This window comes from Bombina bombina, chromosome 9, assembly GCF_027579735.1.
Source record: "Bombina bombina isolate aBomBom1 chromosome 9, aBomBom1.pri, whole genome shotgun sequence".
Classification (NCBI taxonomy): domain Eukaryota; kingdom Metazoa; phylum Chordata; class Amphibia; order Anura; family Bombinatoridae; genus Bombina; species Bombina bombina.
In genome coordinates, this window is record NC_069507.1 from 114663438 (window position 1) to 115240153 (window position 576716).

The 576716-nt window shown below is 40.3% G+C and overlaps 1 protein-coding gene across 3 annotated transcripts; it reads left to right on the forward strand.

Moving 5' to 3' along the window:
- Positions 1 to 61590: 61590 nt before the first annotated feature.
- Positions 61591 to 317911, forward strand: PCGF5 (polycomb group ring finger 5). 3 transcript variants are annotated; one of them, XM_053692323.1, is made up of 10 exons: positions 61597 to 61759; positions 67075 to 67180; positions 97912 to 98151; positions 166178 to 166274; positions 173374 to 173429; positions 174147 to 174206; positions 210252 to 210394; positions 224905 to 225003; positions 279431 to 279520; positions 316509 to 317911. In XM_053692323.1, the coding sequence occupies exons 3-10, from the start codon at positions 98010 to 98012 to the stop codon at positions 316554 to 316556; spliced, it is 735 nt and encodes a 244-aa protein (XP_053548298.1). In that variant the 5' UTR covers positions 61597 to 61759; positions 67075 to 67180; positions 97912 to 98009; the 3' UTR covers positions 316557 to 317911. The 3 variants fall into 3 exon arrangements, with proteins under 3 accessions (XP_053548299.1, XP_053548298.1, XP_053548297.1); XM_053692324.1 differs by lacking the exon at positions 67075 to 67180 and having other exon boundaries at positions 61591 to 61759; positions 174150 to 174206; XM_053692322.1 differs by lacking the exon at positions 67075 to 67180.
- Positions 317912 to 576716: the final 258805 nt, after the last annotated feature.

Below are 576716 nucleotides of genomic sequence, written 5' to 3' on the forward strand. Positions count from 1 at the left end.
AGGATCTGGAGAACCGTAGTAGAAGGAAAAACTTAAGAATCAGAGGTGTGCCCGAAGATGTCTTGCCGTGTGATTTCCCAGTCTATCTGCCGGCCCTGTTCCAAAACGTAAAAGAAACATCACATACCACAGATATACAGTGGGTGAGGGCACACAGAGCTCTCCGCCCGAAGCCTCCAGAAAATGCCCCACCTAGGGATATCATTATTAGGTTCAAAAACTTTTTAGAAAAAGAAATGATCCTCAACCAATCCCGAAAGAACCAACCAATAAGATTCAGAGGGACTGTTATTCAATTCTACCAGGACTTATCCTACGAAACCCTCCAAAAGCGAAAAGAATTTTCACCACTGACGACCACTTTGAGGAAAAAAAAAATCCCCTATAGATGGGGCTTCCCTGCACAAATCTGGATCATCAGGAACAACACCAGACTGATATGCAGAACCCCAGAGGACATACCTGATTTCTGTTCAACTTTAGGACTTGATCCTGTGGAACCAACACTAGCGACTAGCTCCAAGCCATCTTCCACAAAAAGGCCGGGCGGAGGAGCACCACCTTGGCATACTGTTACCTCAAAAAAAGGGAAAGCTGTTGCCACCTCGCCTGAGAGGTCAAATGCACCCAACCAAGCCATCTCTGTGGAACGATCCTAGGTTATGTGACTCTATCCCTAACTTGAACTTATGATTGTACAGCAGGTTGACTGCTGACAAATGTTATTAGTAGCTAGAGATTTAATTTTTACTATAATAGCTAGATTAAAACCCTTAGAATATTTTACGTTATAGGAAATTACATCTGCAGGTTTGAATTTGTACCCTACTGGCAGGCTTTGTAACTATATATATATATATAAGTCTGAGATTCATGTGCCAAACCCTTTACCTTGAATTTACCAATGATAAATGGTGCTGATAATACCAATAGTATACTCTACCTAGCACCTTAGCTTACCGGAAACGATGATTTTCTAAAAGAAATACTTCTAGGGCTAGCAACTAACATCCCCAATTGTTTACTCTCAATATTCCCTATATTAGGACGAGAGGCTTGTATTATACTTTAAGAACAAAAATGTATCCTATTTTATCAGTTATAATATGTTAATGTTTACTGTTTATACTGTTTACGTTGTTGAAATTTTCTATTACAGGACAAGGTTTCAGCAGCATGATACCCTTAAGAAAATGTACCAGGTGCCCAGCCGCATTCCCAACTGTCTTAGAACACAAGTAGGTAGAAATGACGCAACACAAACATAACCGTATGCATCACTTGACCCTAGTGACACAAAATGCCAAAGGCCTAAATTCCCCAGCCAAACGCTCTAAAGCGATGCTTGACCTAGTGAAGCGACAGGCAGATATTGTACTCCTACAGGAGACGCACTTTCAACATAAAAAAGAACCTAAATATTATGGGAAAACATATACTCAACACTACCATAGCTCAGGTCCTAACAAGAAAGCAGGAGTTGGTATACTAATTAAAAAAGACCTTCCCTTTACGTTAACACGCGCAGACCGGGATAGAGACGGTAGATTTCTGGGATTAACAGGGCTATTATATGGCCGACCAATAACCCTTGTGAACATATATGCTCCAAATAGCGATCAGATCCCCTTTTTCCGCAATGCATTTAAGAGAATACTAGACTTAGCAGTAGGACCTATTTATTTAGCTGGAGACTTCAATTTCCCACTACAACCCGCGAAGGACAGCTCAAACCCCAAAATTACAGTGTCAAAAAAGACTGCCACATACTTATGGAAAAATTTAAGAGATCTCAACTTATACGACATTTGGCGCTTGCTACACCATGACAAGAGAGACTATACTTTTTTCTCCCACCCTAACAAGACATACAGTAGACTTGATTACATATTCACTAACCAGAAAGGTCTCCCAAACATCCACAAGTGTGAAATCTCACCCACCTCATGGACTGATCATTCAGCAGTCAAATTAAAATTCTCATGGCCTGAGGTGCCGAATGGACAATATATTTGGAAATTAGGTGAAACTCTCCTGAACGATCCAAAACGTGTAGATACCCTCTCTACACTTATAACAGAATATTTCACATTCAACACTAACTCCATAACAGATAATTATAAACTATGGGAAGCACATAAATGTGTTATCCGAGGAGAATTAATAAAAATGAAAGCGCGAGCGCAACAATTCACCAGATTACAATATAAAGAATTGTCTGAGACCTTCTCAAGATTAGATCATGCACTTAAACTAAATCCGACTGATCCCACAATAACGCAAGCGTATAATTCAGCACGCACGGCTCTAGATAAGTTTTTAGATACAGAATATGACACGCTTCGCAAAAAAACAAATAGTTTATTTCATTATGAAAGCAATAGAACAGGTAAACTTCTGGCCCGTGCATTAAAAAAGAAACGATTTCAATCATACATTTATGAGATCCAACGCCCTCATCACCAAAAAAACAGCAGTCACGACCAAAGACATTCTCCAAACTTTTCAGGACTACTACTCTAATCTATATAACATTACTAACACTCAACCATCTGAGGACCACCTCACGAATCTCGCCACATATACTGCGACTTGCCAAATCCCCAAAATCACACAAGACCAATTAAAAGATCTCAAATTACCAATCTCCACACAAGAATTAAAGACTACAATTACCTCAATGCCCAACGGCAAAAGTCCAGGCCCAGATGGCTTTTCAGCCAAATATTATAAAACTTTCTCCCCAATCCTAACCCCAATTCTTACTTCTCTCTTTAATGAAGTCTCTGGAAATAATCCATTCCCCCCCTCAATGTTAGAAGCGCAGATTTCCATAATTCCCAAGCCAGGCAAGCCACCAAATACACCGGCAAACTTTAGGCCAATCTCTCTGCTCAATACAGATATCAAATTGTACGCCAAAGTTATAGCGACCCGAATCAACACACTTCTCCCCTCTATAGTACATGTAAACCAAGCTGGTTTTATACCCACACGTGAAACCAGGGATAACACCACTAAAATGCTAACCTTAATGGAATATGCATATAGACAACAGGTACCCTCCGCATTCATATCGATGGATGCGGAGAAGGCCTTTGACAGGTTGGATTGGCCTTTCCTAAAACAGACCTTATTCAGGTTTGGCTTCGATAATGACCTAATAGGGAAGATCTTTGCACTATATAATAAGCCACAAGCTAGAATTAAATTAAATGACACTGTTTCAGAAACATTTCAAATCTCAAATGGGACTAGGAAAGGCTGCCCACTCTCGCCACTGCTTTTTGTACTTTCAATGGAGATCCTGGCCTCCTATGTAAGAAATTATGTCAATATTACAGGACACAACATAGGGCAAACTGAATATAAAATAGCACTCTATGCAGATGATATATTCGTAACCCTTACAAACCCTGATTCATCCATCCCTGCTTTTATGCAACTACTACACACATACGGGCATTACTCAAATCTCTGAATTAACATTACAAAATCTGAATTGCTGGGTGTACATTTAGAACCCACAACTATAAAAACTATACAACAGAGATTTAATTTCAGAATACAGGAAAAAGCGATCAAATATCTAGGGGTCTACCTATCCCCAAGCACACAAGATACACAAACTTTGAACTATAAAGCCCTTACAACACATATTACCTCGCTACTCAGAAACTGGGGAGATAAATTTTTATCCTGGCTTGGCAGACTTAATGCAATCAAAATGATAATCTTGCCTAAAATATTATATCTTCTACAGACCTTGCCAATACCCCTTCCAGATAGAATAATATTTAATCTACAAAAAATGTTAAATTCCTTTATATGGTTGCATAAACGCCCTCGTATTGCCACGGCCACACTGTATCGCCCTAAAGAGCTAGGAGGACTTGGTGCCCCAAACATACTACACTATAGATCTGCAACTTTTCTAACTAGGATAGTGGATTGGTGCAAACATGCCACCAGTAAAGAATGGGTCCCATTGGAACACCATTTATCTAATGACACCACCTTAGGTGGACAGTGTTGGCTCCCACCTACTCATAGAACACTGTTTCCCACGACACCGACCATTACAAGAGAAACCTACAAGACTTGGGACAAGCTCATAAAGAAACATAAACATATTTCAACAGTGTATTCACCCCTAACACCAATGATAGGGAATCCTGCATGCCCAATACATCTAAGGTTACACGGCCAAAAGAGGGAAGAGATTAATGAAACCCTTCCAGCCCACAATTTCTTTGTAGAAAAGAAAATTAAGACACAATCTGAAATTATTTCGAGTTGTGGAGATATCTTTCAAAATTGGCTAGCATACTCACAAATCCATCATTTTCTGTCAACACACCCTTTTAAATCACAACTACAACGAGCTCTCACTCCCTTTGAAAATCTATGCATAGCGCCACTACCTAACAAGGGTTTTCTTTCCCTAGCACATAAGCAAATAGTTGCCTCATACTCTCACACCATGCCTACCTATGTGACCAAATGGGAAAAAGAGGCAGAAGATACCTTACCTGCGCAAACCTGGTTAGCCATCTTTTCTCACATGAGTAAGTCTTCCTCCTCCATAGCCACACTAGAAATGAATATGAAACTAATGTGTAGATGGTATTATACCCCAGTACGATTACACCAACTATTTCCCAGCACCACAGCATTGTGCTGGAGAGGCTGCCAGGAAGATGGAACTCAGTTCCATCTATGGTGGCAGTGCCCAATAGCGAAGAAATACTGGGAATCCATAAGTAAGGAAGTAGAGCGAGCATTGCAAATCCCCCTACCCTATAACATATGGATTTTTCTCTTTAATCATTTCCCCAAAATTAAATGTAAGCTTAGGCTTACATTATTGACATTAATGATCAACTCAGCTAAAAAACTGATCCCTCTAAACTGGAAAAAGAGGACGCTTCCAACAATTGCAGAATGGAAAGACACAATAACACACAACTTACAGTTAGAAAAATACCACTATGGACACACTAACCGACTGGATGAATATTCCTCCATCTGTTTTTTATGGGAGGAATATTTGAATTCCAGATGAACTGACCTCTAGGGCAAGTGGAAAAGGCGACCACTAGAGGACGTTATGGGGAACTTTGATCTAGGTCGCAGGGCCAACCAGACTAGACTTGACTCTCCTACAACACAGATATATTAGATATAAATGAGGAATGCTAGAAATCAAGGTAACCATTCACAAATCTTGGCTGGCACACTGGTATGTTGCTTAGGAACATATGTACTCATGTACCTATTTATTTATCTATCTAATCATCTCATAATTTAGTTATATCATAGCTGAACCCTGTAAATGTATAATTGAATTGCTATTCTGTTGATTGGAGCATTATGATCTGATATGGACATTTTACAAGATTGACTATATGAGAGGGACTTTGAAAAGAGTCCTAGGCTTTAAGAGATTAGTATATTCTGATTCCATATAACTGTGCTTTCTATGTAAGATGATGTTATGTCACTACACTTGTTTGTGCAAGGAATGTGATAATCTACAATCACACCTGTGCTCTGTATCTGTTTATTACTTTCAATAAAGTTTGTTTTTGAAAAAAAAAAAAAAAAAAAAAAAAAAAAAAAAAAGAAATGGATATATAGAGGCAACTAGTGCACACAAAAAATCGTGGATTAATAACGTACCCTATAGTCAATTTTTACGAATCAGGAGGAACTGCACTCATTTACAAAATTATGAGGAGGAAGCAGACATTCTTAAGAACAAGTTTAGAGCTAAAGGATATGATATGAATCTAATTAAGGGAGCTAGAGACAAAGCGACTATAATAGACAGAAAATAACTTATTTCTCCAAAGAAGATGGGGACAAAAAGTCAAAATAAAAATAGAAACAATAACAATGAGTGCATTAGGTTTATGACTACATTTAATGGAGGAGCAGGAGCAATAAAAAGTATAATAAATAAACATTGGTCTATCTTAAAGGTAGATCCAATACTAGGACCACAATTAGAAGAAAAAGCAAATGTAACACTCAGGAAAGGTATGAGCTTAAAGAATATTCTAGCTCCGAGTAAGTTAAGAGATATGGAAAAATGGAATCAAAAGGTACTTGGCTCAGCGACTGGAAGGGAACAATGCGATGTTCAAAATCCAGATGCACTATGTGTCCCCATATCAATAGATCTAAATTTTTTAATAACTCAAGTGGAATAGATACCTTTGAAATAGACTTTAGGAGTAACTGTGAGTCCACGTATGTGGTCTATCTTTTGCTCTGTGGGTGTGCCCTAATGTATGTGGGCCGCACTAAGCGCCATATTAGACGTAGGGTGTATGAACATATATACAACATAAAAGAAAAAATATTTAAACATAATTTAGCAAAACACTTTTTTGACTATCATAACAGTGATCCTGTTTCTTTAAAAGTACAGGTAATTGGGTGGATTTCGCCACTTAAACACAATAGACTGTTGGAATTACGGAAATTAGAAACATTGGATCTATAAATTAAAGACTTTACATCCTGCTGGTCTTAATATTGATATAGATGGGGCTGCTTATATGTAAATAGAAGTGGAAAAGTGTATCTAGTAAAAGTCAAATTTTAGGAATTTTTTAGAATTTTTTAGATATTTTAACTTTTTTAGTTATAATTAAGTTTCTTATGAATTGTCATATATACATGAATGTTTGTAGAGAACATTTTATGGCATTTTTAGATATATAAATGTTTATTATTTTAGAGGACTTTTAGTGATTGATTTTTGTAGATGTATATTTTATAGGTTTAAAGTTGTAGATGTATGAATTTTACAATGCAATACCTTGAGAATTTTTAGCATATGTACATAAGATATCATGTAAGTTAAAACAAACAAACATTGTGCAATACCACCTTAAGTGTCATAATAATATTCAGACTGCACCGAGAAAATTTTCCATTTAAAACTGAAAAGAGCGCTCTGAATATTTTATGGTCTTTATCACTGCTGTATATCTATTGAATGTTGATCTGTTTGTAATTATGATGATCAACTTGCACAAAAAAGTTTTACCAGATGTAATGTTATTTGATATCGATAATATGTGCTGCTCTTTTGTTACTGGTAAAATCAACCAATGAAATAAGGACATGAGAACCCGGCCCCTGGAATGGGCGTATCTACCAAACACATACGGGTATAAAGCTGTGAGTTTCACAGAAGCCCGACATCCGTTTTTTCCTGTTCAGATCCCCTTGAAAAAGCCCGGCGAGTACCGGGGGAAACGCGTTGGGGTAATCAACCACTGGTCCTGAGCTCCGGGAACCAAGAGTAACAGCTGAGGGCGGGCAAGCCGGCTATCCCCGCCGCAGGTTGTATCCTGTGATTAGAACTTCCAGCTGTTAACTGTTTTGGGAAACCGTTTGCTGCATATGGGACACAGAGTCTTTTTAACCTTGTATTTACAATAAAGGCATATATATATATTAACTCTGGTGAGTAGAATTTCATTTGCGCAAGAATTTTGGTGTCTAATTAACTTCGCTTGAATCCCCTCTTTTTGCGCTTTTGTCTTTTTGGTTGCATATTTTGGATCCTGTATCCCACAAAACTCTGGAGGAGGAAGAGTTTTTAAAACAAGCAGCAAAGAGGGGAAAAGAAGTGGAAAACTGTCCAGACTTTTGTATTTTATCTGAATGAACATTTGTACCATTTTGGAGATTCAAAGGTACATTGGACTAAAATCTGTTTATTACTTTCAAAGTGGTTGATTTTTTGTTTTTTGTTATTGTTTTTAACATTATTTATCACTCCAAATTTGTGGTGGATATTATTCCCTTGTTTTTTGGGCATTAATAACATATCTTCAAATTTTAGGTGTGGAACTATTAACCTAGCGCTGTTTAGTGTATTTTTGTTCTTATCCTAGATAAAGGCTATTTAACATCTTAAGATGAATGCATTTCTTCTTTTTTGTTTATTTATTCCTTGTTGCATATCAGTAGTCATATTTCCTCGTTTATGGTTGTTAATTATTATGTGCTATGTGGGAGGAAATCATTTACTTTATTTGTGCTTACTATTATGTTTTGTATGAAGTGCTTTATGTAATCAAGAAGGATAACTGGCAGAATTGCCCTTTGAAGGATTTCTTTTATTTTTCTTCTTCCCTGAATCTATGATGTATTCATGCATTTATCTGTGTGTATTTATGCCTATAATTATGCTTGTTATTGGCAAAAAAACAAAAACCTCCCAACTTCTGCTATTTTTAAGTTGCTATGTTGCTGTGAGTTTTTTCAGTAACATACATTCATAGATGAGCTTAACTGAATCTTGGCCATTGACTAGATATGTCTCCTATTTCTATCCCAGCCTTACCAAATTTCCCTGTTAATTGTGTTACCACTGTGGAATGTGCAACAAATAGGCATATAAATTGTATTGCTTGGGGTGGAATGGATTAAGAACTGTATAAAGACCTCTATGTTCATTCCAAGTCCTGAAGTTCCCTAATTTCAAGGCTACCTATGCCCGTGTTCATAAGTGTATTCATTATGAATTACTCACATTTCCTTTGCCAAAAATACACTGTGTAAAATATGTGCTCACAGCTACTTGAAGATTGGATTTGAGAAACAAACGGATCATTTGCTGTCCGAGGTAGATACATTTGTTAAATGTATACACTGGGGTAAATACCGACTTATGTTTATCATATTAATTAAAGGGACATGAAACCCAATTTTTTTCTTTCATTATTTAGAAAGTGAATACAATGTTAAAGGGACAGTCTACACCAGAATTTTTATTTTTTTAAAAGATAGATAATCCCTTTATTACCCATTCCACAGTTTTGCATAACCAACACAGTTATATTTATATACTTTTTACCTCTGTGATTATCTTGTATATAAGCCTCTGCAAACTTCCCCTTTATCTCAGTTCTTTTGACAGACTTGCAGTCTAGCCAATCAGTGCCTGCTCCCAGATAACTTCACGTGCACGAGCACAGTGTTATCTATATGAAATACGTGAACTAACACCCTCTAGTGGTGAAAAACTGTTAAAACACATTCTGAAAAGAGGTGGCCTTCAAGGTCTAAGAAAATTGCATATGAACCTCCTAGGTTAAGCTTTCAACTAAGAATACCAAGAGAACAAAGCATAATTGGTGATAAAAGTAAATTGGAAAATTGTTTAAAATTACATGCTCTATCTGAATCATGAAAGTTTATTTTGGCCTAGACTGTCCCTTTAAGACAGCTTTCCAATTCACTTTATTATCTAATTTGGCTCACCCAATGCATTCAGCTACCTCCCAGTAGTGCATTGCTGTTTCTTCAACAAAGGATAGAAAAAAATGAAACAAATTAGATAATAAAAGTAAATTGGACGTTGTTTAAATTGGTATAGTGGGGTTTCATTTCCCTCTAATAATAGAAATATAGGCCTAGATTTGGAGTTTGGCGTTAGCCGTGAAAACCAGCGTTAGAGGCTCCTAACGCTGGTTTTAGGCTAACTCCGGTATTTGGAGTCACTTAAAATAGGGTCTAACGCTCACTTTTCAGCCGCGACTTTTCCATACCGCAGATCCCCTTACGTCAATTGCGTATCCTATCTTTTCAATGGGATCTTTCTAACTCCGGTATTTAGAGTCGTGTCTGAAGTGAGCGTTAGAAATCTAACGACAAAACTCCAGCCGCAGAAAAAAGTCAGTAGTTAAGAGCTTTCTGGGCTAACGCCGGTTCATAAAGCTCTTAACTACTGTACTCTAAAGTACACTAACACCCATAAACTACCTATGTACCCCTAAACTGAGGCCCCCCCACATCGCCGCCACTCGATTAAATTTTTTTAACCCCTAATCTGCCGACCGCCACCTACGTTATACTTATGTACCCCTAATCTGCTGCCCCTAACACCGCCGACCCCTGTATTATATTTATTAACCCCTAATCTGCCCCCCACAACGTCGCCGCCAGCTACCTACAATAATTAACCCCTAATCTGCCGACCGCAAAGCGCCGCCACCTACATTATAGCTATGTACCCCTAATCTGCTGCCCCTAACACCGCCGACCCCTATATTATATTTATTAACCCCTAATCTGCCCCCCACAACGTCGCCTCCACCTGCCTACACTTATTAACCCCTAATCTGCCGAGCGGACCGCACCGCTACTATAATAAAGTTATTAACCCCTAATCCGCCTCACTAACCCTATAATAAATACTATTAACCCCTAATCTGCCCTCCCTAACATCGACAACACCTAACTTCAATTATTAACCCCTAATCTGCCGACCGGAGCTCACCGCTATTCTAATAAATGTATTAACCCCTAAAGCTAAATCTAACCCTAACACTAACACCCCCCTAAATTAAATATAATTTTAATCTAACGAAATTAATTAACTCTTATTAAATAAATTATTCCTATTTAAAGCTAAATACTTACCTGTAAAATAAATCCTAATATAGCTACAATATAAATTATAATTACATTGTAGCTATTTTACGATTAATATTTATTTTACAGGCAACTTTGTAATTATTTTAACCAGGTACAATAGTTATTAAATAGTTAAGAACTATTTAATAGCTAAAATAGTTAAAATAATTACAAATTTACCTGTAAAATAAATCCTAACCTAATTTACAATTAAACCTAACACTACACTATCAATAAATTAATTAAATAAAATACCTATAATTATCTACAATTAAACCTACCACTACACTATCAATAAATAAATTAAATACAATACCTACAAATAACTACAATGAAATAAACTATCTGAAGTACAAAAAATAAAAAAGAACTAAGTTACAAAAAATAAAAAAATATTTACAAACATAAGAAAAATATTACAACAATTTTAAACTAATTACACCTACTCTAAGCCCCCTAATAAAATAACAAAGACCCCCAAAATAACAAAATGCCCTACCCTATTCTAAATTACTACATTTCAAAGCTCTTTTACCTTACCAGCCCTGAAGAGGGCCCTTTGCGGGGCATGCCCCAAGAAGTTCAGCTCTTTTGCCTGTAAAAAAAAACATACAATACCCCCCCCCAACATTACAACCCACCACCCACATACCCCTAATCTAACCCAAACCCCCCTTAAATAAACCTAACACTAAGCCCCTGAAGATCTTCCTACCTTGTCTTCACCATACCAGGTTCACCGATCCGTCCTGAAGAGCTCCTCCGATGTCCTGATCCAAGCCCAAGCGGGGGGCTGAAGAGGTCCATGATCCGGCTGAAGTCTTCATCCAAGCGGGAGCTGAAGAGGTCCATGATCCGGATGAAGTCTTCATCCAAGCGGGAGCTGAAGAGGTCCATGATCCGGATGAAGTCTTCTATCAACGGCATCTTCAATCTTCTTTCTTCCGGATCCATCTTTCAGACCTCCGACGCGGAACATCCTCTTCTCCCGACGCCTACTAGCCGAATGACGGTTCCTTTAAGGGACGTCATCCAAGATGGCGTCCCTCGAATTCCGATTGGCTGATAGGATTCTATCAGCCAATCGGAATTAAGGTAGGAATATTCTATCAGCCAATCAGAATCATGATCAATCTGATTGGCTGATTCAATCAGCCAATCAGATTGAGCTCGCATTCTATTGGCTGAACGGAACAGCCAATAGAATGCAAGCTCAATCTGATTGGCTGATCGAATCAGCCAATCGGATTGAACTTGATTCTGATTGGCTGATTCCATCAGCCAATCAGAATATTCCTACCTTAATTCCGATTGGCTGATAGAATCCTATCAGCCAATCGGAATTCGAGGGACGCCATCTTGGATGACGTCCCTTAAAGGAACCGTCATTCGGAAGAGGATGTTTCGCGTCGGAGGTCTGCAAGATGGATCCGGAAGAAAGGAGATTGAAGATGCCGTTGATAGAAGACTTCATCCGGATCATGGACCTCTTCAGCTCCCGCTTGGATGAAGACTTCAGCCGGATCATGGACCTCTTCAGCCCCCCGCTTGGGCTTGGATCAGGACATCGGAGGAGCTCTTCAGGACGGATTGGTGAACCTGGTAGGGTGAAGACAAGGTAGGAAGATCTTCAGGGGCTTAGTGTTAGGTTTATTTAAGGGGGGTTTGGGTTAGATTAGGGGTATGTGGGTGGTGGGTTGTAATGTTGGGGGGGGTATTGTATGTTTTTTTTTACAGGCAAAAGAGCTGAACTTCTTGGGGCATGCCCCGCAAAGGGCCCTGTTCAGGGCTGGTAAGGTAAAAGAGCTTTGAAATGTAGTAATCTAGAATAGGGTAGGGCATTTTGTTATTTTGGGGGTCTTTGTTATTTTATTAGGGGGCTTAGAGTAGGTGTAATTAGTTTAAAATTGTTGTAATATTTTTCTTATGTTTGTAAATATTTTTTTATTTTTTGTAACTTAGTTCTTTTTTATTTTTTGTACTTTAGATAGTTTATTTCATTGTAGTTATTTGTAGGTATTGTATTTAATTAATGTATTGATAGTGTAGTGTTAGGTTTAATTGTAGGTAATTGTAGGTAGTTTATTTAATTAATTTAATGATAGTATAGTGTTAGGTTTAATTGTAACTTAGGTTAGGATTTATTTTACAGGTAATTTTGTTATTATTTTAACTAGGTAACTATTAAATAGTTCTTAACTATTCAATAGCTATTGTACCTGGTTAAAATAATTACAAAGTTGCCTGTAAAATAAATATTAATCCTAAAATAGCTACAATGTAATTATAATTTATATTGTAGCTATATTAGGATTTATTTTACAGGTAAGTATTTAGCTTTAAATAGGAATAATTTATTTAATAAGAGTTAATTAATTTCGTTAGATTAAAATTATATTTAACTTAGGGGGGTGTTAGTGTTAGGGTTAGACTTAGCTTTAGGGGTTAATACATTTTTTAGAATAGCGGTGAGCTCCGGTCGGCAGATTAGGGGTTAATAATCAAAGTTAGGTGTTGGCGATGTTAGGGAGGGCAGATTAGGGGTTAATACTATTTATTATAGGGTTAGTGAGGCGGATTAGGGGTTAATAAGTGTAGGTAGGTGGAGGCGACGTTGTGGGGAGCAGATTATAAATATAATATAGGGGTCGGCGGTGTTAGGGGCAGCAGATTAGGGGTACATAAGGATAATGTAAGTAGCGGCGGTTTACGGAGCGGCAGATTAGGGGTTAAAAATAATATGCAGGGGTCAGCGATAGCGGGGGTGGCAGATTAGGGGTTAATAAGTGTAAGGCTAGGGGTGTTTAGACTCGGCGTACATGTTAGGGTGTTAGGTGCAGACGTAGGAAGTGTTTCCCCATAGCAAACAATGGGGCTGCGTTAGGAGCTGAACTCGGCTTTTTTGCAGGTGTTAGGTTTTTTTTCAGCTCAAACAGCCCCATTGTTTCCTATGGGGGAATCGTGCACAAGCATGTTTTTGAGGCTGGCCGCTTGCGTAAGCAACTCTGGTATCGAGAGTTGAAGCTGCGTTAAAAATGCTCTACGCTCCTTTTTTGTAGCCTAACGCAGCCTTTATGTGGACTCTCAATACCAGAGTTATTTTTATGGTGCGGCCAGAAAAAAGCCGGCGTTAGCTACGCGGGTCGTAACCGACAAAACTCTAAATCTAGGCCATAGTGTTTCAAAGGGAAAGTGTAGCTTTTTCAAATGAACAAACTGAAACAGTATTCCAGGAAAGAATAAAGTAACCTAACAGTTTATAAACAATTTGAGAGAAACAAAATTAAGTGGAAATGCAAAATTATGCATTTAGGACAAACAAAACCCCAAGAAATTTGAGTATTCAACAGCAGCACAAAAAAAATGTCTTGTGTTACTATAATAAATAACATATCAGCCCATTCTTAAAGGGACAGTCTACACCAGAATTTTTATTGTTTAAAAAGATAGGTAATCCCTTTATTACCCATTCCCCAGTTTTGCATAACCAACACAGTTATATTCATATACTTTTTACCTCTGTGATGACTTTGTATCTAAGCCTCTGCAGACTGCCCCCTTATCTCAGTGCTTTTGACAAACATGCAGTTTAGCCAATCAGTGCAGACTCCTAAATATCTCCTCGGGAGTGAGCACAGTGTTATCTATATGACACACATGAACTAGTACTGTCTAACTGTGGAAAAACTTTCAAAATGCTCTGAGATTAGAGACGATTTTCAATGGTTTAGAAATCGGTTTGAGCTTAGCTAGGTTTAGCCTTTGAATAATACCACCAAGGGAACAAAGCAAATGTAATGATAAAAGTCAATTGAAAAGTTGTTTAAAATTGTACGCCCTATCTGAATCATGAAAGTTTAATTTTGAGTAGACTGTCTCTTTAATATTTTTAAAACAAATTAACATCCTTTTTACTGCAATTAGTTTTCAATAGCTAAACATCAATCACCATTTGTCTTATTTGGAGGAGTCAATCTGGGCTTTAGTCCGCAGATAGTAAGGCTATCCAATGTCATAAAGTTAGTATAAAGGACATTGTAAGCCGATTAGGGACGTGTATGTAGCAGGGTGCATTTCAAGTTCTGAGAATTGGAAATTGCTCAATTTTCAGAACCAGGTAACATGATAAAGGGGCTAAATAAATTTAACAATTATGCATACCTAAACATATTATATAAAAATCTCAAGGAGGCCTATTTATCAAGCCGTCAACCGCAAATACGCTGGAATTCTGCAGTATAATTGTGAAGAGCCTGATTCCCCTTATTTATCAAAGCCTACAGACTGGCAAAAGTTGAAATCTACAACGTAACATACGATCCGCCGGTCTCACTCCGACACAGATCGATGCTTACGTCATTACAGATGTTCCGAATGCAAATTCGGCACAATCTGACTACTTTTGCTAGTTATCAAATTTCTACCAGGTACCCTCACCACTATTACGGCCCAGCATACCTGCTTTTCAATCCGCCGCCCTGGAGGCGGCAGATGCCATAGGAATCAATGGGAGTCTGAAAGCAGCGAAAGCTCATGTTCGCTGCTGCCCGATATCCCATTGATTTCTATGGTAGAATAAAAGTTACGTTTACACCTAACACCCTAACATAAGCCCTGAGTCTAAACATTCCTAATCTGCCTCCTCCTACACCGCCGCCACCTACATTATACTTATTAACCCCTAATCTGCCGCCCCTACATCGCTGCCACCTACATTATACTTATTAACCCGTAATCTGCCGCCCCTACAACGCCACCACCTACATTATACTTATTAACCCCTAATCTGCCTCCCCCTACACCGCCGCCACCTACATAAAAGTATTAACCCCTATCCCGCTGCTCCCGGAGCCCACTGCAACTAAATTAAGTTATTAACCCCTAAACCTAACAAACCGTTAACTTTATATTAAATATTAACTCATCCCTATGTTATAATAAATTTAAACTTACCTTTAGATTTAAATTAAACTATATTAAACTATTAATTAACCTACCCTAACTATTATACTAAAATTACATTACACTATATTAAACTAATAATTTATCTACCCTAACTATTAGACTAAAATTACATTAAACTATATTAAACTAATAATTAATCTACCCTAACGGTTATACTAAAATTACATTAAACCACGAATTAAATTAAATATATTATATATTTAAAAACCTAACCTTACTCAAATTATTTAAATCTACTATTACAAATTACAAAGTTACAAAAAACTAACAACTAAGTTACAAAAAATAACAAACACTAAGTTAAAAAAAAAAAACTAAGTTACACAAAATAAAAAATAAATGATCAAATATTTAAACTATTTACACCTAATCTAAGAGCCCTATGAAAATAAAAAAGCCCCCCCCCAAATAAAAAAAAACCCTAGCCTACAATAAACTACCAATAGCACTTAAAAGGGCCTTTTGCAGGGCATTGCCCCAAAGAAATCAGCTCTTTTACCTGTAAATAAAAAATACAAATAACCCCAACAGTAAAACCCACCACCCACACAACCAACCCCCCAAATAAAAACCTATCTAAAAAACCTAAGCTCCCCATTGCCCTGAAAAGGGCATTTGTATGGGCATTGCCCTTAAATGGGCATTTAGCTCTTTTTCAAAAGCCCAAACCCTAATCTAAAAATAAAACCCACCCAATAAACCCTTAAAAAAGCCTAACACAGACCCCAGAAGATCCACTTACAGTTTCTGAAGAGCCGACATCCATCCTCAACGAAGCGGCAGAAGTCCTCATCCAAGCCGGCAGAAGTCTTCATTCAGACGGCATCTTCTATCTTCATTCATCCAGCGCGGAGCAGCTCCATCTTCAAGACATCCGGCGTGGAGCATCCTCTTCTGACGACGTCTTCTTCCGAATGAAGGTTCCTTTAAATGACGTCATCCAAGATGGCGTCCCTTAGATTCCGATTGGCTGATAGATTTCTATCAGCCAATCAGAATTAAGGTTAAAAAAATCCTATTGGCTGTTGCAATCAGCCAATAGGATTGAGCTCGCATTCTATTGGCTGATTGGAATAGCCAATAGAATGTGAGCTCAATCCTATTGGCTGAGTGCAACAGCCAATAGGATTTTTTCAACCTTATCAGCCAATCGGAATCTAAGGGACGCCATCTTGGATGACGTCATTTAAAGGAACCTTCATTCGGAAGAAGACGTCGTCAAAAGAGGATGCTCCACGCCGGATGTCTTGAAGATGGAGCCGCTCCACGCCGGATGGATGAAGATAGAAGATGCCGTCTGGATAAAGACTTCTGCCGGCTTCATTGAGGACTTCTGCCTCTTCGTTGAGGATGGATGTCGGCTCTTCAGAAACTGTAAGTGGATCTTCGGGGGTTAGTGTTAGGCTTTTTTAAGGGTTTATTGGGTGGGTTTGATTTTTAGTTTAGGGTCTAGGCTTTTGAAAAAGAGCTAAATGCTCATTTAAGGGCAATGCCCATACAAATGCCATTTTCAGGGCAATGGGGAGCTTAGGTTTTTTAGACAGGTTTTAATTTGGGGGGTTGGTTGTGTGGATGGTGGGTTTTACTGTTGAAGGGGGAATTTGTATTTTTTATTTACAGGCAATGCCCTGCAAAAGGCCCTTTTAAGGGCTATTGGTAGTTTATTGCAGGCTAGGGTTTTTTTTATTTTGGGGGGTGCTTTTTTTATTTTCATAGGGCTCTTAGATTAGGTGTAATTAGTTTAAATAATTGATAATTTATTGTTTATTTTGTGTAGTGTAACAGTGTTTATTTTTTTTTGTAACTTAGTGTTTGTAATTTTTTGAAACTTAGTTGTTATTTTTTTTGTAATTTTGTAATTTGTAATAGTAGATTTAAATAATTTGAGTAGGGTTAGGTTTTTAAATATATAATATATTTAATTTTATTTGTAGTTTAATGTAATTTATGTATAACAGTTAGGGTAGATTAATTATTAGTTGAATATAGTTTAATGTATTTTTAGTCTAATAGGGTAGATTAATTATTAGTTTAATATAGTTTAATGTAATTTTAGTATTTTCAGGGTACCTGAGTATGATTCATATATATGTGGTTTTTAAGACCACAGGATTAATTATATATTAAACTAGTTGCATCAGTTTATTTACTGTAGATTGCAGTCCTCTATGCCAAAATGATGTTTGGCTGTATAAACCAAAACCCCCCTCTCTCATTTCATCAAAAGAAACGTTTTTAAAGTTACTTTAAGGAAGAACAAAAGGTTTAAAGCTTTATATAAGATAAGACCAGTGAACCATTTCAAGGTAAATATTAGCATTTTGGAACCTTCAGATGTGTAATCAAATTTACTGCTTCTTACAAAGGAGGCATGGATAAAGAGTTCCCCTATCTAGAGGAGTGGACGGTCTGTCTGGAAGGATAAATGAATGAAAAAACATTTTCAAAGGAAATAGTCTTATGCACGTAGGTGCTAAACTGACACCTGCTGTGTATTGAATCCACAAATTCTAGACAATGGAAGCTGGCCAGGCAGAGACACATATGACATTAAAGCCATACAATTCATATTTAAAATACAGCCTACATAATTTCAAACACATAGGTATCTGGGGAAATGCAATTCAGATTGTAATAAATTGAATAATAACTACGATGGTATATACAAATACTGACCCATCTAATTCAAGATGAACACACTTTCTTTGTTTTCCAGAAATCTAGTGAAAATTACAGGAGGAACTGATGTGGAGATGGGGTCTCTAAATAGGTATTTATATAATAAATGTTTAAATGTTAAACTAATTCCAAAATAATATCTGTCCTTTGTTTTTCAAACAAGATGTCCCATGAATAGCCATCATAAACAGACATATGTGGATATTTTCTATTTTAACATCGAAATTAATAAAATAATGAAGTTTGGTATCAAATTATACATTTTCTGTTATGCTAAATGAAATATAGATGCTGAAAAGAGAATTTTATTGATGCAAAAAGTTATGGTATGATAAATAATCACTTTATAACCTTGATCTATGCAATAACTTTTCTTCAAATGAGGTGATCTGAAAATATTTGGAAAAGATTGAACTACAAACTGGCTCAAACTGGTGATGTATGATTGTTCAAATTTTTTATATTTAAATCAAAAGTATTTGTTAACCATAACAAATTGCAGTTCAGCAATTTTAAAAAGGTACTTTATATTTTAGACTCAGTATTTTAAACTTGTGTTTCATAGTCCTGTATAGTATTAAGCTTGTCTTTTGCATGCTAAGTAATTTATCTTTGCAAATATATAAATACATTTTAGAATTTGTCTTAACCGTAGGTAAATAAGTACTTATTTCAACATAGATAAATTGGCATTTAAACTGACTGTTTACATTAAGAATATATATATAACTCCTGGTGTTTTAATTAGAATGTATATTGTTCTATTGTTTAATTAAGCACTGTTAAAATATAGTTGTCTGGAAGTTATTGACCCATACTGTAATATTTCATTGTGAATAAGGCTAGTTCTAAAGGTACATTCTATGATCTTTGCATAACATATTATAATAGTTAAACATGTATAGTTTGATTCAGGTCTGGCTTTCTACAAATATATTTCATTTTTTTTTTTTTTTTTTAAACTTTATTTCTGACAGAGACAGAGAAATCTAAAACATTTACAGTTATCAAATAGAAACAGGTAATGGGAAACACAGTGATTATAAGCAAATCCATACATAATTGAGTACAAACAGAGTAAACCAAAGCAGTGGGGCAGAAATGCCCGTGGCTAATTAAATACAATTCTTATAGACTTAATAAAAGTGAACATTCAAATTAACTAAAAATATGTAGTGTAACCAAATAACCCTGTGTTAGCTAGCTAAACTTTCTTCATCTCGGTTGTTTTCTCCCTTTCCACCCCCTGCATTATATATACGGTACCACGTAAACAACATAACCGGACCTCCCACACCAACAAATAGAGCAAAACCAAAAGTAAAAACAGAAACAGAGAACAAAACAAAATATAACCCCAAAAAAACAAAAAAAAAAAAACAAAACCAGGAACACCCCTCTCCTCTCGTCTCGTCCCCCCACCCCCGCCTCCCCCCCAAGCACTCACTCAATGTCTGTTGCCCATTCCCCAGGGAAATGGCCTGCCAAAATGTTCATCTGCAAATATTCTGAATTTCTAATTGGTTTAATTAATTTTTTTTGATGCATTAGGGGCAAAGATCTTAAAAATATCTCCCATTTCTTAAAGAATATTACTAAGTGTTTGTCTTGTGGGTAAGGTATATTAATCTGTTCTATTATAAATTGATCAGTCAAAGCCCTTTTAAATTGTGGCATTGTGGGTATAGCAGATGCTTTCCATGCTTTAAAAATAAGATTACGTTCGGTTAATATAATGGTGTTTATCAGGTTATAATTCTTAATTGTGTGCTGGTATTTTACCAAAAAAAAGATCTCAATAGGGGATATTTTATGATCCACCTTCAAAACAACCGTCATCCAAAATATGATTTTCCCCCAGTATTGATATACCTTAGGGCAGCTCCATAAACAGTGAAAAAGATCAGCACCTGTAGTTGAGCATCTAGGACATAGAGCCTTTGTTTTATACCATTTGGATAAGACAGCAGGCGTAAGATATCTTTGTAACCCGACTTTTATCTGTGACTCCCTCCATGATGTCGGAACCCAGGACTCTCTATGATAGTCTGCTCATCTATATCCGGAAATAGATTAGCCCATTTAACAACCATCTCGTCTACTTGTGCTTTTGACGCTTTCTGATTTAATAGTAAGTATAAAGGGGAAATTGCATATATTCCTGCTGCATACAAGGAAATCCTAGTCTGCAACTCACCCAAGGACCAGTCATTTCCGTATTTCGTGAGCATCTCTTGGAGAAAGTGTCTAACTTGCAGGTAAGCGTAAAACTCACGTGTCCCTATATCAAACCGAGTTACAATTTCTTGGAATAATAATGAATATCCTCCCGCGTCCCGCAACTGACATAAAGTTTGGAGACCTTTAGTCTCCCAGTCTGTGAATATCCGATTAGAGAGGCCAGGGCTAAATTCTGGATTACCCACTATAGGTAGATACTGTGAGACATAGGGAGAGTTCCCCATTTCTATACATAGCCTTTGCCATGCAATAATGACATTCTTAAAAGTATCTAGATAAAATATGTTGGATGGAATTGATGTGAGTGGACAATGCAAAAGAGCTTTCAATTTAAATGGAGCCACAAGCTGTGATTCCCAGGTGAAGGAAGTAATTTGCTCCTTCCCAGTTAGCCAATCTAGTGCAAATCTAGCTATAATAACCAGATTATATATCTGGATGTTAGGGAGTGCCAAACCTGCTGATATCTTAGAATTCATAAGCCTATATGAGGCAATCCGCGGTCTTTTGCCATTCCATAAAAATTTGGAACAGGCCTTATTATATATGGTGATATCTTTCTTATGTAGAAACCATGGAATATTTTGCATAATATAGAGGAGCTTGGGGAAGATAACTGATTTAATCAAAGTCACCCGGGCAGTTAACGCAATAGGTAACCTGGTCCATTCATCCAGCTTTCTCTTGCAAGAGTCCATCACTGTCCTATAGTTTAATCCATACCATTCCTCCGGATTTCTAGATAATTGTAAGCCCAGATATGTAATCTGAGGGACCTCCCTGAAAGGGTGATTCACCTGCAGTAAGGGATTTTTATCTATCCACATTAGTTCAGATTTAGATGTGTTAATCTTAAACCCTGAGATTTCCCCAAACTCTTGAGTAATACTCTGTAGGGTAGGTAGTGATACTTTAAGATTAGATAAAAATAGGAGAAGATCATCCGCATAGAGAAGGAGAATCAACCTCTCACCCGCTAATGAAATCCCCTCAAGTTCTTGTCGTAATTGAAGGGCCAGAGGTTCTATACTAAGATTGAACAAGAAGGGAGATAGTGGACAACCCTGTCTAGTCCCTCTGAACAGATTGAATCTCTGAGTAGAGGTGTTGTTGATAATTTCCGCAGAAGAGGGAGTGCTATAAATTAAACGTATATAGTTATTGAAAGGACCTGAGAACCCGAATTTATCTAGCGTGGAAAACAGATGATCCCAACTGACCCTATCGAAAGCCTTTTCCGCGTCAACTGTCAGAATAGCCTTATCTATGCTTCCATGAGATTCCTTAGTTTTATATATGTTCCAAAAAGATTCAATCAGAATTAGTAATTTCCTTGTGTTCCTTGTCGGCTTACGCCCATGCATGAATCCAGATTGATTCTCATGGATTAAGTCGCCCATATGAGGTTTTAGTCGTAGGGCTATGATAGACGCGAGCAGCTTGTAGTCAGTATTTAAAACCGAGATAGGCCTAAAGGAGCTTGGTAATTCAGGATCTTTCCCCTTTTTTAGGATCAGTGAGATATTTGCAGATGTGAAGGATGCAGAGCACCTCGTATTCTCGGAAAAGTAAAAATTAAATAGCTTAACTAATATAGGTAGCACCTGGGGTTGGAGGATTCTGTAATATTCTATGGGGAGAGCATTTGGACCAGCTGCTTTATTGGGCTTTCGCGTTTTTGATTGCCCAAATTATTTCCTCTTCCGTAATGGGAGCATTGATGGCATCTCTGGCTTCTATGGATAAACGTGGGACTTTAATCTTTCCCCAAAATGTCTCTTTTTTATGTAGTTTAATAGGCTCTTGGCTATATAAATCCTGAAAGAAGTCAAAAAATACTTTTTCTATGTCAGCATGGCTTGTGTATCTCAAGGTTCCTTGTTTAATAGAGGTAATTGTGTATCTAGGTGAAGACTTAACTAGCCTTGCTAGGAACTTTGCTGATCTACCTGTAAACCCTCCATACCTTGCTTTCATTCTAAGTTCTTCCTGGGCACTGATCTGTTTCAAGTATGAGTCCCGGAGTGTCTTCGCTGTGACATATGCTTCCCAGCATTCTCTCGTACGCCTAATAATATACGCTCTATATGTATTCTTGACACGGTTGGCTAATTGTCTGGCCCCTGCACTACTGCTTTTTGACAAGTAGAGTGTATAAGACTTAATCTCTCCACGTAAAACGGCTTTAGAGGCCTCCCAAAAAGTCTCAATCTTGTCTATATAGTTATGATTGTTATTAAGGTATTCAGCCCATTTCAATCGAAGATGGTTCTGAAATTTAATATTATTACTCAGATATCTAGGGAAGGAGATATAGTTCTTACCAAGCCGCCCACCTACGGCATTAAGACCCAATGCAATAACAGCGTGGTCAGAAATAGCTATGTCTTCAATTCTGGTGGTCCAGTTCCGGACTAGCATGGTTTCTGAAACCAGAAAATAGTCAAGTCGAGAGAAAGATCGTTGAGCATGCGATATACACGTATAAGAGCGAACATCCGGGTTTTGTACTCGCCATAAATCAACCACACCCAGGTGGGAACATAATCTCTGAAATATCCTCATTTTTCTACCTCTACTATTTAGCATCCTATTGTTAGAGTTATCCAAGAAGGGATCTGCAAATAGGTTAAGATCACCTGCAATAATTAAATTTGATCCTATGAAACTATGTAATTTTACAAGTAGAGCGGATCAAAAATTATGATCAACTTGATTGGGGCCATATATATTACAAAGTGTATATCTAATACCTTTAATTTCCAACTCCAATATTAGAAATCTCCCTTCAGAATCAAGTTCAAAATTACTTATCCTATATTCTAGCTTCCGGTTCAATAATATTGCCACCCCCCTCTTCCTTGAGGTAAATGGAGCCGCCACAACTTCCCCCACCCACTTAGATTTAAGTTTGGGTATTTCAATAGCGTTAAGATGTAACTCTTGTAAGAGGACTAAATCAGGGTTGAATTTCCCCAGATGTTTTATTACAGCTTTTCTTTTAATTGGTGAGTTAATGCCCCCTATGTTCCAGGATAGGAAATTAAGATTATAAGTCATCAATACTATTCATCTTGCTGAACTAGTATATGGCAAAGAGTAGAGGGTCTCGCTACGTTTATCCTAGGGAAAAAACAAGAGACCCGTTTCCACAGCGGGCCATAACAGGGGACAGAGAGGGAGAGGGGAGGTGTAAGAGGGAGGAGAGGGAGAGAGGAGGGAAAAAAAAAAGAGAAAAAAAGAAAAACCAAAATGGACACAGCCCAACCCCACAAAAAAAACCCCAACAGACATAAAAAACACCATTTCTAAAACTATCATATTCTTAAATTCGAAGACCATATTACTCACTTCTGTGTCTGTAAGTGAAAAAATATTCTGATTCTGTAATCAAAGAACCTCTTCCTGTTATATTGGAGACATGTTCATGGAACCCCTGCCTCCCTGCAAAAAGACTCAGCCTCCATAACATTGTTAAGTGTGTGTGTACTACCATCTTTCTGCACTATTAGCTTTGCTGGATAGATTATCCTGATATTGTAGTTCTCTTTCTGTAACCTCCCATAGAAAAAGGACATATCTCTTCTCTTGGTTAATGTTTCCGAGGAGAAATCCTGAAACAATAGTAATTTATGTGAGCCTAAAGAGAGAGAACCACATTTCCTGTAATGTTTGAGGTATGTTAATTTATCCTGAAAGTTGACAAATTTAAAGATTACTGGCCTAGGCATCAAGGCCTCACTCTGTTCACGTCTTTGGCCTATCCTATGTACCCTTTCAATCAGAAAGGGAGCAGCAGGAACTGGGATCTGCAGAGCCTGTGGTAATGTAATTAGTGACAAAATTCATTAGATCTTGGAACTCAGGAGACTCAGGCAAGCCAATCACTTTAAGATTATTACGCCTCGATCGATCCTCAAGGTCTTCAACCTTGGCTTGCAACGCAGTGATAGTTTTGCTATGATTGTCCATTATCGGATCAACGATATTAAATCTATCTTCTAAATCTGAGATCCGGTTCTCAATTTCATCTAGTCTGGCTGAAAACTGTCTAACCTCCAAAGTGAGGTTTGATATCTCATTTCTAATCTCCTGTTTGATCATATCAAATTGAGGTGTCAACATTTTGGCTACTTCAGCTGCAAATTCTATCAAATTATTGGGAGAGGGATTGGAGACACTTTTTTCCAGAGGGGAGACAGTGCTAGAATCCATGTTCCTGCTGCTCCCCTTTTTTTCTCGGGATTTGGGGGGCATATTGGAGGGTGAGCTCCTTTGCTGCATATATTTATCCATGAACAAGACCCAACTAGTATTTGTCTGTGGAGTACTAGGTATTATCTAGGAGACTTAGCACAGTAGTGAGAACATCAAAAAAATCTCCAAAAACTTATAATACGTTAATAAACTATCTCTGAGTAATTCTCTTTATTTAGCCCTTCCTTGAGTGCTGACTTTTCCTATGTATTAAGACAATTTATTCTCAAAAATGTGATACAATATTTTTGTTCGGGTGTCCCTTCTAATCCTCAGATTCCCTAGGTTTTAATTTTATCTAAAGTGTGAGGGAATTATTCCTTACTTCTAAATCCTTTTAGTGTATGTTAAGAAAACAATAATAACGCAATATTTTTGCCCAAATTAGTGTAAATGAATAGATATCAATGTAGATACTCAGTTTTATAGCATAAAGCAACACAATAAGAAATACCCAATGCAGCTTGTATATATACGTCTACCCTAGTATGTAGTTCTAGACTTAATTTAATAAGATACAGTCCAATGTCTTATTATTTAGCACTATTAGTACATCAAAGACACACCTAGAGGGGACTTGGTATTTTATGTTTACCACAGTGAGTTCAACCAAAAACCTAATCTATATTGTGTGCCTCAGGTATATGTCTCTCAGCCTGAACAAACTCCTTCAGATATTAACTATTAAGTGAGAGTTTCTAACTGTCACAGCCACTATATTTTAATGTCTAGTGACCTTCTGTAGCCACCTTTTCGTGCCTATATTATCTCCCAGCAACTTACATTCACAAATACAGTAACTTGGAACAAGAAGAAGTTTTCCAGTAATGCGGGGTATACATAGGTAAACTATCAGCACAGCGAGGAATAATGACTCCCTCTTATTAAGGCTCCGCATAAAACTTGTTTAGCTCAACATCTTACTTCCAGAAATGCAGCAACATATAGCTTAGAAAGAAATTTTGTGCTAAAGCAGGATATACATAAGTAAACAATCAGCGCAAGAGAGAATAATAGCTTTCTCACAATACAGCTCAGCATCAAACTTATTCAGTTCAAATGGTATTTTATAACAGTGTCTATACTGCTTTCGCAGCCAGTTTATCCGGTCAATCTTGAGCTACCAATTCGCTCTGTGGCTCCAACAACGAGGCCCAAATGTGCTGAGTACAAAAAGAAAGTTTTAGAGCGCTTGAGCTGTGTAGTTATGATAGGTGAGCTCAAAAGGAGATTAACCCAGCCAGGCGTGAATACATAAATTAGAGTACGCTACCTTGCAGCCGATACCCATAGTCTCAACAGGAGTACCTTGCCTGTCTGCTCAGTCTTCACCAGCTGCGGTGCACTGTGTTCGAGGCGCCCCAACTGCAGCCAGGACAGAGGGTCCACTGCGAGGGGGGAGCAGCACGTCCGCGCCAGGGGGAGCTGCCGTCCAATCCAACACCCTCGACACTCCTCCTTCTCAGCTGGGATGCCGGTCATCGGCAAAGGGGGCCTGAGCACACAGCAACCAGGACTGATGTTCAGCATCGCCCCCGATGTCTCACGCTGAAGAGGGTGGGACCACCTCCGCTGTCTGCCCAATCAGGGGACCCAGGATTCCTCACGGCAGACTCCGCGCCGCCACCACTCCGCTCTCAACCCGGGAGAGGGACTCCTTCTTCACCCGCGCCAGGATCTCTAGTTGCAGCAGCACTGACTGAGCATTTTGATGCCCCAATCAAGACCGCCAAAGGAGGAAAAGGCTGCCACTAGGTATACTGGACACTCAACCAGGTAAGTGTCTGCGTCACCATTCTGTGTTCTATGTACCAGCGTGTAGATGGGTTTATTCAGGGAGCAACTCTTGTGCAGGTGAGCCCAGAGCCTCTCTTTAGACGCAGTTCAGCTGCCAGGTGCAGAAGATAGAGACGCTGACAGTCATTAATATAAAGCCTTAGGTGTAGCAGAGGGCTTATCTTACAGTAATGGGGGTTCAGTACTTAGGGGCTATTGTAGAAATGGTGTGCACCAGCCACCGTGCACCTTTAGGCTACAACTTGGACTTCCCATGCTGGATCGTAATCCATGTTCCCAAGCCTGGATGTGGCCAAGGGAAACAAATGCATATGTTGGTGTTTGATTTAGGCCTCTCTCAGAGGCACGGAGCGTCCTCAGCACCTGCAGCTACCTGCAGCCACCTGCATGCCCCGCCTCCAACAGGAAGTCCCCCTCTACAAATATATTTCAATGTGTCTATAAATTTTAACTAATAAAAAGAATTTAGGAATTTACATTAATTTTATTGTCTTGGTATATGCATTTTTTATTGGGGGTTTATTTTAAAGAATAATTATTAAATATATTGTGTTATAACCCAGCCATATACTGACTGACATATTATTTGGAGGCACTTGCATGAGATATTATTAATATTTATCACATTGATATAATATATTTGTAGTAAATAGAAATTATTATTGAAAAAAAAAAGAAATGTAAAAAAAATAAAAATTATTATTATTATTTTTTAATGGTGATTAAATATTTCAAAGTTAATATTAATATCTTGAAATATTATTAAAAATTAATTTTGAAAAATTGATGAAATATAAATTTTTCATATTTCAAAATTAATATTAATATTTTTGAAAATATAATTTTTTTTCCCCTCTCTTTTATTGGTCAAAATTGTATTAGCATTTTTATCTTATTAAGTACAACACTAAAATAGCTATGTCTTCAGCAAAAAGTAACGCTAGCGTTTCTGTATATGATGAAAATGTGCCCTCCCCAAGAGCCTCTGTTCATAAAATGGCTCAGGCAGAAACTCTTAGATTCGAAGCCATGAGCCACCTTGTGAGCAAGCTTGATATTGGGGACAATGTCTCCATGTATATTAAGGGGTGTAAAGCTAAGGCCAAAGATTTAGTTAAAGATATGTGGGTTGAAGATGGTGAATTATACCAAATTTTACTGCAACTTAGTAAATGTACGGAATTTAGAGGGCGTGATGAATTCATTTTCAAAACTTGGCCGATCCTAATGTATTTGAGCTGTGAGATGTATAGCCAAATGGCAGGATAAGACAGACAATTAGGACAGCTAAGGGATTAAAATTATTCATTACGCGAATTTGAAGAAGCCTTTATTAATGGAAAGGTAGAGGTTCTAGAAGCTAATAAAAAGGTTTCTGCCTTAAATAAATATAATCAGGAATTAGTGGCTGAATTTAAAGCTTTAGAAGAAGACTATGAAAAATGCCAAAATGAAAATAAAACTTTAAAAGCTAGATATCGTGGGGCTGGAAAAGGATATGAACAAGAAATAAATTAATTAAAAAGACAAATCAGCAGCAATAAGGAACCTTTGAGTAATAACACTAATGCTGAAATGATTAAATCAATTAAGGACTGGGTCAGAAATGAGTTTCAAAATACCAGGCGGGAGGATAGACAACAGTACCCAAATTATAGCCCTAATTCAGGCCCAGAGATAACTTTTCCCCTTAGGCAACTACCTAACTCTGGAGGACAAGATGATTATTACACCTCAGAGGAAGAGGTCAGTTACTATAGCGGGTCAGAAGGGGGGGCTAGCTTCTCAGACAGCCCATATAAAAATGCACGGGTGAAATTTCAGCATAGTAAAGATAGGACAGATAAAAGGCGCTCTATCTCAAACAATAAGTTCCCAATGAAATCCAGTAATGTACTTAATAAAGTGTATAACACCCCTACAATAATTAAATTCCTAAAGAACGCAGTTCGCCCATTTTCCAAAAGGGGGACCACTTCCATAATTGACCACTTAGAGGCCTTTGAAAATGCTTTATCTATAATGAATGTTACAAGTGAGCAGTTAAAAATTGAATTTCTGCCCTGGGTATTTGAAGGTATATATCACAAATTCTTTACTTCACTAAAGGATATGAATATTCATTCCTGGAATGAGACAAAACGACAGTGCAGAAAAGAATTCGGGCAACATTGCACTAAAACTACAGCGAAAATAGCTGTATATGGTTTAAAATGTAGTGCAAATCAAAGCCCTATAGAATTCCTTTCTGTACTGAAAAGTGTGTACAGTATGGCTGAAGATAATCCCATATTTGAATGCTCAGAATTTGTGAATTTATTTTTTGAAGCACTGCCCGCGCCCATCAAACTTAATTTAGCTAGAGATTTTGATGAGAACTGCTCATTGGAATGGCTGATCAAAGAGAGTACAAAGTTATACTCTATTCAGCAGTCCGGTGAACAGGGGGTTAAAAGGGAATCAAAACCCAGTCCCAAAATTGTGGCAGAAACTAGGGTGTCACCTAGCCCCCTCAATTTGGAGTCTAAAAAGAAAACCTATGCAGAGGTTACCCGAGAAAACAGGCCATCCCCACAAAGTTTTAACTCTGCCCCTCCCCCAACATGGGCTGAGGTGCAAAGAGACTATACCCAAAATGGGGGGCATACCCAGGTAAATAATTACTCCGAAAGAGAATACCCACAAGATAATAGGTATCCCCGCAAAGGTAGATACAATAAGTGGCGAAAATACTCTCAGAGTAACCAGACACCACAAGTAAATAGTGCTCCCCAAAATACTAACACTGAGTAAGTTGAACCCCAGGGACAACCACTCCAGGATATAAACAGCGGCCCTGATTCTGAGGGGACTCAATGGTCCAGGAATCACTACTATGGGGCATCAAGAGATAGGCCCTGGGGTAGAGGTAACTTATACGATCAAGTAGATCAGCTTAGTACCCAGTTAATTCGGTTGAGCTAACAATTCGCTAATATGAGTCAAGGATTTACGGCTCAGCAACCGGACAATACTTTTTTAGGGGTACAGCCAGTGGCCAGCAGTGGACCACAGGCACAGTCATAAATACTGCAGTATCACCTGAAAGAGAGGGGAGAGAAATACCAAATGAAATGCTAAATGTCAATAATGGTACTAATCATGTTCTCTTCCTACAGACCGGAAACAGACAATTTAGCTGTGATGACAAGCAACCTCAGCCGGGAAAATTTAACAAATCTCTTCCTTTGCAGCATTCTCTTAACCTTATTTCCACACATGCAGTACACAAGAACCCAATCAGCCCCATTATAGAGGACATGAATGGTAAGAATGAAGATTCTTCTGCATCAGATAACACGGCGGATTCAGGTAACACGTGGCGAAGCCCACAAATGTGCAATCATGCCAATTTTATGTGTGAAATGGTAGAAACTGCAGGGAGATATTTTGTATTAGCTGGGCTGCAAGACTCAGTCTCCAACCCTATCATGGGATTAATTGATTCTGGGTCTCAGGCAACTATTTTATCCCACAAGTACTACACACAGCTAAATGAGCTAACACCCCACAAACCTAAAATAAAAGAATTTGATGGTTCACTAATAGGTGTTGGGGTGACTCTTTAAAAGTCTACGGTACTGCCTGGTTAAAATTTAAACGGGGGAACAGGGTCATAAGACACTCTGTCATTATAGTGGATCTGCCAACTGATCGTTTAATTATTGGTAGTGATCTCCTGAAGCGATTAAGCACCATAATTTATTGCATAAATAATGTAATTTGGTCACAAGTAAAAACACCTATCAATTATGAGAAATCCGATATATCTTGCACCCGACATAACTGTCATGTGGTGGAAGAGAAGCCAGATGATGTGGAGATTCATTTCAGGAATGACTCAATACCTGAAATCACTATTTTACAAATAGATGATCAGACTCATTTAAATGGCTCTGATGGTAATACTTTTAAAATTTCACCTGGAAAGATAGCGAATATTTCCTTAGACGGTGATGCATTAACCATATCTCTCCACAAGGGGGATCATAAAATCCCTAAGGGGGGAGGCAACGCTCAATACCTTGCAGGAATTGAGAGAGTTAAAGAGGATCTATTTATCCCTATACAAGTGCATGACCTTGGGAAAACCAAATATGCCAAATTGAGTTAAAACAGTAAGCTAGCTATATAAGCGAAGGCTTATTAGCACAGATAGCTAAACTTAAGGTGATTAACTATCTTTCTCCCCAAGGTCACTGGGTCCACAGCCTGGATGACAGGTTTGAAAGCTATAACATCACAGCAAAGTGCCTATTATCTATATCTATAGGTGATAAATCAGTGAAACACCTGTTTTTAGTTTTAAATATTCCCCATAAACACATATACGTTGGCAATGATCTCTTACATGCCATACAAATAGATTTGTTTAACCTTTGCCTCTGAAGCAGGTTAAAGGGGGACCCTGAAGTATTTCAGGATGAAAATGCTGCGCTGAAATCAAACCAGCAATTGCCATATGCTGTGAATATGCAGGTGTCTAACGATGTTATAATTCCTGCTGGGACTGATAAATTCCTTTTACCCTTACAGGTAAAGAGAGGGCAGAAATAAAAAAACTTCTGAAACACTAATTTGCCTCTCCCATAGAATACAAAATCTGGGTATCACAATGACCTATACTCCTTTGGTAAATATTGGAATTATTCCAATACATTTTATTGTGCATAACATGACCCCACAGGATATAACCTTATCCAAGGGAACTACCATAGGATATGCGCTGGAATCAAGTTATTACACTTTTGGATTCCAGAATAATGTAATTGGGCTAATACCTGAAGGATACTAAACTGAAGAACAATCCTTTGCGTCTATGCCAGAGGGACTATTTACAATTCAGTCTATTTCTCCCTTCAGCTCAGAGGAAGGCATCTGTAAAATTGAAGAAGCCTCCCTGGTGTTTGATCAGCCAATCAAACAGCAAGAATACCCCAATACCCAGAGTAGTGGCGGCAATGTAAGTTATAATCAAGGGGACCTCACCTTTAGATTGGAAGAAGCCTATGAAATAGGACAGCCTGAAATCTTTCCAGGATTTCAGCAAATAGTCGAAGAGCAAATATCATTAGCTAATGGCTGTTCAAGTGATGATGAACGCCAACAGCTACGGGAACTCCTGATGGAGTACAAGGATATTTTTACTAGGGATTCTTATGACTGTGGGACTACAGACTTGCACATTGCAAGAATACAAACAGATCCCAATGCACCTCCTGTCTTTGTTAAGCAATACACAATACAGACTTCCTTTAGCCTCATATGATTCTCTCGCAGAAATCATAAGGAACTTGGAAGAAAGAGGTATTATCTGACAGGTGCACAGCTCTTATAATAATCCTATTCTATGTGTTCTTAAGCCCAATGGAGAATGGCGTTTGTGTGCTGACTTAAGGCAGCTAAACAAACAAGTGTACATGTCTGGCTGGCCTGTGCCATATATTGACCAGTGCCTAGCGCAGATGCAGGGATCTAAAATATTCACTGCCATTGATTGTGCACAGGGATATTGGATCATAAAGGTACATGAGGAGGACTAGTATAAGCTGGCCTTCTCATTCCAAAAGTTCCAGTATGCATTTCAGAGACTTCCTTTTGGATACATAAATTCTGGACATGAATTTGCTGTATTCATGCATAAGGCTAATGAGGATCTTATCTTATGTTGATGATGTTTTAATCAAAAGCACAGACTTTGAAAAACACATAGCAGAGCTAAAACATGTCCTCAGCCAACTTAAAAGGGCAGGTGTCAAATTATCCCTACAAAAAGCTCAATGGTGCAGCACTAGTGTAAACTTCTTGGGACATGAAGTTACTTCTGGAGGGCTAAATCCTCAGAAGAAAAAGGTGGAAGCTATAGTAAACTCTAAAAACCCAACAAACTTAAAGGAATTGAGATCATTCCTGGGTATGACGAATTATTCTCGCAAATTCATTGATAATTATGCAGAATTTGCTAAACCACTACTACTTCTTCTAAAGAAGGATGTGAAATGGCACTGGAGTGAAACTCAAGAGACAGCTATCAGAGAGTTGAAGAGGAAACTTACTCAAGCACCTTGCCTAGCATACCCTGAAGGTGGTAAACCTTTCTTCTTAGAAACAGGTTACACAGATATAAGCATGAGTGCTGTTTTATACCAAAAGCATGATCATTTAAGCAAAGTCATTGCTTATGCGAGCAAAACTCTATCCCCAGTAGAAATAAAATTTAGCGATTGCGAAAAAGCCCTCTTCTCTACTGTATGGGTTCTACAAAATTTCCGCAGCTTTATACAGGGCGAGAAAATTATTATAGAAACGGCCCACCAGCCTTTGCTATATCTGCAAAGTGAGAGAATAAGAGATGGGAATTTGTCTAATAGACTCTTTCCTTACAAGGCTGGCCTTTAGAAATTCGCTACAAGCAGAATAAACAGAATCCAGTCGCACAAGGACTTGCTGAGCTCCACGACTGTACTGCTTAGGATCCTGGGGAAGAATTATTAGAAGATGATTTCCTGGAGGAACAATTGCTTTCCCCATATAAAATGTATAATGAGGACCATTGTCAAGCATTACCTTGGGTATATGTTGATGGTTATTCTTACCATACCACCATTGATAATGAGCACAGACTAGTCGCTGGCATTGATATAACTTGGGCAAATGGATTCCCAAATATATCTATAGGTTTCAACGATGGACCAAGATCCAGTCAAGTTGTAGAACTCACTGCTGTTCTAAAAACCATTGATATGGCTATTGAACAAAATATTCATGAATTTGTGATCATTACTGACTCAAATTACGTGTGTGACAGTTTTGTTGAATACCTGCCAACTTGGAAAAGGAATGGCATGCAGAAAAGTAACAACAAACCAGTCAAACATGGCAAGTTGTTCTGCGAGATTGATAATCTGGTGGTATCCAATGATTTAACCATACACTGGAAAAAGACCAAGGGTCATTCCAGGGTTCTGGGTCCTGATAAGGAAGGCAATGATCTTGCGGATTCATTAGCCAAACAAGGAGCCATAACTGGAGAACTCCATAATATCGACCACTTAATGAGTGCAATTCAGGTAGAAGCCATTACCAGAAACCAGGCAACACAACAAAGTGAGCCTAACCTGGTAAAATGGAGTCAGGATTCTCCTAGTGAGGAACTGATCACAACTCAAAAAGAAGACCCCATTGTAGGCATCTTCTATAAACACATAGAAGATCCTGAAAACAACCCCATCTCAAAAGATGATTGTATTGGCAAGGAAGATCTTAGAATCTTAATGAAATCCAGGTCACAATTCAAGTTACAGGATGGGTTGTTAATTAGAACCTCCAAAACTGGCATCCAGCAATGGGTGGTACCCACCAAGTTCAGAGGTCTCATACTTCAACATCCTCATGATGCTCCCACATCTGGCTATCGTGGCGCCAAATTAACGTATGAAATATTGCGTGATTATGCCTTTTGGCCGCACATGTTGAAAGATGTTCAAAACTACTGTCAAGGTTGTTTAACCTTCCCACAGTTCCAACCCACTGCACCAATGCATAGGGTGCCATTGCAGAAAAGGGGGATGGTAATGCCATGGTCAGATATACAAATTGATTTTATTGGTCCAGTAACAGGTTCATCAAGAGATAACAAATAGGTAGAGTGCATCAGTACACCTAACAATAGTGCTGAAACATGCGCAGCTTTGCTCATCAACCACGTATTTTCCAGATTTGATTTGCCCCAAAGAATCGAATCAGATCGGGGAACCCACTTCACTAGTGAAGTGATGACCAAAATGTGGAAAATACTAGGGGTTAAAAGAAAGCTCCATATTACATATAGAGCTGCCTCAAGTGGTAGTGTAGAGCGTTACAACCAATCCATTGTGAAAATCCTCAAAAAGTTTGTGAGTGAAATAGGCAAAGACTGGGATGTAAAACTACCTCTAGTCCTAATGGCATTAAGAGCAACTCCAAGTAGTGCTACCAAGATGTCACCTTTTGAACTGATGACTGGTAGAAGAATGGTTCTACCTCCGCATCTACTGTACCGTACATCAGACCAGAACTTGATAAACACTGCCAATACGCATCAATATGTGTAGAACCTAAGAAAGCACCTGCAATATGCCTTTGCATTTGCTCAAAGGAACTTAGAAAAGGCTGCAACTGCCAGCAAAACCTATTATGATCTCAAAACGTCCAAAAAGGAATATGAAATAAATGATAAAGTTTATCTTTATAATTTTGGAAGAGATCAGGTTAAGGAGAAGAAGTTTCTTCCATCATGGAAGGGTCCTTTTGTCATTACTGACAAAATATCTCCAGTTGCCTATAAAATTAGGATACCTAAAAATTATACTTTTATGGACAAATGGGTCCATATTAATCAATTACGAGCGTGCCATCCTAGATCCCAACTACAAGTCATAGAGGAAGAATGAAATACCATATCCCCAAATGCACTAAAGAAATGCTGTCGTTTAAAAGAGACCTAACTAATGAGAAAAGGGGTTAAAAAAATCACAATCTCTCCTCATAGAAGACTGTCTATGATGCATACTGTTGACACCCACCAAATACCACTGACTGTAAGCCAATTCAAACACATGTGTCCTACATCCATTTAAAATTGGAAGGGGGATTTATGTCAGGGTACCTGAGTATGATTCATATATATATGGTTGTTAAGACCACAGGATTAATTACATATGAAACTAGTTGTATCAGTTTATTTACTGTAGATTGCAGTCCTCTATGCCAAAATGATGTTTGGCTGTATAAAACAAAAACCCCCTCTCTCATTTCATCAAAAAAAAAACGTTTTCAAAGTTACCTTAAGGAAGAACAAAAGGTTTAAAGCTTTATATAAGATAAGACCAGTGAACCATTTCAAGGTAAATATTAGCATTTTGGAACCTTCATATGTGTAATCAAATTTACTGCTTCTTACAAAGGAGGCCTGGATAAAGAGTTCCCCTATCTAGAGGAGTGGACGGTCCGTCTGGAAGGATAATTAAATGAACAAACGTAGGTGCTAAACTGACACCTGCTGTGTATTGAATCCACAAATTCTAGACAATGAAAGCTGGCCAGGCAGAGACACATATGACATTACAGCCATAAAATTCAAATTTAAAATACAGCCAACATAATTTCAAACACTGTATTAAATGTCTACATAGGTATCTGGGGAAATGCAATTCAGATTGTAATAAATTGAATAATAACTAAGTTGGTATATACAAATACTGACCCATCTAATTCAAGATGAACTTACTTTCTTTGTTTTCCAGAAATCTAGTGAAAATTACAGGAGGAACTGATGTGGAGATGGGGTCTCTAAATAAGTATCTATATAATAAATGTATAAATGTTAGACTAATTCCAAAATAATATCTGTCCTTTGTTTTTCAAACAAGATGTCCCATGAATAGCCGTCATAAACAGACATATGTGAATATTTTCTATTTTAAAGGGACAGTTTACTCAAAAATGTTCTCCCCTTTAATTTGTTCCCAATGATCCACTTTACCTGCTGGAGTGTATTAAATTGTTTACAAGTAGCTCCTTTACCCTTATATTGGCATTTGAAATTGTTAATTTAGCATGTGGTATCCCCACCTATTCTGAAAGTTTGTGGCCGCGCGTACCAGCTATAGATAAGCTTTGTAAACACAGCCAGCATAAGAAATTACACTCCCAGTGTGATAAAGCAGAGATAAGGTAGTAAAATGTTGATTTTCCATTGTTCTCTCAAAGTATTGGTGATTGTTTTAAGGACAGATATAAGATAAAGAAGCAGGTATATGTGCACAATGTGATACAGTAATGAGATCTGATTATACCTACAAGCTCAACCTATTTTATTAGGCTGTGGCTTCAAAACACAAAATCAGAGCTTTAATATACAGAAATAAACCTTAAAAAGCTAATTTTCATACATTTTTTTACTCTGCAGTTGGTAAAAAAAGCAATGGTAAACACATTAAGGGAAAAACTATTTTACAGTATACTGTCCCTTTAACATAGAAATTAATAAAATAATGATGTTTGATATCAAATTATACATTTTCTGTTATGCTAAATAAAATATAGATGCTGAAAAGAGAATTGTATTGATGCAAAAAGTTATGGTATGATAAATAATCACTTTATAAGGATGTATTAAAATGTGGCAGTGATTGATGGTGGGACTGTGCTTGCTGCTTGTCTGCTGCCCCCTAGGGGATTGGAATGGTATGACAGCCAAATGAATTTTCGATTAGGACACATCCAGAGCCAGTGAGGGGGGCGTCCCCCAAAATGAACCAATGAGAAGGGACAAGCATCCGTGGGCGTAACCGAAAAAGATCATCAATGATTAAATATAATGAAGGCAGAATGCAAGAAAAGGGGCAGTCTTACAGTTTTCTGTGATCTGCTTACACTGGTGATTGATTACTGGCGGCCATACTTGGGAACACAATCACTTAAGCAAGGAGCTGAGATTAACCTTGATCTATGCAATAACTTTTCTTCAAATGAGGTGATCTGAAAATATTTGGAAAACATTGAACTACAAACTGGCTCAAATTGGTGATGTATGATTGTTCTAATTTTTGATATTTAAATCAAAAGTATTTGTTAACCATAACAAATTGCAGTTCAGCAATTTTAAAAAGGTACTTTATATTTTAGACTCAGTATTTTAAACTTGTGTTTCATAGTCCTGTACAGTATTAAGATTGTCTTTTGTATGCTAAGTAATTTATCTTTGCAAATATATAAATATATTTTAGAATTTGTCTTAACCGTAGGTAAATAAGTACTTATTTCAACATAGATAAATTGGCATTTAAACTGACTGTTTACATTTAGAATATATATATATATATATATATATATATATATATATATATATATATAAAACTCCTGGTGTTTTAATTAGAATGTATATTGTTCTATTGTTTAATTAAGCACTGTTAAAATATAGTTGTCTGGAAGTTATTGATCCATACTGTAATATTTCATTGTGAATAAGGCTAGTTCTAAAGGTACATTCTATGATCTTTGCATAACATATTATAATAGTTAAACATGTATAGTTTGATTCAGGTCTGGCTTTCTACAAATATATTTCAATATGTCTATAAATTTTAACTAATAAAAAGAATTTAGGAATTTACATTAATTTTATTGTCTTGGTATATGCATGTTTTTATTGGGGGTTTATTTTAAAGAATAATTTTTAAATATATGGTGTTATAACCCAGCCATATACTGACAGTATAATAGTTAGGGTAGGTTAATTAATAGTTTAATATAGTTTAATTTAAATCTAAAGGTAAGTTTAAATTTATTATTAGATAGGGATGAGTTAATATTTAATATAAAGTTAGCGGGTTGTTAGGTTTAGGGGTTAATAACTTTATTTAGTTGCGGTGTGCTCCGGGAACAGCGGGATAGATAGGGAGAAAGATAAGGGAGGGAGTCTTAGTGAGAAGACTGTAGTCCGGGAACTTTTCCGTCCAAGGGGACCAGATCTAAAAAAAAAAATCCACTTTATCTAAAGCCCTATGTGAGCGCAGTTCCATCTGTTTAATGTATTATATAATTGAGAAAATTTGGTCAATGGAAGGTGGATCTTTATTTTTCCAAGATCTAGCTATTGCTAGCTTAGTAGCCATATAAAGGTAGATCGTCAGTGCTTCCATAGCTGGCTTTAGGTTTGTTATTTGGATATGGAGCAGGCAAGCTTCCAGGGTATATGGAGGAGTAATTCTTAATTGGCTGAGAATTGTGTACAATTTTCGCCATAAAGGTTGAATTTTGGGACAAGACCACCATACATGCAGAGCTGGACCCAAGTGATCACATTGACGTCAACACATGGGAGAGTGTGTACCATATATCTTGTGAATTGTATAGGGGACTAAATGCCAACGTACTAAAATTTTGTAATGTAATTCCCATAGATTGGCGCAATGTAAGAGTTTTTTGGCCAATAAAGTTTGTCCATGCCAAGTGTCTGTGTCAGCAGTGAAGCCTATCTCCCGCTCCCATGCAGAGTGCTGAGATATTTTGTAGTGCAAATAGGGTTCAAGAAGCAACCCATAATGAAAGTATAGGGCGTGTTTAAGATTATGAGCTTGGGCCCATGTGCTTTCCCATTTGGTTGGTGCCCGGAGACTGTGTTTGTGGTATCCCCATGATCTCAACCACGACCTTAAGCCGAATGCCTCAAATTGTATGCGGGGAGGTATTTGGAATTTCATGCATAACTGGGGTGAGACATCCAGGAGTCTCGGTCGTAAAGATCTGTGACTAACTGGATCTGAAGATTCTGCCACTCATCTATGTGAGAATCTGGTAAGGAGAAGAGAGCGATGGCCAGTGTAAGGACTGGAGAGGGTGGGGGGCAATTTCCGGGTTGTCTTGTATATGGTCCCAAAACTGGAACGCATCCTTAAATATTGGGTGTATCTTGCCTAATCTTTTCTGTGATGTGAAGGTATCCAGATAAGATTAGGGAGCCCCAAACCTGGAGGTAAAAGCGAGGTCTCAATGTCGTGCCAGCAAGGCGGATGTTCTGGATTATTCCAGCTTAATATATGTGATAAGCGTGCAGCAGTGTAATATAGGATTACGTTAAGGAGAGCTAATCCTCCATGTGTAAGAGGTCTCTGTAAAGTGTAACTAGAAGTTCTAGGTCTTTTATCTTTCTATATATAATTGGTTATAAGACTCTGCAGCTTGTTAAGTATGGGCCTGGGGATATTATATGGGATACATCGGAATAGATAGGTTATTTTAGGAAGAAGAGACATCTTGACGATGGCTATTCTCCCTGTTCATGATATCTCTTTAAATTCCCATGAATTTAACAATTTTCAAAATTCCGTCAGTCTTTCAGAGTAGTTTTTCGAGATGATGACAGAGGTATCTGCGCGTAAAAAAAATCCTAGAATTTTAATGGCATGGGTATTCCACTGAAAGCCATGGGATCGTTGTAGGCTGATCAGAACCTGGGGGGGAATATTGAGAGGTAAGGCATCTGTTTTAGTAATATTGAGTTTATAGTAACTAATCAGTCCAAAGATGTTTAAGAGTCTATAGACTGCGGGTATAGAGACATCTAGGTTTGTTAAGAAAAGAGTGATGCCATCAGCGGAGAGGGAGACCTTATGTTGGGAATTTCCAAGTGTAATACCAGAAATATGAGGGTCTAGTCTAATGGCTTGGACTAGGGGTTCTATGGCTAAGGCAAATAGAAGGGGAGAGAGGGGACAGCCCTGCATAGTGCCGTTAGTTATGCTAAAATTATCTGATTGAAAACCTATACCCCTGATACTAGCGGACGGAGAGGATTACAAAGCCTGAACAGCATGAATAAAAGTGTTTGGAATGTGTAAGGCTCTCATGGTCTCCCAGAGGTACTCCCATCTCACCCTGTCGAACCCCTTTTCCGCATCGAGAGACAGGGCGAGAAAAGGGGCCCCTTCATTGGGCGCAGCAGAAAGGATGGCTAGAATACGCCTAGTGGCATCTGATCCTTCTCTTTGTGGGATAAAACCTACCCGGTCCATTTGAACCAGGGATATTATAAGTAGGCCTTATTGCCATGGTGATAGAAAATGCGTTTAAACTTTTCTAGCATATTGTGGGCCCTCTGAAATTCTAGGGTTTAGATTTGTTTAGAGATCAATGTAATTTCTTTGTTTATAGTGCTTGAGTAAGATAAGTTAAGTTTGTTTCTTAAGGTCCTTAACTGCATGAAGAGCGCTGCATGGAGAGGGACTTCCTGCTTTTTTTTTTTTTTTTTAAACATTTTTATTGAGGAGTTGCATATTACAGTGGTTTGAGGCACCAAGATATGGAGAAAATACATATATAAGAAAATAACGGCTAGATTTGGAGTTTTGTCGGTAACGACCCAAAAAACTAACGCCGGCTTTTTTCTGGCCGCACCATAAAAATAACTCTGGTATTGAGAGTCCACATAAAGGCTGCGTTAGGCTCCAAAAAAGGAGCGTAGAGCATTTTTAACGCAGCTTCAACTCTCAATACCAGAGTTGCTTACGCAAGCGGCCAGCCTCAAAAACGTGCTCGTGCACGATTCTCCCATAGGAAACAATGGGGCTGTTTGAGCTGAAAAAAAACCTAACACCTGCAAAAAAGCCGCGTTCAGCTCCTAACGCAGCCCAATTGTTTGCTATGCGGAAACACTTCCTACGTCTGCACCTAACACCCTAACATGTACCCCGAGTCTAAACACCCCTAGCCTTACACTTATTAACCCCTATTCTGCCGCCCCCGCTATCGCTGACCCCTGTATTTTATTTTTAACCCCTAATCTGCCGCTCTGTAAACCGCCGCTACTTACATTATCCCTATGTACCCCTAATCTGCTGCCCTAACATCGCCGACCCCTATATTATATTTATTAACCCCTAATCTGCCGAGCGGACCGCACCGCTATTATAATAAAGTTATTAACCCCTAATCCGCCTCACTAACCCTATAATAAATAGTATTAACCCCTAATCTGCCCTCCCTAACATCGCCAACACCTAACTTCAATTATTAACCCCTAATCTGCCGACCGGAGCTCAACGCTATTCTAATAAATGGATTAACCCCCTAAAGCTAAGTCTAACCCTAACACTTACACCCCCCTAAATTAAATATAATTTTAATCTAACGAAATTAATTAACTCTTATTAAATAAATTATTCCTATTTAAAGCTAAATACTTACCTGTAAAATAAATCCTAATATAGCTACAATATAAATTATAATTACATTGTAGCTATTTTAGGATTAATATTTATTTTACAGGCAACTTTGTAATTATTTTAACCAGGTACAATAGCTATTAAATAGTTAAGAACTATTTAATAGTTACCTAGTTAACCCCTTAACGACCGAAGACGTGCAGGGTACGTCCTCAAAAAAAAGGCAGTTAATGCCTGAGAACGTACCCTGCACGTCCTCGGTGTGGAAAGCAGCTGGAAGCGATCCTGCTCGCTTCCAGCTGCTTTCCGGTTATTGCAGTGATGCCTCGATATGGAGGCATCCTGCAATAACCCCCCTTGGCCATCCGATGCAGAGAGAGCCACTCTGTGGCCCTCTCTGCACCGGACATCGGTGGCCGGTATCGTTGGTGGGTGGGAGCAAGTCTGGGAGGCGGGTGGGCGGCCATCGATGTGCCCAGTGGAGTGGAGGGGGGCGGGATCGGGGGTGGGAGGGGCGGGAGCGCGCACGGGAGCGCGCGCGTGCACGGGGGGCGGCGGGCGGGTGCGTGCACGGGGCGGGAGCGGGAGGGAACCGCTACACTACAGAAAAATCAAGTTTAAAAAGTACTTGAATTAACTTTTTGAAAGTGTAAATAACAGCTAATTGATGTGGAAGGGGTGGGGGGTTGATCTTGGGGGGGGGGGGGGAAGCTACACTGCAGAAAAGGGTTTTTATTTTAAAAAAAAGGCACATTATTTACTAAACTGGGTACTGGCAGACAGCTGCCAGTACCCAAGATGGCGCCCATTAAGGCAGAGGGGGAGGGTTAGAGAGCTCTTTGGTGGGGGATCAGTAAGGCTGGGGGCTAAGGGGGGATCCTACACAGCAGCATATGTAAATATGCTAAAAAAAAAAAAAAAAAAACCCAAATATAGCTTTTATTTTAGTACTGGCAGAGTTTCTGCCAGTACTTAAGATGGCGGGGACAATTGGGGGGTGGGGGAGGGAAGAGAGCTGTTTGGGAGAGATCAGGGGGTCTCATGTTTCAGGTGGGAGGCTGAGCTCTACACTAAAGCTAAAATTAACCCTGCAAGCTCCCTACAAGCTACATAATTAACCCCTTCACTGCTAGCCATAATACACGTGTGAAATGCAGCGGCATTTGGCGGCCTTCTAATTACCAAAAAGCAACGCCAAAGCCATATATGTCTGCTATTTCTGAACAAAGGGGATCCCAGAGAAGCATTTACAACCATTTGTGCCATAATTGCACAAGCTGTTTGTAAATGATTTCAGTGAGAAACCTAAAATTGTGAAAAATGTAATGTTTTTTTTAATTTGATCGCATTTGGCGGTGAAATGGTGGCATGAAATATACCAAAATGGGCCTAGATCAATACTTGGGGTTGTCTACTACACTACACTAAATCTAAAATTAACCCTAGAAGCTCCCTACATGCTCCATAATTAACCCCTTCACTGCTGGGCATAATATACGTGTAGTGCGCAGTGGCATTTAGCAGCCTTCTAATTACTAAAAAGCAACGCCAAAGCCATATATGTCTGCTATTTCTGAACAAAGGGGATCCCAGAGAAGAATTTACAACCATTTAAGCCATAATTGCACAAGCTGTTTGTAAATAATTTCAGTGAGAAACCAAAAGTTTGTGAAAAAATTTGTAAAAAAGTGAACGATTTTTTGTATTTAATCGCATTTGGCGGTGAAATGGTGGCATGAAATATACCAAAATGGGCCTAGATCAATACTTTGGGATGTCTACTAAAAAAAATTATATACATGTCAATGGATATTCAGAGATTCCTGAAAGATATTAGTGTTCTAATGTAACTAGCGCTAATTTTGAAAAATAATGGTTTGGAAATAGCAAAGTGCAACTTGTATTTATGGCCCTATAACTTACAAAAAAAGCAAAGAAGATGTAAACATTGGGTATTTCTAAACTCAGGACAAAATTTAGAAACTATTTAGCACGGGTGTTTTTTGGTGGTTGTAGATGTGTAACAGATTTTGGGGGTCAAAGTTAGAAAAAGTGTGTTTTTTTCAATTTTTTCCTCATATTTTATAATTTTTTTTATAGTAAATTATAAGATATGATGAAAATAATGGTATCTTTAGAAAGTCCATTTAATGGCGAGAAAAACGGTATATAATATGTGTGGGTACAGTAAATGAGTAAGATGAAAATTACAGCTAAACACAAACACCGCAAAAATGTAAAAATAGCCTTGGTCCCAAACGGACAGAAAATGGAAAAGTGCTGTGGTCATTAAGGGGTTAAAATAATTACAAAATTACCTGTAAAATAAATCCTAACCTAAGTTACAATTAAACCTAACACTATACTATCATTAAATTAATTAAATAAAATACCTACAATTACCTACAATTAAACCTAACACTACACTATCAATACATTAATTAAATACAATGTCTACAAATAACTACAATGAAATAAACTAACTAAAGTACAAAAAATAAAAAAGAACTAAGTTACAAAAAATTAAAAAATATCTACAAACGAAAGTAATGAACAGCTTTATATGGAGGGGGAAACAGCCAAGAATATCCAAATTCTCACTGTATGCTAATAAAGACTCGGGAGGTCTGGGAGTACCTAATATATTATTATATAAACAAGCTATTTCCCTACAAAGAATTTTAGAATGGAGTAGAAATAATGGTTGGGACTTTAAACATTGGATACAATTAGAACATGACATCTCAGGGGTACCTCAACTAGGAGGCTTGTGCTGGTTGCCTACAGCTTTAGCTAAATCTCAGAACACTTTCACAGCCACTATAGTGTCGACTATATCAGATTGGATATACACACGAGATAGATATAAGGGAATCTCTAGTGCCCATTCACCTTTGACACCAATTTTAGCTAACCCAGAGTTTCCAGAAGGCCAGAAGTATAATACGGAGGGAGACAATAGTCTAAAGGGTCACATTCCAGTTACATTATTACTTAGAAAGGAAAAATTGTTGCCTATTGAGGACCTACAAGAAGTAGGTGGGCGGTTTTTTAATCAGTGGATGAGGTACCATCAGGCACGCCACTATATCATGACACACAGGAACAGAACAATGTTGACAAGGCCCCTAACGATATTTGAACAGATGTGCATATCTAGCTTTACACCAAAAGGAATTATCTCCTCTATGTATAAACTGTTGCTTTCAGCCACAAAACCCAACCCCCATAATTTTGTGAAAAGTTGGGAAAGAGACCTACTGGGACCTCAAGATCCTAAGATATGGGAAAATATATTCAGGACCATAGCTCACTCAGCACACACTACAGCAGCTTTAGAAACAAATTACAAAGTAATGTTTCGTTGGTATTTAACACCAAATAGAATGAAACATCTCTTTCCCTTAGCCAATGAAAAATGCTGGAGATGCAGAGACGAAGTAGGCACTATGGGCCACATCTGGTGGTCGTGTCCTACAATAAACACATATTGGGGAAAGATAATAGATGAAATAAATTTGGCCTTAGCTTGCGAAGTTGCCCCCTCACCCCAAATTTGCCTATTCAATATATTAAGTAATATCAAATGCAAAATAAGAAGGAATCTTGGCCATATTATGCTTAATTCAGCTAAACAGCTCATAGCTGCAGCGTGGCGATCAGATAAGATCCCTACAATAGATGAGTGGAGAGAGAGGGTGAAAGGAGCCCTATTGCTAGAAAGATATTATTATTTTAAAACAAACCAATTGGCAATATACAACGACATGTGGTTTTACTGGGAGTCTTATTTCGGAGCTAGCAAACAACTTTAAACACATATAGATAACAAGTTCGTTAGTTACCTGACTAGCTAATCCTGAATATTAAATAGATGAGAACAAGACAAAGCGCTCTCTGCAGGAAGTAGTTGTTTCGTGTTTTTTGTTATATTTATGCTATTGTACACACATAGTAATACTAATGCCAACGCTGTGATCATGACTAAATCAAACTCCAAAATCTTATCAAAGTAGTAATTCTAATTGTGTGAATGGACTCAGATTACAACAACTGTAATACTAGAATGAAATAATGGCTTTGAGTTTGTTTCTTCTTTCATTGACATGTCAAGAAATATGTAATCACAGCGATGATGTTGCACTTTATGATTTTGTATTGGTTTTATTTAAAAAATTTTCAATAAAAGATTAATAAAGAAAAAAAAAAAATATCTACAAACATAAGAAAAATATTACAACAATTTTAAACTAATTACACCTACTCTAAGCCCCCTAATAAAACAACAAAGCCCCCCAAAATAAAAAATGCCCTACCCTATTCTAAATTACTAAAGTTAAAAGCTCTTTTACCTTACCAGCCCTGAACAGGGCCCTTTGCGGGGCATGCCCCAAGAAGTTCAGCTCTTTTGCCTGTAAAACAAAACATACAATACCCCCCCCCAACATTACAACCCACCACCCACATACCCCTAATCTAACCCAAACCCCCTTTAAATAAACCTAACACTAAGCCCCTGAAGATCATCCTACCTTGTCTTCACCTCACCAGGTATCACCGATCCGTCCTGGCTCCGATATCTTCATCCAACCCAAGCGGGGGTTGGCGATCCATCATCCGGTGGCTGAAGAGGTCCAGAAGAGGCTCCAAAGTCTTCATCCTATCCGGGAAGAAGAGGCGATCCGGACCGGCAACCATCTTGATCCAAGCGGCATCTTCTATCTTCTGTTCCGATCAGCCAATAGAATGCGAGCTCAATATGATTGGCTGATTGGATCAGCCAATCGGATTGAACTTGATTCTGATTGGCTGATTCCTTCAGCCAATCAGAATATTCCTACCTTAATTCCGATTGGCTGATAGAATCCTATCAGCCAATCGGAATTCGAGGGACGCCATCTTGGATGACGTCCCTTAAAGGAACCGTCATTCTTCAGTTGGACGTCGCCGGAAGAAGATGGGTCCGCGGTGGAGGTCTTCAGGATGGAGCCGGTCGTCATCGGATGAAGATAGAAGATGCCGCTTGGATCAAGATGGTTGCCGGTCCGGATCGCCTCTTCTTCCCGGATAGGATGAAGACTTTGGAGCCTCTTCTGGACCTCTTCAGCCACCGGATGATGGATCGCCAACCCCCGCTTGGGTTGGATGAAGATTTTGGAGCCAGGAAGGATCGGTGATACCTGGTGAGGTGAAGACAAGGTAGGATGATCTTCAGGGGCTTAGTGTTAGGTTTATTTAAGGGGGGTTTGGGTTAGATTAGGGGTATGTGGGTGGTGGGTTGTAATGTTGGGGGGGGGTATTGTATGTTTTTTTTTTTACAGGCAAAAGAGCTGAATTCTTTGGGGCATGCCCCGCAAAGGGCCCTGTTCAGGGCTGGTAAGGTAAAAGAGCTTTTAACTTTATTTATTTAGAATAGGGTAGGGCATTTTTTATTTTGGGGGGCTTTGTTGTTTTATTAGGGAGCTTAGAGTAGGTGTAATTAGTTTAAAATTGTTGTAATATTTATCTTATGTTTGTAAATATTTTTTTATTTTTGTAACTTAGTTCTTTTTTATTTTTTGTACTTTAGCTAGTTTATTTAATTGTATTTATTTGTAGGAATTGTATTTAATTAATTTATTGATAGTGTAGTGTTAGGTTAATTGTAGGTAATTGTAGGTAGTTTATTTAATTAATTTATTGATAGTGTAGTGTTAGGTTTAATTGTAACTTAGGTTAGTATTTATTTTACAGGTAATTTTGTAATTATTTTAACTATTTTAGCTATTAAATAGTTCTTAACTATTTAATAGCTATTGTACATGGTTAAAATAAATACAAAGTTACCTGTAAAATAAATATAAATCCTAAAATAGCTATAATATAATTATAATTTATATTGTAGCTATATTAGGATTTATTTTACAGGTAAGTATTTTTCTTTAAATAGGAATAATTTATTTAATAAGAGTTAATTAATTTCGTTAGATGTAAATTATATTTAACTTAGGGGGTGTTAGTGTTAGGGTTAGACTTAGCTTTAGGGGTTAATACATTTATTAGAGTAGCGGTGAGCTCCAGTCGGCAGATTAGGGGTTAATAATTGAAGTTAGGTGTCGGCGATGTAAGGGAGGGCAGATTAGGGGTTAATACTATTTATTATAGGGTTAGTAAGGCGGATTAGGGGTTAATAACTTTATTATAGTAGCGGTGCGGTCCGCTCGGCAGATTAGGGGTTAATAAGTGTAGGCAGATGGAGGCGACGTTGAGGGGGGCAGATTAGGGGTTAATAAATATAATATAGGGGTCGGCGGTGTTAGGGGCAGCAGATTAGGGGTACATAAGGATAATGTAGGTGGCGGCGCTTTGCGGTCGGCAGATTAGGGGTTAATAAGTGTAGGCAGATGGAGGCGACGTTGAGGGGGGCAGATTAGGGGTTAATAAATATAATACAGGGGTCGGCGGTGTTAGGGGGAGCAGATTAGGGGTACATAAGGATAACGTAGGTGGCGGTCGGCAGATTAGGGGTTAAAAAAAAATATTCGAGTGTCGGCGATGTGGGGGGACCTCGGTTTAGGGGTACATAGGTAGTTTATGGGTGTTAGTGTACTTTAGAGTACAGTAGTTAAGAGCTTTAGAAACCGGTGTTAGCCCAGAAAGCTCTTAACTACTGACTTTTTTCCTGCGGCTGGAGTTTTGTCGTTAGATGTCTAACGCTCACTTCAGAAACGACTCTAAATACCGGAGTTAGAAAAATCCCATTGAAAAGATAGGATACGCAATTGACGTAAGGGGATCTGCGGTATGGAAAAGTCGCGGCTGAAAAGTGAGCGTTAGACCCTATTATGAGTGACTCCAAATACCGGCGGTAGCCTAAAACCAGCGTTAGGAGCCTCTAACGCTGGTTTTCACGGCTAACGCCAAACTCCAAATCTAGGTCTAAGTAAATAAAAACAAAAATTATACATTCAGCGGTATGGAAAACATTCCGGTGGTTCTTGTTTGATTTTCCTCTTTTTAGTCCCTTTTAGACATATTATGGACCACTCTTGGATCCTTGCGTACAATATATAGGAGACATGTAGGGATGAATAAGTACAAACAAAACATATACAAAACTGGATAAATATTAAAACTGCAATTGCCCATTTATCAGAAAACAAACAAATAGCTGTACAAAATGGGGTGAGGGCGTCAGTAAAGAAAAAGGTCCTAACTGGGGTGTTAAATGAAAAATATATGTCGTGTAAACCAGGTTCTATGAGGATGATATAATACGCTGCACACCTCCAATAAGGAGATATAGATATAAACAATATTTTTCACATTTTTTCTTGGTTTCTTTTTTAATAATAAGACCCTATGTAAAACAAACTTTTTAAGTCAAAATTGTGATTATCAATAACAGGATGCAAGGTGTTCATGATATGTAAGTGTCTATATCGCGACAGAGATCCCTGCCATCAAAACACCTTTCAAAGTGGGTCTCTTATAATCAACTCAATATAGTTCCATTAATAAGATAAGCAAAGTTATAACTGAACAAGAAAACTGAACGACTGCTCAACTCTGTATATCCAGCGTTTCTGTATTCTAGCCCTTTTCTGCGATGAAGACATTTGTATTATTGCGGGAGCAAGTACTGAATACTTTTAATGTCTGATGCTTCTTATAAAGTGGTTGTGGTAGAAAACGGGGTGACTTCTCATCTTGACTCCAATGTGGAACTGCAGTTAACAGCGGCGGTTTTATAGCCCGTTGAGGAGATATCCCTGCCGTGTCTTGCTCTTTTAGCCTCCGGGATGCAGGCTGAGCTATAGCCCAGCTTGATTTTTGAGATCGTTGAAGAGATATCCCTGCCGTGTCTTGCTCCTTTAGCCTCCGGGATGCAGTCTGAACTGTAGCCCAGCTTGATTTTTGAGATTGGCCACTCAGTCGAGGAGGGTGGATTGAAAAAGTGTCTTGTGCTTCTTCATCCTGAGGCTCTTGCATATAGACGGCATATTGATTTTCTAGTATTGAGAACCCTCTCGGCAGCGGCTTAATAGTTTGCACCACACAGGCTGTTGTAGAAGTTTTCTGCGGTTGTGGCCAGTCAGTTTGCTTTGCCTGTTGTAAAGATTCTGTGTCGGTGTTGCATCCTACAGTCAATGGCTCGATTAGGCGTGTGGCATGTTTTTCTCTGTCTTGCAGGATTTGTATCAAGCAGTCATACGGGGCTTTGTCCATTAATTTGTGGAACAGCACTTCAATTCTCTCCAGCTTCTCATCTAGTTGATGCAGGTAGGATTCTCCCGCCACAGGCGCCATTTTAAGCATCACCCTATAAAATATTTTTTTGGAAAAGGTGTGATAATTCCCTGTGCTGCAGACCTGGTAACACACCACACCAAATTAGCAAAGCTTGAATTCCCAGTTAGGAACGAGTACCTCGGATCTACCGAGGGGGAAGCGCCGCCGTTATTGAGCCGCTGCTCCAGGCCCTTAATGTCCTTCCCTGAGTCCTGATGTCAGAAATACAGCCCAAGTGTTAGCGATAAGCCCACTGAAGAGCTAACATAAATTTTTATGCTTTGGCTGTACGGTGATGCCTGTAGTCGGCGGATTATAAGCTTATCTATCAGAGCTCTTGGAAGTTGTGACCGATCAGGATCGCTGTTAGGACACGCCCCCCGGGACTTCCTGCTTTTTATGTCTGTCTGCGTCTGATTTGAGGAGATATCCTCTAAGAAATGCCTTAAGTGTGGCCCATAGAATCTCTTCTGAGGTTTGGAGGTTTTCATTAATTTGAAGGAATTCAGAGATCTGTTCTTGGAGCTCAATTTTAAGGGTGAGATCTGAACTAGCCAATCTCTAAGGCGGCAAGGAGGAGGTGTGGTGTTTGTTATGTGTGGGCCTAACGATAGGATCAAGGCGTCGTGGTCTGACCAGGAGAAATTCTAGTGTATGAGACATTATCGAGAGGTCTAGGGCTAGTAAAGAAATAATCAATACGGGTGTGAGATTTATGGGGGGGGGGGGGTAGAAGGTAAAATCTTTATCACGTGGGTGACATGATTTCCAGGAGTCATATAAATCATATTGGCAGATAAGTTTCTGAAAGGCTTTTGATAAGGAGTGGGTCGATCTATTCAAGGAAGAGATCCTTGGGCCTAGTCTATCCATGGAATGGTCCCATATAAGTTTAAAATCACTGCCTAGTATCAGCTCTCCCTGTTTCATAGCCAACACCGACCTAAGGAGTTTCCCTAGAAATCTAATTTGTTTAGAATTGGCAGCATAGATGTTCACCAGGGTAACCAGATTGTGATTCAGTTTGTACTGCCTGAGGAAACGACCAGATCTTTGGGTCGAGAAACGCATTGCAGAGATACGATAAATAACGTTTCTTTTTATATTTGAAACTTCGGAAGTTGTCTTTATACCTTTCACAATGTAAACACCCTTACACCTGATTCACCAATTGGTAATCCCTGGAATACAGCTTGGACCCACTCAGAGGATTTGCAGTCAAGACCAGACCAAGGTTCCTTGGAGTTTCTGCTGACCGGCGAACCCGACCAGTGTACTAGCTACTGTAGAGTGCTAGCCTGTCTTTTGGCACCGGTCACAAGTACGGTGCAACTTACTCTGGTAAGCCTCTTTATTTCATTGGACTAGCGGTGTTACCCCAACCGATTCAGACTATGAGGCGCCCTCTTTCTCTTTTCTGATCACTTAGATTATCCCACACACCGGGAACCAGAGGAGCGGCCTCCTGACAGAAGAAATCTATGTGACACGACGGCTTTGGTCTTCTGTAATTCAGTAAGAAACTACGTTTTGTGGGGGAATTAAGTCCTTGGGCATTTAATGTGAGAAGTATGCCCTCCATTCTAGAAGAAGAAAAAAAGGAGGGGAGGGCGGGGAGAGGAGGAAAGAAGAAAAACGGATGACAAAGGTTTCTTGTTAAGTGGGGATCCGAAGGTTAGGAAATGAGTATACCAATATATATTGTAAACAACAACTGCGAATGAATATAACTACATTGCTAAATATATAACACCATAAGGTGTCAGTGGTCAAGAGCTGCTTTAAATTAGGGGACGGTTAGCAGAGAAGAGGAGTTGTAATAGTATCACCTCCAAAGAGGTTGGGTATGTAAGAGAAAAAAATGGTGCGGAGCAGATCGAGCGGGACGACTAGGAGTTGTGGTAGAATTCGACGTGTAGAAAAGGGTAATATAGAGGGGATGCCGTAAGAGGGTCATCCCCCCCAGCTGTGTGGTGGAACTGTGAGAAGATGAGGAAGTTGAGAGCAAGTGGTCTTCTATCAGGTAAGGAGAGTTAAGTCAGTGACTCCGACCCAGTGTAATTGCCAAAGTGGTGTTAGATATTAGATAGGGGGGCTGCGTCACATTAAGTGTGGAACCAAAAAACGCATACGTGAGCTTACATCTAGGTTATGGTTCTCCCAAACATCAGTGATTCACTCTATGCAGCAGGAAGACCTACATGTAGATCAAAGTTATAAGTATTTGTAGATGCAGAGTTAGGTGATGTTAAGTTTTAAGCATTTCTGAGGCAGAAAAGCCCTCCAGGTGGTATAACATTATGAAATATAGTTATATGTTTAGGGGATCTTTTCACTGAAGAATACACAGTATTAACGTCTAAAGTATAAAGGGGGGTAAGGCCTTAGCTATAACTGGGAGTCGCTTTCGTGAGGTGAGTAGTGTCTTGTGACTTCATCAGCGGTTGCCGCAATTGAAAGCAGAAGGATCGGTAAGAGAAAAAGACACACTAATCCCAAAGAAGAAAAACTAGCAGCTCCTGATTGCAGTATGGTGCTTCATATTGGCAGTGGGAACTAGTCCACCAATATAGAAACAGAGAAAAACAGTTATCTGAGCACTCGGAGGGGGTAATTAAAAAATGAATCTTTATTAAAAAAAAGTTAAAAATGCATAAATATGCAAGGGATACAAAGAAGGCTGTACTGACGCGTTTCGCGCCCCCTAGTGGCGCATAGTCATAGTAGTGTCTTGTGTCTGATGGATAGGGGGGTGGTGTACATAACTTGAGATTTAAAACTTCTCAGGACTAAGGGATGGTATGACAGGCATGGAGTTATAACTACACAAGAAACAACAATCAACAACAAACAAATAAAAAAGAGGAGAAGCAATCAACAATATTAGGCCTTACAAACATGTTGTCACAAATTGCAATAACCCTAGTGATTGGTAGGTAATCAGAGGGTAAGATATATACAAATGAGTTGACCACTAGTTTCTGCATTAGTTATCTTGGTAGGCTGTGGAGACAACGGAACAAAAAAAAAAAATGACTCCAAAACAAGGTTTTAGTTAGTAATAGTGTTAGGACCATGGGGGGTGATATATAAGGTCCAGGTTAAACCTGTAAAGTGGTAGCCAGGGAAGTCTATGAGCAATCAGAAGGATTGAGGGTAAGATAAGTAACTGTGCGTGTGCTCAAGTTTAACCCCAGTTGGAAACAGGTTCCGTTGAAGCCATAGATGTAACAGAGATTAAGATGAATTACCTAGGAGCTATTTTGAGGGTTAAGGGTAAGATATGTACCCATGTGTTAGCTCATGTTAGGCTTAATCAAACTTCAGGACCTGTAAGGAAGGCAGACACATCCTGACTTAGGGTAGTTCCTTCGAGTGAGTAATTTCTTTTCTTTTAGCCTGTTGGACTGGTCTTCTCAGAAGTTGTTGCCACTCAGGAACTGATGTGTTAAGTTACTTGGGTTTTTCAGACATCTTGAGGATGGGGTCAGAGAGTTGGGGTAAGCCCAATGTTTGGAGGAGTTTCATGCCCTGTTCTGGTGAGGATATCATGTAAGAACGGTCTCCAAATTGGAAAAAGATCTTTACTAGGAATCCCCATCTATACTTAACATTGTGGAGCCGTAGGGATTGAGTGAATTGTTGGAATGTTCTTCTTTTGGCAAGCGTATATGGCGAAAGATCTGGGAATATTTGATGTTGTGAAATGGATCTTTCAGAGATTTGTTGGTAAAAGATACTCAGAGTATTTTTTCCTTGAGAGTATAATAGTGCAATCTGATAATAACATCTCTTGGTGAGTCTACAGATGAATTTCGGGGGCGTAGGGCCCTATGAGTTCTGTCGATAATAAGTTATTGATCTTGGGGGGTTCCAAGGAGTTCCTTGAATAGGCCAGTGAGATATTCAGGTAGATTACTCAGACTTCAGAGCAGCTTGGCTGACTCACACTCCCCGCCAAGGAAACAGGAACGCTTAGAGATTTGTCACAGCTGACGTCATCGGCTTTCAATCAGGTATTGGAGAGACGTCAGGCAGAGTTAATACACTGCAATGCTTCTATGCACATTGATCGCCAGATACTCCCAAATGACGAATGGTAATGAGCTAGGATCACATTTAAATGTTTATTAAAATGTTAAAAACATAGTAATCACAGCAACGCGTTTCTCGGCACAAGCTGCCATTTCATCAGGCTGTATAATAGACTAATATCCTTGCTCTATTTAAAACCTCCCACATCTAATCAAAACCACAACATGTGACACACCTTCATAAAGCCCATTGAATATTGGTCCAATAGTACAAATGTGACGGCGGAAACACAGTGTATGTTACAGATTGGATGGAATCTATGTGTATAAACACAATGGTGAAAGAATGGTAATAAAAATATAAACAGAGTATCGTAATAGTGTCATATGAAAGTTATATAAGACAATAATCCATAATTGAATAAACAACCTACTATATAACAAACTAAAATACGCCATACTAAAAAATAATAATAATACAAGAACATCATTATATTAGGGGAAAAAACCTTTAAAACATACTGGCCCAGAAGGTTTCACAATCTACAGTTCTACAGTTGACCTATAGTTGAATGTCTGGTGGTGGGCTGTGAGATATGGCACTAGTCAACAATAATAAAGTGAAGAAAACTATAAGTAATATAGACTTGCTACATGTGCTAATCCGATGGTGATTGATATACTAAAAAGTGTGTATGTGATGGAACTAATAAATATATGATATGGTAAAGGAAAAAATGTGTGCTGGGAGGGCATATTAAGTGAGGGCAAGGTGATCTGATTGATGGTCCTACTGCTACTAATCCTATCTAGTGGTATACAACAATAGGGAATGAAGATGTACTAATATATACATGTGAAGGGAACTATAACAAAGTAGTGAATATATATCAAATATGTGTGGAGTCAAAAATGGCTCTTGAAGATTTAAATAATTTCATTAGCTCCAACGATTGGGGAAGTGGTAACAAAAGATGGGAAAAATATATTATTTATTATTTTCTCATTTGATAAAATAAAAACAATAAATAATAATATAAAATAAAAAATAATAAAATAGTTTATATAAAATATATATATACAGTATATATACTAATAATTCTAATTGTGCTCTCTCTAAAAAGCTGCCAGATCCACATTCATATTAAGTCCTAAAGTATGAAGTGTCTTGAGTTTGTGGATCCAGTATGTCTCCCTCTGTCTTAATCTTGAAAATCTATTACAGAGATGTGATATGGGTATACCCTCAATAGGTATAATTGTATAACATTCTGGATCACCATTATGTTTAAGAGGGCAGTGTCTAACTACACTATGTCATTTTTAATTTTTAATAATACTGCAGTGATGTTCTAACCATCTGTGGCTAAGGCGCCTTATAGTGTGACCTACATATTGGGTCCCACATTTACAGGACAACAAATAAATCACATATTTAGACACACAAGTTAGCCTACTTTGAATCTGGAAAATCTTCTCATTTGTAAATGAGTGGAAGGTTTTACTGTGTTCAATATGAGCACACATTTTACAGTTATTCACCTTACATTTATAGGCTCATCTTATACTAGTAGAATAAAAATTGTTATTTTCCTTTTCCATTTTGATAGGCTGCTAAAAAACATTTCCTATGTTTAACTATTTTACTAGGAGCTAACATATTCTTAAAATGTGGCGCTCTTTTAAAAACTATAGTGGGCTTGTCTCCAATCATTTCACTCAATACCAGATCTCTCTTGAAGATCCTCCAGTGTTTGTTTATGGCTTGATGAATTAGCTTATGGTTTGAATTATATTGGGTTATAAACCTTAGTTTGTTGGATGTCTGATTTAATACCATCTTATCCTTTTTTTTGGTATTGAATAATTTTTCTCGAAAAACCTCTCTTTTAAGGCTAAGCTTTGTTTTTTATAATCGGGAAAAGTACTACAATTTCTTCTAATCCTTTTGAATTGCCCATATGGAACATTTCTTTTCCAAGGATAGTAGTAATTACTAGAGAAGTCAAGGTAACTATTTTTGAAGTGTGTGGAACTATTTCCCCTAAATTGTTGAAATGTAGAAAAAGATCTAAAAATACCAGATTCTTCATGTATACAACTGGTGAAGATGAGCCCTCTATCGTTACAATTCAGGTTGGACACAAAATCCCCTGCTAACTCCCTAGGGCCTTTGCATATAAATATAAGATTGTCTATATATCTGCCATAGAATACCAGGTTTGCGCCAAATCTAGATTGATATATTGTTCAAAACAACCCATAAAAAGGTTGGCAAAACTTGGGGCAAACCTGGTACCCGTGGCAGTTCCTTTAACTTGTAGATAAAAGTCATCTTGGAATAAGAAATAATTATGTTTAAGAAAAAATTATATATATATATATATATATATATATATATATATATATATATATATATATATATTAAAATAAACTTTTTCTGTAATGGGGGGATATACCAATCTTCCTCTAGGAAACTAGAAATGGCAATAATATCCATATCATGTGGGATATTGGAATACAAAGCCTGTACATCACAGGTGATCCAGAGTAGATCCTCAGTCACCTGTATACGCTCTAATTTATCCAGTAAAGCTGTGAAATCCTTAATATAGGACTCCAAGTCCAAGACATATTTCTGAAGAAAGGAATCTATGTAAGCAGACACATTCTCAGTCAAACTACCTATGCCTGCTATAATCTGTCTGCCAGAGGGATTTGTGGTATCCTTGTGGATCTTTGGCAGATGATAGTAGAAGGCATAGTTAGGTTCTTTTGGAATCCAAAATTATTTTACTTTTTTTGATACTATACCCTCTTTATGGCCAAAATTCACTAGACCAGTCAAGGTTTCAAAATATTTAGTAGTGGGATCATGATACAAGCGAGTATAGTATGATTTATCCTGCAGAATTCTCTCTGCTTCTTTGATATAGTCTTGAGAATTCTGCATGACAAAATTTGTGAGAACAGACACTGATGTTGAATGAGAAGGTCTGGCTCGCAATCAGCATTCCAACTCATTCCAAAGGTATCCAATGGGGTTGTGCAGGCCACTCAAGTTTCTCAACACCAAACCCATCAAACCATGTCTCATGGGTCTTGCTTTGCTCATAGGGGTAAAGTAATAATGGAAAATGAAAGGGCCTTCAACAAACTTTCCCACAAAGTTGGAAGCACCTAATAGTCTAAAATGTGTTTGTATCCTGTAGCATTAAGATGACCTTTCATTAGAACTAAGAGGCCTAGCCCAAATCCTGAAAAACTACCATTCTGGTAGTTAGCATTCTCCAGACATCCGCCAGACCCTGTGTCTTAAAGGGACATTAAACCCCCAAAAAATCTTTCATGATTCAGATAGAGAATACAATTTAAAAAAAGTTTCTAAGTCACTTCTATTATCAAATATATTTTATTCTCATTTTATTCTTTGTTGAAGAAATACCTAGGTAGGTAGCGTGCACATGCCTGAAGCACTACATGACAGGAAATAGTGCTGCCATCTAGTGCTCCTGCTAATGTATAACAATGTTGCAAAACTGCTGCTATATAGTGCTGCAGACACGTGCACACTCTTGAGCTTACATTTCTGCTTTTCAACAAAGGATAACAAGAAAACGAAGACAATTTGATAATAGTATTCAATAAGAAAGTTGTTTAAAATTGTATGTTCTATATAAATCATGAAATAAAAAATTGGGGTTTTATGTCCCTTTAAATCAAACTGCTAGGTAGTAAATTGTGATTCATCACTCCACTGCTTCAGAGTCCAGTGACAAAGTGCTACCATCACTCCAGTTGACACTTAGCATTGCACATATGAATGTGGGGCTTGTGTATAGCTGCTAGGCAATGGATACCCATTTAATGAAGCTACTGATGAACAGTTCTAGTGCTAATGCACTCTGTAGTGAGGGATGCAAAAGATGATAGGCAATGTTTATGTGCTTCAGCCATCCCAGCCTACACTGACTACTAACCTAAGATTCCCTCCCCCATCACCCCAAGACCCCTTCAAATACTCTAAATCATTCAAGCTTGTATTACTGATAATTGTAATTTTAGATCAGACTATAGGGACAGTTTTGGAGACGGCATAATATGAAAATATTTATAATACAAATAACAAAAAGGGGTTACTAATGATCCACAAAAAAAATACCTTTTTTTTTTTAATCGACAACTTCACAATCATCATATGCAGTGTTGTGTAGCCTAAGGTAAGGATGTCACAATGCAGCCTTCGCTTCATTATCCCACACCTCAATGAAGTACAATTTTCCTTTTTTAAGAAATGGAATTACCTTTTTTATTACTGTTCTCAGGATAAAATATATGTGCTTCTAGGTATGGATTTTAAGTTTGTGTATTATGAGATTTAGATCTCTGGGATTTATCTTTATAAAGAATTGCTCAAATATGGTCATATCTACTTTTGTTTAAAATTAACATTCAGGTAGATTACAAGTTTTGCGCTATAGAGGGTGTTTAACGAACGCAACAAAATTTGCGTTATTTCACCCTCTATAGCGCTGCCATTACAAGTTTTGAAAAAGCGGGCTTGTGCATGCGATATGGTTGCGTTGAGCTCCATACTGCACAAAATACAAGCGCTACTTTGACGTGTTCGTTCACGCTTTCCCCATAGACATCAATGGGAAGAGTGTGTCATAAAAAAACTAACACCTGCAATCGTGGAATGAAAAGCTCTGTAATGCAGCCCTATTGATGTCTATGGGGAAATTTTTTTACATTTAAACACCCTAACATAAAACCCAAGTCTAAACACCCCTAGTCGCCAACACCTACATAATGTTATTAACCCCTAATCTGCCACCAAAATAAATCTATTAACCCCTAATCTGCCGCTCTCGATATCACCGCCACTATGATTCGAATCAGCCAATAGGAATGAGAGCTGCTTAAATCCTATTAGCTGATTTGAACAGCCAATAGGATTTTAGCAGCCCTAATTCCTATTGGCTGATTTCAATTTTTCAGCCAATAGGAATGCAATGGTACCCCCAGTATAAAAGGGGTACCTTGCATTTGAATCCTCAATGTGCGGCGGACGATCGCATGAAGAGGACCTCCACGCCGGATCGATGGCCCTCCACCTGGATCTCCGCCTTGGACCTCCGCCTCTGTGCATTGACCGCTCCGCCTCTGCAGGGATGAAGAAGATGCCGGTCCCGCGATGGACGAAGATGGAGCCGCCTGGATGAAGATGGAGCCGCCGGGATGAAGATCGTTCAAGCGGGACTTCAGCAACTGTGAGTACCTAAAGAGGGATTAGTGTTAGGTTTTTTTTAAAGGTTTTTGGGTGGGGGGGTTTTTTTTTATTAGGGGTTGGGCATTTCTTAAAGGAGCTGAATGCCCTTTTAAGGGCACGAAAAAGATAGAAATGCCCTTTTTTGTAATTTTTTATTTTTTGTAATTGTTGATTTAATTTTTTTAGTAGGGCTTGGTTTTTTTAATTTGTAAATTAGTTTATTTAAAGTGATTGTAAAGTCAGCCTCCTGTCTAAACAGCTGTGTAACAGTTATCCCAAAATAACCTTACTTTCATTCATCAAATTTTACGTTTTCTAATGGATACCTGTATTTTCTTAATCTTCTATTAATTTTCGGCAAAATCCTCCTCCTCCCGGCATTCGCATTCCGTTGCTGCCTTTTTTTGATTGACGTCTTAATAGCTACTAAGGCCTCTAACCACGGGGGGGACCCACCCCCTTACCATGACGTAATACCTCCTTATTGCGCATGCGTTCGTTTGCGGTGCAGAGCTAATCTATTGTAAGCTCGTGCACATTTCGCGCATGTGCAATAGAAGTAAACACGGCGTCGCAATAGGATTATATACGGAGTCCTGATATTTAGACAAGCAGGACCAGCACTCACTGAGCTTGATAAAGGGGCAGGAGCCCCGAAACGTTGCTCTGTAATAAAGGCACTGTTGCCATTTTTTGAGTGCCACCAGTGTGTTGTTTTATTATATACGGAGTCCTGTCATTTCCTCTGTATTGTAACGCTTGGATTAGTGGATCTGAAATGGCTCCGTATATACGTTAGATTGTTTTATTTATTTTAGCGATGTCACCAACTATGTTTATGAAGAGAATGCAATATAGGAGTAACGCATGCGCAATGCAAAATATACCTGGGAGCGCGCAGTGCCGATACGTAAACAGCGGGTGGGACCGCTGTTTACGTAATATGGAGGAAAATTAGCAAACAGTGAGTGGGAGGAGCGGGTAAGTGAATGATCGATATTGAATATATAACATAACAACGAAATCATAGATTATATTAAAAATGTATTGTGGCGGTATGCTTAATCGGATGATTCTCTACCAAACTATATTATACAAACCTGAAAAATTTACATTCACTTTAATTTGTAGTTATTTTAATTTTAGTCTAATAGTTATGAAAAATGTATAGTTTAAATTTAGTTTTTTTAATTTCACAGGTAGGTTTTTATTTATTTTAAGATAGGGATGTTGTAATTTTAATATAAAGTTACGGGGGTGTTAGGTTTAGGGGTTAATAGTTTAATTTAGTTTTTGGCGATGTGGGGGGCTGGCGAGTTAAGGGGTTAATAGGTTTATTTAGTGGTAGTGATGTGGGAGGCCAGAGGTTTAGGGGATAAAAACTTAATTTAGTGGCGGCGATGTCGGGAAGCGGCGGAATAGGGGTTAATATATTTATTATAGTGTGGGCGATGTTGAGAAACGGCGGAATAGAGGTTAATAAATGTTATTAGTGGCGGCAATGTCGGGAGCGGCAGATTATAAATTTATTATAGTGTTTGTGATGCGGGAGGGCCTCGGTTTAGGGGTTAATAGGTAGTTTAAGGGTGTTGGTGCACTTTGTAACACTTTAGTTATGAGTTTTATGTAACAGTTTTGTTGCGTAAAACTCATAACTACTGCTCTCTGAACTTGTCGTTATAAGGTGTAACACAAGCTTTTTAGCCTCACCGCAAAACTCGTAATGGCATGAAAAAACATATTTTTTAAATGCGGGACTGACGTTGCGTTAGGCTAAAATGCTTGCGATACAGCTATACCGACAAGACTCGTAATGGCTACTTTGCTGTTTTAATGCTGAAATTACCATTTTTTCAGCGTTAAAGCACAAACGCACAACTTGTAATCTACCTGACTTTCTAAACTTTTTACTTGGGTTTCTAGTGAGAGAAAAAAAATCATTTAATCACTTAATTTGAAATTTTGGAAATGATGTGTTCTAAAACTTTAAATCAAGGATAAAAGGAAAACTATTTTTCAAGACAACAATTACAGCAAGATGAAGGGGGTGGTAAATTTAGCCATAAATTGAAGATGTTCAGCTTTACAAAATAGTAGCAGTAATGTCAAATATATTTCCTGAATAAGTAAACAAATTAAGGAATGACTGAGATATCACACGGTTAACCAGAGAATTGTGTGATCTATTTGTATATAGGCTAAACTTATCTGTCAGTATTATTCGTGGACTTGTTTACTTTGAAGTTTGCTTGGATTGACAACATGACAGCTTGAAAACGATAAACATTTGTTTGAGGGCATCATCATGTAGGTTAATCTAGTCTTTTTTTCTTAAAAATACAAAAAGTTAAATGCTTTTGCATTACTTTCCTAAATGTGTATATACTTCTGTAGAACTGAGTTCTATATCAGCCACTACCATAGAGGTAAATCAGTGCACCGGAGCCGTCACATTTTCAAGGCTGTATTAAAAAAAGGGCCTGACTAGATCCTGTCCGTTTTAGTTTCATTATTCCATTTACTAAAATTCACACTCCTATGTCTCGGTCAGCCTTGCGATTCCATATTTGCACAATTGTTTAGCTTCCTGAGACCCGAGTAAAAAGCGCAGCTCTATCCAATCAATTGGGACCTCACTGACAGCTCGGCTTATAGAGGGGTGCTACGGTATTTTCAGAACACTCATAACCCTCATACGTAGATTCCCATGAGTACTAAACATTTCATTCAGACTGTGCTTAACCCGCACTGTCCCCCCCAGAGCCACTGCCTTGCCTACACTATTTGACAGGACACGCGCACGGTATATTTACACGCTTGCGTATGACTGCTGGGAAGTGGCAGTACCCGCCCACTCCTTTCTCGGAAGCTCTGAGTAGCTAGATACGTTTTAGTATGTGGGGCTGACAGTGACAGGTGACGTGAGCGAACCAACGATCCCCTGCCACAGTTACCGCGGGCTGCTAAGGGGGCGTGTGCCCGGGATCGCGCCGCTAGTCTGCTCGTGCACGTGGAGGGCACTTGCTGGAGCTGGGGGTTGAGATCCGCGCGCTAGAGTGAGTAGAAGGGCCAGCTGGAGGGAGGTGGGATAATTAGCCCCTGACTGGGGTAAATGTTCCAATCAACTGCGCAGAGCCGAAATGGGCTAGTGAAGGGGAGGAGTTTCTTTGAACTGATGGACAGCTAATGACCTGCAAGCTATTATCTAATAATGACAGTTCTATGTTTTTTAGTTTAAATTCTCACTTAAAAGACATTTTACCTTTCAAAAAGTCTAGTCACAAGTCTTTCTAAAAGCTGACTGATATAATTAGAGGGTCTGACTGAACTTTTACAGATGTTCGTTTTTGACATTTCTGTGGTACCTTTTACTTTCTGGGTATACAACCTTTTAATTACATAGTATCCCTAATTTGTATTGCAATGCTGCATTTAATTGTCCCTTATACACGAAGAAAATGAGAACTGTATTAAAATGAGTGGGGAATAACCAATAGGATTTTCATTTTGGAGCCTTACATAAAATCTTTATCTCAGGCTTTTATACGTTCACCACTTCTCACCTATAAATGCAGTACTTAGGAAATATTCACTGATGGGAAGTTACTGTGAGGTAAAATGACATAAAAAGGTTCTTTACATAAAAAATGTACAATAAGTTTCATTATATTTGTAAAGCAGTAAAGAGTCCCTGTGTTAGGTTTTGCTACATAAGTTTAAATATTTTGTTATTTGGATTCAGCAAATATGAGACATTTAAAACCTTACAGGCCTCATTTATATACTGTACATATACTGATAGAGATTAGTGGTCCAAAACCATTTTTTGAAACTCCAACATACATTGGAAAACCTTACTTATTTGTCTTGCCTGCTTGCAACCCACAGTGTTCCCTTCTATAATAATAGCTGGTAAAATGAAAAGAAGAGTGGCCCAAAATGTTTTTTTTTTTCTAATATCATAATAGTGGGATACTGAACTTCCATTTTTTTCCTTTCATGATTCAGATAGAGCATGCAATTTTAAGCAGCTTTCTAATTTACTCCAGTTATCAATTTTTCATTGTTCTCTTGGTATCTTTATTTGAAAAAGCAGGAATGTAAGCTTACTAGCCTGCCCATTTTTGGTTCAGTACCCTGGATAGCACTTGCTGATTGGTGGCTACATTTAGCCACCAATCAGCAAGCGCTACCCAGGTGCTGAACCAAAGATGGGCCGGCTCGTAAGCTTATACATTCCTGCTTTTTTAAATAAAGATACAGAGAAATCAAAGAAAAAAAACGATAACAAGTAAATTAGAAAGTTGCTTAAAATTACATTCTGTACCTGAATCATGAAATAAAAAATGTGGGTTTAGTATCCCTTTAAAGTTTCCTTATCATATGTAAAAGAGCATTTTAGGGCCCTAAATTCATTTAAAAGAGTATTTAATGATAGGCAATTATTTGTAAATAGGAACAACTATTTAAAACATGTCATGCCAAAGTATTGAGTTGTGATAGAAAACAATGTGAAATTTAGAATACATATTAAAATCATGAGTGCAAATATATATTTCCTATTAATAATAAAACCATTATAACAATATTATTACCCTATTGATTTTGCCCAGTAAGTCTCATTAGAACATTATTCTATGTGCTGGAAGCTGTTTTCAGCAAAACTTTTTAATATATTTGGGAGGTATAGGAGCTCTCTTACATGGTAAAAGAAACATTTTATTATACATAAATGGGAGCATCTATTAAATACCATAAAAGATATGTGAAAATGTTTGCATAATGATCTTACTGTAGCAAAAAATGAGTATTTTAGCAACCATTATCTTTTTGAAACTTTTTTCCATACTAAAAAAGTTTACTGTGTTTATCCACAACTTCACAACTTGACAGCTGTTGAAATACATGCTCGTATATCGTGAATCTTACCATACTAATTTGACTTAAAGGGACAGTAAAGTAAACTGTATATATATAGGTAGGCTAATAAGCAGCAATTTAATACTGGGAGCTAGCTTCTGATTGGTTGTTGCACATATATGCCTCTTGTCACTGGCTCACTTGATGTGTTCAGATAGTTCCCAATAGTACTTTGTTGCTGCTATAGGTAATGTCATAAGTAAATTGTAAAGTTGTTTAAAATAGGATGCTGTATCTGAATCATGAAAGAAAAACGATTGGTATCAAGTCCCATTAAAAAGGCCAATTTTTTTTATATAGACTGGCACTTATTGTGAAATGAAGCTACAAATTCCCCTGCTATGTTAAGTTTTAGGCAAAACTTGCTAAACTGATTCTCCCTCTTCATAAAGAAACATGAGGCTGGTTCTGTCAACCTTGCCAGAAGGTTTTAGGGTAGGGGTTGACAAATCTGTTTAAAATTTAGGAGCCAGGCACACTTTTAGGAGCCACACAGTGGTATTTGTATATCAATATATGGAGAATAACCCAAAAAGTTAGGAGCCAGTGGCTCCCAGGCTCCTGAATTTATCGAACCCTGTTTTAGGGGTAATGAGAAACTTGTGATTTCTTTATCCTCTCTTGTCTCATGTAAAGTAGCAGCTCTAATATTAAGGATTTTTTATTGTTTATGGGATTCCCCATTTTTGTTAATATGCAGAATAGTATATGATACTAGCTTTATATAGTGGGTGGATAAAAGAGAATTGCAGCCCATACTTTCAAATTCACTCAAGTGAAAGCATTGCTGTTTTGTGGTATGTGTGCTGTAGAATTCCTGGAAGAGAGAAAAAATTAGTAATATCAGAAAACTATATATATATTTATTAACCTCCTTCAGTTTTTAAAAAAGTGTGGTTTAAATTCAAAACGTGTAATTAATTTGTCTCTAAGGGATTTCCCTGATAATTACAAAGGTTTTTTAGTGTTGAGATAAATACTGCTTTTAAAGGGACATGAAGTTCAAATTAAACTTCAATGATTCATAGAGTGTGTGTAAGTGTGTATTAAAAATAACTTCCCAATTTACTTATTTTATGAAATGTACCTGCATCTTAAACATTAATGTATATCATTGTTACAAACATTGTTGCAAACACTGCTGCCATATAGTGCTCTAGACACAAGCACTCTTCTGAGCCTTTGTATACTCTCATGGAAATGAGCTATGGTTCAACAAATGATACTAAGACAAGGGGGTAAATTTGACTTTTACTGGATTTGAAGTTGCACATTCTATCTGAAGCATGAAAATTTAGTTTTGACTTTCTTGTCCCTTTTAAGCTTGAGGTGAAGAATTACCCTGATATTCTGCTGTAAAATTTCTTAATCACGTTTTTAATTCTTTGGTCCCACTTATTAGTGCTTGACAAATATATTCAAAATCTAGGAGCCAGCCTGAAAATCTAGGAGCCAGGTATTTTTTTAGCCCCTTGTATAATTACAACCTCCTCATTTTATTGCGCTTTGCTTTATTGCGCTTCACAAGATATTGCTCTTTTTAAAAATTAAAGGTTTGTGGCAACCCTGTGTCGAGCAAGTCTATCAGCACCATTTTTCCAACTTATAAACACATCAATACACATACAGTTGCTATCAAAATTATTCAACCCCCGCTGATGCTCTGGGACTGGTTTGCTTCCTCTGGCACTGGAAGCCTGCAGCGTGTAGAAGACAAGATGGATTCATTGAAGTATCAGGAAATCTTAGGAGAAAATGTCATGCTGTCTGTGAGGAAGCTGAAGCTTGGGCATCATTGGACCTTCCAATGGGATATGATCCCAAGCATACCTCAAATTCCACCAAGGCTTGATTGCAGGAGAAGTCCTAGAAGATTCTACAGTGGCCATCACAATCGTCTGACTTGAACCCCATAGAAAATCTCTGGTGGGATTTGAAAAAGGCGGTTAGCAAACCCAAGAATATTACTGAACCGGAGGCCATTGCTCATGAGGAATGGGCTAAGATTCCTCAGGAACTCTGCCAGAAGCTGATGTCTGGCTATGCATCTAGTTTGCAACAGGTCATAACAGCAAAAGGGTGCTCTACTAAGTACTAAAGATGCTTGCAATGAATGGGTTGAATAATTTTGAGACTGCAGAATTAATTAAAAGTTAAATTTTCAGTTGAATTTGGGGAAACCACTTGAAGCATTAATTGTGTTGAGCTATTTCAATTGCTTTTGTTTGATTTATTCATTGCAAACAGCTGAAAGTCTGTACATTTTGACAATAAACCTGATTTGCAATGGGTGTTGAATCATTTTGATTACAACTGTATATACAGACCTATATATACACACCGCCAGCAAAAAGATTACGACTTGCTCAAGGCTCAGATGGTGGTTAGCATTTTTTTGGAATAAAGTATGTTTTAATTAAAGTATGTATATTGTTTTTTTTAGACATACTGCTATTGCACACTTAATAGACTACAGTTTAGTGTAAATATTACTTTTATATGCACTGGAAAACAAAAATTGAGTGCACTGTGACTCACTTTATTGCTATATTTACTGTGTTGTGGTAGTATACTTTTGATTTGAAATTCAGAACAAGTGCTTTTGCATTGTCTTTTTATTATGTGTATATTGATTTTGCAGTTCTACTGTATTTCATTGTCCTTTAAGATGTAATGGGTGAATTCTGTGTACATAGATTTGCAGAGGAACCATGGAATTAAGGTATTTGTTTCCTCAACTCTGTATGTTTATTTTATAACACTTGTGGTGTGAATAAGAGGCATGCTGTCTCTGCAGATACAAATTCACAGCTTTGAGAAATGCAAAGTAAAGAATTTGTGATATTTTCTAGATAGAAACATTGTCCCAAATAGTCTTACAGAAGAAACCTCTGAGAGCATGACATTGTGAATGAATTAAGGAAATTCATTCACCAAAAATGTAAACATTGCTGCCATGAATATACAGTCTCATGCTACATATAAAAAAAGTAATTCTAATTTTAGGATAAATAACCTTTGGACTGAAATGTATCATAGACAGAAAATAGATTTTATTTATTAAAATATTAAAAAAAAATACTGATTTAAATTAAAAAAACTTCTTTTTATTTTTTTTTACGCAATTTTTGACTTTTATAACCCTGATTGCAATATGTGCTTTCTCCTGTAATAAGTCTGGATTGCCTCCTGTAAATGTGGGTGATGTTTGGCCATTGGAAAACAATTTCAACAGGGTGTTAACATATTTAGAATACTTTCATAATTGACCTATGAGTTAATTCATTGCAACACAGCACAATAGTCTTGTCATTTAAAGTATTTTATGCCTCTTTAAAGGGTCGTGAAAAGTCAAAATGTTTCTTTCATGATTCACAGTATAGAATTTTAAGCAACTTTCCAAATTACTTCCATTATCTAATTTGCTTTATTCTCTTGATATTCTTTGTAGAAGAAACAGCAATGCACTTCTGGGAACTAGCTGAATGCATTGGGTGAGCCAATTACATGAGGCATATATGTGCAGCCACCAATCAGCAGCTCCCGAACCTACCTAAGTATGCTTTTAATCAATTTTATTATAACATTCTTAACTAAAGCTTTACTTACGTAACTAATCTAAACCTGCATACTTACAAAACCTAAAGATCATTTTCATACTCAATAAAATTATTAAAATTCTAGGAGCTAGGAATATAATGTAATTTAACCTTCAGGCTACCAGTAACAAAAATGTAACCATTGATTTGGTAGTAAAATATCTACACACATACGCGCATACACCCTGATTTATCTTCTTGGTTGCCAGAAATAAGAGCAAAACATGAACTTCTACATTGATTGTAGTAGAAAGACTGAAAAATATGTATCCTTTTAAAAATGTGTTAGTAATGCTACCCCCTTGACTGCCAGAAAATAACATTCAATTAACTCCTTTATTGCCTCAGCACACTAGCAGCAGTGAATTAACACCTTAAATATATGGAAAATCTATAGTTATATACCGTAAGTGATTTAACCCATTGCCATAACAGAATGATAATTTAACCTTTTGATTACACCTATTACCTGCCTTTCTGTGCTGGATTAATGGTCAGAGTAAATATTTATTATATCTTTTCATGTGACAACACTGAAGAAATGACTCTTTGCTACAATGTAAGGTAGTGAGTGTACAGCCTGTATAACAGTGTAAATTTGCTGTCCCCTCAAAATAACTAAACACACAGCCATTAATGTCTAAACCATTTGCAATAAAAGTAAGTACACCCCTAAGTGGAAATGTCCAAATTGGGCCCAAAATGTCAATATTTTGTGTGGCCACCATTATTTTCCAGCACTGCCTTAACCCTCTTGGGCATGGAGTTCACCAGAGCTTCACAGGTTGCCACTGGAGTCCTCTTCCACTCCTCCATGACTACATCACAGAGCTGGTGGATGTTAGAAATCTTGCGCTCCCCCACCTTCCGTTTTGAGGATGCCCCACAGATGCTCAATAGGGTTTAGTTCTGGAGACATGCTTGGCCAGTCCATCACCTTTACCCTCAGCTTCTTTAGCAAGGCAGTGGTCGTCTTGGAGGTGTGTTTTGGGTCATTATCATGCTGGAATACTGCCCTGCGGCCCAGTGTCCGAAGAGAGGGGATCATGCTCTGCTTCAGTATGTCACAGTACATGTCGGCATTCATGGTTCCCTCGATGAACTGTAGCTCCCCAGTGCCAGAAGCACTAATGCAGGCCCAGACCATGACACTACCACCACCATGCTTTACTTTAGGCACAACACACTTGTCTTTGTACTCCTCACCTGGTTGCCGCCAAACACGCTTGACACCATCTGAACCAAATAAGTTTATCTTGGTCTCATCGGACCACAGGACATGGTTCCAGTAATCCATGTCCTTAGTCTGCTTGTCTTCAGCAAACTGCAGGCTTTCTTGTGCATCATCTTTAGAAAAGGCTTCCTTCTGAGACGACAGCCATGCAGAACAATTTGATGCAGTGTGCGGCGTATTGGTCTGAGCACTGACAGGCTGACCCCCCACCCTTTCAACCTTTGCAGCAATGCTGGCAGCACTCATACATCTATTTCCCAAAGACAACCTCTGGATATGACGCTGAGCACGTGCACTCAACTTCTTTGGTCGACCCTGGTGAGGCCTGTTCTGAGTGGAACCTGTCCTGTGAAACCGCTGTATGGTCTGCAGCTCAGTTTCAGGGTCTTGGCAATCTTCTTATAGCCTTTATGTAGAGCAACAATTCTTTTTTTTTAGATCCTCAGAGAGTTCTTTACCATGCAATGCCATGTTGAACTTCCAGTGACCAGTATGAGAGAGTGTGAGAACAATAACAATAAATTTAACACACCTGTTCTTCATTCACATGAGACCTTGTAACACTAACGAGTCACATGACACCGGGGAGGGAAAATGGCTAATTGGGCCCAATTTGGACATTTCCACTTAAGGGTGTACTCACTTTTGTTGCCATGGTTTAGACATTAACGGCCGTGTGTTGAGTTATTTTGAGGGGAAAGCAAATTTACAATGTTATACAGGTTGAACACTCACTACTTTACATTGTAGCAAAGTGTAATTTCTTCAGTGTTGTCACATGAAAAGATATAATAAAATATTTACAAAAATATTTACAAAAATGTTAGGGGTGTACTCACTTTTGTGAGATACTGTGTATGTATGTGTATATATACACACGCTCCTTAACTTAGCTTCCCGATTTTTAACAAAGGATACAAAGAAAATTTGATAATAGAATTAAATTAGACAGTTGCCTAAAATCATATGCTCTATCTGAATCATAAAAGAACATTTTGAGGTTTTATGTCCATTTAAATTCTCCATTCCCCTTATTAGTTTTGTGGTCCTTCTTTGAACTTTGTCTAAGTCTGCAATGTATTTTTTTTGAGATTGGTTCCCAGAACTGCACTCCATACTCATGGTGAGGTCTTAACAGGGATTTATATAGTGACAGAATTATGCGTTCCTCTCTTGCATTGATGCCATTTTTAATACATTAGCCTTAGAAGCCGCTGCCTGCATTATGCACCTATCTTTAGCTTGTTATCTATAAGTACTCCCAAATCCATTTTCTCTTCTGTTTTGCTATGTCTAGTCCCATTTAAATAATAGGTTGCTTGCTTACTTCCAAAATGTAGAGCTGCATTTTCCAGTATTAAATCTCATTTTCCATTTACCTGCCCATTCTTCTAATTTTTGTAGATCTCCTTGTAAAGCAATTTCATCCTACACTGACCTAATGACCTTACACAACTTGGTATCATCTGCAAAAATAGAGATGGTGCTATTTAATATTTGCTCTAAGTCATTAATAAAAATATTAAAAAGAACAGGGCCCACTATTGATCCCTGGGGGACTTCACTGATTACCTTTGTCCAATCTGAGTATGATACATTTACTACTACTCGTTGCTCCCTGTCTTTTTATCCAGTATCTATGAACATTTTCAGCTATTCCCAGTCACTTAATTTTGTACATTAAATCACTCATGTGGCACTGTATCAAACACCTTTGCAAAATCCAAGTATATCACATCAACTAATTCCCCTTTATCTTTATTTTTACTTACTTCCTTGTAGAATCTAATTAGATTAGTTTGACATGATCTATTTCTCATAAAACCATGCTGATTTGAACTCATAATCTTGTTTATACGAATATACTCATCAATATAGTACCTTATAATCCCTTCAAGTATCTTCCCCACTATTGATGTCAGACTAACTGGGATATAGCTTCCTGGATAAGCCCTGCTTCCCTTTTTAAAAAGTGGCACCACATCAGCTTTATGCCAATCCTGGAGTACTATGCCTGAACATAATGAGTCTTGAAGAATTAAGAGTAGAGTTGGCTATAACAGTGCTAAATTCCTGTAAAACCCTTGGGTGTATTCCACCTAGGACTGGAGTTTTATTTACCTTCATATTATCCAGTTTTTTTTATTTTTTTTATATCCTCTAGAGATAACCCAGTTAATGGTATGGGCTTGTATGTTCTAGTTTGTTTCAAACTATCTCCCATTGGTTCCTCTTTTGTGTATACTGAAGAAGATAACTGGTTTAGTACATCCACCTTCTCCCTGTCACTGTTAATCATGCTACCCTTCACACATTTTAAAGTACCTATATTTTCCTTCTTAGATTTTTTCCTTTTATGTACTTAAAAACCTTTTAGAGTTTGACTTAGAATCCTTTGCAATTAATCTTTCATTTTCAATTTTGGCTAATTTGATTGCTTTTTTGCATGCTTTGTTACATTCCTTTCCTTATATATTTTGAGTCTGTGCTTTTTGCTTTGAATAATTTGAATGCCCTACCTTTCCCCCCCCCCCTAATTTCTCTTAACACATTTTTATTTAGCCACATTGGCTTGGATTTATTTCTTTTTTATAACCAAGTGATATGTGTGAATATGTATATTTATTTAAAGGGACAGTCAACACCAAAATTGTTATTGTTTAAAAGAAGATAACGCCTTTTACTATCCATTCCCCATCTTTGCACAACCAACATTGTTATATTAATATACTTTATAACATTTAAACCTCTAAATTTCTGCCTGTTTGTAAGCCACTACAGACACCCTCTTATCACATGCTTTTTTATTAGCTTTTCACAACAGGAGACTGCTAGTTCATGTGTATCCTATAGATTACATTGTGCTCATGCCCATGGGTTGTGGATGACACTGCACTAATTGGCTAAAATGCAAGCCAATAGATAATAAATTAATAGCCATACGATCAGGGGGCTGTCAAAAGAGGCTTAGATACAAGGTAATCACAAAGTTTAAAAGTATATTAATATAACCATTTGGCTGTGAAAAACTGGGTAATGGGTAATAAAGGGGTTATCAATCTTTTTAAACAATACAAATTTTAAAGTTGACTGTCCCTTTTAACAAAGTTTTATATGTTTTTTTTTTAATTAGAGAATACTTTATCCCAATTTATGTTATTTAACAATTTCCTGAAATCATTGAATTTTGCTTTCTTAAAATTTAAGTCTATGTGTGGAACATTTTTAAAGCTGTTTTATATATTAAAGCTCAAAAAGAGCTATCAGTATTCTGAAAATTGATGGCATTAGGTCATCTTTTATACTTTTATTATTTTGTTTTATTTTAAAAACATAATACAAATATTAAACTAGAAATAAACATTGTACAGAGAGAAGAAAAACACATTTATGTTTTGTATTTTTTTTTACCTTGATCTCAACCTGCAACACAAAATATTTATTATTGATTAAACAATATAATTTAGTATTTTTTTTTCATATTCATCATCTATCTTATCTTTCAATTCAAATATCAACTCTATATTTAATAAAAACATACAACATAAAGAAGAATACATGAAGAATCCCAGAGAAATAATAATGGGAATAAAAATGGGATTAAGGCACCTCTTTAGTGCTTATTCCCCTTGTACATTCATAATTTCCTAAAAAGTGATTAAGGGATATCTAGTGTTTGTTTCTCTTATACATTCATAATATTGTGAGAAAAATATAAATGATTAACCCACTCGTCTTAAAGTATATTCCTTTTTTACATTCATAATTTCATAAGGTGAAAGGAAATACAAACTCTTCCATGTCTCTGCTCTCTGCCCCATTATGTTGATTAAAAGAAAAAAAAGTATGATATATCCTCCATTCGTCGTCATAAAATTAATATCTAATTTTATATTAAGCTTTAATGTCTAATAATTTATATCTATTTTGTTATCCCCTGTTGTTTGCTTCAATAAAAAGAAAGGTTGTATCTTCAAATGGTTTAATAGTATGTTCTTGAATTCCCTTGATAGAAATTTGATAAAAATGTTTGTTTTTTATTTAATAATGGTTTAGATTTTGACTTCCATAAAGAAAGAATTAGTATTTTACTAAAGAATATGATTGCATTAACTAACTTTAACAGCATATTTGTTTGCAAACCCTTTACTAAACCATTTATTTGGTACTCCTGCATACTAATTGCAGTACTACATATCTTTTTTTTTACCCAGATAGAAAAGCTTATACCAAAATTGTTTAACTTTACAGGACTAACTATATTATACTTTACATAAACATAAGGGAAATCTGTCTAATTTGATAATAGTTATATATGCATGCTGTAAACATTTTAAAGTGGAGGTAAACTTTTATGAATGAAAGCCCGGTTTTTAAAAATACTATTAAAAACAGGGGCACTTTCATTCATCCAAGTTTAGAAAGCAGCTATTTTGTTTAAAAACATACCTTTTCTTCTTTTCACAGCTGGAGCAGCTTCCCCCACACGGAGATCCTCTCTTTACACGTCAACAATGACTAATCCGGCTTCCTCCAATCACGGCTTTTTCCCCAGGGGAGTCATTGCCTTAGGCCATGCCATGATTGGAGGAAGCCGGAATAGTCATTGCTGACGTGTGAAGAGAGGATCTCCGGGTGGGGGAAGCTGCTCCGGCTGTGAAAAGAAGAAAGGTAAGTTTTTAAACAAAACGGCTGCTTTCTAAACTTGGATGAATGAAAGTGCCCCTGTTTTTAATAGTATTTTTAAAAACCGGGCTTTCATTCATCAAAGTTTACCTTCACTTTAAAAACACCAGCAAGCAGCACATTTCTATATATAAATAAAATCTTATAATTTCTTTCCATATAATGATTAACAATCTTATCTAAAGTTGTTTCTTTAGACTGCTGCTTCATAACTTGTGTTTCCGGCGAGCCTGAAGCATGGGGCTTCAAGCTCCATATGGAGCTTGATAAATATGCCTCAATTAAAATCTCACAAAGTTGTGATTATAATAATGGATACTTGTATAGCGCACAACCTCAAACTTAATCAACTAACGGAACTGATAGCAGGCATTATTATTACCCAACTTAATGGTACTCATTTTACCGACCTCGGAAGGATGAAAGGCTGAGTGGCTGGGCTGTGAGGAGTCCCACACTCATCAAACCTGCAACCCTTGGGTTGCCACAGATCTCTGTAACAGTGCATTAGCATGATGAGCTATCTGCCTGGCTATAAAGTGTGTAGAAGTTTTGTCTTAAAGTGATAGTAAACTTTTGCTAATCGAATACCTTATATGTAATCTTTGCCTTTTAAAAAGTATACGTGCACCTTTTTTATTTTTTCTAATCTATCTGTAAAAATAGCTAAATCCGTGCCTATAGTAACGTTTCTATTACAGTGTTATGCCGGCCCACTGGGATGAACTTTTTATTTATTTTTTTATGACAATTCCAATGAACATCCAATCTGTGTGTGTGTCATTTGACATTCTTAAAGTCCAGCCGTTTAAAAGCCCTTAGGAAGACTATGTAGAAAGTGTGTGGGACTCCTCACAGTCCAGCCAAAAGAAGAAATGAAGGGGGGAGAACAGATATTACCCAGTAGGATTATACAAAAATATATACACTTTAAAAAAAATAAAAAATAATGATAATAATAATTTTGCAGTTTTGCTTGAACATGAATATATTTTTCATTGCAACAATCTTAGGCCTAGATTTAGAGTTCGGCGGTAGCCGTCAAAACCAGCGTTAGAGGCTCCTAACGCTGGTTTTGGCCGCCCGCTGGTATTTGGAGTCAGTGATTAAAGGGTCTAACGCTCACTTTACAGCCGCGACTTTTCCATACCGCAGATCCCCCTACGCCATTTGCGTAGCCTATCTTTTCAATGGGATCTTTCTAACGCTGGTATTTAGAGTCGTTTCTGCAGTGAGCGTTAGAGCTCTAACGACAAGATTCCAGCCGCCTGAAAATAGCAGGAGTTAAGAGCTTTCTGGCTAACGCCAGTTTATAAAGCTCTTAACTACTGTACCCTAAAGTACACTAACACCCATAAACTACCTATGTACCCCTAAACCGAGGTCCCCCCACATCGCCGCCACTCGATTAAAAATTTTAACCCCTAATCTTCCGACCGCCACCTACGTTATACTTATGTACCCCTAATCTGCTGCCCCTAACCCCGCCGACCCCTATATTACATTTATTAACCCCTAATCTGCCCCCCACAACATCGCCGCCAGCTACTTAAAATAATTAACCCCTAATCTTCCGACCGCAAAGCGCCGCCACCTACGTTATCCCTATGTACCCCTAATCTGCTACCCCTAACACCGCCGACCCCTATATTATATTTATTATCCCCTAATCTGCCCCCTCAACGTCGCCGACACCTGCCTACACTTATTAACCCCTAATCTGCCGAGCGGACCGCACCGCTACTATAATAAAGTTATTAACCCCTAACCCGCCTCACTAACCCTATCATAAATAGTATTAACCCCTAATCTGCCCTCCCTAACATCGCCGACACCTACCTTCAATTATTAACCCCTAATCTTCCGATCGGAGCTCACCGCTATTCTAATAAATGTATTAACCCCTAAAGCTAAGTCTAACCCTAACACTAACACCCCCCTAACTTAAATATAATTTTTATCTAACGAAATAAATTAACTCTTATTAAATAAATTATTCCTATTTAAAGCTAAATACTTACCTGTAAAATAAATCCTAATATAGCTACAATATAAATTATAATTATATTATAGCTATTTTAGGATTAATATTTATTTTACAGGCAACTTGGTATTTATTTTAACCAGGTACAATAGCTATTAAATAGTTAAGAACTATTTAATAGTTACCTAGTTAAAATAATAACAAATTTACCTGTAAAATAAATCCTAACCTAAGATATAATTAAACCTAACACTAGCCTATCAATAAAATAATTAAATAAACTACCTACAATTACCTACAATTAACCTAACACTACACTATCAATAAATTAAATAAACACAATTGCTACAAATAAATACAATTAAATAAACTAGCTAAAGTACAAAAAATAAAAAAGAACTAAGTTACAGAAAATAAAAAAATATTTACAAACATAAGACAAATATTACAACAATTTTAAACTAATTACACCTACTCTAAGCCCCCTAATAAAATAACAAAGACCCCCAAAATAATAAATTCCCTACCCTATTCTAAATTAAAAAAGTTACAAGCTCTTTTACCTTACCAGCCCTGAACAGGGCCCTTTGCGGGGCATGCCCCAAGAAGTTCAGCTCTTTTGCCTGTAAAAGAAAACATACAATACCCCCCCCCCCAACATTACAACCCACCACCCACATACCCCTAATCTAACCCAAACCACCCTTAAATAAACCTAACACTAAGCCCCTGAAGATCTTCCTACCTTGTCTTCACCATACCAGGTTCACCGATCCGTCCTGGCTCCGATATCTTCATCCAACCCAAGCGGGGGCTAGACATCCACTGAAGAAGTCCAGAAGAGGGTCCAAAGTCTTCCTCCTATCCGGCAAGAAGAGGACATCCGGACCGGCAAACATCTTCTCCAAGCGGCATCTTCTATCTTCTTCCATCCGGTGCGGAGCGGGTCCATCTTGAAGCAGGCGACGCGGATCCATCCTCTTCTTCCGATGTCTCCCGACGAATGACGGTTCCTTTAAGGGACGTCATCCAAGATGGCGTCCCTCGAATTCCGATTGGCTGATAGGATTCTATCAGCCAATCGGAATTAAGGTAGGAATTTTCTGATTGGCTGATGGAATCAGCCAATCAGAATCTAGTTCAATCCGATTGGCCGATCCAATCAGCCAATCAGATTGAGCTCGCATTCTATTGGCTGATCGGAACAGCCAATAGAATGCGAGCTCAATCTGATTGGCTGATTGGATCGGCCAATCGGATTGAACTAGATTCTGATTGGCTGATTCCATCAGCCAATCAGAAAATTCCTACCTTAATTCCGATTGGCTGATAGAATCCTATCAGCCAATCGGAATTCGAGGGACGCCATCTTGGATGACGTCCCTTAAAGGAACCGTCATTCGTCAGGAGACATCGGAAGAAGAGGATGGATCCGCGTCGCCTGCTTCAAGATGGACCCGCTCCGCACCGGATGGAAGAAGATAGAAGATGCCGCTTGGAGAAGATGTTTGCCGGTCCGGATGTCCTCTTCTTGCCGGATAGGAGGAAGACTTTGGACCCTCTTCTGGACTTCTTCAGTGGATGTCTAGCCCCCGCTTGGGTTGGATGAAGATATCGGAGCCAGGACGGATCGGTGAACCTGGTATGGTGAAGACAAGGTAGGAAGATCTTCAGGGGCTTAGTGTTAGGTTTATTTAAGGGTGGTTTGGGTTAGATTAGGGGTATGTGGGTGGTGGGTTGTAATGTTGGGGGGGGGGGGTATTGTATGTTTTCTTTTACAGGCAAAAGAGCTGAACTTCTTGGGGCATGCCCCGCAAAGGGCCCTGTTCAGGGCTGGTAAGGTAAAAGAGCTTGTAACTTTTTAAATTTAGAATAGGGTAGGGAATTATTTATTTTGGGGGTCTTTGTTATTTTATTAGGGGGCTTAGAGTAGGTGTAATTAGTTTAAAATTGTTGTAATATTTTTCTTATGTTTGTAAATATTTTTTTATTTTCTGTAACTTAGTTCTTTTTTATTTTTTGTACTTTAGCTAGTTTATTTAATTGTATTTATTTGTAGCAATTGTGTTTAATTTATTTATTGATAGTGTAGTGTTAGGTTAATTGTAGGTAATTGTAGGTAGTTTATTTAATTATTTTATTGATAGGGTAGTGTTAGGTTTAATTATATCTTAGGTTAGGATTTATTTTACAGGTAATTTTGTATTTATTTTAACTAGGTAACTATTAAATAGGTATTAACTATTTAATAGCTATTGTACCTGGTTAAAATAAATACCAAGTTGCCTGTAAAATAAATATTAATCCTAAAATAGCTAAAATATAATTATAATTTATATTGTAGCTATATTAGGGTTTATTTTACAGGTAAGTATTTAGCTTTAAATAGGATTAATTTATTTAATAAGAGTTAATTTATTTCGTTATATGTAAATTATATTTAAGTTAGGGGGGTGTTAGTGTTAGGGTTAGACTTAGCTTTAGGGGTTAATACATTTATTAGAATAGCGGTGAGCTCCGATCGGAAGATTAGGGGTTAATAATTGAAGGTAGGTGTCGGCGATGTTAGGGAGGGCAGATTAGGGGTTAATACTATTTATGATAGGGTTAGTGAGACGGATTAGGGGTTAATAACTTTATTATAGTAGCGGTGCGGTCCGCTCGGCAGATTAGGGGTTAATAAGTGTAGGCAGGTGTCGGCGACGTTGTGGGGGGCAGATTAGGGGTTAATAAATATAACATAGGGGTCGGCGATGTTAGGGCAGCAGATTAGGGGTACATAGGGATAACGTAGGTTGCGGCGGTTTACGGAGCGGAAGATTAGGGGTTAAAACTGTAATGCAGGGGTCAGCGATAGCGGGGGCGGCAGATTAGGGGTTAATAAGTGTAAGGTTAGGGGTGTTTAGACTCGGGGTACATGTTAGAGTGTTAGGTGCAGACGTAGGAAGTGTTTCCCCATAGGAAACAATGGGGCTGCGTTAGGAGCTGAACGCTGCTTTTTTGCAGGTGTTAGGTTTTTTTTCAGCTCAAACAGCCCCATTGTTTCCTATGGGAGAATCGTGCACGAGCACGTTTTTGAGGCCGGCCGCGTCCGTAAGCAACTCTGGTATCGAGAGTTGCATTTGCGGTAAAAATGCCCTACGCTCCTTTTTTGGAGCCTAACGCAGCATTTGTTTTAACTCTCGATACCAGAGTTAAATTTATGGTGCGGCCAGAAAAAAGCCCGCGGAGCGTTAACAGCCCTTTTACCGCCGAACTCTAAATCTAGGCCTTAAAGTCTTAAATTTACCATCACTTTAAACTTTCAAAAGACTTGATAGATCTAGTCTGCCTTTATAATAGTTGTCCTATAGAATTTATCCCACATTCTTGCCATCTCTTAAAGGGACAGTAAAGTCAAAAGTAAACTTTAATCATGCGGATAAAGCATGCAATTTTAAATATCTTTCCATTGTACTTCTATTATCTAATTTGTGTTGTTCTCTTGGTATTCTTTGTTAAAAAGCATGTATAGGTAGGCTCAGGAGCAGCAATGCACTAATGTTAGCTAGCTGGTAATTGGTGATTGCAAATATATGTCGCTTGTTATTGGCTCACTTGGTGTGTTCATTTAGTTTCCAGTAAAACATTGATCCTTTTTCAACAAAGGATGGCAAGAGAATGGAGTGAATTAGATAATTGTTTCAATTGTGTCTGGGATTGAACCTGGGACCCCTGATTCACAGCCTGTAGGTTTGTCTCTGTGCCACCAGAGGGCTTTAGCTTGTTTCGGGAGACCAGTTGCCTGCACTTGTTGCGCTCTGTAGCTCCATCTGACTTCCAGCTGTAGATAGTTACCTCATCAGCCCTGCTACTGTATGACAGCCTCACAGACCACTCCCTGTCCTGAAATTGTGGTTCTAGCAGTCTGTTAGAGCCTCTGACTTTGCCCGAGTTCCTGTTTGGTTTTTCCCTCTGGTTCCTTAATTTGGCTTGCCTCCTGACTACTCTCTTGGATATCCCTTTTTTTTTGATGAAAGATCGGACTGCTATTCTGGTATACCGAACTTGGCCTTGTCTCCTGATGGATTATCTCAGTATTTGGTGACTTATCGGACTGCTCTCAAGTATCTGACTCTTGGTTTGTCTCCTGGCTTGTCACTGCTACCTGTTATCCAGTGTCACCATCCTGCCTTCTCTGGTGATCTACTCCTGTATTTAAGTCCTGCAGATGGTGCCTGCTAAGCACTGGTATACTGTTTAAGTGCCTAGCCTTGCAGAGGGCACTTGCCAAATTCCAGTATCCAACTACTGCATCCAGGCTCTGCAGGAAGTTTCTGCCAAGTGCCAGTCTCCAGCTACTGCACTCAAGTTCTGCAGAGGGTAGATACCCTCTGCAGAACTTGAGTGCCAGTTTCCAGCTACTTCACCCAAGCTCTGCAGAGTGTGTCTGTCAAGTTCCTGTATTTAGTTCCTGTACCCTAATTCTGCAGAGGGTGTCTGTCAAGTTCCTATATTTAGTTCCTGTACCCTAGGTATATAGAGGATGTCTGTCAAGATCCTGTATACAGTTCCTGTACCCTAGCTCTGCAGAGGGTATCTGCCGAGTGCCAGTCTCCAGTTCCTGCTTCCTAGCCCTGCAGAGGGTATCTACCACATACCAGTATCCAGCTATTGTACTCAAACTCTGCAGTGGGTGTCCACCCAACTTCTGTGTCCTGTTCCAGTCTTTGGCCTCAAGTGGGCGTTCCAGTCTTCGGCCTTAAAGGGACAGTCTACCATAGAATTGTTATTGTTTTAAAAGATAGATAATCCCTTTATTACCCATTCCTCAGTTTTGCATAACCAACACAGTTATATTAATATACTTTTTACCTCTGTGATTACCTTGTATCTAGGAACCTTCTTCCAGCCCCCTGATCACATGACTGTGACTGTTTATTATCTATTGTCTTAAATTTAGCATTGTTTTGTGCTAAATCTTAAATAACCTCCTGTGTCTGAACACAGTGTTATCTATATTAGCGGTCGCCAACCAGTGGTCCGTGGACCACTGGTGGCCACGAAAAGATGTTGGTGGTCCTTGACAACATCAAGAAGGAATTGATCTCCTCTGATGGTGTCATCCCCGTCGTGCCGCTACTCCCTACAGTGCCTAGCTGGACATCAGTGAAAACCGACGGAGGAGTTAAATTACAATCTCCCTACGCACGTTGCGTAGTACTGCGCAACTTGCATAGCTAGATTGTATTTTTAACTCCTCTGGCCGGCGCGCTGCTCAGAGGAAGATGCTTCCACTCTTAAGCCAGCAGAGGAAGGTATAGTTTTGGCTTGAAATAGTGGAATTAAAATATATAGAAAAAGAAAATCTTAAAAAAAAATTCTCAGATTTTTATTTTTTTATTTTTTTTATTTAATATTAATTATTTTTCATTCTAATAATTTATTCCACCTAAATTCAAGTAATTGCCATCCAGCAGATCAGCCATATCCCACCAGTATTATAGTAATTGCCAGTAACATCAGTCGTTGTTAGCTCACATCCATATTGAGAGCTTTCTGATATAAACTTAATTTATGACTCCGATGTCTGTCTATGATCATAAGTAGTTTTGAATAATTCCTAACTGGGGAGGTAACTTGGAAGTCTTGTGGTCCTTTTAAACATTATTCATTTTTTCTCAATTTCCTCCTCTCTGTTTCCAGCTCAAAAGTTGGTACTCTCCATTCATCTGTCATTTAGAAGTTTTCTCTCAGTTCTGTCATTCAATTAGTTAATTCAAAAAATAATTTCTAAAAATTTGTAAATATATACATAATGTGAACTTATCTATGTTTATGCTAGTTATGTACAGTATGTGTGTGTATGTATAATATATATATATATATATATATATATATATATATATATATATATATATATACAGGGAGTGCAGAATTATTAGGCAAATGAGTATTTTGACCACATCATCCTCTTTATGCATGTTGTCTTACTCCAAGCTGTATAGGCTCGAAAGCCTACTACCAATTAAGCATATTAGGTGATGTGCATCTCTGTAATGAGAAGGGGTGTGGTCTAATGACATCAACACCCTATATCAGGTGTGCATAATTATTAGGCAACTTCCTTTCCTTTGGCAAAATGGGTCAAAAGAAGGACTTGACAGGCTCAGAAAAGTCAAAAATAGTGAGATATCTTGCAGAGGGATGCAGCAAAAATTGCAAAGCTTCTGAAGCGTGATCATCGAACAATCAAGCGTTTCATTCAAAATAGTCAACAGGGTCGCAAGAAGCGTGTGGAAAAACCAAGGCGCAAAATAACTGCCCATGAACTGAGAAAAGTCAAGCGTGCAGCTGCCAAGATGCCACTTGCCACCAGTTTGGCCATATTTCAGAGCTGCAACATCACTGGAGTGCCCAAAAGCACAAGGTGTGCAATACTCAGAGACATGGCCAAGGTAAGAAAGGCTGAAAGACGACCACCACTGAACAACACACACAAGCTGAAACGTCAAGACTGGGCCAAGAAATATCTCAAGACTGATTTTTCTAAGGTTTTATGGACTGATGAAATGAGAGTGAGTCTTGATGGGCCAGATGGATGGGCCCGTGGCTGGATTGGTAAAGGGCAGAGAGCTCCAGTCCGACTCAGACGCCAGCAAGGTGGAGGTGGAGTACTGGTTTGGGCTGGTATCATCAAAGATGAGCTTGTGGGGCCTTTTCGGGTTGAGGATGGAGTCAAGCTCAACTCCCAGTCCTACTGCCAGTTTCTGGAAGACACCTTCTTCAAGCAGTGGTACAGGAAGAAGTCTGCATCCTTCAAGAAAAACATGATTTTCATGCAGGACAATGCTCCATCACACGCGTCCAAGTACTCCACAGCGTGGCTGGCAAGAAAGGGTATAAAAGAAGAAAATCTAATGACATGGCCTCCTTGTTCACCTGATCTGAACCCCATTGAGAACCTGTGGTCCATCATCAAATGTGAGATTTACAAGGAGGGAAAACAGTACACCTCTCTGAACAGTGTCTGGGAGGCTGTGGTTGCTGCTGCACGCAATGTTGATGGTGAACAGATCAAAACACTGACAGAATCCATGGATGGCAGGCTTTTCAGTGTCCTTGCAAAGAAAGGTGGCTATATTGGTCACTGATTTGTTTTTGTTTTGTTTTTGAATGTCAGAAATGTATATTTGTGAATGTTGAGATGTTATTGGTTTCACTGGTAAAAATAAATAATTGAAATGGGTATATATTTGTTTTTTGTTAAGTTGCCTAATAATTATGCACAGTAATAGTCACCTGCACACACAGATATCCCCCTAAAATAGCTAAAACTAAAAACAAACTAAAAACTACTTCCAAAACTATTCAGCTTTGATATTAATGAGTTTTTTGGGTTCATTGAGAACATGGTTGTTGTTCAATAATAACATTAATCCTCAAAAATACAACTTGCCTAATAATTCTGCACTCCCTGTATATATATATATATATATATATATATATATATGACCGTACGGCCTGTATTGTTATGGTAATTTGGTACAATCTATGAATACCCTATGGGATATGCGCTGCTAGTGCGTCAGTTGTTGATTGCTGTGGGAGTGCACTTGGTCTCTAGCTCAGACGGTAACACTCGACCTGTGCGATCTTGAGGGGAGTGCTCGCGGACGTTTGTCCCTAGCTGCGATCTGATAACACAGGGCACATTGGTATTGTGCAAGTAAGAAACGGCTTGGGATTGGAGATTGGAGCTTGGAGCTTGGGATTGGAGCGCTCCTTGTGATGCGGCCATTTGAACAAATAAGGATTTGTCAGCTTTAGTCTGTCTATTTCCCATCACATAAAGAGATTGAGAGGGAGTGTGTATGCTTGACCTATGAGAGTAGGAGGTGTGTCAAGCATTGTTATGATGACAGCAGCATTAGATTACGATGTGATCGCAAGCTTGTATAAATTGCTTTTAAGGAAATTGTTTTGTGTTTTTTGCTTAGTGATACCTCACATTTAGGTGCTATGAAGGTACAGCAATAAGAAATAGCTTGGTTTTCTATTTTGATGATCCAAATAAACTTAGTATATATTTGAATGGTGACTGTAGATTTACACCTATCAATGAAGAGGGGTGGTTCCACTGAATAGTGGTTGAATCCATTTTTGAGCACTTTGAAGGGGTGAATCTTTAATATGTAGTATGTAAATTTGCATTAATATGACTTTGTAATTTAACTATTATGATCAATGGTTACTAGTACACATGAGGATTATATTAATAATGATCTTTTAGTTGTTTTTATGTTATACACATTCATAATTACACAGGATACACTATCACTTGTCCACACCTTATTTTTGGTGTGGTCTTCACTTTTGCACACGCTTACCTGTGATTGGTAGCAATACAGGGGAGGGTCTGTATGGCCTATTTAAGTTTGAGTTTTGCAGTGTTTGACTGTCAGAAGAAGGGACAGGTTTGGTCCCGAAACGTCACTATCACAATAAATTTTGTCTTTGTTGTCAGAAGTCCAGAGAGTGCTTTGAATCATTTATCTACTACATACTCCTGAGAGCACCCTGGCAGTTGTGGAGAGTTGGTGAGAGTGCAAATACTGAACTTTGCTATATTTAATACCCCATGGTATAATGCACCCACATCAAGGCTGAGCTTTGCCTATTCAGCAACTTCCCTTATTCTTTTTTGTGTCTACTGAACTGTTTATAATATGGAGGCGAATGAGGCATTAACACAGACTGAGGACAATACAGTTACACTAGGTGCCTGTGGAGGGGAGAAAGATGAAGATATACTGATGTTTACTGATGAGGACGCTGATCTCATCAGATTTGGCTCAATTGAAGAACAACAAGTGGAGGAGTCCAATCAGTCACTATACAACACCTGGGCCAAACTCAAACAGAGAGAAATAGACCTTAACTTACATGGGACGTATCTATCCGAGTATCATAAAAAACAAATGATTCCCAGAGGCTTCAGAATCAGGAATGTGCCTACAATCGGTAGATCAAATACGGAGTTTTGTATTAACTGGAGCAAAATACTTAATAAATGCTCATTTGACCTCATGCTACTGGTGATCCGGGAGGCTGGAAAACTATTAGCTGAAGTAAGAGTTGAAATAAGGGCATTTGAGAATGATCAAGCAGTTAGATTAAGAACTGATAATACCTGCGATTGGCTTAACAAGCTTACAACACAAGTGAAATTATATAAACAAGAACTCATTGCCTTTAAAAATCGCAAATTACAAACTGTAAATCTTGATTATACACACAAAAGTGTCTATCGTTGGATGCTGGCACCCGAGGAGAGAAAGCTGTTTAGACCCAGACGGGAAAGACGCCATACTAAAAGAAACCTTAATACGGTTGATACAAGCTCGGGTGACAGTGCTGAATTAGAAAGTGAAAGTGACACTGGAACACCTATCTCTACCGGTATTACTACCAGATCCCGTGGGCAACAACAGTGGGAACACCCACGTGAAGAAGTATCGACCAGGCCCCCACTAGCCTCATATTCCCAGACATCGTCTCGTTTTTTAGGAAGAGGCCCCGGCCGCACACGAGAAGGGGGGGGGCATATCCCGCCGGTCGTCCACCCGGAGGAGATAATTAACAATGTCTTTAATATTAGCTCCAGGGAGTTAACTGCAGGTGAAGTGTCACTATTGAATAAGGGACTCTCCTTTGTGCCATACACCAAGATGAACACGTTTAACACACTGGTGGACATTCAAAAATTTGGCAGACAATTACGCCTAAAGGAACATTTCGGCACCACAAGTGAGAGCAACCATCACTTTAGAACCGCGGGTTCCTTTGATCCAAACTCCAGCAATGCATCAATTACCACCTATACCAAATATCTTATGAATTTGACAGAAGAAACGAGGAGCACATCCAGACATTTTGATAATCTCTCCAAGGAGGAGAGGTTGGCTTTGAAGACCCTGGGAGATGATTCTACCATTATGATTCGCCCGGCCGACAAAGGTGGGGCTGTCGTAATAATGAATACAACTGACTATAAGGATGAGGTTATTCGCCAACTTTCGGATGAAACAACATATAAGAAGCTTGATAGAGATCCGACATTAGCTCTAAAACGTGAGATTGACAACAAGATTATGATATGGACGCAAGAAGGGTCTATTACAGAACAGGAAGCAAGATTCTTACGAAAGGATTTTCCTATTATACCCATCATATATATACTCCCCAAGATCCATAAAGATCCTGTACACCCCCCTGGGAGACCTATCGTGTCCGCAAGGGGGTCCCTTCTACAGTCTCTGGCTATATTTGTGGATCATTTTCTACAACCTTTAGTGAAAAGAATGAGATCCTTCATTCAGGATTCTACAACATTCATACAAAATATCATCTCTTTGAAAGATATTAGTGAAACTGATCTACTTGTTACCATGGATGTCTCAAGTCTATACACGGTCATTCCCCACTCCGCAGGAATAACAGCAGTAGCAAAAGCATTAAGGCGAATGCCCTTTGTTGGCCCACCAGAGCATATCCTGATTGACCTCCTTTCTATGTGCCTTGAAAAGAACTACTTTAGATTCAACAACACCTTCTACCTACAAATTGCAGGAACAGCGATGGGATCGAATGTGGCCCCATCGCTGGCGAATCTATTTATGGAGGAGTATGAAACAACTTTGATGAACGTCTATGAAAATCCATCAATCTATTTTTATTGTAGGTATATAGACGATCTGTTCCTTGTCTGGAGAGGGGACGAAGAATCTTTGAGTCAATGGATACAAACACTTAATACCATGGAAAGTACCATCAGGTTCCAGTATGTGGCCAATAAAGATACTGTTGATTATTTGGACGTAAGAGTATTCAAGAAGAATGGCGCACTTGGAACTACACTGTACAGAAAGAGTACGGATCGGAATACTGTACTACATGCCAGAAGCTGTCACCAACCTTCACTCATCAAGAATATACCTAAAGCCCAATATCAGAGGGTCAGGAGAAATAATACTGATGGTGATTTATGTCGTCTCCAGTTGACAGAGATGACGGAGAGATTCACACAAAGAGGATATAAGAAGAAAGAACTACTAGCCATCTGTGATGGTACCAACCAGGTGGAGGTTAAGGCCACTAGGAGTGAGGCTGAAAAACAGATGACCTTCGTCACAACTTATTCACCAGATCAGTATCTGATCCTGAGAGCCATTAAAGATGAGTGGAAGATTATTGAAACAGATAGTAACTTACCATTCAAGCAGTGGAGGGCACCAAGATTATCTTACAGAAGAGGGCGAAGTTTACGAGACCGCCTTATGAAAACGGATATTTCCCCAATTATGGAAAAGCAATCATGGCTTAAGAAGAAAAATGGGTGCTTTAAGTGTTTAAGTTGCATCACATGTAACAGTATGCACACTGGAAATATGTTTCAACACCCTGAAAAAAAGAAAAAGTATAAGATCAACTGGTTCCTAACATGTACTACTACACATATTATATACCTCCTCAATTGCCCATGTGGGAAATTTTATATTGGGAAATCTACTGATGATGCCAGAACTCGAATGGTGAACCACCGTTCAAGTATTAGAGCTGCACTTGACAGTGGAAAATCCGGACAACCAGTGGCACGACATTTTCTTGACAGTAACCACTCAGTCACTGATCTCAGGTTTCGCCTGATCGATCACGTGCCACCACTGAGACGGGGAGGTAATAGAGCGAAGATTCTGCTCCAAAAGGAGGCTCGCTGGATTCATGAATTGGGTACATTGGTGCCCAGAGGCCTCAATATACAATCTGGTTGGCAAGCATTCTTGGGCTAGTACATGGATCCAACTACCAAATGAGAGTCCTGATTTATTTTATATATGTTTAGGAGTGAAAATAATGTCCTAGTCGTTTGTTGCCTCTTATTTAATAATATTTAACTTTTAGCTTTATCCATTTAGTTTATTATCAGCCATTGGGGCCATGTATGCATGGTTTATCCCATTGTTTTGGCAGTTTACAGTAGACACTTGCGCTTTTATTTTAATTTTAATTTTGTATGTGTAATGTTAGCTTTTCCTATTTTTCATTTCACCATATAACACGGGATATTTTACACCACACCACCTTTGTTCACACTTTCATATTGAGTAGAGCCTGATCAGCTCGATATATTAGATTCACTCTCTTGTAGTGCTCAATTGTGGATCTGGGACTTGGTTTGACCAATGTATTGATGGTTTGCCCCCTCATACAAATGGCTTCTCTTAGATTGGATTGTCACATATATTTTTGAATTGTCTCTAGGCCTGGAACATCCATTTGGGAATGGATCTACATAGGCTGAATAGTATTTGTAATGAAGCTGTATTTACCTATAGTCTTACATTCTGCATCTTTATTAATTTTTAGGTGTTTGTAATTTTCGGGTGCTTATATCTATTATTATATATATTTTTTTGGCGCTTATATATTTGTTTGATATTACCCATCACTGTTCTAATGACGAGGTCCGTCTTAGACTATAAAGATTTGGGTATGATAGAGTATACATACATATGTATGCTGGTCTGGTTGTAGTTAATATGTAACATATGGGAACTACACAATCTAATATGAGGCATGTAGTTGAGTAGAGGATGTGGCTGAGTATAATCACTGCGACGAAGCTGGGACGTCACTTTGTACCTCTGATCTTTGTAGTAGTAGCTAATATGCAAAATATGGGAACTACACATCCTAACAGAAAGTTTTTTATTTGAGCATAAGACATATGATGCTGAGACATCATTTGTGTACTTCTGTCTATTATGGGGGTGTGGTGCCCGTGACCACTAAGATAGGAGTTTATGCTGAAGGATACCAGTGTTACTATATATCATTTGCCTTTGGGACTATCAGTGTGACTGAGACTACTTGCTATTCAGATTTGACATGGGGGTGTGAGGCGCTTAAATTATTAGGATAGGTGATGACGGTTTATTCAAGCTCACATTATGGTTACATATACGTTGTACAAGCACTTAATATTTGGGTCTTGATGAATAACCTAGGGATTTGATCTATTGAGGGTTTGGTTGTCTTTATTCGGCGACACTACAGCTTGCGATTGTGGTGATAAGCGATGATGGCTATTGACCTATGAGAACGTGAGGGGTGTGGCTTCAGGTGTCAGGATGACAGTTGCCTTTAGCTGCGATCTGACCGTACGGCCTGTATTGTTATGGTAATTTGGTACAATCTATGAATACCCTATGGGATATGCGCTGCTAGTGCGTCAGTTGTTGATTGCTGTGGGAGTGCACTTGGTCTCTAGCTCAGACGGTAACACTCGACCTGTGCGATCTTGAGGGGAGTGCTCGCGGACGTTTGTCCCTAGCTGCGATCTGATAACACAGGGCACATTGGTATTGTGCAAGTAAGAAACGGCTTGGGATTGGAGCGCTCCTTGTGATGCGGCCATTTGAACAAATAAGGATTTGTCAGCTTTAGTCTGTCTATTTCCCATCACATAAAGAGATTGAGAGGGAGTGTGTATGCTTGACCTATGAGAGTAGGAGGTGTGTCAAGCATTGTTATGATGACAGCAGCATTAGATTACGATGTGATCGCAAGCTTGTATAAATTGCTTTTAAGGAAATTGTTTTGTGTTTTTTGCTTAGTGATACCTCACATTTAGGTGCTATGAAGGTACAGCAATAAGAAATAGCTTGGTTTTCTATTTTGATGATCCAAATAAACTTAGTATATATTTGAATGGTGACTGTAGATTTACACCTATCAATGAAGAGGGGTGGTTCCACTGAATAGTGGTTGAATCCATTTTTGAGCACTTTGAAGGGGTGAATCTTTAATATGTAGTATGTAAATTTGCATTAATATGACTTTGTAATTTAACTATTATGATCAATGGTTACTAGTACACATGAGGATTATATTAATAATGATCTTTTAGTTGTTTTTATGTTATACACATTCATAATTACACAAGATACACTATCACTTGTCCACACCTTATTTTTGGTGTGGTCTTCACTTTTGCACACGCTTACCTGTGATTGGTAGCAATACAGGGGAGGGTCTGTATGGCCTATTTAAGTTTGAGTTTTGCAGTGTTTGACTGTCAGAAGAAGGGACAGGTTTGGTCCCGAAACGTCACTATCACAATAAATTTTGTCTTTGTTGTCAGAAGTCCAGAGAGTGCTTTGAATCATTTATCTACTACATACTCCTGAGAGCACCCTGGCAGTTGTGGAGAGTTGGTGAGAGTGCAAATACTGAACTTTGCTATATATATATATATATATATATATATATATATATATATATATATATATATATATATATATATATATATATATATATATATATATATATATATATATATATATATATATATATATATATATATATATATATATATATATATATATACATATATATATATATATATATATATATATATATATATTGATTGGAGTAGCCGTGTTAGTCCAGAGATTTAGATATCAAAATAACAAGAGTATTGCATTGAGCAATGATACTTTTTTTGTTGGACTAACTATACATTTATAAGTTGACAAGCTTTCGGAAGAGTTCCTTCCTTTATCAAGTCTAAAGCAATACAGTATTGAGTATTGCTTTAGACCTGATAAAGGAAGGAACTCTTCCGAAAGCTTGTCAACTTATAAATGTATAGTTAGTCCAACAAAAAAAGTATCATTGCTCAATGCAATACTCTTGTTATTTTGAGATATATATATATATATATATATTTATATATTTTATATACATACACATTATAGAGGTTTGTTCCTTTTTTAAAAAATTCATGTTACTGGTCCATGGGATTCAAAATTATGAGTTTAGTGGTCCCTGAGGTCCGAAAGGTTGGCGACCCCTGATCTAAATCACAATGATAGTATATCACAGTTGAACACAAAGATACTTACAAATGCTGCAGTACTGATATGTTCTGAATCAAGCAGACTGAGCTCTCTCATTGGCTCAGCTCACTAGGTCACCCTTTATAAGTTACCTTCAAATACTCCCATAATTGTCCTGTTGTTTACTTCTTACTTACACCAAACACCAGTCAGTCTTCATCACTTACCATTCTCTCCTGCAAGACTTCTCTAATACTGCAGCTTTCCTAGGAGCATTATCTTTAAGATTCTACAGTTTTTAAAATTTGTAATTCTTCATATTTCACAGATTTCGGGACTAACCATTTAATCAATTATCTCCTTCTGCCTCCACATATCACCACTATCCATACATTTTAGTCTCAGTAGCAAACATGTCTGCATTGACTTTTATACACTTTGTTTTTAGGTACTGTGCAGTGATGCAGAATATGGTGATATATTAAAATCTTATGATAATAATTTTACCAGAAATCCACAAACAGTTTTGTGATATTAAAATATGAGATTGACCATGTAGACTATTGTTTCTCAAGCACAGTCCTCTAGTACCCTTAACAGGCCAGATTTTCATGATATCTGAACTAGAGCACAGGTGAAATAATATGGTGTCTGGCAATTTATATCAATTGTTCAAACCCTGAATTAGAATTTTCATATATCTTTAGTAATTACATTTCTTTCACTGCCACATCATGAACTATGTTTTACATTCTGCTCAATGTTTGTATTTATAACTAAATAACCATGAAAAGGCCATTTTTTTTTAAAAAAAATTTGGGGGGGGGGGGTAGGCTGTTTTTTATCTCATAGGGCAGCATTATTTTGTTAACATTCCGGCAATGGAATATATTCTGTTACACTTTCAAAAAGCATGTTACATGTTTTTCTTTATTGTGCTCATTATTTCTCCAACATAGGTGTGTCCGGTCCACGGCGTCATCCTTACTTGTGGGATATTCTCTTCCCCAACAGGAAATGGCAAAGAGCCCAGCAAAGCTGGTCACATGATCCCTCCTAGGCTCCGCCTACCCCAGTCATTCTCTTTGCCGTTGCACAGGCAACATCTCCACGGAGATGGCTAAGAGTTTTTTGGGTTTAAATGTAGTTTTTATTCTTCAATCAAGAGTTTGTTATTTTAAAATAGTGCTGGTATGTACTATTTACTCTGAAACAGAAAAGAGATGAAGATTTCTGTTTGTAAGAGGAAAATGATTTTAGCAACCGTTACTAAAATCGATGGCTGTTTCCACACAGGACTGTTGAGATGAATTAACTTCAGTTGGGGGAAACAGTGGGCAGACTTTTGCTGCTTGAGGTATGACACATTTCTAACAAGACTTGGTAATGCTGGAAGCTGTCATTTTCCCTATGGGAACCGGTAAGCCATTTTCTTAGTTTAGTATAAGAATAAAGGGCTTCACAAGGGCTTTAAAGACTGGTAGACATTTTTCTGGGCTAAAACGATTACTTTATAAGTATATTTAGTGGATTATAACTATAAATAGTTCTTTTAATCTTGGGGATGTATTAAAAAAAACGGCAGGCACTGTATTGGACACCTTTTTCACTGGGGGCCTTTTCTAGTAATAGGCAGAGCCTCATTTTCGCGCCACTAATGCGCAGTTGTTTTTGGAAAGCAAGGCATGCAGATGCATGTGTGAGGAGCTAAGAACCACTGAAAAAGCTTATTGAAGGCGTCATTTGGTATCGTATTCCCCTCTGGGCTTGGTTGGGTCTCAGCAAAGCAGATACCAGGGACTGTATAGGGGTTAAATGTAAAAACGGCTCCGGTTCCGTTATTTTAAGAGTTAAAGCTTTCAAATTTGGTGTGCAATACTTTTAAGGCTTTAAGACACTGTGGTGAAATTTTGGTGAATTTTGAACAATTCCTTCATACTTTTTCACATATTCAGTAATAAAGTGTGTTCAGTTTAAAATTTAAAGTGACAGTAACGGTTTTATTTTAAAACGTTTTTTGTGCTTTGTTATCAAGTTTATGCCTGTTAACATGTCTGAACCATCAGATAGACGATGTTCTGTATGTTTGGAAGCCAAGGTTCCTCCCCATTTAAATATATGTGATGAATGTGACATAAAACAAAGTAGGGACAATGATGCCACTGATAATGATGTTGCCCAAGATAATTCCTCAAGCGAGGGGAGTAAGCATGGTACTGCATCATCCCCTTCTGTGTCTACACCAGTCTTGCCCACACAAGAGGCCCCTAGTACATCTAGTGCGCCAATCCTTCTTACTATGCAACAATTAACGGCTGTAATGGATAATTCTATTAAAAACATTTTGTCCAAAATGCCCACTTATCAGAGAAAGCGCGATTGCTCTGTTTTAGATACTGAAGAGCATGAGGACGCTGATGATAATGGTTCTGACATACCCTCACACCAATCTGAAGGGGCCAGGAGGGAGGTTTTGTCTGAGGGAGAAATTTCAGATTCAGGAAAAATTTCTCAACAAGCTGAACCTGATGTTATTACTTTTAAATTTAAATTAGAACATCTCCGCGCTCTGCTTAAGGAGGTGTTATCTACTCTGGATGATTGTGACAATTTGGTCATTCCAGAGAAACTATGTAAGATGGACAAGTTCCTAGAGGTCCCGGTGCCCCCCGATGCTTTTCCTATACCCAAGCGGGTGGCGGACATTATAAATAAGGAGTGGGAAAGGCCCGGCATACCTTTTGTTCCTCCCCCTATATTTAAGAAATTATTTCCTATGGTCGACCCCAGAAAGGACTTATGGCAGACAGTCCCCAAGGTCGAGGGGGCGGTTTCTACTCTAAACAAACGCACTACTATCCCTATAGAAGATAGTTGTGCCTTCAAAGATCCTATGGATAAAAAATTAGAGGGTTTGCTTAAAAAGATGTTTGTTCAGCAAGGTTACCTTCTACAACCAATTTCATGCATTGTTCCTGTCACTACAGCAGCGTGTTTCTGGTTCGAAGAACTAGAAAAGTCGCTCAATAAAGAATCTTCGTATGAGGAGGTTATGGACAGAGTTCAAGCACTTAAATTGGCTAACTCTTTTATCTTAGACGCCACTTTGCAATTAGCTAGATTAGCGGCGAAAAATTCAGGTTTTGCTATTGTGGCGCGCAGAGCGCTTTGGCTAAAGTCTTGGTCAGCGGATGTGTCCTCCAAGAACAAATTGCTTAACATCCCTTTCAAGGGTAAAACGCTGTTTGGCCCTGACTTGAAAGAGATTATTTCAGACATCACTGGGGGAAAGGGCCACGCCCTTCCTCAGGATAGGTCTTTTAAGGCTAAAAATAAGCCAAATTTTCGTCCCTTTCGCAGAAACGGACCAGCCTCAAATTCTACACCCTCTAAACAAGAGGGTAATAGTTCTCAAACCAAACCAGCCTGGAGACCGATGCAAGGCTGGAACAAGGGTAAGCAGGCCAAGAAACCTGCCACTGCTACTAAAACAGCATGAAGTGTTGGCCCCCGATCCGGGACCGGATCTGGTGGGGGGCAGACTCTCTCTCTTTGCTCAGGCTTGGGCAAGAGATGTTCAGGATCCTTGGGCGCTAGAAATAGTTTCTCAAGGTTATCTCCTGGAATTCAAGGAACTACCCCCAAGGGGGAGGTTCCACAGGTCTCAATTGTCTTCAAACCAAATAAAAAGACAGGCATTCTTACATTGTGTAGAAGACCTGTTAAGAATGGGAGTGATTCATCCTGTTCCATTAGGAGAACAAGGGATGGGGTTTTACTCCAATCTGTTCATAGTTCCCAAAAAGAAGGAATATTCAGACCGATTTTAGATCTCAAGATTCTAAACAAATTTCTCAGGGTTCCATCGTTCAAAATGGAAACCATTCGAACAATTCTTCCTACCATCCAGGAAGGTCAATTCATGACCACGGTGGATTTAAAGGATGCGTATCTACATATTCCTATCCACAAGGAACATCATCGGTTCCTAAGGTTCGCCTTTCTGGACAAGCATTACCAGTTTGTGGCACTTCCATTCGGATTAGCCACTGCTCCAAGGATTTTCACAAAGGTACTAGGGTCCCTTCTAGCGGTGCTAAGACCAAGGGGCATTGCAGTAGTACCTTACTTGGACGACATACTGATTCAAGCGTCGTCTCTGTCAAAAGCAAAGGCTCATACGGACATTGTCCTAGCCTTTCTCAGATCTCACGGGCGGAAAGTGAACATAGAAAAAAGTTCTCTGTCCCCGTCAACAAGAGTTCCCTTCTTGGGAACAATAATAGACTCCTTAGAAATGAAGATTTTTCTGACAGAGGCCAGAAAATCAAAACTTCTAAGCTCTTGTCAAGTACTTCATTCTGTTCTTCTTCCTTCCATAGCGCAGTGCATGGAAGTAATAGGTTTGATGGTTGCGGCAATGGACATAGTTCCTTTTGCACGAATTCATCTAAGACCATTACAACTGTGCATGCTCAGACAGTGGAATGGGGATTATACAGACTTGTCTCCGACGATCCAAGTAGATCAAAGAACCAGAGATTCACTCCGTTGGTGGCTGAACCTGGACAACCTGTCACAGGGAATGAGCTTCCGCAGACCAGAGTGGGTCATTGTCACGACCGATGCCAGTCTGGTGGGCTGGGGCGCGGTCTGGGAACCCCTGAAAGCTCAGGGTCTATGGTCTCGGGAAGAATCTCTTCTCCCGATAAACATTCTGGAACTGAGAGCGATATTCAATGCTCTCAAAGCTTGGCCTCAACTAGCAAAGGCCAAATTCATAAGATTTCAATCAGACAACATGACGACTGTTGCATATATCAACCATCAGGGGGGAACAAGGAGTTCCCTGGCGATGGAGGAAGTGACCAAAATAATTCAATGGGCGGAGAATCACTCCTGCCACTTGTCTGCAATCCACATCCCAGGAGTGGAAAATTGGGAAGCGGCTTTTCTGAGTCGTCAGACTTTCCATCCGGGGGAGTGGGAACTCCATCCGGAAATCTTTGCCCAAATAACTCAGTTATGGGGCATTCCAGACATGGACCTGATGGCGTCTCGTCAGAACTTCAAGGTTCCTTGCTACGGGTCCAGATCCAGGGATCCCAAGGCGACTCTAGTAGATGCACTGATAGCGCCTTGGACCTTCAACCTAGCTTATGTATTCCCACCGTTTCCTCTCATTCCCAGGCTGGTAGCCAGGATCAATCAGGAGAGGGCTTCGGTGATCTTGATAGACCTGGTGAATATGTCATCGGCTCCACCATGGAAGCTACCTTTGAGACAGGACCTTCTTGTTCAAGGTCCATTCGAACATCCGAATCTGGCTTCACTCCAACTGACGGCTTGGAGATTGAACGCTTGATTTTATCAAAGCGTGGGTTTTCAGATTCTGTCATTGATACTCTTGTCCAGGCTAGAAAGCCTGTAACTAGGAAAATTTACCATAAAATATGGAAAAAATATATCTGTTGGTGTGAATCTAAAGGATTCCCATGGAACAAGATAAAAATTCCTAGGATTCTATCCTTTCTACAAGAGGGTTTGGAGAAAGGATTATCTGCAAGTTCTTTGAAGGGACAGATTTCTGCTTTATCTGTTTTACTTAACAAAAAGCTGGCGGCTGTGCCAGATGTTCAAGCTTTTGTTCAGGCTCTGGTTAGAATCAAGCCTGTTTACAAACCTTTGACTCCTCCTTGGAGTCTCAATTTAGTTCTTTCAGTTCTTCAAGGGGTTCCGTTTGAACCCTTACATTCCGTAGATATTAAGTTCCTCCTTATCTGGTGTTCCATGCAGATAAGGTGGTTTTGCGTACTAAACCTAGTTTTCTTCCGAAAGTTGTTTCTAACAAAAACATTAACCAGGAGATAGTTGTGCCTTCTTTGTGTCCGAATCCAGTTTCAAAGAAGGAACGTTTGTTACACAATTTGGATGTAGTTCGGGCTCTAAAATTCTATTTAGAGGCTACAAAGGACTTCAGACAAACATCTTCTTTGTTTGTTGTTTATTCTGGTAAAAGGAGAGGTCAAAAAGCAACTTCTACCTCTCTCTCTTTTTGGCTTAAAAGCATCATCCGATTGGCTTATGAGACTGCCGGACGGCAGCCTCCTGAAAGAATCACAGCTCACTCCACTAGGGCTGTGGCTTCCACATGGGCCTTCAAGAACGAGGCTTCTGTTGATCAGATATGTAAGGCAGCGACTTGGTCTTCACTGCACACTTTTACCAAATTTGACAAATTTGATACTTTTGCTTCTTCTGAGGCTATTTTTGGGAGAAAGGTTTTGCAAGCCGTGGTGCCTTCCATCTAGGTGACCTGATTTGCTCCCTCCCATCATCCGTGTCCTAAAGCTTTGGTATTGGTTCCCACAAGTAAGGATGACGCCGTGGACCGGACACACCTATGTTGGAGAAAACAGAATTTATGTTTACCTGATAAATTACTTTCTCCAACGGTGTGTCCGGTCCACGGCCCGCCCTGGTTTTTTTAATCAGGTCTGATGAATTATTTTCTCTAACTACAGTCACCACGGTATCATATGATTTCTCCTATGCATATTCCTCCTTTACGTCGGTCGAATGACTGGGGTAGGCGGAGCCTAGGAGGGATCATGTGACCAGCTTTGCTGGGCTCTTTGCCATTTCCTGTTGGGGAAGAGAATATCCCACAAGTAAGGATGACGCCGTGGACCGGACACACCGTTGGAGAAAGTAATTTATCAGGTAAGCATAAATTCTGTTTTTTGTATTTTAGTAAACAAGCACCTTGTCATATATTTCTTTTTTCATTTGGGTTTTATTAAAGTGTAAATTAGCTGTGTTTGCATATTTGAATAATACCTTACCCAAGAAAATTAACCGCTAACATATTTCTTAAATTTATTAAGTAGAAATATATTAGATTAATGATTTAATCCATATAGTTTCCTTCTCCTTCCTCCATCCCCTTACATTTCTGCCCCCTTAACATTTAGTTTGTTACATAGAGAGCTGCCCCACATGCTCTCTATGTAGGGAGAAATGTGCGCCTAAAAGAAAGTAAAAGGCTTTTCGATTCACTCAAATTAGAAGTCCTGCTAAGAGAGCATGAATACCCCTTTGTAACAAGCACTTAAAATTTGAGTTGTATACAAAAGACTAACTCCGACTATCACTGATGTAAGCAGGGATTTCCCTTCAGAGACGATTATGTGCAACATGAACGTGAGGCAGATAGATATTATAGCACCTGCACAGGGTTGTTGTTTTTTCCCTTGTAGTGCCGTACGGCACACATTGCAATTAGACATTTATAAATATGTCACATAAAAAAAAAAAAGAGTGGATTTGTAAAGGGCGGATAGAGCTGCACAAATTTAGGGGTAAATTTATCAAATACGCTGTCGGCATTTATCGTTGCACAAGCATTTCTAGTGAACTGCTTGTGCAATGCCGCCCCCGCTAGCAGAGGGTGTCAATCATCCCGATCGGATCAGGATGATCGCAGTCCGCCTCCTCAGAGGTGGCGGGTGAGTTAAGGAGCAGCTGTCTTACGACCGCTGCTTCTTACGTTTCCGGAGAGCCAGAAACTTCAGGGGTAGATTGCAGCATCCACTGCTTGATAAATCTACCACATAGAGTCAAGATAAGTAATATTTTTAGTATTGGGCAAAAAATAAATAAAAAAAAATCATAAATGAAACTCATATTTAAATGTAGCGATAGTTTAAATGCTGGTTAGCAGCTTCTGCAAATATACCATCACTTTAAAGGCAGATATATAGATTTTATGTATGCATGGAAAAAGCTTTTTATGATTATTTTGTTGTTGTTATGTGCAACTACCATATTTTTGTTACCTCTGCTCTTTTACATTATGATTTTATGACTGAAACATTTTCTTTTTTTCTTTCTTTGCACCCAGGTATAACAGAAATTGAGAAGGGTTGTGCAGAAAACCAGCAAAATGTGAGAAATAAAAGAAAAATTACGTCCTACATTCTTCCATTGCTGCCAGTATTCATGGCATATCTGTTTTCGGGCAACCAGTCAATGGCAACCCAGAGAAGGCATATTGTAAAAGAATTCAATCCTCATATCACCTGCTACATCTGCAAAGGTTACCTTATCAAACCGACTACAGTCACAGAGTGCCTCCATACCTGTAAGTTGAGTCTACAAATATAAAGGTTTTTTAAGCAACAAGTTTGTTTCTAAGAATATTTTCACAACAAGCAGTATTTCAGTAGATTGTAATGTTAGATTCTATATTGGTAAAAGTTTAGTGATTATGGGGCCGATTTACCAAATGGTCAATCGGCCCCAATGCTTCTAATTCCGCACGCGCCATCAGGCTCGCCGGAATCAGGAATTAAGAAGCAGCGATCTTAAGATCGTTGCTCCTTTACTCGTCCACCTGCTCTGAGGCTGTGGACATCAATCCGCCCGATCGTGTACGATCGGGTTGATTGACACCCGGGTTGATTGGCTGCGAATCTGCAGGGGGCTGCATTGCACAAGCAGTTCACCAGAACTGCTTGTGCAATGTTAAATGCCGATAGAGTATGCTGTCGGCATTCAGCGATGTCTGGCGGACATGATCCGCTACAGCGGATCATGTCCGCCAGACATTGATAAATCGGCCCCTTAGACTTTACTGCTTACAAGAAAATAATTTAGATTTTTTTTAACCTTTTTTGTGTTCCTAATGTAATGACATCAAAACATTTAGCTAAAATCAAAATGTTATGCATAGAAAATAAAAAGCTCTTTCTACTCTTTTGAAAATAAATGTTGTTTCTCTTGTAAGATGTATCGAGTCCACGGATTCATCCTTTACTTGTGGGATATTCTCCTTCCCAACAGGTAGTGGCAAAGAGAGCACACAGCAGAGCTGTCCATATAGCTCCCCCTCTAGCTCCACCCCCCAGTCATTCTATTTACCGGCTCCAAGCAATCGGAAGGGTAAAGTGAATGTGGTGTTAGAAATGTAGTTTTTATTTTCTACAAGCAAAAGATTGTTATTTTAAATGGTGCCGGTGTGTACTATTTACTCTCTAGCAGAAAGGAGATGAAAATTTCTGCAGGGAGGAAGATGATTTTAGCATGTTGTAACTAAAATCCACTGCTGTTCCCACAAAGGACTGAGGAGTACAAGAAAACTTCAGTTGGGGGGAACGGTTTGCAGGTTAGGCTGCAAAAAGGTATGTTCAGTCATTTATTTCTAGACAAGACTGCGATAATGCTAGAAAGGACTGATAATATCCCCATGAGGGAAGGGTAAGCTGTATTCAGAAACTAAGTATGGAATTTTAAGCTTACATAACAGGGCTAGTTTATGCTGGTTGACACTACTTTCATGGCAAACGGTTTTTATTGAAAATTTCATTTGTTTGAGACACTTTGAGGGTTACTTTGGGTTTCTTTCAGGGGTTGTTACCCACATGGCTATTATTCAAACACTTGGGAGTGTTTCTTTAGGCCTCACAAGCACCGTAGTGAGGTGGGAGGGGCCTAATTTTGCGCCTCAGATGCGCAGTTATATTTGACTAGAAGTTCAGGCTGCTTCAAATGGAAGGTCCGGCTGCAGTTTGAGGGCCTATAAGAAGTTTTTTTCCCCACAAAGGCCACAGCAGAGCTGTGGCAGGGTGATGAACGGTTTTTTTGGCTTACTGTCGATCCGGTTTTGGCATTAAGGGGTTAATCGTTTTTATTGCTAGTGTTGCAATCTTACTAATGCTTTAGGTACATACTGTAAAAATTTTCTCTTGAAGGCACAGTAACGTTTTTTTCAAAGTGTGTTTTTACTTGATTAAAGTGATTTCCAAGCCTGTTTGTTTTAATACTAGTCTGTTAAACATGTCTGACACCAAGGAAAATCCTTGTTCAATGTGTTTAGAAGCCATGGTGGAACCCCCCCTCAGAATGTGTCCCACTTGTACTGATATGTCTATACACTTTAAAGAACATATTGTTGCACTTAAAAATGTGGCCCAAGATGATTCTCAGACAGAAGGTAACGAGGTTAGCCCGTCAACCTCTCCCCAAGTGTCACAACCAGTTATGCCCGCTCAAGCGACGCCTAGCACCTCTAGTGCGTCTAACTCTTTTACCTTGCAAGACTTGGCGGCAGTTATGAATAATACTCTCTCAGTGTTTTTATCTAAACTGCCCGTGTTACCTGCAAAGCGTGATAGCTCTGTTTTAAGAACAGATTCTGAGCATTCTGATGCTTTAGTAGCCGTATCAGATATACCCTCACAACGCTCTGAAATGGGGGCGAGGGATGTGCTGTCTGAGGGAGAAATTTCCGATTCAGGAAAGGTTTCTCCTCAGACAGATTCAGATACGTTGGCTTTTAAATTTAAACTAGAACACCTCCGCTTATTGCTCAGGGAGGTATTAGTTACTCTGGATGACTGCGACCCTATGGTGGTTCCAGAGAAATTGTGTAAAATGGACAAGTATCTAGAAGTTCCTGTTTACACTGATGTGTTCCCGGTCCCTAAGAGGATTGCGGATATCGTTACTAGGGAGTGGGATAGACCAGGTATTCCCTTTGTTCCCCCTCCTGTTTTTAAGAAAATTTTCCCCATATCTGACCCCATGCGGGACTCGTGGCAGACGGTCTCTAAGGTGGAGGGGGCTATTTCTTCACTTGCTAAACGCACAACCATACCAATTGAAGACAGTTGTGTTTTTAAAGACCCTATGGATAAAAAATTAGAGGGTTTACTTAAGAAAATTTGTTGTTCAACAAGGTTTTCTTCTCCAACCTATTGCATGCATTGTTCCTGTAACTACTGCAGCTGCTTTCTGGTTCGAGGCGCTGGAAGATGCGCTCCAGACGGAGACCTCATATGAGGACATTATGGACAGAATTAAGGCTCTTAAGCTGGCTAATTCTTTTATCACAGATGCCGCTTTCCAACTAGCTAAGTTAGCAGCAAAGAATTCAGGTTTCGCCATTTTAGCTTGCAGGGCGCTATGGCTAAAGTCCTGGTCGGCCGATGTGTCGTCAAAATCCAAACTCTTGAACATCCCTTTCAAAGGAAAGACCCTCTTCGGGCCTGAATTGAAAGAGATTATTTCAGAAATCACTGAGGGAAAAGGCCATGCTCTCCCTCAGGACAAGTCCTTTAAGATAAAGAACAAACAAAATCATTTTTGTTCCTTTCGGAATTTCAGGAGCGGTCTCGCTTCATCCTCCCCTGCTACAAAGCAAGAGGGTAACGCTTCACAACCCAGGTCAGCCTGGAAACCTTACCAGGGCTGGAACAAGGGTAAACAGGCCAAGAAGCCTGCAGCTGCCTCCAAGACAGCATGATGGGGTAGCCCCAGATCCGGGACCGGATCTAGTAGGGGGCAGACTCTCTCTTTTTGCTCAGGCCTGGGCAAGAGACGTACATGATCCCTGGGCCTTAGAGATTGTATCCCAGGGATATCTTCTAGAATTCAAGGACTCCCCTCCAAGGGGAAGGTTCCACATTTCTCATCTCTACAGACCAGACAAAGAAAGAGGCGTTCTTACGCTGTGTAGAAGACCTACACACAATGGGTGTGATCCACCCAGTTCCAATTGCGGAACAAGGGCTGGGTTTTTACTCAAACCTGTTTGTGGTTCCCAAGAAAGAAGGAACTGTCAGACCAATCCTGGATCTCAAAATTCTAAACAAATTCCTCAGAGTCCCATCATTCAAGATGGAGACTATTCGGACAATCTTGCCAATGATCCAGGAGGGTCAATATATGACTACCGTGGATCTAAAGGATGCGTATCTGCACATTCCTATCCACAAAGATCATCACCAGTTTCTCAGGTTCGCCTTTCTGGACAAGCATTACCAATTTGTGGCTCTTCCTTTCGGGTTGGCCACTGCTCCCAGAATTTTCACAAAGGGGCTAGGGTCCCTCCTGGCGGTTCTAAGACCGCGGGGCATAGCAGTGGCGCCTTATCTAGACGACATCTTAATTCAAGCGTTGACTTTCCAAAGAGCCAAGTCTCACACGGAAATTGTATTGGCCTTTCTGAGGTCTCATGGGTGGAAGGTGAACATCAAAAAGAGTTCTCTCTCCCCCCTCACAAGAGTTTCCTTCCTAGGAACTCTAATAGACTCGGTAGAAATGAAAATATTTCTGACGGAGGTCAGAAAGTTAAAACTCTTAACCACTTGCCGAGCCCTTCATTCCATTCCTTGGCCGTCTGTAGCTCAGTGCATGGAGACAATCGGGCTAATGGTAGCGGCAATGGACATAGTCCCTTTTGCACGGATACACCTCAGACCACTGCAACTATGCATGCTCAAACAGTGGAATGGGGATTATGCAGATTTGTCTCCTCAAATACAGCTGGACCAGGGGACCAGAGATTCTCTTCTCTGGTGGTGGTCTCAGGATCACCTGTCTCAGGGAATGTGTTTCCGCAGACCAGAGTGGATCATCGTAATGACCGACGCCAGTCTGTTGGGCTGGGGTGCAGTCTGGGACTCCCTGAAAGCTCAGGGCTTATGGTCTTGGGAAGAAGCTCTTCTCCCGATAAACATTCTGGAACTGAGGGCGATATTCAACGCGCTCCAGGCATGGCCTCAGCTAGCTGCGGCCAAATTCATCAGATTTCAGTCGGATAACATCACGACTGTAGCTTACGTCAATCATCAAGGGGGAACAAGGAGTTCCCTAGCAATGATGGAAGTAACAAAAATAATCAGGTGGGCGGAAGATCACTCTTGCCATATCTCAGCTATTCACATCCCAGGAGTAGACAACTGGGAGGTGGATTTTCTAAGTCGTCAGACTTTTCACCCGGGGGAGGGGGAACTCCACCCGGAGGTATTTGCCCAGCTGACTCAGCTATGGGGCACTCCAGAATTGGATCTGATGGCGTCGACAGAACACCAAGCTTCCTCTTTACGGGTCCAGATCCCGGGATCCCCACGCGGTGCTGATAGATGCTCTAGCAGCGCCTTGGTCCTTCAATCTGGTCTATGTTTTTCCACTGTTTCCTGTCCTCCCTCGTCTGGTTGCCAGAATCAAGCAGGAGAGGGCTTCTGTGATTCTAATAGCGCCTGCGTGGCCACGCAGGACCTGGTATGCAGACCTAGTTGACATGTCATCTGTTCCACCATGGACACTACCAATGAGGCAGGACCTTCTAATACAAGGTCCTTTCAAACATCCAAATCTAATTTCTCTGCGTCTGACTGCTTGGAGATTGAACGCCTAATTCTATCAAAGCGTGGTTTCTCTGAGTCGGTTATTGATACCCTGATTTAGGCTAGAAAGCCTGTCACCAGGAAAATCTACCATAAGATTTGGCGAAAATATCTTTTTTGGTGCGAATCCAAGGGTTACTCATGGAGTAAGATTAGGATTCCCAGGATATTGTCCTTTCTCCAAGAAGGATTGGAGAAAGGATTATCAGCTAGTTCCTTAAAAGGACAGATATCTGCTTTGTCTTTTCTTTTACACAAACGTCTGGCAGAGGTACCAGACGTTCAAGCATTTAGTCAGGCTTTAGTCAAAATCAAGCCTGTTTATAGACCTGTGGCTCCGCCATGGAGTCTGAATTTAGTTCTTTCAGTTCTGCAAGAGGTTCTGTTTGAAACTTTACATTCCATAGATATTAAACTTTTATCTTGGAAGAGTTTCAGAGTTATCTGCTTTACAGTGTGATTCACCTTACCTGGTTTTCCATGTAGATAAGGTAGTTTTGCATACCAAACCCGGTTTTCTTCCTAAGGTTGTGTCTAATAAGAATATTAACCAGGAAATTGTTGTTCCTTCTCTGTGTCCTAATCCTTCTTCGAAGAAGGAACGTCTGTTACACAATCTTGATGTGGTTCGTGCTTTAAAGTTCTATTTACAAGCAACTAAGGATTTCAGACAAACAACTTCATTGTTTGTTATCTATTCTGGTAAAAGGAGAGATCAGAAGGCGACTGCTACCTCTCTTTCCTTTTGGCTGAAAAGCATCATCCGTTTGGCCTATGAGACTGCTGGCCAGCAGCCTCCCGAAACAATTACTGTTCATTCTACCAGAGCAGTGGCTTCCACATGGGCTTTTAAAAATGAGGCTTCTGTTGAACAGATTTGTAAGGCAGCGACTTGGTCTTCGCTGCATACTTTTTCCAAATTTTACAAATTCAATACTTTTGCTTCTTCGGAGGCTATTTTTGGTAGAAAGGTTTTACAAGCAGTGGTGCCTTCCGTTTAAGGTACCTGTCTTGTTCCCTCCCTTCATCCGTGTCCTAATGCTTTGGTATTGGTATCCCACAAGTAAAGGATGAATCCGTGGACTCGATACATCTTACAAGAAAAAACAGAATTTATGCTTACCTGATAAATTACTTTCTCTTGTGATGTATCGAGTCCACAGCCTGCCCTGGCTATTAAGTCAGTTAGTTTTTTTGTTTAAACTACAGTCACCACTGCTCCCTATGGTTTCTCCTTATTCTTCCTAACCTTCGGTCGAATGACTGGGGGGTGGAGCTAGAGGGGGAGCTATATGGACAGCTCTGCTGTGTGCTCTCTTTGCCACTTCCTGTTGGGAAGGAGAATATCCCACAAGTAAAGGATGAATCCGTGGACTCGATACATCACAAGAGAAAGTAATTTATTAGGTAAGCATAAATTCTGTTTTTTCTATACAGCTGATCATAACTAAAGAGAATGTCTAAAACTTAGTTAATCCAACGCATTACACTAAAAGAACCTATCTTACAGCAAATTTGTCTAAGGTGTTTTTTGTTTTTTTAAAGCTACAAATAAAACGTAATATTATGAGTTGGCAAGTGTTCCTTACGAAACCTCGTATCTTTTAATAATTTAATTACTTATTTATTTGCATTATATTTGAGACCTGCAGAAATGCCATGATATAATTTATTTAAAATGGTCCACAATACATTTTAGTGGTCCACAATATATTTAAATATAATCTCCACAATAGGGCACAGATAATTATGATACATCACATTTTCTCTTTTCTTTCTTTTCATTATAAACATTATGTGCTAGATTATGAGTGGCATGCAAGCGCATCTTCACTGGTCTCAGGATTTGATTACGATTATCCTGTCAACGATTCAATTCCGCGATGCATCACGATTATTGCCCATGGTTTTCATCAACAAATTCAAGCATTCAGAAAAACTCCCTTTTTTATTTTATCTGCTCCAAAAAAAAAGACACTTCCTGTAAGTCTGAACACAGCAGACAACAACAGTATTTATTTAGAAAAGTAAATACTAAATGGCATCAAACTGTTAAGTAGTAGTGCAGTGTTCGTCCTCATATTTAAATGTAAACATTAACATAAATCTCTAAACATTAAATTAAAACCAAAATAGATAGAGGCCAAGCTTACCACCTATACTTCTAGCTCTCTAACTAGTGAGTAGGACGATCGTCTCCATATGCAGTGAAAGCACAGCAAGTTTCTTCCACATTTTTAACTGCTTAGAAGCAAAATAACTAATGCATGTAAATTGCAAACTTTGTGTACATCAAAAGTTTTATTAAATTAGCAAATATTTTTTGTTGTGTGTGTACAGTCCCTTTTTTTATATTCTCATGTGAGTTAACCCAACATGGAAATATGAATATTTCACATGCCAGTGTTCTTCACATAGCAGAATATGTTCTATTTATTCATAAATACATATTTCTACATATATCTGATGCTATGTTGGTACTATATATATATATTTTTATATATATATCTATATATATATAGGGGGGTGTATGGAAGACCAATATTCTCTCAGGGGAGAGAGAGGGTAAAGAGCAGACCACACAAAGATAGCGCTGTATGTTAGATTAGCGTTAGTGTGAGTGGGGTATCCTATGAAAGCAGCTAAAGTCTCAGAGTATGGAGGGGTATCCCACCATAAAAAATGGTGGGGGTACCCCTACACCAAAAGTGGAGAAGAGGGAGTAGAGAAAAGCGCTGTTCAAGGATCTGATCCCAGGTTAACACTTGATATTGGTTATTAGTATATGCATATATATATATGTATAATCTTATGTATATATATATATATATATATATATATATATATGTATAATCTTATGTGTGTATATATATATATATATATATATATATATATATATATATATATATATATATAAACAAGCCCCTTGATTCTAATCTGTAGATAGTTTGCGAGTTTTGGTTTCACCAAGCCACATATAGAATTATAAGGGTACAATTTTAGACAGATTCTATTTGTATATGTTCACAAAAGTGCATCTCATAAATCGGTGGTAACTTTAAAATAAAAAGATAGTTGATAAGTTCATCAAGGAAATGTATTAATACAAAAATAGAGAAAATTATCACACTAAAGATATCCGGTAGGTATTGCACTTACTAGAACAAACCTCAATCATATGAGGTAAGTTGCCGCCTCTGCAAGTGGGAAACTTCCGAAGGTATAAAGTGGCAGTGGTTGATGGCCGAGTATGTGTATCCTTCTCCTCTTAGAGTATGGACTGTGGATCCTGGTAGAGACTGGTTATAGTTTCTCTCCATGTTGCGGAAGATTATGCAAAGTGAGAAGCAGAGAAAGAATGCATAGTGTAATACTGTTTATTGGTAAGTAAAATAAAATAAAAACAGACAAATGGCCACTCACATTAAAAGTCCTCAAACATATGAGGCATGCATAAAACACTCAGGAATAGTCTGTGAATCACAAACTCTGTAGATGGAAAGCTGCAGGTGCTGTATCTCAAAGAGAAGAAAGCGTTCTCCCAAACAGCAGTTCAGTATTAGTGATTGCACAAACCAGTCAGTTAAAATGAAAATATTGTTTGTACAAAAATTGCAAATACGATAATATTCTGCAAAGTTCACACTGTCTTGATAATTATAAAGAGTCCTCCAAAAGGAGTATCATAAAGTCCCTTACACGTTTCAAAGGATGTCTTTCTCTTGTTAAGTGTATTCAGTCCACGGGTCATCCATTTCTTATGGGATATATTCCCTTCCCAACAGGAAGTTGCAAGAGGATCACCCAAAGCAGAGCTGCTATATAGCTCCTCCCCTCACATGTCATATCCAGTCATTCTCTTGCAACCCTCAACATAGAAGGAGGTCGTGAGAGGAGTGTGGTGTTTCTCTTGTTAAGTGTATCCAGTCCACGGATCATCCATTACTTATGGAATATATTCTCCTTCCCAACAGGAAGTTGCAAGAGTCCACCCACAGCAAAGCTGCTATATAGCTCCTCCCCTAACTGCCATATTCAGTCATTCTCTTGCAAGCCTCAACATAGATAGGAGGTTGTGAGAGTCTGTGGTGATTTATACTTAGTTTATTCTTCAATCAAAAGTTTGTTATTTTTAAATGGCACCGGAGTGTGCTGTTTTTCTCAGGCAGTATTTGGAAAAAGAATCTGCCTGCGTTTTTCTATGATCTTAGCAGACGTAACTAAGATCCATTTGCTGTTCTCACACATTCTGAGGAGTGAGGTACTTCAGAGGGGGAATGGCGTGCAGGTTTTCCTGCAGAAAAGGTATGTGCAGTAAAATATTTTTCTAGGAATGGAATTGACTAAGAAAATACTGCTGATACCGAAGTAATGTAAGTAAAGCCTTAAATGCAGCGATAGCGACTGGTATCAGGCTTATTAATAGAGATACATACTCTTATAAAAATGTGTTTTAAAACGTTTGCTGGCATGTTTAATCGTTTTTTAACGTACATTGGTGATAACACTGTAATGTTGGTATAGCCTTAAATGCAGTAAAAGCGACTGGTATCAGGCTTATTAATAGAGATACATACTCTTGTAAAAATGTGTTTTAAAACGTTTGCTGGCATGTTTAATCGTTTTTTAACATATGTTTGGTGATAAAACTTATTGGGGCCTAAGTTTTTTCCACATGGCTGGCTTAAATTTTGCATAGAAACAGTTAACTGAAGCTTCCCACTGTTGTAATATGAGTGGGAGGGGCCTAATTTAGCGCTTTTTTGCGCAGTTAAAATTACAAAATGAATCATCCAGATTCCCTCAGCAGTCCCATGAATACTACAGGACATTTCTAAAGGGCTAAAAAGACTTCCAAAATCGTTTATAGGGAAGGTAATCCACAGCTCTGCTGTGGCAGTTTTGTTGTGTCTGTTTTTAAAAACGTCTATGTCGTTTTTTTTATCTGTTTTTTGCATTAAGGGGTTAATCATCCATTGGCAAGTGGGTGCAATGCTCTGTTACCTTATTACATGTACTGTAAAAATTTCGTTTGTTTTACTGCCTTTTTTCAATGTTTTTCAAATTTTGACAAAATTTGTTTCTCTTAAAGGCACAGTAACATTTTATATATTTGCTTGTTAACTTGATTTAAAGTGTTTTCCAAGCTTACTAGTCTCATTATTAGTCTGTTTTAACATGTCTGAGGAAGCTCTGTGTTCATTATGTTTTAAAGCCATGGTGGAACCCCATCTTAGAATGTGTACCAGATGTACTGATTTCATGTTAAACAATAAAGATCATTTTTTGTTTTTTAAAAACATTATCACCAGTGGATTCTGTCGTGGGGGTAGTTATGCCGACTAACTCTCCCCACGTGTCAGACCTTTTGACTCCCGCTTTAGGGACTCACGCTCAAATGGCGCCAAGTACATCAAGGGCACCCATAGCGTTTATTTTACCAGGGGATTCTGTCGAGGGGAAAGTTATGCCGACTAACTCTCCCCACGTGTCAGACCCTTCGACTCCCGCTTCAGGGACTCACGCTCAAATGGCGCCAAGTACATCAAGGGCGCCCATAGCGTTTATTTTACCAGACATGGCAAAGGTGGTGAATAATACTCTGGCAGCAGTATTAGTCAGACTACCTGAAATTAAAGGAAAGCAGATAGCTCTGGGGGTAGATACAGAGCATACAGACGCTTTAAGAACCATGTATGATACTACCTCACAATATGCTTAGTCTGTGGGTGATTATTTTTTTTTTTGACTCAGGGAAGATGATTTAACCTGATTCTGATATTTCTACATTTAAAATTTATGCTTGAGAACCTCCACTTGTCACTCAGGGATGCTTTGGCTGCTCTGAATGAATGTGTACAATCGCAGGGCCAGAGAAATTGTGTAGACTGGATAAATAATATGCAGTGCCGGTGTGTACTGATGTTTTTCCAATACCTAAAGAGGTTTACTAAATTTTTTTTAATAAGGAATGGGATAGACCAGGTGTGCCGTTCTCTTCCCCTCCTATTTTTTAGAAGAATGTTTTCTAATAGTTACCGCCACACGGGACTTCTGGCAGACAGTTCCTAAGGTGGAGAGAAGAGTTTCTACTCTAGCTAAGCGTACCACTACCTCTGGCGAGGACAGTTGTGCTTTTTAGATCCAATGGATAAAAAATGTTTATTCAACAGGGTTTTTATCCTGCAGCCCCTTGCATACATTGCTTCTGTCACTGCTGCTGCGGCGTTCTGGGTTGAGTCTCTTGATGAGGCTTTACAGTTAGCGACTCCATTGGATGAATATATTTGACAAGCTTATGCTAGCCAATTCCTTTGTTTTCTGATGCCTTTGTTCATTTGACTAGACTAACGGCTAAGAATTCTGTTTTTTACTATACTGGCGCGCAGAGCGCTATGGCTTATTATCATGGTCAGCTGTCGTGACTTTAATAAATAAGCTATTTAACTTCCCTTCAAGGGGCAGACCCTATCGGGCCTGGTTTGAAGGAGATTATTGCTTATATCACTGGAGGAAAATGCCATGCCCTTCCTCAGGATAGGTCCAAATCAAGGGCCAAAAAACCTGACCTGGAACAAAGATAAGCAGGCCAAGGAGCCTGCTGCTACCTCTAAGGCAGCATGAAGGAACGGACCCCTATCCGGTAACGGATCCTATAGGGGGCAGACTTTCATTCTTCGCCCAGGCGTGGGCAAGAGATGCCCAGGATCCCTAGGCATTGGAATTTATATCCCAGAGATATCTTCTGGATTTCAAAGATTCCCCCCCAAAAAAAGGGGAGATTTCGCCTTTCACAATTATCTGCAAACCAGATAAAGAAGGAGGCATTCTTACATTGTGTACGAGATCCATCCAGTTCCAAGAGAGGAACACGGACAGAGTTTTTACTCAAATCTGTTTGTGGTTCCCAAGGTGAGGGAACCTTCAGACCTATTTTGGATCTAAAGATCTTAAACAAATTCCTCAGAATTCCGTCATTTCAGATGGAAACTATTCGTACCATCTTAACTATGATCCAGGAGAGTCAATAGAGGACTACAATGGATTTGAAGGATGCTTATCCTCACATTGGGATGCATAAAGATTACCTTCGTTTTTTCAGGTTTGCCTTTCTAGACAGGCATTACCAGTTTGTAGCTCTTTCCTTTGGGATATCTACAGCCCCAAGAATCTTTATGGAGGTTCTGGGGTCGCTTTGGTGGTCCTTAGGCCGCGGGGCATAGAAGTGGCCCCTTATTTAGACGACATCCTGATACAGGCGTCAAACATCCAAATTGCCAAGTCTCATACGGACGTATATTTCTGAGATCACATGGGTGGAAAGTGAACAAGGATAGAGTTCTCTATCCCCAATCTCAAGGGTTTCCCTCCTAGGGACTCTGATAGATTCTGTAGAAATGAAAATTTACCTGACGGAGTCCAGGTTGTCAAAGTTTCTAAATTTCTGCCGTGTTTTTCATCCCATCCGCGCCCTTCGGTGGCTCAGTACATGAATGAAATCGGCTTAATGGTAGCGGCAAGGGACATAGTACCGTTTGCACGTCTACATTTCAGACCACTGCAACTATGCATGCTCAGTCAGAGGAACGGGGATTACACAGATTTGTCCCCCTGTTTAACCTGGACCAAGAGACCAGAGATTCTCTTCTCTGGTGACTATATCGGGTCCATCTGTCCAAGGGTATGACCTTCCGCAGGTCAGATGGGACAATTGTTACAATAGATGCCAGCCTTTTAGGTTGGGATGCAGTCTGGAACTCCCTGAAGGCTCAGGGATAGTGGACTTAGGAGGAGACCCTCCTTCTAATAAATATTCTGGAACTGGGAGTGATATTCCATGCTCTTCAGACTTGGCCTCAGTTAGCAACTCTGAGGTACATCATACTCAGTCGGACAATATACACGACTGTGGCTTACATCAGCCATCAATGGGGAACAGAAGTTCCCTAGCGATGTTAGAAGTCTTACAATAATTCACTGGACAGAGACTCACTCTTGTCTATCAGCTATCCATATCCCAGGTGTTGAGAACTGGGAGGTGGATTTTCTAAGTCGTCAGACTTTTCTTCCGGGGGAGTGGGATTTCCTCCGGAGGTCAAGACCAAGCAGGAGAGGGCTTTGGTGTTTTTGACAGCGCCTGCATAGCCACGCAGGACCTGGTATGCAGATCTGGTGGACATGTCATCCTTTCCATCACGGTCTCTGCTTCTGAGACAGGTCCCTCTACCTCAGGGTCCTTTCAACCTTCTAAATAGAATCAATCTGAGATGGACTGCCTGGAGACTGAACGCTTGATGTTATCAAAGCATGGCTTCTCCAAGTCAGCCATTGATACCTTAATACAGACATGAAAGCCTGTCTCTAGGAAAATTGAACATAGATATGGTGTAAATATCTGATTGTTATGAATCCAAGGGTTACTCATGGAGTAAAGTCTGGATTCCCAGGATATTATCTTTTCTCCAAGATGTTTTGGAGAAAAGGGTTGTCACCTAATTCCTTAAAGGGACAGATTTTTACTTTGTCTATTTTTTTGCACAAGCGCCTGGCAGGTATTCTAGACGTTCAGGCATTTGGTCAGGCTTCGGTTAGATCCAAACCTGTGTTTAAAACTGTTGCTCCACCATGGAGCTTAAACCTGGTTCTTAAGGTTCTTCAAGAAGTTCCGTTTGAACCTTTTTTGTTCCATAGATATCAATCTTTATCTTGGAAAGTTCCTTTTGGGTAGCTATTTCCTCGACTCGTAGAGTCTCCAAGTTATCTGTGTTACAATGTGATTCTCCTTATCTGGTCCTTCGTACAGATAAGGTAGTCCTGCGTACCAACCTGGGTTTTTTCCTAAGGTGGTATCTAACAAGAACATCACTCAAGAGATAGTTGTTCCATGCTTGTATCCTAATCCTTCCTCAAAGAAGGAACGTCTATTACACAATATTGGACGTGGTTTGTGCTTTAAAGTTTTACTTACAAGCTACTACAGTTTTCATCAAACGTTCACCTTGTTTGTTGTCTATTCTGGACAGAGGAGAGGTCAAAAGACTTCGGCAGCCTCTCTATCTTTTTGGTTAAAAAGCATAATTCATTTAGCTTATGAGACTGCTGGACAGCAGCCTCCTGAAGGGATTACAGCTCATTCTACTAGAGCTGTGGTTTTCACTTGGGCCTTTTTTAAATGGGGCTTCTGTTGAACAGATTTACAAGACGGAGTCTTGGTCTGCGCTTCATACTTTTTCAAATTTAACAAATTTGATACCTTGCTTCTTCGGAGGCTATTTTTGGGAGAAAGGGTTTCTTACAGGCAGTGGTAACTTCCGTTTAAGTACCTGCCTTGTCCCTCCCATCATCCGTGTACTTTAGCTTTGGTATTGGTATTCCATAAGTAATGAATGATCCGTGGACTGGATACACTTAACAAGAGAAAACATAATTTATGCTTACCTGATAAATTTATTTCTCTTGTAGTGTATCCAGTCCACGGCCCGCCCTGTCACTTTAAGGCAGGTAATTTTTTCATTTGAACTACAGTCACCACTGCACCCTATGGTTTTTTCCTTTCTCTACATGTTTTCGGTCGAATGACTGAATATGGCAGTTAGGGGAGGAGCTATATAGCAGCTTTGCTGTGGGTGGACTCTTGCAACTTCCTGTTGGGAAGGAGAATATATTCCATAAGTAATGGATGATCCGTGGACTGGATACACTACAAGAGAAATAAATTTATCAGGTAAGCATAAATTATGTTTTTTATACTTAATTATCTCTTCAATCAAAAGTTTGTTATTTTTAAATGGCACCGGAGTGTGCTGTTTTTTTCTCAGGCAGTATTTGGAAGAAGAATCTGCCTGCGTTTTCTATGATCTTAGCAGAAGTAACTAAGATCCACTGGCTGTTCTCGCACATTCTGAGGAGTAGGGTAACTTCAGAAAGGGAATAGCGTGCAGGGTCTCCTGCAAATGAGGTATGTGCAGTAAAATATTTTTCTAAGGAATGGAATTGACTAAGAAAATACTGCTGATACCGAAGTAATGTAAGTACAGCCTTAAATGCAGTGGTAGCGACTGGTATCAGGCTGATTATGTATATACAGTAAAGTAATTTTCTAAGGAATGGAATTTGTCTAAGAAAATGCTGTTAATACTGAAGTAATGTAATGAGCCTTTAATGCAGTAGTAGTGACTGGTATCAGGCTTATCAATAGAAATACATATTTTAAAGAAAAATGAAGTGTTAAAAAACGTTTGCTGGCATGTTTAATCGTTTTTGTGAGGTACTTTGGTGATAAAACTTATTGGGGCATGAATTTTCCACATGGCTGACTTATATTTCTGCATAGAAACAGTTAACTGAGGTTTCCCACTGTGTAATAATGAGTGGGAGGGGCCTATTTTAGCGCTTTTTTTGCGCAGTAAAAATTCAGTCACAGTCTTCCTGCTTCTTCCTGCATGACCCAGGACGTCTCTAGAGAGCTCAGGAGATTTCAAAAGTCATTTTGAGGGAGGTAATCAGTCACAGCAGACCTGTGACAGTGTGTTTGACTGTGTTAAAAAACGTTTTTTTGCTTATTAATTATCCGTTTTGGCTATTAAGGGGTTAATCATCCATTTGCAAGTGGGTGCAATGCTCTGCTAACTTAATACATTTGCTGTGAAAATTTGGTTGCTATAACTGATTTGGTTCATTGTTATTTCAACTGTGACAGTTTTTTGTGCTTCTTAAAGGCGCAGTAGCGTTTTCTATATTGCTTGAAAATTTATTTTAAAGTGTTTTCCAAGCTTGCTAGTCTCATTGCTAGTCTGTTTAAACATGTCTGACACAGATGAATCTGTTTGTTCACTATGTTTGAAAGCCAGTGTGGAGCCCCATAGAAATATGTGTACTAAATGTATTGATTTCACTTTAAATAATAAAGGTCAGTCTTTATCTGTAAAAGAATTATCACCAGACAACGAGGGGGAAGTTATGCCGACTAACTCTCCTCACGTGTCAGTACCTTCGCCTCCCGCTCAGGAGGCGCGTGATATTGTGGCGCCAAGTACATCAGAGACGCCTATACAAATCACTTTACAAGACATGGCTACTATTATGAATAATACTCTGACAGAAGTATTATCTAAATTGCCAGAATTAAGAGGCAAGCGCGATAGCTCTGGGATAAGGACAGAGCGCGCTGGTGTTGTGAGAGCCATGTCCGATACTGCGTCACAGTTTGCAGAACATGAGGACGGAGAGCTTCATTCTGTGGGTGACGGATCTGATCCAGGGAAACCGGATTCAGAGATGTCTAATTTTAAATTTAAGCTTGAGAACCTCCGTGTATTGCTAGGGGAGGTTTTAGCGGCTCTGAATGACTGTAACACAATTGCAATTCCAGAGAAATTATGTAGGCTGGATAGATACTATGCGGTGCCGGTGTGTACTGATGTTTTTCCTATACCTAAAAGGCTTACAGAAATTATTAGCAAGGAGTGGGATAGACCCGGTGTGCCCTTTTCCCCACCTCCTATATTTAGGAAAATGTTTCCAATAGACTCCACTACACGGGACTTATGGCAGACGGTCCCTAAGGTGGAGGGAGCAGTTTCTACTTTAGCTAAGCGTACCACTATCCCGGTGGATGATAGTTGTGCTTTTTCGGATGCAATGGATAAAAAATTAGAAGGTTACCTTAAGAAAATGTTTGTTCAACAAGGTTTTATCTTGCAGCCCCTTGCATGCATTGCGCCTGTCACTGCTGCTGCAGCATTCTGGTTTGAGTCTCTAGAAGAGGCCATTCACACAGCTCCATTGGATGAAATTATGGACAAGATTAAAGCACTTAAGCTAGCTAATGCATTTGTTTCTGATGCCATTGTACATTTAACTAAACTAACGGCTAAGAACTCCGGATTCGCCATCCAGGTGCGCAGAGCGCTATGGCTTAAATCCTGGTCAGCTGACGTGACTTCTAAATCTAAATTACTTAATATTCCTTTCAAAGGGCAGACCTTATTCGGGCCCGGTTTGAAAGAAATTATCGCTGACATTACTGGAGGTAAGGGTCATACTCTTCCTCAGGACAGGGCCAAATCAAAGGCCAAACAGTCTAATTTTCGTGCCTTTCGAAATTTCAAGGCAGGAGCAGCATCAACTTCCTCAGCTCCAAAACAGGAAGGAACTGTTGCTCGTTACAGACAGGCCTGGAAAACTAACCAGTCCTGGAACAAGGGCAAGCAGGCCAGAAAGCCTACTACTGCCCCTAAGACAGCATGAAGGGTTGGCCCCCTATCCGGAAACGGATCTGGTGAGGGGCAGACTTTCTCTCTTCGCCCAGGCGTGGGCAAGAGATGTCCAGGATCCCTGGGCGTTGGAGATTATATCTCAGGGATATCTTCTGGACTTCAAAGCTTCTCCTCCACAAGGGAGATTTCATCTTTCAAGGTTATCAGCAAACCAAATAAAGAAGGAGGCATTTCTACGCTGTGTACAAGACCTCCTAGTAATGGGGGTGATCCACCCAGTTCCGCTGACGGAACAAGGGCAAGGTTTTTACTCAAATCTGTTTGTGGTTCCCAAGAAAGAGGGAACCTTCAGACCAATCTTGGACTTAAAGATCTTAAACAAATTCCTAAAAGTTCCATCATTCAAAATGGAAACTATTCGAACCATCCTACCCATGATCCAAGAGGGTCAGTACATGGCCACAGTGGACTTAAAGGATGCCTACCTTCACATACCGATTCACAAAGATCATTATCGGTACCTAAGATTTGCCTTTCTAGACAGGCATTACCAGTTTGTAGCTCTTCCCTTCGGGTTAGCTACGGCCCAGAGAATTTTTACAAAGGTTCTGGGCTCACTTCTGGCGGTTCTAAGACAGCGAGGCATAGCGGTGGCTCCGTATCTAGACGACATTCTGATACAAGCATCAAGTTTTCAAATTGCCAAGTCTCATACAGAGATAGTTCTGGCATTTCTGAGGTCGCATGGGTGGAAAGTGAACGTGGAAAAGAGTTCTCTATTACCACTCACAAGAGTCTCCTTCCTAGGGACTCTTATAGATTCTGTAGAGATGAAAATTTACCTGACGGAGTCCAGGTTATCAAAACTTCTAAAGGCTTGCCGTGTTCTTCATTCCATTCCACGCCCGTCAGTGGCTCAGTGCATGGAAGTAATCGGCTTAATGGTAGCGGCAATGGACATAGTGCCATTTGCGCGCCTGCATCTCAGACCGCTGCAGTTATGCATGCTAAGTCAGTGGAATGGGGATTACTCAGATTTGTCCCCTCTACTAAATCTGGATCAAGAGACCAGAGATTCTCTTCTCTGGTGGCTTTCGCAGGTCCATCTGTCCAAGGGTATGACCTTTCGCAGGCCAGATTGGACGATTGTAACAACAGATGCCAGCCTTCTAGGTTGGGGCGCAGTCTGGAACTCCCTGAAGGCTCAGGGATTGTGGACTCTGGAGGAGAAACTCCTCCCAATAAATATTCTGGAGTTAAGAGCAATATTCCCTAGCGATGTTGGAAGTCTCAAAGATAATTCGCTGGGCAGAGTCTCACTCTTGCCACCTGTCAGCGATTTACATTCCAGGCGTGGAGAACTGTGAGGCGGATTTTCTAAGTCGCCAGACTTTTCATCCGGGGGAATGGGAACTTCATCCGGAGGTGTTCGTTCAGCTGGTTCATCGTTGGGGCAAACCAGAACTGGATCTCATGGCGTCTCGCCAGAACGCAAAGCTTCCTCGTTACGGATCCAGGTCCAGGGACCCGGGAGCGGCACTGATAGATGCTCTAGCAGCCCCTTGGGCTTTCAAAATGGCTTATGTGTTCCCACCGTTTCCGCTGCTGCCTCGACTGATTGCCAAGATCAAACAGGAGAGAGCATCAGTGATTCTGATAGCGCATGCGTGGCCACGCAGGACCTGGTATGCAGACCTAGTGGACATGTCGTCCTGTCCACCATGGTCTCTGCCTCTGAGGCAGGACCTTCTAATACAAGGTCCTTTCAACCATCCAAATCTAATTTCTCTGAGGCTGACTGCATGGAGATTGAACGCTTGATCCTATCAAAGCGTGGCTTCTCGGAGTCATTTATTGATACCTTAATACAGGCACGGAAGCCTGTTACCAGAAGAATTTACCAAAAGATATGGCGTAAATATTTATATTGGTGCGAATCCAAGAGTTACTCATGGAGTAAGGTTAGGATTCCTAGGATATTGTCTTTTCTACAAGAGGGTTTAGAAAAGGGCCTATCTGCTAGTTCATTAAAGGGACAGATTTCTGCTCTGTCTATTCTTTTTCACAAACGTCTGGCAGAAAATCCAGACGTCCAGGCTTTTTGTCAGGCTTTGGCTAGAATTAAACCTGTGTATAAGACTATTGCTCCTCCGTGGAGCTTAAACTTGGTTCTTAAAGTTCTTCAAGGTGTTCCGTTTGAACCCCTTCATTCCATTGATATTAAGCTTTTATCTTGGAAAGTTCTATTTTTGATGGCTATCTCCTCGGCTCAAAGAGTCTCTGAGTTATCTGCCTTACATTGTGATTCTCCTTATCTGATTTTCCATTCAGACAAGGTAGTTCTGCGTACTAAACCTGGGTTTTTACCTAAGGTAGTTTCTAACAGGAATATCAATCAGGAGATTGTTGTTCCATCTTTATGTCCTAATCCTTCTTCAAAGAAGGAACGACTTTTGCACAATTTGGACGTAGTCCGTGCCCTGAAGTTCTATTTACAGGCAACTAAAGAATTTCGTCAAAAGGCTTCGGCAACCTCTCTCTCTTTTTGGCTTCGTAGCATAATACGTTTAGCCTATGAGACTGCTGGACAGCAGCCCCCTGAAAGAATTACAGCTCATTCCACTAGAGCTGTGGCTTCCACCTGGGCCTTTAAGAATGAGGCCTCTGTTGAACAGATTTGCAAGGCTGCGACTTGGTCTTCGCTTCACACCTTTTCAAAATTCTACAAATTTGACACTTTTACTTCTTCGGAAGCTGTTTTTGGGAGAAAGGTTCTACAGGCAGTGGTTCCTTTCGTTTAAGTGCCTGCCTTTTCCCTCCCATCATCCGTGTACTTTAGCTTTGGTATTGTTATCCCATAAGTAATGGATGACCCGTGGACTGAATACACTTAACAAGAGAAAACATAATTCATGCTTACCTGATAAATTTATTTCTCTTGTAGTGTATTCAGTCCACGGCCCGCCCTGTCTTTTTTAAGGCAGATCTAAATTTTAATTAAAACTTCAGTCACCACTGCACCCTATTGTTTCTCCTTTCTTGTCTTGTTTCGGTCGAATGACTGGATATGACATGTGAGGGGAGGAGCTATATAGCAGCTCTGCTTTGGGTGATCCTCTTGCAACTTCCTGTTGGGAAGGGAATATATCCCATAAGTAATGGATGACCCGTGGACTGAATACACTACAAGAGAAATAAATTTATCAGGTAAGCATAAATTATGTTTTTTCCTTCTTCTTCAGAGGGTTTTTGTTAAATCATAAGGGACTTTATGATACTCCTTTTGGAGGACTCTATAATTATCAAGACAGTGTGAACTTTGCAGAATATTATTTTATTTGCAATTTTTGTATAAACAATATTTTCATTTTAACTGACTGGTTTGTGCAATCACTAATACTGAACTGCTGTTTGGGAGAACATTTTCTTCTCATTGAGATACAGCACCTGCAGATTTCCATCTACAGAGTTCGTGATTCACAGACTATTCCTGAGTGTTTTATGCATGCCTTATATGTTTGAGGACTTTTAATGTGAGTGGCCATTTGTCTGTTTTTATTTTATTTTACTTACCAATAAACAGTATTACACTATGTATTCTTTCTCTGCTTCTCACTTTGCATAATCTGCCGGAACACGGAGAGAAACTATAACCAGTCTCTACCAGGATCCAGAGTCCATACTCTAAGAGGAGAAGGATACACATACTCGGCCATCAACCACTGCCACTTTATACCTTCGGAGGTTTCCCACTTGCAGAGGCGGCAACTTACCTCATATGATTGAGGTTTTTTCTAGTAAGTGCAATACCTACCGGATATCTTTAGTGTGATAATTTTCTCTATTTTTTTATTAATACATTTCCTTGATGAACTTATCAACTATCTTTTTATTTTAAAGTTACCACTGATTTATGAGATGCACTTTTGTGAGCATATACAAAAAGAATCTGTCTAAAATTGTACCCTTATAATTCTATATGTGGCTTGGTGAAACCAAAACTCACAAACTATCTACAGATTAGAATTAAGGGGCTTGTTTTTATATATATACAGGTAGCCCTCAGTTTACGCCGGGGTTAGGTTCCAGAAGGAATGGTTGTAAATCGAAACCGTTGTAAATTGAAACCCAGTTTATAATGTAAGTCAATGGGAAGTGAGGGAGATAGGATACAGGCCCCTCTCAAAATTGTCATAAGTAACACCTAATACATTATTTTTAAAGCTTTGAAATGATGACTTTAAATGCTAAACAGCATTATAAACCTAATAAAATAATCACACAACACAGAATATATAATTAAACTAAGTTAAATGAACAAAAACATTTGCTAAACAGCATTATAAACTTAATAAAATAATCACACAACACAGACTTCACTTGCATTTTTCTGCAAACAGTTCTTTCTATGCATTCCAATCTGGACTGATTTATAGACAGGAAGATCTTGTTCCTTTGAAATCTGCTCAATAGCCCTGTTGGCTTTGCTGCAACACAAGCGAACCACTCCACCTACTGGCTATTTTAATAAATGCACTGCTTCTCAATGCTTTTCAATAGCAGTCACATGACTGGAAAAAAAGGTTGTTATTCTGAAACGGTGTAAATTGAACCGTTGTAAAACGAGGGCCACCTGTATATATATATATATATATATATATATATATATATATATATATATATATATATACAGAGAGAAGTGCACTCACAGGAACGAACAACTGGCTCAATACCATTGTTAGCCTGTTCTATGGTGATTTACCACCTGGGTGCAGCTTTTTAGCCCAGTAATGCTTTTCACAGAGTAGAACTTTCCTGTAGTATATCAGTCTGATCCCGCCTATTACGGTCAGTCCAGCGCCGAAATACCAGGCAATTCCTCTCTGAACAAGGAACACAGCAACCCCAGATGATCGTTTCGGCCTTCATTGGGCCTCGTCAGTGAGGTGTAGCAGTATTCCTCTAAGCACACTGAGCAAGGAGTCCACGTCTGGTTGCCCCTTTTTCCCATAGGGAGACTAAATACATACAGAGAGAAGTGCACTCACAGGAACGAACAACTGGCTCAATACCATTGTTAGCCTGTTCTATGGTGATTTGCCACCTGGGTGCAGCTTTTTAGCCCAGTAATGCTTTTCACAGAGTAGAACTTTCCTGTAGTATATCAGTCTGATCCCGCCTATTACGGTCAGTCCAGCGCCGAAATACCAGGCAATTCCTCTCTGAACAAGGAACACAGCAACCCCAGACGATCGTTTCGGCCTTTATTGGGCCTCGTCAGTGAGGTGTAGCAGTATTCCTCTAAGCACACTGAGCAAGGAGTCCACGTCTGGTTGCCCCTTTTTCCCATAGGGAGACTAAATACATACAGAGAGAAGTGCACTCACAGGAACGAACAACTGGCTCAATACCATTGTTAGCCTGTTCTATGGTGATTTACCACCTGGGTGATTTACCACCTGGGTGAAGGCCGAAACGATCGTCTGGGGTTGCTGTGTTCCTTGTTCAGAGAGGAATTGCCTGGTATTTCGGCGCTGGACTGACCGTAATAGGCGGGATCAGACTGATATACTACAGGAAAGTTCCACTCTGTGAAAAGCATTACTGGGCTAAAAAGTTGCACCCAGGTGGTAAATTGCCATAGAACAGGCTAACAATGGTATTGAGCCAGTTGTTCGTTCCTGTGAGTGCACTTCTCTCTGTATGTATTTAGTCTCCCTATGGGAAAAAGGGGCAACCAGACGTGGAATCCTTGCTCAGTGTGCTTAGAGGAATATGGCTACACCTCACTGACGAGGCCCATTGAAGGCCGAAACGATCGTCTGGGGTTGCTGTGTTCCTTGTTCAGAGAGGAATTGCCTGGTATTTCGGCGCTGGACTGACCGTAATAGGCGGGATCAGACTGATATAATACAGGAAAGTTCCACTCTGTGAAAAGAATTACTGGGCTAAAAAGTTGCACCCAGGTGGTAAATCGCCATAGAACAGGCTAACAATGGTATTGAGCCAGTTGTTCGTTCCTGTGAGTGCACTTCTCTCTGTATGTATTTAGTCTCCCTATGGGAAAAAGGGGCAACCAGACGTGGACTCCTTGCTCAGTGTGCTTAGAGGAATATGGCTACACCTCACTGACGAGGCCCATTGAAGGCCGAAACGATCGTCTGGGGTTGCTGTGTTCCTTGTTCAGAGAGGAATTGCCTGGTATTTCGGCACTGGACTGACCGTAATAGGCGGGATCAGACTGATATACTACAGGAAAGTTCCACTCTGTGAAAAGCATTACTGGGCTAAAAAGTTGCACCCAGGTGGTAAATCGCCATAGAACAGGCTAACAATGGTATTGAGCCAGTTGTTCGTTCCTGTGAGTGCACTTCTCTCTGTATATGTATATATATATATATATATATATATATATATATATATATATATATATATATACTAGGGTTGCACCGATACCATTTTTTTATGACCGAGTACAAGTACCGATACTTGTTTTCAAATACTCGCCGATACCAATTACCGAAACTTTTATTTCTTCTGTTAAGTGTGATCAGTCCACGGGTCATCATTACTTGTGGGATATTAACTGCTCCCCTACAGGAAGTGCAAGAGGATTCACCCAGCAGAGTTGCTATATAGCTCCTCCCCTCTACGTCACCCCCAGTCATTCTCTTGCACCCAACGACTAGATAGGATGTGTGAGAGGACTATGGTGATATATTTAGTTTTTATATCTTCAATCAAAAGTTTGTTATTTTATAATAGCACCGGAGTGTGTTATTCCTTCTCTGGTAGAATTTGAAGAAGAATCTACCTGAGTTTTTCTATGATTTTAGCCGGAGTAGTTAAGATCATATTGCTGTTTCTCGGCCATCTGAGGAGTGAGGTAAACTTCAGATCAGGGGACAGCAGGCAGATTAATCTGCAAAGAGGTATGTAGCAGTTTATTATTTTCTGACATGGAATTGATGAGAAAATCCTGCCATACCGTTATAATGTAAACTCAGCCTTGAATGCAGTAGATGTAGCTGATATCAGGCTGTCATGTATGTATATTTTACACTTCAGTTTTCTGGGAAATGGTACTTCTCTGGCTTTTAAACTGTATACATAGACTTAACCTATTTTGCAGGGACTTGCAATAGGTTTTAAATGACAATTAATTATTGAGGTAAAATGTTTTTTTGCTGGCATGTAAAAACGTTTTTTTCTCTGAGGTACTGGGTGAAAAAATGTTTTGGGCACTTTTTTTCCACTTGGCAATAGTTTTGATTTAAATTAGAGCAGTTCACTGATCCCTCTCACTGTTATGTGTGTGGGGGAGGGGCCATTTTGGTGCTTTCACTATGCATCAGAAAAACTCAGTCAGAGGTTCATTTTCTTCCTGCATGATCCGGTTCATCTCTACAGAGTTCAGGGATCTCAAGAGTCTTTTTTGAGGGAAGTAATCATACAGCAGAGCTGTGCTGATTGTATTGACTGTGATATAAAAAACGTTTATTTGTGTATTTTTTTTCTGCTGCCTGGGTTAGTTATCATTTGCTGAGGGGAACAATCCTTTGCTAAAACTGTATATTCTGACAAAGATTGATGCTATAACTTAATTATTTTATCTGTTATAATATTTTTCTGTGCTTCTTAAAGGCACAGTTCGTTTTCATATTATTTGTAAATTACTTTGAAAAGTATTTCCAAGTTGCTGTTTATTTGCTAGTGTGTTAAACATGTCTGATTCAGAGGAAGATATCTGTGCTATATGTGTTAATGCCAAAGTGGAGCCCAATAGAAATTTATGTACTAAATGTATTTATGCTACTTTAAAAAATAGTCAATCTGTACAAATTGAACATATTTCACCAAACAACGAGGGGAGAGTTATGCCGACTAACTCGCCTCACGTGTCAGTACCTGCATCTCCCGCTCAGGAGGTGCGTGATATTGTAGCGCCGAGTGCATCTGGGCGGCCATTACAAATCACATTACAAGATATGGCTACTGTTATGACTGAAGTTTTGGCTAAACTACCAGAACTAAGAGGTAAACGTGATCACTCTGGGATGAGAACAGAGTGCGCTGATAATGCAAGGGCCATGTCTGATACTGCGTCACAGTTTGCAGAACGTGAAGACGGAGAGCTTCATTCTGTGGGTGACGGTTCTGATCCAAATAAACTGGACTCAGACATTTCAAATTTTAAATTTAAGCTTGAGAACCTCCGTGTGTTACTAGGGGAGGTATTAGCGGCTCTGAATGATTGTAACACAGTTGCAATCCCAGAAAAAATGTGTAGGTTGGATAAATATTTTGCGGTACCGACGAGTACTGACGTTTTTCCTATACCTAAGAGACTTACTGACATTGTTACTAAGGAGTGGGATAGACCCGGTGTGCCTTTCTCACCCCCTCCTATATTCAGAAAAATGTTTCCAATAGACGCCGCCACACGGGACTTATGGCAAATGGTCCCTAAGGTGGAGGGAGCAGTTTCTACTTTAGCTAAGCGTACCACTATCCCAGTGGAGGATAGCTGTGCTTTTTCAGATCCAATGGATAAAAAATTAGAGGGTTACCTTAAGAAAATGTTTGTTCAACAAGGGTTTATATTGCAACCTCTTGCATGTATTGCGCCTGTCACGGCTGCAGCAGCATTTTGGTTTGAGTCTCTGGAAGAGACACTTCAATCATCCACACTAGATGACATCACACACAAACTTAAATTCCTTAAGTTAGCTAATTCATTTATTTCAGATGCCGTAGTACATTTAACTAAACTTGCGGCTAAAAATTCAGGATTCGCCATTCAGGCACGCAGAGCTCTGTGGCTAAAATCCTGGTCAGCTGATGTTACGTCTAAATCTAAATTGCTTAATATTCCTTTCAAAGGGCAGACCTTATTCGGGCCCGGCTTGAAAGAGATTATTGATGACATTACAGGAGGTAAAGGTCATGCCCTGCCTCAGGACAAGGCCAAAGCCAAGGCTAGACAGTCCAATTTTCGTTCCTTTCGTAATTTCAAAGCAGGAGCAGCATCAACTTCCTCTGCACCAAAACAGGAAGGAGCTGTTGCTCGCTACAGACAAGGCTGGAAACCTAACCAGTCCTGGAACAGGGGCAAACAGGCCAGAAAACCTGCTGCTGCCCCTAAGACAGCATGAATTGAGGGCCCCCGATCCGGGACCGGATCTAGTGGGGGGCAGACTTTCCCTCTTCGCCCAGGCTTGGGCAAGAGATGTTCAGGATCCCTGGGCGTTAGAGATCATATCTCAGGGATACCTTCTGGACTTCAAATCCTCTCCCCCAAGAGGGAGATTTCATCTGTCAAGGTTGTCAACAAACCTAACAAAGAAGGAAGCGTTTCTACGCTGCGTACAAGATCTTTTATTAATGGGAGTGATCCATCCAGTTCCGCAATTGGAACAAGGACAAGGGTTTTACTCAAATCTGTTTGTAGTTCCCAAAAAAGAGGGAACCTTCAGGCCAATCTTGGATTTAAAGATCCTAAACAAATTCCTAAGAGTTCCATCGTTCAAGATGGAAACTATTCGAACAATTTTGCCCATGATCCAAGAGGGTCAGTACTTGACCACAGTGGATTTAAAGGATGCTTACCTTCACATACCGATTCACAGAAGTCATTACCGGTATCTAAGGTTTGCCTTTTTAGACAGGCATTACCAGTTTGTAGCTCTTCCATTCGGACTGGCTACGGCTCCAAGAATCTTCACAAAGGTTCTGGGCACTCTTCTGGCGGTACTAAGACCGCGAGGAATTTCAGTAGCTCCGTACTTAGACGACATACTGATACAAGCTTCAAGCTTTCAAACTGCCAAATCTCATACAGAGATAGTACTGGCATTTCTAAGGTCGCATGGATGGAAAGTGAACGAAGAGAAAAGTTCTCTCTTTCCACTCACAAGAGTTCCCTTCCTGGGGACTCTGATAGATTCTGTAGAAATGAAGATTTACCTGACAGAGGACAGGTTAACAAAACTTCAAAGTGCATGCCGTGTCCTTCATTCCATTCAAGAGACCAGAAATTCTCTTCTATGGTGGCTTTATCGGCCACATCTGTCCAGGGGAATGCCATTCAGCAGGCCAGACTGGTCAATTGTAACAACAGACGCCAGCCTACTAGGTTGGGGCGCTGTCTGGAATTCTCTGAAGGCTCAGGGACTATGGAATCAGGAGGAGAGTCTTCTTCCAATAAACATTCTGGAATTGAGAGCAGTCCTCAATGCTCTTCTGGCTTGGCCCCAGTTAGCAACTCGGGGGTTCATCAGGTTCCAGTCGGACAACATCACGACTGTAGCTTATATCAACCATCAGGGAGGGACAAGAAGCTCCCTAGCAATGATGGAAGTATCGAAGATAATTCGCTGGGCAGAGTCTCACTCTTGCCACCTGTCTGCAATCCACATCCCGGGAGTGGAGAACTGGGAGGCGGATTTCTTAAGTCGTCAGACTTTTCATCCGGGGGAGTGGGAACTTCATCCAGAGGTCTTTGCCCAAATACTTCGACGTTGGGGCAAACCAGAGATAGATCTCATGGCGTCTCGACAGAACGCCAAGCTTCCGCGCTACGGGTCCAGATCCAGGGATCCGGGAGCGGTCCTGATAGATGCCTTGACAGCACCATGGACCTTCAGGATGGCTCATGTGTTTCCACCTTTCCCGATGCTTCCTCGATTGATTGCCAGAATCAAACAGGAGAAAGCATCAGTGATTCTAATAGCGCCTGCATGGCCACGCAGGACTTGGTATACAGATCTGGTGGACATGTCATTCTGTCCACCTTGGTCGTTACCTCTGAAACAGGACCTTCTGATTCAGGGTCCTTTCAAACATCAAAATCTAACTTCTCTGAAGCTGACTGCTTGGAAATTGAACGCTTGATCTTATCAAAGCGTGGTTTTTCTGAGTCAGTTATTGATACCTTAATACAGGCTAGGAAGCCTGTTACCAGAAAGATTTACCATAAAATATGGCGTAAATACCTATATTGGTGCGAATCCAAAGGTTACTCTTGGAGTAAGGTTAGGATTCCTAGGATATTGTCTTTTCTACAAGAAGGTTTAGAAAAGGGGTTATCCGCTAGTTCCTTAAAGGGACAGATCTCAGCTCTGTCCATTCTGTTACACAAGCGTCTGTCAGAAGTTCCAGACGTTCAGGCTTTTTGTCAGGCTTTGGCCAGGATTAAACCTGTGTTTAAAGCTGTGGCTCCACCATGGAGTTTAAACCTTGTTCTTAACGTTTTACAGGGTGTTCCGTTTGAACCCCTTCATTCCATTGATATAAAGTTGTTATGTTGGAAAGTTCTATTTTTAATGGCTATTTCCTCGGCTCGAAGAGTCTCTGAGTTATCAGCCTTACATTGTGATTCTCCTTATTTGATTTTTCACTCGGATAAGGTAGTTCTGCGTACTAAGCCTGGGTTCTTACCTAAGGTAGTCACTAACAGGAATATCAATCAGGAGATTGTTGTTCCATCCTTGTGCCCAAATCCTTCTTCGAGGAAGGAACGTCTTTTGCACAATCTGGATGTAGTTCGTGCCCTTAAATTTTATTTACAGGCAACTAAAGATTTTCGACAAACGTCTTCCCTGTTTATCGTTTACTCTGGTCAGAGGAGAGGTCAAAAAGCTTCTGCTACCTCTCTCTCTTTTTGGCTTCGTAGCATAATTCGTTTAGCTTATGAGACTGCTGGAGAGCAGCCTCCTGAAAGAATTACAGCTCATTCCACTAGAGCTGTGGCTTCCACTTGGGCCTTTAAGAATGAGGCCTCTGTTGAACAGATTTGCAAGGCTGCAACTTGGTCTTCGCTTCATACTTTTTCCAAATTTTACAAATTTGACACTTTTGCTTCCTCGGAGGCTATTTTTGGGAGAAAGGTTCTTCAGGCAGTGGTTCCTTCTGTATAAAGAGCCTGCCTATCCCTCCCGTCATCCGTGTACTTTTGCTTTGGTATTGGTATCCCACAAGTAATGATGACCCGTGGACTGATCACACTTAACAGAAGAAAACATAATTTATGCTTACCTGATAAATTCCTTTCTTCTGTAGTGTGATCAGTCCACGGCCCGCCCTGTTTTTTAAGGCAGGTAAATATTTTTTAAATTATACTCCAGTCACCACTACACCCTTGGCTTCTCCTTTCTCGTTGGTCCTTGGTCGAATGACTGGAGGTGACGTAGAGGGGAGGAGCTATATAGCAACTCTGCTGGGTGAATCCTCTTGCACTTCCTGTAGGGGAGCAGTTAATATCCCACAAGTAATGATGACCCGTGGACTGATCACACTACAGAAGAAAGGAATTTATCAGGTAAGCATAAATTATGTTTTTTTTAATGTCATGTGACAGTATATCAAGCACAATACAGACTAATTATTTAAGATTCCTTCTTTATAATTATAAAGGACTGTAATTCAAAAGACATTATGAAATAATAAAACAGTTTTATTTGTTACAAAGTTCACTGAACATGTTTATAAATAAAAAATATTACAATAAAATATTAAATTTAAAGGGGTGATGCAATTGGGTTGTAGGGCTGTTATATAACATCAATCTGACATTTGTATGGAGGTTCGACTCTAAGTTGAACAGTCTTTCACTTTCCACACTACTGCATGGGGCAGAAAGATATTTTTGGCCCATTTTAGCCAGAGCTGGAAATCTGTTTATTAACTGCCCAGTACTTCAGGGGTTTGTCTGAATGAGGAACAGTGATCTCTCCTACAATAATACAAATAACAGCAATTTGTATTGGCAGAACAGTAGTAAACAATTTTTAGTTGAGTCTCCACTCCAGTTTAAAATGAAATGGGAACATGCAGTTTGAAAAAAACGCCACAAGATAGCATATGGGTAGGAAGTGGAGGTATCGGTTTAAGTATCGGTGCATTTGCACGAGTACAAGTACTCATGCAAATACTTGGTATCGGTACCGATACAGATACTAGTATCGGTATCGGTGCAACCCTAATATATACATAAGATTATACATATATATATATATGCATATACTAATAACTAATATCAAGTGTTAACCTGGGATCAGATCCTTGAACAGCGCTTTTCTCTACTCCCTCTTCCCTATATATATATATATTTATATATATATATATATATATATATATATATATATATATATATATACAGTAGAATCTCAATTAACCGGCACCCATAGGGATCAGTATATTCCGGATAAGTGTATTTCCGGTTGCTTGAGAGTCACTATTAAAAATATGTCTAACTAGTTCTATAATGATCACATGGGCAGGAGCCGGTTAGAGGCGCACACTAGACAGGATATATGTATCGTATGAGGCTTTAACAGGATGCTTAAACACTAACAAATTCCCAGAATGGCTCAATCTCTTGCTGAAAGCAATGTGTTTATTCTTGAAGTACAATTGTATTTTAGCCTGAATAAACACATTCGGCTAGATTAGAGTTTTTGTCGGTAAGGCTTGCGGTGCTAACGCACAGTTTATGCTCACCGCTCATCTACAGACAACGCTGGTATTACAGGTTTTTTTAAACCCGGTGTTAGCTGCAGAAAAGTGAGCGTAGAGCAAAATTTAGCTCCACATCTCACCTCAATACGAGCGTTGCTTACGGTAGCGGTGAGCTGGCTAAACGTGCTCGTGCACGATTTCCCCAAAGGAATCAATGGGGCAGATTCGGCTGAAAAGAAACCTAACACCTGCAAAAAAGCAGCGTTCAGCTCCTAATGCAGCCCCATTGATTCCTATGGTAAAATACATTTTATGTCTACACCGAACACCGTAACATGAACCCCGAGTCTAAACAACCCCTAATCTTACACTTATTAACCCCTAATCCCCGACATCGACGACACCTGCATTATATTATTAACCCCTAATCTGCCGCTCCGGACACCGCCGCAACCTACATTATACTTCTGAACCCCTAATCTGTCGCCCCCAACATGGCCGACACCTACATTATAGTTATTAACCCCTATTCTGCCGCCCCCAATGTTGTCGCAACCTACCTACAATTATTAACCCCTAATCTGCCGTCCCCAACGTCACCGCCACTATAATAAAGTTATTAACCCCTAAATCTAAGTCTAACCCTAACACCCCCTAACTTAAATATAATTTAAATACATCTAAATAAATATTCCTATCATAAAATAAATAATTCCTATTTAAAACTAAATACCTATAAAATAAACCCTAAGCTAGCTACAATATAACTAATAGTTACATTGTAGCTAGCTTAGGGTTTATTTTTATTTTACAGGCAACGTTGTATTTATTTTAACTAGGTACAATAGTTATTAAATAGTTATTAACTATTTAATAACTTCCTAGTTAAAATAAATACAAATATACCTGTAAAATAAAACCTAACCTAAGTTACAATTACAGCTAACACTACACTATAATTAAATAAATTACCTAAATTAACTACAATTAATTACAATTAAATTAAATAAACTAAATTACGAAAACAAACAAACACTAAATTACAGAAAAATAATAAAATAATTACAATTTTTTTAAACTTATTACACCTAATCTAATCCCCCTAATAAAATATAAAAAAAACCCAAAATAAAAAAATCCCTACCCTATACTAAATTACAAATAGCCCTTCAAAGGGCTTTTTGCGGGGCATTGCCCAAAGTAATCAGCTCTTTTACCTGTAAAAAAAGTACAATCCCCCCCCCCCCCAACATTAAAACCCACCACCCACACACCCAACCCTACTCTAAAACCCACCCAATACCCCCTTAATAAAACCTAACACTACCCCCCTTGAAGATCACCCTACCTTGAGATGTCTTCACCCAACCGGGCAGAAGTGGTGCTCCAGATGGTCCGAAGTCTTCATCCTATCCGGGCAGGAGAGGTCCTCCAGACGGCATCTTCTATCTTCATCCATTCGGAGCGGAGCTGGGTCCATCTTCAAGACATCCGACACGGAGCATCCTTTTCGTTCGATGGCGACTGGAACAATGACGGGTCCTTTAAATGACGTCATCCAAGATGGCGTCCCTTCAGTTCCGATTGGCTGCTAGCATTCTGTTAGCCAATCGGAATTAAGGTAGAAAAAATCCTATTGGCTGATCCAATCAGCCAATAGGATTGAAGTTCAATCCTATAGGCTGATTAGAACAGCCAATAGGATTGAGCTTGCATACTATTGCTGTTTGGAACAGCCAATAGAATGGGAGCTCAATCAGCCAATAGGATTTTTTCTACCTTAATTCCGATTGGCTGATAGAATTCTATCAGCCAATCGGAATTGAAGGGTCGCCATCTTGGATGACGTCATTTAAAGGACCGTCATTGTTCCAGTCTCCATCGAACAAAGAGGATGCTTGAAGATGGACCTGCTCCACTCCGGATGGATGAAGATAGAAGATGCCGCCTGGATGAAGACTTCTGACCGTCTGGAGGACCTCTTCTGCCCGGATAGGATGAAGACTTCGGACCGTCTGGAGGACCACTTCTGCCCGGTTGGGTGAAGACGTCTCAAGGTAGGGTGATCTTCAAGGGGGTAGGGTTAGGTTTTATTAAAGGGGTATTGGGTGGGTTTTAGAGTAGGGCTGGGTGTGTGGGTGGTGGGTTGTAATGTTGGTGGGGGTATTGTATTTTTTTTTTTTTTTCAGGTAAAAGAGCTTATTACTTTGGGGCAATGCCCTGCAAAACGCCCTTTTAAGGGCTATTTGTAATTTAGTGTAGGGTAGGGATTTTTATTATTTTGGGGGGCTTTTTTATTTTATTATGGGGATTAGATTAGGTGTAATTAGTTTAAAAAATTGTAATTCTTTTTTTTTTTTTTCCCAATATTTTTATTGAGATTCAAAATAGGTGTACATCGCATAACCATATAAACAGAATATATATTGACAATATTTCTCTTTATACAACTTAAGAAAAAACAAATCTGGGTAACATCAAACAAGTATAGGGTATATTGTAGTGGCATATAGTGAATCTCAAGTTTTCCATTTTTAATTATATTAACAAGGTAGATTACCCTCCTTAAAGTAGAGAGGCCACTCTTGGGTCTCATCAAACTGGACAGTGACCACATATAGGAGGGAAACATATTGAATAGTAAGATAATAGTAAATATGCTCTCAATCTCTTTCTTTTTTCTCTTTTCCCTCTCCTTCTAAGCCATAAATCATACACTTATTTTCTTAACTGTGGTATATTGAGTTATCACAAATTGAAAAGCTTTTGAGGATTAATATATCATATTGAAAAACTTTTGAAGCTTAAGGTAAGCTACAGAATGCAGGGGGCGCATTTTAGCATTAGACAGTCTGATCTCTATGCTATGCAATAGGTGGCAAATAAGTCCTTATATAAAAAAAAGGCAGCTGAGCAACCAATATAAGCGATATGTATCCTTTTCCTGTTAATATTAAAGTACATAATAGTTATCATGAGCTCAGGTGTGATAGAAGACTGATCTGTCCAGTTCATAGGAAAATATACAGGTGACACATCAGGCAGGTAACTAAAAATAAAGCAGTAATCAGAGGCCATGGTAGATGATGTATTGTTGAGACATCCTAGGACTTTGAACCTTCCATAAAACTGAATATAGTTGATGCTGATAAGTATCACAGGGATACAATCTCATTGGTTAGAGAACATTATAGGTACCTTCAACACTTATGAACTTAAATGTATAAACATGCTAACATATCCAACCATAGTAAAACAACGGTATGCTTTGCTTTCATTCTAGTGACTGCTAATAAGCTAATTTCTAGCATATTGCATAATGTTTACTGACTTGGTGTAAAGTAACAAGCAAATATTCTGCTAAGGCAGAGTAGCAAGCCCATATGGAGAGTAGTTTAGAAACAAAATCATACAGAGATCATAAATCTTCACAAGTGTAACTAAAATTACCCTTTTCTTAGCTTAGAGGTCGAAGAATCCCTGCAACCCCCTTATATCTGGGTCGAAGGCATGAGCTTGAGATCGAACCTATGCGTAAGCAAAATAGCATGTATGCAAAAGGGACAGAACCGAGTGTATAATACAGTAGGAAAACAATCGGAACAGAAATCAAATATAATAAATCAGACTCAGCATTCCATGGACAACAGGGGATTTAACGGAATCAACTGCATTAAACTAAGGGGTAGTTTCTCTAACTTGTTGCAAAGTTCGTTATAAAAAAATCTGGAACAGACTCCGTAGCCTCATATTAATTAATTTTAACATTGAAGCTCCGCATTAACTGTCTCTTAGTTGTTACTTCAGCAGATTCCAACAGTGTTAAAAGTACTGAGGCCACAGTATACCTCTGAGCTAGGACGAAGGAAAAATGCAGCATGGTGTAGCCCTCCATAAGCAATCTCGCTTGGCAAGTTACTGCACCAAAGCATAGTCAATACAGCCTCCCCAGTTCCCTCTGACCTCCCGCTCTGTTCCTTCTGCTTCACTACATTCTGTAAACGCAGTATCATGTCCGGGCTAGAACTCCGCTGTAAATAATCTGCTTTCCCTGCCATGAGCGGCCGTACTGCCGTGGGTTCCTGTGTCTCTTCTTTTGTCAGGGGGATCAGGGACCAGGAACTTTCCACAGTATGATGCTCCGCTAACCAACCCGCTTTACAGGCGATGATTAACTCTTGGCCACTATATTCAACTAGAGAGGCATCCTGCTGCAATAAACATACCTTGTTCCGCGCTACACACCAAATTGTCTTTTGGCCAACAGGGCCCTGTTGTGGTAGCGGTTTGTGTCGGGATATAGTATCCGACTCTTGACTATTGGATATTTCCTCAGACTCCATGGTAGAAGCTTCCTTAGTAATGGATAGTGTCTGGTATAGCGAGGACTTTTTACGCCCCAAATGATAGGCTTTCTTTGGATCAGTCTCTATTGCTGTAGTGATCTCTGTCTCAGAATTGCGTAATATTTCCTCCTCAAAGTAAGAGAAATGAGCGCTTAATAGCTCAATAATACTGTAGCTTAACTGGATATCCATAGTGAAATCTAGCCGGTATTCTTACTTCAGCACAACTGGCTGGATAAACTGATAAATCAGAAAAGTGGGGAGTAGAGGAAGGTTTAGGCCGCTCCACAACCTCTGCTGCGCACCTTCTCTATTTCAGGCTGCTTATTCTAAATAATGCACAAATAGCACATGTATCTGTTCCTGGAGTAATGCTTGTCCCAAATTTAGTGAAAAGGATAAGATCTGTGAACTTTTGGAGAGACAAACAGCAGTTTTATCAGCTCGCACAGTCAGACAAGGCTTAACAAGCAGCCATCTTGGTCGGTGGTTAGACCCGCCCCCCTAAAAAATTGTAATTCTTTTATTATTTTCTGTAATTTACTGTGTTTTTGTCCCTGTAATTTAGTTTATTTAATTATAGTGTAGTGTTAGGTGTAATTGTAACTTAGGTTAGGTTTTATTTTCCAGGTATGTTTGTATTTATTTTAACTAGGAAGTTATTAAATAGTTAATAACTATTTAATAACTATTGTACCTAGTTAAAATAAATACAAAGTTGCCTGTAAAATAAAAATAAACCCTGAGATAGTTACAATGTAATTATTAGTTATATTGTAGCTATCTTAGGGTTTATTTTACAGGTAAGTATTTAGTTTTAAATAGGAATAATTTAGTTAATGATAGGAATATTTATTTAGATGTATTTAAATTATATTTAAAGGGCCATGATACCCACATTTTTTCTTTCATGATGTAGAAAGAGAATGCATTTTTAAACATCTTTCTAATTTACTTCTATTATCTAATTTGTTTTATTCTCTTGATATTCTTTGCTGAAAAGCATATCTAGATATGCTCAGTAGCTGCTGATTGGTTGCTGCACATAGAAGTCTCATGTGATTGGCTCGCCCATGTGCATTGCTTTTTCTTTAAATAAGGATATCTCAAAAATGAAGCAAAATAAATAATGGAAGTAATTTGTAATGTTGTTTAAATTTGTATGTTCTATCTGAATCATGAAAGAAAGATTTTGGGTTTAGTGGTCCTTTTAAGTTAGGGGGGTGTTAGGGTTAAACTAAGATTTAGGGGTTAATAACTTTATTATAGTGGCGGCGACGTTGGGGGCGGCAGATTAGGGGTTAATAATATTTAACTAGTGTTTGCGAGGAGGGAGTGTGGCGGTTTAGGGGTTTATATATTTATTAAAGTGGCGGTGAAGTCCGGTCGGCAGATTAGGGGTTAAAATTTTTATTTAAGTGTTTGCGATGTGGGCGGGGGGGCTCGGTTTAGGGGTTAATAGGTAGTTTATGGGTGTTAGTGTACTTTTTAGCACTTTAGTTAACAGTTTTATGTTACGGCGTTAGCCCATAAAACTCTTAATTACTGACTTCTAAATGCGGTAGGAGTCTTGACAGGAGAGGCTGTACCGCTCACTTTTTCCAAGACTCGTAATACCGGCGTTAGGAAATTCCCATTGAAAAGATAGGATACGCAATTGACGTAAGGGGATTTGCGGTATGCTCGAATCGCGGAAAAAAAGTGAGCGGTACACCTGTACCTGCCAGACTCGTAATACCAGCAGGCGTTAAAAAGCAGCGTTGGGACCTCTCAACGCTGCTTTCTTCTGTTAAGTGTGATCAGTCCACGGGTCATCATTACTTCTGGGATATTACTCCTCCCCAACAGGAAGTGCAAGAGGATTCACCCAGCAGAGCTGCATATAGCTCCTCCCCTCTACGTCACTCCCAGTCATTCTCTTGCACCCAACGACTAGATAGGATGTGTGAGAGGACTATGGTGATTATACTTAGTTTTATATCTTCAATCAAAAGTTTGTTATTTTAAAATAGCACCGGAGTGTGTTATTACCTCTCTGGCAGAGTTTGAAGAAGAATCTACCAGAGTTTTGCTATGATTTTAGCCGGAGTAGTTAAGATCATATTGCTGTTCTCGGCCATCTGAGGAGTGAGGTAAACTTCAGATCAGGGGACAGCGGGCAGATGAATCTGCATAGAGGTATGTAGCAGTTTTTATTTTCTGACAATGGAATTGATGAGAAAATCCTGCCATACCGATATAATGTCATGTATGTATACTTTACACTTCAGTATTCTGGGGAATGGTACTTCACTAGAATTACACTGTAAGAAATACATAAAGCTGTTTAATAACTAGAGATTATGTTTAACGTTTTTGCTGGAATGTAAAATCGTTTTCATTTGCTGAGGTACTGTGTGAATAAATGTTTGGGCACTATTTTTCCACTTGGCAGTTGCTTAATCTGTTTTTCTGACAGTTTCTGTTCTCCCTCACTGCTGTGTGTGAGGGGGAGGGGCCGTTTTTTGGCGCTTTTTCTATGCATCAAATATTTCAGTCAGCAACTCATTGTATTCCCTGCATGATCCGGTTCATCTCTACAGAGCTCAGGGGTCTTCAAAACTTATTTTGAGGGAGGTAATTTCTCTCAGCAGAGCTGTGAGAATTATAGTTTGACTGAGATAAAAAACGTTTATTCTGTAATTTGTTTCCTGCTTTCAGAATTTGTTATCTTTGCTAATGGGATTAAACCTTTGCTAAAGTTGTGTTGTTTACAAGGATTGAGGCTATAACTGTTTCAATTTATTAATTTTCAATTGTCATAGATCTTCTGTGCTTCTTAAAGGCACAGTACATTTTAATATTATTCTAATTGAATTGTATTTCCAAGTTGCAAGTTTATTTGCTAGTGTGTTAAACATGTCTGATTCAGAGGATGATACCTGTGTCATTTGTTGCAATGCCAAAGTGGAGCCCAATAGAAATTTATGTACTAACTGTATTGATGCTACTTTAAATAAAAGTCAATCTGTACAAATTGAACAAATTTCACCAAACAACGAGGGGAGAGTTATGCCGACTAACTCGCCTCACGTGTCAGTAGCTACATCTCCCGCTCAGAGGGAGGTGCGTGATATTGTAGCGCCGAGTACATCTGGGCGGCCATTACAAATCACATTACAGGATATGGCTACTGTTATGACTGAGGTTTTGGCTAAATTACCAGAACTAAGAGGTAAGCGTGATCACTCTGGGGTGAGAACAGAGTGCGCTGATAATATTAGGGCCATGTCAGACACTGCGTCACAGGTGGCAGAACATGAGGACGGAGAACTTCATTCTGTGGGTGACGGTTCTGATCCAAACAGACTGGATTCAGATATTTCAAATTTTAAATTTAAACTGGAAAACCTCCGTGTATTACTAGGGGAGGTGTTAGCGGCTCTGAATGATTGTAACACAGTTGCAATACCAGAGAAAATGTGTAGGTTGGATAAATATTTTGCGGTACCGACGAGTACTGAGGTTTTTCCTATACCTAAGAGACTTACTGAAATTGTTACTAAGGAGTGGGATAGACCCGGTGTGCCGTTCTCACCCCCTCCGATATTTAGAAAAATGTTTCCAATAGACGCCACCACAAGGGACTTATGGCAAACGGTCCCTAAGGTGGAGGGAGCAGTTTCTACCTTAGCTAAGCGTACCACTATCCCGGTGGAGGATAGCTGTGCTTTTTCAGATCCAATGGATAAAAAGTTAGAGGGTTACCTTAAGAAAATGTTTGTTCAACAAGGTTTTATATTGCAACCCCTTGCATGCATTGCGCCGATCACGGCTGCAGCGGCATTCTGGATTGAGTCTCTGGAAGAGAACATTGGTTCAGCTACTCTGGACGACATTACGGATAGGCTTAGAGTCCTTAAACTAGCTAATTCATTCATTTCGGAGGCCGTAGTACATCTTACTAAACTTACGGCGAAGAATTCAGGATTCGCCATTCAGGCACGCAGGGCGCTGTGGCTAAAATCCTGGTCAGCTGATGTTACTTCTAAGTCTAAATTGCTTAATATACCTTTCAAAGGGCAGACCTTATTCGGGCCCGGGTTGAAAGAGATTATCGCTGACATTACAGGAGGTAAAGGCCATGCCCTGCCTCAGGACAAAGCCAAAGCCAAGACTAGACAGTCTAATTTTCGTTCCTTTCGTAATTTCAAAGCAGGAGCAGCATCAACTTCCTCTGCACCAAAACAGGAAGGAGCTTTTGCTCGCTACAGACAAGGCTGGAAACCTAACCAGTCCTGGAACAAGGGCAAGCAGACTAGGAAACCTGCTGCTGCCCCTAAAACAGCATGAATTGAGGGCCCCCGATCCGGGATCGGATCTAGTGGGGGGCAGACTTTCTCTCTTCGCCCAGGCTTGGGCAAGAGATGTTCAGGATCCCTGGGCGCTAGAGATAATATCTCAGGGATACCTTCTGGACTTCAAATACTCTCCTCCAAGAGAGAGATTTCATCTGTCAAGATTGTCAACAATCCAGACAAAGAAAGAGGCGTTTCTACGCTGCGTACAAGAGCTCTTGTTAATGGGAGTAATCCATCCAGTTCCACGATCGGAACAGGGACAGGGGTTTTACTCAAATCTGTTTGTGGTTCCAAAAAAGAGGGAACTTTCAGACCAATCCTGGACTTAAAGATCCTAAACAAATTCCTAAGAGTTCCATCGTTCAAGATGGAGACTATTCGGACAATTTTACCTATGATCCAAGAGGGTCAATACATGACCACTGTAGATTTAAAAGATGCTTACCTTCACATACCGATTCACAAAGATCATTATCGGTACCTAAGGTTTGCCTTCCTAGACAGGCATTACCAGTTTGTGGCTCTTCCATTCGGATTGGCTACAGCTCCAAGAATCTTCACAAAGGTTCTGGGTGCTCTTCTGGCGGTACTAAGACCGCGGGGAATCTCGGTAGCTCCATACCTAGACGACATTCTGATACAAGCTTCAAGCTTTCAAACTGCCAAGTCTCATACAGAGTTAGTGCTGGCATTTCTAAGGTCACATGGATGGAAGGTGAACGAAAAGAAAAGTTCACTCGTTCCACTCACAAGAGTTCCCTTCCTGGGGACTCTTATAGATTCTGTAGAAATGAAGATTTACCTGACAGAGGACAGGCTAACAAGACTTCAAAGTGCTTGCCGCACCCTTCATTCCATTCAACACCCGTCAGTGGCTCAATGCATGGAGGTAATCGGCTTAATGGTAGCGGCAATGGACATAGTACCCTTTGCACGCTTACACCTCAGACCACTGCAACTGTGCATGCTAAGTCAGTGGAATGGGGATTACTCAGACTTATCCCCTTCTCTGAATCTGGATCAAGAGACCAGAAATTCTCTTCTATGGTGGCTTTCTCGGCCACATCTGTCCAGGGGGATGCCATTCAGCAGACCAGACTGGACAATTGTAACAACAGACGCCAGCCTTCTAGGTTGGGGTGCCGTCTGGAATTCTCTGAAGGCTCAGGGACAATGGAGTCAGGAGGAGAGTCTCCTGCCAATAAACATTCTGGAATTGAGAGCAGTTCTCAATGCCCTCCTGGCTTGGCCCCAGTTGACAACTCGGGGGTTCATCAGGTTTCAGTCGGACAACATCACGACTGTAGCTTACATCAACCATCAGGGAGGGACAAGAAGCTCCCTAGCTATGATGGAAGTATCAAAGATAATTTGCTGGGCAGAGTCTCACTCTTGCCACCTGTCAGCAATCCACATCCCGGGAGTGGAGAACTGGGAGGCGGATTTCTTAAGTCGTCAGACTTTTCATCCGGGGGAGTGGGAACTTCATCCGGAGGTCTTTGCCCAAATACTTCGACGTTGGGGCAAACCAGAGATAGATCTCATGGCGTCTCGACAGAACGCCAAGCTTCCTCGTTACGGGTCCAGATCCAGGGATCCAGGAGCAGTCCTGATAGATGCTCTGACAGCACCTTGGGACTTCAGGATGGCTTACGTGTTTCCACCCTTCCCGTTGCTTCCTCGATTGATTGCCAGAATCAAACAAGAGAGAGCATCAGTGATTCTAATAGCACCTGCGTGGCCACGCAGGACTTGGTATGCAGACCTGGTGGACATGTCATCCTGTCCACCTTGGTCTCTACCTCTGAAACAGGACCTTCTGATACAGGGTCCCTTCAAACATCAAAATCTAACTTCTCTGAAGCTGACTGCTTGGAAATTGAACGCTTGATTTTATCAAGACGTGGATTTTCTGAGTCAGTTATTGATACCTTAATACAGGCTAGGAAACCTGTTACCAGAAAGATTTACCATAAGATATGACGTAAATACCTATATTGGTGTGAATCCAAAGGTTACTCTTGGAGTAAGGTTAGGATTCCTAGGATATTGTCTTTTCTACAAGAAGGTTTAGAAAAGGGTTTATCTGCTAGTTCATTAAAGGGACAGATCTCAGCTCTGTCCATTCTGTTACACAAACGTCTGTGAGAAGTTCCTGACGTCCAGGCTTTTTGTCAGGCTTTGGCCAGAATTAAGCCTGTGTTTAAAACTGTTGCTCCACCATGGAGTTTAAACCTTGTTCTTAATGTTTTACAGGGCGTTCCGTTTGAACCCCTTCATTCCATTGATATAAAGTTGTTATCTTGGAAAGTTCTATTTTTAATGGCTATTTCCTCGGCTCGAAGAGTCTCTGAATTATCAGCCTTACATTGTGATTCTCCTTATTTGATTTTTCATTCGGATAAGGTAGTCCTGCGTACTAAACCTGGGTTCTTACCTAAGGTAGTTACTAACAGGAATATCAATCAAGAGATTGTTGTTCCTTCTTTATGCCCAAATCCTTCTTCAAAGAAGGAACGTCTACTGCACAACCTGGATGTAGTCCGTGCTCTAAAATTTTACTTACAGGCAACTAAGGAATTTCGACAAACGTCTTCTCTGTTTGTCATTTACTCTGGGCAGAGGAGAGGTCAAAAAGCTTCCGCTACCTCTCTTTCTTTTTGGCTTCGTAGCATAATTCGTTTAGCTTATGAGACTGCTGGACAGCAGCCTCCTGAAAGAATTACAGCTCATTCTACTAGAGCTGTGGCTTCCACTTGGGCCTTCAAGAATGAGGCCTCTGTTGAACAGATTTGCAAGGCTGCAACTTGGTCTTCGCTTCATACTTTTTCCAAATTTTACAAATTTGACACTTTTGCTTCATCGGAGGCTATTTTTGGGAGAAAGGTTCTTCAGGCAGTGGTTCCTTCTGTATAAAGAGCCTGCCTATCCCTCCCGTCATCCGTGTACTTTTGCTTTGGTATTGGTATCCCAGAAGTAATGATGACCCGTGGACTGATCACACTTAACAGAAGAAAACATAATTTATGCTTACCTGATAAATTCCTTTCTTCTGTAGTGTGATCAGTCCACGGCCCGCCCTGTTTTTAAGGCAGGTAAATATTTTTTAATTTATACTCCAGTCACCACTTCACCCTTGGCTTTTCCTTTCTCGTTGGTCCTTGGTCGAATGACTGGGAGTGACGTAGAGGGGAGGAGCTATATGCAGCTCTGCTGGGTGAATCCTCTTGCACTTCCTGTTGGGGAGGAGTAATATCCCAGAAGTAATGATGACCCGTGGACTGATCACACTACAGAAGAAAGGAATTTATCAGGTAAGCATAAATTATGTTTTTTAAGGCTAACGCAAGAGTCGCAATCTAGGCGATAGTTTTCAGCAAGAGATGGTCCGGAAGAGGGATACATCAAAGAGGGATGCTGTACCGCCGCAAGATAGCCTGCCCTGATTGCCAAGCTGATACAATCGTAAGTGCTGCGGTATACCTGTATCCTGTCCCTATTACTTAGCAGATAAGTGTGTCTATCGCTCTATTTAATGCAGCTACCGCAGCTCCTGAAAAGATCGGGACTGTTTCTTTAGCTCATTTATGCTCACATTTATGCTCTAACATTTTATGCTCTCACATTTTTTTTTCCGGTTGCTTGAGAGTGCCGGTTGCTTGAGTTCCGGATAATTGAGATTCTACTGTATATATATATTCCTATTTATTAAAAAAATACATAGAACATACTCTGCAATATGCAATCAGCCAATAGGATTGAAGTTTGAAGTTCAATCCTATTGGCTGATCCAATCAGCCAATAGGATTGAGCTCACATTCTTTTGGCTGTTCCAATCAGCCAATAGAATGCAAGCTCAATTCTATTGGCTGATTACATCAGCCAATAGGATTTTTCCTACCTTAATTCCGATTGGCTGATAGGATTCTATCAGCCAATCGGAATTGAAGGGACGCCATCTTGGATGACGTCACTTAAAGGAACCTTCATTATTCAGTCGCCGTCGGATGGAAGAGGATGCTCCGCATCGGATGTCTTCAAGATGGAACTGCTCCACTCCGTATGGAAGAAGATAGAAGATGCTGCCTGGATGAAGACTTCTGCCGGTCTGGATATCCTCTTCTTGCCGGATCGGATGAAGACTTCTGCCCCTCTGGAGGTCCACTTCTGTGCCCGGCTGGGTGAAGACGTCTCAAGGTAGGGTGATCTTCAAGGGGTTAGTGTTAGGTTTTATTATGGGAGGATTGGGTGGGTTTTAGAGTAGGGTTGGGTGTGTGGGTGGTGGGCTGTGGGTTTTAATGTTGGGGGGGGTATTGTATTTTTTTTACAGGTTAAAGAGCTGATTACTTTGGGGCAATGTGCCGCAAAAGGCCCTTTCAAGGGCTATTTGTAATTTAGTGTAGGGTAGGGAATTTTATTATTTTGGGGGGCTTTTTTATTTTATTAGGGGGATTAGATTAGGTGTAATTAGTTTAATTCTTTTATTATTTTCGGTAATTTAGTGTTTGTTGTTTTTCGTACTTTAGTTTATTTAATTTAATTGTAATTAATTATAGTTAGTTTAGGTAATTAATTTAATTATAGTGTAGTGTTAGGTGTAATTGTAACTTAGGTTAGGATTTATTTTACAGGTAAATGTGTCTTTATTTTAACTAGGTAATTATTAAATAGTTAATAACTATTTAATAACTATTGTACCTAGTTAAAATAAATACAAAGTTGCCTGTAAAATAAAAATAAACCCTAAGCTAGCTACAATGTAACTATTAGTTATATTGTAGCTAGCTTAGGGTTTATTTTATAGGTAAGTATTTAGTTTTAAATAGGAATTATTTAGGTAATTGTAGTTATTTTATTTTGATTATTTAAAATTATATTTAAATTAGGGGGGGTTAGGGTTAGACTTAGGTTTAGGGGTTAATAACTCTATTATTGTGGCGGCGACGTTGGTGGCGGCAGATTAGGGGTTAATAAATTTAATATAGTTGCGGCGACGTTGAGGGGGGCAGATTAGGGGTTAATAAATATAATGCATGGTTCGGCGATGTTTGGGGCAGTAGATTAGGGGTTCATTAGTATACTGTAGGTGGCGGTGGTGTCCGGAGCGACACAATAGGGGTTAATAATTTAATGCAGGTGGCGACGATGTCGGGGGTAGCAGATTAGGGGTTTATAAGTGTAATATTAGGGGTGTGTAGACTCGGGGTTCATGTTAGGGTGTTAGGTGTAGACATAACTTGTATTTCCCCATAGGAAACAATGGGGCTGCGTTAGGAGCTGAACGCTGCTTTTTTGCAGGTGTTAGGTTTTTTTACAGCCAGCTCAGCCCCATTGTTTCCTATGGGGAAATCGTGCACGAGCACGTTCAGCCAGCTTACCGCTGACTTAAGCAACGCTGGTATTACAGTGAGATGTGGAGCTAAGTTTTGCTCAACGCTAACTTTTCTGAGGCTGACGTCGGCTTGCAGAAAACTCGTAATACCAGCGTTGTCTTAAGTGAGCGGTGAGAAAAAAAGGCTCGTTAGCACCGCACACCATTACCGACAAAAACTCGTAATCTAGCCGTTTGTCTTTTCAGAAAAGTATTTATTGAATGGACGCAACATTTCATATGAACAGTAAGTTCTCTCCACTCCCCTTAAACATCTTTTTTTTCTATGAATTAGGGTTTCTTAAAGGGACAGTAAAAAAAAAAAAGTTTCATGATTTAAATAGGACATGTAATTTTTAACAACTTTCCAATTTACTTGTATTACCAATTTTGCTTTGTTCTCTTGGTATTCTTAGTTGAAAGCTAAATCTTAGACCTTGAAGACTGCCTCTAATATGAAAGCATTTTGACAGTTTTTCACCACTAGAGGGCGTTAGTTCATGGGTTTCATATAGATAACGTTGAGCTCAGGCACATGAAGCTCCTAGGAGTCAGCAATGATTGGCTAAAAATGCAAGTCTGTCAAAAGAAGTGAAATAAGGGGGCAGTTTGCAGAGGCATAGATACAAGGTAATCACAGAGGTAAAAAGTATATTATTATAACTGTGTTGGTTATGCAAAATTGAGGAATGGGTAATAAAGGGATTATCTACCTTTTTAAACAGAAATTATGGTGTTTACTGTCCATTTAAAATCAATGAAATATAGAAATGGAGAAGGCTATTAGAAGAGTTGCCATGCAATTCACCTGTAAGGTTTAATTTAAAAGGTGCAGTAAGTAGTTGTATAAGAGAACAGGTGGCATAGTGCCCTGCAGATCATCCAAACCAGTTTTTCAATAATATATTCTGTGCTTATCCTTCCCATTTTTTTGTGGTTTTCTGACTGACACCATGTTTTAATTGGTTTCACCTTTCCCTGGTTGTTCTGAAGCTTTCATTTCACCTGTGTTAAAATACAGAAAGTCAAGTGTCAAAAATGCACATATGTTTAGTGCCTAAGTCTAGACAGAAGCAGATTAGTATGGATAGTAAAATATTGTTCAGTAAACTGTATTGGTTGCCCATGGATTTTTTTATTTAACTCGTGTTTGTTTTTTTCATTTGGTCTTGTTCCAGTCTGCTTCAGTTATACTGATCGCTCCAGCTTGATCCTGCGGGACCTGGTATACTAATTTTCTTCAGATGTCCAGTTCCCAACCTTGATTCTTCAAGGCTATCTTGTGTTTAGAGGGCGACACACTGCAATTCTAGTCAGCAGTACTGGGTTCAATAGCCGATTGAGCTGTGTGAAATTATTTTAGATCAAATCTCTACTCTTAACAGTGTGATACTGAACATCTAATTCTGAGATTTAAAGTTTTTTCGGATTAGGTCGGTGATTGTTTCTCTTACAAACTGAGAATCCAGTTCTTCAGAGCATTTTCCACAATTTGGAAAGTTCTCTTTGATGAGTGTTCTATTGAGCGTTTTTCCTAGCATTTATTTAGGATGCGTAGGATTCTTCCATTTCTGCTAAGTGGCCTTGACAAGGGATAGTCAATTAGTTCCTCAAGGGCCAAATTTCAGCTTATTTTTCAATTCATTTGCATAACAATTTAGCCAGACTTCCTAATATTCATTTCTTTGTTCAAGATTTGGAGATAATTAGGCCATTTGTTAGACCTATTCCTTCTCCATGGAATTTATTTAGATCTTCTGTTCCTCAAGGTCCTCCCCCGAACCTATGTTCAGCATAGATTTTAATATTTTGTCCTGGAGGTTCTTTCTATTATCTTTAGGAGCAGAGAAAAGAGAGGCGCCTTATGGGACAGTATCGTTGTGCAGCGACAAAGAGACAGGAGACAGCACACACTAAGAGTCAGGGTACTCACAAGGATTGTGGCATAAACGTATGCCTCACTGAGCAGGACGGAACCTTAGTCGCCCGCCAGACAGACCAATGGGGAAGAGTATCCGGAACTCCAGGGTCCAATCCGCAGCTACAGATGGTAGAAGCGTCGGGGGAACAAGTTGTCCGTGATACAACCAATCGCTGTAAGCTCTCGTCAAGGTTTCTTCCAATAAACCTGGGTCCCTAAACAGCCACACAATGCAGGCTCACAATCAAACAACTGGCATAAATCACCTAACATTCCTAAATTGTTTGGAATAACATGCTTTAAAACATCAGGTATGATGTTGTATCGATCGGGTACTGTAAGGGTTACGCCCGTTACGTTAGGGTTACACAGTGACAGACCAAACTCCCCATTTAACGCACCGCAAACAACCACAAACGGTCCATTTGCACAACCGCAAACTCCCCATTGCCACGAGATAGATAGATTTGATAGATAGATACATAGATTAGATAGATAGATAGATCAATAGATGCAATAGATACATTTGATAGATACAATAGATAGATAGATTTGATAGATCAATAGATAGATTTGATAGATAGATAATTTCCCAGACAGAGAATTACAAGACGTGCGGTCTGGGACCCATGGTAAGGTTCCCAGAGGCAGTTGCAGCGCCCGAGGCTCTGATTAGAACAGAGCACTCTGGAACGTATCTGCCCTCGGCCGAAATCGGAACATTCTTTAGCTTTCTATCTGTCGGCTAAATGTCCGTCTGCCAAATGTCTGTCTGCCAAATGTCTGTCTGCCAAATGTCTGTCTGCCAAATGTCCTTCTGCATTTTGTCAGAGCACCGCGTGCAATCTACTGTGCCAACAGATATGAGTGGTCTGTCAAGCAGTAATTTTCTTATCAGTTTAATACCTGTTACGTCCCCTATCAGGGTACGTGTATATGGCATGGATTTTAGGAACCCGGAGATGGAAAAAGATGCTTGGTCGGTCCGGCCACGAGATAGATTTGAATGATAGATAGATACATAGATTAGATAGATAGATCAATAGATGCAATAGATACATTTGATAGATACGATAGATAGATTTGATAGATAAATAGATAGATTTGATAGATAATTTCCCAGACAGAGAATTACAAGACGTGCGGTCTAGGACCCATGGTAAGGTTACTTCCTTTTGCACAATCGAGTACAGGTTGGGGATTGCCTTTTGTGCAAAGAAATTTCGGCCGGGTACCTTCCACTGCGGTGTCCCCTATCAGGGGACGTGTTAATGGCATGGATTTTAGGAACCGGGAGATGGAAAAAGATGCTTGGTCAGTCCTCCTACTTCAAATTTGGGGCACTGAACGTGCAATCTACTGTACCACCAGATATGAGTGGTGTGTTAAGTAGTACTATTCTTATCAGTTTAATCCCTGTTACGTCCCCTAGCAGGGGACGTGTATATGGCATGGATTTTAGGAACCGGGAGATGGAAAAAGATGCTTGGTCGGTCCGGCCACGAGATAGATAGATTTGATAGATAGATACATAGATTAGATAGATCAATAGATGCAATAGATAGATTTGATAGATACGATAGATAGATAGATTTGATAGATAGATAAATAGACTTTTTCAGTTTTATCCCTGTTACGTCCCCTATCAGGGGACGTGTATATGGCATGGATTTTAGGAACCGGGAGATGGAAAAAGATGCTTGGTCGGTCCTCCCTCCTACTTCAAATATTGGGGCACTGCGCGTGCAATCTAATGTGCCACCAGATAGGAGTGGTGTGTTAAGTAGTACTATTCCTATCACTTTAATACCTGTTACGTGCCTTTTTTTTTGTTTTGTTTTTTGAAGCCACAGTGCAGCACCAGAGGCCAGAAAAATTTGGCATGTACACATGCCTGAAAAATTAGGTATTGTTGCAGCCGCTGCTGTAGCAGCGGCCAGAAAAATTGATGTTTGTTTCCCAGGCAGAAAGTGCCCTAAAACATTGCGTCTTGAACCCTAGTTGGTGGCGGATAAGTCACGCAAGTCATCCGGCATTCGAAGATAACATACAGCAGCTTGTGGACCATTTATAGCCCAAGGCAGATCATCTCATTAGGCCTTTTTTACTCGAATGTATCGCCCAATGTCAGTCCCTTCGGGATCCATCCCTCATTCATCTTAATAAAGGTGAGGTAATCTAGACTTTTTTTTACCTAAGCAACTTCTCTTCTCAGTGACAATACCTCCTGCTGCACTGAAGGTCCTTTCTGACAGGACACTTGAAGCGGGGCAGGCCAGAAGTTCTATCGCAAATTGGGATAGCTCAGGCCACAGGTCAAGCCTGCACACCCGGTAGTCAAGGGGTTCATCGCTCCTCAGAGTGTCAAGATCCGCATTTACGGCGAGATAGTCTGCTACCTGTCGGTCGAGTCGTTCTCTGAGGGTGGACCCCGAAGGGCTGTGGCGATGCATAGGAGTTAAAAAGCTCCGCATATCCTCCATCAACAACACGTCTGTAAAGCGTCCTGACCTTGCCGGCGTGGTCGTGGGAGTCGGAGGATTACTTTAACCTCTTCCCCTGTTAGATTCCCGTTGTGCTGTGACATCACCCTTATACGCTGTGTAAAGCATACTTTTTAATTTATTTTGGAACTGCTGCATCCTTTCCGACTTTCGGGAATTTGGTAACATTTCAGGCACTTTATGCTTATACCGGGGGTCTAGTAGCGTGGACACCCAGTACAGGTCCTTCTCCTTCAGCTTTTTTATACGAGGGTCACTCAACAGGCACGACAGCATGAAAGACCCCATTTGCACAAGGTTGGATGCCGAGCTACTCATGTCCCGTTCCTTGTCCTCAGTGATCTCACTGAAGGTATCTTCTTCCCCCCAGCCACGTACAACACCACGGGTACCAGATAGGTGACAACGAGCACCCTGGGATGCCTGTTGTGGTTGGTCTTCCTCCTCCTCAAAGCCACATTCCTCCTCTGACTCCTCTTCCTCACAATCCTCTTCCAGCGTTGATGCTGGTCCAGCAAGCGATGCTGATAAGGCTGTTTCTGGTGGTGATGGTGACCACAACTCTTCCTCTTCACGCTCATATACGGCCTGATCCAGCACTCTTCGCAGGGCACGCTCCAGGAAGAAAACAAATGGTATGATGTCGCTGATGGTGCCTTCGGTGCGACTGACAAGGTTTGTCACCTCCTCAAAAGGACGCATGAGCCTACAGGCATCGCGCATGAGCGTCCAGTAACATGGCAAAAAAATCCCCAGCTCCGCAGAGGCTGTCCTAGCACTCTGGTCATACAAATACTCGTTAACGGCTTTTTCTTGTGAGAGCAGGCGGACGAACATTAGGAGTGTTGAATTCCAATGTGTCAGGCTGTCGCAAATCAAGCGCTTCACTGGCATGTTTCGCCGCTTGATATCTGCAAAATTCGCCATGGCCGTGTAGGAACGCCTGAAATGGCCACACACCTTCCTGGCCTGCTACAGGATGTCCTGTAAGCCTGGGTACTTATGCACAAAGCGTTGTACGATCAGATTACATACATGTGCCATGCACGGCACATGTGTCAACTTGCCCAATTTCAATGCCGCCAACAAATTTCTTCCGTTGTCAGAAACCACTTTGCCAATCTCCAGTTGGTGCGGAGTCAGCCACTGATTCACCTGTGCGTTCAGGGCGGACAGGAGTTATGTTCCGTTGTGACTCTCTGCTTTCAGGCAAGTCAACCCCAAGACGGCGTGACACTGCCGTATCCAGGATGTGGAATAGTACCTGGGGAGCTGGGGGAGTGCCGTTGATGTGGAGCAAGACGCAGCAGCAGAAGAGGACTCAGCCAAGGAAGAGGTTATGGAAGAGGATGGAGTAGGAGGAGTAGAGGAGGTGGCAGCAGGCCTGCCTGCAAGTCGTGGCGGTGTCACCAACTCCTCTGCAGAGCCAAGCATTCCATGCTTGGCAGCCGTCAGCAGGTTTACCCAATGCGCAGTGTAGGTGATATACCTGCCCTGACCATGCTTTGCAGACCAGCTATCAGTGGTCAGATGGACCCTTGCCCCGACACTGTGTGCCAGACATGCCATTACTTCCTTTCGCATAATCGAGTACAGGTTGGGGATTGCCTTTTGTGCAAAGAAATTTTGTCCGGGTACCTTCCACTGCGGTGTCCCAATAGCTACAAATTTTTTGAATGCCTCAGACTCCACCAGCTTGTATGGTAAAAGCTGGCGGGCTAAGAGTTCAGACAAGCCAGCTGTCAGACGCCGGGCATGGGGGTGACTTTGGGACATTGGCTTCTTATGCTCAAACATGTCCTTGACAGACACCTGACTGTGAGCAGATGAGCAGGAACTGCTACGGAAGAGAGATGGAGTGGCGGATGGTTGAGAGGGGGCAAGGAGGACAGCAGTGGTTGATGTGGCTGAAGATGCTGGACCAGGAGGAGGATGGCGGCTTTGAGTTTGTGTGCTGCTTGTATTCATGTGTTCATCCCATCGGCGTTTGTGATGTGAGATCATGTGCCTTCGCAAAGCAGTTGTACCTAGGTGGGTGTTGGACTTACCACGACTCAGTTTCTTTTGGCACAGGTTGCAAATGGCTTCGCTGTTGTCAGAGGCAGACACACAAAAAAAATGCCTTACTGCTGAGCTCTGCGATGACGGCATTCTGGTGGTGGCAACAGCATGCGTTGATTGGCGTGCTGTCTGGCTGACCCCGGGTGCCGATGCATGCTGTCTGATTGTGCCACTAGCTCCTTGCGACGACCTCCCCCTGCTTCCAACTCGTCTCCTCCTCCTCCTCCTCTCTGTCTCCCCATCTGAACTTTCCTGCTCTTCTTCTCTTCTAGCGGGCACCCACGTGACATCCACGGACGCATCATCATCAACCGCTTCACTTGTATCTGACAAATCAACAAAGGAAGCAGCAGCGGGTACAACATCATCATCATCACACCGTACGTCCATGTCTGTAATGCTGCCTGACTGAGACATATCACTGTTATCTACATCCTCTGTCAATGATGGTTGCGCATCACTCATTTCTTCAGACTGATGTGTCAATAACTCCTCTGACAGATCAAGTGAAGCGGCTGTGGTGCTAGTGTTGGTGGTGGCGGCAGGCAGGCGAGTGGTAACTTGAGAGGTGCCCGAAGCTAAGCTGGAGGGGGATGGTGCGTCAAGGTTCCGAGCGGAAGCTGTAGAAGATTGGGTGTCCTGTGTTAGCCAGTCAACTAGGTCCTCCTCAGAACTTTTCGCGTTCATGGTACGTGGCCTCTGAACACTGGGCATTATTGTAGGGTCAAAGGGAATCACAGCACCACGACCACGACGGCACCTGCGCGTTTTTTTAAATGTACACTTACACTACTATTAAACAAGATATGAGTGGTGGCACTGGGTAAGTGGGCACAGTATACGCTGTGAGCCTGACACAAAAAAGCAGACTGATGTTTCACAATCCAAAAAGTTTTTTTTTCTTTTAAATGTACACTTACACTACTATTAAACAAGATATGACTGGTGGCACTGGGCAAGTTGGCACAGTATACACTGTGAGCCTGACACAAAAAAGCAGACTGATGTTTCACAGTCCAAAAAGTTTTTTTTTTTTTAAATGTACACTTACACTACTATTAAACAAGATATGAGTGGTGCCACTGGGCAAGAGGGCACAGTATACGCTGTGAGCCTGGCACACACACTGGCAAGCAGGCAACTGCAATTAGATTACACAAGCAGACTGATGTTTCACAGTCAAAAAAGTTTTTTTTTACAAAATTTACACTACTGTTACAACAGATATGAGTGGTGGCACTAGTTGGCAAGTGGGCCTGGCACACACGCTGGCAGGCAGGCAGGCAACTGCAATTAGATTAAACTAGCAGACTGATGTTTCACAGTCAAAAAAGTTTTTTTTTAAATTTACTCTACTGTTACAACAGATATGAGTGGTGGCACTAGTTGGCACTTGGCAAGTGGGCCTGGCACACACGCTGGCAGGCAGGCAGGCAGGCAGGCAACTGCAATTAGATTACACTAGCAGACTGATGTTTCACAGTCAAAAAAGTTTTTTTTTAAATTTACTCTACTGTTACAACAGATATGAGTGGTGGCACTAGTTGGCAAGTGGGCCTGGCACACACGCTGGCAGGCAGTCAACTACAATTAGATTACACTAGCAGACTGATGTTTCACAGTCAATAAAGTTTTTTTTTTTAAAATTTACACTACTGTTACAACAGATATGAGTGGTGGCACTAGTTGGCAAGTGGGCCTGGCACACACGCTGGCAGGCAGTCAACTACAATTAGATTACACTAGCAGACTGATGTTTCACAGTCAATAAAGTTTTTTTAAAAAAAATTTACACTACTGTTACAACAGATATGAGTGGTGGCACTAGTTGGCAAGTGGGCCTGGCACACACGCTTGCAGGCAGGCAACTACAATTAGATTACACTAGCAGACTGATGTTTCACAGTCAAAAAAGTTTTTTTTTTTAAATTTACACTACTGTTACAACAGATATGAGTGGTGGCACTAGTTGGCAAGTGGGCCTGGCACACAGGCTGGCAGGCAGGCAACTGCAATTAGATTACACTAGCAGACTGATGTTTCACAGTCAAAAAAGTTTTTTTTTTTTTTAAATTTACACTACTGTTACAACAGATATGAGTGGTGGCACTTAGCAAGTGGGCCTGGCACACACGCTGGCCGGCAGGCAACTGCTATTAGATTACAGTAGCAGACTGATGTTTCACAGTCAAAATTTTTTTTTTTTTTTTTTAATTTACACTACTGTTACAACAGATATGAGTGGTGGCACTGCAGGCAGGCAACTGCAATTAGATTACACTAGCAGACTGATGTTTCACAGTCAAAATTACACAGGCAAAAAAAAAAGAAAAAAAAAGGCTGATGTTCCAGCCCTAAAAATGGCTTTTTGGGGTGCTGTCCTTACAGCAGAGATCAGATGAGTCCTAGCTATCAATTTCCCTATAAAATCAGCAGCAGCTACACTATCCCTCCTCTCACTAAGAATGCAGGATCAGAATGAATCTAAAATGGCTGCTGTCCAGGAGCTGGGAGGGTCTGGGAGGGAGTGTCTGCTGCTGATTGGCTGAAATGTGTCCGCAGACTGTGAGATACAGGGTCAAAGTTTACTCAATGATGATGAATAGGGGGCGGATCGAACATCGCATATGTTCGCCCGCCGCTGCGAAAGCGAACAAGCTATGTTCGCCGGGAACTATTCGCCGGCGAACAATTCGCGACATCACTATTGGCTGGTAGATCAAAATAGTCTAGAGATAGTCAAATCAACTAAGATACATGAACCTGATACATCACCTGATATGACCACTCTTCTATTTCCTTAACTTTATCTTTATGCTCAACCCCTTTACACTGATTTTTATGTTGATTAGATAAATCCCTCTTACATAACCTTTTAGTAGTTTCCCACATCTCCCATGTCATGAGATGCAGGACATATGCAGGACACAGCAATGATGGTACAACTCTATTTTATTACAGAGCATAGCAATACACATCCAGACAGGTTGATTGTACTAAACTAACTGCGACACAGACACCGGACCTAAGCCCCGCCCACCAGCTAGTGACATCACATCCTGCTATCATCACATCTTCCCCTTTTTCAAAGGCAAAGCATACATTCGCATATATTAAATAACAAGGTACACCAACAGGGTATACAACAACATTTTGTTTTAGAACATTATAAAAACAGATAGATTAGAAAACATGAACAAATAAATTACATCCTGACTTGGACATCGGGGTAGACTACCCTAGTCCACAGTGACCATGGGATTATTCTGCCCATACTTCCGGTCACTGTTCTAGCTAAAGTCAGTCCCTGTATCGGGCCGGAAGCCTCACCACTCTTCCGCTTGATGTAACTTTGCATGAATTGTCCTCTGATACAGAAGATGGTGAACAAGAGTCTGCTGGAGGCAAAGATATATCCCCGCTATGATCTTGCTGAGGGGAAGGCACCTCTCTTAGAACAGGAGATCCCACCGGCGGTGGTACTGAGGTATCCGGTTCCAGACTCTCAGGTACAGGCTGAAGATGTCTTCGGTTACGGCGTGTAACCGTCCCTCCCTCTGTAAGGACTGTGTAAGACCTTGGTTCTGGAGAGCGGCCCACTACCGTAGCAGGCGTCTTCCATTTCTTCTCATCATCCAGTTTAATTCTGACACTTTGGCCCGCTTTCAGTTCCTGTAAAGGCCTGACAGAATGTCTCCTGTCGTAGAAGAAACGATAACCCTTTTTGGCCTCTTCATCCCTCCTAAGGACTTCGTCCCGAGGAACAGGGCCAGGCGGCTTGAAGACACCCACTGAGGGTAAAGTGGTGCGAATCTGGCGTCCTAGCATCAGCTGTGCCGGGCTAAACCCGGTGGCTTGAATGGGCGTCGCCCTGTATGACAAGAGGGCTAGGTACGGTTCAGATTGCTTTAGGATGAATTTTGTTGTTTGAACTGCCCTTTCAGCCATTCCGTTGGCCTGCGGATAATGTGGACTTGACGTGGAATGTACAAAATCATATTCCCTGCTGAAGGCACTGAACTCTGTAGAAGCGAACTGCATGCCATTATCACTCACCAGCTCCATTGGAATGCCCCAGCGGGCGAACAAGCTCTTCAGGCGAATGATAACGGCCTGACTTGTGATATCATTCAGGGGTGCTATTTCCAAATACCTGGAATAGTAGTCGATAACAACAAGAAACTTTTTCCCGTGCAGTTCGCACAAATCAGCAGCTATTTTCTGCCACGGCCCCGCAGGCAGCGGAGTAGACATTAAGGGCTCCCTTCTCTGAGTAGGCCGGCGTTCCCGGCAAAAGGCACATTTAGACACATGATTTGCAATGTCAGAGCTGATCCCGGGCCACCACACAGCTGTAGCTGCTCTTTCTCTGCACTTTGTGATGCCTAAGTGCCCATCGTGTATCCTGTTCAACATCTCCTTCCTCATGCTGACAGGAATTACAATACGGTCTTGGAACAGCACCAACCCCTCCAGCTCCGTGAGCTGCGACCTCTCTGGCTGGTAAGCATTTAAAGACATCCAGGCTGCCCGGCTCTCGGGCCAGCCATCTCTTATGTACCTTATAACTTCTTGCAGATCTGTGTCCAAATATGTCTCTTTCTTTATCTCTTCCAGTTTCCTTGAAGAAATGGACTTAGAGGCCAGAACTGAATCAACATACACTTTTACATCCGACTCTGTGGAGGATTCTTCAGCAGCAGCCAGCGGGAGCCTGGACAGTGTATCTGCCACAACCAGCTGCTTCCCCGGCACATGCACTGCCTGAACATTGAACCTGAGTAGTCTCATTAAAAGTCTCTGGCATCTCAAGGGTGTTTTGTCGATGTCATAAGAATTGATAAGAGGGACTAGCGGTTTGTGGTCAGTTTCCAGACTAAATTTCTCCAAACCCACTAGATAACGCTGAAAGCGCTCACAGGCCCAAACTGCAGCCAGGCACTCTTTCTCAATTTGAGCGTATTTTGACTCCGCAGCCGTCAGTGTGCGGGAACAGTAGGCGATGGGCTGTAGTTTGTTGTCATTCAGTTGCAGGAGTGCAGCCCCCAACCCATAACTGCTTGCATCAGCACTAACCACAGTCTTTTTTGAAGGGTCGTAGAACCCCAGCACTGGGGCAGACCCCAGCAGGGACTTAGCATGCAGGAACGCTTTTTCTTGTGAGGGTCCCCAGACCCAGGCAACATCTTTCTTAAGCAACTCTGTGATAGGGTGCAAAACTGTAGATAAATCTGGAAGAAACTTGCCCACGTAATTTACAAGGCCCAATATCTGTCTCAGCTCATGTACATCAGAAGGGCTTTTCACCTGTTCGATAGCCCGAATTTTCTCGGGGTCCGGCTTGATGCCATCCCCGTTGATGATATGCCCAAAGTAGCATAATTCAGTTTTCCTAAAATGACATTTTTCTTTATTCAGCTTCAGCCCAGACTCTTTGATAGCCTGCAGCACACAACTCAAACGCTGATCATGCTCCTCCACTGTAGACCCATACACTAGAATGTCGTCCATGTCGACTGCTGTGCCCACGTGGCCACTCAGGAGAGAACTCATTTCCCTCTGAAAGATCTCAGGAGCGGAGGATATCCCAAAGGGAAGTCTGCAGAAACAGAACCGACCTACCGGAGTGATAAAGGTAGTCAGTTTGCGGCACTTTGGATCCAGGGGGATCTGCCAAAAGCCGCTAGAAGCGTCTAATGTGGAAAAGAACTTCGCCCCAGCCAACTTCGGGGCTATATCTTCCAGTGTCGGCAGCACAAATCTCTCCCTCTTCACTGCCTCATTCAACCTTTTCAGGTCCACACAGATGCGCACCTTTCCGTTTTTCTTCGCAACTGGAACAATGGGGGCACACCAATCAGTTGCCTCAACAACCTCTTCAATAACCCCCATAGACTTCATGCGCATGAGCTCTTTCTCCACTTGAGGCATGAGCGGGAACGGAATTCTACGAGGAGTAGAAATACTGTACGGGACTGCGTCACTTTTAAGTGCTATACGGACAGGTTTGCAGCTCAGTAGGCCCAACTCGCCAAACATATCTTCAGAGATCTCATTCACTCTGGCCACGAGGCCCAAGTCACAGGCTGCTTTTCTGCTCAATAAACTGTTAACACACTGACCTCGGATCACATGTACCCACATGGTGAACTTCCTTTGTTTGTACTCGCAGCTGGCAAGAAATTTCCCCACACAATCAATGCGGCCACCAGGACTATGAACATTTGTAGTAACCTTCGCCAGCTGGGGCTGTCGAGGCAGTTTCATAAATTCAGCAAAAGACATTACAGTGATATCAGCTCCTGTGTCAATCTTAAAATCAACCTTGGCTCCCATTACAGTAAAGGTAACTTTCCAATCTTCCTCTGAGCTTGTCCGTTCCACAACAGACCCCACAAAAGACACTTCCTGACTCTCCTGGTCACTGTCCACTTGCATCTCCTTAATGTATTCAGTTTTACACACCACTTCAAAATGGCCTATTCTGTTACATTTTCTGCATCTTTTATCTCTGGCCGGGCATATAGCACTCTGATCATGAGCCCGGTAGCACCGTGTGCATCGGCCATGTTGCGCCCATCCACTTCTAGGCCTTTCCAGTACTTTAGATCTACCGCTCACACTGTGCCTTTCACTAGTAATTTTCCTAGACTGTTGCACTTCATCCACAATACTCTCAGACCTCAGATCAGCACTTTGCTTTTTCACCAGTTCACTCTGGCGGGCCATCCTAATAGCCCCGTCTAACGTTAAATCAGGCTCTAACTGCAGCTTCAGGGAGACTTCAGCATCTGCAATTCCAATAACTATTCTGTCTCTGATTTGCTCTTCTTTAGCAACACCAAACTCACAGAATTCAGCTAATTCATACAGGCTGCGCACAAATGACTCCACAGATTCTCCCACACGCTGATTACGTTTGTGAAAACAAGCTCTCTCATGAATCACATTTCTTTTGGGCACAAAGTGGGCACTGAGTTTATCCATAACTATATCAAAGTTAACTTCGTCCCCTTCTTGGAAAGTAAAAGCATTGAACACTGGCTCTACATCTTTCCCCATAGAATATAAAAGAGAATTAACTTGTACTTCACCACTCTCCTTGTTCAGTTTGGATGCAATCCTGAAGCGCTGAAACCGCTGACGCCATGTGGGCCAAGCTGCAGGCTGAGAAAAGTCAAAAGGCTCAGGTGGGGTAAACTTTGACATCGTCATCATCAGAAACAGAAGCGTAGTCCAGAACTTCTGACACCATGTCATGAGATGCAGGACATATGCAGGACACAGCAATGATGGTACAACTCTATTTTATTACAGAGCATAGCAATACACATCCAGACAGGTTGATTGTACTAAACTAACTGCGACACAGACACCGGACCTAAGCCCCGCCCACCAGCTAGTGACATCACATCCTGCTATCATCACATCCCATATTATCCAAGAATATTTTTAATTTATCTCTCCCTCTTCAGATAATCCAAGCACCCTCTGGATTGCCCATAAAGCCGTCGTCAGAGGAGAATTGATCCAACAACGCACTCACATTAAAAAATCCTATAACACTAAGCATTTAGAATTACTTAACAACCTAAGATCTGCTGAAATTTTTCATAAGCAAAACCCACAATATAAAGTACTGTTACATAAATTAACAAAATCTCAGGAAGCTCTGAATTCGCACGTACAACATGAGGCCCACAAATAGGCTCTATTTCTTAAAAATATATATTTTCACAGTGGAAAAAGAGCTGGACCACTGCTTGCTAGAGCAATGTGACATAAAAACTTGTAAAACCATATTCATCAAGTAGACAAAATTGATGGAGAACCTAAATTTGATTCCACCTCTATAGCTAATGCCTTTACAGCTTTCTATTAACAATTGTATAATCTTCCTTCCCCAGAGGGAAGCCAATTTTACAACTAAATGGATTCTTATTCATCTACGGGGGACATCCCCTGCCTCAATAATTAAACTATTGAGACCTTAGAGGACCCGCTTCACTTCAAGAAGTTTTGAGTGCCATCAACAACTTACCTGCTGGAAAGAGCCCCAGTCCCTACAGTTTTTCTAATAAATATTATAAACTTTTTAAAGACATCCTGGTCCCGCACATACTATCACTTTTTTGCTCCATTGACAACTATATAAATGTCCCCAATCCTGCTTAGAAGCCCATGAGTCAGTTATACAAAAACCCAGTAAATCAAAACATCTCTTAAGCTATTATAGGCCTATTTCATTAGTTAATACTAATTTAAAACTCTATGCCAAAATTATATCAAATAGGCTTTACAGCTAATAGATTATGCCAAATATTCCAACTTGAAACTAGTGTTCATTTCCACGAACACCGAAAAGGCATTTGATCGGCTAAATTGAAAATTTCTGTATGCTACGCTAAATAAATAGGATTGGACGATACAATGATCAATCACATCCAAAATCTATATCAACAACCCACTGTGCAAGTTAAAACCAATGAAGTATGGAGATTTTAGCCTCTTTAATTAGACATAATCAAAATATCTCAGGTGTAAAACTTGGCCCCAACGAATTTAAAATCTCCATATATGCAGAATTTAAAATCTCCATGTATGCAGACAATATCCTTTTGCATCCAAAGTCTATATCAACAATCCATTGCGCAAGTTAAAACCAATATAGTATGGAGATCTTAGCTTCTCAAATTAGACATAATCAAAATATCTCAGGTGTAAAACTCGTCCCAAATGACTTTAAGGTCTCCATGTATGCAAACAATGTCCTTTTCACCCTAACCAACCCATTGACTTCAACCCCCGAAATAGTTAACTCCTTAACGACCAGCGACGTATCCTGAACGGCGCTGGTCGTTATGCCCTTAAGAACCAGCAACGTTCCCTGTATGTCGCTGCAGTCCTGGGCTTCTCTCTGCCGTGATCTCGCTCACAATAGCGAGATTGCGCAGTCCTGGGCTTCTCTCTGCCGCGATCTTGCTCAAAATAGCGAGATCGCACTATTTCTGCATGCCCCACGAGTGGGGCACTGCGGACATAGATTTGCAGAGTTATTGATGCAGAGAGGGCCACTCTGTGGCCCTGTTTGCATCGCACAGCGGTAGTGCCTATCGATGGTGGGTGGGAGTGTATTAAGGGAGGCGGGTGGACGGGCCATTCCTAGAGGAGGCAGAAGGAGGGCGGGAGTGGGTGGGACCGCTACACCACTCAACACGTTAGGGAAAAAAAAAGTTCCGGGTAGTGAGGGGGAAGGAGGGAGGAAGGTCAATGAGGGGGATCCTATGTGGGTTCCATTGAGGGAAAGGGATCTGGGATGGGGAGAGGGGTATGGTAATGAGGGGGGCAACTACACTACAGGAAAAAAGTGTATATATATTTTTTTTTTTTCTACAGAAAAAAGGGTGTATATATATATATATATATATATATATATATATATATACAGTGTATATATATATATATATATATATATTTTTTTTTTAAATTGCCTAATTTGCTGCAAACTGGGTACTGTCTGCCAGTATCTAAGATGGCGGCAAATAGGTAGAGGGGGGGTTAGAGAGCTGTTGGGGGGGGATCATGGAGGTTGGGGGTTAAGGGGCGATAATACACTGCAGAGAACCTAAAAAAAAAAAGCAGCTTTTTACTTTAGTACTGGCAGACTTTCTGCCAGTACTTAAGATGGCGGTGACCTTTGGGGGGTGGGGGAGGGAAAGATAGCTGTTTAAGAGGTGTCAGGGAGGGACCAGGGGGTGGGATGTGTCAGGTGGGAATCTGATCTCTACACTGAAGCTAAAAGTAACCCTACAAGCTACCTAATTAACCCCTTGACTGCTGAGCATAATACAAGTGTGGTGCGCAGCGGCATTTAGCGGCCGTCTAATTACCAAAAAGCAATGCCAAAGCCATATATGTCTGCAATTTCTGAACAAAGGGGATCCCAGAGAAGCATTTACAACCATTTGTGCCATAATTGCACAAGCTGTTCATTTCAGTGAGAAAACTAAAATTGTGAAAAAGTAAAAAAATTTTTTTATTTGATTGCATTTGGCGGTGAAATGGTGGCATGAAATATACCAAAATGGGCCTAGATCAATACTTTGTGTTGTCTACTTAAAAAAATGTATAGTTTTGATAGGTAAATATAGGTAAATAAAAGGCTCTATTTCTGTTTAAATGTAGTGATGGCAAAAATGCTAAAAATGCTCTGGTCTTTTGGGGAAGTTTTTGTCTGAAATGCCCAGTCCTTAAGGGATTAAAGAATTTGGTAATTTCTTCTCCATAAATAATCAGAAATCTGAAATCCTCATCATAAATATGACAAAACAAAAACTTGATAAAGTACTATCCATTTGCCCTTATAAACATCAAACAACAGCCTTAAAATATTTAGGAATATTTCTCACACCTAATAAAAATTGTCTATTGAAACTTAATTTTACCAACATAACCTCCAGAATCAACAAGAACTTTACACATGCCAAGGGAAAGCTATTTCTTGGTGGGGTAGGATTCAAACATTAAACATAAGTACTCTTCCTAGACTTATATGTCTTACAAGCTGTCCCAGTTGCCCTTCCAAAATAATTCTTCCACCAAATTCAAAACATGTTAAATATTTTTGTCTGGTGTAAAAAATATATATGAGCATATACATATATATTTACAGGGAACGCACAGTTCCCATAGACCACAATTTATTTTTTCTAACACCCCACACCCGCCAACTTTAGCCCCCCAAAAACTGCCTAGTGCAGTAATAAAAAAAAAAAAAAAAAGATGCAACATTTTTTTATTTTTAAAATAGTCCTTAAATTATTTTGGGGGGAGCGGGTGGGCAGTTGGGGCACGTTTGAAAAAAAAAACAACCAGAGGTCTGACCTCTGGTTAATTTTCGGGCGCATTTGTAATGGCTGGTTATGTGCGTATATACATGTTTATGTGTGTTTGTATGTATATATATATATATATATATATATATATATATACACACACATAAATACATATATATAGCACTCACTGGACTCTGTTCAACTTAAATAGTATTATTATTTATTTGTGATAGCACAGTGCCCCTTCCTCAGACCGATCTGTAAAATAAAACAGACCAGACTCATAAAGCAAATACTAGTAAACTCCACCCACAAACGAACCAATCACTTCTCTAAGACAGTGATTGCAACTATCACAAACACCTGAGTGTTTCTCCCATCACCATAGACACACACACACAGTGAACACAAAACAAATACGATCTTACATGCCACAAACTTTCACCCTCCCTCGCTGATCTCCAATATCCCTAAAGCTCAATTCCAGCGGGTGATAAACAATAATACATATGAGGATAAAAGAGCCACCCAGATCAATTAGATGAAGAATCAGTTTCTCGAGCAAGGTTCTAAAAAGAAGAAACTGGGAGAGGCACTCCAAGATACCATGTGTAAGTGCACAAGACAAGGTGCCCTCTTCGCATACAGATAAAAAGTGCCTGCCGGGGGCGTGTCCGGCCAGCGTCTAAGATGGCAGCGTTTTTGAGAGCTCTCCTCTTAAGACTCACAATCCATAAGGAAATCTGAATCATCTCAACCCATCCAGTTCAGATTTTAACAGCCCAAAAGAGAGGGTACTCTACCGTACTGAATGACACCTGTAGTGCATCTTCAAAAGCTTTTAAACTGGACTTTTGCACCTTTCTTTGGATCTCTAGAAAACTACATTGCAGCAACCCCTCGCCCGGCAACCGGGCGTACAGAGATTGTTATACCATCTTTAGACAAGTTGCACGGTAGTTTCTACGATGGAGGACTTTAATATCGAAATACAACTGCTCCTAGCTACATTTGAAAAACGGATGACAAGTCAATTTGAAGATTTGATGATTCTGGTAAAGTCTATCTCCAAGCATGAGGATTTCCCTACTACAAATATGGCGGCAATGGAAGTGTCAGCAGACGTCCCGCTCCTATTACTTACCGACGATAGTACCCCCACTCACGATCTGCGACATCTGCAGGAAGCTTTCCTAACTTCTGAAGGGTACTCTGATAAGCTGACCTCAGACTATATCGATCACAAGGTTGATTACCGATATACCTCAATTCCTTGCGACCTCCAATCAAACGGACTGGACGATCTAAATAGCGGACTGTTGAACTGGGGACAATATAAGCTCTCCCCCGGCAATACTTCAAAGTCCGCAGAACCTCCACCCAAAACCACTCAAGAGCCCATACAACTTACTCAATGCATGAGCTTAGCTCAGATATCAGTGTCCGGAGCATGCCCTCCGCCAGCAGTCCACGCAATCTATCTACGGACCTCCGGATCTAATGCTCCCCGGTCTACCACCATGCACCAAGGGGCCGATCAATATTGGCATGAGACTCCTGTTTCTCTCAGAAGGGGAGTGGGCTAGAGGCCTCAGATGTTCTCGGTGAGTTGCTGCAGCCACGAGCATCGGTCAGCAAGTAAGCCAGCCGCATTTTCTAAGATCGTCTATTTGGATCTACCCATATTTGGCCCCTCTCCTTACTACTTAGAGACAATGGCTACTAAGAGCTGGCCTCATTATGTTGAGAACACTGAGAGACACTCTTTACCTTGGTCTTGCTCGCGGTATAAGTTAGATGACAGGTAGGATCTAAGAACGACAAAATGCGAGCAAGCCCAAATACTGGGGACATTTTTGTGCACTTAGTTTTTTTATTTTTTTATTTACCTATTGTGTTTCATCCCCTCATCGCAGGTCTTTTTCATTTAACATTAAGTTTGATTTTTTACCCTGTTGTTTTCCTTTTTATTTTATTTGTATACTCATGTGCTGTAATGCCCTTCATTTAGTACTATAAGTAATGATTGTTGTGTTCCTAAAGGTCCATATGAACGTTTCCTTTACATGCCTAACAGACCTTGCTAACAAGACTAGCTCACAACGATTTATGTACACGGGCCCTCTGTGCAACGTCAGGGGATCTCTAAACTATATCATAATTCAAAGTGGAGGTCAGATCGTATGCTATCTGTAACAACCAATTACACTGTTAGCCCATATACTCCGAAGTTATAGTGACATATCAATCCTGAGGTTCCCCCATGTTACTAATTTATTCTATCTTGTCCTTAGTGGCTCATACTACTCCCACCATTTGCACATTATTATCGCTCAGACATTGGTATGCTATAGAGTGGCTATCATTGGATACTAGATGTTAGATGAATATGGTATTCACTCTCTCTGAGCCTCTTAATTACCCAGAATACTATATAGTGCTGGTATGTATATTCCATGACAAAAGTAAATGAAGCACAACATAGCTCCCCTTTACTATATATTCTTCCCAGAGGAGCGTTGTGTTCTTGCTTGGCGCTCACAGCTGTCCAACTTCTCCGTGGGATTAATACCTGTGTAACCTGTAAACATCTATACTGTTCTGTAATGTAGCTAACTCTCACGGTATTAGATAGCAAGTAGTCCAGATAGCATCTAGTTCACAACAACAGAACTTTATCTCCCTTTTGGAAACTCTCACAGCTATGTTATAAGGAACTAATGTTACTAGGGTCATGTATTTTGTTGCTTATGGCTCTGAAGTCTATATATAGTATATCACTCCCAAAATATTGTGAATAATGTACTGTTTAATATTTATTCTAACTGGATATATGTGTAACCTACTGTTAACTAGGCTTTCCTGGATCTAACTGGAAACTATCTTAAAGCCATATATTACTTACTCCCACAGTTTTTCTTTTTGTTTAATCCTTTCTTTTAACCTTTTGCACAATATCACTCACTATAACTCCCTGCTTACATAGGTTCTGTTACTCCTATTTAACAATGATTTATCTAAGCCACATATCACACCCTACATAATTATAATAATGCATATATACACTCATTGGGGTCCAGAGACTCTTCACCCACCTTTATATAGCCCTACAACACCACAATAGCTCTCTGCTATACGCCTTGGTACTTGCAATACAACCAGAAAATTATTTCACCGAGAGATATGGGTATATTTATAAAGCATGTCAAAATAGAGGCCTATCTTCCATACTATTTTAAGTCTAAAAGATAATTCCATATACTCTGTTCCTATGAGTTAGAGAGGCTCAAATAGCAACCCTCTGAGGGGAGTCCTTGGAGAATTTATGCATAGCATATCCTTGGTTATTATGGCCTGGTTACGAGCCTTCTGTATCATTGCTAATATATATATTAACTGAAGGTCTATCATTATCTAGCTCTTAAACGCTATATACTACCTACTATATATTCTGCTCTATTACATCAGTAGCTAATCTCCAACCAATCTCTTCCTAGTCCATATAATGTCCGCTCCATATGCGAATCCCCCTTTATTCAGTTCACAAGTTTGATAAAGCCTAAGAATGACTTTAGATATTCTAGAAGGAATTTATGTTTCAGCCACTGCTTTGCCCATCCCATTAAGTTTATAAAGAGCTCAATAGAGATCCTACTAAAACATAGCGCAACAACAATACTGTGCCCCTCAAACTCCCGGACACGCCCCCTCTTTCCCCCCCTTTTTTTCTTAACCAGAGCGGCTCTTGCCCGCTGAATCCCCCTTTCCCCAAAACAAAACCATCATACTTACCCCCATCTTACCGCAATTTACTCTGAATAGATAACTTACTTTTTAATCTCCACAGTAATTTGGGGACCATTCTTATATGTATTAAGCCAAAGGTTATAAAATGAGGGGTTTTTTTTTCTTATGATATGTCCCAGTTAGTCATCTCTGCCATACGCAAGTCTTTTATTTTTACTTCCCACGCTCTATATTATACATTTCATGATTCACATCTTAGATTTACTCTTAGAATCTTTGCCAGAACTTAATATAGTTGTGGGTCTGACATAGCATGTGTAACCATATTACTAATACCTCGGTGTTCTAGACTTAGCCTATTTCATACTTTAAAATTGTAAAGATGTTTTTTTACAAGTCTGATTTGTATCTGGTCATATGTATTGTTTATCTGTTACTGTTCATTACCTCAATAAAAAATTTATTAAAAAAAAAAAAAAAAGTGCCTGCCATTTATTACTGAATTTGATTGATTAGTGAAAATGAGGAATGAATGGACACTTCTACCTACTGATTCACAATTGCCACTTTAGGAATTGGACTATCCTAGAGTGGCCTACAAATGAGGTAGAAATCTTAGAGACCTACTGGTTGACACTGACCCCTTGGTCAGCTATGACCCGGCAGCACAGACACATAAGAAATTTGGATGCTTCACCACTTGTAACAGTATGGTACCAGGTCCTAAGTTTCAGCAACCTACAAATATGAATAAATATAAGATCAAACATTTTGTGACATGTACTACACAATACATTGTCTACCTGCTGAACTGTTCATGTGGTCTTTTTTATGTTGGAAAGACTGTTATAGATGCTAGAACTCACCTGGCAAATCATCGCTCTGCAATCTGTACAACAATCAGAAAGGGTAAATCAGAACAACCGGTTCCACGTCACTTTGCCAATGCCAGTCACACTGTCATGGAACTTACATTCATTATTATTGATTATGTACCTCTATTGACAAGAGGGGGTAACAGGGATATGATCCTTTTACAAAAAGAATTGAAATGGATCTATAAACTGGGGACTGTGGCCCTTAAGTGCCTGAACGTATCTATATAGCACACATTAAATAGCAGTCTCTTGTTGTGAAAAGCTAATAAAAAAGCATGTGATAAGAGGCTGTCTGTAATGGCTTAGAAACAGGCAGACATTTAGAGGTTAAAATGTTAAAAATTATATTAATATCACAATGTTGGTTATGGAAAGCTGGGGAATGAGTAGTAAAGGCGTTATCTATCTTTTTAAACAATAACAATTTTGGTGTAGACTGTCCCTTTAAGAATAAATAGAACATATTCTGCTATGTGAAGAGGCCTGGAATGTGAAATATTCATATTTCATGTTGGGTTGAGCGCACTAGAATAAAAACAGTCGGATTAATGATGGAATGCGGGTGTTAGTCTTTTTTTTCTTCTTCAGTTTTTGTTATCCATTAAAGTCTATGAGGGAATAAATTAGCGTGGTTGGATATTTTGCGCGCACCGTGTTTTCGCTAAAGTTTTACTTTGAACTCATAATACGAGCACACCCCTACGCGCACAAAAAGCATCTATCTAGCAATGTTATCACTCGAACAGTAGCGATATTTTGCGCTCCTCTCGTAATCTAGCCCAATATTCCCGGTTAGAAACCGGGAGTGGTGAAGAGGCACAGCATTTGTTGTTTGTATGAGGAAGTGATAGCGCTCACAGCAAGTGCCCTCCACAAAGATGTCTGGGCAAGCTGCTTAATGATTGGGAACGACCATATTAAAAAGTGTATGTGTCCCTGGTACAAAGTTTTGTTTTGTGACTATGTCCAATTGCTATTGCAATGGCCCTATTATTACACAGTTCGTGGTAGTACTTGTTTTGCACTTTATTTGCCCCGCTATATCTTGCTTGCTCTTCTGTCTCCTCCATCTATTTGGCCATATGTTTGACTAAGGGATAATGGGGGAGTGGAAGTGTTTAAAGCTCTGGTATGTGGGGGTGTTTTTGCCTCTTGTTTAATTATATTTTTATTTTTACTATGATCATTTTAAGATTAAATTTAAGTCCCAAATAGTCTGATTTTAATGTATTTGCTGAAAAAATATTTGCAAACTTCAGCGTTACAATATATTTATCAATTTATTGTTTTTGTGTTTTAGTTTGTAAAACTTGCATTGTACAGCATTTTGAGGAAAGCAACGATTGCCCTAAATGTGGAAACCAAGTCCATGAAACAAATCCATTAGAAATGTTAAGGTAAGATTGAGCTGAGCAACTATAAAAGTAAATTTCATGTTGATGTTTTGTGTGGTGTAATAAAAAATATTCGCTAAATTTATTTAAACTTCACAACTGTATATTGCCTAAATTGTTTTCTCAAAAAGCACAAATGTGAAAGATTTTACTTTTAATTTTAGTTTTTGGGGGGTAGTTATCAAGCCGTCAACCTCAAATACGCTGGAATTCCGCAGCGTATTTGTGGCGAGGCTGATTCGCCTAAGTTATCAAGCCCTAGATACCGGCAAAAGTAGAATTTAGTGACGTAAGCTTCGATCCGCCGGACTCAGTCCGACACAGATCGATTCTTACGTCACTCCAGATGTTCCGCACACAAGTGCGGCACTATCTGACTACTTTTACTAGTTATCAAAAAACTGGTAGGTATGCTCCGCACTTTTTCGGCCCAGCGTACCCTGGAGGCGGCGGATCCCATAGAAATCAATGGGAGTCTGACCATAGCAAAAGTTCATGTTCGCTGCTGCCCGACATCCCATTGATTTCTATGGGAGCTGTCTACACCTAACACCCTAACATGTACCCCGAGTCTAGACACCCCTAATCTGTCCCCCCCTACACCGCCGCAACTAAATAAAGTGTTTACCCCCTAAACCGCCGCTCCCGGAGCCCACTGCCACTCTAATAAACTGATTAACCCCTAAACCGCCGCTCCCAGAGCCCATCGCCACTCTAATAAACTGATTAACCCCTAAACCGCCGCTCCCGGTCCCCACCGCAACTATAATATATGTATTAACCCCTAAACCGCCGCTCCCAGACCCCGCCGCCACCTACATTATACCTATTAACCCCTATCCTGCCCCCCCATACCGTTGCCACCTATAATAAAGTTATTAACCCCTATCCTGCCGATCCCAGACCTCGCCGCAACTAAATAAATAGTTTAACCCCTAAACCGCCGCTCCCGGACCCTGCGGCAACCTATATTAAACGTATTAACCCCTAATCTGCCCCCCTACACCGTCGCCACCTATAATACATTTATTAACCCCTATCCTGCCCCCCCTACACCGTCGCCACCTATAATACATTTATTAACCCCTATCCTGCCCCCCCTACACCGCCGCCACTGTAATAAAATTATTAACCCCTAAACCTAAGTCTAACACTAACCCTAACACCCCCCTAACTTAAATATTAATTAAATAAATCTAAATAATATTTCTCTTATTAACTAAATTAATCCTATTTAAAACTAAATACTTACCTATAAAATAAACCCTAATATAGCTACAATATAAATAATAATTATATTGTAGCTATCTTAGGATTTATATTTATTTTACAGGTAAATTTCAATTTATTTTAACTAGGTACAATAGCTATTAAATAGTTCTTAACTATTTAATAGCTACCTAGCTAAAATAAAGAGAAATTTACCTGTAAAATAAATCCTAACCTAAGTTACAATTACACTTAACACTACACTATACTTTAATAAATTATTTCTATTTAAAACTAAATACTTACCTGTAAAATAAACCCTAAGATAGCTACAATATAATTAATAATTACATTGTAGCTATTTTAGGATTTATATTTATTTTACAGGTAACTTTGTATTTATTTTAGCTAGTTAGAATAGTTATTAAATAGTTATTAACTATTTAATAACTATCTAGCTAAAAGAAATACAAAATTACCTGTAAAATAAATCCTAACCTAAGTTACAATTAAACCTAACACTACACTATCATTAAATTAATTAAATAAATTAACTACAAATAACTACAATTAAATACAATTACATAAACTAACTAAAGTACAAAAAATAAAAAAAGCTAAGTTACAAAAAATAAAAAAAATAAGTTACAAACATTTAAAAAATATTACAACAATTTTAAGCTACTTACACCTAATCTAAGCCCCCTAATAAAATAACAAAGCCCCCCAAAATAAAACAATTCCCTACTCTATTCTAAATTTAAAAGTTCAAAGCTCTTTTACCTTACCAGCTCTTAAAAGGGCCTTTTGCGGGGCATGCCCCAAAGAATTCTGCTCTTTTGCCTGTAAAAGAAAAATAAATCCCCCCCCAACATTAAAACCCACCACCCACATACCCCTAATCTAACCCAAACCCCCCTTAAAAAATCTAACACTACCCCCCTGAAGATCATCGTACCTTGAGTCGTCTTCAGCCAGCCGACCATCGATGGAACCGAAGAGGAGATCCGGAGCGGCAGAAGTCATCATCCAAGGGGCGCTGAAGAAATCTTCCATCCGATGAAGTCATCATCCAGGCGGCGCTGAAGAAGTCTTCCATCCGGGCGATGTCATCTTCCAAGTGGCGTCCTCAATCTTCATCCATCCGGAGCGGAGTGGAGCCATCTTCAGACGAGCCAACGCGGATCCATCCTCTTCTTCCCGACGACTACCGACGAATGGATATTCCTTTAAGGGACGTCATCCAAGATGGCGTCCCTTCAATTCCGATTGGCTGATAGGATTCTATCAGCCAATCGGAATTAAGGTAGGAAAAATCTGATTGGCTGATTGAATCAGCCAATCAGATTGAAGTTCAATCCGATTGGCTGATCCAATCAGCAAATCAGATTGAGCTCGCATTCTATTGGCTGGTCGGGAAGAAGAGGTTGGATCCGCGTCGGCTCGTATGAAGATGGCTCCGCTCCGCTCCGGATGGATGAAGATTGAAGACGCCGCTTGGAAGATGACATCGCCCGGATGGAAGACTTCTTCAGCGCCGCCTGGATGATGACTTCATCGGATGGAAGATTTCTTCAGCGCGCCTTGGATGATGACTTCTGCCGCTCCGGATCTCCTCTTCGGTTCCATCGATGGTCGGCTGGCTGAAGACGACTCAAGGTAGGATGATCTTCAGGGGGGTAGTGTTAGGTTTTTTAAGGGGGGTTTGGGTTAGATTAGGGGTATGTGGGTGGTGGGTTTTAATGTTGGGAGGGGGTTGTATTTTTCTTTTACAGGCAAAAGAGCAGAATTCTTTGGGGCATGCCCCTCAAAAGGCCCTTTTAAGGGCTGGTAAGGTAAAAGAGATTTGAACTTTTTAATTTAGAATAGAGTAGGGAATTTTTTTATTTTGGGGGCTTTGTTGTTTTATTAGGGGGCTTAGATTAGGTGTAAGTAGCTTAAAATTGTTGTAATATTTTTTAAATGTTTGTAACTTATTTTTTTTATTTTTTGTAACTTAGCTTTTTTAGTTTTTGTACTTTAGTTAGTTTATGTAATTGTATTTAATTGTAGTTATTTGTAGTTAATTTATTGAATTAATTTAATGATAGTGTAGTGTTAGGTTTAATTGTAACTTGGACAAACGACTGGGATCTAAATTGGACAAACGACTGGGATCTAAAGTTTAACACAGCAAAGTGTAAAATAATGCATTTAGGGAAGAAAAATCCAAATGTTAATTACAGACTCAATGACACTTTACTGACTGTTACAGACGAGGAACAGGACTTGGGAATTATTATTTCAGATGATTTAAAACTTAGTAAACAATGTAGTAATGCAGCGAGTAAGGCTAGCAGAATGCTTGGATGTATTGGTAGAGGTATTTGCAGCAGAAATAGTAAGGTTCTTATGCCACTTTATAGATCATTAGTTAGGCCTCATCTTGAGTATTGTGTGCAGTTCTGGAGGCCATATCTTCAGAAGGATATTAACAAACTTGAATCTGTGCAAAGGAGGGCTACCAAAATGGTACATGGTCTAAAAAATAAAACTTACCAGGATAGGCTCAATGACCTAAATATGTATAGCTTAGAGGAGAGAAGGGAAATAGGTGATATGATAGCAACTTTCAAGTACATTAAAGGGTTTAGTAAAACTGAGGCTGTGGGTATTTTACATAAAATGAAAAATTCCAGAACAAGGGGTCATGAGCTCAAGCTAAAGGGTAGTAGATTCAGGAGTAATTTGAGGAAGCACTTCTTTACAGAAAGAGTGATTGATTTATGGAATAAACTTCCTCAAGAGGTAGTAGCAACAAACACTGTGGGGGACTTTAAAAATGCATGGGACAAGCATAGGGTTATCCTACGAACTAGATAAGTTTATACTGTTAGGTAAGGTCGGGCAGACTTGCTGGGCCTATGGCACTTATCTGCCGTCAATATCTATGTTTCTATGTTTCTATGTTTAACTTAGGTTAGGATTTATTTTACAGGTAATTTTGTATTTCATTTAGCTAGTTAGTTATTAAATAGTTAATAACTATTTAATAACTATTCTAACTAGCTAAAATAAATACAAAGTTACCTGTGAAATAAATATAAATCCTAAAATAGCTACAATGTAATTATTAATTATATTGTAGCTATCTTAGGGTTTATTTTACAGGTATTTAGTTTTAAATAGGAATAATTTATTAAAGTATAGTGTAGTGTTAGGTGTAATTGTAACTTAGGTTAGTTTTTATTTTACAGGTAAAGTTCTCTTTATTTTAGCTAGGTAGCTATTAAATAGTTAATAACTATTTAATAGCTATTGTACCTAGTTAAAATAAATTGAAAGTTGCCTGTAAAATAAAAATAAATCCTAAAATAGCTACAATATAATTATTATTTATATTGTAGCTATATTAGGGTTTATTTTAAAGGTAAGTATTTAGTTTTAAATAGGATTAACTTAGTTAATAAGAGAAATATTATTTAGATTTATTTAATTAATATTTAAGTTAGGGGGGTGTTAGGGTTAGTGTTAGACTTTAGGGGTTAAACTATTTATTTAGTTGCGGCGAGGTCCGGGATCAGCAGGATAGGGGTTAATAACTTTATTATAGAGGGCGGCGGTATGGGGGGGCAGCATAGGGGTTACTAGGTATAATGTAGGTGGTGGTGGGCTCCGGGAGCGGCGGTTTAGGGTTTAATACATTTATAATAGTTGCGGCGGGGTCTAGGAGCGGCAGTTTAGGGGTTAATAACTTTATTGAGTTGCAGGGGGCTCCGGGGGCGCCGGTATAGGGGGTAGAACAGTATAGTTAGTGTGGGTGCTTAGTGACAGGCTAGCAATAAAGCTGTAAAAAAGCCGAAGAGCAGCGAGATCGGATGAGTGATAACTCTCACAGTCCGCTGGTCATTGCCCCGTACTTGGTGCGCGGCTTTTTGACAGCTTTATTGATAACTTAGGCAAAAATGTTCAGGTCCGCGGCGGCGATGGTAGGCGAGCTTAGGCGGGCGTATTGAACCGGCGAAGGCAGGTAAAGTAGACACGTTGATAACTACCCCCCTTTGTGTTTTATTGTTCTTGTGAATCTGGTATTTGGTATTAAAAGACTTAAAGGGCCACTAAGCCCAAAATCTTTCTTTCATGATTCAGATAGAGAATACAAATTTAAACAACATTACAATTTACTTCTATTATTTTGCTTGATTTTTTAGATATCCTTAGTTGAAGAAAAAGCAATGCACATGGTGAGCCAATCACACAAGGCTTCTATGTGCAGCAACCAATGAGCAGCTACTGAGCATATCTAGATATGCTTTTCAGCAAAGAATATCAAGAGAATAAAACAAATTAGATAATATAAGTAAATTAGAAAGATGTTTAAAATTGCATTCTCTTTCTGAATCATGAAAGAAAAAATGTGGGTTTCATGGCCCTTTAAGGACTATTAAATACAGTAGATTTACATAATCAACAAATGCATGACAAAAAGACAACGCAATAGCACTCAGGCCCCGATATTCCAAGCATAAACAGACCAACTAGAAACTGCCTTTCTGACATTGTTGGTCTTGCAGTCCGTCGGTCTGTCAATATTATCTAAAAAAGGGGGCAGACCCGCAAAGTGCTGGCGAGTGGTGATGTGTTTTACTTAGGGAATAATAGAAAGCGCTGTGTCAGCAAAACATTGCTTACATCGCCACTTGTCGGCACTTCCTGGTGGGGGGGCATATTTGAATTGTTACTACATAGTACAGACAAAGATAGCAAAGAAAACAAGTTCATATTAATTTTTAAACAACACAATACTAATGTTATAACTTCACAAGTGTTTAGAAATCAATATTTGTTGGAATGACCCTGATTTTCAATCATTCTAACTCTTATAAAAATGTTTTTTAATATATATATATATATATATATGAATAATTTTGATCAAATAGTGTGTGTATATATGTGTAACACTTTATTTCAACGTATTTATATTGTATTTAGTGCAACTTTTATTTTAGCCCTAACCCTTTAGTCGCGTTAACCCGAAAAAAATGCAAATTTAGATTGCGCTCAGCAGTGACACTTGTAATCTAGCCCTGTGGGATTAAACAACCAATAGAGGTGCCACTGGGTAATTGTTTTACTATTATGTTCCTATAAATCATTGAATTTTATGTTTTTAATTATTTCAAATGCTACCTAAATGTTTTTTTTACTTCTATTTTTGATTGCATTTATTTATTACTTGACACCGCTAAATCGGTTGTGACTCTTAATTTTTTTTTACTGGACTCACTGTAACTCCCTCAATTTTTCTTTTCTTATCTAAAAGATCACTCCATCCTTATTATCCTCCCTTTCAGAAGCATCATCCCTCCATCATGTATATTCCAGTAAGGCACATTTTGTAGTTCTCCTTTCCCCTTGTCTACCAGATATATCTTAATTGTCACATGCTATTGTACACCAATGTTTAGATCTACAATGATAACAGTTTCCTTTTGAGTATACAGTTTAGATCTTATCTGTAGATTTGCCTTAATAAAAATGTTTCAATTCATAAGAATAAATGATTAGCTATAATCTCCTGAATAAATTTAAATGAATTTGTTGCTGCTGTTTTCCCATAAATCTCTACTGCCCATGTCAATAACTGTTAGGGGCCGATTTAACAAGGGCCGAATGGCCCTGAATGTAAAAGTGAAGACTCGCCGGAAACAGGAAATAAGAAATAAGAAGCAGCGTATGCTGTCGGCATTTATCGATGTGCGGCGGACATGATCGCTACAGCGGATCGTGTCCGTTCGCACTTTCATAAATCAGCCCCTTAATATTGTTCTAATATTTAGATTTTTTTTTCTAGTACATGTACAGTCATAATTAAAAGTGGAAGTGAATTAATTTTGTTATTTCTTTTCAAAAGGTTAGACAATACATTGGAAGAAATCATATTTAAACTGGTTCCAGGACTACGAGAAGGTAATTCCTAATAAATTTGGTAGTTTATAGTTTTGATTTTGGAATATTTGCATCTTTAAAATGGGACATTTTGGAGAGGGGATGGAACCAAGTCTAAACAACATCTTATCTAGGCAATATTTACCGGTCTTAATACAGCTTATACATTTTTTATACTTTTGTATAAATAATACACTCAAAAAGATGGTACCGTACTGTAATCAGAAAGATACTATTTGTTGTTTTAAATAAATACAGACAATTAAATAAATATAGATAATTATTGGCAATTATATATAGACAAACTAAACACATGGGGGGGGGATATTTATCAAAGGTCTGGCAGACCTGATCCGACAGACCTCGCTGAATGCGGAGAGCAATACGCTCTCCGTATTCAGCATTGCACCAGCAGCTCTTGTGAGCTGCTGGTGCAACCCTGCCCACTTCAGATTTGCGGCCAATCGGACGCCAGCAGGGGGTGTCAATCAACCTGATCGTACTCGATCAAGTTGATTTTCGTCTCAGAGCAGGCGGATAGGGTTATAGAGCAGCGGTCTTTAGAGGCACTGGAAAATAGGTGTTTTTTTGGATAATTTTATTTAAAAAAATGTATTCATTAAAAAGTTTGAATTTTGGAATTCCGGATTTTTAAGAATTATACCTGTATTTGTTACTTGCTTTTGCTTATGTCACTTTGTCTTAATATTGACAGAAAGTTTGTTTTTGGCTTATTAGCAGAACAGAGTCGAGAATCAGAATTTTGGAAGAGGAATCAACCTCAAGAAAATGGGGAAGGTATTTGTATAATGTTATTATTATTGCATGATTATTTAGCAGAAAAATACACAATTTAGGAACATTTTAAAAAACAAGATTTTGTATTTAGGACAAAAATACACAATTTAGGAATATTTTAAAAAAACAAGTTTATGTATGCTTTTTAATAAAATTATTTAAAGGGACAGTCAACACCAGAATTTTTTTGTTTTAAAAGATAGATAATCCCTTAATTACCAATTCGCTAGTTTTGCATAACCAACACAGTTATAATACACGTTTCCTCTGTAATTACCTTGTATCTAAGCCTCTGCAGACTGCCCCCTTATTTCAGTTCTTTTGACAGACTTGCATTTTAGCCAATCAGTGCTCACTCCTCTGTAAATTCACGTGCATGAGCTCAATGTTATCTATATGAAACACATGAACTAATGCCCTCTAGTGGTGAAAAACTGTCAAAACGCATTTACATTAGAGGCAGCCTTCAAGGTCTAAGAAATTAGCATATGAACCTCCTAGGTTTAGCTTTCAACTAAGAATACCAAGGGAACAAAGCAAAATTGGTGATAAAAGTAAATTGGAAAGTTGTTTAAAATGTCCTATTTGAATCATGAAAGTTGTTTTCTTTCCTAAGATATGGAGAGTCCACAACGTCATTCTAATTACTAGTGGGAATATCACTCCTGGCCAGCAGGAGGAGGCAAAGAGCACCATAGCAAAGCTGTTAAGTGTCACTCCTCTACCCATAATCCCCAGTCATTCTCTTTGCCTCTGTCAGTGGAGGAGGTGAAGTTTGGTGTCTGAAGATTTTTTTTTTTTTTTTTTCTACAAGCAAGATTTTGAGTCTAGCTGTGTCCACGTCAATCTCTTCAATAGAGTAGTGGTGGCTTTTAAGCAGTTAGAAAGTTGTGAGGTAGTCCTTGCTTGGTTTTCTAATATGTTTGCTGCCTATGGTATAGAAAGCAACAGTTGGTTACTCTGTTCTTTCTTTTTCTACAGGTCTCTGTAAGGAGTATGTGTCCTTTCACGCCTTGTCTACCTGCCGGACAGCTGGAATTGCAGGTAAGTGCTTTTGTCTTCTAGGTATAGAGACTTGCACTTTAAAGAATTTCTTTGCATTACCTTATTTGGGACATAGCAAATCCTTAGTAAAGGATTTTATTAGGCAGTGGGCAGGCACATGTATGTGAGACTTAAGTTTTATCTCCTTTGTGGGTATAAAGGAGTTAATTCTTAATCCTATGGCTCTTCATTTATTCAATTTTGTTTTAAGTTTGGGGCAAAAGTGTTGGGAGCTAATGTGATTGCATCTTGTGTTTTTACTTTATTAGCAAAAGTGACTGGAAGATAGGCTCATTCAGGACTATATCACATTTCACTGTTATGTTTGACTCGGCTCTGAAATTCGCGCTTTCACTCTGTTGCGCAGTTTCTATTTTAGCCGGTCACCTGACTCTTTCTCTTCTGCTCTTAGATCAGAGCAGTGTCGGCTGGGCTAGTAGTGTCTGTTAGGAGCCGGCTAATTTAACTCTTTGAGTGCTAAGCTGAATTTAATATTTTTCTGTTTTTTTACTATTTTCAAAAAACATTTTTTTTTACTTTTTTTATTTTTCCCTCCAGATCCCCAAGACTTATACCATTGAGGAGGTTAGGCGATTACCTTTCCAATGGTGGGTATTGGGGGTCTGTAGCTGCTTAGATCCCTGAGATACAGGTTTCTAAGCAGCATGTCCCCTTTCCCTATACTTTGTATTGACAATTTTAAATAAAGTTGCGCGGCGACGTCACCGCACGTAACGGGAAGCCCCGGTGATGCCTGTCACTATGCAGGCCCGAACGGGTGGGGGCCCCAGATTGCAAAAATGGTAGTTGAGTGCTAATGACTGCTCTGAGCCGTCATTGGCACTCAAGGGGTTAATTTCCTCAAAGTTGTTTTGTTTACCGGAAGGCAGGTAGAAGCACCTCAGTCTGCTGAGGTGTAGAGGTTGCTATTTTGGGGAATGTTTTTTTTTAGCACTATATCGCTCTGTATACATTTAAAGGGACTGTACAATTTTAAAAGTTTTATTTTTTGTGTAATTTCTGTGGAAATTCTGGTAGTTTGATCATGGAGCAGGAGTCTGTTCCTATGGACAAATGTCTATTGTGTCTTGAGGCCCAAATTGTGTTACATATGCAATTTTGTTCCTCATGCTTAAAAAAGACTTTAAAATGTAAAGACATTTTTTTTTGTTTCTGAGCCTTATGTCTCTCAGGATGATGCTGTTCAGGCAATGCCACAGCTTTCTCCTCAAACGTCCCAAGCCTCTATGGCGTCACATACAGTGCCCTGCAGTTCCTCTCAGCCTCTTGGAGGAGTTTATTTGCCTGCAGATTTTGCTGCACAGGTATCTTCTGCGGTATCTGCAGCATTATTTGCTTTTCCTATACTGGGAAAACGCAAGAGGAAATTTAGACATTCAGATAGTAAGGTTTCTATTCCACCTACTGCTACGCAGGTTGCCCTCCCTCATAAGTCTGATGAGGAGGATATGTTGGTAGCCTCTGAGGGTGAAATCTCAGATTTACACAGTATAATTCCTTCATCTGATACTGAAGAAGTAAACTTCAGATTTAAGCTTGAACACCTTTGTGTACTGTTAAAGGAGATATTGGCTACTTTGGACGACTCTGACTCTTCTGTCGTTGTCAACCCTAAAAAATCTAGCTTCTGGCGCTTCCTTACAATTGTAAAACCTTGTTTAGACCTGGTCTGGCAGAAATAATTTCTGATATTACAGGTGGAAAAGGGTCTTTTTTACCACAAGATAAGAAGACCTAAAGGGTGTCAAAGTAATTTTTATTCCTTTTGTAACATCAAAGGTCAAAAGTCTTCCCCCCCTCTTCCAAGCAGGAGCAGCCCAAGTCCTCTTGGAAGCCCAATCAGTCTTGGAACAAGGGGAAGCAATCAAAGAAACCCTCAACTGAGTCTAAGTCAGCATGAAGGGTCGGCCCCCCGTCCAGGATCAGATCAAGTGGGGGGCAAACTTTCCCTGTTTCGTCAAGCATGGATACGAGATGTCCCAGATCCTTGGGCTGTGGACATAGTATCTCAGGGTTACAAAATAGAATTCAAAACTTTTCCTCCCAGGGGCAGATTCCATCTCTCAAGATTATCTGCAGACCAAGTAAAAAGAGATGCATTCTTGAACTGCATTCAGGAACTTTCCTCCTTGGGAGTGATTGTTCCAGTTCTAGTAAGAGAACAGGGTCTAGTATTCTATTCAAATCTGTTCATGGTTCCCAAAAAAGAGGGAAGTTTTTGACCCATTTTAGACCTAAAGTTTCTCAACAAGTTTCTCAGGGTACCATCCTTCAAAATGGAAACCATTCGTTCCATTCTTCCATTGGTTCAGAAGGGTCAGTTCATGATGACCATAGACCTGAAGGATGCGTATCTTCATGTTCCCATCCACAGGGATCATCACATGTTCCTGAGATTCGCCTTTCTAGACAAACACTTTCAGCTTGTGGCTCTTCCATTTGGCCTTGCCACATCTCCCAGATTTTTCTCAAAGGTTCTGGGGGCTCTCATGGAAGTGATCAAGTCTCGGGAATTGCAGTGGCGCCCTACCTGGACGACATATTGGTTCAGGCACTATTTTTTCAGCAAGCAAACTCTCATACAGAGATCTTGTTGTCTTTTCTACGTTCCCATGAATGGAAAATGAATCTGGAAAAGAGTTCCCTTGTTCCAGCTACAAGGTTGGTTTTCTTAGGGACCATAATAGATTCCCTATCTATGATTTTTTTTCAGACGGAGGTAAAAAAATTCAAAATTCTCTCCTCTTGCCTCTCTCTACAGTCTACTATTTGACCATCAGTGGCTCAATGCATGGAGGTAATTGGTCTGATGGTTGCTTTTATGGACATCATTCCCTTTGCTTGATTCCATTTGAGAGCTCTGCAATTATGCATGCTCAGACAATGGAACAGAGACAATTCAGATCTGTCTCCCAGTCGACAAGAGACTCTCTCCCGTGGTGGCTTTCTCAGGACCATCTGTCTCAGGGCACATGCTTCTGGAGACCTTCCTGGGTGATTGTGACCATGGATGCCAGCCTGCTAGGCTGGGGAGCAGTCTGGGACTTCTTAAAGGCGCAGGGACTATAGACTCGGGAGGAGTCTGCTCTCCCTATAAACATCTTGTAATTGAGAGCGATTAACAATGCTCTGATGGCTTGGCCTCAATTGTCTTTAGCCCTATTTATCAGGTTCCAATCGGACAATGTCACCTCAGTGGCTTACATCAACTACCAGGGAGGAACATGGAGGTGGCACGGATTATTCAGAGGGCGGAAGCTCACAATTGTTGTCTATCTGCCATCCACATTCCAGGAGTGGACAACTGGGAAGCGGATTTCCTGAGCAGACAGGCATTTCCTCCCAGGGAGTGGGCTGTCCATCCGGAGGTGTTCTCCAGGTTATCCCTCAAGTGGGGGGTGCCGGAGTTGGATTTGATGGCGTCTCGGCATAACGCCAAGCTTGCAAGGTACGGTTCAAGGTCAAGAGATCGACAGGCTGCTCTGATAGATGCTCTGGCGGTTCCTTGGGATTTTGGTCTAGCATATCTGTTTCCTCCATTTGCGCTCCTTCCACAAGTCATTGCTCGTATCAAACAATATAGAGCGTCGGTAATTCTTATAGCTCCTGCATGGCCTGCAGGATCTGGTATACAGACCTAGTGAAGATGTCATCTCTGCTATCTTGGAGGTTGCCTCTGAGGAAGGACTTTCTAACTCAGGGTCCATCCCTCCATACAAATCTCGTTTCTCTGAAGCTGACTGCTTGGAGATTAAACGCTTACTTCTGGCTAAGCGTGAGTTTTCTGATTCGGTCATTGAGATCATGCTACAGGCTCGCAAGCCTGTTACTCGTAATATTTTCCATAAGGTATGGCGTAAATACCTTTTTTTTTTTTTTTTTTTTTTTAAATGAATTTTTATTCGGTTTTAGTATGAAGGGTAGCACTTGGGGGCACGCAGGACCCCTGTTCAAACATACACAAACAAAAGGGTCGGAATTGCACACATTGTACCTAGCACACATTGTACCTAGCACACATTGTACCTAGCACACATTGTACCTAGCACACATTGTACCTAGCACACATTGTACCTAGCACACATGGCACCTAGCACACACGGCACCTAGCACACACGGCACCTAGCACACCCTGTACCTAGCACACCCTGTTCCTAGCACACATTGTACCTAGCACACATTGTACCTAGCACACAGTGTAACTAGCACACATTGTACCTAGCACACATTGTACCTAGCACACACTGTACCTAGCACACACTGTACCTAGCACACACTGTAACTAGCACACATTGTACCTAGCACACATTGTACCTAGCACACATTGTACATAGCACACATTGTACCTAGCACACACGGCACCTAGCACACATGGCACCTAGCACACACGGCACATAGCACACACGGCACCTAGCACACCCTGTACCTAGCACACCCTGTTCCTAGCACACCCTGTACCTAGCACACATTGTACCTAGCACACATTGTACCTAGCACACATTGTACCTAGCACATAGTGTACCTAGCACACATTGTACCTAGCACACATTGTACCTAGCACACACTGTACCTAGCACACACTGTACCTAGCACACACTGTACCTAGCACACACTGTACCTAGCACACACGGCACCTAGCACACACGGCACCTAGCACACACGGCACCTAGCACACACGGCACCTAGCACACCCTGTTCCTAGCACACCCTGTACCTAGCACACACGGTACCTAGCACACATAATACCTAGCACACACCGTACCCAGCACCCGCCTTGCCGAGCACACGCGGTACCTAGCACACGTTGAACCTAGCACACATTGTACCTAGCACACATTGTACCTAGCACACATGGTAGTTTCTAGAATCGTTATAAATTTCCATATAGCATACAGTGTAGGAGTAAGTAAATGTAGAACTGGTCATATCTCCCATCTCAACATAGGGGGAGGGCAGAGGGTGAGGCGTATAGAATAAATTTACATTTAGTACTCCAAAAAACAAAGTTAGTACAAGTTGCTTTAAAATATATAGATAAATTTGATCACATAAATTGAGGAGCAGGTCACTTAGCACACCCTGCCCCTAACATTTATAATACCTAAATAAGTGTACATAGTATAGAAACAGCCACATAAATAACTAACGTGGGGTTCAACTTTTAAGTATAGTGGTCCTAAACAAGAAGAGGTAAAAAAAAAATATTGATTAGGTGCCCCAAGTCAATAGTCAAACTGGAGCTGCAGGATTCAACATTAGGTTTTATCATAAAAGAACCACACACTGTTCAAAGATATGTATAAGGAAATTCTATATCTTACTTTAGCTCTGGCCCTCGTATGGAAAAGCAATTTAGGATTATCCGGGCAGGCAATATTTACAATAGATCGAATAGTGTAGAAAAACAACATTAAGGAACCATATGTTATAGTACACTTAGAACATAGGGAAGTATAAATTACTAAAATGAACGTAATGCACTATGGTTATTACAGTTAATGTAATGTGAAATAGCTGGGCACCTCACCCTGTGTCAGCATCTTTGAGATGCAGGCAGCAACAGTAAAAGGAGGTTAGCCTCTACACATTAGAAATGGTAATAAAGCGTCTACAACAACTTCTATGCCACTATTTCTTTTGTTCACATAAAACCCACTAGTGATATATGAATACATAAGGGACACTAACAAATAAAGCAAGGTACCTTATACCTAACCCTCTATATCACTAAAATGGCATGGTTTAAACATTATGGCCAATGATCAGTATGGATATCTGTATTTCTCCTGTTAAGTGTGGTCAGTCCACGGGTCATCATTACTTCTGGGAATATTATCTCCTCCCCTACAGGAAGTGCAAGAGGATTCACCCAGCAGAGCTGCTATATAGCTCCTCCCCTCTACGTCACCTCCAGTCATTCTCTTGCACCCAACGAATAGATAGGATGTGTGAGAGGACTGTGGTGATTTAATTAGTTTATTACCTTCAATCAAAAGTTTGTTATTTTATAATAGCACCGGAGTGTGTTATTCATTCTCTGGTAGAATTTGAAGAAGAATCTACCTGAGTTTTTTCTATGATTTTAGCCGGAGTAGTTAAGATCATATTGCTGTTTCTCGGCCATCTGAGGAGAGGTAAACTTCAGATCAGGGGACAGCGGGCAGATTAATCTGCAAAGAGGTATGTAGCAGTTTGTTATTTTCTGACATGGAATTGATGAGAAAATCCTGCCATACCGTTATAATGTAAACTCAGCCTTAAATGCAGTAGATGTAGCTGGTATCAGGCTGTCATGTATGTATATTTTACACTTCAGTATTCTGGGGAATGGTACTTCACTGGTTTTATACTGTATGCATAGATTTTACCTAATTTGCAGGGACTTGCAATAGGTTTTAAATAACAATTGATTTATTGAGGTTAAACGTTTTTTTGCTGGCATGTAAAAACGTTTATTTCTCTGAGGTACGTTGTGGGCACTATTTTTTCCACTTGGCAATAGTTTTGTTTAATTTAAAGCAGTTCACTGATCTCTCTCACTGTTATGTGTGAGGGGGAGGGGCCGTTTTTGGCGCTTTTACTACGCATCAAAAAATTCAGTCAGAGGTTCATTTTCTTCCTGCATGATCCGGTTCATCTCTTCAGAACTCAGGGATCTTCAAATCCTTTTTTGAGGGAGGTAATCATCACAGCAGAGCTGTGAAGAGTGTAGCTGACTGTGATAAAAAACGTTTATTTGTGTATTTTTTCTGCTGACAGGGTTAGTTATCCTTTGCTAATGGGAACAATCCTTTGCTAAAATTGTATATTTCTTACAAAGATTTGATGCTATAACTTAATTATTTTCAACTGTCATAATTTTTTCTGTGCTTCTTATAGGCACAGTTCGTTTTCATATAATTGTAAATTACTTGAAAAAAGCATTTCCAAGTTGCTAGTTAATTGCTAGTGTGTTAAACATGTCTGATTCAGAGGAAGATACATGTGTTATATGTACTAATGCCAAAGTGGAGCCCAATAGAAATTTATGTACTAACTGTATTGATGCTACTTTAAATAAAAGTCAATCTGTACAAATTGAACATATTTCACCAGACAACGAGGGGAGAGTTATGCCGACTAACTCGCCTCACGTGTCAGTACCTGCATCTCCCGCTCGGGAGGTGCGTGATATTGTAGCGCCGAGTACATCTGGGCGGCCATTTCAAATCACATTACAGGATATGGCTACTGTCATGACTGAAGTTTTGGCTAAATTACCAGAACTTAGAGGCAAGCGTGATCACTCTGGGGTGAGAACAGAGTGCGCTGATAATATTAGGGCCATGTCAGACACTGCGTCACAGGCGGCAGAACATGAGGACGGAGAACTTCATTCTGTGGGTGACGGTTCTGATCCAAACAGATTGGATTCAGATATTTCAAATTTTAAATTTAAGCTGGAAAACCTCAGTGTATTACTAGGGGAGGTGTTAGCGGCTCTGAATGATTGTAACACAGTTGCAATACCAGAGAAAATGTGTAGGTTGGATAAATATTTTGCGGTACCGGCGAGTACTGATGTTTTTCCTATACCTAAGAGACTTACTGAAATTGTTACTAAGGAGTGGGATAGGCCCGGTGTGCCGTTCTCACCTCCTCCGATATTTAGAAAAATGTTTCCAATAGACGCCACCACACGGGACTTATGGCAAACGGTCCCTAAGGTGGAGGGAGCAGTTTCTACTTTGGCTAAGCGTACCACTATCCCGGTGGAGGATAGCTGTGCCTTTTCAGATCCAATGGATAAAAAATTAGAGGGTTACCTTAAGAAAATGTTTGTTCAACAAGGTTTTATATTGCAACCTCTTGCATGTATTGCGCCTGTCACGGCTGCAGCAGCATTTTGGTTTGAGTCTCTGGAAGAGACACTTGAATCATCTACACTAGATGAGATTACACTCAAACTTAGAACCCTTAAGTTAGCTAACTCATTTATTTCAGATGCCGTAGTACATTTAACTAAACTTACGGCTAAGAATTCCGGATTTGCCATTCAGGCACGCAGAGCGCTGTGGCTAAAATCCTGGTCAGCTGATGTTACTTCTAAATCTAAATTGCTTAATATACCTTTCAAAGGGCAGACCTTATTCGGGCCCGGGTTGAAGGAGATTATCGCTGACATTACAGGAGGTAAAGGCCATGCCCTGCCTCAGGACAAAGCCAAACCTAGGGCTAGACAGTCTAATTTTCGTTCCTTTCGTAATTTTAAAACAGGAACAGCATCAACTTCCTCTGCACCAAAACAGGAAGGAGCTGTTGCTCGATACAGACAAGGCTGGAAACCTAACCAGTCCTGGAACAAGGGCAAGCAGGCCAGGAAACCTGCTGCTGCCCCTAAGACAGCATGAATCGAGGGCCCCCGATCCGGGACCGGATCTAGTAGGGGGCAGACTTTCTCTCTTCGCCCAGGCTTGGGCAAGAGATGTTCAGGATCCCTGGGCGTTAGAGATCATATCTCAGGGATACCTTCTGGACTTCAAATCCTCTCCCCCAAGAGGGAGATTTCATCTGTCAAGGTTGTCAACAAACCAAATAAAGAAAGAAGCGTTCCTACGCTGCGTACAAGATCTTTTATTAATGGGAGTGATCCATCCAGTTCCGCGGTCGGAACAAGGACAGGGGTTTTACTCAAATCTGTTTGTAGTTCCCAAAAAAGAGGGAACTTTCAGGCCAATCTTGGATTTAAAGATCCTAAACAAATTCCTAAGAGTTCCATCGTTCAAGATGGAAACGATTCGAACAATTTTGCCCATGATCCAAGAGGGTCAGTACATGACCACAGTGGATTTAAAGGATGCTTACCTTCACATACCGATTCACAGAAATCATTACCGGTATCTAAGGTTTACCTTTCTAGACAGGCATTACCAGTTTGTAGCTCTTCCATTCGGATTGGCTACAGCTCCAAGAATCTTCACAAAGGTTCTGGGTACTCTTCTGGCGGTACTAAGACCGCGAGGAATTTCGGTAGCCCCGTACCTAGACGACATTCTGATACAAGCTTCAAGCTTTCAAACTGCCAAGTCTCATACAGAGTTAGTACTGGCATTTCTAAGGTCGCATGGATGGAAGGTGAACGAAAAGAAGAGTTCTCTCTTTCCACTCACAAGAGTTCCCTTCTTGGGGACTCTGATAGATTCTGTAGAAATGAAGATTTACCTGACAGAAGACAGGTTAACAAAGCTTCAAAATGCATGCCGGGTCCTTCATTCCATTCAACACCCGTCAGTAGCTCAATGCATGGAGGTGATCGGCTTAATGGTAGCGGCAATGGACATAGTACCTTTTGCACGCCTACATCTCAGACCGCTGCAATTGTGCATGCTAAGTCAGTGGAATGGGGATTACTCAGATTTGTCCCCCACTCTGAATCTGAATCAAGAGACCAGAAATTCTCTTCTATGGTGGCTTTATCGGCCACACCTGTCCAGGGGAATGCCATTCAGCAGGCCAGACTGGACAATTGTAACAACAGACGCCAGCCTTCTAGGTTGGGGTGCTGTCTGGAATTCTCTGAAGGCTCAGGGACTATGGAATCAGGAGGAGAGTCTCCTTCCAATAAACATTCTGGAATTGAGAGCAGTTCTCAATGCCCTTCTGGCTTGGCCCCAGTTAACAACTCGGGGGTTCATCAGGTTTCAGTCGGACAACATCACGACTGTAGCTTACATCAACCATCAGGGAGGGACAAGAAGCTCCCTAGCAATGATGGAAGTATCAAAGATAATTCGCTGGGCAGAGTCTCACTCTTGCCACCTGTCTGCAATCCACATCCCGGGAGTGGAGAACTGGGAGGCGGATTTCTTAAGTCGTCAGACTTTTCATCCGGGGGAGTGGGAACTTCATCCGGAGGTCTTTGCCCAGATACTTCGACGTTGGGGCAAACCAGAGATAGATCTCATGGCGTCTCGTCAGAACGCCAAGCTTCCTCGCTCCGGGTCCAGATCAAGGGATCCGGGAGCGGTTCTGATAGATGCTTTGACAGCACCTTGGACCTTCGGGATGGCTTATGTGTTTCCACCCTTCCCGATGCTTCCTCGATTGATTGCCAGAATCAAACAGGAGAGAGCATCAGTGATTCTAATAGCACCTGCATGGCCACGCAGGACTTGGTATGCAGATCTAGTGGACATGTCATCCTGTCCGCCTTGGTCTCTACCTCTGAAACAGGACCTTCTGATCCAGGGTCCTTTCAAACATCAAAATCTAACTTCTCTGAAGCTGACTGCTTGGAAATTGAACGCTTGATTTTATCAAAACGTGGTTTTTCTGAGCCAGTTATTGATACCTTAATACAGGCTAGGAAGCCTGTTACCAGAAGGATTTACCATAAAATATGGCGTAAATACTTATATTGGTGCGAATCCAAGAGTTACTCATGGAGTAAGGTTAGAATTCCAAGGATATTGTCTTTTCTACAAGAAGGTTTAGAAAAGGGGTTATCTGCTAGTTCTTTAAAGGGACAGATTTCAGCTCTGTCCATTCTTTTACACAAACGTCTGTCAGAAGTTCCGGACGTTCAAGCTTTTTGTCAGGCTTTAGCTAGGATCAAGCCTGTGTTTAAAACTGTTGCTCCGCCATGGAGTTTGAACTTAGTTCTTAATGTTTTACAGGGTGTTCCGTTTGAACCCCTTCATTCCATTGATATCAAGTTGTTATCTTGGAAAGTTCTGTTTTTAATGGCTATTTCCTCGGCTCGAAGAGTTTCTGAGTTATCTGCCTTACATTGTGATTCTCCTTATCTGATTTTTCATTCAGACAAGGTAGTTCTGCGTACTAAACCTGGGTTCCTACCTAAGGTGGTCACTAACAGGAATATCAATCAGGAGATTGTTGTTCCATCTTTGTGTCCTAATCCTTCCTCGAAGAAGGAACGTCTGCTACACAATCTAGATGTAGTCCGTGCCCTGAAATTTTATCTACAGGCAACTAAGGATTTTCGTCAAACGTCTTCCCTGTTTGTCGTTTATTCTGGTCAGAAGAGAGGTCAAAAAGCTTCGGCTACCTCTCTCTCCTTTTGGCTTCGTAGCATAATACGATTAGCCTATGAGACTGCTGGACAGCAGCCTCCTGAAAGAATTGCAGCTCATTCTACTAGAGCTGTGGCTTCCACTTGGGCCTTTAAGAATGAGGCTTCTGTTGAACAGATTTGCAAGGCTGCAACTTGGTCTTCTCTTCATACTTTTTCCAAATTTTACAAATTTGATACTTTTGCTTCTTCGGAGGCTGTTTTTGGGAGAAAGGTTCTTCAGGCAGTGGTTCCCTCCGTATAAAGAGCCTGCCTGTCCCTCCCGTCATCCGTGTACTTTTGCTTTGGTATTGGTATCCCAGAAGTAATGATGACCCGTGGACTGACCACACTTAACAGGAGAAAACAAAATTTATGCTTACCTGATAAATTAATTTCTCCTGTAGTGTGGTCAGTCCACGGCCCGCCCTGTTTTTTATGGCAGGCTTAAAAATTTTTTGGATTATACTCCAGTCACCACTACACCCTTGGGCTTCTCCTTTCTCGTTGGTCCTTTGGTCGAATGACTGGAGGTGACGTAGAGGGGAGGAGCTATATAGCAGCTCTGCTGGGTGAATCCTCTTGCACTTCCTGTAGGGGAGGAGATAATATTCCCAGAAGTAATGATGACCCGTGGACTGACCACACTACAGGAGAAATGAATTTATCAGGTAAGCATAAATTTTGTTTTTGTTATTGTTTACAAAAATGCAGTTTGCTGTAATCAATCTCTAGTACATGTAGCACAAAACTAAGTAGAATGTCAATGCTGTGCACATAACCCCCCCATGATACCCAAAAACAGAAGCGACACTGTTATATCAAGCATGGTATCTGATACCTAACCCTCAGAAATACTATATGGCTAAAGTGGCATGGTTTACACATTATGCCCAATATAGATATCTGCATTGTGGCCAAGATGCAGCTTGCTGGAATTCAACATAATTTGAATATATAGAAGAAAACTAAGCAAAATGCCAACTCTGTGCATATTATGCTATATGGTGCAAAACAACCCCTCAAAGAACAACTGATTGTCATTCGGCCTGTAAACATGTTAAGGAGACTGAAACCAGGGTACTGTTATAAAAGGAAATGTCCAGAAGGGTTCCTGCGACAATGCCGACATCCGACACTGCATTGCTCCGGTGATCATACAACAGCTGATGCCCTGGAGGACCCGGCAGCGCAAATGACTGTAGTCGCAGGGAGGCAAGAAGGGTAGCACCAGGGGCTGAAGTGGTGGAGATCCACATCTCCCATTCTCTTCAAGAGCAAGTGGGTGAAATGTAATTTCTCTCTCCTTTCTCTTTCTTTGGGTCTCTTCCCCAAATCTTCTCTCGGTCCCCGCCTGGGATCTAATGTATAAAGGGTTTGTAATACATGCCCTGACGTTTGCAGCGTAGACAGACAAATGTTATTTAGCAAATACCAGCATCTGATGCCGTTTTAGCGTCTTTTGTGAATTAGATCGCCTAGTTCTTCTCAGGAGCTTTGGTGTAATGCGGCCATCTTAATCGGCCATTCGCTCCGCTCCCCCGCCACTGTATATTTCAAGTGTGGGTGAGAAAACGCCAAATTTTACAAACAGCTTTAGTTCAGTTAGTGTAGGAGTGAAATGAAGTGCCAACAAGCAGTGGTGTAGATGAGGGCAAAGTCTAGCAATCTGAAGGCTGCGCAACCCTGGTAGTTGTGCACGTGTGGTAGTACTTACAGCCTCAGACCTCAGGCCTCTCCATCTATGCTCTGTCCTCTGGTTCTTTGCTGTGGGTTCTGTGATATAGCCAGTATGAAGTACAGGCACTTCGATGCAGCCGATCTGGATTTTGCTGCCTTTGGGGATCCAGCCACTGCCACTCATGACTTTCGATATAGGCCGCAGCCGCTGTGTTTCCTATGCTTAGCTCCGGTTCTCTAAAGCGGCCCAGCGGAGCTCTGGCTTATTTTGTAAAATCGGGTGCTTCATGTGCTCTGGCGACACCCAGCAACTATCCCCACTGATTTGCAGGTAGTTTCCCACTAAATTTATATACTTTTTAGCCGAAAGACACCTAGTTAAAAGCAGAGCTCTCACTCTGCACATCTACTCTGCTCGGCTCCAAACTCCGCCCCCCCGTAAATACCTTTTATTGGTGTGAATCCAAAGGCTACTCTTAGAGTAGGATCAGGATTCCTAGGATTCTGTCCTTTCTCCACGAAGGTCTGGAGAAAGGGTTGTCAGTCAGTTCTTTGAAAGGTCAGCTTTCTGCTTTATCTATTCTTTCACATAAGCGTCTGACAGATGTGCCAGATGTTCATTCTTTTTGTCAGGCCCTGGTCAGAATCAAACCTGTTGCTCCTCCTTGGAGCCTTAACCTTGTTCTTAAAGTTTTGCAGCAGGCTCCGTTTGAGCATGGTTACCATTTGTTCCAGAAATTGTTTTAACTTTATGCTCTTGATAAAGGCTTATTTTACCCGAACGCTTTGAGTTGTATTTTAAATAAAACCTGAAGCTGCACCTGAAGACACCTTTGTGATGATTTTAATAAAAGGCTTATTTTAACTGCAATCTTGTGAGTATAACCAGTTTGTGCGCCTACCAAATTATCTGAAATCTGCTAAACTATTGTGACCTCTTTTATTTTGGAGGTGAAAGCAACAAGGTTGACTCAGAGGAAGTGGTCAGCTTGGTTCCCTGGAGGTGACACAGCGCCGCCATTTCCAACACTTTCTGCTTCTATACACGGTTTGGGAGAACCGGGGCTGGCAGCGAGCACCTGAAGGGAAGTGCTAACATTGCTTCATACTTTATCCTTTCTAATATATTCTATATATATTAAGTTGTTCTTCGTACTAAATTGGGTTTTCTTCCGAAGGTGGTTTCAGATAGAAATATTAATCAGGAAATTGTTGTTCCTTCTCTCTGTCCTAATCCTTCTTCTCATAAGGAACGTCTGTTGCACAACTTAGATGTGGTGTGTGCTTTAAAATTCTATCTTCAGGCGACTAAGGATTTTCTCCAGTCTTCTGCCCTCTTTGTTTGTTTGTTTCTCTGGAAAGCATAAGGGTCAGAAGGCTACTGCTACTTCTCTTTCCCTCTGGTTGAGAAGTATAATTCGTTTTGCTTATGAGACTGCTGGTCAGCAACCTCCTGAGAAAATTACAGCTCATTCCACTAGGTCTGTCTCCTCTTATTGGGCTTTCAAAAATGAAGCTTCTGTGGAACCGATTTGCAAGGCTGCAACTTGGTCCTCTCTGCATACTTTTTCCAAATTTTCCAAATTTGATACTTTTGCCTTGGCTGAGGCCTCTTTTGGGAGAAAGGTTCTTCAAGCGGTGGGGCCTTCTGTTTAGGTCTGCCTGTTTTGTTCTCCCTCCCTATTCATTCTGTGTCTTCTAGCTTGGGTATTGGTTCTCACTAGTAATTGGAATGACGTTGTGGACTCTCCATATCTTAGGAAAGAAAAAAAATGTATGCTTACCTGATAAATTTCTTTCTTTCCGGATATGGAGTCCATAACCCCACCCTTAATTAAGACAGTTATTTTTGACTGAACCTCAGGCACCTCTACACTTTTGTGTTATTTCTTTTTCCATTTCCCTTCGGTCGAATGACTGGGGATTATGGGTAGGGGAGTGACACTTAACAGCTTTGCTGTGGCGCTCTTTGCCTCCTCCTGCTGGCCAGGAGTGATATTCCCACTAGTAATTGGATTGACCTTGTGGACTCTACATATCCGGAAAGAAAGACATTTTATCAGGTAAGCATACATTTTGTTTTTTGAACTTGACTGTCCCTTTAAGTAAAATATTTATTTTACAGTTTTTAAAAAGTTTGTGTTAAATATGTGATCAGATAAATGACTAAGATACAATACATTTTGCTAGGGTTATTTAAAACCATTATGCACATACTAATTTTAATGTCCTCTTTCAAATAAGTAAATATCAAACTATCATGATAATGTGCATTTAATGAACAATGAAGCTGTTTTGAGACCCAGTGGAATCAACAGGATTAAGAGATTGATCTCAATGTTATGCTTGCTCTTAGTAAATATTGATTTCTCTTCATCAGGTTCTATTGACAGTGTGTTTTTCCAGTGATCACAATCAAAATGGCAGTTTTAGGGGCCTTTACAATTACATCAGTGGTTAAAGGACCTCAATGCTGTTGGTTCCTTTTAATAGAGTATAGTGCTGCTATTAGGTGACATGTTCTCAATTAACGTGTTTCAAAACCATAGAGATACGTGTGTATGTCTCTTTAAGGGATTTGAACAGTGGTATTACTGTTATAGTGGGCATGTGTTTGGGTTATGGATTTGGCTAATTTATATTGTTTGGGTTATGGATTTGGCTAATTTATATCATTCTAAGAGTGGTTATTATTATGTTTTAATTATTTGATTGAGCAGGGATAGTATTTGTATACGTTTAAAGGGATATTCTAGGCCAAAATAAACTTTCATGATTCAGATAGAGCATGTAATTTTAAACAATTTTCCCATTTACTTTTATCACCAATTTTGCTTTGTTCTCTTGGTATTCTTAGTTGAAAGCTTAACCTAGGATATGAACCATATGCTAATTTCATAGACCTTGAAGACCACCTCTTTTCAGAATGCATTTTAACAGTTTTCACCACTAGAGGGTGTTAGTTCATGTGTTTCATATAGATAACACTGTGCTCGTGCACGTGAAGTTATCTGGGAGCAGGCACTGATTGGCTAAACTGCAAGTCTCTCAAAAGAACTGAAATAAGGGGGCAGTTTGCAGAGGCTTAGATACAAGATAATCACAGAGGTAAAAAGTATATTAATATAACTCTGTTGGTTATGCAAAACTGGGGAATGGGTAATAAAGGGATTATCTATCTTTTAAAACAATACAAATTATGGTGTAGACTGTCCCTTTAAAGGGATATGAAATTCAAATTATTATTTTTTTGTGATTCAAACAGCTCATACCATTTCTATGATCAAATTCGCTTCATTCCCATGGTATTCTTTGTCTAGAGCACTACATGGCAATAAAGAGTGCTTCCATCTAGTGCTTTTGCAAATGGATAACATTCTTGCAAAACTGCTGCCATATAGTGCTCCAGACACGCTCCTGGGTTCACCTTCTTGCTTTTCAACAAAAGTAACAAAGAGAACAAAGAAAATTTGATAGTAGAACTAAATTAGAAAGTTGTTTAAAATGACATTCTCTATCTGAAAAATGTAGGTTTCACGCCCCCTTTATTGACATTGCTTCCTAATCTAATCCAATATGGCTAAGGTAATTTTCTCCAACATAGGTGTGTCCGGTCCACGGCGTCATCCTTACTTGTGGGATATTCTCTTCCCCAACAGGAAATGGCAAAGAGCCCAGCAAAGCTGGTCACATGATCCCTCCCAGGCTCCGCCTTCCCCAGTCATTCTCTTTGCCGTTGTACAGGCAACATCTCCACGGAGATGGCTTGGAGATTGAACGCTTGATTTTATCAAAGCGAGGGTTCTCAGATTCTGTCATTGATACTCTTGTTCAGGCCAGAAAGCCTGTAACTAGAAAAATCTACCATAAAATATGGAAAAAATATATCTGTTGGTGTGAATCTAAAGGATTCCCATGGAACAAGATAAAAATTCCTAAGATTCTATCCTTTCTTCAAGAAGGTTTGGAGAAAGGATTATCTGCAAGTTCTTTGAAGGGACAGATTTCTGCTTTATCTGTTTTACTTCACAAAAAGCTGGCGGCTGTGCCAGATGTTCAAGCTTTTGTTCAGGCTCTGGTTAGAATCAAGCCTGTTTACAAACCTTTGACTCCTCCTTGGAGTCTTAATTTAGTTCTTTCAGTTCTTCAGGGGGTTCCGTTTGAACTCCTACATTCCGTTGATATCAAGTTATTATCTTGGAAAGTTTTGTTTTTGGTTGCAATTTCTTCTGCTAGAAGAGTTTCAGAGTTATCTGCTCTGCAGTGTTCTCCTCCTTATCTGGTGTTCCATGCAGATAAGGTGGTTTTGCGTACTAAACCTGGTTTTCTTCCGAAAGTTGTTTCTAACAAAAATATTAACCAGGAGATAGTCGTGCCTTCTTTGTGTCCGAATCCAGTTTCAAAGAAGGAACGTTTGTTGCACAATTTGGATGTAGTTCGTGCTCTAAAATTCTATTTAGAGGCTACAAAGGATTTCAGACAAACATCTTCCTTGTTTGTTGTTTATTCTGGTAAAAGGAGAGGTCAAAAAGCAACTTCTACCTCTCTCTCTTTTTGGCTTAAAAGCATCATCAGATTGGCTTATGAGACTGCCGGACGGCAGCCTCCTGAAAGAATCACAGCTCATTCCACTAGGGCCGTGGCTTCCACATGGGCCTTCAAGAACGAGGCTTCTGTTGATCAGATATGTAAGGCAGCGACTTGGTCTTCACTGCACACTTTTACTAAATTTTACAAATTTGATACTTTTGCTTCTTCTGAGGCTATTTTTGGGAGAAAGGTTTTGCAAGCCGTGGTGCCTTCCATCTAGGTGACCTGATTTGCTCCCTCCCATCATCCGTGTCCTAAAGCTTTGGTATTGGTTCCCACAAGTAAGGATGACGCCGTGGACCGGACACACCTATGTTGGAGAAAACAGAATTTATGTTTACCTGATAAATTACTTTCTCCAACGGTGTGTCCGGTCCACGGCCCGCCCTGGTTTTTTAATCAGGTCTGATGATTTATTTTCTCTAACTACAGTCACCATGGTATCATATGGTTTCTCCTATGCAAATATTCCTCCTTTACGTCGGTCGAATGACTGGGGAAGGCGGAGCCTGGGAGGGATCATGTGACCAGCTTTGCTGGGCTCTTTGCCATTTCCTGTTGGGGAAGAGAATATCCCACAAGTAAGGATGACGCCGTGGACCGGACACACTGTTGGAGAAAGTAATTTATCAGGTAAACATAAATTCTGTTATTTGCATACGCAAAAACTAATGTTCCATTCAAAGCACTTTTTTAGGGGACACGTTAATGATCTGAAAAGTATTGTATGAACATTTTTGAGGTCCTTTTAGCTGTGGAATTCTATAAGTGAAAAATGGTGTTGTAAATTTCTTAAGTATCGATAATTTGGATTAGCGCTTGTTGAGTTAGCACGACCAAAGACCTTGCATAAAGGATTAGGGCTAAAAATAAATATGCACCAAACACAACATAAATACATTAAAATAAAGTGTTACACTCATATACACACTAAATAATAAATAATTACACTGAATATTTTTTATATACACACTAAATAATACAAAATATTCAGTGTAATATTTTCTAATTTTATATAATTTTCTGGTATCCAATGCACAAATGAATTGCTTGATTTAACATAAATGTATTTCATTATAATTTGTGCAATAAAAAAAATTAACATTTTTAATATTAGCTCATTTAAGCTTAAAGGGACATTAAACCAATTTTTTTTTTTCATGACTCAGATGTAGAATACCATTTTAAACAACTTTCTAATTTACTTCTATTATCTTGCTTCATTCTGTTGATATGCCTGAAAAGCATATCTAGATAGGCTCAGTAGCTTCTGATTGGTGGCTGCACTTAGATGCTTCGTGTGATTGGCTCACCTATGTGTATTGCAATTTCTTTAAACAAAAGATATCTAAAGAATGAAGCAAATTAGATAATAGAAGTAAATAGGAATGTTGTTTAAAATTGTATTTTCTATCTGAATCATGAAAGAAAATGTTGTGGTTTAATGTCCCTTTAATATTAGCTAAGATTTTTCCCGGTGGTCAATAAAACACGCTAAAAAGGGCCTGGGGAGAACACTGATAGATATATATATATATACTTTGAATCCCTTTCTACTCAAATACCTTAAAACATAAAAATCATTTTTATTGAATTTTAATATGTAATATGTGTTTTACTGTGTATTTACTGTGTATTTACTGTAAATATTTTACATTGCAATGTTTTTCACATTGGAGAAAATTTTATTTTTACTTTTAAATATATATTCCTATATATATCTGTAATTACCTATACCTGTGTATATTCATATAAATATTTAAGTATAGATATATATATATAAAAAATATATATTAAAAATTAATAAAAAAAACAAACATTTTCTTCTATGTGAATAACATTGGCATGTAAAATATGAATAACTCATGTCAGGTTGAGCAGAGTTGGTTTAACAGGGTGTTGGGTTTTCACACAAGCGATAAGTGTTGGGGTTTTTATCCAGAAGTGTACTCTATTAAACCATTTACTTTCAACTTGTAATATGAGTTCTAGTTAGTGCAGTTGCGATATTGTTGCTAACAATAACGTGCCACTAGTAATCTAGCCCAAAGTCAGCTAACTTTAAAAACTCAATTTTCGGAGCAAATATTGGAAAGACTGTGATCAACTCCATTGTTGTTTTGAAAAGTAAATTGATACTTAAGCTGTGGAACCATTGTCTGATTGTAAAATAACAAAAGAGTGATTCACTAAATATATATATTTCTTTCATACAGGTGGTGAGAGTCCACTATCTATTACTCCTGGGAATTATTCTTCCTTACCACTAGGAGGCGGTAAAGATTCCCTCACCCCAAGAGCTCTATAAAACCCCTCTCACCACACACATACCTCAATCTTTACTTTGCCTCTGCTGGAAGTGGTTGAAGAATGAAGAAGTGCATGTGATTCTTCAGAGAAAGGGGTTTTCAGTCTATGTTGAGGCCCGGTTTCCCCTCAGAGTACAGTGCTTGCCAGAGGGATGTATACGGTATGGTTTTTTATTCTTTTTTCACCTCATGGGAAATTTTTCATAAACTCTCCATAATTGGTTGCAGCGACTTGTCTTTTGCCTTCCTCTTTCGATCTACAATATACTCCTATTCCATAACCTTTGCTGATATGTCGCTGTCTACTGATTGTTTGCTGGTAGATGAGTGTCTACTGATAAGTGTCAATTTTAACAAATTAGACACTCTAGCTTTGTTATGGGCACATATATATGTTTATATATATTTGCTAATATATATACCCCTGGGAAAGTTTTTTTTTTTTGCACCACTTAGTTTGTATTAAGTGTGTCAGCCTTCCGGTCTATTAGTTCTATTAGTTAGCTTTTTTCATGCTGCGGCTGGATTACGCACATCGGGTTAGCGTGCGTATGTCCTAGGGTATTTCTATAAAAAGCTTCTGGGGGGGCTAAGAAGTTATTTCTAGTCCTAGATCTGAAAGCTATGAACAAGTTTGTAAGGGTTCCCTCTTTCTAATTGTAGACATGTTATGTTCCTGTCTCCCTCCTCCTCAGCATAGGTACATGATCAATCAGAACAAAACGCATGTCCAAAACAATGTGTCCAGCATTGACAAAATGTCTAGCAACTGGTTGTTTACTTGATTTGTCCTTGATTGCCGACCATATATAGCTGCTCTAAAGACTCACATTTTTTCCAGTCTGTTTCATATCTGGAAACTATATGAGTGATTGTACCAATTCCTTCACAGGAGCTGGGGATGGGATTTTATTCAAATCTCTTCATTGTTCCAAAGAAGGAAGGTACTTTCAGACCAGTCCTAGATCTGAAAGCTATGAACAAGTTTGTAAGGGTTGCCTCTTTCAAAATGAAAACTATTCAGACTATTCTGCCTTTTGTTCACCAAGGTCAGTTTATGTCCACATTAGATTTAAAGAATGCTCAGTTTACCAAGGGCGAGATTACATATACTGCTCAGGCTTAAACGCAACTGCTGAAACCCGCGTTGCCTGTAAATTCACCTCGCACATCGGGAATCCAATAAACCCCGTCCTAAACTGCCATAAGTCGGATAAACTAGCAGGAGTCGCCAGTGACTTACGGCAGTTTAGAAACTACCGGCACCTAAGGAAAAAAAAATAAAAATAAATCACCTGTAAAAGTCTAACCCACCTCCCAAAAATAAACCTGACACGTCAAAACCCCTATATCACCCCACATTGCAACTAATAATAAAAGTATTAACCCATAAACCGCATACCCCCCACAACGCAATATACCTAATAAATGTATTAACCCCTAACCCGCCATTTACCCACATTGTGATATATCTAATCCGCCATTCACCCAAACCGCAATCTACCGAATATATGTATTAACCCTAATCCGCCATTCACCCACATTGCAATCTACCTAATATATGTATTAACTCCTAATCTGCCATTTACCCACAACGCCAACTACCTTTCAACACTATTAACCCCTAATCCGCCAACCCCCCACAACGCATTAAACCTAATTAACCTATTAACCCCTAAACCCTTAACCCCCCACAACGCAAATAACTAATTTAATTAATAAAACCTCTACCCTAACACCCCCTAAATTAACCTAAATTACATAACATAAAAAAATACTAAGTTGCAATTAAAATAAAAAAATTACATTACTTAAAAAATAAATAAAACTAAGATTAAATTAATCTAAAATTAAAAAAATAAAAAAGTCTATTACAGAAAATAATAAACAAAATTATCAAAAATAAAAAAATTAAACCTAATCCCTATGAAAATAAAAAGCCCCCCAAAATAAAAACACCCCATAATCTAAACTACCAATAGCCATTAAAAGGCCCTTTTGTAAGGCAATGCACTAAGTTAAACAGCTCTTTCTCCTGTTAAGTGTAGTCAGTCCACGGGTCATCCATTACTTATGGGATATTATCTCCTCCCTAACAGGAAGTGCAAGAGGATCACCCAAGCAGAGCTGCTATATAGCTCCTCCCCTCTACGTCACACCCAGTCATTCTCTTGCACCTAACTAATAGATAGGACGTGTGAGAGGACTGTGGTTATTAAAATTAGTTTTTTATTCCTTCAATCAAAAGTTTGTTATTTTAAACAGCACCGGAGTGTGTTGTTTTTTCTCAGGCAGCATTAGAAGAAGAATCTACCTGAGTTGTGTATGATCTTAGCGGACGTAACTAAGATCCACTTGCTGTTCTCGGCCATTCTGAGGAGAGAGGTACTTCAGAACAGGGGACAGCGGGCAGGGTTCACCTGCAAAGAGGTATGTTGCAGTATATTATTTTCTAAGGAATGGAATTGACTGAGAAAATACTGCTAATACCGATGTAATGTAAGTACAGCCTTAAATGCAGTAGTAGTAACTGGTATCAGGCTGATATGTGTGTATGTTTGCACTTAAGTATTTCTGGGGAATGGCACTTCACTAAGAAAATACTGTATATATATATATAACTTATAGCCTCTCTGCAGTGAAAGCAACTAGCAACAGGCTTTTTATTAACATCTCATATATTTATATTTAAAACGTTTACTGGCTGTTAATCGTTTGTTCTCTGAGGTACTTGGTGAAAAATTTTCATGGGCATTAATTTTCCACATGGCTGTCGTTTGTTTTGAATAAAATCAGTTTACTGAGCTTCCCCACTCAGTTTTGGCGCTTTTACTACGCAGTAAAAATTCACTCACAAGTCTTCCTGTTCTCCCTGCATGATCCAGGACGTCTCTACAGAGCTCAAGGGTCTCCAAAACTAGTTTTGAGGGAGGTAATCACTCACAGCAGACCTGTGAGACTGTGCTTTGTTTGTGATAAAAACGTATATATTTTATTGTTATCCGTTTTTTTGGTATTAAGGGGTTAATCATCCATTGCTAGTGGGTGCAATCCTTTGCTAAATTAATAAATTTAATGTGAAAATTTGGTCTCTTTGACTAATCCGGTTCATGTTATTTCACTGTGACAGTTTTTTGTGTGCTTCTTAAAGGCACAGTAACGTTTTTTATATTGCTTGTAAATTTATTTTAAAAGTATTTTCCAAGCTTGCTAGTTTACTTGCTAGTTTGTTTAAACATGTCTGACATAGAGGAATCTCTTTGTGCAATATGTTCAAAGGCCAATGTGGAGCCCAATAGAAATTTGTGTACTAATTGCATTGATGCTACTTTAAGTAAAAGCCAATCTGTACATGTAAAGAAAATTTCACCAGACAGCGAGGGGGAAGTTATGCCGACTAACTCTCCTCACGTGTCAGTACCTGCATCTCCCGCTCAGGAGGTGCGTGATATTGTGACGCCAAGTACATCAGGGCGGCCATTACAAATCACCTTGCAAGACATGGCTAATGTTATGACTGAAGTTTTATCTAAATTGCCAGAACTTAGGGGTAAACGCGATCACTCTGGAATGAGAACAGAGTGCGCTGAAAATACTGGGGCCATGTCTGATACTGCGTCACAATTTGCAGAACATGAGGACGGAGAGCTTCATTCTGTGGGTGACGGATCTGATCCAAATAAACTGGATTCAGACATTTCAAATTTTAAATTTAAGCTTGAGAACCTCCGTGTGTTACTAGGGGAGGTATTAGCGGCTCTTAATGATTGTAACACGGTTGCAATCCCAGAGAAAATATGTAGGCTGGATAAATATTTTGCGGTACCGACGTGTACTGACGTTTTTCCTATACCTAAAAGGCTTACAGAAATTGTTAACAAGGAGTGGGATAGACCCGGTGTGCCTTTCTCACCCCCTCCTATATTTAGAAAGATGTTTCCAATAGACGCCACCACACGGGACTTATGGCAGACGGTCCCTAAGGTGGAGGGAGCAGTTTCTACTTTAGCTAAGCGTACCACTATCCCGGTGGAGGATAGCTGTGCTTTTTCAGATCCAATGGATAAAAAGTTAGAGGGTTACCTTAAGAAAATGTTTGTTCAACAAGGTTTTATATTGCAACCCCTTGCATGCATCGCGTCTGTCACGGCTGCAGCGGCATTCTGGTTTGAGTCTCTGGAAGAGACCATTAGCTCAGTTACATTGGATGAGATTACAGACAAGCTTAGAGTCCTTAAGCTAGCTAATTCATTTATTTCTGATGCCGTAGTACATTTAACTAAGCTTACGGCTAAGAACTCCGGATTCGCCATTCAGGCGCGCAGAGCGCTGTGGCTTAAATCCTGGTCAGCTGATGTGACTTCTAAATCTAAATTGCTTAACATACCTTTCAAGGGGCAGACCTTATTCGGGCCCGGTTTGAAAGAAATTATCGCTGACATTACTGGAGGTAAGGGCCATGCCCTGCCTCAAGATAGAGCCAAACCTAGGGCTAGACAGTCTAATTTTCGTGCCTTTCGCAACTTCAAGGCAGGAGCAGCATCAACTTCCTCCGCTCCAAAACAGGAAGGAACTGTTGCTCGCTACAGACAGGGCTGGAAACCTAACCAGACCTGGAACAAGGGCAAGCAGGCCAGAAAACCTGCTGCTGCCCCTAAGACAGCATGAAGTGAGGGCCCCCGTTCCGGAAACGGATCTAGTGGGGGGCAGACTTTCTCTCTTCGCCCAGGCTTGGGCAAGAGATGTCCAGGATCCCTGGGCGTTAGAGATCATATCTCAGGGATATCTTCTGGACTTCAAAGCTTCTCCTCCAAAAGGGAGATTTCATCTTTCAAGGTTGTCAACAAACCAGATAAAGAAAGAGGCGTTTCTACGCTGTGTACAAGATCTTTTACTTATGGGAGTGATCCACCCGGTTCCGCGATCGGAACACGGACAAGGGTTTTACTCAAATCTGTTTGTGGTTCCCAAGAAAGAAGGAACCTTCAGACCAATCTTGGATTTAAAGATCCTAAACAAATTCCTAAGAGTTCCATCGTTCAAAATGGAAACTATTCGGACAATCTTACCCATGATCCAAAAGGGTCAGTTCATGACCACAGTGGATTTAAAGGATGCGTACCTTCACATACCGATTCACAAGGATCATTACCGGTACCTAAGGTTTGCCTTCCTAGACAGGCATTACCAGTTTGTAGCTCTTCCCTTCGGGTTAGCTACTGCTCCAAGAATCTTCACAAAGGTTCTGGGTTCTCTTCTGGCGGTACTAAGACCGCGAGGAATATCGGTAGCTCCGTACCTAGACGACATTCTGATACAAGCGTCAAGTTTCCAAGCTGCCAAGTCTCATACAGAGTTAGTACTGGCATTTCTAAGGTCGCATGGGTGGAAGGTGAACGAAGAAAAGAGTTCTCTATTGCCACTCACAAGAGTTCCCTTCTTAGGGACTCTTATAGATTTGATAGAAATGAAAATTTACCTGACAGAGGACAGGTTAACAAAACTCCTAAATGCTTGCCGTGTCCTTCATTCCATTCCACACCCGTCAGTGGCTCAATGCATGGAGGTAATCGGTTTAATGGTAGCGGCAATGGACATAGTTCCCTTTGCACGCCTGCATCTCAGACCACTGCAATTGTGCATGCTAAATCAGTGGAATGGGGATTACTCAGATTTGTCCCCTATGCTGAATCTGGATCAAGAGACCAGAAATTCTCTTCTATGGTGGCTCTCTCTGCCACATCTGTCCAAGGGGATTCCCTTCAGCAGACCAGATTGGACGATTGTAACAACAGACGCCAGCCTGCTAGGTTGGGGCGCTGTCTGGAATTCCCTAAAGACTCAGGGATCATGGACTCAGGAGGAAAGTCTCCTTCCCATAAACATTCTGGAATTAAGAGCAGTTTTCAATGCCCTTCTAGCTTGGCCTCAGCTAGCATCTCTGAGGTTCATCAGGTTTCAGTCGGACAACATCACGACTGTGGCTTACATCAACCATCAAGGAGGGACAAGGAGTTCCCTAGCGATGATAGAAGTCTCAAAGATAATTCTCTGGGCAGAGTCTCACTCTTGCCACCTATCAGCGATCCACATCCCAGGCGTGGAGAACTGGGAGGCGGATTTCCTAAGTCGCCAGACTTTTCATCCGGGGGAGTGGGAACTTCATCCGGAGGTCTTTGCCCAAATACTTCGGCGTTGGGGCAGACCAGATATGGATCTCATGGCGTCTCGCCAGAACGCCAAGCTTCCTTGTTACGGGTCCAGGTCCAGGGACCCGGGAGCGGTTCTGATAGATGCTCTGACAGCACCTTGGACCTTCAAAATGGCTTATGTGTTTCCACCTTTCCCGATGCTTCCTCGATTGATTGCCAGGATCAGACAGGAGAGAGCATCGGTGATTCTAATAGCGCCTGCGTGGCCACGCAGGACCTGGTATGCAGATCTAGTGGACATGTCATCCTGTCCACCTTGGTCTCTGCCTCTGAGACAGGACCTTCTAATTCAGGGTCCTTTCAAACATCAAAATCTAATTTCTCTGAAGCTGACTGCATGGAGATTGAACGCTTGATTTTATCAAAGCGTGGATTTTCGGAGTCAGTAATTGATACCTTAAAACAGGCTAGGAAACCTGTTACCAGGAAAATTTACCATAAAATATGGCGTAAATACTTACATTGGTGCGAATCCAAGAGTTACTCATGGAGTAAGGTTAGGATTCCTAGGATATTGTCTTTTCTACAAGAAGGTTTAGAAAAGGGTTTATCTGCAAGTTCTTTAAAGGGACAGATCTCAGCTCTGTCAATCCTTTTACACAAACGTCTGTCAGAAGTTCCAGACGTTCAGGCTTTTTGTCAGGCTTTGGCCAGGATCAAGCCTGTGTTTAAGACTGTTGCTCCACCGTGGAGCTTAAACTTAGTTCTTAACGTTTTACAGGGTGTTCCGTTTGAACCCCTTCATTCCATTGATATCAAGCTGTTATCTTGGAAAGTTCTGTTTTTAATGGCTATTTCCTCGGCTCGAAGAGTCTCTGAGTTATCGGCCTTACATTGCGATTCTCCTTATCTGATTTTTCATTCAGACAAGGTAGTTCTGCGTACTAAACCTGGGTTTCTTCTGTTAAGTGTGATCAGTCCACGGGTCATCATTACTTCTGGGATATTACTCCTCCCCAACAGGAAGTGCAAGAGGATTCACCCAGCAGAGCTGCATATAGCTCCTCCCCTCTACGTCACTCCCAGTCATTCTCTTGCACCCAACGACTAGATAGGATGTGTGAGAGGACTATGGTGATTATACTTAGTTTTATATCTTCAATCAAAAGTTTGTTATTTTAAAATAGCACCGGAGTGTGTTATTATCTCTCTGGCAGAGTTTGAAGAAGAATCTACCAGAGTTTTTGTTATGATTTTAGCCGGAGTAGTTAAGATCATATTGCTGTTTCTCGGCCATCTGAGGAGAGGTAAACTTCAGATCAGGGGACAGCGGGCAGATGAATCTGCATAGAGGTATGTAGCAGTTTTTATTTTCTGACAATGGAATTGATGAGAAAATCCTGCCATACCGATATAATGTCATGTATGTATACTTTACACTTCAGTATTCTGGGGAATGGTACTTCACTAGAATTACACTGTAAGAAATACATAAAGCTGTTTAATAACTAGAGATTATGTTTAACGTTTTTGCTGGAATGTAAAATCGTTTTCATTTGCTGAGGTACTGAGTGAATAAATGTTTGGGCACTATTTTTCCACTTGGCAGTTGCTTAATCCTGTTTTCTGACAGTTTCTGTTCTCCCTCACTGCTGTGTGTGAGGGGGAGGGGCCGTTTTTTGGCGCTTTTACTACGCATCAAATATTTCAGTCAGCAACTCATTGTATTCCCTGCATGATCCGGTTCATCTCTACAGAGCTCAGGGGTCTTCAAAACTTATTTTGAGGGAGGTAATTTCTCTCAGCAGAGCTGTGAGAATTATAGTTTGACTGAGATAAAAAACGTTTATTCTGTAATTTGTTTCCTGCTTTCAGAATTTGTTATCTTTGCTAATGGGATTAAACCTTTGCTAAAGTTGTGTTGTTTACAAGGATTGAGGCTATAACTGTTTCAATTTATTAATTTTCAACTGTCATAGATCTTCTGTGCTTCTTAAAGGCACAGTACGTTTTAATTTTATTCTAATTGAATTGTATTTCCAAGTTGCAAGTTTATTTGCTAGTGTGTTAAACATGTCTGATTCAGAGGATGATACCTGTGTCATTTGTTGCAATGCCAAAGTGGAGCCCAATAGAAATTTATGTACTAACTGTATTGATGCTACTTTAAATAAAAGTCAATCTGTACAAATTGAACAAATTTCACCAAACAACGAGGGGAGAGTTATGCCGACTAACTCGCCTCACGTGTCAGTACCTACATCTCCCGCTCAGAGGGAGGTGCGTGATATTGTAGCGCCGAGTACATCTGGGCGGCCATTACAAATCACATTACAGGATATGGCTACTGTTATGACTGAGGTTTTGGCTAAATTACCAGAACTAAGAGGTAAGCGTGATCACTCTGGGGTGAGAACAGAGTGCGCTGATAATATTAGGGCCATGTCAGACACTGCGTCACAGGTGGCAGAACATGAGGACGGAGAACTTCATTCTGTGGGTGACGGTTCTGATCCAAACAGACTGGATTCAGATATTTCAAATTTTAAATTTAAACTGGAAAACCTCCGTGTATTACTAGGGGAGGTGTTAGCGGCTCTGAATGATTGTAACACAGTTGCAATACCAGAGAAAATGTGTAGGTTGGATAAATATTTTGCGGTACCGACGAGTACTGAGGTTTTTCCTATACCTAAGAGACTTACTGAAATTGTTACTAAGGAGTGGGATAGACCCGGTGTGCCGTTCTCACCCCCTCCGATATTTAGAAAAATGTTTCCAATAGACGCCACCACAAGGGACTTATGGCAAACGGTCCCTAAGGTGGAGGGAGCAGTTTCTACCTTAGCTAAGCGTACCACTATCCCGGTGGAGGATAGCTGTGCTTTTTCAGATCCAATGGATAAAAAGTTAGAGGGTTACCTTAAGAAAATGTTTGTTCAACAAGGTTTTATATTGCAACCCCTTGCATGCATTGCGCCGATCACGGCTGCAGCGGCATTCTGGATTGAGTCTCTGGAAGAGAACATTGGTTCAGCTACTCTGGACGACATTACGGATAGGCTTAGAGTCCTTAAACTAGCTAATTCATTCATTTCGGAGGCCGTAGTACATCTTACTAAACTTACGGCAAAGAATTCAGGATTCGCCATTCAGGCACGCAGGGCGCTGTGGCTAAAATCCTGGTCAGCTGATGTTACTTCTAAGTCTAAATTGCTTAATATACCTTTCAAAGGGCAGACCTTATTCGGGCCCGGGTTGAAAGAGATTATCGCTGACATTACAGGAGGTAAAGGCCATGCCCTGCCTCAGGACAAAAGCCAAAGCCAAGACTAGACAGTCTAATTTTCGTTCCTTTCGTAATTTCAAAGCAGGAGCAGCATCAACTTCCTCTGCACCAAAACAGGAAGGAGCTGTTGCTCGCTACAGACAAGGCTGGAAACCTAACCAGTCCTGGAACAAGGGCAAGCAGACTAGGAAACCTGCTGCTGCCCCTAAAACAGCATGAATTGAGGGCCCCCGATCCGGGATCGGATCTAGTGGGGGGCAGACTTTCTCTCTTCGCCCAGGCTTGGGCAAGAGATATTCAGGATCCCTGGGCGCTAGAGATAATATCTCAGGGATACCTTCTGGACTTCAAATACTCTCCTCCAAGAGAGAGATTTCATCTGTCAAGATTGTCAACAATCCAGACAAAGAAAGAGGCGTTTCTACGCTGCGTACAAGAGCTCTTGTTAATGGGAGTAATCCATCCAGTTCCACGATCGGAACAGGGACAGGGGTTTTACTCAAATCTGTTTGTGGTTCCCAAAAAAGAGGGAACTTTCAGACCAATCCTGGACTTAAAGATCCTAAACAAATTCCTAAGAGTTCCATCGTTCAAGATGGAGACTATTCGGACAATTTTACCTATGATCCAAGAGGGTCAGTACATGACCACTGTAGATTTAAAAGATGCTTACCTTCACATACCGATTCACAAAGATCATTATCGGTACCTAAGGTTTGCCTTCCTAGACAGGCATTACCAGTTTGTGGCTCTTCCATTCGGATTGGCTACAGCTCCAAGAATCTTCACAAAGGTTCTGGGTGCTCTTCTGGCGGTACTAAGACCGCGGGGAATCTCGGTAGCTCCATACCTAGACGACATTCTGATACAAGCTTCAAGCTTTCAAACTGCCAAGTCTCATACAGAGTTAGTGCTGGCATTTCTAAGGTCACATGGATGGAAGGTGAACGAAAAGAAAAGTTCACTCGTTCCACTCACAAGAGTTCCCTTCCTGGGGACTCTTATAGATTCTGTAGAAATGAAGATTTACCTGACAGAGGACAGGCTAACAAGACTTCAAAGTGCTTGCCGCACCCTTCATTCCATTCAACACCCGTCAGTGGCTCAATGCATGGAGGTAATCGGCTTAATGGTAGCGGCAATGGACATAGTACCCTTTGCACGCTTACACCTCAGACCACTGCAGCTGTGCATGCTAAGTCAGTGGAATGGGGATTACTCAGACTTATCCCCTTCTCTGAATCTGGATCAAGAGACCAGAAATTCTCTTCTATGGTGGCTTTCTCGGCCACACCTGTCCAGGGGATGCCATTCAGCAGACCAGACTGGACAATTGTAACAACAGACGCCAGCCTTCTAGGTTGGGGTGCCGTCTGGAATTCTCTGAAGGCTCAGGGACAATGGAGTCAGGAGGAGAGTCTCCTGCCAATAAACATTCTGGAATTGAGAGCAGTTCTCAATGCCCTCCTGGCTTGGCCCCAGTTGACAACTCGGGGGTTCATCAGGTTTCAGTCGGACAACATCACGACTGTAGCTTACATCAACCATCAGGGAGGGACAAGAAGCTCCCTAGCTATGATGGAAGTATCAAAGATAATTCGCTGGGCAGAGTCTCACTCTTGCCACCTGTCAGCAATCCACATCCCGGGAGTGGAGAACTGGGAGGCGGATTTCTTAAGTCGTCAGACTTTTCATCCGGGGGAGTGGGAACTTCATCCGGAGGTCTTTGCCCAAATACTTCAACGTTGGGGCAAACCAGAGATAGATCTCATGGCGTCTCGACAGAACGCCAAGCTTCCTCGTTACGGGTCCAGATCCAGGGATCCAGGAGCAGTCCTGATAGATGCTCTGACAGCACCTTGGGACTTCAGGATGGCTTACGTGTTTCCACCCTTCCCGTTGCTTCCTCGATTGATTGCCAGAATCAAACAAGAGAGAGCATCAGTGATTCTAATAGCACCTGCGTGGCCACGCAGGACTTGGTATGCAGACCTGGTGGACATGTCATCCTGTCCACCTTGGTCTCTACCTCTGAAACAGGACCTTCTGATACAAGGTCCCTTCAAACATCAAAATCTAACTTCTCTGAAGCTGACTGCTTGGAAATTGAACGCTTGATTTTATCAAGACGTGGGTTTTCTGAGTCAGTTATTGATACCTTAATACAGGCTAGGAAACCTGTTACCAGAAAGATTTACCATAAGATATGGCGTAAATACCTATATTGGTGTGAATCCAAAGGTTACTCTTGGAGTAAGGTTAGGATTCCTAGGATATTGTCTTTTCTACAAGAAGGTTTAGAAAAGGGTTTATCTGCTAGTTCATTAAAGGGACAGATCTCAGCTCTGTCCATTCTGTTACACAAACGTCTGTCAGAAGTTCCTGACGTCCAGGCTTTTTGCCAGGCTTTGGCCAGGATTAAGCCTGTGTTTAAAACTGTTGCTCCACCATGGAGTTTAAACCTTGTTCTTAATGTTTTACAGGGCGTTCCGTTTGAACCCCTTCATTCCATTGATATAAAGTTGTTATCTTGGAAAGTTCTATTTTTAATGGCTATTTCCTCGGCTCGGAGAGTCTCTGAATTATCAGCCTTACATTGTGATTCTCCTTATTTGATTTTTCATTCGGATAAGGTAGTCCTGCGTACTAAACCTGGGTTCTTACCTAAGGTAGTTACTAACAGGAATATCAATCAAGAGATTGTTGTTCCTTCTTTATGCCCAAATCCTTCTTCAAAGAAGGAACGTCTACTGCACAACCTGGATGTAGTCCGTGCTCTAAAATTTTACTTACAGGCAACTAAGGAATTTCGACAAACGTCTTCTCTGTTTGTCATTTACTCTGGGCAGAGGAGAGGTCAAAAAGCTTCCGCTACCTCTCTTTCTTTTTGGCTTCGTAGCATAATTCGTTTAGCTTATGAGACTGCTGGACAGCAGCCTCCTGAAAGAATTACAGCTCATTCTACTAGAGCTGTGGCTTCCACTTGGGCCTTCAAGAATGAGGCCTCTGTTGAACAGATTTGCAAGGCTGCAACTTGGTCTTCGCTTCATACTTTTTCCAAATTTTACAAATTTGACACTTTTGCTTCCTCGGAGGCTATTTTTGGGAGAAAGGTTCTTCAGGCAGTGGTTCCTTCTGTATAAAGAGCCTGCCTATCCCTCCCGTCATCCGTGTACTTTTGCTTTGGTATTGGTATCCCAGAAGTAATGATGACCCGTGGACTGATCACACTTAACAGAAGAAAACATAATTTATGCTTACCTGATAAATTCCTTTCTTCTGTAGTGTGATCAGTCCACGGCCCGCCCTGTTTTTAAGGCAGGTAAATATTTTTTAATTTATACTCCAGTCACCACTTCACCCTTGGCTTTTCCTTTCTCGTTGGTCCTTGGTCGAATGACTGGGAGTGACGTAGAGGGGAGGAGCTATATGCAGCTCTGCTGGGTGAATCCTCTTGCACTTCCTGTTGGGGAGGAGTAATATCCCAGAAGTAATGATGACCCGTGGACTGATCACACTACAGAAGAAAGGAATTTATCAGGTAAGCATAAATTATGTTTTTTACCTAAGGTAGTCACTAACAGGAATATCAATCAAGAGATTGTTGTTCCTTCATTGTGTCCTAACCCTTCTTCAAAGAAGGAACAACTTCTACACAATCTAGACGTTGTCCGTGCCCTGAAATTTTATTTACAGGCAACTAAATATTTTCGCCAAACTTCTTCCCTGTTTGTCGTTTATTCTGGACAGAGGAGAGGTCAAAAAGCTTCTGCTATCTCTCTCTCTTTCTGGCTTCGTAGCATAATACGCTTAGCCTATGAGACTGCTGGACAGCAGCCTCCTGAAAGAATTACAGCTCATTCTACGAGAGCTGTGGCTTCCACGTGGGCCTTTAAGAATGAGGCCTCTGTTGAACAGATTTGCAAGGCTGCAACTTGGTCTTCTCTTCATACTTTTTCCAAATTTTCCAAATTTGACACTTTTGCTTCTTCTGAGGCTGTTTTTGGGAGAAAGGGTCTTCAGGCAGTGGTTCCTTCCGTGTAAAGATCCTGCCTGTCCCTCCCGTCATCCGTGTACTTTTAGCTTTGGTATTGGTATCCCATAAGTAATGGATGACCCGTGGACTGACTACACTTAACAGGAGAAAACATAATTTATGCTTACCTGATACACTGTAGTGTAGTCAGTCCACGGCCCGCTCTGTTTTTTATGGCAGGTCTAAATTTTAAATTATACTCCAGTCACCACTGCACCCTATAGTTTCTCCTTTCTCGTTTGGTTTTCGGTCGAATGACTGGGTGTGACGTAGAGGGGAGGAGCTATATAGCAGCTCTGCTTGGGTGATCCTCTTGCACTTCCTGTTAGGGAGGAGATAATATCCCATAAGTAATGGATGACCCGTGGACTGACTACACTACAGGAGAAAGGAATTTATCAGGTAAGCATAAATTATGTTTTTACATTAAATAAATACTAAGCCCCCCTCCAACAGTAATACCCCCCACCCACAAATCCCCCAAAATAAAAAAACCTAACACTAAAAAAAACTTAAGCTACCCAATGCCCCTAAAGGGACATTCGATGGCTCTGTAGTCGCCGGTCTTCTGTTCCGCGGTCACCTCCGCTTCGCACCGACTTGGTCCTGGATGAAGATAGAAGAGGTCACCATGCTGGAAGAAGATATCACCGCCTCCAAGAAGACTTTGCCGCCTGGAAGAAGACCTTCTCCACCGGACTTCAGGAACAGTGAGTACCTATTTGGGGGTTAGATTTAGGAAAAATTGTTTTATTTTTTTTTGGGGGGGGTTTAGCTTAGGTTTTTAATGGGCTTGTTAAATGCTGAATGCCATTTTAAGGGCAGTGAAAGAGCTGAATGCCCTTTTAAGGGCAATGCCCATACAAATGCCCCTTTAGGGGCAATGGGTAGCTTAAGTTTTTTTGTGTTAGGTTTTTTTATTTTGGGGGTTTGGTTGGTGGGGGTTTTTACAAAAATCTACCGTTTTTGTTTTGCTTCTTCTAAGGCAGTCTTTGGTAGAAAGGTCCTTCTGGCAGTTATTTCAGCTTGATTTGTTATTGGATGATTGATTTTTATTGGGGTTGTGGATTTAATTTCTAAGTGAAACTAGATGTTTTTAAATCCCTCCCTTAATGTTATTACTCGTGGACTCCACGGCTTGGGTATTAGTTCCCAAGAGTAATGGATCTAGACTCTCACCACCTGTATGAAAGGAAACTTAATTTATGTTTACCTGATAAATTAATTTCTTTCATGGTGGTAAGAGTCCACAAGACGCCACCCTATGTTTTTTAGGGTTAGTTTATTTTTTGAGCACATCTTTTTTTCCTTGCTTCTTTTAGGTCTCTTTTATACTTTTTTCTTACCTCACTATGCATGGCTATGCGTTAGACTGCGGTATGTGTGAGGGGCTTGGGAGCTCTTGGGTTTGGGAATTTTTGCCTCCTCCTAGTGGTAAGGAAGAGTAATCCCCAGGAGTAGTGGATAGTGGACTCTCATCACCATGAAATAAATGAATTTATCATATAAGCATAAATTATGTTTTGTAGCGATTATAGTAAATAAACATGCTTAACTTCCTTACAAGTTAGGCTGAGAGTTTCAAAGAGTTAAATATTTTTAATGGTAAGACTGTTATTATCTAGCAATAACCACTCACTCTTCTACATTATCTGTTGCAAAGTGCTCAAACTGTTTTTTTTTTTCTCTTCAATGTTTACAATAATTTATACTACCCTATATACTGCCATTCTATTTTGCAACCTTTGCAATTTATCTTTGGCCAGTATATATTGTTATTACTTTCTGGATTATAGTAGTAAATATATCATTTGATCCAAAGCTACTCATCTCAGAAGTAATTTAAGAAAATAATAACATTTTAATTTATTCAGATGGCCTTCCAAAAGTCAAAAGGCTTAGAGGCGAGGAAGAGGACAATGAAGAAGACCAAGACTATCACAGGAGTGATCCACAAATTGCCATTTGTCTTGATTGTTTACGTAATAACGGCCAATCGGGTGAAAATGTAGTAAAGGTATGTCCCTCATTTAGCAGTAAGTGAAATCATAAAACAAAAACATTAACAAAATTGTTAAAAAGACAATTTAACGTCACCATTCATGGCTTTGTGATAACGGTTGTAATTTATATTTCTCCTACATTGGTGTGTCCGGTCCATGGCTTCATCCTTACTTGTGGGAATATTCTCTTCCCCAACAGGAAATGGCAAAGAGAGCACAGCAAAAGCTGCCCATATAGCTCCCCCTCTGGCTCCGCCCCCCAGTCATTCTCTTTGCCGCTCTGAACAAGTAGCATCTCCACGGGGATGGTAAAGAGTATGTGGTGTTAGTTGTAGTTTTTATTTCTTCTATCAAGAGTTTGTTATTTTAAAATAGTGCCGGTTTGTACTATTTACTCTACAACAGAAAGTGATGAAGAGTTCTGTTTAAAGAGGAGTATGATTTTAGCAGCAGTAACTAAAATCCATAGCTGTTCCCACGCAGGACTGTTGAAACCAGAGAACTTCAGTTGGGGGGAACAGTTTGCAGACTTTTCTGCTCAAGGTATGACTAGTCCATTTTCTAACAAGACATAGTAATGCTAGAAGACTGTCATTTTCCCTTATGGGATCGGTAAGCCATTTTTCTTAGACTAATAACAGAATGAAGGCTTATTAATGGGCTATATACTGGTTGACACTATTGTGGGCTAAATCGATTGATTTATACAATATTTATTTGACTTTTGGAGTGTTTTGGAACTTGAAAACACTTTGGGAACGTTTTTTATTCGCCTGGCAGTCATTTAGACACCTAATCTAGTCAGGAAGGGCCCTTCACTCTGGTATGCAGAGGGAGGAAGCCTCATTTTCGCGCCTTAATTGTTCAGTTACTTCTGGAAGCAGTGCATGCAGCTTCATGTGAGAGGGTCCTGTGGCCATAAAAAACGATTCTAGAAGGCTTATTTCTGTGGTGAATAACCCCCAAGGAAAGGTAAAGCCGTAGCAAAGGCTGTGGCAGGGACTGTAGTGGGTTTAAACTGGTAAATTAAACAAATGGCTCCGGTTTGCTCATTTAAGGGGTTACAAACTTGAAATTTGGTGTGCAATACTTTCATTAAGCATTAAGACACTAGGGTGCAAATTTGGTAAGGATCGGATATTTCCTTCATAGTTTTTCACACATGCAGAAATAAAGTGTGCTCTGTTTAACATTTAAAGAGACAGTAACGGTTTTGTTTAAAAACGGTTTTATTGCATTAATAGCCTGTATAAGTCTGTCTAACATGTCTGTACCTTCAGATAGAACATGTTCTGTGTGTATGGAGGCCAAGGTGGTTCCCCCTTTAAATGTATGTGAAAATTGTGCCATGGCGTCCAAACAAAGTAAGGACAGTACTGTCACATTTAATAAGGTTGCCCAAGATGATTCTTCAAATGAAGGTAGTGGGGATAGTTCATCATCCTCTCCTTCTGTGTCAACACCAGTTATGCCCGCGCAGGCGACACCTAGTACATCTAGCGCGCCAATGCTTGTTACTATGCAACAATTAACGGCAGTAATGGATAATTCTATAGCTAATCTTTTATCCAAACTGCCAGCATTTCCAAGAAAGCGTGATTGCTCAGTTTTAAATACAGAGGATGAGCAAGTGTGCGCTGACGATAATTTATCTGTTATACCCTCACACCAGTCAGAATTGGCAGTGAGGGAGGGTCTGTCGGAGGGAGAAATTTCCGATTCAGGAAAAGTTTCTCAACAGGCAGAACCTGATATTGTGACGTTTAAATTTAAGTTAGAACATCTCCGCGCCCTGCTTAAGGAGGTGCTAACTACTCTGGACGATTGTGACTCTTTGGTGATTCCAGAGAAATTGTGCAAAATGGACAAATTCTTTGAGGTCCCTGTGCACGCTGATGCCTTTCCGATACCCAAAAGGGTGGCGGACATAGTGACTAAGGAGTGGGAGAAGCCAGGTATACCTTTTGTCCCACCTCCTATATTTAAGAAAATGTTCCCCATTGTCGACCCCAGAAGGGACGCATGGCAAACAGTTCCTAAGGTTGAGGGGGCAGTTTCTACGTTGGCCAAACGCACGACTATTCCCATTGAGGACAGTTGTGCTTTCAAAGATCCTATGGATACAAAATTGGAAGGATTGCTTAAAAAGATATTTGTTCAGCAAGGTTTCCTTCTCCAACCAATTTCGTGCATTATTCCTGTCACAACGGCGGCGTCTTTTTGGTTCGAGGAACTAGAAAATTCGCTCAATAAGGAGACTCCATATGAGGAAGTCATGGACAGAATTCACGCACTAAAGTTGGCTAATTCCTTTATTTTAGATGCCGCTTTGCAATTAGCGAAATTAGCGGCGAAAAATTCAGGTTTTGCAATTGTGGCGCGCAGAGTGCTTTGGCTAAAATCTTGGTTGGCGGATGTGTCATCCAAGACAAAATTGCTTAATATTCCTTTCAAAGGTAAGACCCTTTTTGGGCCAGAATTGAAGGAGATTATTTCAGACATCACTGGGGGAAAGGGCCATGCCCTCCCACAAGATAGGCCTTTCAAGGCTAAGAACAAATCTAATTTTTGTTCCTTTCGCAACTTCAGGAACGGACCGTCTCCTAACTCTGCAGCTTCTAGACAAGAGGGTAACGCTTCCCAGGCTAAGCCAGCATGGAAACCAATGTAAGGCTGGAACAAGAAACAGGCCAAGAAGCCTGCTTCTGCTACCAAGACAGCATGAAGGGGTAGCCCCCGATCCGGGACCGGATCTAGTAGGGGGCAGACTTTCTCTCTTTGCTCAGGCTTGGGCAAGAGATATTCAGGATCCCTGGGCACTAGAAATAGTCTCTCAGGGTTATCTTCTAGAGTTCAAGGAAATTCCTCCAAGGAGAAGGTTCCACATGTCTCGCTTATCTTCAGACCAGATAAAGAGACAGGCATTCTTACATTGCGTAGGAGATCTATTAAAGATGGGAGTGATACACCCAGTTCCAACAGTGGAACAAGGTCGGGGGTTTTACTCAAACCTGTTTGTAGTTCCCAAAAAAGAGGGAACTTTCAGACCAATTCTGGATTTAAAAATTCCATCGTTCAAAATGGAAACCATTCAAACGATTTTACCAACAATCCAGGAGGGTCAATACATGACTACCGTGGACTTAAAGGATGCGTACCTACATATTCCTATCCACAAAGACCATCATCAGTTCCTAAGGTTCGCCTTTCTGGACAAACATTACCAGTTCGTGGCTCTCCCGTTCGGTTTAGCCACTGCTCCCAGAATTTTCACAAAGGTGCTAGGGTCCCTTCTAGCTATTCTAAGACCGAGGGGCATTGCAGTGGCACCTTACCTAGACGACATCCTAATCCAAGCGTCGTCCCTTTCAAGATCAAGGGCTCATACAGACATTGTATTAGCTTTTCTCAGGTCTCACGGGTGGAAGGTGAACGTGGAAAAGAGTTCCCTGTCCCCGTCTACAAGGGTTCCCTTTCTGGGAACAATAATAGATTCTGTAGAAATGAAGATTTTTCTGACAAAGGTCAGAAAATTAAAGCTTCTAAATGCTTGTCAAGTTCTTCAATCTATTCCTCAGCCTTCCATAGCTCAGTGCATGGAAGTAATAGGTCTAATGGTTGCAGCAATGGACGTGGTTCCTTTTGCTCAAATTCATCTAAGACCATTGCAACTGTGCATGCTCAAACAGTGGAATGGGGATTATGCAGACTTGTCTCCCCAGATTCAAGTAGACCAGTTAACCAGAGACTCTCTCCGTTGGTGGTTGACTCAGGATCACCTGTCTCAGGGAATGAGTTTCCGCAGACCAGAGTGGGTCATTGTCACGACCGACGCCAGTCTATTAGGCTGGGGCGCGGTCTGGGACTCCCTGAAAGCTCAGGGTCTATGGTCTCGGGAAGAGTCTCTTCTCCCGATAAACATTTTGGAACTGAGAGCGATATTCAATGCGCTCCGGGCTTGGCCTCAACTAGCGAAGGCCGGATTCATAAGATTTCAGTCGGACAACATGACATCAATCATCAGGGGGGAACAAAGAGTTCCTTGGCGATGAGAGAGGTATCCAAGATCATCAAATGGGCGGAGGATCACTCCTGCCATCTATCTGCAATTCACATCCCAAGAGTAGACAACTGGGAGGCGGATTATTTGAGTCATCAGACTTTCCATCCGGGGGAGTGGGAACTCCACCCGGAGGTCTTTGCCCAGTTAACTCAATTATGGGGCATTCCAGACATGGATCTGATGGCGTCTCATCAGAACTTCAAGGTTCCTCGCTACGGGTCCAGATCCAGGGATCCCAAGGCGACACTAGTGGATGCATTAGTGGCGCCTTGGTCGTTCAACCTAGCTTATGTGTTTCCACCATTTCCTCTCCTTCCCAGGCTCGTAGCCAGGATCAAACAGGAGAAGGCCTCTGTGATTCTGATAGCTCCTACATGGCCACGCAGGACTTGGTATGCAGACCTGGTGAATATGTCATTGGCTCCACCATGGAAGCTACCTTTGAGACAGGATCTTCTAGTACAAGGTCCATTCGAACATCCAAATCTAGTCTCTCTGCAGCTGACTGCTTGGAAATTGAACGCTTGATTTTATCTAAGCGTGGGTTTTCAGATTCAGTTATAGATACTCTGGTCCAAGCCAGAAAACCTGTGACTAGGAAATTTACCATAAAATATGGAAAAAATATATCTGTTGGTGTGAATCCAAGGGATTCTCTTGGAGTAAAATTAAAATTCCTAGGATTCTTTCCTTTCTCCAAGAGGGTTTGGATAAAGGGTTGTCAGCGAGTTCTCTAAAAGGACAGATATCTGCTCTGTCTGTTTTGTTACACAAACGCCTGGCAGCAGTGCCAGATGTACAAGCTTTTGTACAGGCCTTAGTCAGAATCAAGCCTGTTTACAGACCCATGACTCCTCCATGGAGTCTAAATTTAGTTCTTTCAGTTCTTCAAGGGGTTCCGTTTGAACCTTTGCATTCCATAGATATTAAGTTACTATCTTTGAAAGTTCTGTTTTTGGTTGCTATTTCTTCTGCTAGAAGAGTTTCTGAATTGTCTGCTTTGCAGTGTGATCCACCCTATCTGGTATTCCATGCAGATAAGGTTGTTTTGCGTACCAAACCTAGTTTTCTTCGAAAAGTGGTTTCCAACAGGAATATTAACCAGGAAATGTTCCTTCTCTGTGTCCGAATCCAGCTTCGAAGAAGGAACGTTTGTTACACAAGTTAGATGTGGTCCGTGCTTTAAAATTCTATTTAGAAGCAACAAAGGATTTCAGACAAACATAATCTTTGTTTGTGGTTTATTCTGGTAAGAGGAAAGCTACTGCTACCTCTCTTTCTATTTGGCTGAAAAGCATCATCCGATTGGCTTATGAGACTGCCGGACGGCAGCCTCCTGAATGAATTCCAGCTCACTCTACTAGAGCTGTGGCTTCCACATGGTCCTTCAAGAACGAGGCTTCTGTTGATCAGATATGTAAGGCAGCGACTTGGTCTTCTCTGCACACTTTTGCCAAATTTTACAAATTCGATACTTATGCTTCTTCGGGGGCTATTTTTGGGAGAAAGGTTTTGCAAGCCGTGGTGCCTTCCGTTTAGGTAACCTGACTTGTTCCCTCCCTTCATCCATGTCCTAAAGCTTTGGTATTGGTTCTTTTTCTTTCTATACACTACAGTCACCACGGCACACTATGGTTTCTCCTTTTTCTCCTAACCGTCGGTCGAATGACTGGGGGGCGGAGCCAGAGGGGGAGCTATATGGGCAGCTTTTGCTGTGCTCTCTTTGCCATTTCCTGTTGGGGAAGAGAATATTCCCACAAGTAAGGATGAAGCCGTGGACCGGACACACCGTAAGGAGAAAGAAATTTATCAGGTAAGCATAAATTCTGTTTTAATACTACTGACAATTCTTAGCAAAATAGTTTAATCTGCAAGCAACCTATGAATATCTTGTATTTCCATCTTTAAAAAGTAGAGGAATTTCAAGCAAAAAAGAACTTAATCGTTACTGATGTTTCTGTAATGTATTGTTTAGTATGTAAGGAGCTTGATTGCATTTTACAATAATACCATAAAATAAATTAGCACCTAATCTCTAACACGTTTGCTAATTTGTGTTTTAGGGGTTTTTGTACTATACCTTTTAGGTTTTAGTAACCTTAAGGCTACTTAAAAGACACTCAGCTAGATTACGAGTTTTGAGCGCTATAGGGAAATTAACGAACGCAACAAAAGTTGCGTTATTTAATCCCCTATAGCGCTGCCATTACAAGTTTTTCAAAACCCGGCTTGTGTGTGCGATATGGTGCTTTTAAGCTCGATACCGCACAAAAATCAAGCCCTGTTTTGACGTACTCGTGCACGCTTTCCCCATAGACAAAACTGCTGCCATATAGTGCTGTAGACACATGCACACTCTTGAGCTTACATCCCAGCTTTTCAACAAAGGATAACAAGAAAATTAAGAATATTTGATAATAGAAGTAAATTGGAAAGTTGTGTAAAATTGTATGTTCTATCAGAATCATGAAAGAAAAATTTTGGGTTTTATGTCCCTTTATCTAAATAATACCTATTTAAAACTAAACCTTACCTGTGAAATAAAACCTAAGCTAGCTACAATATAACTAATATTTACATTGTAGCTAGCTTAGGTTTTATTTTTATTTCACAGGTAGGTTTGTATTTATTTTAACTAGGTAGACTAGTTAGTAAATAGTTATTAACTATTTACTAACTACCTAGTTAAAATAAATAAAAACTTACCTGTGAAATAAAACCTAAGCTACCTTATACTAAAACCTACCATTACAAAAAATAAAAAACACTAAAATCACAAGAAATAAAAAACCTACCATTACAAAAAATAAGAAACCTACCATTCAAAAAACAAACAAACGAAATTATCCAAAAAAATTAAAATGATTCGTATTCTAATGCCCTTTAAAAAAAACAAAAAACACCCCAAAATAAAAAAGCCTAATCTAGAATAAACTACCAAGGGCCCTTAAAAAGGCCTTTTGGGGCGCTTAAAAGGGCCTTTTGTAGGGCCTTTCCTTAAGTTAAACTGCTCTTTTGCTAAAAACAAAAACAAACACCCCCTAAAAAAATACATTATACAAAATAACAAACAAATTATACAAAATAATAAAAATTATTCCTATTCTAATACCCATTAAAAAAAAACACCCCAAAATAAAAAAAAAACCTACTCTAGAATAAACTACCAATGGCCCTTAAAATGGCCTTTTGTAGGGCATTGCCCTAAAGATATCAGCTCTTTTCGTGAAATAAAAATACAAATACCCACATAAAAAACTATCTAAAAAACCTAAGCTACCCATTGCCCTGAAAAGGGTATTTGGATGGGCATTGCCCTTAAAAGGACATTTAGCTCTTTTACATGCCCAAACCCTAAACTAAAAAAAAAAACAGCCAAAAAACCCTTAAAAAAACCTATCACTAACCCCCGAAGATCAACTTACAGTTTTTGAAGTCCCACTTGAACGATCTTCATCCAAGCGGCGAGAAGTCTTCATCCAGACGGCCTCTTCAATCTTCATCCAGACAGCCTCTTCAATCTTCATCCAGGCGGCATCATCTATCTTGATCCCGGCGGCGCGGAGCGGGTCCATGCTGAAGACATCCGGTGCGGAGCATCCTCTTCATACGGTCGCCGCTGTACACTGAATCTTCAATGCAAGGTACGTGATCCAAGATGGCGTCCCTTGCATTCCTATTGGCTGAAAAATTTGAATCAGTCAATAGGAATTAGAGCTGCTAAAATCCTATTGGCTGTTCACATCAGCCAATAGGATTTAAGCAGCTCTTATTCTATTGGATGACTTCAAAAACTGTAAGTGGATCTTCGGTGGTTAGTTTTTTTAAGGGTTTTTTTGGGTGAGGTTTTTTTTTTAGTTTAGGGTTTGGGCATATTAAAGAGCTAAATGCCCATCCAAATGCCCTTTTCAGGGCAATGGGTAGCTTAGGTTTTTGTTAGAGTTAGGTTTTTTATTTTGGGGGGCTGGTTGGGTGGTGGGTTTTACTGTTGGGGGGTCTTTGAATTTCTTTTTACAGGTAAAACAGCTGTTTAACTTAATGCAATGCCCTACAAAAGGCCCTTTTAAGGGCTATTGGTAGTTTATTGTACGCTAGTTTTTACTTTATTTTGGGTGGGCTTCTTTATTTTGATAGGGCTATTAGATTAGGTGTAATTCTTTTTTATTTTTGATAATTGTGTTTGTTATTTCCATCTAAAGGGGAGGAGAGTCCTTCTTCATTCATTACTAGTGGGAATTAAGAACCTGGCCACCAGGAGGCGGCAAAGACACCCAAGCCAAAGGCTTAAATACCTCCCCCACTCCCCTTATCCCCAGTCATTCTTTGCCTTTCGTCACAGGAGGTGGCAGAGAGATGCCAGAATATCGGAGGTCTGTTATGAGGGGTTCTACCCTTTGCTATGGGACAGGAGTTTAAGTAGCCCTTTAAGCTTCTCAACTTGAGGGCCTGGGTGAAGGTTAAAGTCCGGAGATGCAGGAGGAGCTTCCCTTTGCGACACCATCCCGACTCATATTAACAGCTCCTTTAGCAATCGGCATTGACAAGATTCGCAGATTGCTTTCTTCTCTCAAGTCCATGTCAATAGCGCAGCTACTACTTGTCACACTTGAAGGGCCGTGTTCCTGTTCCACGGCGTAGATTCTGGTAAGATATTTTAATTTTTACATAATGATAACACAGAAGCAGGGCCACAGTGTGGCGCCTTTATCTTTATAGAATAAAGGGGTAATATTCCTATGAGGGGATTATTGAGCGGGGGTATGTAAATGATAAGTTTATTATGTGATTGCTGCGTTATGTGCAAGGACGCAGCTCTGGCATTTTGTGGAACTGACAGGTTCTCTTTCGGGAGTTTTGTGCGATTTTGGTGTGCTTTCTCATCGGCAGGGGCGGTTCTGCGTAGTCATCCTTGTGACCGGGTGGGGCTTCTTCACTTCCGGTCTGATCTGTGATGGAGGAGAAAAAGCGGTTTCTGAGTCCGGTTCATAGAAGGTGGTGAGTGCCCCGGCCATTGGTGGTTATAAAGGTGCCTATTCTAGTCTTTTTTATAAAAGCTATGGAGGATTCTGACGTATTACAAGATGCTCCCTCTTTATCTAAGTCTTATACCTGTGTTTATTGTGAGGTTTTGGTAAACCAGCCTGCGCAACTGTGTTCCACATGCCTTGAGAAGGCTACGACTTTCAAACATAAGAGAATGTATAGCACTACTGAGCCGTCCACCTCTGAGGGGTCTCCGTCCCGTGAGGTGCATTCCCCATTGGCGTCCCCTATACCACATGCAGCGTCCCAGGGTCCGACTGTTACCCCTTCGGGGGATATTGCTTGGCCGCCGGACTTTGCGGACCAGCTTGAAATCGCAGTCGCTAAGGTGATCCATGCTTTGTCGCTTTCTGCTAAGCGTAGAGCTTTTCATAGCGGCCCTACCCAGGAGTTGTGCATGTCGGACTCCCCAGAGGGGTGGTACGATGAGGAGGCCCAATCCGACACATTGGAAGAGGCCCTTTCGGGGTCGGACTCCGTGTCATCTAAACCTCCGGCAGCGGAGGAACCCGGTTTTCAATTTAAAATGGAGAACTTGTGTTTTTTGTTAAAGCAAGTGCTTGCTACCTTAGAGGTTCCGTAACCCAAGCTACCAGAGGAGCCCTCCATTCCTAAGTTGGATAAGGTTTACGAGGACAGGGTGGTTCTCCAGACCTTCCCGGTTCCTGTCAAGATGGCAAACATTCTTAAGAATGAGTGGGAGTGATTAGGTTCTACTTTTTCCCCTTCTCAATTTAAAAAGCTTTTCCCCGTCCCGGAGGCCCAGCTAGAGTTGTGGGGGACCATTCCCAAGGTGGATGGTGCCATCTCCACGCTCGCTAAGCGCACAACGATTCCTTTAGAGGATAGTTCTTTGTTCAAGGAGCCTTTGGATAAGAAGTTGGAAAACATGTTGCGAAAGATGTTTCAACACACGGGTTTGTTATTCAACCAGCAGCGGCGGTAGCCACGGTTGCTGGAGCTGCATCATATTGGTGCGATGCATTATTTGATATGATTGAGGGTGAACCCTCTTTCGAAAAGTTGCAGGAAAAGATTAAGGCCCTAAAGGTGGCCAATTCTTTCATTTGTGACGCTAATATGCAGATTATCCCCTGAATGCCAAGGTTTCAGGTTTTTCGGTTTTAGCACGCTGAGCTCTGTGGCTAAAATCTTGGTCGCGGACATGACCTCTAAGATGAGGCTGTTGTCTTTGCCTTTCAAGGGCAAGATCCAGTTCAGTCCAGGTCTGGACTCTATCATATCCACGTTTACAGGAGGCAAGGGTGTCTTCTTTCCCCAGGATAAGAAGGTGAAGCCTAAGAGTGCTAAGTTTTGTTCCTTTTGCGGGGATAAGGTGCAACGCGCTCAGCCCACCGCGAATGCGGACCAACCCAAGGGTGCCTGGAAACCTGCTCAAGCTTGGAACAAGTCTAAACAGCACAAGAAGCCCACTGAGAAGTCCACATGAAGGGGCGGCCCCCGACTGGTCTGCGGACCGAGTGGGGGGCAGATTGTCTCTGTTCTTAGACACCTGGTTGCAGGAGGTTCAGGACCCGTGGGTTCTGGAGGTGGTCGACCAGGGCTACAGGATAGGTTTCAAGTCCTCTCTGCCCAGGGGCAGATTCCTTCTGTCAAACTTGTCTTCAAGGCTGGAAAAAAGAGTGGCCTTTCTGGGTTGTGTGCGGGATCTCTCCACTCTAGGGGTTATCGTACCAGTACCCCAGACAGAACGGGGTCTAGGATATTACCCCAATTTGTTTGTGGTCCCAAAGAAGGAGGGCACCTGGACCTCAAATGTTTAAACAAGTTTCTGTCCGTTCCATTGTTCAAAATGGAAACAATCAGATCCATCCTTTCCCTAGTCCTAGAGGGACAGCTAATGACCTCTATAGACTTGAAGGATGCCTACCTTCATGTTCCTATTCACAGGGACCATTTCAGGTTACTCAGATTTGCCTTTCTGGATCAGCATTTCCAGTTTGTGGCTCTTCCCTTTGGTCTGGCAATGGCCTCAGGAGTCTTTACCAAGGTGCATCGTGGTGGCGCCCTATCTGGACGATATTCTGGTTCAGGGGCCGTCATACCATCTGACAGAGGTCCACACCAGGGTCCTGCTGCAGTTACTTCAATCTTATGGTTGGAGGATCAATTTCGAAAAGAGTTCTCTGGTTCCGAGTACCAGAGTGGAGTTCTTGGGCACAATCATAGACTCATGTCCATGAAGATCTTTCTCATAGACAAGCGACGTGCAAAGATGGCGTCCACCTGTCTTGCCCTTCAGTCTACAGTGAGACCGTCCGTAGCTCAGTGCATGGAAATGGTTGGGCTCATGGTTTTCAGCATGGACTTTCGCCAGGTTTCATCTCAGACCTCTTCAATAGTGCATGTTGAGACAATGGAACGGCGATCATTCCGATCTGTTGCAGCCGGATTTCCCTCTCCTGGTGGATCCGCCCAGATAACCTGTCCATGGGGACATCCTTCCTGAGACTGTCCTGGGAGATTGTTACCACGGATGCAAGTCTGGTGGGATGGGGAGCTTTTTGGGGTGCCAGGGTGGTGGCACAGGGGAAGTGGTCTCGTTTAGAGTCCCTTCTTCCAATAAATATTCTGGAGCTTCGAACGATCTACAACGCTCTGGAGGCATGGCCTCGTCTGAGAGACTTCAGCTTTATCAGGTTCCAGATGGACAATATCACCTCAGTGGCTTACATCAACCACCAGGGAGGCACGAGGAGCTCCCTGGCAATGAGGGAGGTGTCTCGGATACTGGAGTGGGTGGAGACCCACAACTGTTCGCTATCTGCGATCCACATCCCGGGTGTGGACAACTGGGAAGCGGATTTTCTCAGCAGGCAGACTTTTCACCCGGGGGAATGGTCTCTTCACCCCGAGGTGTTTGCGGAGATCTGTCTCAGATGGGGAACGCCTGAGATCGATCTCATGGCATCCAGATTGAACTGCAAGCTTCCCCGATACGGATTGAGGGATCCCCAGGCGGAGCTAATAGACGAATTGGCGATACCTTGGGGGTTCAGTCTAGTATACATATTACCTCCGTTACCGCTTCTTCCTCGAGTGGTGGCGCGTATAAAGCAGAAGAGAGTGTTCTCCATTCTGATTGCTCCTTCGTGGCCAAGGAGGACGTGGTTCGCGGATCTGGTGGGGATGTCATCCTCTCCGCCATGGAGGTTACCCTGTTGCAGGGATCTGCTGGAACAGGGTCCTTTTCAACATCAAAATCTTGATTCTCTGAGGCTGACAGCATGGAGATTGAACACTTAGTCTTGGCAAAAAGGGGTTTTGTGGAAAATGTTATTGACACTCTGGTTCAGACAAGAAAACCGGTCACTCGTTGCATCTATCATAAGGTGTGGAGGACTTACTTGTTCTGGTGTGAGACTCATGGCTACCCTTGGCACAGGGGAGGGTATCCAGGATTTTGTCCTTTCTTCAAGAAGGATTGGAGAAGGGTCCCGCCGCTAGTTCCCTAAAGGGGCAAATTTCGGCTTTATCTGTTCTGTTGCACAGGAGACTCGCTGATCTCCATGACATACAATCCTTTGTTCAGGCTCTATCTCAAATCAGGCCTGTCTTTAAGCAGTCTGCTCCCCCTTGAAGCTTAAACTTGGTACTTAAGGTCTTGCAGAAGGTTCCGTTTGAACCTATGCATTCTCTTGACGTAAAAATTCTATCATGGAAGGTTCTCTTTCTGTTGGCCATTGCATCGGCACGCAGAGTTTCTGAGCTGGGGCCTTGCAATATGAGCCCCGTTATCTGGTATTTCATGCGGATAAGGCTGTTCTTCGCACTGGTGTGGGGTTTCTCCCCAAGGTGGTGTCTAACCGCAACATTAATCAGGATAGTCGTTCCTTCTTTATGTCCTAATCCTTCTTCTCCTAAGGAGAGGTTACTTCATAATCTGGACGGGGTTCGTGCCTTGAAATTTTATCTTCAGGCCACAAAGGATTTCAGACAATCTAACTCTCTTTTTGTCGTGTATTCAGGGAAGCGCAGGAGTCAGAGGGCATCTGCTACTTCTTGGTCTTCTTGGCTGAGGGAGTCTGATCCGCTTGGCCTATGAGACGGCCGGGTCATGAGCCTCCTCAGAGGATTACCGATCATTCCACTAGAGCGGTAGCTTCATCTTGGGCATTCAAGAATGAGGCTTATATGGAGCAGATTTGCAAGGCGGCTACTTGGTCCTCTTTGCATACCTTCACTACCTTGCATACTTCATAATCTGGACGGGGTTTGTGCCTTGAAATTTTATCTTCAGGCCACAAAGGATTTCAGACAATCTAACTCTTTTTGTTGTGTATTCAGGGAAGCGCAGGGGTCAGAGGGCTTCTGCTACTTCTTTGTATTTAGGCTGAGGGAGCCTGATCCGCTTGGCCTATGAGACGGCGGGTCATGAGCCTCCTCAGAGGATTACGGATCATTCCACTAGATAGCTTCATCTTGGGCAATCAAGAATGAGGCTTATATGGAGCAGATATGCAAGGCGGCTACTTGGTCCTCCTTGCATACCTTCACTAAGTTTTACAAATTTAACGTTTTTGCTTCTGTGGAAGCGGTTTTTGGGAGAAAGGTTCTACAGGCTGTGGTGCCCTCAGATTAAGGGTCCGCCTTTTACCCTCCCGGTTTCATTCAGTGTCCTCTAGAGCTTGGGCATATGTTCCCACTAGTAATGAATGAAGCCATGGACTCTGCTCCCCTTTAGATGGAAAACATAAATTATACTTACTTGATAATTTTATTTCCATCGAGGGGAGGAGAGTCCACGGCTCCCGTCCGTATCTCAGATGGGCGGACCTCCATTTTTTTATTCTCTTCTGGCACCATTTATACCCTAATATTTTTCCTACTGTTCCTTGTTCCCTAGGCAGAATGACTGGGGGATGAAGGGAGTGGGGGAGGTATTTAAGCCTTTGACTGGGTGCTCCATAACTTGTCCACCTGCTCTGAGGCGGCGGACAGAAATCAACCCGATCGGCATTTATCGATGGGCGGCGGTCATGCGCTCGTACTATAATAAATAGGCCCAATAGTCTTGTTTACATGAATATATCTGTATTACAAAATGTTTCTAGTTGATTTAAAACACAGGAGTGTATTGAAAAATTTACTTTCATTCTCCTTTACAATCGCTGACAAATATTTAATCTATTTTAATTGATTCACATAGTATTAATGGCCTTTAAACATTTACTTAAATGTACTCTCCCCAGTGCATTTAAAGAAGGTACACTTCAAAATCTCTGACTGTGCCATCTCCAATGAGGTGTATTTGTAAAATTAAATCTTTTGTTTGATAATTTAAGGTAATCTGATTAGTTTCTTCACACATGTATATATTTAGTCATTTCATATATATGATTGATTTTTTAAAATTTTATAAAATTGTTTTAACTTTTTTTTTTTTTTCTTTTTTAGGGTTTGATGAAGAAATTCATCCGCTGTTCAACACGTGTAACTGTTGGGACAATTAAAAAGTTTTTAAGTTTAAAATTAAAGCTTCCAAGTACATATGAGGTAAGATCTTAGGTTTAGCAGTCATTTCTGCTAATACATCTTGTTCAATTGACTTTCAACACAATTCCCAAGACCATTACAATTTTAAATGTCACGTACCTGAAAAACAAGTCATAGATATAGGTATGACTGATAAAAATCTGTGGTACGGATAGAAAATCTTTTTTAATATGCTGTAAAATGACAACAAGAAAATCTAGTAAAAGGCATGATGTCCTTTCTTATAAAATGTTTCTTATTATTATTTTCTTTTCAACTGCTTATTGGTTTAGATTTATTAAATTGTTTTTGTCTGCAAGGTGTTTTCTTTCTGTGGTGGTAAGAGTCCACAAAAACCCTTACTCTTGGGAAATAGAAGCCCTGATCACCAGGAGGAGGCAAAGACACCCTATACCAGATATTTTAAATATTCCTCCCACTCCCCCTTCCTTCCCAGCTGTTCATTGCCTCATCAAGAGAGGGCAAGGATTGAGGAATCTTGAAGATGCTTATTATACTTTTATACCCTCAATGGACAGTTCCTAGAAGAAAGGGCACAGAAGAGTACTGCTGTGTAATATAATTTCGCTCTATTGCATTTTCGTCACAAGCAGAGGTGTCTCTGGGAAGTTCCTTAGCCTCATTCTGTCTGGCCAGGTGTTTGTACTCCCCCTACCAAGTCCTAAACTGTGTTACAGCACAGGACATATTCTCATTGCATTTTGGCTGCCTTTATTATAGCAGAGCAGTGAAGTGGGACTTGACGGAGGTTAAGAACCCAGGTTTTTATTTCCCACAGGGGTGTGTAAGAGTACTTAAAGGGACACTAAACCCACATTTTTTTCTTTTGTGATTCAGATAGAGCATGCAATTTTAAGCAACTTTGTAAGTTACTCCTATTATCAATTTTTCTTCTTTCTCTTGCTATCTTTATTTAAAAAGAAAGCATCTAAGATTTTTTTTCAGGACTCGGGACAGCACTTTTTTATTGGTGGATGAGTTTATCCACCAATCAGTAAGAACAACCCAGGTTGTTCACCAAAAATGGGCTGGCATCTAAACTTACATTCTTGCATTTCAAATAAAGATACCAAAAGAATGAAGAAAATTTGATAATAGGAGTAAATTAGAAAGTTGCTTAAAATTGCATGCTCTATCTGAATCACAAAAGAAAAAATTTGTGTTCAGTGTCCCTTTAACCCCTTGAGTGCTAATGACGGCTCTGAGCCGTCACAAATTGTCTCAGTCAGGTGCTAATGACGGCTCAGAGCCGTAGCACTCTCCCACTTTGAGGGAGAACTGGGGGCTCCCAACCGCTCCTACCCCGGCGATCGGGCCTGTTTAGTGACAGGCATCGCCAGGGCTTCACGTTAAGCGGTGACGTCACGCGCAATGACGTGATGACGTCACAGCGCAACTTTATTTAACATTAACAATGTTAAATATAGGAGCAGGGGGCATACTACTTAGAAGCCTGTATCACAGGCATCTAATCGGCTACAGACCCCCAAAACCCACTGTAGGAAAGGTAATCGCCTAACCTTTCCAACAGTGTAAGTCTTGGGGATCTGAAATAAATAAAATGAAATAGTTTAAAAGAAATATTTTTAAAAATGTAAAATAAAAAAATATCTTTAAAAAACCTTAGCACCCAGGTGGGAAAGTGCTTAGCACTCAAAGGGTTAATAAGTACCATAAGTACCCTTCACCACTTAATATGTCAGACACAGTTTAGGAGTTTTCACACTAATTGACAGTTTGTGTTTATTAATGAATTCAGGAGCGTCCATTTGTTCAACTATGGGGTCTAGTTTGGTGCTTTGTGCGTACTTTACTTGAGATTTTTTTCTCAGTGACGTATCCTCTATGCTCTCAGGAGCTCCTGTACCTCAATGCTCTGGTCACACACAAGACATTCCGGAAGTGGAGGAAGAAGCGGTGGTTTAGGCTGGAGTGGGGCCATAGTGCACTTGCTTATCTTGTGGAAAGAAGGCATGTACATTTTTCTTGCCACAGGAGAGCGCTTTGGCGCGCTCTCTGTCCCTCTTTTTCACTCAGTGCAGCCGGTTACGGAAGGCTTCCTACACTGCTTGCTTATCGGATCATCAGTGGACCTAAGGAGGGGTGAGACTCTACACTAGAGCAAGGGGATTACATTGTGCATAATTGTAATTTACAACTTGTCCCTCTAATTTTTGGGCAGCTTGGATCTAGGGTCTATTGCTCACTATACCTAAGGGGACTCTTTATTGAGAGGTTTATTGGGGCTTATAAGAATTCATTTAAGCCTCTTTCACTTCCTCTAATTTTTGGACACGTTGTTAAGGGGCATCTAATATTTAGTAATGATATGTGAGGCCCTGTAGTTGCATCTTTGAGGTTCTTGAGGGTCTAGTTTGATCTGTCCCTCTGTAATAACATTTTCCCTGGGCGGTGAAACAAAATTTTACAGTCTGGCATCTATTATGGAGCAGACTGGGTACATTGTGGTTATTTACCCTTGCAACTGATAACGCTGTATATAGTTAAGTGTTTAGAATCAGTGCATGGATTAGCTGCAATTTTTCTCCTAATCTTTTTACTCAAATCATAGTGATTTCTGTGTTTGCAATAATGCAAGTTAATGTTTAGCACCTTTAAGATCAACAGTCTGTGCAATTAAGGATACACCATTAGATTTAACCCCCTTTTTTATTTTCCTTTTTCTCTTTCTCTTCTTCCTTTTCTTTCATTGTTCCCCCTTTTTACGCTTTTTTAAACCAGTTTGCTTAACTGCCATTCTTGTGACTGCTCATTTCCCTGTAATTACTGTGAATTACTGCCTGTGGGTTAATTCTAATTATTTTTAATATAATCACTATTATGTTTTTGTATGGTACTCCTGTTATATGGCAGACTCCTAATATATGTTTGCAAAATGGTTACTGTCTGAATACAGTATTAGCATAAATCCTGTATTGCAGTTCTGGTATATATCGCAGTACAGGTGGCCCTCAGTTTACGACGGTTCAATTTGCGCCGTTTCAGAATAACACCCTTTTTTTTGCTATTGAAAAGCATTGACGGCTATTGAAAGCATTAGCACATGCATACATTAAAATAGCCAGTAGGTGGAGCTGTCCGCTTGTGTTGCAGCAAACACATGCAAAGAAAAGCAAGCCAGACATGATCAATGGATCAGCTTTCAAAGGAACAAGATCTAGCAGCCACTTCTCTTAGCTGCAGACTCAATGCAGAGAACTGTTTGCAAAAAAAGGCAAGTAAAAAACATTTTTGTTCATTAAACTTAGTTTGATGATGATACAGTCTGTTGTGTGATTAAACACAGGCAGGCTAATCAGTGTATAACCAGACCTGAGCAATGGAGTCGTTTTTAAAGGAACAAGATCTAGCAGCCACTTCCCTTAGCTGTAGAAAAAGGCAAGTAAAAAAACGTTTTTGTTCATTAAACTTAGTTTCTCCAACATTGGTGTGTCCGGTCCACGGCGTCATCCTTACTTGTGGGATATCTCTTCCCCAACAGGAAATGGCAAAGAGTCCCAGCAAAGCTGGCCATATAGTCCCTCCTAGGCTCCGCCCACCCCAGTCATTCTCTTTGCCGTTGCACAGGCAACATCTCCACGGAGATGGTTAAGAGTTTTTTGGTGTTTAAATGTAGTTTTTATTCTTCTATCAAGTGTTTGTTATTTTAAAATAGTGCTGGTATGTACTATTTACTCTGAAACAGAAAAGGATGAAGATTTCTGTTTGTGAGAGGAAGATGATTTTAGCAGACAGTAACTAAAATCGATTGCTGTTTCCACATAGGACTGTTGAGATGAAGTAACTTCAGTTGGGGGAAACAGTTAGCAGACTTTTCTGCTTAAGGTATGACTAGCCATATTTCTAACAAGACCATGTAATGCTGGAAGGCTGTCATTTCCCCTCATGGGGACCGGTAAGCCATTTTCTTAGTCAAACAAACAGAATAAAGGGCTTAATATGGGCTAAAAAACTGGTAGACATTTTTATGGGCTAAATCGATTGCTTTATTTGGGCATTTTATTCATATTTATGCTGACAATTCGCATTTATAAACTTGGGGAACGTTTATTAAACGGCAGGCACTCTGTTAGACACCTTTTCCAGTCAGGGGGCCTTCCTAGTTGTAGACTGAGCCTCATTTTCGCGCCATTACTGCGCAGTTGTTTTTTGAGAGCAGGGCATGCAGATGCATGTGTGAGGATCTGAAATTTGCTGGAAAAGCTTCTAGAAGGCGTCAATTGGTATCGTATTCCCCTCTGGGCTTGGTTGGGTCTCAGCAAAGGCTATAGCTGGGACTGTATAGGGGTTAAATTTGTAAACGGCTCCGGTTCCGTTATTTTAAGGGTTAAAGCTCTGAAATTTGGTGTGCAATACTCTTAATGCTTTAAGACACTGTGGTGAAATTTTGGTAATTTTTGAACAATTCCTTCATACTTTTTCACATATTCAGTAATAAAGTGTTTTCTGTTTAAAATTTAAAGAGACATTAACGGTTTTGTTTTAAAACGTTTTTTGTGCTTTGTTGACAAGTTTAAGCCTGTTTAACATGTCTGTGCCTTCAGATAAGCTATGTTCTATATGTATGAAAGCCAATGTGTCTCCCCATTTAAATTTATGTGATAATTGTGCCATAGCGTCCAAACAAAGTAAGGACAGTACAGCCACAGATAATGAAATTGCCCAAGATGATTTCTCAGATGAGGGGAGTAAACATGATACTACATCATCTCCTACTGTGTCTACACCAGTTTTGCCCACACAGGAGGCCCCTAGTACATCTAGTGCGCCAATGCTTATTACCATGCAACAATTAACGGCTGTAATGGATAACTCCATAGCAAATATTTTATCCAAAATGCCTACTTATCAGAGAAAGCGCGATTGCTCTGTTTTAAACACTGAAGAGCAGGAGGGCGCTGATGATAATTGTTCTGTCATACTCTCAAACCAATCTGAAGGGGCCATGAGGGAGGTTTTGTCAGATGGAGAAATTTCAGATTCAGGAAAAATTTCTCAACAAGCTGAACCTGATGTTGTGACATTTAAATTTAAATTAGAACATCTCCGCGCACTGCTTAAGGAGGTGTTATCTACTCTGGATGATTGTGACAACTTGGTCATTCCAGAGAAATTATGCAAGATGGACAAGTTCCTAGAGGTTCCGGTGCACCCCGACGCTTTTCCTATACCCAAGCGGGTGGCGGACATAGTAAATAAGGAGTGGGAAAAGCCTGGCATACCTTTTGTTCCCCCCCCTATATTTAAGAAATTATTTCCTATGGTCGACCCCAGAAAGGACTTATGGCAGACAGTCCCTAAGGTCGAGGGGGCAGTTTCTACTCTAAACAAACGCACTACTATTCCTATCGAAGATAGTTGTGCTTTCAAAGATCCTATGGATAAAAAATTGGAAGGTTTGCTTAAAAAGATTTTTGTACAGCAAGGTTACCTTCTACAACCCTTTTCGTGCATTGTTCCTGTCACTACAGCAGCGTGGTTCTGGTTCGAGGAACTAGAAAAGTCGCTCAGTAGAGAGACTCCATATGAGGAGGTTATGGACAGAGTTCACGCACTTAAATTGGCTAACTCTTTTATTTTAGATGCCGCTTTGCAATTAGCTAGATTAGCGGCGAAAAATTCAGGGTTTGCTATCGTGGCGCGCAGAGCGCTTTGGCTAAAGTCTTGGTCAGCGGATGTGTCATCCAAGACAAAATTGCTTAACATCCCTTTCAAAGGTAAAACTCTATTTGGACCAGAATTGAAAGAGATTATTTCAGACATCACTGGGGGAAAGGGCCACGCCCTTCCACAAGATAGGCCTTTCAAGGCCAAAAATAAGTCTAATTTTCGTTCCTTTCGCAATTTCAGGAACGGACCGGCCTCTAATTCTGCATCCTCTAAGCAAGAGGGTAATGCCTCACAACCCAAACCAGCCTGGAAACTGATGCAAGGCTGGAACAAGGGTAAGCAGGCCAAGAAGCCTGCCGCTGCTAACAAAACAGCATGAAGGAGTAGCCCCCGATCCGGGACCGGATCTAGTGGGGGGCAGACTCTCTCTCTTTGCTCAGGCTTGGGCAAGAGATGTTCAGGATCCCTGGGCGCTAGAAATAGTTTCTCAAGGTTATCTCCTGGAATTCAGGGAACTACCCCCAAGGGGAAGGTTCCACATGTCTCACTTATCCTCAAACCAAATAAAGAGACAGGCGTTCTTACATTGTGTAGAAGACCTGTTAAAGATGGGAGTGATACACCCAGTTCCAATAAAGGAACAAGGAATGGGATTTTATTCCAATCTGTTCGTAGTTCCCAAAAAAGAGGGAACTTTCAGACCTATTTTGGATTTGAAGATCCTAAACAAATTTCTCAGGGTACCATCGTTCAAGATGGAAACCATTCGAACGATTCTACCCACTATCCAGGAAAGTCAATTTATGACTACCGTGGATCTAAAGGATGCGTACCTACATATTCCTATCCACAAAGAACATCATCAGTTCCTAAGGTTCGCTTTTCTGGACAAGCATTACCAGTTTGTGGCCCTCCCATTCGGGTTAGCCACTGCTCCAAGGATTTTCACAAAGGTACTAGGGTCCCTTCTAGCGGTTCTAAGACCGAGGGGCATTGCAGTAGTACCTTACTTGGACGACATTCTAATACAAGCGTCGTCCCTGTCAAAAGCAAAGGCTCATACAGACATCGTTCTGGCCTTTCTCAGATCACACGGATGGAAGGAGAAAAAAGTTCTCTGTCTCCGTCAACAAGAGTTCCCTTCTTGGGAACAATAATAGATTCCTTAGAAATGAGGATTTTTCTGACAGAGGTCAGAAAATCAAAACTTCTAAGCTCTTGTCAAGTTCTTCATTCTGTTCTTCGTCCTTCCATAGCGCAGTGCATGGAAGTAGTAGGGTTGATGGTTGCAGCAATGGACATAGTTCCTTTTGCACAAATTCATCTAAGACCATTACAACTGTGCATGCTCAAACAGTGGAATGGGGACTATACAGACTTGTCTCCAATGATTCAAGTAGATCAGAAGACCAGAGATTCACTCCGTTGGTGGCTGACCCTGGACCATCTGTCCCAGGGAATGAGCTTCCGCAGACCAGAGTGGGTCATTGTCACGACCGACGCCAGTCTAGTGGGCTGGGGCGCGGTCTGGGAATCCCTGAAAGCTCAGGGTCTATGGTCTCGGGAAGAGTCTCTTCTCCCGATAAACATTCTGGAACTGAGAGCGATATTCAATGCTCTCAGGGCTTGGCCTCAACTAGCAAAGGCCAGATTCATAAGGTTCCAATCAGACAACATGACGACCGTTGCGTATATCAATCATCAGGGGGGAACAAGGAGTTCCCTGGCGATGAAAGAAGTGACCAAAATAATTCAATGGGCGGAGGATCACTCCTGCCACCTGTCTGCGATCCACATCCCAGGTGTGGAAAACTGGGAGGCGGATTTTCTGAGTCGTCAGACATTCCATCCGGGGGAGTGGGAACTCCATCCGGAGATCTTTGCCCAAATAACTCAATTATGGGGCATTCCAGACATGGATCTGATGGCGTCTCGTCAGAACTTCAAGGTTCCTTGCTACGGGTCCAGATCCAGGGATCCCAAGGCGACTCTAGTAGATGCACTAGTAGCACCTTGGACCTTCAACCTATCTTATGTATTTCCACCGTTTCCTCTCATTCCCAGGCTGGTAGCCAGGATCAATCAGGAGAGGGCCTCGGTGATTTTGATAGCTCCTGCGTGGCCACGCAGGACTTGGTATGCAGACCTGGTGAATATGTCATCGGTTCCACCATGGAAGCTACCTGTGAGACAGGACCTTCTTGTTCAGGGTCCATTCGAACATCCAAATCTGGTCTCCCTCCAGCTGACGGCTTGGAGATTGAACGCTTGATTCTATCGAAGCGTGGGTTTTCAGATTCTGTGATAGATACTCTGGTTCAGGCCAGAAAACCGGTAACTAGAAAGATTTACCATAAAATATGGAAAAGATATATCTGTTGGTGTGAATCCAAAGGATTCCCATGGAATAAGATAAAAATTCCTAAGATTCTCTCCTTTCTACAAGAAGGTTTGGAGAAAGGATTATCTGCAAGTTCTCTAAACGGACAGATCTCTGCTTTATCTGTCTTACTACACAAAAGACTGGCAGCTGTGCCAGATGTTCAAGCATTTGTTCAGGCTCTGGTTAGGATCAAGCCTGTTTACAGACCTTTGACTCCTCCCTGGAGTCTAAATCTAGTTCTTTCAGTTCTTCAAGGGGTTCCGTTTGAACCTTTACATTCCATAGATATTAAGTTACTATCTTGGAAAGTTTTGTTTTTGGTTGCAATTTCTTCTGCTAGAAGAGTTTCAGAGTTATCTGCTCTGCAGTGTTCTCCGCCCTATCTGGTGTTCCATGCAGATAAGGTGGTTTTGCGTACTAAGCCTGGTTTTCTTCCTAAGGTTGTTTCTAACAAAAATATTAACCAGGAGATAGTTGTACCTTCTTTATGTCCGAATCCAGTTTCAAAGAAGGAACGTTTGTTACACAATTTGGACGTAGTCCGTGCTCTAAAATTCTATTTAGAGGCTACAAATGATTTCAGACAAACATCTTCCTTGTTTGTTGTTTATTCTGGTAAAAGGAGAGGTCAAAAAGCGACTTCTACCTCTCTTTCCTTTTGGCTTAAAAGCATCATCCGATTGGCTTATGAGACTGCCGGACGGCAGCCTCCTGAAAGAATCACAGCTCACTCCACTAGGGCTGTGGCTTCCACATGGGCCTTCAAGAACGAGGCTTCTGTTGACCAGATATGTAAGGCAGCGACTTGGTCTTCACTGCACACTTTTGCCAAATTTTACAAATTTGATACTTTTGCTTCTTCGGAGGCTATTTTTGGGAGAAAGGTTTTGCAAGCTGTGGTGCCTTCCGTTTAGGTAACCTGATTTGCTCCCTCCCTTCATCCGTGTCCTAAAGCTTTGGTATTGGTTCCCACAAGTAAGGATGACGCCGTGGACCGGACACACCAATGTTGGAGAAAACAGAATTTATGCTTACCTGATAAATTACTTTCTCCAACGGTGTGTCCGGTCCACGGCCCGCCCTGGTTTTTTAATCAGGTCTGATGAATTATTTTCTCTAACTACAGTCACCACGGTACCATATGGTTTCTCCTATATATATTTCCTCCTGTCCGTCGGTCGAATGACTGGGGTGGGCGGAGCCTAGGAGGGACTATATGGCCAGCTTTGCTGGGACTCTTTGCCATTTCCTGTTGGGGAAGAGATATCCCACAAGTAAGGATGACGCCGTGGACCGGACACACCGTTGGAGAAAGTAATTTATCAGGTAAGCATAAATTCTGTTTTGATGATGATACAGTCTTTTGTGTGATTATTTTGTTTTTGTTCATTAAACTTAGATTGATGATGATACAGTCTGTGTTTGTGTGATAATTTTATTAGGTGCAGTTTAGCAAATGTTTTTGTTTATTACACTTAGTTCACATTTAAAGTCTTCATTTCAAAGCTTTAAAAATAATGTATTAGGTGTTAATTATGTCAATTTTGAGAGGGGCCTGGAACCTAACTCCCTCACTTCCCATTGACTTACATTATAAACTGGGTTTCAATTTACAACGGTTTCGATTTACAACCATTCCTTCTGGAACCTAACCCCGGCGTAAACTGAGGGCTACCTGTATTCACTTTATATTGCAGTTGTGGTGTACACAATATCTGCTTTAACTTTGTATTGCAGTGTATACCACAGTATCTACTGAAATATTGATTTGCAGGTCTAGTGTATAGTATATCGCAATATCTTCAAATTCTGTATTGCAGTTCTAGGTATGCCGCAGTATCTGCTTATATATTGCATGGCAGGTAGTGTATTCCCAATATATGCTTGAAATTTGTTTTGCAGTTTGAGGATATACTACAGTATCTACTTAAATATTACATTGTAGGTCTAGTATATATCGATCGCAATGTCTGCTTAACTTCTGTACTGCAGGTCTAGTATGCCACAATATCTGCTTTAAATCTGTATTGCAGTTCTTGTGTATTCCGCAGTAGCTGCTTATATTGTATTGCAGGTCTAATATGTACTGCAATATCTTTTTAAACTCTGTTTCGCAGTTCTTGGGTAGACCACAGTTTGTGTCTTCTATATAGGATTGTTTCCCACCGTAGCTTCTTCAATCCTGTATTGCAGTTCTGGGGTTTACCGCTGTATCTGATTACATTACAGTTTCAGTGTATGCCACAGTTACTGTTTCATTGCAGTTTTAGGGGTATACTGCAGTAACTGTTTTAAGCCGGTTTTGAAGGTCTAGGTAGACTGTGCTATCTGATTTAATTCTGTATTGTAGGTCTAGCCCATGTCCCAGTATCTGCTTTAATACTGTACTGCTGCCTCTAACGTAATCCACAGTATATGCTATATTGCAGTTCTAATGTATATCATTATGTCTGCTTAAATCTTGTATTGCACTTCTATCAAATACCACAGTAACTGTCTCTACCCTGTGTTGCAGTTCTCAGGTACACCACAGTAACTATTTAAATTCTGTAGTGCAGGTCTGAAGTACACTGTAGTACCTGTTTAAAGGGCTAGTAAACCTACAAAATAATGTTATATAATTCTGCACATAGTGCAGAATTATATAACATTAGCTTAAAACAAACTTTATAACTGACAGGATTTCAGAGATATTTTTTTCAAAACATGCTTTTTCATGATCCCCGCTCCTGGCTCTACTGAGCGGGTCTTAATTAGCATAAGCGCATCGCGGGCACGCTGTCTAGTCACAGCTGGCCCGATCACACAATTAAACTGAACGTAGCTCGCTCACGCTCTGGTCTGGTAGCAAGCTACATTCAGTTTTATGGTGCTATCGGGTCGGCTGTGACTATACAGCGTGCCCGCGATGCGCTTATGCTAACTAAGACCCGCTCGTACAGCCAGGAGCGGGGATCATCAAAAAGAAGTTTTGAAAAAAATATCTCTGAAATCCCGTCAGTTATAAAGTTTGCGCTAAGCTAATATTTAATTTCTGTATTGCAGTTATCATGTATGCTGCAGTAACTACTTAAGATCAATGGGCAGTTCTGAGGTATCCCGCAGTATCTACTGTTTCTTAAATGACAGTTTTTTGATACCTTCATTTTGCTTTTTTCGCCACCTTTAATCAGGGTATTCTGATAAAGGGATGTTTTTAATTTCATGAGAATAAATAATTATTTTTTATGTATGCCTTGAGGCTGAGGGTTCAGTCTTCTTTCTTCAGGGTATTTTAGACTTGGTTCATTTCCTCTGAACTCTGAGGTTTCTACCTTAGGTTCGGAAGGTAGGTTGCCCTCAGTCGGTTTATCTTTAACTCAAATCTGAAATCTAAAGTGGTATCCTTGTTGGGCTGTTCCTTTTATGTTTTAGGCGCCAGTTTAAAGATTAGCATCTTCCCAGTGCTCTGGGTATTATAGTCTCCAAATGGAAGCGTGGGTTTAGATCCCACTTCTTCCTCCTTTAGGGAGAGGTATTACAGGGGGGTCTAGGACTCTGTTTTCAAGATGTAACTAGTACATTGGATTTTGTTTAAAATATATATTTTTATGTTAAAATATTTCTTGTTTAAAAGAACATTCCTTAGAAATTGGATATACATTTCTGCAGCAAGTCTGAACATCTAAACTCAGGGTTCAGTAACTTTTATCGAAGAAGAGGAGGCGGCAGGCACTACAACTCAGACCCACAAGCAAAATGGTAAAAAACAAAAAGTCTTTATTGGAGGCACTTAGCCATGTTAAAAGGCAGACTGACAGGCAGGGGAAACAGCACGAACAAGGTCTTACGCGTTTCGCGCCCCCTAGTGGCGCTTACTCATAGACTGTTGTCTATGTTACAACCTAGACTATTTATAGGCTAATCAGAAACAAGGTTAACCCTTCAGCAGCCAAATAAAAACAGGTTAAAAACATAGATAGTGCTGAATAGATACAGGACAATTGAAATTAACAATTGATATACAAAATTACAGTGTACACAGTCACAGAGTATAGGAGCTAATAATAAAGCTATTACATGCATCAAGATAAAAAATAGAAAATTAAGCTAAATCAAAACATATATATACTATAATTTTCTAAGATAAAGGAATGTATACCTTATATTAAGAAAAAGCTTAAATAATGCGGTTTTCTATATTTTGGCTAGAGGAGAACCTAATGTTAGACATGATACAATTTGCTGAAGCACAATAATGTTAAGCTAAGAAAAGGCAGAAAGGCAAATGAGTGGCAAGTTTCAAGTCATAGCTGCGATTACCTTCTTACCTTCAGTAACTTTTAATCTGAGGCAGTTTATTTTCTTCACTGGACAGAGTATTACAACTCTTTCAGAATCAGTTTTACCTGAACAACAGGTATCACCAATTATACATTTCTAACATAATTTCATAACCTAGAATATCTCATGATATTAATGATTTATGATTATTAATGATTTATGTTACTGGGTAACTAAATATTCAAAAGGGTATTTTTCATACTTTTGGTTGCTGAATGTACATAAATAAAATTATAAAGTATTCTATAATTTCAAACAAGTCTTGGAAGCTAGTTTATGGCCATCCATAAAACTACATAACCAGTTTTGATAATACAGCCCAACACACATTTTGCTGCATTAAAATTATATATTTGGGACCCTGATTCTAAAAATGGCATCAGTTTTGTCTTATCAGCTCTAGTTTTTAAGATACAGCATCACCACCTTATATGCTGATTCAGCTAGTCGTCGGTCAAAATTCAGGATCCTTAATTGCGCGATCTGCTATTTTTTATAGGATCTTGACAAATATTGATCAATATACAAAATCATCAGCACCGTAGTAAATTGTACTGTATATATAGAAGCATTTTTTTAAGGTAAAAAAGAATAAAAACAAGCGACGTTTCGAGATGTCCTCCCTTAATATTGCATACTATTAAAGAAAAAACATTAAAACATTGAGCACTTGATGAAGTTCCTCCAAAATCACAGTCACTTTCCCCATTGCTGTTATCTTGTATGTCATTAGACATGCATGATACCTCATCTTCTGGCAGCTCTGGTAGGTGGCTGAAAGATGGAATGGGTAACTCATTTGAGTGTGGATTAGGTTGTCTTGTTGAACCTAGGTCAGGATTTGTCCACTTGCTTCGATTGTTTCGGTTGATGCCCTTGATGTTGACAAGACAAAAATAACAGTCATCATGGTGTTTTTTTTGGTTCCCTCCAAACAATTGGTACACCAAATTTCAGGCAGATGCTCTTTCAATTTTTTCCCACTGCAGCAAACCTTCCGTGCAAGTTTTACATACATTGGGCCAGATTACGAGTGGTGCACTAACAGTTAAGTGCAAGCGATATTGGGTTTATCAAGGCTGTTTGCGTGCGTCGGAAGGAGCGTACAATAAGTGTGAGCGCAATCACGATTTACTCTAAAATGATTACCGCAACCTCAGAGCTCTGGTTAACTGTTACGCAACACAAAAAAGTGTCACAAAAAACATAAAAAATACATTGAAAATTACAGTTACACTAATAATAACACTATCTAATAAAAAATATTTTTTTAAAAATTATTCAACAAAAAAGTTAGGCTCAAAGATAGGAGGTCATATATATATATATATATATATATATATATATATATATATATATATATATATATATATAAAAAAAAAAAACAAGAAAGTGTAGGTGCACATTCTACCACTAGAGTCCACATAGTTATAGCATATTTAAATATATACTTCAATTTGCTAAATATACTTGCACTGTTCAAATAAGATTGGGGATAGACATCTCACACAATAATATCGACATATATTTAAATTGCAAAGAATATTATCAGAAAAATATGCTTTTAAATAAAAATGGGATCTTAGTTATACAATATGATCATATTCTGCTAAGTCAGTCTACCACTTACAAGGTGTCCCAAATCAGACTGGTCCTATGCTAATCAGTATCCACACTGCAGCAAATTATGTCTATGCAGAGTTCCTTAGCTATATATATATGACACAGTAGTTAAACTGGAACACACCTGAACTGGGTGGTGTGCATTAACCAAAAGGAGGGTTTGGTCAGCTCCCTAATTTAAAAGATACAACAAAGTTTTTTTTTTTGGTTAAGCACACCACAAAAAGACTATTTGCAACCTAGCACACATATTGTGGAAGTGCTACCAAGGTGACCAGCAATGATTAATTGAAAAAAACAAGAAAGTGTAGGTGCACATTCTACCACTAGAGTCCACATAGTTATAGCATATTTAAATATATACTTCAATTTGCTAAATATATTTGCACTGTTCAAATAAGATTGGGGATAGACATCTCACACAATAATATCGACATATATTTAAATTGCAAAGAATATTATCAGAAAAATATGCTTTTATTTAAAAGCATATTTTTCTGATAATATTCTTTGCAATTTAAATATATGTCGATATTATTGTGTGAGATGTCTATCCCCAATCTTATTTGAACAGTGCAAGTATATTTAGCAAATTGAAGTATATATTTAAATATGCTATAACTATGTGCACTCTAGTGGTAGAATGTGCACCTACACTTTCTTGTTTTTTTCAATTAATCATTGCTGGTCACCTTGGTAGCACTTCCACAATGTGTGTGCTAGGTTGCAAATAGTCTTTTTGTGGTGTGCTTAACCAAAAAAAAACCTTTGTTGTATCTTTTATATATATATATATATATATATGTAGACAAAAGGATGCACTCACAGGACTTTCACAAAGAAACAATTTAATGTTGGAACGTTTTCGGGGTTCACAACCCCTTCATCAGCATACAAACAAGACATAAATCAAACCTTTTATAGTGTAAATAATCATAAACAAACACAAACCTAGTGCCCTCCTGAAGTGCGCCAAAATTTCGAGTGTGGAACGCATATTGCGTTCCACTGTGAGAGCCGAAAGCGGAAGTTGTGATACGTCACTTCCGGTTTTCGGCGATACTCTTCAATATACAAAATTGTTACAAAATAGAATAACATACTTATTGCATAAGTGAATCCACAATCTATTTCGTGATGCAAATAAGCATAATGTAAGTGTGTATGAACTCATCATGCAGTGTAACGAACAGGCCAATCATGTGTGAGTGTGTACATATATATTCATAGTGTCAGTTGTCATAGTAGCAGTAAACACCACTGTCAGGTGCTAACGTGTAGCCAACAACCTAAAAATAGACAGGGAACATATTGATATAATATGTATATAGTAAAGTGAGAACCTTTAGTTGTATAGGCTTGTCACTAATAAAATAAAAATTAAAAAGTAACTTATGGGAATTGTTGCGGAGCTTTAACTAGTAGCGCTGTGACATTAAAAGCAGCTACATGAGAAAATCATAAGTAGTATGCTAAAAAGCATCAGATTATGAGTTAGCCACCTTTTAGACCGCATCTGATCCAGGGATATGAAATTTTTGGATTCCAATAGTGGCATATGTTTAGATATATAATAAAAGGGTATCCATCAATCTCAGGTCAGCATGGCAGAATTCATTTATATAACAGACCTAGAGATACATGAAAGTATGCATATATTCACGATCAATCTGCGACATAGTATGAAATGGGGAACATTTAAGTGCCCTTTAAGGGCCAATTCATTCTTTATATGTCCACATATGTCAAGCCTAACTAGGCTACAAAATTAGAGTAGACTGTCCAACCAGCACCCCGCTGTGCCAGAGAGGTATGTGTAATGATCCATAATGCCCACAAGATGGATGATTAGTGCAAGAACGGGTAATAGCAACAGAAGAGCCAGGCTTCCACTAAAGGAGATGGGAGCAGAATGCTACCACTCCATAGTGCCGTAAGTAACAGGCCCTCCCTCCCCACCAAGGGAAAGTAAAGCCTGAAACTAAACGGAGCCACAGTGCCCCCAAGTCATACCCCTAGTAAGTGGCACTACCCATCAGGGTCATATAAGGCTCTTAAAGTCCGGCATGGTGTTCAACCCTCCAGGCTGTATCGTGCCCAATCTGAACATCCACTGGGCTTTACACTTGAGGAGTAATTTGTTTCGGTCTCCACCCCGATCCAGTGGTGGTATATGATCAATCAAAATGTAGCGTATCGAAGAAACAGCATGGCCTTTGTTAGCACAGTGGCGTGCCACGGGCTGTTCAGAATCCCCATGTTTCAATGCAGCTCTTATAGCGTGCCGGTGGTTTGCCATGCGCTCGCGTAATGTGCCAGAGGTTTTACCCACATAAAAACATGAGCATGGACAAAAAAGCAGGTACACTACGTGTGTAGTAGTACACGTAATAGAATGTTTGATAGTGTACCTCCGGTTAGTGTGGGGATGATGGAATGTTCTAGTACCTACTAGACCGTTGCAGGTCGTACAACCCAAACATCGATAGGAACCCTTAATATTTCGTATGGTGCTCGATGTATAGCATTGTTTCGGGTCGGTTTTCATTAAAAGGTTTTTGAGGTTGGTGCCCCTCTTGAAGCCTACCATGGGTTGTAAATGCTGCGTCAATGGTAGTTTCAGATCAGAGGACATTATGGGCCAATGTTGGTGCAGAATTTGGCCCGTATTTTTGGTTGCTGGAGTAAACGTGGTGGACATGATTAATTTGTTGCTTGTGTCCCTCTTAGGTGTAGGCGTAATTAATTCGTTTTGTGTTAATGTAGACACTGCTGTCATGGTGTCCTGGATTACTGACACTTTGTACCCCCTTTGTGCCCCCTTTGTACAGTGTGTATATATATATATATATATATATATATATAAGTGCATTGGAGCCCTTTGCAGTTAATTAGCTGAAAGCATGTAAAAACATATTTATGCAATATTCATATTTAATAAAGTGTTTAACAGTTTGCACTGTAAATGTTTCACATTCTAATGTTCTTCACATAGAGGAATATGTTCTATGTATTTTTTAACTATATATATATATATATATATAAAAGTAAATGCTAAATGATGTAAAACGACGCAGAACAGGCTACTAAGAGAATATTAGCCTAAAAGCTCAATAAATAAATAAGTAGAAAGAGTATTAATTAATCAATTATCTATATCCAACAACTCAATGAATATGGTCACAAAATGTATCTACAGTGAGTGCAGAATTATTAGGCAAGTTGTATTTTTGAGGATTAATTTTATTATTGAACAACAACCATGTTCTCAATGAACCCAAAAAACTCATTAATATCAAAGCTGAATATTTTTGGAAGTAGTTTTTAGTTTGTTTTTAGTTATAGCTATTTTAGGGAGATATCTGTGTGTGCAGGTGACTATTACTGTGCATAATTATTAGGCAACTTAACAAAAAACAAATATATACCCATTTCAATTATTTATTTTTACCAGTGAAACCAATATAACATCTCAACATTCACAAATATACATTTCTGACATTCAAAAACAAAACAAAAACAAATCAGTGACCAATATAGCCACCTTTCTTTGCAAGGACACTCAAAAGCCAGCCATCCACGGATTCTGTCAGTGTTTTGATCTGTTCACCATCAACATTGCGTGCAGCAGCAACCACAGCCTCCCAGACACTGTTCAGAGAGGTGTACGGTTTTCCCTCCTTGTAAATCTCACATTTGATGATGGACCACAGGTTCTCAATGGGGTTCAGATCAGGTGAACAAGGAGGCCATGTCATTAGATTTTCTTCTTTTATACCCTTTCTTGCCAGCCACACTGTGGAGTACTTGGACGCGTGTGATGGAGCATTGTCCTGCATGAAAATCATGTTTTTCTTGAAGGATGCAGACTTCTTCCTGTACCACTGCTTGAAGAAGGTGTCTTCCAGAAACTGGCAGTAGGACTGGGAGTTGAGCTTGACTCCATCCTCAACCAGAAAAGGCCCCACAAGCTCATCTTTGATGATACCAGCCCAAACCAGTACTCCACCTCCACCTTGCTGGCGTCTGAGTCGGACTGGAGCTTTCTGCCCTTTACCAATCCAGCCACGGGCCCATCCATCTCGCCCATCAAGACTCACTCTCATTTCATCAGTCCATAAAACCTTAGAATAATCAGTCTTGAGATATTTCTTGGCCCAGTCTTGACGTTTCAGCTTGTGTGTCTTGTTCAGTGGTGGTCGTCTTTCAGCCTTTCTTACCTTGGCCATGTCTCTGAGTATTGCGCACCTTGTGCTTTTGGGCACTCCAGTGATGTTGCAGCTCTGAAATATGGCCAAACTGGTGGCAAGTGGCATCTTGGCAGCTGCACGCTTGACTTTTCTCAGTTCATGGGCAGTTATTTTGTGCCTTGGTTTTTCCACACGCTTCTTGCAACCCTGTTGACTATTTTGAATGAAACGCTTGATTGTTCGATGATCACGCTTCAGAAGCTTTGCAATTTTAAGAGTGCTGCATCCCTCTGCAAGATATCTCACTATTTTTGACTTTTCTGAGCCTGTCAAGTCCTTCTTTTGACCCATTTTGCCAAAGGAAAGGAAGTTGCTTAATATTATGCACACCTGATATAGGGTGTTGATGTCATTAGACCACACCCCTTCTCATTACAGAGATGCACATCACCTAATATGCTTAATTGGTAGTAGGCTTTCAAGCCTATACAGCTTGGAGTAAGACAACATGCATAAAGAGGATGATGTGGTCAAAATACTCATTTGCCTAATAATTCTGCACACAGTGTATATAGAATGTGCCTATTAAAAGTTAATAAAGTGACAACTAATTATAATCTATTGAAAGCAATTTGAAAAGATATAAGTAAATAAATAAAAATGTATAAAATGTCCAGCAGAGCATAAAAACCACAGGTAATATATATAGAAAACAAAAGTGGAATGTCTACAATTAAAATAGAAATGAATATAAATAAAACAAAGAACTTGGATATATGCAGGGAAACAATCCCAACTGTATAAAACTATATAGAACGAAATAATATACTAATATGATAATATATAAATTGGTGTAATAAAAACTCTAAAATCAGTCCCGCATAAGTCTGTGAAAAAAGTGAGCCTTAAAACAATAGATGAATTCAATAGCGTATCCAAAACGATATTTGCATACAGATGTCCTACTTACAAGATTTCACCTCAATCTTATGAGGTAAATGCAGCACATGGATTCAACAAGTGTTTCTGCAAATCTGTCAGTGATCCTGCTTCAATGCTGCCTGGGTATGGTACACTTCCTTCTCTCTCTCTCCCTCTCCACGTTTTAGGAAACCGTATGTATAGAAAAGGAGACAAAACACACATCAAATATTTCAATATTGTACTGATAAAACAAGTCAATTTTGTTTTAAACACTCCATAGGTAAAACCTGCTTACATCATTTCACCTCAATCACATATGAGGTATCAATAAAGCGCTACAAATAAAACATTAGTGGAGTTCCACTGGTATCCAAAAGTGCACTCCGTATTGGCATGTAAAATAGCCCAGGTATGTGTCCTTAGACTATTACTTCCTTACACTTTTCAAAGGTATATGTAAGTTTGCCAAACCTTCTTCGTCAAAGGAAAAATTTCCTCTGACGAAGAAGGTTTGGCAAACTTACATTTGACCGATTTGAACAGCCAATAGGATTTCAGTAGCTCTCATCCTATTGGCAGAATTGATTTTGAAGAATCAAATCAGCCAATAAGAATGCCATATTTAGATGCGTACCTTGAATTCACTATTCAGTGTATGGCAGCGATTGTACAAAGAGAATTCTCCACGCTCCATGGCTTTGCGGTCACTGGTCCTGCTCTGTGCACATCTGCGTTCTGCGCGGCTTGGTTCTGGATGAAGAAGGAAGTGGTCTCCGCTTGGAAGAAGATGTCGGCCGCTTGGAAGATGTCGGCCGCTTGGAAGAAGACTTCATCGCCTGGAACAGGACCTTCTCCACCGGACTTCAGGAACGGTGAGTACCTGTTTGGGGATTAGATTTGGGCTTTTTTTTTTTTTTTTTTTTTTGATTAGGGATTTATTGGTCACTCTTAAAAGAGTTGAATGCCATTTTAAGGGCAGTAAAAGAGCTGAATGAAATGGGTAGTTTAGGATTTTTTAGTGTTAGGTTTTTTTATTTTGGGGGGTTTGGTGGGTGGTGGGTTTTACTGTTAGGAGGGGGACTTAGAATTTTTTTAAAATGCAAAAAACCTGTTTAACTTAGGGCAATGCCCTACAAAAAGCCCTATTAAGGGCTATTGATAGTTTAGCATTAGATTAGGTGGTGTTTTTATTTTCGGGGCTTTTTTATTTTTATATGGATTAGGTTTAATTTTTTTATTTTGGATAATTTTGTTTATTATTTCTTTTGCAAGATGTACCGAGTCCACGGTTTCATCCTTACTTGTGGGATATTATCCTTCCTAACAGGAAGTAGCAAAGAGAGCACCACAGCAGAGCTGTCTATATAGCTCCCCCCTTAACTCCACCCCCAGTCATTCTCTTTGCTGGCTCTAAGCAAAGGAGTGGGATAGACCAGGTATTCCGTTCGCTCCCCCTCCTGTTTTTAAGAAAATGTTTCCCATATCTGACACCATGAGGGACTCATGGCAGACAGTCCCTAAGGTGGAGGGAGCTATTTCTACTCTGGCTAAGCGTACAACTATACCTATTGAAGACAGTTGGGCTTTCATTGATCCTATGGATAAAACATTAGAGGGTCTCCTAAAGAAAATTTTTGTTCATCAAGGTTTTCTTCAACCTATGGCGTGCATTGTTCCTGTAACCACTGCAGCTGCCTTTTGGTTTGAAGCTCTGGAAGAGGCTCTTCAGGTGGAGACTCCACTAGATGATATTCTGGACAGAATTAAGGCTCTTAAGCTAGCTAATTCTTTTATTACAGATGCAGCTTTTCATCTCGCTAAGTTAGCGACAAAGAATTCAGGTTTTGCCATTTTAGCGCATAGAGCGTTATGGCTTAAGTCCTGGTCGGCTGATGTGTCATCAAAATCTAAGCTTTTGACCATCCCTTTCAAGGGTAAGACCCTATTCGGGCCTGCACTGAAAGAGATCATTGCAGACATCACTGGGGGGAAAGGTCATGCCCTCCCCCAAGATAAGTCAAATAAGACGAGGACCAAACAAAATAATTTTCGTTCCTTTCGAAACTTCAAGGGTGGTCCCGCTTCCTCTTCCCCTGCTGCAAAGCAAGAGGGGAACTTTGCTCAATCCAAGCCAACCTGGAGACCTAACCAGGCTTGGAACAAGGGTAAACAGGCTAAAAAGCCTGCTGCTGTCACTAAGACAGCATGAAGGGGTAGCCCCTGATCCGGGACCGGATCTAGTAGGGGGCAGACTCTCTCTCTTTGCTCAGGCCTGGGCAAGAGACGTTCAGGACTCTTGGGCCATAGAAATTGTAACCCAGGGGTATCTTCTAGATTTCAAAGATTCTCCTCCAAGGGGTAGATTCCATCTTTCTCAATTGTCTGTAAACCAGACAAAAAGAGAGGCGTTCTTACGCTGTGTAGAAGACCTTTTTGCCATGGGAGTGATCTGCCCAGTTCCGAAAGCAGAACAGGGACAAGGTTTCTACTCCAATCTGTTTGTGTTTCCCAAAAAAGAGGGAACCTTCAGACCAATTCTAGATCTCAAGATCCTAAACCAATTCCTAAGAGTTCCATCCTTCAAGATGGAGACCATTTGGACTATTTTACCAATGATCCAGGAGGGTCAATAAATGACCACCGTGGATTTGCGTATCTACACATTCTTATCCACAAAGATCATCACCAGTTCCTCAGGTTTGCCTTTCTGGACAGGCATTACCAGTTTGTGGCTCTTCCCTTCGGGTTGGCCACGGTGCCAAGAATCTTCACAAAGGTGCTAAGGTCCCTTCTGGCGGTCCTAAGGCCACGGGGCATAGCAGTGGCGCCTTATCTAGACAACATCCTAATTCAAGCGTCGACTTTCCAACTAGCCAAGTCTCAGGCGGACTTAGTGTTGGCCTTTCTAAGATCTCATGGGTGGAAGGTGAACGTGAAAAAGAGTTCTCTTATTCCTCTCACAAGAGTTCCATTCCTGGGAACTCTGATAGACTCGGTGGACATGAAAATTTTTCTGACGGAGGTCAGGAAATCAAAGATTTTAACCACCTGCCAAGCTCTTTATTCCATTCCTCGGCCGTCAGTGACTCAGTGTATGGAGGTAATCGGGCTTATGGTAGCGGCAATGGACATAGTTCCGTTTGCTCGCTTGCATCTCAGACCACTGCAACTATGCATGCTCAAACAGTGGAATGGGGATTATGTAGATTTATCTCCTCAGATAAATCTGGATCAAGAGACCAGAGACTCTCTTCTTTGGCGGTTGTCACAGGATCACCTGTCCAGGGGAATGTGTTTCCGCAGGCCAGCGTGGGTTATAGTGACGACAGACACCAGCCTATTGGGCTGGGGTGCAGTCTGGAATTCCCTGAAAGCACAGAGTTCGTGGACAGGGTTCGGAGGCCCTCCTACCGATAAATATTCTGGAGTTAAGAGCGATATTCAATGCTCTTCAGGCGTGGCCTCAGCTGGCTTCGGCCGGATTCATCAGATTTCAGTCGGACAACATCACGACTGTAGCTTATATCAATCATCAGGGGGTAACAAGGATGATAGAAGTTTCCAGGATAATCCGATGGGCAGAAACTCACTCTTGCCATCTACCAGCGATCTATATCCCAGGGGTAGAGAACTGGGAGGCAGATTTTCGAAGTCGTCAGACTTTTCATCCGGGGGAGTGGGAGCTGGTTCAGCTATGGGGCACACCGTAATTGGATCTGATGACGTCTCGTCAGAACGCCAAACTTCCTTGCTACGGATCCAGGTCCAGGGACCCTCAGGCTGTACTGATAGATGCTCTAGCAGTACCCTGGTCATTCAACCTGGCTTATGTGTTTCCACCTTTCCCTCTCCGTCCGCGTCTGATTGCCAGAATCAAGCAGGAGAGAGCTTTGGTGATTTTGATAGCACCTGCGTGGCCATGCAGGAGTTGGTATGCAGACCTTGTGGACATGTCATCTCTACCACCATGGACTCTGCCACTGCGTCAGGACCTTCTGATTCAAGGTCCGTTCAAGCATCCAAATCTAATTTCTCTGCAACTGACTGCTTGGAGATTGAACGCTTGATTTTATCAAAGCGGGGTTTCTCTGAGTCGGTCATAGATACCTTGATTCAGGCTCGAAAGCCTGTCACCAGGAAAATCTATCATAAGATATGGCGTAAATATCTTTTTTGGTGCGAATCCAAAGGCTACCCATGGAGTAAGATCAGGATTCCTAGAATTTTGTCCTTTCTTCAAGAAGGATTGGAAAAAGGATTGTCAGCTAGTTCCTTAAAAGGACAGATATCTGCTTTGTCTATTCTATTGCACAAGCGTCTGGCTGATGTCCCAGACGTTCGGGCTTTTTGTGAGGCTTTAGTTAGAATCAAGCCTGTGTTTAAACCTGTAGCTCCGCCATGGAGTTTAAATTTATTTCTTAATGTTCTTCAGGGGGTTCCATGTGAACCCATGCATTCCATAGATATTAAGCTTATCTTATTTTCCATTCTGATAAGGTGGTTTTGCGTACCAAACCTGGGTTCCTCCCTAAGGTTGTTTCTAACAGGAATATCAATCAGAAAATTCTTGTTCCTTCTCTGTGTCCTAATCCTTCTTCTAAGACGGAACGTCTGTTGCACAACTTGGACGTGGTTTGTGCTTTGAAGTTTTATTTGCAGGCAACCAAAGATTTTTGTCAATCATCTTCTTTGTTTGTTGTCTATGCTGGAAAGCGTAGAGGTCAAAAGGCTACGGGTACCTCTCTTTCCTTTTGGCTGAAAAGCATCATCCGTTTGGCTTATGAGACTGCTGGACAGCAGCCTCCTGAAAGAATTACAGCTCACTCCACTAGAGCGGTGGCTTCCACATGGGCTTTTAAAAACGATGCTTCTATTGAACAGATTTGTAAGGCTGCGACTTGGTCTTCGCTTCATACCTTTTCCAAATTTTACAAATTTGATACTTTTGCTTCTTTGGAGGCTATTTTTGGGAGAGAGGTTTTGCAAGCAGTGGTGCCTTCTGTTTAGGTTCCTGTCTTGTCCCTCCCTTCATCCGTGTCCTAAAGCTTTGGTATTGGTATCCCACAAGTATGGATGAAACCGTGGACTCGGTACATCTTGCAAAAGAAAACAAAATTTATGCTTATCTGATAAATTTCTTTCTTTTACGATGTACCGAGTCCACGGCCCGCCCTGTCTATTCAAGACAGATAGTATTTTTTATTGAAAACTTCAGTCACCTCTGCACCCTATAGTTTCTCCTTTTCTTCCTTGGCCTTCGGTCGAATGACTGGGGGATGGAGTTAAGGGGGGAGCTATATAGACAGCTCTGATGTGGTGCTCTCTTTGCTACTTCCTGTTAGGAAGGATAATATCCCACAAGTAAGGATGAAACCATGGACTCGGTACATCGCAAAAGAAAGAAATTTTTCAGGTAAGCATATATTTAGTTTTTCTGTAATGTTAAGACTTTTTATTTTTGGTAATTTTAGATTAATGTATTTTAATTTAAGTACTGTTAGGATTTTAAATTTTAATTATAATTTAGTATTTTATTATTTTATGTAATTTGGGGTTAATTTAGTGGGTGTTAGGTTAGGAGGCTTAGTAATTAAATTACAGCAAGATTACGAGTTATGCGCAGTATAGGGAAATTAACGAATGGAATAAAAGTTGCGTAGCACAAAAAACAAGCGCTATTGTTCGTTCCCAGGTTGAGCGCTTCTCTCTTTTTATTTATGCAAATTATGACACTTAGGGAAGTCTCCCTAAGTGTGATGCGGGAATCCAGACGTGGACACGTTGCTCAGTGTGCTTAGAGGGATATGGCTGCACCTCACTGACGAGGCCCACAATAGGCCGAAACGTACGTCTGGGGTTTTACCGTTTCTCTCGTTCAGAGAGGGATTGCCTGGTATTTCGGTGCTGGACTGTACTGTGAAGTCAGGATCAGACTGATATACTACATTAAAGTTCTTCTCTGTGAAAGGCACATATTGAGCAAAAAGAGGCTGCTTCTAGGGTGGTAACTAGCCATAGAACAAGCTATTATGCTATTGTTCGTTCCCAGGTTGAGCGCTTTATTTATGCAAGTTATGACACTTAGCGAAGTCTCCCTAAGTGTGATGTGGGAATCCAGACGTGGACCCGTTGCTCAGTGTGCCTAGAGGGATATGGCTGCACCTCACTGACGAGGCCCACAATAGGCCGAAATGTACGTCTGGATTTTTACCGTTTCTCTCGTTCAGAGAGGGATTGCCTGGTATTTCGGTGCTGGACTGTACTATGAAGTCAGGATCAGACTGATATATTACAGGAAAGTTCTTCTCTGTGAAAGGCACATATTGAGCAAAAAGAGGCTGCTTCAAGGGTGTTAACTAGCCATAGAACAAGCTATTATGCTATTGTTTGTTCCCAGGTTAAGCTCTTCTCTCTTTTTATTCATGCACATTTATTAGGTAGTTTGCGATGTTGGGGATTGCGGATATAGGGGTTTTACATGTGTGGTTTATTTTTGGGAGGCGTGTTAGACTTTTTACGCAAGATTTGATATTTTTTTTATTTTCTTAGGTGCCAGCAGTTTCTAAAGTGCCGTAAGTCACTGGTGACTCCAGAAATTTGTATTTACGCACATTTCTGGACACCGCTAGTTTATCCGACTTACGACACTTTAGGAACTGCCGGGTGCCATATATGTGATACCCCGTTGTGCAAAGTGAAATTACAGGCGGCGTGGGTTTCAGCAGTTACGCTGAAGCTTGCGCCGGATATGTAATATCGCTCCTAGTGTTTGGACTTTAGGCAGCATAAAGGAGCTTAGAGTATCAGTCTTTTGGTTTTTAGGTTTATTCTATACTTGCGCTGATTTCTTGTCCTCTTTTTTATACACACACACACACACACACACACATATATATATATATATATATATATATATATATATATATATATATATATATATATATATAGTACTGTGCAAAAGTCTTAGGCCCCTATTAAATTTGTTGTTTTAGCAATGGTATAATGGCCGTATATAATTATTTCTCGGTCTCTTTATTAGAATACCAACAGAAAATACAAGATATTTTTATGCAGTATTAAAAAACAGAAATAAAATCAGAAAAAAACTGCTTCTATAGGCTAAAGTGGCAAGTATTTAGTGTGACCTCCCCTTACACTTGAGCAATAGCAGGAACCTGGCTCTCGTAAACCTTAATTGAATGGTACTCATTGCTAACATTGCTATTTGTACTACTATTTCATGTCAAAATAACTGCTGTAAAAAAGGTCTATTACACCAGGTTTGTGCAAGATATGCTTAAGCATTACATGCACATGTGGTATAAGTTTATTTCATTGGAAGCTTGCTAATAAGACCAACTTTCAATCACATCATTACATTCAAAATGCCAAAGATCACAGAATTTGACAGACAAAAAAAATCATACTTTTGCATCAGCAAGGCCACTTTCAAAGTTAAATCAGCAAGTAAACTGGTACTCAAGATGTGGTATTTAAGCTGTTATAAAGACATTTAAAGAATCTAGAGAGGTCAAGGACAAAAATAGGACTCGAAGGCCAAGAAAACTGTCAAAATCTGATGAGAAGTTTCCCAGAGGTTCTTCTTTGAGAGACTGGAAGAAGTCTAGCAAGGACCTGGCTCAGCAACTGGAAGCTTCTTCGGGATGACAAGTTGACCCTTCTGCAGTCTGAAGAAGCTTGATCAGGAATGGTCTTTGTGGAAGGGTAGCAACCAAGAAACCACTTTCTCTTGTTAAGTGTAGTCAGTCCACGGGTCATCCATTACTTATGGAATATATCTCTTCCTAACAGGAAGCTGCAAGAGGATCACCCAAGCAGAGCTGCTATATAGCTCCTCCCCTCACATGTCATATTCAGTCATTCTCTTGCAGCCTAACTAAAGATAGGTCGCTGTGAGAGGTCTGTGGTGTTTTTTAACTTAGTTTATTTCTTCAATCAAAAGTTTGTTATTTTAAATGGCACCGGAGTGTGCTGTTTGTTCTCAGGCAGCATTAGAAGAAGAATCTGCCTGCGTTTTCTATGATCTTAGCAGACGTAACTAAGATCCACTGGCTGTTCTCATCTGAGGAGTGAGGTAACTTCAGAAAAGGGGAATAGCATGCAGGCCCCCCCTGCAAACGAGGTATGTGCAGTAAATTATTTTTCTGAGGAATGGAATTGACTGAGAAAATACTGCTGATACCAATGTAAAGTAAGTTCAGCCTTAAATGCAGTGATAGCGACTGGTATTAGGCTGATGAGTGTGTGTACACTGAATGTATTTTTCTAAGGAATGGAATTGACTCTGAAAATACTGTTAATACTGAAATAATGTATGAGCCTTAACTGCAGTAAAAGCGACTAGTAGCAGGCTTATTAATAACACTTCATAACTTTTAAAATGTATGTTCAAAACGTTTAATGGCATGTTAATCGTTTTTTGTGAGGTACTTGGTGATAAAACTTATTGGGGCATGATTTTTACCACATGGCCATCTTTGTTTTCTGCATAGAAACAGTTATCTGAGCTTCCCCACTGTTGTAATATGAGTGGGAGGGGCCTATTTTAGCGCTTTTTTGCGCAGTAAAAATTCAGTCACAATCTGTCTACTTCATCCTCCATGATCCAGATCGTCTCTGGAGAGCTCAGGGGTCTTCAAAATTCATTTTGAGGGAGGTAATCAGTCACAGCAGACCTGTGACAGTGTGTTTTGACTGTGTTATAAACGTTAATTATTAAATTGTTATCCGTTTTTGGGTATTAAGGGGTTAATCATCCATTTGCTGGTGGGTGCAATCCTTTGCTAACTTAATACATTTACTGTGAAAAATTGGTTGCTATAACTATTTTGGTTCATTGTTATTTCAACTGTGACAGCTTTTTGTGCTTCTTAAAGGCACAGTAGCGTTTTTTATATTGCTTGTAAATTTATTTAGAAAAGTATTTCCAAGCTTGCTAGTCTCATTGCTAGTCTGTTTAAACATGTCTGACTCAGATGAATCTCTTTGTTCACTATGTTTAAAGGCCAATGTGGAGCCCAATAGAAATTTGTGTACTAATTGCATTGATGTTACTTTAAATAAAAGTCAATCTTTACATGTAAAGAAATTATCACCAGACAACGAGGGGGAAGTTATGCCGACTAACTCTCCTCACGTGTCAGTACCTTCGCCTCCCGCTCAGGAGGTGCGTGATTTTGTGGCGCCAAGTACATCAGGGAGGCCCTTACAAATCACTTTGCAAGACATGGCTACTGTTAGGACAGAAGTATTATCTAAATTGCCAGAATTAAGAGGCAAGCGCGATAGCTCTGGGTTAAGGACAGAGCGCGCGGATGAGGTGAGAGCCATGTCAGATACTGCGTCACAGTTTGCAGAACATGAAGACGGAGAGCTTAATTCTGTGGGTGACGGATCTGATCCAGGGAGACTGGATTCAGAGATTTCTAATTTTAAATTTAAGCTTGAGAACCTCCGCATATTGCTAGGGGAGGTATTAGCGGCTCTGAATGATTGTAACACGGTTGCAATTCCAGAAAAATTATGTAGGTTGGATAGATACTATGCGGTACCGGTGTGTACTGACGTGTTTCCTATACCTAAAAGGCTTACAGAGATTATTAGCAAGGAGTGGGATAGACCTGGTGTGCCTTTTTCCCCTCCTCCCATATTTAGGAAAATGTTTCCTATAGACGCCACCACACGAGACTTATGGCAGACGGTCCCTAAGGTGGAGGGAGCAGTTTCTACTTTAGCTAAGCGTACCACTATCCCGGTGGAGGATAGTTGTGCCTTTTCAGATCCAATGGATAAGAAATTAGAGGGTTACCTTAAGAAAATGTTTGTTCAACAAGGTTTTATCTTACAGCCCCTTGCATGCATTGCGCCTGTCACTGCTGCGGCGGCATTCTGGTTTGAGTCTCTGGAAGAGGCCATTCGCACAGCTCCATTGGATGAAATTATGAACAAGCTTAAAGCACTTAAGCTAGCAAACGCATTTGTTTCTGATGCCGTCGTACATTTAACCAAACTTACGGCTAAGAACTCCGGATTCGCCATCCAAGCGCGCAGAGCGCTATGGCTTAAATCCTGGTCAGCTGACGTGACTTCTAAATCTAAATTGCTTAATATTCCTTTCAAAGGGCAGACCTTATTCGGGCCCGGCTTGAAAGAAATTATAGCTGACATTACGGGAGGTAAGGGCCATGCTCTACCTCAGGACAGGGCCAAATCAAAGGCCAAACAGTCTAATTTTCGTGCCTTTCGTAACTTCAAGGCAGGAGCAGCATCAACTTCCTCCGCTCCAAAACAGGAAGGAGCTGTTGCTCGTTACAGACAGGGCTGGAAAGTTAACCAGTCCTGGAACAAGGGCAAGCAGGCCAAGAAACCTGCTGCTGCCCCTAAGACAGCATGAAGAGAGGGCCCCCTATCCGGAAACGGATCTAGTGGGGGGCAGACTTTCTCTCTTCGCCCAGGCTTGGGCAAGAGATGTCCAGGATCCCTGGGCGTTGGAGATCATATCTCAGGAATATCTCCTGGACTTCAAAACTTCTCCTCCACGAGGGAGATTTCATCTTTCAAGGTTATCAGCAAACCAAATAAAGAGGCGTTTCTACGCTGTGTACAAGACCTCTTACTAATGGGGGTGATCCACCCAGTTCCGCGGACGGAACACGGGCAAGGATTCTATTCAAATCTATTTGTGGTTCCCAAGAAAGAGGGAACCGTCAGACCAATCTTGGACTTAAAAATCCTAAACAAATTCCTAAGAGTTCCATCATTCAAAATGGAAACTATTCGAACCATCCTTCCCATGATCCAAGAGGGTCAGTACATGACCACAGTGGACTTAAAGGATGCCTACCTTCACATACCGATTCACAAGGATCATTATCGGTACCTAAGATTTGCTTTCCTAGACAGGCATTACCAGTTTGTAGCTCTTCCCTTCGGATTAGCTACGGCTCCAAGAATCTTTACAAAAGTTCTGGGCTCACTTCTGGCGGTACTAAGACCGTGAGGCATAGCGGTGACTCCGTACCTAGACGACATTCTGATACAAGCGTCAAGTTTTCAAACTGCCAAGTCTCATACAGAGATAGTTCTGGCATTTCTGAGGTCGCATGGGTGGAAGGTGAACGTGGAAAAGAGTTCTCTATTACCACTTACAAGGGTTCCCTTTCTAGGGACTCTTATAGTTTCTGTAGAGATGAAAATTTACCTGACGGAGGCCAGGTTATCAAAACTTCTAAATGCTTGCCGTGTCCTTCATTCCATTCCACACCCGTCAGTAGCTCAGTGCATGGAAGTAATCGGCTTAATGGTAGCGGCAATGGACATAGTAACATTTGCGCGCCTGCATCTCAGACCGCTGCAATTGTGCATGCTAAGTCAGTGGAATGGGGATTACTCAGATTTGTCCCCCCTGCTAAATCTGGATCAAGAGACCAGAGATTCTCTTCTCTGGTGGCTTTCTCGGCCACATCTGTCCAAGGGGATGACCTTTCGCAGGCCAGATTAGACGATTGTAACAACAGACGCCAGCCTTCTAGGCTGGGGCGCAGTCTGGAACTCCATGAAGGCTCAGGGACTATGGACTCAGGAGGAGAAACTCCTCCCAATAAATATTCTGGAATATTCAATGCTCTCCTAGCTTGGCCTCAGTTAGCAACTCTGAGGTTCATCAGATTTCAGTCGGACAACATCACGACTGTGGCTTACATCAACCATCAAGGGGGAACCAGAAGTTCCCTAGCAATGTTGGAAGTCTCAAAGATAATTCGCTGGGCAGAGTCTCACTCTTGCCACCTGTCAGCGATTTACATCCCAGGCGTGGAGAACTGGGAGGCGGATTTTCTAAGTCGCCAGACTTTTCATCCGGGGGAGTGGGAACTTCATCCGGAGGTCTTTGCTCAACTGATTCATCGTTGGGGCAAACCAGATCTGGATCTCATGGCGTCTCGCCAGAACGCCAAGCTTCCCTGTTACGGATCCAGGTCCAGGGACCCGGGAGCGGTGCTGATAGATTCTCTGACAGCCCCTTGGGTCTTCAACTTGGCTTATGTGTTTCCACCATTTCAGATGCTTCCTCGTTTGATTGCCAAGATCAAACAGGAGAGAGCTTCGGTGATTCTGATAGCGCCTGCGTGGCCACGCAGGACCTGGTATGCAGACCTAGTGGACATGTCGTCCTGCCCACCGTGGTCTCTGCCTCTGAGACAGGACCTTCTATTTCAGGGTCCTTTCAACCATCCAAATCTAATTTCTCTGAGGCTGACTGCATGGAGATTGAACGCTTGATTCTATCAAAGCGTGGCTTCTCGGAGTCGGTTATTGATACCTTAATACAGGCTAATAAGCCTGTTACCAGAAGAATTTACCATAAGATATGGCGTAAATATTTATATTGGTGCGAATCCAAGAGTTACTCATGGAGTAAGGTTAGGATTCCTAGGATATTGTCTTTTCTACAAGAGGGTTTAGAAAAGGGCTTATCTGCTAGTTCGTTAAAGGGACAGATTTCTGCTCTGTCTATTCTTCTACACAAACGTCTGGCAGAAGTTCCAGACATTCAGGCTTTTTGTCAGGCTTTAGCTGGACTGACCTTACTGGGCAGGATCAGACTGATATACTTCAGGAAAGTTTTCTTCTGTGAAAAGCACACTGGTCTAAAAGAGGCTGCTTCCGGGTGGTAAATCGCCATAGAACAAGCCACTGAGCTGTTGTTCGTTCCTGGTAGAGCGCTTCTCTCTTTGTATGCAAATTATTATGACCCTGGGGAAGTCTCCCTATGGGTGATGGGGGAAACCAGACGTGGACTCCTTGCCCAGTGTGCTTAGAGGAATGTGGCTGCACCTCACTGACGAGGCCCATAGGAGGCCGAAACGATCGTCTGGGGTTGTCATGTTCCTTGTTCAGAGGAGAATTGCCTGGTATTTCGGGGCTGGACTGACCTTACTGGGCAGGATCAGACTGATATACTTCAGGAAAGTTTTCTTCTGTGAAAAGCACACTGGTCTAAAAGAGGCTGCTTCCGGGTGGTAAATCGCCATAGAACAAGCCACTGAGCTGTTGTTCGTTCCTGGTAGAGCGCTTCTCTCTTTGTATGCAAATTATTATGACCCTGGGGAAGTCTCCCTATGGGTGATGGAGGAAACCAGACGTGGACTCCTTGCCCAGTGTGCTTAGAGGAATGTGGCTGCACCTCACTGACGAGGCCCATAGGAGGCCGAAACGATCGTCTGGGGTTGTCATGTTCCTTGTTCAGAGGAGAATTGCCTGGTATTTCGGGGCTGGACTGACCTTACTGGGCAGGATCAGACTGATATACTTCAGGAAAGTTTTCTTCTGTGAAAAGCACTCTGGTCTAAAAGAGGCTGCTTCCGGGTGGTAAATCGCCATAGAACAAGCCACTGAGCTGTTGTTCGTTCCTGGTAGAGCGCTTCTCTCTTTGTATGCATATTTAGCTAGGATTAAGCCTGTGTTTAAGACTGTTGCTCCGCCGTGGAGCTTAAACTTAGTTCTTAACGTTCTTCAAGGCGTTCCATTTGAACCCCTTCATTCCATTGATATCAAGCTGTTATCCTGGAAGGTTCTGTTTTTGATGGCTATTTCCTCGGCTCGAAGAGTCTCTGAGTTATCTGCCTTACATTGTGATTCTCCTTATCTGATTTTTCATTCAGACAAGGTAGTTCTGCGTACTAAACCTGGGTTCTTACCTAAGGTAGTTACTAACAGGAATATCAATCAAGAGATTGTTGTTCCATCACTGTGTCCTAACCCTTCTTCAAAGAAGGAACGACTTTTGCATAATCTGGACGTAGTCCGTGCCCTGAAGTTCTATTTGCAGGCAACTAAAGATTTTCGTCAAACTTCTTCCCTGTTTGTCGTTTACTCTGGACAGAGAAGAGGTCAAAAGGCTTCGGCTACCTCTCTCTCTTTTTGGCTTCGTAGCATAATTCGTTTAGCCTATGAGACTGCTGGACAGCAGCCTCCTGAAAGGATTACAGCTCATTCTACTAGAGCTGTGGCTTCCACCTGGGCCTTTAAAAATGAGGCCTCTGTTGAACAGATTTGCAAGGCTGCAACTTGGTCTTCACTTCACACTTTTTCAAAATTTTACAAATTTGACACTTTTGCTTCTTCGGAGGCTATTTTTGGGAGAAAGGTGCTTCAGGCAGTGGTTCCTTCTGTTTAAGGTTCCTGCCTTGTCCCTCCCTTCATCCGTGTACTTTAGCTTTGGTATTGGTATTCCATAAGTAATGGATGACCCGTGGACTGACTACACTTAACAAGAGAAAACATAATTTATGCTTACCTGACAAATTTATTTCTCTTGTAGTGTAGTCAGTCCACGGCCCGCCCTGTCTTTAAGGCAGATCTAAATTTTAATTAAACTCCAGTCACCACTGCACCCTATGGTTTCTCCTTTCTCGTCTGGTTTTGGTCGAATGACTGAATATGACATGTGAGGGGAGGAGCTATATAGCAGCTCTGCTTGGGTGATCCTCTTGCAGCTTCCTGTTAGGAAGAGATATATTCCATAAGTAATGGATGACCCGTGGACTGACTACACTACAAGAAAAATAAATTTATCAGGTAAGCATAAATTATGTTTTTTCGGAAGGGGAACAGGGTTAAAATGCTAATTTTATGCTAAAGCTCACAAAAATTGGAATGAAGATCAGTGGAAAAGAGTATTATGGAGTGACAAATCCAAGTTTGAAATGTTGGGTCCAATTGTCAACAATATGTGAGAAGAAGAGTTGGAGAGAGATGGAAGAATGAGTGCTTGCGGCCTGCAGTGAAACATGGTGGAGGGTCTGTCCTGGTTTGGGGCTGCATTGCTGCCAGTGGTATTGGTGATATTGTCTGAATTTATGGGATCATGAATGCTGAAAACTATCCCAAGCACACTGCTAATGCAGTGAAATCCTATTTGGAGAGAAAAACAGCTGATGAAACACTGCCTTCAGAGCTGAATATTATAGAGGCAGTATGGGATCAGCTGGACAGCAAAAGAAATAAAAACCAACCTAAATCTAAATAAGAACTCTGTGAAGTGCTGAAAGTAGCCTGGCATAATATACCAGAAGATTACTTTAGAAAACTTCAGGACAGTCTTCCCAAAAGAGTTCAAGATGTGCTTAGTGCCAATAAAGGTCATACTAAATACTGACGTTTGCCTGAAGAAGCCATTTTGTTTTGAAAATTGTGTTTTTTTTTATTTTGTGTACATATTTCCTGTATTTTCTGTTTGTATCTTAATAAAGTGACTGAAAAATAGATATGGATGGTCATTAAAACTTTGCTACTAAAACAACAAATATAATAGTGGCCTAAGACTTTTGCACAGTACTGTGTATATGTATGTGTATATATATATATATATATATATATATATATAAGAGAGAGAGAGAGAGAGAGAGAAAATAACTCATTGTGTAGTTCATTAACAAATCTAGAAAGGCCAGTAGGCCTGTTTTTCCCACAGAAAACCTCTGGAATACACTGTTTCCAATGCAGCAAGGAATTCTGGGTAAGATATGCAAATTAGGTTCACAATGACACACCTTTTTACTTCATGTCTGCTTTTCAGCAGATTCCCTTTACGCCAAAGCATCGCTGTTCACACAGCTTATAAGCTTAGCTAAGCTTAAAGCAGTGATTCATAACTATCCCAGGACAGGTTATTGCCACTCATCAGCTGGGAGAAAGTTTGAATCACTGCTGGGTGAAGTTGTTTCCGGGCAAAACACAACAACATTTTAAATTAGGGGGAGGTAAAAGGTGAGTTTAAAATCCTCCACTACGCACAAAATATAGAGAAAATAACTCATTGTGTAGTTCATTAACAAATCTAGACAGGCCAGTAGGCCTAACCCTAGCTAAGCTTATAAGCTGTGTGAACAGCGATGCTTTGGCGTAAAGGGAATCTGCTGAGAAGCAGACCTGAAGTACAAAGGTGTGTCATTGTGAAATTGCTGAATTGGAAACAGTGTATTCCAGAGGTTTTCTGTGGGAAAAACAAGCCTACTGGCCTGTCTAGATTTGTTAATGAACTACACAATGAGTTATTTTCTTTATATTTTGTGCGTAGTGGAGGATTTTAAACTCACCTTTTACCTCCCCCTAATTTACAATGTTGTTTTATATATATATATATATATATATATATATATATATATATATATATATATATATATATATATATATATAATCCCAACAATCAGCTGCAAACCAGGATTTCCATCAAATCAAAGTTAAATTTTATTGACGTTTTGGGAATATAAACATTCCCTTCTTCAGAACAAAAAACAAATGTCAAATACAGTGCTTTTATAGTGAATAACTTATTACCTCATACAAACATTTCCTGTGCCAAAAAGGCACCAAACCTAATCTCCAGACTGGAACTTACATTAGCACTAAACATTGTGTAACCGGAAGTGGATCTCTGCCTTACTTCAGGTTCATTGAACTCATTCTATACCCATAAATTCTAACTGGGTCTGTAGAATGTGCATCTTATTATGTGATATAACATAAAAAAAAATCAAATTCAAACCTTAAATGTTGTACACTCTAGTGCCCCAAGGTATTAAAATCATACCTTGAATTATAATATTGAGCCCTCGCTACACCGGAATTTGTACTCCATTCCACTTCCGGGGGACGCCAGACTCCTTATTTACAATTTAATCTAATTAGACCATAATATACACAAACTAATCATGAAACTAATAAAATATTATGGGGCCGATTTATCAAGTGCCCCTTCAGGCTCGCCGGAAACAGCAGTTAGGAAGCAGCGGTCTTAAGAACGCTGCTCCTTAACTGGTCTGCCTGCTCTGAGGCTGCGGACATCAATCCGCCTGATCTCATACGATCGGGCTGATTGACACCCCCTGCTAGCAGCCAATTGGCCGCAAATCTGCAGAGGGCGGCATTGCACAAGCATTTCACAAGAACTGCTTGTGCAATGATAAATGCCGACAGCATATGCTGTCGGCATTCATCAATGTCTGTGATAATCCGCTGAGCGGATCATGTCGTACAGAACGATTATAAATCGGCCCCAAAATGTTAACATTATCCAATGTGTTTCTTCAGCAGAATCAATTAACTCCATGTGAATATATATCATGTTCATACTCGTGGATACTGAAGCCGGATGTTTATCACATGGAGTTATAATTTGATTCTGCTGAAGAAACACATTAGATAATGTTAACACTTTATATTTTATTAGTTTCATGATAAGTTTGTGTATCTTATGTAAACAAGAAGTCTGGCGTGCACTGGAAGTAGAATGGAGTACAACTTCCGGTGATGTGAGGGCGCAATATTATAATTCAAGGTATGATTTTAATACCTTGGGGCACTAGAGTGTACAAAATTTGTGGTTTGAATTTGCTTTTTTATATAAGTTATATCACATCATAGGATGCACACTCTACAGATCCAGTTAGAATTAATGGGTATATATTCTATTTTAGTACTTATTTTATATATTATTTTTATGTACTCCGTTATATATTATATTTGCGCTCCATTATATATTATTTTGGGAGAGAATACATTTATCCACAGTAGCTATGGAGCATTTTAATGCACACATTTGCAGGAGAGCTTTCAGGCCTCTATAGGAGAAAATAAATTATATATTTGTAACTAGTCGAATTAATGAGGAATACTATAGGAAATATGACTAAAAGGATCTAATTTAACCCTTCTTTTGGAGCACATGTTCTCCAAGGAGAAATTGTACCCACATTTTTGAATGATAAATAGGGGTGTCAGTATATACTAGGGTTATAATACAATCTATTTAATAATTATTCTTTAAAACAAACCCTCAATAAAATGTACATACAAAACAATTTAAAATGAATGTAAATTCCTAAATTCTTTATATTAGTTAAAATTTATAGACACATTGAATTATATTTATAGAAACCCAGATATAAGTCAAAATATACACTTATGCTGTTACAATATTCTTTACAAAGTAAACCAAATTTTTCTGAGCTATAATAAACTCTTTAGCAGCAATAAGGCAAATTCTAAAATATATGTGTGTATATATATATATATATATATATATATATATGTGTATATATATATATATATATATATATATATATATATATATATATATATATATATATATATATATATATATATATATATATATATATATATATATATATATATATATATATAGCAAATAACTTAATACACCCCTGAGAGAATTTACTCTTATTAATAAGATGACCTATAAATATGAAATGCAAAGGACCTTTGTTTAGTAAATAAATTATTCAGCAATAGTGACTAGTTTAAACTACACAGGGCTATGAAACACAAGTTTAAAATACAAGTTGGGCCCCTTTTAAATTTACTAACTGTAATTAAACTGTAGCAACAATGAATGTATTTGCTTTAAAATATTTAAATTATAGAACAGTCATGCATCACCCATGCACCAATTTAATATTCCAGTTTTTTCCAAATAGATTCAGATCACCTCATATGAAGAAAGGTTATTGCATAGATCAAGAAGGGAGTCTCAGCTTTTTTGCTTAAAGTGATTGTGTCCCAAGTATGGCAACCAGTTATTCAATCACAAGTTTCAGCTTTTTGTTCCCTCTCTCCTTGCATTGAGGTTATATCACGCGGTATAATCCCACCCCTTTTTATTCTTATTGTAATCATTGGTGATCTGAATTTGATAGGCCCTTAATGGAGCTTGTCCCTCTCATTCGTTATTTGTGAGATGCCTCCCTGATTGGCTCATCTGGCTCTGCATGTGTTCCAATAGATCATTTATTTGGCTGTCATACCAGTTTTAATCCTCTAGGGGGCAGCAAACAACCGCAAATATAGTCTTACCATTAATTATTTCCACAATCCAAATATCTCTTTATATTGTTTATATTCACCATACTATAATTCCTACTATTAATAAACCTCTCTTGTCAGCATCTATATTTCATTTAGCATAACAGAAAATGTACAATTTCACACCAAACACCATTATATATCAATTTCTATGTTAAAATAGAAAATATCCACGTATATCCATGTTTATGGCTAATATTCATAGGACATCTTTCTCTCTGTAAAATAAAGAAACAAATGTTGTTAAAAATGTCAAACATTTATACATCTATTTGCAGTATTTATCAAGCTCAGCGAATATTTATCTAATATGTTACTATTAGTCACTGCTTCTTAGGTCCACACATTTTTATACAGTATTTAAAATTTATACAGGCTGTATTTTAAAAATGAATTTAACAGCTGCAATGTCACATGTATCTCTGTTTAGCTATTTTTTTCAATTGAGACGTATGTCTGAGCTTCGTATATTCAAAGCTCAGCAGGTATAATCAACGTTTGCATCTAATTAAGCTTCAAAGGAAATCCAGTGACACATGGTGTTAAATTATCACATGTCTGTTGGCATATGCTTCTCTCAGATCAGAAAGGAATGGTGAGAATCTTCAAAGGGCTGTTTGTGATTGAATAATTGTATAATTTAGCATATTGAGTGGGGAGGGGAGGATAGGTTCCAGCTGAATCCTGATGTAATTAGCAAGGTCTCTCATATCTGAACCACAGATTTGTAATATACAGAATTCATTCAGCAAATGGTATTAAGCATGCTCAACCTTTAATATTTTATCGATTGCATACTGATACATATCTTATTATATAGATATGTATTATCCACTGATATTTACAGATACCCTGACAGGGGCATTATTTCTCATGCACATTTTTAGGAGCAAATATAGGAGAATAGCAAGGATAAATCAAGCGCTAAGGGTGTACTCACCAAAAAAGTAGCAAAACACATGGTGGTTCAGTTAGCGTCTTCATGAAGATGCCATGGCATCTACTGAATCATATTAGATAATCTGGTTATACAGTTGTTCACAAACTCACAATTAGACTAACAGACACTCATAAAATAACAATATACACTCATAAAATAACAATATACAGTTATATTTCTGTATATCAGCATCTAAGTTGGGTATGCCGTATCGCCAAAACTTGCCGATAAGATCAAACCATATTTGGAATCAGCTCCCCAAATGTCTAACTTCAGAAGCACCAGAAGAAGAAAAAAAAATGTAGGCAGTGTAATTAATAATATATAAACAATGAAAAGCTCAGACATTTGGTTCTAAACTTTAGCATCTCCTGGGCATACTGTCTGCTGCTTTGGTTTCTCCTGTGCATGATGTGCGATCTCTCAAGCACTGTGCCGGACTTGCTCAGAGGGAGTGAACAGGAAGAGAGTGCAGCCCACTAATGCCATTAACAAATCACTCTGGTGCAATCATTATCATCAAGATTGATTCAATTAACCATCATGATTTACTTTTGCTTTGACCGCATATTTCTGCTTCCATGAAGGTCTCTTAAACCCACCTTGAGAAGTACTGGAAAATATTTTTTTCTTATAGTTTATTGCTGAATATGAGGTTTTTGCAATACAAACAATTACTGATAGGAATAAAGTCTCTATTTTTAATCTCTCTAAATGGGTTAAGCAAAGATATTTGCCAGGATGTTCTCTTGTCGCTCTAGATGAGGATTAAACTGCTGGTTGTCACATCTGACTGTCTTACTGACTATATTTCTCCTGTTAAGTGTAGTCAGTCCACGGGTCATCATTACTTATGGGATATTAACTCCTCCCCAACAGGAAGTGCAAGAGGATCACCCAAGCAGAGCTGCTATATAGCTCCTCCCCTCTACGTCACACCCAGTCATTCTCTTGCACCCAACTAATAGATAGGATGTGTGAGAGGACTGTGGTGATTAAACTTAGTTTTTTATATCTTCAATCAAAAGTTTGTTATTTTAAACGACACCGGAGTGTGTTGTTTCCTTCTCAGGCAGAATTTGAAGAAGAATCTACCTGAGTTTTTTGTATATGATCTTAGCGGACGTAACTAAGATCCGTTTGCTGTTCTCGGCCATTCTGAGGAGTAAGGTAACTTCAGATCAGGGGACAGCGGGCAGGTTCACCTGCAAAGAGGTATGTTGCAGTATATTATTTTCTAAGGAATGGAATTGACTTTGAAAATACTGCTAATACCGATATAATGTAAGTACAGCCTTAAATGCAGTAGTAGCAACTGGTATCAGGCTGACATGTATATATGTTAACACTTAAGTATTTCTGGGGAATGGCACTTCACTGGGAAAATACTGTATGCATATAACTTTTAGCCTAACTTGCAGTGGGAGCGACTAGCAGCAGGCTTTTTAATGACATTTCATATATTAGATTTTAAACGTTTACTGGCATGTTAAATCGTTTAATTATCTGAGGTACTTGGTGAAAATTGTTTTGGGCTTTATTTTCCACATGGCTGTCGTTGTTTTAAATTAAAACAGTTTACTGAGCTTCCCTCACTGTTGTAGTGTGAGTGGGAGGGGCCTATTTTGGCGCTTTTTCTACGCATCAGAAATTCAGTCACAGTCTGTCTTTTTCTCCCTGCATGATCCAGGACGTCTCCACAGAGCTCAGGGGTCTTCAAAACTAGTTTTGAGGGAGGTAATCACTCACAGCAGACCTGTGAGACTGTGCTTGACTGTGATAAAAACGCTTATATTGTCAATTGTTATACGTTTTTTTTCTGATATTAAGGGTTAATCATCCATTGCTAATGTGTGCAATCCTTTGCTAAATTTGGTTTATATAACTAATCTGGTTCATTGTTATTCAACTGTGACAGTTTTTGTGTGCTTCTTAAAGGCACAGTAACGTTTTTACATATTGCTTGTAAATTTAGTTGAAAAGTATTTCCAAGCTTGCTAGTCTAATTGCTAGTTTGTTTAAACATGTCTGACACAGAGGAAACTCTTTGTGCAATATGTTCAAAAGCCAAGGTGGAGCCCAATAGAAATTTATGTACTAATTGCATTGATGCTACTTTAAATAAAAGTCAATCTGTACATGTTAAGCAACATTCACCAGACAACGAGGGGGAAGTTATGCCGACTAACTTGCCTCACGTGTCAGTACCTGCATCTCCCGCTCAGGAGGTGCGTGATATTGTAACGCCAAGTACATCAGGGCGGCCATTACAAATCACTTTACAAGACATGGCTAATGTTATGACTGAAGTTTTGTCTAAATTGCCAGAACTTAGAGGTAAACGAGATCACTCTGGGATGAGAACAGAGTATACTGATAATGCTAGGGCCATGTCTGATACTGCGTCACAATATGCAGAGCATGAGGACGGAGAGCTTCATTCTGCGGGTGACGGATCTGATCCAAATAAATTGGATTCAGACATTTCAAATTTTAAATTTAAGCTGGAAAACCTCCGTGTATTGCTAGGGGAGGTGTTAGCGGCTCTGAATGATTGTAACACAGTTGCAATCCCAGAGAAAATGTGTAGGTTGGATAAATATTTTGCGGTGCCGACGAGTACTGACGTTTTTCCTATACCTAAGAGACTTACTGAAATTATTACTAAGGAGTGGGACAGACCCGGTGTGCCCTTCTCACCCCCTCCTGTATTCAGAAAAATGTTTCCAATAGACGCCACCACACGGGACTTATGGCAAACGGTCCCTAAGGTGGAGGGAGCAGTTTCTACTTTAGCTAAGCGTACCACTATCCCGGTGGAGGATGGCTGTGCTTTTTCAGATCCAATGGATAAAAAGTTAGAGGGTTACCTTAAGAAAATGTTTGTTCAACAAGGTTTTATATTACAACCCCTTGCATGCATTGCGCCTGTCACGGCTGCGGCAGCATTTTGGTTTGAGTCTCTGGAAGACACCCTTGACTCAGCGACATTGGATGAGATTTCACTTAAGCTTAAAACCCTTAAGCTAGCTAATTCATTTATTTCTGATGCCGTAGTACATTTAACTAAACTTACGGCTAAGAATTCCGGATTCGCCATTCAGGCACGCAGAGCGCTGTGGCTAAAATCCTGGTCAGCTGATGTAACTTCTAAATCGAAACTACTTAACATACCTTTCAAGGGGCAGACTTTATTCGGGCCCGGTTTGAAAGAAATTATCGCTGATATTACGGGAGGTAAAGGCCATGCCCTGCCTCAAGACAGAGCCAAACCCAGGGCTAGACAGTCTAATTTTCGTGCCTTTCGTAATTTCAAGGCAGGAGCAGCTTCAACTTCCTCTGCTCCAAAACAGGAAGGAGCTGTTGCTCGCTACAGACAAGGCTGGAAATCTAACCAGGCCTGGAACAAGGGCAAGCAGGCCAGAAAGCCTGCTGCTGCCCCTAAGACAGCATGAAGTGAGGGCCCCCGATCCGGTAACGGATCTAGTGGGGGGCAGACTCTCTCTCTTCGCCCAGGCTTGGGCAAGAGATGTCCAGGATCCCTGGGCGTTGGAGATCATATCTCAGGGATATCTTCTGGACTTCAAAGCTTCTCCTCCACAAGGGAGATTTCACCTTTCAAGGTTGTCAACAAACCAGATAAAGAAAGAGGCGTTTCTACGCTGTGTACAAGACCTTTTACTAATGGGAGTGATCCATCCAGTTCCGCGGTCGGAACACGGACAAGGGTTTTACTCAAACCTGTTTGTGGTTCCCAAAAAAGAGGGAACCTTCAGACCAATATTGGATTTAAAGATCCTAAACAAATTCCTAAGAGTTCCATCATTCAAGATGGAAACTATTCGGACAATCTTACCCATGATCCAAAGAGGTCAGTACATGACCACAGTGGATTTAAAGGATGCTTACCTTCACATACCGATTCACAGAGAACATTACCGGTATCTAAGGTTTGCCTTCCTAGACAAACATTACCAGTTTGTAGCTCTTCCCTTCGGGTTGGCTACGGCTCCAAGAATCTTTACAAAGGTTCTGGGCTCTCTTCTGGCGGTACTAAGACCGCGAGGAATTTCGGTAGCTCCGTACCTAGACGACATTCTGATACAAGCGTCAAGCTTTCAAACTGCCAAGTCTCATACAGAGTTAGTACTGGCATTTCTGAGATCACATGGGTGGAAAGTAAACGAGGAGAAGAGTTCTCTCTTACCACTCACAAGAGTTCCCTTCTTGGGGACTCTTATAGATTCTGTAGAAATGAAAATTTACCTGACAGAGGACAGGTTAACAAAGCTTCTAAATGCTTGCCGTGCCCTTCATTCCATTCAACACCCGTCAGTGGCTCAATGCATGGAGGTAATCGGCTTAATGGTAGCGGCAATGGACATAGTTCCTTTTGCACGCCTGCACCTCAGACCGCTGCAATTGTGCATGCTAAGTCAGTGGAATGGGGATTACTCAGATTTGTCCCCTACGCTGAATCTGGATCAGGAGACCAGAGATTCTCTTCTGTGGTGGCTTTCTCGGCCACATCTGTCCAGGGGGATGCCCTTCAGCAGGCCAGACTGGACAATTGTAACTACAGACGCCAGCCTTCTAGGTTGGGGCGCTGTCTGGAATTCCCTGAAGGCTCAGGGATCATGGAATCAAGAGGAGAGTCTCCTTCCAATAAACATTCTGGAATTGAGAGCAGTTCTCAATGCCCTACTGGCTTGGCCTCAGTTAGCAACTCTGAGGTTTATCAGGTTTCAGTCGGACAACATCACGACTGTGGCTTACATCAACCATCAGGGAGGGACAAGAAGTTCCCTAGCGATGATGGAAGTATCAAAGATAATTCGCTGGGCAGAGTGTCACTCTTGCCACCTGTCAGCGATCCACATCCCAGGCGTGGAGAACTGGGAGGCGGATTTCCTAAGTCGCCAGACTTTTCATCCGGGGGAGTGGGAACTTCATCCGGAGGTCTTTGCCCAAATACTTCGACGTTGGGGCAAACCAGATATGGATCTCATGGCGTCTCGCCGGAACGCCAAGCTTCCTCGTTACGGGTCCAGGTCCAGGGATCCGGGAGCGGTCCTGATAGATGCCTTGACAGCACCTTGGACCTTCAGGATGGCTTATGTGTTTCCACCCTTCCCGATGCTTCCTCGTTTGATTGCAAGGATCAAACAGGAGAAAGCATCAGTGATTCTAATAGCGCCTGCGTGGCCACGCAGGACCTGGTATGCAGATCTAGTGGACATGTCATCCTGTCCACCTTGGTCTCTGCCTCTGAGACAGGACCTTCTAATTCAGGGTCCTTTCAAACATCAAAACCTAATTTCTCTGAAGCTGACTGCATGGAAATTGAACGCTTAATTTTATCAAAGCGTGGATTTTCAGAGCCAGTAATTGATACCTTAATACAGGCTAGGAAACCTGTTACCAGGAAAATTTACCATAAGATATGGCGTAAATACTTACACTGGTGCGAATCCAAGGGTTACTCATGGAGTAAGGTTAGGATTCCTAGGATATTGTCTTTTCTACAAGAAGGTTTAGAAAAGGGTTTATCTGCTAGTTCGTTAAAGGGACAGATCTCAGCTCTGTCCATCCTTTTACACAAGCGTCTGTCAGAAGTTCCAGACGTTCAGGCTTTTTGTCAGGCTTTGGCCAGGATTAAGCCTGTGTTTAAATCTGTTGCTCCGCCGTGGAGCTTAAACTTAGTTCTTAACGTTTTACAGGGTGTTCCGTTTGAACCCCTTCACTCCATTGATATCAAGCTGTTATCTTGGAAAGTTCTGTTTTTAATGGCTATTTCCTCGGCTCGTAGAGTCTCTGAATTATCAGCCTTACATTGTGATTCTCCGTATCTGATTTTTCATTCAGATAAGGTAGTTCTGCGTACTAAACCTGGGTTCTTACCTAAGGTAGTCACTAGCAAGAATATCAATCAAGAGATTGTTGTTCCATCATTGTGTCCTAACCCTTCTTCAAAGAAGGAACGACTTCTGCACAATATAGATGTAGTCCGTGCCCTGAAATTTTATTTACAGGCAACTAAAGATTTTCGACAAACTTCTTCCCTGTTTGTCGTTTATTCTGGACAGAGGAGAGGTCAAAAAGCATCTGCTACCTCTCTATCCTTTTGGCTTCGTAGCATAATACGTTTAGCCTATGAGACTGCTGGACAGCAACCTCCTGAAAGGATTACAGCTCATTCTACTAGAGCTGTGGCTTCCACTTGGGCCTTTAAGAACGAGGCCTCTGTTGAACAGATTTGCAAGGCTGCAACTTGGTCTTCTCTTCATACTTTTTCCAAATTTTCCAAATTTGACACTTTTGCTTCTTCGGAGGCTGTTTTTGGGAGAAAGGTTCTTCAGGCAGTGGTTCCTTCCGTATAGAGATCCTGCCTGTCCCTCCCGTCATCCGTGTACTTAGCTTTGGTATTGGTATCCCATAAGTAATGATGACCCGTGGACTGACTACACTTAACAGGAGAAAACATAATTTATGCTTACCTGATAAATTCCTTTCTCCTGTAGTGTAGTCAGTCCACGGCCCGCCCTGTTTTTTAAGGCAGGTCTAAATTTTTTAATTATACTCCAGTCACCACTGCACCCTATAGTTTCTCCTTTCTCGTTTGGTTCTCGGTCGAATGACTAGGTGTGACGTAGAGGGGAGGAGCTATATAGCAGCTCTGCTTGGGTGATCCTCTTGCACTTCCTGTTGGGGAGGAGTTAATATCCCATAAGTAATGATGACCCGTGGACTGACTACACTACCGGAGAAAGGAATTTATCAGGTAAGCATAAATTATGTTTTTCATCAGGAGCAGGAAGAATGTCACCAGATATCCGGATTTGACCACTATAAAATAACAGAAATTTGTTTAAAAATAAAATAAAGGGGTTGATACATTCACGATCAGCCATTTTTATTGTTTATTGGCAGAACTTTTTACATTTATAATTTTGGTGAAATATGGCCCTTCTGTATATCTGCATGTGCAAATGTTGTTTTTCTGCTCATATTCCAAATCCTCGGTAATGAATGACACACATACTGGGCCATTTTTCACTTATGAAACACCTATAAGGACTTGATAAATGCCAGAATGGGATAAAAGCATTGACATTATCCAACTCCATAAAGAATAACACACAGATACAAGTTTCCCTAAGTGTGATGCGGGAATCCAGACATGGACCCATTGCTCAGTGTGCCTAGAGGAATATGGCTGCACTTCACTGCCTGGTATTTCGGGGCTGGACTGTACTGTTAAGTCAGGATCAGACTGATATGTTACAGGAAAGTTCTTCTCTCTGAAAGGACACATGTTGAGCAAAAAGAGGCTGTTTCTTGGGCTGTAACTAGCCATAGAACAAGCTATTATGCTATTGTTCATTCCCAGGTTGAGTGTTTCTCTCTTTTTATTTATGCAAATTATGACTCTTTGGGAAGTGTCCCTAAGTGTGATGCGGGAATCCAGACATAGACCCATTGCTCAGTGTGCTTAGGGGGATATGGCTGCACTTCACTGACAAGACCCACACTAGGCCGAAATGTACGTCTGGGGTTTTGCCATTTCTCTCGTTCAGAGAGGAATTGCCTGGTATTTCAAGCTGAACTGTACTGTTAAGTCAGGATCAGACTGATATGTTACAGGAAAGTTCTTCTCTGTGAAAGGCACATGTTGAGCAAAAAGAGGCTGCTTCTTGGGTGGTAACTAGCCATAGAACAAGCTATTATGCTATTGTTCGTTCCCAGGTTGAGCGCTTCTCTCTTTTTATTTATGCAGATACAAACGTTACTTGCACCATCAATGAAAGTAAAAAATAAAAATAAATAAGCACTCTTTACACAAAGCAAAACTCCAACAAACACCTCACCTTACCAATAATGCCCCTGTTCAAATTTGTTAGAAATACATATATTAACATATTTATATGGTTTCATAGCAAAACAGGTTAATGGAATATATGCCACCTATTAGCATCACTACACAATATAAAAGGGATATATATATATATATATATATATATATATATATATATATATATATATATATATAAAATATATATATATATATATATATATATATATATATATATATATATATATATATATATATATATATATATATATATATATATACCCCATTAACGGCTAGATTTGGAGTTTGGCGGTAAAAGGGCTGTTAACGCTCCGCTGGTTTTTTTCTGGCCGCACCATAAATTTAACTCTGGTATTGAGAGTTCAAACAAATGCTGCGTTAGGCTCCAAAAAAGGAGCGTAGAGCATTTTTACCGCAAATACAACTCTCGATACCAGAGTTGCTTACGGACGCGGCCGGCCTCAAAAACGTGCTCGTGCACGATTCTCCCATAGGAAACAATGGGGCTGTTTGAGCTGAAAAAAAACCTAACACCTGCAAAAAAGCAGCGTTCAGCTCCTAACGCAGCCCCATTGTTTCCTATGGGGAAACACTTCCTACGTCTGCACCTAACACTCTAACATGTACCCCGAGTCTAAACACCCCTACCCTTACACTTATTAACCCCTAATCTGCCGCCCCCGCTATCGCTGACCCCTGCATTACACTTTTAACCCCTAATCTGCCGCTCCGTAAACCGCCGCCACCTACGTTATCCCTATGTACCCCTAATCTGCTGCCCTAACATCGCCGACCCCTATGTTATATTTATTAACCCCTAATCTGCCCCCCACAACGTCGCCGACACCTACCTACACTTATTAACCCCTAATCTGCCGAGCGGACCTGAGCGCTACTATAATAAAGTTATTAACCCCTAATCCGCCTCACTAACCCTATCATAAATAGTATTAACCCCTAATCTGCCCTCCCTAACATCGCCGACACCTACCTTCAATTATTAACCCCTAATCTGCAGACCGGAGCTCACCGCTATTCTAATAAATGTATTAACCCCTAAAGCTAAGTCTAACCCTAACACTAACACCCCCCTAAGTTAAATATAATTTTTATCTAACGAAATAAATTAACTCTTATTAAATAAATGATTCCTATTTAAAGCTAAATACTTACCTGTAAAATACATCCTAATATAGCTACAATATAAATTATAATTATATTATAGCTATTTTAGGATTAATATTTATTTTACAGGTAACTTTGTATTTATTTTAACCAGGTACAATAGCTATTAAATAGTTAAGAACTATTTAATAGTTACCTAGTTAAAATAATTACAAATTTACCTGTAAAATAAATCCTAACCTAAGATATAATTAAACCTAACACTACCCTATCAATAAAATAATTAAATAAACTACCTACAATTACCTACAATTAACCTAACACTACACTATCAATAAATTAATTAAACACAATTGCTACAAATAAATACAATTAAATAAACTATCTAAAGTACAAAAAATAAAAAAGAACTAAGTTACAGAAAATAAAAAAATATTTACAAACATAAGAAAAATATTACAACAATTTTAAACTAATTACACCTACTCTAAGCCCCCTAATAAAATAACAAAGACCCCCAAAATAAAAAATTCCCTACCCTATTCTAAAATACAAAAATTACAAGCTCTTTTACCTTACCAGCCCTGAACAGGGCCCTTTGCGGGGCATGCCCCAAGAATTTCAGCTCTTTTGCCTGTAAAAAAAAACATACAATACCCCCCCCCCAACATTACAACCCACCACCCACATACCCCTAATCTAACCCAAACCCCCTTAAATAAACCTAACACTAATCCCCTGAAGATCTTCCTACCTTGTCTTCACCATCCAGGTATCACCGATCCGTCCTGGCTCCAAGATCTTCATCCAACCCAAGCGGGGGTTGGCGATCCATAATCCGGTGCTCCAAAGTCTTCCTCCTATCCGGCAAGAAGAGGACATCCGGACCGGCAAACATCTTCTCCAAGCGGCATCTTCTATGTTCTTCCATCCGATGACGACCGGCTCCATCTTGAAGACCTCCAGCGCGGATCCATCCTCTTCTTCCGACGACTAGACGACGAATGACGGTTCCTTTAAGGGACGTCATCCAAGATGGCGTCCCTCGAATTCCGATTGGCTGATAGGATTCTATCAGCCAATCGGAATTAAGGTAGGAATTTTCTGATTGGCTGATGGAATCAGCCAATCAGAATCAAGTTCAATCCGATTGGCTGATCCAATCAGCCAATCAGATTGAGCTTGCATTCTATTGGCTGATCGGAACAGCCAATAGAATGCGAGCTCAATCTGATTGGCTGATTGGATCAGCCAATCGGATTGAACTTGATTCTGATTGGCTGATTCCATCAGCCAATCAGAAAATTCCTACCTTAATTCCGATTGGCTGATAGAATCCTATCAGCCAATCGGAATTCGAGGGACGCCATCTTGGATGACGTCCCTTAAAGGAACCGTCATTCGTCGTCTAGTCGTCGGAAGAAGAGGATGGATCCGCGCTGGAGGTCTTCAAGATGGAGCCGGTCGTCATCGGATGGAAGAACATAGAAGATGCCGCTTGGAGAAGATGTTTGCCGGTCCGGATGTCCTCTTCTTGCCGGATAGGAGGAAGACTTTGGAGCACCGGATTATGGATCGCCAACCCCCGCTTGGGTTGGATGAAGATCTTGGAGCCAGGACGGATCGGTGATACCTGGATGGTGAAGACAAGGTAGGAAGATCTTTAGGGGATTAGTGTTAGGTTTATTTAAGGGGGTTTGGGTTAGATTAGGGGTATGTGGGTGGTGGGTTGTAATGTTGGGGGGGGGGTATTGTATGTTTTTTTTTACAGGCAAAAGAGCTGAAATTCTTGGGGCATGCCCCGCAAAGGGCCCTGTTCAGGGCTGGTAAGGTAAAAGAGCTTGTAATTTTTGTATTTTAGAATAGGGTAGGGAATTTTTTATTTTGGGGGTCTTTGTTATTTTATTAGGGGGCTTAGAGTAGGTGTAATTAGTTTAAAATTGTTGTAATATTTTTCTTATGTTTGTAAATATTTTTTTATTTTCTGTAACTTAGTTCTTTTTTATTTTTTGTACTTTAGATAGTTTATTTAATTGTATTTATTTGTAGCAATTGTGTTTAATTAATTTATTGATAGTGTAGTGTTAGGTTAATTGTAGGTAATTGTAGGTAGTTTATTTAATTATTTTATTGATAGGGTAGTGTTAGGTTTAATTATATCTTAGGTTAGGATTTATTTTACAGGTAAATTTGTAATTATTTTAACTAGGTAACTATTAAATAGTTCTTAACTTTTTTTTTTTTTTTTTTTTTTTTTTTTTTTAATTATAATTATAAAAAATTTAATAATAAAAAAAAAAAGATCAAACATAAGAAATACATTACATAAAGAATAGGAAACTAGGCAGTTGAGACTAGGCGCAATTAAGGGAGTTGGGTATAAATTGGAGAACAGCGAATATTGAGCCATTTCCAAAAAAAGATTTTGTTACTAGGAACACTAAAACGTTCAAGTACCAGTTTGTAATACATGTAAAGGGGAATACATCATTGGCCATTTGTGTATGAGGACAGCTAGTTGTCTTAAATATAATATAGGTAGTAATAGGAGTTTTATTAACATTTGTTAGAGGACACCATTCATACAATACTTATATCTTTTCAGTTTGGTAGCTGTGTATGGCATCATATCTCAACAGAGCATTGGAGATAAGTAAAGGTTGATCCCGTCATATGCGCATGGGCCCTATGCACCACAACAGGAGAATGAATAGCATGCTCCAGCCAACTCCTAACTATGTTGATAGATTATCTTACCTGATAGGGCATGGAAACTCTATATGGCATTGGGTAGACTAATGTGGATATGCATTATGTGAAAGTATTCAGGAGTTATAGATCCACTTATACCCTACATTTAGGTGCAGGCGGCGAATTGGGCTAAAGATGGGAAAATACAGGTACCTGCCTGACTACTATAAGTTTAATAACACTTGGAGAACAGATTTAAAATCAAGAGAGCCTATAAGTGATGGGGTGTGCAGCCCTAAGGCTAACCTACCTACTTAAGCATAGAATCAGGTCATGTAACAGGGTTATGGTAATATACAGGCAATATTTAACAAATTAAATCCCCAAGGTTAATATATGCCCTGGAAACCTGGGCAGCTAAAATCAAACTATGTTAACAGAAATATGGCAGTATAGGGTCAAAGTTTATATCATGTGAACATAAGCAGCCTCCTGATTAAAACAGATACGTACTGTTGTGGGAGATTGTAGTAATAAAAGCAAAAACAAAAGCCAGGTAGTAAAGGGTGAGCTGACTGTTGTGGGGATACATAGGATAATGCTGCACATTGGATAGTTTCACAATAGTTAATATAGTCACCCCACTCCGGTTTTCAAATGTTTAAAAGAGCCTGAGTTAGTGATCCAATGCAGGATGCAAACCTCCCTGCTGAGAAACTGACTGGCTATCCTGGAGTGAGCTCCAGAGTGTTCCCAGATCAACTGATCCGACATTTGTAGCAAGTGCAGGGAGCCCGCTCCCGGTCTTGATGGCTGGACAATGTGGGGAATCGAAGTGATCCACAGGGGAAATGAAGGTGAGTTCGCCAGTTCCAACAAAAAATTATAAGGTCTGGATCGTACCTTCAATCGATATATCGCATCACAGCTCCTATATACAGGCTCCTCTCTTCCAGCCACCTGGCAGCACTTGTCGGGTGATATCGCTATGCTCACTGAAGGCGACTGCTGTGCATGTGTGAGAGCCCTGGAAGAATGTGCGGCACCTCTGTTAGTAATCTCCAAGGGCTCCTGAGTCACCTCCGGTGCGCTGCTCCTCTCCTCCACTGACCGGCAAACTGAGACTTGGCTGGGAACCGGGTGCTCTATAGGGTAGGTATAGCAGTCTGCTAGTTGAGCACCATCAACTGATCTCCCGGCTGCCTCTATAGAAGTTTCTTGGGAGGGTGCTGTATTGCCACCAAGCAATCCGGCGCTGCACACATCATCCCTGGGTAAGGCCTGATCTACTGAGGAGGGATGTCGCACTATAGCGATCGCTCCCCCCACCTGCTCCGTAGCACTATCGCCATGCTCCAAATGCATAAATCCTCCTGTCACCAGGATCTGGCACAACTGCCTCCTTAAGTCCTCAAAATGGTGCCGTAGCAAGTTCTGCATCCCCAACTCCCATTTGTCAATCGCTGCCAGGGCCATCTGAGCAGTAATTATAGGTATTTCCTTTTCAGCCATAGAAACTTAGTACAGCTCTTGCAAATGTAGAGAATATTATCCAAATACTGGATATCGTAACCCCGGTGTAGGGGGGGGGGGGGTTAATGTGCGACAGCCCCAGACCCACACTTCATTATCCACACAGGGCTCACTTTCCTTATTCAGTGCTGCGTAGTTGTAGGATGGCTTCTAGGCCTGTGAGAAAGTCTGCAGCGTGGCTGACTCAAAGAGCATAGGCAAAACACAGTCCAATTCTCAGCTCTTAGAGTCTATCAAACCTCTAGAACTTAATCCTTCTTATGAGTTAAAGGTAGCATCGGTTTGCTGTAGGTAATATGCAATAAAACTATAAGAACTCACAGAGCTTCACAGAGACGCGTCTAGCCGCTTTGAGTGTAGGCTCCGCCCCCCCCAGTTCTTAACTATTTAATAGCTATTGTACCTGGTTAAAATAAATACAAAGTTACCTGTAAAATAAATATTAATCCTAAAATAGCTATAATATAAATGTAATTTATATTGTAGCTATATTAGGATTTATTTTACAGGTAAGTATTTAGCTTTAAATAGGAATCATTTATTTAATAAGAGTTCATTTATTTCGTTAGATAAAAATTATATTTAACTTAGGGGGGTGTTAGTGTTAGGGTTAGACTTAGCTTTAGGGGTTAATACATTTATTAGAATAGCGGTGAGCTCCGGTCGGCAGATTAGGGGTTAATAATTGAAGGTAGGTGTTGGCGATGTTAGGGAGGGCAGATTAGGGGTTAATACTATTTATGATAGGGTTAGTGAGGCGGATTAGGGGTTAATAACTTTATTATAGTAGCGCTCAGGTCCGCTCGGCAGATTAGGGGTTAATAAGTGTAGGTAGGTGTCGGCGACGTTGTGGGGGGCAGATTAGGGGTTAATAAATATAACATAGGGGTCGGCGATGTTAGGGGCAGAAGATTAGGGGTACATAGGGATAACGTAGGTGGCGGCGATTTGCGGTCAGAAGATTAGGGGTTAATTATTTTAAGTAGCTTGCGGCGACGTTGTGGGGGGCAAGTTAGGGGTTAATAAATATAATATAGGGGTCGGCGGGGTTAGGGGCAGCAGATTAGGGGTACATAGGGATAACGTAGGTGGCGGCGATTTGCGGTCGGAAGATTAGGGGTTAATTATTTTAAGTAGCTTGCGGCGACGTTGTGGGGGGCAAGTTAGGGGTTAATAAATATAATATAGGGGTCGGCGGGGTTAGGGGCAGCAGATTAGGGGTACATAAGTATAACGTAGGTGGCGGTCGGCAGATTAGGGGTTAAAAATTTTAATCGAGTGGCGGCGATGTGGGGGGACCTCGGTTTAGGGGTACATAGGTAGTTTATGGGTGTTAGTGTACTTTAGGGCACAGTAGTTAAGAGCTTTATAAACCGGCGTTAGCCAGAAAGCTCTTAACTCCTGCTTTTTTCAGGCGGCTGGAATCTTGTCGTTAGAGCTCTAACGCTCACTGCAGAAACGACTCTAAATACCAGCGTTAGAAAGATCCCATTGAAAAGATAGGCTACGCAAATGGCGTAGGGGGATCTGCGGTATGGAAAAGTCGCGGCTGTAAAGTGAGCGTTAGACCCTTTAATCACTGACTCCAAATACCAGCGGGCGGCCAAAACCAGCGTTAGGAGCCTCTAACGCTGGTTTTGACGGCTACCGCCGAACTCTAAATCTAGGCCTATGTGTGTTGCTTATTGTGTACATTTTGGGGTTTTTTTTTCATTAGGAAACCATAATATTAACAAGACATAAAACTATTTTGTGTTTACTGTAGGTAACAATTTTAAGCTTCAGAAGTGTTAACAGCAGATGCATTTTGGGATTGTTATCACATGAACGATACTGGCCAAAGTTCAAAAATCGTTTCCTGCCAAAAACAAATTCTGAACCCAAACTGTTCTAAAAAGCCAAAGAATCTTAATTTTACACTGTAATATACCTTTAAGATCAAATACACTTACCTGTAAATGTCTCTTGTAGTATTTTAAATTGTCAACGGTACAGCTGCCTCTATTGCTTTCTACTGTTTGTGAAAAGCATGCCCACATAAATTGTAGACTTATCCATTCTCGCTGATAGCACTCATGCTCCCATCCGGTAGAGCTGATTGGGAAAGCATATGGATGGCCTTCATTTGCAAATACTGCAAAGGTGAGATTTACTTATTGTAAATACTGATTACCTCTTATTTGTTGTAGGGACATGTATAACTACAAGCTGGTTATAACTGTTTTATTATGTTTCTATTGAGAAATTTGTATTATAACATTTGTCACAATAGATGCTTTGTTTTGCAGCTCGATGTACTATGCAATGGTGAAATCATGGGGAAGGACCATACAATGGAATTTATATATATGACAAGATGGCGACTGAGAGGAGAAAATGTAAATAAAATTATTTTATTTAAAATTTATTTAGTAATCTTTGCCTTTCAATGTAGTTTAAAGGGACACTCAAGTCAAAATAAACTTTTATGATTTAGAAAGAACAGCAGTTTTAAAACACTTTCCAATTTACTTCCATTATCAAATTTTGCACAGTCTTTTTATATACACACTCTCTGGGGAACAAGATCCTACTGAGCATGTGCACAAGCTCGCAGGGTATACGTATACTAGTCTGTGATTCGCTGATGTCTGTCACGTGATACAAGGGGCCGGAAAATGGGAGAAAAAAACAATTTGTCAGAAATAATATCTACTGCTTATTTAAAATTCATAGTAGGTTTTACATCATTGTCTTTTTATTATGCACTTGTTAATTATGATATTCTACTGCATTAAGTGGTCCTTTAACTTTTGCATATGTTTGCATATTTTTATTCCTTTGCATTTTAAATTAAACATCAGAATCTTTAATTTTTAATTCATCCACTCATATTGTAAATTTAAATTAGTATATGTAAATTTAATTGCTAATATTCCTTTAATAGGCAGACTGTAAAATGTGATTTGTTGCTAAAAAAAAGACATTGCTGAAATCCTAATTTGTGCATGCAGTTGTGGATGTCTGTTTTTGATTAGTACATCATCTCCTTTCCAATTTCAGTGTCCGACAAACTCAACTTTCCTGCATTTGTATTTACTGAGACTGTCATCCATAACCAAATGTATAAATACATTTGATCCACATATATATGTATTTAGCTTATTTAGTATTTATTTAGTGATGTTAGTGACAGTAACATCTAAATGGACATTATACACTAAGGTTACGAGTGAATCACTAACAGTTATGCATGATCTCTTGAGCCCAATCGCAATTTACACTAGAATGATTACTGCGTCCTCAGAGCTCTGGTTAACTGTTTCGTGAAACAAAAAAGTGTCACAAAACAAATTAAAAATACATTACAAAATACAGTTACACTCATAATTTCAGTATCTAATAAACATTATTTAAAAAAAATATTGCATATTAAGTTATAAGGGCTCAAAGATTTGAGGTCTCAGGTATTAGAAAAAAAGGCAGGAAAAGGGCATTAACATTGAGATACTGTACATACATATACATGTCTAAAGATGGATATGTATGTGTGTGTGTTTATATATATATATATATATATATATATATATATAAAAATATATATGCTGTATATATATATATATATATATATATATATATATATGTATTTATATGTGTATTTATATATTTAAAGACATGTATACACACATAAATACATATGTACACAAATATAGAGAGACATATATATATATATATATATATATATATATATTGTGTATATATATATATATATATATATATAGACAAATACAAATGTTTCTGTACACCTTACAAAATTATTTTATTAATATTACTTAGGGGTGCAGGCAAACAACCAAATAATTACCAAAATATATGCAATTTGCAGTTAAGTAGATGAAAACATGTAAAACCATATTTCTTTCCTAAGATATGGAGAGTCCACAACGTCATCAATTACTAGTGGGAATATCACTCCTGGCCAGCAGGAGGAGGCAAAGAGCATCACAGCAAAGCTGTTTAATATCACTCTCCTTCCCACAATCCCCAGTCATTCTCTTTGCCTTTGTCAATAGAGAAGGTGAAGTTCTGGTGTCTGAAGAAAATTGGATTTCTTACGCTACAAGCAAGATTTTTTGTGTTTAGCTGTAGTCCACGTTAATCTCTTCAGTAGGGTAGTGGTGGCTTTAAAGACGTTAGGAACTTGTGAGGTGGGCCTTGCTGCATTTTCCTTATATGTTGCTGCCCTAGTATAGGTTTACTCTGTTCTCTCTTTTTTCTACAGTTCTCTGATAGGAGTATGTGTCCTGTCACGCCTTGTAAGCTGTCCTCCTGCCGTACGGCCAGATTGCAGGTAAGTGCCTTTTTGTCTTCTAGGGATGGAGATGGGCACTTACGTATATAAAAGAAAATGAGCTGCGACTTTATGGAGCATATATATCATTTGTACAGGATATTTATATGCAGGTAGCAGGCATGTTTGTGACTTAGAGACTAAGGGGTTATTTATTTTATTAGGAATTAAAGTATATCCCCTTTTTACTTCATTTTGGTCATTCAGAAACATATGTTTGTCTAACTAAGCAGGCTGCTTGATTTAGACACTGTTTCTGTTTTTTAATGCAGTATGGGCTTATAATTAATCACTTTGCTGTTGAGCTTGTTATAGCTGTTGTCTGCAATAGCTCTTGACTCTGCCTTTTCATTTGTAAAGAACTAATGTAAGGATGGCAGGCATGTAGTTGGGCTCTACGTTAAGAAAAACAGACCTAAAGCAGTTAGTGTTTTTGCAGATTATGGTCACTTAATTGAGGGAGAAACGCACATTTGTATTGTCACTACGCAGTTTCTCTTAGACTAGCCACATGATCCGCTTCTGCTTTCTACTCTAAGCGGAGCGGCGTCCTCTCTGCCGCCTACATCTTGTGTCTCACTCGATTGGCAGGGGAGCTTTTTGCTGTTTCTTTGTTTCTTATTTGAACCTAGAGGTGTTTAAAGTATTTTGGGCTAGCCAGTTAGCAACAATGAAGCGCTTATCTCAGGGTTTTTCTTCTGTTCAAGTCTTAAAGTGACTGTACCGTATTCTTTCATATGTTAAATAAAGTAACAGTATATTTAACTTTTTTGTCATTTTATGTGGATATGGACATGGATGTTTCTGTGTCTTTTTATATTCCTGTTATGCCCTGATGCAAAAATTGTTTTATTTATGTAATTCTGTGCTGCATGAATTTTAAGATAGATTGTTGCCCACTGAGCCCAATGTATGTTAGGATGATGCTGTTCAGGCAATGCCGCAGCTTTTTCTTCATACGTCCAAAGCCTCAATGGCCTCACATGAAGTGCCCTGCGGTTCCTCTCAGTTTCCTGGAGGCGTATATTTGCCTGTAGTTTTGCTGCACAGATATCTTCTGCGATATCTGTGATGTTATCTACTTTTTCTGTATTAGGGAAACACAAGAGGAAGTTTATATACTTTTGAGATAGTAAGGTGTCTGTTTTATCTGCTGCTTTGCAAGTTGCCCTTCTTAAAAACCCTGATGAGGAGGTTACCTCTGTGACTTCTGAGTGTGTAATCTCAGATTCTGACAGTGTAAATCCTTTATCTGATGCTGAAGTAGTAAACATTAGGTTTCAGCTTGAACACCTTTGTGTACTGTTAAAGGAGGTATTGACTACTTTGGATGACTACAATGCTCTTGTCGTTGTCAACCCTGTAAATCATATTAAATTCTATGATTTTCCTGGTCCAGTCTGTGTGTTGAAGACACAGGAATGGGAGAATTCAGGATATGTTCTCCCTGTCTCCTGTTTTTAACAAGATGTTTGTTACTGTCTCCATTTACATTCATGGCGCACGGTTCCTAAGGTAGAAGTGATTTTTTTCTACCCTGGCTAAGAAAACTATAGAGACTTCCTTTAAGGATCCCATGGTTTCAAAGCTGGAGGCTTATCTAAAGAAGAAGACGTTTGTTCATCTAGGTCTTCAATGGCAACCTGCAGTTTGTATTGCCACCGTAGGAAGTGCGGCATCTTATTGCTGCAACGCCTTGTCTGAATCAATTTTAGTAAAGACTCCTTTGTAGGAGATACTAGATACGATTAAGGCTCTTTATATAGCCAATTCCATTATTTTTGTTGCTAATATACAAGTTATTAGATTGGAAGTCAGGATGGCTTCACTGTCCTAGCCCGCTGCATTGTGGCTAAAATTTTGGTAAATTTTACATTGAAGTCCAAGTTTTTGGCACTTCCTTACAAGGGTAAAACCTTGTTTGGTCCTGGTCTAGCAGATTGAAGGGTCTTTTCTTCCACTGGACAAGTAGAGTAGACCTAAAGGAAGTAAGAGTCTTCTTGGTAGCCCAATGATTTTTGGGACAAGGGGAAGAAATCAAAGAAACCCGCAGCTGAGTATAAATCAGCAGGAAGGGTCTGCCCCGGTCCAGGATCGGATCAAGTGAGGAATAGACTTCTTCTGATTGATTAAGCATGAATTTGAGAGGTTCCAGAGCCTTGGGCTGTGGACATTTTATCTCAGGGTTACAATGAAGAATTAAATCTTCTTGAACTGCATTCAAGATCTTTCTTCCCTGGGAGTGATAGTCCAGTTTCAGTAAGGGAACGAGGCCTGGATTCTGCTCAGTTCTGTTACGTGGCTCCTAAATAAGTTGGAATTTTTTTTAACACTTTCTAGACTTAAAAGGTCTTATCAAGTTTCTCTGAATACCGTCCTTCAAAATGGAAACTATTAGTTCCATTTTTGCTTTGGTCCCAGAGGGTCAGCTCATGATGACCATAGACCTGAATGATGCGTATCTTCATGTTCTCATCCAGGGATTTCTCAAGTTCCTGAGATCCGCCTTTCTAGACAAACACTTTCAGTTTGTGGCTCTTCCGTTTGGCCTTGCCACAGCTCCCAGAATTTTCTCAAAGGTTCTGGGGGCTCTCTTGGCAGTGATCAGGTCTTGGGGAATTGCAGTGTTCACCTACCTGGATGACATATTGGTTCAGGCGCCATTTCAACAAGCTAACTCTCATTCAGAGATCTTGTCTTTTCTACATTCCCACGGATGGGAAGTTAATCTGGAAATGAGTTCACTTGTTCAGACTACAAGGGTAGTTTTCATAGGAAACTTAATATATTCCCTATCCATGCTCTGATGGCTTGGCCTCAGTTGTCCTTAGCCTGGTTTATCAGGTTCCAGTCGGACAATTCACTTTAGTGGCTTACATCAGCCACCAGGGAGGAACTTGGAGTTTCTTAGCCATGAAGAAGTTGGGTTAGATTGTTCGGTGGGCGGAACTTCACAATTGTTGTCTATCTGCCATCCACATTCCAGGAGTAGACAACTGGTAAACAGATTTCCTGAGCAGACAGACTTTTCTTCCCAGGAGTGGACTCTCCTTCTGGAGGTGTTTTCCAGGTTGACCCCTAAATGGGGGGTACTGGAGTTGGATCTGGTGGAGTCTCGGCAGAACGCCAAGCTTTCTAGGTATGATTCAAGGTCAAGAGATCCGCAGGCCGCCCTGGTAGGGGCTCTGGCGGTGCCTTGGGATTTCATTCTAGCATTTGTCATTGTCATTACTTGTATCAAACAGGAGAGAGCATTGGTAATTCTAATAGCTCCTGCATGGCCTCGCAGGATCTGGTCTGCAGACCTAGTGAAGATGTCATTCCTTCTACCTTGGAGGTTGCCTCTGAGGATAGACCTTTCAGGGTCATTTCCTTCATCCAATCTTGTTTCTCTGATGCTGGCTGTTTGGAGATTGAACGCTTAGTTCTGTCTAAGCGTGGTTTTTCAGAGCCGGTCAATGAGACCATGATTCTGGCTCGTAAGCCTGTTGCTAGAAAGTTTTATCATATGGTATAGCGTACATACTTGTATTGGTGTGAATCCAAGGGCTACTCTTGGAGTAGAGTCAGGATTTCTAGGATTTGTCCTTTCTCCAGAAAGGTCTGGAGAAGGGTTTGTCAATCAGTACTCTGAAGGGTCAGATTTTTGCATTCTCTATTTTATCATGCAGGCGTCTCGCGTTTGTGCCAGATGTGCTATCTTTTTGTCAGCCCCTGGTCAGAATCATGCCTGTGTTTAAGTCTGTTGCTCCTCATTGGAGCCTTAACCTTGTTCTTAAAGTTTGGCAGAAGGCTTTGTTTGAGCCATTGAATTCCATAGATATTAAATTGTTATCTTGGAAGGTTTTGTTGCTTATGACTTTCACTTCTGCTCAGAGAGTTTCGCAACTCTCACGTTGCAGTGGGATTGGCCTTATCTTATTTTTGTACTAAGTTAGGTTTTCTCCCGGAAGTGGTTTTGGATAGAAATATTAATCAGGAAATTGTTGTTCCTTCTCTATGTCCTAATCCTTCTTTCATAAGGATCGTTTGTTGCATAACTTGAATGTTGTGCATGCTTTAATATTTTTTCTACAGGAGACTAAGGATTTTTGCCAGTCTTCTGTCCTGTTTGTTTCTCTAGAAAGCCTAAAGGTCAGAAAGCTACTGCTTTTTCTTTTTCTCTCTGGTTGAGAAGTATTTTCGTTTTGCTTATGAGACTGCTGGTCAGCAGCCTCCTGAGAGAATTATGGCTCATTCCACGAGAGCTGTCTCCTCTTCTTGGGCTTTCAAAAATGAAGCTTCTGTGGAACTGATTTGCAAGGCTGCAACTTGGCTCTCTCTGTGTATTTTTTCCAAATTTCACAAATTTGATTTTTTTGCCTCGGCTGAGGCTTCTTTTGGGAGAAAGGTTCTTCAAGCGGTGGTGCCTTCTGTTTAGGTCTGCCTGTATTTTTCTCCCTCCCTAGTCATCTGTGTCCTCTAGCTTGGGTATTGGTTCCCAATAGTAATTGATGACATTGTGGACTCTCCATATCTTAGGAAAGAAAACAAAATCTATGCTTACCTGATAAATGTATTTATTTCCGGATATGGAGAGTCCACGACCTCTCCCTTAATTTTTCAGACAGTTATTTTTTTACTAAACCTCAGGCACCATTTCCCTTTGGTCGAATGACTGGGGATTGTTGGAAGGGGAGTGATACTTAACAGCTTTGCTGTGGTGCTCTTCGCCTCCTTTTGCTGGCCAGGAGTTATCACTCCTGGCCAGCAAAAGCAATTCCCACTAGTAATTAATGACGTTGTGGACTCTCCATATCCGAAAAGAAATACATTTATCAGGTAAGCATAAATTTTGTTTTCCTTCCATAAGGCATGGAGAGTCCACAACTCCATTCCTTACTGTTGGAAAATACAACACCTGGCTACCAGGAGGAGGCAAAGACACCCCAGCCAAAGGCTTAAATATCACTCCAACTTCCCCTATCCACCAGTCATTTTTTGCCTTTCATCACTATAGGAGTTGTCAGAGGATTTGGATAGGCCTGTAATGGGTATGTTCCCTTCGAGAAAGGACTGGAGTTTTAAGTAATCATGTCAACCTCTCAGTGAGAGTATTGATGAAAGATAGAGTCTGGAGATGCAGCGAAAGTTTTTCCATCAAGACTGTTGCCTAACAGCTCCTGAGCAGTCAATGTTGACGAGTTTCACTGCTTGCTGTTACACACTCAAGTCCATGTCAGAGCATCGCTGCAAGACTGTCACACTTGAGAGACTGTGCCTGTTCCACAGTATAGATCCTGGAGTGTAAGACCGTTTTATATATACACTTTTACTATACAGGGTCACAGTGTGGCTCCTATATGCCTCAATAGGATCAAGGGTTAATATCTCCTTCAGGGAGATTATTTGAACAGCTAGGGGTTTTTTATAACTGCATTAATGTGAGAGTTTTTGGGCTCATAGACTGTGTGCTTTTTGCTTGGAACAAACAGGTTTCACTTTAGTTATTGAGTGTTGTGCAGCTCATAATAGCTTAAAGCCTTTTTCATAACAGTGGAAGTCCTGTCCTACGCACCATGTGACCGGGTGCAGTCTTTTAATTTTTCTACAAAACTGCTGTGGACATCACTCCTAAGGAGAGCGTTTTCACTGTTAGCTGTCTGGGTCTAGGAGGTGGTGAGTGCCCCAGCCCTTGAGATTATAAAGGTGCCTGCTAATACTCATAGCGCTATTAGCCCCTCTGAGCCATCTACCTCCCAGGAATCTGTGTCCCGAGAGATTAATACCCTTTCTACACTATCCGCTCCACATGCAGTTCCCCGCGGCTCAACTAATCCTCCATCTTGAGGGGGCTTTTTTCCTGCTGACTTTACCGCGCAGTTACAAAAGGTGTTGTCTGCAGCCCTGAGTGCCTTACCTTCCTCTTGCAAATGTAAGAGAAAGGTTAAACATAGTTCTCCTGATCAAGAGTCATCTAAATATTTGTCGGATATAACTGCTATGTCCCATCTAGAGGTTCCAGGGGCTAAACTCCATGAGGAACCTAAAATCCCTAAATTAGACAGGGTTTATGAAAACAGGAAGGTCCCTCTGACTTTTGCTGTGTCAGTTAAGATGGCGAACATTATTAGTAACGAATGGGAAAGAATAGGAACTTCTTTTTTCTCCCCTCTACTTTAAAAAAAAAATTATTGGTCCCTGACTCTCAATTAGATTTGTGGGGGCTCCATCTCTAAGGTGGATGGCACTATTTCTATGCTGGCTAAGCATACTACTATCCCACTAGAGGATAGTTCTTCTTTTAGAGAGCCTATGGATAAGAAAATGGAAACTTTTCTGATGAAGATGTTTTAACATACAGGGTTTTTATTTAAACCGGAAGCAGCTGTAGCCGCGGTTGCTGGAGCAGCTACCTACTGGTGTGACACTCTGTCGGGGCTCATTGAGGTGGAGACTCCCCTCGAGGATATTCAGGAGAGAATTAAAGCTCTTAGAATTGCTAACTCCTTCAACTGTGACGCGAATATGCAGATTATTCGCCTAAATGCAAAGGCTTCTGGCTTTGCGGTCCTAGCCCGCCGGGCTCTCTGGTTAAAGTCTGTCTGCGGATATGACTTCTAAATCCAGACTCCTTTCTCTTCCTTTTAAGGGGAAGATTTTATTCGGTTCAGGACTAGACTCCATTATTTCTACTGTTACTGGAGCGAAAGGTGCCATCCTACCACAGGATAAGAAGAATAGGCCTAAGGGATGGCAATTGTCTAATTTCTTTTACAAGATATGACGAGTCCACGGATTTCATCCTTGTGTGATTTATCCTCCTGCTAACAGGAAGTGGCAAAGAGCACCACAGCAGAGCTGTATATATAGCTCCTCCCTTCCCTCCACCCCCAGTCATTCTCTTTGCCTATGTTAGTACTAGGAAGAGGTAAAGTGAGATGTTAGTTTATTTTCTTCAATCAAGAGTTTATTTTTTTCTAAATAGTGCCAGTGAGTGCTATTTTTTCTCAGGGAACATCAGTTGGTTCAACAAGGGGAACTGAGGAGTTTTTCTAGATTCTCTCTCACTCCCCATGCTGGTGCTGCCCTGCTAATGATCTTATAGGATTATCACATAAGGCCCTCTTGTTCCCACAGATCTACAGGAGGTGATGTAAGAGTCCTCTTAAGCATGTGGGAAAGATTCAGATCAGCGCTATGGTATGTACAATCTTGTTAATTTCTGGGAGAGATGTAGCTCAGAACAGGCTGACATTAGCTGCTGCAACACAAGTGGGGGTAATTTACTTGCTCAAATTAAGTTTATTTCCCTATATGTATTCCCTTTCTCACACTATTTCAATAATCAGTGAGTAGTTTAAGTAAGGAAGGTGGGTGTTATGTGACACGTTTTTTTACAGAGGGGTGCATGGCATAAGGGTCAAATGTTTTTGGCTAACGCTGGGGACCTATAGGGCAATATAGGGCCACTTTATTAAGGGTTAATTTTCCCTGGGATACAAATTATTTTTGTGATAGCAGCTAATTAGTTACTGTTTTTTTCAAACGCCTCAATTGTTTCAAGATGCAGAAAACTTTTAGGTCATTTTAAAAATTTATTAAAGTCACAGTACTTCTTTTTTTGTTATTTCATATATCTGACACGACCAATATTGCTCTTGTTTTTGCCTTTTATCATGTCTGATCTACCGGATCACACTTGTTCTATGTGTTTAGATGCCAATGTGGAACCCCCTCTTACATTTTGTCCCTCATGTACTGAAAGGGCCTTAAAATGTAAAAAGCATATTTTATGTAAAGAAAGTGTGTCTAAGGATGATTCTCAGTCTGAGGAGAGTCAGGATATGCCCCCAAATTCTCCCCAAGCGTCTCAACCTATAATGCCCACCCAAGCGACGCAGGGTTCTTCAGCTGCGTCTAATTCATTTACTCTGCAGGATATGGCTACAGTTATGTCAAATACCCATACAGAGGTCCTATCTAAGCTGCCTGTGTTACAGGGCAAGCGTAGCAGGACAGAGGTCCATGAGAATGCTGCAACTTCTGATGCTTTATTAGCTTTTTCTGATGTACCCTCACAGGGATCTGATTTGGGGGTCAGGGAACTTCTGTCTGAGGGAGAACTTTCCGACTCGGGAAGCGTGTTACCTCAGAAAGATACGGACGTCATGTCCTTTAGATTTAAGCTTGAACACCTCCGTCTATTACTTAGGGAGGTTTTAGCGACTCTGGATGACTGTGACTCTATTGTGGTACCACCAGAGAAATTGTGTAAAATGGACAAATACTTAGAGGTACCTACTTACACTGATGTTTTTCCAGTTCCTAAGAGAATCTCATTATTAAGAGGGAATGGGACAGACCGGGTATCCCGTTCTCACCCTCTCCTAATTTCAAGAAAATGTATCCCATATCTGACACTGTTCGGGACTCTTGGCAAACAGTCCCTAAAATGGAAGGAGCTATATCTACCCTGGATAAGCGTACAACTATTCCTATTGAGGACAGTTGTGCTTTTAAAGACCCTATGGTTAAGAAATTGGAGGGTCTTCTAAAGAAATTGTTTATTCATCAGGGTTTCCTTTTACAACCAATAGCCTGCATTGTGCCAGTTACCACTGCGGCGGCCTTCTGGTTTGATGCTTTAGAAGGGTCTCTTAAGACTGAGACTCCTTTAGAGGATATTTTAGACAGAATTAAGGCTCTTAAGATGGCTAATTCTTTTGTTACAGATGACGCTTTTCAGATTGCCAAGTTGGTGGCTAAGAATGCCGGATTTGCTATTTTAGCGCGTAGAGCATTATTGTTAAAATCTTGGTTTGCTGATGTGTCATCTAAGTCAAAGCTTTTGGCTATTCCTTTCAAAGGGAAAACCTTATTAGGGCCTGATTTGAAAGAGATCATTTCTGACATTACAGGAGGTAAGGGTCATCTCCTACTTCAGGATAGAACTGAGGGGTAAACAAAATAATTTCCGTTCCTTTCGGAACTTTAGGGGAGTCTCCTCTTCTTCCTCTTCTTCTGCCAAGGAGGAAAGGAATTTTGCTCAGGCCAAGTCAGTCTGGAGACACAACCAGGCTTGGAACAAGGGTAAACAACCCAAGAAGCCCGCTGCTGCTACCAAGACAGCATGAAGGGGCGGCCCCCAATCCGGAACCAGATCTAGTAGGGGGCAGACTTTCTCTCTTTGCCCAGGCTTGGGTAAGAGATGTTCAGGATCCTTGGACACTGGAAGTCGTGTCCCAAGGGTATCAGCTGGAATTCAAAGGTTCTCTCCCAAGGGGGAGGTTTCTTCTTTCACGATTGTCTGCAGACCAGACAAAAAGAAAGGCGTTCTTATGTTGTGTAAAAGACCTCTCTACTATGGGAGTAATTCATCCTGTTCCAGGACTGGAACAGGGACAGCGGTTTTACTCAAGTCTTTTCGTGGTCCCCAAAAAGGAGGGCACGTTCCGACCAATTTTAGATCTAAAGAGTCTAAATAAGTTTCTCAGAGTCCCATCCTTCAAAATGGAGACAATTCTGCCATTGATCCAGGAGGGTCAATATATGGCTACCGTGGACTTGAACAATGCATACCTTCATATTCCTATCCACAAGGATCATCATTAGTTCCTAAAGTTTGCCTTCCTGGACAAACATTTTCAGTTTGTGGCTCTTCCCTTCAGGTTGGCCATAGCACCCAGGATCTTCACAAAGGTTTTAGGGTCCCTTCTGGCGGTTCTCAGGCCGCGGGGTATTGCAGTGGCGCCTTATCTGGACGAAATTCTAATCCAGGCGTTGTCTTACCATCTGACAAAGTCTCATACAGACATGGTCCTGTCCTTTCTGAGGACTCACGGTGGAAGGTGAATCTAGAAAAGAGTTCATTAATTCCACAGACCAAGGTTCCCTTCCTGGGAACTCTAATAGATTCCATATCCATGAAAATCGTCTTGACAGAGGTCAGAAAGTTAAAGATTCTGAATACATGCTGAGCTCTTCAGTCCAATCCTCGGCCATCAGTGGCCCTGTGCATGGAGGTAATTGGATTGATGTTGGCAGCAATGGACATCATTCCGTTTGCTCGTTTTGATCTCAGACCACTACAGCTGACAATGCTCAGGCAGTGGAATGGAGATTATACAAATTTGTCTCCTCAGATAGATCTGGATCAGGAGACAAGAGACTCTCTTCTTTGGTGGTTGTCTTAGGATCACCTGTCCCAAGGGACGTGCTTCCGTAGACCCTCATGGATGATAGTAACGACAGATGCTAGCCTTCTAGGTTGGGGTGCAATCTGGAATTCCCTGAAGGCTCAGGGTGTGTGGACTCGGTCGGAGTCACTTCTTCCAATCAATATTCTGGAACTGAGAGCAATATTCAATGCACTTCAGACGTGGGCTCAGTTGGCTTCGGCCCAATTCATTTGCTTTCAGTTGGACAACATCACGACTGTGGCTTACATCAATCTTCAGGGAGGAACAAGGAGTTCCTTAGCGATGACAGAAGTATCCAAAATAATTCAGTGGGCAGAGGCCCACTCTTGTTATCTGTCAGCAATCTACATCCCAGGAGTGGACAATTGTGAAGCGGACTTTTTAAGCAGACAGACGTTTCATCCGGGGGAGTGGGAACTCCATCCGGAGGTCTTTGCCACGCTGATCCTCAGATGGGGCAGACCGGAGTTGGATCTGATGGCATCTCATCAGAATGCCAAGCTTCCAAGATATGGATCCAGGTCAAGGAATCCTCAGGCTGACCTGATAGATGCCTTGGCGGCGCATTGGTCGTTCAACCTAGCTTATGTGTTTCCACCGTTTGCTCTTCGGCCTCGGTGATTGCTCGGATCAAGCAGGGGAGGGCTTCAGTAATTCTAATCGCGCCTGTGTGGCCTCGCAGGACTTGGCATGCCAATCTAGGGGACATGTCCTCTCTGCCGCCGTGGAAGCTTCCATTGAGGCAGGACCTTCTCATTCAGGGACCCTTCCAACACCCAAATCTAGTTTCTCTGCAACTGACTGCTTGGAGATTGAATGCTTGATTTTATCTAAGCGGTGGTTTTCTGATTCGGTCATTGATACTTTGATTCAGACACATAAGCCTGTTACTAGAAAGATCTACCATAAGATATGGCGTAAATATCTTTACTGGTGCGAATCCAAGGGCTACTCATGGAGTAGAGTTAGGATTCCCAGAATTCTGTCTTTTCTCTAAGAAGGATTGGAGAAAGGGTTATCAGCGAGTTCCTTAAAAGGACAAATCTTTGCTTTGTCAATTTTACTACACAAACGTTTGGCAGATGTTCCAGACGTTTAGTCTTTTTGTCAGGCTCTGACCAGAATCAAGTGTTTAGACCAATTGCTCCACCCTGGAGTTTGAATTTAGTTCTTAATGTTCTTCAATGGGTTCCGTTTGAACCCATGCATTCCATAGATATTAAGTTATTATCTTGGAAAGTTTTGTTTTTGGTTGCTATTTCTTCTGCTCGTAGAGTGTCTGAACTTTCAGCATTACAATGTGACTCGCCTTATCTTATCTTTCATTCTGATAAGGTGGTTTTACGTACCAAACCTGGGTTCCTTCCTAAGGTTGTTTCATATAAGAATATTAATCAGGAAATTGTGGTTCCTTCATTATGTCCTAATCCTTCTTCTAAGAAGGAGCGTCTGTTGCATAACTTGGACGTGGTCCGTGCCCTGAAGTTTTACTTGCAGGTGACTAAAGAATTTAGTCAATCTTCTTCTTTATTTGTTGTTTTTTCTGGAAAGCGTAGGGGCCAGAAAGCTACGGCTACCTCTCTTTCTTTTTGGCTGAAGAGTATCATCCGTCTGGCATATGAGACTGCTGGACAGCAGCCTCCTGAAAGAATTAAGGTTCATTCCACTAGGGCTGTGGCTTCCTCATGGGCTTTCAAAAACAATGCTTCTGTTGAACAGATTTGCAAGGCTGCAACTTGGTCGTCTCTTCACATTTTTTCCAAATTTTACAAATTTGATACTTTTGCTTCTTCTGAGGCTGTTTTTGGGAGAAAGGTTCTTCAATCAGTGGTGCCTTTCGTTTAGGTTCCTGTTTTGTCCCTCCCTTTCATCCGTGTCCTGTAGCTTTGGTATTGTATCCCACAAGTAAGGATGAAATCCGTGGACTCGTCATATCTTGTAAAAGAAAAGGAAATTTATGCTTACCTGATCAATTTATTTATTTTATGATATGACGAGTCCACGGCCCACCCTGTCATTTCTTAGACAGGTATATACTTATTTTCGTAAACTTCAGTCACCTCTGCCCCTTTGGCTTTTCCTTTCACTTCCTAACTTCGGTCGAATGACTGGAGGTGGAGGGAAGGGAGGAGCTATATATACAGCTCTGCTGTGGTGCTCTTTGCCACTTCCTGTTAGCAGGATGATAAATCCCACAAGTAAGGATGAAATCCGTGGACTCGTCATGAACAAATTGGCATGAAGGGGCACCCCCTCGATCCGGGATCGGATCGAATAGGGGGCAGACTGTCAGGAACTTATGCTCTGGTGTATACACCTTTAAAACTTGCCCTACAACACCTTGCACCTCCCTCACACACCTGCCAATTAATGTTTAGTTGTGTAGCGTTATGTTCCTAGAACAAGCTCTCCCTAAATGCTCCTGGCTTTTCCTGTACTATTCATCTCCTACGAAGATTTACTTCAAACCTACGGCATTACATTTACTGTAAAACTCTGTTCACTACTTGCCTCTGAGGATTCGTACCCTTCTGCTCGATTGGGACTAATACAGACCTGTTAGCAAGCAAGCTGTTCCTGTGCATTCCATCTATACAGACACGCAGTCTCGATGCCGTTAATCCTCCCTAAGCAAGGATTCCAGTTTTCTGCTTCCACTTCAGCTACCTTTTGCTAAGGACTCTAACGCCTAGATTTAGAGTTCTGCGGCCAAAGGGGTGCGTTAGCTACGCGCGCTTTTTTCTGGCCGCACCTTTTAAATACCTCTGGTATTGAGAGTTCACAGAATGGCTGCGTTAGGCTCCAAAAAAGGAGTGTAAAGCATATTTAACGCAACTTCAACGCTCGATACCAGCGGTGCTTACGGATGCGGCCAGCTTCAAAAACGTGCGCGTGCACGATTCCCCCATAGAAAACAATGGGGCTGTTTGAGCTGAATAAAAACCTAACGCCTGCAAAAAAGCCGTGTTCAGCTCCTAACGCAGCCCCATTGTTTGCTATGGGGAAACACTTCCTACGTCTGCACCTAACACTCTAACATGTACCCCGAGTCTAAACACCCCTAACCTTACACTTATTAACCCCTAATCTGCCGCCTCCGCTATCGCTGACCCCTGCATATTATTATTAACCCCTAATCTGCCGCTCCGTAAACCGCCGCTACTTACATTATCCCTATGTACCCCTAATCTGCTGCCCCTAACACCGCCGACCCCTATATTATATTTATTAACCCCTAATCTGCCCCCCACAACGTCGCCTCCACCTGCCTACACTTATTAACCCCTAATCTGCCGAGCGGACCGCACCGCTATTATAATAAAGTTATTAACCCCTAATCCGCCTCACTAACCCTATAATAAATAGTTGCGATAAAGTGTGACCGCACCACCCTTTCTAGTTAGTATGCTCAGGCACGGGATAAAGTCCGGTCACAGACTATATAATAATAATAATAAAACATCAAAAAATCCCAGCCACTGAGTCTTAGAATCAAGAAGTTTTTATTCTTCAACAAAAGATATGATCGAATTGATTTTTCACAAAATGTAATCATAATCATCAAGGTACCATCAGGTGTAGGTTCACTCAGATCCACACATACCCCATCCACCAAACACATCCGTGGATTGAGAGGCTCATTAATCCCTCCAGGGTCCTTGGGAGTTCGATTCTTGCTAGTTCGTCTTTGAGGGGGTCTGACAACCCCAAACGGTATTGGTTACGGAGGGCGATATCACTCCATTCCGAATCCTTAATATACAACTTGAACTCAGATAGGTATTCCTCGACTAGGCGCCTGCCCTGTTTCAGAGAGCACATCTTGGCCTCAGCGGTCAGTTGTTTCTGGGTGTCTTCGTATAACAGACTCATTTGTGTGAAGAAATCAGTAAGTGATCCCAGTATGGGGTCGTTAATTTCAAAGAAAGAATCAGCCCATACCCTGGGTTCTCCAGAAAGGAAGGAGATGACAGTCATAACCTTGAGCCTCTCTATGTAGTAGGTTTTTGGTCTCATCTGAAAAAGCAGGTAGCAAGCATTCCTGAATTGCCTAAATACTCTTCTATCCCCAGAGAATCTTTCTGGCAGGCAAATCTGAGGTTCAGTGGTGTTATCCTTAATTAAAGCCCTGAGGCTGTCATTTTGAAACTGGAGCTCTCTTAACCCCTGTGAGAGTTGATCTACCCTTTGTGATAGATTGTATACGATATTTGGCAAGTCCGCTGGATCCATGTTATGGGCCAATTAAAATGTCAGGTAGCGGATAACTACTAATATGGATCACAAATGCAGACAGTATCTAGAGTGTATATCAAGGACTTTATAGGATATTCACAGTCCTTCAGATTATGTCCTGATTTCCTTGTTAAACGAGAGAGGTTGATTCAAGTCCTGTAATGCGTGCACAGAGGTACAGATGAGTAGATCAGTGTTATGAGGGGGAAATCCCTTTAGCAGATGCGATATGCAAGTCAGTTTATGTGACAGGCTAACAGTTCCTTCTTGGGATTGAAGGTATTAAATAATAGTTCAATTTATTTGCTTGTTGCTAGTACGTATTTTGTGGAGACAGAAGCAGGAACGCTGGCAAGATACTGCTCAGTGATGATCCGCTGTGACGCGGTGTTGAGGGTGTGAGAGGAAGCACCAATCAGATGCGCAGATCTGCTGACAGTCCCAGACTGGAGGCTTGAGCAACCGGAGTGTATCAGTTATACAGCGGTAAAACTGCGGGGGTCTGAGCTGAAGTAGAGTAGTGACTTGTACACTTAGGCCTAGATTTAGAGTTTGGCGGTAGCCGTCAAAACCAGCGTTAGAGGCTCCTAACGCTGGTTTTTACCGCCCTCTGGTATTTGGAGTCAGTCATTAAAGGGTCTAACGCTCACTTTTCAGCCGCGACTTTTCCATACCGCAGATCCCCTTAAGTCAATTGCGTATCCTATCTTTTCAATGGGATCTTTATAACTCCGGTATTTAGAGTCGTGTCTGAAGTGAGCGTTAGAAATCTAACGACAAAACTCCAGCCGCAGAAAAAAATCAGTAGTTAAGAGCTTTCTGGGCTAACGCCGGTATATAAAGCTCTTAACTACTGTGCTCTAAAGTACACTAACACCCATAAACTACCTATGCACCCCTAAACCGAGGTCCCCCCACATCGCCGCCACTCGATTAAATTTTTTTAACCCCTAATCTGCCGACCGCCACCTACGTTATACTTATGTACCCCTAATCTGCTGCCCCTAACACCGCCGACCCCTATATTATATTTATTAACCCCTAACCTGCCCCCCACAACGTCGCCGCCAGCTACCTACACTTATTAACCCCTAATCTGCCGTCCGCACGCCGCCGCCAGCTACATTATAGCTATGTACCCCTAATCTGCTGCCCCTAACACCGCCGACCCCTATATTATATTTATTAACCCCTAATCTGCCCCCCACAACGTCGCCTCCACCTGCCTACACTTATTAACCCCTAATCTGCCGAGCGGACCGCACCGCTATTATAATAAAGTTATTAACCCCTAATCCGCCTCACTAACCCTATAATAAATAGTTGCGATAAAGTGTGACCGCACCACCCTTTCTAGTTAGTATGCTCAGGCACGGGATAAAGTCCGGTCACAGACTATATAATAATAATAAAACATCAAAAAATCCCAGCCACTGAGTCTTAGAATCAAGAAGTTTTTATTCTTCAACAAAAGATATGATCGAATTGATTTTTCACAAAATGTAATCATAATCATCAAGGTACCATCAGGTGTAGGTTCACTCAGATCCACACATACCCCATCCACCAAACACATCCGTATCTAACCCTCACCAAAAAAGAAAAAAACATCAAAACAAACATCAGAAAAATAAATGAAAAAAGTGTATTATCACTCCCAGGGCGTCCCCAGGGAGTGAATTTTGACACCACCCACTAAGGACCTAATAGGATTGAGAACCGTGAAGAGTGTCCACTAGATCCGTAACTCTGTAATATTATATGGACCAAGAGTGTCTCGTACTATTGTGGAAACTCCTTGGGTTAGATTAGGGTTATGTGGGTGGTGGGTTGTAATGTTGGGGGGGGGTATTGTATGTGTTTTTTTTACAGGCAAAAGAGCTGAATTCTTTGGGGCATGCCCTGCAAAGGGCCCTGTTCAGGGCTGGTAAGGTAAAAGAGCTTTGAACTTTTTTAATTTAGAATAGGGTAGGGCATTTTTTTATTTTGGGGGGCTTTGTTATTTTATTAGGGGGCTTAGAGTAGGTGTAATTAGTTTAAAATTGTTGTAATATTTTTCTAATGTTTGTAAATATTTTTTTATTTTTTGTAACTTAGTTCTTTTTTATTTTTTGTACTTTAGTTAATTTCATTGTATTTATTTGTAGATATTGTATTTAATTAATTTATTGATAGTGTAGTGTTAGGTTTAATTGTAGGTATTTTATTTAATTAATTTATTGATAGTGTAGTGTTAGGTTTAATTGTAACTTAGGTTAGGATTTATTTTACAGGTAATTTTGTAATTATTTTAACTATTTTAGCTATTAAATAGTTCTTAACTATTTAATAGCTATTGTACCTGGTTAAAATAAATACAAAGTTGCCTGTAAAATAAATATTAATCCTAAAATAGCTATAATATAATTATAATTTATATTGTAGCTATATTAGGGTTTATTTTACAGGTAAGTATTTAGCTTTAAATAGGAATAATTTATTTAATAAGAGTTAATTAATTTCGTTAGATTTAAATTATATTTAATTTAGGGGGGTGTTAGTGTTAGGGTTAGACTTAGCTTTAGGGGTTAATACATTTATTAGAATAGCGGTGAGCTCCAGTCGGCAGATTAGGGGTTAATGTTTGAAGTTAGGTGTCGGCGATGTTAGGGAGGGCAGATTAGGGGTTAATACTATTTATTATAGGGTTATTGAGGCGGGAGTGAGGCGGAATAGGGGTTAATAACTTTATTATAATAGCGGTGCGGTCCGCTCGGCAGATTAGGGGTTAATAAGTGTAGGCAGGTGGAGGCGACGTTGTGGGGGGCAGATTAGGGGTTAATAAATATAATATAGGGGTCGGCGGTGTTAGGGGCAGCAGATTAGGGGTACATAGCTATAATGTAGCTGGCGGCGGCGTGCGGACGGCAGATTAGGGGTTAATAAGTGTAGGTAGCTGGCGGCGACGTTGTGGGGGGCAGGTTAGGGGTTAATAAATATAATATAGGGGTCGGCGGTGTTAGGGGCAGCAGATTAGGGGTACATAAGTATAACGTAGGTGGCGGTCGGCAGATTAGGGGTTAAAAAAATTTAATCGAGTGGCGGCGATGTGGGGGGACCTCGGTTTAGGGGTGCATAGGTAGTTTATGGGTGTTAGTGTACTTTAGAGCACAGTAGTTAAGAGCTTTATAAACCGGCGTTAGCCCAGAAAGCTCTTAACTACTGATTTTTTTCTGCGGCTGGAGTTTTGTCGTTAGATTTCTAACGCTCACTTCAGACACGACTCTAAATACCGGAGTTATAAAGATCCCATTGAAAAGATAGGATACGCAATTGACTTAAGGGGATCTGCGGTATGGAAAAGTCGCGGCTGAAAAGTGAGCGTTAGACCCTTTAATGACTGACTCCAAATACCAGAGGGCGGTAAAAACCAGCGTTAGGAGCCTCTAACGCTGGTTTTGACGGCTACCGCCAAACTCTAAATCTAGGCCTAAGTGTACAAGTCACTACTCTACTTCAGCTCAGACCCCCGCAGTTTTACCGCTGTATAACTGATACACTCCGGTTGCTCAAGCCTCCAGTCTGGGACTGTCAGCAGATCTGCGCATCTGATTGGTGCTTCCTCTCACACCCTCAACACCGCGTCACAGCGGATCATCACTGAGCAGTATCTTGCCAGCGTTCCTGCTTCTGTCTCCACAAAATACGTACTAGCAACAAGCAAATAAATTGAACTATTATTTAATACCTTCAATCCCAAGAAGGAACTGTTAGCCTGTCACATAAACTGACTTGCATATCGCATCTGCTAAAGGGATTTCCCCCTCATAACACTGATCTACTCATCTGTACCTCTGTGCACGCATTACAGGACTTGAATCAACCTCTCTCGTTTAACAAGGAAATCAGGACATAATCTGAAGGACTGTGAATATCCTATAAAGTCCTTGATATACACTCTAGATACTGTCTGCATTTGTGATCCATATTAGTAGTTATCCGCTACCTGACATTTTAATTGGCCCATAACATGGATCCAGCGGACTTGCCAAATATCGTATACAATCTATCACAAAGGGTAGATCAACTCTCACAGGGGTTAAGAGAGCTCCAGTTTCAAAATGACAGCCTCAGGGCTTTAATTAAGGATAACACCACTGAACCTCAGATTTGCCTGCCAGAAAGATTCTCTCGGGATAGAAGAGTATTTAGGCAATTCAGGAATGCTTGCTACCTGCTTTTTCAGATGAGACCAAAAACCTACTACATAGAGAGGCTCAAGGTTATGACTGTCATCTCCTTCCTTTCTGGAGAACCCAGGGTATGGGCTGATTCTTTCTTTGAAATTAACGACCCCATACTGGGATCACTTACTGATTTCTTCACACAAATGAGTCTGTTATACAAAGACACCCAGAAACAACTGACCGCTGAGGCCAAGATGTGCTCTCTGAAACAGGGCAGGCGCCTAGTCGAGGAATACCTATCTGAGTTCAAGTTGTATATTAAGGATTCGGAATGGAGTGATATCGCCCTCCGTAACCAATACCGTTTGGGGTTGTCAGACCCCCTCAAAGACGAACTAGCAAGAATCGAACTCCCAAGGACCCTGGAGGGATTAATGAGCCTCTCAATCCAGATATACAGACGGCTTAGAGAGAGACGAGCTGAACGCCAGCAACCAGAAGGCAACCAAAGATACTTCACAGCACCACCCTCAGGCAAGGATATTGCTGTTCCCTTGGAGATAGGGTTTACCAAAGGCCCACTGCAGCATGAAGAAAGACTTTGTCGTAAACAAAAGAACCTGTGCATGTACTGTGCATCACCAACTCACGCAGTGAAGGACTGCCCACTACTCCAACGTCAGAAGAGAAGTAAGGAATATGACACAAAGAATTGTCTCACTAATAAAGTTACTAACATAGCTTACTGTACTTTGTCGCTCTCCTTGCAGTGGGATCACCTAGCAATACAAGCTGAAGCCATCCTTGACTCCGGAGCCTACTCTAACTTCCTTGATTTGTCACTAGTAAAGAAAAATAAAATCCCACTTCAAGTAAAAGCAATGCCTGTGTCGATTCAAGTTATTGATGGTTCCTATGTAAACTCCGGTCCAATCACTCACCACACCATCCCAGTCAAGGTCACTATGGGTACCGGTCATGTAGAATACATCTCCTTTGATGTCATTCCCTCACCACTATACCCTATTGTTCTAGGTTTGTCATGGCTTCAATTACACCAACCCTATATACATTGGCAGACTTATCAAGTGGATTTGAATTCAGCCTATTGTGTCAACTCGTGTTATCCCCATCAGAAGCTGTTACAGGTAACCGAGGTATCTATACCCAAAGAGTACCATGATTTCCTAGACGTTTTCAATAAGAAACAAGCCGAATCACTTCCCCCACATCAAATATACGACTGTGCCATAGAATTGTTACCCGGCTCCAGTATACCTTATGGGCACGTATACCCTCTATCACAACCAGAGCTGGAACACCTGAAAACATACCTAGAGGAAAATTTGCAGAAGGGTTTCATCAGGCCTTCAACTTCACCAGCAGGAGCTGGCATCTTCTTTGGGAACAACTCCCTACGCCCCATTATCAATTACCTCGAACTTAATAAGAGGATGAAGAAAAATAGATATCCCCTACCTGTTATACCCGAATTAGTTGAACATCTCAGCCAAGCAACTATCTATACCAAATTGGACCTTAGAGGAGCATACAACCTGGTCAGGATCAGAGAGGGGGATGAATGGCTCACAGCGTTCAGGACTCATTATGGCCTTTACGAGTACACTGTGATGCCATTCGGGCTCTGCAACGCCCCCGCCACATTCCAGTACTTCATCAACGACATCTTCAGAGATGTATTGGACGTGTGTCTGGTAATATATCTTGACGATATTCTGATATACTCGGACAATATAGAAGACCATAAGAAACATGTATGTTGGGTCCTCGGACATTTAAGGACTCACCAGCTATACGTGAAACTAGAGAAGTGTTCCTTTCATACAAAATAAATAACCTTCCTTGGATACAATATTTCCTCCTCAGGCGTCAAGATGGAAGAAGGCAAAATAGATGCTATAAAGAGATGGCCAACACCTACCTGTAAAAAAGATGTCCAGTGGTTTCTCGGATTTGCCAACTTCTACCGTAAGTTCATAAGAGGGTTTTCCAACATTGCCAGATCCCTTAGTAGACTTACCGGTACTGAGGGCCACTTCTCTTGAACTCCAGAGGCACAAAAGGCATTTGATTATCTAAAGGAATCTTTCACAGTAGCCCCCATCCTTCAGTTTCCTGATTCGGATCTACAGTTTAGCCTCGAGGTGGATGCCTCCGAGTATGCTTTGGCAGCTATTCTCTTGCAACGTAAGTCACCTACCGAACTCATACATCCTGTAGCCTACTAGTCCAGAATGATGTCTCCTGAAAAAAAACTATCCAATCGGAGAGAAGGAACTACTTGTAATCAAAGCCTCCCTTGAACACCGGAGACACTTGAAGGGACTACATTGCCAATACTAATATATACAGACCACCACAACCTAGAATATCTACAGTCTAGCAAAACTCTATCTGCTCGCCAACTCCGATGGAGTATGTTCTTCAATAGATTTAACTTCCACATCACCTACCGCCCTGGGGTAAAAACATGGAAAAGCTGATGCCCTCTCCAGACAGTTACACCATCCATCCCAAATCACCTCACCCCAAACTATACTGTCAATGGAACATTTCCTTGGAGCTAGTACTAGCAGCTATGAAACCTTACAATCATGTCAAAGGGAAGATACTACCTACCCTAAAGAGCACTTAGTAATTGAACCAGATGGTTTAAGCTATGCTAAAGGCAACCTATATATACCTCCCACGTTGAGGGATACCATACTCCAAAATCACCATGATTTACCTCTAGCTGGCCATCCAGGTGTCCACAAAACTACTGATTTAATTAAAAGAAACTATTGGTGGCCAACGATGCACCAGTCTGTCGAGAATCACATCAAGGCTTGCCATATTTGTGCGACCTCAAAATCTCCCGTTATTACTTCATTCCTTACTGTTGGGAAAACTATACCCAAGCTCCAGAGGACAATCAAGGAATAACGGGAGGGAACAAAAAAGAGGCAGACCTTATTCTGAGGGCACCATAGCCTGCAAAACCTTTCTCCCGAAAGCTGCTTCAGCCGAAGCAAACACATCAAACTTGTAAAATTTAGAAAAAGTGTTTAAGGAGGATTAGGTAGCCGCCTTACAAATCTGATCCATAGAGGCTGCGTTCTTCGACACCCCCTGCTGGCGGCCGATTGGCCGCGACTCTGCAGGGGGTGGCGTTGCACCAGCAGCTCTTGTGAGCTGCTGGTGCAATGCTGAATACGGAGAGCGTATTGCGCATTCAGCAAGGTCTTGCGGACCTGATCCGCACTGTCGGATCAGGTCCGCAAGGCCTATGATAAATAGGCCTCTTGGCATTCCAGCATGATTTTGGTTTCACAAGGCAGAACATGCTGTGATCAGAAAATGTAGCATGTCTGCAAAAAAAAATGTACACCTGCAGGAACTATTAGCGCTCTTGCAGGCTGTTCTCTTAAAAACAGAGCTGTGCTCTGGCACACTGTGTAAGTTTTCCTTAACACAGTGTAACCAGAGGGAAGCACTGTTTGTAGAGGAGGAGCGCTGCAAAGCAGAAGCACATTGATTGATGAATCGCTGTCATGGAATTTTTCAACATCGCCCCCATGCCTTTCACAGTTTGCAAAGCCATGCATCCTGAATGTAAGATGTTTTTGTAAGCAATCTACCTTTTTATTACTGTATATTTACCTTATAATGTGATGATGTTAGACCAAGAGCAAATGAAGCAAATGTATTCAAACGACTATTTAAAAATGTAACAAAATGTATTTTATTTTTTTATCTGCAACTAATTTGCCATGCAATCTTCAACTGTTGCCATATATTATAAAACTTAAAGAATGCTTTATTCTCCAGATAATCAACACATTACAGTTGAGCTGGTCCTTAAGTGTAAATGTCTACTTTAAAGTTGAATTTAATTTCAAAATGACCTGCAGAAAAGTTTCACTAAAAGAAATATCATCACAGAAAGTTCTGCCTCTCGGATAAAGTTTGAAAGTTAATGGAAAATTGCTATTATTATTCATAATTGTACTAATTATAAGGAACAAACATCAAAGAAGACCCATGATCCACCAGTTTATGTGACTCTCAAACCCACATCAGGTCTCAGACCCCTGACCTTGAAGTACCTCAGGTATCAGATGCTTACCATAAAATCCCATAGACAGAAAGGAAAGAGATCTCTTCTTAAAACAAAAATTAGTGGAAGAAGAAACAAAAATTAATCTTTACTTTAGAGGGGTGCATGGTTGCTCCGCGAAATATTTGGCTGGATTGACTAAAGCTAGAAAAAAGAAACCCTTCATCCTTTCTATTCAGACTGATAAAGGTAGATTTACCGAGACTAAGGGAATTGTAGAAATTTTTCATACCTACTATCAACAGCTTTTTTCAGAATTGAAATAGATAACGTTAAGCAAGATATGTTTTGGAACATGATAAAGGTACCTAAAATATCTTGTGATGATTTAATTGTAATTAATGCCCCGATCTCCACGGAAGAAATTAGCAAAGCGATAGATAATTTAAAGATAAACAAAGCAACGGGTCCGGATGGATTCCCTGCTGAGTTCTACAGGGAGTGCAGAATTATTAGGCAAGTTGTATTTTTGAGGATTAATTTTATTATTGAACAACAACCATGTTCTCAATGAACCCAAAAAACTCATTAATATCAAAGCTGAATAGTTTTGGAAGTAGTTTTTAGTTTGTTTTTAGTTATAGCTATTTTAGGGGCATATCTGTGTGTGCAGGTGACTATTACTGTGCATAATTATTAGGCAACTTAACAAAAAACAAATATATACCCATTTCAATTATTTATTTCTTCTGTTAAGTGTGATCAGTCCACGGGTCATCATTACTTCTGGGATATTACTCCTCCCCAACAGGAAGTGCAAGAGGATTCACCCAGCAGAGCTGCATATAGCTCCTCCCCTCTACGTCACTCCCAGTCATTCTCTTGCACCCAACGACTAGATAGGATGTGTGAGAGGACTATGGTGATTATACTTAGTTTTATATCTTCAATCAAAAGTTTGTTATTTTAAAATAGCACCGGAGTGTGTTATTACCTCTCTGGCAGAGTTTGAAGAAGAATCTACCAGAGTTTTGCTATGATTTTAGCCGGAGTAGTTAAGATCATATTGCTGTTCTCGGCCATCTGAGGAGTGAGGTAAACTTCAGATCAGGGGACAGCGGGCAGATGAATCTGCATAGAGGTATGTAGCAGTTTTTATTTTCTGACAATGGAATTGATGAGAAAATCCTGCCATACCGATATAATGTCATGTATGTATACTTTACACTTCAGTATTCTGGGGAATGGTACTTCACTAGAATTACACTGTAAGAAATACATAAAGCTGTTTAATAACTAGAGATTATGTTTAACGTTTTTGCTGGAATGTAAAATCGTTTTCATTTGCTGAGGTACTGTGTGAATAAATGTTTGGGCACTATTTTTCCGCTTGGCAGTTGCTTAATCTGTTTTTCTGACAGTTTCTGTTCTCCCTCACTGCTGTGTGTGAGGGGGAGGGGCCGTTTTTTGGCGCTTTTTCTATGCATCAAATATTTCAGTCAGCAACTCATTGTATTCCCTGCATGATCCGGTTCATCTCTACAGAGCTCAGGGGTCTTCAAAACTTATTTTGAGGGAGGTAATTTCTCTCAGCAGAGCTGTGAGAATTATAGTTTGACTGAGATAAAAAACGTTTATTCTGTAATTTGTTTCCTGCTTTCAGAATTTGTTATCTTTGCTAATGGGATTAAACCTTTGCTAAAGTTGTGTTGTTTACAAGGATTGAGGCTATAACTGTTTCAATTTATTAATTTTCAACTGTCATAGATCTTCTGTGCTTCTTAAAGGCACAGTACATTTTAATATTATTCTAATTGAATTGTATTTCCAAGTTGCAAGTTTATTTGCTAGTGTGTTAAACATGTCTGATTCAGAGGATGATACCTGTGTCATTTGTTGCAATGCCAAAGTGGAGCCCAATAGAAATTTATGTACTAACTGTATTGATGCTACTTTAAATAAAAGTCAATCTGTACAAATTGAACAAATTTCACCAAACAACGAGGGGAGAGTTATGCCGACTAACTCGCCTCACGTGTCAGTACCTACATCTCCCGCTCAGAGGGAGGTGCGTGATATTGTAGCGCCGAGTACATCTGGGCGGCCATTACAAATCACATTACAGGATATGGCTACTGTTATGACTGAGGTTTTGGCTAAATTACCAGAACTAAGAGGTAAGCGTGATCACTCTGGGGTGAGAACAGAGTGCGCTGATAATATTAGGGCCATGTCAGACACTGCGTCACAGGTGGCAGAACATGAGGACGGAGAACTTCATTCTGTGGGTGACGGTTCTGATCCAAACAGACTGGATTCAGATATTTCAAATTTTAAATTTAAACTGGAAAACCTCCGTGTATTACTAGGGGAGGTGTTAGCGGCTCTGAATGATTGTAACACAGTTGCAATACCAGAGAAAATGTGTAGGTTGGATAAATATTTTGCGGTACCGACGAGTACTGAGGTTTTTCCTATACCTAAGAGACTTACTGAAATTGTTACTAAGGAGTGGGATAGACCCGGTGTGCCGTTCTCACCCCCTCCGATATTTAGAAAAATGTTTCCAATAGACGCCACCACAAGGGACTTATGGCAAACGGTCCCTAAGGTGGAGGGAGCAGTTTCTACCTTAGCTAAGCGTACCACTATCCCGGTGGAGGATAGCTGTGCTTTTTCAGATCCAATGGATAAAAAGTTAGAGGGTTACCTTAAGAAAATGTTTGTTCAACAAGGTTTTATATTGCAACCCCTTGCATGCATTGCGCCGATCACGGCTGCAGCGGCATTCTGGATTGAGTCTCTGGAAGAGAACATTGGTTCAGCTACTCTGGACGACATTACGGACAGGCTTAGAGTCCTTAAACTAGCTAATTCATTCATTTCGGAGGCCGTAGTACATCTTACTAAACTTACGGCAAAGAATTCAGGATTCGCCATTCAGGCACGCAGGGCGCTGTGGCTAAAATCCTGGTCAGCTGATGTTACTTCTAAGTCTAAATTGCTTAATATACCTTTCAAAGGGCAGACCTTATTCGGGCCCGGGTTGAAAGAGATTATCGCTGACATTACAGGAGGTAAAGGCCATGCCCTGCCTCAGGACAAAGCCAAAGCCAAGACTAGACAGTCTAATTTTCGTTCCTTTCGTAATTTCAAAGCAGGAGCAGCATCAACTTCCTCTGCACCAAAACAGGAAGGAGCTGTTGCTCGCTACAGACAAGGCTGGAAACCTAACCAGTCCTGGAACAAGGGCAAGCAGACTAGGAAACCTGCTGCTGCCCCTAAAACAGCATGAATTGAGGGCCCCCGATCCGGGATCGGATCTAGTGGGGGGCAGACTTTCTCTCTTCGCCCAGGCTTGGGCAAGAGATGTTCAGGATCCCTGGGCGCTAGAGATAATATCTCAGGGATACCTTCTGGACTTCAAATACTCTCCTCCAAGAGAGAGATTTCATCTGTCAAGATTGTCAACAATCCAGACAAAGAAAGAGGCGTTTCTACGCTGCGTACAAGAGCTCTTGTTAATGGGAGTAATCCATCCAGTTCCACGATCGGAACAGGGACAGGGGTTTTACTCAAATCTGTTTGTGGTTCCCAAAAAAGAGGGAACTTTCAGACCAATCCTGGACTTAAAGATCCTAAACAAATTCCTAAGAGTTCCATCGTTCAAGATGTAGACTATTCGGACAATTTTACCTATGATCCAAGAGGGTCAATACATGACCACTGTAGATTTAAAAGATGCTTACCTTCACATACCGATTCACAAAGATCATTATCGGTACCTAAGGTTTGCCTTCCTAGACAGGCATTACCAGTTTGTGGCTCTTCCATTCGGATTGGCTACAGCTCCAAGAATCTTCACAAAGGTTCTGGGTGCTCTTCTGGCGGTACTAAGACCGCGGGGAATCTCGGTAGCTCCATACCTAGACGACATTCTGATACAAGCTTCAAGCTTTCAAACTGCCAAGTCTCATACAGAGTTAGTGCTGGCATTTCTAAGGTCACATGGATGGAAGGTGAACGAAAAGAAAAGTTCACTCGTTCCACTCACAAGAGTTCCCTTCCTGGGGACTCTTATAGATTCTGTAGAAATGAAGATTTACCTGACAGAGGACAGGCTAACAAGACTTCAAAGTGCTTGCCGCACCCTTCATTCCATTCAACACCCGTCAGTGGCTCAATGCATGGAGGTAATCGGCTTAATGGTAGCGGCAATGGACATAGTACCCTTTGCACGCTTACACCTCAGACCACTGCAACTGTGCATGCTAAGTCAGTGGAATGGGGATTACTCAGACTTATCCCCTTCTCTGAATCTGGATCAAGAGACCAGAAATTCTCTTCTATGGTGGCTTTCTCGGCCACATCTGTCCAGGGGGATGCCATTCAGCAGACCAGACTGGACAATTGTAACAACAGACGCCAGCCTTCTAGGTTGGGGTGCCGTCTGGAATTCTCTGAAGGCTCAGGGACAATGGAGTCAGGAGGAGAGTCTCCTGCCAATAAACATTCTGGAATTGAGAGCAGTTCTCAATGCCCTCCTGGCTTGGCCCCAGTTGACAACTCGGGGGTTCATCAGGTTTCAGTCGGACAACATCACGACTGTAGCTTACATCAACCATCAGGGAGGGACAAGAAGCTCCCTAGCTATGATGGAAGTATCAAAGATAATTTGCTGGGCAGAGTCTCACTCTTGCCACCTGTCAGCAATCCACATCCCGGGAGTGGAGAACTGGGAGGCGGATTTCTTAAGTCGTCAGACTTTTCATCCGTGGGAGTGGGAACTTCATCCGGAGGTCTTTGCCCAAATACTTCGACGTTGGGGCAAACCAGAGATAGATCTCATGGCGTCTCGACAGAACGCCAAGCTTCCTCGTTACGGGTCCAGATCCAGGGATCCAGGAGCAGTCCTGATAGATGCTCTGACAGCACCTTGGGACTTCAGGATGGCTTACGTGTTTCCACCCTTCCCGTTGCTTCCTCGATTGATTGCCAGAATCAAACAAGAGAGAGCATCAGTGATTCTAATAGCACCTGCGTGGCCACGCAGGACTTGGTATGCAGACCTGGTGGACATGTCATCCTGTCCACCTTGGTCTCTACCTCTGAAACAGGACCTTCTGATACAGGGTCCCTTCAAACATCAAAATCTAACTTCTCTGAAGCTGACTGCTTGGAAATTGAACGCTTGATTTTATCAAGACGTGGATTTTCTGAGTCAGTTATTGATACCTTAATACAGGCTAGGAAACCTGTTACCAGAAAGATTTACCATAAGATATGGCGTAAATACCTATATTGGTGTGAATCCAAAGGTTACTCTTGGAGTAAGGTTAGGATTCCTAGGATATTGTCTTTTCTACAAGAAGGTTTAGAAAAGGGTTTATCTGCTAGTTCATTAAAGGGACAGATCTCAGCTCTGTCCATTCTGTTACACAAACGTCTGTCAGAAGTTCCTGACGTCCAGGCTTTTTGTCAGGCTTTGGCCAGAATTAAGCCTGTGTTTAAAACTGTTGCTCCACCATGGAGTTTAAACCTTGTTCTTAATGTTTTACAGGGCGTTCCGTTTGAACCCCTTCATTCCATTGATATAAAGTTGTTATCTTGGAAAGTTCTATTTTTAATGGCTATTTCCTCGGCTCGAAGAGTCTCTGAATTATCAGCCTTACATTGTGATTCTCCTTATTTGATTTTTCATTCGGATAAGGTAGTCCTGCGTACTAAACCTGGGTTCTTACCTAAGGTAGTTACTAACAGGAATATCAATCAAGAGATTGTTGTTCCTTCTTTATGCCCAAATCCTTCTTCAAAGAAGGAACGTCTACTGCACAACCTGGATGTAGTCCGTGCTCTAAAATTTTACTTACAGGCAACTAAGGAATTTCGACAAACGTCTTCTCTGTTTGTCATTTACTCTGGGCAGAGGAGAGGTCAAAAAGCTTCCGCTACCTCTCTTTCTTTTTGGCTTCGTAGCATAATTCGTTTAGCTTATGAGACTGCTGGACAGCAGCCTCCTGAAAGAATTACAGCTCATTCTACTAGAGCTGTGGCTTCCACTTGGGCCTTCAAGAATGAGGCCTCTGTTGAACAGATTTGCAAGGCTGCAACTTGGTCTTCGCTTCATACTTTTTCCAAATTTTACAAATTTGACACTTTTGCTTCATCGGAGGCTATTTTTGGGAGAAAGGTTCTTCAGGCGGTGGTTCCTTCTGTATAAAGAGCCTGCCTATCCCTCCCGTCATCCGTGTACTTTTGCTTTGGTATTGGTATCCCAGAAGTAATGATGACCCGTGGACTGATCACACTTAACAGAAGAAAACATAATTTATGCTTACCTGATAAATTCCTTTCTTCTGTAGTGTGATCAGTCCACGGCCCGCCCTGTTTTTAAGGCAGGTAAATATTTTTTAATTTATACTCCAGTCACCACTTCACCCTTGGCTTTTCCTTTCTCGTTGGTCCTTGGTCGAATGACTGGGAGTGACGTAGAGGGGAGGAGCTATATGCAGCTCTGCTGGGTGAATCCTCTTGCACTTCCTGTTGGGGAGGAGTAATATCCCAGAAGTAATGATGACCCGTGGACTGATCACACTACAGAAGAAAGGAATTTATCAGGTAAGCATAAATTATGTTTTTTACCAGTGAAACCAATATAACATCTCAACATTCACAAATATACATTTCTGACATTCAAAAACAAAACAAAAACAAATCAGTGACAATATAGCCACCTTTCTTTGCAAGGACACTCAAAAGCCTGCCATCCATGGATTCTGTCAGTGTTTTGATCTGTTCACCATCAACATTGCGTGCAGCAGCAACCACAGCCTCCCAGACACTGTTCAGAGAGGTGTACTGTTTTCCCTCCTTGTAAATCTCACATTTGATGATGGACCACAGGTTCTCAATGGGGTTCAGATCAGGTGAACAAGGAGGCCATGTCATTAGATTTTCTTCTTTTATACCCTTTCTTGCCAGCCACGCTGTGGAGTACTTGGACGCGTGTGATGGAGCATTGTCCTGCATGAAAATCATGTTTTTCTTGAAGGATGCAGACTTCTTCCTGTACCACTGCTTGAAGAAGGTGTCTTCCAGAAACTGGCAGTAGGACTGGGAGTTGAGCTTGACTCCATCCTCAACCCGAAAAGGCCCCACAAGCTCATCTTTGATGATACCAGCCCAAACCAGTACTCCACCTCCACCTTGCTGGCGTCTGAGTCGGACTCGAGCTCTCTGCCCTTTACCAATCCAGCCACGGGCCCATCCATCTGGCCCATCAAGACTCACTCTCATTTCATCAGTCCATAAAACCTTAGAAAAATCAGTCTTGAGATATTTCTTGGCCCAGTCTTGACGTTTCAGCTTGTGTGTCTTGTTCAGTGGTGGTCGTCTTTCAGCCTTTCTTACCTTGGCCATGTCTCTGAGTATTGCACACCTTGTGCTTTTGGGCACTCCAGTGACGTTGCAGCTCTGAAATATGGCCAAACTGGTGGCAAGTGGCATCTTGGCAGCTGCACGCTTGACTTTTCTCAGTTCATGGGCAGTTATTTTGCGCCTTGGTTTTTCCACACGCTTCTTGCGACCCTGTTGACTATTTTGAATGAAACGCTTGATTGTTCGATGATAACGCTTCAGAAGCTTTGCAATTTTAAGAGTGCTGCATCCCTCTGCAAGATATCTCACTATTTTTGACTTTTCTGAGCCTGTCAAGTCCTTCTTTTGACCCATTTTGCCAAAGGAAAGGAAGTTGCCTAATAATTATGCACACCTGATATAGGGTGTTGATGTCATTAGACCACACCCCTTCTCATTACAGAGATGCACATCACCTAATATGCTTAATTGGTAGCAGGCTTTCGAGCCTATACAGCTTGGAGTAAGACAACATGCATAAAGAGGATGATGTGGTCAAAATACTCATTTGCCTAATAATTCTGCACACAGTGTATAGATGCCTCGACAAAGATATACTCTTAATATTAGAAAAACTTTTTAATTCTTATTTTTGTACACAGAATCCTATTTCAAGCTATTTCTCCGCAGCAAATAGTTCACTTATCTTAAAGAAGGATAAAAACTCGGAAGATCTGGCTTTCATACAGACACAATCTCAGTTTTGAATATAGATTACAAAATATTAATGTCCATTATTGCATCGAGATTGTCCACCTGTCTGAATAAAATTATCCACCCAGATCAAACCGGATTTATGGTAGGTAGAAACCCAACAAAAAATATCCGTAAATTGATTAATTTTTTGGATTATGCTTGGAATGTAGATAAGGGCAAAAAGAAGCCTTTATGGCAGGATGTTGCTATTCTTTCCCTAGATGCTGTCAAAGCATTTGATTTAATTGTTTGGGAGTATCTATTTCGGGCATTAGAGCAGTTTGGGTTTAAAGGAGAATTTGTACAATTTATTCATAGATTATACCATAACCCTATATCTTTCATATTGATTAATGGGACCCTATCTCCTAAAATAATATTACAAAGAGGTACCAGACAGGGGTGTCCCCTGTCTCCGTTACTTTTCAATATTGCATTGGAACCACTAGCAATACGTTTTAGAGAAGTTCTATCAGGAGTCACGGTTGGTACACAGTCTCTTAAAACGTTGTTATATGCTGACGATGTTCTAGTATTCTTGGTTAATATACAACACTCTATACCGTCTGTTCTTCAAACTCTAAAAATCTTTAGTTCTTTCTATGGGTACAGGATAAATCTAGAAAAGAGTGAATTAATGTGCTTAAACAATATTCAGACAGTAGTACCTAATATTCCATTTAAACAAGTCGACACTATTAAATACCTAGGTCTAGTCCTGCATAAAAATCCCAGCTTCTGGTATAAAGCTAATTATTAGCCGCTATTCCAAAAAATTAGTTCAGATTTACATCTTTGGGCAGTATTCCCACTTTCTTTGATAGCGCGTGTCAACTTAATTAAATCCATTATTTTTCCTCGCTTACTTTACCCATTGCAGAATATTCCTTTATTTATTTTAAATAAGGATTTGAAATTAATCAATGCTCTATTTTCCAAATTCATTTGGAATAATAAAAAGCCTCGAATTGCCCTGGGAAGATTAATGCAAAATATGGGCGTAGCAGGATTAGCATTGCCCAATCTTAAACTTTATAATATGGTTAAAATAGCGATAGATTGGCTCACGGGATCTAGCATGGTATCATCTGAAGAGATGGAAACTTTTCTAATTGCCCCGTTCTCTTTAAAAGCCATCATACATTCTCAAATACAGAAACTGCCGCAGAATATTAGTTGTCTCATTTCTATCAAAAATATTGCTAGGCATAAATTTTGTACAATTCTAGATTTGGATTACTCCTTTTCTGAATTTTTACCTATTTTAGGTAATCCAAGTTTTCTCCCGGGGTTATATAAAAAAATATTTAAAGATTGGGCTGAAAAAGGGCTACAATATGGAAGACAAGTGGTAAATCATCAAGTGGTATCAGCAGAAAATATTTTCAGTAAATATGGAATATCCAGGTCTAGTTTATTTGCTTATTTCCAAATTCGTCATTTTATTTCAGCTCAGAAGTGGCGTGTCCCTACCATAACGGCCTGGGCGGACATTAAGTTATGTATACAAAAATTTACCGCAGGGGATTCGTCGATCTCTCTGATGTATGATATTATGCTGAATAAACAGAGCCAGCTCATTAGGGATAATGTATATAAATCTTGGGCTTCTATAACCCCTTCAGTAGATCATGAAATAATTAACCAGAGCTTTGATTCAATGTCCAAGTGTAAAGTACCAGTGTCCTGGAAAGAATCTCATATGAAATTGATTAATAATTTCTACCTTTCACCTTAAAAAATATCCAAGTTTTATCCTTCCTCGGTCATTTTATGTCCGCGAAGTGCGCATGGCAGGGCAGATACTCTTCATATGTTCTGGACATGCCCTAAAGTTAGACAACTTTGGTTGAAAATTATTTTTTGGTTTAATAAATTATACAAAGTAACAATAGGTTTATCTGCGGTAGATATTATTTTTCTTTTCCCGCCAAACGATGCTTTTAATAGTAATACCATAAATAGTTTAAATACAATTTATATTAGCAGTTAGACACTGTATACTGAAAAATTGGAAAGCTAGGAATGTACCTGGTCTAACCATGGTCTTTAAAATACTGCAAGATCAAATGGTGTTTGAATCATACCATCTCTACGATGCTGCAGAGAAAAAAATTAAGAAATTTTTGTGGAAATGGTCTCCTGTTATATTATCCCATTACATTGCAAAAACTGATTCTTTCCCCCTTCTTATCATCAGTGAGCTTTGCGGAATTGACCTTATTAAATGTCTTCCCGCACAGCTGGATCGAGCGGCCTGGTGGGGAGCGTCGGGGGGGAGTACCGTAGTGGTGACGGGGGGGAGAGGAGGAGAGGAATTTTTATTTTTTTATTTTTATTTTTTTTCCTCTCTCCAGTCAGTTGACATGGTCTGACTGTAATTTGTGTTGAATCTTTTCCTTTAAAGTATAAAACTATTATGGGAGCTGTGACTCTCTTCTTATTTTAATGGAAGCTGTGTTTTCATGAATATCTACTGCAAGACTGTATTTTGTATTCTTAATTTGTGGGTTTTTTTTTTTTTCTCTTGTGTTTTTTTTTTTTACTTGGTGATGATTGGTAAGATTTATGATATGGATTCCGCAGTAGAAGCATTTATCTTGGTTATAAGTGTAGAGTAGAAGCTGCGTCTCCTCTAAATGATTGATATTATGGGAGCTGCGTCTCCATCAAAAATATTTCTGTGTTCTCTATGCTGATTCTTTTATTTTTATTTATTTTTTTCCTTTTGAGTTTGTTGTATGTTTGGAAAAAATCTGATAAATAAAAGATTAAAAAAAAAATAATCCCATAGATACCCTGGCTTCTACTTTCCTAGTTTCCTTTGCTGTCTATCAAATTCTGTGCTTGGGGCTTGGACAAGAGGAATAAAGAGTAGGATAGTTCTGGGCTTGGTTGCCTAATGACCAGAAGTCAATCATACAAGCACGGTGCCACTCCTTGGTGCAGCACTTATGCAAACATATATGTTCACATCACATATAATAAAAGTATTTTTTCTTATTTATCCATAAATAAATATAGCACAATATGCAATATGCAACATTTTGAGTCTAGCTCTTAGTTATGCATGACTAAGAGCTGGTCTCGAAATGTCACGTATTGCATATTGTACTATATTTATGGATAAATAAAGAAGAAATACTTTTATTATATGTGCTGTGGACATATATGTGTGCATATGTTATTGGGGGTATTAGCACATACCCAGTCTACATCGGCACTAACTGATCAGAAGGGAAAGCTGCTTTTGCAAGTTTATCTTTCTGTCTTGGTGCAGAACTTAGAGTGCCACACATTACACTAGTATAGATAGTTACTGACCTGGATTAGCATATTTGTTGGATACATTAGTTGATATACTTTTAAAGTAAATGTAAATTTTTTTGGAATACCTCTTCCCTACTTATTCCCAATCTACTATTTATTGAAACCGCAATAATATTTTTTCAAATAAAATAATATTTTTAGTTATTTTAGCTAATTCAACTTATCTCCGTTATAATCTTAAAACTCCTCCCATCCTGTTCTTACTGTTTTTCCCCTGCATTACGTAAAGAGCGGTCCCGCCCGCTCTATTACGTATCTTGGAAGCGCGTTCACGATCAGGAGTCAATTTGCGCATGCATTTCAAAGGTTCATGGCAATCTGCGCATGCGTACCGAAATCAATACGCTATCGCCATAGTCACCTCGTTTCACATTGCGCATGCGTTGAAAGTCCGTAACTATTATAGAAACAGAGTATTCAATGAATGTTTCCATTCATTGAATACTTTGCAAGCAGGCACAATAATTATTTGCGGAGCAGCGATACTTACTTTCAACTCGCTCTGATTGTTTCAGAAATTATTGCTTCTTCGTATTGCGCATGCGCGATTCGTAGACGAGCATTTAGTCTTTAACGTCATCAGGTAGTTCACGCATGCGCAGTAACGTCGCGTGACGTGTCAAAAAAGGGGCTGAATACCCGGGGGGGGGGGGACACACACGATTTGAGTAGAGAAGTGTCAATCAGAGCCTAAATGTGGGACCAAATGGCGGGTGGAGGAATCAACAATAATAATAGAAAGTAAATGGTTATATATTTCGATTTCAGCAGCAAATTAAAAAAATTGATGACTTAAAGTACCTTTTTTTGGCATTGAGCAAGTAGCTTGACTTTACATGCACTTTAAGTATATAGAAAAGATGTGCTTAATATTATACTCACTGTACTATACATTTTAAAATCAATATGTGTAATTTAGTTAACTATTTCCTTATTTTCCATTTTCTATAGTCTTACCCCATGGTGTTACAATACAGACCACGAATTGACTTTGGTTGAGCACTGAATCAGCTGAACTATGCTAAGTTGAATCCTGCACTATTTGTTTACTCATCGACAGATTGCACAATGAATGGACGTGTCTGTTGTTTGGACACAGAGGACAAAATCTATTTTCCAGCATGCAAACCTAAATGTGGTTTCCCTCCAACCTGTCAGCTGTTTTGTCTTTAATGCTAAAGTAACCAAGTTCCCGTTTACTACCAAGCATCTACATGCAGACCTGCTGTTAAGCCACACCAAGCGCAAGTAGTATCTTCAGGAAGATGGTGAAAAGTGTACAGACAATTCTTGGAGTTATATTGGAGTGAAGATTTTGTCTGCAACGCAATGCACATTGCCTTAGCCAAAAGTGGAAGTTTTACTTTTGATGGACTTAAAGTTTGCAGAAGTTTTTTGAATAGTTTTAACAAAAATGAATATAACATAAAAAATGAATAGTAAGTATAAATTATGTCTGGAACATAATTGTATAAAATGTATTTTTGCCACTGATTTAATTGTATTTGTGTAGAAATAACTTATTTCCTATGTGGTCTGTCCACTATAAATTCAAATTGTATCTTTGGTAAGGTACGTATTACAAATCCCATGGATGTAAAATAGCATCCCAAAAATATGTTTAGTAAATGTCAGCTCTATAGATTACATTTTCTGAGGGTTTTTTAGAACTAGATGCACAAATTGGGAAATTACTATTTTAATTATATATAGTTTTACTTTCATTGTATTCATTCACTACTTCAGGATTCTTTATCGAGACAAACTGCTCCAGTTTGTTTTAAGTGGGTTCGCTATACAGTAAGGTCCTTTAGTAAAAATGCTATAGAATTCTCTAAACTCATATTGAACCTAAGTTAATGTTTACCAAATCATTAGTATTTTCTAGTCTTCCACTTGTCATTTGAGAGGTTTTATACCCTTAAACTTTGCCATACATAAATGTGTTGAACACATTCATTTAGAAATAATTTTAAATATTAATATTGTAAGTAGCAAAGACCAGTGAAAAATATTGAAAATATTGGTCATAAATTAATACATATTTTCCTATAGCCTCCTTAAAAACAAATGTAATGTATTTCATTTATTCACATTTTTATTGATATGTTTGTTAAAATTTATATGTAATGGTAAGATTAATTATATTTACAGGGATATTGTCATAAATTTGTGTTACGTCTATGATTAGAGTGTTCAAAATTAAGTGCAAAGTTTGTTTTAAGAGTAATTTTGTCCTGAGAAAAAAAGTCTTTTAGTCTGGCATATGTTACTGAACTGCTTATAACTGTTTTTGAGATCTAGTTGCTACTCCTCATGCCGCATATATATTTGAAATTAAAGGGTGGATCACAGTCTTTTGTTTGATACTTATCTGCATGCTACTGGTTGCAGATGAATCAAAGGAGACCTAAAAGGAAAAACAGAGGCACCTCTGTTTTTCCTTTTAGGTCCCCTTTGATTCGTCTGGTGTTTGAAGAGAGCAGCCGTTCACCATTAGAGATTCTACCGTATTTTTGGCCACAAGCGTACCTCTATTGAGGATCTTGTATCCTCTTTATTTGGTTGCAGATGAGCCGTTTCTGATGTTGTCATGATTACAGACATTTTCATTATTATTCATTATCAGAAGCACTTTTTACTTTATCAGTTTTGCCATCACATTACAAATTCTTGATCATTATCTAGAGCCGGTTTTGATTTACCAAATTCAACAGCTAAAAAGACTTGACTTTATTATCGGGTACCTCAAATATTTTGTACATTAACAAAAATGAAATTACCCCAACCATATTGTATTAGGAAGCAACATCACCAAATAGATTTAAATGTTAGCTGCTGGATCAATTAAAGTCCTCAAATTAAAAAAAAAATCACTTTTACAGTAATACAAATTAACCAAATTATTAAAGGGACACTGAACCCAATTGTTTTTCTTTTGCGATTCAGATAGAGCATGCAATTTTAAGCAACTTTCTAATTTACTCCTATTATCAAATTTTCTTCAATCTCTTAGTATCTTTATTTGAAATGCAAGAATATAAGTTTAGATGACGGTCCATTTTTGGTGAATAACCTGGGTTATTCTTGCTGATTGGTGGATAAATTCATCCACCAATAAAAAAGTGCTGTCCGGAGTCTGAACCAAAAAAAGAAGCTTAGATGCCTTCTTTTTCAAATAAAGATAGCAAGTGAACAAAGAAAAAATGATAATAGGAGTAAATTAGAAAGTTGCTTAAAATGTCATGCTCTATCTGATTCACAAAATAAAACATTTGGGTTCAGTGTCCCTTTAACCCAACAAACACACATGCCACTGTACCCATAATGCCCCTGTTCAATCAATGCAATCCATATGGGTTTCCAGTATAACAGGTTAATTGTACACATCACTTATTAGAATCACTTAACACTTAAAAGGGATCAATCATAATAAATGCCCTTAAATCAGAGATGCAATCAATAAATCTCCAGTTCTCAGTTTTTAATGATGTTCATTTGATCTTTTAATTAATGAATTGCAAGAATAGCAAGGTAAATAAATCTTGTGGCCTAGATTACAAGTGGAGCGATATTAATAGCGCAGGGAGCCCTATCAATATTGCGGCCCCGCACTAAGATTACTTCTCAATCTAAAATCACTCAAATAAGTTGTGAATTTTGTGTTGCGCAATACATAGCAACGCTAAAACAATTAGCGCAACTTGAGACTTGAAGTAAAGTGTTAGGGCTAGAATAAAAGTATAACACAACTCTTGTAAAACATATTAAAATATTGTATTACATATATATTAAAAATAATATATATACAGTATATATATATATATATATATATATATATATATATATATATATATATATATATATATAATGTAAAATATATGTTTATTATTGAGATAAATGTATAAAAAGTGTTTTCAAGGGATATGGTATATAACAAGGTGTTTGACCGGGGATATTTATATTTAAAAATATAAATATTTTCTTCTAAATGAAGAACAATGCTATTTCAAGTATTTCTTAACGCACCTTCGGCTTTAGTGCACTTAGCTTAGCACATAACTTTAAAAAGCTATGTAAAGAAGGAAGATATTTTACCTCAAAATTTATTCAGCTCATCAGAGTAAGTGCTGTGTAAACAGTTACACTTCATCTGCTTTCCAGCTGTAAGTTGAAAAAAAAAAAATAGCCAAACAGCATCAGTACTGCTGAGGTAATGCTTTGCCTTTGCTGTGATCTCATGAGATTTCACTGAAATCTCATGACATTTCATAGAACTTACTTAAACTGAATAGAATAATAACATGACTGTGCCTGCACATGCCAGATGCATCCTTCCTAGCTGACTGCTTAAAGTGGGGTGTAAATACTTAGGAAATTTGAGGTAAAATATCTTTATTTTTGCATAGAGATGTACAGGTGATATTTTCCAGTCAGATTTTTACAGCTATGCTGCATCACTTCCATCATTCATCATTTTGGTATCATGTCCCTTTAATGTGCGAGTGAAAGCCAGAACAGGGTTTTGTAGCACATGCCATAGAAGGCTATAGGAAGAATTACCTAGTGTAGCCACACTATCCAACCTCCTGTTAGCATGCCTGAGGCCTTCACTCGAGTGAAAACGTTGAGCCATTGAGCGGTGTTAGCACTCAATAGCACTAATATTTGTTTGCGTTCCATTTGTAATCTAGGCCTTTGTGTTGTTTTCTTGGGGTACAAATTTCTTACTTTAGGAGTATTAATGGCAAAATAATTTTGGGATAGTTATTGCTGGAAAAACTTATTGGCAATGCTAGCTGACATTCAAAAATCATCTGCCAAAAATAAGCAAGATTGTGGTCAACCTCCAAGTCATTTGAACCATATACATCTAGCTTGTTAGGATGTGTTACAAAAATATTCAATGATTAATCCCTTCCTAAATATATAATTATGGGGCATCAACCTCTCTTTTTGTACAGCTTCTGATTAGGATGAGCAAAATCAATGTTGTAAAATTGCATAATGATGAAACAGAGTACTTTCTTTTGTTGTAAAATGTCATAATGATGAAGTAGAACACTTTCTCTGGGGCTCTAGAATGCCTTTGTGAAGTGTATTGAATGGCTTTTCACAGGGTTTTAATGTGCAAAGCCATATTAATCTTTTAAAAAAAACTCAAAAGAGGACCATTATCACAAGGTTTTAAAATGCATTTGTGTCTGGGGAAAATTAAGCACTAGTATTCCAGTTCATTTGAAAAACTCATCCAGCAGCTTTTTGCAGATTTTTGGACTTATTCACAATCAACAGCTTTGACTTGACAAACTTAATTTTTGCCTGTTGTGAGCACACATGGTGGCTGTTATTTTGTTTTTTTTCAATGTCATTATATTTGTACATGTTTAGGTCACATGTTAATGAACACGATCATTATTTTTATGTTTAAAGATGTAAAATATGGCTTACATCACACTTAAAATATTAAACATGTATAAAACTTAAATATGACATCAAAATAATTTTTCATCATTTCAATGACATGTGGATGTTAAAAAAAATAGTTAAAAAGTAGTCAAAATGATATTAAATATTTAAATACTAAAATAGTTAAGTACTTAAATAGTTAAGTACTGATTATTAATTAATAAGATTGGCTATTGAAAACAACCTGAAATTAGATTATTAGGCAATCATCACTAATATTGAACTAATTAATCATGTTTTACTTTTGCTTGGCTGGGCATTTTTTCTTCATAAATGGAAAGAGTCCACAGCTGCATTCATTACTTTTGGGAAATAAGAACCTGGCCACCAGAAGGAGGCAAATACACCCCAGCCAAAGGCATAAATACTCCTCCCACTCCCCTCATCCCCCAGTCATTCTTTGCCTTTCGTCCCGGGAGGTTGACAGAGAAGTTTTAGAAGTTTGTTTTGTCTCTTATGGAGGGTAGTACTCTTTGACATGGGAAGGAAGTTTTAAGTAATCCTGTCAGCCTCTCAGTGAGAGCCTGGATGAAAGTTAGAGTCCGGAGATGCATGGAGAGTCTTTCTGCGAAACCATCCTGACTCATTAAAAGCTCCACAAGCAATCAGCATTGTTGAACTTCTCTTCGCTGCCTGCTTTCTTCTCTCAAGTCCATGGCGGAGGCGCTGCTACTATTCGTCACACTTGAAGGGCCGTGTTCCTGTTCCACAGCATTGATTCCTGTAAGATCGTTTCATGTTACTTCATCTGAATGTATTGTATCTTATTTGTTTCCTGTAAGGTACTATCCTGCGGGACTTATTAAGTATAAAAAAATAGGGCCTCAGTGAGGCTCCTTTGGTTCTTGGAATCGAGGGTTAATATCTCCCGAGGGGGATTATTGAACAGGGGTTTTTTTTAATCATGTTTATGTGATTCAATCTGCTTATGTGTACTGTTAACTGGGCTCTTGGCTTACAACATAGGGGCCTTTGGAAGTGAGGCAACCTTATGGTTGGGCATTCTTTTTTTGGACTGTACAGTTCATCTTGTGACTGGACGTGTTTACGTTATAGTCTTCCATTTCCGCATTCCTGACAGTGTGGCTACTGAAAAATGTGGGTCTGCTAGTGTCTGGTTCTAGGAGGTGGTGAGTGCCCCAGCCCTTGTGGGTGTCAGGTGCCATTTAGATTTTTCTTTAGTCCATATTATTATATTCTGTATCCAGTTATGGAGGATTCTGATACTGAGACTGTTCAAATTTCAGATTCTTTGACTTGTGAAGAATGCAAATTGGCCCCGTTGACAGGTCAATCAGTTATGTTTGATATGCCGTATTAGAGCGCCTTGTTCCTCGGGCTCGGGGAATCAAGGGTCCGCTGAGCCATCCCCCTCTGGGGGTTCTGTCCTCCGAGAGGTGAGTTCCCTACCGCTCCCTACTACTACACGTGCGGGTAACCCAGATTATGTTTATCCCTCCTTACAGGGCGGCTTGTTCCCTCCGGAGGTTGCAGCTCGTTTTTGCTTTCACATATTTTTGGCGATTATGTGTCTGCAAAGCCCAGGCGTTTATTTGCATTTGTGCTCGTGCCTGATTGTCCCGGGTCTCCCGGCCTTGGGTGGGCCTTTACAGTTCCCTGTAGTTGTGTAGTTGTCCCTGAGTGTTGTGCCTTTCGTTACAGAATAGCGCGCCTTTGCGTTTTACTCAGACGCGGTTTTGAGTTATTAGAGGATCCTATCCTTAACGGATTCTGGAATCCGCAGTATTCTGCTTCGAATGGTTCACCTCGTTAGACATTTGGGAATGGCGTAATCTCCTGATTGTCAGTTGTTGAGATCTTTCCCAGTTTTTGTTGGAAGATCAGGGTTCTGTTTGGCTGGTCCTCCGGGTATGCCTGTTTCTTCTTAGGTGTTTGCTTACGGGCTGCCTTATATTTTCTTTTATCTGGTTAGGATGACTTTTATTTTGGTTATATGTTTCCTTTTGGAACTATCTCTGGGATCGATTCACACTTTTTACTTCTGCAGAAGTTGTTAAGGGACGTGTTAGTCCTATGTTTGTCTGTTATTCTCTTCCCCTCTGAGGGAGGATTTAGACAGCTTGACAGTTATGGCCCTGTTGCAGGCTGGTCCTGCTTGGGTTCAGATCTTCTGTCTAGTGGCCTGTTCAGACACGTGGGAACCTGTTCTGCCTGGCTGGTCCGGTTGAGGCGCCGAGTGCTTACTTTATTATTTGCATTTCTTGTTTTTATTTTACAAGTTTCAACTAAGCATTCTAACGAGGACTTGTGGGTCCGTGAGTCTGGAAGCATTGTTTCAGTCCTTATGAGCCTTCAAGTTGGTAGAATGGGTCAGCAGCGTTCCGCTGCGTCACTCCTTTTGCTTCTGATTCTCTCGGGACCTTGAGTATTTTTCCTCACGTGGGAGATCCTTACCACTGGTTTAAGGCAGTTTGACCTTTCAGAGGCTCTAGGAATTGTCCTGTTGGACATGTTCCTTCTGTGGTTCTCTTGTCAGTGAGACCTTGGGACTTCCCCATGTGGGTTACGTCTCCTTAGGGGTCCCTGGGTTTCCCTTCGGGAGAGGGTTGATCTCTTCTTGAGACCCTTGGGATTTTGTCCATTCCTCCATGTGAGTTGGGTCTCCTTTGGGGACCTGAATTTCCCTTTGAGAAAGTTTTTTGGACTCAAGTTAGGATCTTTCCAGGATCTGGGGACGCTCTGCATCCTTGGTTTCAGGTACTCCTCTGTCTCTTATGGTGAGGTGGAGACTAGCTTTTGATCGAGTGACCTTGTCCTCGTTATTATCCCTTGCTTTGGACGTCTGTGTCAGTGAATCGCCTATGGGCTCTATTGTCTTGGTTAGAGATGCCTTAGCTCCTTTGGAGCGTTGGACTTTGACGTGGGGTTGTCTCTTTCTTGGGTCGGGACTTGCGAGGTGTTCTCGTTATCCGGGTTCTCCTGGATATTACATTAATATCTCACTGTGGGTCTGTTTTCTATGTCAGATGGGGTGTTTAAATTCCCGGGATATTGTTTGTTTTAAACAATTTGGGTCTCAAACCTGTCATCGCCCTGGTTCCTCCGGTTGCTGAGGCTTTTTCTCAGCGTTTTCCCTTGTGGATCCTGTTGTCGGTTGTTACCGGTCTTTTCAGGTTCTAGGGTGGGTTCAGGGTTCTCCTGTTCCTGGAATTTGGGCTATGGCCTTTGGTCTGGCTAGTAGATCTGGTCACTACTTGCCAGATTTCCTGAGTGCCACTACTCATTGGCTTTGCCTACGCTTAATGAATGGTTTCCCTTGGACGGTTTGCTGAAGTAACCTGATGGCTTCGCGGTTCTGCTTGCAAAGGGTTATAGGGTAACTGCTGCAGCTAATGCACCCTTCTGTGCGTTAAATTTTCAGGCAAATCCTTCCAGGTTAATCTGCGTTGGAGAGTGCTCTCTTATTCAGCCTGTGGCCTATTGCCTTGTGGGCAGGTCCTCTGTCTCTAATGGCCCCCTTTTTCTTAGGGGGGGTTGTTCTCCTATGGAGGCCTTTTTAAGGACTTTTCCTAGATTCAGGGGATGGAACAGAGGGTTTAACCTATTTGGAGAGAGGCATGCTCTCTGGGTTGTTCTGTTCTTTCTGGAGTCTTGCTAGCTCCGTGTCGTGATGGGCCTTTGCTAGTCTCTTCTGGGTCTACGGCCTTGTCGACTGTCTTATGGAGTTCGGGGGGTTCCCGAGCTCTGTGGAATGGCTGAAGCCATTTTTTTCTGCTCTTTTGTGAGCGGGTGTCGGGGTATTCTGTTCCCCTGTTTCGAACCTACTGACGTTTGGGCTGGCCCGCCTGGGAGTAGGTCCTGAGATGTTGTTCCTCGGGGGTGTAATGGGCCTAGTTGAGGTTCTCTAATTCTCCCCTTTTGGGACCTATGTGTCTGTCTGACTGCTGGGATTGCCTAGAGGGTGCCTCTGTCTTGGTGTTTTTACACTCTGATATCTTGTTTAGCCGCATTTTACTTCTTAGTAAAGTTTTCTCTCTCTGGGTCGTCCTGATGACAGCTGCGTGTTCTTGACTTGGGTGTTTACCTCGTCTGGGTCTGCTACATGTATTTGTGTTGATTACTTCAGTATTCTAAGTGCTGATGACTTGAGGATAAGTCTTCAGTTGTCATTTCAGGGCTTCCACTCGACATTGAGAGTAAAAATCGCTGTTCGGATGCCCTGTCCTAGACCTTGTGTTATGTTGGTCTGGGCGTTGCCTCCCCTTATTTGTTTTAGACCCATTTGGGTCTTTATGAGCTAGGCTCGTTATAGGGGTCTCCCTTTACGGAATTTTGTGGTGTTCTTTCAATTTCCTTAGATTTTTTCTTGCCCTGTCCCTTTGGGAGTTTTTGTGCTGGTGTTCCCTTCACTAGTAAGGGGTGTGTGGTTGGGGGCCGACCGCTGGGCGACGGTGTCTCCTGGAGGACATTTGGCTCAGTTGAGTCTGATTTTGCAGGCTCTAGCTAGGCTTCTGGACTATCTGTGGGTCAGTGTCCTTGGGGCTTTTTCCTTTCAATGTTTTTGGCTTCGGACGAAGCAGGGTTTTGTTGGGTAGTGGTTTCAGGCCTGGTGCCCTCAGAATGGGCTATCTCTTCTACCCTCCCGTCTTGGCATTCAGTGTCCTCTGTAGCTTGGGTATTGTTTTCTCAAAAGTATTGAATGCAGCTGTGCACTCTCTCCATTTATGAAGAAAAACATAAATTATGCTTACCTGATCATTTTCTTTTCTTCAGATGGAAAGAGTCCACAGCTCCCCAACCGTATTTTTTATGTGGGACGTCTGTATTTTTATTCTTCTGGCACCTTTTTGCCCTGATATTTCTCCTACTGTTCCTTGTTCCTTGGCAGAATCACTGGGGGATGAGGGAAGTGGGGGAGGTATTTAAGCCTTTGGCTGGGGTGTCTTTGCCTCCTCCTGGTGGCCAGGTTCTTATTTCCCAAAAGTAATGAATGCAGCTGTGGACTCTTTCCATCTGAAGAAAAGAAAATTATCAGGTAAGCATAATTTATGCTTTTGCATCTGGGAAAACGCTATTGAAAATCTTACTTGTTTTTTATTTTCCGGTTTCATTCACTGTCGAATTGCAAAATAAGGCAGCCCCTTGCGGCTTGTGGCTCATTTCAAAGCCACAATTATTCTTGTGAAAATGCAACACACTTAATCCAGATCTTGGTGTGTTGCACTTTCAAAAAATAATTTCGGCTGCGAAAAGAGCCAAAAGCCACCACCTTTTTCTGCATTCGGCACTGAACAAAACTGCCGAATGCACATATCGGGGCAGATTTCACAAAGTGCAAGCGAACATGATCCGCTGTAGCAGATCACGTCCACCGCACATTGATAAATGCTGACAGCATATGCTGCCTGCATTTATCATTGCATAAGCAGTTCTGGTGAACTGCTTGTGCAATGCCGCCCCCTGCAGATTCATGTTAGCAGGGGGTGTCAATCAACCTGATCGTATGCGATCGGGCGGATTGATATCTGCCGTCTCAGAGGCGGCGTGTGAGTTAAGGAGCAGCAGTCTTAAGACTGCTTCTTAACTCCTGTTTTCAGCTAGCCTAAAGGCTCGTTGGGAAACAGTTACATTCAGGGCCGTTTGGCCCTTGTTAAATCGGCCCCATCTACTTGTTTTAAGTGTTTAGTGGGGGTTTTTTATGTTAATTACCTATATTTTCCTGTTTTTTTTTATAGTTTTTATTGAGGCCATACAAGCAAAATTACAAACATGGACTGCACATGGTACATGAGAGTAGAAGGTTTCTAATAAAGATATAGTGATACAGCTTAAAGGTACAAAATCTGTAACTACATATTGAAGAACATCATGTTTTATTGTTTGTGATGTAATTGGGATGAGACTGCCATACAATGTTTTCACACTGTGATTTAATGGATTTTATTTTCAATATATTTGCATATAAGAGGAGTGAGCAAAAAAGTAGTAGTACAGAGGTATTGGAAAATGAATGACAGTGTTTATAAAAGGAAAATAACCAAATTTTAAGTCCTTATAAATTAATTTAAAAAAATAAAAATGTTAGCAATATATTTGTAAAAACATGTCAACAGTTTTCATTCAACACAAATACAGTATATATGTCCAGTGTTAGGAAGATCTGCAAATGGACAAAATAAGTTACATTCACTTTTCTCTTCTTCGGTGTTGATCTTGGTTCTTTGTCGTGATTCATCTTTCAATGTAGGTTTAGATATTCCAAGCTGTATGAGGGCAATTGCCCCTTACCTCTATTGCCACCCAGACCATACTCCTACTTATAGTTTTAAATACATTTTTTTGCTGTTTAATAATATACTGTTGTGTGGATTTGACTGATAACTTCTCTTTCTCCAACATAGGTGTGTCCGGTCCACGGCGTCATCCTTACTTGTGGGATATTCTCTTCCCCAACAGGAAATGGCAAAGAGCCCAGCAAAGCTGGTCACATGATCCCTCCTAGGCTCCGCCTACCCCAGTCATTCTCTTTGCCGTTGTACAGGCAACATCTCCACGGAGATGGCTTAGAGTTTTTTAGTGTTTAACTGTAGTTTTTATTATTCAATCAAGAGTTTGTTATTTTGAAATAGTGCTGGTATGTACTATTTACTCAGAAACAGAAAAGAGATGAAGATTTCTGTTTGTATGAGGAAAATGATTTTAGCAACCGTCACTAAAATCCATGGCTGTTCCACACAGGACTGTTGAGAGCAATTAACTTCAGTTGGGGGAACAGTGAGCAGTCTCTTGCTGCTTGAGGTATGACACATTCTAACAAGACGATGTAATGCTGGAAGCTGTCATTTTACCTATGGGATCCGGTAAGCCATGTTTATTAAGATCGTAAATAAGGGCTTCACAAGGGCTTATTAAGACTGTAGACTTTTTCTGGGCTAAATCGATTCATTATTAACACATATTTAGCCTTGAGGAATCATTTATTCTGGGTATTTTGATATAATAATATCGGCAGGCACTGTTTTAGACACCTTATTCTTTAGGGGCTTTCCCAAATCATAGGCAGAGCCTCATTTTCGCGCCGGTGTTGCGCACTTGTTTTTGAGAGGCATGACATGCAGTCGCATGTGAGAGGAGCTCTGATACTTAGAAAAGACTTTCTGAAGGCGTCATTTGGTATCGTATTCCCCTTTGGGCTTGGTTGGGTCTCAGCAAAGCAGATACCAGGGACTGTAAAGGGGTTAAAGTTAAAAACGGCTCCGGTTCCGTTATTTTAAGGGTTAAAGCTTCCAAATTTGGTGTGCAATACTTTTAAGGCTTTAAGACACTGTGGTGAAAATTTGGTGAATTTTGAACAATTCCTTCATGTTTTTTCGCAATTGCAGTAATAAAGTGTGTTCAGTTTAAAATTTAAAGTGACAGTAACGGTTTTATTTTAAAACGTTTTTTGTACTTTGTTATCAAGTTTATGCCTGTTTAACATGTCTGAACTACCAGATAGACTGTGTTCTGAATGTGGGGAAGCCAGAATTCCCATTCATTTAAATAAATGTGATTTATGTGACAATGACAATGATGCCCAAGATGATTCCTCAAGTGAGGGGAGTAAGCATGGTACTGCATCATTCCCTCCTTCGTCTACACGAGTCTTGCCCACTCAGGAGGCCCCTAGTACATCTAGCGCGCCAATACTCCTTACTATGCAACAATTAACGGCTGTAATGGATAATTCTGTCAAAAACATTTTAGCCAAAATGAACACTTATCAGCGTAAGCGCGACTGCTCTGTTTTAGATACTGAAGAGCATGACGACGCTGATAATAATGGTTCTGAAGGGCCCCTAACCCAGTCTGATGGGGCCAGGGAGGTTTTGTCTGAGGGAGAAATTACTGATTCAGGGAACATTTCTCAACAAGCTGAACCTGATGTGATTACGTTTAAATTTAAGTTGGAACATCTCCGCATTCTGCTTAAGGAGGTATTATCCACTCTGGATGATTGTGACAAGTTGGTCATCCCAGAGAAACTATGTAAAATGGACAAGTTCCTAGAGGTCCCGGGGCTCCCAGAAGCTTTTCCTATACCCAAGCGGGTGGCGGACATTGTTAATAAAGAATGGGAAAGGCCCGGTATTCCTTTCGTCCCTCCCCCCATATTTAAAAAATTGTTTCCTATGGTCGACCCCAGAAAGGACTTATGGCAGACAGTCCCCAAGGTCGAGGGAGCGGTTTCCACTTTAAACAAACGCACCACTATACCCATAGAGGATAGTTGTGCTTTCAAAGATCCTATGGATAAAAAATTAGAAGGTTTACTTAAAAAGATGTTTGTTCAGCAGGGTTACCTTCTACAACCAATTTCATGCATTGTCCCTGTAGCTACAGCCGCATGTTTCTGGTTCGATGAGCTGATAAAGGCGGTCGATAGTGATTCTCCTCCTTATGAGGAGATTATGGACAGAATCAATGCTCTCAAATTGGCTAATTCTTTCACCCTAGACGCCACTTTGCAATTGGCTAGGTTAGCGGCTAAGAATTCTGGGTTTGCTATTGTGGCGCGCAGAGCGCTTTGGTTGAAATCTTGGTCAGCTGATGCGTCTTCCAAGAACAAGCTACTTAACATTCCTTTCAAGGGGAAAACGCTGTTTGGCCCTGACTTGAAAGAGATTATCTCTGATATCACTGGGGGTAAGGGCCACGCCCTTCCTCAGGATCGGCCTTTCAAGGCAAAAAATAAACCTAATTTTCGTCCCTTTCGTAGAAATGGACCAGCCCAAAGTGCTACGTCCTCTAAGCAAGAGGGTAATACTTCTCAAGCCAAGCCAGCTTGGAGACCAATGCAAGGCTGGAACAAGGGAAAGCAGGCCAAGAAACCTGCCACTGCTACCAAGACAGCATGAAATGTTGGCCCCCGATCCGGGACCGGATCTGGTGGGGGGCAGACTCTCTCTCTTCGCTCAGGCTTGGGCAAGAGATGTTCTGGATCCTTGGGCGCTAGAAATAGTCTCCCAAGGTTATCTTCTGGAATTCAAGGGGCTTCCCCCAAGGGGGAGGTTCCACAGGTCTCAGTTGTCTTCAGACCACATAAAAGGACAGGCATTCTTACATTGTGTAGAAGACCTGTTAAAAATGGGAGTGATTCATCCTGTTCCATTAAGAGAACAAGGGATGGGGTTCTACTCCAATCTGTTCATAGTTCCCAAAAAAGAGGGAACGTTCAGACCAATCTTAGATCTCAAGATCTTAAACAAGTTTCTCAAGGTTCCATCGTTCAAGATGGAAACCATTCGAACTATTCTTCCTTCCATCCAGGAAGGTCAATTCATGACCACAGTGGATTTAAAGGAGGCGTATCTACATATTCCTATCCACAAGGAACATCATCGGTTCCTAAGGTTCGCATTCCTGGACAAGCATTACCAGTTCGTGGCGCTTCCTTTCGGATTAGCCACTGCTCCAAGGATTTTCACAAAGGTACTAGGGTCCCTTCTAGCTGTGCTAAGACCAAGGGGCATTGCTGTAGTACCTTACTTGGACGACATTCTGATTCAAGCGTCGTCCCTTCCTCAAGCAAAGGCTCACACGGACATTGTCCTGGCCTTTCTCAGATCTCACGGATGGAAAGTGAACGTGGAAAAGAGTTCTCTATCTCCGTCAACAAGGGTTCCCTTCTTGGGAACAATAATAGACTCCTTAGAAATGAGGATTTTTCTGACAGAGGCCAGAAAAACAAAACTTCTAGACTCTTGTCGGATACTTCATTCCGTTCCTCTTCCTTCCATAGCGCAGTGCATGGAAGTGATCGGTTTGATGGTGGCGGCAATGGACATAGTTCCTTTTGCGCGCATTCATCTAAGACCATTACAACTGTGCATGCTCAGTCAGTGGAATGGGGACTATACAGACTTGTCTCCGAAGATACAAGTAAATCAGAGGACCAGAGACTCACTCCGTTGGTGGCTGTCCCTGGACAACCTGTCACAAGGGATGACATTCCGCAGACCGGAGTGGGTCATCGTCACGACCGACGCCAGTCTGATGGGCTGGGGCGCGGTCTGGGGATCCCTGAAAGCTCAGGGTCTTTGGTCTCTGGAAGAATCTCTTCTACCGATAAATATTCTGGAACTGAGAGCGATATTCAATGCTCTCAAGGCTTGGCCTCAGCTAGCGAGGGCCAAGTTCATACGGTTTCAATCAGACAACATGACAACTGTTGCGTACATCAACCATCAGGGGGGAACAAGGAGTTCCCTAGCGATGGAAGAAGTGACCAAAATCATTCTATGGGCGGAGTCTCACTCCTGCCACCTGTCTGCTATCCACATCCCAGGAGTGGAAAATTGGGAAGCGGATTTTCTGAGTCGTCAGACATTGCATCCGGGGGAGTGGGAACTCCATCCGGAAATCTTTGCCCAAGTCACTCAGCTGTGGGGCATTCCAGACATGGATCTGATGGCCTCTCGTCAGAACTTCAAAGTTCCTTGCTACGGGTCCAGATCCAGGGATCCCAAGGCGGCTCTAGTGGATGCACTAGTAGCACCTTGGACCTTCAAACTAGCTTATGTGTTCCCGCCGTTTCCTCTCATCCCCAGGCTGGTAGCCAGGATCAATCAGGAGAGGGCGTCGGTGATCTTGATAGCTCCTGCGTGGCCACGCAGGACTTGGTATGCAGATCTGGTGAATATGTCATCGGCTCCACCTTGGAAGCTACCTTTGAGACGAGACCTTCTTGTTCAGGGTCCGTTCGAACATCCGAATCTGGTTTCACTCCAGCTGACTGCTTGGAGATTGAACGCTTGATCTTATCGAAGCGAGGGTTCTCAGATTCTGTTATCGATACTCTTGTTCAGGCCAGAAAGCCTGTAACTAGAAAGATTTACCACAAAATTTGGAAAAAATATATCTGTTGGTGTGAATCTAAAGGATTCCCTTGGGACAAGGTTAAGATTCCTAAGATTCTATCCTTCCTTCAAGAAGGATTGGAAAAAGGATTATCTGCTAGTTCCCTGAAGGGACAGATTTCTGCCTTGTCTGTGTTACTTCACAAAAAGCTGGCAGCTGTGCCAGATGTTCAAGCCTTTGTTCAGGCTCTGGTTAGAATTAAGCCTGTTTACAAACCTTTGACTCCTCCTTGGAGTCTCAACTTAGTTCTTTCAGTTCTTCAGGGGGTTCCGTTTGAACCCTTACATTCCGTTGATATTAAGTTATTATCTTGGAAAGTTTTGTTTTTAGTTGCAATTTCTTCTGCTAGAAGAGTTTCAGAATTATCTGCTCTGCAGTGTTCTCCTCCTTATCTGGTGTTCCATGCAGATAAGGTGGTTTTACGTACTAAACCTGGTTTTCTTCCAAAAGTTGTTTCTAACAAAAACATTAACCAGGAGATTATCGTACCTTCTCTGTGTCCGAAACCAGTTTCAAAGAAGGAACGTTTGTTGCACAATTTGGATGTTGTTCGCGCTCTAAAATTCTATTTAGATGCTACAAAGGATTTTAGACAAACATCTTCCTTGTTTGTTGTTTATTCCGGTAAAAGGAGAGGTCAAAAAGCAACTTCTACCTCTCTCTCTTTTTGGATTAAAAGCATCATCAGATTGGCTTACGAGACTGCCGGACGGCAGCCTCCCGAAAGAATCACGGCTCATTCCACTAGGGCTGTGGCTTCCACATGGGCCTTCAAGAACGAGGCTTCTGTTGATCAGATATGTAGGGCAGCGACTTGGTCTTCACTGCACACTTTTACCAAATTTTACAAGTTTGATACTTTTGCTTCTTCTGAGGCTATTTTTGGGAGAAAGGTTTTGCAAGCCGTGGTGCCTTCCATTTAGGTGACCTGATTTGCTCCCTCCCTTCATCCGTGTCCTAAAGCTTTGGTATTGGTTCCCACAAGTAAGGATGACGCCGTGGACCGGACACACCTATGTTGGAGAAAACAGAATTTATGTTTACCTGATAAATTACTTTCTCCAACGGTGTGTCCGGTCCACGGCCCGCCCTGGTTTTTTTAATCAGGTCTGATAATTTATTTTCTTTAACTACAGTCACCACGGTACCATATGGTTTCTCCTATGCAAATATTCCTCCTTAACGTCGGTCGAATGACTGGGGTAGGCGGAGCCTAGGAGGGATCATGTGACCAGCTTTGCTGGGCTCTTTGCCATTTCCTGTTGGGGAAGAGAATATCCCACAAGTAAGGATGACGCCGTGGACCGGACACACCGTTGGAGAAAGTAATTTATCAGGTAAACATAAATTCTGTTTTTCTGATAACATGTCTAGGAATCTCATTTATTGCATCTGATGAGTTGCTTTTTTCAACTTTAATTAATCAATAACATCATTTTTCTAAATGCTTCTTAACATTTTACACTTGATAGAATCGTAGATATGTGTCTCCTATATTAAACCAAATTATTTATAGAAAGATGCATAGTAATATATTACTACAAGAATGTGATACGTATCTTGGTCAAGGCTGTTTTGGTTATTTGTAGGCAACTATTTGTGTCTTAGATACTTAACAACTTTACATTACAATCTATGAATTTGCTAGAGCCCACTGCATTTTTAGAGTAGGTTTTTGAAAGGGAAGTTGATTACATTCCATGCCATAAAAATATTAACAAACAGATTCTAAATAAAAACACTTTTTAGGGCTGAAAATTTTAGTTTGTTCAAGAGATCTCAACTTTAAGTCCACAAGTACACTAAACAGGTCAGTTTTAAACAATATATCTAGTTGAACACTATAAAAACAGTCACTTTTATTGAGTCGCACACCAGTCAAGGTAGGGAAGTACTTAAAATATTCAATATGAAGGGTAATTAAAATGATAGTCTAGTCTCAGTTCATTATGATCATCTTCTGTTTACTCTGGATCAATTTGGTATAAGGGGAAATTTTATTAAATTTATCAGTAATCTTTATCAAAAGGCATCCACAAAGATGCTGGTGAATGGGCACATGTCACAGAATATAAAACTGCAGCGGGGCACCAGGCAGGGATGCCCTCTTTCCCTGCTTCTGTTTGATATTTCCATTGAGCCACTTGCCATAATAGTAAGGCAGCAACTCGATGGAATTAAAATAGGCAAGAAAGAGCTTAAGATTGCCCTCTACGTGGACGATGTTCTCATATATATGGCCAACACTGGTATAAACATACCCAAGCTTTTGTCTATAGCACAACAGTTTGGATCTTTCTCGGGATATAAGGTCAACAACACAAAATCTGAATTATTCTAGATTAAGCAGACAGAGGAATCTTTACTGAACATGCTGTTTTCTCCAACATTGGTGTGTCCGGTCCACGGCGTCATCCATTACTTGTGGGAAATATTCTCCCCCACAGGGAAAGGCAAGGAGAGCACACAGCAAGAGCTGTCCATATAGCTCCCCCTCTGGCTCCGCCCCCCAGTCATTCTCCTTGCCGCTCTGAACAAGTAGCATCTCCACGGGGATGGTGAGGAGTTTGTGGTGTTAGTTGTAGTTTTTTATTCTTCTATCAAGAGTTTGTTATTTTAAAATAGTGCTGGCTTGTACTATTTACTCTACAACAGAAAAGTGATGAAGATTTCTGTTTAAGAGGGCTATGATTTTAGCACAAGTAACTAAAATCCATTACTGTTACCTCGCAGGACTGTTGAAACCAGAGAACTTCAGTTGGGGGTAACAGTTTGCAGACTCATCTGCTTCAGGTATGACTAGTCTCCTTCTAACAACACAGGCTAATGCTAGATGACAGTCATTTATCCCCTCAGGGAAAATGGTAAGCCATTTTTCTTTCACCTCAGTAAAAAAGATAACAGGCTTCCCCTTTTTGATTTTTATGCTGGTAGACACTGTTAGGGGCCAAATCGATTGTTTTTTATTACAATATGATGGCAATTGAAATGTTTTATAAGCTCATTTACACTGGGGGACGTTTTTTATTGATCTGGCTTGCTTTAGACACCTAAATCTAGTCAGGAAGGCCCCTTCACTCTAGTGTACTGAGGGAGGAGGCCTCATTTTAGCACTTCAGCTACGCAGTAGATTTTAAGGCAGTGCATGCAGTCTTATGTGAGAGGGTCCTGTGGCTCAGAAAGTGACTCCAGAAGGCTTATTTCTGTGGATGGTTGACCCCTAAGGAAGGTAAAAAGCTACAGCATGCTGTAGCTGGGATTGTGGTGTATAAAAACGGTTAAATCCAACATTTAGCTCCGGTTTGCTTGTTTTAAGAGCTAGAGTCTCCATATTTGCTGTGCAATACTTTCTAAGCATTAAGACACTGGGGTCCAAATTTCAGAAAATCGGATATTGCCTTCATAGTTTTTTGAACATTCAGAAATAAAGTGTGTCATTTTATTATTTAAAGAGACAGTAACGTTTTTGTTTAAAATCGTTTTTATTGCATTGTTTGCCTGCCTAAATCTGTTTAACATGTCTGTGCCATCAGATAACCTATGTTGTGTGTGTGTAGAGACAAATGTGGTTCCCCCTTCGAGTGTTTGTGATAATTGTGCCATAGCGTCCAAACAAAATGAGGACAGCTCTGTTACATTTCATAATGTTGCCCAAGATGATTTATCTAATGAAGGTAGTGGGGATAGTTCTACATCCTCTCCTTCTGTGTCTACACCAGCTTTGCCCGCGCAGGCGACACCTAGCGCGCCAGTGCTTATTTCTATGCAACAATTAACAGCAGTAGTGGATAATTCTATAGCAAATCTTTTATCCAAACTGCCAGCATTTCAGAGAAAGCATGATTGTTCAGTTTTAAATACAGATAAAAGGGATGAACAATCAGACGCTGACGATGCTTTATCTATTTTACCCTCACATCAATCAGAATTGGCTGTGAGGGAAGGGCTGTCTGAGGGTGAAATTTCAGACTCAGGAAAAATTTCTCAACAGGCAGAACCTGATATAGTAGCATTTAAGTTTAAGCTAGAACATCTCCGCGCTTTGCTAAAGGAGGTATTAGCTACTCTGGATGACTGTGATTCTATGGTAGTACCAGAGAAGTTGTGCAAATTGGACAAATTTTTAGAGGTCCCAGTGCACGACAACGCCTTTCCAATACCCAAAAGGGTAGCGAACATAGTGGAAAAGGAGTGGGAGAAGCCAGGTGTACCCTTTGCCCCACCTCCTATATTTAAGAAAATGTTTCCCATAGTAGACCCTAGAAGGGATGCATGGCAGACGGTCCCGAAGGTTGAGGGAGCTGTTTCAACACTAGCGAAGCGCACCACTATTCCTATAGAGGACAGCTGCGCTTTCAAAGATCCTATGGATAAAAAAATTGGAAGGATTGCTTAAAAAGATTTTTGTTCAGCAAGGGTTCATCCTTCAACCAGCTACGTGTGTTATTACTGTCACTTCAGCTGCGTCCTTTTGGTTCGAGGAACTAGAAAGGTCGCTCCAGAAAGAGACTTCCTATGAAGAAGTCATGGACAGAATTCACGTATTAAAATTAGCTAATTCCTTTATATTGGATGCCGCCTTTCAAATAACGAAATTGGCGGCGAAAAACTCAGGTTTTGCTATAGTAGCGCGGAGGGCGCTTTGGCTAAAATCCTGGTTGGCAGATGTGTCGTCCAAGACTAAGTTACTTAATATTCCTTTCAAGGGTAAGACCCTTTTTGGGCCGGAATTGAAGGAAATTATTTCAGACATCACTGGGGGTAAGGGCCATGCCCCCCCCCCCCACAGGATAGGCCTTTTAAGGCTAAGAACAAGTCTAATTTTCGTTCCTTTCGTAATTTCAGGAACGGACCGGCTAATAACTCCACTGCCGCTAGACAAGAAGGTAACACGGCCCAGCCCAAACCCGCTTGGAAGCCCATGCAAGGCTGGAACAAGGGTAAACAGTAGGGTTGCACCGATACCATTTTTTTATGACCGAGTACAAGTACCGATACTTGTTTTCAAATACTCGCCGATACCAATTACCGATACTTTTTTTTTTAAATGTCATGTGACATTTTACCAAGCACAATACAGTAATAATAATAATTATTTAAGATTCCTTCTTTATAATTATAGAGGACTGTAATTCAAAAGACAGTATGAAATAATAAAACAGTTTTATTTGTCACAAAGTTCACTGAACACGTTTATAAATAAAAAATGTTACAATAAAATATTACATTTAAAGGGGTGATGCAATTGGGTTGTAGAGCTGTTATATAACATCAATCTGACATTTGTATGGAGGTTCGACTCTAAGTTGAACAGTCTTTCACTTTCCACACTACTTCATGGGGCAGAAATATATTTTTGGGCCATTTTAGCCAGAGCTGGAAATCTGTTTATTAACTGCCCAGTACTTCAGGGGTTTGTCTGAACGAGGTACAGTGATCTCTCCTACAATAATACAAATAACAGCAATTTGTATTGGCAGAACAGTAGTAAACAATTTTTAGTTTAGTCTCCACTCCAGTTTAAAATGAAATGGGAACATGCAGTTTGAAAAATACGCCACAAGATAGCATATGGGTAGGAAGTGGAGGTATCGGTTTAAGTATCGGTGCATTTGCACGAGTACAAGTACTCATGCAAATACTTGGTATCGGTACCGATACCGATACTAGTATCGGTATCGGTGCAACCCTAGTAAACAGACCAAGAAACCTGCTGCTGCTACCAAGACAGCATGAAGGGGTAGCCACCGATCCGGGACCGGATCTGGTAGGGGGCAGACTATCTCTCTTCGCTCAGACTTGGGCAAGAGATGTTCCGGATCCCTGGGCACTAGAGATAGTCTCCAAGGGATACCTGCTAGAGTTCAAGGGACTTCCTCCAAGGGGAAGGTTCCACCTGTCTCGCTTATCTTCAGACCAGATAAAGAAACAGGCATTCTTACATTGTGTAAGAGACCTATCAAAGATGGGAGTGATAAACCCAGTCCCCTCCGGGGAACAAGGTCTAGGTTTTTACTCAAACCTGTTTGTGTGTGGTTCCCAAAAAAGAGGGAACTTTCAGGCCAATTCTGGATTTAAAGATATTAAACAAGTTCCTCAGAGTTCCATCCTTCAAAATGGAAACCATTCGGACAATCTTGCCGACAATCCAGCAGGGTCAATATTTGACTTCAGTGGATCTAAAGGATGCGTATCTGCATATCTCAATCCACAAAACTCATCATCAGTTCCTGAGGTTCGCCTTTCTGGACAAACATTACCAGTTCGTGGCTCTTCCATTCGGTTTAGCCACCGCTCCCAGAATTTTCACAAAGGTGCTAGGGTCCCTTCTAGCGGTCCTAAGGCCGAGGGGCATCGCTGTAGCACCTTATCTAGACGACATCCTAATCCAAGCGTCGTCTCTTTCCAAAGCAAGGGCCCACACAGACATTGTGTTGGCTTTTCTCAGATCTCACGGGTGGAAGGTGAACATAGAAAAGAGTTCACTGTCACCGTCCACAAGGGTTCCTTTTCTGGGGACAATAATAGATTCTGTGGAAATGAAGATCTTCCTGACAGAAGTCAGAAAGATAAAGCTTTTAAGCGCTTGTCGAGTTCTTCATTCTATTCCTCAACCCTCCATAGCTCAGTGCATGGAAGTAATAGGACTAATGGTTGCAGCAATGGACGTGGTTCCTTTTGCTCGAATTCATCTAAGACCATTACAGCTGTGCATGCTCAATCAGTGGAATGGGGATTATACAGACTTGTCTCCCCAAATTCAAGTAGACCAGGTAACCAGGGACTCACTTCTCTGGTGGTTGACCCAGGATCACCTGTCTCAGGGAATGAGTTTCCGCAGACCGGAGTGGGTCATCGTCACGACCGACGCCAGCCTCTTGGGGTGGGGCGCGGTCTGGGACTCCCTGAAAGCTCAGGGCCTATGGTCTCGGGAAGAGTCGCTTCTCCCGATAAACATTTTGGAACTAAGAGCAATATTCAATGTGCTCCTGGCTTGGCCTCAGCTAGCGGAAGCCAGGTTCATAAGATTTCAGTCGGACAACATAACGACTGTTGCGTACATCAATCATCAGGGGGGAACAAAGAGTTCCCTAGCGATGAAGGAAGTAACCAAGATCATCCAATGGGCAGAGAATCACTCCTGCCATCTATCCGCTATTCACATCCCAGGAGTAGACAACTGGGAGGCGGACTATTTGAGTCGTCAGACTTTCCATCCGGGGGAGTGGGAACTCCACCCGGAGGTCTTTGCTCAGTTAACCCAATTATGGGGCATTCCAGACATGGATCTAATGGCGTCCCGTCAGAACTTCAAGATTCCTTGCTACGGGTCCACATCCAGGGATCCCAAGGCGACTCTAGTGGATGCATTAGTGGCGCCTTGGTCGTTCAACCTAGCGTATGTGTTTCCACCGTTTCCTCTCCTTCCCAGGCTCATAGCCAGGATCAAACAGGAGAAGGCCTCGGTGATTCTGATAGCTCCTGCGTGGCCACGCAGGACTTGGTATGCAGACCTGGTGAATATGTCATCGGCTCCACCATGGAAGCTACCTTTGAGACAGGACCTTCTAGTACAAGGTCCATTCGAACATCCAAATCTAGTTTCTCTGCAGCTGACTGCTTGGAAATTGAACGCTTGATTTTATCAAAGCGTGGGTTCTCGAATTCTGTGATAGATACTCTGGTCCAAGCCAGAAAACCTGTGACTAGAAAGATTTACCATAAAATATGGAAAAAATATATCTGCTGGTGTGAATCCAAGGGATTCTCCTGGAGTAAGATTAAAATTCCAAAGATTCTCTCTTTTCTCCAAGAAGGTTTGGATAAAGGGTTGTCAGCTAGTTCTCTAAAAGGACAGATTTCCACTTTATCTGTCTTGTTACACAAACGATTGGCAGCTGTGCCAGATGTACAATCTTTTGTTCAGGCTTTGGTTAGAATCAAGCCTGTTTTCAGACCCATGACTCCTCCTTGGAGTCTAAATTTTGTTCTTTCAGTTCTTCAAGGGGTTCCGTTTGAACCTTTACATTCCATAGATATTAAGTTATTATCTTGGAAAGTTCTGTTTTTGGTTGCTATTTCTTCTGCTAGAAGAGTTTCTGAATTATCTGCTTTGCAATGTAATCCACCCTATCTGGTTTTCCATTCAGATAAGGTTGTTTTGCGTACTAAGCCTGGTTTTCTTCCAAAAGTTGTTTCCAACAAGAATATTAACCAGGAAATAGTTGTTCCTTCTCTGTGTCCGAATCCAGTTTCAAAGAAGGAACGTTTCTTACACAATTTAGATGTTGTTCGTGCTTTAAAGTTCTACTTAGAAGCAACAAAAGATTTTAGACAAACCTCATCTTTGTTTGTCGTTTACTCTGGTAAGAGGAGAGGTCAAAAGGCTACTGCTACCTCTCTCTCTTTTTGGCTGAAAAGCATTATTCAATTGGCTTATGAGACTGCCGGACGGCAACCTCCTGACCGAATCACAGCTCACTCTACTAGGGCTGTGGCTTCCACATGGGCCTACAAGAACGAGGCTTCTGTTGATCAGATATGTAAGGCAGCGACTTGGTCCTCTCTGCACACTTTTGCCAAATTCTACAAATTTGATACTTATGCTCCTTCGGAGGCTATTTTTGGGAGAGAGGTTTTGCAAGCCGTGGTGCCTTCCATTTAGGTAACCTGATTTGCTCCCTCCCCTCATCCGTGTCCTAAAGCTTTGGTATTGGTTCCCCCAAGTAATGGATGACGCCAATGTTGGAGAAAACAGAATTTATGCTTACCTGATAAATTACTTTCTCCAACGTTGTGTCCGGTCCACGGCCCGCCCTGGTTTCCTAATCAGGTTGAAAATGTTTTTTTCTTTATACACTACAGTCACCACAGCACCCTATAGTTTCTCCTTTTTCTCCTAACCGTCGGTCGAATGACTGGGGGGCGGAGCCAGAGGGGAAGCTATATGGACAGCTCTTGCTGTGTGCTCTCCTTGCCTTTCCACCGTTGGAGAAAGTAATTTATCAGGTAAGCATAAATTCTGTTTTCTATCGTTCAGGAATCTTCGTTATTTGGGTATCAGCATCTCCTTTAGCCCCAATACTTGGTACTCACTTAATATTACTCCAACTTTAAATAAAATTAAATATACTCTTAAAAATTGGCAAAACTTCCTCTCTCCTTATCTGGACGAATAGCTGCTTATAAGATGATGATTAAACGCAAACTGTTGTATATTTTAGAAAATATCCCTCTGTTTCTTAAAAGGAAGGACATTGACCATCTTAATTCTATTCTGAGAGTATTTATTTGGCAAAATAGAAGGCCCAGGATATCTCTTTTTAAACTATCGCTCCCTTTGAAATATGGTGGATTAGCCTGCCCGGACATCAGGGCTTACAATCAAGTCTTCTTAGCACGTACAGTTACGGATTGGCTATCTCTTCAGAATTATGTAACAAATAATGATCTGGAAAAAAACATAACATACCCTTTTCAACCAGCTGCACTTATACATTGCGACACTAGCATGATCCCGCCTGAAATAAAGAAAGTGAAATCTATATATAACCCAATTCTTGCTTGGAAAAAGATCTGCAGTACACTGGCCCTAGAATATCGTGTTTCTAGGTTTATCCCATTTTTGCGTAACCCTCAGTTTCAAGCAGGACTACATACAACAATTTATTTAGACTGGAAAGCAGCGGGTCTTTCCAATATTCATCAAATTTTAGACTTTGATAGAAGATGCGTTAAATCATTTGATTCTCTTAGAATGGAATTCAATCTCCCGCACAAGAATTCTTTTGCATATTTACAGGCGAGACACTATGCTCTTAAACTTACGAATGATTTTGGTTGGAACTGGTCTCTGAACTGGCTAGCCTTAGCTAAAACTAGACATATGTCAATTACCCCAGGCTACTCCGCTTAGGTGGCTGTTCAGGGTACAAATAATCTTGAAAAAATTCAGACCAACTGGGCTGTACTGGTAAAGCAAACCTTGGAACTTCAACTACAATTCAAGAGACTGCTCGCGTAACCCTTTCCTTCTCGTGGAGGGAATCTCACTTGAAATTACTCTACATGTCATATTTTACCCCAGAAAAGGGATCCAAGTGTGGAAACAGTAGCTTCACTGTATGCCCAAAATGTTTGTTTCCCTCGGAGATCTCTTGCATATGTTATGGGCCTGTCCAAAAATCAGAAATTTCTGGCTTAAACTCCAATTTTGGCTAAATAAAATAACTGGCGCCCCTCGCTTGACTCTGTCATTAACAATTATAGTTTTTCTTTTAAATAACACAGGGAACAAGGAAGGTAATACTAAAATTATTAATATGACTATATTAGCTGCCAGATACCTAATTTTTAAAAAAGGAAACTGAGAACAACCCCTAGTATAGTAGAAATCAAGAACTGTTTAAAGAAACAATGTATTCTTGAACAAGCTGATACTAACTTAGACAATGAGCAGGACATTAGAAGATTCTTTGCTAAATGGACATTATTCATCAAAGCTCTCCCATCCAGTGAAATTGATTATTTAATATATCCTTTTAGAAACTCAAAATTGATCATGCTTGGTCTGTGATAATATATCCTTCTCTATAATAACCATTCTTTTCCCCCTCTTTTTTCCCTTCCCCACCCCCACTTTTTTTTTTTGTTTGTTTGTTTTTGTTTTGGTAGTTTTGTTTTGTTTTGCTTTTCTGGTTGGTCGGTTATCTTAAATAGGTTATAAATATGGAAAAACCCCAATTCAGATACAGAAAAGTTTATCCTATTGATAGGAACCAAAGGGATGGGCCTGTATTTTGTTTTGTTTTCTTTCTACCATTTGTTATTTTGGCCTGCTGTACTGTGTATATATATATATAAATACTTATGTTTATGTTTTCTTATTGATTTAAAAAAAAAGTATCCTGAATTGGTTCTAAATAAAATATATTAAAAAAAAAGGGATAGTCTAGTCAAAATTAAACTTTCTTGATTCAAATAGATCTTGCAATTTTAAGCAACTTTCTTTTTTACTCCTATTATCAATTTTTATTTCGTTGTCTTGGTGTCTTTATTTGAAAATGCACGGATGTAAGCTTAGGAACTTGCCCTAATTAGTTCAGCACCTGTGTAGTGCTTAATGATTTGTGTCTAAATGTAGCCACCAATCAGCAAGCACTAACCAGGTACTGTACCAGAAATGTGCCGGCTCCTAAGCTTACATTCTTGCTTTTTCAAATAAAGATACTAAGAGAAACAAAATAAATTGATAATAGGAGTAAATTAGAAAGTTGCTTAAAATTGCATGCTCTATTTGAATCATGAAAGATCACATTTTGGTTTCATATCCCTTTAAACACTTTGAGATGGTAATATAAAATGAAAAATCGTGTGTATATATATATATATATATATATATATATATATATATATATATATATATATATATATATAAAAAAAACTCAATATACTTTCAATATTTATAAAAAATAAAAATGTATCACAATAATGATATATAACACAAAACGTGATAAAGTATATCAATTAAGTATAAAATCAACCATACAAACCATGGAATTTGAAAGACAACCATAACATAACTCTGTATACATTATATGTGCACAGGTCCCACATCTGAGCCGTTCTACTCATGTGAGTAAAAGTGCTTTGTTTTAAAAACATCCCAGATACAGCATACATATTTCACATTTATTAAAACAGAATCAGAAAACTGGTCATTAAAGTGCCATAAAACATGTTGAGATCTGTGCATATCCTAAAAGGGCTAACTAAGTAAAATAGTTTGCATACAAAATTTTTTTAAAATCTTGCTTTCAAGTATTTTAAAATAATTTTCAAAAATAAGCAACATTAGTAACATAGCCATGCTGTCTGGATTAGTCTGAATTATCTGCCCTTATCAGTGTTTAGCATCAGAAACACAGGCATTGTATTTCAACTTTGTTTACAGCAACTTATTTGCTTCTAGGCATGCTCCAGCAGATAATGAGTTTTAAAGTCTTGTATTCTACCAAAGCAAAGGTGGAGATAGATACAGCCAAATAAGGAATGGTGTGGGGGGAGTTAGAGCTGTACAATTCATAAACTTAAAAGAAAGGGTTAATGGTGAGGCAATGCAGTATAAATTTGCAGGTAAAGTAATTAAAGTACAAATTATTATATTTTGTCTCTATCTTAACTTGTTTTATGTCCCTTTAAGGGTATACAGCAACCTTCACCTTATAACACTTTAGTGCGTAATATTCCTTATAAGTAGGACAGTATATTTCACACAGTGAATAAAAAGCCATTGCCGTTAAGTATATGCACCCCTCCCTGTGATCAGTCTGTTCCAAATACTCTGATGTACGTTTCCTTACTCAATTTTTTCAAGGAACTCCTAAGCACTTATATATATATGTCTATATATGTGTACATATGTATTTATGTCTTTATATGTGGTTTCTGTATTGCTGCAATCACCCTATTAAAGGATCGCTGAGTTAAAACAATATTTGAAGCAAAAAAATTCTGAGATTTTCCATATCTTACCCAGAATCCTCTTGTGCATTGGTAACAATGTACATGGAGTTTTACTGGGGGGAAATAAGCGGGGAACTAGCCTAGATGTGCTAATTTCCTATACAAAAATGTTATATTGATTGTCTTTATATGTGTATATTTGTCTGTAAATACATAAATACACATATAAATACATATGTATACATATGTAGGCATATAAATATAAAAACCCCAATTCTGAAAAAAGTTGGGATAGTATGGAAAATTTAAAAAAAATTAGTCATTTGAAAATTCAATTCACAGTGTATTATATTGAAAACACGATATTAACACATTATTTGATGTTTTACTATGTGAATTTAATGTATTTTTTAAAATATACACTCATTTCAAATCTGATGACTGTAACACATTCCAAAAAAGTTTGGACAGGGGCAATTTAGGACTAATAGCAATGTGACAAGTTGAAATAAGAAGGTGATGTGAAACAGGGGAGGCAATCGTGTAATCATAGTACATAGAGCCTCAAAAAAAGATGGGTCGAGGCTCGCCAATCTGCCAACACTTTGAGAACAACATTCCCCAAAGACAAATCGGTAGGATTTGGGGCATTTTACCTTCTACAGTGCACAATAATTAAAAGATTTAAGGAATCGAATCGAATCTCGGTGCATAAAGGGCAAGGCCGAAAACCCCTTCTGAATGTTCAAGATCTCCAATCCCTCAGACGTCACTGTCTCAAAAACCATCATGAGTCTGTAATAGATATCCTGACATGGGCTCGGGAATACTTTGGTAAACCTTTGTCAGTCAACACCATTTGGCGCTTCATCCACAGATGCAAGTAAAGGCTTTGCTATGCAAAGCAGAATCCATACAGCAACACTGTCCAGAAGTGCCGCCGACTTCTCTTGGCTCGGTCTCATCTGAGATGGACAGTAGCACAGTGAAATTGTGTTTTGTGGTCCGACGAGTCAACATTTCAAATAGTTTTCGGAAAAAACAGCCGTCCTGTTCTATGGCCCAAAAAGAAAAATGACCATAGAAGCTGTTATCAGCATCAGGTCAAAAAGCCAGCGTCTGTCATGATATGGGGGGGGGGGGGGTGTCAGTGCCCATTAATGCAGAAAGATACTCTTGAGAAAGTGGGCAGTTACAGCCGGGAAACACGTTGAGGCATTGGCCTCTAGTTATCAAGCCGTCAACCGCAAATACGCTGGAATTCGCCTTAGTTATCAACCCCTACTGCCCGGCAAAAGTAGAATATAGTGACGTAAGCTTCGATCCGCCGGACTCAGTCCGACACAGATCGATGGTTATGTCACTATAGATGTTCCGAACGCAAGTTCGGCACAGTCTGACTACTTTTGGTAGTTATAAAACTACTACCAGGTATGCTCGCCACTATTCCGGGCCAGCGTACCTGATCCCATAGGAATCAATGGGAGTCTGACAATAGCGAAAGCTCATGTTCGCTGCTGCCCGATATCCCATTGATTCCTATGGGAAACGTCTGCACCTAACACCCTAACATGTACCCCGAGTCTAAACACCCCTAATCTGCCCCCCTACACCGCCGCAACTAAATAAATTTATTACCCCCTAAACCGCCGCTCCCGGACCCCGCCGCCACCTACATTATACATATTAACCCCTAATCTGCCGCCCCCTATACCGCCGCCACCTACATAAACTTATTAACCCCTATCCTACGGATCCCGGACCCCGCCGCAACTAAATAAATTGTTTAACCCCTAAGCCGCCGCTCCCGGACCCCGCCGCCACCTATATTAAAGTTATTAACCCCTATCCTGCCCCCCACTACACCGCCGCAACCTACATTAAACTCATTAACCCCTAAAGTGCCGCTCCCGGACCCCGCCACAACTAAATTAAATGTTTAACCACTAAACTGCCGCTCCCGGACCCCGCCGCCACCTATATTAAACTTATTAACCCCTAAACCTAAGTCTAACACTAACACCCCCTAACTTTAATATTATTTTAATAAATCTAAATAAAACTTACTATTATTAACAAAATTATTCCTATTTAAAACTAAATACTTACCTGTAAAATAAACCCTAATATAGCTGCAATATAACTAATAATTACATTTTAGGATTTATTTTTATTTTACAGGCAACTTTGTATTTATTTTACCTAGGTACAATAGTTATTAACTATTTAATAACTACCTAGCAAAAAAAAGTACAACATTACCTGTAAAATAAATCCTAACCTAAGTTACAATTAAACCTTACACTACACTATTATTAAATAAATTAAATTAAATAAATTACCTACAATTAAATAAAATAAACTAAACTATAGTACAAAAAAACCCACTAAATTACAGAAAATAAAAACGAATTACAAGAAGTTTAAACTAATTACACCTAATCTAAGCCCCCTAATAAAATAATAAAGCCCCCCAAAATAAAAAAAATGCCCTACCCTATTCTAAATTACCAAGTAACCAGCCTTTAAAAGGGCTTTTTGCCAGGCATTGCCCCAAAGTAATCAGCTCTTTTACATGTAAAAAGAAATGCAACCCCCCCAACATTAAAACCCACCACCCACATACCCCTACTCTAACCCACCCAAACCCCCCTTAATAAAACAACGCTAACCCCCTGAAGATCATCCTACCTTGAGCCGTCTTCACCCAACCGGGCCGAAATCTTCATCCAAGGTGCGCAGAGGAGGTCCTTCATCCTGTAGAAGTCTTCATCCAGGCAGCGTCTTCAATCTTCATCCATCCGGAGCGTAGCGGAGCCATCTTCAAAGGAGCCGACGCGGAGCTCGCATTCTATTGGCTGTTCCGATCAGCCAATAGAATGCGAGCTCAATCTGATTGGCTGATTGGATCAGCCAATCGTATTGAACTTCAATCTGATTGGCTGATTGAATCAGCCAATCAGATTTTTCCTACCTTAATTCCGATTGGCTGATAGAATCCTATCAGCCAATCGGAATTCGAGAGACGCCATCTTGGATGACGTCCCTTAAAGGAACCTTCATTCATGTTCAGTCGTTAGTGTAAGAGAATGGCTCCGCGTCGGCTTCTTTGAAGAAGGCTCCGCTCCGGATGGATGAAGATTGAAGACGCTGCCTGGATGAAGACTTCTACCGTATGAAGGACCTCCTCTGCGCACCTTGGATGAAGATTTCGGCCCGGTTGGGTGAAGACGGCTCAAGGTAGGATGATCTACAGGGGATTAGCGTTAGGTTTTATTAAGGGGGGTTTGGGTGGGTTAGAGTAGGGGTATGTGGGTGGTGGGCTTTAATGTTGGGGGGTTGTATTTCTTTTTACAGGTAAAAGAGCTGATTACTTTGGGGCAATGGCCCGCAAAAAGCCCTTTTAAGGGCTGGTAAAAGAGCTGGTTACTTGGTAATTTAGAATAGAGAAGGGCATTTTTTTATTTTGGGGGGCTTTATTATTTTATTAGGGGGCTTAGATTAGGTGTAATTAGTTTAAACTTCTTGTAATTCTTTTTTATTTTCTGTAATTTAGTGTTTGGTTTTTTTGTACTATAGTGTAGTTTATTTAATTTTAGGTAATTTATTTAATTTATTTAATGATAGTGTAGTGTTAGGTTTAATTGTAACTTAGGTTAGGATTTATTTTAAGGTAATTTTGTACTTATTTTAGCTAGGTAGTTATTAAATAGTTAATAACTATTTAATAACTATTGTACCTAGTTAAAATAAATACAAAGTTGCCTGTAAAATAAAAATAAATCCTAAAATAGCTACAATGTAATTGTTAGTTATATTGTAGCTATATTAGGGTTTATTTTACAGGTAAGTATTTAGTTTTAAATAGGATTAATTTAGTTAATAATAGTAAGTTTTATTTTGATTTATTAAAATAATATTAAAGTTAGGGGGTGTTAGTGTTAGTGTTAGACTTAGGTTTAGGGGTTAATAAGTTTAATATAGGTGGCAGCGGGGTCCGGGAGCGGCGGTTTAGGGGTTAAACATTTAATTTAGTTGCGGTGGGTTCCGAGAGCGGCGGTTTAGGGGTTAATGAGTTTTAATGTAGGATGCGGTGGTGTAGTGGGGGGCAGGATAGGGGTTAATAACTTTAAAATAGGTGGCGGTGGGCACCGGGAGCGGCGGTTTAGGGGTTAAACAGTTTATTTAGTTGCGGCGGGGTCCGGGATCCGCAGGATAGGGGTTAATAACTTGAATATAGGTGGCGGTGGTGTAGTGGGGGGCAGGATAGTGGTTAATAGGTATAATGTAGGTGGTGGCGTGGTCCGGGAGCGGCGGTTTAGGGGTTAATACATTTATTTTAGTTGCAGCGGGGTCCAGGAGCGGCGGTTTAGGGGGTAATAACTTTATTTAGGTGAGGGGGGCTCCGGGAGCGGCGGTTTAGAGGGTAAAACAGTGTAGTTTACTGTGGGTGCTTAGTGACATTCTATCAAAAAAGCTGCGAAGAAGCCGATGAGCAGCAAGATCGATGACTGTCAGTTAACAACAGTCCGCTGCTCATCGCTCCGTACTTGGTGCGCGGCTTCTTGACAGCTTTTTTGATAACTTTGGCAAACGTATTCAGGTCCGCGGCGGCGATGGTAGGCGAGCGTATTGGGCCGGCGAATGCAGCTAAGTTGACGGCTTCATAACTAGAGGCCTTAGGGTCCGATTTATCAAGCTCCGTCTAAAGACCACAGCTTCGTAACTTGTCCGCTTGCTCTGAGGCCGCGGACAGAAATCAACCCAATCGAATACGATCGGGTTAATTGACACCCCCTGCTAGCGGCGGATTGGCTGCTAATCTGCAAGGGGCGGCATTGCACAAGCAGTTCACAAGAACTGCTGGTGCAATAATAAATGGCGACAGCATATGCTGTCGGCATTTATCGATGTGCAGCGGACATGATACACTACATCGTATCATATCCGCTTGCACTTACATAAATAGGCCCCTTAGAGTGGGTTGCCTGTGTAGTCACATGCTATGGGGTCTGAGTTCCTGCGGTGCTATTTTGCTGGGTGGTGAAGTTACACGCCGGTGAGCACAATACTGTAGCTTTTGTTGGAGAGCTCTGAACATCCCATACATGGTTATTAACTGAGAGGATACTACAAACTTGGTATTTGATGTGCCTGAATTTCAATTATGTTTGTGAGTAGTTTTATGTACCGTTCAATAAATAGTGTTTTGTGATTTTACATTATATTTGGCTCTTTCATCTTGAGCTCCAAATTTCCCCCACCACGATTTGTTTTCTTCGGTTGCAGGACAAGCAGCCTGTTCATGAGAGCTGTACTTTTGAAGATTGCCAGAGTGTAACATACAGAGAAAACATTGGATTATCGATTTGAATTTGAACTGACAACCTTACTGTGCATCAGCAATGAAGACTGTTTCATTGTGACTTTTTATTTTAGGAAAATTAGCTGTTACATTTTTTTTATACCGATTAGAAGCGCTTCTTTGTTGCTTCTGTTGTTTTTAGACATCTTAATGTTAAAGCCATTCGCCTGCCTTTTTTTTTTTCTAACACCTGCAACCTCCTATCGTTTAGCCTTTATAACTTTTGTGTGCAATATTTTTTGTGAATACGTTTTATATGATAGTGTTATTATGAGTGTAGCTATACTTTGTAATGTATTTTTTATGTGTTTTGTGCAACAGTTAACCAGAGCTCTGAAGTTGTGGTAATCATTCTAGAATAAATCACGATTCCACTCGTAATCGCATTTACTTTCGACTCGTAATACCAGTGGTAATTTCCGGTTTTCAAATGTTCATAATTAGATTTGGTATCCACAGTTAAGATTTTAATTGTAACATTTTATTTAACAAATACTATTCAGAAGTTAATTTAAATATTACATTTAAAGAGATCATTAGAAATACAATTACATATATATCAATAGCATTTTTTGGATTTGAATATTGCATAATTCAAATTGAATTATTAGAAAAATTCTAATCGAATTTTACATTTAAAGATGGCATTAGAAATACTATTACATTGAATGAATGTTAGAATGTTGTACAAACATTTGAAATTCTAAACACACAAATGTGTTAAAATTTGTTTCATTTTTCGAATGTTGCAAAACATTCGCCCATCCCTAGTGCACATACATATTTACACATAAATACATGAATATGCATGCATACATACATACACACATATATACATATACAGTTGTACTCATAAGTTTACATACCCTCGCAGAATTTATGATTTCTTGGTTTTTCAGAGAATATGAATAATAACACAAAAACTTTTCTTTCACTCATGGTTAGTGTTGGGATGAAGCCATTTATTATCAATCAACTGTGTTTACTCTTTTTAAATTATAATGACAACATTAACTACCCCAATGACCCTGATCAAAAGTTGACATACCCCAGTTCTTAATACCGTATATTGCCCCCTTTAACATCAATGACAGCTTGAAGTCTTTTGTGGTATTTGTGGATGAGGCTCTTTATCTTCTCAGATGGTAAAGCTGCCCATTCTTCCTGGCAAAAGCCCCCAGTTCCTATAAATTATTCGGCTGTCTTGCATGAACTGCACGTTTGAGATCTCCCCAGAGTGGCTCAATGATATTGCCCCTCCAGAACCTTATCTTTATTCTGCTGTATCCAATGACAGGTCGACTTGGCCTGGTGTTTAGAATCATTGTCATGATGGAATGTCCAAGTACGTCCCATGCGCAGCTTCCGGGTTGATTAATGCATATTTTCCTCCAGTATTTTTTGATAACATACTGCATTCATCTTGCCATCAATTTTGACCAAATTTCCTGTGCCTTTGTAGCTCACACATCCCCAAAACATCAGTGATCCACCACTAAACCCAGGAGCTTGAATTCGAAATCACAGAAAAGGACTCCAAAGGGGTATAATTAAAAGGATTTATTTAAAAAAGTTAAAAAGAAACCAGCAACGCGTTTCTCGGCTGCACAGAGCCGTTTCATCAGGCTGTAATAATGTTTAACACACACCTGCTGTATTAATACCCCACCTTTTAATTATACCCCTTTGGAGTCCTTTCCTGTGATTTCGAATTCAAGCTCCTGGGTTTAGTGGATATCGGACGCTAGTACCACCCGCCCTGTGTATCCTACAAAGTATTCATTGAATACGGGTATTCCACTGTGCTCTTAGGGGAGGAAGGTGTGTATCCAGATCGTCTGTGGATTGGTGGAGCGGCCGCTCGGAGTAAGGTGTGGACGTGTTCCCGTACCTGATTGGCTGAAGGGTCCCACGTGACCTCCTGGAGTTTCTATCGAGTGTTGGTCTGCCGGGCGACAAACAGGTCCCGGTCTGCTGTGTCTGGCGCAAATCAGTGCTGCCTTGTTTGTGAGTATAATAATCGTCGCTTGCTGCAATTGACTTTTGTATATACGTTATCACCCTATTGGCGCCTCTTTTCATTCCATTCAGGATTGGTTTTGGTCGTTGTCGTTTTATCTGAGAGAGCAGACTTATGATCTTTGCCCATCGTATGTTCTTCCTTTGCTTGGCGCCTAGCGCACCTCCAGAGTTTGACTTATCATCCTCTTTTTTTTTTTACCTCTATGTTTCACAGTAGGAATGGTGTACCTTTCATCATAGGCCTTGTTGACTCCTCTCCAAATGTAGCGTTTATGGTTGTGGCCAAAAAGCTCAATTTTGGTCTTATCACTCCAAATGACTTTGTGCTAGAAGGTTTGAGGCTTGTCTCTGTGCTGTATTGTAAGCGGGATACTTTGTGGCATTTGCGTAGTAATGGCTTTCTTCTGGCGACTCGACTATGCAGCCCATCTTTCTTCAAGTGCCTCCTTATTGATCATCTTGAAACAGTCACACCACATGTTTTCAGAGAGTTCTGTATTTCACCTGAAGTTATTTCTAGGTTTTTCTTTGCATCTCGAACAATTTTCCTGGCAGTTGTGACTGAAATTTTAGTTGGTCTACCTGACCGTGGTTTGGTTTCAACAGAACCCCTCATTTTCCACTTCTTGATTAGAGTTTGAACACTGCTGTTTTATATACCTTTCCTGTTTTATACAGTTCAACTACCTTTTCCCCCAGATCCTTTGAAAATTCTTTTGCTTTCCCCATGACTCAGAATCCAGAAACGTCAGTGCAGCACTGGATGAAAGATGCAAGGGTCTGTCAGGAGTCCAGAAACTCATTGACCTTTTATACACACACACTAATTACAAGAAAACAGATCACAGGTGAGGATGGTTACCTTTAATAGCCATTCAAACCCCTTTGTGTCAACTTCTGTGCATGTTATCAGGCCAAAATCACCAGGGTATGTAAACTTTTGATCAGGGTAATTTGGGTAGTTTCTTCTGTCATTATGATTTAAAAAGAGTAAACACAGTTGATTGATAATAAATGGCTTCAGCCAAACACTAAAAGAAAAGTTTTTGTGTTATCATTCATATTCTCTGAAATTGTTGCAAATACAAATGTTTAGGCATTCTCATGTTTATTTCTTTTGTTTGTATTGGTATGACACAAAATATTTTTGGCACTGACTGTATATTCACTTCTGATTCCTTCCCAGTCAAACACCGTTTTATATCCATAACCATATCAGTGTTCTCCCCAGGACGTTTTTAGCGGGTGCACCACCCGACTGATTGTACTGACTATCCAGCTTAAATTGGAACCAATATTAAGCTACAATAAGATAATATTAAAAAAGTTAAATTTTTATTGCACACATTTTCATTAAATACATTTATGTTAAATTATGCAATTTAATTTGTGCTTTGGATAGTAGAAAATTATGTATTAGACAATATTACATTGCCCCCAACTGGCTACTTCATAAAGCCACCTGGCTGGCATAATTTTCTGTGGAGAACATTGCATATCCCTTTTAAACACTATTTAATTTATTTTTTCAGTAATATATGAGTGTGATACTTTATTTTAATATGTTTTACATGTGTTTTGTGAAACTTTTATTTTAGCCCTAACACTTTACTTCAGGTTGCAGGTTAACGTTCTACCGGTAATATACAGTAAGCAATGTTAAAGGGACATTAAACCCAAAAAATGTATTTTATGATTCAGATAGAGGACACAATTTTAAACAACATTCTAATTTACTTCTATTATCTAATTTGCTGTATTCTTTAGATATCCTTTGTTGAAGAAATAGCTATGCACATGGGTGAGCCAATCACATGAGGCATCTATGTGCAGCCACCAATCAGCAGCTACTGAGCCTATCTAGAGATGCTTTTCATCAAAGGATATCAAGAGAATGAAGCAAATTATATAACAGAATTAAATTATAAAGTTGTTTAAAATTGCATGCTCTTTCTAAATAATATAAGAAAAAATATTGGTTTCATGTCCCTTTAAGATAAGATTCTTCAATCAAGAGTTTATTATTTTTAAAGTAGTACAAGATTGTGCTGCTTTGCCCTAGGGTATAGCTGTAGTCCATATCAGTCTCTTCAGTAGAGCAGTGGTGGCTTTAAAGCAATGGGAACTTGTGGGACATAATTCTCACTGCGCCTCCCATATGTTGATGCTGCCCTAACCCTGAAAACCTGAGGGATATTTACTCAGGACTTTTCTTTATTTCACAGGTCCATGTGAGGGAGAGGGCCTCTCAAACCTGGGAACTACCTTGCTGTCAGGCAGAAGATGAGGTAAGTGCTGGCTTGCTTTCTGGGGGATATAAGATAACACTCAGAAAAAAGGTTGGGCACTTTATTTATTTATTGAATAGGACAAACTTCATCGTTAACAAAATCATAGACTCCCCTAAGAGCATAGGGGACACCTTGGACAGCCTAGATGCAGGCACTGGGGCTGGTTAAATTATTAGCGATGGTTCCACATCTCCCTTATTTAACTTAAATAACCGACCGGGAGTTTTCTTCTTGACACGCCCACAATGGGAGCTACTCAAGGAAGCAGCAAGTGATTGCGCGCCCTTTTTGCCGGTCACTTCGCTCCATTGTAGTACAAACTACGCATCTCCATATTATAGCTACGTGTTAACACCGGAGATTGACTGTGCGACTGAAATCCAAGTTGCGTAGACATACGGCTCCTGCTCAGAGGAGGTAGGCACCAAAGTGTTGCTGAGGTGTAGAGGTGTTTGCAAGTTTATTTAGGCGTTCTTTAAGCTTCTCTATACTACAATTACTTAAACGGAATAAAAAAGTTACAATTTATTATTTAACGTTATTCATGTTTTTGCATTTTAGTAATAAAATGTAATCCTTTTATGTAAATTTGTTAATTGAGAGTTAAAAGATGGACCAAGAGGTTTTACAAAGTGTCACTTGTTCTTTATGTTTTGATGCAATGTGGAACCACCAATCCCTTTCTGTTCCTCATTCATTGAGAGAACTTTAAGCTACAGGGATAGACTTTTTTTCTGAGCCAAAATTTTCCAAAGAGGATGCTGTTCAGGAATCTAATGACAATGTTCAATATATGCCGCAGCTTTCTCCTCAAGCGTCCCAAATTTTACCGCCCTCACATGCAGTGCCCTTGTGCTTCCTCTCTAGCTCCAGCTGGAGTTACTTTAAAAGACATCTTCTCTCATGTCTTCTGCAGTTTCAGATGCGTTGTCTGCTTTCCCAATGTTGCAGGGAAAGCGCAAGAGGAAAATCAGACATTCAATAAGCGAGGTTTCTGACACAGTTGTTGCTATTTCAGATGTCCCCTCACAGAAGCCTGAGGAGGAGGATAACGTAGTACCATCTGAAGGTGAAATTTCAGATTCTGACAGTGTAATTCCTCTTGCTGATACTGAAGTTGTATCCTTCAGGTTTAAGCTAGAACACCTCTATCTGTTACTTAAGGAGGTTTTAGCTACTCTGGACGACAGCGACTCCACGGTCGTTGTTAATCCCAAGAAATCCAGTAAGCTGAACAAATATTTTGAGGTACCTTCCTCGATAGAGGTTTTTCCGGTACCAGACCGAGCTTCTGAGATCATTGCAAAGGAGTGGGATAGACCGGGTATACCTTTTTCTCCATCTCCTATATTTAGAAAGATGTTTCCCATATCCGACTCGGTTAAGGAGGCTTGGCAAACAGTCCCCAAGGTGGAAGGAGCTGTTTCCACCTTAGCTAAGAGAACTACTATACCCATAGAGGATAGTTGCGCTTTTAAAGATCCTATGGACGGGGGGGGGGGGCGTGTCTGACCATCGACTAAGATGGCTGCTTCTTAACTCTGGCTGATCAAGGGAGAAGATAGAACCGCTGTTTACTTCTCCATTTCCCATAAATCAAGCTTTTACCTACAGAGAGTATTGAAAGGGAATATTTGTGGAATCGATTTATACTACTTTTAACTAGTTTGCAGCCCAGCAGCCATATTTAGATGAAGTGCGCAGTGGAGGCCTGATTACGGCTTGGAACTTTTTCTACCCCCCCAGTATTCTGCTTATCCAGCAAACCCAGTCACTTGAACTGATACAAATCACAGAATTTCTTGCATAGAATCACATTTGCTATTCTCAATCGGGGATTGATTTTCATCAGAGGGCTATAACTGGTCTAAGGTGTATGGGGACACTATTTCCAGTGTTGCCAAGATGGAGCCCGAAGTACAGAAACGGAGACAAGACATCTGCAACGTATTAGATACGCACTTCAAGACGCTGATTCAGCAAATAAGGCATTGCTTCTCTGAAGCGGCAGACCGACAGAAGCGGTTTGTAAATGGTACCATTCCTGTCGGCTCATTAGAGGAGACATCGGGCAGATATAACATGGTGGCTGCTGCAGCTATAGAGCCAGCTGAGATTCTTATACCCACCACCGCGAGCAATATCGCAGCGACAGACCACGGAGAGCGGCAAAGTTATCCAGGAGATCCAAGATGGGCTAACTAAAAATCCTACGCATACACCAGCTTTTCCCACCTGGAGAGACCCTTCTGAGGGACAACCAGAAACTCAGGAAAGGCTATGAGGCATCAGGAGCGGCTCATTTAGTCTACAATTTTGCTACTTTATAGCTCTTATGAAGGACACTCTGCTTCTACTGGGGACTTATGGCCGCAAGACACAGATCAGCCCAGGGACATTTATTCGAAAAAGAGGGATCGGTTAGTATACTAACAACAGACATTCTATGTCCAGTGACCCCTAGACAGGATATATTAGCGAAATTGTCTGGGACACAAGGGGCATCCATGTAACAAAGACTGCATTGCCCTCAGGAAACGGGTTTGAGAGGTGTTAGCCTAAACTGCTTACTTATTCTAGAGGTCTATACTAGTCGCAGGGGACCCGGAAAACTGTTTGCTTTGTCAAATAACTCCTTCCAACTAGAGTGTTGTTATTGAGAGTACTAATGTGAGTTATTTTACAGTTTTCAATAATGTACCCTTAATACATGGCTAACCGTTTAGTTACTTTTATGCAATAACTAGTATTATTAGAAATAATCTGTGTATAAGATATACTCCTTTACTAGTTTATATTGTGAAAGTCTATATAAGGTGATTAGGGCTTAAGCCTCTCTACAGCAGTTAGCTATTTGATGTTCAAATATGGAGTATTTCTCTACTTTATAAAAATCTTGGTGAGTAATGTATGCAATGGTTTAAGATATATTCTGCATCATCAGACGGCTTACTAAATATCTTTATGTATAGATTGCTGTTGTAACTGGACACCTCCATTAGAGGGGAGTAGAATTTTATTAATGTTTGGTTGCTGTTGAATCAGCACAGAAGTGCTTTTAATAAATGCCTACTACTTGGTTAGCCAGAAGTGAGGGAAACCCCGTCACACATAATGTGTTTATAGACATAGTTTTTCAGCTAAGCCTAAATAGGGAATGTCAGAGCTTAGAGAAATACAGTATATAGTTTAAGTTATGTCTCTTATCATGGGAGGCCCCTTTAGCGTATAAGGTGATGGGGGATTTCCATATTAGCGTGCGATACATCCCCATAGATCTTTCTCCTGTAGTGTAAAAATAAGACCATATACCATTATATTTGTTTCTCCCGTATTGATGATATCATGTCCCATTTACATTTAATGTACTTATAATACATTCGTTTACAGAGCAGTTGCTTATATTTAGGGTCCAAAAGTGGCCCATTTTGCTATCTTTTTTGTTTTGGTTTGTTTTGTTGTATCCCCTAGAATCCCCTATAAGGTCTTCTATTCTGTTCAGGAGGCCCAAGAGAGGCCTCTCCTTTTCATAGAGGGGAACCACTATTTGTGACTCTACAATATATTCTACGGGGACTTTCTTTAAACTAAACTTTTGAGGTTAATTTACACTAGTACCATTGAGCAATTAACTGTCTACATTTTGCGATGATTATTATGTATAATGTATAGTGTCTGTTATTTACCGAACGTGTACAGTACTTTGTAATGTTTGAATATAACTCAATAAAAAAATCTTTAAAACAAACAAAAAAAAAAATCCTATGGACAAAAATTAGAGGAGTTACTAAAAAAGATGTATGTACACCAGGGCTTACAATGGCAGCCAGCTGTGTGCATTGATACCATAACTAGTGTGGCGGCATATTGGTTTGATGCGTTGTCTGGTGCTATTAGGACAGAAACTCCCCTGGATCAAATCCAGGATAGGATAAAAGCTCTTAAATTGTCTAATTCCTTTATTACGGATGCTTCCCTTCAAGTTATCAAACTGGGAGCAAAGATTTCAGGTTTCTCTGTTCTAGCTCGCAGAGCCTTATGGATAAAACCTTGGTCTGCGGATGTATCCTCTAAGTCTAAGCTTTTAGCGATCCCTTACAAGGGGAAGACCTTGTTTGGGCCTGGCTTGACGGATCACTGGGCAGTAGAAATAGTGTCCCAGGGATACAAACTAGAGTTCAAAAGTTTTCCTCCGAGTGGCAGATTTCTGCTTTCAAGATTTTCTGTAGACCAGACAAAAAGAGAGGTGTTCTTGCGCTGTGTAAGAGACCTCTCTGACCTGGGACTGATAGTTCCTGTTCCGATTCAGGAACGGGTCTGGGATTTTATTCCAATCTGTTCGTGGTTCCCAAAAAAGAGGGAACCTTCAGGCCTATTTTAGATCTCAAGAGTCTAAACAAATTCCTCAGAGTTTTGTCCTTCAAGATGGAAACTATTTGTTCCATTCTCCCTTTGGTCCAAGAGGGTCAATTTATGACAACTGTGGATTTAAAGGACGCGTACTTGCATGTTCCCATTCACAGGGACCATGACAAATTTCTGAGGTTTGCCTTTGTAGACAATCACTTCCAATTCGGTCTTGCCACAGCTCCCAGAATTTTCTCAAAAGTTCTGGGTTCGCTGTTGGCGGTGCTTCGGTTCCGGGGCATTGCAGTGGCGCCCTACATGGACGACATCCTAGTCCAGGCGCCATCCTTACAACAAGCAAGATCCCACACGGAAATGTTGCTATCCTTCCTGTGTTCTCACGGATGGAAGGTAAATTTGGAAAAGTTCCTTAGTCCCAAAGACAAGGGTAACTTTCTTGGGAACCATAATAGATTCCCTATCAATGAAGATTTTTTCTGACAGAAGTCAGGAAATCAAAGATCTTCGATACTTGTCTAGCTCTTCAGTCCACTCCTCGGCCATCAGTGGCTTAGCGTATGGAGGTAATCGGGCTGATGGTGGCGGCAATAGACATTATCCCGTTTGCTCGGTTCCACCTCAGACCTCTGCAGTTAAATATGCTCAGGCAATGGAACGGAGATTATGCGGACTTATCTCCTCGAATACTACTGGAGCAGGAGATAAAGGATTCTCTTCAATGGTGGTTGTCTCTGGATCATCTCTCCCAGGGATCCTGCTTTCGCAGACCATCTTGGGTGATTGTGACAACAGACGCCAGCCTTCTAGGATGGGGAGCAGTCTGGGGCTCCCTAAAGGCTCAGGGAGTTTGGACTCAGTCAGAGGGGCCTATCTATCAAGCTCCGAATGGAGCTTGATGCCCCGTGTTTCTGGCGAGCCTTCAGAAACAGCAGTTATGAAGCAGCGGTCACAAAGAGGCTTGCTCTGAGCAGGCGGACAGACATCGCCGGAATTCAACCCGATCGAGTTGGCCGAGAGTCTGCAGGGGGCGGCGTTGCACCAGCAGCTCTTGTGAGCTGCTGGTGCAATGCTGAATACGGAGAGCGTATTGCTCTCTGTATTCAGCGAGGTCTGGCGAACCTGATCCACACTGTTGGATCAGGTCCGCCAGACTTTGTTAAATAGAGACCAGAGTCTGTTCTACCTATAAGCATTCTGGAGCTGAGAGCAATCTTCAATGCTCTTCTGGCCTGGTCCCAGTTAGCCTTGGCCCAGTTTATCAGGTTCTAGTCGGACAGCATAACTTCAGTGGCTTACATCAATCATCAGGGAGGAATGAGGAGTTCCTTAGCGATGACAGAGGTAACCAAAAAAATTCAGTTGGCGGAAACCCACTCTTGCTGTCTATCGGCGATCCACATTCCAGGGGTGGACAACTGGGAGGCGGATTTCCTGAGCAGGCAGACCTTTCATCCGGGGGAGCGGGAACTCCATTCGGAGGTGTTTTTCAGTCTGATTCTCAAATGGGGTCAGCCGGAATTGGATCTCATGGCATCTCGGCAGAATGCCAAGCTTCCGAGGTACGGGTCAAAGTCCAGGGACCCTCAGGCGGTACTCATAAACGCCCTGGCGGTATCTTGGACCTTCAGGCTAGCATACCTTTTCCTCTGTTTGCTCTTCTTCCTCTGGTCATTGCTCGAATCAAGCAGGAGAGGGCCTTGGTGATCCTCATTGCACCGGCTTGGTCTCGCAGGATTTGATATGCAGATCTGGTGGACATGTCATCTCTGCCACCTTGGAGACTTCCGTTGAGGATGGACCTTCTAATTCAAGGGCCCTTCCTTCACCCAAATCTAGTTTCTCTGAAGCTGACTGCTTGGAGATTGAACAGTTAATTTTATCCAAGTGGGGCTTTTCAGAATCAGTCATAGAGACCAGGATTCAGGCTTGTAAACCTGTAACTAGAAGGATTTACCATAAGATATAGCCTAAATATCTTTATTGGTGTGAATCCAAGGGCTACTCCTGGAGTAGACTTAGGATTCCTAGAATTTTGTCTTTTCTCCAAGAGGGTTTGGAGAAAGGATTATCTCCTAAAGGGACACATTTCTGCCTTATCTATTTTGTTACACAAACGTCTGGCAGATGTTCCAGATGTACAATCTTTTTGTCAGGCATTGGTCAGGATCAGGCCTGTGGTCAAACTAGTTACTCCTCCATGGAGTCTTAATTAAGTTCTAAACGTTCTTCAAGTTTGAGCCTTATTATTGGGCCTTATTTCTTGTTGCTATTTCTTTTGCTCATGTCAGAGCTCTCGGCATTGCAGTATGAGTCCCCTTACCTTATTTTTCATTCAGATAAGGTAGTTTTACGTACTAAATTAGGATTTCTTCCTAAAGTAGTTTCTGATCGGAACATTAATCAGGAGGTTGTTGTTCCTTCATTGTGTCCTAATCCTACCTCTCAGAAGGAAAGGCTTCTGCACAATTTGGATGTGGTTTGTGCCTTAAAGTTTTACCTGCAGGCGACTAAGGATTTTCGTCAGTCTTCTGCCTTGTTTGTGGTTTTCTCAGGAAAATGTAAGGGACAGAAAGCTACGGCCACTTCCCTTTCTTTTTGGCTGAAGAGTATCAAACGTTTTGCATATGAGACTGCTGGACAGCAGCCTCCAGAGAGAGTTACGGCTCATTCCACGAGGGCTGTTGCTTCCTCATGGGCATTCAAGAATGAAGCTTCTGTGGAACAGATTTGCAAGGCTGCTACTTGGTCCTCTCTTCAAACTTTTTCAAAGTTCTACAAATTTGATACTTTTGCCTCGGCTGAGGCCACTTTTGGGAGAAAGGTTCTTCAAGCAGTGGTGCCTTCAGTTTAGGTTCCCTGTTTTGTCCCTCCCGTATCATCTGTGTACTCTAGCTTGGGTATGGATTCTCAGTAGTAATTAGATGATCCATGGACTCATCATGTCATTAAAAAGAAAAGAAAATGTATGCTTACCTGATAAATTTATTTATTTTTTGACACAATGAGTCCACGGCCCGCCCTGTTTTTGATAGACGGGTTGGTGGTTATTATAAACTTCAGACACCTCTGCACCTTGTTACTTCCTTTCTCTCCTTTACTTTGGTCGAATGACTGGGTTGGGAGGGAAGAAAGGTGATATTTAACAGCTTTGCTGTGGTGCTCTTTGCTGCCTCCTGCAGGGCAGGAGTGGTATTCCCAGTAGTAATTAGATGATCCGTGGACTCATCGTGTCAAAAAAGAAATACATTTTCTTTTTGTGCGCGTCAGGTAGTGTGTTTATTACAAGTTGAAAGTAAAAAGTGCTAACCCGTTGCAAGCAAAAACCAGAAGTTAGAATATTGCAACCACATTAACATATTCCCACATATAAGTCAATGGAGCAAGAAAAGTGGAAAAAAAACCTAACAACCTACCAAACCCGATTACATTCTTTAAAGTGCGCTAACCCAACATGAAAATATTAATATTTTAAACCCCAATGTTCTTCATGTAACTCAATATTTTCTATTTATTCATATATATATTTCTTCTGTTAAGTGTGATCAGTCCACGGGTCATCATTACTTCTGGGATATTACTCCTCCCCAACAGGAAGTGCAAGAGGATTCACCCAGCAGAGCTGCATATAGCTCCTCCCCTCTACGTCACTCCCAGTCATTCTCTTGCACCCAACGACTAGATAGGATGTGTGAGAGGACTATGGTGATTATACTTAGTTTTATATCTTCAATCAAAAGTTTGTTATTTTAAAATAGCACCGGAGTGTGTTATTATCTCTCTGGCAGAGTTTGAAGAAGAATCTACCAGAGTTTTTGTTATGATTTTAGCCGGAGTAGTTAAGATCATATTGCTGTTTCTCGGCCATCTGAGGAGAGGTAAACTTCAGATCAGGGGACAGCGGGCAGATGAATCTGCATAGAGGTATGTAGCAGTTTTTATTTTCTGACAATGGAATTGATGAGAAAATCCTGCCATACCGATATAATGTCATGTATGTATACTTTACACTTCAGTATTCTGGGGAATGGTACTTCACTAGAATTACACTGTAAGAAATACATAAAGCTGTTTAATAACTAGAGATTATGTTTAACGTTTTTGCTGGAATGTAAAATCGTTTTCATTTGCTGAGGTACTGAGTGAATAAATGTTTGGGCACTATTTTTCCACTTGGCAGTTGCTTAATCTGTTTTCTGACAGTTTCTGTTCTCCCTCACTGCTGTGTGTGAGGGGGAGGGGCCGTTTTTTTGGCGCTTTTACTACGCATCAAATATTTCAGTCAGCAACTCATTGTATTCCCTGCATGATCCGGTTCATCTCTACAGAGCTCAGGGGTCTTCAAAACTTATTTTGAGGGAGGTAATTTCTCTCAGCAGAGCTGTGAGAATTATAGTTTGACTGAGATAAAAAACGTTTATTCTGTAATTTGTTTCCTGCTTTCAGAATTTGTTATCTTTGCTAATGGGATTAAACCTTTGCTAAAGTTGTGTTGTTTACAGGGATTGAGGCTATAACTGTTTCAATTTATTAATTTTCAACTGTCATAGATCTTCTGTGCTTCTTAAAGGCACAGTACGTTTTAATATTATTCTAATTGAATTGTATTTCCAAGTTGCAAGTTTATTTGCTAGTGTGTTAAACATGTCTGATTCAGAGGATGATACCTGTGTCATTTGTTGCAATGCCAAAGTGGAGCCCAATAGAAATTTATGTACTAACTGTATTGATGCTACTTTAAATAAAAGTCAATCTGTACAAATTGAACAAATTTCACCAAACAACGAGGGGAGAGTTATGCCGACTAACTCGCCTCACGTGTCAGTACCTACATCTCCCGCTCAGAGGGAGGTGCGTGATATTGTAGCGCCGAGTACATCTGGGCGGCCATTACAAATCACATTACAGGATATGGCTACTGTTATGACTGAGGTTTTGGCTAAATTACCAGAACTAAGAGGTAAGCGTGATTACTCTGGGGTGAGAACAGAGTGCGCTGATAATATTAGGGCCATGTCAGACACTGCGTCACAGGTGGCAGAACATGAGGACGGAGAACTTCATTCTGTGGGTGACGGTTCTGATCCAAACAGACTGGATTCAGATATTTCAAATTTTAAATTTAAACTGGAAAACCTCCGTGTATTACTAGGGGAGGTGTTAGCGGCTCTGAATGATTGTAACACAGTTGCAATACCAGAGAAAATGTGTAGGTTGGATAAATATTTTGCGGTACCGACGAGTACTGAGGTTTTTCCTATACCTAAGAGACTTACTGAAATTGTTACTAAGGAGTGGGATAAACCCGGTGTGCCGTTCTCACCCCCTCCGATATTTAGAAAAATGTTTCCAATAGACGCCACCACAAGGGACTTATGGCAAACGGTCCCTAAGGTGGAGGGAGCAGTTTCTACCTTAGCTAAGCGTACCACTATCCCGGTGGAGGATAGCTGTGCTTTTTCAGATCCAATGGATAAAAAGTTAGAGGGTTACCTTAAGAAAATGTTTGTTCAACAAGGTTTTATATTGCAACCCCTTGCATGCATTGCGCCGATCACGGCTGCAGCGGCATTCTGGATTGACTCTCTGGAAGAGAACATTGGTTCAGCTACTCTGGACGACATTACGGACAGGCTTAGAGTCCTTAAACTAGCTAATTCATTCATTTCGGAGGCCGTAGTACATCTTACTAAACTTACGGCGAAGAATTCAGGATTCGCCATTCAGGCACGCAGTGCGCTGTGGCTAAAATCCTGGTCAGCTGATGTTACTTCTAAGTCTAAATTGCTTAATATACCTTTCAAAGGGCAGACCTTATTCGGGCCCGGGTTGAAAGAGATTATCGCTGACATTACAGGAGGTAAAGGCCATGCCCTGCCTCAGGACAAAGCCAAAGCCAAGACTAGACAGTCTAATTTTCGTTCCTTTCGTAATTTCAAAGCAGGAGCAGCATCAACTTCCTCTGCACCAAAACAGGAAGGAGCTGTTGCTCGCTACAGACAAGGCTGGAAACCTAACCAGTCCTGGAACAAGGGCAAGCAGACTAGGAAACCTGCTGCTGCCCCTAAAACAGCATGAATTGAGGGCCCCCGATCCGGGATCGGATCTAGTGGGGGGCAGACTTTCTCTCTTCGCCCAGGCTTGGGCAAGAGATGTTCAGGATCCCTGGGCGCTAGAGATAATATCTCAGGGATACCTTCTGGACTTCAAATACTCTCCTCCAAGAGAGAGATTTCATCTGTCAAGATTGTCAACAATCCAGACAAAGAAAGAGGCGTTTCTACGCTGCGTACAAGAGCTCTTGTTAATGGGAGTAATCCATCCAGTTCCACGATCGGAACAGGGACAGGGGTTTTACTCAAATCTATTTGTGGTTCCCAAAAAAGAGGGAACTTTCAGACCAATCCTGGACTTAAAGATCCTAAACAAATTCCTAAGAGTTCCATCGTTCAAGATGGAGACTATTCGGACAATTTTACCTATGATCCAAGAGGGTCAGTACATGACCACTGTAGATTTAAAAGATGCTTACCTTCACATACCGATTCACAAAGATCATTATCGGTACCTAAGGTTTGCCTTCCTAGACAGGCATTACCAGTTTGTGGCTCTTCCATTCGGATTGGCTACAGCTCCAAGAATCTTCACAAAGGTTCTGGGTGCTCTTCTGGCGGTACTAAGACCGCGGGGAATCTCGGTAGCTCCATACCTAGACGACATTCTGATACAAGCTTCAAGCTTTCAAACTGCCAAGTCTCATACAGAGTTAGTGCTGGCATTTCTAAGGTCACATGGATGGAAGGTGAACGAAAAGAAAAGTTCACTCGTTCCACTCACAAGAGTTCCCTTCCTGGGGACTCTTATAGATTCTGTAGAAATGAAGATTTACCTGACAGAGGACAGGCTAACAAGACTTCAAAGTGCTTGCCGCACCCTTCATTCCATTCAACACCCGTCAGTGGCTCAATGTATGGAGGTAATCGGCTTAATGGTAGCGGCAATGGACATAGTACCCTTTGCACGCTTACACCTCAGACCACTGCAACTGTGCATGCTAAGTCAGTGGAATGGGGATTACTCAGACTTATCCCCTTCTCTGAATCTGGATCAAGAGACCAGAAATTCTCTTCTATGGTGGCTTTCTCGGCCACATCTGTCCAGGGGGATGCCATTCAGCAGACCAGACTGGACAATTGTAACAACAGACGCCAGCCTTCTAGGTTGGGGTGCCGTCTGGAATTCTCTGAAGGCTCAGGGACAATGGAGTCAGGAGGAGAGTCTCCTGCCAATAAACATTCTGGAATTGAGAGCAGTTCTCAATGCCCTCCTGGCTTGGCCTCAGTTGACAACTCGGGGGTTCATCAGGTTTCAGTCGGACAACATCACGACTGTAGCTTACATCAACCATCAGGGAGGGACAAGAAGCTCCCTAGCTATGATGGAAGTATCAAAGATAATTCGCTGGGCAGAGTCTCACTCTTGCCACCTGTCAGCAATCCACATCCCGGGAGTGGAGAACTGGGAGGCGGATTTCTTAAGTCGTCAGACTTTTCATCCGGGGGAGTGGGAACTTCATCCGGAGGTCTTTGCCCAAATACTTCGACGTTGGGGCAAACCAGAGATAGATCTCATGGCGTCTCGACAGAACGCCAAGCTTCCTCGTTACGGGTCCAGATCCAGGGATCCAGGAGCAGTCCTGATAGATGCTCTGACAGCACCTTGGGACTTCAGGATGGCTTACGTGTTTCCACCCTTCCCGTTGCTTCCTCGATTGATTGCCAGAATCAAACAAGAGAGAGCATCAGTGATTCTAATAGCACCTGCGTGGCCACGCAGGACTTGGTATGCAGACCTGATGGACATGTCATCCTGTCCACCTTGGTCTCTACCTCTGAAACAGGACCTTCTGATACAGGGTCCCTTCAAACATCAAAATCTAACTTCTCTGAAGCTGACTGCTTGGAAATTGAACGCTTGATTTTATCAAGACGTGAGTTTTCTGAGTCAGTTATTGATACCTTAATACAGGCTAGGAAACCTGTTACCAGAAAGATTTACCATAAGATATGGCGTAAATACCTATATTGGTGTGAATCCAAAGGTTACTCTTGGAGTAAGGTTAGGATTCCTAGGATATTGTCCTTTCTACAAGAAGGTTTAGAAAAGGGTTTATCTGCTAGTTCATTAAAGGGACAGATCTCAGCTCTGTCCATTCTGTTACACAAACGTCTGTCAGAAGTTCCTGACGTCCAGGCTTTTTGTCAGGCTTTGGCCAGGATTAAGCCTGTGTTTAAAACTGTTGCTCCACCATGGAGTTTAAACCTTGTTCTTAATGTTTTACAGGGCGTTCCGTTTGAACCCCTTCATTCCATTGATATAAAGTTGTTATCTTGGAAAGTTCTATTTTTAATGGCTATTTCCTCGGCTCGAAGAGTCTCTGAATTATCAGCCTTACATTGTGATTCTCCTTATTTGATTTTTCATTCGGATAAGGTAGTCCTGCGTACTAAACCTGGGTTTTTAGCTAAGGTAGTTACTAACAGGAATATCAATCAAGAGATTGTTGTTCCTTCTTTATGCCCAAATCCTTCTTCAAAGAAGGAACGTCTACTGCACAACCTGGATGTAGTCCGTGCTCTAAAATTTTACTTACAGGCAACTAAGGAATTTCGACAAACGTCTTCTCTGTTTGTCATTTACTCTGGGCAGAGGAGAGGTCAAAAGCTTCCGCTACCTCTCTTTCTTTTTGGCTTCGTAGCATAATTCGTTTAGCTTATGAGACTGCTGGACAGCAGCCTCCTGAAAGAATTACAGCTCATTCTACTAGAGCTGTGGCTTCCACTTGGGCCTTTAAGAATGAGGCCTCTGTTGAACAGATTTGCAAGGCTGCAACTTGGTCTTCGCTTCATACTTTTTCCAAATTTTACAAATTTGACACTTTTGCTTCATCGGAGGCTATTTTTGGGAGAAAGGTTCTTCATGCAGTGGTTCCTTCTGTATAAAGAGCCTGCCTATCCCTCCCGTCATCCGTGTACTTTTGCTTTGGTATTGGTATCCCAGAAGTAATGATGACCCGTGGACTGATCACACTTAACAGAAGAAAACATAATTTATGCTTACCTGATAAATTCCTTTCTTCTGTAGTGTGATCAGTCCACGGCCCGCCCTGTTTTTAAGGCAGGTAAATATTTTTTAATTTATACTCCAGTCAACACTTCACCCTTGGCTTTTCCTTTCTCGTTGGTCCTTGGTCGAATGACTGGGAGTGACGTAGAGGGGAGGAGCTATATGCAGCTCTGCTGGGTGAATCCTCTTGCACTTCCTGTTGGGGAGGAGTAATATCCCAGAAGTAATGATGACCCGTGGACTGATCACACTACAGAAGAAAGGAATTTATCAGGTAAGCATAAATTATGTTTTTTGGTAAAATATATTTCTATACACTATATATATATATATATATATATATATATATATATATATATATATATATATATGTATAGATATAAACAGATACATATATGAATATCTATTTAAAAATACATAGAACATATTCTACTATGTGCAGAACATTGGAATGAAAATATTTACAACAAATATGCAGTATAACACTTTAAGAAATACTATTCCTAAAGCCCGTGTACACGGGCGAGTTTTTTGCAGTACAGCGGTCCCACCCCTTGCTCTCTCTCGCCCCCCTCTCTTTTGCTCGCTCTCTCCCCCTCTCTTTTGCGCTCTCTCTCTCCCCCTCTCTTTTGCTCTCCCCCCCCTCTTTTTTGCTCTCTCTCCCCCTCTCTTTTGCGGTCTTCATCTCTCCCCCTCTCTTTTGCTCTCTCTCTCCCCCTCTCTTTTGCTCTCTCTCTCCCCCTCTCTTTTCTGGTCTTCCTCTCTCTGCCCCTCTCTTTTGCTCTCCCCCCCTCTCTTTTGCTCTCTCTCCCCTCTCTTTTGCTCTCTCTCCCCCTCTCTTTTGCTCTGTCTCTCCCCCCCTCTCTTTTGCGCTCTCTCCCCCCTCTCTTTTGCTATCTCTCTCCCCCTCTCTTTAGCGCTCTTTTTCTCCACTCTCTTTTGTTCTTTCTCTCCCCCCTCTCTTTTGCGCTATCTCTCTCCCCCTATTTTTTGCTCTTTCCCCCTTCTCTTTTGCGCTCAGTTTCCCTCTCTTTTGTGCTCTCTCTTCTCCTCTCTTTTGCTCTCTCTCTCTCCCTCCCTCTCTTTTGCACTCTCCCTTCCCCTTTCTTTTGCACTCTCTCTCCCCCCTCTCTTTTGCTATCTCTCTCTCTCCCCCCTCTCTTTTGCTCTCTATCCCCCTCTCTTTTGCTCTCTCTCTCCCCTCTCTCTTTTGCACTCTCTCTTCCCCTTTCTTTGGCACTCTCTCCCCCCCTCTCTTTTGCTATGTCTCTCTCCCCTCTCTCTTTTGCCCTCTCTCTCTGCCCACTCTCTTTTGCTCTCTCTCTGCTCTTTTGCTCTCTCTCCCCCTCTTTTGCTCTCCCTCCCCCTTCTTTTGCGCTCTCTCGACCACGCCCACTCCCACATGGCCATTCACCATCATGGAGACTCCCTTTGGCCACTCCCCATCACACATGCTCCCATCCAGACCACGCCCCCTCCTCACACCCACCTGGCCACGCCCCCATCATGGCACAACCCAGCCGGCCATGGCTGCTTCGGACCACTATCTCTGCTGCTCAAGGCCAGGTATGTTTGTCCTTGGCCAGTCTCTACTGCTCATGACAGCTTCGGACAAACATACATAGGCCTAGATTTAGAGTTCGGCGGTAGCTGTCAAAACCAGCGTTAGAGGCTCCTAACGCTGGTTTTGGCCGCCCGCTGGTTTTTTGGAGTCAGTGATTAAAGGGTCTAACGCTCACTTTTCAGCCGCGACTTTTCCATACCGCAGATCCCCCTACGCCATTTGCGTAGCCTATCTTTTCAATGGGATCTTCCTAACGCCGGTATTTAGAGTCGTTTCTGCAGTGAGCGTTAGAGCTCTAACGACAAGATTCCAGCCGCCTGAAAAAAGCAGGAGTTAAGAGCTTTCTGGCTAACGCCGGTTTATAAAGCTCTTAACTACTGTACCCTAAAGTACACTAACACCCATAAACTACCTATGTACCCCTAAACCGAGGTCCCCCCACATCGCCGCCACTCGATTAAAATTTTTAACCCCTAATCTGCCGACCGCCACCTACGTTATACTTATGTACCCCTAATCTGCTGCCCCTAACACCGCCGACCCCTATATTATATTTATTAACCCCTAACTTGCCCCACACAACGTCGCCGCAAGCTACTTAAAATAATTAACCCCTAATCTTCCGACCGCAAATCGCCGCCACCTACGTTATCCCTATGTACCCCTAATCTGCTACCCCTAACATCGCCGACCCCTATGTTATATTTATTAACCCCTAATCTGCCCCCCTCAACGTCGCCGACACCTACCTACACTTATTAACCCCTAATCTGCCGAGCGGACCTGAGCGCTACTATAATAAAGTTATTAACCCCTAATCCGCCTCACTAACCCTATCATAAATAGTATTAACCCCTAATCTGCCCTCCCTAACATCGCCGACACCTACCTTCAATTATTAACCCCTAATCTGCTGACCGGAGCTCACCGCTATTCTAATAAATGTATTAACCCCTAAAGCTAAGTCTAACCCTAACACTAACACCCCCCTAAGTTAAATATAATTTTTATCTAACAAAATAAATTAACTCTTATTAAATAAATGATTCCTATTTAAAGCTAAATACTTACCTGTAAAATAAATCCTAATATAGCTACAATATAAATTATAATTATATTATAGCTATTTTAGGATTAATATTTATTTTACAGGCAACTTTGTAATTATTTTAACCAGGTACAATAGCTATTAAATAGTTAAGAACTATTTAATAGTTACCTAGTTAAAATAATAACAAATTTACCTGTAAAATAAATCCTAACCTAAGATATAATTAAACCTAACACTACCCTATCAATAAAATAATTAAATAAACTACCTACAATTACCTACAATTAACCTAACACTACACTATCAATAAATTAATTAAACACAATTGCTACAAATAAATACAATTAAATAAACTATCTAAAGTACAAAAAATAAAAAAGAACTAAGTTACAGAAAATAATAAAATATTTACAAACATAAGAAAAATATTACAACAATTTTAAACTAATTACACCTACTCTAAGCCCCCTCATAAAATAACAAAGCCCCCCAAAATAAAATATTCCCTACCCTATTCTAAAATACAAATATTACAAGCTCTTTTACCTTACCAGCCCTGAACAGGGCCCTTTGCGGGGCATGCCCCAAGAATTTCAGCTCTTTTGCCTGTAAAAAAAAACATACAATACCCCCCCCCCAACATTACAACCCACCACCCACATACCCCTAATCTAACCCAAACCCCCCTTAAATAAACCTAACACTAATCCCCTGAAGATCTTCCTACCTTGTCTTCACCATACCAGGTTCACCGATCCGTCCTGGCTCCAAGATCTTCATCCAAGCCAAGCGGGGGTTGGCGATCCATAATCCGGTGCTCCAAAGTCTTCCTCCTATCCGGCAAGAAGAGGACATCCGGACCGGCAAACATCTTCTCCAAGCGGCATCTTCTATCTTCTTCCATCCGATGACGACCGGCTCCATCTTGAAGACCTCCAGCGCGGATCCATCCTCTTCTTCCGACGACTAGACGACGAATGACGGTTCCTTTAAGGGACGTCATCCAAGATGGCGTCCCTCGAATTCCGATTGGCTGATAGGATTCTATCAGCCAATCGGAATTAAGGTAGGAATTTTCTGATTGGCTGATGGAATCAGCCAATCAGAATATAGTTCAATCCGATTGGCTGATCCAATCAGCCAATCAGATTGAGCTCGCATTCTATTGGCTGATCGGAACAGCCAATAGAATGCGAGCTCAATCTGATTGGCTGATTGGATCAGCCAATCGGATTGAACTATATTCTGATTGGCTGATTCCATCAGCCAATCAGAAAATTCCTACCTTAATTCCGATTGGCTGATAGAATCCTATCAGCCAATCGGAATTCGAGGGACGCCATCTTGGATGACGTCCCTTAAAGGAACCGTCATTCGTCGTCTAGTCGTCGGAAGAAGAGGATGGATCCGCGCTGGAGGTCTTCAAGATGGAGCCGGTCGTCATCGGATGGAAGAAGATAGAAGATGCCGCTTGGAGAAGATGTTTGCCGGTCCGGATGTCCTCTTCTTGCCGGATAGGAGGAAGACTTTGGAGCACCGGATTATGGATCGCCAACCCCCGCTTGGCTTGGATGAAGATCTTGGAGCCAGGACGGATCGGTGAACCTGGTATGGTGAAGACAAGGTAGGAAGATCTTCAGGGGATTAGTGTTAGGTTTATTTAAGGGGGGTTTGGGTTAGATTAGGGGTATGTGGGTGGTGGGTTGTAATGTTGGGGGGGGGGTATTGTATGTTTTTTTTTACAGGCAAAAGAGCTGAAATTCTTGGGGCATGCCCCGCAAAGGGCCCTGTTCAGGGCTGGTAAGGTAAAAGAGCTTGTAATATTTGTATTTTAGAATAGGGTAGGGAATATTTTATTTTGGGGGGCTTTGTTATTTTATTAGGGGGCTTAGAGTAGGTGTAATTAGTTTAAAATTGTTGTAATATTTTTCTTATGTTTGTAAATATTTTATTATTTTCTGTAACTTAGTTCTTTTTTATTTTTTGTACTTTAGATAGTTTATTTAATTGTATTTATTTGTAGCAATTGTGTTTAATTAATTTATTGATAGTGTAGTGTTAGGTTAATTGTAGGTAATTGTAGGTAGTTTATTTAATTATTTTATTGATAGGGTAGTGTTAGGTTTAATTATATCTTAGGTTAGGATTTATTTTACAGGTAAATTTGTTATTATTTTAACTAGGTAACTATTAAATAGTTCTTAACTATTTAATAGCTATTGTACCTGGTTAAAATAATTACAAAGTTGCCTGTAAAATAAATATTAATCCTAAAATAGCTATAATATAATTATAATTTATATTGTAGCTATATTAGGATTTATTTTACAGGTAAGTATTTAGCTTTAAATAGGAATCATTTATTTAATAAGAGTTAATTTATTTTGTTAGATAAAAATTATATTTAACTTAGGGGGGTGTTAGTGTTAGGGTTAGACTTAGCTTTAGGGGTTAATACATTTATTAGAATAGCGGTGAGCTCCGGTCGGCAGATTAGGGGTTAATAATTGAAGGTAGGTGTCGGCGATGTTAGGGAGGGCAGATTAGGGGTTAATACTATTTATGATAGGGTTAGTGAGGCGGATTAGGGGTTAATAACTTTATTATAGTAGCGCTCAGGTCCGCTCGGCAGATTAGGGGTTAATAAGTGTAGGCAGGTGTCGGCGACGTTGTGGGGGGCAGATTAGGGGTTAATAAATATAACATAGGGGTCGGCGATGTTAGGGCAGCAGATTAGGGGTACATAGGGATAACGTAGGTGGCGGCGGTTTACGGAGCGGCAGATTAGGGGTTAAAAGTGTAATGCAGGGGTCAGCGATAGCGGGGGCGGCAGATTAGGGGTTAATAAGTGTAAGGTTAGGGGTGTTTAGACTCGGGGTACATGTTAGAGTGTTAGGTGCAGACGTAGGAAGTGTTTCCCCATAGCAAACAATGGGGCTGCGTTAAGAGCTGAACGCTGCTTTTTTGCAGGTGTTAGGTTTTTTTTCACCTCAAACTGCCCCATTGTTTCCTATGGGAGAATCGTGCACGAGCACGTTTTTGATGCCGGCCGCGTCCGTAAGCAACTCTGGTATCGAGAGTTGCATTTGCGGTAAATATGCTCTACGCTCCTTTTTTGGAGCCTAACGCAGCATTTGTTTGAACTCTCGATACCAGAGTTAAATTTATGGTGCGGCCAGAAAAAAACCCGCGGAGCGTTAACAGCCCTTTTACCGCCGAACTCCAAATCTAGGCTTAAGTCTTTTATTATATAGGATGAAAATTGTATAAATATGCTTTAACATGTTTTTATCTACTTCACTGCAAAGGGCTCCAATGCACTTATATATATATATATCTATACATGTATACATATGTACTTATGTGTTTATATGTGCATATATGTTTGTAAATACATATATACGCATATAAATACATACCTATATGTAAGGTGAGGGGAGGTGTCTGGAACTCAGTATGCAGGAATAACAACCAAAAACAAGAAAGTCTTTCTAGAGTAACCTTTACTGAAGAAATGATATGCAGATGAATCAAATAAGAAAACAGAACTGTACCAGAACAAATCTTACAATGCAATTTTAAACACAAGTCTCTCAACAAGCACAGAACTCAGCGGGTACTGTTGGTAAGATATTTTGTGAAATGTCCAGGAACAAGATAGCATATGCAAGTAGGTACAAGTCTCTCAACAAGCACAGAACTCAGCAAGTACTGTTGGTAAGATATGTTGTGAAATGCCCAGGAACAAAATAGCATATGTAAGTACAAGTTACAGTTGAAGAATAAGCATACAACAGGGGTCTTTGGTCTCAGCGGCAGTATAAGCATACATCATTATTACAACAGGGGTCTTTGGTGCCAGCGGTAGTATAAGCAAACCCAAGTATGTCAGCAGAGTTATTTGGTCTCAGCAGCAGTAGAAGCATACATCAGTATTACAACAGTGGTCTTTGGGCCCAGCGGCAGTATAAGCATACCCAAGTCTTTGGTCTCAGCAGCAGTAGAAGCATACAACAGGGGTCTTGGGTCCTAGTGGCAGTATAAGCATACCCCATTATGTCAGCAGAGGTCTTTGGTCTCAGCAGTAGTAGAAGCATACATCAGTATTAGAACAGCGGTCTTGGCCCAGCGGCAGTATAAGCATACCCAAGTATGTCAGCAAAGGTCTTTGGTCTCAGCAGAAGTAGAAGCATACAACAGGGGTCTTTGATCTCAGCAGTAGTATAAGCATACCCAAGTATGTCAACAGAGGTTTTTGGTCTCAGCAGTAGTATAACCATGCCCAAGAATGTCAGCAGAGGTCTTTGGTCTCAGCAGTAATAGAAGCATACATCAGTATTACAACAGGGGTCTTTGGTCTGAGCGGCAGTATAAGCATACCCAAGTATTTTAGCAGAGGTCTTTGGTCTCAGCAGTAATAGAAGCATACAACAGGGGTCTTCGATTTCAGCAGAGGAGCAGGAACCAGGAAAGCACCTTCCAAGGCAATAACAGTGCAGAATGAAGAACTGAGTAGCCTTTTATATAAACTCCCACACCTGTGCCTTTCAGGTGAAAGTTCCTGTAATCAGTTACTGGCCCTTTAAATCTAGGCAGCGTGCGGCCATGCGCACCTAGATATTCGCACCTGCTGCTGCTGACAGGCTGGTCTCAGCGTCTCTCCACGTGGGACGCTGAGACGGATCACAGGGGCCTGTCTTCACTGCAACGGTGGCCAGAGACCCAGCATTAGCCGCGACGGCGGCCGGGTAAGTCAGGGATCATGACACTGTATGTACACATATATATGTAAAATTATTTCTCTTGTAAGATGTATCAAGTCCACGGATTCATCCTTACTTGTGGGATATTCTCCTCCCCTACAGGAAGTGGCAAAGAGAGCACCCACAGCAGAGCTGCCTATATAGCTCTCCCCTTAGCTCCACCCCCAGACATTCTCTTTGCCTACTCTAAGTAACTAGGAAGTGCAGAGCGAGTGTGGTGACAAAAATGTTAGTTTTTTATTTCTCAAGCAAAAGTTTGTTATTTTAAATGGTGCCGGTGTGTACTATTTACTCTTTGGCAGAAAAAGAGATGAAGATTTCTGCAAGGAGGATTATGATCTTAGCACTTTGTAACTAAGATCCACTGCTGTTCTCAAAAGGGCTGAAGAGTACAGGAAAACTTCAGTTGGGGGAACGGTTTGCATGCTAAGCTGCATATGAGGTATGTTCAGTCTATGTTTTTCTAAACAGACTGTGTTTATTCTAGAAAAGGCTGGCAAAATCCCCATGGGGAAAGGGTAAGCTGTATTCAGACACTTGGAATAGGAATTTCAGCTTACTTGAAGGGCTCATTTGTTACTGGTGACACTGTTAGGAAAAAACGTTTTTTGTTTGTTCAGTAAATGATGCAATTATAACGTTTTTTTGAAGGGACTGAAGGGGTCATTGTGGCTTGTGTTAGGGTTCTTTAACCCACATAGTTAATTAAGAGACACTCAGGTGTCTTTCTAATAGGCCTCAAAACATCGAGTGAGGTGGGAGGGACCTATTTTCGCGCCTCAGTCATCCAACTGCTTTTCTAGAGGTTCCTGTTGTGTGTTGAGGGCTGTAAAGGAGGTTTTTTCCCCACAAATCGTTCTGAAGGGCAGGTACGCGCCACAGCAGAGCTGTGGCAAGGTGCTGAAAGTCTTTTTTTACCGGTTTTGACGTTTTTTCAATCCGGTTTTGCCATTAAGGGGTTAATTGTTTATTTGCATAGTTGTGCAAAGTTACTAAGGCTGTAAGATACTACTGTAAAAATGTAGTTGAGTTTACTGCTTTTTTACACTGTTTTGCAGAACTTGTGCAGCTTTTTTTTCTCTTAAAGGCACAGTACCGTTTTATTTCTAAGTGTTATTTACTTTGATTACAGTGTTTTCCAAGCTTGCTTGTTACATTACTAGCCTGTTTAACATGTCTGATACCAAGGAAAATCCTTGTTCAATATGTTTGGAAGCCATTGTGGAACCCCCTCTTAGAATGTGTCCCAAATGTACTGATATGTCTATAAATTATAAAGAACATATATTAGCACTTAAAAATAGAGCAATAGATTATTCTCAGTCAGAAGTAAATGAGGGTTCGCTATCTAGCTCTCCCCAAGTGTCACAACCAGTAACGCCCGCGCAAGTGACGCCAAGTACCTCTAGTGCGTCACATTCATTTACTTTACAAGACATGGCCACAGTTATGAATACAACCCTCACTTAGGTTTTATCTAAACTGCCTGGTTTACAAGGAAAGCAGGACAGCTCTGGGTTAAGGAAAAATGCTGAGCCATTTCACGCTTTAGTAGCCGTTTCTGATATGCCCTCACAATACTCTGAAGGGGCGAGGTATTTGTTATCTGAGGGAGAAATTTCTGATTCAGGAAAGACGCTTCCTCAGACAGATTCTGATATGACGGCCTTTAAATTTAAGCTTGAACACCTCCGCTTATTGCTTAGGGAGGTATTAGCAACTCTAGATGATTGTGACCCTATAGTGGTCCCAGACAAATTGTGTAAAATGGATAGCTACTTAGAGGTTCCTGTTTACACTGATGTTTTTCCAGTCCCTAAGAGGATCATGAATATTATTGCTAAGGAGTGGGATAGACCAGGTATTCCGTTCACTCCCCCTCCTGTTTTTAAGAAAATGTTTCCCATATCTGATACCATAAGGGACTCATGTCAGACAGTTCCTAAGCTATTTCTACTCTGTCTAAGCGTACAACTATACCTATCGAGGACAGTTGTGCTTTCAAAGATCCTATGGATAAAAAATTAGAGGGTCTCCTGAAGAAAATTTTTGTTCATCAAAGTTTTTCTCTCCAACCTGTTGCGTGCATTGTTCCTGTAACGACTGTAGCTGCTTCCTGGTTTGAGGCTCTAGAAGAGGCTCTTCAAATGGAGGCTCCATTAGAGGAAATTATGGACATAATTAAGGCACTTAAGTTGGCTAATTCTTTTATTACTGATGCCGCTTTTCAACTGGCTAAATTGGCGGCAAAGAATTCAGGTTTTGCCATTTTAGCACGCAGGGCGTTATGGCTTAAGTCCTGGTCTACTGATGTGTCATCTAAATCTAAACTTTTGAGCATTCCTTTCAAAGGTAAGACCCTATTCGGGCCTGAACTGAAGGAGATTATTTCAGACATCACTGGAGGGAAAGGTCATGCCCTCCCTCAGGATAGATCAAATAAGATGAGGGCCAAACAAAATAATTTTCGTTCCTTTCAGAACTTTAAGAGTGGTCCCGCTTCAGCTTCCTCTGCTACAAAGCAAGAGGGGAATTTTGCCCAATCCAAGTCAGTCTGGAGACCTAACCAGGCTTGGAACAAGGGTAAACAGGCCAAGAAGCCTGCAGCTGCCTCTAAGACAGCATGAAGGGGTAGCCCCCAATCCGGGACCGGATCTAGTAGGGGACAGACTCTCTCTCTTCGCTCAGGCTTAGGCCAGAGATGTTCAGGATCCCTGGGCTTTAGAAATTGTGTCTCAGGGATATCTTCTGGAATTCAAGGGCTCCCTTCCAAGGGGGAGATTTCACATTTCTTGGGTTTTATTCAAACCTGTTTGTGGTTCCCAAGAAAGAGAGAACCTTCAGACCAATCTTGGATCTCAAAATTCTAAACAAGTTCCTCAAAGTTCCATCATTCAAGATGGAGACTATTTGGACTATTCTACCTGTGATCCAGGAGGGTCAATATATGACTGCCGTGGACTTAAAGGATGCGTAACTACACATCCCTATTCACAGAGATCATCATCAATTCCTCAGATTCGCCTTTCTAAACAGACATTACCAGTTTGTGGCCCTTCCTTTCGGGTTGGCCACGGCTCCCAGAATTTTCACAAAAGTGCTAGGGTCCCTTCTGGCGGTTCTACGACCACAGGGCATAGCAGTGGCGCCTTATCTAGACGACATCTTAATTCAGGCGTCAATTTTCCAGCTAGCCAAGTCTCACACAGACATCGTGTTGGCTTTTCTGACATCTCACGGGTGGAAGGTGAACATAAAAAAGAGTTCTCTCTTCCCTCTTACAAGAGTTTCCTTCCTAGGGACTCTGATAGACTCGGTAGAAATGAAAATATTTCTGACGGAGATCAGAAAGTTAAAACTCTTTTCCACTTGCCGAGCTCTTCATTCCATTCCTCGGCCATCAGTGGCTCAGTGTATGGAGGTAATCGGACTCATGGTAGCGGCAATGGACATAGTTCCTTTTGCCCGTCTACACCTCAGACCACTGCAACTATGCATGCTCAAACAGTGGAATGGGGATTATGCAGACTTATCTCCTCAACTGCATCTGGACCAGGAGACCAGAGATTCTCTTCTCTGGTGGTTGTCTCAGGACCACCTTTCTCAGGGAATGTGCTTCCGCAGGCCAGAGGGGCTCATTGTAAAGACAGATGCCAGCCTGCTAGGCTGGGGTGCAGTCTGGAACTCCCTGAAATCACAGGGCTTATGGTCTCGGGAGGAAGCTCTCCTCCCGATAAACATTTTAGAACTGAGAGCGATTTTCAATGCGCTTCAGGCGTGGCCTCAACTTGCTGCGGCCAAATTCATCAGGTTTCAGTCGGACAACATCATGACTGTAGCTTATATCAATCATCAGGGAGGAACGAGGAGTTCTCTAGCGATGATAGAGGTAACCAAAATAATCCGGTGGGCAGAGGATCACTCTTGCCATCTCTCAGCAATCCACATCCCAGGAGTAGAGAACTGGGAGGCGGATTTTCTAAGTCGTCAGACTCTTCATCCGGGGGAGTGGGAACTCCATCCAGAGGTATTCGCCCAGCTGATTCAGCTATGGGGCACACCAGAATTGGATCTGATGGCGTCTCGTCAGAATGCCAAACTTCCTTGTTACGGGTACAGGTCCCGGGATCCCAAGGCAGTACTGATAGATGCTCTAGCAGTGCCTTGGTCCTTCAGTCTGGCTTATGTATTTCCACCGTTTCCTCTCCCCCCACGTCAGGTTGCCAGAATAAAGCAGGAGAGAGCTTCAGTAATTCTGTAAGCTCCTGCGCAGGACTTGGTATGCAGACCTAGTGGACATGTCCTCGGTTCCACCGTGGACTCTGCCAGTGAGGCAGGACCTTCTAATTCAAGGCCCATTCACGCATCCAAATCTAATTTCTCTGCGTCTGACTGCTCGGAGATTGAACGCATGATTTTATCAAAACGTGGTTTCTCTGAATCGGTCATTGATACCCTGATTAAGACTAGAAAGCCTGTCACCAGGAAGATTTATCATAAGATTTGGCGCAAATATCAGGTTACTCGTGGAGTAAGATTAGGATTCCTAGAATATTGTCTTTTCTCCAAGAGGGTTTGGAGAAGGGATTATCTGCTAGTTCTCTTAAAGGTCAAATATCTGCTTTGTCTATTCTACTTCACAAACATCTGGCAGATGTCCCAGACGTTAAAGCATTTAGTCAGGCTTTGGTCAGAATCAAGCCTGTATTTAAACCTGTTGCTCCGCCATGGAGCCTTAACTTAGTTCTTAAAGTTCTTCAAGGGGTTCCATTTGAACCTATGCATTCAATAGATATTAAGATTCTATCTTGGAAAGTTTTGTTTTTAGTAGCTATCTCTTCGGCTCAAAGAATTTCTGAGCTATCTGCTTTACAATGTGATTCCCCTTACCTTGTTTTCCATGCAGATAAGGTGTTTTTACGTACCAAACCTGGGTTTCTTCCTAAGGTTGTTTCTAATAAGAATATCAATCAAGAGATTGTGGTTCCTTCTTTGTGCCCTAATCCTTCATCTATGAAGGAACGTCTGTTACACAATCTTGATGTGGTTACTTACAAGCAACTAAAAATTTCCGTCAAACATCTTCTTTGTTTGTTGTTTATTCTGGTAAACGGAGAAGTCAAAGGGCTACGGCTACCTCTTTTTCCTTTTGGCTGAAAAGCATTCCCGTTTGGCCTATGAGACTGCTGGACGGCAGCCTCCTGAAAGGATTACTGCTCATTCTACTAGAGCTGTGGCTTCCACATGGGCTTTTAAAAATGAGGCTTCTGTTGAACAGATTTGTAAGGCGGCGACTTGGTCTTCGCTTCATACTTTTTCCAAATTTTACAAATTCGATACTTTTGCTTCTTCGGAGGCTATTTTTGGGAGAAAGGTTCTGTAAGCAGTGGTGCCTTTCGTTTAAGGTCCCTGTCTTGTCCCTCCCTTCATCCATGTCCTAAAGCTTTGGTATTGGTATCCCACAAGTAAGGATGAATCTGTGGACTCGATACATCTTACAAGAGAAAACATAATTTATGCTTACCTGATAAATTTATTTCTCTTGTGATGTATCGAGTCCACGGCCCACCCTGTTTTTTAAGACAGGCATATATATTTTTATTTTTAAGCTTTCAGTCTCCACTGCACCCTATGGTTTCTCCTTTTTCTTCCTAGCCTTCGGTCAAATGACTGGGGGGTGGGGCTAAGGGGGGAGCTATATAGGCAGCTCTGCTGTGGGTGCTCTCTTTGCCACTTCCTGTAGGGGAGGAGAATATCCCACAAGTAAGGATGAATCCGTGGACTCGATACATCACAAGAGAAATAAATGTATCAGGTAAGCATAAATTATGTTTTTTATAGATATGTGCATGGCGAAAAAATTCGGTTCGGATCGATTCGGAATTTTTCGAATTTCGGTTTGGATCGATTCGAATTCGGAAAATTTTGAATCGATTCGGTTCGGATTCGAAGAAATTCGGCTGGATTCGGATCAGTTCGGAAATTCGGAATTTCGGTAAGTGTTAGGTGGGATTAGACTAGTATTATGTACTGTATATTAGGTGTAACCCATAGCAGAGTGATATAACCTAATATACTGTACAATACTAGTGTAATCCATGGCCATCCGAATTTACTGAATAAATCCGAACTAATTCGGATTTATTCAGTAAATTCGGCAGTATTTTAATTCGGAAATTCGGTTCGATCCGATTTCTCCGAATTTGCCGAATATCTGAATCGATCCGAAATGAATTGCACATATCTAGTTTTTTATCACATAGTGTTATTATGAGTGTAACTGTACTTATCAATGTACAGGGAGTGCAGAATTATTAGGCAAGTTGTATTTTTGAGGATTAATTTTATTATTGAACAACAACCATGTTCTCAATGAACCCAAAAAACTCATTAATATCAAAGCTGAATAGTTTTGGAAGTAGTTTTTAGTTTGTTTTTAGTTATAGCTATTTTCGGGGATATCTGTGTGTGCAGGTGACTATTACTGTGCATAATTATTAGGCAACTTAACAAAAAACAAATATATACCCATTTCAATTATTTATTTTTACCAGTGAAATCAATATAACATCTCAACATTCACAAATATACATTTCTGACATTCAAAAACAAATCAGTGACCAATATAGCCACCTTTCTTTGCAAGGACACTCAAAAGCCTTGCATCCATGGATTCTGTCAGTGTTTTGATCTGTTCACCATCAACATTGCATGCAGCAGCAACCACAGCCTCCCAGACACTGTTCAGAGAGGTGTACTGTTTTCCCTCCTTGTAAATCTCACATTTGATGATGGACCACAGGTTCTCAATGGGGTTCAGATCAGGTGAACAAGGAGGCCATGTCATTAGATTTTCTTCTTTTATACCCTTTCTTGCCAGCCACGCTGTGGAGTACTTGGACGCGTGTGATGGAGCATTGTCCTGCATGAAAATCATGTTTTTCTTGAAGGATGCAAACTTCTTCCTGTACCACTGCTTGAAGAAGGTGTCTTCCAGAAACTGGCAGTAGGACTGGGAGTTGAGCTTGACTCCATCCTCAACCCGAAAAGGCCCCACAAGCTCATCTTTGATGATACCAGCCCAAACCAGTACTCCACCTCCACATTGCTGGCGTCTGAGTCGGACTGGAGCTCTCTGCCCTTTACCAATCCAGCCACGGGCCCATCCATCTGGCCCATCAAGACTCACTCTCATTTCATCAGTCCATAAAACCTTTGAAAAATAAGTCTTGAGATATTTCTTGGCCCAGTCTTGACATTTCAGCTTGTGTGTCTTGTTCAGTGGTGGTCGTCTTTCAGCCTTTCTTACCTTGGCCATGTCTCTGAGTATTGCACACCTTGTGCTTTTGGGCACTCCAGTGATGTTGCAGCTCTGAAATATGGCCAAACTGGTGGCAAGTGGCATCTTGGCAGCTGCACGCTTGACTTTTCTCAATTCATGGGCAGTTATTTTGCGCCTTGGTTTTTCCACACGCTTCTTGCGACCCTGTTGACTATTTTGAATGAAACGCTTGATTGTTCGATGATCACACTTCAGAAGCTTTGCAATTTTAAGAGTGCTGCATCCCTCTGCAAGATATCTCACTATTTTTGACTTTTCTGAGCCTGTCAAGTCCTTCTTTTGACCCATTTTGCCAAAGGAAAGGAAGTTGCCTAATAATTATGCACACCTGATATAGGGTGTTGATGTCATTAGACCACACCCCTTCTCATTACAGAGATGCACATCACCTAATATGCTTAATTGGTAGTAGGCTTTCGAGCCTATACAGCTTGGAGTAAGACAACATGCATAAAGAGGATGATGTGGTCAATATACTCATTTGCCTAATAATTCTGCACTCCCTGTATTTTTTATGTGTTTTGTGACTCTTTTTTAACCTGCATAAAAGCTGGTAAAACTCTGAGGTTATGGTAATTATTCTAGCGTAGATCATGATTGCGTTCACGCGTTCGTATTTACTTTCAACTTGTAATACGAGCGTTCCTGCCAACGTGCGCAAACAGCTACGATATACCCGATATCGCTTGCACAGAACATTTAGCGTGCCACTTGTAAATTTGGCCTAATGTTGGGTGTTTTGCCTCCTCCTAGTGGACTGGACTTAAAGTGCCATAAAACAGGTTGAGATCTGTGCATATCCTAAAAGGGTTAATTGATTTAAAATAGTTTGCATACAAAAAATGTTTAAAAATTGCTGGCAAGTATTTTAAAATAATTTTCAAAATTAAGCAAAATGAATTACATAGCTAAGCTGCCTGGAGCAGCTAACTCCACCCCTCTTATCAGTGTTTGGACACAGACATTGTATTTCAACTGAGTTCACAGCTTCTAGGCATGCTCCAGCAGATAGTCCCTATTCACTTTTGCATTCTACCAAAATAACAATAAACATAGATACAGCCATAAAAGGAATGGTGTGGGGGAAGTTAGAGCTTTACAATTCAGAAACTAAAATGAAAGGGTTAATGGCCAGGCACTGCAGTACACATTTGCAGGTAAAGTAATTAAAGTACATATTATATTATTTTGTCTCTATCTGTAACATATCTCAGCCTAATGTCACTATCCATTTAAGAAATCCTTCTCTGACTGCTGCATTTGGGCAGTATTCACATTCAGCTTGCTTGCCTGCCTGATTAATCATTCATGCACCTGATTAGCCTCTTTTTAAGCCTTCTCAGGTCTAATGTGCTTGGCATTAACATTGAAGTTGTGATCCTGAACAACAGAGGTCTGTGACTCTTTCCTGTATGAATTTACCAACTATTTCAACCTACAGCATTTTCTATTCCAATGCCTAAAATCATCAAATCGCAAGTATCCAAATAATTCCATTTTCTGTTTCCTGGACACTGCTACTTAACAAACTCAGAACTTTATTATAAATCAAGCATACTTTTGGTTATCATCACTCTCTAATTACAACAGCATCTTACTCAGAACTTTATAACTATTTCTCTGCTACAAGTTGTCATTGCTGAAATATCCTGCTGCAAATATGTTATTCTGAACTCTGCATCTATGTGTTCAATTAAAAGCTTTCATGTGATTCTCCAATATATGTTCAAACAGTAATTGATGCCTTAAACTTAACTTTCACCTGTGCTGCTCTGCTAATTACTGACATACAGCTCTTTATAATATTATATACTGTGAACCTGCAACAAACCAAGTTTGCATCTAAATGCACAAACAGTAATTAATGCCTAAACTTGCAGCTTGTCTAAGTACCTGTGCAGCTGTGCTTAAACTCTGACATACAGCTTTATATAATATTATGTACTGTGAACCTGCAACAAACCTTAGTTTGCATCTAAGTGTCAATCTTTTACTAGATTACTCTGAAGCCTGAACATTCCACATTGCTATATTTTTTCTCTCATGGAATCCTGCAGTTACTTCTATTAACTAACTATAAGTCACAGTGAAGTCAGAATATATTGTATACAAATGTTGCACTCTCCATTTATTCTACAATAACTTCTAGCAACTATGAATCACAGAATATCATCTATCCACGTCCAGGATACTCTTCCCCGGGTCAGGGGTCGGGGTCTTCAAATCCCTACCACTGCCCCGAGGGTCTGTGACTCTGTGTCCTGAGCGCATGTACACCGGATCATGACAGAATGTTAATGCCTAAAAAAGGGATCTGCAGTGGTAGTGGATGCACCGACCTTCAAAGGAAAATAAAAAATTACAACATAACTCAGACCCAAGCAATCCCTAAAGGAAAAACAGAAGATTTTCAACCTTTAAAAAATTTAAAGACACAGTACTCCCATTCTAGACAATCCTCTACTCATGTTTGTGGTTACCATTTTGATGAAACTGATCCTGAATCTGACTATGAAAATGAAGAGGATTTAACCATAGCTTCAGCAGAAAAAAATCAGATTTTTAAAGATTTAAAGAGACAGAACCACTTTTCTAAAATGTCATCTGTTCCTCAATTTCGTGCTTACCATTTTGGTGAAACTGATCCTGAATCTGACTATGAAAATGAAGAGGATTTAACCATAGCTTAAGCAGAAAAAATTCAGGCTTTCAAAGATTTAAAGACACAGAACCACTATTCTAGAATTTCATCTGTTCCTCATGTTCGTGATTTCCATTTTGGTGAAACTGATTCTGAGTCTGACTATGTAACTGAAGAGGATGCATTCATAGATTCAGCAGAAAAAATTCAGACCTTTAAAGATTTAAAGAGACATGACTACTGTTCCAGAAAACCATCTACTCCTCCTGTTTGTAATTCCTATCCTGGTGATACTGATTCTGAGTCTGAATATGTCAACATGGAGGATGACTTCACAGATCCAGCTGAACTGGCATTAGACTGGTATGAGCGCAACTTTAATTCGCCACAAACTCAGACAAAACCTCAACCTATTGGCTATAATGACATCCTTGGTTGTTATATTTATAATATGGAAGATACAGACAGCTCCCATCATGAAACCTCTCATGGAAATACTGATCTTCCTATTTCTGATATTACCATGGATTCGTTGGATTGGACAGATTCCGAGCTGTAAGAAAAGACATCTGGTTTACAGACTGCTGTTTGGAGAAAAGGTCCCCTCAACTACCATGCTGATTTATCACATCAGAATTATGCATCCAGTGATGAAGAAGATTTCTGTTCTCAACCTTACTACAAGCCACAATGGCAGCAACCTAAGAAGCCTCATACTGGGAAGAAATCTAAGCTCTCTAAGAAAAAGAAGAAGAAGAAAATCCTTCTGCCCACAGAAAATCAGAAGTGCAAAGAGGAAACTCAGCCTGATTCCCCTGTTTTAGTTTCTGTTGTGCCAGACCCTCTCTTGCCTCATGACACTGTCAACACCAAGCTGGATGTTGTCTCTAGTCATCATCTGTCTGTTCTTAAAGCATCTAATGGTATCTCTTCTCAGACTCTACAACAACTACAAAAACTGTTTCCAACTATTGATTTCTTGCATCCCACTCAGGCTGCCTCAATGTCTATAAATCCTGTGCTAGAAACAAAAGATAATTTTGTTCCAGATATACAATCTAACATTTTACCAGAGATAGTCCCTGGAGAATTTAGCTCTGATATTCAAACTCAAATAAGTATGCCTGCTGAACCCCAGACAACTTCTCAGTCAGAATCTTGTGTCACAATTCCTCCGCATCTACCTGAGTGTGGCATATTTCAGAACACTTCACCTTCTCAAAATTCTTCTGTTACTGCATCTAAGAAATTGTTTCCCTTGGAAGATACTTTGCACCAACCTACATTTTCTACTACATCAGTTTCCTGTACAGGAATTCCTGATACTCAATCCTGTGAGGACAACTTTGAACCAAGTTCGCAAGTGGACATTCTTGAACCTGAAACTTGTACAAAAGTTCTTCAAGAAGATTCCCCTGTGCCCATTCCTGTTCCTGTTTTCCATGATTATACTACTAAACCTGACATCAAGGTGGACTCTCCTGTTTGTGACCCTGGTATGGGTATTCCTTTGTTTAACCCAGAAATGGGTGTAATAATACTTGATCCTCAAGATAGCCATGCCCTCTACTCAGAAGCGAGTATGGTTCTTGGATCTAAAGTGGGTCTTGTTAATTCTTCGTTTATGAACCCTGAAGAAAGCCTTGCCCTCTGCTCAGAAGAGAGTATGGTTCCTGGCTCTAAAGTGGGTTCTTTTTCTTTCTCTATAGTTGAACCTTGCCCTGGCATGGGCATTCCTTCACCCGATCCTACTGAGGATATTAATGAACCTTGCCCAGATGTGGGTACTTCCGAACCTTGCCCTGGCATGGGCATTCCTTCACCTGATCCTACTGAGGATATGACTGAACCTTGCCCAGATGTGGGTATTCCTGAACCTTGCCCTGGTGTGGACATTCATATACCTGTTCTTAGTGAGAACACTTTTGATTCTGAATCCAGTAAGGAGACATTTCATATTGTATTAGAAGATGGCAAGAACTGGACAAATCTTGCACTCTACACTCCTATCTCCTATTTTGAAGAAAGCCCTGCTATTGCGTTAGAAGTGGCTATAGCTTTTTCTTTTGGAGTATATCTAATCCTCAGCCAAGAGGTTAATTCTGAGGATACTCAAATCTCTGACCCAAAGGTGCTTAATCTGGTTATCAATCCAGAATGCTGCATCTCTATTTCTGAAGCTGAGGAAAGCCTATTCATTTCTCTAGGACTGGCTGCCTTTTCATTGGCTATGTACATGGTCATCTATCATGAAGAACATCCCCCTATCTACCCTCAGGATGATTCTGTGGTAGGAAGCTCATTGTATGTTACGTTCATGCATTCTCACGATGACTACAAAAAAGTTGACTTCAAGTTTTGCTCTCATCATTGTCAAGATCTTTTGATACCTGAATTACATGGCCTTTACTTCGTCATTCAACTTTTTCAAGAGATTTCCAACCCTCCTTTCTTGATTTCCGATTGGACTCGCTACCTCCATACACCTACTACCGGTACTCCATGTCATTTTTTTTCTCTCTCCTTTTGGATTGTATTGGGCGCCCGGAGGTCGCCTTTAAGGAGGGGAATCTATAACATATCTCAGCCTAATGTCACTATCCCTTTAAGAAATCCTTCTCTGACTGCTGCATTTGGGCAGTATTCACATTCAGCTTGCTTGCCTGCCTGATTAATCATTCATGTACCTGATTACCTCAGCCTCTTTTTAAGCCTTCTCAGGTCTAATGTGCTTGGCATTAACATTGAAGTTGTGATCCTGAACAACAGAGGTCTGTGACTGTTTCCTGTATGAATTTACCAACTATTTCAACCTACAGCATTTTCTATTCCAATGCCTAAAATCATCAAATCGCAAGTATCCAAATAATTCCATTTTCTGTTTCCTGGACACTGCTACTTAACAAACTCAGAACTTTATTATAAATCAAGCATACTTTTGGTTATCATCACTCTCTAATTACAACAGCATCTTACTCAGAACTTTATAACTATTTCTCTGCTACAAGTTGTCATTGCTGAAATATCCTGCTGCAAATATGTTAACATATTCTGAACTCTGCATCTATGTGTTCAATTAAAAGCTTTCATGTGATTCTCCAATATATGTTCAAACAGTAATTGATGCCTTAAACTTAACTTTCACCTGTGCTACTCTGCTAATTACTGACATACAGCTCTTTATAATATTATATACTGTGAACCTGCAACAAACCAAGTTTGCATCTAAATGCACAAACAGTAATTAATTCCTAAACTTGCAGCTTGTCTAAGTACCTGTGCAGCTGTGCTTAAACTCTGACATACAGCTTTATATAATATTATGTACTGTGAACCTGCAACAAACCTTAGTTTGCATCTAAGTGTCAATCTTTTACTAGATTACTCTGAAGCCTGAACATTCCACATTGCTATATTTTTTCTCTCATGGAATCCTGCAGTTACTTCTATTAACTAACTATAAGTCACAGTGAAGTCAGAATATATTGTATACAAATGTTGCACTCTCCATTTATTCTACAATAACTTCTAGCAACTATGAATCACAGAATATCATCTATCCACGTCCAGGATACTCTTCCCCGGGTCAGGGGTCGGTGTCTTCAAATCCCTACCACTGCCCCGAGGGTCTGTGTCCTGAGCGCATGTACACCGGATCATGACACTATCCCAACTTGTTTTATGTCCCTTTAACACATATGTGGTGTCTCATGGACTCTCACCATCATGAAAGAAATTAATTTATCAGGTAACTATAAATGTTGTTTTTTATTTAACTGTAACTTTCCAAGCCTTAATACAGCCCTCCCAACAGAAGGGTTTAATTAATGCTTGATTAGTATTTTCTCACCATTGTCTACAGTTTTCCTTGTTTAGATTTCACAACTCCACAAAAATTTCACCCCAGCAGGAGGTAGTATTTTCATCTTCATTATTGATGCCTTACTTAGTCCACACACATCAGACCACTATTCCTGAATACTTGTGTTTCAAAATTCTCAGATATCTCCGGTAATAAATATCACATTGAACTTATGTCTGTACTTGTTGAATTATGTTTTAGTTCCTAAATATTTGACAGGCATAACTTCCCTGTCTGAGCCCAAATTAGAGAACATTATGGGCTAGAATTACACGCTCAAAGGCCTGCTTGGGCTGTGACTTCATTAATTGAGAGAATATTAACACGTTTTATCAATTGAAACAGACTAAAATGGTGACAACCATTAATGTGTTGGAAAACCACTTATAACAACTGCATATTAACACATCTACCATGTGCATATGTATATACAAAATGTAATTATAGGGTCAGCACAAGAAAGGACAACGGTCACTTTCATTCGTTTTACATCTTTAGCACAGTTTACAATGATTGCTGGAGTGAGCTTAGGGTTGATATCTCGGCCATGTTTTATGTACATTTATGACTTATACATTCTGCAGGGTGTACAGAGGGGAACAGGAATAATTATTTCTAGCCTCAATATACATGTGCTGACCTGGGCCTCAATGCATGTTACCATATGCACTCCCTGAAACTTGGGTAACTCATAACACTGCTACTGAAACTAGTACACTGAGCAAACGTTCATATTGAAGACTACTACATAAACGTGTGCATGCATTATGATTACATGTTAAACATGGTGGAGGCATTATTTAGTAACTGTTTAGACAGAAATTACGTGAAACCAATATAACATCTCAACATTCACAAATATACATTTCTGACATTCAAAAACAAAACAAAAACAAATCAGTGACCAATATAGCCACCTTTCTTTGCAAGGACACTCAAAAGCCTGCCATCCATGGATTCTGTCAGTGTTTTGATCTGTTCACCATCAACATTGCGTGCAGCAGCAACCACAGCTGCTGCACGCAACCACAGCTGCTGCACACATCTAAGGGATGCCATCTTGGATGACATCACTTAAGGTACCTTCATTCAGCAAGAAGACGTCAATTGAAGAGGATGCTCCGCACTGGATGTCTTGAAGATGGAGCCGCTCCGCGTCGGAAGGATGAAGATAGAAGATGCCGTCTGGATGAAGACTTCTGCCCGTCTGGAGGACCACTTCTGCCGGCTTCATTGAGGACATCTTGCCGCTTGGATGAAGACTTCACCCGGTAAGTGAATCTTCGGGGGTTAGTGTTAGGATTTTTTAAGGGTGTATTGGGTGGGTTTTATTTTTAGGTTAGGGCTTTGGGCCGCAATAGAGCTAAATGCCCTTTTAAGGGCAATGCCCATCCAAATACCATTTTCAGGGCAATGGGGAGCTTAGGTTTTTTTTAGTTGGGGTTTTATTTGGGGGGTTGGTTGTGTGGGTGGTGGGTTTTACTGTTGGGGGGGGGTTGGTTTTTTTTTTTTTTTTTACAGGTAAAAGAGCTGATTTCTTTGGGGCAATGCCCCGCAAAAAGCCCTTTTAAAGGCTATTGGTAGTTTAGTTTAGGCTAGGGTTTTTTTTTATTTTGGATGGGCTTTTTTTATTTTGATAGAGCTATTAGATTAGGTGTAATTAGTTTAAAGATCTTGTCATTTGTTTTTTTATTTTCTGTAATTTTAGTATTTGTCTGTTTTTGTAATTTAGCTAATTTAATTTAGTTAATTGTATTTAATTTAGGTAATTTATTTAATTGTAGTGTAGTTTTAGGTGTTAGTGTAACTTAGGTTAGATTTTATTTTACAGGTAAATTTGTATTTATTTTAGCTAGGTAGTTGGTAGAATAGTTACTAAATAGTTATTAACTATTTACTATCTACCTAGCTAAAATAAATACAAATTTACCCGTAAAATAAAAATAAACCCTAAACTAGATACAATGTAACTATTAGTTATATTGTAGCTAGCTTATTGTTTATTTTACAGCTAAGTATTTAGTTTTAAATAGGAATTATTTAGGTAATGATAGTAATTTTTTGTTAGAATTTTTTTAATTATATTTAAGTTAGGGGGTGTTAGGGTTAGGGTTAGACTTAGATTTAGGGATTAATAAATTTAATATAGTGGCGGCGACATTGGGGGCGGCAGATTAGGGGTTAATAAAGGTAGGTAGGTGGCGGCGATGTTAGGGACAGCAGATTAGGGGTTAAAAATATTTAACTAATGTTTGCGAGGCGGGAGTGCGGCGGTTTAGTGGTTAATATGTTTATTATAGTGGCGGCAATGTCTGGAGCGGCAGATTAGGGGTTAATAACATTATTTAGGTGGCGGCAATGTTGTGGGCAGCAGATTAGGGGTTAATAAATATAATGTAGGTGTTGGCGATGTTGGGGGCTGCAGATTAGGGGTTCATAAGTATAATGTAGGTATCAGCGATTTCGGGGCGGCAGATTAGGGGTTAATAAGTGTAAGATTAGTGGTGTTTAGACTCGGGGTTCATGTTAGGGTGTTAGGGTGTAAACATAAAATGTGTTTCCTCATAGGAATCAATAGGGCTGCGTTACTGAGCTTTACGCTGCTTTTTGGCAGGTGTTAGACTTTTTCTAAGATGGCACGTACAACCAGCTCAATGCTGACTTAAGCAGAGCTGGTATTGGAGTGCGGTATGGAGCACAATTTTGCTCTACGCTCACTTCTTGCCTTTTAACGCCGGGTTTCTGAAAACCTGTAATACCAGCGCTGTAGGTAAGTGAGTGGTGACAATAACGTTCAAGTTAACACCATACCCCTCATACCGCAGAACTCGTAATCTGGCCGTTAGTGGCCTTAGCACTGCTGATGCTGATTGACTGCTGTTCATTTATTCCTTTTTTTTTTTTTTTTTTTTTTACCTGCAGCTGGGCTGCAACTGAGTACAACTTTTTACACAGAACTTACTCTGCTGAACCGAGGAAGTTGTAAGGTAAAATATCTTCCTTTTTTACATAGAGAGGCTCAGGTGATATTTTCCTGTCAGCTTTTTACAGTTATGCTGCATCAGTTTCAAGTGATTTATCATATGAGTATTATGTCCCTTTAATGGAAAAGTACTTTAGCTTAGTTCTAAATTCATGTAACTCATTTGCAAAACAACTGCACATGAGGTTAATATTAACTCTTTCAAAGAAAATAAAAAACTGCAATGTATAATAAGGAAAAATATTATTTGCAAACATCATACATTAATTATTTCAGATAATCCTTCAGATTTAACTTTTTTGAGAAATTGTACAAATTATAAGATGAAGAACAACCTTTTGATAAGGCACGTGTCTGCTGTAAAATGTAATTTTAAAAACTATTAAAAGTCTTTAAAATGAATACATATATGACATTAACCCATTGTTTAACATTTGCAGATGTTGTGAAAAAGGATGAGATCCTGGACGTTCAAGCTAAGTCCACAAAATCTGATGTGTGTACAGAAACTGAATTAAAATTTACAGATATGGGGGGCGGAGCTTAGCCACGCAGGCAGATGGCTTGATTTTGAATCAGCTCCTAATTCCCTAAACAGCATACGCTCCATTTTAGGCACCTTTCCCCTCTAATTTTTTCCTGCTTCTAGGGGAGCACATCCCCTATCAACCGGTCAGCAAGCTGAGGGACAGGAAGATCGGATCAGACCGCTCCGGAGCTCTCTACTCAGAGGGAGCGTGCATAACCGCGGCATCACTGGAGGCCCGAAACCTGTGCCGCATGGGAACTAAGCCCAGAGATTTGCTTCTCGCAGCCCCAGCATCCTCACCGGAGACGTCGACGGGCGATATCCCACGCCTCTAGTCCGACTCTACTGACAAGGCTGTTACCGGACGGGCCCCCTGCTGATCCCGGTGAGTTGTAACACTTCACTAACGCCCCTCCGGGTCTCCCGGTTCACCTCTGAAGGGTCTATTGGTCTGGGATCTTGGTTGGGACGCTGCCTGGGCTACTGGGGTCTGCGGATGGACCCTCACTAAGCCACCTGAACCCCCTATAACGGCCTGCACATCACTTGTCTGCATAGATTGATTTGACCTGCAGCGCATCCCAGCGTTAAAGAGCGCCATATTGTCAAGGGGCCTTAAGCAATCCTTCTGCCCGCTTACTATCTCCCTAGCCCCTCAAGACGAACATTAATTTCTCTTGTCATACACCCTCTAGCTCATCTGGCTTTGTCCTTTTTGGCCCCTATTGTGTTTTTCAGGGTCACTCCACACCATATAGGAGTTTAAACAGCCACGTGGACACCCTACTAAAGCTACAAGGCCTGCACATGACTCCATGTCTTTTTAATAACACTCTGGCTGGGTAGTTATGCCGTGCAAACGTCAGGCTAAATCGGACAAAGCCACCCCAGAGCGCACCCTTACCAGCTACCTGAAACAAGCTGATACCCATTGCTCTGACTCATCTAGTAGCATGGAACACAACATAGGCAATCTAGCACCTAACTTACAGGCCCCTGACCCACCAACCATGCAACCTATAACCAAGGAAGACCTGCGACACCTCATCTAAAGAGGATATTAAAAATGCCGTTAAAGAGATGAGAAGCCTTTTTAATGAACTGAAAAGAGACATTAACTCCCTAGACACTAGGGTAACACACTCAGAGGCGAAGCACGCTGAGGCAGCCACCTCTATTCTACAATTGCAGAACACTGTACAGCAGCAATCAGACACCATTCTAACGTTGTCTGATAAAGTTGAGGATCTTGATAATAGAGGCCACCGCAACAACTTGAGGGTTAGAGGGGTTTCCGAAACCATCCATCCTCCAGCAATTGAAGGCTACCTGCAAAGTCTGTTCTGCACATTAAAAGATACTCCATCATCTCCTGACATCCCTTTGGAGCGAGCACACAGGGCACTACGGGCCAAGCCACCCCCTAAGTCAGCCCCCAGAGACATTATCGTCTGTTTCTTAAACTTCAAAGACAAGGAGGAAATCCTAAAATGGGCCCGCACCAAACAACCGGTGCAATATGCTGGAGAGGCACTACAAATCTTCTCAGACCTGTCCCCGGTCACCCTACTAAAAAGGAAGGACTTATCACACATTACAGAGAGACTGAAAGCACACAAGGTCCCTTACAGATGGGGCTTTCCAGTATCCCTGATGGCTACCTGGCACCATAAAACAGCGACTTTCCGCCCTGGCTCTGATCCGCAGGCTTTCTTTGCAAGTCTCTCCATTGCAGACGATGCCCCACAACACCTCCCAAACAATGGTGCCACACACTTATCTACCTGAGGAGACATCACCTTCCCAAAAGACACCTTTCTTCATCAGAGAATGGAACTTACATTCTAACACTTAGAACTCTGTATCCTTTTGATGGTTCCTGATAACAGCACACTGCATTATGGCTCTACTATGGGCCGTAGTGATCTGATAGCACTATAGCCTGTAGGCCTGGATTACTTGCACCTTCCCTGAGTAATCTTTTAGAATACCCATAACACTACCCGATTCTATAACCCTTTTTAGCGCTTAACACTCTTTGAGTTAGCCAGTACCTCATTCCTAGATTGCCACTTGCTCTAATAAATAGGCTATGTATTAAAGTCTACACTCAGGTTCCCATTCTCATTTGCATGCTGTTATTGTAATTACTGTATACTCTCTACTGTTATGTTTAGCATTTTCATAAGTGCCTTTATAAGATTTTTCAGTTAGTACAACGTTTTCTATACTGTTTGCATTTTTGACGTTCTCACTTGTGCCTTAGAAGGTAAATAACTCCCTCCTTCATGCTCCCCTTCTCCCCTTTTCCCCCTTCACCTTCCTCCTTCCTCCCCCCTCTTTCCCCTTCCTCCCCCCCACTCCCCTTTTTTCTCCTTCCCCCTTCATCCCTTTTCCCTATTCCCCCCCCTCCCCTTCCTTCGTGCTGCAATGCTACGCTATCCAGAGGCTGTTTTGCCTGCTGGATGCTTATTGATGTTATTTAATGTATGCTGTTCTGGGGATTATTTCCCCTTGTTCACTTTATTTCTTACTCACGCTCGTGAGGTTATTCTCTCATCTTTAATCTTTTCCTCTGGTACTCTCCAAGGAAACCTTTACCTTACTTTCTTTTCCTCTCTCTCCCTCTTCTTTCCTCTAGTGCTCGCTGTTCTTTGCTTCTCCTCCTCTTGTCCCTTTCTACACTCTAACTCCTTAGATTTCCCTCTTATCTTTCCCCATCCTCCTTCCCCTCCCCCCCCCTCCTGCAGGATGGCTCACAAAATAAGCAAATTTGGCTCCCATGGTTTGAATTTTACCACCATCAACGCCAAGGGCCTTAACGATCCAGGTAAGAGATCTATAGCTTTTAACAAGCTCCATAGCCATATCCTTTTTATCCAGGAGACTCGCTTCCGCAGAGGCCATGAGCCCCGGTGGTTTAACAAACAATACCCGACAGCAATCTTTGCCTCGGGGACGTCTAAAAAGTGTGGTGTTGGTATACTGATTAACCACTTTATCCCTCTAAAAATCATGCACACAATCAAAGACCCGGATGGCAGATTTCTGTTACTAACTGGACTGCTCTATGAGCACCCAATTACGTTGATCACAGTTTACAGCCCAAATACTGATCAACATCGTTTCATGACCAAAGTTTCTAAACTGGTCTTGGATCAGGTGAGGGGCCCGGTGTTTCTCTCCGGAGACCTTAACATACCTCTTGACGCCCGGGTGGACACATCCGGAGGCGTATCTAGTGTCTCCAATAAAATAACTAAATCTGTCAAAACGACCATTGCAAGTCTCAAACTCCACGATGTCTAGAGATTTCACCACCCCTCTGGTCGCGATTATACGTATTACTCCCCTCCCCATAACAAATGCTCACGTATTGATTATTTCCTTTTTGACTCTGCAGCATTAGACATGGTTGACATCTGCGAGATTGGCTCCATCACTTGGTCCGATCATGCTCCTCTAACTTGCAGTATTTTGTGGCCTGACTTGCCCCCCTCGACTTACATATGGAGACTTGATGACCACTTGAAAGACAGGACGTGAGAGAGGACATTCAAAAATCCTTCACCGATTATCTAACACATAATACACCCTCACACACCTCTATTTCTTGCTTCTGGGAGGCCCACAAATGTGTCATTTATGTAGAATTCCTCAAACACAAGGCCCGCATAGTCAAGCAACACAGATTTAAACAGACACAACTTTTGGAAAGAGTGGCAGAGTTAGAGTCCATACACAAAACTGACCCTCTAGATAAGGCCACAGGCACTCTGCTAAGGGAAACCAGACTAGCTCTCACACAACACCAACTTGAGATCTATCAGCGCTAGATTCTTTCTACGAAACAGCAATATTATGAGGGGGGTAACAAACCTGGCAAATTGCTGGCCAGGAGCATTCTCAGACAACAGCTAAAATCCCACATACATTTGTTAGAGAAAGAAGACGGCACAACAGTATGAGGCTCTAAGCAAATAGCTGCCTCCTTCCACTCCTACTACTCAAGACTGTATAACATTTCACATACAGACGTTGACAGTACGCAGAGACCTCCCACACCAGTTCGGCTTAATAAGATAGATGACTATTTATCTTTTATAGACCTCCCACAGCTTGACTCAGCCAGCAGGGACTCTTTCGACGCGCCTTTCACTCTGGAGGAGCTGTCTCAAGCGATGACAGACCTTCCGGCAGGAAAGTGCCCAGGCCCAGACGGACTCACGCCGAAATACTTTTGGGTTTTCCTTAAAACACTTGGCCCCCACATGCTACAATTATTTAATAGCTTAATAAATAACCCCCAACTGGCCAGCTCCTCCCTCGAGGCGCACATTACGGTTATCCCTAAACAGGGCAAGCCCGCCACCTCCCCAGCCAACTTCCGCCCAATTTCTCTTTTAAACTCGGATGTCAAAATCTTCGCTAAGATACTGGCTAAGAGGCTCAACAAATATCTCCCCTTCTTAATTTCATCTGATCAAGTGGGTTTTGTCCCTGGGAGGGAGGCACGCGATAACACCTGCAAGGTGATTCAACTGATATTGCACGCCCGGGTTACGGGGGAACGTTTGGTACTTTTCTCGACCGACGCGGAGAAGGACTTCGACCGTGTCGATTGGCTTTTTCTGCGTCGGGTCTTGAAGGCTATGAATTTTGGCGACCCTTTTATCAATATGGCATTTGCGCTATACTCTTCGCCAAATGCCAGAGTCCAGGTTAACAATAACCTATCTGACACCTTCACTATCTCGAATGGCACCAGACAGGGTTGCCCCCTGTCTCCCCTTCTCTTCGCCCTCTCAATAGAGGCACTAGCTCAAAAAATTCGAGACAACCCTAAAATTAGCGGGATCCGGCTGGGCGACACAGACTACAAACAGGCTCTTTACGCAGACGACATCCTCTATACACTCACCAACATAGACTCCTCAGTCCCAGAATTGTTAGCTGAACTATCACAATACGGGGAACTCTCCAACTTTCACCTCAACCTAACCAAATCGGAAATCCTGAACATTAATGCCCCCTCGGAACAAATCCAGAGCCTAGCCCAAAAATACCACATACGTATATCCACCTCCAAATTGAAATATCTGGGTATTTTTCTGTCCGCCCACCCCTCAGACCTTTTTAAAAATAATTTCCTTACCCTACGTAGTGAAATCGCGAATGATTTGTCCTCCTGGTCAAACAAAATGTTGTCCTGGCTTGGTAAAGTAAGCCTAATTAAAATGAACATCCTACCCCGTATCCTGTATTTGCTTCAAACTGTTCCTATAGCTTTACCCAAAGACTTCCTTCCCCAGCTTCAACGCTTATTAGAACAGTTTATTTGGGCTGGGGTGAAACCAAGAATCCCCAGGAAGACATATCTCCCCCGAGATAGGGGCGGTCTGGGATTCCCAGATCTTGCCACATACCGGCGGGCAATTCATTTACAAAGGCTGGTCGAACTGTCGCACAACACTACCCAAAAACAGTGGGTCAGACTAGACGGACAAATTTTTAATTTACACAATGTCGGCATCCTAGCTTGGATCCCTCCCTCTAGGCACCCTGACCTGGTGCAGAAATACCATCTTACTTTCACTGCTCTACAGGAATGGGACCGACTTTTAGCCACCTCTACCCACATTTCCTCGACATATTCCCCATTGCTCCCAATCATAGAGAACCCTGATATCCCATATCATGTTTTGGGGACCCGCATGAGTACACATTACAGCCTCCGAGAGGGCGTTCTACACTACGCATTGCACGCAGGTAAACTTCGCTCCCAATCTGACATGTCTGAACAATTTGGCGCTCTTTTCTCATCCTGGCTCCGGTATCGCCAACTCTCGCACTTTCTCACTCACCACAAGCATAGGGACAGGTTTATGAGAGACCTTACACCTTTTGAAACTCTCTGCACTTACACAGTACCCCCCAAACGGCTGATCTCGAAGATATATAAGCTATTACTCTTGCCACCTGATACTCAACTTCCTTCCTACACTCTGACTTGGGCCAAAGACCTTAATAACACCTATGATATAGAGGACTGGACACGCTCATTCTCTCTTGCCAAGCGCTCTTCTGTCTCTGCAACTGTCCAGGAGATACACTTAAAACTCCTAACCAGATGGTATTATACTCCAGAAAGACTGCACAGGTACTTTCCATCAGCCAGCCCTCTTTGCTGGAGGGGCTGCGGCGAGCAGGGCTCCCTGCTCCACATTTGGTGGTCATGCCCTGAGGGAGTTCTGGACGGCTGTCATTGAGATTATGTCCCGCAGAGCTCGGGTCCTGGTCCCAGACTCCCCTGAGACCATACTGTTACTTCGCCTTCCCAAGACCAAAAATGAGTTCACCAGGGCCCTTTTCCTGATCATGATCACGGGGGCTAAGAGATTGATCCCTAAGAAGTGGAAGTCTTCCCAGGCCCCCTCCCTTGATGAATGGTTCTCCTCAGTAGATGACTTATTAAATTTGGAGATACTGCATTATTTTAAAATTGACCAACTTGCTTCCCATGATATGATTTTGGCTGCCTGGAAAGGGACCCCCCTATAGAATACCATCATGCAGCGCCCTCCCCCCCCCTTTTTTTTTTCTCTCTCCGCTTCTTCCCTCCCTTCACCTCTCCCTAGGATGCGACCCCCCCCCACCTTCTTCCCTTCTCCCTCCCCCGCTCTTCGTTTCTTTATCTTTACGACTCTCTATTTTCTTTTCTTCACTAAGTAATCTCTTGGTAATATGTTGTATGTACAAGTTTGAAATTTTCATGCTGTAAATGTTTCAAATACCACCAAGCTTTCTATACCCGGAGGATCTGGGATTTCTCCTCCTTCGGGGGATCCTGTGACTCTTCAGGAGTGTAAATTTTTACAGACCTTGCTTTATGTTTTGAACTTTAGTCACAAAGAGTTAAAAAACAATCTTCTTATGTTCATTCCGTTTGCTAACGGTACACAGTGATATTTTGTGTGACTTTATTGTATTCTTTCTTTGCATCTGTTTCAATAAAGCTTGTTTAAAAAAAAAAAATTACAGATATGTGAGAAACATTTGTTGAGAACATGTACCACTTAATGAAGTGTGTGCATAATAATTTCAAAAGTAGGCAAATTCAGTTACTTCAACATGTATTGGATACTGTTCAATGCACCAGGGCGCTGATTAGAAAAATGCATTTTTATGGCTTGCAGTAGATTTCTTTCTTTTAGAATCTGTAAACCATGAAGTGTTAATGTAGAATTATTTATTTATTTTGTTTTATGCAAAAGCACTTTAGTAAAAAAAAAAAGAATCATGCTTTCTTGGGAGGGACTTCTTTATTAATTTGGGTGATTCAGGGTGGAGGGGGTGTCATGCACCATATTTTACTTTTTCAGTGGGCTTTCATTTGTGTTTTGTCTTGTGCTAGCTGTACATATGAGTCACTGGGTTGGGATGGGCTATATTTACATTATGTCATTATACTAAGTCTACAAAGAACATATACCTTTTAGTTGTCCCAAAATATGTTTTCTAAAGTTTATCCACGTCTCATTCATTAATATGATCTATTGCAGATTATCTCAGTGAATATCTTTCCACAAAGTCTGACCTTAATTGAAAAGTAAGACATGTACTGTACATGTAAAATGTAGTGTATGACTAAATCTTCCAATATAAAGCAGCAAGTCCCTAAAATTCTTGGCTCAATTCTTTTGTCCAAATGTCTACCTCTGTCATGTCACTAACACAGTAGCATGCATGTGAAACACATAGAGTATGCTTACCCCCTGAAGGTCTTTGGTTCCATGATGATAAAGACAACACCCTTCAGGTTTCCCAATGTCAGTGTCCTATGTTTGGAATTTCACTGTGAAGATCCCACCACTGTTGCTGCTGACCCTGCCACCGGCCTTCTGTGCTGTCAGTGATTGAGTGCACTTTTGGCATGCAGAGTATTGAAATACTTCTCTTGCCCTGTCATGCGCATATTTCTTTTGTAAGTGCACAGGGCCTACAGAATCCATGTGCTGCTGTGCTGCCACTTACGTGACAAGGAACATTGCATGGTAGTGTGCTTATTGATGTAGAGAACATTAGAGACATTTCATAGTTAAAAATAGACCTTGGTTGGCACATATTTAGTACAAACATATGTCTGAGTGCACTTAAAAAGAAGAAAACAGTCAGTCCAGCACAACAGGCCACTGCACACCAACCTAGGTCACCACAGAGACCCAACGATATCTAAAAGATTCCAAAGCCGGAAGGCAGCAAAAGAGTGGTATTCAATTATTTATTAAGCACAAAAAACAGCAACGTTTCAGGAGTACACCTCCCTTAATCATGCAATATAAAATACTGATACAAATTGTCCTTATATACCCAACCACCACAAGAGGGCAGTAATGGGTATTTCACAAAGTTAACTGTTTCACACACTAGACTTGATCAAAATACTTCAATAGGACACTAAACAGTACTGCGTAATCTTAACTAGAAGCAGAAGCACATGTACACATGTTTAAATGTTTGAATTTCAATTTAAGTTACAATAAACTTTATATACTTTTAAAGTTAGATAAACTTTAGAGAAATACAAATGTGTACAAGAACTATTGAATTTTTTACAACAATTCATTATAGAAATATAGAAAGATCCCAGTCCCTATTAATGCCATCAGGTTCCATGGTACCTAATTTGAATATCCAGAAACATTCTCTTTGTTTTAACAGTAGATTTCTGTCCCCACCCCTCCTTGGTCTAGGGACAAATTCAATCATTTGGAACTGCAGCTGATTTACAGCATGGCCCATTTTGGAAAAATGGCAAGAAACTGGGGCAAGTAAATTATTTCTTCTAACTGAGCTCTTATGTTTAATGATTCTATCTCTGATAGATCTAGTGGTCTCACCCACGTAACCACGCCCATATGGGCATTTAACCAAATATACCACATATTGAGTGTTACAAGTGTGAAAACCCTTTATTGTATACTTTTTGCCAGACCTAGGGTGAAAGAAAGAGGATCCTTTGATAATGTTCCCACAACAGGAACAACCAAAAACATTCATTATCTTTGTTAGTTAGATATCTTGAGTGTTAGCAGAGCCAATATCAGCCCTAATTAGTTTTTGATGAATATTAACACCTCTCTTAAATGCTGGCATTGGCACATCCATAAACTCAGGTATATTAGGATTACATTTTTTCAAAATGCCCCAATGTTTTTTAATAATGTTTTGTATCAGATGGCTTTGAGAGTTATACTCAGAGACAAAGACCATCTGCTGGCTCTTAGAATTGTTATCCTTTTTGGGGCCTAAAAGACTCTCTCTGGAAATGTTAGATATAACATTCATTTCTTTTTCAATTAGAGTCTGTGGATAGATAGCCCCTCTCAATGAAATGGTCCCTCATTTCCCTCAATCTAATATCAAATAATTTTTCATCAGTTACAATGCGTCAGACTCTAAGTAACTGACTTCTAGGTAAAGATTTTAAAAGGGCTAATGAATGGGCACTATCAAAATGCAAAATGCTATTGCGGTCAGTTGGTTTCCTGAACAAATCAACTTTGAGAGAATTACCAACTTTAATAATTTTGATGTCAAGAAAAATCAACTCCTCCTCACTATAAGTGAGTTTAAATTTCAAATGAGTAGTGGAACTGTTCAAATCATTAACAAAGGAAACCAAGGTTCCAACGTCGCCCAGCCAAATGCCAAAGACATCATCGATGTAGTGCCACCAACAAATAAAGTCCAAATTGGCAAATACAAATCTTTCTTCAAACATGTTCATAAGCAAGTTGGCATAATTAGGGGCGACGTTGGAACCCATGGCTGTACCCTGTATCTGTAAAAAATATTCATCCTAAAACAAAAAAAATAATTGTGATAAAGAACTCAATCTGAGCAGTAGAAAAATCACCACTATTACTTAAAACTGATTTGACAGCCCCCACACCACTTACGTGGGTTATTGATGTATATAAGCTTTCAACATCAAGGCTGAAAAGTATGAATTTGCTAGTGCTTAAACCCAATGCCTCAACTTTTAACAAGAAGTCACAAGTGTCCTTGATGAATGAATTTGTGTTTTCTACAAAAGGTCTAAGAATTTTATCAAAATAAATGGAAACATTGGAGGACACTGAACCAATGCTAGACACTATCAGGCCCATTTATCAAGCTCCGTACAGAGCTTGAAGGGCCGTTTTGCTGGCGAGTCTTCAGACTCGCCAGAAACACAACTTATGAAGCAGTGGTCACAAAGACCGCTGCTCCATAACCCTGTCCGCCTGCTCTGAGCAGGCGGACAGGAATCGCCGGAAATCAACCCGATCGAATACGATCGGGTTGATTGACACCTCCCTGCTGGCGGCCGATTGGCCGCGAGTCAGCAGGGGGCGGCGTTGAACCAGCAGCTCTTGTGAGCTTCTGGTGCAATGTTAAATGCAGAGAGCGTATTGCTCTCCGCATTTAGCAAGGTCTTGCGGACCTGATCCGCAGTATCGGATCAGGTCCGCAAGCCCTTTGATAAATGGGCCTGTATGGGGCGACCTGGGGGTTCCTTATCATTCTTGTGGATTTGGGGTAAAACATAGATAACGAGTTTTAGGGTGTTTAATTTCCCGGAATTTTTCTAAATATTTACCAATAATAGCATTATTCACAGCATTAAGTATGATTTTGTTAAGTTCCTTCTGAATTAGAAAAACAGGATTGTTAATTAACCTCTTGTACACATTTGTATTATTTAATTGGCTCTTAGTCTCGTTGTATGATGTCATCTCTGGAATGAAGTGACTTTAAGGCTTCAAAATCTGTTTTGGAAAAGTTATTCTGTTTAATAGGAATATCAGAATTACTCTGTATACCTACCGTAAGGCTTCTTATGACGTTTGTTACTGTTTTTATTTACAATTTTTTCTTTATCCAATTTATGTTTAAGTGAATCAATATCATGTAGTACCAAGTTTACAAACGTTTCAACACTATAATTGTTCTGATTAGTAATATAGGAGCTTTTATTTCTTAAACCCCCTTTCTTTAAATTCAACTGATTATCAATCTTTGTGGGAGATCCAATATTCTTATCAAAACAAAGGGTCTTAAGTCTGATATTTCTAAAGAATCTATAAAGATCTTTATATAGTTGAAAGAAATTACAATTATTGCGAGGGCAAAACGATAAACCCTTATTCAAAACAGCCGATTCATCATATGAAATAGGAGAATTACGTAGATATGTTAACTACAATATTATTTACATTGCTGTTTAATACAAAGGTATAACCAGCGGAGCAGAAAGTCTCTCTATTCAAATTTTTATGAGCAAAAGGTTCCAAAATGTATTTATATTCAGTAGATATAATTACCGTCTGTTGACAAGCTGTATCAGACATCTGATCAGAGATTACATCAGCACAAATTATTTCTGTTTGTTGCGTGTTGATTGCAGAAGTCGGTTCGACTTTTCTTTTTTCCTTTGTGATGTTTCCTGCCTCCACGGCACACTCTGAATCTGAGTCCCCCGGTGAAGATAACTCAGAGGAGCCAGTACTGCTGCTGCTGCGATTAGATGCATGGAAATGGCATCTCCCTCTCCCGGAAGTTCTTCTCATCGTACCTTCCGGGTCAAAGCGCCACCGATAAACATGTCCCTGAGTATAGTCAAGTTTCCCTCGCAAATTTGGTCCGTTTGCAATTTTCAATTCAATTTTTTTTTTCCGCTCTGATACGGAAGAATCAACTTGGGACAATAATTTAGAGGATTCATCGGCAAGTAGGGAAGTTTTAATTACTGACAACATCTCTTCTAGTTTAACCTGTTGATCATTTAATTCACCGTTAAGGCAGTCCACAGTGAGCACCATCAGATCCATAGAACATTTGTTAAAAAGAACCTCCAAATCTGTCCTGTCCATTGTAAATGTATATATATACGTGCTGTGCATTAGTACTGAACACTGATCCATCTGTGATGCAACTTTGTGGCCTTTAACTGTGTTTGGGATATTCCACAAACACCTTCATAATGTGCATGTTGCCATTGCACACAAAGTGGACATTGAAAGAATGAAAGTGTTGGCTAATGCGATATGTCATTTGCTGGTTTCACTGTGGGTGCAGTGTATTGTCACCCACATTTCAGGTAAGCCCCCATATTTTATTGGTCCCTCTTGAGATGAGGCAAAGCATCCTCTGTGTGAGGGAATCCTGTGACAGGATGTCACTTGTTGAGGATAGCATTCCTAAACTTCCTGATGAAGACAGTGAAAGTGCCTTAAGTCATCCTTTATGACTTGGTATAAACTAATAATGTGCTGATTATAGATGCTGTAGATATCAAAAACCTCAGGATAAGTGAGTGCACCCACCCTGCACATGTGGGCAAGACGGCTGGCATGTATGATTGTGTTGAGACAGAGTAAGTGAACAAGAAAACTCGGGATCCATATTTGCATAGGAAAATAGAGAAGTCAATTAATTAGTGAAAAGAGCCGCGCTACACAATGGGGATCAAAAGCATCATGAGTGGCCTGAGTTGGTCATCTGAGACATATTGGCTGTGATGTTTGTTTAATTTCTAGTACACTAGACCTATGTAAGCACCTTACCAATGATTCTTGGCCATATGCAAATGAAGCGTATTGAAAACATAGAAGCCCAATTATTTAATGAGAGGTGGGAGCTTTGGTTAAAAAATCTTGAAATTTTCTTGATAGTGTGGCCGCGTGCATATTACCCATCAACTTATAATATGAGTGCACAATAATGTTTTTCGTGGCCCATTGAAAAGACAGGACAAGTAATTTTTTAAAAGCTTGCAAAGCTTAGTTCACGATAATCTATATACCACTGAACTCGTAATACGGGTAGGTGCTAAAACCACGACCGCGAGATTGTGAAAGTGTGCGTGAACCTCGAACAGTTGGAATCTAGCCCTATATGTTTTGTGCAAGAAAAATGAAAGCTTTTGATCACACCTCCATTCCTCGTGCAGGTACAAGGAAATAGAAAAAAGACCATTATCGTTGTCCAATGAACAATTAGAGACTACTCAAATAAACATGCAAAACTGTTACCCATAGTCTGAGTGTGGCTGTGCAATAACTGTAATGTCCTCATTCTGAACCTTATACAGGTTATTCATACAATTGCTTATGTATCCAAGCAAGTACATACACTAAAAATGTACTCTTAAGTTCCTTGGTTTTGTATCTTTCCCTTCCAGAATTCACATGTATATAATTAATAAACAATTTAATGGCACTATCAGCAAAGTATTGTTCACTTAACGTTCTTGAACTCAGGTTATTTGAACCTTGTTAATTCACTTTTACTTTTTTAGGAATACCAGTGAAACTTTACTCCTCTTATCCTTTATAGTCATAGAACATTTATAAATAGCACAGATGGAACTTAAATTAGTTTTTTTTATTAGTTGTGATAATAGAATGGATTAATTAGCGTGAATTGGTCAATATCTTTTGAAGCTCCAAAAAAATCACTGAAATTAAATTAAATTACTTATAATAAAATTAAAGATTGTTGCCGTTAAAACAAGAGCTGCTGCATTAAGTATGTTATGCCTTAATTTCCCATCTACAGTTAAATAATTATAAATACTGATCTTCTTTGTTAGTGGCATACCCAAACAAATTCAATTTGTTAGTGATTAGCGGAGTGCTCACCCCTGTACATTTTATTAACATATTATGTAACATTTTTTTTTACAGGAGCAACATAATTTTTCCAACCATTTTACATAAATGAAAAAGTGATTTATTGGTCCAGTTTCCATTAAACAAACTTAAATCTGCTGGCAGTCTGTAATTTGAGCACCTCCTTACAATGGCAATGTTCCAACAAGCTCATTTGGAAAGCATTTTACTGCATTCATAACTCATAAAAGTTGGCACTGTTTCCATAATCGAGTACAGGAAGTGAAAATGTTCTCATGTAGTTAAAAAAAGATATTATGTACTCCGTTTTTCAAGCTAACTTTCACATTTATGTTTATCTCTGTTATGGTGTTATCAAGTTTATAATGTATGCGTAAATTAAAAGAAATAAATGATAGGGCAATATATATTTAATTGATTATAACCAATATTCATTTAAAAAAGTACACCTAGATTTTATTACAAGATCACATCATATTTTGCAGAAATCTTTAACTTTATTGCTCATTCAGCCCTGTAAAACATTATGGGCCAGATTACAAGTGGTGCATATATTTTTGTTTTTTGCCCTTTAACTCAAATAAACATTTTAGCGCAGCCGGATTTGCATGCATATTACAAGTTTAAAGCTAGCGCGCAAGCAAAAGACTCGGGTGCACTAAATTCAGGACTTTATATATCACAACTGGTCCATTTCTCCCCATAGACTTCTGTGGCTAGCATTACAAAAAAAAAAATTCTTTATTGCTCGCATGCTAACCTGACACTGCGCTAGACCAACTGCGCTAAAACTGAAGGTGAGTTTGGAATACTTTATAGTCCTTCTTTAAATAGAAGAACATTTTCTTTTTTATTTTAAATATATATTTCTATATATATGATTATTTTTTTTGTAAAATATATATCTTTATCTATATGAATATATATATATATATATATATATATACTGTATATATATATGGAAATATCTATTTAAAAATTAAAATAACATTTGTTATGTGAAGAACAGAGGAATTTCAAGTATTATTAAAAAAACGTTAAAAATGAATAAAATTAATATTGCATGTTTCAAAGTATTTGACTGGGATTTATACACATATATAGGGGCCGATTTACCATCGTGTGAATGCAGCAGTTTAAGCGCGAGCGTTAGGCTCGCTGGAAACATAAGTTAAGAAGCAGCGGTCTTAAGACCACTGCTCCTTAACTCGCCCGCCACCTCTGAGACGGCATACAGCAATCATCCCGATCAGATACGATCTGGATGATTGATACTTCCTGCTAGCGGCTGATTGGCCGTGAATGTGCAGGGGGCGGCATAGCACATGTATTTCACTAGAAATGCTTGTGCAATGTTTAATGCCGACAGCGGATCATGTCCGCCCTCATCTTAATAAATTGGCCCCGTAGACTTGTATACATACACACATACACATATTTAGATAGATGTATCTGCATTAGAGCCATTCCAAGTCAAAAATCTACCATCTAAATATCTAAATATACCATATTCCTTTTAACCATTTTAAAACATTTTTATTTATATTAAAATATTTTTTTATTATTAAAATGTGTATATATGTGTGTAATACTTTATTTTAAAATGCTTTTGATGTGTTTTGTGAAACTTTTTTTTTTTTTTTTTTAACCGTTACATTTTACTTCAAGTCTCCTCAAGTTGTGCTAAATATTCTAGCACAGTTCAGGCTTTTGCTCGAGCAAAAACTATAACTTTCAACTTCTAAAAGGAACGCTATTTATACACTTTTTATGGACTAAAATTACCTAAGTGTACATAATCACTCCCACCAAGTGGGCAAAACAATACAATGGGGCCTATTTATCAAATATCTGTCCGACATGATACGATCAGCGGATCATGTCCGACAGACATCGCTGAATTTGGGCAGCATTATGCTCTCTGCATTCCTCATTGCACCAGCAGTTCTTGTGAACTGCTGGTGCAACGCCGCCCCCTGCAGATTTCCGGCCAATCGGCCGCTAGCAGGCGGTGTCAATCAACCCGATCGTATTCGATCATGTTGATTTCTGGCAATCGCTGTCCACCTCCTCAGAGCAGACGGACAGGTTATGGAGCAGCGGTCTTTAGACCGCTGCTTCATAACTTGTGTTTCTGGCGAGCCAAACACAGGGCTTCAAGCTCCATACGGACCTTGATAAATATGCCCCAATCTATATCAATTTCATATATATGCTTATTATACACACTTTTACAGAGTCATTCATAGTGGTAATCAAATTTGAATCTCACATATTAACACATTAAAGAAATACAAATAAATCAAAATCTGTATTTAATCCAATTGGAAAGTGGGAGTGATTATGGAGACTTGGGTAATTGTATAGTTAATTGGTATTCTGTGGGGCTTATTCTGTGGGCCTTTCTATTAAAAAGTGTCATGTGCTTTATTCAGTGTTATCTGACATGACTAAGGGCAGCAGGCCTGACACTTTTTGTGTAAAATACCTTTGGGATATTCCAATAAAGATGTAAGATTTTGAAAAAAATTGGCTAGTGTTGCTGTCCTTTGGATCATATATGTATGAAGTGGAGGTTTTGGTGTAGAGCCTCAGACAGGTTTTCCCCACATCCAATTCACATTGTGCAGGACTTTATTGTATTACTATCATTTTCTTCTTTCCCTTATTTTCATTTCAACTCATCCGTTTTTTCTCCTTTTTCTTTTATGTTTAATGACTCTTTTATCCTTCCTTATGTATTTGCTCCAGACCTTCTTTTAGTGCTTCCCTCCACCTTGGTTTCCCTAGCCACACAGATATAATTTCTGAATGACCTTCTTTCTAGTTCTCATTTGTCTTTAACGTGTTTACTACTGTGTTTACAATGAGTTGTGCTAGGCACTTTCATGACTGTAGTATTTTTTTTTTAAATAATATATATATATATATATATATATATATATATATATATATATATATAAGAAACAAGAGAATGCACTCTCAGGACTTCTTCAAAAAACCAATTTAATGGAACGTTTTCGGGGTTCACAACCACTTCATCATATATATATATACTAGTGTTGTACACGGGCTAAAATGTTTAAGGAAATAAATATACCTATATATCTATCTATCCCTATCCCTCTATCCTTATCCCTATCCCTCTATCTATCCCTATCCATCTATCTATCTCTATCACTCTATCTCTATCCCTATCCCTCTATCTCTATCACCCTATCCCTATCTCTATCCCTATCCATCTATCCCTATCCATCTATCCCTATCCATCTATCCTTCTATCTCTATCCCTATATCCCCCTATCTCCCTATTACAGCGGTTTTCAAACTGTGGGGCGTGTCCCCCCAGGGGGGCCCAGGAGCAGGTCAGGGGAGGCGCGGGAGCAGAAGCAGCTATTTGTTTAAAAAGCCTCTGCTCATAATGGTCTGCACGGCAGCAGCTGAGTCATTTGTTTTACCTTGTGTGTAAGGCGAGTGGGCTGAAGCCAGGCACAGTAAATGACCAGAGGGGAGGCAGGCTGTAAGTACAATCTTTACTTTTAATGCTGGCGGTGGCTACTACTTCTTGCACGTTCTGTCTATCCTCTCTCTAAAAGCCTCTGCGCGTTAGCACTACAGCCCGTGGGCTTTTACAGAGAAGACAGAGCAGACATGTAAGGAGAATGGTTGAAGGGTTTGATGGCCGCATCAGTTATCTGAGCTATCTTATCTATGCGCACTTGCAGAACTCTTCCCCTGTACGGTAGGCTGCTATTTTTCCTGGACATACACAGCATAATGTATATAGCATTTAAAACATATGCAGCATAATATATATAGCATTTAAAACATATGCAGCATAATATATATAGCATTTAAAAAGACACTTGTTAAAAATGTTTGGAAGTGTGTGTGTTCATGTATGAGTGTGTGTATGTGCATATATGAGTGTGTGTATATGAGTGTGTGCATGTATGGGTAGGAGTGCGTGCATGTATGAGTGTGTGTGTGCATGTATGTGGGTGTATGTATGTGTGTGTATGCATGTGTGTGTGCATGTATGAGTGTGTGTGTGCATGTATGAGTGTATGTGCATGTATGAGTGTGTGTGTTTGTGCATGTATGAGTGTGTGTGTGTGCTGCATGTATGAGTGTGTGTGTATGTATGAGTGTGTGTATGTGTGTGTGCATGTATGAGTGTGTGTATATATATATGAGTTTGTGTGTGTGTGTGTATGTATGAGGTTGTTTGTGTGTGTGTATGAGGTTGTGTGTGTGTGTGTATGAGTTTGTGTCTTAATTTGTACTGTATTAAGAGTGTATAATAAATAATGTTTGCAATCCACATTGGAGGTGGTTTCTCTTCTACATTTTCACTACCCTGAGGCCTTTATATGTATTCATGATATATTCATACTAACTGCTTCTAAATTTCTTTCCCTTTTTAAGTCTGCCATAAATATATTCGGGGGGCTCATCCTATCCCTTTATTCCTATCCCTCTATCTCTTTATTTTTCTGCAGTGTAGGATCTTCCTAACCCTCCAACCTCCATGATCCCCCTTAAACAGCTGTCTATTTCCCCCATCTTTATAACCCCCTTTTTTTCTGTAGTGTATTTGTCCCACCACCTCCCCCCTCCCGCGATCACCATTTATCCCCCCCCAGCACCCCCAAACTCCTTTTCTGTAATGTAGCTGCCCCATCCCTCTCTGTGACTTTAAAAAATAATTTCTGTAGCATAGAGCCCTCCCACTTTCCCTTTCCCTTCCCTCTCACCTCTGTCACTGTCTGCAATGATCAGGCATCTGGCCTCATATGGAGCCGAAGCACCGATCACACTCCAGCTCCATATGCGGCAGATGCCTGGAGCTTCAGCTCTCGGCTGTAACATAACAGCTGAGAGCGCTGGAGCTTCCTGAAGCTGTCTCACACTGCGGTTAAAGGCCAGGTATGTTTGTCCTCGTGCAGTCTCTACTGCGCATGACAGCTTCGGACAAACATACTTGGACTTTTATAATATAGGATATATATATATATATATATATATATATATATATATATATATAATTATTATTAATAATAATAATAATGACGTTTTTTTTTTCTATTAATTTTAGCTCTTATCATTTTAGATTTGTTAATATTTTATTTATCGCTGCCTTTACATTTTTTAAACATTTTATTTTACCCTAGGCTTGACCTTCAGGTTATACTGTTGTTATCATGCCACAACCACTATTAGAAGTGGCAGTTCAACAAATGATAAATCACAGAAGTCCAGCACACACTGTAAATGTTGGGTGCACGCTATAGCCAGGTACTGCACAACCCGGCAACCGATATCCAAAGCAAGAAAGGAATAGCAGCACTCCAATAGAATTTTCTACAAACTTTATTTCATATCCAGGAGTACAGAAAAAGACAGAAACATTTCGGACTACATGTCCTTCATCATGCCATACATACATCATTTTCTCCTCCTCCTTATATACCCCTTAGGACACACCCACAAAAGCACATTACACATTTAACCCTTTCCACATTCATTATTACATTAGCATATGTGGGTATCCTAACCATTAAACATCCTAAATACTAAACTCACCAACCAATTCACCTATAGATAACATAAGAAGGTGAAATATTACACAGAATTTTTGAAAGCATCAACAATATTTAGAAAATTAAAAAAAAAAAAAAAAAAAAGTCATACTTGAATAGGTTAATTTCAATTTCAGTTTTCCTTGTATCTTTACTTTTTTCTCTTTTCCTTTTCACTTAACACCACCGAAACTCTCAGGGTCTGGGGGACATCTAACTTCATATACAACACTAATCATCCAGGAAAAGGAGAGACAAAAATCAAGAAATTAAATAAGCAGTTTTCTAAAGAAAAACAGACAAATAATAATCCTTATTCATACCAAATGGTGATAATGAATTCAAAGTAAAAATCCAGAATGCCTCTCTCTGTTTAAGATGCTGTTCCCTATCACCCCCTCGTCTACCTGGGGGAATATGTTCCAAGACTTGGAACCTAAGTTGGCTTACCCCATGTTGGGCTTCTAGAAAATGAGTGGCTACAGGGGATTTTAGATTCTTTCTCCTAATGTTGGATTTATGCTCAGTGATTCTATCACGGACCCTACGGGTCGTCTCTTCTAAGTAAATCAAACCCCATGGGCATTTAAGGAGATAAATGGCATAATCGGTGTTACATGTTAAAAAATCTTTGATCCAGAATTTTTTACCTGACTGTGGATGTAAAAAAATGGGTCCCTTTATCATACTGTTACAATGGGAACATCCAAGACATGGGTAACAACCCAAATTTTTACTAGTGATATACTTCTGCCTATCAATTCTTGTACTCCCAATGTCTGCCTTTACCAAAGTGTCTCTTAAATTCACCCCTCTTCTATAGGCTGGCATTGGTGTCTTCTGGAATTCTGGTATGTCCGAATTACAATTTGCTAGAATATACCAATGTTTACAAATTATCTTATGAATCTGCATACTTAATTCATTATATTTAGAGACAAACACAAGTTTATCCCCATTCTTTTCTTTAGCTTTCACCTGAGGTTTCAACAAACTCTCTCTTGTCATCTCCAATGTCCTATCAATCTCCTTGTGGATTAACTTTTCATCATATCCTCTGTTTAAAAAGAGATCTCCCATCTCCCTAAGCCTTATTTCACTTAATTTGTCTTCTGACACAATGCGACGAACCCGCATAAATTGGCTCTTGAGTAGGGAGTTCTTTAAAGACTGAGGATGTGCACTATTAGCTAATAGCAAATCATTTCTGTCAGTATCTTTCTTATACAAATCTATCCTGATTCTATCCTTATCTTTGAATACCAAAGTATCTAGAAAAGCAACACTCTCCTCACTGTGAACCAGGGTAAACTTGATGTTCCTAGTCGACAGATTTAATGTATCCACAAATTGCAATAGGTTTCCAATGTCGCCCAACCATATGCCAAACACATCATCAATATAGCGCCACCAGGTGGCGCCATACTGTTTGAATAATTCATTACTGTAAACAAGTTTTTCTTCATATACATTCATATATATGTTGGCATATGTAGGGGCGACATTGGAGCCCATTGCTGTGCCTTGCTTCTGCATATAGAACTGATCCTGGAATAAAAAGTAATTGTAGCGAAGTATAATGTCTAACAATTCCAAAATAAAATGTATCTCCTCTCCAGTATACAGATTTGAATCTGTAATTATTTTATCCACAGCCCCCACACCCCCATCATGACTGATGGAGGTATACAGGCTGGACACATCCATACTGAAAAGTATACATTTATTTAGAGGTACAGAGATATCCTCCAATTTATTTAGGGAATCCCCAGTATCCCTAATAAAGGATTGGGACTCAACCACAAACCTCCTCAAGATACGGTCAAGATAAACTGAGACACCCCTGAGAACACACTGTCCACACCTGCCACAATAGGACGGCCCGGTGGCTTCATTAAATTTTTATGTATTTTTGGTAGTGTATATAAGACAGGTGTTCTCGGGTGCCTGTTAATCAAAAACTCCTTTTCTTCTTGCCCAATGATGCCTTTTTGAACAGCCACATCAATACACTTATTCAATTCCTTTTGAATGATAAAAACAGGATTATATGCAATAGGTAAATAGATATCCTTGTCAGACAATTGGCGTAATATCTCTGCTACATGATCATCTTTATTCTGTAACACAGTGGCTCCGCCCTTATCGGCAGATTTAATTATTAATAGTTTGTTATTCTTAATATTCAACAAACTATTTCTCTCCTTTCTGGAGAAATTTGAAACCCTATGTTTATATTTAAACCCTTTAGCACTAAATTATTTCTCAATTTGTTAACATCCAGGTATACTTGTGAAATAAATGTATCTATGCTCTTGTGATAGTATTGTGGATTAAATCTCTTTTTGGTTTTAAGTTGTAATTTCTTAAGACTTAATAAATCCCTTGTATTAGATCTATCTATCTTTACATTCTCTGTTGGTATAATACTCCCCTCATTACTCTTTAATGCAAAGAAAGACTTAAGTTTGACTTTTCTAAACAACTTAAACAGATCCTGATCAAGTTAAAAAAAGTCACATTTATTTTGCGGACAAAATGAGAGTCCCTTATCCAGGACACAAAGTTCATCTTCATTTAAGGCCTGATTAGATATATTAATGACCAGCCTATCATTCCGCTCCTTCAATGGTTGATCTATCAATTCTTTACTGATATTACCTATTTCTTGCGTCATGCTTGACTGCTGCCTTGATGGGTGCTGCGTGTCTTTCTTCCCGTTTCTGTGTCTGTGCTTTTTCCCTCCGCGGCGGAGTCGGAGGGAAAAAGCACAGACACAGAAACGGGAAGAAAGACATGCAGCACCCGTCAAGGCAGCAGTCAAGCACGGCGCAAGAAATAGGTAATATCAGTAAAGAATTGATAGATCAACCATTGAAGGAGCGGAATGATAGACTGGTCATTAATATATCTAATCAGGCCTTAAATGAAAATGAACTTTGTGTCCTGGATAAGGGACTCTCATTTTGTCCGCAAAATAAATGTGACTTTTTTTAACTTGATCAGGATCTGTATAAGTTGTTTAGAAAAGTCAAACTTAAGTCTTTCTTTGCATTAAAGAGTAATGAGGGGAGTATTATACCAACAGAGAATGTAAAGATAGATAGATCTAATACAAGGGATTTATTAAGTCTTAAGAAATTACAACTTAAAACTAAAAAGAGATTTAATCCACAATACTATCACAAGAGCATAGACACATTTATTTCACAAGTATACCTGGATGCTAACAAATTGAGAAAGAAGGTTAGTGCTAAAGGGTTTAAATATAAACATAGGGTTTCAAATTTCTCCAGAAAGGAGAGAAATAGTTTGTTGAATATTAAGAATAACAAACTATTAATAATTAAATCTGCCGATAAGGGCGGAGCCACTGTGTTACAGAATAAAGATGATTATGTAGCAGAGATATTACACCAATTGTCTGACAAGGATATCTATTTACCTATTGCATATAATCCTGTTTTTATCATTCAAAAGGAATTGAATAAGTGTATTGATGTGGCTGTTCAAAAAGGCATCATTGGGCAAGAAGAAAAGGAGTTTTCTTCTGTTATGTGTGATCAGTCCACGGGTCATCATTACTTCTGGGATATAACTCCTCCCCAACAGGAAATGCAAGAGGATTCACCCAGCAGAGCTGATATAGCTCCTCCCCTCTACGTCAGTCCCAGTCATTCTCTTGCACCCAACGACTAGATAGGATGTGTGAGAGGACTATGGTGATTATACTTAGTTTTTATGACTTCAATCAAAAGTTTGTTATTTTATAATAGCACCGGAGCGTGTTATTACTTCTCTGGCAGACTTTGAGGAAGAATCTACCAGAGTTTTTACTATGATTTTAACCGGAGTAGTTAAGATCATATTGCTGTTCTCGGCCATCTGAGGGAGGTAAAAGCTTCAGATCAGGGGACAGGGGCAGATGAATCTGCATTGAGGTATGTAGCAGTTTTTATTTTCTGAATGGAATTGATGAGAAAATCCTGCTATACCGTTATAATGACATGTATGTATACACTTCAGTATTCTGGGAATGGTACTTCACCGGAACTACTTTGTTAAAGGTCACTAATCTTTTTAATAAGTATTATATCATATTAAACGTTTTTGCTGGAATGTAGAATCGTTTACACTGCTGAGGTACTGAGTAAATAAATGTTTGGGCTTTATTTTCCACTTGGCAGTAGTTTATTTTGAATTGTGACAGTTTCGTTTCTCTTCACTGCTGTGTGTGAGAGGGAGGGGCCGTTTTTGGCGCTCTTTGCTACGCATCAACAATTTCCAGTCAGCTATTAATTTTCCTGCATGATCCGGTTCATCTCTGACAGATCTCAGGGGTCTTCAAACTTCTTGAAGGGAGGTACATTCTCTCAGCAGAGCTGTGAGAATTTTTTATTTTGACTGTGGATAAAGACGTTACTCAATAATTTTTATGTCAAATTTAGTTATGTTAGCTTACTAATGGGAACAAAACCTTTGCTAAAAGTTGTGTTGTTTTAAAGTTGATGCTATAACTGTTCTCAGTTTTTTATCTCAACTGTCATTTAATCATTTAATCGTTTAAGTACCTCTTTGAGGCACAGTACGTTTTTGCTAAAAAAGATTATAACCAGGTTGCAAGTTATTGCTAGTGTGTTAAACATGTCTGACTCAGAGGATATCTGTGTCATTTGTTCCAATGCCAAGGTGGAGCCCAATAGAAATTTATGTACTAACTGTATTGATGCTACTTTAAATAAAAGTCAATCTGTACAATGTGAACAAATTTCACCAATCTGCGAGGGGAGAGTTATGCCGACTAACTCGCCTCACGCGGCAGTACCTGCATCTCCCGCCCGGGAGGTGCGTGATATTATGGCGCCTAGTACATCTGGGCGGCCATTGCAGATAACATTACAAGATATGGCTACTGTTATGACTGAAGTTTTGTCTAAATTACCTGAGCTAAGAGGCAAGCGTGATCACTCTGGGGTGAGAACAGAGTGCGCTGACAATACTAGGGCCATGTCTGATACTGCGTCACAGCTTGCAGAGCATGAGGACGGAGAGCTTCATTCTGTGGGTGACGGTTCTGATCCAAACAGATTGGATTCAGATATTTCAAATTTTAAATTTAAATTGGAGAACCTCCGTGTATTACTAGGGGAGGTCTTAGCATATGTAGGTTGGATAAATACTTTGCGGTACCGGCGAGTACTGACGTTTTTCCTATACCTAAGAGATTAACTGAAATTGTTACTAAGGAGTGGGATAGACCCGGTGTGCCGTTCTCACCCCCTCCAATATTTAGGAAGATGTTTCCAATAGACGCCACCACTCGGGACTTATGGCAAACGGTCCCTAAGGTGGAGGGAGCAGTTTCTACTCTAGCTAAGCGTACCACTATCCCGGTGGAGGATAGCTGTGCCTTTTCAGATCCAATGGATAAAAAATTGGAGGGTTACCTTAAGAAAATGTTTGTTCAACAAGGTTTTATTTTGCAACCCCTTGCATGTATCGCGCCGATTACGGCTGCGGCAGCATTTTGGATTGAGTCTCTGGAAGAGAACCTTAGTTCATATACGCTAGACGACATTATGGACAGGCTTAGAGTCCTTAAACTAGCTAATTCATTCATTTCGGAGGCCGTAGTACATTTAACCAAACTTACGGCTAAGAACTCAGCATTCGCCATACAGGCACGTAGGGCACTGTGGCTAAAATCCTGGTCAGCTGATGTTACTTCTAAGTCCAAATTACTTAATATACCTTTCAAGGGGCAGTCCTTATTTGGGCCCGGCTTGAAAGAAATTATCGCTGACATTACAGGAGGTAAGGGCCACGCCCTACCTCAAGACAAAGCCAAAGCTAAGGCTAGACAGTCTAATTTTCGTCCCTTTCGGAATTTCAAAACAGGAGCAGCATCAACCTCCACTGCACCAAAACAGGAAGGAGCTGTTGCTCGTTACAGGCAAGGCTGGAAGCCCAACCAGTCCTGGAACAAGGGCAAACAGGCCAGGAAACCTGCTGCTGCCCCAAAGACAGCATGAACCGAGAGCCCCCGATCCGGGACCGGATCTAGTGGGGGGCAGACTTTCTCTCTTCGCCCAGGCCTGGGCAAGAGATGTTCAGGATCCCTGGGCGCTAGAGATCATATCTCAGGGATACCTTCTAGACTTCAAATTATCTCCCCCAAGAGGGAGATTTCATCTGTCAAGATTGTCAACAAACCAGATAAAGAAGGAAGCGTTTCTACGCTGTGTACAAGATCTGTTATTAATGGGAGTGATCCATCCGGTTCCGCGGTCGGAACAAGGACAAGGGTTCTACTCAAACCTGTTTGTGGTTCCCAAAAAAGAGGGAACCTTCAGACCAATCTTAGATTTAAAGATTCTAAACAAATTCCTAAGAGTTCCATCGTTCAAAATGGAAACTATTCGGACAATCTTGCCCATGATCCAAAAGGGTCAGTACATGACCACAGTAGATTTAAAAGATGCTTACCTTCACATACCGATCCACAAAGATCATCACCGGTATCTACGGTTTGCCTTCCTAGACAGGCACTACCAGTTTGTAGCTCTTCCATTCGGATTGGCTACGGCCCCAAGAATCTTCACAAAGATTCTAGGTGCCCTCCTGGCGGTACTAAGACCGCGAGGGATTTCGGTAGCTCCGTATCTAGACGACATTCTAATACAGGCTTCAAGCTTTCAAACTGCCAAGTCTCATACAGAGTTAGTTCTGGCATTTCTAAGGTCGCATGGATGGAAAGTGAACGAAAAGAAGAGTTCTCTTTTTCCTCTCACAAGAGTTCCATTCTTGGGGACTCTTATAGATTCTGTAGAAATGAAGATTTACCTGACAGAGGACAGGTTAACAAAACTTCAAGATGCATGCCGTGTCCTTCATTCCATTCAACACCCGTCAGTAGCTCAATGCATGGAGGTGATCGGCTTAATGGTAGCGGCAATGGACATAGTACCTTTTGCACGCCTACACCTCAGACCGCTGCAATTATGCATGCTAAGTCAGTGGAATGGGGATTACTCAGATTTGTCCCCTACTCTGAATCTGAATCAAGAGACCAGAAATTCTCTTCTATGGTGGCTTCATCGGCCACACCTGTCCAGGGGGATGCCATTCAGCAGGCCAGACTGGACAATTGTAACAACAGACGCCAGCCTACTAGGTTGGGGCGCTGTCTGGAATTCTCTGAAGGCTCAGGGATTATGGAATCAGGAGGAGAGTCTCCTTCCAATAAACATTCTGGAATTGAGAGCAGTTCTCAATGCCCTTCTGGCTTGGCCCCAATTAACGACTCGGGGGTTCATCAGGTTTCAGTCGGACAATATCACGACTGTAGCTTACATCAACCATCAGGGAGGGACAAAAAGCTCCCTAGCAATGATGGAAGTATCAAAGATAATTCGATGGGCAGAGTCTCACTCTTGCCACCTGTCAGCAATCCACATCCCGGGAGTGGAGAACTGGGAGGCGGATTTCTTGAGTCGCCAGACTTTTCATCCGGGGGAGTGGGAACTTCATCCGGAGGTCTTTGCCCAAATACTTCGACGTTGGGGCAAACCAGAGATAGATCTCATGGCCTCTCGCCAGAACGCCAAACTTCCTCACTACGGGTCCAGATCCAGGGATCCGGGTGCGGTTCTGATAGATGCCTTGACAGCACCTTGGAACTTCGGGATGGCTTATGTGTTTCCACCCTTCCCGCTGCTTCCTCGATTGATTGCCAAAATCAAACAGGAGAGAGCATCAGTGATTCTAATAGCACCTGCATGGCCACGCAGGACTTGGTATGCAGATCTAGTGGACATGTCATCCTGTCCACCTTGGTCTCTACCTCTAAGACAGGACCTTCTGATACAGGGTCCGTTCAAACATCAAAATCTAACTTCTCTGAAACTGACTGCTTGGAAATTGAACGCTTGATTTTATCAAAACGTGGTTTTTCTGAGTCGGTTATTGATACCCTGTTACAGGCTAGGAAGCCTGTTACCAGAAAGATTTACCATAAAATATGGCGTAAATACCTATACTGGTGTGAATCCAAACGTTACTCCTGGAGTAAGGTTAGGATCTCTAGGATCTTGTCCTTTCTACAAGAGGGCTTAGAAAAGGGTTTATCGGCTAGTTCATTAAAGGGACAGATTTCAGCTCTGTCCATCTTGTTACACAGGCGTCTGTCAGAAGATCCAGACGTCCAGGCCTTTTGTCAGGCTTTAGCTAGGATCAAGCCTGTGTTTAAAGCTGTTGCTCCGCCATGGAGTTTAAACTTAGTTCTTAACGTTTTACAGGGGGTTCCGTTTGAACCCCTTCATTCCATTGATATAAAATTGTTATCTTGGAAAGTTCTGTTTTTAATGGCTATTTCCTCGGCTCGAAGAGTCTCTGAGTTATCAGCATTACATTGTGATTCTCCTTATCTGATTTTTCACTCAGACAAGGTAGTTCTGCGTACTAAACCTGGGTTCTTACCTAAGGTAGTTACTAACAGGAATATCAATCAAGAGATTGTTGTTCCATCCTTGTGTCCAAATCCTTCTTCAAAGAAGGAACGTCTTCTACACAATCTGGATGTAGTTCGTGCCCTCAAGTTCTACTTGCAGGCAACTAAAGAGTTTCGTCAAACTTCTTCCCTGTTTGTCGTTTATTCTGGACAGAGGAGAGGTCAAAAAGCTTCTGCTACCTCTCTCTCTTTTTGGCTTCGTAACATAATACGTTTAGCCTATGAGACTGCTGGACAGCAGCCTCCTGAAAGAATTACAGCTCATTCCACTAGAGCTGTGGCTTCCACTTGGGCCTTTAAGAATGAGGCCTCTGTTGAACAGATTTGCAAGGCTGCAACTTGGTCTTCGCTTCATACTTTTTCCAAATTTTACAAATTTGACACTTTTGCTTCTTCGGAGGCTATTTTTGGGAGAAAGGTTCTTCAGGCAGTGGTTCCTTCTGTATAATGAGCCTGCCTATCCCTCCCGTCATCCGTGTACTTTTGCTTTGGTATTGGTATCCCAGAAGTAATGATGACCCGTGGACTGATCACACATAACAGAAGAAAACATAATTTATGCTTACCTGATAAATTCCTTTCTTCTGTTGTGTGATCAGTCCACGGCCCGCCCTGTTTTTAAGGCAGGTAAATATCTTTTAAATTATACTCCAGTCACCACTTCACCCTTGGTTACTCCTTTCTCGTTGATTCTTGGTCGAATGACTGGGACTGACGTAGAGGGGAGGAGCTATATCAGCTCTGCTGGGTGAATCCTCTTGCATTTCCTGTTGGGGAGGAGTTATATCCCAGAAGTAATGATGACCCGTGGACTGATCACACAACAGAAGAAAGGAATTTATCAGGTAAGCATAAATTATGTTTTTGATTAACAGGCACCCGAGAACACCTGTCTTATATACACTACCAAAAATACATAAAAATCTAATGAAGCCACCGGGCCGTCCTATTGTGGCAGGTGTGGACAGTGTGTTCTCGGGTGTCTCAGTTTATCTTGACCGTATCTTGAGGAGGTTTGTGGTTGAGTCCCAATCCTTTATTAGGGATACTGGGGATTTCCTAAATAAATTGGAGGATATCTCTGTACCTCTAAATAAATGTATACTTTTCAGTATGGATGTGTCCAGCCTGTATACCTCCATCAGTCATGATGGGGGTGTGGGGGCTGTGGATAAAATAATTACAGATTCAAATCTGTATACTGGAGATGAGATACATTTTATTTTGGAATTGTTAGACATTATACTTCGCTACAATTACTTTTTATTCCAGGATCAGTTCTATATGCAAAAGCAAGACACAGCAATGGGCTCCAATGTCGCCCCTACATATGCCAACATATATATGAAGACTTGTTTACAGTAATAAATTATTCAAACAGTATGGTGCCACCTGGTGGCGCTATATTGATGATGTGTTTGGCATATGGTTGGGCGACATTGGAAGCCTATTGCAATTTGTGGATACATTAAATCTGTCGACTAGGAACATCAAGTTTACCCTGGTTCACAGTGAGGAGAGTGTTGCTTTTCTAGATACTTTGGTATTTAAAGATAAGGATAGAATCAGGATAGATTTGTATAAGAAAGATACTGACAGAAATGATTTGCTATTAGCTAATAGTGCACATCCTCAGTCTTTAAAGAACTCCCTACCCAAGAGCCAATTTATGCGGGTTCGTCGCATTGTGTCAGAAGACAAATTAAGTGAAATAAGGCTTAGGGAGATGGGAGATCTCTTTTTAAACAGAGGATATGATGAAAAGTTAATCCACAAGGAGATTGATAGGACATTGGAGATGACAAGAGAGAGTTTGTTGAAACCTCAGGTGAAAGCTAAAGAAAAGAATGGGGATAAACTTGTGTTTGTCTCTAAATATAATGAATTAAGTATGCAGATTCATAAGATAATTTGTAAACATTGATATATTCTAGCAAATTGTAATTCGGACATACCAGAATTCCAGAAGACACCGATGCCAGCCTATAGAAGAGGGGTGAATTTAAGAGACACCTTGGTAAAGGCAGACATTGGGAGTACAAGAATTGATAGGCAGAAGTATATCACTAGTAAAAATTTGGGTTGTTACCCATGTCTTGGATGTTCCCATTGTAACAGTATGATAAAAGGACCCATTTTTGTACATCCACAGTCAGGTAAAAAATTCTGGATCAAAGATTTTTTAACATGTAACACTGATTATGCCATTTATCTCCAACATTAGGAGAAAGAATCTAAAATCCCCTGTAGCCACTCATTTTCTAGAAGCCCAACATGGGGTAGGCCAACTTAGGTTCCAAGTCTTGGAACATATTCCCCCGGATAGACGAGGGGGTGATAGGGAACAGCATCTTAAACAGAGAGAGGCATTCTGGATTTTTACTTTGAATTCATTATCACCATTTGGTATGAATAAGGATTATGATTTGTCTGTTTTTCTTTAGAAAACTGCTTGTTTAATTTCTTGATTTTTGTCTCTCCTTTTCTTGGATGATTAGTGTTGTATATGAAGTTAGATGTCCCCCAGACCCTGAGAGTTTCGGTGGTGTTAAGTGAAAAGGAAAAGAGAAAAAAGAAAAAAGTAAAGATACAAGGAAAACTGAAATTGAAATTAACCTATTCAAGTATGACTTTTTTCTTTTTAAAAAAATGTTGTTCTAAATATTGTTGATGCTTTCAAAAATTCTGTGTAATATTTCACCTTCTTATGTTATGTATAGGTGAATTGGTTGGTGAGTTTAGTATTTAGGATGTTTAATGGTTAGGATACCCACATATGCTAATGTAATAATGAATGTGGAAAGGGTTAAATGTGTAATGTGCTTTGGTGGGTGTGTCCTAAGGGGTATATAAGGAGGAGGAGGAAATGATGTATGTATGGCATGATGAAGGACATGTAGTCCGAAACGTTGCTGTCTTTTTCTGTACTCCTGGATAGGAAATAAAGTTTGGAGAAAATTCTATTGGAGTGCTGCTATTCCTTTTTTGCTTTAGTTCAACAAATGAGACATCTGCTGCTTCCTTGAAGCCTCAGGTCAATTAATCAATCAAATAAACCATGTAGACCTCAATAAACCATCTAATATCCAAAAGCCTTTATTTGAAAGCATATATTAATCTCCTCTTACTAAATCCTCTGAAGTTCCATTTTACTCTAAAGCTCCTTATCTGAAGTCTCAGATTGTTCTATACATGATGATAAGTATAATACATTGTCATCTTAAAATAGAATTAGGAATCACTAATGAGAAACGACATGTAAACAGGTTTTTTTTTTTTTTTTTTTCTTTTAAAAGAGCTTTATTGAGAGATAGGTTGTACAACAGACAGATGGTTCAAACAACAGTGCAGGGAAGACAATCACAACTCAAATATAAGTTTGTAAGTGGAAATCAAGTCCTTGTTTGTTGTCAGTACATCTCCCCAGCAAAAAGATAATACGAGGCGAATTCAACATCCGTGTACTGCCAAATGGCATAAACATTTTAAGCTCTATTTTAACATTTTCTAATTTTTTAGATGATAAAGCCATGTCGTTCAGTTAACAACATGACATTTAAAGAAAAGCAGTAATTACAAAAATAGTTATATTGTAGGTTGCATAGATAGTATCTAGAATAAGGCTGCTCTAAGCGCCACACACTTATTATAGAGGTCAGTCACTTTAACAAGAGAACAAAGGCAGAGGAGATATAAGAAAAGAAGAGGAAGTGTAGGAAAAAGAAGAGAGAAAAAAAAAGGGGGGGGGGGGGGGGAGGGGTGGAGGGAAGTACGGCATCATTTCTCTGAGGAACATTACTGTTTGAAGGCTTTATAGTTCAAGGGGCAGCATAATCTCCATCCCACATTTGCAACATCACCTCATACGCATCCAGTCTAGAGGTCTTGACGTAATGAAGTTTTTCTAGGAGCAAGATGGAATGTACATTCCGTCTCCAATCCCCTAAAGAGGGGATCTGGTCAGTTTTCCATCGAAGTGGGATTAAGTTCTTTGCCCCTGTCAGCATTAGCATTAAGAGGGACTTTTTAAAAGGGTTCTGAATTTTTTCGGGGAAGTGGAAAAGTAGGGTCTCAGGGGCCCTCGGGATCTCCATATCGAGAACCCTCTGCATCTCATGCCAAATGGAGGTCCAAAAGACCTCCAACAAGGGGCAGTCCCACCATATATGTAGCATTGAGCCCGTCCCTCCACATCCCCTCCAACATTTGTCAGATGCCTTGGGGTAAATCTTTTTCAGTCTGGAAGGCGTAAGGTACCAACGGCTCAGCAATTTGTAGTGAGATTCTTGCGTCTTAGCCGATACTGATAGAGTCTTAACGGCGCGGAAAATCCGTTGCCATTCGACCCTCGTGTAAACAGTTTATTTTTATGTCTTTAGGAACCCACTCTTAACCCTGAAGACCTTTTGAGTGGTTTCCCTCAAAACAGGTTGCCGATTTATAAATATCCGAAAAGAAGCAAATTAAGCCAACACAGTTCCAAAGGTCATACAAATTTTCAGTAAACAATGAAAATATAATATTGATAACCTTTCATCTACTCCAACAGGCAGAAAAATGTGTAGTTCAAAACTTCCAGTTTGTTAAGCATGTAAAAAAAGGACAAAAAGACTCTTAACTTCAGCTCGCTTCCCTACCCTTAAGTGTCATCTAATATGTGAGTTATCAGTATGAAGTACTGGACATTTAAACATGTTAATTTCAACATGTTATATGAACTATTAATTGTTCCACATGGGTACAATTAATAAGGGGGTGATGGTCTCCAGGAGAATCCTTCCTTTCCTTATAGGGCCATAATACCCACATGTTTAAACACTTGAAAGTGATGCAGTATAGCTGTAAAAAGCTGACTAGAAAATATCACCTGAACATCTCTATGTAAAAAAGAAAGATATCAGTAGCCACATCCCATTGTAAAGGACTTCTAAGCAACAAATCAGTATGTCTGTCCCAGGACAGCGGAAGGAGCGAGCTTATGTGCACTCTCATCTTATTTCCCTATTCAGCTTAAGGAAGTTTACAATGAAATCTCATGAGAGTTATGTCAAATCTCATGAGATCACAGTAAAAGAGTTCATGACCTCAGCACTGTTGATGCTGATTGGCTGCTGTTCATTTTTTCATTTTTTTTACCTGCAGCTGGACAGCAGCTGAAGTATAACTTTTTACACAGAACTTACTCTGCCTAGCTGAGGAAATTGTGAGGTAAAATATCTTCCTTTTTTCCATAGAGATGCTCAGGTGATATTTTCCTGTCAGCTTTTTACAGTTATACTGCATCAGTTACAAGTGATTTAGCATATGAGTATTATGTCCCTTTAAATGTTCTTGAAGCTTCTGAGCTCCTACATTTTCAGGTAAGCAGCAATCTAACCTATGACGTTTTCTGCCATTTGAATTCCATTCACAGGAACTTTCAGGCAAGTTTCCTAAACCAGTAGACCAGTATTATCTCTACATAGATGTGTGTTAAAATTTATATATTAAAAAAAATGGGATTATCTGTATGCAGATCTAAAGGGTGCAAAATAAAATTACGCAAGAGATTAAGCAGGAAGGATCCCATGATCTTTTCTTTAACATAAAAGTGTTAATTACTAAATACTTGATTCTAAGGGATATAGGTTATTTTTAAATAAAGTGATTTCTACTTTTAGTTTATAAACCTTAAATGACTAAGTTCTATTATAGGGCTTGGGCCATTTTGGAATAAAGACATAGGGGCCTATTTACTATGGTACCGAGCGGACATGATACGCTGTCGGCATTTATCATTGCACCAGCAGTTCTTGTAAACTGCAGGTGCAATGCTGCCCCCTGCAGATTTGCGGCCAATCGACAACTAGTAGGGGTGTCAATCAACCCGATCGTATTCGATCGGGTTGATTTCTGTCTGTGGCCTCAGAGTAGGCGGACAAGTTATGGAGCAGCAGTCTTTAGACCGCTGCTTCATAACTTCTGTTTCTGGCGAACTTGATAATTCGTCCCCACAGGGTCATATTTATTATGCTCCATATGGAGCTTGATGCCCCAAGACCGCTGCTCCATAACTTGTCCGCCTGCTCTGAGGCCACGGACAGTAATCAACCCGATCGAATGCATTCGGGTTGATTGACACCCCCTGCTAGCGGCCGTTTGACTGCGAATCTGCAGGGGGCGGCATTGCACCAGAACTGCTGGTGCAATGATAAATGCAGACAGTGTATGCTGTCGGCATTTATCGATGTGTGGCGGACATGATACGCTGCTTCGTATCATGTCCGCTCGAACATTGCTAAATATGCTCCATAACTTTTTTTTTCTCAGGGTAACATTGCTCTATTTATCTAGATAATCAGACTTAAGGGTACTGATTCCCTGAGGGGGATGGCATCTCTAAAAGAGCCTTTCTTCTTTTGTGGGCTAGAGGAAAAAGTGACCCCCTCATATAAAAAGACAGACTTCCCTCTTCTAAATGATGGTTAAAGCCACTTTAAGGGTAATTATCTGCATCCAAGAGGAACATGCAACTCCTTATTTGAAAGTACAGACTACCCTCTTTCAAGTGAGGGGTCTCTTGAGCCTGTAAAATGGTAACAACCTAAAAAAGCATGTGCAGGACTAAAAGTGCTGTTTAACCTAAGGGAGGTGGATTCTAACAGAGTCCATGGGGCCAAATTTTCAAGGGCCGAATGGCCCCTGATCCCCATGTTTCCGAGCAAGCCTTCAGGCTCTCCGGAAACAGCAGTTAAGAAGTAGCGGTCTTAAGATCGCTGCTCCTTAACTGGTCCGCTGCCTCCAGGCTGCAGACATCAATGTGCCCGATCCTATACGATCGGGTTGATTGACACCCCCTGCTAGCGGCCAATTGGCTGTGAATCTGCAGGGGGCGGAATTGCACAAGCAGTTCACCAGAACTGCTTGTGCAATGTTAAATGCCCACAGTGTATGCTGTTGGCATTAGCAATGTCTGACGGACATGATCCGCTAAAAGATCCTCTATCTTCTTCTTTTTTGGGCTAGAGGAAAAAGTGACCCCCTCATATGAAAGGACAGACTTCCCTCTTTAAAATGATGGTTAATGCCACTTTAAAGGGACAGTAAACCTTAAGGAGTGAGCTGCACTGTGTATAATGGCGCGGTCGGGCCGGGCTGTGACTATACAGCTGGCCCGATGTGCTGTGTGAAACAAAGGTTTACTAACACTTTAAGGGTGATTATCTGCATCCTACAGGAACATGCAACTCCTTATTTGAAAGTGCAGTGTATGCTGTCGGCTTTAGCAATGTCTGTTGGACAGACCGTTTATAAATCGGCCCCCATATCTCCCCCGGCAAACTCTCCTCTTTCAAATGAGGGGTCATGTGTCCCTGCTTGTAAAGCCCTTCCCCCCAGGGCCGGATTGGCCTACCAGGAGATTTCTTTGTTGGCTGCAGCAGCTACAATTTATAGGGGTGATTAATGGATGCAATTGGGTTGCAGGGTGCCTATATAACATCAATATATAGGGGCATATTTATCAAGCTCCATAAGGAGCTTGATGCCCCGTGTTTCTGGGGAGCCTGCAGGCTTGCCAGAAACAGCAGTTATGAAGCAGCGGTCACAAAGACCGCTGCTCCATAACCTGTCCGCCTGCTCTGAGCAGGCGGACACACATCACCACAATACAACCCGATCGAGTACGATCGGGTTGATTGACACCCCCCTGCTGGCGGCCCATTGGCCGCGAGTCTGCAGGGGGCAGCGTTGCACCAGCAGCTCTTGTGAGCTGCTGGTGCAATGCTGAATATGGCGAGCGTATTGCTCGCCGTATTCAGCGAGGTCTGGCGGACCTGATCCGCAGTGTTGGATCAGGTTCGCCAGACCTTGATAAATATGCCCCAAAGCATCATTTTTATTTAATACACATTAATATAATTTAATTCTGAAAAAAATATTGGGGAAGGAGGAGGAATATTTGAGAAAAATGGGGTATGTGCGTTCTACCGACTCAACTGAAAATAGGGCTTATTTTTCCCATGGCTTAGCCTCCATAGCTCCCTTTATTAACCGTAAGTTTACTCCCCCTTTGTGACATCACCACATGCTCCCGTGGTGACATCACACTGCCTACCAGGAAGAGGCAGAGATGGGAAGGAAGCCTGCAGTCACCTTTCCCCTCTCCAGTATAGGAGGGTCCCCAGCATCCAAGGGGTTAATTTACAGAACTTTCATTTTTTAAAATGTGATTTGTCCCTGGAATCCTTTTTTTGGTTATGGTTCTACATCTCTAATACAGTTTTTTTGTTTGACCAAAAATGCATATTTTTGCAGCAAATGCAAGATCTGGTGTCACTAATAAAAACATTGCAAAATTGTATAATTCATGGTATTCCTTAAAAAGTATAAAAAATATCCACATCACTTATTAAAGGGACACTGAACCCAATTTTTTTCTTTCATGTTTCAGATAGAGCATTAAATTTTAAGCAACTTTCTAATTTACTCCTATTATCACATTTTCTTCATTCTCTTGGTATCTTTATTTGAAATGTAAAAATGTATGTTTAGATGCCGGCCCATTTTTGGTGAACAACCTGGGTTGTTCTTGCTGATTGGTGGATAAATATATCCACCAATGAACAAGTGCTTTCCATGGTACTGAACCAAACAAATAGCTTAGATGCCTTCTTTTTCAAATAAAGATAGCAAGAGAACGAAGAAAATTTGATAATAGGAGTAAATTAGAAAGTTGCTTAAAATTGCTTGCTCTATCTGAATCATGAAAGAAAAAATTGGGTTCAGTTTCCCTTTAATAATGAATTACTTGTCATGTTGCATACTTTTGTTCAAGCAAAGCTTATGTATGGTTTTGGAATTTCACACCCGTCCTTTATAAACATTACACACTGTACAAATGGATCAGTCCAAACACCTCTAATGTAAAATATAAACTTGCAAAGTGGTCATTGAATTTTGTCATTGTCGTTTTCATTTCAATGCCAATATCAAAAAATGAACAATGGAAAACAAGTTTGTATTTGAACAAATGTTTTGCAACTGAGTCCTTTTATTGGCAGAAGCAATCTGGAATTGTGATTATTTGAAATCCATGTTGACAATATCGGACAGTTTAAGACTCGAATTTGGACACAAATATCAGCAAGATTGGGATCAACCTCATAGATTTTTTATTTTTCTTTGCACCAATTTATTTTACACAAAAGTTGTAAAATAATATCAGCACTATGGGGCAAATTCAACAAATTAAACTCCAAATAGATGATATTTAGATGGAATAGATCCCTGTGTAGTTCCATATCAGACAAAGCATTTCAAAGGTATATGAAACCCAAAATTTTAAAAAAGTTTCCAATTTACTTCTATTATAAAATTTGCTTTGTTTCCATGATATTCTGTGTTTAAGAGATACCTAAGTAGGCATCTGGAGCACTAAAAAGCAGGAAAAAGTTCTGTCATGTAGTGCTTTTGCAAATTAATACATTATTGCCAAACTGCTGCTATATAGTGCTCCAGAAATAGGCTGTGTCCCTGCTTTTTAACAAAAGATACCAAGAAAATGAATTTGTATTTATTTGCATTTTTTTGTATAGCGCTGCCAAATTCCATAGTGCCTGGCAAAAACGTAAGCGTATACAATGACACAGTGGTACATTTCTGGTAACATATAGATATATAATAACAGATTCAAGAGAACAAATTAGGACAGGAGGAGAAAGGCCCTGCTCCAAAAGAGCTTACAATCTACAGGTTGAGAGGCATATTTATCATAGGTCTTGCGGTCCTGATCCGACAGTGCGGATCAGGTCCACAAGACCTCGCTGAATGTGGAGAGCAATACGCTCTCCATATTCAGCATTGCACCAGCAGCTCACAAGAGCTGCTGGTGCAATGCCGCCCCTGCAGACTTGCGGCAGAGACACAAGGTTTGGGGAAACTTATTATGCAGAGGGTTGTTGCAACAGGGAGACAAAGCAGTTCATGATATATTTTATTTAGGATGAAAAACAGTAAGGAGAGATGGTAAGCTTCTGTAAATATGTGAGTTTTTGAAGAACATCTGAAACTATACAGGGCTGAAGTTGGTCTGATGAAGCAGGGTAGAGAATTTCATAAAACAGGAGCAATGTGTAGGTTTTGGAAGCGAGTGAGAGAAGTAGAAATAATAGGAGTGGAGGGGGGCGGAGCCAGCGCTCATATGAGATGGCTGCACTTTTGTGAGCTCTAAGCTCCCTTTCGGGCCAAAAAGAAGGAAAAGCACTCCTATAGCGACAACAATTGACCTATTGTATTTGTAGTCATGAGATAACATATCAGGGTCGTCATACCGGAGAAATTTCAGACCGGCTCGAACTGAGACATGATTTTTTATGCGACCGTTAATGCAGAGATGCGCACCACGTGGGCAGCCAACTCTGAATATTGCCGCAAGTAAAAAGAATTGTAACCAGGCACCAACGGAAACCCTCAGACACAGTAAGGATCTTCACAAAATCCTCGGTGCATGATCAGTAGAGGACAATGTTTGGGTAAGATTTACCAGTAGCACCACCCTATATTAACATGGCGCACACACTAAAATGCGCACACTTCACAAGTCTCTGAGACACTGATTGCAGTGATGCGAGTGGTAACATCTGCACACAATTGATGTGCGACTCATATATCCTGGGATCTGTTACGAGCAGTTATCTGTGACAGGGGGGTAAATATACAGCTGCCTCTCATAGCCTGTCATTTGCACTTTTTGTATATTAATATAACGGATGGCTGAAGGAAAAATATATCAGTATACTCCTCTAAAATTGCAGCGGCTTATAGTACACACGGTAGACAGCTGCCTCCATTTTATCAAAAACTCTCCTCCTCTTGATAATTACAAGACTTTATTCAAGTATACACATCGTAGCAAGAGTAGTGGATTATACCAGAGACGGCTAGGTGCTTGAAATACCCAATATGTCGCCTAAGAAGGAGAATAAGCCTGATAAGGCAGCTAAAAAACAGGGGCCTACTCCCTCAATGAATAACTTTTTTAAAACCATGGAGACCCCAACACCTGTGCCGTCTAAGCATATTGACAGATGCTCTAGATCTCCTTCATCATCTTCAGAGTCTGAACCTGAAACCCATAATCCTGCTATTATTATACCTAAAGCCCTTTTGGACTCATTGCCCTCTAAGAAAGACTTTACTTCCCTAATCAGTCAAGTCAAACAGTGTATACGTGAAGAAATCGCGGAAGTAAAAAAAGTCATTGCAGAAATTGGTCTAAGGGTTGAGAAGCTGGAGGGTCAGTCAGATATCTCCTACTCCAATATTGTGTTTCTTAGGGATAAAACAGCCCAACAAGATGCTACTATAGCCCAAATGGAGAACAAAATTGACGACCTGGAGAATAGGGGCCGTCGTAGCAATATCAGGATCAGGGGAATCCCTGAAACTGTGCCACCTGCAGACCTTGACTCATATATACAAGGACTTTACACCTTCTTATTGGATACAGGAGATGATGCTGCGGTTGCCCTAGACCGCTTCCATAGAGCTTTGAGGGCTAAACCATTGGGAGATCAACCGCCAAGAGATGTGATCGTTAGGGTCACTAATTATCCTCTAAAGGAAGAAATTATGAAGAAGGCGAGGCAAAAGTATCCGATTAAATTTAGGTCAGATCCCCTACAAGTATTTGAAGACCTAACACAGAGAACCTTGCTTAAAAGGAGAGAGCTCAGACCACTGACGTCCAAATTGAGACATTTGAATATCCCATACAGATGGGGTCATCCGTTTCATCTTCAAGTCACCTGGAAAGGCAGAAAATTTGCCACTCACAGGAGGGCATCAGTCGGATCTGTAAAGAGCTAGAGATCAACCCACCGGTACCACAGGAGGATACTAATCAACCCACCACATCTGAAACGCTGCACCCACCTCCACTCCCTCAAAGGGGAGAATGGCAGGATGTTTCTTTGAGGAGACCTCGCAAGACCAAGCAAGGCCCTGGGACCACTGATACACCGGGCTGAAGGCCCTAGGACGGTAATTGCAATATGGTAATCTCTCTTTTTTTCAGGGCTTGATAAACAGAGACATATTCCCAGCATCTGTATGGAAAACAGTTAAATGCATCGAGTGCAGTTGTTGGGAAACGAGACTTTAGATCTGTGATGTTTTCTATGATGTTGCAATAGGGGAGAGTTGATACTGTGTGATACGTAGGCTAATAGGGGGTTCTAATTTTGATGTTCAGGAATTTTGGGTCCAAATTTCAAATTGTCCTAGCCCCGTCTGGAAATTATACCGTGTAACGGACCTGGGAGAATGGTCGCCTTATTTTTCTAAATATGTACAAAGTAGTGCTTTATACTTATAAACTGTATAAATTTGCCCATTTGGAGACTCTTTCTCCTATTCTTAGAGGATTTGGTTCCTCTTTTACATTTGTTACACCTGTTGTGTACCTACAGTTTTTGTTATTGTTCGTATAATGTTATTGTTTAGATGTATTGTGTTCTATTCAGGGGGTATTTGCAAATCTTGGATAGCAAAAGAGTATGGTAAAGATGTCATTAGCTGAACAAAAGATCCAAATAATTACACAAAATGTTAAGGGCTTTAATTTTCCCAGTAAGCGGAATCTAGCTTTAAGGGATTTACGAAAGAGAGGGGGACATATATTACTGCTACAAGAGACACACTTTAAAAGTCGTACAATACCCAAATATTTTTCATCTCATTATCCCCAACACTATCACAGTACTAACATAGCTAAGAAAACAAATGGAGTAAGTTTACTCATCCATAAGTCCATTTTGTTTAAACTACTGCAAATAGATAAGGATAGGGAAGGTAGATACTTAGGTGTGACGGGTCTGCTATTTGGTAAACCTGTCACTATAGTAAATCTTTATGCCCCTAATACTGGTCAGGATAAATTTATCTCCCGAATCACAACCAAGATTACCGATATCCAAAAAGGGCCTCTTATTGTGGCAGGGGACCTAAATATCCCATTGAATCCTGAATTAGACAGTTCAAACCCAAACACTAGAGTTAATTATAAATTGCTCTCTTCGATATGGAGAGAGATGAAATCTCTGACACTCCATGATGCCTGGAGATACCTTCACCCAAAATTGAAAGATTACACCTTCTTCTCAAGTCCACAAAAAAGCTATTCTAGGATTGACTATATATTAGTTGACCATTTAGCACTATCCCTATTTAAAACTATCTATATAAAACATACATCTTGGTCGGACCACTCTGCGGTGGAATGTATATTGCAGTGGCCCTCAATCCCGATTAAATCCTTTGTTTGGAGGCTAGACGACTCCTTATTGTCAGACCCACAAACTTTAGAAAAAATAAATAAACAATTGGAATTGTACTTTTCCCTCAACAACCTTCCGGAACTTAACTATACTACAATTTGGGAAGCGCATAAAGCTTTCATAAGGGGTGAATTAATTAAGATTAAGGCCTATAAACATAAACAATCCCTAATACAGTATACTAAATTAGCACAGGAAGTCTCGGAAGCAGATTATCTGCTAAAATTAAGTCTGAGAGATCAGTCTCTTCTTGATACCCTAGAAAAAAAATGTAAGAATCTTTCCCAATACCTACAAATAGAATCTCAAAGGTTCCAAATGTATGTTAAACAAACGTTCTATGGGGAAGGTAATAAGTCAGGCAAATTATTGGCCAGGGCTTTAAAGAAGAAATCTCTACATTCATACATCCACTCTCTGGATTCACACCAGGGAACAGTTATAGAAGATACAAAGTCAATAGGAAAAGTCTTCAAGTCGTTTTATCACAAGCTATACAATCTGTTCCCTAACAGGCGTGTAGACACACACAAGATATCATGTGATGAATATTTGAAGACTATGAAACTCCCTAGGCTGAAATCCAGTGATAGAGATTTTTTAAATTCCCCCATCACAAGCAAAGAAATTTCAGATGCCATTAAAGACATGAAGCCGGACAAAGCCCCAGGCCCGGATGGCTTTTCAAATAGGTATTACAAGACCTTTAAAATACAATTAATCCCACATCTTCTCAATCTATTTAACCATGTTTCTAGCTTTGAACCTTTCCCAGATACAATGATGCAAGCACATATCTCAGTTATGCCCAAACCAGGCAAAACTTCAAACTCCCCAGCGAATTTTCGGCCTATTTCCTTGCTGAACGTAGATTTAAAACTTTACGCAAAAATCTTAGCTACTAGAATAAACAGATTCCTTCCCTGTTTAGTCCACCATGATCAAGTTGGTTTTGTCCCGCAACGTTAGGCTAGAGATAATATTTGCAAAGCTTTGCATCTTATAGAATATGCTAAAAACTCTAATATCCAATCAGTGCTCCTATCTACTGATGCCGAAAAGGCATTTGATAGGCTGGATTGGACTTTTCTGCAAGCGACCCTACAAAAATTTGGATTTCCAACTTCGTTTATTGATAAAATTTTAGCCCTCTATTCTAACCCCTCAGCCCAGGTCAAAGTGAACGGCACATTGTCCGATCACTTTGAAATTCGGAATGGAACTCGCCAGGGATGTCCCTTATCCCCTTTATTGTTTGTATTGTCCTTAGAACCTCTAGCAGAAAGAATTCGTAACAACCCAGAGATATTAGGTATCACAGTCAAAAATGAAATTTATAAATTAGCAATGTTTGCTGATGATGTCTTAATGACACTATCGGCGCCAGATCAGTCCCTGCCGATGCTCCAACGTGAATTGGGGGCATTCGGCGAAGTTTCAAATTTTTTGATTAATAATAGTAAATCGGAATTACTCCCAATAAATGTAACTATTAAAGACATCTCAGCACTCAATCAAAAGTATCCCTATAGAATACAGAGTCGGGCTCTGAAATATCTAGGAATTTTTTTATCATCAAAACTTGAGGACCTACGTAAATTAAACTATGGTCGACTAGTAGAGGAATTTACGCAATTGACCTCTGCCTGGCTCCCAAAAAACATTTCTTGGCTGGGCAGAATTGCAGCGGCAAAAATGACGCTTTTGCCAAAGGCTCTTTATATTCTGCAGGCCCTCACAATACCCCGCATTGGTGGATATATAAGAAAACTGCAGTCTATTACTGATACATACATTTGGCACTGTAGGCCCCCTAGAATAGCAAAAAGCACCATGTACATCCACAGAGACGAGGGAGGTCTAGGTGTTCCTAATATCCAACTATATAAACAAGCTACCTCACTAAATCGTGTAATAGATTAGTGTAGACAGGGAGAGAATTCATATAAAAGGTGCGTGCACCTGGAGTCACAATTGCTGGAAACTCCACACCTAGGTAGTATATGCTGGGCCCCACAAAACCCCCCCTGGGGGAATTGTTGGATATTTATCCGATATTAAAGGAGGTGTGGTCGGATTGGGTACTAATACGAGATAAATTCCATTTGATTACCACAAAGTATTCACCATTAACTATTTTACACCCGAATAGGGAGTTCCCGGTAACTTCGCAAAAGATGTTAGGCACTACAGATGCACCACACTCCTTGTCGAAACATATGCCTTTATATTCATTATTGACAAACAACCAATTATCCTCTAGAGATATTTTATTAGAAAGGGGGTTAACTCCATTTAACTCATGGTTGTATTACCACCAAGTGAGACACTTCCTAATTACCCACAAGTCAAACAAGGATATGTTAAGACACCCTACAGCGTTTGAATCCATTTGTACTTCAGCACTACATCCACAAAAGGTCATATCCTTGATGTATCGATACCTTCTCAAATCCCACTATTCTGGGTTGCCGAATTACACTCGTAAGTGGGAAAAGGATATGCGTTTAAACATTCCTGCTAGACAGTGGTCCCTATGGTTTAAATACACGGCCAAATCTGCTCACTCTGCTATAGGGTTAGAAACGAACTTAAAGATTATCACTAGGTGGTATTTAACCCCTGGCAGGCTAAAATATATGTTTAAAAATGCTAGCGACAAATGTTGGAGAGGCTGTGGACAAACAGGTACTACCACATATGGTGGGATTGTGAGATGGTTAAGTCCTTTTGGACTCAAATCCACTCGTTAGCATGTCATATTATAGGTACTCAGTTTGAACTCTCACCAAAACTAATTCTATTCAACGATATATATGAAATTCCTTGTAAGATTAGAAGGCACCTATATCAAATTTTAATAAATACGGCTAAAAGATTAATTCCTACATTTTGGAAGAGCTCCTCACTGCCCACTATCCATCAATGGGTTGACCAAGTATCAAATACTTTGATTTTGGAGAGATATCATTATTTTAAGATTGGCCAGATGGACTTCTTCCACGATATGCTGTTCCTTTGGGAACAATTTGTTTATAATAAATAAAAAACCTGGGACTGCCTCTTGTTTATATACCGCGAGGTGTGTCCACTATAAATATTAGTGTTAGTGGTTATACACTCTTGAATAACCTCCGATAATATGTAAACTCTCAAACATATATGGTTTTATTGTTGTTAATGTGAGATATTCATACTGCAAACCCCTGAATGTATTATTTTATTTGTTGTAGTTTCTCTTTTTGTTTTTTGAACAACAGGTAGCCCCTGTCCGGGGGGCCTTGAAACGTTGTTTTGTTTGTTTTTTCCATTCCAGGCACATCTTGAATCATCAGAACTGGACTATTTCTAACTAGATAAGTGATATTCCTATATATGATTTGAGACACTTCAAAGAAGTTATAAACTTATTGTAAGCTTAATGTATACGATGTAATGTGTTATTGGAAAATAAAGAAACAATAAATAAAAAAATAAAAAAATACAACTGGAAAGTTGTATTTTAAAACTGGAAAAAAAAAAAAAAAGAAAGAAATAATAGGAGTGGAGAGATGCAGGTGAGAGACTGATCTAAGAGGGCGGGTCAGGGAATATTTAAAGGGATGGGTGAGGAAATATAGTTGGAAGTGAGGCTTTGTAGGTTCGGGTTAATAAGGTGTATGGTGAGCCAGTGTAGGAACTGGTGGAACGGGGAAGCTGATGTTAATCAGCAACTTATGTAGATGAGTCTAACTGAAGCATTCATGATAAATTAGAGGCAGCGTTTGGTATAAGAAGTAGGTTGCAGTATTCAATACATGACAAAATGAGTAAATGTTTAGTAATTTTGTAGTTTCTTGGGTATGGAAAGAATTCTAGAAGTGCTGTATAAGTATACATTGCAGGATTTGGTAAGTGCTTGTATATGTGGAGTGAATGTGAGTTGATAGTCATGAGTGGCACCAAGGCAGTGGACCTGGGATTAAGTGTTGTGAATAGAGTCTTCAACTGTAAGAGAAATGTCAGGTATGGGATGTCTTGGAGAGGGGATAAAAACCAGGTCAGTTTTAGACAGATTGAGTTGGAAGCTGTGTAAAGACATCCAAGAGAAAATGACAGAGAAACAGCTGATAATCTGATTGACTAAAGAGGGAGAGATATCAGGAGGGTTAAAATAGATTTGGATATCATCAGCATGAAATAGTACTGAAACTCAAAGGAAGATATACGTTTACTAAGAGAGGATGTATAGAAAAAAACAAGGGACCCAAAAAGTCTTGAGGTACCCCTGCTGAGAGAGGCAAATGATCAGAATATCCTATGTAAAAGAATATGTAAAAGGAAACTCTTAAATAGTGGTTTAAGAATAAGTAAGCAAAACAGGAGAGTGCTGTGGCTTACAGGCTAAGAGAATGTTGAATATTTAAGAGTAGACAATGGTTAACTGAAAGCAGCAGATAGATCTAGAAGAATAAATAAAGAGTAGTAGCCTTTTGCTTTAGCTGATAACGGCTTATTAATATATTGAAAGTACTTTCTGTTGAGTTTTTAGGACAGAAACCAGATGGAGGGGATCAAATAAAGTGTTAGTTGAGAGAAATTGAGTTAGGTGATTATAGACAAGGAGTCTGTCGGACCTGATCCGACAGTGCGGATCAGGTCCGACAGACATCGCTGAATGCGGAGAGCAATACGCTCTCCGTATTCAGCATTGCACCACCAGCTCACAAGAGCTGCTGGTGCAATGCTGCCCCCTACAGACTCACAGCCAATCGGCCGCCAGCAGGGGGGTGTCAATCAACCCGATCGTACTTGATCGGGTTGAATTGTGGGGATTCCTGTCCGCCTCATCAGAGCAGGCGGACAGGGTTATGGAGCAGCGTTCTTTAGACCGCTGCTTCATAACTGCTGTTTCTGGCAAGTCTAAAGACTCGCCAGAAACACTGGCCCGCAAGCTCCATACGGAGCTTGATAAATGGGCCTCTAAGCGTTCAATAATTTGGAGGGAATAGGAAGTAAAGAGATTGGCCGATAGGAGTGTTTTTACTTAGGATTGTTGGAATAATGCATGCATATATTTTTTATTTTATTTAAAAATATCATTCAAATGATAATTGATATAGAAACTTAATAGGAAAATTGGTCTGGCAAGTGTTTGACATAGATTGAGCGTATCACATATTAGGGTTGATCACAAGCCTTTAGAAAATTGTCTCTAATGATTTTTCTTCAAAATTAACCTTAATTCTATGTTTTGAAGGATAACTCATTTGATAATTATTTCTACAGGATTGGGATTCACCCTACAACTTTAAAAACAACTCAGTTTGAATGTTATTCATAGGGCTCCATGTACTAAGCTGTGAGCGAGGTGTTGATCAGCTTTTCCGTGTTAATTTCCGTGTGCGTATAAAAGATCGTCTGTACTAAGCATTCAAATCTGTAAAAAAAAATTACATTTACAAGTAGCCAGCGAACTTGTCCGCATCTCTTATATCCGACCCTTTTTTGTAGCATAAAACTCCTCGCTCTACATAAATCTCACAATAAACAATCATTACTTAACAATCTATTTCTCTGCCGGATACCTTTTCTGCATCAACTGCGTGATTTATACCTATTATTATTATATTGATTGATATCATTTAATATATATGTAAAGTAATAGCTGGATGAAATATTTACTAAATTGTTAATAGTTTTCTTTTTTCCTACAGGCGATGCTGGTTACTCATGTTATGAATGACCCCGTAAAGTAAACCCAACTCAGGAAACATATAAGTTTTAATGAGTCACATAAGACCACTGGGGGGATAATTGAATGGACATTTGGGTTACTAAAAATGAGGTTCAGATGTCTTGACAGATCTGGAGGGGCAATGCAGTATTCTCCAGAGAAAGTTGCAAAAATAATATTAGTTTGCTGCATTTAACTAATAACTAAATAACTAAAAACATCAAGCCCATTTTCTGACTCAATTTCATAAAGCAGTATTTAGCACTCCCGCTCGGGCTTTAACATTGCGTGTCAGTTTGCAGTCATATTGGACTAAGTTACAAGTTTTGCAGTATGGCTATACCGCTGAAATATTGGTCTTTGCGCGCAGAATCACAGGTCTCCCGTATTACAAGTCACGTGGTACAATGTATACTAACACCCATAAACTACACTATTAACCCCTAAACTGCCATCCCTCGCATCGCAAATACTTTATTAAAAATTATTAACCGCTAATCTGCCGCCCACCCACATAGCCAACACTAAAATAAAGTATTAACCCCTAAAGCGCCGACCCTTCACATCGCCAAGACTAAATAAACCTATTTGCCCCTAAACCGCCAACCCCCACATTGCAACTACTTTAATAAACTTATTAACCCCTAATTCACCAGACCCCACATTGCAACTACTATAATAAACCTATTAACCCCTAAACCGCCAGACCCCCACATCGCAACACACTAAATTAAACTATTAACCCCTAAACCTAATACCCCCTAACATTAAATTAAAGGGACAGTCAAGTAAAAAAAAACTTTCATGATTTAAATAGGGCATGCCATTTTAAACAACTTTCCAATTTATTTTTATTACCAATTTTGCTTTGTTCTCTTTTTTTTTTTTTTTTTTTTTTTTTCAAAATTTTTTATTGAGGAGTTGTATATTACAGTGGTTTGAGATGCCAAGATATAAAGAAAATACAGATATAAGGAAATAAGTAAATAAAAACGTAAATTATGCATACAGCAATATAGAAAGTTCTTGGCTGGGACTCCTCTTTTTAGTCCCTTCTAGAAATATCATGGACCACTCTTGGATCCGTACATTCAATATATAGAAAATCTGTAGGGGTAAATAAGTACAAACAAAACTCACATAAAACTATTCAATAAAACAAAACTGCAATAGAAGGTAATTAGCCTCTGATGGTATATTAACTTAGCTGGAGATGTATCTGCCAGGACCTCATAGGAAAATTATCATGGGGGACTGTAGTGAGCTTATGCCATTGATAGGGAGCAATTTTATAAACAGGGAACCTGTGTGGGAAGAATTATATCCTGTGGCTACACCTCCTCATACTCTGCGATGAATATACCCTTTAACAATCGGCAAGCAGAGTGCAAAGCTGTCTGATGAGGGAGGGGGGGGGGGGTCAGGGCTCTAGATATAGTTGGGCTTTAATGCTTAAGCATATAACATCTTGGGCACCACCGGTGTGTCTGTCTGAGTCACTATTCAATAATTATGCAATGGAGCTGGCCGTCTCCTCATATTGCGCAAACATCCCCAGTGTCATAGTATGGTGACAGCAACAACAAGTTATGATCCCCTATAATATGGTAAAAAACCTCTTGGCGGTGCCCACATAATACATATGAGCTCGCACTTAATCATCCCCCAACCCACCATCCCCGCAGTGCAGCAATGCCTAAATAATAAACAGGAAACAGTTAACGGGACTTTTGAACAGGGCTTATACTCAATGCTACTACATTATACAGCATAACAAACTGGCATCTGTCACACAGCAGATCTTTCAGCCAGTGTCAAAACATAAGCGTGTCCTTTTCAGCATTGCTACAGAGCAAGGAACATGCCGTTTTCTTTTGTGGCTGGAGCGTTGTCTTCCAAATAAACAAATAAATAGTCCGGTGGTTATCAATCTCTCGTCAAGTGGTTTTATGTCTCCACCGTTCGCTTGGACTGCAGAGCATAATAGTGTCCATGCTTTTCTGTCCACAGTGGTCTGCAGTGAGAGGGTGCGGCTGTTTTTCCCCAAGATAGACATTAAGGCCGCCCGGAGCTGTAGTGGATCCCCCGTATATGACAGGGTAATGAGCAGGAGGACCGAGTCATCTAGTTGTTGATGTAGTGGAGCAGGCTGAGATCTGTGCAGAGTGTATTTACCACTGAGGAGCGGCTCACGATCTTTAAGCTTGGCTGACGATGTGTGTGTGCAGGGAGCCATCTCGCTTAGGGATGCCTGCAAAGAGCGATGTTCCCCAATAAACAGATCTCTACCATTTTCTTTGTGACAGACATGTTGTAGGTTTTCGTCACTATTTTCTGCGACTATGCAGGGATGTTGTTTTATGTTCAGCTCTGTAGGTATAGAAGTAGGCACCCCAGCCTGATGCCCTGTATCCTCCTCTATCTCTTGTAGTCTGTTTACTAGATAGTCGTAAGGTGCAGACTCCATGAGCCGGCGCATGAGGGATGCAAGTTTTATCGGTATATCCTCCAAGAGCTCTAGGTTGCCTTCCCCCGACATGAGTTATATTTTTGCCCTTCTGGAGGTCCCGGCAGAATAGAAGATTACTTAGTTTGTCGATGTACAGTCCAGTATTATGGGATGTAGAGACTCAGTAAGTCTGATTGCTCCGACAGCACTGATCACCCGGCTCTACCCGGGGGGGAGGTGATTGACTAGGAAAAGAAGGCCGCCGCCATAGGCCCTTAAACTCCGATCTGGGCCTCCAGTATCATACAAACAGCAAAAAGTAGAAAAATATGATGCCACAATAGCCAGCACTGTGAAATAGTTAGATGATATGTTCCACTCCTGCTGTTTAAGGATAATAATCGGCGGATTATTAAAATTCCTCTGGACCCCACAGAAAATGCGTCCTATCCAGGACACAGCTCGGACACGCCCCCGCTTTGTTCTCTTTTTATTCTTAGTTGAAAGCTAAACCTAGGAGGTTTATATGCTAATTTCTTAGACCTTGAAGGCCACCTCTAATCTGAAAGTATTTTGACAGTTTTTCACCACTAGAGGGCATTAGTTCATGTGTTTCATATAGATAACATTGAGCTCAGGCATGTGAAGCTCCTAGTCAGCACTAATTGGCTAAAAATGCAAGTCTGTTAAAAGAACTGATATAAGGGGCAGTTTGCAGAAGCATAGATACAAGGTAATCACAGAGGTAAAAAATATATTATTATAACTGTGTTGGTTATGCAAAACTGGGGAATGGGTAATAAATGGATTTTAATTCTGGTGTTTACTGTCCCTTTAAAGTTACAATATAACTTACATGTGAAATAAAAAAACTAAGCTTAAACTATAAATAAACCTAATTAAAAAAATAAAATAAACAAAAAATAAAAAAATTAAGTTACAAAATTTAAAAATCCTAACAGTATGAAACAAAAAAAAAAATAACTACAAAAAACCCCACTAAAATTACGAAAAAAAAAAAAAAAAATCTAAGATTACAAAAAATAATAAATTAAATTATCCAAAATAATACAAATTAAACCTAATCTAATACCCCTATAAAAACAAAAAAGACAACCCAAAATAAAAACACCCCCTAATCTAACAATAAACTACCATTCGCCCTTTAATGGGCCATTTGTAGGGCATTGCCCTAAGTTAAACAGCTCTTTTACATAAAAAAAATTACAAAGTACCCCCTAACAGTAAAACCCCCCAAAGAAACCAACCCACCAAAATAAAAAAAACTAACTCTAAAAAAACCTAAGCTACCCATTGCCCCTAAAGGGGCATTTGTATCTTGTATCTTGCCAATAGGAATGCAAGATACCCCAATTATAAAAGGGGTACCTTGCATTCAATCTTCAGTGTGCGGCGGAGATCACATGAAGAGGAGGCTCCGCTCTGAATGTCGTCGTCACCACCGGTTCTTCTCAGCTCCACGCCGCCACAGCACCGCGCCACCGGGATGAAGATAGAAGATGCCCCCGCGATGGATGAAGATGTTGCCACCTGGATGAAGACTTGTCGCTGCCTGGATGAAGATGGATGTCTGGACTTCAGGAACTATGAGTACATTTTGTGGGGTTAGTGTTAGGTTTTTTTAGGTTTTTTTGGGGGTGGTTTTTTTTTAGATTAGGGCTTTTTTATTTTTTAATGGGCACTAAAGAGCTGATTGCCCTTTTAAGGGCAATAATAAAAAGAGAGAAGCGCTCAACCTGGGAACGAACAATAGCATAATAGCTTGTTCTATGGCTAGTTACCACCCAAGAAGCAGCCTCCTTTTGCTCAACATGTCCCTTTTACAGAGAATAACTTTCCTGTAGCATATCAGTCTGATCCTGACAACAGTACAGTCCAGCCCCAAAATACCAGGCAATCCCTCTCTGAACAAGAGAAATGGCAAAACCCTAGACGTACGTTTCGGCCTAGTGTGGGCCTAGTCAGTGAGGTGCAGCCATATCCCTCTAGGCACACTGAGCAACGGATCCACGTCTGGATTCCCGCATCAAGCTTAGGGAAACCTCCCTAAGAGTCATAATTTGCATAAATAAAAAGAGAGAAGCGCTCAACCTAGGAACGAACAATAGCATAATAGCTTGTTCTATGGCTAGTTACCATCCAAGAAGCAGCCTCCTTTTGCTCAACATGTGCCTTTTACAGAGAACTTTCCTGTAACATATCAGTCTGATCCTGACTTAACAGTACAGTCCACCCCCGAAATACCAGGCAATCCCTCTCTGAACAAGAGAAACGGCAAAACCCCAGACGTACGTTTCGTTATTCTTTTATTAGAAAAATAATCACATATGCATATATACAAAATAAAATCATAATAACAAATGCAAACAAAATATCTCTTGTTACAAAACTGAAATATTGACCCAAATTTTTGTCATCAGAAAAAAATCTAAATGCAAACATTAAACTTAAATAATCACACAAAATAAAATTAAACATATTTCAAATACAGACAAAAACAAACTGGAGAAAAAAAATAAAATAATCCAATCCTTCCAATTCTTTGTCTTCCAGATGCCTTCAGAATCTAATTCCCCATATCGCCTCCTATCAAAAGAAAAATACAAAAACAGCTTCCCACGAATCATACCCACACAATTACCTACAGTAACTACCTCTTTCTTAAAAATCAAAATATTACGCACATCCCACAACACCTCCTTCACACAACATGCCAACAACCATATCAATCTTGCTTTCTCCTTTTCCACACCACTTCCACACAAACCATACATCATCATATTAAAAGTAAAAAACTGCACTCCAGTCAAACCCTTATTCATCCTTTTCAAACTTCTCCAAACATCCCTAGCATACTCACAATTCCAAAACAAATGAATAACACTCTCGCTTTGACAACAACCATCTCTAGGACACACTTCTGAAGCCACTAAACGATGCATTCTCTGAAAATCCCTTGTTGGCAAAAACTTATGCACACTCATCCAACTAATATCTTTCTGCCTATTCATCAAATACTTATTACACACATTTTTCCATACCAACACGCATTCATTTTCATTCAAACCCCCAATCAACTCAAGACCTTCCTTCTTCTCCAACATTTTCAACACCATTCTGTTTGCACACCACATCTCCCTACTAACATTCTCCAAACCATATTTTTTAATCCAACATTCCACCCTTACATAAAACCATGGAACAGCAAAACATACCGGTTTCTTTCTATCAATCTCAAATAAACCATATCGTCTTAAAACATTTCCACAAGCATACTTTACCATACAACCAGCCATGCTATCCTCAGAACCACACACCTACTAACATATTTCACAGCCAAAAATCTCTCCACATTTGGAAAACCCTTACCACCAACATTCTTACTCTTAACAACAACATCTCTTTTCAAACTAATGCCAAATATAACATAATAGGGATCAAAACCGATTTAATAACTAACATTTTTCCTTCCAAAGATAAAGTCCTTAAAGACCAAAACTGAAGTTTTCTACTCACTTTATCAAAAACATTCTCCCAACTTTCCAAGCCTTTCAAATCCACATCAAATTTCACACCCAACACCTCAATTGCACCTTCAGTCACAGGCCATCCACAGGAATCAATCTCCCTATCATTACCAAAAACTTTAACTTTACACTTATTCCAATTAACTCTGAAACCACTTGCCATACAAAAACATTCAACTAAAGTTTTCACCCTCCTCAAACCAGCCTGAGTCTCACATACCACACTCACATCATCAATATACCCAATCACTTTTAAACACCTTCCATTACTACCAGGAACACTCACACCTCTAACTAATTTATCCTTCCTCAAACTAGTTAATAATGGCTCAATGACACATACAAATAACACAGGAGACAAAGGACATCCTTGATGCACTCCAGATTTAACACAAAATTCCTCAGTCAAAAAAACATTAACCTGGACTTGACTCACAATATCACTATACAAACATTTAAACCATCCAATAATCTTACCAGAAAAACCTAAACGTTCTAAAACATGAAACATAAAATCATGCACTACCCTATCATACGCTTTTTCAAAATCCATGATTGCAACAGCAACAGACCTCATCCTCTCCCTCACATACCATAGTACATTGCGTAGTAACCACAAACTTTCAGAAATCTGACGCCCAGGAACAGCACACACTTGCTCTTCACCCACAACCTTACCAATCACTCCACGCATTCTATTTGCCAACACCTTTGCAATAACCTTATAGTCAACATTCAACAACGTAATCGGCCTCCAATTCCTCAAATCTCTCTTATCACCCTTTTTAAATAACAAAACAATCAAACCTTTCCTCATTGAAACAGACAAAACATTCATTCTAAAAACAAACTTACAAACATCCAACATATCCACCCCAATCAAATTCCAAAAACAAGTATAAAATTCAACAGGCAAACCATCACAACCAGGTACCTTCCCATTCTTAAAACTCCTAACAACCTCTGCAATCTCATCCAAACTTAGATCCCTTTCTAACAAATCATTATCATATTTTTCCAACTTAACCTCAATGTCTTCCAACAACTCATTTTCCAATAAAACATCTCTTGTTTTTTCTTTATACACCTCACTGTAAAACTCATGAACTTCACGCAAAACACCATCAGTACCATTAACTTCACACTCAACCTTATCAAAAACACTAACAAAACCAGTCTTTCCTTCAAAAGCTTTCTTAAAAAAATATTTACTACAAGACTCATCCTTTTCCATTTTTTCCAATCTTGCCATAAAAACAATTTTCTTTCCTTTTTCATGCATACACTTTTTAATTATCTTTCTTGCTTCAGCAATTTCCTCATGCACATCAATACCACAATTTCTCAATTCATACAAATACAACAACCTCAGATACCATTTATCATACAACTCCCTTTCCATTCTAGCTTTCTCACAGCCTTTCTTAATAAAAAACCTCTTTATTTCCACCTTCAACCATTCCCACCACATAAGCACATTACTAAAATCACATTTTCTTTAACGCCACCTTTTATACATCCAAACAAACTGACGCTTAAACTTCTCGTCTTCTAACAAATCCACATTCAGTTTCCAAACACCCTTACCATACTTGATCTTCAAAACACAATTCACCTTACACATCAAAAGGGCATGATCCGTAAAGGGCATCCGCTTTAAAGAAAAATCATCAACACGTAAAAATTTAGATAAAAAACAAAAATCAATTCGAGATTTTATCCCATTTAAGCAAATCAAGTAAAAACTTCCCTGAGCTATCCACCCTACAATCGCTCCCACCCTCTCTGTCCCCATTCTTAATAATACAATTAAAATCCCCAACCAAAAAAGTTGGCTCTCGACCTGGCAGAAGAAACTTTAAAGTTTCAAAATTAAGCAAACGTTCTACCCTATTTGGAGAAGCATATACATTAAACAAACGAAAAACAGTCCCACAGAAACTAAAACTAACCAAAAGTACCCGACCTGGGACAATATGAACTACATTAAGGATAGAAAAACCAAACCCCTTAAACAAAACTCCCACCCCCCCATTCCTATCAGAAGAACAAGACCATACTTTAGGACCATATTCCCAGTCAGCACATTTAGGATGTTCAGAGAGACCACATTCCTGCAAACAAAAAATATTAGCAGAACATACAGATAATAATTTAAAAATTGCAGCTCTCCTTGCTATGGTTGTAATACACCTGACATTAAGGGAAGGAATGGTCAGAAACATCACAAAAATAAATTAAAGAAAAACAAAAAAAGAAATAACATCAGAACTTCTTCTTTTTCTTAGGACTCAAAGGAGATCCTTTAAATCTGCCTCTGTGACATTCCGACCTCCTAGGCTCCCCCTTGCCAGCCTCATAACCAGTAACTTCAGCAAGTTGATTCACATCTCTTTTATCTAGATAACCAACAGAAGAGGCATCAGAAAAGTCACCTATACACTGGCTTGAGTCAGAAGGAACGTCTTTAGTAGAGACAGAAGCAAACTCTGAAATTAAAGAGTCAGCATCACTTGTAGTATCTGGATCTGCACCCTTAACTACTGGAAGATCCAAATCAGGACTCTCCCATCCATCAGAATCTGCATCTTTTTTTCGCTTGGAGGCAGATTTTTTCCCTTCAGTGTCCATATCCTCCTCAGAACTAGAGGACACAACAGCAGACCAATCAATGTTCTCCCCTTCACCAAGAACAGCATCAGGAGCAGGATCACAAGATGACTCAGTGAAGGAAACATTCTCTGTCCCAGGAACAGCAACAGTATCATCCACAGAATTGGGCAACAGGGCTTCAAGAACATCTGAAGCAGCTATCACATTAGATGTAGCAAGATCCACCTCCTGAAGATGAGATTGGGCTTCCTCCACCTTCTCAGCCACAGGAACCACCACAGGAGCATCAGACACCTCTCCGACAGGGACCCCAACTGCAGATTTCTTACACAAAAGAGGTAATATAGAGTTCAATGCCTCATCAGAGACCTCCTCCTCATTCACAGATGGCTCAACTGCAACTGAAGATGTTTTTTTTGCAACATCAGCATAGGAAGGCTTCACTCTATCAAGCCCCTGCAACATCATCAAAGGACACATCCTGCACAGATGACTTGACGAACCACACAGGTCCAGCGTTTACTACAGTGGGCAACAAGATGATCCTCCTCACCACAATTTCGACATCTGGCACCTGGGCAATTTTCAGCAATGTGACCAAACAGGTTGCAACTACGGCAAAAAAGAGGCATGTCATCATAGTATAGGAAACCTCTATTTCCACCAATGGCGAAAGTCTGTGGAGGGTGTTTCTTTCCACCAATACCTAATTCATCTGGCACAAACCGCACCCAGAACCTGTGTTTTCCATTGAAAGTCCCAAACTGATTCTTCAGCTTGCTACCTCCTTGAACATCATCAAAGTAGCGACAAAGAAACAGACGAATTTCCACATCAGTGACCCAAGGGTTGTACATATGTACTGTCACCGGGATTCTTCTCTCCCTCTGCACACAGGCAACAAATTTCATACCAACCAACTCTGGAGCAGCAGCCATATCAATAGTCCGTTGATAGCAGGTCTGTAAATAATGCTCATCGGTGAAAGCCACTGCAAAAATCCCTCTTGTAGGGAATGACTGAACACAATGCAGACTTGCTCTTGGCATCTTCAAAACACCCTACAAAACCACCTGCTGGACATGAGCCAAACCAATCTTCTCTCGAAAGTCCTCAGAAATCAACACCCGAAGTGTATGGGGAACATTTGGCACATTGGTAGCCATATTTGCCCTATTGCCTCTTTAGACTGGATTTCAGAGCGCCCCCCCCAAAAGCAGCATGTGGCTGAAGTCCAAGGACTATGCCACAAGGCCAAGGGGACGGCCCTACTACCCAGTTGCTCTACGACTAAGGAGTAGCCACCCCCCAATAGCAGCAGGAGCCCAAACCCCAGAGGGAAAGGACCCCAGGCCGAAGGAGCAGGTCTCCAGGCACCAAATCTTTCAACCAAGACCAAGCACAGAAAACTGCACTTGATCCAAGCCAAAGGCCCGAGAAGCAACCTCAGCTGATCATTTCGGCCTATTGTGGGCCTCGTCAGTGAGGTGCAGACATATCCCTCTAGGCACACTGAGCAACAGGTCCACGTCTGGATTCCCGCATCATGCTTAGGGAGACCTCCCTGTCAGGGTTTTTTCCCTGTTTTGTTTGCCATGTGCTGCTGGCAGCCATTTTACTCACCTCTCTGTGTGAGACAGGATGCAGTCTCAGAATTGTGATGTCATCACTTATTATTTAAAGGGCCTCTGTTCAGTATGCTATGCCTTTGCGTTGTCTCAGACCTGTTTGTGAGAGTTCCTGTGTATTACCTGGCTGTCTGACGTCCTTCCTGGTTCCTGATCCCTGACTTTGCTGTTTTTCTTGTTCCTGATTCTGGCTCGTCTGACTATTCGCTTTCGCTCCTGACTCAGCTCGTCTGACTACCAGCTCTGGTTTTGACTCCTGGCTTGTTATTTGACTTGTGGACTTTTTATTATTTTTTTGTTATTAATAAAGGTGTGATTATTTTTGCACTTCTCGTCTCAGTCTGATTCTTGGCACCCTGACATTACGCAAAGGCCATGAATCCTGATGCTATTAATAATCCACCTTTACCTGCCATCATTTCCACGATGGATGAACAGGATCACCGCTTGGATCAATTTGCACTAGCCCTGCAAACCCTGCTGACTCGCACTGCACATTTGGACCAAAGTGTCCCACAAGTTATGGCTGCTCCTGTTTCCACTGCTGCACCTAGTCCTACCAGGAGCATGTTCGGTTCTGCACCTCTACCTGAGCGATATGGAGGCAATACTATTCAGTGCAGAGGGTTTTTGAACCAGGTGGCCATTTACTTTGAGATGTTACCTCAGGCGTTTCCCTCTCACAGAGCTAAGATGGGATTTCTCATCTTGTTACTCTCTGACACAGCTCTTGCCTGGGCTAATCCCTTGTGGGAGACTAATAAACCTGTGATTTCAAATTACCCTGAATTTTAGGCCTCCTTTCGAAGGGTATTTGATGTTCCGGCTTGCTCCTCCTCTGCTGCTAAATGACTCATGTCCATTCAGCAAGGTACAAGATCTGTTGCTCAGTATGCCATTGAGTTCTGTACGCTTGCCACAGAGGTTGGTTGGAACAATGAAGCCCTTGTTGCCGCCTTCTTTCATGTGCTTTCTGATGCGATTAAAGACGAAGTTGCTGCCAGAGATTTACTAGAGGATCTCGAGGCATTGGTGTCTTTTTTTTTATCCTAATTGACATCAGACTCAGAGAGAGGCCCTCTTTCAAGGAGCGCTTGTGGAAGCCTCCTATTCCGTTGTCTCCTACGTGTTAGTTCCCACCCATGCCTCCCTCTCCTCCCATGCCTCCTGGACCCGAGTCACAAGGTACTGCTGAGCCGATGCAGTTGGGATTCACGCATCTCTCCACGGCAAAGAGGGCCTTTAGGAGGAGGGAGGGGCTCTCCCTTTATTGTGGGTTACAGGGCCACCTTTTGAAGTCTTGTCCTACACGGCCGGGAAACGCTCACACCTAAGGTCCTGTAAGGGGCAGACCTTGGGTGGTTTATCCTCGTCCCCGGAACCGCTTAAGGAGAAACCTTTGGTCACAATTGTCCTTTCCTGGGTGGACTCCTCCATAGTCACCCAGGCTCTTGTTGACTCCGGTGCTGCGGGCTATTTCATTGACAGTTTGTATCAAAGCACTCCATTCCTGTTTTGCCTCAGTCCGTTCCGCTTGCTATTGAGGCCATTGATGGCAGGCCCCTTCAGCCCGCACTCGTTACTCATAAAACTGCTCTGTTGTCCATGGCTGTTGGAGCTCCCCATTTTGAAACCCTTCAGTTCCAGGTGATAAACTCTCCGCATTTTCCGGTTGTTCTGGGTTATCCCTGGCTCCAAAAGCACAATCCAATTCTTGACTGGCGCAGGTCCGAAATTTTGTTGTGGTCCCGGCAATGTATTTCCACTTGTCTTCGGAAACCAGTTAAAGTCTTGTGCACTTCTTCGGTATCTCAATTGCCAGAGGAGTACCGAGAGTTCCTAGACGTTTTTGACAAGGTGCGTGCCGGTACGTTACCTCCTTACCGGTCTTACGATTGAGCCATAGACCTGCAACCCGGAGCCATTCCTCCTCGGGACCGGGTTTACCCTCTGTCTGTTGCAGAGAATTATGCTATGGAGGAGTATGTTGCCGATGCTCTGTCACGGGGGATCATCCACAAATCCTGCTCTCCTGCAGGGGCTGGCTTCTTCTTTGTGAAGAAAAAGGGTGGCGAGTTAAGACCATGCATCGATTATAGGGGTCTTAATCATCTTACCATTAAGAATGCTTACCCTATTCCGCTCATTACGGAACTCTTTGACCGCCTCAAGGGAGCTATGGCCTTTACTAAACTTGAGTGGAGAGGAGCGTACAATCTCGTTAGGATCAAGGAGGGCCACGAATGGAAAACAGCGTTTAACACCAGGAGCGGGCATTATGAGTATCTTGTAATGCCCTTTGGCCTATGTAATGCTCCTGCTGTTTTCCAGGAATTTATTAATGATGTCCTACGAGATATGTTGCAACAGTGTGTTGTGGTGTACTTAGATGACATCCTCATACACTCACCCACACTTGAGGCTCATGGGAACGGCCTGTTTTGTAATCTTGAGAAATGTGAGTTCCATCAGACTCAAGTAACCTTCCTAGGTTATGTTATCTCCGTTGCAGGGTTCTCCATGGATCCTGACAAGTTATCTGCAGTTCTGCAGTGGCCTCGCCCAGTTGGTCTTCGGTCTGTTCAACGTTTTTTGGGGTTCGCCAATTACTATAGAAAGGTTATTAAAAACCTTTCTTCCTTGGTGAAACCTATCACAGACATGACCCGTAAAGAGAATGATCCACTCTCATAGGCCATTAAGGCCTTTTATAGTCTTAAGACTGCCTTTGCTGCCGCTCCAGTTCTGGCTCATCCTAACCCTGTCCTGCCTTTCATTCTTGAGGTCAATGCGTCTGAGACTGGAGTAAGTGCCCTCTTGTCTCAACGTCCTACGCCTGACGGTTCCTTGCATCCATGTGGTTTCTTCTCTAAGAAATGGTCTCCAGCGGAGTGCAATTATGAAATTGGCAACAGGGAATTACTGGCCATAATTTTGGCACTCAAGGAATGGAGGCATCTTCTCAAGGGTACTAGCGTGCGAGCTCATTCTTACTGACCACAAGAATTTAACGTATCTATCTGAATCAAAACGTTTGTCGCCCCGTTGGGTGCTATTTTTGTCTTGGTTTAATTATGTGGTCTCCTACTTGCCTGTTAGTAAGAATGTTAGGGCTGATGCCCTCTCTCGACAATTTTTGCCTCTGTCCAAGGAGGAGTCTGTACCTACTCCTGTTATACCTCCTGACCATATTTTAGCTACCATATGTACTAATTTGAATTCTCCCTTGGGGGAGGAGATCCTGGCTGCACAAACCAATGCACCTCCTGAGAAACCTAGTGGTAAGTGTTTTGTTCCTGAGAATCTTCGAACTAAACTTTTGCACACTTACCACTATCCTAAAGCCGCAGGTCACCCAGGCAAGAACAAAATGATTTGGTCTGTCACTCGACAATTCTGGTGGCCAGGTCTTCGTTCTGATGTTGCTGCGTATGTTGCCTCCTGCTCAGTTTGTGCACAGAATAAGACTCCTCGACGTCTTCCTGTGGGTCTTCTTCAACCTATTGCTAATGGTGAGCGTCCTTGGACACATCTTTCCATGGACTTCATTGTCGAGCTCCCTGTTTCCAATGGCAATACTGTTATCCTTATGGTGGTTGACCGTTTTTCTAAAATGTCACATTGCCTACCGCTCAGGAGCTTGCTTCAATTTTTGCCCGGGAGGTCTTCCGTTTACATGGGTTACCCAAGGAGATAGTGTCGGAGCGGGGTTTGTCTCCAGATTTTGGAGTTCCTTTTGTGCTCAAATGGGGATCCAGCTTTCCTTCTCCTCGGCATATCACCCTCAATCCAATGGGGCTGCGGAACAGTCTTATCAAGCTCTGGAACAGTTCCTCTGTTATGTCTCAGATCACCACAATAATTGATCTGAACTGTTACTATTAATGCTTCCTCCAAGTTATCCCCGTTCATGGCGAATTATGGGTTTCAACCATCCTTGTTGCCCAATTCATTCATGTCTCAGGGTATTCCGGCTTTGGAGGAGCATCTCCGGCAACTCCGTTCCACATGGGTGCAGATTCAGGATTGCCTTCATTGTTCTATGTAGCACCAAAAATTCCAGGCTGATCGTAGGTGTCTGCCCGTGCCTTCCTACCAGGTTGGTGAGAGAGTTTTGCTGTCCTCCAGCAACTTGAACCTTCGTGTGCCTTCCAATAAACTGGCTCCCCGTTATGTTGGTCCTTTTCGAATACTCCGACGGGTCAATCCTGTGGCCTACGCTCTTGACCTTCCTCCTGCAATGCGCATCTCCAATGTTTTCATGTCTCCCTCTTGAAACCATTGGTTTGTAATCGGTTTACCACTGTGTTGCCTCGTCCCCATCCTATCTTTGTTGACAACCATGAGGAGTATAAGGTCAGCAGCATTATTGACTCTCGTATGTCCAGGGGCCGTGTACAGTATTTGGTTCACTGGAGGGGCTACGGTCCAGAGGAGCGTTCTTGGGTTCCCTCCTCTGATCTTCATGCTCCCCCCCTCCTCCGTGCCTTCCATGCCCATTTCCCCAATAAGCCTTTTGTCCTCCCGTGGGGGAGGGGTCGTTGAGGGGAGGGTACTGTCAGGGTTTTTTCCCTGTTTTGTTTGCCATGTGCTGCTGGCAGCCATTTTACTCAACTCTGTTGCTGACTATGGTGCATTGTGGGGGATGCTACTCATTTCCTGCACTTCCTTTTATGGCCAGACTGGTGTGCATCATCTGTGTGAGACAGGATGCAGTCTCAGAATTGTGATGTCATCACTTATTATTTAAAGGGCCTCTGTGCAGTATGCTTTGCCTTTGCGTTGTCTCAGACCTGTTTGTGAGAGTTCCTGTGTATTACCTGGCTGTCTGACGTCCTTCCTGGTTCCTGATCCCTGGCTTGTTCCTGACTCTGCTGTTGTCCTTGTTCCTGATTCCGGCTCGTCTGACTATTCGCTTTGGCTCCTGACTCGGCTTGTCTGACTACCAGCTCTGGTTTTGACTCCTGGCTCGTTATTTGACTTGTGTGGACTTTTTTATTATTTTTTTGTTATTAATAAAGGTGTGATTATTTTTGCACTTCTCGTCTCAGTCTGATTCCTGGCACCCTGACACTCCCTAAGAGTCATAATTTGCATAAATAAAAAGAGAGAAGCGCTTAACATGGGAACAAAAAATAGCATAATAGCTTGTTCTATGGCTAGTTACCAGCCAAGAAGCAGCCTCCTTTTGCTCAACATATGCCTTTTACAGAGAAGAACTTTCCTTTAGCATATCAGTCTGATCCTGACTTAACAGTACAGTCCAGCCCCGAAATACCAGGCAATCCCTCTCTGAACAAGAGAAACGGCAAAACCCCAGACGTACATTTCGGCCTAGTGCGGGCCTCGTCAGTGAGGTGCAGCCATATCCCTCTAGCTACACTGAGCAACGGGTCCACGTCTGGATTCCCACATCACGCTTAGTTAGACCTCCCTAAGAGTCATAATTTGCATAAATAGAAAGAGAGAAGTTCTCAACCAAGGAACGAACAATAGCATAATAGCTTGTTCTATGGCTAGTTACCACCCAAGAAGCAGCCTCCTTTTTCTCAACATGTACCTTTTACAGAGAAGAACTTTCCTGTAGCATATCAGTCTGATCCTGACTTAACAGTGCAGTCCAGCCCCAAAATACCAGGCAATCCCTCTCTGAACAAGAGAAACGGCAAAACCCCAGACGTATGTTTTGGCCTAGTGTGGGCCTCGTCAGTGAGGTGCAGCCATATCCCTCTAGGCACACTAAGCAACAGGTCCACACAATACCCATACAAATGCCCCTTTAGGGGCAATGGGCAACTTAGTTTTTATAGCGTTAGGTTTTTTATTTTGGGAGTTTGATTGGGTAGGGTTTTTAATGTTAGGGGGTACTTTCTAATTTTTTTAGGTAAAAGAGCCGATTGCTTCAGGGCAATGCCCTACAAAAGGCCCTTTTAAGGGCTATTGGTGGTTTATTGTTAGATTAGGGGGTGTTTTTATTTTGGTGTTATTTTTTATATAGGGTATTAGATTAGGTTTAATTTTTATTATTTTTGATAATTTCGTTTATTTTCGTTTTGTAATCTTAGATTTTATTTTTTTTTCATAATTTTAGTGTTTGTTTTTTGTAATGTTATTTTTTTTATTTTTTTTCGTAGTCAGGATTTTTTAATTTTGTAACTTAGTTTTTTTTTTTATAAAAATAGTTATTTTTAGTTTAAGCTTATTTTTTTTTTATTTCACAGGTAAGTTTTTATTTATTTTAAGATAGTTATATTGTAACTTTAAAGTTAGGGGAGTGTTAAGTTTAGGGGTTAATAGTTTAATTTAGTGTGTCCCGATGTGGGGGTCTGGCGGTTTAGCGCTTAATAGGTTTAGTTTAGTAGTTGCGATGTGGGGGGCCAGCGGTTTAGGGGTTAATAGCTTTTTTATAGTGGTGTAGGGGGTTAATAGGTTTATTTAGTTGTTAGCGATGCGGGGGCGTCGGTTTAGGGGTTAATAGGTTTATTTAGTGTTCGCAATGTCGGGGGCGGCGGGTTAGGGGTATTTAGACTAGGAGTTTATGATATCAATGGGGATTGCGCAATCGCAGGTTTTAGTTTTTTCTAACACTTTCTCTCCATTGGCGTCTATGGGGGAAAATGTGCACGAGCACGTCAAGTCAGGCCTTGACTTTTGTGCGGTATGGAGCTTAATGCACCATAACGCACAGCACAAGAAGGTTTTTCTGTAACTTGTAATGGCAGCGCTATGGAGCGTGCAAACTGCAAAACAATACCTTACACCCATACTTGCACGCTAAACCAATTGCATTTATTTAAGTGCGCTAAACCCGACATGAATTATGAATATTTCAAATTCTAATGTTCTTCATATACAGAAGAATGTCCTTTTTATTGTAAATACATATTTCTATATATATATATCTGTATATACCTATACCTGTATGTAAAATGTGTATAACGCGCATCTGGGTACGCAACTTAGGTCTAACGCAGTCAGGAAGCATTGCTCTATTCAATGCGCGTTATTGAAATATTAAATATAAAGGGCTAGATTACAAGTGGAGTGCTAAATTATCGTGCATGCAAATGGGTGCAAATTTGTCGTTTGCAGGCATGCAACAATTAATCAGCCATTGCAAGTGGCTGGTTATTGGTACCATGAGCTTGTGGTAGCAATTAGTGCTTATAAAATTAATCGGAGATCAGATCTCTGGTTAATTTTATAGATTTGTGCCAAAAGCCCCCAAAATACTGTTTAGTGTTTTTTTTTATTTTAATATGGCAGCATCTTTATTTTTTAATTTAAAAAAACTGCACTAGGCAGTATTTTGGGGTTAAAGTTGGTGGGAGTGGGGTGTTAGAAAGAAAAATGGCACTGAAAAATACGTTTACATAGCAGTCTATGGGAACTGTGTGTTCCCAGTAAATATATACAGTATGTATATGCTTATATACATATATATTTATGTGTTAATATGTGTATATACTAGGGTTGCCACCTGTCCCTTAAAATACAGAACACTCATAAGTTACACATGCTGCAGGGTGTGTAGGTAGGAACATGAATAGCGCTGTCCAGAAACACAATACATGTTCCTCTCTGCACACCCTGCAGCATGTGTAACTCATAAGTGTCCAGGAAAACATGGCTGAAGTGGCAACCCTAGTATATACACATATTAAAGGGACACTATACACCAATTTTAATATAACTGCATGTAAAAGAAACTATTATTAAAAAAGAATATGCACAGATAAAACAAATTACTTAGAAGATCCCAGTTTAGCACTGTTGAAAAGGTTAGGCTGGGATACCCACTGAAATGGGCTGGAAAGCAAAAAGAGCAGACTCCCCCCCCCCCTTCCACCCTCCCCTGCATATGAAAATACCCTTTACACAAATATGAGCATGCTGGAGAAGGTAGACAACAGTCTACTTCTAAAACTTTGGGGCTTGGTTAGGAGTCTGAAAATCAGCACAATGTTATTTAAAAAAAAGAAAAACTATAATTTTGTTCAATTTTAAAAATGTATGGGATATATAAATGGATCATATACAAAACAATTATGCAAAGAAAAAACTAGTGTACAATGTCCCTTTAACACATAAATATATATGTATATAATCATATACATGTATATTTAAACATGCTGCCATCGCTGCGCTACTAACCCCATTCGCTGCGCTTAAGTTCTGATGTGTAACTGTATAGTGTTATGTGTAACTGTACTGTTCAAAGTATTTTTGACATGTTTTGTGACACTTTTTTGTTTTGTGAAACAGCTTACCAGAGCTCAGAGATCCCAACGCACGTTTACTTTCAACTTGTAATATGAGCAATAAACCTCACAAGTGCAAACATTTGCGATAAACCCCCTTCGGCTTGTGCATAACTGTTAGCCCGCTACTGGCCATTATAGGGACAGTAAACACCAGAATTTTTGTTGTTTAAAAAGGTAGATAATCCCTTTATTACCCATTCCCCAATTTTGCATAACCAACACAGTTATAATAATATACTTTTTATCTTGGTGATTACCTTGTATCTATGGTTTTGCAAACTGCCCCCTTATTTCAGTTCTTTTGACAGACTTCCATTTTTAGCCAATCAGTGCTTGCTCCTAGGAGCTTCACGTGCCTGAGCTCAATGTTATCTATATGAAACACATGAACTAACGCCCTCTAGTGGTGAAAAATTGTCAAAATGCTTTCAGATTAGAGGTGGCCTTCAAGGTCTAAGAAATTAGCATATATACCTCCTAGATTTAGCTTTCAACTATGAATACAAACAGAACAAAGCAAAATTGGTAATAAAAGTAAATTGGAAAGTTGTTTAAAATTACATGCCCTATTTAAATCATGAAAGTTTTTTTTTTCCACTTTACTGTCCCTTTAATGTTCTGACTCACTGAAAAATTATACCCACAAACTTTTAATTTATTTAATATATTGGTTGCTACTTTATTGATTTGTAGTCTTAAATTAATGTATTCATTTGTCATGTCACAAATGTGTATTATTCAAAGTTTCCTTTTCATGTAGCTGGAAAAGATGTAATAAACAGCCCTGCATATTTGTAAAATTGTTCAATCAAGAATATTGTTCAATTCAGTAATAGCCAAAAATACCTTATGATTTGGAAATGCATCATCCACTGTTCAGAAGTGTTGTGCAAATAAGTTTTCTTTTTTATGGCAGAATTGACACACCAAAACCAGATTTATACTATATATAAATAAATATATGTAGATGAAAGAGAGTGAGAAGCGCCAGTACAATAAAATAAAAACGTATAAAAATTGTGACTTCAGATTTTGCTCATATTAAAAATAATGATAACTTAAATCATTAATCATAGCTCTTTACACATGGTACATTTACATAATAGGGTTTGAAGTTAGAGATTTTAGGCTTTAAAAGCTTGTGTGAAGAAGAAGGCTTAGAGGCCGAATTATCAAGTGTCTGTCGGACCTGATCAGACAGTGCTGATCAGGTCCGACAGACATCGCTGAATGCGGAGAGCAATACGCTCTCCGTATTCAGCATTGCACCAGCAGCTCACAAGAGCTGCAGGTGCAACGCCGCCCCCTGCAGACTCGCGGCCAATGGGCCACCAGCAGGGAGGTGTCAATCAACCCGATAATACTCGATCGGGTTGAATTGTGGCGATTCCTGTCCGCCTCATCAGAGCAGGTGGACAGGGTTATGGAACAGCAGTCTTTAGACCGCTGCTCCATAACTTGTGTTTCTGGCGAGTCTGAAGACTCGCCAGAAACACAGGCCCTCCAGCTCCATACGGAGCTTGATAAATGGGCCTCCTTGAGTCTTTGTTCTGGGAAGGGGCATCTTTCACAGTGCTGGGGAGATTGTTTCACAGAGATGCAGTGACATGGCTAAAAGCTTGAACTCCACAACTTTGGTGAATTTGTGGCACATTTAGCCTCAGGGCATGTGCTGATAGAAGAGGACTTAGAGCACCAGCAATGCTCTTAGATAGCTTAGTCTCTAAATGTAAGATAGCAGGCTTATCTTGAATTGTATGCACTATTTTGAGCTAGATTATGAGTGGTGCTGTAATTGTTGCGTGCAAACGAAAAGGGTTTATCACGGCTCTTTTTGTGCGTTGGAAGTAGTGTGCGTATTACATGTTGAAAGTAAATGCGTTTGCTCAAACGCAATTGAATTTAACACGCAATGGGATAGCGTGAGAACTCTAGTTAACTGTTACGCTCAAATTAAAAGTGGCAAAAAACATTAAAAATACATTTAAAAGTACAGTTACACTAATAAAAAATATTTGTTTAAAAAGTTATAAGAGCCCAAAGATATGTTAGAAGAAAAATAAAGAAGACTGCAAAGGGCTTTAACATTGAGATACATACATATACATATACACGTCTAAATATGTATATGTTTGTGTGTATATATATATATATATATATATATATATATATATATATATATATATATGTATGTATATACAGGGAGTGCAGAATTATTAGGCAAATGAGTAATTTGACCACATCATCCTCTTTATGCATGTTGTCTTACTCCAAGCTGTATAGGCTCGAAAGCCTACTACCAATTAAGCATATTAGGTGATGTGCATCTCTGTAATGAGAAGGGGTGTGGTCTAATGACATCAACACCCTATATCAGGTGTGCATAATTATTAGGCAACTTCCTTTCCTTTGGCAAAATGGGTCAAAAGAAGGACTTGACAGGCTCAGAAAAGTCAAAAATAGTGAGATATCTTGCAGAGGGATGCAGCACTCTTAAAATTGCAAAGCTTCTGAAGCGTGATCATCGAACAATCAAGCGTTTCATTCAAAATAGTCAACAGGGTCGCAAGAAGCGTGTGGAAAAACCAAGGCGCAAAATAACTGCCCATGAACTGAGAAAAGTCAAGCGTGCAGCTGCCAAGATGCCACTTGCCACCAGTTTGGCCATATTTCAGAGCTGCAACATCACTGGAGTGCCCAAAAGCACAAGGTGTGCAATACTCAGAGACATGGCCAAGGTAAGAAAGGCTGAAAGACGCCCACCACTGAACAAGACACACAAGCTGAAACGTCAAGACTGGGCCAAGAAATATCTCAAGACTGATTTTTCTAAGGTTTTATGGACTGATGAAATGAGAGTGAGTCTTGATGGGCCAGATGGATGGGCCCGTGGCTGGATTGGTAAAGGACAGAGAGCTCCAGTCCGACTCAGACGCCAGCAAGGTGGAGGTGGAGTACTGGTTTGGGCTGGTATCATAAAAGATGAGCTTGTGGGGCCTTTTCGGGTTGAGGATGGAGTCAAGCTCAACTCCCAGTGCTACTGCCAGTTTCTGGAAGACACCTTCTTCAAGCAGTGGTACAGGAAGAAGTCTGCATCCTTCAAGAAAAACATGATTTTCATGCAGGACAATGCTCCATCACTCGCGTCCAAGTACTCCACAGTGTGGCTGGCAAGAAAGGGTATAAAAGAAGAAAATCTAATGACATGGCCTCCTTGTTCACCTGATCTGAACCCCATTGAGAACCTGTGGTCCATCATCAAATGTGAGATTTACAAGGAGGGGAAACAGTACACCTCTCTGAACAGTGTCTGGGAGGCTGTGGTTGCTGCTGCACGCAATGTTGATGGTGAACAGATCAAAACACTGACAGAATCCATGGATGGCAGGCTTTTGAGTGTCCTTGCAAAGAAAGGTGGCTATATTGGTCACTGATTTGTTTTTGAATGTCAGAAATGTATATTTGTGAATGTTGAGATGTTATATTGGTTTCACTGGTAAAAATAAATAATTGAAATGGGTATATATTTGTTTTTTGTTAAGTTGCCTAATAATTATGCACAGTAATAGTCACCTGCACACACAGATATCCCCCTAAAATAGCTATAACTAAAAACAAACTAAAAACTACTTCCAAAACTATTCAGCTTTGATATTAATGAGTTTTTTGGGTTCATTGAGAACATGGTTGTTGTTCAATAATAAAATGAATCCTCAAAAATACAACTTGCCTAATAATTCTGCACTCCCTGTATATATATATATGTATGTATATATATATCGTACATAAAAAGAAAGCTGTTAGCAAATGAATAGATCAAACAAGATCGGCTGATGAAGCGCATGTACGCATGCGTGAAACGCGTCAGGTGTTAATTTGCCTACTCACCTGTGCATTTGCAACTATGCTGAATAAACTTTCCTTTTGAACCAGGCTTTTGGTACCGGACTAGCCTCCATTCTTTTTCCCCTCGGGGATTCGCATTAATATATAAATGTGTGTGTTTGTGTTCATATGTGTTTATGTATTTATATGTGTATATATGTATTTGCAGACATATATACACATATAAGCACATAAAAAATATGTATAGATATAATATCTATATAAGTGCTCTTTGCAGTCAAGTAGCTGAAAGCAAGAAAAATTATATTTATGCAATATTCATATTTAATAACGTGTTTAAGTATGTATTTACTGTAAATATTTCACATTCCAATGCTCTTCACAAAGGGGAATATGTTCAAAGTATTTTTAAATAGATATTTATATGTATGTATATATATATATATATATATATATATATATATATATATATATATATATATAAAAACCTATATATAGTAATATAGATATATAGGTATAACTATACAGTATTTTATCAAAATACAGATATATATATAGAAATATGCAGGGCCGGATTTACAGCCAAGGTGCCTGTAGGCACCAAAATCTAAAACGCCCTCCTCGCTCACCGTTATGCAGGTGACCTTAGCTAAGATGGCCGCTGACAGTGAAATAACAGCACTGCGTATGTGCAGTGACTATCTTTGTTAAAGGGCCACAAGCATTATACATGTGCGGGGGAAGTAACAATCATAATACTTGTGGTGACCTTAACAAAGATGGCCCCTACGCAAGCACAGTGCTGTTATTTCACTGCCGGCAGCCATTTTAGTAAAGGTCGCTGCCTGATCATTATTTATAATAGGCAATACAGGATATTTAAGAATAAATAGAACATATTCTGCTATGTGAAGAACATTGGAATGTGAAATAATAAAATGTCATGTCAGATTAGCACACTTGGTAGTTTTTTTTTTCAGCTTTTCACGCTAAATTGAAGTCTATGGGGGAATACGTTAAAACAGTTGCAATATTCTAAGTTTGTTTTTTTGTGCACGATGGGTTAGCACTTTTGTGAAAGCATTTTACTTTCAAGTTATAATACACAAGCTACCCGACGTGCAAAAAGCTTACTTCTAGCTGAGTTAGCATGTGAGCCTTTTATTGGCAAGAGTGCAGGGAGTAGAGGATGGGTGTCATACGCAGAATTTTGACTAGCCAGTAAGTAGACTTGTACATTTTGTACCAACTGAAGGCAATGGAGTAGTTTTTATGGGAAACCATAATAAAGTGCATTGCAATAATGCAAACACCTTTTCACCAAAACATGGATAATTAGAGGAAGATTCTTTGCAGGAAAAAGGTGTTTGACTAGCCTGCCTATATTATTTAAATGAAAGAATGAGGATTGTACTGTGGCTTCTATATGATCTTTCAGGGAAACACCAAGATGTCTTACTAGTTCTGAGGTTTGTGGTTTTGATCCTTCACATTCTAGACCAATCTAGACCAATTAGTTGATCTTGTTGCAGCTTAGTTTTCATCATGCACCCTCTGCCCATGACAAGTACTTCTGTTTTCTGCTAGGTTTAGTTTCAACCAATGGGCATTCATCCTTCCCAGTAAGACATGCATTGACTGTTTCTTTTGGAGTTTAGCTTGAAGGAGATATATATTTGTGTGTCATCTTCATAACAATGATAGCTTAGGTCATGTTGCCTTATGATACTTCACACTCCAAGGTCGCAGGTCCAGAGGAGCATACTCCAGATGATACTCTCTGGGTTTCATATAGAAATGTTTTGAACCTTTGAATCTTTGCTGCGGTTAGATATTATTACTGATATAAATAAGATTCTTATCTCGGATCATGCTGTTGTTTCCTTAAATATATCAATCTCCCCCTATGGAAAGAAAAAAATTGGGAAGTTTTTTTCCCCTTCATTTTTGTATCAGAATATCAAATTTAGGAACTGGCTAATAAATAAATGTGGGGAATTTAAAAATCTTAATAAAGAATATATTCCCAAAGTAGAAATATTCTGGGAAACCGCGAAGGCTTTCTTAAGGGGAGAAATTAGGGCTTATATGATAAGGAAAAGAAAAGAAAAGAAATAGAGAAAAAAAAGCTGCAAGCATCTAATAATTTTAAGAAGAAATATAGTGAATATATTAAGAAACCTGATAAAGATCATTGGCTTGAATATCAGAAGGCAAAAGAAGCTAGAGAGATTTTTCTTAGCCAGCAAGCAGTTCAAACTGGTCTTAAAAATAGAGCACTTTTTGATAGAGCTAGTCCTAAATCTACTAAATATTTAGCTAGTCTAGCTAAAAATAAGAAAAAGAAGAACTATATAGGATCCATTCTTTCAGGGGGGATAAGATATAACTCTCCACAAGATATACTAACGCAGTTTCAGATATATTATCAAAAATTATATTCAGCAGAAGAGATTAATGAAAAGACCCGGAATGAGTTCTGGGATAAGGTGGTCTTACCTAAGATTACAGAAGAGCAATTGGGTTCTATAAACAGCCTGATAACAGCCGAAGAGAATACATAACTTAGCTAATGAAAAGGCACCAGGCCCAGACTATTTGCCCTCAGAATTTTATAAAATACTGGAAATACAACTCATCCCTAGGCTAGAAGTTCTTTTTAACAGTTATTTTTTTACTCAAAATAAACCATCTAAGTACTTTTCGGCCTCAAATATTGTACTTATTCTAAAAAAGATAGAGACTCAGAATCGATGGATTCATATCGCCCTATTTCCCTTCTAAATGCCGATTACAAGCTACTAATTACTATTATCTCAAACAGACTTAATAAAATACTAGGAGGGATAATCTACCCTGATCAATCAGGATTTATGACAGGCAGAACATCGCTAAAAAACATAAGAACAGCTATGTCCTTAATTGAACACTTTCAATTGAACAATAGACTTAAGCCAATACAGTCTGATTTTGCTTTAATCACGGTGGATGCCGAAAAGGTTTGATTCCATTATATGGGATCATTTATTTATTACTTTAAACAAATTTGGTTTTGCAGGTAACCTTGTTAACTTCATTAAGCTTATTTATGAAAACCCGATCTCCTTTCTTAGTATTAATGGCACTCTCTCACCCAATATAACGCTAAAGAAGGGCACTAGACAGGGATGTCCCTTATCCCACCTTCTATTTAACTTAGCATTAGAACCCTTGGCAGTCAGATGCAGAAAAGAATTAGAAGGGATAGTATTAGGCAAAAGGAAATTTGTCCTCTCATTGTATGTGGATGACATACTATTTTATATGGGTAATACAAAAATGAACATCCCTTGTCTTTTAGAAATTATATCGGAATTCAGTTCCTTTTCAGGTTACAAAATTAATTTAAAAAAATCAGAAATTTTATGGATCATTCTGAGGAAGGACAGCTTTTTGAATAACCCTTTCGCCTTAGCAGATAAAAAAATTAAATACTTGGGAATAGTTTTATCCAGCAATCCAGAGTGGTACTATCAGAACTTTACCCCAATTTGGGAGAAGTTTTCTACATCTTGTAAAATCTGGTCTAGACTTCCACTCACTTTGTCAGCAAAAGTCACCATGATAAAAATGATCATCTTCCCAAAGCTGCTTTTTGTGATGCAAAATATGCCCATTTTTTTGCATAGTAGAGATATTAAAATTTTTAATTCTTCTTGCTCTAGATTTTTATGGGGAAAAGGGAAACCACGTATATCTATAGCTAAACTTTCCCATAGTAAGGAAGATGGTGGCCTTGCACTTCCAAATGTAAAATTTTATCACTGGGCCTGTATGTCAAAATTTGCTATAGACTGGCTTACTGAAACTGATTACATTACAAATTTTGAGGAGGAAGAGGCCATGATTCGACCCTACTCCCTTAAAGCACTTCTTCATAAACTGAACGAACCACTACCTAAATATGTAATACCTCGATTTACATTTCAGAATATAATTCAAGCCTGGATGAAACTCTAAAACTTTAGAAGTGGATAATTCCAGTTCTAGATATTTACCAATTAATGGTAACCCTGACTTTAAACCAGGTTGTGATTTATATGTTTTTAAATTATGGTCTAAGAATGCCCTAAAATATATCTTTAAGCTGATAGAACCTCAGACTAAAAATATTAAAACATTTAATCAACTTATGTCTGAATTCACGTTAAACAAAAAACAATTTTTTGCCTATTTACAGGTAAGGCACTATATTACTATTTTAGATTGGAGGGAGATCACTACTTGGTCTTTGGGACCACTGGACCCTATTATAAGTCGCTACCATACAGGATTACATTCTATGTCAGCAGTGTACAAATTGTTAATAGAACAAGCTACAGTTTCTATTCTGATGCGTTTGTATAGAACATGGTCTGCTGATTTTGAAGATTTAGAACTTGAAGTATTTAGAAAGAGTATTTCAGCCACCTTAAATTATACTAATGCTACTTCACTAAGAGAATCTCATATGAGGCTTATGAATAGATCATACTTGACGCCAAGGGCATTGGCTAAATGTTCTGGGGGGGAGGAGAAAGTATGCCCGAAGTGTAGAGCTCCTGCAGCGGACCTTATACACGCATTCTGGTCCTGTCCAAGACTCCAGAAGTTTTGGCACCAAGTTGTATTTTGGTTAAATAAGTTCTTAGTAACTAAATTCAATTTAAATGACTCCCATATTTTCTTTCTGGTTACAGAGACTTCAGTGCAGAATAAATCCCTAATCAATACAGCTATTCTCATAGCCAGACAACTGATTTTAAGGAAATGGTAAGATTGAAGGTCACCGGCTTTAGCTAATTTTATTCAGAATATGCTATACCAAATAACTATTGTTCAATATGATCCACTTATTTATATGGAAGGGGAAATGAGAGCTTTTCTCATAAAATGGGAAAGGGTGATTATGTCTCTTTATCTACTCAAGAACAGATCCTTTCACCCTTTCGTTCCTCTCCTGTCTTTTTATTGCTTATCCAATCAGATTCTTATCCTCTACATTAGAGACAAATAGTATATTAAAAGTATAAGGATGGTTTCTTTTTTTTTTTTGTGTTTGTGTTTTATGTTTTTGGTTTCATTTTCTTGTCGTCTTTGTTTTGATTGTTCTTTGTCTGTCTTGTTTTACCCAAAAATATTCCAATAGTGTATAAGTATAAATTACAGGTATTGGCTCTCTACAGAAATTCCTTTTGAATGTTTTTTTATGTACTTTTTGCTGATAAATGGTTAATCAAAGAATTATTTGATTAGTTTGTATTTGTATTTTGTTTGTTTTTGATTCTGTATCAGACTTGCTTGATTTCTGCTGTACCTGTATAATGATGTGCACAATCTTTGCTTACATCTTTGTTTTTGTTTTGAATGACACCCTGAGCGGTGTGTTGGAAAAAAAAGCATATGTTGTTTTTTTTTTGCTTTTTTATGCTGTTCGATTATCAATAAAAATATAATAATTAAAAAAAAAGAAATGTTTTGAACCAACTGTTTGTGCCAGGGATAGCTTCAAGTGTACCTATTAGTGCTGAAAAAGGTAGAACACCAGAATACTGTGAAATAAGATCACTTTTTTTTAAGTAAAAACGTTTACTAAAACAAAGCAATGAGTATACATTTGGCAATTCTTAGCCTTGAGTAGTTAGTGGCTCGTTAGTTGTTAAAGGGACACTAAACCCAAAATTTTTCTTTCATGATTCAGATAGAGCATGCAATTTTAAGCAACTTTCTAATTTACTCCTATTATCAATTTTTCTTCATTCTCTTGCTATCTTTATTTAAAAAGCAGGAATGTGATGCATAGGAGCCGGCCCATTTTTGGTTAAAGGGACACTAAACCATTTTTTTTTCTTTCATGACTCAGATAGAGCATGAGATTTTAAGCAACTTTCTAATTTACTTCTATTATCAATTTTTCTTTGTTCTCATGCTATCTTAATTTGAAAAATCAGTACTATAAGCTTTAGAGCCAGCCCATTTTTTGTTCAGCACCTGGGTAGCACTTGCTGATTTGTGGCTAAATGTAGCAAACCAATTAGCAAGTGCTACCCAGGTGCTGAACTAAAAATGGGCCGGCTCCTAACCTTTCATTACTGTTTTTTCAAATCAAGATATCATAAACAAGAAACAAACAAAGAAAAATTGATAATAGGAGTAAATTAGAAAGTTGCTTAAAATTGCATGCTTTATCTGAATCATGAAAGAAAAAAATTGGGGTTAGTATCCCTTTAAGATCCTGGGTTATGCTTGCTTATTGGTGGGTAAATATAAGCCTCCAATAAGCAAGCGCTATCCATGGTGCTGAACCTAAAATGGGCTGGCTGCTAAGATTTACATTCCTGCTTTTAAAATAAAGGTAGCAAGAGAACAAAGAAAATTGATAATAGGAGTAAATTAGAAAGTTGCTTAAAGGACCAGTCAACACATCAGATTGACATAATCAACAAATGCAAGATAACAAGACAATGCAATAGCAAATAGTTTGAACTTCAAATGAGTAGTAGATTTTTTTATAACAAATTTCAAAGTTATGTATATTTCCACTCCCCTTGTACCATGTGATAGCAATCAGCCAATCACAAATGCATACGTATAGTCTGTGAATTCTTGCACATGCTCAGTAGGATCTGGTGACTCAAAAATTGAGTGTCCCTTTAAAATTTCATGCTCTATCTGAATCATGAAAGAAAAAATTTGGGTTCAGTGTCCTTTTAAAGATGGTGTTCATTGGCAGGTAGACAAATTTCTGTAATCACATACAGAATGAACTTCATCTCATCATGCAACAAAACACTGTGGAAGATGTTTCAGAAAAGTCTGTGCTTAATAGCTGCTTGTTCAATTCTTTGTTCTGCATAGGAACAGCTTTACTAACAAATCTGGAAGGTTTCATTGTACAGTTAAAGTCCCTGTTAAAATTTAATTTGCATACAGGTTTAATCAATCTGCACAAAGTTTTGCACAAAACCCATTAGCATATCTATTCTAGACTGTCAATCTAGTTTACAATTTGTTCTCACTTTCTCCAACTCTCTGGCCTCTATTTATCAAGCTGTAAACCGCAAATACGCTGGAATACCGCAGCATATTTGTGGCGAGCCTTATTTGCCTTAGTTATCAAAGGCTAGAGACCGGCAAATGTAGAATATAGTGACATAACATACTCAGTCCGACACAGATCGATGGTTACGTCACTCCAGATGTTCCGAACGCAAGTTCGGCACAATCTGACTACTTTTGGAAGTTATCAAGATTCTACCAGGTACGCTCGCCACTTTTCTGGCCCAGCGTACCTGGTTTTCAATCCGCCACCCTGGAGGTGGCGGATGCCATAGGAATCAATGGGAGTCTGACAGCAGCGAAAGCTCATGTTCGCTGCTGCCCGATATCCTATTGATTCCTATGGGAAATGTCTACACCTAACACCCTAACATGTACCCCGAGTCTAAACACCCCTAATTTGCCCCCCCCTACACCGCCGCCACCTACATTATACTTATTAACCCCTAAACCGCCGCTCCTGGAGCCCACAACAACTAAATAAAATGTTTAACCCCTAAACCGCCACTCCCGGAGCCCACCGCAACTAAATAAAATGTTTAACCCCTAAACCACCGCTCCCGGAGCCCACCGCAACTAAATAAAATGTTTAACCCCTAAACCACCACTCCCGGAGCCCACCGCAACTAAATACAATGCTTAACCCCTAAACCGCCGCTCCCGGAGCCCACCGCAACTAAATAAAATGTTTAACCCCTAAACCGCCTCTCCCGGAGCCCGCCGCAACTATAATAAATATATTAACCCCTAAACCGCCACTCCCGGAGTCCGCCGCCACCTAGATTATACATATTAACCCCTATCCTGCCCCCCCCCCTACACCGCTGCCACTATAATAAAGTTATTAACCCCTATACCTAAGTCTAACCCTAACACCCCCTAACTTAAATATAATTTAAATACATCTAAATAAATATTACTATTATTAACTAAATTATTCCTATTTAAGACTAAATACTTACCTATAAAATAAATCCTAAGATTGCTACAATATAACTAATAGTTACATTGTAGCTATTTTAGGATTTATTTTTATTTTACAGGCAAGTTTGTATTTATTTTAACTAGGTAGAATAGTTATTAAATAGTTATTAACTATTTAATAACTACCTAGTTAAAATAAATACAAAATTACCTGTAAAATAAATCCTAACCTAAGTTACAGTTACACCTAACACTACACTATCATTAAAATAATTACATAAATTAACTACAATTAAATAAAACTAATTACAATTAAATAAAATTAACTAAAGTACAAAACAAACACTAACCTTAAAAGGGCCTTTTGCGGGGCATTGCCCCAAAGTAATCAGCTCTTTTACCTGTAAACAAAATACAATACCCCCCCAACATTAAAACCCACCACCCACACACCCAACCCTACTCTAAAACCCACCCAAACCCCCCTTAAAAAACCTAACACTAACCCCTTGAAGATCACCCTACCTTGAGCCGTCTTCACCCAGCCAAGCACAAGTGGACCTCCGGACCGGCAAAAGTCTTCATCCGATCCGGGTCAGAAGAGGACATCCAGACCGGCAGAAGTCTTCATCCAGACGGCATCTTCTATCTTCATCCATCCGGAGCGGAGTGGGTCCATCTTCAATCCAGCCAGCGCGGAGCATCCTCTTCCATCGACATCCTAACAAAGAATGAAGGTTCCTTTAAATGACGTCATCCAAGATGGCGTCCCTTGAATTCCGATTGGCTGATAGGATTCTATCAGCCAATCGGAATTAAGGTAGGAAAAAGCCTATTGCCTGATCTAATCAGCCAATAGGATTGAGCTCGCATTCTATTGGCTGATTGGAACAGCCGATAAAATGCGAGCTCAATCCTATTGGCTGATTGGATCAGCCAAAAGGATTGAAGTTCAATCCTATTGGCTGATTGCATCAGCCAATAGGATTTTTCCTACCTTAATTCTGATTGGCTGATAGAATCCTATCAGCCAATTGGAATTCAAGGGACGCCATCTTGGATGACGTCATTTAAAGGAACCTTCATTCTTCGCTAGGACGTCGATGGAAGAGGATGCTCCGCGCCGGCTCGATTGAAGATGGATGAAGACTTCTGCCGGTCTGTATGTCCTCTTCTGCCCGGATTGGATGAAGACTTCTGCCGGTCTGGAGGTCCACTTGTGCCCGGCTGGGTGAAGACGGCTCAAGGTAGGGTGATCTTCAGGGGGTTAGTGTTAGATTTTATTAAGGGGGGTTTGGGTGGGTTTTAGAGTAGGGTTGGGTGTGTGGGTGGTGGGTTTTAATGTTGGGGGGTATTGTATTTTTTTTTACAGGTAAAAGAGCTGATTACTTTGGGGCAATGCCCCGCAAAAGGCCCTTTTAAGGGCTATTTGTAATTTAGTATAGGGTAGGGAATTTTATTATTTTGGTTGGCTTTTTTATTTTATTAGGGGGATTAGAGTAGGTGTAATTAGTTATTTTCTATAATTTAGAGTAGGGTTGGGTGTGTGAATGGTGGGTTTTAATGTTGGGGGGTTGTATTTCTTTTTTACAGGTAAAAGAGCTGATTAAAGGGCTATTTGTAATTTAGTATAGGGTAGGGAATTTTATTATTTTGGTGGTTTTTTATTTTATTAGGGGGATTAGAGTAGGTGCAATTAGTTTAAAATTCTTGTAATTTTTTTTTATTTTCTGTAATTTAGTGTTTGTTTGTTTTTTACTTTAGTTAATTTTATTTAATTGTAATTAGTTTTATTTAATTGTAGTTAATTTATGTAATTATTTTAATGATAGTGTAGTGTTTTGTGTAATTGTAACTTAGGTTAGGATTTATCTTACAGGTAACTTTATATTTATTTTAGCTAGGTAGTTATAAAATAGTGAATAACTATTTAATAACTATTGTAAAACAAACAAAATTCTTACTAAAGAGATCCTAATAGGGGACGCTCTACTCTAATCATACAAAATTAATAAACATATAAAACTTAAAAAAAATAAAATATATATATATATATATATATATATATATATATATAACAAATTCAAAATATATAAAAAATATATAATATAAAACCAATATTGAATACAAAATTCAAACCAAAATTATAAAAGACAAAGTCCCATATAATGATTCCAGAAGAGGTGGATGAGGAAAATTCGGCACAGAAGGACACGTAAGCTGCTCTCTCCTCACATCCAAAGAAGGATAACATCTAGGAAGAACATAGGGAGACAAAAGAGAGGCGCTTGTGTACCAGTAGAATGAAGATAAGATAGTAAATAACCACAACAGGGTACTCACATTTCGTACAAGCACTCATACAGTGCTATCAGACACATACTGGGCACTCACAGCAACCCAGCTTGCTGTATTCCAATGTGGGAACAGGAACTCTCTTGGAAGAATTCTTGGGAGCTAAGAAGAAAACTTGCCCACAGGAGCAACTCCAAACGCTGGATACAGGAGACCAAAGCATACACAGGGCAGTCTCAATCCCAATGATGATGGTAGGTAGGTGGTGTATAAACAATCTTCCAAGAGAGTTCCTGTTCCCACGTTGGAATACAGCAAGCTGGGTTGCTGTGAGTGCCCAGTACGTGTCTGATAGCACTGTATGAGTGCTTGTACTAAATGTGAGTACCGTGCTGTGGTTATTTACTATCTTATCTTCATTCTACTGGTACACACAAGCGCCTCTCTTTTGTCTCCCTGTGTTCTTCCTTAATAACTACTGTACCTAGTTAAAATAAATACAAACTTGCCTGTAAAATAAAAAAAAATCCTAAAATAGCTACAATGTAATTATTAATTATTTTGTAGCTATCTTACGGTTTATTTTACAGGTAAGTATTTAGTTTTAAATAGGAATAATTTAGTTAATAATAGTAATATTTATTTAGATTTATTTAAATTATATTTAAGTTAGGGGGTGTTAGGGTTAGGGTTAGACTTAGGTTTAGGGGTTAATAACGTTATTATAGTGGCGGCGGTGTATGGGGGGGGCAGGATAGGGGTTAATATGTATAATGTAGGTGACGGCGGGCTCCGGGAGCGGCAGTTTAGGGGTTAAACAATTTATTTAGTTGCGGCGGGGTCCGGGATCGGCAGGATAGGAGTTAATAACTTTATCCAAACTGTTGCTAACACCTGAGTGTGCAACCCTAGGGGGCGCTATAAGACTGCCAATGTCTAAGTATATCAACAAAGTCCCTTAACCCACTAATAAAAAATATCACAACTAGTATGATCCCAACTCTCAAATAAATGAACCAAAAGTTGGATTGTAAATAGTGATGTCCCGAACTGTTCGCCCGCGAACGGTTCACAGCGAACATAGGTTGTTCGCGTTCGCGTTTGTGGGCGAACACATGGCGATCTTCGATCCGCCCCTATGTGTCATCATTGTGGAAACTTTGACCCTTTATGTCACAGCCGCCTGACACATTAGAGCCAATCAACATCAGACACTCCCTCACAGACACTCCCAGCTACTCGGAATCCGCCATTTTAGACTCATAACGACCTTGCTTTTTTAATGAGATGACGTGTTATGTTTTTGCTCCTGACATTAATAGGAAAAACATAGCTAGGCTAGTGTATTTACAGTCCAGAAGGACTCCACTCATCTCTGCTGCAAGCACAACACCCCAAAAAGCCCTTTTTAGGGCTATATTTCGTGCCGTTTTTTTTTTTTTTTTTTTTTTTTTATTAGCATTTGCCTGGCTTTCAGCTGTGTGTTTAAGGCTCACAGCATATGCTGTGACTACTGCCACCACTGATATCTCCCTAACAACATTAGTTTAAATTTAACTAACCCAAAAATATAATTATTTTTCTAGTGTAATTTTTTTTCATTTTCTATCAGGCCAGTGTCACACAGCATATACTCTGGTTCATTGCTCTGTGCCAGCCAGCAGTGTTAATATCCGTTTATAACATTATTTTTAATTTAAAAAAAAAACACCAAAAAATATTTTTCTAGTGTAATCTAATTACATTTACTATCATGCCTGTGTCTGTCAGGCTCACTCAGCATTAATATACCTCTTTTTTTTCAGTATTTTGGTTAATTGGTCTGTGCCAGGCAGCCACCCAGCACTCATATCTATTTTTCTTTCACCTTAATTTTAATATAAAAAAAAAAAAAGTTTAAATTTGTTTGCTAGTGTAATCAAATCTAATTTTCTATCCGGCCTGTGTGTTTTGCTGACATAGACCTAGATTTGGAGTTTGGCGTTAGCCGTGAAAACCAGCGTTAGAGGCTCCTAACGCTGGTTTTAGGCTACCGCCGGTATTTGGAGTCGCTCAAAATAGGGTCTAACGCTCACTTTTCAGCCGCAACTTTTCCATACTACAGATCCCCTTACGTCAGTTGCGTATCCTATCTTTTCAATGGGATCTTTCTAACTCCGGTATTTAGAGTCGTTTCTGAAGTGAGCGTTAGACATCTAACGACAAAACTCCAGCCGCAGGAAAAAAGTCAGTAGTTAAGAGCTTTCTGGGCTTACGCCGGTTTCTAAAGCTCTTAACTACTGTACTCTAAAGTACACTAACACCCATAAACTACCTATGTACCCCTAAACCGAGGTCCCCCCACATCGCTGACACTCGAATACATTTTTTTAACCCCTAATCTGCTGACAGCCACCTACATTATCCTTATGTACCCCTAATCTGCTGCCCCTAACACCGCCGACCCCTATATTATATTTATTAACCCCTAATCTGCCCCCCTCAATGTCTCCTCCACCTGCCTACACTTATTAACCCCTAATCTGCCGACCAGACCTGAGCGCTACTATAATAAAGTTATTAACCCCTAATCCGCCTCACTAACCCTATAATAAATAGTATTAACCCCTAATCTGCCCTCCCTAACATCGCCAACACCTAACTTCAATTATTAACCCCTAATCTGCCGACTGGAGCTCACCGCTACTCTAATAAATGTATTAACCCCTAAAGCTAAGTCTAACCCTAACACTAACACCCCCCTAAGTTAAATATAATTTACATCTAACGAAATTAATTAACTCTTATTAAATAAATTATTCCTATTTAAAGATAAATACTTACCTGTAAAATAAATCCTAATATAGCTACAATATAAATTATAATTATATTATAGCTATTTTAGGATTAATATTTATTTTACAGGTAACTTTGTATTTATTTTAACCAGGTACAATAGCTATTAAATAGTTAAGAACTATTTAATAGCTAAAATAGTTAAAATAATTACAAAATTACCTGTAAAATAAATACTAACCTAAGTTACAATTAAACCTAACACTACACTATCAATAAATTAATTAAATAAACTACCTACAATTACCTACAATTAAACCTAACACTACACTATCAATAAATTAATTAAATACAATTCCTACAAATAAATACAATTAAATAAACTAGCTAAAGTACAAAAAATAAAAAAGAACTAAGTTACAAGAAATAAAAAAATATTTACAAACATAAGAAAAATATTACAACAATTTTAAACTAATTACACCTACTCTAAGCCCCCTAATAAAATAACAAAGCCCCCCAAAATAAAAAAATGCCCTACCCTATTCTAAATTACTAAAGTTCAAAGCTCTTTAACCTTACCAGCCCTGAACAGGGCCCTTTGCGGGGCATGCCCCAAAGAATTCAGCTCTTTTGCCTGTAAAACAAAACATATAATACCCCCCCCCCCCCAACATTACAACCCACCACCCACATACCCCTAATCTAACCCAAACCCCCCTTAAATAAACCTAACACTAAGCCCCTGAAGATCTTCCTACCTTATCTTCACCCTGCCAGGTTCAACGATCCATCCTGAAGAGCTCCTCTGATGTCCTGATCCAAGCCCAAGCGGGGGGCTGAAGAGGTCCATGATCCGGCTGAAGTCTTCATCCAAGCGGGAGCTGAAGAGGTCCATGATCCGGATGAAGTCTTCATCCAAGCGGGAGCTGAAGAGGTCCATGATCCGGATGAAGTCTTCTATCAACTGCATCTTCAATCTTCTTTCTTCCGGATCCATCTTGCAGACCTCCGATGCGGAACATCCTCTTCTCCCAACGCCTACTAGCCGAATGACGGTTCCTTTAAGGGACGTCATCCAAGATGGCGTCCCTCGAATTCCGATTGGCTGATAGGATTCTATCAGCCAATCGGAATTAAGGTAGGAATATTCTGATTGGCTGATGGAATCAGCCAATCAGAATCAAATTCAATTCAATCAAATTCAATCCGATTGGATTGATCCGATCAGCCAATAGAATGCAAGCTCAATCTGATTGGCTGATTGGATCAGCCAATCGGATTGAACTTGATTCTGATTGGCTGATTCCATCAGCCAATCAGAATATTCCTACCTTAATTCCGATTGGCTGATAGAATCCTATCAGCCAATCGGAATTCGAGGGACGCCATCTTGGATGACGTCCCTTAAAGGAACCGTCATTCGGCTAGTAGGAGAAGAGGATGTTCCGCGTCGGAGGTCTGCAAGATGGATCCGGAAGAAAGAAGATTGAAGATGCAGTTGATAGAAGACTTCATCCGGATCATGGACCTCTTCAGCTCCCGCTTGGATGAAGACTTCAGCCGGATCATGGACCTCTTCAGCCCTCCGCTTGGGCTTGGATCAGGACATCGGAGGAGCTCTCCAGGACGGATCAGTGAACCTGGCAGGGTGAAGATAAGGTAGGAAGATCTTCAGGGGCTTAGTGTTAGGTTTATTTAAGGGGGGTTTGGGTTAGATTAGGGGTATGTGGGTGGTGGGTTGTAATGTTGGGGGAGGGTATTGTATGTTTTTTTTTACAGGCAAAAGAGCTGAACTTCTTGGGGCATGCCCCGCAAAGGGCCCTGTTCAGGGCTGGTAAGGTTAAAGAGCTTTGAACTTTAGTAATTTAGAATAGGGTAGGGCATTTTTTTTATTTTGGGGGGCTTTGTTATTTTATTAGGGGGCTTAGAGTAGGTGTAATTAGTTTAAAATTGTTGTAATATTTTTCTTATGTTTGTAAATATTTTTTTATTTTTTGTAACTTAGTTCTTTTTTATTTTTGTACTTTAGCTAGTTTATTTAATTGTATTTATTTGTAGGAATTGTATTTAATTAATTTATTGATAGTGTAGTGTTAGGTTAATTGTAGGTAATTGTAGGTAGTTTATTTAATTAATTTATTGATAGTGTAGTGTTAGGTTTAATTGTAACTTAGGTTAGGATTTATTTTACAGGTAATTTTGTAATTATTTTAACTATTTTAGCTATTAAATAGTTCTTAAATATTTAATAGCTATTGTACCTGGTTAAAATAAATACAAAGTTACCTGTAAAATAAATATTAATCCTAAAATAGCTATAATATAATTATAATTTATATTGTAGCTATATTAGGATTTATTTTACAGGTAAGTATTTATCTTTAAATAGGAATAATTTATTTAATAAGAGTTAATTAATTTCGTTAGATGTAAATTATATTTAACTTAGGGGGGTGTTAGTGTTAGGGTTAGACTTAGCTTTAGGGGTTAATACATTTATTAGAATAGCGGTGAGCTCCAGTCAGCAGATTAGGGGTTAATAATTGAAGTTAGGTGTCGGCGATGTTAGGGAGGGCAGATTAGGGGTTAATACTATTTATGATAGGGTTAGTGAGGCAGATTAGGGGTTAATAACTTTATTATAGTAGCGCTCAGGTCCGGTCGGCAGATTAGGGGTTAATAAGTGTAGGCAGGTGGAGGCGACGTTGTGGGGGGCAGATTAGGGGTTAATAAATATAATATAGGGGTCGGCGATGTTAGGGAAGCAGATTAGGGGTACATAGGGATAATGTAAGTAGCGGCGGTTTACGGAGCGGCAGATTAGGGGTTAATAATAATATGCAGGGGTCAGCGATAGCGGGGGCGGCAGATTAGGGGTTAATAAGTGTAAGGTTAGGGGTGTTATACTCTGGGTACATGTTAGAGTGTTAAGTGCAGACGTAGGAAGGGTTACCGCATAGCAAACAATGGGGCTGCGTTAGGAGCTGAACGCTGCTTTTTAGCAGGTGTTTGGGTTTTTTTCAGCTCAAACAGCTCCATTGTTTCCTATGGGGGAATCGTGCACGAGCACGTTTTTGAGGCTGGCCACTTGCGTAAGAAACTCTGGTATCGAGAGTTGAAGTGTTAAAAATGCTCTACGCTCCTTTTTTGGAGCCTAACGCAGCCATTCTGTGGACTCTCAATACCAGAGTTATTTTTATGGTGCGACCAGAAAAAAGCCGGCATTAGTTTTTTGGGTCGTTACCGACAAAACTCCAAATCTAGCCGATAGAGAGCCTACTGTGTTTACTTGCTGCCCTCCCTAGTCTATGAGCTACGACTCATATGTGTTTAACCTTTTTTTAATTCCCCCCCCAAAAAATAATTTCAATCATTTTTCTAGTGTAATCTAATAGTATTTTCTATCAGGCGTGTGTGTATCCGACATACATAGCCTACTGTTTTTAATAGCTGCCCTTCCAAGGCTACCTTTTTCTTAAAATTTCCAAAAAAAAGTCTTTAAATCATTATGCTAGTGTAATCTAATTGTATTTTCTATCAGGCCTGTGTCTAACTGTCTATCTGACTTACACAGCATACTGTTGTTATAATTGCTGCCCTACGTAGCAGCCAGCCAGTGCGACCACTCATAGAGTCATATGTGCATTGCACTTCTTAACATAATTTTAATATTAAAATCTAAAATTTTAAAATATTTTGCTAGTGTAATGTAACTTAATTTTCTATCAGTCCTGTGTTTTTGTCACTTACACAGCATAATGTGTTAAATTACTGCCCTACCTACCATCCACGACTCATATCTGCCAGCCTGTCTGCCAGGCCCAAGTAGCCAATTAGTGGCACCAATCACAATTCTTGTAACAGTAATAAAAAATAAAAAAAACATAATTTTTTGGACTGCAAATATTCAGTCTCCTAGGGCCATTGAATTTCATTTACCTCCTGCCTGCCACTGCCAGCCTTTTGTGCCAGGCCATCTAGCCAACTATTTACACCAATCATAATTGTTGTCACAGTCAGACAGTATAGTTATTAATTTAAATAAAAAAATTTTTTAGTGTTGATCTTAACCCTCAGTTTGCTCGTGCCTTTGAATTGCACTTTTCTACAGCCTTCCAAGCCTGTGTGCCAGGACTACTTAAAAAATATTTACACCAATCATATTTGTTGTGACAGTATTCTAATAATTAAAAATTTAAATTTTTGGTAATAGTTGCTGTGATTTGAATCCTCAGTTTGCTGGTGCCATTGAATAGCACTTTCCTCCTGCCTTGCAGCCTGCTGTGAGCCAGGCCCACCTAGCCAATTGTTGTCAGCAATCATATTTCTGTTAACAGTATTGCAAAAATTGTCAATCATCACTGTTTAGACTGTCAGTAATCAGTCTCTTAGTGTCGTTGAATTGCATCTCCCTCCTGCCTGCCATCCTTTTGTGCCAGGCCGTCTTGCCAACTATTTACACCAATCCAAATTTTTTGTCACAGTATAGTTACTAATTACAATTAAAAAAATCTTTATTGTTGATGATCTTAACCCTCAGTTTGCTCGTGCCTTTGAATTGCACTTTTCTACAGCCTTCCAAGCCTGTGTGCCAGGCCTACTTAAAAAATATTTACACCAATCATATTTGTTGTGACAGTATTCTAATAATTAAAAATTAAATTTTTTGGTAATAGTTGCTGTGATTTGAATCGTCAGTTTGCTGGTGCCATTGAATAGCACTTTCCTCCTGCCTTGCAGCCTGCTGTGAGCCAGGCCTACCTAGCCAATTGTTGTCAGCAATCATATTTCTGTTAACAGTATTTCAAAAATTGTCAATCATCACTGTTTAGACTGTCAGTAATCAGTCTCCTAGTTTCCTTGAATTGCATCTCCCTCCTGCCTGCCATCCTTTTGTGCCAGGCCGTCTTGCCAACTATTTACACCAATCCAAATTTTTTGTCACAGTATAGTTACTAATTACAATTAAAAAAATCTTTATTGTTGATGATCTTAACCCTCAGTTTGCTCGTGCCTTTGAATTGCACTTTTCTACAGCCTTCCAAGCCTGTGTGCCAGGTCTACTTAAAAAATATTTACACCAATCATATTTGTTGTGACAGTATTCTAATAATTAAAAATTAAAATTTTTGGTAATAGTTGCTGTGATTTGAATCCTCAGTTTGCTGGTGCCATTGAATAGCACTTTCCTCCTGCCTTGCAGCCTGCTGTGAGCCAGGCCCACCTAGCCAATTGTTGTCAGCAATCATATTTCTGTTAACAGTATTGCAAAAATTGTCAATCATCACTGTTTAGACTGTCAGTAATCAGTCTCCTAGTTTCCTTGAATTGCATCTCCCTCCTGCCTGCCATCCTTTTGTGCCAGGCCGTCTTGCCAACTATTTACACCAATCCAAATTTTTTGTCACAGTATAGTTACTAATTACAATTATAAAAATCTTTATTGTTGATGATCTTAACCCTCAGTTTGCTCATGCCTTTGAATTGCACTTTTCTACAGCCTTCCAAGCCTGTGTGCCAGGCCTACTTAAAAAATATTTACACCAATCATATTTGTTGTGACAGTATTCTAATAATTAAAAATTAAAATTTTTGGTAATAGTTGCTGTGATTTGAATCGTCAGTTTGCTGGTGCCATTGAATAGCACTTTCCTCCTGCCTTGCAGCCTGCTGTGAGCCAGGCCCACCTAGCCAATTGTTGTCAGCAATCATATTTCTGTTAACAGTATTGCAAAAATTGTCAATCATCACTGTTTAGACTGTCAGTAATCAGTCTCCTAGTTTCCTTGAATTGCATCTCCCTCCTGCCTGCCATCCTTTTGTGCCAGGCCGTCTTGCCAACTATTTACACCAATCCAAATTTTTTGTCACAGTATAGTTACTAATTAAAATTAAAAAAATCTTTATTGTTGATGATCTTAATCCTCAGTTTGCTCGTGCTTTTGAATTTCACTTTTCTACAGCCTTCCAAGCCTGTGTGCCAGGCCTACTTAAAAAATATTTACACCAATCATATTTGTTGTGACAGTATTCTAATAATTAAAAATTAAAATTTTTGGTAATAGTTGCTGTGATTTGAATCCTCAGTTTGCTGGTGCCATTAAATAGCACTTTCCTCCTGCCTTGCAGCCTGCTGTGAGCCAGGCCCACCTATCCAATTGTTGTCAGCAATCATATTTCTGTTAACAGTATTGCAAAAATTGTCAATCATCACTGTTTAGACTGTCAGTAATCAGTCTCCTAGTGTCCTTGAATTGCATCTCCCTCCTGCCTGCCATCCTTTTGTGCCAGGCCGTCTTGCCAACTATTTTCACCAATCCAAATTTTTTGTCACAGTATAGTTACTAATTACAATTATAAAAATCTTTATTGTTGATGATCTTAACCCTCAGTTTGCTCATGCCTTTGAATTGCACTTTTCTACAGCCTTCCAAGCCTGTGTGCCAGGCCTACTTAAAAAATATTTACACCAATCATATTTGTTGTGACAGTATTCTAATAATTAAAAATTAAAATTTTTGGTAATAGTTGCTGTGATTTGAATCGTCAGTTTGCTGGTGCCATTGAATAGCACTTTCCTCCTGCCTTGCAGCCTGCTGTGAGCCAGGCCCACCTAGCCAATTGTTGTCAGCAATCATATTTCTGTTAACAGTATTGCAAAAATTGTCAATCATCACTGTTTAGACTGTCAGTAATCAGTCTCCTAGTTTCCTTGAATTGCATCTCCCTCCTGCCTGCCATCCTTTTGTGCCAGGCCGTCTTGCCAACTATTTACACCAATCCAAATTTTTTGTCACAGTATAGTTCCTAATTAAAATTAAAAAAATCTTTATTGTTGATGATCTTAATCCTCAGTTTGCTCGTGCTTTTGAATTTCACTTTTCTACAGCCTTCCAAGCCTGTGTGCCAGGCCTACTTAAAAAAATATTTACACCAATCATATTTGTTGTGACAGTATTCTAATAATTAAAAATTAAAATTTTTGGTAATAGTTGCTGTGATTTGAATCCTCAGTTTGCTGGTGCCATTAAATAGCACTTTCCTCCTGCCTTGCAGCCTGCTGTGAGCCAGGCCCACCTATCCAATTGTTGTCAGCAATCATATTTCTGTTAACAGTATTGCAAAAATTGTCAATCATCACTGTTTAGACTGTCAGTAATCAGTCTCCTAGTGTCCTTGAATTGCATCTCCCTCCTGCCTGCCATCCTTTTGTGCCAGGCTGTCTTGCCAACTATTTACACCAATCCAAATTTTTTGTCACAGTATAGTTACTAATTACAATTAAAAAAATCTTTATTGTTGATGATCTTAACCCTCAGTTTGCTCGTGCCTTTGAATTGCACTTTTCTACAGCCTTCCAAGCCTGTGTGCCAGGCCTACTTAAAAAATATTTACACCAATCATATTTGTTGTGACAGTATTCTAATAATTAAAAATTAAAATTTTTGGTAATAGTTGCTGTGATTTGAATCGTCAGTTTGCTGTTGCCATTGAATAGCACTTTCCTCCTGCCTTGCAGCCTGCTGTGAGCCAGGCCCACCTAGCCAATTGTTGTCAGCAATCATATTTCTGTTAACAGTATTGCAAAAATTGTCAATCATCACTGTTTAGACTGTCAGTAATCAGTCTCCTAGTTTCCTTGAATTGCATCTCCCTCCTGCCTGCCATCCTTTTGTGCCAGGCCGTCTTGCCAACTATTTACACCTATCCAAATTTTTTGTCACAGTATAGTTACTAATTAAAATTAAAAAAATCTTTATTGTTGATGATCTTAATCCTCAGTTTGCTCGTGCTTTTGAATTTCACTTTTCTACAGCCTTCCAAGCCTGTGTGCCAGGACTACTTAAAAAATATTTACACCAATCATATTTGTTGTGACAGTATTCTAATAATTAAAAATTAAAATTTTTGGTAATAGTTGCTGTGATTTGAATCCTCAGTTTGCTGGTGCCATTAAATAGCACTTTCCTCCTGCCTTGCAGCCTGCTGTGAGCCAGGCCCACCTATCCAATTGTTGTCAGCAATCATATTTCTGTTAACAGTATTGCAAAAATTGTCAATCATCACTGTTTAGACTGTCAGTAATCAGTCTCCTAGTGTCCTTGAATTGCATCTCCCTCCTGCCTGCCATCCTTTTGTGCCAGGCCGTCTTGCCAACTATTTACACCAATCCAAATTTTTTGTCACACTATAGTTACTAATTACAATTAAAAAAATCTTTATTGTTGATGATCTTAACCCTCAGTTTGCTCGTGCCTTTGAATTGCACTTTTCTACAGCCTTCCAAGCCTGTGTGCCAGGCCTACTTAAAAAATATTTACACCAATCATATTTGTTGTGACAGTATTCTAATAATTAAAAATTAAAATTTTTGGTAATAGTTGCTGTGATTTGAATCGTCAGTTTGCTGGTGCCATTGAATAGTACTTTCCTCCTGCCTTGCAGCCTGCTGTGAGCCAGGCCCACCTAGCCAATTGTTGTCAGCAATCATATTTCTGTTAACAGTATTGCAAAAATTGTCAATCATCACTGTTTAGACTGTCAGTAATCAGTCTCCTAGTTTCCTTGAATTGCATCTCCCTCCTGCCTGCCATCCTTTTGTGCCAGGCCGTCTTGCCAACTATTTACACCAATCCAAATTTTTTGTCACAGTATAGTTACTAATTAAAATTAAAAAAAATCTTTATTGTTGATGATCTTAATCCTCAGTTTGCTCGTGCTTTTGAATTTCACTTTTCTACAGCCTTCCAAGCCTGTGTGCCAGGCCTACTTAAAAAATATTTACACCAATCATATTTGTTGTGACAGTATTCTAATAATTAAAAATTAAAATTTTTGGTAATAGTTGCTGTGATTTGAATCCTCAGTTTGCTGGTGCCATTAAATAGCACTTTCCTCCTGCCTTGCAGCCTGCTGTGAGCCAGGCCCACCTATCCAATTGTTGTCAGCAATCATATTTCTGTTAACAGTATTGCAAAAATTGTCAATCATCACTGCTTAGACTGTCAGTAATCAGTCTCCTAGTGTCCTTGAATTGCATCTCCCTCCTGCCTGCCATCCTTTTGTGCCAGGCCGTCTTGCCAACTATTTACACCAATCCAAATTTTTTGTCACAGTATAGTTACTAATTACAATTAAAAAAATCTTTATTGTTGATGATCTTAACCCTCAGTTTGCTCGTGCCTTTGAATTGCACTTTTCTACAGCCTTCCAAGCCTGTGTGCCAGGCCTACTTAAAAAATATTTACACCAATCATATTTGTTGTGACAGTATTCTAATAATTAAAAATTAAAATTTTTGGTAATAGTTGCTGTGATTTGAATCGTCAGTTTGCTGTTGCCATTGAATAGCACTTTCCTCCTGCCTTGCAGCCTGCTGTGAGCCAGGCCCACCTAGCCAATTGTTGTCAGCAATCATATTTCTGTTAATAGTATTGCAAAAATTGTCAATCATCACTGTTTAGACTGTCAGTAATCAGTCTCCTAGTTTCCTTGAATTGCATCTCCCTCCTGCCTGCCATCCTTTTGTGCCAGGCCGTCTTGCCAACTATTTACACCAATCCAAATTTTTTGTCACAGTATAGTTACTAATTAAAATTAAAAAAATCTTTATTGTTGATGATCTTAATCCTCAGTTTGCTCGTGCCTTTGAATTTCACTTTTCTACAGCCTTCCAAGCCTGTGTGCCAGGCCTACTTAAAAAATATTTACACCAATCATATTTGTTGTGACAGTATTCTAATAATTAAAAATTAAAATTTTTGGTAATAGTTGCTGTGATTTGAATCGTCAGTTTGCTGGTGCCATTGAATAGCACTTTCCTCCTGCCTTGCAGCCTGCTGTGAGCCAGGCCCACCTAGCCAATTGTTGTCAGCAATCATATTTCTGTTAACAGTATTGCAAAAATTGTCAATCATCACTGTTTAGACTGTCAGTAATCAGTCTCCTAGTTTCCTTGAATTGCATCTCCCTCCTGCCTGCCATCCTTTTGTGCCAGGCCGTCTTGCCAACTATTTACACCTATCCAAATTTTTTGTCACAGTATAGTTCCTAATTAAAATTAAAAAAATCTTTATTGTTGATGATCTTAATCCTCAGTTTGCTTGTGCTTTTGAATTTCACTTTTCTACAGCCTTCCAAGCCTGTGTGCCAGGCCTACTTAAAAAAATATTTACACCAATCATATTTGTTGTGACAGTATTCTAATAATTAAAAATTAAAATTTTTGGTAATAGTTGCTGTGATTTGAATCCTCAGTTTGCTGGTGCCATTAAATAGCACTTTCCTCCTGCCTTGCAGCCTGCTGTGAGCCAGGCCCACCTATCCAATTGTTGTCAGCAATCATATTTCTGTTAACAGTATTGCAAAAATTGTCAATCATCACTGTTTAGACTGTCAGTAATCAGTCTCCTAGTGTCCTTGAATTGCATCTCCCTCCTGCCTGCCATCCTTTTGTGCCAGGCCGTCTTGCCAACTATTTACACCAATCCAAATTTTTTGTCACACTATAGTTACTAATTACAATTAAAAAAATCTTTATTGTTGATGATCTTAACCCTCAGTTTGCTCGTGCCTTTGAATTGCACTTTTCTACAGCCTTCCAAGCCTGTGTGCCAGGCCTACTTAAAAAATATTTACACCAATCATATTTGTTGTGACAGTATTCTAATAATTAAAAATTAAAATTTTTGGTAATAGTTGCTGTGATTTGAATCGTCAGTTTGCTGGTGCCATTGAATAGCACTTTCCTCCTGCCTTGCAGCCTGCTGTGAGCCAGGCCCACCTAGCCAATTGTTGTCAGCAATCATATTTCTGTTAACAGTATTGCAAAAATTGTCAATCATCACTGTTTAGACTGTCAGTAATCAGTCTCCTAGTTTCCTTGAATTGCATCTCCCTCCTGCCTGCCATCCTTTTGTGCCAGGCCGTCTTGCCAACTATTTACACCAATCCAAATTTTTTGTCACAGTATAGTTACTAATTAAAATTAAAAAAATCTTTATTGTTGATGATCTTAATCCTCAGTTTGCTCGTGCTTTTGAATTTCACTTTTCTACAGCCTTCCAAGCCTGTGTGCCAGGCCTACTTAAAAAATATTTACACCAATCATATTTGTTGTGACAGTATTCTAATAATTAAAAATTAAAATTTTTGGTAATAGTTGCTGTGATTTGAATCCTCAGTTTGCTGGTGCCATTAAATAGCACTTTCCTCCTGCCTTGCAGCCTGCTGTGAGCCAGGCCCACCTATCCAATTGTTGTCAGCAATCATATTTCTGTTAACAGTATTGCAAAAATTGTCAATCGTCACTGCTTAGACTGTCAGTAATCAGTCTCCTAGTGTCCTTGAATTGCATCTCCCTCCTGCCTGCCATCCTTTTGTGCCAGGCCGTCTTGCCAACTATTTACACCAATCCAATTTTTTTGTCACAGTATAGTTACTAATTACAATTAAAAAAATCTTTATTGTTGATGATCTTAACCCTCAGTTTGCTCGTGCCTTTGAATTGCACTTTTCTACAGCCTTCCAAGCCTGTGTGCCAGGCCTACTTAAAAAATATTTACACCAATCATATTTGTTGTGACAGTATTCTAATAATTAAAAATTAAAATTTTTGGTAATAGTTGCTGTGATTTGAATCGTCAGTTTGCTGTTGCCATTGAATAGCACTTTCCTCCTGCCTTGCAGCCTGCTGTGAGCCAGGCCCACCTAGCCAATTGTTGTCAGCAATCATATTTCTGTTAACAGTATTGCAAAAATTGTCAATCATCACTGTTTAGACTGTCAGTAATCAGTCTCCTAGTTTCCTTGAATTGCATCTCCCTCCTGCCTGCCATCCTTTTGTGCCAGGCCGTCTTGCCAACTATTTACACCAATCCAAATTTTTTGTCACAGTATAGTTACTAATTAAAATTAAAAAAATCTTTATTGTTGATGATCTTAATCCTCAGTTTGCTCGTGCCTTTGAATTTCACTTTTCTACAGCCTTCCAAGCCTGTGTGCCAGGCCTACTTAAAAAATATTTACACCAATCATATTTGTTGTGACAGTATTCTAATAATTAAAAATTAAAATTTTTGGTAATAGTTGCTGTGATTTGAATCGTCAGTTTGCTGGTGCCATTGAATAGCACTTTCCTCCTGCCTTGCAGCCTGCTGTGAGCCAGGCCCACCTAGCCAATTGTTGTCAGCAATCATATTTCTGTTAACAGTATTGCAAAAATTGTCAATCATCACTGTTTAGACTGTCAGTAATCAGTCTCCTAGTTTCCTTGAATTGCATCTCCCTCCTGCCTGCCATCCTTTTGTGCCAGGCCGTCTTGCCAACTATTTACACCTATCCAAATTTTTTGTCACAGTATAGTTACTAATTAAAATTAAAAAAATCTTTATTGTTGATGATCTTAATCCTCAGTTTGCTCGTGCTTTTGAATTTCACTTTTCTACAGCCTTCCAAGCCTGTGTGCCAGGCCTACTTAAAAAATATTTACACCAATCATATTTGTTGTGACAGTATTCTAATAATTAAAAATTAAAATTTTTGGTAATAGTTGCTGTGATTTGAATCCTCAGTTTGCTGGTGCCATTAAATAGCACTTTCCTCCTGCCTTGCAGCCTGCTGTGAGCCAGGCCCACCTATCCAATTGTTGTCAGCAATCATATTTCTGTTAACAGTATTGCAAAAATTGTCAATCATCACTGTTTAGACTGTCAGTAATCAGTCTCCTAGTGTCCTTGAATTGCATCTCCCTCCTGCCTGCCATCCTTTTGTGCCAGGCCGTCTTGCCAACTATTTACACCAATCCAAATTTTTTGTCACACTATAGTTACTAATTACAATTAAAAAAATCTTTATTGTTGATGATCTTAACCCTCAGTTTGCTCGTGCCTTTGAATTGCACTTTTCTACAGCCTTCCAAGCCTGTGTGCCAGGCCTACTTAAAAAATATTTACACCAATCATATTTGTTGTGACAGTATTCTAATAATTAAAAATTAAAATTTTTGGTAATAGTTGCTGTGATTTGAATCGTCAGTTTGCTGGTGCCATTGAATAGCACTTTCCTCCTGCCTTGCAGCCTGCTGTGAGCCAGGCCCACCTAGCCAATTGTTGTCAGCAATCATATTTCTGTTAACAGTATTGCAAAAATTGTCAATCATCACTGTTTAGACTGTCAGTAATCAGTCTCCTAGTTTCCTTGAATTGCATCTCCCTCCTGCCTGCCATCCTTTTGTGCCAGGCCGTCTTGCCAACTATTTACACCAATCCAAATTTTTTGTCACAGTATAGTTACTAATTAAAATTAAAAAAATCTTTATTGTTGATGATCTTAATCCTCAGTTTGCTCGTGCTTTTGAATTTCACTTTTCTACAGCCTTCCAAGCCTGTGTGCCAGGCCTACTTAAAAAATATTTACACCAATCATATTTGTTGTGACAGTATTCTAATAATTAAAAATTAAAATTTTTGGTAATAGTTGCTGTGATTTGAATCCTCAGTTTGCTGGTGCCATTAAATAGCACTTTCCTCCTGCCTTGCAGCCTGCTGTGAGCCAGGCCCACCTATCCAATTGTTGTCAGCAATCATATTTCTGTTAACAGTATTGCAAAAATTGTCAATCGTCACTGCTTAGACTGTCAGTAATCAGTCTCCTAGTGTCCTTGAATTGCATCTCCCTCCTGCCTGCCATCCTTTTGTGCCAGGCCGTCTTGCCAACTATTTACACCAATCCAAATTTTTTGTCACAGTATAGTTACTAATTACAATTAAAAAAATCTTTATTGTTGATGATCTTAACCCTCAGTTTGCTCGTGCCTTTGAATTGCACTTTTCTACAGCCTTCCAAGCCTGTGTGCCAGGCCTACTTAAAAAATATTTACACCAATCATATTTGTTGTGACAGTATTCTAATAATTAAAAATTAAAATTTTTGGTAATAGTTGCTGTGATTTGAATCGTCAGTTTGCTGGTGCCATTGAATAGCACTTTCCTCCTGCCTTGCAGCCTGCTGTGAGCCAGGCCCACCTAGCCAATTGTTGTCAGCAATCATATTTCTGTTAACAGTATTGCAAAAATTGTCAATCATCACTGTTTAGACTGTCAGTAATCAGTCTCCTAGTTTCCTTGAATTGCATCTCCCTCCTGCCTGCCATCCTTTTGTGCCAGGCCGTCTTGCCAACTATTTACACCAATCCAAATTTTTTGTCACAGTATAGTTACTAATTAAAATTAAAAAAATCTTTATTGTTGATGATCTTAATCCTCAGTTTGCTCGTGCCTTTGAATTTCACTTTTCTACAGCCTTCCAAGCCTGTGTGCCAGGCCTACTTAAAAAATATTTACACCAATCATATTTGTTGTGACAGTATTCTAATAATTAAAAATTAAAATTTTTGGTAATAGTTGCTGTGATTTGAATCGTCAGTTTGCTGGTGCCATTGAATAGCACTTTCCTCCTGCCTTGCAGCCTGCTGTGAGCCAGGCCCACCTAGCCAATTGTTGTCAGCAATCATATTTCTGTTAACAGTATTGCAAAAATTGTCAATCATCACTGTTTAGACTGTCAGTAATCAGTCTCCTAGTTTCCTTGAATTGCATCTCCCTCCTGCCTGCCATCCTTTTGTGCCAGGCCGTCTTGCCAACTATTTACACCTATCCAAATTTTTTGTCACAGTATAGTTACTAATTAAAATTAAAAAAATCTTTATTGTTGATGATCTTAATCCTCAGTTTGCTCGTGCTTTTGAATTTCACTTTTCTACAGCCTTCCAAGCCTGTGTGCCAGGCCTACTTAAAAAATATTTACACCAATCATATTTGTTGTGACAGTATTCTAATAATTAAAAATTAAAATTTTTGGTAATAGTTGCTGTGATTTGAATCCTCAGTTTGCTGGTGCCATTAAATAGCACTTTCCTCCTGACTTGCAGCCTGCTGTGAGCCAGGCCCACCTATCCAATTGTTGTCAGCAATCATATTTCTGTTAACAGTATTGCAAAAATTGTCAATCATCACTGTTTAGACTGTCAGTAATCAGTCTCCTAGTGTCCTTGAATTGCATCTCCCTCCTGCCTGCCATCCTTTTGTGCCAGGCCGTCTTGCCAACTATTTACACCAATCCAAATTTTTTGTCACAGTATAGTTACTAATTACAATTAAAAAAATCTTTATTGTTGATGATCTTAACCCTCAGTTTGCTCGTGCCTTTGAATTGCACTTTTCTACAGCCTTCCAAGCCTGTGTGCCAGGCCTACTTAAAAAATATTTACACCAATCATATTTGTTGTGACAGTATTCTAATAATTAAAAATTAAAATTTTTGGTAATAGTTGCTGTGATTTGAATCGTCAGTTTGCTGGTGCCATTGAATAGCACTTTCCTCCTGCCTTGCAGCCTGCTGTGAGCCAGGCCCACCTAGCCAATTGTTGTCAGCAATCATATTTCTGTTAACAGTATTGCAAAAATTGTCAATCATCACTGTTTAGACTGTCAGTAATCAGTCTCCTAGTTTCCTTGAATTGCATCTCCCTCCTGCCTGCCATCCTTTTGTGCCAGGCCGTCTTGCCAACTATTTACACCAATCCAAATTTTTTGTCACAGTATAGTTACTAATTAAAATTAAAAAAATCTTTATTGTTTATGATCTTAATCCTCAGTTTGCTCGTGCCTTTGAATTTCACTTTTCTACAGCCTTCCAAGCCTGTGTGCCAGGCCTACTTAAAAAATATTTACACCAATCATATTTGTTGTGACAGTATTCTAATAATTAAAAATTAAAATTTTTGGTAATAGTTGCTGTGATTTGAATCGTCAGTTTGCTGGTGCCATTGAATAGCACTTTCCTCCTGCCTTGCAGCCTGCTGTGAGGCAGGCCCACCTAGCCAATTGTTGTCAGCAATCATATTTCTGTTAACAGTATTGCAAAAATTGTCAATCATCACTGTTTAGACTGTCAGTAATCAGTCTCTTAGTGTCCTTGAATTGCATCTCCCTCCTGCCTGCCATCCTTTTGTGTCAGGCCGTCTTGCCAACTATTTACACCAATCCAAATATTTTGTCACAGTATAGTTACTAATTACAATTAAAAAAATCTTTATTGTTGATGATCTTAACCCTCAGTTTGCTCGTGCCTTTGAATTGCACTTTTCTACAGCCTTCCAAGCCTGTGTGCCAGGCCTACTTAAAAAATATTTACACCAATCATATTTGTTGTGACAGTATTCTAATAATTAAATATTAAAATTTTTGGTAATAGTTGCTGTGATTTGAATCCTCAGTTTGCTGGTGCCATTGAATAGCACTTTCCTCCTGCCTTGCAGCCTGCTGTGGGCCAGGCCCACCTAGCCAATTGTTGTCAGCAATCATATTTCTGTTAACAGTATTGCAAAAATTGTCAATCATCACTGTTTAGACTGTCAGTAATCAGTCTCCTAGTGTCCTTGAATTGCATCTCCCTCCTGCCTGCCATCCTTTTGTGCCAGGCCGTCTTGCCAACTATTTACACCAATCCAAATATTTTTTCACAGTATAGTTACTAATTACAATTAAAAAATCTTTATTGTTGATGATCTTAATCCTCAGTTTGCTCGTGCCCTAGAATAGCACTTTTCTACAGCCTTCCAAGCCTGTGTGCCAGGCCTACTTAAAAAAATATTTACACCAATCATATTTGTTGTGACAGTATTCTAATAATTAAAAATTAAAATTTTTGGTAATAGTTGCTGTGATTTGAATCCTCAGTTTGCTGGTGCCATTGAATAGCACTTTCCTCCTGCCTTGCAGCCTGCTGTGAGCCAGGCCCACCTAGCCAATTGTTGTCAGCAATCATATTTCTGTTAACAGTATTGCAAAAATTGTCAATCATCACTGTTTAGACTGTCAGTAATCAGTCTCCTAGAGTCCTTGAATTGCATCTCCCTCCTGCCTGCCATCCTTTTGTGCCAGGCCATCTTGCCAACTATTTACACCAATCCAAATATTTTGTCACAGTATAGTTACTAATTACAATTAAAAAAATCTTTATTGTTGATGATCTTAATCCTCAGTTTGCTCGTGCCCTAGAATAGCACTTTTCTACAGCCTTCCAAGCCTGTGTGCCAGGCCTACTTAAAAAATATTTACACCAATCATATTTGTTGTGACAGTATTCTAATAATTAAAAATTAAAATTTTTGGTAATAGTTGCTGTGATTTGAATCGTCAGTTTGCTGGTGCCATTGAATAGCACTTTCCTCCTGCCTTGCAGCCTGCTGTGAGCCAGGCCCACCTAGCCAATTGTTGTCAGCAATCATATTTCTTTTAACAGTATTGCAAAAATTGTCAATCATCACTGTTTTGACTGTCATTAATCAGTCTCCTAGTGTCCTTGAATTGCATCTCCCTCCTGCCTGTCATCCTTTTGTGCCAGGCCGTCTTGCCAACTATTTACACCAATCCTAATTGTTGTCACAGTATAGTTACTAATTAAAATAAAAAAAATCTTGATTGTTGATCTTAATCCTCATTTTGCTTGTGCCATTGAATTGCACTTTTCTACTGCCTGCCCGCCTGTGTGCCAGGCCCAACTATCCAATTAGTGCTAGCAATCATATTTCTTTTAAAAGTATTGCAAATTTTGTCAATCAACACTGTTTTGACTGTCAATCTGCAGTCTACTAGTGCCCTTGAATTGCATTTTTCTCCTGCCTGCCTGCCTGTGTGCCAGTCCCAACTAGCCAATTAGTGCCACCACTCATATTTATTGTAACAGGATTGGAATTTTTGTTAATCATAACTGTTTTGACTGTGATTCTTCAGTCTCCTAGTGCCATTGAATTGGAGTTTCCTTTCTCCCAGCGTGTATGCCAGACAGGCTCATTTGCCAAATAGTGCCAAACTATCATATTTGTTGCATATTTGTGATTTTTAAAACATCTGTCTTTTTTGTTGTTGTCAGTCTCACAGCGTATACTGTGCCCACTTTCACAGTGCCACCACTCAATTGGTGTAATAGTATTGTTAGTGTCCATTTAAAAAAAAATGACAGGCAGAGGCAGGCCACCCCGCAGGTTCCGTGGTCGTGGTCGTGGTGCTGTGATTCCTTTTGACCCTACAAATATGCACATTGTTCAGACGCCGGGTGCCAGGGGGGATGCAAAAACTTCTGAGGAGGACCTAGTTGAATGGCTAACACAGGAAACCCAATCTTCTTCAGCTTCCGCTGCTAGTCCTCCTAACCTTGATGCACCATCTAAGTCCAGCTGTACTTTGGGCAGGTCTCAAGTGACCAGTGACACTCCGCCGCATGTCGCCACCACCAACACTAGCACCACAGCCGCTTCACTTGATCTGTCACAGGAGTTATTGACACATCATTTTGAAGAAATCAGTGATGCGCAACCATCATTGACAGAGGATGTAGATAATAGTGATCAGTCTCAGTCAGCTAGCATTACCGACATGGAGGTACGGTGTGATGATGATGATGATGTTGTAGCCGCTGCTGCTTCCTTTCTTGATGTTTCAGATACAAGTGAAGCGGTTGATGATGATGTGTCGGTGGATGTCACGTGGGTGCCTGCTAGAAGAGAAGAAGAAGAGGGGGAAAGTTCAGATGGGGAGACAGAGAGGAGGAGGAGACGATTTGGAAGCACGGGGAGGTCGTCTCAAGGAGCTAGTGGCACAGTCAGACAGCATGCATCGTTACCAGGGGTCAGCCAGACAGCCCGCCGACGCCCATCAACGCATGCTGTTGCCACCACCAGAATGCCATCATCGCAGAGCTCAGCAGTGTGGCATTTTTTTTGTGTGTCTGCCTCTGACAACAGCGATGCCATTTGCAACCTGTGCCAAAAGAAACTGAGTCGTGGGAAGTCCAACAGCCACCTAGGTACAACTGCTTTGCGAAGGCACATGGTCTCCCATCACAAAGGCCGATGGGAAGAACACATGAGTAGAAGCAGCACACAAAGTGAAAGCCACCCTCCTCCTCCTGCTCCAGCATCTTCAGCCACGTCAACCAGTGCTGTCCTCCTTGCCCCCTCTCAACCATCCTCCACTCAGTCTCTCTTACGTAGCAGTTCCTGGTCATCTGCCCACAGTCAGGTGTCTGTCAAGGACATGTTTGAGCGTAAGAAGCCAATTTCTCAAAGTCACCCCCTTGCCCGGCGTCTGACAGCTGGCTTGTCTGAACTCTTAGCCCGCCAGCTTTTACCATACAAGCTGGTGGAGTCTGATGCTTTCAAAAAATTTGTATCAAATTGGGACACCGCAGTGGAAGGTACCTGGCAGAAATTTATTTTCACAAAAGGCAATCCCAAACCTGTACTCTGTTGTGAAAAAGGAATTTATGGCATGTCTGGCACACAGCGTTGGGGCAAGGGTATATATATGACCACAGATAGCTGGTCTGCAAAGCATGGTCAGGGCAGGTATATCACCTGCTGACTTCTGACAAGCATGGAATGTGTGGCTCTGCAGAAGAGTTGGTGACACCGCCACGACTTGCAGGCAGGCCTGCTGCTACCTCCTCTACTCCTCCTACTCCATCCTCTTCCATAACCTCTTCCTCGGCTGAGTCCTCTTCAACTTCTGCGTCTTGCTCCACATCTATGGCACCCCCCCCAGCTCCCCAGGTACTATGCTACATCCCGGGTACGGCAGTGTCACGCCGTCTTGGGGTTGACTTGCCTGAAAGCGGAGAGTCACACCGCACCAGCACTCCTGACTGCCCTGAACGCACAGGTGGATCAGTGGCTGACTCCGCACCAACTGGAGATTGGCAAGGTTGTTTCTGACAATGGAAGTAATTTGGTGGCGGCATTGAAATTGGGCAAGTTGACACATGTGCCGTGCATGGCACATGTGTGTAATCTGATTGTACAACGATTTGTCCATAAGTACCCAGGCTTACAGGACGTCCTGAAGCAGGCCAGGAAGGTGTGTGGCCATTTCAGGCATTCCTACACGGCCATGGCGCACTTGTCTGATATCCAGCGTCGAAACAACCTGCCAGTGAGACGCTTGATTTGCGACAGCCCGACACGGTGGAATTCAACACTCCTAATGTTTGACCGCCTGCTCCAACAAGAAAAAGCTGTTAATGAGTATTTGTATGACCGGGGTGCTAGGACAGCCTCTGGGGAGCTGGGGATATTTTTGCCAAATTACTGGACGCTCATGCGCAATGCCTGTAGGCTCATGCGTCCTTTTGAGGAGGTGACAAACCTTGTCAGTCGCAGCGAAGGCACCATCAGCGACATCATACCATTTGTTTTCTTCCTGGAGCGTGCCCTGCGAAGAGTGCTGGATCAGGCAGTAGATGAGCGTGAAGAGGAAGCGGGAGAGTTGTGGTGTCCATCGACCCCGCAAACAGCCGAATCAGCATTGCTTGCTGGACCTGCGGCAACGCAGGAAGAGGATTGTGAGGAAGAGGAGTCAGAAGAGGAATGTGGCTTTGGGGAGGATGAGGAGGAGGAAGACTGAGCACAACAGTCATCCCAGGGTGCTCGTTGTTGTCACCTATCTGGTACCCGTGGTGTTGTACGTGGCTGGGGGGAAGAAGATACCATCAGTGAGATTAGTGAGGAGGAGGAACGCGACATGATTAGCTCAGCATCCAACCTTGTTCAAATGGGTTCTTTCATGCTGTCGTGCCTGTTGAGGGACCCTCGTATAAAAAAGCTGAAGGAGAACGACCTGTACTGGGTGTCCACGCTCCTCGACCCCCGGTATAAGCATAAAGTGCCTGAAATGTTACCAAATTCCTGCAAGTCGGAAAGGATGGAGCATTTTCATAATAAATTAAAAACTATGCTTTACACAGCGTATAAGGGTGATGTCACAGCACCACGGGAATGTAACAGGGGAAGAGATTAAATTAATCCTCCTCCTCCCACGACCACGGCGGCAAGGACCGGGCGCTTTCCTGACGTCTTGTTGATGGAGGACATGCGTACCTTTTTAACTCCCATGCACCATCAGAGCCTTTCGGGATCCAGCCTTAGAGAAAGACTCAACCGACAGGTAGCAGACTACCTAGCTTTAACTGCGGATCTCGACACTCTCAGGAGCGATGGACCCCTTGACTACTGGGTGTGCAGGCTGGACTTGTGGCCTGAGCTATCCCAATTTGCAATGGAACTTCTGGCCTGCCCCGCTTCAAGTGTCCTGTCCAAAAGGACTTTTAGTGCAGCAGGAGGTTTTGTCACTGAGAAGAGAAGTCGCCTAGGTCAAAAAAGCCTTGACTATCTCACTTTTATAAAAAAAGAATGAGGGCTGGATCCCGAAGGGACTGACATTGGGCGATACATTTGAATAAAAGACTACTGATGATGATATGAACTGCCTTGGGCTACAACTGGTACACAGGCTGGCCTTTTTTTTTTGGTTATAAAAACGGAGGACTTGCTTGACTTATCCGCCAACAACTAGTGTTCAAGCCACAAGCTTTTAGGGCACTTTATAAATGTTTTACAAACATCGATTTTTCTGGCCGCTGCTACAGCAGTTGCTCCAACAATACCCCAATTTTTCCAGTCATTTGTACATTTCTAATTTTTCTGGCCTCTGCTGCATCTCTGTGGGTACAAAACTCAAATAAAAAAAATAATGCACATAACACTAGTGATTAAAATGAATTGTACAACTTTACACACCACTCATATCCGGTGTACCATTCAATTGAACGCAAAATGCAACAAATTTGAAAGAGTAGGACCGACCAAGCATCTTTATCCGTCTCTTGGTTGCTCTAAATTATCTCCGTGTTCCATCTATGACATACCTGTACTCTATTGTGCAAAAAGGTGGCATATGTTGTGTTTCATGCTGTTGTGCCTGTTGCGGGTCGTGGCCCATGATATAAAAAGGCTGAAGGAGAACAACCTGTAGTATTGGGTGCCCCATCCAGTTTTTAGAAAAATGTTCCTGTTTCCTCTCAATTATCTTTGGGTTTCTAAAATGGATGCCATACCTGTACTCGCTTGTGCAAAAGGATGGCATATGTGGTGGTGTTTCCTGCAGTTGTTTCTGTTGAGGGTGCTGGACCCTCTTATAAAAAAGCTGAAGGAGAACGACCTGGAGTGGGAGTCCAAGCATGGTTTTTGGTGCTATTTCACTTTTACAAACAATTATCTGTGGGTTTCACAAATCAATGCCGTACCAGTACTCTATTGTTCCAAAGTATGCCATATCTTCTCTTTCCTGCTGGTATTTTGTTTGAGGGTCCTGGACACTCTTATAAAAAGGCCTAAGGTGAAAGAGGTGTACTGGGTGTCCACTATTTATTATTTTCTATTTCTCATTCGACCAAAATTATCTCTGGTTTTGTAAAATCAATGCCGTACCTGTACTCTATTGTTCAAAAGGATGCCATACGTCCTCTTTCCTGCTGGTGTTTTTTTTGAGTGTCCAGGACCCTCTTATAAAAAGGCCTAAGGAGAAAGAGGTGTACTGGTTGGCCACTCATTTTTATTTTTCTATTTAACAATTGAACAAAATGATCTCTGGGTTTGTAAAATCAATGCTGTACCTGTACTCTATTGTTCAAAAGGATGCCATACGTCCTCTTTCCTGCTGGTGTTTTTTTTTGAGGGTCCAGGACCCTCTTATAAAAAGGCCTAAGGAGAAAGAGGTGTACTGGCTGTCCATCGAATCATTTTTTTATTCAAATTTACATTTTAAAAAAAATTTCTATGGGTTTCTAAAATCAATGCTGTACCTGTACTCTATTGTTCAAAAGGATGCCATAGTCCTCTTTCCTGCTGGTTTTTTGTTTGAGGGTCCTGGACCCTCTTATAAAAAGGCCTTATGGATAAAGAATTGTACTGGGTGTCCATCCAATCATTTTTTTTTTAATTCAAATTCACGGTTGCAACAAATTATCCCCGGGTTTCTAAAATCAATGCCTTTCCTATAATCTTTTTTTCACAAAGGATGCCATATGTCCTCTTTCCTACTGCTGGTTTTGTTGAGTGTCCTGGAGCCTCTGCTAAAAAGGCCTAAGGGTAAAGAAGTGTACTGGGTGTCTATTCAATGTTTTTTTAGATTTCACGGTTGTAACAAATTTTTTCTGTCTTTCAAAAATCAATGCCTTTCCTGTAATCTATTTTTCAAAAGGATGCCATATGTCCTATTTCATGCTGTTCTTTCTGTTGAGGCTCCGGGACACTCTTATAAAAAGGACTAAGGATAAAGAAGTGTACTGGGTGTCCAATCAATGTTTTTTTTCTATTTCCCGGGTCATATAACTGATCTCTGTGTTTCTAAAATCAATGCCTTTCCTGTAATCTAATTTTCAAAAGTATGCCATATGTCATCTTTCCTGCTGGTGTTTTTTTTGAGGGTCCAGGACCCTCTTATAAAAAGGCCTAAGGAGAAAGTGGTGTACTGGGTGTCCATCGAATCATTCTTTTGATTCAAATTTACATTTGCAAAAAATTATCTATGGGTTTCTAAAATCAATGCCTTTCCTGTACTCTTACTCTATTGTTAAAAAGTATGCCATATGTCCCCTTTCCTGCTGGTGTTTTGTTTGAGGGTCCTGGACCCTCTTATAAAAAGGCCTAGGGAGAAAGAATTGTACTGGGTGTCCATCCAATCATTTTTTTTTAATTAAAATTCACGGTTGCAACAAATTATCCCCGGGTTTCTAAAATCAATGCCTTTCCTATAATCTTTTTTTCACAAAGGATGCCATATGTCCTCTTTCCTACTGCTGGTTTTGTTGAGTGTCCTGGAGCCTCTGCTAAAAAGGCCGAAGGATAAAGAAGTGTACTAAGTGTCTATTCAATGTTTTTTTAGATTTCCCGTTTGTAACAAATTTTTTCTGTCTTTCTAAAATCAATGCCTTTCCTGTAATCTATTTTTCAAAAGGATGCCATATGTCCTCTTTCATGCTGTTCTTTCTGTTGAGGCTCCGGGACACTCTTCTAAAAAGGCCTAAGGATAAATAAGTGTACTGGGTGTATAATCTATTTTTTTTAGATTTCACGGTTGCAACTAATGATCTCTGTGTTTCTAAAATCAATGCCTTTCCTGTAATCTAATTTTCTAAAGGATGCCATATCTCCTCTTTCATGCTGCTGGTTTTGTGGAGGGTCCTGGAGCCTCTGCTAAAAAGGCCTAAGGATAAATAAGTGTACTTGGTGTATAATCAAAGTTTTCTGTGATTTCACAGTTGCAACTAATGATCTCTGTGTTTCTAAAATCAATGCCTTTCCTGTAATCTAATTTTCTAAAGGATGCCATATGTCCTCTTTCATGCTGCTGGTTTTGTGGAGGGTCCTGGAGCCTCTGCTAAAAAGGCCTAAGGATAAATAAGTTTACTTGGTGTATAATCAAAGTTTTTTGTGATTTCACGGTTGCAACTAATGATCTCTGTGTTTCTGAAATCAATGCCTTTCCTATAATCATTTTTTTCAAAAGGATGCCATATGTCCTCTTTCCTGCTGCTGGTTTTGTCGAGGGTCCTGGAGCCTCTGCTGCGCATAATAAAGAAAAAAAAATTAATTTAACTTGACTTAATAACTGAAGCATGACTTCAGGAGTCAGGTGTGGTCGTAGGTAGTGGTTGTTGTTAGCAGATTATTTTTATTGCAAATTGCAATTGCCACAGCGTGCATAAAATGTGCGTCACTAGTTCAAATTTTAATTATTTTTTTTTCATTCAGGATTAGTTTGGGGTACGGCGCAATATTGGAAAGGCAAAAAACAGGTCTCGGTACCCGTTGATATAAGGGGTGACTACTACTGCTTTTACCAGGCTCCTCTTGGATAGCCCCAGAAAGTGTGATTATGAATCCCAAAAAGAAAATTAAATTAAGGTTGAAAACTAACTCCAAAGTAACTTGTAAGACCTGGAGCTCCTCAAACACACGTCCTACCTTAACAGCTATAGGCTCCCCAACCCACAAATCTTAACTTTTTCATGCCAATTGATATTGCCACAGCTGGAACAACAGTAAATAACATGTGCATCACCACAGTCTCCGAAGCTGTTGTCGGATGTATACAAAAACACTGATAAAGTATTCCTTTAGGAGCGCAAAGAGATGGCTACCGGAACACTCCAGGAACTTCACAAGAGTGGCTGTATTGTGTTTCTGGTGATGTTTGAGACATCTGGGTAGTGTACAGGGAGGGCAAAAATCGTCTCCATCTCTGTGCACCAAAGGACATGACGTCCTTGTCATCCATAAGCACATGAAATTGCTGGCATTTTTGTTGCTTCAAGAAGTTCATTTTTTGTGGTGATAGATAGTACTGAATTAAATAAACTTTGGTTTCCTACCATACTCAAGACAATCTTGTATTTCAAAATTCGTACTTGCTGTGGGAAACAGTGGCCTGTCCATACCAGGAAGATGATTTAGACAGAAGTAACGAGCTCTGCTTGCAGGTGACACATGTTTATCGTCAATCATCAAAGGGGTTGCGTGAATATGGCTGATGGCCCCTTATTCACATGTTTGTCCAGAGCCACAACATTTGCAAACAGCCAGAAGAAAGGTCGTGTCTCACCAGCCTTAAGTTGAGCTTCATTTACCAAATGCTGATATTCAAAAAAATAGACAAACAGTGCCTTAAATAACACATTTGCGATATGGATTCACCAGAGCAAGGTCATTGCAAGTACTAAGTTCCCACGATAACAAAATTAAAATGCCACAACTATGCAATCTTCACCTTCAGATTATTATTGTCACACTCCATTGTACTCCTATGCCCAGCTCCCTGCTCTTGTTTTTGTTGAGGGTCCTGGAGCCTCTGCTGAAAAGGCCTATGGATAATAAAGTGTACTGGGTGTCTGTTCTATGTTTTTTTTTATTTCCCGGTTGCAAGTAATTATCTCAGTGTTTCTAAAATCAATGCCTTTCCTGTAATCTATAATTCAAAAAGATTGACATATGTCCTCTTTCATGCTGTTGTTTCAGTTGCGGCTCCGGGACCCTCGTATTAACAAGGCCTGAGGATAAATAAGTGTAACCGGTGTCTAATGAATGTTTTTTTCTATTACACGGGTCATATAAATGATCTGTGGGTTTCTAAAATCAATGCCTTTCCTGTAATCTTTTATTCAAAAGGATGACATATCTCCTCTTTCATGCTGTTGTTTCGGTTGAGGCTCCGGGACCCTCGTATTAAAAAGGTCTGAGCATAAATAAGTGTCACGGCTGTGTAATCAATGTTTTTTTCGAATTTCACGGTTGCAAATAATGATCTGTGGGTTTCTAAAATCAATGCCTTTCCTGTAATCTTTTATTCAAAAGGATGACATATCTCCTCTTTCATGCTGTTGTTTCGGTTGAGGCTCCGGGACCCTCGTATTAAAAAGGCCTGAGCATAAATAAGTGTCACGGGTGTGTAATCAATTTTTTTTTCTAATTTCACGGTTGCAAATAATGATCTGTGGGTTTCTAAAATCAATGCCTTTCCTGTAATCTTTTATTCAAAAGGATGACATATCTCCTCTTTCATGCTGTTGTTTCGGTTGAGGCTCCGGGACCCTCGTATTAAAAAGGCCTGAGCATAAATAAGTGTCACGGCTGTGTAATCAATGTTTTTTTCTAATTTCACGGTTGCAAATAATGATCTGTGGGTTTCTAAAATCAATGCCTTTCCTGTAATCTTTTATTCAAAAGGATGACATATCTCCTCTTTCATGCTGTTGTTTCGGTTGAGGCTCCGGGACCATCGTATTAAAAAGGCCGGAGCATAAATAAGTGTCACGGGTGTGTAATCAATTTTTTTTTCTAATTTCACGGTTGCAAATAATGATCTGTGGGTTTCTAAAATCAATGCCTTTCCTGTAATCTTTTATTCAAAAGGATGACATATCTCCTCTTTCATGCTGTTGTTTCGGTTGAGGCTCCGGGACCCTCGTATTAAAAAGGCCTGAGCATAAATAAGTGTCACGGGTGTGTAATCAATTTTTTTTTCTAATTTCACAGTTGCAAATAATGATCTGTGGGTTTCTAAAATCAATGCCTTTCCTGTAATCTTTTATTCAAAAGGATGACATATCTCCTCTTTCATGCTGTTGTTTCGGTTGAGGCTCCGGGACCATCGTATTAAAAAGGCCGGAGCATAAATAAGTGTCACGGGTGTGTAATCAATTTTTTTTTCTAATTTCACGGTTGCAAATAATGATCTGTGGGTTTCTAAAATCAATGCCTTTCCTGTAATCTTTTATTCAAAAGGATGACATATCTCCTCTTTCATGCTGTTGTTTCGGTTGAGGCTCCGGGACCCTCGTATTAAAAAGGCCTGAGCATAAATAAGTGTCACGGGTGTGTAATCAATTTTTTTTTCTAATTTCACGGTTGCAAATAATGATCTGTGGGTTTCTAAAATCAATGCCTTTCCTGTAATCTTTTATTCAAAAGGATGACATATCTCCTCTTTCATGCTGTTGTTTCGGTTGAGGCTCCGGGACCCTCGTATTAAAAAGGCCTGAGCATAAATAAGTATCACGGCTGTCTAATCATTGTTTTTTTCTAATTTCACGGTTGCAAATAATGATCTGTGGGTTTCTAAAATCAATGCCTTTCCTGTAATCTTTTATTCAAAAGGATGACATATCTCCTCTTTCATGCTGTTGTTTCGGTTGAGGCTCCGGGACCCTCGTATTAAAAAGGCCTGAGCATAAATAAGTGTCACGGGTGTGTAATCAATTTTTTTTTCTAAATTCACGGTTGCAAATAATGATCTGTGGGTTTCTAAAATCAATGCCTTTCCTGTAATCTTTTATTCAAAAGGATGACATATCTCCTCTTTCATGCTGTTGTTTCGGTTGAGGCTCCGGGACCCTCGTATTAAAAAGGCCTGAGCATAAATAAGTGTCACGGCTGTGTAATCAATGTTTTTTTCTAATTTCACGGTTGCAAATAATGATCTGTGGGTTTCTAAAATCAATGCCTTTCCTGTAATCTTTTATTCAAAAGGATGACATATCTCCTCTTTCATGTTGTTGTTTCGGTTGAGGCTCCGGGACCCTCGTATTAAAAAGGCCTGAGCATAAATAAGTGTCACGGCTGTCTAATCAATGTTTTTTTCTAATTTCACGGTTGCAAATAATGATCTGTGGGTTTCTAAAATCAGTGCCTTTCCTGTAATCTTTTATTCAAAAGGATGACATATCTCCTCTTTCATGCTGTTCTTTCTGTTGAGGCTCCGGGACACTCTTATAAAAAGGACTAAGGATAAAGAAGTGTACTGGGTGTCCAATCAATGTTTTTTTTCTATTTCCCGGGTCATATAACTGATCTCTGTGTTTCTAAAATCAATGCCTTTCCTGTAATCTAATTTTCAAAAGTATGCCATATGTAATCTTTCCTGCTGGTGTTTTTTTTGAGGGTCCAGGACCCTCTTATAAAAAGGCCTAAGGAGAAAGTGGTGTACTGGGTGTCCATCTAATCATTTTTTTAATTCAAATTTACATTTGCAAAAAATTATCTTTGGGTTTCTAAAATCAATGCCTTTCCTGTACTTTTACTCTATTGTTAAAAAGTATGCCATATGTCCCCTTTCCTGCTGGTGTTTTGTTTGAGGGTCCTGGACCCTCTTATAAAAAGGCCTAGGGAGAAAGAATTGTACTGGGTGTCCATCCAATCATTTTTTTTTAATTAAAATTCACAGTTGCAACAAATTATCCCCGGGTTTCTAAAATCAATGCCTTTCCTATAATCTTTTTTTCACAAAGGATGCCATATGTTCTCTTTCCTACTGCTGGTTTTGTTGAGTGTCCTGGAGCCTCTGCTAAAAAGGCCGAAGGATAAAGAAGTGTACTAAGTGTCTATTCAATGTTTTTTTAGATTTCCCGTTTGTAACAAATTTGTTCTGTCTTTCTAAAATCAATGCCTTTCCTGTAATCTATTTTTCAAAAGGATGCCATATGTCCTCTTTCATGCTGTTCTTTCTGTTGAGTCTCCGGGACACTCTTCTAAAAAGGCCTAAGGATAAATAAGTGTACTGGGTGTATAATCTATTTTTTTTTTAGATTTCACGGTTGCAACTAATGATCTCTGTGTTTCTAAAATCAATGCCTTTCCTGTAATCTAATTTTCTAAAGGATGCCATATGTCCTCTTTCATGCTGCTGGTTTTGTGGAGGGTCCTGGAGCCTCTGCTAAAAAGGCCTAAGGATAAATAAGTGTACTTGGTGTATAATCAAAGTTTTTTGTGATTTCACGGTTGCAACTAATGATCTCTGTGTTTCTAAAATCAATGCCTTTCCTGTAATCTAATTTTCTAAAGGATGCCATATGTCCTCTTTCATGCTGCTGGTTTTGTGGAGGGTCCTGGAGCCTCTGCTAAAAAGGCCTAACGATAAATAAGTGTACTTGGTGTATAATCAAAGTTTTTTGTGATTTCACGGTTGCAACTAATGATCTCTGTGTTTCTAAAATCAATGCCTTTCCTGTAATCTAATTTTCTAAAGGATGCCATATGTCCTCTTTCATGCTGCTGGTTTTGTGGAGGGTCCTGGAGCCTCTGCTAAAAAGGCCTAAGGATAAATAAGTGTACTTGGTGTAGAATCAAAGTTTTTTGTGATTTCACGGTTGCAACTAATGATCTCTGTGTTTCTAAAATCAATGCCTTTCCTGTAATCTAATTTTCTAAAGTATACCATATGTCCTCTTTCATGCTGCTGGTTTTGTGGAGGGTCCAGGAGCCTCTGCTAAAAAGGCCTAAGGATAAATAAGTGTACTTGGTGTATAATCAAAGTTTTTTGTGATTTCACGGTTGCAACTAATGATCTCTGTGTTTCTAAAATCAATGCCTTTCCTGTAATCTAATTTTCTAAAGGATGCCATATGTCCTCTTTCATGCTGCTGGTTTTGTGGAGGGTCCTGGAGCCTCTGCTAAAAAGGCCTAAGGATAAATAAGTGTACTTGGTGTATAATCGAAGTTTTTTGTGATTTCACGGTTGCACCTAATGATCACTGTGTTTCTAAAATCAATGCCTTTCCTGTAATCTAATTTTCTAAAGTATACCATATGTCCTCTTTCATGCTGCTGGTTTTGTGGAGGGTCCTGGAGCCTCTGCTAAAAAGGCCTAAGGATAAATAAGTGTACTTGGTGTATAATCAAAGTTTTTTGTGATTTCACGGTTGCAACTAATGATCTCTGTGTTTCTAAAATCAATGCCTTTCCTGTAATCTAATTTTCTACAGGATGCCATATGTCCTCTTTCATGCTGCTGGTTTTGTGGAGGGTCCTGGAGCCTCTGCTAAAAAGGCCTAAGTATAAATAAGTGTACTTGGTGTATAATCAAAGTTTTTTGTGATTTCACGGTTGCAACTAATGATCACTGTGTTTCTAAAATCAATGCCTTTCCTGTAATCTAATTTTCTAAAGTATACCATATGTCCTCTTTCATGCTTCTGGTTTTGTGGAGGGTCCTGGAGCCTCTGCTAAAAAGGCCTAAGGATAAATAAGTGTACTTGGTGTATAATCAAAGTTTTTTGTGATTTCACGGTTGCAACTAATGATCTCTGTGTTTCTAAAATCAATGCCTTTCCTGTAATCTAATTTTCTAAAGGATTCCATATGTCCTCTTTCATGCTGCTGGTTTTGTGGAGGGTCCTGGAGCCTCTGCTAAAAAGGCCTAAGGATAAATAAGTTTACTTGGTGTATAATCAAAGTTTTTTGTGATTTCACGGTTGCAACTAATGATCTCTGTGTTTCTGAAATCAATGCCTTTCCTATAATCATTTTTTTCAAAAGGATGCCATATGTCCTCTTTCCTGCTGCTGGTTTTGTCGAGGGTCCTGGAGCCTCTGCTGCGCATAATAAAGAAAAAAAAAATTAATTTAGCTTGACTTAATAACTGAACCATGACTTCAGGAGTCAGGTGTGGTCGTAGGTAGTGGTTGTTGTTAGCAGATTATTTTTATTGCAAATTGCAATTGCCACAGCGTGCATAAAATGTGCGTCACTAGTTCAAATTTAAAAAAAAAATTTTCATTCAGGATTAGTTTGGGGTACGGCGCAATATTGGAAAGGCAAAAAACAGGTCTCGGTACCCGTTGATATAAGGGGTGACTACTACTGCTTTTACCAGGCTCCTCTTGGATAGCCCCAGAAAGTGTGACTATGAATCCCAAAAAGAAAATTAAATTAAGGTTGAAAACTAACTCCAAAGTAACTTGTAAGACCTGGAGCTCCTCAAACACACGTCCTACCTTAACAGCTATAGGCTCCCCAACCCACAAATCTTAACTTTTTCATGCCAATTGTTATTGCCACAGCTGGAACAACAGTAAATAACATGTGCGTCACCACAGTCTCCGAAGCTGTTGTCGGATGTATACAAAAACACTGATAAAGTATTCTTTTAGGAACGCAAAGAGATGGCTACCGGAACACTCCAGGAACTTCACAAGAGTGGCTGTATTGTGTTTCTGGTGATGTTTGAGACATCTGGGTAGTGTACAGGGAGGGCAAAAATCGTCTCCATCTCTGTGCACCAAAGGACATGACGTCCTTGTCATCCATAAGCACATGAAATTGCTGGCATTTTTGTTGCTTCAAGAAGTTCATTTTTTGTGGTGATAGATAGTACTGAATTAAATAAACTTTGGTTTCCTTCCATACTCAAGACAATCTTGTATTTCAAAATTCGTACTTGCTGTGGGAAACAGTGGCCTGTCCATACCAGGAAGATGATTTAGACAGAAGTAACGAGCTCTGCTTGCAGGTGACACATGTTTATCGTCAATCATCAAAGGGGTTGCGTGAATATGGCTGATGGCCCCTTATTCACATGTTTGTCCAGAGCCACAACATTTGCAAACAGCCAGAAGAAAGGTCGTTTCTCACCAGCCTTAAGTTGAGCTTCATTTACCAAATGCTGATATTCAAAAAAATAGACAAACAGTGCCTTAAATAACACATTTGCGATATGGATTCACCAGAGCAAGGTCATTGCAAGTACTAAGTTCCCACGATAACAAAATTAAAATGCCACAACTATGCAATCTTCACCTTCAGATTATTATTGTCACACTCCATTGTACTCCTATGCCCAGCTCCCTGCTCTTGTTTTTGTTGAGGGTCCTGGAGCCTCTGCTGAAAAGGCCTATGGATAATAAAGTGTACTGGGTGTCTGTTCAATGTTTTTTTTTATTTCCCGGTTGCAAGTAATTATCTCAGTGTTTCTAAAATCAATGCCTTTCCTGTAATCTATAATTCAAAAAGATTGACATATGTCCTCTTTCATGCTGTTGTTTCAGTTGCGGCTCCGGGACCCTCGTATTAACAAGGCCTGAGGATAAATAAGTGTAACCGGTGTCTAATGAATGTTTTTTTCTATTACACGGGTCATATAAATGATCTGTGGGTTTCTAAAATCAATGCCTTTCCTGTAATCTTTTATTCAAAAGGATGACATATCTCCTCTTTCATGCTGTTGTTTCGGTTGAGGCTCCGGGACCCTCGTATTAAAAAGGCCTGAGCATAAATAAGTGTCACGGCTGTGTAATCAATTTTTTTTCTAATTTCACGGTTGCAAATAATGATCTGTGGGTTTCTAAAATCAATGCCTTTCCTGTAATCTTTTATTCAAAGGGATGACATATCTCCTCTTTCATGCTGTTGTTTCGGTTGAGGCTCCGGGACCCTCGTATTAAAAAGGCCTGAGCATAAATAAGTGTCACGGCTGTGTAATCAATGTTTTTTTCTAATTTGACGGTTGCAAATAATGATCTGTGGGTTTCTAAAATCAATGCCTTTCCTGTAATCTTTTATTCAAAAGGATGACATATCTCCTCTTTCATGCTGTTGTTTCGGTTGAGGCTCCGGGACCATCGTATTAAAAAGGCCGGAGCATAAATAAGTGTCACGGGTGTGTAATCAATTTTTTTTTCTAATTTCACGGTTGCAAATAATGATCTGTGGGTTTCTAAAATCAATGCCTTTCCTGTAATCTTTTATTCAAAAGGATGACATATCTCCTCTTTCATGCTGTTGTTTCAGTTGAGGCTCCGGGACCCTCGTATTAAAAAGGCCTGAGCATAAATAAGTGTCACGGCTGTGTAATCAATGTTTTTTTCTAATTTCACGGTTGCAAATAATGATCTGTGGGTTTCTAAAATCAATGCCTTTACTGTAATCTTTTATTCAAAAGGATGACATATCTCCTCTTTCATGCTGTTGTTTCGGTTGAGGCTCCGGGACCATCGTATTAAAAAGGCCGGAGCATAAATAAGTGTCACGGGTGTGTAATCAATTTTTTTTTCTAATTTCACGGTTGCAAATAATGATCTGTGGGTTTCTAAAATCAATGCCTTTCCTGTAATCTTTTATTCAAAAGGATGACATATCTCCTCTTTCATGCTGTTGTTTCGGTTGAGGCTCCGGGACCCTCGTATTAAAAAGGCCTGAGCATAAATAAGTGTCACGGCTGTCTAATCATTGTTTTTTTCTAATTTCACGGTTGCAAATAATGATCTGTGGGTTTCTAAAATCAATGCCTTTCCTGTAATCTTTTATTCAAAAGGATGACATATCTCCTCTTTCATGCTGTTGTTTCGGTTGAGGCTCCGGGACCCTCGTATTAAAAAGGCCTGAGCATAAATAAGTGTCACGGGTGTGTAATCAATTTTTTTTTCTAAATTCACGGTTGCAAATAATGATCTGTGGGTTTCTAAAATCAATGCCTTTCCTGTAATCTTTTATTCAAAAGGATGACATATCTCCTCTTTCATGTTGTTGTTTCGGTTGAGGCTCCGGGACCCTCGTATTAAAAAGGCCTGAGCATAAATAAGTGTCACGGCTGTCTAATCAATGTTTTTTTCTAATTTCACGGTTGCAAATAATGATCTGTGGGTTTCTAAAATCAGTGCCTTTCCTGTAATCTTTTATTCAAAAGGATGACATATCTCCTCTTTCATGCTGTTCTTTCTGTTGAGGCTCCGGGACACTCTTATAAAAAGGACTAAGGATAAAGAAGTGTACTGGGTGTCCAATCAATGTTTTTTTTCTATTTCCCGGGTCATATAACTGATCTCTGTGTTTCTAAAATCAATGCCTTTCCTGTAATCTAATTTTCAAAAGTATGCCATATGTCATCTTTCCTGCTGGTGTTTTTTTTGAGGGTCCAGGACCCTCTTATAAAAAGGCCTAAGGAGAAAGTGGTGTACTGGGTGTCCATCGAATCATTTTTTTAATTCAAATTTACATTTGCAAAAAATTATCTATGGGTTTCTAAAATCAATGCCTTTCCTGTACTCTTACTCTATTGTTAAAAAGTATGCCATATGTCCCCTTTCCTGCTGGTGTTTTGTTTGAGGGTCCTGGACCCTCTTATAAAAAGGCCTAGGGAGAAAGAATTGTACTGGGTGTCCATCCAATCATTTTTTTTTAATTAAAATTCACAGTTGCAACAAATTATCCCCGGGTTTCTAAAATCAATGCCTTTCCTATAATCTTTTTTTCACAAAGGATGCCATATGTTCTCTTTCCTACTGCTGGTTTTGTTGAGTGTCCTGGAGCCTCTGCTAAAAAGGCCGAAGGATAAAGAAGTGTACTAAGTGTCTATTCAATGTTTTTTTAGATTTCCCGTTTGTAACAAATTTGTTCTGTCTTTCTAAAATCAATGCCTTTCCTGTAATCTATTTTTCAAAAGGATGCCATATGTCCTATTTCATGCTGTTCTTTCTGTTGAGTCTCCGGGACACTCTTCTCAAAAGGCCTAAGGATAAATAAGTGTACTGGGTGTATAATCTATTTTTTTTTAGATTTCACGGTTGCAACTAATGATCTCTGTGTTTCTAAAATCAATGCCTTTCCTGTAATCTAATTTTCTAAAGGATGCCATATGTCCTCTTTCATGCTGCTGGTTTTGTGGAGGGTCCTGGAGCCTCTGCTAAAAAGGCCTAAGGATAAATAAGTGTACTTGGTGTATAATCAAAGTTTTTTGTGATTTCACGGTTGCAACTAATGATCTCTGTGTTTCTAAAATCAATGCCTTTCCTGTAATCTAATTTTCTAAAGGATGCCATATGTCCTCTTTCATGCTGCTGGTTTTGCGGAGGGTCCTGGAGCCTCTGCTAAAAAGGCCTAACGATAAATAAGTGTACTTGGTGTATAATCAAAGTTTTTTGTGATTTCACGGTTGCAACTAATGATCTCTGTGTTTCTAAAATCAATGCCTTTCCTGTAATCTAATTTTCTAAAGGATGCCATATGTCCTCTTTCATGCTGCTGGTTTTGTGGAGGGTCCTGGAGCCTCTGCTAAAAAGGCCTAACGATAAATAAGTGTACTTGGTGTATAATCAAAGTTTTTTGTGATTTCACGGTTGCAACTAATGATCTCTGTGTTTCTAAAATCAATGCCTTTCCTGTAATCTAATTTTCTAAAGGATGCCATATGTCCTCTTTCATGCTGCTGGTTTTGTGGAGGGTCATGGAGCCTCTTCTAAAAAGGCCTAAGGATAAATAAGTGTACTTGGTGTATAATCGAAGTTTTTTGTGATTTCACGGTTGCAACTAATGATCTCTGTGTTTCTAAAATCAATGCCTTTCCTGTAATCTAATTTTCTAAAGTATACCATATGTCCTCTTTCATGCTGCTGGTTTTGTGGAGGGTCCAGGAGCCTCTGCTAAAAAGGCCTAAGGATAAATAAGTGTACTTGGTGTATAATCAAAGTTTTTTGGGATTTCACGGTTGCAACTAATGATCTCTGTGTTTCTAAAATCAATGCCTTTCCTGTAATCTAATTTTCTAAAGGATGCCATATGTCCTCTTTCATGCTGCTGGTTTTGTGGAGGGTCTTGGAGCCTCTGCTAAAAAGGCCTAAGGATAAATAAGTGTACTTGGTGTATAATCGAAGTTTTTTGTGATTTCACGGTTGCACCTAATGATCACTGTGTTTCTAAAATCAATGCCTTTCCTGTAATCTAATTTTCTAAAGTATACCATATGTCCTCTTTCATGCTGCTGGTTTTGTGGAGGGTCCTGGAGCCTCTGCTAAAAAGGCCTAAGGATAAATAAGTGTACTTGGTGTATAATCAAAGTTTTTTGTGATTTCACGGTTGCAACTAATGATCTCTGTGTTTCTAAAATCAATGCCTTTCCTGTAATCTAATTTTCTAAAGGATGCCATATGTCCTCTTTCATGCTGCTGGTTTTGTGGAGGGTCCTGGAGCCTCTGCTAAAAAGGCCTAAGGATAAATAAATGTACTTGGTGTATAATCAAAGTTTTTTGTGATTTCACGGTTGCAACTAATGATCACTGTGTTTCTAAAATCAATGCCTTTCCTGTAATCTAATTTTCTAAAGTATACCATATGTCCTCTTTCATGCTGCTGGTTTTGTGGAGGGTCCTGGAGCCTCTGCTAAAAAGGCCTAAGGATAAATAAGTGTACTTGGTGTATAATCAAAGTTTTTTGTGATTTCACGGTTGCAACTAATGATCTCTGTGTTTCTAAAATCAATGCCTTTCCTGTAATCTAATTTTCTAAAGGATGCCATATGTCCTCTTTCATGCTGCTGGTTTTGTCGAGGGTCCTGGAGCCTCTGCTAAAAAGGCCTAATGATAAATAAGTTTACTTGGTGTATAATCAAAGTTTTTTGTGATTTCATGGTTGCAACTAATGATCTCTGTGTTTCTGAAATCAATGCCTTTCCTATAATCATTTTTTTCAAAAGGATGCCATATGTCCTCTTTCCTGCTGCTGGTTTTGTCGAGGGTCCTGGAGCCTCTGCTGCGCATAATAAAGAAAAAAAAAATTAATTTAGCTTGACTTAATAACTGAAGCATGACTTCAGGAGTCAGGTGTGGTCGTAGGTAGTGGTTGTTGTTAGCAGATTATTTTTATTGCAAATTGCAATTGCCACAGCGTGCATAAAATGTGCGTCACTAGTTCAAATTTTAATTTTTTTTTTTCATTCAGGATTAGTTTGGGGTACGGCGCAATATTGGAAAGGCAAAAAACAGGTCTCGGTACCCGTTGATATAAGGGGTGACTACTACTGCTTTTACCAGGCTCCTCTTGGATAGCCCCAGAAAGTGTGACTATGAATCCCAAAAAGAAAATTAAATTAAGGTTGAAAACTAACTCCAAAGTAACTTGTAAGACCTGGAGCTCCTCAAACACACGTCCTACCTTAACAGCTATAGGCTCCCCAACCCACAAATCTTAACTTTTTCATGCCAATTGATATTGCCACAGCTGGAACAACAGTAAATAACATGTGCGTCACCACAGTCTCCGAAGCTGTTGTCGGATGTATACAAAAACACTGATAAAGTATTCTTTTAGGAGCGCAAAGAGATGGCTACCGGAACACTCCAGGAACTTCACAAGAGTGGCTGTATTGTGTTTCTGGTGATGTTTGAGACATCTGGGTAGTGTACAGGGAGGGCAAAAATCGTCTCCATCTCTGTGCACCAAAGGACATGACGTCCTTGTCATCCATAAGCACATGAAATTGCTGGCATTTTTGTTGCTTCAAGAAGTTCATTTTTTGTGGTGATAGATAGTACTGAATTAAATAAACTTTGGTTTCCTTCCATACTCAAGACAATCTTGTATTTCAAAATTCGTACTTGCTGTGGGAATCAGTGGCCTGTCCATACCAGGAAGATGATTTAGACAGAAGTAACGAGCTCTGCTTGCAGGTGACACATGTTTATCGTCAATCATCAAAGGGGTTGCGTGAATATGGCTGATGGCCCCTTATTCACATGTTTGTCCAGAGCCACAACATTTGCAAACAGCCAGAAGAAAGGTCGTTTCTCACCAGCCTTAAGTTGAGCTTCATTTACCAAATGCTGATATTCAAAAAAATAGACAAACAGTGCCTTAAATAACACATTTGCGATATGGATTCACCAGAGCAAGGTCATTGCAAGTACTAAGTTCCCACGATAACAAAATTAAAATGCCACAACTATGCAATCTTCACCTTCAGATTATTATTGTCACACTCCATTGTACTCCTATGCCCAGCTCCCTGCTCTTGTTTTTTTGAGGGTCCTGGAGCCTCTGCTGAAAAGGCCTATGGATAATAAAGTGTACTGGGTGTCTGTTCAATGTTTTTTTTTTATTTCCCGGTTGCAAGTAATTATCTCAGTGTTTCTAAAATCAATGCCTTTCCTGTAATCTATAATTCAAAAAGATTGACATATGTCCTCTTTCATGCTGTTGTTTCAGTTGCGGCTCCGGGACCCTCGTATTAACAAGGCTTGAGGATAAATAAGTGTAACCGGTGTCTAATGAATGTTTTTTTCTATTACACGGGTCATATAAATGATCTGTGGGTTTCTAAAATCAATGCCTTTCCTGTAATCTTTTATTCAAAAGGATGACATATCTCCTCTTTCATGCAGTTGTTTCGGTTGAGGCTCCGGGACCCTCGTATTAAAAAGGCCTGAGCATAAATAAGTGTCACGGCTGTGTAATCAATGTTTTTTTCTAATTTCACGGTTGCAAATAATGATCTGTGGGTTTCTAAAATCAATGCCTTTCCTGTAATCTTTTATTCAAAAGGATGACATATCTCCTCTTTCATGCTGTTGTTTCGGTTGAGGCTCCGGGATCCTCATATTAAAAAGGCCTGAGCATAAATAAGTGTCACGGCTGTGTAATCAATTTTTTTTCTAATTTCACGGTTGCAAATAATGATCTGTGGGTTTCTAAAATCAATGCCTTTCCTGTAATCTTTTATTCAAAAGGATGACATATCTCCTCTTTCATGCTGTTGTTTCGGTTGAGGCTCCGGGACCCTCGTATTAAAAAGGCCTGAGCATAAATAAGTGTCACGGCTGTGTAATCAATGTTTTTTTTCTAATTTCACGGTTGCAAATAATGATCTGTGGGTTTCTAAAATCAATGCCTTTCCTGTAATCTTTTATTCAAAAGGATGACATATCTCCTCTTTCATGCTGTTGTTTCGGTTGAGGCTCCGGGACCATCGTATTAAAAAGGCCGGAGCATAAATAAGTGTCACGGGTGTGTAATCAATTTTTTTTTTCTAATTTCACGGTTGCAAATAATGATCTGTGGGTTTCTAAAATCAATGCCTTTCCTGTAATCTTTTATTCAAAAGGATGACATATCTCCTCTTTCATGCTGTTGTTTCAGTTGAGGCTCCGGGACCCTCGTATTAAAAAGGTCTGAGCATAAATAAGTGTCACAGCTGTGTAATCAATGTTTTTTTCTAATTTCACGGTTGCAAATAATGATCTGTGGGTTTCTAAAATCAATGCCTTTACTGTAATCTTTTATTCAAAAGGATGACATATCTCCTCTTTCATGCTGTTGTTTCGGTTGAGGCTCCGGGACCATCGTATTAAAAAGGCCGGAGCATAAATAAGTGTCACGGGTGTGTAATCAATTTTTTTTTCTAATTTCACGGTTGCAAATAATGATCTGTGGGTTTCTAAAATCAATGCCTTTCCTGTAATCTTTTATTCAAAAGGATGACATATCTCCTCTTTCATGCTGTTGTTTCGGTTGAGGCTCCGGGACCCTCGTATTAAAAAGGCCTGAGCATAAATAAGTGTCACGGCTGTCTAATCACTGTTTTTTTCTAATTTCACGGTTGCAAATAATGATCTGTGGGTTTCTAAAATCAATGCCTTTACTGTAATATTTTATTCAAAAGGATGACATATCTCCTCTTTCATGCTGTTGTTTCGGTTGAGGCTCCGGGACCCTCGTATTAAAAAGGCCTGAGCATAAATAAGTGTCACGGGTGTGTAATCAATTTTTTTTTCTAAATTCACGGTTGCAAATAATGATCTGTGGGTTTCTAAAATCAATGCCTTTCCTGTAATCTTTTATTCAAAAGGATGACATATCTCCTCTTTCATGCTGTTGTTTCGGTTGAGGCTCCGGGACCCTCGTATTAAAAAGGCCTGAGCATAAATAAGTGTCACGGGTGTGTAATCAATGTTTTTTCTAATTTCACGGTTGCAAATAATGATCTGTGGGTTTCTAAAATCAATGCCTTTCCTGTAATCTTTTATTCAAAAGGATGACATATCTCCTCTTTCATGTTGTTGTTTCGGTTGAGGCTCCGGGACCCTCGTATTAAAAAGGCCTGAGCATAAATAAGTGTCACGGCTGTCTAATCAATGTTTTTTTCTAATTTCACGGTTGCAAATAATGATCTGTGGGTTTCTAAAATCAGTGCCTTTCCTGTAATCTTTTATTCAAAAGGATGACATATCTCCTCTTTCATGCTGTTGTTTCGGTTGAGGCTCCGGGACCCTCGTATTAAAAAGGCCTGAGCATAAATAAGTGTCACGGCTGTCTAATCAATGTTTTTTTCTAATTTCACGGTTGCAAATAATGATCTGTGGGTTTCTAAAATCAATGCCTTTACTGTAATCTTTTATTCAAAAGGATGACATATCTCCTCTTTCATGCTGTTGTTTCGGTTGAGGCTCCGGGACCCTCGTATTAAAAAGGCCTGAGCATAAATAAGTGTGACGGGTGTGTAATCATTTTTTTTTTCTAAATTCACGGTTGCAAATAATGATCTGTGGGTTTCTAAAATCAATGCCTTTACTGTAATCTTTTATTCAAAAGGATGACAGTACTACCAAAATACAGCCAATGAAGGGCCTTAGGAAGACTGAGCCAAGGTTGGATTGTAGTATTTGGTTAGGCTAATCATGATGGCCATGTAGACCACCACCACCGAGAGTCCTGGAAGTAACAGGGATGATGAGATGAAAGAGCTAAGAATAGTAGAACTTGAAACAACAGAGTTAGCCATGGGTGTTAGTGCAAAACCGCTTGGCTTTTTTTTGGCTTTGGGTGCGGCTATTCATGCAGGCCATATAGAGCTGAAAACATTCGGTGTCGTATCAGCTATTAAACTAATAAGAACAGTACTACCAAAATACAGCCAATGAAGGGCCTTAGGAAGACTGGGCCAAGGTTGGATTGTAGTATTTGGCTAGGCTAATCCTGATGGCCATGTAGACCACCACCACCGAGAGTCCAGGAAGTAACAGGGATGATGAGATGAAAGAGCTAAAAATAGTAGAACTTGAAACAACAGAGTTGGCCATGGGTGTTAGTGCAAAACCGCTTGGCTTTTTTTTGGCTTTGGGTGCGGCTATTCATGCAGGCCATATAGAGCTGACAACATTCGGTGTCGTATCAGCTATTAAACTAATAAGAACAGTACTACCAAAATACAGCCAATGAAGGGCCTTAGGAAGACTGGGCCAAGGTTGGATTGTAGTATTTGGTTAGGCTAATCATGATGGCCATGTAGACCACCACCACCGAGAGTCCAGGAAGTAACAGGGATGATGAGATGAAAGAGCTAAGAATAGTAGAACTTGAAACAACAGAGTTAGCCATGGGTGTTAGTGCAAAACCGCTTGGCTTTTTTTTGGCTTTGGGTGCGGCTATTCATGCAGGCCATATAGAGCTGACAACATTCGGTGTCGTATCAGCTATTAAACTAATAAGAACAGTACTACCAAAATACAGCCAATGAAGGGCCTTAGGAAGACTGGGCCAAGGTTGGATTGTAGTATTTGGTTAGGCTAATCATGATGGCCATGTAGACCACCACCACAGAGAGTCCTGGAAGTAACAGGGATGATGAGATGAAAGAGCTAAGAATAGTAGAACTTGAAACAACAGAGTTAGCCATGGGTGTTAGTGCAAAACCGCTTGGCTTTTTTTTGGCTTTGGGTGCGGCTATTCATGCAGGCCATATAGAGCTGACAACATTCGGTGTCGTATCAGCTATTAAACTAATAAGAACAGTACTACCAAAATACAGCCAATGAAGGGCCTTAGGAAGACTGAGCCAAGGTTAGATTGTAGTATTTGGTTAGGCTAATCATGATGGCCATGTAGACCACTATGTAGTAATAAGAACAGTACTACCAAAATACAGCCAATGAAGGGCCTTAGGAAGACTGAGCCAAGGTTGGATTGTAGTATTTGGTTAGGCTAATCATGATGGCCATGTAGACCACCACCACCGAGAGTCCTGGAAGTAACAGGGATGATGAGATGAAAGTGCTAAGAATAGTACTACTTGAAACAACAGAGTTAGCCATGGGTGTTAATCCAAGACCGCTTGGATTTATTTTTGTATTGGGTGCAGCTAATCATGCAGGCCATATAGAGCTGACAACATTCAGTGTTGTATCAGCTATAAAAATAATAAGAACTGTTCTATCAAAATACAGACAATGAAGGGCCTATGAAGACTGAGCAAAGGTTGGATTGTAGTATTTTGTTCGGCTAATCATGATGGCCATGTAGACCGCCCGTAACAGGGATGAAAGTGCTAAGAATAGTACTAATTGAAACAACAGAGTTAGCCATGGGTGTTAGTCAAAGACCACTCGGCTTTTTTTTGGGTTTGGGTGCAGCTAATCATGAAGGACAGATAGACCTGCCACCATTTGGTGTTGTAACAGGTATGAAAATGCAAAGAACAGTACTACATAACACAACCTACTTACCATGGGTCCCAGAACATATGTTTGGTTGTTATATTTTGTAAGGGTAATCATGCAGGCCATATAGACCTTCACCGATAGGGTGAGTATGAGTAACAGCTATTAAAATGCGAAGGACATTACTAATTAACACAACATAGTTACCATGGGTCGCAGACCAAGAGCAGATGTCTTATTATTATATTTTGTATGGGTAATCATCCAGGCCGTATAGACCTCACCAAATAGGGGGAGTTACAGAGATTAAAGTGCTAAGAATTGTAGTACTTAAAACACAACCTCGTTAAAATAGGTAGCAGACCACATGTCTTATTATTATAATTTTTCAGGGTAATCTGGCAGGCCATATAGAACTCCCCCGATAGGGGGGGGGAACAGGGATTAAAGTGCTAAGAAAAGTACTAATTGACACAAGCTAGTTGGGTCCAAGAACGCATGTTTGATTATTAGAATTTATTAGGGTAATTATATATCTAACAAATCTATCTATTTCTCTTCTATCGATTCTATCTAACTATCAATCTATGTATATCTATCTATCCTATCTATCACTATCAATTTATCTTCTGTCCGGGATGTTTTGAGACAGCCACTTTGGGAATGTTAGTTGATTTAGACCCATTATGGCTTAAAAGCAGACTCTGCATCAACTATGTAATTTTCCATGGGAGTTTTGCCAGGGATCCCCCTCCAGCATGCAACAGTCCAGGTGTTAGTACCCTTGAAACAACTTTTCCATCACTATTGTGGCCAGAAAGAGTCCTTGTAGGTTTTAAAGTTCGCCTGCCTATTGAATTCAGGTTCGCGACATCACTAATTGTAAATAGATCAAATTCATAATATGAATTAGGACTAGTAAATGAACAAGTAGTATATGGACCAGTGTACAATACCCCAGTCAAAAGTTAGTAAGTAAAGCAATATAATATATTGATTTGTGATATATAATAACCATTCAGTAGTTATATATTAATTAAACATTACACTATATTGGTAAACTTAGCTGAGTCCAAATAAGGAGATCTAATCAGTATAAGTCCAGTGAAGATGGATTCCAAAAAAGTACATCTGTTGTGGAGATTCGTCTGAATATGTCCTCCTATAAGATGGGCAGCTCCTCTCATGAAGAAGGGTGAAGAAACTGGAATCTGTGAAGGAAATCACAAAGAGAGAGGGCGCCTCCTAGTGCAACTCTGTGGGAATGGTTGTGTTACGGTTACCCTTAGTCTCGCTGAGGGATGGACCGCTTAGTAGCCTGGATCCCTATTGCTAAAGAGGGGAGAAGCTGTTTTCCATAGTATTCTATATGAGTCTCGCAAATATAGAATAATCTCCCTTAGCTGCAGTACAGCTAGGATACCCTTCTGCCCACAAAAATGAGTCAACGCTGCGATTGAGGGTCAAACAAGAACTCAGGACTGGGATGCCCAGCCTGCTTTTTATTAAGGTTACATGCACACAGGGCACTCCCGGGGGGGGGGGGGAAGCACAAAATCCCCCATCACACATTTAGATAGAGAGCAATGTCCTTTGACAGGCCACAATAGGATTACAGTACTTAAGATAACAAGTTTACAAGTTCATCTTATCAATTAGCAGTCTGGCTCCGGAGGTGATTAGACAATGGGATTGTTTATCACTGAACTTAGAGCTGAGGCCAGCAAACTTGTATTTAGACAATAGTTTCTAAAAGCTGAAAAAAGTTAACTCTTTATGAAATGATACTTGTTACGGTTTTCTTGGAGCCCTTCTTAGGCGCTGGCTTGGCTGGTTCAGGCATTGCTGCTGGGAAATAAGCTCTTCACAACAAAATAACTAATGCTTCTGTAACAGTGCTCCCTTTCTGTGGAACACTCTGGCAGACACGGTCTGACCCCATTTCGGGGCAGACTAAGGCTGTCCAGACCGCTGGTTATGAGGGGCTGAGGTCGGTTTGTCTGGACAACCCGTCGGCGTTGCCATTCTGTTTCCCAGGTCTGTAAGTAATGGTGAAATTGAAGGGTTGCAACGATAAGCTCCAACGTAATAGCCTGCCGTTATCTCCAGAGACCCGGTTCAGCCACACCAACGGGTTATGGTCGGTGACCAGAGTGAACTCCTGACCATATAAATAGGGAGTCAATTTCTTTAATGCCCACACCAAAGCCAAACACTCCTTTTCGACCGCTGCATAGCTGACTTCGTGGGGCAGGAGCTTCCGGCTGATGTAGGCAACTGGATGCTCCCCTCCATCTTCGCCTACTTGGCTGAGGACGGCTCCCAGCCCGAACATAGAAGCATCTGTATGGACGATAAAACGTTTGTTAAGGGATGGGGCCGCCAAGACAGGAGCATTAATTAGAGCATTTTTGAGAGCCTGGAAAGCCGTTTCACAGTGGGGAGACCACAGGACCTGTCGAGGTAAGTTCTTCTTGGTCAAGTCAGTCAGGGGTTTGGCAAGTGTGCTGTAGTCTGGTACGAACCGTCTATAGTACCCTGCCGTGCCCAGGAAGGCTAGGACCTGAGTCTTAGTGATGGGGGTGGGCCAATTGGCAACAGCTTCTATCTTGGCCGGCTCTGGTCGCTGCTTTCCACACCCCACCCGGTGACCCAGATACTGTACCTCGGCCATCCCAAAGTGGCATTTTTCTGGCTTCAGAGTAAGGCCAGCAGCCCGGATCTGATCCAGAACCATTCCTACATGAGCTAAGTGGTCCTCCCAGGACTCACTGTGGATCGCTATGTCGTCCAGGTAGGCGCAAGCAAAACTCTGGAAGCCATCCAGGAGCCTATCCACCAAGCGCTGGAATGTAGCTGGGGCATTCTTCATCCCAAACGGCATTACCCTAAACTGATATAAGCCGAATGGGGTGACGAATGCCGACTTGGGGATAGCCTCCGGGGCCAGGGGAATCTGCCAGTAACCTTTGCAGAGGTCAATAGTGGTCAGGTAATTTCCCCTGGCTATACGATCGAGTAGCTCGTCTACCCTGGGCATAGGGTAAGCGTCCGTCACAGTTTTTTCATTGAGCCTCCGATAGTCTACGCAGAACCGGGTGGTCCCATCTTTCTTGGGCACCAAGACAACTGGGGAGGCCCAGGGACTATCGGAGGGCTCAATTACCCTGAGCTGGAGCATCTCATCGATCTCCTTCTTCATTCCTGTCCTAACTGCTTCGGGGATTCGGTACGGAGCCTGGCGCAAGGGAGCTTGTCCCGGAGTATCTACCTGGTGGGTGGTAAAGTAGTGTACCCTGGCTTCGGGGAGAAGGTGAGGTGTTTGGACTGGAGGAGTTGGCTGAGCTGCTCCCTTTCAGTGGGGCTAAGTCGGTCTCCTATCTGAACCTGAGCCACTATACCTGTGGGGAGACTCTTTTCTAATAGGTCTGGAATGGGTAGACTGTCGGGGTCTTCCTGAGGGGAACAACATACGGCCATCACGTTCTCAAAATATTCCTTGAGCATGTTTACATGGAATGTCTTTCTAAGATTGTTGTCATGGCAGCTAGCTATCACATAAGTGGTGTCTCCCCTTTTCTCTACGATCTGGTAGGGACCCTGCCAGGACGCCTGCAATTTGTCTGTCTTCACCGGCTTAAGTACTAACACCTTTTGTCCTATGGTGAAGATTCTCTTTCGGGCCCCCCGATCGTACCATACTTTCTGTCTTCTCTGGGCCAACTGGAGATTAGCCCGCACGGATTTGGCTAATTGCTCCATTCGGTCCCTGAGTTCCAGCACGTATGGCACAATGGGGACACCGTCAGCCTCCATCTCTCCCTCCCAGTGCTCCCGGATCAGGTTTAGGGGTCCCCGTACCTTTCTTCCGTAGAGCAACTCGAAGGGAGAGAACCCCGTCGTTTCCTGGGGCACCTCCCGATAAGCAAATAGGAGGTGCGGCAGGAAGCGTTCCCAGTCTCGGTATTCCTGAGTGAACGTCTTGAGCATTTGCTTGAGGGTCCCATTGAACCTCTCACACAGCCCGTTCGTCTGGGGGTGGTATGGGGAGCTCAGGAGGGACTTAATTTTGCAAACCTGCCAGAGTTGTTGGGTCAATTCAGCCGTAAATTGGGTGCCTCGGTCGGATAGGATTTCTTTTGGAAATCCTACCCGGGAGAACACCTGTACTAGTGCATTCGCTACCGTATCCGCTTGTATGTTGGATAGGGCGACAGCCTCTGGGTACCTGGTAGCGTAGTCCACTACGGTAAGAATGTAGCGCTTACCGGAGGGACTAGGGGTAGCCAGTGGTCCCACTAGGTCAATAGCAATCCGGCTGAAGGGTTCCTCTACAATGGGCATATTTACTAGATGGGCTTTAGGGTGATCGCCTCGCCTTCCTACTCGTTGACACACATCGCAGGTGTTACAGTAAGTTCTAACGTCAGCGTGCACCCCTGGCCAAAAGAACGTGTGAGTAATGCGGTGTAGGGTACGGGTTACGGCTAGGTGGCCTGCTAAGGGGATGTCGTGGCCTATCTTGAGGATTTCTTGACGGTATTTGTGGGGCACTACCAGCTGTCGCCTACGCTGTCCCCTTTTCTCTGTCCAGCGGTATAGTTTCCCTTTTTCCCATAAGAATGTTTCGTTATCTGCCCCGCCCCCTCCGGTCTCTGCTCGTTCCCGGTACTTTTGTAAGGTCGGGTCAGTCTTAGACTCTGTCTCAAAAGCATCTGGGGTGTCCCAGGGTATGGGGCCTAACATGTCAGGCAAGGTCGGGGTAGGTCTTACCTGTGTCTCCCGCACTGGTGAGAGCTCTCGCTCCGTCCGGGCTTGGGCCCGTGTAGTCACTGGGTCCGCCTCGTTGTTGCATACTGGAGCATAGGCAGAAGTCATGGGGCCCAAATCGTTGCCCAGTAGTATTTCGGCAGGTAAATTATCCATTATGCCCACGTTCACAGCCCCCTTTCCCGCTCCCCAATCAAGATGCACTTGAGCTGTTGGAATTTTGTACACATCCCCCCCCGCCACTCTAACGGCCACAGTCTGTCCGGATCGCTTGTGCTCTGGCACCAAATGACTCTGTACCAGCGTGATAGTAGCCCCTGTGTCTCTCAATCCCTCGGTAGATCGCCCCTCGAGCCATACCTTCTGCCGATGGTGCTGGCGGTTATCTAAGGCAGCATATACAGGGTCCGCCTCGTGAAGCGGCCCCACATATCCCTCAATAGGGGCCTCTTGGTTAACACAGAGGGCCCGGGCCGGACGATAAGACCCAGAGGGGTAATTGTAATTCCTGGGTGTCTGGTGCATATTAAGGGGGCAGCTAGCCATGAAATGCCCTGGTTGCTTGCATCGGTGGCAAGTCGGTCTGGGACGCTCAGAGCTGTTATTGGGTGGTCCTGAGTGTCGGACGGGCCCTGTGGGCACCGGGGCTCGGAATTCAGCACGAGGGGGTGCACGGTAAACCTCTCTGGGTTCGACCCGTGCTGGAGCTCGGTAGCTCATGGGCTCGTGAAGACGGGAGTCATAATGTTCATCGGCCAATTTGGCTGCTTCTTCTAAGGTAGAAGGCCGCCTGTCTCGCAGCCATTCCTTCCCTTGCTGTTCCATGCCATTATAAAAATGTTCTAAGAGAAACAATTGTAAAATTTCCTCACCAGTCACCGCTTTACTTCCGCTCAGCCAGTGATTTGCCGCTCTCCACATTCGGTGCGCCCATTCCATATGGGTATCGTTAGGCTTCTTTTTCGTGCCCCGAAACTGTCGGTGATATGTGTCCGGAGTTACAGCGTACCGTCGCAACAGTGTCTCCTTAACTAGCTCATACTGTATCACTTCCTCAGCACCCAGAGTACGAAAGGCTTCCAGGGCTCGCCCGGATAGTTTCCCAGACAATATCGTGGGCCACTCTCTGTTGGGAATCTGGTGCAGGGCACATTGCCTTTCGAAGTCCGCCAAATATTCATCAATCCCTGTCTCGCTCTCTAGGAAGGGTTGAAATGCCTCATAGGGTATCTTGGGCCTCCCAGCATTTTCGACAGGGATGATTACCTGCGGGGCTTCAGCATTGCGGTGTGCGTTCGCTAGGTTGAGTTTGTGGGCTCGAGTCTCTCGTATATCCTCGTCCGCCTCCGCCATCAACTGCTGTACCAATTCCATGGAGGGGTTCGGCCCGTATAATGAGAGCCTTTCCCGAACAATCCTGGTTTTTTCGTCACTAATCGTGGTCGGTGTTTCCGCCATTGTGAAGCTCTGATCCAGTTCGGTCAATTCTGCGATCAGCTCTCTCGTCGGCCGGTTGCTGGCGTACCCCCCTCTGCTTTCAAGTAAATCCTTTAGGGTTGTACGCTTCAATTTTTCGTAAGTGCTCTCCATCCGTTCTGTACCTCTCCTAGGAAATCCAGGAAAATCCAGCCGCTGCCGCCAAATGTTACGGTTACCCTTAGTCTCGCTGAGGGATGGACCGCTTAGTAGCCTGGATCCCTATTGCTAAAGAGGGGAGAAGCTGTTTTCCATAGTATTCTATATGAGTCTCGCAAATATAGAATAATCTCCCTTAGCTGCAGTACAGCTAGGATACCCTTCTGCCCACAAAAACGAGTCAACGCTGCGATTGAGGGTCAAACAAGAACTCAGGACTGGGATGCCCAGCCTGCTTTTTATTAAGGTTACATGCACACAGGGCACTCCCAGGGGGGGAAAGCACAAAATCCCCCATCACACATTTAGATAGAGAGCAATGTCCTTTGACAGGCCACAATAGGATTACAGTACTTAAGATAACAAGTTTACAAGTTCATCTTATCAATTAGCAGTCTGGCTCCGGAGGTGATTAGACAATGGGATTGTTTATCACTGAACTTAGAGCTGAGGCCAGCAAACTTGTATTTAGACAATAGTTTCTAAAAGCTGAAAAAAGGTAACTCTTTATGAAATGATACTTGTTACGGTTTTCTTGGAGCCCTTCTTAGGCGCTGGCTTGGCTGGTTCAGGCATTGCTGCTGGGAAATAAGCTCTTCACAACAAAATAACTAATGCTTCTGTAACAGGTTGTAATCACAGATTAGGTAGATAGTATAATACTCACAAAATGAGCAGCACCCATGTGCTAATTGATGCAGGCTGGGGAGTTGCAGTGACCCAACTACACTGATCCTGCAACAGGATGTTGGGTCCAGGTAATCCAGGGAACAAGAAAGGCTCAGGCTTCCAAAGCGTAGTTTAAAAGGTGATTTATTTAAAAGTGAGGATGTATTCAATACATCCAAACCAAAGAACGCGTTTCTCAGCCAGACTGGCTGTTTCATCAGGCATTCTCAGTCTGGCTGATAAACGCGTTCTTTGGTTTGGATGTATTGAATACATCCTAAACTTTTAAATAAATCACCTTTTAAACTATGCTTTGGAAGCCTGAGCCTTTCTTGTTCCCTGGATTACCTGGATCCAACATCCTGTTGCAGGATCAGTGTAGCTGGGTCACTGCAATTCCCCAGCCTGCATCAATTAGCACATGGGTGCTGCTCATTTTGTGAGTATTATACTATCTACCTAATCTGTGATTACAACCATTCCCACAGAGTTGCACTAGGAGGTGCCCTCTCTCTTTGTGATTTGCTTCACAGATTCCAGTTAATAACTTTATGTAGGTGGCGGCAGTATAGGGGGCGGCAGATTAGGGGTTAATAGGTATAATGTAGGTGGCGGCGGGGTCCGGGAGCGGCGGTTTAGGGGTTCATATATTTATTATAGTTATGGCGGGGTCCGGGAGCGGCGGTTTAGGGGTTAATATATTTATTATAGTTGCGGCGGGGTCCGGGAGCGGCGGTTTAGGGCTTAATAAGTTTATTTAGTTGCAGGGGGCTCCAGGAGTGGCGGTTTAGGGGGTAAACTGTATAGTATAGTGTGGGTGCTTAGTGACAGTATAGCAAGAAAGCTGCGAATAAGCCAAAGAGCAGCGAGATCGATGACTGTTAGTTAACAACAGTCCGCTGCTCATTGCACCATACTTTGTGCGCAGCTTTTTGACAGCTTTCTTGATAAATTTGGCGAACATATTCAGGTCCGCGGTGGCGATTTTAGGCGATCTTAGGCGACCGTATTGGGGCCGTCAAATGCAGGTAAGTAGACAGCTTGATAAATAGAGGCCTCTGTCTCTCTCTTGTTTGTTTCAGTTCTGTGTGCCATACAGCTCTAGTCTACACAACACAAGAAAACACAACAAAATCTCTCAGCACTATTTTTTTTTTTTTTTTAAGACTTTGAATAGTATATTGAACAGTGATGTAGCCATTTTCTCTGCATGATGTTTTGATAAACACATGTTAATTAGTCATAATACAAAATAGTTTTTCATAGCTCTACACTGTCAGCCTATATTGTTATGTCTTGCACAGAGCAGCAAATAATATAAACATCTCAGTTTTTCTCAGCTAGCCTGGAAAGTAAATGTTTTTTTTTCTGAATGCAATGAAAAAGAACAGCTTTAGGGGTCAATTTATCAAGCTCTGTATGCTGCTAAATAACCTGTCCGCCTGCTCTGAGGCGGCGGACAGAAATCAACCCGATGGAATACGATCGGGTTAATTGACACCCCTGCTAGCGGCCGATTGGCCACAAATCTGCAGGGGGTGGCATTGCACCAGCAGTTCACAAGAACTACTGGTGCAATTATAAATGCCGACTGCCTATGTGCAGCGGACATGATACGCTACATTGTATCATGTCCGCTCGCACATTAATAAATTGACCCCTTAATATCTGTTAATATTTTAGCTGTTTCATCAATTATTTGTGCATGGAATTATAAAAAGTTTCCAATCCAGTACACTGATATAGGACTATATCACCCAGCTCACAAATATCCTGCATGGTCCATGGTGTAAATTGCAGAAAAACAAGCTAGATATTGGTATTTACAATAATATGTGTTTTTACTGTGCTTTACACTAATAAATCTTTATTTCTTCTCTCTGTATTGCTTCAAAATTAACCGGACAGAATGATCAAGTGAGCTTATTTATATGTCTGAAGCATGAAAATGGCCCATGCACTATAATTGTTAAGACGATATTCTTTAATTTTGTATGAGCTTACCTGATAAAGAACAAGGTAATTGGCACAGAAATGTATTCTTAGTGGGACAGATTACGACTGGAGCACTAACAGTTACGCACTAGTGAAAAGAGGTTTATCACGGGTGTTTGTGTGCGTTGGGTTTTACAAAACAAAAAACTGTTACAGAACACATAAAAAATACATTACAAAGTATAGTTACACTAATAATGACACTAACAAAAGATATTAAAAAAATATTGTGCAAAAAAGTTACAAGGGCTCAAAGATATAAGATTTTAACATAGAGATACATACATATACATGTCTAAATATGTGTGTACATATGTATTTATAGTACATATGTATTCATATGTGCATGTATGTATTTATAGACATATATACATATAAATACATATGTACAAATATACAGACATATATAGAAGTGCATTTGGAGTCCTTAGCAGTTAGGTAGATAAAAACATGTAAAAGTATATTTATGAAATATTCATTTTTAATAAAATGTTATACTGTGTATTTACTGTACATATTTTACATTTTAATGTTCTGCACACAGCAGAATATGTTCTTTATATTTATAAATAGATATTCCTGTATATATCTATACCTATATCAAAATACCATCATATATATATATATATATATATATATATATATATATATATATATATATATACGTATTTATGAATAAATAGAAAATGTTCTTCTATGTGAAGAACATTGGAATGCGAAATATTCATATTTTCACGTTGGGTTAGCGCACTTGAGAATATGTGATCGGGTTTGTGTCTGAGTAGCGTGTCTTTTTCCACTTTTTACAATCCATTGACTTCTATTGGGGAATACATTAACTTGCACGCAATATTCTAAGTTCGGTTTTGTAGCACTTATGAGAAAACCAAAACCACAAGCTTGCATTAGCACTTTGGGCTCTGAAAATTAACCAGTTGTCAGACTTCTAGTTAATTTAAAAAATGTCCCCTAATTGCCCTAAAAATAAAGAATATTCTTAATTTTTCATTATAAAATATATGTGCATTTTTATTTTTTTTAAATATAACTAAGGGGTAAAGTGTGTGGATGTGGGGTGTTAGAAATAAAACGGCACTGAAAAGTGCCTTTTCATTGTTGCGGTCTATGGGGACTGTGTTATCATTTGAATTATATATATATATATATATATATATATATATATATATATATATATATATATATATATATATATATATATATATATATATATATATACAGGGAGTGCAGAATTATTAGGCAAGTTGTATTTTTGAGGATTAATTTTATTATTGAACAACAACCATGTTCTCAATGAACCCAAAAAACTCATTAATATCAAAGCTGAATAGTTTTGGAAGTAGTTTTTAGTTTTTTTTAGTTATAGCTATTTTAGGGGGATATCTGTGTGTGCAGGTGACTATTACTGTGCATAATTATTAGGCAACTTAACAAAAAACAAATATATACCCATTTCAATTATTTATTTTTACCAGTGAAACCAATATAACATCTCAACATTCACAAATATACATTTCTGACATTCAAAAACAAAACAAAAACAAATCAGTGACCAATATAGCCACCTTTCTTTGCAAGGACACTCAAAAGCCTGCCATCCATGGATTCTGTCAGTGTTTTGATCTGTTCACCATCAACATTGCGTGCAGCAGCAACCACAGCCTCCCAGACACTGTTCAGAGAGGTGTACTGTTTTCCCTCCTTGTAAATCTCACATTTGATGATGGACCACAGGTTCTCAATGGGGTTCAGATCAGGTGAACAAGGAGGCCATGTCATTAGATTTTCTTCTTTTATACCCTTTCTTGCCAGCCACGCTGTTGAGTACTTGGACGTGTGTGATGGAGCATTGTCCTGCATGAAAATCATGTTTTTCTTGAAGGATGCAGACTTCTTCCTGTACCACTGCTTGAAGAAGGTGTCTTCCAGAAACTAGCAGTAGGACTGGGAGTTGAGCTTGACTCCATCCTCAACCCGAAAAGGCCCCACAAGCTCATCTTTAATGATACCTGCCCAAACCAGTACTCCACCTCCACCTTGCTGGCGTCTGAGTCGGACTGGAGCTCTCTGCCCTTTTCCAATCCAGCCACGGGCCCATCCATCTGGCCCATCAAGACTCAGTCTCATTTCATCAGTCCATAAAACCTTAGAAAAATCAGTCTTGAGATATTTCTTGGCCCAGTCTTGACGTTTCAGCTTGTGTGTCTTGTTCAGTGGTGGTCGTCTTTCAGCCTTTCTTACCTTGGCCATGTCTCTGAGTATTGCACACCTTGTGCTTTTGGGCACTCCAGTGATGTTGCAGCTCTGAAATATGGCCAAACTGGTGGCAAGTGGCATCTTGGCAGCTGCACGCTTGACTTTTCTCAGTTCATGGGCAGTTATTTTGCGCCTTGGTTTTTCCACACGCTTCTTGCGACCCTGTTGACTATTTTGAATGAAACGCTTGATTGTTCGATGATCACGCTTCAGAAGCTTTGCAATTTTAAGAGTGCTGCATCCCTCTGCAAGATATCTCACTATTTTTTACTTTTCTGAGCCTGTCAAGTCCTTCTTTTGACCCATTTTGCCAAAGGAAAGGAAGTTGCCTAATAATTATGCACACCTGATATAGGGTGTTGATGTCATTAGACCACACCCCTTCTCATTACAGAGATGCACATCACCTAATATGCTTAATTGGTAGTAGGCTTTCGAGCCTATACAGCTTGGAGTAAGACAACATGCATAAAGAGGATGATGTGGTCAAAATACTCATTTGCCTAATAATTCTGCACTCCCTGTATATATATATACTTATATATATATATATATATTTATGTGTTAATATGTGTATATATACACATATAAACACATAAATATATATGTATATATTCATATACATATATTTTTAAACTTTTTTGCCCATCGCTGCGCAACTTACCCCAGTTGCTGAGCTAGGTTCTCTGCCATTACAATCGGCATGAGAATGAGGCTCCCATTGGAGCATATGGAGAATGAGGCTCCCATTGGAGTGCAAAGCTTCCATGCAATGCGAACGCACGGTCACATTTGCATTGTGCCTCACTTCAATTCTGTCCTCCACTCGTAATCTTGCGCCATCTGTATGATTTTCTATTTTGTAGAGTTATCAGGCTATGGCATTGATTCCAACATTCCCTAAATTTTTGTTTTAAATTAACTTTTGTTTCCTTTTTTTATCAAAACTATCACAATCGTCCCGACAAAATGATGATATACTCATCGTGTTCCAGCATTCTCTCCTCTTGTAACAGTGTAGATATGATTTCTTTATGTTTTTACATTTAATTTGATGATAATGAAGATGATGATGATGACAAAATGTTCAGTATAGTTTTTTATTTTGTATTCAATTGTCAAAAAAGGGCCTGTCACCATTGTAGGTATAGGCAATGCCATCTTGGCTAATATTGTTACTGTTTATCCAATGTTTGTTATTAGGTCACTCTGTGGGTGTTGAGCACTTATCAAGTGCCTTTGGCTGTTGAATCTGATGTCTCCATTTTGTTGTCAATATTTATTTGATAACTTGTGGACAGATAGATTGTGATCACTGAAGTCGATGTTGTTCATGGCTATGGGTATGGATGATTTTTCTGATACCTATTCAATATTTTTCAAATAAGTGTTGTTGTTTGCATTGTGATTGTTTCAATCTAAAAAAAAAGATGTATCTGGTACCTAAAAAACAGCTGAAAAACTCAATCAACAAGACTGGAATAGATCCCATGTGACGTTTTTTTTTCTTTTTTTTATATATTTAACATTGTATATTATGGTATTCACAGTTTGCTCAGTATTGTATACTTTGTCATACTCCACTAAGACAATTTGTGACTTGTTACTATATTGTCTCCTCTTAAAGGGACATGAAACCCCAAAAAATGATTTCATGATTCAGAAAGATAATTTTAAACAACATTCCAATTTACTTTTATTATATAATTTGCTTCATTCTTTAGATATCCTTTGTTGAAGAAATAACAATGCACATGTATGAGCCAATCACATGAGGCATCTATGTGCAGCCACCAATCAGGAGCTACTTTTAAACAAAGCATATCAAGATTATGGCCTCTAGTTATGAAAGTCTGGCAGACCTGACCTCGCCGTATTCAGCATTGCACCAGCAGCTCACAAGAGCTGCTGGTGCAACGCCGCCCCCTGCAGACTCACGGCCAATAGGCTGCCAGCAGGGGGTGTCAATCAACCCGATCGTACTCGATCGGGTTGTATTGTTGCGATGTCTGTCCGCCTGCTCAGAGCAGGCGGACAGTTTATGGAGCAGCGGTCTTTGTGACGCCAGGTCTGATGACATACGGAGCTTGATACATATGCCCCTTTGAATCAAATAAGATAAAATAAGTAAATTGGAAAGTTGTTTTAAATGGCATTTTCTTTCTAAATTATAAAAGAAAAAAATTGGGTTTCATGTCCCTTTCATACAGAAAGTACTAATACTATTAAAAGATATAAAGGAGGGGGCGTGTCTGGGCGGCGACCCGGGATGGTCGCAAAATCTGAGACTGGCTATGAGACTCCACTAACCCGCTCAATATCAGTGGGTTTTGACAGCATCAACATTGTTTGAGGACATATTCTGCAGCCTCATGTTTAACTGAGGAGATCGATCTAACTCTTTGCTGTCTGCATGACTGTCCAGCCAAGATCTGGACCACTAAGACTCTAGGCGGTGGCCTATTTGTAGAGTTCCTAGCACCCACCCCTGGGCCTCTGTAGCTCGGGTAGTGCAGCCTAGATATGGCTGCAGATCAGGAGAAAATGTATTTAGTTATACGGGACTGCTTGCACGAGTTGGAATCCCAGATGTCTGCAAGATTGGAACGCCTTACATCTCTTATTGAGATCACAGCGGCAGAATGTAAAAATCCTAAAGTGAGAGGAAAGGAAGTAGATGCCATTTTGGCAAATCAAAGCCTACAGGTATTTCTCCCTATTTGCCAGGTAACTACTGAGGATAACATCAACACTGTTTCTCCAAATGGCTGTGGAGATCCCTCGCTGCCAAGTTATTCCCCTGATTGTGGGGATGCAGCCGGCCCTACATCACGGGGAAGACAACTGACACTTACTCAGGGGGAAACCTCCATAGAGAAAAACATATGGAATGTGTAAAAAAAATGTGATCAGCTGCCTAACGTTTTTCTACATCCCAGAGGTCCTCAGGTAGCTGCATCGCTGCACACAAATGGACACTGGCATCTATTTGTCTCTGGTTGCTTGGGGGGGGTGCTTGTTGACTACGCTAATTTACATTCCACACTACAGAGGGTCATAACTCCTCCAGATGTGCGTGACCAGTACCTCTCCTTCCCAGATCGATTTGATAGATCTCTATGCTCCAACGTTTCCTGTGAAATTAGCACCCGGACTGGAGTCGGGTTAACAGTGTCTGAGCTGCTAAATTCCTGTGGGGATTCTTGTATCACTATGGTTTATATAAATGACGATCCTGTGATCTGATATCAAACCCTTATATCTGTGAAGTTTAACTTGGACTATGTGATGCAAGATTTAGTCTCCATTTCACTACTAGGTTACCAGTTTAATGGGAGAGGAACATTATTCCTATAACCTTGTATTCTATAGTTATTATTTATATGAGACTGATTCCATTTTCTCTTCTCAACATTCTGCCAGCAAATATGTATTGCTTGTTAAATATGTACAGGTACAGGTACATATGTTATTAGGTACCCCAACATCTACCCCTTGCTTACAATGATTATCCGTGGCCCAAGAGCAGCCAAATATTTGTATTTTTTAATGGGGGCATGTTTTACTTTAACTCCTGTATACTTTAGGGGGATACTTGTTTACCATTAGCACAATACTTTTATACATCGCGCAAGAGTTGTACGTGTATATGTGTATATATCATGAATAATACTCCAAATGTATGCTGTACTAAACAATATATAGAGGCCCAAAAGTGGCCTATATATCTTCTATAATGTAACTTTATCAGAATGGGTCCAAGAGTGGCCCTGTTAATACTTCCACCAATCTTTACCCCTTGTTTATACTCAGAACCTGGGGCTCAAGAGTGGCCACAAATTCTTAGATGGGGTACGCCTAACTTGTATGTGTGTCCTAGGGGGCTATTTATTTATTTAATTGTAAAGATGTATGTGCATGTATGCATGTGTATTCGTGTATATATCATGAATAATATTTAAAATGTATGCTGTACTAAACAATATATAGAGATATATCTATGATCTTATCTAGAATGGGTCCAAGAGTGGCCCTGCTAATACTTCCCCTAATCTTTACCCCTTGTTAATACTCAAAACTCGTGGTCCAAGAGTGGCCACAAATTCTTAGTTGGGGTGTGCCTAACTTATACTTGTTTGTGTATTCTAGGGGGCTAATTAATTGTAAAGAGTATCTTGCTTTAGCATTGGGTCCATGAGTGGCCCAGTTAACATTCTCCCAATCTTCACCCCTTACCTATATCTAACATCCATGGTCCAAGAGTGGCCACTAACTCTTAGCCGGGGTGTACTTTATTTCTATTTTTTTTTCTCCTACTTATTTTGGGGGGCTCTTTGATATAATGTTATAAAGAAAAAGAGGTTTATTTTGTAGTTTGCTTTTTGTTATTGAGTCATAAATGGCATTGCATTTTGTAATATTAATGTGTTAGACCTTGAAGGCCTTTTAATATGTGGATTTAGGCATGGGCTAATGGTTGTTATATAAGCTATAGTTTAGACCTATTGCTAAATATTGACTTACTCTGAAGATCCAAAAGTGGCCAGTCTGAAATCTATGGATAAACTTACATAGATTTGATGTTTGGATTTGTAATTTGATGTGCTAACATGTATGTAAATGCCTAGGGCCTTTTTGTTTTAATTAGACATTTCTTTTGTACTGTGCAAACTTGATTTTGTAAAGCTCAATAAAAATTACTTTAAAAAAAAAAAAGCATTTGACACCGTCCCACACAATAAACTAATTCACAAACTGTATCTCCTTGGTCTAGATTGAAAAATTGTGAACTGGGTGGAATGCTGGCTTAAGGACAGAAAACTTTGGCCTAGATTTGGAGTTTGGCGTTAGCCGTGAAAACCAGCGTTAGAGGCTCCTAACGCGGGTTTCTTACGTACTCCGGTATTTAGAGTTCAGTTACCGACACTAAAAAAAAACCTAACGCTCACATTTCTACCGCCACCTCTGACCCAGTAGTAAACATATACCGACAAAAAAAACATCCACGAATCAAATAAAAAATATTACACAAACTACACTTACAGTCATACAAACACTACACTATGTTTATTTTTCATATTTAATAATTTTTCAGCAAAATACAAAGGATTAAAGTTGCGAGATCTCGGGTGTTTGAAAAAAAACAACACAAATCCATTTTCCCATTGACTTACATTGACACACGGGAAAAGACCCTCATATACCTACATCTAACTAATAACATTATCACAAACATACACTCATTGATGCATACAAACAATATACACCACATGACATACTAAAAATATTTATTTATTACAAAAAGAACACGATTTAGTTACTTTTTCACACAAGCTCATGACGTCACTCACTTTACGATGAAAACCAGTCTTAGAAAAAAAAAAAGACCAATTTTCAGAGCCTCCATTGACTTCTATTGGGAAGACATGCTCGTGCACGCGAAACCCTCATTTCCCTAACGCACGCAAATAGCGTAGACAGAAAAACTCCAAATACCAGTGCTAGAAAAGACATGATTTCATGCGTTAGACCCAGCTATGATAAATAGATCAAGAAATAACTATTTCCCTATGGTGGATTTATGGATTTTACTGTTTGAATATTCACAACACCATTACATTCTTTCAGACTTTTATATTACATCAACTACAATTCAACATCACTAGTAACATAATTTTAGATTTAAAAATATTACATTTAAACGGACACAAAAATATTGTCAACTTTTCAGGATTCACAAACACTACACAATGGGAAACAATTCTCATTTACCTTTATTATTGCATTTCAGTTATTCAACTCATATGCTTGCAGCAACAGCATATCTACATAGGCTTAACACATGATCACTCATGGATGCACATACATTACTTTTAACATTCACTCATACATGTGCATTCAAATGATGGGGGACAAACACATTACATTCTCTAGAGGAATCACAAAACACAACATATGGATTTTACTGTACTTTTAACATCATGATTCCATCACCAGAAACCATTAGGAATCACGTACAACAAGAACATCAGTACACCAGATTACAGATGTCACTTTATGGGAAGGAACAACAATGCCAGACCGCTATATAGAAGTCAGCATATGTGGGACACAATCACAATATATACGTACATGTACATAACACGCATCACCCATCACGCAACCACAAAGCACACATTTAGATTTTATTCAGCACACAATAACAATGTAGTCAAATACAACAACACAATGAGGATTTATGAACTACATAGGCAGGGTAATAATATCATGACGTCATTAGAAGATTCAACCATACACATCACAGATTCACCACTGTACCGCCCCTTTCGGAACTTTAACACTCAATACTACAATACAACATATACGTAAACAACTGTTTGGAACAGCATTATTAAGGCGATTTCAATGGGACAATTAATAAATATTGTCAGATCGCAAATCACTTATATATATATATAATACGACAGATGACAGCCGGAAGTTCTTCAGTATTAGTGCCATTTGAATGGGATGCATACAATATTGACATCTCGGCAATCACTTATATATACACAATACTACAGATGACAGCCGGAAGTTATTCAGTATTAGTGCGATTTGAAAGGGACGCATACAATATTTACAGCTCGGCAATCACTTATATATACAATACTACAGATGACAGCCGGAAGTTATTCAGTGTTAGTGCCATTTTAATGGGACGCATACAATATTGACATCTCGGCAATCACTTATATATACAATACTACAGATGACAGCCGGAAGTTATTCAGTATTAGTGCGATTTGAAAGGGACGCATACAATATTGACATCTCGGAAATCACTTATATATACAATACTACAGATGACAGCCGGAAGTTATTCAGTATTAGTGCGATTTGAAAGGGACGCATACAATATTGACATCTCGGAAATCACTTATATATACAATACTACAGATGACAACCGGAAGTTATTCAGTATTAGTGCGATTTTAAAGGGACGCATACAATATTTACATCTCGGCAATCACTTATATATACAATACTACAGATGGCAGCCGGAAGTTATTCACTATTAATGCGATTTGAAAGGGACGCATACAATATTGACAGCTCGGAAATCACTTATATATACAATACTACAGATGGCAGACGGGAAGTTCGGAATTATTATTGCGATTTTAAAGGGACGCATACAATATTGACATCTCGGCAATCACTTATATATACAATACTACAGATGGCAGACGGGAAGTTCGGAATTATTATTGCGATTTTAAAGGGACGCGTACAATATTGACAGCTAGGAAATCACTTATATATACAATACTACAGATGACAGCCGGAAGTTATTCAGCATTAGTGCAATTTTAAAGGGACGCATACAATATTGACAGCTCGGCAATCACTTATATATACAATACTACAGATGGCAGCTGTTACTTTATCGTTTACAAACAATATTGCAGCAACATTGATCGATCACATTCGATGCACATTATACACAACTATGCACTTTCATTCATGTTAGCCTGGACGTGTGCTTGTTACTATAAGATTGCGTTTAAGAAATATTGATTACGCATATGAACAAACATTACAAACATGCACTGTATGTGTGATATTTGACACTTTCACATTGAGAATCATTGTTTGAAACTAACATTTCAGCAAACAACAAATAAATGCCCACTGTGAAAGCATTCGCGCCGCTCACATACAAACAAGTGAATACAATTAGCAATCATTACAAACTCACTACCATTGGACTAATTGTACTATAAATCCCCCAAACAACATGGCCAATGCATCACTTGTGATCCACATCAGATCAAGTGCTTACCTTGTTACGCTGTTTTGAAAGATGGATGACGATGACATGGTAGACGCTGCTGGTGCTGCTATTGGCGAACTAGCTGTTGGTCGAATCAGGCAGCCTCGGCGGCTCAGACTGAGACGAAGGGGTCATCGGGTTCGAGGTCCTCGTGTCTACAGGGTGAGACCCACCTTGGAAAACATGAGTGACTTTGAGGTTTGAAGTATCGGCTCGATCGCGAACAGCTCATTGGCCTTTACGATCTTCTTAAACCTCATTTGGAGCCACGTATAAGAATAAGGACTGCTGTTCCCGCCATGAGTAGGATGCTAAGCTGTCTATACGTCCTGGCCTCCGGGAGTTTTCAATCCGGAGAACTGTACATGCATGGCCTGGCTCAAGGTACATTCTCTGTGGTGTTTGATAACTTTCTGGACGCCATGGTACGTATCAGTAAGCAATACATAGGATTCCCACAGAATGATGGTGATTGGAGGCGCCTGAAGCGGGAATTCTTTGATATTGCTCAAATGCCCAATGTCTTGGGAGCCATAGATTGTACCCACATTGCGCTGCGTGCTCCAGTTGATGACTTGCCCTTCAGAAATTGCAAACATTTTCATAGCCTTAACGTGCAGTATGATTGTGACACACAGATAAGGATTATGCATGTGTGTGCGAATTTTGGAGGGGCTTGTCATGATGCCCGCATCCTCTCTCTGTCGTCCCTGTGGAGACAGTTTGAGGAAAGACAAATGCCCCCTGGTTATCTCGTTGGTGAGTATTTGTGCACAACATGGTTAATTATTGTGACAATTGCCACTGTAGTTTTAAAATGTTAGCGTAATGTTCAGCTATAGGATGCAATTTAACCATATATTTTCCCCCCGCTAATGTCTACTTTTAGTTCAATGCAGATATGTAGCATGTCTTACCTTAAATGCTCAGAGAATGTAATGTAACCATGTAGTTATCATTTTACACAAGGCTTGATTTAGGAGAAATACGCATATGTAGCATGTCTTAGCTGAAATGGGAAGATATTAGCTAATGCAATTTAACCATGTCATTGTCTCTTTCCGCAAATGTCTTTTAGTTCAATGCAGATATGTAGCATGTCTTACCTTAAATGCTCAGAGAATGTAATGTAACCATGTAGTTAGCATTTTACACAAGGCTTGATTTAGGAGAAATACGCATATGTAGCATGTCTTAGCTGAAATGGGAAGATATTAGCTAATGCAATTTAACCATGTCATTGTCTCTTTCCGCAAATGTCTTTTAGTTCAATGCAGATATGTAGCATGTCTTACCTTAAATGCTCAGATAGAGAATGTAATGTAACCATGTAGTTAGCATTTTACACAAGGCTTGATTTAGGAGAAATACGCATATGTATCATGTCTTAGCTGAAATGGGAAGATATTAGCTAATGCAATTTAACCATGTCATTGTCTCTTTCCGCAAATGTCTTTTAGTTCAATGCAGATATGTAGCATGTCTTACCTTAAATGCTCAGAGAATGTAATGTAACCATGTAGTTATCATTTTACACAAGGCTTGATTTAGGAGAAATACGCATATGTAGCATGTCTTAGCTGAAATGGGAAGATATTAGCTAATGCAATTTAACCATGTCATTGTCTCTTTCCGCAAATGTCTTTTAGTTCAATGCAGATATGTAGCATGTCTTACCTTAAATGCTCAGATAGAGAATGTAATGTAACCATGTAGTTAGCATTTTACACAAGGCTTGATTTAGGAGAAATACGCATATGTAGCATGTCTTAGCTGAAATGGGAAGATATTAGCTAATGCAATTTAACCATGTCATTGTCTCTTTCCGCAAATGTCTTTTAGTTCAATGCAGATATGTAGCATGTCTTACCTTAAATGCTCAGAGAATGTAATGTAACCATGTAGTTAGCATTTTACACAAGGCTTGATTTAGGAGAAATACGCATATGTAGCATGTCTTAGCTGAAATGGGAAGATATTAGCTAATGCAATTTAACCATGTCATTGTCTCTTTCCGCAAATGTCTTTTAGTTCAATGCAGATATGTAGCATGTCTTACCTTAAATGCTCAGATAGAGAATGTAATGTAACCATGTAGTTAGCATTTTACACAAGGCTTGATTTAGGAGAAATACGCATATGTAGCATGTCTTAGCTGAAATGGGAAGATAGAGAATAATATTGAACTAGATATTTTTAAGTTAAAATAAACATTTGTTAATGGATTATCGTGTACCAAAATTTTTATTGTACTACAAATACTATTTTGAGGATTTTGTTGGAATTATGTTCTGTTCATAATTTATAGGTGATTCTGGGTACATGAGCCGGCCTTGGCTCATTACCCCCTTGCGTAGCCCGACTGATGTGTCTGAGGAGCGCTACAATAGGGCTCATAAGAGAACCAGGGCGGTGGTTGAACGGATGTTCGGCCTCCTGAAGATGAGGTTCAGGTGCCTGGACAGGTCGGGAGGAGCCCTCCAGTACAACCCAAAGAAGGTGGCTAAGATCGTTGTAGCCTGTAGCGTCCTGCATAATATTGCACAGCGGGCTGGGATGCTGCAGGCCGTCCGGCCGGACTGAAACCTCCTCAGAGATGAGGAGGATGATCCTGTTCTAGAGGGGCCATTCCGGGACGAGGGCCTCAATGTCAGAGCAGACATCATCAACCGCAACTTTAGACGGTAAAGAATAGAAGTTAGACTGGAGTATTAACAATAGATGTGAACTGTAGGGAAATGACAAGTAGAGAATTGTGCAAACATGTTAGGATTGTTCATCAAATGCTAAAAATTTGTTTAATTTATTAATATAGGTGATGCTCTGGCCATTGGGTCCTGTAGCGAGTCTTTGCCACCTGGTTTTTAAAGAGGACATCAGCTGGTAAGTATAAATGTCTGGACTGTTGCTGGCATGAATTGTACACAAATACATCATATGGCATACATTTTATAAACTAGTACTTAGTTTACACATTACTTAAAATGTAAATACTCAGAAAGGGATCCTCTAGCATAACTATCCTCTATCATGACTATGGTTCAATGTCACACATTAGAGGTTTGTTCTGCTCAATATGACTCATCTTCACACTTGATAGAACATAACACAAGATGCTACACAGTAAGCTAGTGACAGAAATTTCTTATGAAATGGGGGGTGGGAGAGGGCTAGAGAAATGATTCACACACTTGTAGTAATTTTGAATAAACCTTTCTTCTGTTATGTGTGATCAGTCCACGGGTCATCATTACTTCTGGGATATAACTCCTCCCCAACAGGAAATGCAAGAGGATTCACCCAGCAGAGCTGCATATAGCTCCTCCCCTCTACGTCAGTCCCAGTCATTCTCTTGCACCCAACGACTAGATAGGATGTGTGAGAGGACTGTGGTGATTATACTTAGTTTTTATGACTTCAATCAAAAGTTTGTTATTTTATAATAGCACCGGAGCGTGTTATTACTTCTCTGGCAGAGTTTGAGGAAGAATCTGCCAGAGTTTTTTACTATGATTTTAACCGGAGTAGTTAAGATCATATTGCTGTTCTCGGCCATCTGAGGGAGGTAAAAGCTTCAGATCAGGGGACAGCGGGCAGATGAATCTGCATTGAGGTATGTAGCAGTTTTTATTTTCTGAATGGAATTGATGAGAAAATCCTGCCATACCGTTATAATGACATGTATGTATACACTTCAGTATTCTGGGGATGGTATTTCACCGGAACTACTCTGTTAAAAGTCACTAATCCTTTTAATAAGTATTTTTCATGTTAAACGTTTTTGCTGGAATGTAGAATCGTTTACATTGCTGAGGTACTGAGTGAATAAATATTTGGGCATTATTTTCCACTTGGCAGTTGTTTGCTTTTAATTGTGACAGTTTCGTTTCTCTTCACTGCTGTGTGTGAGAGGGAGGGGCCGTTTTTGGCGCTCTTTGCTACGCATCAAAAATTTCCAGTCAGCTACTCTTATATTTCCTGCATGATCCGGTTCATCTTTGACAGATCTCAGGGGTCTTCAAACTTCTTTGGAGGGAGGTATATTCTCTCAGCAGAGCTGTGAGAATTTTATATTGACTGTGAATAAAAACGTTGCTCTGTAATTTTTATGTCAAATTTAATTATTGTTATTTTACTAATGGGAACAAACCTTTGCTAAAAGTTGTGTTGTTTTAAAGTTTGATGCTATAACTGTTTTTCAGTTCATTATTTCAACTGTCATTTAATCGTTTAGTACCTCTTTGAGGCACAGTACGTTTTTGCTAAAAAAGATTATAACCAAGTTGCAAGTTTATTGCTAGTGTGTTAAACATGTCTGACTCAGAGGAAGATATCTGTGTCATTTGTTCCAATGCCAAGGTGGAGCCCAATAGAAATTTATGTACTAACTGTATTGATGCAACTTTAAATAAAAGTCAATCTGTACAATGTGAACAAATTTCACCAAACAGCGAGGGGAGAGTTATGCCGACTAACTCGCCTCACGCGGCAGTACCTGCATCTCCCGCCCGGGAGGTGCGTGATATTATGGCGCCTAGTACATCTGGGCGGCCATTACAGATAACATTACAAGTTATGGCTACTGTTATGACTGAAGTTTTGTCTAAATTACCAGAACTAAGAGGCAAGCGTGATCACTCTGGGGTGAGAACAGAGTGCGCTGACAATACTAGGGCCATGTCTGATACTGCGTCACAGCTTGCAGAGCATGAGGACGGAGAGCTTCATTCTGTGGGTGACGGTTCTGATCCAAACAGATTGGATTCAGATATTTCAAATTTTAAATTTAAATTGGAGAACCTCCGTGTATTACTAGGGGAGGTCTTAGCAGCTCTCAATGATTGTAACACCGTTGCAATACCAGAGAAACTGTGTAGGTTGGATAAATACTTTGCGGTACCGGCGAGTACTGACGTTTTTCCTATACCTAAGAGACTAACTGAAATTGTTACTAAGGAGTGGGATAGACCCGGTGTGCCGTTCTCACCCCCTCCAATATTTAGAAAGATGTTTCCAATAGACGCCACCACTCGGGACTTATGGCAAACGGTCCCTAAGGTGGAGGGAGCAGTTTCTACTTTAGCTAAGCGTACCACTATCCCGGTGGAGGATAGCTGTGCTTTTTCAGATCCAATGGATAAAAAATTAGAGGGTTACCTTAAGAAAATGTTTGTTCAACAAGGTTTTATATTGCAACCCCTTGCATGTATCGCGCCGATTACGGCTGCGGCAGCATTTTGGATTGAGTCTCTGGAAGAGAACCTTAGTTCATCTACGCTAGACGACATTACGGACAGGCTTAGAGTCCTTAAACTAGCTAATTCTTTCATTTCGGAGGCCGTAGTACATTTAACCAAACTTACGGCTAAGAACTCAGGATTCGCCATACAGGCACGTAGGGCGCTGTGGCTAAAATCCTGGTCAGCTGATGTTACTTCTAAGTCCAAATTACTTAATATACCTTTCAAGGGGCAGTCTTTATTTGGGCCCGGTTTGAAAGAAATTATCGCTGACATTACAGGAGGTAAGGGCCACGCCCTACCTCAAGACAAAGCCAAAGCTAAGGCTAGACAGTCTAATTTTCGTCCCTTTCGGAATTTCAAAACAGGAGCAGCATCAACCTCCACTGCACCAAAACAGGAAGGAGCTGTTGCTCGTTACAGGCAAGGCTGGAAGCCTAACCAGTCCTGGAACAAGAGCAAGCAGGCCAGGAAACCTGCTGCTGCCCCAAAGACAGCATGAACCGAAAGCCCCCGATCCGGGACCGGATCTAGTGGGGGGCAGACTTTCTCTCTTCGCCCAGGCCTGGGCAAGAGATGTTCAGGATCCCTGGGCACTAGAGATCATATCTCAGGGATACCTTCTAGACTTCAAATTATCTCCCCCAAGAGGGAGATTTCATCTGTCAAGGTTGTCAACAAACCAGATAAAGAAAGAAGCGTTTCTACGCTGTGTACAAGATCTGTTATTAATGGGAGTGATCCATCCGGTTCCGCGGTCGGAACAAGGACAAGGGTTCTACTCAAACCTGTTTGTGGTTCCCAAAAAAGAGGGAACTTTCAGGCCAATCTTAGATTTAAAGATTCTAAACAAATTCCTAAGAGTTCCATCGTTCAAAATGGAAACTATTCGGACAATCTTACCCATGATCCAAAAGGGTCAGTACATGACCACAGTGGATTTAAAAGATGCTTACCTTCACATACCGATCCACAAAGATCATCACCGGTATCTAAGGTTTGCCTTCTTAGACAGGCACTACCAGTTTGTAGCTCTTCCATTCGGATTGGCTACGGCTCCAAGAATCTTCACAAAAGTTCTGGGTGCCCTTCTGGCGGTACTAAGACCGCGAGGGATTTCGGTAGCTCCGTACCTAGACGACATTCTAATACAAGCTTCAAGCTTTCAAACTGCCAAGTCTCATACAGAGCTAGTTCTGGCATTTCTAAGGTCGCATGGATGGAAAGTGAACGAAAAGAAGAGTTCTCTTTTTCCTCTCACAAGAGTTCCATTCTTGGGGACTCTTATAGATTCTGTAGAAATGAAGATTTACCTGACAGAAGACAGGTTAACAAAGCTTCAAAATGCATGCCGTGTCCTTCATTCCATTCAACACCCGTCAGTAGCTCAATGCATGGAGGTGACCGGCTTAATGGTAGCGGCAATGGACATAGTACCTTTTGCACGCCTACACCTCAGACCGCTGCAATTGTGCATGCTAAGTCAGTGGAATGGGGATTACTCAGATTTGTCCCCTACTCTGAATCTGAATCAAGAGACCAGAAATTCTCTTCTATGGTGGCTTTATCGGCCACACCTGTCCAGGGGGATGCCATTCAGCAGACCAGACTGGACAATTGTAACAACAGACGCCAGCCTACTAGGTTGGGGCGCTGTCTGGAATTCTCTGAAGGCTCAGGGACTATGGAATCAGGAGGAGAGTCTCCTTCCAATAAACATTCTGGAATTGAGAGCAGTTCTCAATGCCCTTCTGGCTTGGCCCCAATTAACAACTCGGGGGTTCATCAGGTTTCAGTCGGACAACATCACGACTGTAGCTTACATCAACCATCAGGGAGGGACAAGAAGCTCCCTAGCAATGATGGAAGTATCAAGAATAATTCGCTGGGCAGAGTCTCACTCTTGCCACCTGTCAGCAATCCACATCCCGGGAGTGGAGAACTGGGAGGCGGATTTCTTGAGTCGCCAGACTTTTCATCCGGGGGAGTGGGAACTTCATCCGGAGGTCTTTGCCCAAATACTTCGACGTTGGGGCAAACCAGAGATAGATCTCATGGCGTCTCGCCAGAACGCCAAACTTCCTCGCTACGGGTCCAGATCCAGGGATCCGGGAGCGGTTCTGATAGATGCTTTGACAGCACCTTGGAACTTCGGGATGGCTTATGTGTTTCCACCCTTCCCGCTGCTTCCTCGATTGATTGCCAAAATCAAACAGGAGAGAGCATCAGTGATTCTAATAGCGCCTGCATGGCCACGCAGGACTTGGTATGCAGATCTAGTGGACATGTCATCCTGTCCGCCTTGGTCTCTACCTCTAAGACAGGACCTTCTGATACAGGGTCCATTCAAACATCAAAATCTAACTTCTCTGAAGCTGACTGCTTGGAAATTGAACGCTTGATTTTATCAAAACGTGGTTTTTCTGAGTCGGTTATTGATACCCTGATACAGGCTAGGAAGCCTGTTACCAGAAGGATTTACCATAAAATATGGCGTAAATACCTATACTGGTGCGAATCCAAAAGTTACTCCTGGAGTAAGGTTAGGATCGCTAGGATATTGTCTTTTCTACAAGAAGGTTTAGAAAAGGGTTTATCAGCTAGTTCATTAAAGGGACAGATTTCAGCTCTGTCCATCTTGTTACACAGGCGTCTGTCAGAAAATCCAGACGTCCAGGCCTTTTGTCAGGCTTTAGCTAGGATCAAGCCTGTGTTTAAAGCTGTTGCTCCGCCATGGAGTTTAAACTTAGTTCTTAACGTTTTACAGGGTGTTCCGTTTGAACCCCTTCATTCCATTGATATAAAATTGTTATCTTGGAAAGTTCTGTTTTTAATGGCTATTTCCTCGGCTCGAAGAGTCTCTGAGTTATCAGCCTTACATTGTGATTCTCCTTATCTGATTTTTCACTCAGACAAGGTAGTTCTGCGTACTAAACCTGGGTTCTTACCTAAGGTAGTCACTAACAGGAACATCAATCAAGAGATTGTTGTTCCATCCTTGTGCCCAAATCCTTCTTCAAAGAAGGAACGTCTTCTACACAATCTGGATGTAGTTCGTGCCCTCAAGTTCTACTTGCAGGCAACTAAAGATTTTCGCCAAACTTCTTCCCTGTTTGTCGTTTATTCTGGACAGAGGAGAGGTCAAAAAGCTTCTGCTACCTCTCTCTCTTTTTGGCTTCGTAGCATAATACTTTTAGCCTATGAGACTGCTGGACAGCAGCCTCCTGAAAGAATTACAGCTCACTCCACTAGAGCTGTGGCTTCCACTTGGGCCTTTAAGAATGAGGCCTCTGTTGAACAGATTTGCAAGGCTGCAACTTGGTCTTCGCTTCATACTTTTTCCAAATTTTACAAATTTGACACTTTTGCTTCTTCGGAGGCTATTTTTGGGAGAAAGGTTCTTCAGGCAGTGGTTCCTTCTGTATAATGATCCTGCCTATCCCTCCCGTCATCCGTGTACTTTTGCTTTGGTATTGGTATCCCAGAAGTAATGATGACCCGTGGACTGATCACACATAACAGAAGAAAACATAATTTATGCTTACCTGATAAATTCCTTTCTTCTGTTGTGTGATCAGTCCACGGCCCGCCCTGTTTTTAAGGCAGGTAAATATCTTTTAAATTATACTCCAGTCACCACTTCACCCCTGGTTACTCCTTTCTCGTTGATTCTTGGTCGAATGACTGGGACTGACGTAGAGGGGAGGAGCTATATGCAGCTCTGCTGGGTGAATCCTCTTGCATTTCCTGTTGGGGAGGAGTTATATCCCAGAAGTAATGATGACCCGTGGACTGATCACACAACAGAAGAAAGGAATTTATCAGGTAAGCATAAATTATGTTTTTATGCCATTAGGGAGCTGACTTAATCTAAAGACTGAAAGGGAAGAATTAGAAGCCTGACAGTGAAGATTGCCCAGGCTGACAGTGGAAAAAGCCAAGATTGAAATTGAAGTATACCAATGGGATCATGTCTGGCATTATCTTTCAAATCTGCTGACCTTGAAAAGCATACAAAGACATGTTCACATGGTAAGTGCCAACTATTTAATAGAATAAGGCTGTTGAGGCACCCTATTGGAGACACTTAGATGATTTTCAAATTTTTAGATGGTATTTCACAGTCCTCTATTTTTGAAATGATGAATAAGACACCTATTGAAGATCAACTGTTTAGCCCTGAATTGACTTTCAAAGACCATGCATTATCCAGGTTGGTGTACCAATGCATGCTAGTTAATAATCACAGGAAGAATGTTGATTATTGGTAGCTTACATAAATTAGTCATACATATTTCATCATTAGATATTTAAGGATCACAATCATAAAAAGGAATACATATTATAGTTGATATAGAGGTATTTGAATGGACATGAAATATTACATTTATGTTCAACATATATATTATAGAAATTTGATATACATTTTTATGTATAATTCGAAAATCATATATATTTTTTGAAAATATAATTAATAAATATCTTTAAAAAATGTTGAACAAAGTTAGAGCATAGACACAAGATGATTGTAAATGTATTTTATGATTCTTTGACTACGTGTGTATTAACTTTTGTAAAAAAAAATTTTACATTTCAGATTGGCATCTGATGACTTCCAGGAATATATTTTTATTTTTGGTTCAGAAACTATTAAATTTTAAAATGGTAATAATATAAAGTTTAGTATTAAATACACTATTTGGAACAGATTATAATAAATATCCATATAATCTGTCAATAAAAATCCATTTGACTCCCATGACTGGTAGTTGTCTATTTGACAAGCACATGCATAAGATCAAATAATGCTTTAATTGTTGAAAATCCACTGATTCAGAGAATATTACATTAAACTATCTTTTTTAACATTCATTGGGGAGTGAGATCCATCGATGCTTTTCTTTAGAAATTATTAGATGTTAAAATAATTTCGGATATGTAGTCAATTTCTCAAAAATTATTTTTTTTCACTTTTAAGAAGGGGAAGTGGTTCAATTACATTAAAGTGACAGTGTTGTTGAATGTAAAATTAATTTTATAAGATCTTGTATCTTCCTTAGGTATCTCAAAACATTATTTGCAAAATTTATTAAAATTTTACATTTATAAATGGTAGGTCATTTAACTTTATATTTTTCACAAGCTAGTTATTGGATGGCAGGTTAATCGATTTGATTTTCTAGTGGAGTCATTTAACTATAGTTAATAATATTATGTAGTTTTTAAAATCTTACCTCTTGGGTTAGACATCACATATCTATATATAATTTTCATTCCCCTTTAGTTTATTTTGACAATGTTAAATCAACATTACAAATGTTTTGGTCCTTAAAGGGACATTCACAAAGTATATTGTGTATTGATTTTTAAATTATTCATAAAATAATTTAAACATATTTAGAAAGTACTATAGAATTACATTCAGTCTTTAAATATACTTTGTAAAAAAAAAACAATGCACAGAGTCAATTACATAAGGTATCTATGTGCAACCAACAATCAGCATCAAAATAGCCTATGTAGATATGTATTTAATAAAAAAAAAAATATAATTACAATGTAATGATTGAATACCAAAACATATTAAGTTGTTCAAATATTATAATCTTATCCAAAATGCATACATAACATATAGCTTAATGTCCCTCTAAGCTGAAGACTCCGAAATACCTCCTTTACAATATATATTTCAGTCAGTGTGTAAAATAATCCAGTAGTTAATCAAAATTTTATTGACTCATATGTTATACTAATTTATCAAAAGGAAGGTGCCTAGGTTTCTGATATTTCAAGCATTATTGTGAAATGTTTATTTAAAGGGACATGAACTAAAAATATACTTAAAGGGAGACAGTTAAAAAATTAATGATTTATACATTCTGAATGAGTATTTCTATTTTAAGCAAATTTAAAAATTGTCTCATATTATGAATGCTCCTTGTGATGTTGCTATCATTAATTTAAAAATAAGGCATTAAATAGATAATTTATTAGCTTCAGTACTCTGGACTGAACTTGGTTTTTTGTGGTGGATTAATTTATCCAACAATCATCAAGGACAACCCAGGTTTTTGAAAAAATTGTCCGTAATCTCAAATATCATTATTGATTTGCAAATAAAGATAACAAGATAATTGTTAACATTTAAGAATCGGATTAAATTATAACGTTGATTAACATTTCATGCTCAATCTGAATCACCAACGCTAAATTTGTTTGGACAGTGTCCCTTTAAGAGATTTAAAGAGTGTATTTACTTCTCTTCCTATCTTGACATACTTTGCTTGAAAAGCATATCGAGATAGGCTCAGTAGATGAAGATTGGTGGATGCACATAGATGCCTTATGTGATTGTCTCAACCATGTGCATTTAAATTTCTTCTGTTGAGGATATCTAAATACTAAGATACATTGATTTACATTTTAAAGTCTAAACAATCTTCTATCTCTACAGATCATTTGATACAATTGTTTGTTTGTAATGTCTATTTAAAAATAAAGACGCCATTGCACAATAACATATATGAGCACTTCAGACAAATACAAGCTCGAGGTTTATTTACTAATAACAAACAAACCTGTAGTTTAACATTTATAAACAGATTATCCAAGTGAATGACCTTATAACCTGAATTTGAACATTCAGAAATATTGCGTGGGAAACGCATCTTGAAACACCAGATTAGCATCTTTAAACATTAGAGTCTAATGTCACGCAATAGCACACAATCAATGTGCATTATGAAATACATTTAATAGAGCAATATCAATACTTCACAATAAGTCAATAAATGGATTTTATGAACAATAAAGACATACAATATTAAATGTGTATTTGTATTAAAGAAACAGACCGTTATTAAACCGAGAAATGTCTACAACATTAATAATGTGACAGTATTAGATGTTAAATAAAATTTAATCATTAATATTTAACGGATCACGGATATTAAATCTGCGTCACACATATCCGCATGACAGGCCCATGAGTTACAAATAAGTCTACATGAAAAATGAAGTTACAGCACCACCATGAGGTATGTGTAAGGAAGTTACTAAGATATGAAACATTAAGGAACGGCCAATCAGAGTTCATCACACAAACACAACTTGAGTCAGGATGGTCTCACAGACATTCTAACAATATTTCAAACTTTTATCCAATCAGATGTACAGATAACTTGTCCCATGGTGCATCTCATGTTTACTTCACCATATAAAAGTCCATTACACGTTGCCATCTTTGTCAGTTCTCTAATGCCTGCAGGCAGTATATCTGATTTTGGTTTAAAAAAAAATCGACAACCCAGCAGGCATGTCAGCTCCCAGGTTCACCAAGGAGGAGAGCGCTGCACTGGTCCACGCCGTCAAGGACTTTTATCCCCAGCTGTTTGGGAACAAGAGGAGGTTGACAGATGCGCCTGTTAAGTAGGCCCTCTGGGAGTCTATCACCAATGCGGTTAGATTGGTGGTTGACGTCCAGAGGACCCAGGATCAGATCATGAGGAGATTCGGAGATATGAGGTTGCGGTTAACCAAAAAAGTCAACCTCATAAGGGACTGGGTACAAGCCCGTAAAAGAGGTGGCAAAAGAGAGGCCCCGCGGAAACTGTACCTACTCCCTTATGAGGTGACTTTATGCGAGCTCCTCAATCTCCGGGTCCCCAAAAGATTCAGATCCTCGCCATCCTCGGCCTCCTCTTCTTCCCTCCCAGCTGCGGGATCTGAAAGTCCTGACGCGGGGGCCAGGGCAGCTGCTTCTCCGTCTGGTGGCCTGGGAGGAGATGGAGAATCTGAACCAGGTAATTATCCAACTTCATATAATATCTTATTTTATTTTTTTTAATCAATAAATGTGTATATAGTCAGATACTAAACCTATACAGATCTCACAACATACACTACATATGATGTTTAGATATCTGATTTTAGATTAGTGACACATGAAATAGGAATGATGTGTCTTGCGCTCTACAGAATATGCGTCACAGAGCGAAAATGGAATTGCGCATACACGTTAACATGGCTTTGCTGTAAGTGGCATTGCTTTATACATGTTGGTCAAATGACGGATGCGTAATTCCGATTTGAATCATTGCGCAATGATCGCGAAAATGGAATTGCGCATACACGTTAACATGGCTTTGCTGTAAGTGGCATTGCTTTATACATGTTGGTCAAATGACGGATGCGTAATTCCGATTTGAATCATTGCGCAATGATCGCGAAAATGGAATTGCGCATACACGTTAACATGGCTTTGCTGTAAGTGGCATTGCTTTATACATGTTGGTCAAATGACGGATGCGTAATTCCGATTTGAATCATTGCGCAATGATCGCAAAAATGGAATTGCGCATACACGTTAACATGGCTTTGCTTTAAGTGGCATTGCTTTATACATGTTGGTCAAATGACGGATGCGTAATTCCGATTTTAATCATTGCGCAATGATCGCAAAAATGGAATTGCGCATACACGTTAACATGGCTTTGCTGTAAGTGGCATTGCTTTATACATGTTGGTCAAATGACAGATGCGTAATTCCGCTTTGAATCATTGTGCAATGATCGCGAAAATGGAATTGCGCATACACGTTAACATGGCTTTGCTGTAAGTGGCATTGCTTTATACATGCTGGTCAAAATGAAATGTGAATTATTATATATGTGAAGAATACAGTATTCTTATTTTCAATATTATACATATTAAAAAAAGAATAATCCAAATAAATTATAACATATGCACATCAATTGATGAGAATGAAATAACACCAAAAAATAATTAAAGCTACAGTAAACAACACAACTGATTGAAAATAACAGTACAGGATATATTTATCATGAATTGAATTGAGGAAACAATTAACTCATGGGACTACCAAAGGATTAATAGTTTAAAATTGATTTGCTAATAATGTAAAGATTTTAAACATGGCATGATTTGTATTAATGATATGCAATCCTCATTTAATATATTACAGATATGGATGTTGCTGCTGGATCCTTAAGGCAGGGCTTGTCACAGTATGGTATGTCTCATTTTAATTGACATTTGTCTTAGAAACATGGACAGAACATTACATACTAAATCCACATTGTTCAATATTTATATGTAATGTCCCTTTAATAGATGAAAATTAAATAATTCTTCGGATATCCTTAAATAACATATTAGATTTGAATTGCATGCTCAATCCCATTGATTACATCAACATATGGAGTAGAGAATTCATTAACACCAACATTGTCAAATCAATATAATTTTATATTAAAGGGATACTGATCTACTATTATTAATGTTGTCATTCAGATAGAGTATGCAATATTAATAAACATTTAAATATAATACTATCATCATATGTGAAATATTCTATTGCTAAATGTATTTTAAAATCAAGAATGTACGTTTATCTGCATCTCAATTTTGGTTGAACAACCTGGGTTTTTATTGATGATTGGTGGATACCTTCAACAAACAATATTTATTGAATACAATATTGCTTATCTGCCTTTAAGATTAAAATGTAGCAACATTAAAATTATAATAGGAGTCAATGTTAAATCATTTTGAACAGTTTGAACAGAGAAATCAATGATTTAAATTAATCATGTCAGTGTCCCTTTAATAAACAATAGATTCATTCATCTTTACATTCTTTGGATTAAACAATATTGATATATAATTCACATATTCACTGTTGGAGTTACTTTATAGATATCAGCATACTCTAACAGCACCATGATTACATATTTGTACTAATCAATTTGGTTTTGTATTGTGATAAATATGTGTTGTGTCCTAAACAAGATTACTGTACATTGCACAAATGGCTCGATGTGCCACATGTGTTTGTTTAGATTTGTCAACAGCTGCTCTTCAAAATGTGGTTTGTGTGTATTCTTTTAAGAACATTGATCAATGGGTATATTTAGATATGCAATAGCATTGTATGAGATGAGTTTGATGTCTAATATAGTCTGAAATTAAACATATGTTCAATACATCATTTTTAACAGAATCCCCTTGATTCAATCAAGCATTTTCTGGTTTAATGACTGCTCTATTCTTCACATTTTCAAGTTGATTAATCTTAAAATTTGATACAGATGTGATTTAGTGATATCCCAAATGTGTTTCCTAATATATATCTATATCATTCATAGAGAGAGTTGGTGTGGTGAGCCCACAGGAATCCAGCAGTGACATAGAGCCGCCTTTGCGGTCTCCTGGTAAGTCCATTGACTCATTTATATGTCATTGAATGTGTATTGGTAATCAATATTATGAGCATGATTCTGATGAAGCATAACATTTGAAACAAACATATAATTTTCTCTTCTGATTATATATTAATTTTCTTTTAATATTGAAAGATTAATAATTAAAACTTTATTAGTCTACACATTTGTTATTCAGAAGATGTATAGCATATGTTTGTTTCCATGTTCTTTTTTGACAACAGTCATCAAGTGATACACACATGAGAAATCTTAAATGTTCTATGTACTATGCTTTTATGATTTGTAAATTAATACAAACAATACATCGAAAATATGAATCATTGAGAATAACAAATCTAATGTAATTTGTATGCTCCATCAAAATGATGTAAATCATAACTTTGGGTGTGTATATCTTTAATGCAACATTGATGTGTGTCTTTGAACAACAGTGACATATGTTAGAATATCTGTTCTTAACGTGTACACAACATGTTATGTTTTACAGAGATTGATTTAACATATGTGACGGAGGAGGAAGAGGCTGCCTTGGAGTCTAATGGTATGTGAAATATATCTATCATGTTTCCAACATGTTGCTTTATTTGAAATCATTTCATTGAAGACATTCAAAGTCTACAGCTTTTGCACTTTAAAAAGGAATATTATTTGTCTGTTCAAATACACTACTGCCCCCTTTCTATATCAGGCAGCATGAAATATTTTTATTTTTAAAAAATGTATAATTCATGCCATCATTATGTCACATGCATATTCCAGGCCAAAACACAATAATAATGTTATAATTGTACAGACAGTAATTGATATTCATCTGAGTGCCTATATGCATACCATATCCTCATTTCATAATTGTTTACAAATTCAAACACACTTCTAAGTATATTGAGAACATAATCAATTTGAAATGCGTTGATTTGATTTCATGATGTATGAGATGTTAATTTATATTTATTACATTTTCAGATGGATCCACCACTTCTGGTCATCTGGTTTCCGCCCCTGCCCAGTCCCCTGACCAGTCACAGACCCCTCCCCATGCCCAGACCCCTGCCCAGACCCCTGCCCATGCCCAGACCCCTGCCCAGACCCAGACCCCTGCCCATGCACAGACCACTGCCCATGCCCAGACTCCTGCCCATGCCCAGACCCCTGCCGGCCCTTCCCATTTATCATTTCCTGCCCCTCCCAAAAAACGCCCATACAACCCCCTTCGCCGCTCTCCCCGTATTATGGCCCGTACAGCTGCCCAGACCCCAACTCCCCACTCCCCAGCTGTACGGCCTACCCCGGAGCATCAGCTCATCCCTCCCCAAGCCAATCCCATCCCTCCCCAAGCCAATCCCATCCCTCCCCAACGCAATCCCATCCCTCCCCCCTGTCTCAACCTTCATTGTCCTGGGTGTCGGATTGTCCTTCCCAGGCACAGCTGTAAGTATCATTCAAAATCAACATTATAAGATACTTAAAGGTACACTGAAGGAAAATATTTTCTATTGTGATTCAAATAGAGCATGCAATGTTAATAAAATTTATAATTTACTACTCTTATGAATTATTCTTCATTCTCTTGATATCTTTATTGAAACAAAGAAATGCCTATAATTATTTAAAAATATAAAATAATTGTGGACATCATTTCTTTATTGTTGGATGAATGTATCCATCAACCAGCAGGGACAAACAAAGTTGATAAACAAATATGGCCTGCCCTAAAAACCGACATTCTTGCATTCAAAATCTAGCTATAGAATTCAAACATTTAAAGAATATGTGTAATTTTTAAATATTTGTAATGTCATGCTCTATCTGAATCAGTCAATTAAATATTTAGGTTCAGTGTCCCTTTAATTGGATATCACTACATATACCAATCACCACTACTTGGATCCAACAATTAATGTACAAATGTTTATACATTATCTCTTGTCTAACCCAGTGGGAATGTAATTTCTTCAGGTTGCTATGTTTACACAGCTTGTCCTCAATGCCAAAATGTTTAAGGATAGGTGTGCCTACCACAGTATAATTAAAATATTTAAATTGCTAATGTAAGTACAATGTAAATCCTTTAACAAGATTTTATACACTCAAGCTGTATAAGTGGATCATCTAAAACCAATTAAAGGGGACAACATGTTTGAGTAAACTGTCCCTTTAATGATTTCGGTCTGTCTGAATAACATAATTCATGTGTAAAGAATAAATTTAAACTAATTGATGTAAAGAATGATTTGTCTTTATGATGACAATGTATCTTTTCTATTTTTTCGTCTGTTGTGTAATTATCATTAATATTTAATTTCTTCTTTATTTTAGGCTGTGACTCAGCATGGCTCATGCTAGAAGGGATAGCAAGAGTAGAGCAGGCCGTGTTGAGGAACGCAGCTGTCCTGAGAGGGATGAACGACACCATACAGGCCCAGCTCCGGGTTCAGGCCTTGACTCTGCGTGAAATTAGGCAATTAAGTTCAAGGCCTGAATCTGGATCTGGACATGCACAGGACGATGAAGAGGATGACCAGTAAGTGGAGGATCTGGAGATGCTCCAAGGTGGCAGATAAGAATCCTCCGTCCACATGTTGATGTTTTTTTTTATTGTTGCCATTTGGCCTTTTTAAAAGTTTATTGTTGTGCCTGTTGCACTCTTTTACCTTGTCATATGTCTCCAATGGGGCTATGGTGGCTCTTGGCAACTCTCTTCATGGACTGTGATGCACTGTGTTACCTTGTCATATGTCTCCAATGGGGCTATGGTGGCGCTTGGCAACTCTCTTCATGGACTGTGATGCACTGTGTTACCTTGTCATATGTCTCCAATGGGGCTATGGTGGCCCTTGGCAACTCTCTTCATGGACTGTGATGCACTGTGTTACCTTGTCATATGTCTCCAATGGGGCTATGGTGGCCCTTGGCAACTCTCTTCATGGACTGTGATGCACTGTGTTACCTTGTCATATGTCTCCAATGGGGCTATGGTGGCCCTTGGCAACGCTCTTCATGGACTGTGATGCACTGTGTTACCTTGTCATATGTCTCCAATGGGGCTATGGTGGCCCTTGGCAACTCTCTTCATGGACTGTGATGCACTGTGTTACCTTGTCATATGTCTCCAATGGGGCTATGGTTGCCCTTGGCAACTCTCTTCATGGACTGTGATGCACTCTTTTACCTTGTCATATGTCTCCAATGGGGCTATGGTGGCCCTTGGCAACTCTCTTCATGGACTGTGATGCACTGTGTTACCTTGTCATATGTCTCCAATGGGGCTATGGTGGCCCTTGGCAACTCTCTTCATGGACTGTGATGCAGTGTGTTACCTTGTCATATGTCTCCAATGGGGCTATGGTGGCCCTTGGCAACTCTCTTCATGGACTGTGATGCACTGTGTTACCTTGTCATATGTCTCCAATGGGGCTATGGTGGCCCTTGGCAACTCTCTTCATGGACTGTGATGCACTGTGTTACCTTGTCATATGTCTCCAATGGGGCTATGGTGGCCCTTGGCAACTCTCTTCATGGACTGCGATGCACTGTGTTACCTTGTCATATGTCTCCAATGGGGCTATGGTGGCCCTTGGCAACTCTCTTCATGGACTGTGATGCACTGTGTTACCTTGTCATATGTCTCCAATGGGGCTATGGTGGCCCTTGGCAACTCTCTTCATGGACTGTGATGCACTGTGTTACCTTGTCATATGTCTCCAATGGGGCTATGGTGGCCCTTGGCAACTCTCTTCATGGACTGTGATGCACTGTGTTACCTTGTCATATGTCTCCAATGGGGCTATGGTTGCCCTTGGCAACTCTCTTCATGGACTGTGATGCACTCCTTTACCTTGTCATATGTCTCCAATGGGGCTATGGTGGCCCTTGGCAACTCTCTTCATGGACTGTGATGCACTGTGTTACCTTGTCATATGTCTCCAATGGGGCTATGGTGGCCCTTGGCAACTCTCTTCATGGACTGTGATGCACTGTGTTACCTTGTCATATGTCTCCAATGGGGCTATGGTGGCCCTTGGCAACTCTCTTCATGGACTGTGATGCACTGTGTTACCTTGTCATATGTCTCCAATGGGGCTATGGTGGCCCTTGGCAACTCTCTTCATGGACTGTGATGCACTGTGTTACCTTGTCATATGTCTCCAATGGGGCTATGGTGGCCCTTGGCAACTCTCTTCATGGACTGCGATGCACTGTGTTACCTTGTCATATGTCTCCAATGGGGCTATGGTGGCCCTTGGCAACTCTCTTCATGGACTGTGATGCACTCTGTTACCTTGTCATATGGCTCAAATATTCCTTATTTTTACAAGATTATTTCTAAACGTTGTTGATGTTTTCTTACATACTAATAAAAGACATGTAATTGCACGATTCTTTGTCCTCATTCTTCATGTTATTTTTTTAAAGCTCGAGTTTATCTTGTTGATCCTTAAAGGGACCTACCAAAAATATTTTTATATTAAAAATCATATATGTAAGACAATTGTAAATGACTTTAAGATTAACATCTCCAATGTAATCTTATTATTTGTCTTTATATATTTTTCTCTTAGCTTTATCATTGCATGATTATGATTAGCATAGTAATTGTTTTATATATGTATATATAGATTGTTATTTGTGTATATATGTCTATTTCAATTTTCACATCCATGTGTGTATTTAGAAACTCTGCATGAATTGATGCACCTTTAACAAATGATCTGAGGATTGATACAATGATTTAATCCCTGTAAAGGGTTCATTTTATTGAAATAGTATTGTCTATGTGTATCCGCTTTTTAAAAACAAAATAATGTCCCTTTAAGGGATGGTGAGCACAATTGTTAATGAATGTATTTCCATTTCTAAAGCGTTTTTGTCCTTTTTACATGAACAAGGACATATAATCTTATTAATAAACAATCTTATTGTAATGTTGACAGCACATGTATTTCATTTTCTATTCTATCTTATTTTAAAAGTGTAACCAAATAAATCTCTGTGTGTAATGCAAATATTTTAGATGATGAATATTTGTTTAAAAATATGTTAACAAAATAATTCTCCTCCAATATATGGCTATAGGTAGGCTGACCATATTTAAACTTGAATAAATGACACGTTTAATCAATCCATGTATCATTATTGTTATTCCAAAACAATCAAAACATATCTTAAAACATCAATGGCATATGTATTTCTCATGTGTACCTTTTAAATGTTAAAGATATACACCATAGCTATAGTTCAAGGGACAGTCAAGTCCGAAAAGATGATTCATGATTTGGTGACATTCCTAGATAGCAATCTAGACACATACTAGTTCCTAAAATATAAATACGTTTTTTAGTGATATGCCAAGCTGTCAACTGAGTCCTTGTATTGGCTGCGGTTTTTCAGCTATCTCGGATGCGCCATGTTGCTCAAAACGTCACCTGCCAGGCTGTCCAATGATTCATTGTATTGACTGACGTTCTTACGTGATCAAGAATGTTCCTTTTATTGGATGGCGTTTTTACGCGATCAAGGATGCGCCTTATTTTTGGGGCGTTCTTACGTGATCAAGAATGTTCCTTTTATTGGATGGCGTTTTTACGCGATCAAGGATGCGCCTTTTTTTTTGGCGTTCTTACGTGATCAAGAATGTGCCTTTTATTGGATGGCGTTCTTACGTGATCAAGGAAGCGCCATGTTAAGATGTCACATGCAAAGGTAAAAAACCGTATGATTGGATTACGTAGTCCCGCAATATTTGTTTGTGCACGTTAAACACGTTTGTGACTGCAGCCAATTTTAAAAACCTTGAGAATATGTATTATTTGCATCATGTTACATTGCTGACCCGTAGCTGATAAAGACCACCACATTCTCTTTTGATGGATGTCTGGTTGAATAAACGAACGAAAGCAAAATGTTTTCATGCATATGATATTTCGAGGCAAGTGCAAATCTCTATAGTCCATGTTGTTTAATATGTTTGTCAACAATATGTTCCTTTTTCAGAAAAATGACTGTTGTTTTTAATGTTAAAGATATCTAATTAATAAATATGCGCTATTGTGTTAGAATAAAGTAATCAATATGCATTTAGCTTTATCATATGCTAAATATATGATGCCGACTTCTTCTAAATGTAATTTCGTTGTAAATTTTATTAAAGGTTCAGTAGACACTCACATTATAAATCAAAATTTTTTATTTTGTCTCTAGTTAGATAGTCCATTGTTTAACAAATACACGTTTCATTTTGCTTCTGTTCAAAGAAAATGTAATTAATTATCAGACTCCTCGCCAAGCCTCTAAGTTTCATGTGAGTACCATCTCCAGCTTTCTCCTATTTGTGTAAAGGGTCTTTTCATATGTTAATGATGGTGTATTGTCTTGTTTTACGGTTGTAATGGGGGTTCATCTATATTTTCAATAGAGATAACCCGATTTTCTTTGAAAGTGTTTGAAGCTTTGTAATATTGATATCAGTATATGTTAATCTTGTTGTTTGTAGTAGTGTCTATTACATACAGTTCTGTTAAAAATATAGTATACTGTCCCTTTAATGCAAATGTTTATTTTTGTATCATGTATGAGTTCCACATTGTTTAATCTTCAAATATATTATTGTTAGCATATTTTCACCCCCCACTCCTAAAAGGACTTTAAACCATATTCATTGTTCAAACAAATGTCTTTCTTAAAAAAAATTAACACAATAATGTCTCTTTAAGAAAATATACTTTATTTAACACATCAATATAAATCTGATTTCAATATTTAATTTTTGACCAAGTACATGTAGATATACAAACAAGCTTCAAATATGTGTTAGCATATGTAATTTTGTTAAAGGGACAGTTTAGAAAACAAATAATGTTTTGCATTATTATAAAAGTCAATTTTGTAATATCAATGATATCAAAGGTTTCTCACCAATTAATCATTTGTCTTTGTTTATTTAAATTTGCTAGCTAAACCTATGAGGTTCGTGTGCTCATTTCTTGGAGCTTGAAGAGTGCATGTAATCATTATACAATTTGACCACTAGAGGGCATTTGGATAGCATTTGTATATGTAAAACCTTGTGCTCATACAGCCTATTATTTACCATGTATTGATCATTGATATCTAAAAGGTTGTTATGTCAGAACAACAAATAAGTGGTCTTTTTTCCTAGGCATAGATACAAGGTTAAGCACATAAGTCACACGTATTTCTCCATGTTTTGTTGTTTCCAACTTGATAATGCGTAATACAGTGTTTTCTTTGTAATCAATAATTTTCTGACTGTCCCTTTAAGCTGTGTTATTGGCATTCAAACAGTAATATGCCATCATGGATAATTGTAATGGTAATTTTGTTTGCGATTCGGGAAACAGTTTGGACATCACATCACAGAAACCAATCAATATCATGAACAAGGATAGGTATGTGATGATGTGGTTTTCACACACTTATAACCCACACTCTGCAAACAATCTTCCTCCATGGACCCGGTCCCATAGAAGTAGATTATATACAGAGTGTGGTCCACAAGTGTATGAAAACCACATCATCACATACCTATCCATTACACATTAAATAATAAAAAAAATTAAAGATGAAAATAAATACTTACTTCCTCTTCCTTCCCCTCTTCCCACGGGGCTGAGGCTCTGGGAGGGGCAACTGCCGACTCCGAAGAGTTCTCCTTGGAGAGTTTGTGGGAAGAGTGGAAGGAAGAGTACTGGGACGACCAAGGTGAGGAGGAGAAGATGGCTGAGGAGGAGAAGATGGCTGAGGAGGAGAAGATGGCTGAGGAGGAGAAGCTGGCTGAAGAGGAGAAGCTGGCTGAAGAGGAGGAGATGGCTGAAGAGGATGAGATGGCTGAAGAGGAGTAGATGGCCCGGCAGAAGTAGATGGCCCGGCAGGAGTAGATGGCCCGGCAGGAGTAGATGGCCCGGCAGGAGGAGATGGGCCGGCAGGAGGAGGCCCAGCAGCAGGAGGCCCAGCAGCAAGAGGCCCAGCAGCAGGAGGCGGACCAGGAGGTAGACCAGCATGCGCCTCCCGGAAAAAATTGAACATCTCTTGGTGCAGATGAAAGATTCTGTTTTGGCCTTGTTCGATTCTATTGAGTATGTTTATTATTTGGTTTTGTCCTTCAATTATTTGATTTTGTCCATCAAGTATTCGAGTGCGGCCTTCGATATTTTGTATCCGGGAGTTACGCATCTGGTCTATGTAGTCCAGTAGAACCCGCACCTCCGCTATTTCCTCTTGTTGTGCTTGGCGGGGTACGCGTGCACGGCGGGGTGCCCGTGCACGGTGGGGTGCGGGTCCTTGAGGGTCCTCTGGTTCTGCGTGCTCCTCCTCTGCTTCCGGGGCCTCTTCATCAGCTTCCATGCGCTCTTCGTCACGGGGGGCCTCTTCCCTCCGAAGTGGAAATTCCTCCCCACCACTCTCATCCCGGGGAGATAGATGAGGCTGTGTTTCTTGTGCTGCCTCCTCCCCAGACTCTGTATATTAAAAAAAAAAAAGAAAATAAAAATGTATATATTAGCATATTTGCAAATCAAGCTTTAAATGACTTAGCTTACGATACAATTACAAATGCAGAATCATTAATCCACTTTGAAATCTAACAAACAATCAATACGATTTCCGCTTTTTAAAAACCGTGTTTGTGATATATCTGGTCAATCTGATTTTTTTCGCGTTTGTTTTCAGTCTGTTTAAATGCACACCTAACCTATAGCCTAGATACTGATGTAACCGCAAAGTAATTGAATGCGTGTAAACAACGTTATAGCATTAATCTGATCCTTAAAGGGACATGAAACCCAATGTTTTATCTTTCATGATTTAGAAGCATACATTTATTATCAACTTTCTAATGTACTTTTCTTATCAAATTAACTTCATTCTCAGGATATTCTTTGCTGAAAAGCATATCTAAATATGCTTATAAGATGCTGATTGTTAGCTGAATATAGCTGCCTCCTGTGATTGTTTCACCGTGTGCATGGCTATTTCTTCATTAAAATATATCTCAAGAATGATTCAGATTAGGTAATATAAGTACATTTGAATGTTTTGACAAATTGTATTCGCTACCTCAATCATGAAAGTAAATGTTTGCGTATAGTGTCCCTTGAAATACATTCGTATGTGAAATTATTGTTCAATGAGCTTACCGTCAGATGAGATTGGCAGGTTCCCGGTATCAATTCCTCCGATACCGACTATTTCCACCTCGGAGATGCTGGGCCGCAACATTTCCTCCCATCGGCAGTACTCTATTTCCAGGGCAGGTCCGCCACCGGTTCCTGCGGCATGTCGGGCCTCCAGACTTAACTTTTTCTTGAGATCCATCTTACAGTCCCGGTAGCGATGTTTTATCGAATCAAGATCTCTGTTCCGGCCACCCACTGCATTGACTGCATTTCTTATCTCATTCCAGAGCCTCCTCTTGTCAGTCGGGGTAGTCTTCTGGTGCTGCAGCCTCCTATACCTGGCCATATAGGCCTCTATGAGGGCCTCCTTCTCCTCCATCGAAAACCTCGCCTCCCTAGTCGCCTTGGCCTTCCCCTGTGACGATGCCCTCTGTTTCCCGGACTGTGAAGCCCTACTCTGTCCGCCACTGGGCCCAGCCACTTGTTCATCTTGAACCAAGTGGCTGGGTCCACCCACCGCTTCCACCCCCGCTTCCTGCCCCCCTTCCTGCCCCCCTTCCTGCTCTGTTCCTCTCCCCCTCCCTCTCCTCCCCCCTCTACCTCTCCCCTGCCTGGCCTCCATCTGTTCCCTAAACTAAACCCCAAATAATCAAACAAAAAGTGAGTGTGATGAAATGAAAGGGGGTCAAAATAAAGAACTAAAAAGACAAAAAAAGTGCTGAAAGTGTGAGAGGGATGTAAAAAAACAAAGAGGGTAAGGAGTATTTAAATAAACCAAAAGAAGAAGAAGACTAAAAGGAGGATATGTAAACTAAATGTAACTAGGGGATGGGTATGGGATGGGTATGGGGTATGGGATAAGAGTAAGTGGGATGAAAGGGAATGGGACTACAGGGAATGGGGTATGGAGTGTAGTATGAGGGGGTAGGGGGTATGGAGTGTATGTAGTGTTATTGATAAGTGTATGTATGTATTGAATGTGTTTGCGTGCAAATGTGTTAAGTGTACAGAAAAATCACTCGCTCGCTAACTCACACTACTACTAATTCTCACTAACACACTACTACTAATTCTCACTAACAAACACTCCCACTAACTCTCACTAACTACCAGTAACTTACGCTCCCACTAACAACTCTCACTAACAACTCCCACTAACTCACTCACGCTCCCACTAACAGACTCTCTCCCACTCCCACTAACTCCCACTAACTCACTCACGATAACACTAACAACTGACTCTCTCACGCTAACACTAACTCACTCACAATAATTCACCAACTCTCTAATATTAAACCTCCAATCTCCAAAGACCCAACAGCAACACAGTCAAATAAGCCCTGCTTGTGTGGTGCTTATATACCCTGTGTAAATGTTTAATGATGTACCAATTTCCCTTGTAATTAGTGTTCAGGTGTGCTTTATTAGCAATTAATATTAGTGCAATGTGTATTAGGTGTGTGAATTTGCGCATGCTCATTTTGAGTTAGTATTTGTGGAATGTGTAGAATGCGATGATGTCATAGTGGTCGTTTTCTCTAACATTGTCCAATAGTATTCTTTTTAAATGTGAATTTGCGATGGTGTGTTCTTAGTGAAGTGTTGTATATGTATGTTTGTCCTAATATATAGTTATATTGAATGCGATTATTTTTCTAGTGTATGTATATATTTTTTATTCCTTGTTGTTATTTTGCGATTTTCCGCATCTTAAAGTATATGCGTATTCCCCGTATTAAATTTTATTTCAAATCCCCCCGTTTGTGAATGTGTAATGCTTGTGTGCTTTGTTGATTGATTGTTGTTGTGACATTTGCGGCGTGTTATTGTTGTGCATGATGTGGTATGCGTCATATGACCGAGCTGTGCGTATTCTCGCGAGATCGAGTGTTAGGTGAAAAAAGCAATTTTTTTCCTTTCCCATTGATCTCTATGGGAGACTGTCTTACGCGGGCAGTATTACTCGTGTGACATACACGCGTTAGGAGCATCGTTAGATGGTCTGTTTTAAACTCTAAATACCGGAGTCAAACAATGCCGTGCGTTAGACATAAAACACGCGTGGCGTTAGCAACCCATCTACCGCCGAACTCCAAATCTAGGCCAAAGTGTCTTAGTAAATGGAGTTTATTCAGCAGAGGGGGCTGTTACTAGTGGTGTTCCTCAGAGGTCAGTTCTGGGGCCTGTTTTGTTTAACATATTTATCTGCGATATCAGCAAAGGGCTACAGGAGAAAGTATGTCTCTTTGCAGATGATACAAAGATTTGTAACAGAGTAGATGCTCCAGGGGGGGTAAACAAAATGAGAAGTGATATACAACAATTGAAGGATTGGACAAATGACTGGGATCTAAAGTTTAACACAGCAAAGTGTAAAATAATGCATTTAGGGAAGAAAAATCCAAATGTTAATTACAGACTCAATGACACTTTACTGACTGTTACAAATGAGGAACAGGACTTGGGAATTATTATTTCAGATGATTTAAAACTTAGTAAACAATGTAGTAATGCAGGGAGTAAGGCTAGCAGAATGCTTGGATGTATTGGTATAGGTAGTTGCAGCAGAAATAGTAAGGTTCTTATGCCACTTTATAGATCATTAGTTAGGCCTCATCTTGAGTATTGTGTGCAGTTCTGGAGGCCATATCTTCAGAAGGATATTAACAAACTTGAATCTGTGCAAAGGAGGGCTACCAAAATGGTACATGGTCTAAAAAATAAAACTTACCAGGATAGGCTCAATGACCTAAATATCTATAGCTTAGAGGAGAGAAGGGAAAGAGGTGATATGATAGCAACTTTCAAGTACATTAAAGGGTTTAGTAAAACTGAGGCTGTGGGTATTTTACATAAAATGGAAAATTCAAGAACAAGGGGTCATGAGCTCAAGCAAAAGGGAAGTAGATTCAGGAGTAATTTGAGGAAGCACTTCTTTACAGAAAGAGTGATTGATTTATGGAATAAACTTCCTCAAGAGGTAGTAGCAACAAACACTGTGGGGGACTTTAAAAAAGCATGGGACAAGCATAAGGCTATCCTACAAACTAGATAAGTTTATACTGTTAGGTAATATAGGGCAGACTTGCTGGGCCTATGGCTCTTATCTGCCGTCAATATCTATCGGCTAGATTTAGAGTTCTGCGGCCAAAGGGGTGCGTTAGCTACGCGTGTATTTTTTCCCCCGCACCTTTTAAATACCACTGGTATTTAGAGTTCACAGAAGGGCTGCGTTAGGCTCCAAAAAGGGAACGTAGAGCATAATTTACCGCCACTGCAACTCTCAATACCAGCGGTGCTTACGGACGCGGCCAGCTTCAAAAACGTGCTCGTGCACGATTCCCCCATAGGAAACAATGGGGCAGTTTGAGCTGAAAAAAAACCTAACTCCTGCAAAAAAGCAGCGTTCAGCTCCTAACGCAGCCCCATTGTTTCATATGGGGAAACACTTCCTAAGTCTGCACCTAACACCCTAACATGTACCCAGAGTCTAAACACCCCTAACCTTACACTTATTAACCCCTAATCTGCCACCCCCGCTATCGCTGACACCTGCATATTTTTTTTAACACCTAATCTGCCGCTCCGTACACCGCCGCAACCTACGTTATCGCTATGTACCCCTAATCTGTCGCCCCTAATACCGCCGACCCCTATATTATATTTATTAACCCCTAATCTGCTGCCCCAAACGTCGCCGCCACCTACCTACAATTATTAACCCCTAATCTGCCGACCGACCAGACCTCACCGCTACTCTAATAAATGTATTAACCCCTAAAGCTAAGTCTAAACCTAACCCTAACACCCCCTAAATTAAATATAATTTAAATCTAACGAAATAAAATAATTCTTATTAAATAAATTAAACCTATTTAAAGCTAAATACTTACCTGTAAAATAAACCCTAATATAGCTACAATATAAATAATAATTATATTGTAGCTATTTTAGGATTAATATTTATTTTACAGGCAACTTGGTATTTATTTTAACCAGGTACAATAGCTATTAAATAGTTAATAACTATTTAATAGCTACCTAGTTAAAATAATTACAAAATTACCTGTAAAATAAATCCTAACCTAAGTTACAATTAAACCTAACACTACACTTTCAATAAATTAATTAAATAAACTATCTACAATTATCTACAATTAAATCAACTAAACTAAATTACAAAAAAAACAAACAATAAATTACAAAAAAAACAAACAGTAAATTACAAGAAATAAAAAAAGATTACAAGAATTTTAAACTAATTACACCTACTCTAAGCCCCGTAAAAAAATAACAAAGCTCCCCAAAATAAAAAAATGCCCTACCCTATTCTAAAATAAAAATTGTAAAGCTCTTTTACCTTACCAGCCCTTAAAAGGGCCTTTTGCGGGGCATGCCCCAAAGAATTCTGCTCTTTTGCCTGAAAAAAAACATACCATACCCCCCCAACATTACAACCCACCACCCACATACCCCTAATCTAACCCAAACCCCCCTTAAATAAACCTAACACTAAGCCCCTGAAGATCTCCCTACCTTGTCTTCATCACGCCGGGTATCACCGATCCGTCCAGAAGAGGGTCCGAAGTCTTCTTTGTATCCGGCAAGAAGAGCTCCTCCAGAGGGTCCAAAGTCTTGCTCCTATCCGGGCAGAAGAGGACATCCGGACCGGCAGACATCTTCATCCAAGCGGCATCTTCTATCTTCTTCCATCCGGCGCGGAGCGGGTCCATCTTCAAGCAGCCGACGCGGAGCCATCCTTCTTCACAGACGGACTAACGACGAATGAAGGTTCCTTTAAGGGACGTCATCCAAGATGGCGTCCCTCGAATTCCGATTGGCTGATAGGATTCTATCAGCCAATCGGAATTAAGGTAGGAAAAATCTGATTGGCTGATTGAATCAGCCAATCAGATTCAAGTTCAATCGGATTGGCTGATCCAATCAGCCAATCAGATTGAGCTTGCATTCTATTGGCTGTTCTGATCAGCCAATAGAATGTGAGCTCAATCTGATTGGTTTTTAAAGGCTGGTAAGGTAAAAGAGCTTAACAATATTTATTTTAGAATAGGGTAGGACATTTTTATATTTTGGGGGCTTTGTTATTTTTTTAGGGGGGCTTAGAGTAGGTGTAATTAGTTTAAAATTCTTGTAATCTTTTTTTATTTTTTCTAATTTAGTGTTTGTTTGTTTTTGTAATTTAGTGGGGGGTTTTTTGTAATTTAATTTAGTTGATTTAATTGTAGATTATTGTAGATAGTTTATTTAATTAATTTATTGATAGTGTAGTGTTAGGTTTAATTGTAACTTAGGTTATGATTTATTTTACAGTTAATTTTGTATATATTTTAACTAGGTAGCTATTAAATAGTTATTACCTATTTAATAGCTATTGTACCTGGTTAAAATAAATACCAAGTTGCCTGTAAAATAAATATTAATCCTAAAATAGCTACAACATAATTATTATTTATATTGTAGCTATATTAGGGTTTATTTTACAGGTAAGTATTTAGCTTTAAATAGGATTAATTTATTTAATAAGAATTATTTTATTTCGTTAGATTTAAATTATATTTAACTTAGGGGGGTGTTAGGGTTAGGTTTAGACTTAGCTTTAGGGGTTAATATATTTATTAGAGTAGCGGTGAGGTCCGGTCGGCAGATTAGGGGTTAAGAAGTGTAAGTAGGTGGCGGCGACGTTGGGGGGGCAGATTAGGGGTTAATAAATATAATATAGGTGTCGGCGGTGTTAGGGGCAGCAGATTAGGGGTACATAGGGATAATGTAGGTGGCGGCGGTGTGCGGTCGGCAGATTAGGGGTTAAAAAATTTAATAGAGTGGCGGCGATGTGGGGCGGCCTCGGTTTAGGGGTACATAGGTAGTTTATGGGTGTTAGTGTACTTTAGAGCACAGTAGTTAAGAGCTTTATGAACCGGCGTTAGCCCAGAAAGCTCTTAACTCCTGGCTTTTCTCTGCGGCTGGAGTCTTGTCGTTAGATTTCTAACGCTCACTTCAGCCAAGACTCTAAATACCTGCGTTAGAAAGATCCCATTGAAAAGATAGGATACGTAAGGGGATCTGCGGTATGGAAAAGTCGCGGTTTGAAAGTGAGCGTTAGACCCTTTCATGACTGACTCTAAATACCAGCGGGCGGCCAAAACCAGCGTTAGGACCCCCTAACGCTGGTTTTGACGGCTAACGCAGAACTCTAAATCTAGGCGTATGTTTCTATGTTTCTATATAAAGGAACAGGTGAAGAGGGACATTCAGGACATCACCACTTTAATACATCAGCTAAAATTTGCTCTTTGCTTACCAGGGAGCTGTGTGTATGTGGTGTGTGTTTAAGTTTGCGTAGTGAGGTAATGTTTGTGTAGTGTGTTGTATACTGTGTATTTAGGGCAAGATTACAAGTGATGCGCAACAGACTTTGCGCTAGCGCAACGGCGATTTCGTGATCTATTTTTCTTCTGCTGATATTACAAGTCAGGAGAAATCAATCTATACTGCGATCTAAGAGCTCTTGTAAAGAGTTTTGCGAAACTTAAAAGTTTTACAAAACACAAAAAAATACATTACAAAGTACACTTACACCCATAAACTACATGATTAACCCCTAAACCACCATCCCCCACATCACAAACACTAAATAAAACGATTAACCACTAAACCGCCATCCCCCACATTGCATACACAAAATAAAACTATGAACCCCTAAACCGCCACCCCCCACATTGCAAACTATCTAAATTAATCATTAACTCCTAAACCTCCATCACCCCACAATGCACAGTAATAAACTAATAATTAAACCCCCTAACCTAACACCCCCTAACTTAACCCCTTAAAATATCCATAAATTAAATTAAAACTATACTAACTACCTTAAAAAATTAAAAACTGACCTGTAAAATAAAATTTAAACCTAAGCTTACCCTAAAAAATCTAACATTACTTAAAAAAAAAATGACAAAAAATAAAAAACCTAATATTACCACAAAAAAAGGCCTAGGGACCAATTTATCAGTCCTGGGCGGACATGATTGGCTGTAGTGAATCATGTCCGCCCGGCATCGCTAAATGCCAACAGCATGCGCTGTCAGCATTTAACATTGCACAAGCATTTCTTGTGAATTGTTTGTGCAATTTCGCCCGCTGCACATTTGCGGCCAATTGGTGGCGGAGAAGTTAAGAAGCAGCAGTCTAATGTTAGATTTTTTTTAGGGTCTTAACATTACAACCCACCCCCCAAGATAAAAAAAAACTAACTAAAAAAACACTAAACTATCCATTGCCCCGAAAAGGGCATTTTGATGGGCATTGTGCCTGTATTACAGGTTGTGCGGTCCGGCTATAATGCTAACGTTATAGTCTATAACGCCGCAATCCATTCCTCTATCTGAGATCAGTAGTTATGGATTTTGCAAAGCAAAAATGTTTCACTAAACTCATAACAAAAATGTTACAAAGTACACTAACACCCATAAACTACCTTTTAACCCCTAAACTGCCATCCTCCCGCATCGCAAATACTATATTAAACATATTAACCCCTAAACCACCACCACCGCATCACAAATACTATATTAAACCTATATACCCCTATGATCAGCCAATAGGATTTAAGCAGCTCTCATCCTATTGGCTGATTTGAATATGTCAGCAAATAGGAATGCAACGGCACCCCATTATAAAAGGGTTACCTTGCATTCAATCCTCAGAGTGCGGAGATGATCGCATGAAGAGGATCCTCCAAGCTGGATGGCTCCACGGTCGCCGGTCCTGTTCCGAGGTCACCTCCGCTCTGTGCTGCCTTCGCCCTGGATGAAGATAGAAGAGATCCCTGTGCTGGATGAAGATTTCGCCTCCTGGAAGAAGACCTTCTCTGCCGGACTTCAGGAATGGTGAGTACCTATTTGGGGGTTAGACTTAGGTTTTTTTGGGGTGTTTTTTTTTAAATTAGGGATTTTTTTTTATTTGAATAGGCACAAAAGAGCTGAATGCCCTTTTAACGGCAGTGCCTATACAAATGCCTCTTTAGGGGCTATGGGTAGCTTAGGTTTCTTTTAGACTAAGATGTTTTTTATTTTGGGTGGTTGGTTGGGTGGGTGGGTTTACTTTTAGGGGGAATTTGTAATTTTAGTAAAGTAAAAGAGCTGTTTGACTTAGGACAATGTTCTACAAAAGGCCCTTTTTAAGGGCTATTGGTAGTTTATTGATTGATTAGGGGGCGTTTTTATTTTGGGGGTCTTTTTTGTTTTTATAGGGCTATTAGATTAGGTTTAATTTTTATTATTATATTGGATAATTTTGTTTATTATTTTTTGTAATCTTAATGTTTTTTTATTTTGCGTAATTTTAGTGTTTGTTATTTTCGGTAATGTTAGGTTTTTTGTTATTTATCGTAATTTTAGTGTATTTTTTTTTTTTTAAATGGTAGGTTTTTCTTCTTAAACGGGAAGAGTCCACAGGTGTATTCATTACTTTTGGGAATTCAGAACCTGGCCACCAGGAGGAGGCAAAGACACCCCAGCCAAAGGCTTAAATACCTCCCCCACTTCCCTCATCCCCCATTCATTCTTTGCCTTTTATCACCGGAGGTTGGCAGAGAAGTGTCAAAAGATTTAAGATAGTCTCTTATGGATGGTAGTACTCTTCGAAATGGGACTGGAGTTTTAAATAATCCTGTCAGCCTCTCAGTGACAGCATGGATGAAAGTTAGAGTCCGGAGATGCAGGGAGTGTCGTCTTTGCAAAACCATCCCGACTCATGTTAACAGATCCTTGGCAATCAGCGTTGACGAGTTTCGCTGTCTGCCTTTAGTCAATCAAGTCCATTCACTCAAGTCCATGTCAGAAGCGATGCTACTATCTGCCACACTTGAAGGGCCATGTTCCTGTTCCACTGCGTGGATTCCAGTAAGATTGTTTCATTTTATTTCAATAGCTGAATGTAATGTTAATGAAAGAAGTCAGGGTCCCAGTGGGACTCCTTTATCTTAAAATGGAATCAAGGTTTAATATCTCCTGTGGGGGGTTATTGAACAGGGGGGACTTTAATCATGTTTGTTATGTGATCTGTCTGCTAATGTGTAGTGATGCTTGGGCTCATGGCTATTCGGAACATAACAGTCTTATCATCAGACTGCGCAGTCCTTTTGGACTGGCATGCCTTTTTTTTGGCTGGTTTACACGATGCACCTCGTGACCAGGTGTGGTCACGTTGTAATTCCATTTACGTACCCTGACCGAGTGGTGACGGAGAGAATCTGTTCGTTGGTTGTCTGGTTCACAGGAGGTGGTGAGTGCCCCAGCCATTTGGGGGTGTAGGGTGACGTTTAGCTTTAGTTCATATTTGCAATCTCCAAGTTATGGAGGATTCTGATTTTTTAGAGACGGACATCTCCGACTTAGAGTATACGTCTTGTGAGGAGTATGAAATGGCCCAGGTTATCCATGCCCATCAGTTGTGTTCCGATTGCCGTTCTAGAGTACTCTTTTCCCCCGAATGAGGGAATGTAGAGTGCATTGAGCCATCCACCCCTGAGGATTCCATGTCCCGTGCGGCGCGTTCCCCATAACCTTCTTTTGCTACACAAGCAGGTATCCCTATAGACATTACTCCTTCTCCGGAAGGTGGCCTGTTTCCTCCAGAGGTTACGGCATGGTTCCGCATGGCCATATCTATGGTGCTGGCACATTTATATCTCCCAAGAGAAGTATTTTTAAGATAGAGTCAGTTCGACCTTCTGGGGAAGTGATGGCCTCTGAGGCTTTAGGTTTAGGGGCCCCTCCCTCTGGGCTGGGGTCGTCCATCGATCCGGCGGGGTAGCATTTTGCCTTCCGTTATAGACTGGCATGTCTTTGTGTACAACTAAGGCACATTTTGGCGGTGCTGGAAGATTCCAGATGGCAAACTGGGTTAGACGTATGGGGATGATGCCAATCTCCTTGACGTCTCTGTTTTTATTTTATTTTAAGTATCTGTTCCAGTTCTGAACTTAGGAGAATAGGGCCTCTGATCGGCTGGTCCTATTAGCGCGCCCATTCTCCTTGGGCGTTCACCCTCGGATCCTGCCTTCACTTTCTTTGATCTGGTTATGATGTGTTTAATTTGTTTTATGTTATGTTATGATTTTCAGTTTTGGAAACGTTTCTTCTTTGGAACTGATACTTGCGATTTTATGGTCGTGTGAGCACTTTCTCTGAAGTTGCGCAGTACTATATTCTGACATAGTATAAACACATGTTTATAGTTTATGTTATCGACCCCTTCAGGGGCTTCAATTTTCCTTGGACAGTTTCGTAGTGTTCTAGTACCAGGCGGGTACTGGTCGGGCGCTAGCTGCTGTTCCTTACGGTTCATATCCCCCACATGGTGCTGGTGTGCTAGTTACCTTGTTGGGTGCTGGGTTGTTCACTTTGATAAGTGTTTGTTTGCCTTTTGGCCTTGGAACAGAAGTTCCTTAATTTCCTATGGGTTTGGAGGTTTGAATGACCTCTGGGGGTCGGGGGTACCAGATCAATGACGTTTTTTGTTTTCACTATTGGTATCTTCTGGATGTCTGTTTTTTTTGTGGCCTAGTTGTGGTACCTTTCATAGGTTGTTGGGGCTACTTGTTACCCTTCTTGGGTGGTCGGGTAATCTGTGTCTTCCTACCTCTTCCTCTTTTAATATGTTGCACGCTTTCTAGGGAGTGCAGGGGTGTTTTTTTTTCCTGTTGTTCTCCCCATACCGCACAACAAAAGGACATTTTTCAGTAACTTGTAATGACAACACTATTGAGAGTGCGATACCACTAATTTATTTGCGTTATTTATGCACCGGTTTAGCGCACAACTAGTAATCTTGGTGATTGTTTGTTTTGCAAAACAGTAAACCAGAGCTCTGAGGATGCTGTAATAATTCTAGCATAAATATCGATTGCGCTCACAAATTTGCATTTACTTTCAACTTGTAATACTACATCTGACCTGTGCAAACAGCCGTGATAAACCCGATATATCGCTCATATATGTTAGCACGCCACTAGTCTTGCGCTTAGCATTTTACTACAAGAATAACATTTAGTTAAAAATAGCACTGTTTTTAGACCCACAACTTTGTTGCTATGTTTGTACCAGATTACGAGTGGAGCTCAATATTGTGCTTTTGCAAGCGCGATATTTGCATTCCACTTAGTAATATTGGTGCACGCAAATGTGCGCTGATATAACAGGTTCAGTGCATTGCAACCGAGAGAGCGCTTCCCTAGGCTCCAATGGGAGCCTCGTTATCATGCCCTGAGATACGTCAGAGAACCTAGCGCAGCAAAGGGGATGAGTCGTGCAAGGATCGGCAGCAAATTTTAAATATATATGTATATGAATATATAAATTTATATTTATTTGTTAATATGTGTATATACACATATTAACACAAATATATATGTATATAAGTCTATATATATATAAATATAAATATATACAGTATATATATATATATATATATATATATATATTTACAGCAATAACACAGTCCCCTTAGGCCGCAATGTAAAGGCACTTTTCAGTGCCTTTTTTTATAACACCCCACACCCGCTCACTTAAAGCCCTTAAAACTGCTTTGTGCAGTTATTATTTAAAAAAAAAAAAAAAAAATGCTACATTTTTTTTTTATTTTAAAAAAACAACACTACATTTTATTTTGGGGGTAATTGTGGGACATTTTTAAAATTAACCAAAGATCTGATTTCTGGTTAATTTTCGGAGCACTAATTGCTACCGCGAGCTTGCGGTAGCATTAACCAGCCACTTGTAATGGCAGGTTTATTTAAAGGGACACTGAACCCAATTGTTTTTTATTTTGTGATTCAGATAAAGCATGCAATTTTAACGGAATAGGTTCAAGGAGCGCCAAAATAGGCAGAGATAGAAAAATTATTATGTGACTGTGAACAATATATTTAATTAACAATGCTAAATATACAATACAGTACTAGTTAGTACAATGCTAAAAATCATGGATCCATGATTAAAACAATAGGGTATACAGACAATTAAAATATGTATATACAATTAAATTTAAAATTTAAATTAATACAAACTAAAATCAGGTGGCGGTTCGGACGCTAGAAGGTAGTACAAACACTAGTTACAATATGCATAAGTTAAGATGAACAGATGCTAAAAAGGGCATGAATCAAAATGAACCTGTAAAGACACGAGGAATAACAAATGAATAATAGATAAATGTCATAAGTGTCAATAAAAAGTGTCAATAAAAATGTAAAAAAAAAAAATGTAAAAAAAAAAAAGTGAAAAAAAAAAATCTTTTTTTTTTTTTTTGACATTTTTATTGACACTTTTTATTGACACTTTTTATTGACACTTATGACATTTATCTGTTATTCATTTGTTATTCCTCGTGTCTTTACAGGTTCATTTTGATTCATGCCCTTTTTAGCATCTGTTCATTTTAACTTATGCATATTGTAACTAGTGTTTGTACTACCTTCTAGCGTCCGAACCGCCACCTGATTTTAGTTTGTATTAATTTCAATTTTAAAATTTAATTGTATATACATATTTTAATTGTCTGTATACCCTATTGTTTTAATCATGGATCCATGATTTTTAGCATTGTACTAACTAGTATTGTATATTTAGCATTGTTAATTAAATATATTGTTCACAGTCACATAATCATTTTTTTATCTCTGCCTATTTTGGCGCTCCTTGAACCTATTCCGTCAACATTTATCTCCATTTAGGGTTAGCTAAGGACCCTTTTGCTTTTTGAGGAGCTGAAGATAGCCATTATAGTCTAGCGCTGATAGAACTTTCCACTCAAAGCATGCAATTTTAATCAACTTTCTAATTTACTCCTATTAGCAAATGTTCTTCATTATCTTGGTATCTTTATTTGAAAAGCAAGAATGTAAGTTTAGATGCCGGCCCATTTTTGGTGAACAACCTGGGTTGTTCTTGCTGATTGGTGGTTAACTTCATCCACCAATAAACAAGTGCTGTCCAGCGTTCTAGACTTTCTTTTTCAAATAAAGATAGCAAGAGAACAAAGAAACATTGATAATAGGAGTAAATTAGAAATTTGTTTAAAATTGCATGCTCTATCTGAATCACAAAAGAAAAAAATATGGGTTCAGTATCCCTTTAATTAGCGCTCTACTTGTAATCTGGCCCATTATCTTTTAGTTTCTTCATAGAAACAAAATAAATAACAGGCACCATGAAGATGTAGGGAAGTTCTGAGGGTCTTCCTTTCTAGTTTGGACGAGAAGCACTCACAGACAGGGAGGTTTTGCTGAGCTTTTGACTCAATAGTACTGATCTAAAACAATATCAGCAAAGCTCTAAAGCAACTAAACTCACAATCACATACCATCCCAGGCATATTAATACTATTAATTTATCTACACTTTTTTGCCACTGGTCATTTCAGTTACTATCCAGTGTCATAAATAGAACGAGCCAGATTACATTTTTGCAACACCTCAAGACAGTGTTAAAGGAGCAGTCTACACCAGAATTTGTAATGTTTAAAAAGATAGATAATCCCTTTATTACCCATTCCTCAGTTTTGCATAACCAACACAGTTATATTAATATATGTTTTACCTCTGTGATTACCTTGTATCTAAGCCTTTGCAGACTGCCCCCTTATCTCAGTGCTTTTGGCAGACATGCAGTTTAGCCAATCAGTGCAGACTCCTAAATAACTCCATGGGAGTGAGCACAATGTTACCTATATAAAACACATGGACTTGTACTGCCTAACTGAAAAACTTTCAAAATGCTCTGAGCTAAGAGGTGGTTTTCAATGGTTTAGAAATCAGTTTGAGCCTAGCAAAAATGCCACCAAGGGAACAAAGCAAATTTGATGATAAAATTAAATTGGAAAGTTTTTTAAAATTGCATGCCCTATCTGAATCATGAAAGTTTAATTTTGCATAGACTGTCCCTTTAAATGCATTTTTTATAATTTTTATTTTTTTTAATAGTATGTCATAAGTTATTAGAAGATAATGAGAATCACTCCAAAAAGTGTTCTAACATTCATAATAAACTTTTTTTGTTATATACCTTGCACTACATCATATTTACGGCAACATCTTTCTGACATCTTTGGAGTCACATGGGTTTGGTGTTTGTTCTTGGGTCAACGTAATGATACATTTGCATATTCATGTCAATCAAACTTCAAATTTATCGATCATTCAATGGTCTTCATATGGGGGCCGATTTATCAAGCTCCGTATGGCTGAAGACTCGCCGGAAACAGAAGTTATGAAACAGCTGTCTAAAGGGGCCGATTTATGTAGCTGCGAATGCAGCTGTTACCGCGAGCCTTCAGGCTCGCCCGAAACATAAGTTAAGAAGCATCGGTCGTAAGACCAATGCTCCTTAACTCGTCCGCCACCTCTGAGGCCACGGACAGAAATCAACCTGATCGAATACGATCGGGCTGATTGACACCCCCTGCTACCGGCCGATTGGCCGTGATTCTGCAGGGGACTGCATTGCACCATATACCCCATGGAATTTGAAGCCATAAGGTCCAACATTTTGTTAAAGACTTTCGTTACCAGAGGCACTTCCTCAAGGAGTGAGCAGCAGGAAGAATATTCACTTTCAGGGAAGCAAATAAATGGATGGCTTTATAAACATAGCCCTATGCTTGTTCAGAGAGGCATGGCTTGTGACACATAGGCAATGTTGCAAGTTCAATGCAAGGGCACTGATCATATATAAATATGCTTTATGTGTACAAGTGCAGAGTAAAAGCTATCACTGAAACTATGATATCAATAGATCATTTTGCTAATACAATTGTTTAAAAAAAAAAAAACTATTCTACTGAAAATTTAAATCCACTAGTCCCTTGAAGGCCACCTGCAAAAAGCCGGTGTCTTAAATATTCTTAGTGTTTTTTTAACATAATTTTCTTTTTTTTACTGAAGGAAATGGAACATTTGTTGCATAATTAGTTTTCTAGGTCATTAATCTTTCATCCACTTATAGATTAACTTGTCAGACACTTGTCTCATCCTGTTTGTCATATCAATGCTTTCATGTGCTTTTTGCTAGATATTTTTAGCCAAGCAGTAGCACTATAGAGAATCCTACAAGGAAACCAAACCAATCCTCAGTTCTTTAGATCATGTGCACTACAGTAGTACTATTGCAGTTGTTAAAGTGACAGAGTACTGTAAAATTGTTTTTACCCTAATGTGTTTCCAATGACTTGAGGCTTGATGATCGAAATCTTGCCAGATCAGACGTAATTTTTCTCGCCAACCCTCTCAGATGCTGCCCTGGTGGAATGATCGTAATAAAGGGCCAATCTCTGTGAGTGGCGAAATGGCTCCTATTGAAAATAAAGGAGCTTGATGGATAGGAAGATTTCTCTCCATAGAGCGAGGCTAGCAGTGGTGCACTTTCAAAACAGTTGCCTATATTTTCACATGCCTGTGTTTTTCTATTAGGTTTATAAGTATTTTGATTATTTTGAGAAAAGCTCGCTGGGATTAGAGAGACAATTTCATATACGCCCATGGAACGCTCTTGTTCAGTCACTTTTATGACAAAAACAACTATTACGCTTTGTTTTTTGTATTTATAAGTACGAATTTCTGTGTGTTTTTTGTGCATCCGGTGTATTACACTGTGCATATTTAATACAGTTTATTCATTTGTAATTTACATCTGAATTTTACATTTTTAGTAAAGAGTTTTGTTACGGTTTTTGATGCACCTTAAAGGGACACTAAACACAAATTATTTTCTTTCATTATTCAGATAGAGCATGCAATTTTAACCCCTTAACGACCGACGACGTATGCCATACGTCCTCAGAAAAAAAGCACTTAACGACCGAGGACGTATGGCATACGTCGTCGGTTTAACAGAGCACTGGAAGCGATCGAAATCGCTTCCAGCTGCTCTAACAGTATTGCAGGCTTGCCTTGAGGTCTAGGCACCCTGCAATACTGTTCCCGAGTGCCGGGACCGGATTGATCACTCCCCCACGAGTGATCACTTCCGGTTTCGCTCCACGTGGAGCCCGGCAGTGTTTCAGAGCATCGGAAGCGATCG

Excerpts from the sequence above, each read along its gene's own strand:
- PCGF5 (XM_053692323.1), top strand. The coding sequence starts at position 98,010 with ATGGCATATCTGTTTTCGGGCAACCAGTCAATGGCAACCCAGAGAAGG. Across the intron at positions 98,152-166,177 it reads CACAGAGTGCCTCCATACCT|TTTGTAAAACTTGCATTGTA; the intron begins GTAAGTTGAGTC and ends TTTGTGTTTTAG. Across the intron at positions 166,275-173,373 it reads AATCCATTAGAAATGTTAAG|GTTAGACAATACATTGGAAG; the intron begins GTAAGATTGAGC and ends TCTTTTCAAAAG.